Source organism: Diabrotica undecimpunctata, chromosome 4 (assembly GCF_040954645.1).
Source record: "Diabrotica undecimpunctata isolate CICGRU chromosome 4, icDiaUnde3, whole genome shotgun sequence".
Taxonomy (NCBI): Eukaryota; Metazoa; Arthropoda; class Insecta; order Coleoptera; family Chrysomelidae; genus Diabrotica; species Diabrotica undecimpunctata.
The window spans coordinates 15,128,603-15,705,318 of NC_092806.1; the positions used below are offsets into that span (position 1 = coordinate 15,128,603).

The following is a 576,716-nucleotide window of genomic DNA, read 5'->3' on the forward strand; positions in this document are numbered from 1 at the left end:
TATACTTCCAAAGCCGCGACAGCGGTATAAAACGGGAGACTACTATTATATTATATTGAAAATTAAAGGATTCACTGTTGAAATCTCATAGTTAACTATGTAGGTCGGTACTCAGGTAAAGCTCTTCTGGTGTATCCTACATGTAAACACAGAGTTGGGTATCAGTGCTTACATCTAACGATACGTGATATCATAGAGTTTCACGAAGCCTTTTAGTCAATACCGGAAAAAAGTAAGCACAGTAGATACTTCTGAAATATTCAACCCAACTATAAATACCCAACTCTGAAAGGAAAAAGAATGAGATTGTAAAGGGAAGAGTACGTTTCTAATAAACATATGATCATAGGCGTCTTCAAAATATTTGAAAAGATCACTGTCATGTCGCAGTGGAAATTCGAGGAGGAAATCATAAGCAATCTATAAATTTGATTTAAAAAGTAAAATGTAAAAGTAAAAAAGTGCATTATTTAAAAATTTTCAATATAGTTTATATTATTCACGACATCAGTCAACACATGTTTGTTTACCATCAGAATTTAACATCACCAAACCATGGACAATGTTCAATTGAGTAAGTTAGTCTTTTTTCAGAAATGAATTTTGCTAACCTTTTATCGATGGGTTTAGTAAGGATGAGTATATCATTTGCAGTAATTAGAAAACCGCATTGGAGTAGAAAAACGTGAATTTAAAAAACAGTAACTCCAACTAAACATGAAAGTACATCATTCTTTCAACACTTGTGATAAAAACCAGAAGGACATTTTCTCTGTTGTATTTTTTCTGTGGTCATCGGATTGTTTCACGAAGTTTGCCCAAGAAATCCTCTAACGAGTTTGTCTCCATTGTATTCAACGAGATGAATTCAGCTGATCGTTCGCCCACACAATCAACATAATACTAAATATACGTAAACATATGGACAGTGATCTCTATCCAGATCTGTGTAAAGGAGATTGTGAATAAAATAATGAAGCAGAGCAGCAAGTCATAACCCTATCAACGTTAAAGTAATCTAGCTTCTTGCACTGGAATAGAAGACTTAAAAGAATAAAATCGAGTTGGTTTTACCGTTGAAAAATGTTTTTCAAATTGCTAAGTGTTTTTGTTTTCACGAGTTGTCGGCTTGAAGACATATTGGGTGCTCTCTGGTCGACGAAAGACAAAATACAAAAGATGCGTGATGTAACAATGTTATAATTAATCTGATAAAGTTTATATTTAATTTAAAGTGTCTTTGTAATCAGAATGAAGTATAAATGAAGCTGTTAAAACGGTCTCGCCTAACTGTTAGTATGAATGCAGGACATAGTATCACATGTTAGGTTAGTGCATTATTTGTTGGACATAAAGTTAATTTTAGCACGCCTCTTTAGTTTTAGGAAAGCTTCAATGAAGTAGGTTATATGCAAAATACTTATTGGTAAGTTGATCACAATGCCATAGCTAAAGTGCCAATAAGGAGTTTACAAAAAAAAACAAAGGAATCTGGGGTTCCATCACATATGGCCATCAGTATTTATCCATTTGATAACCCAGGTTTTGTGTTTTCAAATACATAGTCTTTATTTTGCAATTGATCAAAAGTAAACAAGCTCCAGATGAAATGACATACGAAGAGACAGATGACGACATTTAATACTTTAAAACTATAATTTGCTGGCAGATTCGAAATATGATAAATAAACGCACCAACGCAAGGTGCGAGCTTACTTCCAGTACATTTTTGTGTTACGAAAAAACTATTATATGTAAAATGTGTTGCCTAAATTTAGACATTTTTACAATTTTAGACTACCCACAATACGTATTCTCTGATTATCTTTTATTCTACAACCGACTCTTACAATATTTCTACGAGGTCTAAAATCTTACGTCTATACCCTACAGTATTTTCTGCCATAGGTTCTGAGGCCTTAAGAGGATCGATTCGATATCTTACATTAACATAGTTTTTACTTATCTTAATCTAACGATTATGTTTCTTTATTATTAAATTTGAAATTTGTGTCAGTGGGGCACATCGTTTAATCACAGTATATTTCTAAAGTAAGCACGACATTTGGAATTGAGAAATAATTTTGTATTACTTATTATATATATACATACGAGCCCTTTCCCATACCAAATGGCCCACCTATGGAATTTGCAGTTTAAGTCGATTATCATAAACAAATTATACTCTACATGTTTTTATAAGATCCCATATTAATTAGTATGGTATTTTTATTAATGTTTATTAAAAACATTACCCTTATGGTTTTTTTTATTTATTTTGAATAATAAAAAAAATCCCTAAACCCTGGCTATGCATTCACTTATGTCAACATACTTTGACTTTTTGCATAATTACGTTAAACATAACTATGAAAAAATGACATCAAAACAATAATATTGTCAGTTAATATCAAATGTATTTTGTAGTATTGTAAAGCTTTTTGCAATTGGTGGATTGTACAATGGGTCGAGGTAAAGTTATCGATGAGAAAATTTGTTCAATCATTATTAGATTTTTTAATTCTGGAAAATCCAATTCGGAATTCGCGAATATGTTGCAATTGTCACGCTATAGTGTAAGAAATATAGTCAGAAGATACAAAACTACAGGTTCGGTCGTCACAAAACCTAGAAATGTACGAAAAAGTAAAATAACCGAAGCAAATTGAAGGGCATTAAGACGCATTATAGTGAAAAATCGACGAGCAAATAATAAAGCGTTTTATGAAGTGACGTTATTGGAAGACACGTTTTTAGATCAACATGTCACTGAGAGGCCCACAAATTTTTATAGTTGAAAATTGTTTATACTAATTGTTTTTAATAAATTGCATTTTATTTTAGGCTAAGGAAAAGCCACTTTTAACATTACAACAAAAGAAAAATAGACTACAATAGACTTGTAAGATGGTCAAAAGAACATAAAAATTGGATTTAGTCGCAATGGGATGCATTCGCAAATTCAAAAATGTTGTTCGATGTATGAAAACTTCTAAAATTTACGCTGCGCTTTTATTTTTGTTCTCTAAAATTTAATTTTCTTATCAATTTAACGTCGGGCCAACTGATAAGGGAAGGGGCTCGTATATATACAGACATATATATTAACATAGACTGAGCAGTGTGTACAGTTAAGTGACGACATCATCTTTTGTTTCGTTGTTGGTTATGTCGCTGTCTTATAGCGGCTTCCCATGGTCGGCGATATTGCGGACATTATCGGACCAGCCCGCACCACGCACCGTGGGAAAGGTCTCGTCCGTGGTAGCATAGTGCTGGTGCATCCTATCCATCTAGAGTCGGTAACATCAAAGGTGCGGTACATGCTCGTGCGACGCGATCCTAGCGCATCTATGTTTTAACAGACGACAAGTGAAAGCCAGAAGTTTTTCATTCGCTGTCACGAGTAGTCTGTAGTGTTGTCAAAGTTGTTTTGCAGTTTTTACTTAAAAAATGGAATGGACAAACGAAGTTATTTTTGATTTTTTAAATTTGTATCAAAATGAACCAAGTTTATGGAATTCCACGGCGCCCGAGCATAAGAACCGGAACGATGCATACGATGCATGGAACCGAATAACGACTTTTGTTGTATTCTGATATCCACCAGCGGCGTGGTTTCTTTTTCTTGGTACTAGATCGCATAATATGGTAATTACTAATTAATACCACAGCCGCAGCTGCAGCAACGATACGTTCTCTTTCATTTCGCATTTTGAAATAACGTTAAATCAAACATTACTGTCACGGACCTACACAGACTATCACGGACCGTAGGAATAGCTCTGTCTGCGGTGCGTTGCCGTCCGTGCTGATCGGCTGTCCGCGATGATCTGTAGAATCGCCGATCGTGGGAAGCCACTTTTACATGAAATAAGTATAGCAGCATCTTTTTTGGTGGCAGAGAGAGAGATAGAGAGAGAGAGAGAGAGAGAGAGAGAGAGAGAGAGAGAAAGTGAGTACTTCCAATGCGCTAGAGAAAAGCAAATTAAACATTAAATAACTGCAAAAGATCGTCAGTACGCGGCCAGCATGCTCAGTCTATGTTTATATATATATATATATGTATATGTATATATATATATATATATATATATATATATATATATATATATATATAATTATGTTTATAGGGTTATTCACGTTAGTAGTCACGTCATATGCCTTGAAAACCTCATGCGATTTTCAACTAATTTTAAATTTGGGATGTAGGTGTAGATGTACATCTTAACATTACCTTTGTCATATACAGGTTGTCCCCAATATATTAAAAATACCAATGTGTTTTTATATTTGTTTTCGATATAAATAAAGAGGACTTTAAAGTCGTCATTAAAGATTACCATACATAAATTGTACCGCATTTTAAATCCTCGGTATCTTGTGAAAATATAGTAAAATTTGCAATATTACAAATTTGCAAAAACATTAAACAAAATAAATGTTCAGGGCAATTTATTAAGGATATTTGTAATACATAGAGGGCCCAGGCAAGGCCTACGCTAGCACATTTTTAAACCTGACTACGACAAAATAGAATACACATCATATGAAATTGGATCTCATACATTGCATTGGTTAGGAAATATCTACCGAATAAACTGACAAGATAAGCATAGAAAATAATGGGAAGAAGATGGTGGCAAACACAAAAGAAGAAAGCCAAAACCGAAATGGTTAGATGTAAAAGCCCACATCAGATTATTACGAACCCTAATAACTTTTTTTATTTTTTGAGTACCGTCATCATTTAACGAAGGTTGGTACCAATAGTGTAGTACATCAGTCGATTTTGGATAGATCAGAGCAATGGTATTATGAGTATATTAGATCAATTTGTTCAATTAGTTCAGTTTGTATCCAGCAAATTTTTAGAATTCGTTCAAAGGTCCAAATTTTAAATGCTTCAAGTCTATTTATGCTACAAAATTTATAGTTTTTTAACATTCCCTAATAACTTCGCGTGCGGTGTTCTTGTTAGGACCATGAATTTTGGTTTTGCCACGTTAAATTTCATACTAAATTGAACTCCTATGTCTACAATTTTATTAAGTAGGCCTTGAAGAGTATTAAGTAGGCTTCTAGATCTGCTATTACAACTGTATCAGCCACTGAGCTTACGGTATTTAGAATCGCATTGATTTTTATTTCTTTCTTGATATCGACTAATGCTGTCTTATATATGTTTCGAGTATACATATGTTAAACAGTGTTGGCAGAGAACAACCAACACATTGTTGTTCTGTTATTCTATGGTGTTGGTGAGAAGATAGATCAGATAGATCCTTGTCCCATTCAATTTTCAATAAGCACTAGTTCTGATGTATTCTATTCCATTCTTATTGATGCTTCTTGATTCGATTAACTCAGTTAGTTTAGGGGACAACTAAATAATGCTCAAACGTCAAATTAATAAAATTTAATAAGGTATAACGTCCCAATTAGACTTAATGAGTGTTCTAATTCGTTTGGACGTTAATTTACTTAACGGTCGGCATAATTCTGGAGTAAATTCGTACCAAATTTCTCCTATTTTGGCTTTAGTTCGGGAAAACTTCACAATGGATTATGTCCCAACGTCCGCTTTTTGTGCAAACGTCAACATATTATGGTGTAAGTTTTTTTAAGCTAAGATCAGACTTATTGAAAGGCCATGACAAAACTGTTATGAAACCGTGATTATGGAACCAATTTTTTGTAGATTTAATTATCTAGCAAACCGCTTCATCTTTTAGAGAAAGAATATTGTTTTTGCTGGAATTTAAATTAGCAATTTTCAGGGTAGCTATTAATTATTGGCCCATAAAATAATATCAAGTTAAAAAATAATTAAAAGCAAACGACGAATCGACAAACATATAGTATTTTTCATATAAAAATGCGTGCCCGTCACAATTTATATAAAGTGACGTCACTTATATTTAAAATTTCCAGAACGTCAACGTTAGAGTTCAAATTTTCCTAACACATCTAATAATACGAAACCCATACGGAACTGCTCGATCTTTCATAGGCGTCAACATGGTATAATAATCAGAAAAATGTAATCATCATTATATTGGGAATTTTAGAATTATATTGATTTAATAACCAAAAACATTTGTTATTATTAATAATATAAATTTTATGAAATAACTCTTAAGTCTAATATTCCACAAAATAATAATTTTAATTAAATATATTAGACAATTGTACGCAACTGGTACGAAAATACTTCAAATTTTTTGACAATTCAGCGTGTGGTAAAATTGTATAAAGTGTTGCCGCTTTTTTAGAGAAAGAATTTTGTTTATGTTTTGATTTCTTACACAATTTGATCATAATATATTATATATTAATAAATTGTATTTATAAATACATATTAAATTTAGATTAATAGCGTTAAAAACTAATTATTGTTGTGTATTGTGATTGTGCTATGCCAAAACAACTAAATAGTCTGTAGAAAGCTGATAGGCTTTCATATAAGATAGATTATTTTGAACAAGAAATAATGGCGGGACGTTTTTATTATTAATGCTCTAAAAGTGGTAAGTTTAAAATTTAGAATATATAATTTTGTATTAAAATGTTTTCTTATGTATTTAAGTGTGTTGCAGTAATCTTAAAACTAAGTGTATTTACTGTTAATATAATAGTTTGACAAATAGTTGACATTTTAAAAATTCCTCACTTACTAACTATTCTGATGTTTTGGCAACGCTGCGGGGTTCTGACGTCGTAAATCTTGAATGATGTGCACGCATTTTTATATGAAAAATATCAAAAATGTATATATGCTCTTAGAAGAACCGGATTGAAAAGACCAACAGGAAATAGGATATTTTAAATATGAATAAAAAATCAATTTTAACAGTTTAAAATATATAGTGTCTTACAAGATTCTTAATATATATTTTTTTATTGCCAAGTTACATATTATGATCTCAAACAACAGAAATTATGTATTTTTATTCTATTAAACAAATTTTAAATATCATTCATATATATATAATCTCTAAAGAAAACCGGTAATTATTTGTTAACTGTATATGACAATTTTTCTATCAGTAAAAATGTTTTGTTTTGCTATACCTTGAATAAAACTCATAAAATATTTTTAAACGCTATGCAACGATGCATATATTACAATTTTATAGCTTATAGTTATAAGTATAAATAAGTTACCTTTTGACATTAGATCCACTATCAAGAAAAAGTAAGTACTCATATAGTATTAAATTACAATAGTTTTTTGACCTCGACATTTGATTTATCATTATTGGTGTTGGTTTTTAACCAGGAAGCGGTGCCTCTGCATAGAAATCAGGTTCTTCATCGTCTACGTCTGCTTGGTCGCCGTCAAGCTACAAGAAAACATATTTTGTAAAGAAATAATGTAATTCTTAAAATTAAAATTTGTTCGTTTTGCCAATAAAATAAGTAAATATTTTTAGTTATTTTGTTAATTCTGATAAATAAAAATAAATGGCTTTGACGAGAGAGGACACCACATAATCTCTTCCGTGGCATACAGTTATAGACAAGGTGCGATTCGGAAACTGGCTATGTTTACGATATAAATGTGTATGCAGGCAAAAATGATAATAAGATGGCAGGTACTTTGGGAGAACGTGTCGTAAATCAGTTATCTTCAACAATGTCTAATGAAAATGTTGTAATTTGCTTCGACAGATTTTTTACAACACTTCATCTTATGGATACCATTATGTTTCCTGCTGTCGGTACATGCATGAGTACCCGAAAAAATTTACCCAAATTTCAGGGCAAGCTAAATCGAGGAGAATCGCAAGTAAAAGGTAATGAAACTGGAACATTAGCTATACGATGGAAGGACACAAAAGATTTTATTGTACTAACTGCGATAAGCCAGAAGAAACAACTATGTGTAGAAAACTGAAAGATGGTACAAAAGACAACATTTGTTGTCCTGTATCGATTGAATTCTATAAACGTTACATGGGGGGTGTAGATAGATGTGATCAAATGACATCTGTGTACGATCTCAATATAAAATCCCAAAAATGGTGGAAGAAGGTTTACTACAAAGTTCTAATGATGGCAGTATACAATTCATATATTCTATATACTGAGTTACATACTATATACTGAGTTACACACATCAGTGAAAACCTATCCCGGGGCTGACGCTCAATCGGATCACAACCCAGTGGTGAGTAAACTGGGAATCAAACTAAAACGTATAGAAGGGAAGCCTAACAAAACCAAGATAAACATTAGGAAATTAAAGGATCCCAACATTAAACAACAAGTACAGGAATCCTTAAGAAGAAACATTGGAAACTTGAGTGAACCCGCACAAGACGCAGTTGCTAAATGGGAAGAAATAAAAAGAGCTGTTGAAATGACAAACAAGACACTTCTGTTACAGGAGCGCGTAAAGAAGAAAGAATGGATGACGGATGAAATCCTTGATATGATGGAAGAAAGAAGACAACACAAATGCAAAAATCAAGTGAAGTATCAAGAAACAAGTCACAATATAAAAACAAAGATAAAGGAAGCGAAGGAACGCTGGCTGAAGGAGAAATGCGATGAAATCGAAGAGTGCGACAGAAGATATGACTACCACAACATGCACAAAAAGATCAAAGAATTAACAACTAAAAAGAAAACCAATAATCCCCACCCGACACTAATAGACGCAGACGGTAACCTTATATCAGACGACTTGAAGCTCATTGACACATGGAAAGATTACGTAGAACGACTTTTTAACGATAAACGCAGAGCGACAGTGGACCAAGATGACGACATGACTGGACCCGAAATACTAAGGTCTGAAGTGGAAAAAGCCATTTCATCGCTAAAAAACGACAAAACACCAGGTCCCGACAACATACAGGGCGAGATCATAAAACTCCTATGAGAAACGGATGACCACTTCCTCGATTTTCTGACAGGCCTTTTTAACACCTTTTACGACAAAGGGGAGATTCCGGAGGAATGGCTTCGTGTAGCCATACCTAAAACACCAAGTGCAAAACACTGTGATCAACACCGCTTAATAAGCTTGATAAATCACATTACCAAAGTTTTCACCAAAATCATACACAATAGAATATATAACAAATGCGAAGCAAATATATCGGAGTCACAGTTCGGATTCCGAAGCGCATTGGGCACAAGAGAGGCGATCTTCAGTCTGCAAGTTTTAATTCAAAGATGCAGAGACATGCACAAGGACGTCCACTTGTGCTTCATCGACTTCTCCAAGGCGTTTGACAAGGTCAAACATGATAAACTCATGGAAATGCTCAGGAAGATGCATATTGATGGCAAGGATCTGCGTTTAATAACCAGTCTCTATTGGAACCAAAGTGCTGAGATAAAGATGGGCAACTTACACAGTGGGAAGATAGATATTAAAAAGGGTGTACGACAGGGATGCGTCCTCTCGCCGCTCCTGTTCAATATATACTCTGAACAAATCTTCAGAGAAGCACTGGGAGAAGTTTCGGAGGGTATCAAAGTAAACGGAGAGGTAATCAATAATATTAGATATGCTGACGACACAGTTATTATCGCAAATGACTGCAACGAGCTTCAAAGACTCATGCAGAGCATACACACAGCAAGTCAAGAATATGGTTTAGAACTCAATACAACCAAAACTAAATGCATGCTCATCAGCAGAACACAACAACCTCCGATGCAATTGACATTAAACAACCGAAAAATAGAACAAGTGGAGATATACACATACCTTGGAACCACAGTCAACACAAAATGGGACCAGTCAACAGAAATAAGATCACGAATTGAAAAAGCGCGAAACGCGTTCAACAATATGAAAAAGTGGTTCATAAGCAAAATCTCAATGGAACTAAAATTAAGACTGGTCAAGTGTTATGTCTTCCCGGTCTTGTTCTATGGAGCAGAGGCATGGACCACAACGGAAGCCACCCTAAAGAAACTAGAATCCTTTGAGCTGTGGATATATCGCCGTATTCTTCGGATATCCTGGACAGACCACATCACTAACGTGGAAGTAATGCAGAGAATAGGCAAAAGCAAAGAAATAATCTTCACCGTAAAGAAACGGAAGCTTGAGTACTTCGGACATGTCATGAGGCATACTAAGTACCGGCTGGTACAGTTATTAGTCCAAGGAAGAATCGACAGTGGGGTTCTAAGGAGTAGTGATGCGCAATACAAGGTGTTGCTTCCTGATAACACCTCTAGCCACTCCTACTCAATTCCTATCCTCACCTCCAAGAAGTGTGGCTCAATCACACGGGTGAACCCCGGCAAACCTGAGCAACCTTACCGGAGATTGGGTAACCAACCCCAATGGAAAGTAGGGTCAGGGCTGACGAGGAAGGGAGAAATGGTCCTCCGAAAAGGGGGTTGGGCGATAGGCCAGTAACCTATTCTTGTAAAAAAGTACTACTACGAAACCTTCAGATAGGCCTCGGAATGGACGGATATCAAGACGACGACTCTGGCAACGGAATATGGAATTTACGCTGGGAACATGGAATGTCAGAACGCTAAATAGACCAGGAGCACAGAGGATCCTTCTACACGAACTGAAAAGATATAAAATAGGAATCACTGCAGTACAAGAGACTAAATGGTTGGGAAAAGGTATCCGGGACACTAAAACACACACTATACTGTATAGCGGTAAAGATGAAGGAAATAAAGAATTTGGAGTAGCCTTTATCGTAGATAATAAAATGAAGCACCTGATAACAGACTTTCAAGCCAAAGAATCTGCAAGCTTAGGATAAAAACGCATTTCTTTAACATAACCCTTATAAATGTACACTGTCCCACAAATGAACAGGAAGAAGACACTAAGGTAGCCTTTTATCAAGATTTAGAACGAATCTATGACTCAATACCAAGAAACGACATGAAAATGGTGATAGGCGACACAAACGCCAAGATCGGAAAAGAAGAAGAATACACAGGGGTAATAGGGAAACATAGTTTGCATAGAGACACAAATGAGAATGGTCAGTTTCTAATAGATTTTGCAGCTGGAAAGAATATGATTATCAGTTCGACATGCTTCCCACATCGGGACATACATAAGGGCACCTGGATATCACCTGACGGAAATACGATCAATCAAATAGACCATATACTGGCTGAAAAAAGAATGGCGACGAGTATATTGGATGTAAAAAGCAGACGTGGTGCAAGCTGTGACTCAGACCATCTGCTAGTACAGGCACGGTTTAGATGCAAAATCAGTCGACAGGCAAAGGAAAAATATACAAAACAAGAAAAACTAAACTTAGACAACCTACAAGTCTCTGAGGTACAAGAAAGATTTGAGAGAACAGTGGATGAAAAATTACTAGAAGAAAACAGAGCAGACTCCACAATAGAAAACCAATGGAACACAATAAGCAGTATCATACTCAACACAGCGAAAGAAGTCTTAGGAACAAAGACACAACGGAGAGAAGAAACATGGTTCGATGAAGAATGCAAACAAGCTATACAGGAAAGAAATGAAGCGCATAAGAATTACATACTCAGACGTACTAGAGAGAGAAAAACAGAACATGAGAACAAAAGACGAAGAGCAGATAAACTGTGCAGGCAGAAAAAGAGAAAGTATGAAAACCAACGGATACTAAACATAGAGAGAGAGTTTAAGGAAAACGAAACACGTAGCGCATACCAATTTATCAAACATCTAAGACAAGGATACAAACCGAGGACTAGCCTCTGCAAAAATAAGAAAGGTGAAATCATTAGCGATATGGACGAAATTAAGAGAACCTGGATGACATATTTTAAGGAATTACTAAACAAAGGGACACAACTACCATTACAACAACAGTGGCAGCAGCAGGCACGACAGGAGGTACAACAACAAGAACTGGGGAAAGATGGAGAAGAAAATGAATTAACTAGACCCCCAACGCTAGAGGAGGTCCAAACGGCAATCCACATACAAAAAAGCCATAAAGCACCGGGAATAGATAAAATACCGGCAGAACTACTCAAGCAAGGAGGAAGGAATTTGACACAACAGATGTACCAGCTAATACGAGAGATATGGATAGAAGAAGAAATTCCCCAACAATGGAAGAAAAGTATAATCTGCCCTATTCATAAAAAAGGAGACAAACTGTTGTGTCAGAATTATAGAGGCATCTCTTTACTTTGTTCGGGATACAAAATACTCACAAACATCATTAATCGAAGACTACAACCTCTCACGGAAAAAATCATCGGGGAATATCAAGCAGGGTTTAGGCAAAATAGATCTACCATTGACCAACTATTTACAGTTAAACAAATACTAGCCAAAGCATGGGAATATGACATGGACGTTTACAATCTCTTTGTAGATTTTAAACAAGCCTATGATTCAATAGATAGAACAATTCTACCTAATATACTGAAAGAATTTGGCATACCATCAAAATTAATACGACTAGTGCAAATGACAATGACAGAAACAGAAGCACAGGTATGTATTCAGGGACAGATCACTGATGCGTTTACGATAACGCAAGGACTGAAACAAGGCGACGGACTAGCTCCAACGCTCTTTAATATTGTTCTGGAATATGTAATTAGACGATTGACGGTGAGCGGAAATAACATACTTACAAACAAGTCTACCCAATTAGCAGCATACGCAGATGACATAAACATAATGAGCAGAACAATGAATGCATCGGAAGAAACCTACGTTGAGTTGAAACAGAGTGCAGAAGCAGTAGGGCTAGCAATAAATACAAATAAAACAAAACTACTCATACAAACCAGATCAAATAGACCGGTGCAACAACACTTTATTGACGATATAAAACATGTAAATAGATTCACATACCTAGGAATGGATCTGGTCGCAAGCAATGAAGAAGAACCGGAAATAAATAGAAGGCTTGTGCTGGCAAATAAAGCCTATTTCGCGATGGGCCACATATTCAAATCGCGAGACGTACACCGGAAAACAAAACTCCGGGTCTATAAAACAATAATCAGGCCCATAGTAAGTTATGGTTGCGAAACATGGGTGGTGACACAGAAATCTGCCAATGCATTAGATGTGTTTGAAAGAAAAATATTACGTAGGATCCTGGGCCCAATAAGTGAAAACAACAACTGGCGAATTAGGTACAATAGAGAAATATACGAGCAATATAGCGAACCAACTCTAGCACAACATACTAAACTGCAGAGATTACGATGGGCAGGGCACGTGGTCCGCATGCATGAGAATAGAATCCCCAGAAAATTATTAAATGCAAGAATGCAGGGAAAAAGACCTGTTGGAAGACCTAAAAAGAGATGGGAAGATGAAGTCGATGAGGATGCCAGGAACTGCCTGGGAACGCGTTCATGGAAAAGAACAGCGGTAAATAGAGATGGTTGGAGAAGCCTGTTGAAGGAGGCCAAGGCCCGATTTGGGCTGTAGCGCCATTGGATGGATGGAAGAATCGACAGTAGGAGGGGACCGGGAAGAAGACGACACTCATGGATGCATAACCTGCGACAATGGTTCGGACTAACATCGACCGAACTGTTCAGAGGTGCCGTAAACAAAGTCAAAATAGCCTTGTTAATAGCCAACGTCCGAAACGGATAGGGCAAAGGAAGAAGAAGGAGTTACATACTAGAAATAAGAAAATACCCTTTCTAAATTATCTGGTTGACTTAGCTGAGATTCCTATCAGTACTGGCCGACAAGGACTCCAAAGAAGAAAAAAAACTAAACATGTTGGCCGTCGAAGCATGTCAACCACAGTGATGAGCAATGTTGGCGACCATTTACCTATATTAGGAAAATCCAGTCGCTTGAGGTGTATAAGGTGTACACAACATAAGAACGATAAACGCACCAAATTTATTTGTAAAATGTATGATGTTCCGTTATGTAGCGATTGTTTTGTGTATAAACATTTGTCGTTCACGTATACTGTTACAAAAATACTGTTGGGATATATAATCCCATGCATTTTTTACAAAAAAAAATAAAAAATAAATTTTTTTAAATACATTCTTAGTTCTTTTAAATGCTCTAGAACAAAAAACTACAGACAAATATTTCAAACTTTAAAATAAACAAATCGGAGTGAAAGGGTTAAAACTCATCATTTTAACCCTAATTTTTGAAAATTCACGATCAAGAAATATCAAACACAAAATGTATGACATATAAAAACACATTAAAAAATCGACCTACAATGAATGCACTTGAGATCGGTATTATTACTTTAAAAAATTATTTACCCTGTATATTAAACCCTTCCTATTCACAGAAGTAAACAGGAAGTGATCTGTATACAAGCGTGACTAATTTTAAATCCGTCTGCCATGTACTTTAGAAATTGTTGACAGAAAGAAGCACATCTAATTCCGTGGGCTATCTCCTCCGATGCGATAACATTGAAAAAGGAAATAATTTGTAATTTGAATGGGTTAACCAAACAAACATGCACGATAGCATAGTCAAAACAGTTGATAGAAAAGTAAAAATATTTTCATATTTCTGTGTTATACAGGGCGCCGATGAATATAAAACTCAAAACCATACGAATTTTAATTGATTTTAATTTTATATAATAATGAGATGCAAGTAATGTAAATTCCTGGTAAAATTCAGACACCAACAAAACTTTTCAATATTATTTTCAAATATCTGAAGTTTTAGAAATTAAAATAACAGTTTGGACTTAATTTGTTAATCTTCTTAATTGGTTCTTAAGTAATTTCTAATAAAACTTAAGTGCTTATCCGAAAAAAATGCATAAAAAATCAGAAATGAAGAATACACTATTCTTATCACTTTTAAAAGTGCAGAAGTAGCTGTTAGTATTCTATTGTTATTATTTTGTACTCTGTCTCTCTGTCTGTATTTTGTCCCTCAAAAATTCTGGTCGTAAATCCCGAAACAGCGGATGCAATTGTTGCCTTGCAATTCCGTTCAAGACGGAAGAAGTGAGCGATATGATATTCAAAAGTGTCAAATATCCAATGGTACTGTCCGTATTTTTACACGTTTCTTGACAACAGGAGCTTACACTAGATGACCTGGAAGCGGTACCCAACGAAGAACTAGTACCTGTGATGACCACTTCATCCTCCTTCATCACAAAGTCTATGAGATCGTCGTGCCATGGCTGTACAAATCCGAAATCAACTTCAGTACGTCCGAAATACTAACGTAAGTGAACGAACAATTAGACAAAGGCTTGTAGAAGCAAATTTAACACGTTCAGCCCCGGTGTTATAATTTTTTTTTTGTCCATTGGTCAGCATTTTATTTTTTTTTAATAAGACGAGAGTCGTGGATGCCTTTCCGCATTTCTGATTCATTTCAAAAAAGAATATTTGACAATCGAGTTATTGCACAACATTTTTGAGGCATCACATTGATGCCTTGCTGTCCGAGAACAATTAATTTGTTTGTCTGGACAGCGTGGCATTTAAGTGATGCCTCAAACTTGTTCATTCTTGTATGAAGCGACGGAAGTATTTGACGTTATATATTCTATTCTTTGTTCGGTGCTCTTTGCGTATGGTTATTGTATGAATGTACTATATAATATTAGATTACACGAATTTTTTCTATGGATTCCTACGAAAAAGAACAGAAAAGACTTTTCTGTCGTAAATTTATACGAAGAGCTTATGTCAGATGAAGACGTAGGAGTGGACGACCCTTATGCAAATTCTGGATCATCAGATGATTACATACCCAGTGACACAGAAACCTCGGATTCTTCCGAAGAAATTCCTAGGAAACTGAGAAAATTACATGGCATCAGTGAAGTACCGGACGAACGCAATCTTTTAGTGCCAGGGCCTTTTAGGGCCATATACCTAGCGGTATATGGCCGACCTGTTGTAGCCAAATCTAAATGTTAACGTTGGATAAAAACTACAAGAAAAGGAATGGAAATATTCTATATGGATGGGATTGCTAAAAGCACCACAATTACGCGACTATTGGAGCAGAAACTACTTATTTGTTACCAATATAAGACACAAAATGTCTAGTAATCGTTTTGAGCAATTACTTTCATTGAAATATTCATTTCAACAATAATGAAACAGCGCCACAACCAAACTCACCGGATTTTGATCGGCTTCACAAAATATCTCCGTTGGTTCAAAAACTGATTTCTAGATTTCAGCAAATTGTTACTCCAGGAGAAAATGTCTGTATTGACGAGACGATGGCACCTTATCATGGTCGCTTGAAATTCAAGCAATATATCAAAAATAAAAAACACAAATTTGGTATCAAATTATATAAGCTTTGCTTAGAAAACGGCTACATTTATGACCTCAAAATTTACCGTGGAAAAGATAGTCAGGGTGGTCAAAAAAAAAATCGGTTGCCTGTAAAGTCGGTTTTACGGGCGAAGATTTTACGTGACAAAGTCTTTTTCGAGAAAGACAGAGACATAAGCACGGAAGCACGCACCGATTCAACGCGCCTAATTCTCTAGTGCTGCGCGCGCAGCGGACCGATCATGTTTGAGTGGGAGAGAGACGCAAGGCATTCGCCGGTCCGGCGGGCCTCTCTCTCGTTCGGTGACTCATCGTAACAGACTTGAGCGATCGTTACACTTTTTCATGAGTGACTCCGAGCCACAACCTAATTTAAGACGTTGTCACGTCAAAAGCCTCTTTATCTGTTGTTCTATCACTTATGGAAGGGTTGTAATATAGTGGTCGTACTCTCTTCACAGATAATTATTATACGAGCGTCACCCTTGCTCATACACTGCTCAGCCGTACAACTCACCTTGTAGGCACTGTTCGGTCAAACAGAAAAATTAATTATCTCGAGGTTGTCAAGAAAAAACTAAAAAAAAATGAAAAAATTGCCATACAAAGTAATTCCGGAGTTGTAATGTTAAAATGGTGTGACAAAAGGGATGTCTTGATGATTAGTACAAAGCATGGAGATGAAATGTAGAAACGTCTACACAAAGGCAAAGAAATTGAAAAGCCCAAAATAATTGTTGATTACAATGATTCAAAATCCTTTATTGATCTCTCAGATCAGAAAAAAGCGTATTCACATTGCTTAAGACGAGGGAATAAATGTTACAGGAAATTAGCCACAGAATTATTGTTTGGTAGTGCCTTGGTGAATGCTCATATTGTATATACACAGGTTACACAAACTAAATTGACTATAACAGAGTTCAAAACAGAAGTCGCTATAGAACTACTGGGTGATATGTCTGCTATTGAAACTAATATCAACGATAACACCGATGTAAGTCATGAGCTTGTAGAAGGAAGAAAAAACAGATGTGTGGTTTGCTACGTCAGAATGAAGAATGAATTGGGGCGGAAGGAAGCTCAAAACAAGTGTTCTCGTTCTAAATTTTTGTGCAACCAATGCAAAAAACGTTATTGTATTTCTTGTTTTTCTCAACACATAAAGCTGTTTTAAAATAATAAGGTGTTATATTATTATAATTATTTTTGCACATTCTGAATAAAATCTTTTATTTTTTTCATAAAGGTTTATAATTTCCATATCTTTCGTAAAAACCGTCTCACATCCGATCAGGAAATATTATTTTGCTCCTTGGACCACCCTGTCCAACTTACAATGTAATTTATATAGCTGTGGGGGCACAGTTGATGCCACGGTGTCCCGAATACAAAACTGTAGTATGGCATTAGAGTGATGCCTCACTGTCCCAAGAGTACTATTTAGTGAGGCATCATATTGATGCCACCCGGTTCTGAACGTGTTAAGCAGTTGCAGACCTACAACAGCCCTACAACTTCTCAGGCGCGGCTTCAATTTGCCAGAAGCCCTGCTCATATTACTGTAAACAATTGGAGGCACGTTGTATTTACCAATGAGTCCAGGTTTACCTTGCGGTTTTCAGATGGCCGTGAGAGAGTATGGCGAAGACCATATGAGCGTTTTGCAGAATGTACCTAGTGTAGGCTATCAAGGGGGCTCAATTATGGTGTGGATTAGAATTTCCCTAGAAATTCCAACATTGTACACAACTGTACAGTGTTCCGAGAGGCTCCATAACAGCTGCCAGGTACATTGATGAAATTCTGTAAGATTTTGTTGTGCCTTATGCTGGTTTTGTTGGAAATGACTTTGTTCTTTGTTCTGATGCATGATAATCTCAAGCCTTACAGTGCGAGAATCACTCAACAGTTTTTAAATGAAGTAAACATTCTTGTAATGGATTGGCCAGCATTGAGTCCAGACAAAAACCCAATTGAACATGTTTGAGACGTGCTTGGGCGAAGGATGCAAAGTCGTGTTCCTGCCCCTTTAATCTTAAATCAGTTACAAGAAGCCCTTTTAGAGGAATGGGAACTTATTGCTCAACAGGACAATTCTCATTTGATTTTAGGCATACGAAGGAGAATTCAGGCAATAATTCGAGCACGTGGAGGAAACATTCATTATTAAAATCAGTTTGTCCGGACACATGATTTAAGTTTTCATTAATTGAACATCATTTTGTTACAACATTTACGTTTTTTTCCTCAATTTTTAAATTGTTATCTCCTGAAACAGTTCTTTGTTCAAAACTTAAATTTTTATTATAAATTACTTAAAACAGTTTGTTTCGTTTGTATTTACGATATTAAAATAATAAAAGAGAATTAAAATTTTAAGTTTTTATTTTAAAAATGCAAGTGCTCCGTTTTTTGTACAATAATTTAAAAAAAATCGAATATTACAAAGGAAACATCAATTCTTTGACTAAAACCTGTAATCAGCTCCTTCCTTATATAATATTAAATTTTCATTGTAAATTTTTATATTTATCACACATGCAATCCATTCGAATTCCTTTTTAACCAGAATTCAGTTATTTCCGCTCGTGGACACGTGCTGTTGAGTATTAATCGTTGAAAATTTTCAGGAAATGTTTGTGAAACTAACATTTGACGTTAAATTTGTACTATTTATATAAAGTATCTTTAATTGAATTTATGTATGGATACGGAGCTCTCTAGTAGGTCATTCACCAAGGAAAATTCCTGAAATAGTATTTTATTATGATTTCTGGAGATTGTTTGAGAATATGGTGTGGACGACATAAGTATTCATCTACGAGGGATGTACTGAGTTTCTTCACTCATATCTGCCGTTATTTTAATACTTCATTGGCTTTTCTTTGACACATAATCAACTGCTAATAACAACCATCGCTTTTCTGAATTTAAAACTCCTTCTGAAAACGATTCATTCAAAACTTTCCTATAAAGGAAAGCTGTTGTTATAGCGAAACATCTCAAAGTTGACGATATTCTATGGAAATTAAAAATCGGTATCGTACTTTGATGTTTAGATTTATTCATAAACATCAATTTTCATAAAGTATGAATTTAGCAACTGTATTAATACATTTTGCTGTTATTTTATTCCATCAAAACAGCGTAGCATAGGTAACTATGGGTCTGACAACCGTTATATAAAACCAATAGATCATGTTAGGTTTCAGAATCTATGTTTTTCCACAAAACCTACGTCACTATAGAGCCCTTGTTGGTTAGTGGTGGTATTTGCGAAGAGCGCATTCCACGTTTCGTTATTTAAGAAGAATAACTTAGTGAAAAAACGAAAATACAGAAATACAAATAAAGAAACACATAAGCAAATGAAGAAACTAGTAGAAACGCAAATCAAGGAAGCTAAAGAACGCTGGATGGATGAAAATTACAAAGAAATAGAAGAATTTAATATGAAACCCGACACAAATAACCTACATAAGAAACTAGAAAAAATTCTGGGTAATACACGGAAGAGAATACCACAAGTCATAAGAAACTCCAATGAAGATCTCCAATTTTCAGAAGAAGAAAAACAACAAACTTGGAAGGAATAAATCAAGAACTTATTTACAGATAATAGGGAAGACATAAAAGAAACATTACCAACTAATAAGAATATACAAATTCTAATATTTCCAAATCCGGGTCTTCGTCTTCACTGCCTATTCGCATATATTCTGTTTTAGACATATTCATACTCATCCCCCATTTTTCGTATTCATCTTTGAGCTTTCTAAGCATATAATCTGCATCTTCTTCACAGCTTGCAATTAGTACTTGATCATCTGCAAAGAACAGTATTGTCAGATAATGGTTGTTAAGCTTCAACCCCATTCCCGCACATTTTTGTCTCCACTGGTGCAGTGCTTCTTGGATATATATTTTGAATAGGGTGGGGGAAAGACAACATCCTTGTCTCAAGCCTTTAGTTACTGTAAATACCCTTGAGAAAGTATTTCCTGTTTTTACAGTGCTTTGAGGACATTTATAGATGTTCAGTATTGCTTTTAGATATGTTTTACTAAGGTCCGTTTTCGTCAAGACACTAAATAAGAGTTTTAAAGGAACTGTATCATAAGCCTTCTCCAGATCTATAAATACCAGATGCGTAGGGAGGTTTCGAGCTGTTCGTTTTTCAATTACTTGTTGAAGGGTAAATGTGTTGTCCACGCACGATCTTCCTGCTCTGAAGCCGCTTTGTTCTTCAATTTCTTTATACTCCTCTTCTATTCTTCTTTTCAATATACGACCATATAACCTTCCCAGCGAGCTAGTTACGCTAATGCCTCTATAATTTCCGCATTCTTTTCTGTCTCTGTAATGTGGGGCAAATTCCAATCTTCTGGAATCGTTTGACCTTCAATTAAGCATTTATTAAAAATATTCACTAAGCTTTCCAAAAGACCATCCGGTCCATGTTTCACCAACTCGAAGGGAATGTCTCCAGGCCCGGGTGTTTTTCCATTTTTCATTTGTACTAATAAGAATTTACAAATTCTAATATGAGATGTGAAACAGGCAATTAAAAACACAAAAAGTGGTAAAGCGCCAGGTCCAAAGTTATTCAACAGCGTACATATAAAAAATGTGAAGAACAATTAGACAACACACAGTTTGGATTTAGAGGTGGAATGGGAACTAAAAGGCATTGTACACAATGGTGGTACTATTACAAAAATTTAGGGAATATAATAAAAACGTATTCATATGTTATATAAATTTTCAAAAAGCGTTTGACGGAGTTTAACGTGGTAAACTCATACATGCATTGAAACGCATACACCTAGATTCTAAGCATATTAACATAATCAAAAATCTATACTACAATCAAACAGCAGTTGTAAGGGTGGAAGATAGTGAGACAAAACAAGTAGAAATTCAAAGAGGAGTCAGAGTTATCAATATTAACATAAAATTTGCAGACGATACCGCAATAATGGCAGAAAATATAGAAGATTTGAAGTCTGCACTTGAAAGAAGAAATCTTGGCTGAGGAATATCAAAGATTGGACTAACCTCAGTGTTGAACAGATATTTCTCGTTGCAAAAGATAGGGAAGCGTTTAAAGAAGTGATCGCCAACCTTCGTTAGAAGACGGCACAATAAAAAGAAGAAGAACTTAGTGACACACAACCCGCAATCACCTTGGAACCAGAAAAGCACTATTAAGTATTCAAGTTATGGTTCAGAGATATCGACCATCCGGTTTATAGGTATTTTAATGACTATGAGAAGGCCTTTGCGAGGTAAACGTACTGAAATGATAGCCATTCTTCAGCAGGTAGCTATTGATGATAAAGACCTACATGTGTTAGTCTTAAAAGAATTAAAATAAATTAAAATAAACATAACAATAGGTCCTGATACTGACTTTTTCTAAAAAAAGTTTCTCTTTTTCTACTGTATACCTATTTAAAATACTTAGAAAATAAAAATGAAAAAGACAGTCAAGATTTGATTTCACGTATAAAGCGTCTATGTATCTGTTTATACGTATTTCGCCTTAATAAGGCTCATCAGAACAGATATTCATAGGCGTTCTCAACGTAAAAAATAAATCCTTCCTGTCTTTAAGAAGCAAAACTAAAATAACTTCGAAACGGACGCAATAGCGACATCTAATAATAAATCCGTAAAATAGTTTCGAAACACAATTAAGATTTCTGCCTTAACCTGAGCCTTCTAAAAATTGCAAGGCAAAGCAGACGTTGATAAAGATGTTACTAGAGACATGGGGAATCTAAAATTTGCATTCCACGACATGTCTCCTTAACTAAGCAGAAATCATTAGCGAATTGGTTTCTTGTACTCATACAGAGTAGATCCGAATAAAAATGAAAAAGACAGTCAAGATTTGATTTCACGTACAAAGCGTCTATGTATCTGTTTATACGTATTTCGCCTTAATAGGGCTCATCAGAACAGGTATTCATAGGCGTTCTCAACGTGAAAAATAAATCTTTCCTATCTTTAAGAAGCAACACTAAAATGGCTTCGGAACGGACGCAATAGCGACATCTAATAATAAATCCGTAAAATAGTTTCGAAACACAATTCAGATCTCTGCCTTAATCTGAGCCTTCTAAAAATTGCAAGGCAAAGCAGACGTTGATAAAGATGTTAATAGAGACTTAGAAAATAATTCTGCAATGGACTTACCATCTGATGCTTTTTGACTTTCATATTCCACTATAAAAAATAGTGGTATACTCTTCTGTTAGTTTTACCATCATTGTATCGCCAAAATTGGAGAGGATCCTCGTTAAATTTTTCCTCAACATTCTCAATATATGCTCTGTAACAAATTTTTACTTCTTTCTTGGAAATGCTCCATAAATTTTGAAATTTTTGTAGTCTGGACCTTTGTCGCCATGTCCCATCACTTAAGGTGATATTGCATTTCTTTGGTAAATCGTATAAAATATTCCCTATTTATATTTCTTTTCTTAGAATTGTCATAGTTTCTTGTATCTTTGCATTATTGGTAGGTATCAGTTGTTTTATTACCGAAATATTGTAAGTTAGGTTAGGTTAGATTAGATTTCCTCTTCTCCTATACTAAATCTCTGATTTCGGTGTTGAAACCTGACTTTGATATTTTTGTTACGCTTAAGTTAATTTTACCTGATTCCTATACTTTCTTATATATTTTTAAGGCAGCTTATTACATTATCTAACATCGTTTGTATCTATTCAATAACTCTAATTATTTTTTTAATTTACACTTACCGCTCGTAGCTCCCTCTGTGAAAATAACCGAGGCAGTTGCGCTCTTAGTGGCACCAATAGCACCAAGAAGAATGGAAAACCTAACGAGGCTCTTGTAGACTTTACAATCCATAAAACTACTAAGCACGCTAATTGGATAAGCGTGAACAGATGCATCTTCATAGTTCTGACCTAGAACAAAAAAGAAAAAAAATATTACTTAAAAATTGGAGGATCTAAATATATACAATGGAGTAATGGAAAGTAATATGAACAGAAAACGTTAAATAATCGGACACATTTCAGCGATCATCTCAATTTAAATTATGTTGGAGAAGGCGACAACATAATATAAAACCAACTAAAGGTATATCAGCAACTACACATTGAAGCACCAACAAGAGAACAATTGTCAAATCCACGAAATCTTTTAATTGAAGCACCAACAAGAGAACAATAATTATTGTCAAATCGAAGAAAAAAATGTTATTAGAAAGGTGGTGACCAACTTTTGGCAGCAATTTATAAACAAATAGTACGTATAGGACAGAACGAATCAATACCAGAGGAGTGGCTAAAGGGAATAATATGCCAGCTTAATAAAAAAGGTGATCAACTTGATTGCAAGAACTATAGGGGCATTACTCTTTTAATATCTGCACATAAAATATTTGGCAATGTACTTTTTAAGAGACTTAAATTCTTAAAACAACAGATAAAATTAGCCGATTTCTTACAAATAGATACGCCATAGGCATCTTATTTGATATTCAGAAGGCCTTCGATCAGCTTTCGCACACAGACCTGACTGAAAAGCTCTGCCGTACTGGACTGCCTACCCTTTTCGTAAAAATAATCAACTCCTATCTCCCAAATCGGTCTCAAAGTCGCTAACACGCTATCAACACCATTCACTCTACAAGCTGGAGTCCCCCAGGGCTTAATTATATATAGTCTACAACAGTGACATCTCCTAACCGTTGACGAGATCAGAGTCAATATTATTATTTGCTGACGATACTGCACTCTTCTCTACAGGAACACATAGAGGGACGCGGAAGCAGCCGTCTGTGTTCGATAGAGCACAGGACCAGTTGAACAGAATTGTCAGTTATTGCAAGAAATGTAGAGTCACATTCAATCCCTCCAAAACGCAATTAATTTTATTCAAATCCCCTCACAGCCCTGATGCTGGGAGGAACCAGATAGTCCTCAAAGGAGAGGCTCTTAATTACAGTAACTCGGTATCCTACTTGGGAGTTTATTGTAGCAGGACTCTCAACTGGGACATTGTTATCAAAAACACCGTAGACAGGATAAGAAAAAGAGCTAGACTCCTGGAAGCGCTGTCTGGAAAACTCGGAAATATCTCTAATAAAACTCTCTTGTACACATACAAGAGTTTTATCAGGCATGTATCTACGAGTCATTAAATCCTCGTCAAACCAACGCCATTATGGCAACTGAGAGGAAAATTCTCAGAAAATGCACGAGGAAACGCGCAGATTATCCGTCAGCACTAATTCACCCTAAGTGCGAATATAACATCAATAAAGGACAGAGTTCGATCTCTCAGCAAAAGATAATTCCTCCGCACAATAGTTGACTCTAACAACAGAGCTAAGCAAACTTTAAGGACTCTCTGTCACCGTCGAGGGCACATACTTGCATTTTATCATAAATAACCTTCTTTACATAAAGGAAAAACCATGGTAATTCAATAATTATTCGTTTAATTTATTAAGTTTAATTAAATATGGTTTTGATTCACCATTTCGACACTGCGATGAAGTCCAAGCAGCACAGATTGTAATTTTGTACGAGGAAGGATATACTCAAAAAGATATCGCACGACGTCTCAGGAGAAGTCAATCTACAGTTTTGAATACTTTAAAAAGGTATCCCGAGACAGGAAATTTGGTACGAAGGCCTGGTCAGGTACGCCCAAGGTGCACAACCGCAATTGATGACCGTTTTCTGGTTCTTAATTCTACACGAAATTGGTCATTGACATCGATGCACCTCAGAAATGAGCTACTAAATGTTAGACAAGTTAATGTAAATTCAAAAACGGTTAGACGAAAATTAAAAGAAGCAAACTTAAAGCCTAGACGCCCTGTTAAAGTTCCATGTCTCCAAAATCATAAAGCTCGTCGTTTAGAATTGTAGGAACACATATTTAGTGGAATATCTACAAATAGAAAAATATTCTTTTCACTGATAAGACCAGAATCATATTATGAAAGCCATATGGTCGAAACCACGTCTACAGAAGAGTTAGAGAACGATTCGCCACCTACAATCTCGCCCAGACCGTTAGTTTTGGAGGTGGCGGCATCATGCTTTGGGGAGGTATTAGTTGTGAGGGACGCACCGCACTTGTGGAAATGATTGGACGGATGAATGGTGACTCTTACGTTCAAAACATCCTGCAAAATTATATTTTGCCATACGTTGGTTACATTTGGTATGACAGATTCATGTTAATGCACGATAATGCCGCTGCATTGTGAGTAATTATCTTGATGAGGTCCAAATTCGAAGATTCGATTGACTACCATTTAGCTCGAATTTAAATCCAATAGAACACATGTGGGATTAGCTAAAAATCTTTGTACCACATACGACAAAAAAATCTGCTGCACAGGATGAATGGAATGCAATTCCCCATCAATATGTCCAAAATTTACTTAAAAGCATGCCAAGAAGGAAACAAACGGTAATAAGATCTAGAGGGGGAATACTTATTACTGATCATGCATTTGTTCAGTTAAAAAGATCTAGAGGGGGAATACTTATTACTGATCATGCATTTGTTCAGTTAAAAAGACTTGTTTAAGCAATTTAAATTAGCATTTAAGTTTAGACTAATATAACCTTATTTACGTAACATTATTTTTATATAGCATTATTTTTTTTCACAATTTTCTCCGCACAAAAACTTCAGAAAATTCCAAAATATTCGATAATTTTGTTTATGAGTGGGTTACATGGGTCAATTTTAGTTTTCAAATTATATTTTGTTGCTTAACAATTTTATCATTAAAAGACAATAATTTTAATTATAACATATTTAAAATGGTCGCCTTGGACATCCTGGCTGTTGCCTAATCTTATAGAAAGTTAAATTGTTTTTAAAACAAACATTATTTGGTGTGTCTAACCTAATCGTAAGCTTTAGTATTTTTCTTAATTCAGCTAAATTTGATGGTTTAGTTTTGTATGTAAAATTGAAGAAAAGCACAAAGAAGTAAAATATGATAAAGCATCATAGATGAACTACAAAGGATAATAAATATCGTTAAGAGAGTGGAAGAGCAGTACAGTGAGCACATCAACATCGCAAAGACCAAGTTTATAATAATCATTATATCATGTAGAAGCTCAGTTAAAAGTAAATAATAGGGCCATAGAACGTTGAAGTAACGAGAGAGGAGACAGATTGGCTCAATTCTGCCAAGAGACCGATTTTATTGTCGCAAATACTTATTATGATCTGCCGCCCAGGAGACTCTATACATGGAAATCTCCAGCAGACAACAACATAACGTCATCAGAAACCAAATTGACTACCTTCTCATCTGCAAACGATACCGAAATTCCATAAAATTAGTAAAATCATACCCCGGAGCTGATGTGAGATCAGATCACAACCCAGTTGTAGGAAGGTTTAGAATTAATCTAAAAAAGCTTGTGGCTAAAACTAAAGTAGAGAGGATACAAGTATCCCGTTTGAAAGATCCATCAACAAAAGAGCAAGTTACACTAAAAATTAAAGAAGAGATCACCAAAATAGAAATTATTCCTACTGAAGATGCGAACAGGAAATGGCATATATTAAAAGATGCTCTTATACGCACATGTGAGAAAACACTAACACCTAAGCTGATCAAGAACAAAAATGAATGGATGACCGATGAGATCCTGGATCTCATGGAAGCAAGAAGATCCTATAAAACCAAAGACAAAAACATGTATAATATTATACACACAGAAATAAGGAGAAAGATCAGAGATGCAAAGGAAAAATGGTATACTGACAGATGCGAAGAGATTGAACAGTTGGTAGAGAAACATGATAAGTTAAACTTTCATAAAAAAATTAGGGAAATAACAGGCACTAATATTAAGAAAAAATCAAACATACTGCTGGATAAAAACGGCAAAATAATGATAGACGTCGGTGAAAGACTTAAAAGATGGCAGGAATATATTCAATAGCTATTTAAAGACGAACGGACTGAGATAGTACTAGAGCAGGAAAAGTTCGACAACGGCCCAGACATAACAGAAGATGAGGTATTACATTGTATTTATAGATTTTGAAAAAGCTTCGATGGAGTTGATAGACACAAGCTATTACAACAATAGAAAGATGTGAAAAGCTTATGTCTGGGTGAATTATCAAAGACATAACCCAAAAACAAAAGAAGAAGAAGACTTATGTCTTAAGCTGAAATGAAGTAGTCATTTTTGTGTTACCTATATTATTCCAAAAGTCTTATATTAATTAAATATAAAACGCTATATTATTTTGAATTGCTTTTTTATTTGGCTAATTGCTCATTAAATAGCAGACACATAAATCCTCCGAAGGTATTTAAATTTCTTCAAGTAATTACTGTGCCCTACGAAGCTTTCACATTTTAAATTAAAAAGAAAGTCATATTCTCTCATATTTTAATCCTAATGCCATGTCATTCGATAGCACTCGCAGACGCAAGAAAAATAAAAGCAACTGGTTCTTATCAAGTTTCCTTTTTAATCTTTTTTGTCCCTAAAACCAACTCTGGCTTATCGATTGGCCCAATAAGCACAACATGTACCCAATTCGCACCCCAAGTTTAAAAGAAAGCGCACAAATATCGACCTTAAAACAAAGTAAATTGTGCACATGCTTCCTATACTGCAACACCGTCCATGAAACCGACAAACTCGTACGGTGTTCTCTTGCGGTGTTGCCAAGCCGTTTCAAAATCGGAGAAGAGGCGATAAGTAGGTTAGTCGGAAAATCGGTTCTGACTCATTGTACTTTCTATGATTGGGATAGTTTCCAATAAACACGATATTTTTATTATTTTAGAAAATTAAACATTGATACACCATAGACTTATTATTACCTGGCGTAGATAATACTTATCGGTCATACACCTTAGAAATGACATAAAAACAGGTTTAACTGTATTTAAAATTTTTAGTATTTAAAGAATACTCAACTTAAAAGTTTGACATTTTCGTACACAAAATATTAATATCTCGTCGCATTTGCTGTCCCCTATTTCGGGTTTTTACCTCTATCAGACAGGCCTTGCAATAATATACAAAATTTGATATTTTTGACTATGTCGTATCGTATACGATACAAAAACAGATTTTTGATATTATTCACAGCGGCCTAGTGAATTATTAGTCTCATAATAATAGTATGCTATTAAATGTTCTTCCATTAACGGCTTTACATTCTCCATACTGCCATACGGATATCAATCTTGGACCCTACGACAAGCGGAAAGAAGGAAGATAGACGTCACTAAAATGTTCGGTCGAAGAAGAATCAGCAACCGGCTCTTTACCAAAGTCGATCTCCAACAATTAAAATACTGTGGACATGTAATGAGAGCAGACACAGAAAACATGGAAAGACTTATTATCCAAGGAAAGATTACTATTATCCAAAGAAAGGCTCACAAGGAAGATCCCCAACAAAATGGATCGCCCACAGTACAGGAATATACAAAAGACCTATGCCTGAGTTAAAAGAAATGACCAAAGACAGAGATCTTTAGAGACAGACAATATACGACATCACGTTGACCACTACACTCACTCCGGAGGTCAGGACTGACCCCCCGGAAGAAGTATTATACTCACAAGACTTAAAAATCATTCATTACCTATATGAACACCAGGTAGAAACAGCACAGTATAAAAACACACTAACAAAAGCTATTCCAATTAAACATGGGATGAGACAGGGCTGCGTACTGAGCCCCATGCTATTTAACTTTTATTCTGGGATTGTATTCCAAAACGCACTTCAAGGCTCAGAAGATGGCATAAAAGCGACTTAAAATAAGATGATGACACAGTAAAATTTGCAGAGAGACCGTTAAAGCCTACAGCGCCTGATTGACAAGATATCAATTGAAGGATATCTATTGGGCCTAAAAATCAACACCGCAAAACGAAGATATTAGTGGTAAACCGGAATCTGAACCAACCATTACTCATAAATGAATACGATAGAGAGATAACCAAAGTCTTAAGTTTAAATAACTGGGCAGCTGGATCAGTGAAGATCTGAATTCTGACTAGAAAATCCGAGCTCGAATCGATATGGCCAGGGCAAACTTTGTGAAAATGCGTAGCTTCTTATCCTATAGGTCACTCGTTCTGCAAAATTGAGACAATTTTGTAAAATTTTATTCCACACTGTTATATGAAATTGACCCGTGGGCGCTAAAAGTTGCCACTTTTAGATTTGAAGCATTTGAAACTTGAGTATAGAGACGAATGTTTCAAATACCTTGGATTTTCCACACCAGCAACTGAGAAGTTCTCCATCGCATGAGCAGCGAACGTGAGATCATTGAAATCATAAAAAGGGGAAAACTGCCTATCTCGGTCATGTAATGGGAAACAACAGATACGATTTTCTATAGCGTAAGAAGGCAAACATGCACGAAGACAGTGCTCCTGGCTTAAAAACATACGAGATTGGACATGCTTGGGCTCGAGATTTACTGAGAAAGACCCCAAACAACACAATTTGCTCAAATTGTTGCCGATCTTAAATATGAGGAGGCACTCGAAGAAGAATAAGTCTCATTTTAAAGGACCGCTTTAAATTGTTAACAAATTCTGATCAAAAACTATTTTGAGAATGGATAACATTTTTTAAGCTGACATTATGGCAATAAGACATGTCAAACAATAAATAAAATAAAACTATACTTTTGGGTATATAGACGGGCACTATTTCATTGGCGATTTTAAATTTTAATGTAAGTACTTTATTATCAATAGGCTCTTTCATCACAAATTTTTTATGTGCATGCGTTAGTATCAGCCATTTTTTTCTTACTGTTTGTTGTAAACAAGCATATTAGGATAAGGTTAGTAGTACAAATAACAATAAAGTACCTGTGAATACATAATTAATTTACTTGCATTTAATTACATACTTGCCTCAATTGGCAAGTAAATTTTTTGAATCCATTATTATTTTATCTGTACGAAAAGGAGCAACGAAGCAGTTATAAACAATTTCGTGCTAAAGCTACAATATTTTATTTGTATTAAATACTATTCAGTACATACATTTATTATTTTTGACCCAAAAAGATTAAATGATTTATGTTATTAATTATACACTATAATATTTTTGTTAATTACCTAATATATTTCGGTAAGTAATGAAAATTGATTGACATCGTTAATTAGAATAAAAAATTATAGACGTTTGTACACTAAATAAGTAATGAGGCCTAATATGTTGATCAAAACAGTACGAAACTATTGTATCAACATAGCTGCGCATGCTCTCATCGCATGACAAAAAAGCCTATTGAAATACTTATCTAATGGTTATCTACTTATCAACTCTTTTAGCTTCTATATTTATTTTCCTCGTTTGTTATCATCACTGGTTCTACAACCCATGGTGGGTCTTGGCACAGAATAATAAACAATCATAATGCCCACTCTGCTTGTCAAGATAAGTACGCGCACCTCGTTCGCGCAGATGGGATCAGCCATGTTTTAAACGGAACCAGTGCTGTTCAGTGAAATTTATCTGGTGTGCATAGAAAAATTAACCCGGTTTAATGTCTTTATGGCAACCATAGACATAATATGCACTATTTTGTTTATATACTTTTAGTTGAAGAATCTTCTTCTTCTTCTTAGCCTTCTGTAGTCCATGTTTGGACATAGGCCTCTCCCAACTCCTTCCAGCGGTCTCTATCCTGAGCAACATATTTCCAATTTGTTCCGGCTATTCTTTTAATAATGTTACGTCCCTCCACACATATTCTTAGTTTTTATTAATAATTTTTATTATTTTATTTTTATATTTAATTCTTTAATTAACGTGAATGTATGTCCTATAATCGTGAATTAATACGGACCTGTACAGTCCGCCCCCCTAAAAGTCTTAAGGGAGCAAAGCTACGAGACGACACGCACCTCAGGTCTTAGTCTTGTATAGATCAGCGCGATAAACACCCCAGTATTTTTGTGTAAACCTGATGACGCGGCTTTGAGAAGATTCTGTCCCCCAGTGCACTGTGGAAGAAGAAGTGTTAGATCAACATCACAGGTACCGTAATTTGATTGCATACACACACAGTATTTATATTAATTGATAAATTTACATATAACTTATTTTCATATTAAAATTATACCAGCACCTAAATAAACATTTATGAGTGAGTGTTTCTCTTATAGAACTTACAGTCATACAGTCATCAACCCATCTCATCTGTGGTCTTCCTCTTGGTCGTTTACTTTCGTAAGGTCTCCAATGTTGTATTGTAGTATTCCAACGTTGGTCTTTTTGTCTAGCAGTGTGGCCAGCGAAGCTCCATTTAAGTTTGGCAATTTTTGTTGCTATGTCCTCGACTTTTGTTTTGGATCTTACCCAGTCGTTCCTCTTTTTATCTGACAGTCGTATACCTACCATTGCTCTTTCCATTTTTCTTTCTGTTGTGGCTAGTTTATTCATGTTTGCCTTGGTTAGGGTCCAGGTTTGACATCCATATGTCATGATAGGAAGGATGCATTGGTTGAACACTTTGCTCCTCAAGTATTGGGGTATTTTGCGATTCTTAAGTATCCAACTAAGTTTTCCAAATCCTGCCCATGCTAGTCTTGCTCTTCTAGTAATTTCCGCACTTTGGTTCTCTTTGTCAATTTTCAAGATTTGGCCTAGGTAGATATATTCCTGGATTTGTTCTATCTCACTGCCATTTATAGTTATACGTCTGGGGTCATCTGTGTTTGTCATTATTTTTGTTTTTTTCATATTCATTTTTAGGCCGACGTATCGGGAGCTCTTTTAATGGGGATGGGATTTGTATTTTCGTCTAGCTGTACTATCATAGTTGCATTTTCATATTTATTATGTATTAGTTGCCTATATCTCGAATCTATTCTACAATTATTAATAGCTTGTTCTATGGCCCACATCTCGATACTATCAAACGCCTTTGCATAGTCGACGAAGGCAAGAAATACGGGTAGTTGGTATTCTAGTTGGTTGCTAGTTGAAGAATAGATTAAATTATTTAAAATTTTGCATGCTGACACACTTCAAAGGCGGCATCTGAGAGTGGGGCATTCTGATTGTTATTTATTCTGTGGTATTGGCCTGTTCTAGGATCAGCTTTCATTGGCTTCCATTCTTTTCAGTTGGTTTTAGCCATTTACATTTGGTCCTTAAATCGTGCTTTGTACCCGCCTCTTCTCTTTTTTTTCATCCGGTCTTTGGTTATAAATGTGTTGCGACGGGTCCATCTCGTTCATTCTTTTAAGTGGCCTAGCCACCACAGCCTGTTTATTTTGATGGACCTACCAACACTCGGTTTACTATAAAGGCGGTAAAGCTCAAAATTATAGCGACTATCCGTCCATTTTTCTGCACGCCTTTATATTTTGTTTCTTTTATACATACAAAAGTTGTAACTTAAAATAATGAAACCGTTTATGGAGCTAAATTAAAAATTAATGGATAAAAAGAGGACTAACCAGATCGAGGACAATAAGAAAAACTAAGAATAGGACGCAACAAATTACAAAGATTAGAATAGGTAGATTACATATTGAAATCATAATAGACTGAAGTGACATCGGAAATAACTAACTAGATCTACTGCATCAACGAATCAAACAAAAGCTCAGAAAAACGTAGTGAAATGTAATAGATGAGGACATAGTGATAAAAGAATAAAAACAAAAACAAAATGAACTGCAAAAAGTGAAAAATTTGACTCAATTTGCACATATAAAATAACCATAAATTTATAAAATACATCCGAAAAAGAAAACCCGGTAAATTAATTTTCTTTCTTAATTTTATCCATAATTTAAAACATTGCGTGTGTATAAATTTTATGTATAAATATTGTATCAACGTTAAAGGAAATAAATACAAAAACAATCGATATTAAATGCACTTTTATAAACACTGACCTCATAAATTGCACTTCCAATTACATTTATTAATGTCTACTATAAAATAAATTCTAAAACATGGCAACGTTGCTACAAAAGGGGTCCCCACGATTTCCAATACTCATCTGGTCCGATGTAATTGCGACCGCAGTATGGTCGATTAAGGAACAAAACTCATTCAAAGCACCAACATCGTTTTTACAAAAATAATTGTTAATTTCAGAAATCTTAACGTATAAGAGACGAAATGTCAATATTACATCATTTTTTATCTATTTTTATTAATATGTTTATTACAAACGTATTATTTTCTTTCATTCAATATTCTATTACAAATAGTGACCTTATATTCAAAATGTGTATGTCTCGAAACCACAAAGCAGTTAAGCTTTTCTGTATTCGAAGTCCCTCAAAAAGCTATGCTTGATATCTTTTCCTTGTCCAAGCTTGATATAATAAAAAAATATATAAAATATTATTTACATAATAAACTTGTGTTTCCCAGAAACAGCTTGTTACATACATAAATAAATTAAATATAACACTGGTATTAAGAGCTGCAAGAGAACAAATTCAAGAAGGATAATAGCCAAAGACTAACATAGAAGTGATTAAAATGGGAGAAGAAATAAAATAAAATCAGTAAAATGTAACATTATTAATACTAACATTAGTTACAGATTATAAATGACCGTTTAAACAATTTAAATTGTACATCTATATTATCTGTCAAAAATAATTTGTCATTGATTGTACATTTTTAATTTTATTAAAATTGTCTACTTTTCCTCCACACTAATAACGTATTGCAAGATCCAGATAAATTTTCGACGTTGGCGCTGCCATTGCCACTTCCACTTCTGTTTTTACTGTCTGCTCCGGCGCATGACAAAATAGACGTTTTACAACGAAAAGCGAAATGGTTTGAAGAGTTTGTAAATGAGCTGAACTGTTTGTTATCTGTTTGTGTTCCATCGAACAATGAAACAAAGTAAACAATGATTCAGTACGAATTTGTGCACTGGTAAGTAGTTGAAAATGTTTCCAATTGATTTAGATAAGTAATTCATTGATATTTTCAGCTGGGAATGACTAAAACTTCGGGCGTGGCTAACCAGATAAACATTACTCATCACCGGTAAAATTGACAGTTGGAGAGAAAGAAGAAACCAGCCATCGAGTCGACGAGACTGCTTCGATAGTGCGCGACCTGAAGTGGAAGTGTTTACTAATAATGCTAGCTTGAAGGACGTAGTTTAGTGTTTTCTCGCAACATGAGTGCCAATAACGTTAATGCTCAAGTCCCTACCACTCAAGCGACTGCCACAATCAAATCTAGACCAAACATAATGCCTAGCAGTTACATGTACACATCCAGTAGTGCTCTTTTGAATCGCAGTTCGGAAAACAAACCGACTCCTCCACCCACGCTTCCGAAATATACTTCAAGTTTTAATGCAGGGAGTAGTTTAAATAGAGACAGAGATAAGGATAGTGTTGGTGGTTCCTACAGACTTTCTAGTCTCGATCGGGTCGCCATGAGGCAAAAGTTTATGGATCAGCAGAACAACACAACAGTGACCACCACTGCAACCAATGGCTCACCCCAAACTAATGGAAATGGTGAAACTGTATCATCTGCTAATCTTCAAAGTAAACGTGAAATGTTCTTCACTTCAACTGAAAACAACTCTCATTCCATTACAAGCTCTCTAGCAAAAGATTCAAATAGACTGAACAAGACTCCATCATTGGAAAAGCCTATAGATACATCTTTGAAAACATTATCACCTGATTCCAATAGAGATGATACAAGCAAAGAATCCACCCCAGAAATCATCAAAGAACGTCCAAAGCCTAAGGAATTAGATGGGTATGTAGGATTTGCCAATCTTCCAAATCAAGTATACCGAAAAGCTGTCAAAAAAGGATTTGAATTTACTTTAATGGTCGTTGGTGAATCAGGCCTTGGAAAATCAACATTAATTAACTCAATGTTTTTAACTGACATCTATAATTCATCAGATTATCCAGGACCTACTCAAAGACTTAAAAAAACAGTGGCTGTTGAAACAACAAAAGTGCTATTAAAAGAAAATGGTGTTAATTTGTTGCTTACAGTAGTGGACACTCCAGGATTTGGTGATGCTGTGGATAACAGTAATTGTTGGACACCTATAATTGAATTTATAGAAAGTAAATATGAAGATTATTTAAACTCTGAAGCTAGGGTTACCAGAAAATCCATGCCAGATCAACGTGTTCATTGCTGCTTATACTTTATTCAACCCTCAGGCCATGGATTAAAATCTTTAGATATAGAATTCATGAAAAGACTGTGTGATAAAGTTAACATAATTCCAGTTATAGCCAAAGCAGATACGTTAACAGCAGATGAATGTGCTCTCTTTAAGAAACAAATTTTAAATGAGATTGCTCAGAATAAAATTAAAATATATGAATTTCCAGACACTTCTGAGGAAGATGAAGAACATAAACTAAACAAATCGCTCAAAGATAGAGTGCCATTTGCAGTAGTAGGAGCAAATGCTGTATTAGAAGTAGATGGCAAGAAACTTAGAGGACGTAAGTACCCCTGGGGTATCGCAGAAGTAGAAAACTTAGAACACTGTGATTTCATAGCTTTGAGAAACATGGTTATACGCACACATCTTCAAGACCTTAAAGATGTCACCAATAATGTCCACTATGAAAATTATAGATGTTGTAAATTAGCAGGCCTAGGTGTAGATGGTAAACCCTCAAGAATATCAAATAAAAATCCATTGGCTCAAATGGATGAAGAAAAACGAGAACATGATCTGAAAATGAAAAAGATGGAAGCTGAAATGGAACAAGTGTTTGAGATGAAAGTTCGTGAAAAGAAACAAAAATTAAAAGATAGCGAAACAGAGTTAACCAGAAGGCATGAAGCCACCAAAAAGACTCTAGAAATGCAAGCAAAAGAATTAGAAGAAAAACGTCGCCAGTTCGAAGCTGAAAAAGAAGCGTGGGAGAAAGAAAATCAGGTTACCATAGAAGACTTGCGAAGGCGCTCTCTAGAAGGAAGTAGAGAAACTGTAGATGGAAAGAAGGAGAAGAAAAAGAAAGGACTTTTTTAACAGTGGACAACTTCCAGTGAAGTGTAAATAGACAGTTTTAACATTCATATAATTCATTGCTTGATTCTGTCTGGCTTGAAATCTCTAGTGGTTAGTTTTTGACTGGCTGAGAAGACAAGACTTTACAAATAATATATTTCTAGATATATATCTTGCTGTTAAATATAGATTGTGATTGAATATAGCCTTCCAAAACCTCTTACATGTGTTTTATCAATCAGTAAGTACCTTTAAATTTTAACTCAAATTTTCTTTGAGAAATTTAAAGTTTCAGTAAACAGCTTAGTTGCTTTGTATTTGTGAAAAGTGTAAAATGTTTTGGTAATTTTAAAATGGTATGATTTTTTATTTAATCAATTCTTTCCTTTATTTTTAGAACCTAATCATTTCTTTCATATCACCCAGAATTTTTTTATTGTATCTTCATTATATTTTCCAATTTTTTGTACTCTTCTACATATTATCCAAGTTCAAAATTTTAAGGTAGAAAATAACTCTTGCATCAAACTGTTTTGGGATGTCAAATTATTTATTTATTCAACTTCTTCCTCTTGTTTTCTAGTACATAGCATAGTTCCATATCAAAGAATTTTCATTTCTTTAATTGTATCTCAAACCTGTTCCACTAATGTGTCTTAATTTCATCAATTTTTTGTCTTATTGTATTCATTACTCTGCATTCTCACCAGTTAATTCATCTTAGCTGTTTTTCATGTATGTGCTATTGTTTTAACTCTTTCTCCCATTCACAGTACATAAATTATGTCTATTTTTGATATTGGCAGTGACTTGATAGAAGAAATTTATGTTCAATAATGAAACAAAACATAAAAACAACAGTTTTATAATTTCCAAAAAACATTGCCAACTTGATATGTTTTGCTATAACATCCAGAAGAGAATATTTGAACAGTTTAAAAGTATCTAGCTGATATCTTTTAATGATTATAGTGAAATATGTCACATTGACCTTGTTCTATGAAAATAAAAAACTGTTTTTTTATTTGTTTTATTTATTATTAATTATTTCTGTTTATACTGTGTTTTTCTTGTTTATTATTAATAATTGTATCATTTTCAATACTTATTCAGCTTTATTAGTTATTCATTCATTATAGTTTTTTATTGGTTCTGCTCCTGTCCGAGTTTCAAGATAGGGACCTACACTTTTTATTTATTAGTATTTCCCATTTATAGTACTCCATTTGATTTTCTCTCCTTATTTGTTCTGTTTTATCCTTTGTCCAAGTTTCACTACCATAAAAAACAATATAACTTGTCTCTTATATGTTCTTTCTTTAGGTCCACAGATAAGTTTGCTAGAGCAAAGACAATGATAATTATTTTTTGGATTTTTTCCTGCTTCTTAAAATGTAGATATATGCTTTTTCTTTTACTGTGTATTGTCTTTTTATGCAACTCCTTATATTTGTTTATGCTTTTAATGAATGTTTGCTCCTCGATAGCAAAAGATGATCAGTCAATGCTAGGCACTGATGTTTCCAGTTGTATATGACTTGTTTAAAACTACTTAATATTGAATAACAGCAATGACATTAGGTCTCCTTGTCAGCCTTGTCTTGACTGTTCACTGTCTTTTTGGTATCTCAGTTGGTTTCAGAAAATGGTACCCATTTTCTCTAGTTTATATATCTAGCTTTACATATCTCTTCTTTTTCTCAGTCAGAAGCTTGTTTAATGTAAAAAAATAAGGTTACTGTGGTTTATATGTGTTTCCCCATATTGGTAACATTCTGCTTGTATGTCTCGCAATAGAACACTGCTACAACTTTATCTAAATTCCACTGATATTCATCAATTTCAGTATCTATTTTCTGAGATGGTTGATTGTTTGTGTCCTGTAATTTTTTGACACATGATTTTGTCACTTTTTTGTGAATTGGACACATTGTAGGTCCGTCCATTCCTTTGGTATATATTCTTGTTCCCATATTTCTTCCAGCACTTTCTGTAAGTATATGCATAATTAATATTTGACATCCATATGTAAACATTTTCTTATAAGTAACTGTTCATATTTAATTTGTTTTTCTTTTGATAGCAACCTCACATTGGGGTTAGGTTTTGCCTTCTGTTGATTCCTAAGTGTTGTTATAATCTGAATTCCCTCCATAAAGTGATCTACATCGCCTCCTTATGGTCTTATTTTTGTAAATGTTTTTTACTAGTACATGATTTATCCAGTTTTCCCATCTGGCGATTTTTGGTCTTTATTTCGTTAAGGTGAAGTGAGTACTTTTTATGATCTTGTTGTTTTTTTCTTCCAAAATTAATTAGGTAGTCATTTTTTTTTTGTTATATCGTGCATGCTATACTTTTTGTTAATTGTTTTATATACCTTTTCCTTACCTATTTTAGCATCATCATTTATTACCTTGGAGATATTTTTATTATATATTCTGTTATTATATGTTGTATCTAATTATAAAAAAGTCTTCTGTTTCTATACTTTCGAGATGGCGCTTGCATATTTAAAATACTCTTTTTTGATACTTTCTTCTTAATCTTAATGTACACATTATACCTGAAATCGCTTTGAAGTCCAAGATTAGACTTTCTTTATCGAAATATATGTGTGCAACATTCTGTTTTCTCCCCCATAATAAAATAATAAATAAATAGCTGTTTTGTTTCTTGTAAAGCTATGTTAAATTTGTATTTTTGACATTCTATGAAAAATTCTGTTAAATTCCATAATCCTATTAATTTATATACCATTTTCATATTACTTTTGTAACCTATGTTTTCTTTTCATATTATTTTCGCCCTTCATACTTACTATGTTCTTTTTGTTAACTTTTTCCTTGCCATGTCATCTCCACTGTTGTGTGTTTTGTTAGATATACTTAGTGTTCCTTTTTTCTTTATCTTTTTCTAATTCCCGTTAATTTTTGTTCAATTTTCAAATTTAATTGTTCACAAAGAACTTTTGATATTATATCTATCTTTCATAGCTTTGTTTTTAGTTTTGTTCTGTAGAGTTTTTTGTTATTTGTCATGTTGTCATTTGTGTAGATTCATTCACCTATTCTGTTCTTTATTTTTCATTATTTTATACTGTTGACTTCCACTATAGCAACTTGTTTTAATTATCTTGCTTCATTTATTATTTGCCATGATTTTTTTGTCAACTTCATCTTCAATATAATATAAGCTGTTGTTTACTGACTTGTTTCCTATTTATCTGATTCTGCTTATGATTTCCATTCCAATTCTTCTAATTCTGATTAATGGCTTGTAAATTGTGATAATTTTCCGTCTTGTTTGTTGTTTTAGCTTTGAATAGTTGCTGTTTTCATCTGAAATTTGATGTCCATCTGCTAGATACCTTTACTTCTCAAAGTACTGCAATTTTTAGTTAAAGGTGTAACAGTAGAATATTCATTCCTATTCTTTGTTTATGAAGATCATTTATCAGTAATTACATATTTCTTTTTCCCATTATTTCTGTTTGTTTCCTAGTATTTTCACTTAGTATGTTTTATTAGCAACTGTTCATGATGCATTAAGTTTTTTGCTTTATGTTTTTTCTATTCAAATCGCTCTAATATGAGTACCTATGTAAAGATATAGAGAATATTGATTTAAAGCTCTTTTACCTTTCAATATTAGGTATACAATTCTCTATATTGTTGTGAAGCTATTTTCTTGTGGCATTTTAAATTAATTACTATTTAAATGGGAATAAGCCACAATTAAAGGTTAAAATACGTTTATTGATTCAATTTCCACTTCAGAAATCGTTCTCAAAATACAAACATTGTTTGTATTTTTCCGAAGTGGAAATTGAAACGTCAATAAACGCATTAACCTTTAATTGTGGCTTATTCCCATTTAAATAGTATACAATTCTCTAATCATGTATAAGTATGGTTCACTCTTTCCTATTCCTTTTTAAATTTTGCTTCTTGTTATGCTCTGCCTGTTTTTTTAAATTGTTGAATATCATGATGTCCAATTTTGAAGATGTCCTCAACTGTTGTTTAGCTCCCGAAATTGTAGTGACTCTTCTGACAGTAATCCTGGATCATTCATTTACAAGTATGTAATCTATTTGATTTCTTGAAGATTCAAAATTATTGCCAGCATCACATGAGGCTTTTCAAGTATATAGGAATCGTTTGGGCAGTTTATACCAGGTGTTTGTAATGATCATCTCATTTTCTTCCCAGAATCCAAACAGTTTCTCTCCTTGATCGTTAGGGTTTTTAAGTCCAGAAGGTTCTACTGATTGATTTTTCTATAATATTTGTAATTTCATGTTTGTTTAATTTTTGTAAAATGTCAAAGATGCTGAAGAACTGGTTGGGTATTTATCATATATTTGAAATTGGTATGAAGGTGGGCATAAATTTATTTAATTCTCTAGTTACTAATATTCTCTCACTCCATTACTGTGGTGTGTGTGTGTGTCTTCTATGCTGTTACCAGAGTAATACGCTGTTGCTTTTTGTACAAATTCCTGACTGACATTCTCATTTCACTGATTTCTAGATCTATTTTCCTTCTGTTCATTTATTTTTTGGTCTGTGTATTGCTTTAAATTTGTTGATAAAGCTTCGGTTCAAAAAATAGTAAAATTTCATTATTTTTCCTATTATTTTGGTTATTTCTTTTTCATCTTTACCATTGCCCTGTATGCTCACCCCTAGGTATTTAAAGTGCTTAACTTGTTCGAAATCATCATCATCATTGTATTCAAAACTCTATATATTCAAAATTTCCTCTTCTGTTATTGCCATGACCTTAATTTTATTATAATTCTGTTTCAACTGTTGTTTGGCCTGTTCTTTATTCCATAAAGTTATATTATTGGTTTTATTAGATTCTTACCAACTTCCCCTCTCTATAAACTTTGGCTAACTTTAGCACTGTGAATTGAATCAAATGCCTTTGATAAAGGGAAAGTATACTTTACTGTACTATACTGTTGTTTTATCTTTTCTAATTTGCTTAACAGTAAAAGTATAATCTTTATAAAAACTCTTCTTGGATTCTGTTAACGTTAGTTCGAAGTATCGTTTAAATTTTTTGTTTTAATGTAAATTTTTTGATTCCAAATTCCATTATTTCCGAAGGTTCTCAAATAACTCAAATAAGAGTTGTGTCAAAATTTTCCATGATAAATAATATAATTTTTTTGAGATTTTAGTAAATCTGAAATAATAGCAACACTACTAATAGTAATACAACATAAGTTCAAAAAAGTATGTGAGGTACTTAGTTTCACTTTCATAAGGAGGCTAAAAGAATGGTCAATTAATTATATCGAAGGCAGGACTCATCATTACAACAACATAGAGCTATTTTAACCCGATTAAAAAAACATTGGAGAAATTACTAGATGTACAACCCAGAATAGAGAAAGAAATACACGTAAAAAGAGCAATAAGAATCAACAAAGTATGTCAACATTCATAATAACTACATACATTTAAAATGGAGAGTTAAGAGAATAAAAGAAGTGCCGTTTACTGTAAATACAACAGTATAGCTGAATTTTAATGATTAAATTAAATAAAACAACTAAAAGAACATTGTGCTCTTAATAAGCAATCTGAAAAATTAGCCTTGAGGCATAATTTCCTTTATTTCTGTGCGAGGTCGAATTCTCAGGCTTTTATTTTTCTGTAAGTCTTAATGTCTTGAGTCATAACAATATTAATTCTTTTCACAAACAAGTTTTGTAGAGCCTGCCACCAAATCTTTTTTCCTAGTTCTTCTAGGAACTTACGACTCTATTATCAATTCTTTATATTTAACATTGAACATGATAACCTATGCTCTTTCATTTTAGCATCAACTGATGCCATTCATAGACTTCAAATATATTCAGTATTAATTTTATCCTTTTTTTGTCAGTCCATTAATCCACCTAACTAAGCATTCTCATGCCAGTGGTTTTTAATTTTTAACACTAAAATATTCAGTGCCATAAATCATAGCTGGTATTATGACTGTTTTATATAATTGCTCTTTCAGTTTCATGGGAATATTTCTGTCACATTACTCGCCTCCTTTGATCAATTTCGCTTTAATTTTACTCCATGCATCTCTGTCTATTTTCTATACAATAAATAGTGAATGCATTCAAATGGGACTTGACATCAACACAGATAAGACCAAATTTATGATAGTATCAAGGAGTCCAATAAATAATGAACAACTAACTCTTGGTGGACAGCAAATAGAGAGAGTGACAAAATATAAATATCTGGGAGCTTACATCAACACATAATTAGATCCAGACCAAGAGATCAGGGTACGAATAGAAATGGCAAGGGCAGCGTTCTTAAAGTTCAAGCAATTGTTCTGTGACAAAAATCTGAATACTGCGCTGAGACTGAGGTTTGTCGAGTGTTACGTTTGGTCGCAACTAGTGTACGGGTTAGAAACATGGACATTAAAAGCGCAAATAGTTAGGAAGCTTGAAGCCTTTGAACTTTGGATATACCGGAGAATGTTGAGAATTCCATGGACTGACAGAGTCACCAATGAGGAAGTGCTGAGAAGGATGAACCAAGACAAAAAATTGTTGAGAACAATTAAAGTACGCAAAACTGCATACCTTGGACACATACTGAGGAATAATAAATATAGTCTTCTGCAGGTCATCATGCAGGGTAGAGTCGATGGCAAAAAGGGAATAGGTAGAAAGAGGAAGTCATGGCTGCGAAATATTCGAGACTGGACTAACATGACTGTAGACGAATTATTCCATGTTGCAAGGGACAGAGAAACTTTTAGAAATGTGGTCGCCAACCTCCGTTAATGGGGACGGCATAGGAAGAAGAACGCCGATATTAAACAGTTAAAAATATTATCTTTCACCGTTCAAAACAATCATTATTTTATTAATCCCATCTTTTAATCAACATTCTATATATGTATTTTTTTTGACCTACTAGGGCGAAAAATGTCACGTGTCAAAATGTTAAATGCTTTTTAAATGTATTAATTTTTTTCGAATCCTGAGAAAACGAATAAGTATTTTTGAAAAATTTAAACGCAGAATGAAAGATTGCATTATTACCGAGGGCCGAAAGTCCCTTAGAATAACCAAAAAGTTTCTTTTGAATGAGATATTTGAAATTAAAAGTCACACTAAATCTTTCCTTTTCTTTTCGTCCCTGTAACTTATTAAAATATACATTATAGAAGTTTTCAGGGACTTTCGGCCCTCGGTATTAACGTAATCTTTCATTCTGCGTTTAAATTCGTCAAATATACTTATTAGTTTTCTCAGGATTCGAAAAAAATGAATATATTTAAAACACATTGAACATTTTGACAAGCGACAATATTTTCTACTAACACCATATCATCAACAGACATTTAAAAACCAAAAAATGCCACTTCGTAATTTCCCTATTCTCTGATTCTCCTTATTCTTAAACTTCTTTCCTGATGTGTTTCCAAGTATTTCAATTGCAGTATCTCCAATAACTATCCATGCCTATTTCTCGAAATTGTTATTTGTTGTCCTTTGTCTCATTTGTTGTAATTAGTGGTTCTTAATATGTACAAATTCTCAAAAATGAATAATTATGTTTAATGGTTGCTACAGGATTAATTAGCTTATTTATTTTCAATCACATGACAAAATTCTCAGCTGTTTGGAATACAGTTAAGTTTATCTGTAAATCATCATAAATAAATTCAATATTCAATCCAGTTAAGATTACGAAAAACCTCAAAAAAATTATCTGTTATTCTCATTTTTTAAGTAAATTATTGTTCTTTAACATGCTTAATATAATAAGTGGTCATTGTTTGTCATTATACAGTTTATTCCTGAATATTATACAGGCATAAGATACGTCTTGAGTATTATTCGTTTATTTCTCAGGTTTATATTCTCTTCATCGCCTGCATGATTCGTTGGGTTGATAGATATTCCTTCCTATTGTGCCCTAGGTAATTTCTGAGGTCTCTTGCGCTCCATCATCATTCTGGCTTTATAACCCTGCGTGGGTCCTAGTCTCCTCAAGAATTTCTCTCCAGTTTCCCTATCTATCGCCTTTCTCCGCCAAGCACGTATTCCCATATTTCTCATGTCTTCATCGATGTTATCAAGGAACCTTGTTTTGGGTCTTCCTCTTCTTCTCTGACCAATGGGTCTATCAAGGAACGTTTTTCTAGCTGGGTCATTTTGTTACATCCGCATTACAAGCCCTATCCACCTCAGACGTCCTATTTTAATATGTTTTATGATATCTGGTAGCTGGTATATTCTATAAAGTTCGAAGTTGTCTTCTCCACACTCCATTGTCATTCACTGCTCCATAGATTCGCCTTAGTACTTTCTTTCGAAACATCCTAACATGTTTTCATTACTTTTTGTTAGAGTCCAGGTCTCTGAACCATATGTTAGTACTGGGCGTATTATTGTTTTGTAGAGTTTTATTTTTGTGTTTCTCGATATAATTGTGGATGTAAGGAGAAGATTAAGCCCAAAATAGCATCTCTTGGCCGTGCAAATTCTGCAGTTTATCTCTGCGGTAGTATTATTTTCAGTGTTAAGGAGCGCTCCCAGGTATACAAATTCGTTCACTGCTTCGATGAGGTAGTTTTCTATAACAAGTGGTCGTAGGATTTGTGGTTGCGTGCTTATTTTCATACTGCACTTCGTTTTGTTGGTGTTTATTATTCAATCCATTTTTGTAGCTGATTCTTTTAATGCTACGTACGCCTCTCGTACAACGTTTTCCGTTTTCCCAACAATATTGATATCATCAGCATAGGCCAGGATTTGTACTGATTTATTATATATTGAACCAGTGGTTGTGATTTGTGACATACGTATTACTTTTCCAGAGCAAGATTGAATATTATACAGGAGAGAGGGTCTCTCTGGCGTAGCCCATTATTTGTTTTAAAAGGTTCAGAAAGTTCCCCCCGAATTCGTACTCTACATTCAACTTTTTCAAGAGTTAGTTTTGATAAATTGATCAACTGATTTGGTATTCCTAGCTCTTTCATTGCTTTGAACATTTCTCTTCTATTCACAGAGTCGTAGGCTGCTTTGTAGTCCATAAATATGTGATGAGTATCAATGCCATATTCCGGTGTTTTTTCCAAAATTTGTTTCAGGGTTGCAATCTGATGAATTGTCGATTTACCACCTCTGAAACCAGCCTGGTATTTTCCTACTATCCGTTCTGCATATGGTGCCATACGGTGATATAGTACTGTGGAAAATATTTTATACGTTGCATTTAGAAGCGTAATTCGTCTGTGGTTAGAGCATTCAAAGATACCTCTTTTTTTGTGTATGGTGCAAAGTATTCCAATATTCCAATCATTGGCGAGGGATTTCTCTGTCCATATTTCTTTTATAAGCTGCTGTAATGCCATTATGTTATCATGGCCACCTTCTTTATATAGTTCAGCTGAGAGATTATCTATTCCGAGCGATTTGTTTCTGGCTAGCTATTTAACTGCATTTTTAACTTCAAGAATCGTTGGCGGTTCCTCTTCCCTCTCTTTTGAGTTTTTCTATATATTTAAGTTCCTCATTTAGGTGGTTTCGTTTTTTTCCTTTGTGTATCCTCTTTTCTTCTCTTCTCTTTGTCTGGTAATTCTCTACAGTTGTTCTAGTTCGTCGGGTAAGCATCTTAATGTAGGCTTCATTTTTCTTTTGTTGCATTCTTGCATTCGTCCTCAAACCAATGATTTTTAAGGACACAAATTTCTATTCCTATTTCCTCTTTCGCTGATGCTTCAATGTCTTCCTTTATTCTGGTCCAGTAGGAGTCTATATCTGTCTGGCCTTCTTCATTTACATTTTGATTCCTGAGCCTCTTAGTGATGTTTTCCGAGTACCGTTCTGCAATTGTCGCATCTCTCAGCTTTTGCACATTCCATTTTTTTGTATCCATTTTATTTTCTTTACTGGTGTTTGAAATTCTAGCCTTCAATGTGGAGGTTTATTACTTCTGCAGTTTATTACGTCTGTTCCATGCCTTGAATCTATTAATATGTGATCAATCTGACTCGTTGTTCTTCCATCAGGAGAGGTCCAGGTTACCTTGTGTATGTTCTTGTGTTCAAAATAGATGCTAGCGACTGTCATATTGCTTAGCTGCTGCTAAGTTTATCAGTCGTAATCCATTATCGCTACTGATGTTGTGTATGCTATACTTTCCTATCATGGGTCTCTTGCGCTTACCGCCTTGTAAATGCGGCCGTCCGTCTAGCTTTCGGTCTTTCTAGCTTCCTATGTTCGGGAGGCTCCTTATCATTAATTTACTGTTTTCATTAGATTAACTGTTTTCTTTCTATATCTTTCACGATTGCCCCTCCTAGTCATACGATTTTTAATGCATTCAATTCTTATTCTATATATTCTAGATATTCTTTAGAGAATAGAGAGAGAGAAAAGACGGGCTATTCATGTGACGCACCGGTCTGGAGGGGACCTACGGCATGAGTAGTCCGGTTGAGGGGGTGGACTTTAGTTGGTATGAAGAGAGCTATGGGTGCATCTGCGGGCATGACTCCTCTGGGAGAATTGCGTGTAGATGGACCCTTCCACTCTGAATCCAGCACACGCCAGGGCAACCTTAACGGGACACGGCCTGGTACGATCTTTAGAAGATTTGCCACCTCCTTCCCATAAAAAATGTCCATTACTATATAATTATGGATAAAACAATAGAAGAAGTTGTCTACCTGAACCTGCGATATAGCTATAGGACAAGTCTGTAAGCATGGTTTGTTATGTAGGGACGCAACAATAATGACAAAACAGAAGAGGGCCTGTAAAGGTAAGTTTATCGGTTCTAACAGATTGCACAGGACTTGATTATCTCGACGGACAAAATGAAGAGCACGAAGTTTGCTACAGATCCTTATAATATAGTTAATCGAAACAGAATTGAAAAATTGATGCAGTTGAAGATAGCATACGCTCAATTCTTCGAAAGCATTTTAAGTTTTATGTAAATTGACAATATTATATACCACTGTTTTATTTTAAAATCTACATCTAAAATTCCAACAATGGATAATTTATAAAATAATTTTAGTTTAGTACTATTCTTTATGAAACATTCAACTTGTATAAAGACTTTAATATATGCAGGAACTGTGCGTTTATTAAAAGATAAAGCCAGAACTTCTTCCATATTAATGATAATTATAATTCTTTGACCTTTACAAAGTAATCTATACTAAACTATAAGAATTTCTTGTTTGTTTATTGTATTTCGAGTAATTGAAAGTAATTACATGCTTGAAGAGTTTCTAAAAATCATTGCTATGTAAACAAATGAAATTAGTCGGTACTTTCTTGTGGGATGGTAAAGTCAACAGATTTAGACATACGAGAGAGATTTTACGTCCATATGGGTGCGTTCTAGCTACAAATATGAGTGTACTTGAAAACGAAATTAACGCATCCTTTATAAAAACATTGTTTGCAATAAAAATTAATAGACTAATTAAAATTCATTTATACGATTTTGTGATTAGTTTTATAAATATGCACATAAAAACATTAGGCATATACGTGCACGACAGTAATAATTATACAACAGGTGCATGCAATGCAGACACATTTTTCACAAATGGAAAAGTTAAAAACAAAAGAGTCAGGGGATACATATATATATATATATATATATATATATATATATATATATATATATACATATATATATATATATATGTATATACATATTAAAAGGCTAGGATGCTTGTCATCAAGTTTGTCCAATAAACTAACGACGCCATCTAGGAAAGAAATCTAAACTACCACCATTTGACATTTCTATCATATTTTGTTTTTGAAACGATGCATTTAATTAATAATACTGTATTAATTACGTATTAATATAACTAATACAGGAGACCTTAACGGCAGAACCAGAAGGAAAGAAAACGATAAAGTAGTGGGGAGATTTGGAGAGAATGATCAAAACAATAACAGAGAACGTCTGATTGAATTATGCGAACTAAACAACCTAAAAATCACCAACGGATTCTTCAGACATAAAAATATTCATAAATATACACGGATGCAAGAAACACGAAAGCTGAAATCGATAATAGACTACATAATAATCAAACAAGATACCACAATAAAGATCAAAGATGTGCGAGTCAGAAGAGGAGCAGAATGTGGAACGGACCATAAACTACTGACAGCAAAAATGGGCATTCATTGGAAACATAACAAGACCCCCTCTACAGAAGAACCGTTGAATACTATAAGAGAAAAACAATACAATATAGAACGACTCCAAGAACAATCAATAAGAGAACTATACCAACAACGTCTAGACCAAAAAATAATAGAATTTAGATACGGCAACATCGAAGAAATATACGAGCATATAAAGGCGAGTATAAAACAAGCAGCATTCGAAGCCTTTGGAGAAAAAGAACATATAACAAAAAAACAGCACTATTATGAAATAAATGAACCAACAAAAAGAATAATTGAAGAAAAAAAGCAACTGTAAAGAAAATGGCTGACTAAAAACAACGATGAAGTTTATAAAGAATATAGAGAAAAAGATAGAGAAGTGAAAAAACAAATAACACAACAAAAGAATGAAGAATGAGAAAGCTGCTTAAATATTGAAACATACATAGGAGGTACAAGAACTTCGGAGTCATGGAAAGTACTGAGAGGATTGAAACATGAAAAATTAGTCCAAATTCTAAAGACAAAAAAACATAGACCATAAGGACTTACGAATAATAACAAACCTCTACTGGAATCAAAGAGCACAAATCGTAATAGATAACGAACCCAGTCCAGAAATTGAAATCAGGAGAGGAGTTAGGCAGGGATGTATTATGTCCCCAATATTATTTAATGTATATAGTGAAGCCATTTTTGAAGCAGCATTACTATCTCAAAGTGAACGAACAATAATTAACGGAAGATCTATTGGCAACATAAGATATGCAGATGACATCGTGATTATGGCAAGCTCTGCTGAACAACTCCAATTACTGCTAAACAAAACAAACAGTTTCTGTGAAAAATATGGACTAAAAATGAATATAAAAAAGACCAAATACATGATAATAAAGAAAACCAATATACCAACAAACATACATTTGGGAAATTTACCGATAGAAAGGGTTGATAAATACAAGTACCTAGGAACCTGGATTTCAGACAATAATGATCAAACGACCGAAATAAGAGCCAGGATAGAAATAGCAAGAAATGCGTTTGTAAAAATGAAAACAATTTTCTGCAAGAAAGACCTTAGATTAGAACTGAGAGTAAGAGCACTGAGATGCTACGTGTTTTCGATATTGCAATATGGACTTGAAAGCTGGACATTAAAGCAAGAACACATAAATAAGTTACAGTCCTTTGAAATGTGGATAGATACAGGAGGATGCTTAGAATAGCATGGACACAGAAGAAAACTAACACGGAAGTATTGCGAGAAATGGGCAAAGAATGCGAAATAATAAACACAATAAAAATAAGAAAGTTACAGTATCTGGGACACGTAATGAGGGGACAGCGATATGAACTGCTAAGGCTGATAATACAGGGACAGATAAGAGGAGGAAGGTGTATAGGAAGAAGGAGAGTGTCATGGTTGAAGAATTTAAAGGACTGGTTTAAATGCAGTTCTATAGAACTCTTCAGAGCAGCAGTAGGTAAAGATAGTGATGATGATATCCAACCTCCGATCGGGAGACGGCACTTAAAGAATAAGAAATGTTTTTTGCCGTTAGTTTCCAGTGGTTTCGGTCATTTAGAAGGTACTTTTCTATTCCTCTCGTTTTTATATCCTTATCGACTCCTTCTCCCCAACTTAATTTCGGTCTGCCCTTCTTTTGTCTTCCCTCCGGTGTCCACTTTGATACTTTTTTGGAATTCTACTGTCATCCATTCTTTGTTATATGTTAATTTTTATCCGATGTTTTAAACGCTTTTGTTCATGGGATCAACTAGTACTCCAATGTTCTTAACCAGTAGAACTTGTTCACCGACTCTTTGTTTGGGCCCACTTTACACGTACGCAGGACTCAGAGAAGAAATTTCTCGTTCTCTAAGGGCGGCCCAGTCGTATCAGCAAAGTCTATGTAATCATTAACAAAGGATATCAGGCTAGATTACCAAAGTTACATGTCTTATTAAAGTAATGACATGAGACAAATATTGCGGAGAAGATAAATGAGCGTTGAGAGAATACTTTTAGGTATATATATATAAATTAAAATTACGTTCTAAAATATCAAGAATATTTCTTGTATTCAATTTAATTAGATATCTAAACATATTTTATGAATTGGTTTCAAGTAGAGGATACTAACCTTCCAGGAAATGTAGAAAAATGGTTGATTCATGAAGAAAAATGTATTTTACATTGTAATACATTCCTGGTTAGAAACGAGAGATTTTTAACTCATTATTATTAAGTAAACTATATATTATGATTCTTGGTTTCTGAGCATACGATTGCAATTTGGCCCATAATTTACACCCTGTATATGCTTGTATGTTGAACAATGTGATAAAACCTTAATGACATAGTATCATATTAATACAGATTTAAAAAATCAAGTCGCAAAAACAAGCCTGGAGTGGTAATTGTTGTCCGTGATTGGTTTTAACGAACATTAATACATTTTAATACCAATTAAGATGCAATAACGCAACGATATGAATAAAAATAAAACGTTGGGAATGATGTCTCAACGTCCTAAGATGTAAGTGAGATAAAATAACTGTACAATTTCAACACCATTGTGAGATAGTACAACAAACAAAAGATTTAAGACATGGTGTTGATTAATAACTGTTTTTAAAAGTTTATTGTTCATTAAAATGTGACTTTAAGTACTGCGGATAGAGAGTTTTATGATTTACATCCGTAATGTAGACATATTTCTATAATAAAAGTATATACGACCGTATAGAAGTTTAAATATTGACTCTTGATCAGATACTAGTAATTGTCAAAGGCAAAATAAACCTACATGACTAAAGCAACAAAACTATTACTATAAAAAAAAAGCTATAATTTAGTCTACATAAGAGCTGGCGAGGGAGTCGGGTCCTTATACCCTTTCCTGTCTTTCCCAATTCATCCTCACCTACATCCTTGTCAACTCGCCAACCCGCTCGGCAAGCGTGGCGTTTTAATTGCCATTTTCCCTTCAATATATCCATGTATACATCGAGATTCAAAAATAAAGTACCCCAGGTGGGTAGAGTTTATAACTCAGAATCCCACTCCAATACGGACTGCCTCACGGATTCTGGGGGAGGCAGAAGATCGAAAATACATGACAATAATAAACAAATTAATTCTCAAAAATTTAAATTTGCTACATACAACATTAGAACCATGAGAACGAACGACCATCTTGAGGAATTAGAGCAGGAACTAGGGGCTATTAAATGGGATATTGTAAGCTTATGTGAAACGAGACTTCAAGGAGAGAAAAAGACCACCCTAAAATCTGGGCACACTTTATACCAATATAATTCAGAAGAGAACCACGGTCAAGGAGGAGTGGCTTTCATGGTCAACCGAAGAATAGAACACCAGATTGTAAAATACTCAGCAGTGTCGGAAAGAGTGATATATCTTGTATTAGAACTGAATAAACGATATAGCTTACAAATAATACACTGCTATGCTCCAACTTCCACTGCGGATGACGAGTCAATAGAACAACTCTACGAAGATATAACGCGAGCTAAAGACCTAGAAAAACCACATTATGTTATCATCACCGGAGATTTTAATGCAAAAATAGGGCGGCGAATACCAGGCGACTCAGACTACATAGGAAACTTCGGTCTAGGCAACAGAAACACCAGAGGAGAGACATTAGCAAATTTCATAAGAACCGAAAAAATGTTTTGCCTGAACACGTTCTATAAAAAACAAATACAAAGAAAGTGGACATGGCGTAGCCCGAACGGCCAGGTTAAGAATGAAATAGATTTTATCCTTTCCAGTGATAGATCAATATGTAAAAACATCGAGGTGCTGAACAAATTTAATACTGGCAGTGACCATAGACTAGTTCGTGCCGATATACATATTAACGTAAAGAGAGAAAGACGAAAACTATTAACAACAAACCCTTTACCGACGGCAGACATCCTAGCCAGTAATAAAGAGAAATATCAAGAGGAATTAGCACGGAAACTAGTAGCAAATACCTTTGAGCACAAGAATATAGATGAACTAGCTGAGAAAATAACTAAAGACATACAAACAGTCACTAAGAAACTTTGTTGCAGAATAAGAAAACAAAAAGAAGCTAAACTAAAACCCGAGACTCTAGAACAGATAGAGAAAAGAAGAAGAACGAACAGAGATAACCCGGACTATAAAGCGCTCAACAGAAGTGTTAAGAAAAATATTCGAAAAGACCTCAGAGCTTATAGAACAAACCAGATTCTTGAAACCATAGAGAACAATAAGAACATGAAAGTACTAAAAACATGTAAATCCGCTGGCAGGAATAAAATCATAAAGATAAAAGACGACCGTGGAACATTGTGCTCGCATAAGGAAGAGATCGTTAGAGAAATCCGAAAATTTTATGAGAAGCTGTATACTTCTACTATTCCAAACCCCGGTATACCAACAAAACATATCTTAAATGTGGGCTCAGAGGATCTCCCTGAAATAATAACATCAGAAATTAGAGCCGCCCTAAAACAAATAAAAATGGGAAAACACCAGGAGAAGATAAAATTACTTCAGAGATGCTAAAAATGGGAGGCACTGCATTAGAAGAGGCAATGAGAGCATTACTGAATAAATGCCTATTGGAAGGACAAATACCAAAAGCATGGAAAAATGCGGAAGTCATTCTACTCCATAAAAAAGGAGACGCCGCAAATATAGAAAACTACCGACCAATAAGCTTGTTGTCACACCTTTACAAACTACTAACTCGAATAATAACAAATAGATTGACAGCTAAGCTAGATGCATACCAACCGGTGGAGCAAGCAGGCTTTCGTAAGGGTTTTAGCACTATCGATCACTTGCAAACAATCCGGACAGTTATTGAAAAAACAATAGAGTACAACATACCACTACATCTGGCATTTGTCGACTATCACAAAGCATTCGACAGTATCGAGAAATGGGCTTTCTTAACAGCACTGGACGACGCCAGAGTAGATTCAAGATATGCTGCCCTCCTTAAGAATATATACGATGATGCTACTTTTCACGTAAAAATAGATGATGATCTGGAAACTATGAAAATAGACCTTGGCAAAGGCGTGAGACAGGGTGACACCATCTCACCCAAGTTATTTACTCTGGCATTAGAAAATGTCTTCAAAAAACTAAATTGGGTCGAAAAGGGATTAAAAATAGATGGAGTATATCTTAACCATTTGCGTTTCGCAACCGACATAGTACTAATAAGCACAGATATCCATGAACTAAAATCAATGCTACAAGATTTAAATCACAAATCAAATCAAATAGGATTAAAAATGAATCTCGACAAAACAAAGATATTAAGCAACAGCCTAGAAAACATCACGATAGATAACATCAATGTAGAAAAGGTAGAACAATATATATATCTAGGACATGCAATTAAAAACGAAAAGGAAAATCAAACCCTAGAAATTAAAAGAAGGACACAATTATCATGGGCTGCTTTTGGGAAGTTGAGCTTCATTTTAAAAGACAGAAAAATCCCAATGCACTTAAAACGAAAAACCTATGACACTTGTATACTACCAGTTGCAACTTATGGATTGGAAACTATGGCAATAACAAGAAAAATGGCAGAACAATTAAGAGTAACTCAATGGGCCATGGAGAGGGCCATGTTAAATATAAGCCTCAGAGACAAAATTCCTAACACCGAAATACGTCGAAGAACTAAAGTAACCGACATCATGGAAAAAATAGCGACATTGAGATGGCAATGGGTAGCACATGTAGCAAGACAAGACACCAACAGATGGTCTCATAAAGTGACATTCTGGAGACCTCGAGAAACAAAAAGAAGCGTGGGAAGACCCAAAAAGAGATGGATAGACGATATAACAGCTGTAGCTGGAAAGCAGTGGATGAGAATTGCAAAAGATAGGGAAGCGTGGAAACAATTGGAGGAGGCCTATGTCCAACAATGGATGAATGAAGGCTGAAGAAGAAGAAGAAGAAGAAGAGCTGGCAAACGCATATCAGTTGTAACCTCAAACAGAGCGTTAGTTTTTGGTGAAGGCGGCATAACGCTATAGGGCGGTATTGTTTGGGAAGAACATGCACATACCGAACTTGGGGCTTGGAGAGGTGACAAATGACAGCTGACGCGTTAATTTAAAAGATTTTAGAAAATCTTGTTTTAATCATCATTGTCAGATTCGTGCTAATGCTCGATAACGCACGTCCTCTTGTCGCTAGAGTACTGAATGCCCCGATAAGATTAAATTTGGAAGATTACATTGGCTACCATTTAACTTGGATTTAAATCCTGTCGTCGTCTTTTCCTCCTTCCTATGGTGCTCCATTCGGTTATTATCTATATCCATCTGCTGTCGCTAGTTCTTCTTACATATTACCAATTTAGTCTTTTTTGTTCTATATGTTAGTATGTCTGTTTCTATTGATGTTCTTTGCTTTATTTCGTCATTACTTCTCCTGTCCATTCTTGTTACTCTGCAGCATATTCGCAGGCATTCCATCTCTGTTGCTACTATCTTACTGCTGTGTTTCTTTGTTTTTCTCTCTGTTTATAAAACTTTCTCAATGTTTTATAAATCTGTGTTTTTGTCTTCATATTTAGGTGTCTATCCCACCATACTGAGTTAAGTTGTCTATTCTTCTTGTAGTTTCTTCATCATGTAACTGAGGTCTTCTTGGTCTTTTGCAATCACTACTTGATCGTCTGCAAAGCTTAACGTATATTCGGTATATATATAAGGTATTCGTTTCGTACCGCTACTCCCATGCCTTCGCATTTTCTTTTCCATGTAGTCGAGGCTTTCTCTAAGTACATTTTGAATAGGGTTGGAGATGTAGAACAACCCTGCAGGAGCCTTTTTGTTGTGGTGATTCTTGTTCCCATTTTAATGGACACTTTATTTTCTTTATACAGAGCTTTTGCAGCTTCTATGAGTTCCGTCTGTATTTCTAATTTGTACATTGCCTCCCATAGTTCTGACCTTGGTACAGAGTCATACGCTTTTCTCACGTTCACAAATGCCAAATGTATATCTCTATTTTTTCCTTTTTTTCCAACAGTTATCCAGTGTATATATGTGGTCTATGCATGTTCTTCCTGCCGTGAAGCCTGCCTGATCATTCCCGATTTTGCCTTTTATCGCTTACCTTATCTTTTCTCGTAGTATCTTCCCATATAATCTTCCTATTGATGATATTACGCTTATTCCTCTGTAGTTTTCGCATCGTTTTCTATCTCCTTTATTAAATATAGATGTCATATATGCCTCCGTCCATTCCTTTGGGAGCTGTTCTCCATTTATGGCTTTCGGAAATATCCATTTTATCATCCGGTGTAATTTTTTTGAGCCGTACTTTATAAGCCCAGGTGAGATGCCCCAAGGTCCCGGTGCTTTCTTATTTTTGATTGCTTTTATGGCCGTTCTCATTTCCGTATTTGTTATTTCTATTTCTTGCTGTGGGGCTCTGCTTCGTCTTCTCCTGTTTTCTTTTCCAATTAATTGTGGTCTTTGTTCTGTTAACAGTTCCTTGTAATGGTCCTTCCATTCTTTGTCCTATATATTTCCCAATTTAATTTTTTCTTTTGAGTTTTGTTTCAATCCTCTCAGTACTTTCCATGACTCCGAAGTCCTTGTACCTCCAATGTATGTTTCAATATTTAAACAGGTTCTTTCCCATTCTTCATTCTTTTGTTGTGTTATTTGTTTTTTCACTTCTTTATCTTTTTCTCTATATTCTTTATAAACTTCATCGTTGTTTGTAGTCAGTTATTTTCTGTATAGGTGCTTTTTTTCTTCAATTATTCTTTTTGTTGGTTCATTTACTTCTTAATAGTGTTGTTTATTTGTTATATGTTCTTTCTCTCCAAGGGCTTCGAATGCTGCTTGTTTTATACTCGCCTTTATATGCTCGTATATTTCTTCGATGTTGCCGTATCTGAATTGTATTCATTTTTGGTCTTGACGTTGTTTGTATAGTTCTCTTATTGATTGTTCTTGGAGTAGTTCTATATTGTATTGTTTTTCTCTTATAGTGTTCAACGGTTCTTCTGTAGAGGGGTCTTGTTATGTTTCCAATTAATGCCCATTTTTGCTGTCAGTAGTTTATGGTTAGTTCCACATTCTGCTCCTCTTCTGCCCTCACATCTTTTGTCTTTATTGTGGTATCTTGTTTGACTATTACTTAGTCTATTATCGATTTCAGCTTTCGTGTTTCTTGTGTCCATGTATATTTATGAATATTTTTATGTCTGAAGAATCCGTTGGTGATTTTTGGGTTGTTTAGTTCACATAATTCAATCAGACGTTCTCCGTTATCGTTTTGTTCATCCTCTCCAAATCACCCCATTTCGTAAATATTAAAAATATTTACGATAATTTCCATATTTTTTTCTACGAGTGTCTATTTTATTTATAGTTTATACCCGTATACAATGTCTACAGTATCCTCTTGATACTGTAGATAGACACTGTAGGTTAATAAGTAATATAAGTTAAAATAATTCTGTAATGGTAAAGTTACTATTTGGCATCCATTATACAACTAATAGATTTACTGTTTTTATTTAGAACTTTAAGGGACTTTTAAATTCGGAGTTAATATTCTATTCAATACACAAAGTTTTTCTTATTTTATGATTTTTTAAAAACCTTTAAAAAAAGTAAAAGATCGCTGCCAATGGACCAAGTATTTAAGTATTTATAGGGTTATCATTGTATGTATGTTTTGTATGTATGTTTTTGTACTAAATTGTATAAATACTGATTTTTTGTCGCTATAATTTTATTTATAATCAGAAAATGAATATGTATGTAGAGAAATATGATGAGCAAAGTAGTTCATTAAGTAGAACGCTATGATATGTTTAAACAATTGCGTCATTTTCATACCTGCAAAAATCAAACACGGAACTCTTTTAGTCACGTTTTCCATAAAATAGCGCTTTAGATGCGGCATGTTACACCTATCTATTATTATATTATCTAATTAAAATCGACACGTCTTAACCAATTAAACGTCAAATTTACCGTTAAGATACCGCAAATTAATTTTGAGAACGTCTTCTATTTACACGGTGACCTGAGTAACAATTTATGTAGGAAACACGTCTTATTTTTATTTTATGTTAATATTAGTCAAAATGCCCGTACTTCTTTTCCGCTGACATAAAAATATCTTGTTTCATCCTCAATACTCTTTGTACAGTTCATTTCACGGATTTTGTCCAATGAAAGAAATCTGTTAAGTATAGGTTGGTACAATAGTGTAGGTTGGCTACAGTGTACTTATGACTTACGTCAAAGTCAACGACTATAAAAATAATTGTAAGCAAGCCAAGATGGTTGGAATATGTTGTTCTAAATGATAAAGAAATAATCCATTAATAATATACTTATTTTATCATTTATAAACTAAATATTGAAAAATACTCGAGGTACATTTAGAGTTACGTCTCTGTCAGATGCAGGCAAGTTAAAATTTTAAACGCGGAACGTATGTGTTTTAATTCAACATCTAGGCAACTTCATTTACTTTCAACGGTAAATAGAAAATATTCAACACGGAAGTCTTTACTTAATTCACGTTCCTAGTACCGTCATATAAGACTCGTTTTTAAAGTATTTCAGTTTAAATTAAATAGCGGTATTGTATGTCGTCTAATATTGTTGTTCGATCTGTTTATCATTACGCGTGAGATTGTAGCATAAAAATTTCCTTATAATTATCGAATATTTAATGTATAAAAATTTATTTGATACGCCCCTGGCTGGTACATAATAATAATCTGAAGTTTTGTTTTGTAATTAAATAAATTCCCCCAAAAAAAATTTGAAAGCCCAGTTACTGCGTTAATTATGTTATTTTTGAGTTTTTCCCAGCTTTCCTCGATGTTATCGTTTTCTAATATTTCATTCCCAGCGATCTTCTCCGATATTCTTTTGCCGTACAAGTATTCCATGGATTCTGTATTTAGTCCTTCGACTTTGATTTTTTGCAATAGAATCACTTGGAGAGAGGAAAGTAACGAACACTAACATATCAAAAAAGAAAACACCATGGTTTAGAGAGGAAGTGAAGACAAAATGTTAAGAAGAGAAGAAAGCCTTTTTATAAAACAAATCATAACAAACACAACAGGCATACAACCACTATAAACGAATCAGAAATGAAACGAATACTTTAGTTAAACAAATAAAAAAGGAACACTGGCAGAGTTTCTCAAAACAGATGGAACACGATTTTTACGGAACACAAAAAGAAATATGGAGAATGATCAGAGGACAAAGAAAAGAGATGAAGGAACTAATAAAAACGAAACACATTCAGAAGGAAACATGGGTAGACGACTTTCGATCCCTATTTGCTAAAGCTTACGATAATGAACCACCATGATGAACCAGAGGTGACGACAAACGAAGAAATAAATATTGAGGAAGAAGAGGTAAAGGAAGCATTAAGGAAATTAAAAAATAGAAAATCACCAGGAGAGGACAGAATACCGAACGACCTCCTAAAGTACGGAGGACCAGATCTGACCAAACAACTACTAAAACTAATCAAAAAAATAATAGAACAAAACAGAATTCCTCAAGAATGGAGATCAAGCATTTTAATACATCTCTTCAAAAGGATACAAATCGGACCCGGTAAATTACAGAGGAATTAATTTATTAAACACAACACTAAAATTAACAACCAAAGTGATAACCAATAAATTGAATAAAATTATAACACTAGCAGAAGAACAACAAGGTTTTAGGTCGGGAAGATCATGCACCGAAGCTATATTTGTAATGAGGCAAGTGCAAGAGAAATCATTAGAATACAACAAACCGGCATATCTATGTTTCGTGGACCTTATAAAGGCATTTGACCGGGTCAAATTAAAAGACGTGATCCACTTACTGTGTTTTTACTGTATGCAAAAGAGATACCTCTAGGAATAATCAAAACTATCGAAAATATCTACCAAAACAACACAATAGAAGTAGAAGAAGAACTAACCGACCCTATTGAAGCTGGCAATGGGATAAGACAGGGAGATTCCCTGAGTCCTGATTATGGACGAAATAATAAAACAGTAAGAACTAAAAATGGATACCAAATGGGAGAAAAACAACTTAAAAATATCTGTTATGCAGACGACGCAATACTACTCTCTCAAAGTGAAGATGATTTACAACGTATGCTGCACCAATTCAATATAAACGCCAGAAAATTTAACATATTAATTTTCCCAAAAAAGACAAAATGCATGGTTACAATAGCAAATTTACTAAGATGTAAATTGGAGCTGAAAGTTCAGATAATAGAACAAGTGATGGAGTTTAAATATCTAGGCATCACATTATCTAGCTACAGAAAGCTCGAAACCGAAGTGGAAGATCAAGTAAATAGAGCAAACAGAGCCGCAGGCTGCCTAAATGAAACAATATAGAGAAATAAAAATATCGGGAAAGAAACGAAACGCAGAATTTACAAAACAGTCATCAGATCAATAATGACATACACGGCAGAAACAAGACCTGACACAGAGAGGACAAAAAGGATGTTAGAAACAGCAGAGATGAAAACACTTAGAAAAATTGATGGTAAGACACTATCGGACAGAGCTAGAAGTACAGATATACGACGTAGATGCAAGGTGGAGAACATCAAGAACTGGGTAAGAAATAGAAGAGTAGAATGGAACGATCATATAAACCGAATGACAACAAATAGAGTAGTAAAGACGGCAAGAGACGGTTCCTTAATAAGAAGACGATCAGTAGGAAGACCACGAAAACGATGGAACAACTTACTGGAGGCATTGAAAAACAGACAGTCATGTCTATATAAAAAGAAGAAGAAGACTTTGATTTTTGTTTGTGTTGGCGCCTCTCTCTTGGGTGGGAAATATTTCAGGATGATTCTTATTTTACATAATACTAGTCTATGGTTACTAGCTACATCTGCTGCGTTGAGGCATCTTACGTCGATTATTTTCGATCGAAAAATAAATCCAGTTGGAATTATTTCAGAATATAAACATGTTTTAAGGATTTAGGGGTAGGAGTCATGCTAAAGTTGACTTCTGTCAAAAAACAATGAAGAGAGTGTATTATGGAAAGTGAAAGAATGAATTTTTAAATGATGACAAGTGTTTGTTTAACTATAATTAGCTGCAGAATGACAGTATTTTTTTGTTTTTACACTATTATGTTATTATTTTTATGTGATAAACATACATTTGTAAAAAATACGTAAAACAATTTAAACAAAGAAGTGAATTATGTTCAAAAACCGAACACATTTTTTTTAAAAGAACATCGCAACTCAAAAATTCTCAAAGAAGTATGGATTCACTATAGCTTTTTATAGGTTAGTACAAACCAAAGACAAAATATTAGCAATTAGCCTGTCCGCAGTTATGGGTAAAGTTTGATGATATTCTTTAAAATCCATCTATTTTTTAAATGACCATATCTGAAAATTGTCACATTTTGACATATGAGTGTCTTCTTCAAAGTTAAAGATATATAATCTTGAATGTATTTTCAGTAAAAATAAGGAGTGATTAAATGCACGGACCCGATACGTCAACTGCGCATGTGTATGAACAGGCATTCTTCTCAATAAGGAAGAAAATGAAAGCTAAGACAATACGTATGAAGAAACTGGATGCTGGTGAAAAACGTGTAGTAGATGATAGATGACACGTATCATTCTAAATTGTATGTATCAGGCGATCTTTCTAATGATCATATTTATACAAAAATTTGAATCTATGTATACATTGTTTGATATGCAAACTATTTTTTATTTTAGTTCGACTCACAATAACCTACGGTGCTTATTTTCACAAATAATTGCTTCACTTATATAATTGCTTTATTATAAATTGTTTTCACATAGTATAAAATATAAGTATGTATGTATTCAAATTTTTCTGCTCCAGAGCTATGTTAAAAGATGATAATTTTATTTTATTCCTTCTGCTAACATGAGGTTTATATTTTAAAGATTGCATATGCGCAGTTGACTGAGAGGTCCCTGTAATTAATCGCTCCTGTAAAAATATGTCAGTATTTAAACAGTAATAAAAATGTTGCATCCAGCTATGTTAACATAACGTCAATAGCATTCGGGCTGTGTGTATATTATCCACTTGAAGACTAAACTAACAGCAGATGGTGATATATTTTTAATAGTCTGCAATATGGCCGGCAAATATATTGAAAAGAGAAACGGTTCTTGAGTTCGCTTCAATCACGTCTTGATATTAATAAAAGTGTTTCCAAATATAATATATGTATGAAAAGAAAGTATAAAATTTATTATAAATATGTTTATAAAATGTACTAGAATAATCCGATACTTTTAAGTAAAATTTTATTTTATCGGCACTAATTAAAAGTTTTAACGTCTGTCAGTTGTACAGTACATTTGCATGAAACGCATTTTATCTCTCTTACCGCTGACCCAAGAATAACAATAAAATCATCGCTTTCCACTATAAAGAAGTGACCACTTATCTATCATTGTTCTCAAGTTCTTGTGTTGCAATGAAATAAAACATCGATTATACCATTACAAAACAAGCACACTTGGATAATTCTTTAATGCATCGCCAACTTCCTTGGTAAGAGAATACTTACAAGTTACTTATGTTTCATTGAAAAACTACACCTGAGAATAAATGGTCAACGAAACATACAAATCCAATTAGAAAAAGTAAGAGTAACTACTTAATACCAGATCAATCACAATAAGATTTTAAATGATTCACTTCGAAAAATATTGTGAAATTGATTTTTTAATATTTAAGCTTTCACATCTAAAACCAAAATTGGAGATTGTCGAAATTAGAAACGAAAAAGTTATATTACTTACAGTATACAAATTGGCAACTATCTAATAGAAATTATCTTTATTTTATTTAATCCTCTAATGAAAAATACAATATACAATAAAACAATAGTGAAGACTTCATATGCACTCTCGCTGTTATTAGCACGCAAGAAAAAGCCATATTCCGAAGGAGAAGAGGTAATTAAAAATAGTTTACTAATATTCGCTCAAAATGTCGGTGATTCAAACATAAAACATATGGTGAACCAAATCGCTTTGTCCAGAAACGCCGTCATGCATCACAGGTAATGCGCAGTTGAGAATATTTGTACGCTTCGTGACAGATAGTTTCGATGTTGTGGAGGAGCTATTAGATTTGCGCCAACTAGTCTCCACAACAGGACAGGATGTCTTGGATCAAGTGAAAAATGTTATTGAAGGTAGCAAATTGGAGTCGGTTTGTACAGATGGAGCGCCTTCCATGGTTGGTCGAATCAAAGGATTTGCAAAGCTACTTGAAAACTTTTTACGAAGAAATGTTTTCAAATTCCATTGTATAATCCACCAACAAGTGTTATGTACCAAGGACCTCGATCTATCCTCGGCGATTGAGCCTGTATCGTGGTGTATCAATAAAATACATGCTCGAGCTAGTAATCGAGGACGATTCCGAGAACTTTTTCAGGAAGAAACGGAGGAGGCAAGTGAATTACTCCTTTATTGCAGTGTTCGATGGTTGTCCAAAGGGAATGCACTGGCAAGATTTTGAAATTTGAAAGAGTGTGTTTTGAAATTTTTGAAGGAGAATGAGGAATTGCCAAACGAGTGCTCTCTGTTGAAAAATGAAGACTGGCTATAGGATTTAGCTTTCCTTGCGGACATAATGGGACATTTGAACATATTAAATTTAAGATTACAAGGAAAAGATTGTATTTTTCCAACCTTAGTTAGCCATGTAAGCTCGTTTAAAAACAAACTATCACTTTTTTATTCAGATTTTAATGAAAAAAAACTCACTCATTTTAAATAATGTTCCAAATTAAGATAAGTTTAAAAATTTAATGTCGTCTTCAAAGCTCATTTATTACGGGATTTCAGGATTTCCAGGAGGAAAATAAAACTATTCAACTTTTCACAAATCCTTTTTCCATTTCACTTAAAGACGTTGAAAATTATAGTACAAGTACAAGTAATTCAAATTATATTGAATTTTGGAAATACGTTTCCACAGCTGATTTTCCATATCTTCACAATTTTGCTTTGCGGTATTGTTATCGTTTTGGTTCGACGTACGTTTGTGAAGAAATGTTTTCAATTAAGAATGTTATTAAATCACAATCTCGTTCAAAATTAACCAATAATCATTTGAAAAACCTAATTTTATTAGCTGTAACAAAAATTGACCCCAACATTCAAGATTTAATAATTAGGAAAATTCAGATTCACAAGCCACATTAACCACATCAACCATAAACATGTACTTTACTACTAGTAATAAACAATCTCGAGTAGTTGATAATTATATTTTTTTACTATTTAAAATAAAAAAAGGTCGTAGAAAAAGTATAGTATTCTACTCGCATGCAATGGCTATTACTCACTCTGATGAATTACGACACTCTCTTTCGCTCGTGTCGCAAACTTCATCATCGTGAGTAATAGCCATCATTACATGCTCGTGGAATAATATACTATTGTAGCTACATATATTTTTTGTTATTTCATACAAATTCCACCTACCTATTGAATTTTTTGTTAGAAAATTTTTGGTGGCACGACTAACTTTTCATAAACTGATAGTGGCACACTGTTAAGAAAGTTTGGCCACTCCTGCTCTAGATATTCCAATTTTTCTTATTTCATCGCCTTTTTTCTCAATTTTTGCATAATTATTTACTCCGTAGATCCCCAGGATTATCATATCTGTATCCCCATATGTGTAGGTTCATTTTTTATTATTCTATAGCTGACTGCTTCCCACGTTTTAATAGCGTTTTAATAACGTTAGCTTTTATTTCGATTTCAATAACATTGAGTTCTTTAGTTATATTCTGAACATGACTCTAAAGCGATAAATTATGTTGTCTATCTATAGTCATTATGTTTCTATCTATTGCTTCAGTCACGTACATCTACATGTAGACTTTAAAAGAGAAGATTTCATAAACACGAGCAAAGCTCCCTCACCAAATTCGTCCAAGAAGGTATAAAATACCGACGACCCTTTAAAAAAGTTTTCACGAATATTATAAATTTTTAATATTGCCTGGCGTAGAAGACCGCTCCTTTCACTGCCTTCGAATTGAAAAAGACCTCGGATTACCACAAAATAGAGCGGAGGATGATACTATGATGAAAGCACGTTGTGTAAATTATTGTTTGTAATAGAGAGTAGGAGTTCTAAATAAAAAACAAAATAATGATGTGAGAGGGCCCATTCATTACAAAAGAGGAAGGATGCTTCTAAAGTTAAAAAGGCGTCACAGTAAGGTCAGAAATGGACAATTATTTTATACGAGGGCAAGATGAAGAGTTAAAAAACTTTATGTTATAAACTGATTTAAAATTAGGACAAGTTATCAAGAACTGGGTAATAAATAGAAGAGTAGAATGGAACGATCATATAAGCCGAATGACAACAAATAGAGTAGTAAAGACGGCAAGAGACGGTCCCCCAATAGGAAGACGATCAGTAGGAAGACCACGAAAACGATGGAACGACGACTTACTGGAGGCACATTGAAAAACAGACAGTCATATCTACATAAAAAGAAGAAGAAGAAGAATTCGAAGGTCAATACTAAGATCGTGGCTGCGGAGGACGTTTCTGAAACGTTACACAGGCCTGTTCTATTCAGCTTTACTTTGGATTTATAATGTTTTAGTAATATCTCTTTTTTTCGCACTTTAATACAATAGTTGAACTGATAATTGTAAAAATCCGACATTATATTTATATGAAATTATTTTAAAACGAGAAGTGTCAAGAATAAAAATTTAAACAGATGATTCAATATTTTTATTTAATACAAACCTTTCTACATTCTTGAAATGTGACATACCAGCCAAAATCTTCAAACAGAAAGTAATAGATACTAAATGGCTTTAATGATTACATCCTTATCTTCACCGACGCATCCAGATCTGCAAATGAAGTAGGAGCGGCTTTCACAACAGATAACTAACAGTTTCTACCAGCTGCCTCCCTAAACCTCTATATTCTGCGCTGAACTCTTTGTAAGTCTAAAGGAATTGTACGCCAAAGATCCCGTCCTGATTTTAATTAAGGAGGAACAAAATCAAAGATTAGTTCAGTTCCTCTGAGTATCTTCACATTACGAGATAAGTGGAAATGATTAATGACATATTAGCAAAAAATGCAAGTGAGAATCCGTAAAGAGACATCATAACTACCTGAGTTCATACTGATTTAAAGGAATATTAGAAGAACAAATCGTGACAAAATGGCAAATAAATTGAAATAATTCAAACTCTACATTACGAACTATCAAAAAAATTATGTTGCCGTGGAAATTTTCTACTAAGAGAAAAGACCAAGTGATCATATCGAAATTGCGACTTGGATATACAAAGATAACCCGTGATTTTGTAATAAAGAAGTATCTCTCTATGTACTAAAACGATAACAACAACAGTTACCTATTACCTAAAGAATGTCTATAATATGCTCCAGTATGGTGTTACTCCTGAGGTATTGAAGGATTGCAGGACCACTTTGATACCAACGGGTGGAGATCCGCTGGAGATAGGTTATTGGCGTCCGATAACCATTTCATCGGTGATAATAAGAGTGCTTCATTGCGTGCTAAGGAAGAGGCTTGCGGTGCTAGATTACCACGAAAACCAGAGAGGTTTTAGGCAGGTAGATGGCGTCCTATTGAATAATCTGACGCTTCAGACGGTTATTAAGGAGAGGAGAACAGGCCTTCATTCATACAACATCATTTCTATAGATCTACGAAAAGCTTTCGACACAGTCTCTCAGCGATCAATTGAACAAGCTATGAATCGCTTCGGGTTAGATGCTATAATTAAGCGGTACTTGATGGACGTGTACATGAACTGTCGTACTATCACCATATCTTTTCAATATGGTGGTCTATGAGTTGACCTCGGCCTATGCAAGCTCGAGAAAGATATACTTGACCTTCCGATTGCAGTTGGCAGGAAAATCTCAGTGTTGGGCTACGCTGATGATTTAATCCTGCTATCCGATTCAGCCAAAGATGGTACCAAACAGCTCCGAACAGCCATCGAATTCTTCGAGAAGAGAGGAATGTCGATCAACTCTGGTACGAGTGCAGCTATTACGGTTAATGTTAACCGTGGTAATAAGCACTTACTTCGTGACGCGTTCTCTCTTCTCTGTCGGTAACGACAGGATTCGGCAGTTGCAACCTAGTGAGGTGGTTGGATACCTAGGTCGAAGGTACAATGCATTCGGACAGACCATGTTAGCCTTCAACGAGTTGATCGAATTCAAAGAGCGGGGCTAAAACCAGTACAGAAACTGCTTGTCTTGAAGACTTACCTATTACCGAGATACGTTGACAAGCTCCAGAGCCTAACCGTCACTATCAAAAAGCTGAAGGGCGTTGACAGGTCCGTACGTATAGCCGTTCGGAAGATTCTGTCCCTCAATCGAATGTGCGCCGATGCCTACATATACGCACTCACAAAAGAGGGTGGTCTTTAAAATAATAATAGTTCATTTATAATCACATCAGTTCATCTAAAAGTAATTGATAGAAAGTAATTCATCTAAAATTCTCAATTTTTTACATGCCAAAGGACTGAGTAATCAAATTTGATATTGATTACATTTTTGTTCCTCATTTCATGTAAACACGGTAAATATGTAAAGTTCAATGGTAATAACCCTTTGAGGTTGCAGAAAATTGTAAATAAAAAAAATATTGTTATTAATTGGATGACATTTATGATGACTTTTAAATTTTTAATGTTCGAAAATCGTTACAAATCGAATTTAGTAACGATCTTTTATTATTCTGTTTGTTTTATTACATCTAGTCTAGGCGGGATCTGTTTTGGATTGGACATTTTCCATAGGAAGCTATTTTTTTTGCTGGAATCCCTTCAGGATGTGCCCAATATCGATAATCACGATATGCGCCAGTCGCAAACCCTGTGCTAAATTTTTTATTTAACAAAATCTGAAAACAATTGAAAATTTCTCACTTTTTTGCTCCTATTTTCGTTTATAATTCGGAAAATATTGATCCTAGAGAAAAAATTATAACAAGTTAAAAGTTTCGTTATTCAATTTTACACAATATTTCGTTAGCTAGAAATTGAAAATTTAATGTTTATTGTTGAAAAAATAGCAATAATTGGAAAAAAAAGTACAAAAAAATTAAGTTAATCCTTTAAATGTTTTCGACTTTCTAAACTTGACTTACAAGCTCTATATTCCGCCCAAAAAAACCTTTTAATATGTTTAAAACGTGTACTAAATTTTGTTAAGATCGGTCGGATAGGTTTTGCATAATAATTTTGGAACCCAGCCCACTGGAAAAAAATCGCAAATTTTCAAATTTATAGTAGGCCCTAAATAAGACTCTCAGATAGTTGCAAATTTTTTTAAATATAAAGGTAGGCTCAAACTTTCAAACGCTTTTAGTAAAATTCAAATCGGTTCACTAGGAGAGCCTAGAAATTTTTTTAAAGTTTTGAACATTTTTTATATATATTAGGCTTATAAACAAATTGAATAACTTTACGAGCTTTAAACATGTCAATTTCAAAATTTATACACTTAAAGAACATTAAAAGACGCTTCTTAAAAAAAAGATACATTCGGCTTACTGGTTGCCGAGATATTGAAGGTCAAAGTTGGCATACATTTGCCGTGTAACCATAAGTGATAGAGGGCTCGTTTTTAAACAAATACCCTCGTCTTGTCAAGTACTTTTTATTTGAAAAGTTTTACGTACCTAATGCGCTTCATGGCAACATCCATAAAAAAGATAAATAAAAAACTGTTTTCGCGTAAAATGTCGCTCGGAATGCATGAGAGGTGCTGGTGGGGAACATTAACTCGAAATGTAAATCGGCGAGTTCAAAATCATAGCGCGCGATATAAATTGCATTATCTCGGCTTCTTATTAACCAATTTTGCTCTTTTTTTTTGAATCGATGTCTCGGATGACAAGGATTTCAAATATCATATTTTACAATACCATTTTTAATTGCAAATTGGGAAATTAAACAAGTAATTGCATTTTTTCTTCGTGCATTTTGCATTTGCATTTTTTTGAGCTTGAAATTTATACATTGAAGTAAATTGTTACTTTTAGTACTTAAACAAATATGTATTTATAAATTGTTAATAAATAATTTAAATTGTTAAAACAAAGGCGAACGAAAAAAAAAGTTTTTTTTTTCATAAATAAACTTTATTTTGACTCAACCTTCAATAATTTTTTTTAAAGTCTTTTTCTATTTTTCGAAGGATATGTTTAAAGCTTGTAAAGTTATTCAATTTTTTTATAAGCCTAAAAAATGTTTAAAACTTTAAAAAATTTTCTAGGCTCTTCTAGTGAACCGATTTCAATTTTACAAAAAGCGTTTGAAAGTTTGAGCCTACCTTTATATTTAAAAAAATTTGCAACTATCTGAGAGCCTTATTTAGGGCCTACTATAAATTTGAAAATTTGAGATTTTTTTTCAGTAGGCTGGATTGCAAAATTATTATGCAAAACCTATCCGACCGATCTTAACAAAATTTAGCACACATTTTAAACATATTCAAAAGTTTTTCTAGGCGGAATATGGAGCTTATAAGTCAAGTTTAGAAAGTCGAAAACATTTAAAGGTTTAACTTCATTTTTTTGTACTTTTTTTTCCAATTATTGCCATTTTTTTAACAATAAACATTAAATTTTCAATTTCTAGCTACGAAATATTGTGTAAAATTGAATAGCAAAACTTTTAACTTCTTATAATTTTTTCTCTAGGATCAATATTTTCCGAATTATAAACGAAAATAGGAGCAAAAAAATGAGAAATTTTCAATTGTTTTCAGATTTTGTTAAATAAAAAATTTAGCACAAGGTTTGCGACTGGCGCATATCGTGATTATCGATATTGGGCACATTCTGAAGGGATTCCAGCAAAAAAATAGCTTCCTATGGAAAATGTCCATTATGGTCTGAATTTCTACAGATCCCGCCTAGTCTAATCTTTTATTGACAGATATTCTTTTAATTTTTTATTTTTCATTGAACGTCTTTATTTTGTTAGTTATTTTTCATCCAGTTTTTAATTTAAACCTACTTAGAATAAAATATAACGATTAGAAACGAATTGTGAAGACTTCTATTCCGTGACGCTTCCCGTGACGCCGCCTGGTAGCGATTCTTCCGTGACGCTCGCCACAGCATTTTACTATAGAGAAAAAGTAATACAGCGCCAGTATAGAAGTTTCGCTTCAACACTTTTATTGTTACATAAAAAATTTTTAATCCTGTAATCATCAATAAATCAGTAATTGATCGATTTCATGATATAATAATTATTGAACCAATACTAAAACCAGGTAAAAACCCGAATTTTGTACGATCATAAAGATCGATTTCTTTTATATACTGCATGTTGAAAACACTAAAACAATGTTAAAACACAGACTGGAATGGTGGGTAGAAAAATAATAAACTTCTTCCAGACTTTCAGTTGGATTCGAAAAAAGATGTGGTACTTTCGATTCACAACGTATATTCTTTTAATAAAAACCTTATGTTAATTTTGCCCATGAGATTATATACCAACTTTTTTTTAACATTAAAAATTTATTAAACATTTACTATCTGTAAAAAACAATATTTATGTAAAACAAAACCGTAGCTTGTATATTTCAGAAGTTTCAGCACACGCAAAAAATGATATCAATTTTATATTTAGTGGCAAAATACTATTCATATTATTGATAACACTTTACCTTCAAATGAAGATAAGCTACATAACAATGATAAAGTGACTTGTATTAACCGCGATACAGATTTCCATAAAGTTACAAAAATTGCTTCACGGTACGCTTCAACCATTATACATGTTGGCTCATCGTTTACCTTGTGATATAATGTAAAGCCTTTGTCTGTAAAAATTTAAAAATTTATTTTTCATGTGATAAAAAATGTTCTATAAAGAAAAATATTGGGCTCAACCATAAAGACATCTGACTCACAAAATAGTAAGTACTATAGTAAGCGAGTCGTTCTTTGAAATGTCGTAAAACGTTTATGATCCCGTCGACTTATTTTTTAATGGCAAGGGAATAATAAGATGTGTGTGAATTAATGCAAATGGGATTCTTTATATTATGTAGCCTCTGATGAATATAGTATTTATGTCTTTATTTAACAAGGGACAAGAGAAATAAAATAGGAGAATAGAAAATGATATTGCAGGGTTTTTTAAGATGACGAACCATGTCAAACAGGTTTCTTGTAAGAAGGGGCTACCATACCAGTGTCTTGAAGTAATGTTGTCTTTTCTATCTTTCTTCTGGATATAGTTGGGCGGAACCGCTAAATATAATAAGAATACACATATTATTTTGAAGCTATTTTGTTGTGGCATTGTATCAAAATACTGTAGCGAGATTAAATAAAACGAGCGGTTCGAATTTATATAAATATATTTATTTATAAGTTTACAACACGATTATCTCTTATCAACTCCTAGAAGGTAGGCTTATATATTATAAAAATCACTATGTACTCGAACTTTCTGGAGTAGCCCACCTCTAATTCGTCTCCTCGCTTGTCGAGTCGAACTTTCTAGCGGTCGACAGTTGCCGTCGCATCTAGAAGGACAGATCATTCTCGTCCCGGCCTGCAACCGTTATATGGGCTACGTAGAATGCATGTTCGTAACACTGCCCCCTCTTAGATCTGAGCGTCCCGATCAGCAACTCTATATGTAGGCCCATGATAGCGAAATCTACAGGACTCTCCAGCTCTGCATGAACCCCTCAGAAATAAATAACAGTCTACTGACTTTGAAGGACACTATGTCATCGGGTTAATGCAACACACAATAAAATCTTATGCCGGTTTCTCGGAAGATCGATCGAGAACCATCTTCTAATCTTAGTACTCTTCCAATTTCAGGCTGCTGGTTTTTTAACTCGTCCAAACGACCGAATTTCTTATAAAATACGGATGAGATTCCTTTAGTCATCTCAAGATCTTGGGCAACACAGTGGGCTAGAAAGACGTTATGCGGAACACTAAAAGGATCCTGCTCAACTTCTGTGGTCACGCCGAATCTAGCACTCTTTCTCTCTGCGTAATTAGACATAAATTCATTAAAGTTTGGTCGCCGGTCATCTTTGATCTCATATTGAAGGGTTCGGGCTTCTTCTGTTTCATTTGAGCCAGCATAAGGTGCAAGACGATTTATGTGAACTACTTTTGGTTTACCTTTCGGCAACTTCTTAATTCGGTATATTACGTCATTTATTCTCTTTTTAATTTCATACGGACCCTCCCATTGTCTTTGCAGTTTAGGAGACAAGCCACGACGACGTTGTGGATTATAAAGCCAAACTAGATCACCTACCTCATAGCTTTCATTCGTGCATCGAGAATCATATTGATCTTTCATTCTGTCACTGGCTAACTGGATGTGTTGTCGGGCAAGTTCATGAATGTTGTTCATTCTTAACTTCAGGCTGTCGACATAATCTTCACCTGCAACATGTTCTTCAGAAGGTCTGCAGCCAAACTCTAGGTCGCAGGGCAAACGAACTTCACGACCAAACATCAGACAGGTTGGAGTCTGGACTGTAGTTTCATTCACGGCAGAGCGGTATGCCATTAAGAATAAATGAATGTGCTGGTCCCAATCTATTTGATGTTTTGATACAACTTTGGACAGGTGTTTACCCATCGTTCGGTTCATCCTCTCGACCATTCCATCTGATTGAGGATGCAGGGGTGTCGTTCTGGTCTTATTGACACCAATAAATTTACAAACGTTTTGGAAAAGGTTTGACTCGAAGTTTCGCCCTTGTCGGAGTGGATCTCCAAGGGAACACCAAATCGGCTAAAGAATTCTTTAACCAGTACCTCTGCAACGGTAGCAGCTTCTTGATTTAGTATCGCATAGGCCTCAGTCCATTTCGTAAAATAATCCATGGCTACGAGGATATATTTATTTCCATCATTCGTCTCTGGAAGTGGACCTGCAATGTCGATTGCTACTCTTTCCATAGGACTACCAACATTGTACTGTTTCATGGGTGCCCTCTTTTTACCAACTGGACCATTACTGATTGCACACAGAGACATTACTGATAGAGTCAAGAGATGGTATTTTCCCATTCTGACTTGGATATTGGACCCATTTATTCTCACGTGCCTTTGAGTATAGTGTATCAGTGTTCTAAGTTTACTTCTTAGTAATCTAGGTAACCATGTATGGTACAAGGGAACCGACTAAATACCATGTATTTTGTTTTAGAACAATTAATTGTTAAAAAGGAAAAGACAGTTAAGATTTGATTTCACGCATAGTGCGTCTGTGTATCCGCTTATACGTATTTCGGCCTGATAGGCCTCTTCAGAACGGCTTCTACAGTCGCTCTAAACTTGAAAACAAATCTATTCTGTCTTAGGAAGCAACTCTAACATGGCTTCGAATGGACGCAAATAGCGACATCTGATATAAAATCCATAAACGAATTTTCGAAACCTAATTTAGATTTTTACTTTAATCTGTACCTTCTAGATTTTTACTTTAATCTGTACCTTCTAAGAATTGCAAGGCAAAACAGACGTTGATAAAGATGTAATTAGAGACATGGGGAATCTAAAATTTGCATTCCACAACATATCTCCTCAACTAAGCAAAAATCTTTAGCGAATTGGTTTCTAGTACTCGTACATAGTAAATCGGAATAAAAAGGAAAATACAGTTAAGATTTGATTTCACGCATAGCGCTTCTGTGTATCCGCTTGTACGTATTTCGGCCTAATAGGCCTCTTCAGAACGGCTTTCACAGTCGCTCTGAACGTGAAAATAAATCTATTCTGTCTTAGGAAGCAACTCTAACATGGCTTCGAATGGACGCAAATAGCGACATCTGATAAAAACTCCGTAAACTAATTTTCGAAACCAAATTAATTTTTAGTTTCATCTCTCGTCCCACCGCGTTAATGGACTTAAAAATGAACTGCAATCCTTTTAGGTCATCACTCAATATCACCTGTGTATCAGATGGTATTTATCAGTTTTCCATTAATTGCTACACCAGATTCTAGATTATGTAGAGCTTGTATAAAGATTCTATCAGAATATAGATTAAATAAGTGGGGCAGTATGCAACCTTGTCTGACTCCTTATAGGGTCATTGATTCCTCTGTAAACTTTCTGATTTATGGCTGTTTTATTCCAGTATAATTTTTCTATGATCCCTTCGTCACAATTATCAATTCTTTATCTCTTATTATTTTAACTAATACTCATGTTGTACTCGATTAAATGACTTTTCATAATCAATAAAAACGACAAAACATTTTTGCGTTAATCTCGACATTTCTGTAGCAATACATTCAGTGCAAATAGTGCATCTCGATTGCGAGTTCCCAACCCGTTTCTAAAACCAAACTGAGACCACACTAAAACTAGTTTTCTACTTGGATCCCTGATATTTGAACCGCACAAATTAAAGGATGTGGTAGTTGGGCTATGACGTTTTCGATTTTCCGTGATTTCCAATAATAATCAGATAAATAAATAATACATAGTGCGACTTTCTTTGGCGTTTTAATTTTTTATTCTCTGACCGTAAAGATCAAACGATCATCAGGCAAAAATATAGACCACGTTCAATAACCCAAATTGATCAAGCATACCACTTAATTAATCAGTCAGTAGTGTATCTACTAGATAGCAAATATGCTTTATTAAGGAATAGTTTAAGTGATATGTCGTTCCTAAGACAATTAACTAACGATAAAAATTCTTAAGAGGTTTAATGACTTCCTACTTAATAACGTATTCAGTGATCGTATGAAATTTCTTGGAATGGAAAATTGAGGTCCTCTAACGTTACTTAATAAAAAGTGTGCAACTACCAGTATTTAGACTGCAATATAAATTAATTACCTATCATCATTTTTATATCAGATGTTTAGAAATAAACGTATTATTGAGTTCAATTATAAAGAAATAATTAGGAAAAGCGTTTTAGGAGAAACAAATTATTTATTTAAATTTATTTTCCCAGATACAATACAAACATATGAACATATAGTTCATTCTACTTAAAACAAAATAGGCCAGCTGATAGACTGCAAAAACGCGAAAGATTTTCTTAAGAATAACAATAAAATCAGACACAAATGACGAGAAAACCTTAAAGCACTAGATACGCACTATTTGCACGGAATAGTGTACAGACACCGCTTTAACAGTGTCGGAATCACTGCTAAGGTCATTGAAATACAGAATGGGGTCTTTAGATATGTGTATAACAGAATTAAGTTAAACTGTTTGGGAACTTTCAATTGCAGGAGGTCAAGAACAAGATAGTGAAGTTACTCTCTGCAATGACTGAAGCATATCAAGTGGTTACCACTGCAATTGATATTATGCTCTTTCAAGATGAAACTAAAGTTAAATTGGACTTTGTTAAAAACAAGCTACTAATGGAAGAGGCCAGGCAAAACAAAAATGATCATGAAACAAATCCTGATGTGACATTTGTATTAAATAAACAGCCATCGAATAAATGAACGAAGAAGGTTGGAGCTAGTGATGGTAATGTAAGAAAGCAATCGTTTCAATTTAAATGCATTGACTGCAGAAACACATCCTAAACTTTGGTATGGTGAAAAGCTAAATATGGAAAAGATAAAATTATTTGGTGGTAATGCTTATAATTTAATTCCTAAAGGGAACAGAAGATATAAGCTTGATCCTCGTAGCGAAAATGAATCAGAGACAAATCTACTAGCAGCCTTATCAGTAGGATATTTTCTTGATGATGTTCCAGAAACCTTCGCCGAAGGAATGGAAACTAGCAATCAGCGATGAACTTCAGTCACTGGAAGGGAACAACTCATGGACGCTAATAAAACAACCAGAAAATGTGAGTATAATAGATACAAAGTGGGCGTTTCGTGAAAAAGAAATGAAAGGAAAGTTAATTAAGAAAGCTAGATCGACGCTTTCAACAGTGTATTTGAGAAAATACGTATGCACCAAGTAGCAAGTATGACTACAATTAGTGTATTAGCTTAATTACATTAAACATAAAAACATAAAAACATTAAGCCCGCTTTCCTTTAGCGAACGTTGAAACAACTAGTATATCAACTAGAAGGGCTTGGAGGATATGACAAAAATTTAATTTGTAAGTTAAGTAAATCATTGTATAGTAAAGAAGCTTTTTATAAAAGTCTAAACTGATCTTAGTTTTCAACGACCTAGGAAGAATCCTTGTTCGTACTATAAGGATTTCACATTTTTACTTGTGTATGTTGATGATTTGATATTTGCAAAGGTGCAGAACACAGTTTATTGGTCTGAATCTGCTTAAAATATTTCTTCTTTTATTTTTGGGTCTCCTGTATAAAGATTTTATTTTGTTCTCTTATTATTTTTATATCTTCACTGCTTTTTTCGCTCTATTTTTAAGATACGACCCCAACTGTATTAATATATCTAGTTTCTCTTCTTTATTATTAGTTTTAGAGGGTTTTTGTACCATTTTGATGTTTTTTGAGATGTGATGCGTATCATCCGGTTAATATTTACAAATTAGAACTTAAATTCCTATTATTAAGGAGATGATGAATATTTACTGGCTGCTATCCTCAACAGTGGTTACGCTCTACCTTTATTCCCCTGCCCAAGAAAGTCAATGCAAAAAGATGTGAGGATCACAGACTCATTAGCCTGATGAGTCACACTTTAAAGATATTCTTAAAAATACTACATCAAAGAGTATACAAAAAATGTGAATGGGACATCAGTGACTCCCAGTTCGGGTTTAGGCAAGGTTTAGGAACACGAGAAGCAATAGTAGCAACACAGGTGCTGGTCCAAAATTGTTACGATCAGAAGAAGGATGTGTTCCTATGCTTTTTAGATTACCAAAAAGCGTTTGATCGTGTCCAACACCACAAGTTAATGCAGATCCTCAAGAAAGTTGATATAGACCAAAAAGACATAAGATGCATTGAAAACTTGTACTGGCATCAAACGGCACAGTTAAAAATAGACAATTCTATATCCAAACCCATACATATAAGAAGGGGCGTTCGACAGGGATGTGTGCTTTCCCCTCTTTTATTTAACATTTATTCGGAAGCCATATTTCAAGAGTCTCTGGAGGATGCAAAGATGGGAATCAAAGTGAATGGAGTACTGATCAACAACATACGATATGCTGATGATGGTGTCTTAATTTGTGACAACATAGTCGATCTTCAACAACTTGTCACTATAATCGGAGAATACAGTAAGCGAATGGGATTAGAGATTAATACCAAAAAAACCAAATTTATGATCATCTCCAGAAACTTGGATGCACTTGAAAACTCCACCGTAACACTGAATACTAAGTCCATTGAAAGAGTGAGTAAATTTAAATACCTGGGATCGTGGCTTTTTGAAGACTGGGCATCGGACAGGGAAGTAAAATGTCGCATTGAGCAAGCTCGACAAGCTTTCGTAAAATTCAAGAAGGTACTGACTTGTTCAGAGTTCGATCTTCAACTGAGACTAAGGTTTACTAAGTGCTACGTGTGGTCAGTGCTGCTATATGGCGAGGAGGGCTGGACACTCAAAACGAGAGATATAAACAGATTAGAAGCTTTCGAAATGTGGCTCTATCGCCGTATCCTAAAAATACCATGGACAGCGAAAATCACAAATATAGATGTCCTTAAAAGAATAAACCAAGAACGCCAACTTTTCGAAACCATCAAGAAAAGGAAAACGGCGTATCTAGGTCACATCATGCGAAATGAAAAATACCAGTTCCTCCAACTTATAATCGAGGGTAAAATTGAAGGCAAGAGAGGAATGGGACGCAAGAAAATGTCCTGGCTCCGAAACATAAGGCAATGGACAGGGATTAACGACATACAATCTCTGATACATATTGCAAGAAATAGAGAATTAATGGAAAATGTGATCGCTAACATCCATTAGTGGATTTGCATCTAAAGAAGAAGAAGAATATTTACAATGTACTTTACTTTACTATAATAGTATAGGCCACACTGGGGTGTGTCATAGTGTGCAGTGTATCTTACCCTCTTTTTGCTTTCTCTAAGGGTTTTCAGGACACTTCAAGCATTCCTATTTTTCTCGGGACGTTTAGTATTATTTATCTTTTTCTTCCTCAGCTTTTTCCTTTTCAGGGGTCGCTTTTCCTTACTCTTTGTCGCCACTTATTTCTGTTTAGCGAGTCTTCTTCAGCTAAACCTTTCTCTCCCAAGTCTTCTGCCACACAGTTCTTCCATTTTCATTTCTGATTTCCTCTACCTCTTCTTCCATTAACTTCTAACAGCTTTATCCTTCGTCTCACATAGTTTTCATCTCTACGTCTGAGATAACTAAACCATTGCAGTTTTTGTTCTTGAATTTTTTTTTGACTATAGTCACCTCGGCTCTTTCCCTAACACAGTCGTTTCCAATCTTGTCCCTTCTAGTCTTACCCAACTTCTACCGTAACATTTTCATTTCAGCTACCTCCATCTTCTTTTGCTTATTCTTCTTTACAGGTCAGACTTCACCACCGTACACTATGCAGGCCTTATTACACTCCTGTATATCTTTCCTTTCAGCCCTTTTCCGATTTTTTTATTACAAATTCATTCGCTTCCAGTTAAATCAACCAGCTTGTATCCTGTGGGCAATTTCTCTCCTATTTTCCTCCCATTTCTCTCCCGTCCTCCAACAGTCTCTCTCCTCCCCCTCCCTCTTAAATAGCACTTCTCCAACACTCCAACTTATTCTCCAACGATTATTTGCTCCTCTCTAATAACACGATATCATCAGCAAAGAGCATTGGCCAAGGCCCTTCTTTACTTTCTCTGTCAGTACATCCATAACAAGATTAAACAGTGAAGAAAGAGCCTTGATGCAAATCAACCATCACTGGAAAACTTTCGGTCAATCCGACAGCAGTCCTTACTTTGGTATACGTTCCCTCATTACGTACTTCTGCGGAACCCATTTTTCTCTCATACATCTCCACAGCTCTTGTCTAGGAACTGTGCCCTACGCACTCTCGAGATCTATAAATATCAAACGTAGCTCTTTGCTCTTTTTGCCATATTTCTCTATCAACTGTCTCAACGCAAACAAGGCATCTGTTGTCCTCCTTTGCATAAACCCAAACTGTTCTTTTCCTATTGATGTCTCTCTCTTTAACCTTCCCTCTACAGTTCTCTCTCAAATTTTCATTGTATGCGACATTAACTTTATCCCTCTATAGTTTTTACAGTCCTGAATGTCCCCTTTATCTTTATACAATACCATCACACTCTCTCTCTCCATGCATGTGGCATCCTTTCTTTCTCATATATCCTACTCATCATTTGCTACAAAATATCAACCCCTTCCTCTCCTAGAGCCTTCCAAACCTTCACAGGCGTTCCATCAGGTGACCATTAATTATAATGCATATAAATGATTATTACTATGGACATGATGGCTACGTATACTGTGAATGCATTTAGTAGCGATAAAGAGACAAGAAGAACGAAAGGCAATGAAAAACGCGATAACGAAGACTTTTTTGCTTTCTATTGTCACAGAATGCAGTACAACAACAGAAATTGAAGATGTTTCCCTCCACGAAATGAATGTTTTAATCAGTACGAAACCAGCTCCTGTTATCATTGAGGTATTATGTATGAGGTTCATTTTTATCTGATACTGGAATATTTGGCGGAATTCATGTCTACGGCTAGTAAAACAATACGATGCTCAAGTCGGAGACTTAAAATGTATATTGGACAGATATGCGCTAATAGAGCTGAAGTATTGCGAAACACAAGTAATAATCAGCTCAGATGCCCCTCACCCCATGCATTGGACATCCTTTCTTTCTCATATATTCTACTCATCATTTGCCACAAAATATCAACCCCTTCCTCTCCTAGAGCCTTCCAAACCTTCACAGGCATTCCAACAGGTGACTAATATTTATAATGTATGTTAAATGATTATTATTATGGACATGATGGCTACGTATACTGTGAATACAAGAAGAATAAAGGCAATGAAAAACGCGATAACGAAGACTTTTTTGTTTTCTATTGTCACAGAATGCAGTACAGCAACAAAAATTAAAGACGTTTCCCTTAACGAAATGGATGTTTAATCTGTACGAAACCACCTCCTGCTATCATTGAGGTTTTATGTATGAGGTTCATTTTTATCTGATACTGGAATATTTGGCGGAATTCATAAGTCTACGGTTAGTAAAACAATATGATGCTCAAGTCGGGCACTTAAAATGTATATTGGACAGACATGCGCTAATAAAGCTGAAGTGTTGCGAAACACACTCAATAATCAGCTCAGAATCGGGCCTGTTTTATGGAGACGTAAGCTGCAGACTCTGTAGCAGAGAACTCATATTTTACATGACTGTGAGGCAGACCATCTCATGTGACAAAACTTTTTGGGGACAATAAACAATGTTAAAAATTGGAAGTATTCTCGAAAGGTAGCCTGGATCTTCACATGATGCACATATATTTCGAAATTATATAGTACTGAGTATTACATATTTGTTTTTAACAATTTGGAAACAGTTAAAATCTTATTTAAATCATAAAACACGACAAACCAAAAATAATATTCGTATAATGTTTTGTGAGTTATTATCATTACAATCGGAATTAAGATATGTATTTGTTATTTAATTTATTTGTATGGTTTTAGGATTAGTGTAAATTTAGCTGGAAGATTATGATGAGATGTTAATTTCAATGTCGACATATTTTTGCGATTAATCACGTGAAACGCAATTGGTATAAAAAAGAGAACACGAGTAAATACAATATACCTTAGTCATTATGTAGACCGATATAAGATTATTTAGAGAATAAAATTAACAATAAAAACGATTTGTCACTACTTATTAAATTGTTTTATATCATGTACTTACATTGTTTTCATTTTGAAAAAGAATTATTCAACATGATTCACTTGACATATTATGAAATAAAATATTTGTAGTTGGCGTATATGTATAAATATACATTTACTACTTATTACAGACCATTTTATGAATTTCTCTAACATTGGAAAGTTCGATGTGTAGTGGCTACAAATCCCAACTAACAGATGAGAAAAGAGTTCTGAAAGAAAACTAAATCTTCTTATTATGATGCATATTCGATCTGGATCTTGGCGATCATCAATCATCATCGTCAAAACCCGTAGAGTGCTACCATTTAATGGGGTGCATTTTTGAGAAAAGAGTCCCTATGCATTAGGGTGCCTTTGGGTTACTATACTCCCGTGGAATAAAGTTATGGGACGAAAAATAAAAATTTCGTTTTTTCTTGTTTTTTGGCTTTGTTTGCTTTGTAGAGATGTACCCTAATGCATAGGGAATAATTCACCCCTTTCTCAAAAACGCACCCCTTTAAATGGTAGCACTCCGCGGTTTTTTCATATTTAGGTGTCCATTGAGCATATGAAATAATAAAATCCCTTTAACGATGTAGTTCCTGTTTAAATTCAAGTATGGTTAACAGCGATTAACAAATTTTTGTTCCAACCACAGTTTAGTTATTGGTGGAAACATCTTTCCACATATAAATATCCACGAGAGATCGTGGATATTTTTATGTGGAAAAGGTACCATACCAAAAAGGTGAAAATCATATCTGCTTGATGTATATAATAAAAGAGGAGCAGACATTGCAAGTGACCATTATCTCCTAATCGGGATCACTAAAATCAAGATAGCAAAAAACTACGCGAAACACCAACAGGCCAAGATAAAATTTTGACAAACTAAAAACACCCAAAGAAGGCACATAGTTGTAGAGAAACTTCAACTTAAAACAAATGAACGCGAGATAGATAGCTGCGAAGCTTTGGCAGAGATAGCTTAGGAAAAATTGGGTAAAAAAGAAAAAAAAAGAGAGAAAAGAATGGATATCAGATGAAGGTTGGAATCTTATCAATGAAAGGAAAGAGTGAACAAAAGATATATCAGAGAAAATGTTCGTCAAAGTTGTTGCCGATCTTTGATAGGCAGAAAAATCCTAAAAATATACTAGAACTATGGAGAAGAACAAAACACGAGAAAATAGTCACGCTTAAAAGAAGGAAAGAAGGAAATGGACTGCACATACACTAAGGAAAGCCAAAATAATATAACCAGACAGGCACTCGAATAACAACCATACGGAAGACGAAGAAGAGGAAGGCCGGATAATAACTCGAGAAGAACTGTAACAAGAGATCATAAAAGAATTGGAGCGCGATGGGGAGAGGTCAGACATATAGCGAGAAATAAAGAAAAATGGAAATGACTTATAGAGGAAATTTCGAAGGAGTAAAACAGAAGAGGATGCGCTGATCCAGTCAATCAGCCATCTTTCACTTTTACCTAAGAAACGCAAGAGCGCTTAGTACTCTATAAAAAGGGAAGATAGTAGAGAGAGAGAGAGACTACCGAAAGAATAAAATAGCGAGGAGACTCAGTTATGCTTTGGACTAGTTAGTACAAATTCCAATGTCGTACTGGCTTAGTTCTTGTGGATGTAGGTTCTCTGACGGGAGAAATGGATAGAACAACCATTGTAGTTGCACATGTGGTACATTTTGGGTCATTTACAGGGTCCACTTTTATTTTTATAGATGATAACGCACATCTATACCGTGCTAGGGTCCTCAATAAATATTTAGAAGAGGTCGTCATTGTTCCTATGAATTGACCAGCGTCTAGTCTCAATTTACACAGAAATTATTTTGAAATTATTTTCTCGTCCTGAAATTATTTTCTCGTGAAATTTCTATATTATTTGGGATATACCGAAATTTTAATTGAAAACACGTTATATTTGATGTTTCAGTTTGACCTCGAACATTTTGAGAACGATTTCTGATGTAGATATCAAAACTTACATTAAAATTTTGATTTATTTCCATAAATATAATTGGCTGAATGTATCGCTGTTCAATATATTAGGAATTGGGCCAATTTAATATTCAACATTTATTAACCTCAATGTCAATATTTGTTCAGGCTGTTCTGAGGGCCCCAGAAGAAAATTCTAGATATATTAATATACGAATAGGATAAACATAATTTTCCTACGTCCATTTTTTTATTGGCGTTATTCTCTTCATTTTTCCATATTTTCCAATGATACCATATGACTTCATAAATAAGTACATAAGTTTTTTCTATCGATTGTTTGCACCTGAGTGAATTATTAGCTAACAGTACTTGATATTAAAATTAGACACTTTTATGCGCTCAATCTTGAAAACATGCCATCTGTTAACAAAAAATTAGCATTAACAATTTTAGTAAACACAGAACAGTCGGTGGGTTATCGACCAAATGCACTAATGAGAAACAGAAATGTAAATTTTTATTGATTTCACTTTCCTTTTCACGCAGACTTTTACTATAATTTTAAATATTTATAACATTTCCAGGTAGCTTTTAAGTTCACAGTTCACGAAAACATCACCGGTCATTAGATAATAGTTTATATCAAAGTGAAGTGAAATTTTAAAGGAAGTAGTTGCGAAATCGATTTTTTACTTCCGAGGTTAGTGGTCTTTACAAGAAATTAATTTAGATATATGTCGAAAAGACCGCAGTTTAAATAATGTTATGTCACATCATTATATCACAATATGAACAAATGAAACGGTACTAAATATTAAAAACAAAGCAAAAATCATACATAGATTGAAACTTAGTTAAATATTATAAAAATTTAGACTAGTTAAATAATTTATAGATTTTGGACTTCGCAAACACAAAATCTCGGGGATCGTCTTAGTATAGTCGTTAGGAATATTCTTCTATTATATGTTGTAGATAATACAGTCAACTCCCGTTTATCTGTGGGGTTGATTAGCACGGTTGTCGCGGATAACGATAATCGCAGATAAGCCGTAACTGGAATTCAAATACATAAATGCAAACAATTAGAATGTAATTTCACATAAAGCTTTAATTTACCATTTTCAATGTGCACTAACATTTTTACACTTTTTGAAAGTAGTCTGTCACTTGTTTCTACTTCTTTGAGTGAAAAACGTGTTTATTCTACAATGCACTTTATGTAGTTTTTCAGCGAGTAACTCGTCGTCCTGGTCCTCTAGATATCCTAGAAGTTTATTCACGTGCCAACAAGGTCGCTTCGTGAGTCACTCGTCCACCAGGTACAAGCTCCTCCTCTTCTTCATCACTTTCCTCGTTTTCTCCTCTGCATTTTCTTAGGATGTCTTTAGAATTTTAAGAACAGGAAGTTCATTTTCATCTTCTCCAACTGCTAGTTCGACACATTTTTCGATGTTTACACAATTTTCGATGTTTACACAATTTTCGGTGTTTTCTGAACAGTTTTCTCTAGGAGATCACAATTGTTGAAGACTTTACAGACTCCCACGCAGATGCGATTTCGAAAATAGAGTCGCGAATAGTGAATGACTTCAAAAACTCTTTCTAAGTCATATCTTTCTTCAATTTTTGTGCGAAGAAACTTTGTTCTGTAGTTTCTTTTCATAGACGCAATGACGCCTTGGTCCATAGGTTGAACTAACGCAGTCGTGTTTGGGGCCAAAAATTTGGCAACTATTTTTCCATCAGTAGACTTAGCATATGCGTTTCAAGATATGAGGGAGCGTTGTCAATCAACAACACAGCTTTTTGTGGCTAATTATTTGCTTTTAAATGTTTTTTTACTTTTGGTACTAATTTCATTTAGAATTTAAAAGATGTAGGTTTTTTTGCCTTGCCAATCACCGTCAACTTCCATTTGTGACTTCCTGTAGCGTTGCTGCAAGACATAATCGTGATCCGTTCTTTGCTGGACTCATGGCCCTCTGCTTTACCTTCACTTGCAAAGTAAATATAAGTAAATATAAAAGTTATGTATGACTTGTACAAAACTCAGTGTACTGAAAAAGGGCATCAAGCAGCGTCATTGTATATGTTTCGATATATATTCAATAGTAAATTTAACTTACATTTTCATCAACCGCACAAAGACACGTGTAAAATCTGTGACGAATTTAAGGCACAAACTATTGGCACAAATAATACTAATGCTAAAATTCAATATGAAAAAAAGACATGCAGATGAAGCTAGATCCAGCAATGGAACAAAACAAGTTATGGTTTTTGACCTTTAAAAAACTTAACCAACACCTATGTTACCCACTGGTGTAATATATTACAAGCGACAACTCTGGGTGTACAATTTCGGTATCCATGATGAGGTAAATAATGTTGGCCGAACACACAGATTCTAGAAGAGCCCAAGAAGTGGCGTCTTGTCTTATTTATCACATTCAGAACTGCATTTATAACTGCTCAAATAGATTTAAAATTTTTTATACCTGGCCATAGCTTTTCTAGCTGCGATCAAGATTTTGGTGTAATAGAAAGAGAGAAAAACTATCATCCTTAAATTTTTCATCCAAGTGATTGGTTGAATGTAATTAAAAAGGTTAAAAAGAAAACACCATAATTTTTTGTGCATCAGATGATCACTTTTTTACTACAAGAAGTTTGGAAGAGTCCATAACTTCCCGAAAAATATCTGAAGAGAAAGAAAAAGTAGAATGGCTCAAAATCAGATGGATACAACTACGCAAAATGGAGCGCAAGGCCATGTACTACAAATACAATTGTGCTGAAAATGATGATCTCTTTAGTAAACTTGATTTAGCAAAAAGAGTTGGTCGTGGTAGAACTGTAATTATTGATTTGCCTGTTGAACTACCATTGTTGTATCCCCATGGACGACCTATTACAAACGAAGAAAAGAAAGATTTAATCGATCTCCTTAAATATATACCTCCAGAACATCACAATTTTTATAGATCGCTTCAATCAGGGACCATTGAAGAACCAACTGGAGATTCAATTGAGTCTGACGTTGAAAATGAGTAATAAAATAATTTATCAACCTATTTTATCATTGTCTATCCAACAACTGTATTACTTATTTTAAAGTTAGTATTAGTGCCAAAGTTGCCTACAAGTTCTTATCAAAAGTATGATTCACGTGTTCATGTTTAATTTTTCTTTGTATAACTTTTAGTTAAAGTAGTATCTTGTTCATTTATAAAATATATTAAAATGTTTCTACTTCGAGTGCTTTTTTTATTATGGCCAATTTACTTTACATCTACTTTCCGACTTTAACGAAAATGCGTCTTATGCAAAATGCAAGTATGGAACTGAGCCACTCAGACTAGGACAGATAAATCCAATTCAAATGTTTGTTCGAATTTTATAATTGTCAAAACTATATAGACTATTTTACACTGGATCAATAATTTTCGGTGTTTATTTAATTAATTAATTAGTTTATTAATACTTTAATACTTTATTAATCCTTACTTTACTTGTATCACTGTTGCAATTGTGTCCATGAAATAGATACTAAAATAGACCCTGACTTTCTGATTTATCATTGTTAATGGACTTACTCTTATCTGTTATTACTGATAACTGTTATCAACATTCTTTTGTATGCACACTGTAATTGTACCACTCAGGATCTTTTGTAATTCAAAATAACATCGATAAAGAAGCTATTTATGGTAAATGTTTGCAGTTTTAATGGTACAGGCGCTGACAGATGCTTCTGTGAAAGATTTTATGTGTTGGTTGGCTATAATTTTTACATTGCATATTAAAAATTAAATGGATGCATTTATCTTGCAACGGATTATAAAAAGGAAAAAAATCAAAAACTAATTGAAAGATAATTAAGTCAATGTAAAATTTTACTTGTCCTATTTAATCTATAAATAAAATTCCCAATTAATAAAGGTTGTACCAAGTGATTATAAGGCGTATATTAAAAATATAATTTAATAGATCCCTAATATGTGCGCGGTTACTGTAAATACATACACTAACCCTCTTAAATATTTTCGAATCAAAGACCGAAACTAAAAAAATCGTAAATTAGCACACCTCATCACCAAACAAATCCCAACCCCACCGTAATTCACAATACATCCGACACTTCCATTTCTCTCATCATCGCTCAAGGTCTATCGGAAGTTTTTAATTAATAATGTAAAGACTTATAGACAACACTATAACATAAATGAGAATTCTGTACACGCCTTTTTGACAACAATCGTTGCACCGGCATGTAAGTTCCATTTATATAGTGTCTCAAACCATACATAAGTAATATTGCCAGGTTTTCAACAAACCGGATAGAACGTTTTTAGTTAAGATATGTAATTGTTTTAGATGTAATTGTTTTAGCATTTTAACCCTCTATTGCATAAAGGACCCAAATGGGAACTCAAAATATAAAATTTCCATGAGTATTTGCTATCGAGAATTTTAATCGCGCACACATCTTATTCCCTCTTGGGAATTTACTTTGTTGTTGTTAGTATTTGACCCAAATTGTTACTGTTCAGGTACAGGAACATTGTGCGCTAAAGGTAAATTTTGATACTGAAAAAAGGAAATATTTTATAGTCTGTTTTTTGCAAGTTAGTAGACTTCTTTATTGCATTATTGGTTTAAATAAATTAATTTTAATAAACCTGAAGTAAACTTTCTTCTCAGAAAAAAAAATTGATGAATTTGAGAGTATTCCAACAACATCGTTTTACAACAATAAAGCAAAAACTATTCAGCCCTATAGGTTACGACAGATTCCTTCAGAAAGTGAAGATTCGGAACTATCTGATGAAGATAACGTTGAGCCGTTAGCTGTACAAACCACCAAGGCTAGAGGGCTTCAAAAATTGTAAGAAATGTAGATGAATTGCATTTTGAAGACAGTGAATTACTTCCAACCCACACATTGTAGCTCAATTCTCCTTACAAATTGTTTAGTTTTTTTTGACACCAGATTTTATAATTGAGGTAGTTCGACAAACTTGTATATACAGCGCTCAAAGAAATCCACAAAAGCCACATGTCCTGTAGAAATTGAAAATTTTATGGGGATATTGCTGTGGATGTCTCTAATAAGACAACCTAATACAAGACGCTATTGGGCTCCGAAAACAAGAATTTCACAAGTTGCAGACGTAATGCCTATCAATCGCTTTGAAACGATTAAAAGGTTTCTTCATTTTAGTAATAATTTAGAAAATACAGGGAGTCTTGATAAAATCTTGCCCCTGATTGAACAAATAAAAAGATCGTGTTTGCAGATACCTTTAGAAGAACACTTATATTGTGACGAACAAGTTATATTGTTCAAAGGACGTTCGAGTATGAAGACATACAGTCTCAAAAAGCCTCATAAATGGGAATACAAGATGTGGATTCTCTCAGGAATCTCGGGATTTTCATATAATTTTGAAATTTTGGCTGGAAAAGATAGTTACACAGAATTACAGAATGAAGTAGATTTGGGAACTGCTAGTAATGTTGCAGTTCGATTGAGCAGAGAAATACCGTCCAATAAACACCACAAACTCTTTTACGATAATTATTTTTCAAGTATACCACTGGTGTCATATTTGTCAAAACCAGACATACATTCTATCACAACAATCTGTACAAATCGAATTCTGAATTATAAAGGTTGGCAAAAGAAAGAAATTAAAAAATTACAAAGGGAAAGCATTCAGGAACACTCTGGTACTGCATCATGGTTATGAGGATACTGCAATACTCAGTCCAGTGGTTTGACAACAAAATTGTGTCTTTACTGTCAGATTATTGTGGAACTCAATCAACAGCCAAAGTGGAAAGATTCTTTCGCACCGAAAGAACTAGGAAAGAAATTGATTCATCAGACATTGTACAACAATATTACGGGCAGATGGGCGGTGTGGATCTGCAAGATTCCTTATTGGGATTATATCCAATCAAAATTAAAAGCAAAAAATGGTACCACCGTATTTTCTATCATATGCTGGATGTAGCAGTAGTCGATGGTTGGCTATTAGACAGGCGAATCAAAAAACAAATTGGAAAAACTGAAAAGATTATACCACTGCTAAATTTCAATTCAAAATTCTAGCTGAACAACTAACTAACAGTGGTGTTTTACAAAAAAGAAAAGTAGGTCGGCCTAGAAGTTCCACATCCGAACATCCATCCAAAAGAAGATGCATTGAACCTAGAACCAATATATATGTACAAATAGATCAGTTTTCACACTGGCCAAACTGTACTGTAAACAGGGAAAGATGTAAGATGATAAACTGTAAGGGAAATTCAAGGGTCCAGTGCGAGAAATGTAAGGTGCATTTATACTGTCATTCTAAAAGTAGTAATTGTTTTAAGAAGTTTCACAATTTGGAATAGTTTGATATTGACAATATATCGATCTAATGTGTATGACAATTGGTTTATATAAATAAAAGTTTTTATACATAATGTTCCCAAATGGGCACAATTTTTTTTTCTCAAAAACCGGATCATTTAAAAAAAATGTGTAACTGTGAATTCTACATACATCTATTAAGAGTAATTTAATATAATTTTATTTTATTTTGTCAAAACTTGTCCGGAGAACTGAATACGACCAAAAAATGGCAGTAGTCGAAACCGGTCGTCCTAAGCTAAATAAAATAGATTGTGAGTAAGTCTAAACTTTATCTCTATAACCCTGTTTTTAATTAATCTTTTAACAAGACCCAGATTCCAATTAAAATGTCAAACAGAAGAAGAAAGAGATGAATTGACTGCACAATGGAATATACCAAATACATACTTTTCATATGTTTCGAATTGAATGATAGAGCTCTAATTGTAAAGAAATGCAATCGTCTACTTTAATTTTAACGACTTTTCTCTACGTAAAAAGTGCAAGATATAGTGCTTTGCAGGGTAAACTGTAGACGAATTGTCGGAATAAAAGATTATTCCTAAAATCGTCCAATAGCTTCCAGCAAGCTTGAATACACAGTTCTCCTAATTCGCTATAGAATAGAAGTCTACTCACTCCTTGTTGCTTCATATAGAGGTCGCTACTAGCGTACTCAGGCATGTATGTTACTATAACAACTATATAGATAGACAGCATTTCATTTCAATCCGAACTACCACAAGTCTTCCTTATGAAACGTCAAAGATCGAAACATGTGTTGACGAATGGTAGGAAGCTATCAATAGAATAAGAAAGAGCATAAACATTAAAAAAAAGGATGATAGTATGGGACTGTATATTTGAAGCCTGCGACAAATGCGGCATGAAATTGAAAAGGCCAAAATTATTGTACCAATCACAATGGAAGAAATTAAATACCAATTTAGAGCCAATAATGGAACTTTTATGTAATACAGACCTGATCATTGATATAGAATACGAGTTTTGAGATGTTTGAGATATCTGCTTCCCACCCGTTTATAGAAAGAGGAACTTGACAGAGGCAACGTCAAAATACAACAACGGCCATGCATTTATTCAGAGCAGCTACTATGTGGATCAATATGATTTGACATGATCCACAGAGGATAAGCGTCAACAGAAGTGAATGTCTTAATGGTGGGTTTATTTAAAGAAATATTCAGGTATATCAACACTAGACAGTTCAGGTAATGTAGATATATTAGAAATATGATATTGTTAAGAACTTTTTTATTGGTTTCAGGTTTCTATGCAATAATTTTGATGAAAATAAGTCTGCAGCTCCAATATATATTCGCTAGTTGTTGACTGGCGACCAATAGTGTGTCGAAAGAACATCGCGACTGTGGCTGCATTACCATTAACTATACCTTTTGCACCCATTAGAAGGAAATAATGTCAGAATGTTTTCTATAAGCCTGAATCTAACGTGTAACTATATTTTTACAATTAAAGTAATATTATCCAAAGACAATTACAAGTTTTAAATTATTTATTTTATCGTCATTATTGTACTCATTTGCGGCAGTAATGTAACACTTTATTTTACTGAAATAAGAAGAACTTTATCTGCCGTAAGTACTAATCAAGTTGACCGAAATTGAATGCCAATATGCGATGTCAGTAATCGATTAATGATTTGAATGAAATTTCATTTTATCCTAATTATTAAAAATATTTACAAAAATAGCGGTATTATTAATTATTTATTTTATTTGAAATTATATAGTAGTGCTCACTACTATATATAATATACTAGAAATGGAAGAAGTTACATGTATGCCACTTGAAAGACCTGAAATACCTAAGAAGTTATTAGAGACAACTTCAGAACTTCTTCCAGCAAAATCTGTTGAAAAATGCTATCGGCAGTAAGAAATATTTGAAAATTGGTGTGCAATAAATAGAATTAGGTAGCAATTATAGTGAAAATGTTTTAGTAGCATATTTCTCTGAACTGTCTAAATACTATTATTCCACCATATTATTTCCACCATAAAACTATTGGATTTATGACTATATATTTTTTTTATGTTCGTGCAATAGCAAGATTACACAAAATATGACTATTTGTAAATATTAATTACGGTTGGTAATAAAATTTTGTACGCAATACGTCAGTAAACACTCTTTATCGAACTCGTCTGTTACTCGCCTCGCTCGCTCTGCTCGTAACATCAGACTCATTCGATAAAGAGTTACTATACCCACTTGGTACATAAATAACTATTATTGCCAATTTGGTTTAGCGATACTGAAGCCATTATATAACTTGTTGACCCAAGTAAATCTTTAATAATATAAAAACAAAAAGGTACTTACCTTCCTAACGTAACTAGCTTGCGGATGATGCTTCACCGGCATGAAGAGCAGCTTCGTCCTGTCGATGAACTGTATACCATCGATGGAGGCCACGCCCATATACAAAAAAATACCCAAAACCACAGCCATTGGTACCAGTTGCAAAAGAGATGACATAAAAACAGACAAGCCTGAAATAAAAACAAATTATAAATAAAATTGACCTTTAAGCAATGCTCTAAACTTAAACCCAAGATTTGAAAAATCTCTACTATATTTATATATAGGTACATTATATATTTCACCATACTGTGTTCACCATTCTTCATATTATATTAAAGATACAATAGGACTAGCGATTTTTCTGGTTTGACACTTTTTACGTTATTTATGTTCTTTCGGTTTATTTTTATTTTCGAGGGCTAAAACACGTACTCTAATTATAAATTAAAGAGCAGTGGGGATAGAATGCATCCTTGTCGGACACCACGTTCTATATTAATTATATGTATGCTGTCATGATCCACTTAAACTGAAGCTTCTTGATTCTAATATAAATATTGTGTATTTTTACTACTATTTTGTTTGGTACTTCTTCTCTTTTATTTGACTTGTCTGCTACAAACATTGGTTATCAACACAGAATTTTAACTTTATTTGCCACATTTCTGAATAATTGGACTGATATCATTAGATACTTCTATCGTAAGAAGTAGAGGCATGCATGTGTTCTTCTTCTGGGTCAGCCTAAAAGCCTTCATCGACATTCTCACCGATCTTTTGTGATAATTCAAAATAATAAAATCCGTAAATGAGTATTCAATGTAATAAAATCGTGTTCTTGACAGAACTGAATCTGTATCTGAAGTCGATCTCATCATTTCTGTTCCCCAGACCACAATTCCCCACAGCGTCCTTTGTCGATTTTAGCATTAATATCTCCTAGGTATTTTCTGCTGATTTAACAAGATCTAGAGCACCATTAAGATCTTTCAAATAATTTTCATCACTGACATAATAATATGTTGGGGCATAAACTTGAATTACGTTGGTAATGAACGGCTTTGAACTGAATTTCACAAGAAGTACTATGTCAGAGAAAGAAATATAGTTTACTACCAATTGAGCTGTGTGTTTTGCGACTACCATTACAATAAAAATACAATAAAACTAAGAAAGTTAAAATATCTAGGACACGAAATGAGGGGACAACGATATGAAATGCTAAGATAATACAGAGAAAGATAAGGGTAGGAAGGAGAGTGTAATGGTTGAAAAATTTAAAGGACTGGTTTAGATGCAGTTCTATAGAATTCTTCAGAGCAGAGGTAGATAGAGTGAAGATAGTGATGATGATATCCAACCTCCGATTGGGAGATGGCACTTAAATAAGAATTACAACTCCGTTATGGTGATTGGCATTGTTATTTCCCGCATAGTACAGTTGATATACATCAACATCACAGACTCCCGATCGCAACCATCGCATTTCACTTATTCCGAGGATGCAGATTTACATTTTTTTCATTTTTTTGGTATTTTTATGCCTCGAATATGGTTCTTACGTTCCATGTTGCTATTTTGCAAGGATTTCGCATAGTAACGATATAAGAGAGGCCTACAGAAGAATTTTCTTGGATGTAGAAGGTTCGAAATTCCGAACTACTAGAAAGCTGGGGTACTTCGGACATGTTTTTTTGGGTGGTTTTCGTGGTAAGAACAGAGTGATACTTGTAAACAATGCTACCATAACCTCCTACAACTATTGTCAATGAGAAATAATTTTCAAGTTTCTAGTGTCATAACAGAGTATATAGGTCAGTTCAACTAGTTTTTTCATAACTGTTGGAGTAAAGCTTTATGTTTCCAAATTCTTATGACATAAAAAGCAAAAAGAATACGCTTTAAATGCAATTTTATTTGATTACATACATTCGTTTTTTATAGTTCAAGTATTTAAAATGTTTATTGTCAATAATTTCGTTCATATTTTCTGATAGACTACAAATAACTTACCTATGAATAGAGCAACAAATAATGCAGACATTCTCTGTTCCTTTACTTCTATCAAGTGTGGTTTTTCTCCAGGAGCATGAGTTCTAGACATGACTGTCAAAGCTGAAGTATGGACGATCGATCGGACAGCTGCTACGCACATCCAGGGAAAGCCTAGGAAGCCGCAGAGGATATTGATAAGACAGATGATAACGATGTCTAAGTGTAGGCCGGTACCTTTCTTCAATTTTCTCTCCGGCTTGCTGATGATCAATCTAAAAAAACAACAATGCAAAATAAGTTAAATGCAATAATAGCTTCTATGTTAAGAGATGAATGTATTTTTTGCACGATAAAATTGCTGCTTGAAGTGTAATCTTAAGAACATTTGCTGTAAAACAAAAAAGGATGGTAGCCGCTGACGGATATTTATTGCCCTACGTAGTTCATTCTATACATTTTAAATTACTGCCTTATTAGCCGTTTTGACAAGTATCTGGCTTGTAGCAATTATAATCTGTTTAAACCTAAAAAGTGGATTGTTGGTAAAACATTTTTGGTAAAATATAATACTAAAATTTCATCCTTTACTTAAATTTCATTTGTCACTCAATTTGTTAAATAATCTTTATTTTATGACCAATTTTCCTTGTAATCCAAACTCTTCGTGTTTAATTTTATTCCAGTTAATACCCAAAACAGCTACCTATAGATTTTCCATTTTCCAGGTCATTTGACACCTCCTTCAACCAATTTCTGGTTAGAAAATTCAATGAAACCGTAAATTTTGAAACACCACTAACTATATTATGTAAATCAACTATTAGGTTCAGTTGCATACTTTTGAAACGCGTAAAGAGAGCCTTCTATATAGTAGGAACTAAGTATCGTTCAGAGAATTGATTGTCCCACTTGTTTCGCTTATACTATTCTTAAATATTCAGTACACACACATAATGTATATATTAAAAGAATAAATGAAAACAGAAGTAGGTACACGAAATAAAAAGAGACCAACATATCTTGAAGACTATGATTGTGAGTATAACGGTATAATACAGATATGACTCTACTAGCAGCTTTATCAGTAGAGCAATTTCTTGATGATGTTCCTGAAACCCTCTCTGAAGCAATCAAGAACGTGGAATGGAAACAAGCAATGAGCGATGAACTTCAGTCTTTGGAAGAAAACAATACGTACCTAGACAGTGAAACAACCAGAAAATGTGAGTGTAATATACTGAGCATATTATACTCACATGAGTGATATTAGTGAAAATATGTATGCACCAGTAGCAAGAATGGCTACAAGTAGAGTAAAACTGTCATTGTATGTAGAATATGATCTTTTTGTAACACAGCTAGATATTTCGTATTCCATCTATAAGAAGACTTTTTCCATCACGCATCCCTAAACTTTTATGGTTAGTGTTTTTTAATAGCGTTTTCAGAGTTTTTGGTCGTAGTCTGGAATAATAGGTAAACATGAAGACATTGCAGAAATCTGAACAAATTCTCAAAAAACACAACAAACAGTAAAGAAACCCTGGACGATTAAAGAAATTATTGAGTAAAGTGAAAGAAAACGTTACAATAAAACGACAAAAAGAAATTTAGAGAGATACATGGACCGATAAAAACAAAAATAATTAAAGCAAAAGAAAACTGGAGGACAAAAATGTGTGAAGATCTAGAATTTTTAAAGAAATGACAGAATGATCTATAAGAAAATAAAAGAACTCGCCGAAAAAAAAAAAAAAAAACAATAGAGCAAAAAATATACCTACTAACAAGTACAGACAACAAAATATTAATAAACAAAAGTCGAAGAACAAAACGACTTACTTCGGACCATATTTCAAGGTAAGGTGCATGGCAAAAGAGATCCAGGAAGAAGAAGAATATCCTATCCTGGCTTTATAACCTAAGAAAATGGTTTAACTTAACTACTACCGAACATTTTACTTTTTAGGGTAGCAGTCAACAAAGTCAAAATAGTCATGTTAGTGCCATAAGAATGAATACAAAAGAATCATCAGATTTTATTGATGTGGTTCTGAAAATATTTTATTATGCAATTTCTATATATTATCTATCTATATTTCCAATAAATAGAGTAGCTTTTATTGCATTCCTTAGTTTTTTATTCTCTGACATTACAATCCTGATAAACAATAAATATAATTACTATATAACCAAAAAGCATACTAAAAACTGATTAAAAAAAAACTATTTAAAGAAGAACATGCAGTATTCTCAATCTCAACTAAAAACACATTCAGAGAAATGTTTAATACGATATTTAAAGGTATAGGAAATGTTGCCATTATACAATAGATGGCGGTATGCGTTATACTCCAAGAAAACTTCATTTAACAAAAAAACTATTATTTTTCATTGTTAATAGGCCTTATTGATTGTTAAATTGCAACAAATGCAATTTAGTGTGTACTGGGAGACTTTCTTGAAGTTGTTCTGAATTCAACAGTGCTTAACACAATAATTATGACATTCTTTTGGCCGGAAATATTTAGTTCCTGAGTAGGTATTCGATGGTATTTGAAAAAAACGCAAAATTATTAACTTTCAAATACATTCGAAATAAATTTTTGACAACTATATTTTTTTTTGAAAACAAACCACAATAATTGTATACATTCTGAAATATGTAAATATACTTTACTTGTAGAGAAAACGATCTTTTTTTAAGGTCTCAAATAAATTATATAATTACAAATAGATATCTGAATGTCTAAGGGCCGATTGTTCGAACGCTAATCAAAACTTGATTGGTTGATTACGTTGACTGATTCATTTTATTTAATTTTTATTATTTTAATTTAAAATAAACCATAATTAAACTCTTTCTGATGTTAATTTCATGTTTTTATTTACAAATCAATAATAATAATAAGCAATTTTTAATAATTTTGACAGCTGCTGTGACGTATTTGCTTGTAATTAAATATTTGATTACAATCAAGTTTTGATTAGCGTTAGAACAACCGGCCCTAAAACCGGTTTAGATTCTCCTAAGTACTTTATTTTAAACTTGTTTCTGGCATTGACATGCAAATAATACGAGGTTAAACAATTTTTTTTAACCAAATCTTTTTTTTTTATTTAAATTTTTTATTCACATAGGCATGATTTCTATGTATTTCAACTTTGTTTTGTTTAAATTCTTAATGTTCTCACTTTATAGTTTAAGGGAGAAGCAGAAGAGGGAGAGGTTGAAAAAGTTTTTTTGTTTTTAAAATAGAAACTGCAAGGTTCAGAAACATTTTTATCTTTTAAGCAATTATGTTAGTTAAACTGTTTAAGTTTTTGTGATGAATTATGATTTTTTAATTAAAATCCTCCAGTTTAATCGTTTGAGGTTTTATTTATATTAAGTTAAAATCCTAATCGTTAAGATTTGTGATACTTAACACAAACTTACTCAGAAATTTGTGTTTCCATAAAAAGCAAAATATAAACCAACATAGCAGGAACTATGGACGCGAACATTATCCAAACAGGAATACCGCTTGGAGGTATAAACCATCCTCTCAATTCAGCACTTGACGGCTTCAGCCCGCCTATAGGTACATTGAGTTTCTCCGTATATGTTGCAGGGATCACGTAGTCGACGCTGACCATTATAACTATTGCTATTGGTACACCGAAGTCTCCCAGAGCTCTTCTAGCCTAAAAAAAATACATGGATAAGTAAGTATGGATTACAATTGGGCCTGAAGATAATTTTAAAAAGAAATCAGTATTTGATTATCCATTCTTTGAATAAAGGAAACAACAGATTAATAATGTTTTCCTCGGCAGTATGTTTAATTTTTAAAAGATAAGTTTAGATACGGAATTAATCCATTCTTTCCCTTTGATGATTCGATACTGTGTTTTTGTTATCCTTCTAAATAATTGTTATTGCTTCAAGTAGTATAAAATGTTTTTGGAAGATTATTTTGCTTTTAAATGACTAAATGGAAAAATTTAAGGTAGATACATGTAAATATAAATGTTACAGTTTCGCAACTTTATATAAACAATGTTAAAATATTAACAGACTTTTTGTTAGTTTTGGTTGTCCTCGTATACTTATTCGCTTACAAAAAAATAGACACTATTGAACAATAAAGGGTTGTGTATACAATGTTGCAAGGGGAGACTGTTCATTTATACATTGTTGTTAACAAAGAACCATAGAGGAATAAGTGTTAAAATTGCAGATCGCCTGAGTAATTATCGCCCACATACCGGTCGCCCCAACTTTAAAATTAAAAAACAATTATTGAATTAAGCGCCGTTTTTCAGAAAGACTAGTCCCATCTGCTAAACCACACAGACGATTGTGTGAGTTATGGGGTAGCGTCTCTAGCATCTAGCTTGCGACTCTAGTGTTTCCTGAGATACCTATCATATTCTAATATATTCCTGTTATGATTTCATCCGTAGACAAGCGGTTTGTGTGATATATAGATAACCAAAGTTTGTATTATATTTAGTTTCGTATAGTTGTTTTTACATCAATTCATTTACCTTTGGTACAGCATGTCGGGTTATCATTAAGTACTGGTTTTTGTATCTTTTTCACGAGTACTTTAATTTGTAATTATTAAGGATTTATGAGAATTGAATGTATATTATATGTTATTTGTTTAATAATTTTATTTATTTTGAATAGAGTTTCACATTTCTCTTGCTTATTATTTGTTAACGGTAAAATATATACTTAATGCGAAAGTGAGAAATCAGCGCGTTCTAGATTGAACATAGGCATTCTCCTTCCTTTCTGATGGCATCATGTTATATAGAGGTCATTGTATGTGCAGAACGCAACAATAAAAACTTTTTACAGGTGTATTACAGAAAATATCCCATGTAAAGTATGTGCCTCCTAGAGGCGGGATAACGACGGCTTCAAGAGCAGTCCTTACAGTAGGGATCCTCTGTACATAAAAATGTAAGCGGGTGTGAGATAAAACTGCACTTTCATTGCACTGGTGGTGTCGCTAAATCGTGCAGGACGTGCCAGGCTACAATAATGAAAAGATCTTCTCCAATGTAATAAAGATTATACTAAAATGAGGAAATCTGCTCAGGTAAAATATTCCGGAAGCAAACAGATCCTCTGTTCGGATTTCCCGGTAAGGACTATTTCAGGCAGAACGCCATTACAGGCTAGAAAAATCATTATAGAGTCTTGGAATCTTAGAAGACTTAAAGGTAAGAGTAAGGAGTTGGTAGATGCGATTAAAAGGTTAGTAGAAATTGCTTACATTCAAGAGACAAGGTGGAGAGAACAAAAAGTGAAAGAACTAGGTGGAGGATGCAAATTGTAGTATCTGGGCAAAAGTAACATTAGGCCTAAACAGGACCAGAGGAAGATCACTCAAAACGCTGTGCTGATCAAATATCACAAATAGTAGGCAGATCTATGTATGATTGCATTCAAACGGTTGCAAATAGAGATGAATGGCGTCAAAAAATACTTCACATATAAATGTATACCTACTACTTATGCCACGATGCTCGTACTCGAACAATCGACTACTCTTCTATTATACATTCTAGTTTGTCGGCTGTGGAAGCGTATACTTGATTATGCTAGTTTTGATACGCCTAGATTCAAGTTGGACTAGTATGATATTGTTATGAGTACCAGAGCTCAAATGAATTGCTGGTAACGAGTTTGCTGGTGGTATTGCTGAAGAAGGAGCCAGAGATCCTTTTCTAGAACTAGAATCATTCTGCGATGTACCAAAAAATGGAAAAATTAAAATCTAAGAAGCAAATTTGTGCAGTGCAGTCCACTGCGATCATAGTTCAGGTCAAAGTCAAATGGAAAATTATGAAACGTTATGAGCTATGAAAAAATACAGTTAGAGCTTCATAAAACTATACACAGTATAATCACCAATTTTACAGCAATATTATATTTGTAAAACGAATAGAAGTATAGTATAGACTACTTTAAAGCTTGATCTTTTGGACTGAAACATAGATGTAGGGTATGCATAAAAGATCTTTCACGTCGCAGCGTGGAAGTGTCTGATCCTTTTGAAATAAAAATTTATAAAGACATGTAGTTAGGAAACCAAACTCTTTATAAAAATCAAGGCAAAGAGAGTTATCACGATAAATGAATATTGAATACCCAAGTATTGGTACCTAGTTTGTATATTTGGAGCTAAGAAGAACAGAGAACAGCAGGGAGATACTGGATTCCATCAAAATAAGAAAACTACAATATCTGGATCATATAACACGTGGTGACAGATATGAATTCCTACAACTAATAATGCAGGGAAAGATTCAAGGAAAGCGCAGCATAGGTAGAAGAAGAATGTCCTGGCTGAGAAACCTCAGCGAATGGTTTGGATGCAGCTCAACTGAATTCTTTCGGGCTGTAGTGTCAAAAGTTAGAATAGCAGTGATGATTGCCAACCTTCGTCGCGGAGATGACACGCAAAGAAGAAGATATTTGGAGCGTTCAATATACTTTTTTACTATTTATAATTAAATGCGTTTAATAAAGCTCTGATACATTTAAGTCACTACATTATTTGTATATTGTCGTGTTGATTACTTACACTTCGTCCTAAGAATTGACTGTTTCTAAACATCCTCAAGTAATAAGCTATTGCGAAAGTTCCTATCGTCAGAACAGTACAAAACAAGGCCGTATTTGGTTGATTTATGGGGTTCCCGTGAGCATCTTTCATTGGAATTTTAACCACGTCCACACTGACGTCAGTACTATTATCACCGATGAACGTATCGTTTTGCCCCAATGGAAAAGTCACCGCGTTCATACAATAATCAGGTAATAAAGGATGTTTACCGTATGCGGCGAACAGGTTCATCATACTTTCCATTATATATAGTAATACTATGAGCGTTGAGAAAATGTCTTCTGTAAATCTAGTAAATAATTTTACCAAAACGCTGCCTTCGAATGATGCTATTAGCACGCCGAGAACTCCCAGCCAAAGTCCGATAAATACCCTCGTCGGTAAAAATGGAATGTTCATGGATTTACAAAATTCGAACAAACTTTCGTCAAAGAGTAAGAGAGCTCCTGTCGTGCCGACTATAAGAATAGGCTGGGCTGAGGTGAGAGCGAAAATTATCCCTCCGATGCTGGTGCATAAAAGGGTTTCTGATATGCCGATAAGATTTTCCGTTTTGTCACCCGTGAGGCCGCCAAACGCTATAGCACCTGATACGGCGGCGAAGTACATGAAGATGGCCGCTGCCACGCATTGAGAGTTTAGACCGTCGACGATGTCGCTTTTGTAGAACGGGTAACGACGCTTTAAGTCTCTGATTAGGCCTCCCCACGGACGGCAGGTGCGCTCCAAGGGGTCGTCAAATGGGGGCTTTTTATCGCCATCTGAAAACAAAACACAATATCAGACAATGTAACTAATAGGTATATTCTATTTTCATACTAATTTATACCTTCACAAAATACATATTTTGAAAAATGGGGTCTTCCACCAAATCCTACAAAGACAGAAGTTACTGTTTTACATTTAAATAATCGCGAAGTAAACCACAGACTAAACTTAGAAAGCGAAGAAGTTATTCTAAAACATAACACAAACCCAAAATATCTTGGTGTAATACTAGATCGCATTTTAACTTTCAAGCAACACTTACGTAACTGCACCTAAAATAAAAACTCCTAACATCATTCATACGCTTCCAAACACTTCTTGGGGAGCCAATGCAGACACAATCAGGCCAAGAGCCCTTGCATTATTCTATTCAACAGTCGAATATTGTGCTCCAGTCGGACTAAATAGTCACAACACTAACATTCTAGATGTATAATTAAATCAAACCATGAGATATATTACGGGGACCGTAAAGAGTAAGCCAACTCAATGGCTTCCGGTTTTAAGCAACACTGCACCATCCAAAACACGACTAGAAACGAAGAAGTGAACAACGCATACCTCGATGTCTTCGAAAATATTCCTATGAGTACCGAATACTTCACTAATTAAAAGAACAGCAAGAGATTGGTCTTCTGTGGTTTAAAATCTCATTGCTCAATGATCCATTCTTTAGGTGAGGTAATACCACAGCCAACCTCCGGGCGTTTTTAAAGAAAGACCAATGGTATATTCTGAATTTAAATTATGGATTGACTTAATGGCCGAATCGCTCCAGATAAGAAACTCCAAGACTCACATTAAAAAAAAACCAGACGCCTATTTGGTATCAGAAACCTACATACAACTTACCTTGAGACAATAAAGGCTTCACTATAATCCCTTGAGCTTCTTGAGCCTTCCTTAACGCGTTTTCCTTCCGTCTCTTGATTGCTTCACTTTTGGCCTTGATCTCTTCGATAGGCAGCAAAGCCTGTCGCTCCCAGTCGCCGGGAGGCAACACAATACTGTCGTCTAGAAATTCGTTTATTGCTGATAATAATTCTTTTCTATTTTCCGCTTTGTAAGCTATATTGTGGAATTGCTGATTGGCCATTAAGGTTGATATGGATCGACCGACTTCGTGGTAATCGATGTTTGGCAGTTTGGGACCCAGTAGGAGAAATATGAATCTGAAAATATAAACATAAATATAAAACAAAGAAATAATAACGTATGATCCTAAAGTTTTGGGAAAAATTTCACCTAGTCTGATTGAGAAGCCAAATGCATTTAACAAAGAAGGCCATGGAATTGAAATGTCATCAGTTATTGACATTTAATAAACAAAGCAGAATATTTTGGTTTGTGCTCTGCAAAATGTCTTATAAAATTGATATTCGTCGAGGTGTTTATAATATGGTTGGGCGAATGTCGAAACGAGATATTGTTAATATTTATCGAGATCAAAACTTAAGCAAATCGACAATTTATCGCACAATCAGAGAATGTGAAGAAGGGATACCATGTGTTAACTTGCGTAAAAGTGGCCGACCGCGGATTTTGAACCATATAAGAGAGGCAAGACTGATTGAAGCAGCTAAGAACAAAATTGGGGTCTCACAGCGAAAACTGGCCAGAAGATTTCATGTTGGAAAGACTACAGTATACAGGACCCTATCGAGTAACAATATTATCTACCGGAAAAAAAGGAAAGCTCTAAAATACACAGAGGATCAATTAGAGAGAATTCCGAGATGTTGCCGCACGTTAAGGCGAGTGCATTTCGTCAACAAGCTGATCGTGATGGACGATGAAAAATATTTTACTTTGTCCAACTCTGAGATGAAGGGTAACGATGGGTTTTACACGAACGATTACGAAAATGTACCTGATGAAATAAAATTCAAAAGTAAGAAAAAATTTGAGGACAAAATTTGGTATGGTGTGCAATTTCTGAGTCTGGCTTTATCTCACAGCCCTATATTGGTGTTGTTTGAGGCGAAGCCTTAAACGCAAATAATTATATTCAAAGATGTCTCTCTAAATTGCTTCAGTTTGTGAACACACATCATGCAAATGATCAAATAGTCTTTTGGCCAGATCTTGCTTCATGTCATTACGCGAGGATCACAAGGGACTGGTACGAAACTAACAACATTACCTTTGTACCGAAAGCAGACAATCCCCCCACCTACCTCAGGCTCGTCCAATTGAAGAGTTCTGGGCAATATTAAGTCGGAAAGTCTATAATAACGGATGGGAAGCACAAAATCAGGAACAGTTAAGACGCCGCATATATACAAAAATTAGAGAAATTGACGCCGAGGTCGTCCAAAGGATGATGCAACGTGTCAGGGGAATTATTAGGCAAATCGAAAATAATGGTCCTTTGTCTGTCATTTGAATTTTGATTTATAATAAGGATAGTTAAGTTAAATTGTTGAATAATTTAATAAAAATATAAGATTATTGTGGTCAGAGTTATATGCTTTTGAAATTTTTCCCAAAACTTTAGGACCATACGTTATAGACAATCATTTCATTATATCCCTTAAAGAAAACTTGAATTAGCAGACTACTTGTAAATAAAATAATAATTGCATACATAACTAATATGAAGCCTCGGACTGATGGAATGACAAGGACCAGGGCAAAAAAGAAGGACAAGGAAATAATCATCGAAAAATTCGATTAGACAAGTCTTATAAAACATCAGATCACTAAATACAAGAGACTAAGAAATATGTCAGGTACTGAAGGAGAAACAATCGTTGGAAGACGAAATAAAAAGGAAGACAACAGCTAACCATCTCATAAATACATTATTATTTAAGTATATCCGGAGAGAAATTCGACTGGGATGTGTTTTGTCGGTATTACTACTAAATATTTACTTTAAACATCTTTTAGAGACAGAAACTATGGACGAAATTTTGGTCAATGGAGATTTATGAATAATTCCAATTACCACCTCGCAAGCTGTACACGTGGAAATCCCCTCAAGACAGACCCGGGAGAATTATTAGAAATCAAATAGACCACATTTTAGTAAATAAAAGATTTCGAAATAGCTTTACATCTGTCAAGACTTATCCTGGAGCAGACTTGGAGACAGACCACGTTGTGGAGTGACTGCGATTAGAGACGAATCGAACAAAGAACAAACGATCAAACATATGACCCAAACATAGAAAAATGACCCAAACAAATATAAAACCATAAATATATTAATAAGAACGAAAATCAGAGAGGCGAAAGAAAAAGAAGCAAGGGAAAGATGCGAAGAAATTGAGACTGCAGTCAAAGTACGATAGTCACAATGTACATAGGAAAGTTAAACAACTCACAGGGGGACTAAGACGAAGGCAGAAAGGAAATATAACTGATTCTGGCGGAAACATCATCTTAGACATCAGAGTAAAATAAGAACGTGGAAAGAATATCTAGAAAAATTATTTGAAGACCAAAGAGATAACACATTTGAGCTAGAAGAAGAGGTAAATGATAGACCAAGAATATTACAGCAGGAAGTTTATTCCGCAATAACACAGTTAAAGGATGACAAAGCGGCAGGCCCTGATAATATACAACCAGAACTACTCAAACTAATGGACAACGAATCAATAGCAATAATCAAAAAGATATTCAACAACATATACAACTCTGGAGAAATACCAACAGAATGGCTGAAATATGAGTTTATTGATCTTCCAAAAAAAACTAGGAGCCAAAAAATGCGAAAGTTACCGTACTATAAGCCTCATGAGTCATCTCCTAAAATTGTTCCTAAAGATAATTCATAGAAGAATCTAGAAGCTGTGTGGAAGTCAAATTTCCCCCAACCAGTTCGGGTTCACAAATGCTGTTGGTACTAGAGAGGCTTTGTTCTCAGTACAAGTCTTATTCCAGAGATGCAGAGACATCAACTGCGACGTATACGCATGTCTGGTTGATTACGAGAAAGCGTTTGATCAAGTACAGTACGCCAAGATGATGCAAATACTAAAAGAAGCAGGAATTAACAACCAAGATCTGAAGATAATTAGAAATCATGCGTGGAGTGAGGCAAGGCTGTATTTTGTCTCCTCTAATCTTCAATCTGTACTCTGAATGAATATTTATCGAAGCTTTGCACGAAACTGAAAAAGGTATTCTACTAAATGGTTACCGGCTAAACAACATCAGATATGCAGATGACACCATAGTATTTGCGGACAACTTAGAAGACCTACAAGTTCCTATGAACAAAATCACGTATTACAGTCAACAATATGGACTCAATATATACATTAAGAAGACAAAGCATATGATAATAAGCAAGAAAAGGATAACAGAAGGTCAACTCTACGTCTAATATTTATCGAGATCAAAACATAAGCAAATCGACAATTTATCGCACAATCAGAGAATGTGAAGAAGGGATACCATGTGTTAACTTGCGTAAAAGTGGCCGACCGCGGATTTTGAACCATATAAGAGAGGCAAGACTGATTGAAGCAGCTAAGAACAAAATTGGGGTCTCACAGCGAAAACTGGCCAAAAGATTTCATGTTGGAAAGACTACAGTATACAGGACCCTATCGAGTAACAATATTATCTACCGGAAAAAAACGAAAGCTCTAAAATACACAGAGGATCAATTAGAGAGAATTCCGAGATGTTGCCGCACATTAAGGCGAGTGCATTTCGTCAACAAGCTGATCGTGATGGACGATGAAAAATATTTTACTTTGTTCAACTCTGAGATGAAGGGTAACGATGGGTTTTACACGAACGATTACGAAAATGTACCTGATGAAATAAAATTCAAAAGTAAGAAAAAATTTGAGGACAAAATTTGGTATGGTGTGCAATTTCTGAGTCTGGCTTTATCTCACAGCCCTATATTGGTGTTGTTTGAGGCGAAGCCTTAAACGCAAATAATTATATTCAAAGATGTCTCTCTAAATTGCATCAGTTTGTGAACACACATCATGCAAATGATCAAATAGTCTTTTGGCCAGATCTTGCTCATGTCATTACGCGAGGATCACAAGGGACTGGTACGAAACTAACAACATTACCTTTGTACCGAAAGCAGACAATCCCCCCCCACCTACCTCAGGCTCGTCCAATTGAAGAGTTCTGGGCAATATTAAGTCGGAAAGTCTATAATAACGGATGGGAAGCACAAAATCAGGAACAGTTAAGACGCCGCATATATACAAAAATTAGAGAAATTGACGCCGAGGTCGTCCACAGGATGATGCAACGTGTCAGGGGAATTATTAGGCAAATCGAAAATAATGGTCCTTTGTCTGTGATTTGAATTTTGATTTATAATAAGGATAGTTAAGTTAAATTGTTGAATAATTTAATAAAAATATAAGATTATTGTGGTCAGAGTTATATGCTTTTGAAATTTTTCCCAAAACTTTAGGACCATACGTTATAGACAATCATTTCATTATATCCCTTAAAGAAAACTTGAATTAGCAGACTACCTGTAAATAAAATAATAATTGCATACATAACTAATATGAAGCCTCGGACTGATGGAATGACAAGGACCAGAGCAAAAAAGAAGGACAAGGAAAAAATCATCGAAAAATTCGATTAGACAAGTCTTATAAAACATCAGATCACTAAATACAAGATACTAAGAAATATGCCAGGTACTGAAGGAGAAACAATCGTTGGAAGACGAAATAAAAAGGAAGACACCAGCTAACTATCTCATAAATACATTATTGTTTAAGTATATCCGGAGAGAAATTCGACTGGGATGTGTTTTGTCGGTATTACTACTAAATATTTACTTTAAACATCTTTTAGAGACAGAAACTATGGACGAAATTTTGGTCAATGGAGATTTATGAATAATTAATCTCTGATACGCTGAGAATACCCTATATGTAGATAGCGCAGTGTCTATATTACCCAAAGAACTTACCTAACTGGAATGTCAACTTCAATCAACGAAGGAATAACGATTCCCTCTGCCAACCGGATAAAAGCAATCGCAGGCTGTTCCAGAAAATCCACCTCACCAACAAGAACAGTGGACCCTTGAGCGCCGATAGGAATCTTCTTGAGTATAGCGTCATTATGAGCCTTCCTGATATCATCATTGCTAGTGTTAAATGGATAGGCATCGTCTTTCATATCTATAATTGTCTGCTGCTTATCGTTAGACTTCAATAACGCATCGTGTGATGGATCTCCATTTTTTATCGAGCCGTCTATGGAGAAACTCACTTTTCGCTTTTCCGCTTCGGATAAATTCTAAAGAAAAAGAAAATGCAAAATTTAGGTAAAGTTTGTATTGGCTTTGTAAAATTTTCTCTGCATTTAATGAAATACTCTTGTATATAAGAAGCGGATAGGAAAGTCCTAAAACTTATCTTTGGGAAAACATTGGAGATCACAATATCTATTCAGAAATGCTTTAGTTATCAAAAATGGCTTTAGTTGGCATTCTTTATCTGTAGTGCGATAATCAACAATTCAAAATAAATATTGGAAAATGTTCCCGATAAATTCCAATAAAAGTTTCCATAAAATCCGGATATAAATTTCTTTTGTAGAAACATTTTACAGCTCGTCAGTCTGGATATTTCATGGGAAAAGAATTCCAATTTTGCGAAATTCTGTGTAAAGCTAACTAAAAATGCCGAGTATGTATCTGTATAGCCGTTAACTTAATATTATCTCAACTTTAATATCCAACTTCATAAAATGCAGAAAAATTTAAAGATTTTTAATTAAAATGCATTATTCTAAAAACACAGTACCGAAAGATTACAGTGCGTTCGTTAAATTTGATTTATCTCTGAAAATATTCGGTCTTGAAATCTGAAAATTTATATCTTCGTATAACTGTAGCTGATCAACACATCTATAATATTGACCGCTCGCAATCACATCAGATAATACAAAAAGTCATCATGCACTGTATTATTTTGAATATATACAAGCAAAACTCGATTTCTATCAATCAGAAGAACAGGCAGGATTTCGAGCGGGACACGGAACAAACGACCATTTGCAATGCCTTAAAACCCATTTTAAAAATCTATCGAATATAAACAGACCCCTTACTCTTATCTTTGTCGATTTCCACAAAGCATTTGACACAGTCGAAACAGTTGCTATCTTAAAAGCACTATCAGAATGCAGAATAGATCACAGGTATGCAAATATTATTCGAAATATATACGAAAATGCGACAACAACCGTTAACCTCCATTGCATGACTGAGAAGATAAAAATTGACAGAGGGGTGCGGCAGGGAGATACCTTGTCGCCAAAACTATTTATAACAGTTATGGAGTACGCATTTAAACGGCTAGAGTGGGAATCAAAGGGTATTAGCATCGATGGAAAGATATTCAATCATCTCAGATATGCCGATGATATTGTTCTCATAACAGACAACTTAGGAGAAGCCAGAGTTATGCTACAACAACTACAGCAAGTAACCCAGAAAGTCGGTTTAAAAATAAACTATGGAAAAACAAAAATGATGACCAATCTCGTCCCCAATGAGCTAATAGAAATCGAAAAGTCGCCCATAGAACTTGTGGAAAAATATGTGTATTTGGGTCAGGAAATAAGGTTAACGCGAGATTACCAAACATGCGAGCTACTCAGAAGAATAAGTCTGGGTTGGGCTGCATTCGGAAAAATGAGAGACGTATTTAAAACAAATATACCGATCCATTTAAAAAGAAAAGCTTTTAACCAGTGCGTTCTACCAGTCCTCACATACGGAGCAGAAACCTTAACTCTCACAAAAACATCAGCCTAAAAATTGAGAAGGACACAACGAAAGATGGAGAGATCAATGCTTGGAATAAGCTTAAGAAATAGAATAAGAAACGAGGAAGTTTGTAGACGAACCGGAGTGGAAGACATTATCGAACATATTACAAAACAAAAATGGAGATGGGCAGGACATGTTGCAAGAATGAAAGACGACAGTTGGACAAAAAAATTGCTTGAGTGGAGACCACGGGCTGACAAGCGAAGCCGAGGAAGACCCCCAACGCGATGGACCGACGACCTCAAAAGAATCGTGACCAATTGGATAGCAGAGGCGCAGAACAGAAGCAGATGGAAAAGTCTAGAGGAGGCCTATGTTCAACAATGGACAACTCAGGGCTGATTGATGATGATACAATGTTGTACATTATGGTGTAAAAGTGTAAATAATGGGGGTGCACAAATATGAAAATATAAAAATAGAAATGACCCAGGCCTCCGCATGAGACATTTTTTAGAAGCTTATTGAGAAGTCACATAAAATAATTTAACTACAGCGTTAAACAGCTTGGTACTCTTGGCAGACACTTAGGTACTGTTTTTATAGTAAACTATATGTTATTAAACAAAAAAAAACTTATACCAACTCTATTAATTACTAACATAAACCTCTATTTTAGTTTTCAAATGTTATACGTAAGTTTCATATTGAAATTATTTTGGAGTAAACATTCACCTGTGTTCTTATTAACGTACCGCCACTGTCTAAACATAATTAACCGAATAAATTGCAGTAAATATTAAACTTGTTATATTATATATATATATATATATATATATATATATATATATTGTTATAACACAAAAGTGACTGCGACATTAGAAAAAACTCTTGTGCCTTAGTGGACCACCACTTAAAGACAGGACATAAATTCACTTTGTTAACATCGCAATAATTCTAATAATTCTAAATTTGCAGTTTTCTCCCGAGGAAGTCACTAAATCGTGACGAAATGTTAAAAAAACAAAACGAGTTTTATTTCCTACTGTCCGAATTGCTGTCTGATGAATTAAAAGCCAAATATTATGGCGCTGGAGCACAGATTAGTCGAACTTTTCGCGTTTAAATCGGTATCAGTAGAACGATACAGCTGTTATTTCGGTGTCTCCACCTCTTTAGTCTCTCGAGCTGATACATATTCAAACTCGGAAGGACTTTTGGAGACAGGTATAACAGTTATATAGCTCTATTGATACCGATTCAAACGCAAAATGTTTGACTAAACGCCATACTATTTTGGTTTTAGTTCATGTGTCCAACTTTAAGTTATGCAGAAGAGCAATTTTCAGTTTTTGAAAATTTGATTATTTCCAGAGACAAGTCTAATTGTGCGGTCTACGTGAAATGCCCAGCATAATAGAGTATTTACTATACTATATTTCAAAAATAAGATAGAGTACTTTCTCAGAAAAGAAACTAATTGCGTTTTGTCGTCAACTTAGATAAACCATTGTGCATATCACCAGTATACCCTAAAAGGTCTTCTACCTGCTATTTTTAGAATAATGGACGATGACATAAGAAACCGGTCAGAGATGTGCATCAAGAAATTACAATTCAATTTATTAGAGTTCGTTTATTACAATCAGAATAGTTTTGCTCAGTAATTTGTAAGCGAATAAAGTGAGTCGACATTATTATAGTGCGGTTTTTATGATAGTCAATAGTGAGTTTATCGAATATGGAATCAAGAATCAATATACTACTACTACTAAGGATTTCCACAGTTTTCACTCAACCGTTTTCTCCAATTTTCCCTGTCATTCCAGTCTCCATCTCGCAGGGTTCTTTTCTCCATAGCCTCGACGATTTCATCTCTGAATGACCTTCGGGGTCTTCCTCTCTTTCTTCTTCCAATCGCGCTCCATTCTGTGATTTTGTTTATCCAGCGTCCTCTGTCCGCTCTTCTGACGTGGCCGTACCAGGATAGTCTCTTCTCCTCTATATAGTCGATTATGTCTGATTGCACTCCCATTCTCCGCTTAATCTCTGCGTTTTCAATTCTGTCTCTTTTTGTAAGTCTACAGCTTCTCCTCAGGAACTCCATTTCTACTGCTCTTATTCTACCTCTATTTCTCTTGTTTATTGTCCAGTTTTCGGACCCATATGTCAGGATACTTCTTGTCAGGGTATTATATATTCTCTTTTTTGTCTTTATCGTAATGTTCTTATCCCACAACACTGAGTTTAGTTGTCTTATACAGTTTCTTGTTTGTCTCAGTCTGTTGTTTATATCTTTTTCTGTTGTTCCCTGGTTCGATATTATGGTTCCTAAATACTTAAATTTATCTGTTCCATTTATTTGTCTTCCCTCGTCTATCTCTAGGTTTCTCATATCCTTGTTTTCTGTTGTTAGGTATTCGGTTTTCTCTAAGTTTATTTCCATTCCGTTGTTTTTATATTCCTCTTCTAGTTTTCTGAGCATAAAGCTGAGATCTTCTTCATCTTATGCGATGACTACTTGATCGTCGGCAAAACTTAAGGTGTATAGGTATTCGTCTATTACTGGTATGCCCATTCCTTCGCACTTTCTCCTCCATGGTTTGAGTGTCTTTTCCAAGAATATTTTAAACAGTAGGGGACGTAGCACAGCCTTGTAGAAGTCCTTTTGTCGTCTTAAATGGATTGTAGGCTTTATTTCCACATTTAATAGCTACTTTGTTTTCTTTGTATAGTGCTTTAACTGCTTTTATTAGTGTTTGTCGGATTCCGAGATCATTCATTGCTTCAATCCCTAGAGTCAAATTATGGGAAGCAATGAATGGGAAGGGAAGAATCAATGTACCAATCAAAAAATTAAAGATGGACCATGTATAACGTAACTAAGAGCGTTATATTAAATGTCTACAATAATTATTTTCGGTAACAGAATCTTTCCAATACCGTTGACAGTATAGTTGAAATGTCGTCTACAGCAATGTGATTTGGAAACTCAATTATATATAAAGTGTTCAAAGAAGAAAAATCGCTTTACCTACTGCTCCCACTGCAGACAAAGACGAGGAAGAAGCAATTGAGTTATATCAGAACATCAACAGTATCATACAGACCATTCCTCGACAGGAATGCCAAGATTAGAGCTGGCGATAAGACACAGTACATTGGAGCACATGAACTTGGAGTCAAAAACGAGAGAGGAGACCTCCAAGGAAAATTCGCAGAAAACTCAGAACTTGTTTTCACCAACACATTCTTCCAATTACCACTTCGCAAGCTGTACACGTGGAAATACCCTCAAGACAGACCCGGGAGAATTATTAGAAATCAAATAGACCACATTTTAGTAAATAAAAGATTCCGAAACAACTTTACATCTGTCAAGACTTATCCTGGAGCAGACTTGGAGACAGACCACGTTCCACTGGTGGGAGTATTTCGAGTCAAACTCAAAACAGTACAGAAAAGGAAAGCACAATCATACGACCTACGTATGCTGAAAGACCTTGATACGAGGATGAGAGTCCAAGCCACGTTAAACGAGCAAGTGACTGCGGTTAGAGACGAATCGAACAAAGAACAAACGATCAAACATATTACAGAAATAGTGCAAAATGTAAAGGATAAAAATGACCCAAACAAATATAAAACCATAAATATATTAATAAGAACGAAAATCAGAGAAGCGAAAGAAAAAGAAGCAAGAGAAAGATACGAAGAAATTGAGACTGCAGTCAAAGTACGGTAGTCACAATGTACATAGGAAAGTTAAAGAACTCACAGGGGGACTAAGACGAAGGCAGAAAAGAAATATAACTGATTCTGACGAAAACATCTTAGACATCACAGTAAAATAAGAACGTGGAAAGAATATCTAGAAAAATAATTTGAATACCAAAGAGACAACACCTTTGAGCTAGAAGAAGAGATAAATGATGGACCAAGAATATTACAGCAGGAAGTTTATTCCGCAATAACACAGTTAAAGGATGACAAAGCGGCAGGCCCTGATAATATACAACCAGAACTACTCAAACTAATGGACAACGAATCAATAGCAATAATCAAAAAGATATTCAACAACATATACAACTCTTTAGAAATACCAACAGAATGGCTGAAATATGAGTTTATTGCTCTTCCAAAAAAAAAAACTAGGAGCCAAAAAATGTGAAAATTACCGTACTATAAGCCTCATAATGGAAGTATTGGAAACCATGACACGAACTTCAATTGATTATACAAGGGAAAATCCAGTGCAAGAGAAGTGTAGGAAGAAGAAGAACCTCATGGTTGCGTAACTTGAGGGAATGGTACGGATGCACATCAGTTGAACTATTCAGAGCAGTAGCATCGAAGATCAGAATAGCCATGATGATTGCCAACCTCCGTCGCGGAGATGGCACGTGAAGAAGAAGAAGAAGCCTCATGAGTCATCTCCTAAAATTGTTCCTAAAGATAATTCATAGAAGAATCTACAAGCTGTGTGGAAGTCAAATTTCCCCCAACCAGTTCGGGTTCACAAATGCTGTTGGTACTAGAGAGGCTTTGTTCTCGATACAAGTCTTATTCCAGAGATGCAGAGACGTCAACTGCGACGTATACGCATGTCTGGTTGATTACGAGAAAGCGTTTGATCGAGTACAGCACGCCAACATGATGCAAATACTAAAAGAAGCAGGAATTAACAACCAAGATCTGAAGATAATTAGAAATCATGCGTGGAGTGAGGCAAGGCCTCACTCTCAACTCTGAAAGAATATTTATCGAAGCTTTGCACGAAACTGAAAAAGGTATTCTACTAAATGGTTACCGGCTAAACAACATCAGATATGCAGATGGCACCATAGTATTTGCGGACAACTTAGAAGACCTACAAGTTCCTATGAACAAAATCACGTATTACAGTCAACAATATGGACTCAATATATACGTTAAGAAGACAAAGCTTATGATAATAAGCAAGAAAAGGATAACAGAAGGTCAACTCTACGTCAACCAATCAGGAGATTAGAGCACGCATCGGAAAAGCTAGATCCACCTTCTTAAAGAGTCACAATTTCTCTCTTGATACAAAAGTGAGAATGTTGCGATGCTACGTCTTCTCTGTCCTGTTTTATGGTGTTAAATCGTGGACCTTGAACGAAGATATGTGCAGAAAACTGGAAGCATTTGAGATGTGGCTATATCGGAGAATACTTAAGATCCCGTGGACTGATCGAGTCACAAATGAGGAGGTCCTCAGAAGAATGAATAAGAACCGAGAGGTACTGACCACCATCAAATCTCGAAAGTTACAATTCTTCGGACATATTATGCGACATGAATCCAGATATGCTCTCCTTCAAGCCATCCTGCAAGGAAAAATATTTGGAAAACGAGGTCCAGGAAGAAAAAGAACATCTTCTGATCTAAAGATCATCAGATAAGATAAAGATTGCCATGATGATCGCCAACATTCGTAACGGATAGGCACATCAAGAAGAAGAAGAATAACTTTACCCAAACCGAGACTAGGAAAATTAAAAGCAATCGAGCTGAATGATTGTTTTAAAAATCCCATTCGTAGGATAGTCCATTCTTTCTTTTTAACAACCAAATATCAACTTTAGAAAAAAGTTTTACGAACTATTCTCGATGATCCTGATTTACCCACGATTAGTAGAACCGACTCTCATTTCACTTGCTGAAATGCTGTAGTGGATGTGCGTTCAAACCCTGGCTCGGTTGATCTTCTTCTTCACGTGCCATCTCCGCGACGGAGGTTGGCAATCATCATGGCTATTCTGATCTTAGATGCTGCTGCTCTGAATAGTTCAATTGATGTGCATCCGTACCATTCCCTCAAGGGTTGATAGAGTAGAGCTAATCTTTGGAATTGATGCTTATCGAATCCGAAGAAATTGTATGTTGGAGACGAATGTACCTTCGAAAAATAAAAAAACATAGGACAGAAAACAAGAATATTTATTATTTGGATGAACCATGAATTAGTGACGGACATTCTGTAGGAAGAGTTTGGGAAGATAAAAACATAAAAACAGCTCAAGAAGCATTTATAAAAGGACGTTCAACTGGTAAGGGTGAGGACTAATAGTTCCACATATTGGTTGTGTAAATGAATTTATCGCGGAGTATTTACTTTTATTTGAATCAAAGAAAAAATGTTATTATCACGCAGAGATGAACGGAGATGTGTTTGAAGAATATTTAGAACAAATGATTGCATTCATTCCCCTAAATGCAGTAAAAATTCAGTTATTATGATGGACAACGCAAGTTTATGCAATCTACTAGTTGTTTAAAATCATAAAATCATGTCAGTTTTATATTGCTAACTTGGTAGTAATAGTCGAAATCAATAATAAAGGCGGTACTAATAGTATCATCCCACCATGAGTACTGTACTATTATTTTAATTCGTTAGTTTAACGAAGGCGGAATTGGTTTAACTAATTGATTTTTAAGCACTTCCTTTTTATTTTTAGATTTGATTTGACACACTTTGTAAAAAAGGTACAGCCTTATGATTCACCAAGAATTTATTGAACGTGAGCTTTTTGAAGGTTTGGCCTGTACATTTTTTGTAGTAGTTGAATTTGTAAAGTAATAAATTCTTAGACAGAAGTAACGCATTATGTTTAATTTTTACTATTAATTGCCATCGTTAGTTTTAATCTGTGAAGTATGGATACGAATAAGTGAAAGAGTACAGATATATACAAATTCATTATTATATTACACAGTCATTATGACTCTTTAACAACAGAAGTCTGCTTCTGAAAATTTTTTATATGTCATTGCGACATATGTTCCACCTCTTCACAGAACCAGAAAGAATGACTCGACTATAGCAACATCTTCTTCTTTTTCTTCCTCTTTATAAGCAATTGTGCTTGTTCATTGGCGGATTAATACCTCTATGGAAGGTTGTTACTCCATCTTTTGGCAGTCGTCTGATACTTCTGCCGATTGGTGACTTATCTCTTGATATTTTGACAACACTGGTCTCCTCCATTCTGCTTATGTGGTTATTCCATTCTTTTTTTCTATTTTGTGTCTATTCATTTATACACTGTACGTTACATTTTCTTCTAATGTCTTCCCTTCTCTTTTGATCTCTCAGCGTATTTCCTGTAATTCTTCTCAGTACTTTTATCTCTGTCGTTTCCAGTAGCCTTTGCGTTGTGGCTGTGTCGGGTCTTCTTTCTGAGGCATATGTCATTATTGGTCTTAGACTGGCTTTATAAATTCTTCACTTCTTCTCGGTGTTAATGTGTCTGTTTTACCATATAGTGCTATTATGCAGCCTGTCAGTCTATTTGCTTTTTGAACTTGATCTCTCACTTCTTTGTCCAGGTCTCCATAGCTAGACAATGTAATTCCCAGTTATTTTATTTCCATTACTTGTTCAAAACTGATGCCATCAATTCCTATTTTACATCTGGTTGGTTCTTTGCTGACTACTATTGTTCTAGTTTTCTAAAATGAGATTGTCATATTAAATTCTTTTGCTCTTTTGCTAAATTTATGGACCAGTCTTTGCAGACTATCTTTATCTTGGACTATCAATATTACGTCGTCTGCGTAACAGAGTATTTATATTTCTTTGTTTCCCATTCTGCATCTTCTTCCTTTGTTAACCCTTTTGATGATTTCGTCCATGATCAAATTGAAGAGCATGGGGCTCACTGAATCTCCTTGTCTTGTCTTGTCCGCTACCCATTTCTATAGGGTTTGTAAGTTGTCCATCTATTCTGACTTCCATTTTGTTGTTTTGGTAGATGTTTTCGATAGTTTTCGAAACTTCAGGATTACATTATAAGTCATCTCTGCCAAACGCTTTTTTTAGGTCAATCAGACACAGAAATGCTGGTCTATTATACTTTAGTGATTTCTCAGTAATTTGCGGTCAGATTTATAATGAATATTGCATCTGTACATATTCCAATACTTAAACCCTGTTGTTCATCTGCTAAACTTATCCTCTGATTTATTAGAACTTGTAAAACTTTAAACTTTAAACGTATTTTAACCTTTAATTGTGGCTTATTCCCATTTAAATATAAATTGTAAAACTTTAGTTGTAAGTTTTAACGTAGTATTTAACAAGTTTATACCTCTGTAGTTTTATGTCTGTTTTTATCTCCTTTTTTGAATAGTAGAGTTAGTTCGCTCATTGTCCATTCTTCCGGTATTTTTTGTGTTTTAATAATTAATGTTAATTGTTCTCTCATTGCTGCTCCACAATATTTCAGTAATTCGTTTGGTATCCCGTCTTTACCTGCTGTTTTTCTGTTCTTCAGGTTTTCAAGTATTTTCCAAACTTACTGTACATTTACATTAAGTTCTACATTTGTGGTAATTTCTGGTGTTACCGGTTCGAGCGTCGTTTGTTCTTCCTCTGCATACTTTTTTAGGTAGTCAATCCACGTATCCTTTTCTATGTGTTTTGGTTCGATTAGTTCCTTTACCTCCGTTCTTTGACCTCTTATAAAGCGCCGTATTTCCTTTTGCAGACCGTAAAAACCATGTTCCATTTCTTTCGAAAAGCATTCCCAGTGATCATTTTTGATTTTTCTTACAAGTGCATGTGTTTCGTTTCTAATTGTCTTGTAATTATCGTATGCCTCTTGTGTTCTGGTTGACATGTATTTCAGGTAAGCTTTTTTTTTTCTTTACATTTTTCCTTCACTTCTGTAGAAAACCATGGAGTTCTTCGCCTTGGGAACGATTTATTTTTATTTATATTTCTTTCGCCAAGAACTTCCTTGGTATAAGCTAAGATATTAGACTTAATTTTTGCCCAGCTTCTGCTTTTTTCGGTTATTTCTTTTTGCAATAGGTATCTTGTGGAGTCATCCTCTAATTTCTGGTATTCTGGTGTTTTGTTATCACATATATGTGTTTTCATTCGGATTTTGCACAATACCAATTTATGATCGCTTCCAATTTCTGCTGATGTTAGTGCTCTTACATCCAAGATTTTGAGAGGGCTGTAACTCAGATAACTGTAGCAACATGTGCAGTATAATTGGCATGTCCACAGGACTTAAGATGTCTAAATTGTAATCACGTGGTTTTATTCCTATTGGTCAAATTATCTTCTGATAATTGACAATTGTACTGGAGCATAGGAACAAACTGCAACATGTGGGAACTTAATCGTATTATATTATTGATCATATTATTGACAGCAGAATAGAGTCTACAGTAATTTCTCTTGCAGCGGACGACAATTAATTTGAGACAGAACATGAAGAAAAATAACTATAACTATAAACAACATAAATACAAATATAACAAAAACATTCATCCACACTTATGAAATATATATAGCGTTTGTAAATTATACACACCAATATATTTTAAGTCTCAGGGATTAGCGTTCTGAGAATTTACTCTACATTATTTTTAAAATACACTATGGAGGTATATAGTGTTTCCAAATCACTTCTCGTCACTGACTTTCTTTCTTTTTTGATTACTTCTCTGCTGTGTAATGCAACTGTTTACCGTCAGTTAATACTTTTCGAAAATTGATAATTGGGCAACAGTGAAATAGATTTTTACATTATTACGAGACAAGAACGAACTTTATATTAGGCAAACTTTCGGTACTGTTTACTTTTGATAATGTGAATTATGCAAAGAAAACGAAAAACATGGGTAGCTTGATTAACAGAGGAATAACATTCTTGGTAGCGAATCTGATGAAAATGCACATGAGCTAAATTACTAAGAGTAAGATAGTAAAAGTCTTTACAGTTACTAAGTGTTAATATCGTAAGTTGGGATAGTAAATATTAGTTTATTTACTAAGGGTGTGCCCCTTTTCATAATCATTTTATTAAAGGTTTGAAGCTTATACTATATAAGGGTTCCTAAGTTAATATAAAAACAATTTATAATGTTCCGGCTTTCCGACCGAATTTCGGCAAAATATAAAATTATGAGGACGGAAGACCAAATTCAACGTGGCCTCAATTTAATGAAAATAATCTCGTCTATATTCAACAAAAAATTCAGTCGCTGAGACGAATTTAAAAATTAACAGACTTGAGTTGATAAAGTGCTGCGTTTACAAGATGGCAATTGATCGTTGATCACCAAGAGATCCTCTACCAAAAGGGCAAGCTACGAGATTATCATATATGGCGTATGAACTTGTGATTATGGCCTTTACAAATAAAACTTTAAAATAGCTCAGTACAACCCTGTAACCCTGAAAAATGGAGGCAGAGAATAACAAACAAGTGAGAAGTGGGTAAACCACAGAAGAGGTGGACGGATAATATCAAACATATCGTGGGCAAGCAATGAAATTGCTAAGAGTACACATCAATGGAAGCAAATGAAACAGGCATATATCAGTGTACAATCACGGTCTAAATAATAAGATGTATATAGCGACAGGACAAGGTTCTTGGTTGAAAAACAGCATGAAATACTGAGCATTTTAAGGAAAAACTTAAAAGAAACTGAAAGTAATGGATCAAGCAGATACCAAAGAAAAAACTCTTAATAGTAGCTGATATTAGAGGAGCTGATATTGATGAGAAAGATATAAGAGTTATCCAGAATCTCTATTGGAATCAAAAGGCACGTGTGAGGCTGAACAAATCAACAAACACAGAGGAATTCGAAATTTTACGAGGGGTGCGACAGGGGTGTATTTTGTCTCCTATGCTGTTCAACCTCTATGTGGAGAATGTTTTTGCAGAGGCACTTGAAGGCACTGATTGTGGTATAAAGGTCAACGGGTACTCGATAAATAACATTCGTTACGCTGACGACACCGCAATAATCACAGATAACGAACATGATATGCAGTTGATACTAAATAAAATAAACACCACAGGAAAAACATATGGCCTGAAGATAAATGCTGGAAAAACAAAATGCATGACAATAAGAAAGGGCGCATTTTTCAGAGTACAACTGCACGTAGATAATGCTCCAATCGAGCAAGTGAAGACATTCAAATACTTGGGAATGATGGTGAATGACCAATGGCATCCTCAACAAGAAATAAAATGCCGTACCGAACAAGCAAGACAAGCTTTTCTTAAATTTAAACCGCTACTTTGTAACCGCAATCTTTCCTTCAATCTCCGTTACAGAATGGTTAAGTGCTATGTATGGTCCATATTGTTATACGGCATGGAGACATGGACGTTGAAAATATCTTCCATTAACAAGTTGGAAGCCTTCGAAATGTGGACCTTGCGAAGAATGTTCCGCATACCATGGACAGATAGGGTGAGAAACGAGGAAGTCCTAAGAAAAGCAAATACTGAGAGAGAATTGCTCAGCTTGATCAAGGCACGAAAGATTGGATACCTGGGCCACATCCTGAGAGGGGAAAAATACGCAATCCCTCAACTAATTATCCAAGGAAAGATTGAGGGCAAGAGAGGAGTAGGTCGCAAACAAATGTCGTGGCTGCGAAATATAAAGAACTGGACAGGCGTAACTAACACTGGCGAACTTTTGCATGCCGCAAAAGACAGACGTCTGACCTTAAGATAATTCGCCAACGCACTATAGGTGCACGGCACCATAAGAAGAAGAAGATTAGAGGAGCAGTAAATAGCAACTGAGCTGGTTAAGGAAGGAGGATACTTATTACTAAATCCAATATAGAATTAACAACAAATATATGGGTTAACACGCAGTTACTTGATGAATGAAACCCTAGCATAATTGTACCATTACATTGTAATGGTATAAACGTAACATTTTTGTTATTTTTCTTCACATAATTACTTTATTCCAATTTTTGTCGATTTGATTCATTTGTTATTTAAACTTAACTCTTTGTATATTTCCCATATTCTATCTTAGTCTATTCTACGCCATAGGCATATATAAAATGTCTATGATGTGTGTGCCCTACTCCGCTACAAAATATATTTGTCAGTTGGCAACTCCATTCTGTCTTCACTTCTAAATGATGAAGGTGGTAATGTTTTTTCTTTCCGCATATTTTATCTATTTAAAGTGGAATTTCTGTACATAAATTCATTTACAGTATTTAAATCTTAGTTGGGATAAGTTGATAATTTCCTTATATTTAATATTTCACCAATATCCAGTCACTTTTTTGGTAATTTCTTATATATCCATTTATTTTTTTTGACATAGCCTCACTGTTCAAGTCACGTGTCTTTTCAACTTTTAAATACGTACATGCAGCTAAGATATTTATTTACTTTAACTAATTTACTTTATTAATAACTATGTTTACGTAATCCTTGCCATTCGCTATATTTTTTCTATATATTTGTTAATCTTCTATAAAAACATGGCAAGAAAATGTTTACAAATTATACTGTTGTGCTAACTCAAGGTTTCTTAGTTTAGTTTTTTTTGGCCTTTTAATTAATTTGTATCCACTTTTTTGAGTGAGTTTTTCCAAAGCACATGGTCGACCATAGGGAATAAAAACTGCTGGAATGAATGGAAACTACTATGAAGAACTTAACAGCTGCATGAAATTACATACTACTACGTTCAATAAGTGATCCAACTGCACAAAACCAACAGTGCATGCAACAACAAGGCCATAAGTATTATTTTGAAATTTTTGTACGGCGCTAGGCAGGATTTGATTTGTTTTTTATTATTAACATTAAAATTTCATGCCATTTCTGTATAATAAATATGATTAGTTAATATCCTGTTTTATCCCGGACAACTAAACTCATTTTTCAGATTTGCATTTAAGATAAAACGAACTTATATCTGAGAGACTGAGCTAGATGAAGCTTTAAACAATTGGCTCCCAATGTTAGTTGGAGTTTTATTATTACACATTTGCTCTCAACTTTCTGATGGTAGCTATATTATTATACAGGAAAAAGGAGACCCTTTGTAATGTGAAAACTACCAGTAATCACGCTGCTAAATTTATGAAAGATTAAGATATAATCCAACCAAAATCCTACATACACCATCGACACACACCATTTCTTCATGGAGTTTGAAAGTGCTTTCGATCATAGAAATCGAGAGAATTTCTAATCTAAGCCATGAAACAATTTAAAATACCTCACACAACTAATAATATTGGCGAAAGAATCACTAAAAGCGAAAATTACAATCCGAATACAAAACAAAATAACTAAAGGGATGACGACAAGGAGAGACACGACAGTCAATATTCGAGGGACTATAAAGCGTCCATGATTTCAAAAAGTGTTTTATGTAGAAACATAAATAGTCGAATAGATTACTTAATATTAAGGGCACCATATATGGATATGGACGTGAATAACAATACAATATTTTTCGTAGTTAGATATCCCCAGATATAGAGGATTTAATTCTCAAAAGACTTTTACTATCACGATGAAATCTAAATATCTATAAACTACAAAAGTTATGAGATATACGGGGTGTTTATTGGACAAGATAACACAAAATATAAAATCAACTCATTGTGCTAATTAAAAAAAATTAATATTGTTTTAAATAAATGCACAGCAATAAAAACGGCAGTTAGTAATTATTTATACAAACAACAATTACAAACACTTAAAATACAATAAGTAAAAAAAATCAAATATTTTGTTTTCGGGTTGCTAAATTGGCCAAGAGATTGGCGGTGTTTATTAAATTATATGCTGGCTCAATTAAAAACCCGTTTGATGGTACACCCAGTATATAAGAATGAATGATTAGTGTTAAATTAGAACATAAAGCAAAATAAAACAAGAAAAGTAAGGTAAAGTCACGTGACATTACGTGTGGAAACGAAGAGCCTCTATGAAGCGGTGGCGGATGTCGAATGTGCCCCTGTTGCGAGCAAATGGAGCAACGGGACATCATCGAAGCAGCGTCATAATTGACGCCATCTTCCAGCCATAGAGACTAAAATAATTCAAAGTTAGTACATTCAGTAACATAGGTATATACCTTGTGAGTCTTAAGTGTTAACCTGCCCCCTCCTACTATTTTTTTTAGGTAACGATAATATATTCGGAAACTGGAAAATTTAGGTTTTGCTTCTGCTTGAGTAAATTTTTATTATAAAGTATCTTATTCTCCACGATTTTTAACGATTTTCTGTACTAGGGGATAGCTCAAATGTTTAAAATATTCTCCATTGATACATACATGACAAAATTAACCCCTGACAGAAATATATGTGTAAACGACGCAGGAATCGAATATGTAATATCTTACAAATATTTAATCCATAAACTTAGAATAGATCGAGATAACTAAATCTGCGAAAATAAAAGACGAATGAAATTAGCATGGGAGACTTTCGGCAGATTAAGAAGTACGCACTCCCATTGTTGACTTATGGTGCAGAAACTTTAAGAGACATAAGTGATCGATGTTGGAATTAACGCTAAGAAATAGAGTTCTAAATATCATTGTAAGAGCCAGAACACGGATTAAAAATGCCGTGGAAAGGATAGCAGATATGAAGTGGAAGTGGGACGGGCACGTGGTTGTAATAAATGACACTAGGTGGACTAAACGCATAATGGAGTGAAGTCGTAGATTTTAGGCATATAGATTACACTTACATAGTTACGTCGCTTAGGCTCTTTAGATCTATGTTATGAGATAGACCAGTCCTCATTTTATTTATTTAATTTTCTCAGTTATTTTTTTCCACAATCTCTGGTTTTTTTATATCCATTGCTCTTCTGGACAATTAGACAGAAAGATTATTGGATAGAAATCAAGAACCGGAACGAATATATATAGAAATATGCTCCTGGAATATAAGCTTTATATTTGCTGCAGAAATTTTGAAGATTTAACGGAATTGCAAGATTTAGCCTACGAGTATGAAGCCATAGAAGACGAAAAGACCTAAGAAAATTAAAATCTCTTTAAAGACACCAGGAACATACAACTCCACGAGAATATGACGCCAAGGAACGTGCTTTAGTTGTAAGATGATTTAGTTGTAAGTCACAACCACGAACATTATGGAAATTCTGTTAGCGTTGCGGCAAACATGAAGTTTATAGTAGAAAGCCGCTGTAGAAGCTGCCAGGGAAATGAATAACAGACTGGAGAAATGAGGAGTCGTCCCAATTTGTTCTTCTCATTGCTACGCAATCAGCGAACAACGACTTTCGACTGTTTGCATCATTAAAAATCGGGCACAAAACTTACAAAGCGCTAATTCATCCAGGAACTATTAAAAATTATGTTGGAGACAGAATTGCACAGCCATACAAGCACTCTCTGGGAAGCTATAGCTATAGTCTATTAAATACTGGTTTTCAAACGAAAATTGCACATTCCTTTACTGCACGGACATCTGAAATGAACTATAATAGGGAATGGCATTGCCGTTGATATGGGCTATTAATCAACCTCAGTTGTAATTAAAAATATCCCATTTTAGCTACAATGTGTTTACAGGAATAAGAGAAGGAAACGTGTTTTTATAAAAAAAGTACCTTAATAGAAATAGAAACCGAAGCGTTTGATGGTTTCTACTTAATATATTATCGTTACAGTATAGAGACAGTAGCACTTACGATTCACGCTGTATTTGTATATAGATAGCTAGCAACACATCTTTGAATGCACAGTAACATCAGCAGTTCGCAATATTGCAGCTAAGTTATTCATAAACATGTAAACATATAAAAATTCACTTGATTTTATTTGCACACAGGACGATTATTACCTAAATATTTTTTTAAAAATAGATTTTAATTCAGAATTTAAGCTGTTTCTTAGTCAAAACTACCATGCTTTTACCTATTTTAAAGTTTTAATAATATAGTCTGTTGGTTTTATAACCGGGTTACAACTGCTCGATAATAGTTAAAACTTACCGTTTTTCAAGTACTCATATATTTTTTTTTAAATCACATTACGTACCATGCCTTTCAGGCATAGTGAATTTAAAATTACACTGAGCGTTTTTTGAAGGTAATATTTTAATTATCCCTGTATATATTTTGTTTACATTATTTGTTCTTGTTTCTTTTTTGTAGTGTGTTGACAAAATTTAAATTTTCTGCAGTTACGATATTTTTATAAAAATAATTTGTCACCGAAAATATTAGGATGCATGCGGTTGCATTTTGCCACATGGTACTTGCACTCCACAATCGTCATCAGTCTGGCTTTACAACCTTGCGTGGGTCCTAGCCTCCCCAAGAATTTTTCTCCAGTCGTCCCTATCCATCGCCTTTCTACGCCAAGCACGTATTCCCATATTTCTCATGTCTTCATCGATGTTATCAATGAACCTTGTTATGGGCCTTCCTCTACTTCTCTGACCAATGGGTCTATCAAGGAGCGTTTTTCTAGCTGGGTCAATTTGTTCCATCCGCATTACATGCCCTATCCACCTCAGACGTCCTATCTTAATATGTTTTACGATATCAGGTTCCTGGTATATTCTATAAAGTTCGACGTTGTATCGTCTTCTCCACACTCCAGTGTCATTCACTGCTCCATAGATTCACCTTCAGATGGTGAACCTATGGTTCAGAGTCCAGGTCTCTGAACCATATGTTAGGACTGGGCGTATTATTGTTTTATAGAGTTTTATTTTTGCATTTCTCGATACTGTCGATTGTGGATTACAGGAGAAGATTAAGCCCAAAATAGCATCTGTTGGCCGTGCAAATTCTGCCACCTTGTACCACCTTTTTTTATACAGTTCAGCTGGAAGATTATCTATTCCTGGTGATTTGTTTCTGGTTAGTTATTTAACTGCATCTTTAACATCAAGAATCGTTGGTGGTGGTGGTGGTTGGTGGTGGAAACCACCCGCTCGCACTCCACAATAAGTGGTCAAAATATTCCACGTTTTTGGGCGTGCGATTAATCGTGCTTGGGATAATTTCCAGGAATTTGGTATAGGTAGTATGCTACGGCACGGATGTGGTCAAAATCAGCTACTATTAGAAGATAGGACACATTGATTGATACGACAACTAAAAGAAATCGAACATTATGGGCTTCTAGTTTGGAACACATACTGGCATTCACAAGTAAGTTTGTCTATTATTCACTAAGATTTAACGAAAGTGGACTTGATTATGGTTAGTGATGATATTCTTACTTAACAAGTCTAATCGTGTTAGCTGTAGCGATTGGAACATTCAAAGTATTGAACTGCAACACAATGGCGTAACTGTTTGTTCACGCACGACTCTAAATTTGCATTCTATCATTCAAATGTCCTTATTCTGACTTGAAGGGAAAGTGAAGGGAGAAACATTTACAAAAATATGACTCTGTTGCTATGTCTGGGCTGCCACTTCTTTGGAGTCTTATGCTGACAATGAATAGTCACAGACGTGTCTCATTAGTCATTTACTCGATTGTCGAATCATTTGGTCGAACTTTTATTTTTGAAGCTTAACCTTATGCTGACAATGAATAGTCACAGACGTGTCTCATTAGTCATTTACTCGATTGTCGAATCATTTGGTCGAAATTTTATTTTTGAAGCTTAACCTTACGAGGAATTCTAAATTTAGATTTAGAAGAGCTCAGTGTTACTCGTATGGAATGACTTTCTCGTTTGCCAGACATTAGTCCGATCGAAAAAATCTGGGATCGTCGCCAACGACAGCATAATCTTCATGGTCCCCGGCCAGGGACATTCTCTGAGAAGAGAAGAGTAGCAAGCTTTATATTGTAACGAATTAGCCCATCTCCGATGCATGGTATGTGTCACAATTCGTATAAGGATAAATATAGAAAACTCGAAGAGTTGGAATTTCAATAGCGCACGTCTTCGATACGCTTTCCATGAGACGAATTAGAGATGGGCTACTCCAGAATGTTCTAGTAGGTACATAATAACTTTTATATATAAGCATACCTTCTATGAGTTAAGTTTAGTTCATACGGTCAACGTATGAACGGTTTATACCATTATTGGTTGTAACAGAGTACAGACAGTTTTAAGAAGTAGAAGGAAAGCTACAAGATATTGAATGGAATATTCATCAATGAAATCTACGATCATTTTGTCTTTTTATTCCATTTTTATCTTTATGATTATGTTATTTTTTTTGAATTTAATTTTATAAGATATATCAGCTTTTATTTATAAAATACATTTTTGAAATATTGTTGCTCATATCTTGTTTTATTCTTAGCAATTCCAATTATCCACTTCAAAACATGCTCAGTTTATTATATTATATATACAGTGTGTAAAAGCCAAATGGAATAAATTCATTATTTAGGTTACTGTACATATTTATAAAAAATCCCGAAACACGTCAAATTTAAATTATAACTTGACATTCTTTAACGTAAAAATACAACCCCTACCTTCAACCCCCTTAGAATGACAGGTACAACCCCCAATTTTTCAAATAGGAAGTATATTCTTGTGATATATCGTTTGAGAGGTCTTTTCATTTTCAATTCAAAAATGTTGTCGCTTTCAAGTTTATTAAGATTAATTAAGATAAAATAAATTAAAATCATGTGGTTACCGAAATTCGCTAAAATATACTCAAAACTTATTTCCCGTTTAGGTCTTGATAATGAGAAAGTGAACAAAAACCATAGCATTGTGGTTTTTAGATGGTAACCATTAAAAAACTTTAAAGAATTTCCGTGGCAACGTTATTTTAACACGCATTAGTAAATTGTTTTATTTAAGTTGTCAGTATTTTAATTTAAGTAAAAAGTTCGTTCAATTCAATTCTGAAAAATGGTTAGATTAACGGAAATGCATAAAATAACAGTTTTACAAATGATTGGTTACGGAGATCACCCGAACACAACAGGAAGTAACTCGCCTAATAAATTAGGAAATTTCATGAGAAATTTCCTAATTTACCGCCTACATCCCAAGGAACAATAAGTAAAATAGAGAAGCAGTTTCGCGAGTTTGGTCATGTAAGGCAGATAAAAAAAGCAGCTGCCAATGCACTGAGTGATGAACTCAAATTAGATGTGTTGCTTGAGTTTCAGGAAAATCCACATACATCGAGTAGACAGGCATCCACTACATTCAATGCTAGCCATACATCGATAGTAAACATATTAAAAGAAAATAAATTGCATCCCTATAAGATGATACCTACTCAGGAGCTCATGGAAGACGATTTTGATAGGAGAACGTTTTTTTTTGTGAGGAAATGATGGACATGTTGGATAACAATATTATCCAATTAGAAGACGTTATGTTTTCTGATGAGTGTACTTTTTCACTTAACGGTCATGCTAATCGGCAAAATTGCCGCTACTGGGCCACGGAAAATCCTCACTGGATGAGAGAAGAACACACTCAATACCCTCAAAAGGTTAATGTTTGGGCAGGGATTGTAGGAAAAAATATCATTGGCCTTTTTTCATTGAGGGCAACTTGAATGGCAACAATTATTTGGCACTACTTCAAAATGATGTCATTCCAACGTTGGCAAATTTATATCCTGATCCAGGAAACCCTCAGGTTCCAGCGAATACGATATGGTTTCAGCAGGATGGAGCACCACCACATTACCAACTTAATGTCCGGCAGTACCTCGATACAATATTTCCCAATCGGTGGATAGGGAGGCGAGGATCGATTGAATGGCCAGCGCGATCACCTGATCTTACATTATTAGATTTCTTTTTATGGGGATATGTGAAGAGCCATGTGTACAAAACTAAACCTTCTGATTTAAATGACTTAAACGAACGAATAACTTGCGATTAGGTCGATCACACCTGTTATGTTAAATAACGTTAGAAGACAGTTTTATTTGAGTTTAGGATGTTGCCAAGACGTCTTAATTAATCTTAATAAACTTGAAAGCGACAACATTTTTGAATGGAGAATGAAAAGACCTTTCAAACGATATATCACAAGCCTATACTTCCTATTTTAAAAATTAGGGGTTGTACCTGTCATTCTAAGGGGGTTGAAGGTAGGGGTTGCATTCTCACGTTAAAGAATGTCAAGTTATAATTTAAATTTGACGTGTTTCGGGATTTTTTATAAATATGTACAGTAACCTAAATAATGAATTTATTCCATTTGGCTTTTAAACACTGTATATTTATATTATAAGTATAACATATACAATATATTACTATCTTATATTACTTATTTTGTCTGGTCACAGATGATCATAACCTGTGGATGATGATCATCTGTGGTCTGGTCATTTTTACCGAAGAACTAATCTAATGCCGTTATGTACTAGATTTTATTTAGTTTGATTCAGCACTTTCGTGTTCATAAATGGATTTAATTTAGTTATGTCTACAACTTTTCAGAGTGTTGATAACTGAGTTTTGTTTTAATTCTCGGAATTGTGTTTCGTTGCTGTGAATGCTGTTTTATCTTTCTTTTGCCTGGTTTAGGTACCTTATGCTTTTCAGGGTACGTTTTTCGTTAGTTGTGGTGTAAGTACGTGTGTTCGGTGGTTACACAAGACATATTGCTAGTAAACAGTTCTTTTCATATTGGTTTTTATTTTTGACATTTTCGCGATGAATAATTTTTACGGTGTAGTTTCTGCTCATAGAGAAAAGTCTCTATGTATAATTGGAAGGTTCCTCAGATGATATACTGACATATTGTCTGTAGTTTGATTTACAATAATTAATTGTCTTTCCAATGTTAGCAGCTTGTGTGAGGTCTAAGTAAAGATCGAAACGTAGGTACGTTTTCTCGGTGTAGAGTAACGATCTTCTTTGCGTTTGTCCGAATTTGTCCTGTAGAGCACTCAATAGGTCGTACTCCTTCTAGGATTGCTTGCAAATCAGGTCCCCAGTATACGGTTCTTCTGAACACTATTTAAAGATACCTGATCTGACCACTAAAATGAAATTGGTCTATATATATCGTGACGTTGATTTTTACAGTTTTTTGTGTGGTAGTCGTAAAGCTTCGGATGCCTGAAGATTATGAGCTGACTTCTCTTTGAATTAGGTATTACTCTCCATCTATTGTACCAGTGCACTCAGTGTTGGCAAGAGTTTTGTCCTGTTTTGGGAGCATGATAGTATGGGCTACCTTCTTAGGATTTGAAAAGTACCAGAGTTTAAGTGTTGACTATTTTCGCCAGCTTAAGGGTAATGTTCGGTGGAAGCTATTTCACACAGGTCCTGTGGATTTTGTCAGAACATGGTGTGTTGGTTCTACCAGTTCCCCTTGACGTAATTCTCTTTCAATTCTACAAATATTAGAGCAAAAGCACTGCAGCAACATGGTGTGTTAGTTTTACCAGTTCTCCTTAATGTACTTCTCTTTCAATTGTAAAAAAGGATCTTTAGAATTTGTACGTAATGATCATTCTGTAATATATCCTGATCTATATGCTGCCTGCTCGCGTAGTTGGTATCGATCTAGCTTGGAATTTAATCGCTTGATAATAATCCTCTTGAAAAGTTTGTATAGATGTAATAACAAGCTTATAGGTCGGCAGTTTAAAAAGATTTGATATATCGCTTTTTATGCGTGAGTACAATGATTATCCATTTCACAATACATTCATTGAAGGTCACGTATATATATATATATATATATATATATATATATATATATATATATATATATATATATATATATATATATATAATGTAATTTGTTTCAAGTTTTTCACTCAGAAATAAATTTCGTGCTCGCTTATTATTTGAGAAATAAGAAACGGGAGTATTTCAAAGGGATTTTCGATGATTGGATTTCTTCTACACGAGGTACTTTAATTAAAGGACTTTTTTTGTCGTCGAGCTGCTGCTTGAACTTCGTGTCATATCCCACACCGATGTGTCATCCGAGTATATAATATAATGAGTTCTGAACCTTTCCCCCCACGTTTTCACTTTCCACGTTTCCGGTTCAATTTCTACGCCTATATCGGTTTATTTGAGTTATGGATAAATTGGTTCAGTCAATCCTTGACCTTTTTTTTTGTAAAAATATTTAGTTGACAGTTTTTTTGTATGGGATAAAAAGGACCTTCGGGGTTATCTGAACATATACGTATCTATCTTTTATATTTCAAAAGCTTTTTAGAGGGTGTGTTATGTAATTAGTTTAGCAGAGCTTAATATTATATTGTCTATGCTCGAAATATAGTAAATTTTTAGCTAATTCGTTAGAGAAATTCCGCTTCAAACAAAGAAAAATAGAGTGATTTGTTACGATGATCAATAATGTCTAGTAAATACCCAAAGGAAATTTTTACTGTCGTTATAATCTAACTATCCATGTTAGTGTAATTATCTACTTTTTTAATATTTCAATAATCATTAGACACTAGTAAATTCAAATTCTTTTCATCAACACTCCCTTGCTATATGTAATGACATTACAACCGTCATCCTGGGATTAAAGAAAATTGTTTTACTACAGTACATTTGCTCTACATTATTCTGCCATTTGTTTTGTACTAGAAGAATGGAGAACGAACGAACTAATAATAATACTATGGTAGATCATAAATATTTTTTTTTGGAATTCTACTAGTTTTAACAGTAATCCAGCAAACTCACTCCCCTTAAGGGTGGTTTGGTGGTGAAAAATTATTAGAGTGGTAATAAATGAGTGAAAAATGGGTAAAAAAATATGCCATCGGCAAAAAGTTTTTTTTGTGAATTCTGCTAGTTAATTACCAATTAACCAGTACTTTTCTAATGTCATAAGGCTGGTCCATTATTTTCATTTCTAGTATGCAGTATAACCTTGGTTTTATATTATTTTTTAGCTATGAGCCATACAGAATCTTTGGAAATTAATAAAAATACATACTGTTCCACAGCAATCGATATTATCATGTTTATTATTTTGCTTATGAAAGGCTTGTATGTTGCGAGTTGCAAACAAATAAGTTATTATCTGCTATTCTTCTTCTTTTAGAGCCTTTCGCCGAACTGCTTCTTTAATGTTTGTGTGATACTCGTAACAATAGTTTTTGATTGATAAGAAAAAGTTTTTTTCGGCATTAAATTAGTTCTCATAAGAAAACCAGACTAGTCAATATCATGTCTTTTGTTGTTCTAAATAATTTTATTAATGTAGTTATTTTAAGAAAAGAGTATACTTAGAGACTGAAGAAAAATTACTTACTTGTAATGAGGTGTAACTGTGTTTCCTGGCGAACCTGAATCCTGAACTTTGATGTTCGTTGACGTGCCTGTGACGAAGTAGAATGGTTCTCATAATTCTGGCTTTATCCTCTTCTTTTATCAAATCTTCCTTGTATAAATCTTCTGATATTCTATAAATTAGATTTAAACACATATTAATACAATTACATAACTACCAATACCTACATAAATAACAAGCAGAGACCTCTATTGTAATTATTTGTAAGAGACTAATGTGTAACGGATACTTTTTTGTAATTTGTAAAAAAGCAACTGGACCAATGACTCGTATTTCCACACTCAACGACTAAACTTCAGACGGGTTAGTTTTGCTGTGAGCAGATGTCCTAAATACATTTCATCCAACTATACTAAACTGCTTATCAAGAATACACCAGTGGACCGAGTAAAACAGTTTACCTATCTTGGAACAATAATAAACGAACAAAGGGATCACTCACAAGAAGGCTAGGAGTGCATTCAACAACATGGCCAAACTCTTTAAAAGCCACAACCTTAATCTGAAGATAAAAGTAAGGCTTCTACGATGTTATATCTTTTCGATATTATACTACGGAGTTGAATCCTGGACACCCACTGAAGCTATGGAGAAAAAACTTAAGGCCTTCGAGATGTAGCTATACCTACAGAAGAATCCTAAGAATATCATCGACGGACAAGATAACCAACGAGACTGTACTACGAAGAATGGGGAAGGAAAGAGAAGTGATGTATACGATTAAAAGGAGAAAGTTAGAATATCTCGGACACCTAATGAGAAACGGCACTATATCCGGCAAAATAATCCTTCAAGGCAAAGTATTCGGAAAGCGAGGAATTGGGAGATGAATATCATGGTTAAAAAATCCGAGAAAATGGTTCTCCACAACAACAACAAATCTATTTAAAGTATCAGCTGATAAAATAATTATAGCCAGAATGATCGCCAATATTCGAAAGGAATAGGCACCAAAAGAAGAAGAAGTTAACTGAATACTAGTTGAATACATTACCTGTACGCAATCCCCGGTAAATCTCTTTCTTCCATATCCAACCGAACTAAACCATCTTCTAAACACCTTCTTAAATTGAGCAACGAGTGAAAACTTAGGGAGGCTACATGGGGCTTTCCCCATCTGTCAACACCTTCCTCTACATCCTCTTCATACTTGATCCAACGAGCTGTTTGCTTCCATTCTCTTTCTTCGGCGCATTCTCCTTGGGAATATTCGGCTAACTCGACGAATATCTAGAAGAAATTATCTTAGTCAATAATAATTTGAAACGTGAATACCATATTAATTATAGTTTATTTAACTCCGATACTATTTCCATGCATAATGCAATTAGACATAAATTAATATTATAATAAATTATAAGCACAAGGAATTGCTACTTTACTGTGATTTATTACACTGAACACCAAATAAAGTTTTTATAGTTTAAGATCTAAATTAGAAAAAACATCTAAATATAAACGATATTGAAGGGGGTTACAACATAGACAATCAACAAAGTGAGACCCAACAAGAGAAGAAGTGTCAAATGCCATCCTAAAACTCAAAAACAATAAAGCCCCAGGAATCGATAAAATCTGTTCGGAAATGTATAAAAAAGGTGGTGATCAACTTTTTGCAGCAATCCATAAACTAATAATACTTATATGGCAAAATGAATTGGTACCAGAAGAGTGGCTAAATGGAATAATATGCCCGTTGCATAAAAAGGGTGATCAACTGGAATGTAAGAACTATAGAGGCATTACTCTGTTAGCATCTGCGTATAAAATCTTCGGCAATGTATTGTTTCAAAGACCTAAACATTTTACAAAGAATAATGTTGGTCAATATCAATGCGGATTTACTGCTGGAAAGTCAAATACACATCAAATTCAAGCACATAGGCAGATTCTAGAAAAGTCACTAGAATATTACATAGATACACACCATCTCTTCGTAGACTTTAAAGCAGCCTATGACAGACTCAAAAGAACTCCATTATATAATGCAATGATAGACTTTGGGATCCCACCAAGTTAGTTAGGTTGACCCAACTAACAATGCAAAACGTAAGTTTATGCGTTAGAATTGAAGGAGAAAACTTTACGTTCTTTGACATTATTAATGGTCTAGAAGAGGGGGACGCGCTATAAAACGTGCAGTAAAGCTCAATATATACAAGACCTTAATAAGACCGGTTTTGATATATGGGGCTGAAACGTGGACCTTATCTCAAAATGATGAAAGAATTCTTGGTATTTTTGAGAGAACAATTCTTAGAAAGATTTTTGGGGTCGTAAATAAAAATGGGCTATGGCGTCGAAGATACAACTTTGAACTATATCACTTATACACCGATCCAGATATTGTGAAATTCGTTAAAGTGCAAAGACTTAGATGGACGGGACACATTGCGAGGATGTCAGATCACGAATACACGAAGAGATTAGCATTTTCAAAACCAGAGGGCACAAGAAGTAAAGAACGACCACGAAGGAGATGGATTGTTGATGTGGAAGAAGACCTACAGATTCTAAGGGGGGAAGTTGCCAGGAATCGACAGGAGTGAGTTCCTTGTGAGCAGGCCAAGATCCACAACGGATTGTCGAGCCACTTATGATGATGATGAATTAAACCCACGTTTTTACATACATTTAAGAATAGGAGAATACATTGATTATAGGTTGCCCGTCAAAAAGTGACCGCAAATAGTTTTAATTCAAATTCTTCTTCTTCTTCTTCTTCAGCCTTCATTCATCCATTGTTGGACATAGGCCTCCTCCAATTATTTCCACGCTTCCCTATCTTTTGCAATTCTCATCCACTGCTTTCCAGCTACAGCTGTTATATCGTCTATCCATCTCTTTTTGGGTCTTTCCACGCTTTTTTTTGTTTCTCGAGGTCTCCAGAATGTCACTTTATGAGACCATCTGTTGGTGTCTTGTCTTGCTACATGTGCTACCCATTGCCATCTCAATGTCGCTATTTTTTCCATGATGTCGGTTACTTTAGTTCTTCGACGTATTTCGGTGTTAGGAATTTTGTCTCTGAGGCTTATATTTAACATGGCCCTCTCCATGGCCCGTTGAGTTACTCTTAATTGTTCTGCCATTTTTCTTGTTATTGCCATAGTTTCCAATCCATAAGTTGCAACTGGTAGTATACAAGTGTCATAGGTTTTTCGTTTTAAGTGTATTGGGATTTTTCTGTCTTTTAAAATGAAGCTCAACTTCCCAAAAGCAGCCCATGATAATTGTGTCCTTCTTTTAATTTCTAGGGTTTGATTTTCTTTTTCGTTTTTAACTGCATGTCCTAGATATATATATATATATATATATATATATATATATATATATATATATATATATATATATATATATATATATAAGAAAAAGTAGTCCAAAGTTTTTTGACTAGTTTGGAAAAAATATATGTAAATACTTTTTTCTTTTTGGGTGTGGTAGTCAATAAAAAATAGAGCTTTGCTAAGGCGTACTATTTATTCTGAATCCAAGCTTTCGGTGGTTTTTTGCCACCTTTATCAAGGTCTACAAAGAAAATTACTATGTTGTAACAAACTGAATGGTGCCAAAAAGGCTGTAAAAAACTATAAAAAACTTACCCGAATGTAAGATTCGTGGCATAAACAACAACGTTAAATAACATGATAAAACTGAGGTTGCAACTAAACTTAAAAATGTTACTGTTAAAAAACACTTTAAAAATTACTAAAAACGTTAAAAGTTAAAAACAAAATGAAGGAAAGAGGTTAGTCTTTGTATGTGGGTATATTTTATTTTATAAAAACCCTTAAAAGGGTAACATTACAAGCACGAACGTTTTCGGAACAACTGTTCCATCATCAGGTTAAAATGCAGGTTAACATGCCTGAGCCACCAAAATATTTGGGTAAAAACCCTTTAAATTGAAAAATGTTACCGAAGAATGTACATGATGTTTATAATACTATATGATGTTTAATATTTTAATTAGATTTTACTTCAGGTAACATACACCCATGCTTAAGTGAGTTCCAGTGTCCGGAGAGTAAACCTCTTCAAACGGACTACGGTTGGCAACTGAAAATGAAGGACGACATGTTGAAACAGTCGTCGTTGCAGGCTTGATTTCAGTCACATTTCACGAGCAGAAAGAGAAAGTGAGTGGATAATTATTGTTTAAATAGTTTGGAGAAAATACAAAAAACAACTTTGAAAATAACGTCTAACAGAATACTGTTAGTGAATTTTTAGTACTGCCAACTGTATTACCAACTTGAAATTAAGCGGGAAATTAAAAATGTAAATTATAACATAAGCAATCGAAAGAAAATAGTATTTAGTAAATAGGTTTAGAAAAAACAACTCAAAACAAAACAAAACTGAATTAGTAATTGCAGTTTGATCGTAAATATTCAATTAATAATGATATTTCAAAAAAAGGAAAGAACCAAAGAAAACTCTGAGATGCAAAATAGCTCAGTCAAAAGTCAATATAAAATTGTAAATTTGCATATAAATAAAATTTGCATATTTGCAATAAATTTACAATTTTATATTGACTTTTGACTGAGCTATTTTGCATCTCAGAGTTTTCTTTGGTTCTTTCCTTTTTTTGAAATATCATTATTAATTGAATATTTACGATCAAACTGCAATTACTAATTCAGTTTTGTTTTGTTTTGAGTTGTTTTTTCTAAACCTATTTACTAAATACTATTTTCTTTCGATTGCTTATGTTATAATTTACATTTTTAATTTCCCGCTTAATTTCAAGTTGGTAATACAGTTGGCAGTACTAAAAATTCACTAACAGTATTCTGTTAGACGTTATTTTCAAAGTTGTTTTTTGTATTTTCTCCAAACTATTTAAACAATAATTATCCACTCACTTTCTCTTTCTGCTCGTGAAATGTGACTGAAATCAAGCCTGCAACGACGACTGTTTCAACATGTCGTCCTTCATTTTGTTTTTAACTTTTAACGTTTTTAGTAATTTTTAAAGTGTTTTTTAACAGTAACATTTTTAAGTTTAGTTGCAACCTCAGTTTTATCATGTTATTTAACGTTGTTGTTTATGCCACGAATCTTACATTCGGGTAAGTTTTTTATAGTTTTTTACAGCCTTTTTGGCACCATTCAGTTTGTTACAATATAGTAATTTTCTTTGTAGACCTTGATAAAGGTGGCAAAAAACCACCGAAAGCTTGGATTCAGAATAAATAGTACGCCTTAGCAAAGCTCTATTTTTTATTGACTACCACACCCAAAAAGAAAAAAGTATTTACATATATATATATATATATATATATATATATATATTGTTCTACCTTTTCTACATTGATGTTATCTATCGTGATGTTTTCTAGGCTGGTGCTTAATATCTTTGTTTTATCGAGATTCATTTTTAATCCTATTTGATTCGATTTGTGATTTAAATCTTGTAGCATTGATTTTAGTTCATGGATATCTGTGCTTATTAGTACTATGTCGTCTGCGAAACGCAAATGGTTAAGATATACTCCATCTATTTTTAATCCCTTTTCGACCCAATTTAGTTTTTTGAAGACATTTTCTAATGCCAAAGTAAATAACTTGGGTGAGATGGTGTCACCCTGTCTCACGCCTTTGCCAAGGTCTATTTTCATAGTTTCCAGATCATCATCTATTTTTACGTGAAAAGTAGCATCATCGTATATATTCTTAAAGAGGGCAGCATATCTTGAATCTACTCTGGCGTCGTCCAGTGCTGTTAAGAAAGCCCATTTCTCGATACTGTCGAATGCTTTGTGATAGTCGACAAATGCCAGATGTAGTGGTATGTTGTACTCTATTGTTTTTTCAATAACTGTCCGGATTGTTTGCAAGTGATCGATAGTGCTAAAACCCTTACGAAAGCCTGCTTGCTCCACCGGTTGGTATGCATCTGGCTTAGCTGTCAATCTATTTGTTATTATTCGGGTTAGTAGTTTGTAAAGGTGTGACAACAAGCTTATTGGTCGGTAGTTTTCTATATTTGCGGCGTCTCCTTTTTTATGGAGTAGAATGACTTCCGCATTTTTCCATGCTTTTGGTATTTGTCCTTCCAATAGGCATTTATTCAGTAAGGCTCTCATTGCCTCTTCTAATGCAGTGCCTCCCATTTTTAGCATCTCTGAAGTAATTTTATCTTCTCCTGGTGTTTTCCCATTTTTCATTTGTTTTAGGGCGGCTCTAATTTCTGATGTTATTATTTCAGGGAGATCCTCTGAGCCCACATTTAAGATATGTTTTGTTGGTATCCGGGGGTTCGGAATAGTAGAAGTATACAGCTTCTCGTAAAATTTTCGGATTTATCTAACGATCTCTTCCTTATGCGAGCACAATGTTCCACGGTCGTCTTTTATCTTTATGATTTTATTCCTGCCAGCGGATTTACATGTTTTTAGTACTTTCATGTTCTTATTGTTCTCTATGGTTTCAAGAATCTGGTTTGTTCTATAAGCTCTGAGGTCTTTTCGAATATTTTTCTTAACACTTCTGTTGAGCGCTTTATAGTCCGGGTTATCTCTGTTCGTTCTTCTTCTTTTCTCTATCTGTTCTAGAGTCTCGGGTTTTAGTTTAGCTTCTTTTTGTTTTCTTATTCTGCAACAAAGTTTCTTAGTGACTGTTTGTATGTCTTTAGTTATTTTCTCAGCTAGTTCATCTATATTCTTGTGCTCAAAGGTATTTGCTACTAGTTTCCGTGCTAATTCCTCTTGATATTTCTCTTTATTACTGGCTAGGATGTCTGCCGTCGGTAAAGGGTTTGTTTGTTAATTCAAATAATGGTAATTAATTTTTGAACTAAAATGTCGTTCATTTATTTTTTAAATAAAATACCCTGCTCATGACGTATATGATATTTTTTTATATCATATTAAAGTTAATTTTTTTTAATATGATAATAAATATAAGGTTGCCTGAGAAAAATGTTCGCAATTTAGGGATGCCAGCTCTTAGAACGCGAGGTATCAAAGATAAAGTAAAATAGATGTGATAATATGTATATTATTAACATTATCTATCGACGCATGCTTTAAAAACTAACACACCTGAGACTAGTCTTATCAAACCAGTGGCGTTGTGCGCTGGCTCTTTTTTACTTTATCTTTGATACCTCAAGTTTTTAACAGCTGGTAACCCTAACTTGCGGCCATTTTTTTTATAAAAAGAAAACATACAAACAGTATGATAGGAAGAAGAAGTAAAGACCTCGAAGATCAATGAAAAGTGTGGCATATAAGGCAATGGAAAGAAGAAACCTACAAAATGGAGATTGGCAAGATATAAAGGACTAATATGGTTGATTATTAGGTAATTTCAAACAAAGTTAATGAAAAGTTAAAAAAAAATGTTTATGACTGGGCTTACCGCATGTGGACTATGATCGTATAGTTTCTTAAAACATGAGTGTAGTTCAGATCCCTTTCCAACATGCATAAGGGTCCCTCTGTCGGCTTTGGGTCTTCTGAGAGCTCGTGGATCATCAGATCTGAAAAAAGAAAAATATGATTTTGTAAAATGTATCCTACAGTAGACTATATTTAAAAAATATCAATTTTTCTAAAAAAAAAGGAGTTTTTTACTTCTAAGATAACAAATATTTCTGCCTATCACTTGTGCTGTTCGAAGTCGATATCTCGAGGTAGAATAGTTTCCGATGGTCGATTAGATACCACTGCCAGTACCACTCGCAGATAAAAAAGAAGAATTGATGAAGGCTAGCAACCTACTCACCTATAGATCAGGTAGTTCCTGCCGAAGACTTGTAATATATGACATACATGATAAACAAACTAATAGATGCAATTACAAAATAAGGTTTAGATATAAATATACGAAAAACACAATACATGACTGTAGGAGGCTCAGGAGAAGATCTTGAAAGTGGGTAATAAAAAATGTTGGGCAATATGAACACTTAGGAGTTATCATAAATGAAGACTAAAATATAATAAAATAAATTGAAAAATATGGGTCAGAAACCTGGTTTACCGATAAAAATACTTCAGCAAAGCTTCTCTTAACAGAAATAATGGACTGTAAAAGATGTTCCGGTTTAACTTACTTGATTATGTGAGAAATGAGGCCATTACAGAGAAAATGGAAATAAAAATAATTTAATTGATGATATAGCTGAAAAACAGTTAAAATGGTATAGAAAAATGCAATAAATGAAAAGGGAATACGATTAAAGGTTGAAAATGGATACCAGCACAAACAAATAAACGATGGAGGCCAAGAAAAACATAGATTTCAAACATCAAGACCGAACGAAATGAAACACAGAGGACTCTCCGAAGGGGACTGGGACCATAGTCAGTTGAAAAAACACTATATATCCTCGAAAAGTATGAGGATACTCTCCCAAAAATGCTTTGTACTTGTTCAAACTACTGATCTTCAGTAAAACGTCATAATTTGAATACAAAAAACAAAAGCTATGGATATTTCAAAAACGTTGTATTGGATGCAAATTTTTAATTGGAACCAAAACAACTGAACCAGTTATGGAGGGAGATGAACATCTAGAAATAAAATTATCTAGCAACTACAAATAGAAGAAAAGATAAAACAAGAAGTAGATACAGCGAATCGCACGGTTCCTAAACGAATCTTACTTAGAAAAAAAGTTTTTATCAACAGAAATAAAAAACTTAATATGTAAAACGATGATAGGTTTGAAGAGTAAAACACTAGTGAGACCAGACCAGACACGAACATAATAGCAAGGAGTACTGAAAGCAGCAGAAATGGAAGCATTCCGCAGGAATAACAAATAAAACAGGGACATTAAGGTACTGAGCAAGGATCTGACTAATAAATGGATTATAGATAGAAAAAATGAGTGATAACGAAGAAAAAAATGATGAATAATCTGAAGGATCAACAGGTAAATATGTTTATACACAAAAAGAAGGAAGACGGAGAACATTACATAAGAAATAGTGGATGTACAATTCTAAATCAACAAAGAATTCCTTCTTGACTAAAATATGATAAATGAATTGAAAAATATGGGTCAGAAACTTGGTTTACCGATAAAAATACGTCACAAAAGCTTCTCTCAACAGAAATGATGGACTGTAAAAGATGTTCCGGTTTAACTTACTTGATTATGTGAGAAATGAGGTCATTACAGAGGAAATGAAATAAAAATAAGTTAATTGATGATATAGCTGAGAAACAGTTAAAATGGTATAGAAAAATGCAATAAATGAAAAGAAGATACGATTAAAGGTTTGTAAATGGATACCAGCACAAAGAAATAAACGACGGAGGCCAAGAAAAACATGGATTTCAAACATCTAGACCGAAATGAAATACAGAGGATACTCCGAAGGGGACTGGGGACTATAGTTAGTTGAAAAACACTATATATCCTCGAAAAGTATGATCATACTCTCCCGAGAATGCTTTGTTCAAACTACTGATCTTCAGTAAAACGTCATAATTTGAATAGAAAAAACAAAAGCAATGGATATTCATATATTATTTGTATTGAATGCAAAGGCCATAGCGGGATAAGATGGTCAAAAGTGCCCCCGCACCGTTCAGCACCGCGACTTGTGCTTTTAATAAGCATATAAAAACATGACTACATACAAATTTTAGCTTCCCAGAGGCCATAGAACCTCTTAAATCTAAAAAAGAGCTTTTTTCGCCTTTATTTTTTCTGGGCGCAATTTTGCTTTAAAAAAATCTGAAAAAATGCATGAAGATGTATCTTTTAAATATAAACTAGTCTGATCTTTTTCAAATTTTTATATTAAAAATTGATTCTAGGCAAAATCATTGAAATTTTTAATATTTCTTAGGTGATGTTAATGGTTTTGGTCTTAGTTTTGGCTAATTTTTAAATAGTAATTTTTTATGTATTTTTTTTTCGTTCTTTTGAATAGCTAGTGCAAAATTTCAATTTCTGAGCGGAAAGCATCGAAAACAGAAAAAAACCGTTTTTTTACTCAATTATTTGCACATAACCTCAAAACTTAGTTGGTAATTCAACATTTTTTCTTCCACATTATCAAATTCTATTGTAAAAGTCCCCATTTAACCCTTTCATAAATATAAAATTCGAAAATACCACGTTTTTTATCCTTTCGCACTTTTTTTTACCTTACCCCAAAATCAGGTAGTTAGATGTAAGCCTTTTTATCTATGTTCTTATAGGCTATGAATCATCATTGCTAAATAATATTCTTAACTCACAAATTCTCAAATTGCGAAAAAATGGTGATTTTCTAAATATTTTTCTCACTTATTGGCTCGTAACCTTAAAATCTAGTAGCTAAATGATCGAATTTTCGCGTATTTTGATCGCACCCTTCAATTTTGTTATACCACTTGTCTTTTTTTTCTTAAATAGTCAAAACTGAAAAAAAAAACTGTTTCTAAGCAATATTTCTATTTTTGGCTCGTTAATCGTTAACCGATCAAATATAAAAATTTATGAGCCAATAAAGTGGGAAAATATTAGGAAAACACGATTTTTCGTAATTTGACAATTTGTAAGTTAAAAATGATTATTTTAGCAATGATGATTTATAGCCCATAAGAAATAGATGGAAAAGCATACATCTAACTATCTGATTTAGAAGTAAGGTAAAAAAAGTGCGAAAAGGATAAAAAACGTGGTATTTTCGAATTTTATCTTTATGAAAGAGTTAAATGGGGACTATTATAATAGAATTTAATAATGTGGAAGAAAAAATGTTGAAAAATGTTCAATAATCAACTGAGTTTGAGGTTATGTGCAAATAAATAAGTAAAAAAACGGTTTTTTTGATTTTTCGATACTTTCCGCTCAGAAATAAAAAATTCTACATTGGCAATTCAATGAACGAAAAAAAATACATGAAAAAAAAGTCATGTTTTTATATGCTTTATTGAAGCACAAGTCGCGTTTCTGATCGAAGCGGGGCCACTTTTATCCATCTTATCCCGCTATAGCCTTTCTAATTGGAACCAACACAACTGAACAAGTTATGAAGGGAGATGGACATCTAGAAATAAAATTATCTAGCAACTACAAAATAGAAGAAAATATAAACAAGAAGTAGATACAGCGAACAGTAGGTGCCTAAACGAATCTACTTAGAGAAAAAAGTTTTTATCAACAGAAATAAAAAACTATAATAAATATGTAAAACGGTGATAGGTTGGAAGAGTAATACACTAGTGAGACCAGACCAGACACGAACATAATAGCCGAGGAGTACTGAAAGAAGCAGAAATGGAAGCTTTCCGCAGAATAACAAATAAAACAGGGACATTAAGGTACTGAGCAAGGATCTGACCAATAAATGGATTATAGATAGAAAAAATTAGTGATAAGAAGAAAAAATGAGGAATAATCTGAAGGATCAACAGGTAAATATGTCTATACAGAAAAGAAGGAAGACGGAGAACGTTACATAAGAAATAGTGGATGTACAATTCTAAATCAACAAAGATCCTTCTTGATTTTAATAGTGGATGTACAATTCTAAATCAACAAAGAATCCTTCTTGATTTTAATAAAGTACAAAAAATATTACCTTATCAAACATTTGTTCTAAATCCATCCACTTGCCATGTCAATGTAAATTTTAGGATTGAGAAATGTGTAAACAAATCAAACTAATGTCATTCCCCCCGGTTAATGCAACGGAATGGGACAAAATATCAAACGTTTTACCGATATGGTTGCTTCAAAACAATGACATTTAGATTCTAGCTTCCGTAGCTAGTAAAATATGTGACATAAGTCAATTAGTTAAAGTTGATAACTCTTTTTTACGGAATCGAAAAATTCCGTTCTAAATTTCTGTGACATGTAATTGAATTGTCCGATCTGTAATCGTGTACTGTTGGTATATTTTTAAAGTTTATATCTATATACAGGGTGTTTCATGACGAACTTACACTATCTTTATATTCGGAACTACTTAGGAATAGGTTTTCAATTCTTCACAATTCAAGCTGAATTTTGCTGAGAATATTAATTTGAGACTCCAACAAAGATACAAAAAAGTTTACCACTTTTACCCCTGCTTCACCCTAAAATCATCCCTCGTAGGAGGGTAAAAACGCAAAAAAAATCGATTTACCAAGAATCTGTACGCCGTAGAAAAAAATGTTTTAAATAAAAAATGTAGCTGAGATAATTTTAAACAAAAATGTTTATTAGCACTTTTTCTGTAAAATTAACCGTTTTCCTCAGAAACAACGCTTGAAGCGACCGACGATTTTGAATGTCAGTTACGCGCTAAATCAATGATCAATAAAATTTGTATCAACTCGACGGAAAAAATTCGATATCTTTTGATTCAAGTGCCCTATCGACAAAAATCAGGATACGTTTTAACGCTAAAGAGTTCAGTTTATATATATATATATATATATATATAAATACACAATGTGAGTGAGATTAAAATCTCACTGAAATGGGGATATCGGTCAAGGAGAAATAAAGAATGAAAAAACTATTTTAATCTTTTAATAGAAAACGTTTCGTGCAGCGTTTCTGCACTTCTTCAGTTCTAATCGATCTGTGAAGTCATATATAGATGTAGAAAAAATAATAAATTATTAAAAAAGAATCTATAAATGATAACTAGACTTCGGCAAATATGCATATTGCATATTTTGCATATTGTGCATATTTTATGCAAATATTTCATATTTTTGGCATATTTGTATAAAAGTTTGCAAAAAGTGCATAAAAGTTCAGATTTTTATACTGTATTTGAAAATTTTTAAACATACCAATTTATTTCAATTCTTGTATAAAATTTTGTAGTCATTTTAATCAAGAAATGATCTAAGTACGTAATCTCTACAGGTACAAAACATTTACAATTTCAAAGAAGATCAATTTAAGTAGCCCTCAACATTCTTAGAAAGTCTCGGTCACTGAGGCATTCAGTTATTGGATAATCGCTAAGGGTTCGCTCATTTGCATTTTATGATCTAATCCCCAAATCTATCTACAATTTATTGTATCTTAACAGCAGGTAAACGCTAATAGTTTTTGTTCCTAATTTAGGGATTTTCCAAAATCTCCCCAGTTTATTGAATTAGGTACCTAAACATTTCTAATTTGATGCTCAGATTTGTAAATCATTTTTGTTTTGATATTCAAAGCGTAAACACTCGTTGTGCGTAACAAAAAGGGAAGATTGTGATTTTATAATGCCTAAAACAACCAGTGCTTCAACTTGGATTAAACCTTATAAAGAGCTGTCTATGGATATGGGAAAAATCTACTGTTCAGTCTGTGGCAAAATTGTAAGTATCTAATATTTTCTATTAAATATCTAATATTTCATACATACAGGGTGTTTCCAAATGACACTTACAAACGTTTGACTGTAGATACTTCTCGAAAAATTGAACAAAACGATATAGTTAATAAGGGGTCAAAATTATTTACTTTTCGAGATACAGGGTGTTAAATAAAAAAAAATTAAATTCTTTTAGTTAATAACAACAATAACTTTAAAACCAATAAACGTATTTACTTGAAATTTAGTACTCGTAGGTTGTTTTTAAATGAAAAATAGCTTCCTTTAGTGAGAAAAATTGTCCATGGTACAATACAATGGTGTGTATTTAGAAAAATTTTTCACCCTTTACTTTTTTTTATGAAGTCAGCTATTCTAAAACACAATTATTTTTATTGTAATTGAATTAACAAAAAAAAAAACTTTTGTTGAATTTTAAAATAAGTTATATGATGTACTAATGGTTAGTAACAAAAACTAATTTGTGGATTAATACTGCATTTAAAACACTTAGCGAGTGTTTTTTTTCCAAACCAGTTATTTGATTAACCAAAAACACCTTGTATATTTTTATATTTTAAAGGTTGGGTTAAAATAAAGGTCTTTATTTTTATTTATAGATAGCATGTGAGAAGAAATTTCAGATGGACCAACATGTGAGAACTGCTTCACACATTGCAAAAAAAGGAAAAATAGGAGGAAAACATCAAACTTCAATGGTTAAATGTTTCCAATCTACTTCAAAAAAATTAGATGAGCAAGAAACTTTTAATGAAGACTTGTGTCGCGCATTAGTGTCTGCAAACATACCGCTTTCAAAATTAGCAAATGTAAATTTTAGTTCGTTTCTAAAAAAATATTGCAAACTTAATGTTCCAAGTGATCGGTCTCTAAGAAGAAATAATGTGAACGGGCTATACTCGTCGGTGTTAATTAATATTAAGGAAGAAATTGCAGATAATTATTTTTACATATCTGTAGACGAAACCACTGATTCCTCAGGAAAGTATATTGCTCATTTATTGATTGGTGTTCTTAAAGAAGATACCTTACCAAAATCTCATCTTATTTCATGCCAGCAACTTGAGAAAACAAATGCTTTAACAATTTCGCGTTTTATACAAGAAACATTAGCAACTTTTTTTCTTCCGACAACTATTCCTTCTAATAAATTACTGCTTATTTTATCGGATGCTGCTCCTTATATGGTGAAAGCAGGACAAAATTTAAAAATATTTTTCCCAGATTTAATACATGTTACTTGTGTAGCGCATGGATTAAACAGAGTTGCAGAGGAAATACGAAAAAAGTTTCCTCTTGTAAATACCATGATATCCAGTGTCAAAAAAGTATTTCTTAAATCTCCTATAAGAATTCAACTTTATAAAGAAATGCTACCTAACATTCCTCTTCCACCACAACCTATTTTAACGAGATGGGGAACATGGTTAGAAGCAGCTAATTTTTATGCAGATCATTTTGTTAAAATAAAGAACATAATTGATACGTTAACAGATGAAAGTTCCCAATCTCTTTTGGATTCTAAACAAACTTTTCAGAGTAACTTGCTTCAACAAGAACTTTCATTTATAAAATCAAATTTTAGTTTTGTTCAAAAAACAATTACTCAGTTAGAATCACCAAAACTGTCATTGTTCGAAAGTACAGCATTAATAAAAGAATTTGCGTCATGTTGTCGGAACGTTAGAGGTAATATTGGAAAAGATATTTTAAAAAAATTTGAAGCTACTATGGAAAAAAATAAAGGTTACCATATTCTTTCTGAAGTAGTCAGTGTTCTAGCTGGAAATATTTCGGAAACAATTAATTTAGAACCAAATGTTTTGGTTAGTTTGAAAAATGCTCCCGTTACATCAGTTGATGTTGAACGAAGTTTTTCCATATATAAATATATGTACTCAGACAGAAGCCACAAGTTTTTGTTAGAAAATTTTGAACACCACTTGGTCATTTATTGTTACCATAATTCTAAATAAGTTTATTCATACTTAAAAATGATGTAGTTACTTAAAATAAATGTAAATCTTGAATGGATGTAGGAAATGAATAGTAGGAAATATTTAGTTATGTACACTTTTTTTTTAAATAAAATTGTTACTATTTTACGATTTTTTTATTTATTTGTATGCATATTTTGTAAAATATTTGCATATTTTCGGGTAAACACGTGCATATTTATGCGCATATTTTCTACATTTTTATTTGCATATTTGCCGAAGTCTAATGATAACTAACTCAATTATTTACCTGTGACTGTCTAATTGATCCTTATCATTCGGTGGTAAATCTTGATCCTCTGGTTGAGTAGATACTCTTAACGGCTTGTTTAACAAAGATTCGGAATGCCCTTTGTGGAGATGTTTCGTGTCTGTTGGCAAGGAGTATTTTCGGAACTTGGATCGATGGCCATGGTGGTGGATATGATGGTAAGGCCGGCTGAAATTGTGATAAAAAGAACGATAAAACAAAGTTTTATTTCAAATATTTGTATTGATTAGTGTAATTGTGAATAAAAGGATTTTTTAGCTCATTTTCCTAGTCTATAAAAATACCAAGAAATTTTATAGAATCAATTATACTGATCTGGCTGGTATTAAGAAGCAAGAGCTCCTTTATACGATAATGCTACTGTCTTATACGCGTTAAAAGAAAGTAAATTAGTGTCGGACCAGGTTTTTATTGAAGTTATACTTCTATACGCGCGCTCCACGTTGGAAATTTGTATGGGAGTGAATCTGTGAAATCATTACATATGTAAGATAATGAGTAAGAGAGAGATAGAAGATATATTTTCTCTCTCTTCCTTTCTCGAATATAAAAATGTTCCTTTTGTATATAATATATTTATTATTATATATATATATATATATATATATATATATATATATATTATATATATATATATATATATATATATATATAATATATATATATATATATATATATATATATATATATATATAATATATTTATTATTATATATATATATATATATATATATATATTATATATATATATATATATATATACATATAATATTATATATATAATAAAATATTTATTAATATTATTATTTATGTGATATGTTTTGTATTATTTATTAAATGTTCATAATTATATTAGTCTTCTGTATTTCAAAATAATAATCTCAATAAATCACTGTATGACCCAGAACTGTCAATTTTAAAATAAGTTTGTGTCATGTCCTCGGTAGTATAGTAATCAGTATCCCAGCTTGTCACACGGGAGACCGGGGTTCGATTCCCAGTCGGGGAGGACTTTTTTATTAATATTATTACATGGTAAATTAAACACATGCGTAAGTAGAGAAAAGTTATGTATATTATTGTCATTTTTAAATACTTATGAATATTGCATTTTAATTTGTATTCTTCTTCTTCAGTGCCTTATCCGGTCCGGATGTTGGCGATCATCAAGGCTATCATGGTTTTGTTGACTGCTCTGCGAAACAGCTCCGCTGAGGTCATCCCAAACCATTGTCGGAGATTTTTTTAATTTGTATTGTATTATTATATTGAATTATGTTGCAGTGTATTGTATTGTATTTTTATATTAATAACAAAATAAACAATGAATTCTACTGCAGAGTATGTGTAAGAAAATGTTTGCATTTAACTCCTTTCATACATATATGAAAATAAAAATATACATTTTCATCAAAATATTGATTCAATCCTTCATTTACTATACTCCTATTACAGGTCTAATGTTGTTTATTAATTGTTAGTAAGTTGTTATTAATTCTGTTTCTCTTTCTGCTATGTCTTACCTATAGCATTACATATGTAATGGTTGTGCAGATTGACTCCCAAATAAATTTGTAACGGCGAATGCGTGTATAGAAATGTAACTTCTACCGGCAGTCCCACTGGACTGCCACACCCGTTTTTTTTAGTACATCAGCAGTTATAAATACATGAAGAGTTGCAATATTGGAGTTCCTCCAGGTAATACTGGTATTACCAGCAAAAAGAAAAATTTTTTCGTTATCGAAATCGATTTCTACGTTAGTGATGTCATTTATAAACATAAGGAAAAGTAGAACACCCAATACTGAACCTTGTAGTGCTCCACATACAATGCTTTTGTGACTAGGGTCTGTATCATTTGCTCTAACTAGTTGTTTCCTATTCCTCAAGTAAGATTGGGACCAATTCAAAGAAATACCTTGAATTCCACAGAAATTTAGTTTTTTTTATCAAAATATCGTGATTTACACAATCAAAAGCTTTGGCATAGTCACAAAAAACAGTGGCAGTCTAAAGATAATTGTTTAGTGCTTGATAGACTTCATGTAGTACAGAAAACATAGCATCACTGGTGCATTTATTAGATAAAAAGCCGAACTGACTTTGTGATAAAATGTTGTTTTCAACGAGAAAGGACATAAATCGGGCTTTTATAAGTCTCTCAATAATTTTGGATAAAACCGGTAGTAAGACAATAGGTCTATAGGTGCAGACATTCGATTTTTCACCACCCTTATGAAGAGGAATAATAATGTCTGTCTTTAAGCACTTTAAGCACTAAAAAATGATTGAAATTATAGTCCACGTCCACAGAGGGAAAGTGCCACCTAGTGTAGTCAAGCACAAATTTTGGAATTTACGAAAATTTTGAGCGGAAAAAAATCCTACCTAAACGTTGGGTTTTGGGTTTTACCTACCTAAACGATCGTTTGTTAAGAGTGTTAAACTTGGTACATACTGCATTAATAATTGTAGAGCGTACATAAAGGAGTGAGAAATATAAAACAATAGAATCAATTATGGTAGATATTGTTTTAGTAATTCTTGTAAGAGAATTAACGTGCATTGTGAAACCAGACGATTCGAATATATTGACCAATTTGAACATTTGAACAATATTGAACATTTTGCAAATTTCTTTCAATGCAGTTTCTGACGTGATGGAAAAAATTTGTCATTAATACTAGCAAAATACAGATGTTATGTTTAGTTTTTAAGAGATGTAATACTTCTAATAAATTGATTCTTTTCACAAGAACAGAGATAATATAAAAATAAATATCATGGAAGCCTGAATTCTCCAGAGAAATACCTGTGTAACAATGTGCCACACATGGTATATTTCCTATTTAAAACTAAAAGTTTGTGGTACTGGAAGGGAAAGAGTTGACAAATGACAGGTATCTATATCGTTAAAAGATGAACCCTTTAAAAAAATGTTTCTGTTTCAAAAAACTTTTGAATTGCCAACCCTCTATATATAGTAATTGATAGAAACTTACCGTTTCTTTTTCTCTTTGAGCCCGTCCACGTCAAAGTCATCGTTTTCGGTGTGCAAAAACGATACTTTCTTCTCGGGTAATTCTTCCTCCTCATCGTTTTCTGGGCTAAGGTAGCTACACGGATCGGATAAAACGCATTCTGATTCTGAGTCCGACCCTTTTTGCAGTAAACTACCATTACCTGCAATATAAAAAAAAGTATATAAACAAGTGTGTATAAATTCTGACCACACTATGTTATGAAATTTGTACTCGGATATTATGTTTTATAATAAAAACTGTTTTAAAAAATAGCATTTAACTTTAGTTTTTTTTATTTACAAACTCGCATCAGCTTGTATGGCTATTAACGAAAAAAGAAAAAATATTAACAGCCATAGAATAGTACAACAATCAAAGTTTGTATAAATAGTTTATTGCTTTTAAATATTTAATAATCACTTTAACTTCGCACTTTAAGAATAGTTCGTTCGAATTCTCCTCGATTCCGAATTCACCTCTTTCTGCACTGTGTAACGGATACTCCACTAGAAGGCGTTTTATTCTGAGCGGGGTCTCACAAGCATAACACTCCGGTTGGGGATCTCTTGTCCTCAGATGTCCATGCGTAAGGCGACCATAACCAAGCCGCAGTCGCGTGATGATTACCTGATAAAAATGATTGATGAAACTATCAGACCACGGTTGAAATATTGGTTTTATTTCAAGCGTTTTTCAAGTAATTCTCTCTTATGTTTTAAGTTCTCTAAGGACTCATGTTTCTCGTGTATATTTATCTGCCAGATCGTTTCCCGATTGCAACATGAGATGGCACGCACAGGAAAGCAATGTTTCTGTGATTTAGATTGTGCAATTCTTGTCTAATGAGTTTGGTCACATGATCTGAAGAATGGATTTTGAGATGATTTCTAGAGAATTTAGTGAGTCTGTAATTATTAGTAAGTTCATTTCAGGACTTTTTGTAACGTGGCGTGGGTTTATATATTGTAAAGAGTTCTCCTGTTAAGATGGTATTAGTCTCCGCTAGATTATATTTCCATTTGTTAGTAGACTTATTTAACAAGATTTATAAGAACAGTATAACTCCTGAAGAATGGCTAAGATCAACCTTTGTCCCTCTTCCCAAGAAGGCACATGCTAAGCAGTGCAGTGATCATCGCACGATCAGTCTGATGAGCCATACCTTAAAAATATTCCTCAAAATAATTCACAATAGAATTTACAGAAAATTGGAAGAAGATATCGGAGAAACTCAGTGTGGATTCCGGGAGGGATATGGAACTCGCGAAGCATTATTTGCCTTTAACATCTTGACACAGAAGTGTTTAAATGTGAATCAAGATGTATTTGCTTGTTTCATTGATTACAACAAGGCGTTTGATAACGTCAAGCATGACCAACTTTTAGAGATCTTGGAAGCTAAACAGTTAGACACTCGCGATATAAGAATAATATCTACACTGTATTATAATTAGAAGGCAGTCGCACGCATCGAAAATAGCACAACAAATGAAATTCAAATTAAAAAAGGAGTTAGACAAGGATGTGTGCTGTCATCAATGCTATTTAATCTCTATTCGGAAGAAATTATGAAGAAAGCATTGGAGAAAGAAGAGATTGGGATAAAAGTTAATGCCCAACCAAATAATAATATTAGATACGCAGATGATACGATTTTACTGGCGGAGACAGTAGAAGACCTGCAAGACTTTTTAAACAAGGTAGTCACAGCTAGTGAAGATAAAGGGTTAAAAATGAACGTCAAGAAGACGAAATTCATGGTTATTTCAAAAAAACAAAGATTGAATGCAAACCTGTACTAAGGTTTGTATAAATATTTGGGAACAAGCGTTAATAACAACAATGATATAACAGAAAACATAAAAACTAGAATTGGAAAGGCTCGAGCTGCTTTTGTTAATATAAAGGACATTATGGGAAGTCATGACATTAACTTAAACCTGAAAATGAGATTGGTTAGATGCTACATCTTCTCGATACTGCTGTATGGAGTAGAGAGTTGGACTTTAAACAAGAGCAATACCGATAAACTAGAGGCCTTCGAAATGTGGATATACAGAAGAATTTTGAAAATACCTTGGACAGACAAAATAACAAATAGTGCAGTTCTTCGAAAAATGAACAAAGAACGGGAGCTGTTGATCACCATCAAGAGAAGAAAGTTGGAATATCTTGGTCATGTGATGAGAGGGAAAAAGTACCGATTGCTCCAGTTAATTACCCAAGGAAAGATTCAGGGCAAACGAAGCGTGGGGAAACGACGTATATCTTGGCTGCGCAATTTAAGAGACTAGTTCCAGTGCACATCTAACCAATTATTTAGAGCAACAGCTTCAAAGATACGAAGAGCAATGATGATTGCCAAAGTCCGTAGCGAAGAGGGCATTTGAAGAAGAAGAAGATTATTTTTCATCCTTTACTACAAATGCATATAGTACACATTACGACGTTATGACATTCTCAAAATTCAGCAAAAATAAGTCAAAGACACCTTTACCAGATCTGTATACAGTTAAAATATATTGGTTTTTATTGAAGGTACATAACTTGCACAAAACTCAGAACTTTGCTCTACATTATATTCATTTATATTAAGAGACGAGTACATAAGATTTTCTTTTACATAAATTGCAACTCCACCTTGTTGAGGCGCAGAAGTGCTATTGAGGTCTACCCTGGGCACTAGGTAGCTCGAGGACCATCATCGTTTTTCTATTCGTGTTCAGCGACCTGTCAAACCCCGAGACCAAAATTGAACTCATTCCTGTCGATATGTTCCGAGTTGCAAATTTTTTATTTTGCACTTCACTTTTACTTTGGAAATGCATTTTTCTTATGAAAAAATACAATTTTCATTTTACCACCATGAATTTTATTCACAAACTTTCCTGACACTTTCCCGAATCAAACGTAAAATGTTGCATAGCGATAAATCTTGCTACGGAAAATTGATAGGTTTAGTGCTTTTTAGTGCTTCATTGTCTCGCCTAAAGTGAAAATTTTGCGAGTAGTTATAAATGGTCTAGAAAGAATAATATTTCGTTTAAAGTCGTAAAACTTTTTATTTTAAAATTTAAAATATTTTCAAAGTTATTAGTCGGAATTTTTGAATATCAAACTCCGGCAAGAATAAACTCAAACTTAAATTAAACTTCCATTACCTACTGAAAATCGATTAGAACTGACTATTAAACTCGCGAAATTGTATTGTTCCCTGGAGGAAATAATATTTTTAGTATAGAACACAATTCGCTAGAGCGTTACCTATTTTCCACAAGCAGGCAGCTTCTTGTGATGAATATGAAACCCTTTTAGAAATTTAAATGAATAGACCAGTCTGGTGAAAATTAATTCCAACTTTATGTAATGGATTCGAGTGAAATTTCGGCGTTTTAGTATTCAGTGGCGAAGGTTCGGTTTTAAGTGAATCGGTGAGGTTTTGCCTTTTTGGAAATAGTCATTATAAGGTCTTAGAGCAACAAACATGCGATGAGTTTTTGAGAAAATTACATTATTTATACATTTTGTGTCCCTTTTGTTTATATTGTTTAAAATTAATTTAGTTTATCGCCTATGTCAATAACGTATTCATAACTTCTGTTATATCTTAAGTATGTAAAATGCATCAATTGCTCTATTGGTTTATTAGTTATTTTTTATTTTTGCTTTTAAATGCCATAACTTTCGTCTTTATGAAGATTTTATTGCGCATATATTTGGTTTAGATAAATATTGCCAATTGGAGTTTCTCTTCTGTTTCTTGTACTAAATTTTGTTGTCTGAAACTAGTGAAAAGAGTGAGGAGAGGCAGCAGTGTCGTCCAACTCTTTCGTTAATTTCGATTTCAAATCCTTTTTGCATCAGTGTTTTTGTCTGATAATTCATGTTTTTTAATGTGTTTGTAATATGTAGGTAATAGTAGGTATGTAAAGAATAGTGCTGATCATTACCAATTTAGTTTTTACGAGATTTTAAGTAAATTATAAACGTTGAGCCATTTGCATGCGTGAGTCCAATTTATACAAGCATAAAATGGTGATTTAAGGAGATTTTAAGGATCTTGGAGGCAGTATGAGTAGCCGATACTCATTCTGTAACAAAATTTCCGACGAAAGAGGCGGAGGTTCTAGAAATTCTTTTGCCAACAAATCCTACTCTCACGTCCCCGAAGGCTTTTGCCGCCTAGTCAGTGGGTGCATGGCGTACAATGAGTGTGAGTTATGTAGCAGACGGGAGGGGGTAAAAGGCGAGTTTCTAGTGTGATTTTGGAATGTGCAGATCACATATCCATGATTTTGACTGCCCATCCAAGCTGTCATATACCACATGTCACTTCAACATTTCCGTTGACCGGGAGCCATTCTGTCTCCGGTTTCCATACATAATGTAGCTTCGCCTATTAAAAAAATTTTTTAAAGTGTTTGTCCTTGTGTATTGTAGTGTAGTAGAAAGGGATGCACTTCACTTCACTTTGACCCTTGACCACAGCTATGTAACCAATTGACATAAGCAGGTAATAATGGATATAAAAAAAAAGAACGCTAGCGACGAAAGATCTGAACATCATAAACTGTACGCGCCACCGCTTTGCGCATGAGGCATTGAACGCTAGAGGATCGACCAGCTTGAACCGTGGGCGCAAGCAACCGTTTCGCGCATTAAATACGTAGGTGTTTTACGAGGGGTCGAACATGTGCATATAATAATAATGGTAGCGTTCAACATAGTGTAAAATGTTATAGACGTAAAGCCATGTAACATAATACTGATATAAAAGGTTTACATTGTATAAATCAAGCGTTTAATATTAAAAGCTTTCATAAGAGGATGATGAACATTTCCACATACGTCATCAGAAGAGGAGAGAGATGCAGAAACAAATTGATAAAAATGTAAAAAACATGTTGATTATTAATTCGATATTACTTGTTAAAGTTGGCTGTGATAGGTCTCCATATCCCGCACCAAAGTACACCTCTAAGCTACATAACCGTTTAACATAATCTGTTTATGTATAAACAGTTTATGCTGTTCAGATCTTTCGTCGCTAGCGTTCTTTTTTTTATATCCATTATTACCTGCTTATATCAATTGGTTACATAGCTGTGTGGTTAGCGCGTGTACCTTTGGTGCTGTGGGTTCTGGGTTCGAGTCCTACATACGATAGAAGTTTTTTATTTAATAATAAGTTAATGATTTGGAATTGTCTTAGATATTGGATAATAGTTGAAATACAAAAATGATATGTAAATTAATTCATATTAAAAATAACTAATTACTGGCGGTGACGGCTAGCGTTCAAACTATGACGTCATCACGGGGCGCGACCGGAGCGCGTACGGGACGTGTAACGTCAGGGGTCAAAGGTCTCGAAGTGGGCTATCGAGAGGCGCGGACGGGGCTTGTGACGTCAGGGGTCAAAGGTCAAAGTGGAGTGAAGTGCATCCCTTTCTACTTAGTGTGATGTTTATAACATTTTTTTTTCTTGTTGGATAGGCCGCAATTGACGAAGTAAGTCTAAAACGTTAATCACATAAAAACTTTTATCAACTTCGAGTTTTTATCGAAGTTAATTTATTTCTTCAGTTATTCTTGTTTCTTCTTGGCTTATTTCACATGCCCCTAAAGATGATCTAGGGAGTGAAAGTACTTGGGCAAGATTAAATTAATAAAACTGTGTCGATATCTGCCTTTTAATTGATCAAAGTTCTTTTAGATAAACATTTCCGACATCCCTTTTATTGGATTCTCTATACTTTTTTAGTTATTTGAATACCCTGTGTCAAAAAACCACACTTTTTTTGAGCGTTTTTATACTTTTGCAGCTGAAATCCAACAAAAAATACCCATTTTAATGCTAATCCTGATAATATATAATTAGTAAAATTTTTATTACTTACCAAACTTCTCAGGCTCTGCTATCGGGGCGGTTGGTGAATCTGTGATGGAACTTTTTGGTGTATCCAGATCACCCTTCTGATATGGTGCAACCCAACCAATTTGTTTAGACTCTGGAACGCAAAAACAAATAGATAAAATTTTTAAAAATATATGTCTTAAAAATTAATCAATTATGATCCTAAAAGGTTTCAAAATTATTAGATTTGAGCAAAATTTCTTGTTTTGATTGTACATGTACCGATACATGGTGTTCCATTAAGAATTGTCCATATAGTAACTGGAGAAACATTAGCACAAAATACGAAAATTTATCCTAAAACACTTAAATAAAATATTCCTCCTTACCGAGATACAGAGTGTTTTATTACAAATATTCTAAAATGATTTTGGAACATTGTTTTAACAATAATTTTTGTTTAAACTCGACAGACAGTTTACACATATTAGAATACTTTAACTAGCGTTAAAAGATAGTTTTCCGCTTTTACCAGAGGCGTGCTGTAGGGATAGCTACATTCTTTTTCCCACTTACAATCTACGCCACTGTCTGATTCTTCGTTACTTTTTACGTAAATATCATCCTTTTGTCTCAATGCGATAGAGTAAGTAGTTTTTAAGTTATTTGCGTCCATAATTTTATTTTTGCTCATTTCACAAGAGCAGTGTCTTTAAAGTAACGGAGAATAAAAATCATGCTAAAATGATTATTACGACAGTGGTGTAGATTGTGAGGAGGAAAAAGAAATTTTTTGCTAATAGTTTTCCTGTATATTTATAAATTGCTATTAAAATTGGCACAGAGGCATAATCTTAGACAAGAAATAGTATTTTATTTACAATTCCACTATCAAATACCAAACTAATAAACAAAGTTGCAACTAACGTAAGGTTTCCGTTTTGACGATAAATCAAAACTAAACACACTTTAACTTAAAAGAACTCACAAAAACTCAAACTAAATGTTCTACATGGTCTCCTCCGATTTCTATGCCTTTTCTAATTCTTTTTATAAAGGATTTTCGGACGTTAAAAAAATATTATTCTGTCCCCTTATAAGATTAGCTGCATTTTGAATGTATCTCCAAAGTTCGTCTCGTGTATTAATTTCATTGGCATAAACTAAGGACTTCATATGTCCCCAAAAATAAAAATCTAGCGGGTTGTACTCAGGACTTCTTGGTGGCCATTGAAAATCACTGCCTCTGTCAATCTATCGTTGAGGAAATACGTCATTAAGATGATTTCTAACAGCTAATGAAAAATGAGGTGGCGCTCCATACTGCATAAACCACATTTTTCTTCTTACATCCAGTGACAGATCATCTAAAATATCACTAAGAGTATTTTCCAAAAAGAATAGATAAGAATCTCCATTTAAATTCAGAGGAAGAATATAAGGCCCTAGTAGTTGGTCGCCTATAATGCCACACTAAATATTCAATTTAAACTCATGCTGAAAATGTCTAGCTTTAATAGCATGCAGGTTTTCTTCTTCCCAATAATGACTATTTCGCCAATTAAAAACCCCTCGTCTGGTAAAATTTGCTTCGTCGGTGAACATAATATTCTTAATAAAGTGTCTGTCATTGCAATGTTTATTCAGAATACGTTGGCAAAACTGTAACCGTCGTGGAAGATCTGTTGGAAGTAAATTTTGAACAGGAGTGAAGTGATAAGGATGGAGGTTCTCTTTTTTTTTTAGAATTCTAACAATAGACGAATGACTTACTCCTGTTGGTGCTGATAGATGTCGTGAACTTATTTCAGGATTTTCATCTACTCGAACCAAAAGTTCATCTTCTTGATTAGGTGTGATTTGTTTCGGTCGACCATCCCGATTTTTAGTGTGAAATGACCCAGTTTCACCTAAACTACGATATAATCTTGCAAAAGTTTTGTGATTTGGTTGCCTTCTGTTTGCGTATAACATTCCATACCTTCTGGCTGCCGAGCGACCGCAAAAATTTTCTTGTGCGTATACGCAAATCATATCTCGCATTTCTTCATTAGTAAAATGATTACGACGAGGCATTTCAATCAAAAAAAGTAATGATTACTTTTAAAAAATGCAACATTACACTACACTGTCACATCAAAAATAATTTACTCTGAACAAATGACATTTACCAACAACAATATTATCTGACAGTCCAAAGCATATTTTTCATAAATGAAATAATATTTGAAATCCTTTTTTAAGACTCTAAGCAGTTCGACTGCGTTTTTATCGAAAACAGTTGAAATTATCATGTTTAAACAAGAGTACCAATTTTACGTAAAAATGATGTTTACGTCATATTTTCCAATAAAAATTACTAAAAAGTTTCATCAGAAAAAGTTTAGACTCAATTTGATCATTAGGAATGATCCACGTGGCGCCCTCTATGACAAAACGTAAAATTGTAAATAAAATACTATTTCTTGTCTAAGATTATGTCTCTGTGCCAATTTTGATAGCAATTTATAAATATACAGGGAAACTATTAGCAAAAAACGAAAAACAAAAATTAAATTTAACACCCTGTATCTTTTTTCTCAGCAACATTTTATAAAGGCATATTTGGCCCAATAGCCATATTTTGGTCCAAATCTTAGTCTACGTCCCAATAGTTATGGCTCACCCTGTATATCATTTACTCAACGTTTTACTGCCATAAAATAAAATTCATACAGATTTATGAACTACAAAATTATATCGTGATACGTTTGGACATAAATTCATCTTTCTTACCTGTATTATTGGCTGTATTGGGTTGTTTAAATTCCAAAGTGGGTGATTCGGTAATAGAGCCCCTAGGGGTTCCTAGGTCGGATACGGCCGGAGACGTTGGCTGGGAAATGCGGCGTTTCATCGACTTTGAGCTGAGTTTAAGGGGCGAATACATATGTCGGTAGTCTTGTCGATGTTCTGAAATAGATATTCCTTATTAATATAAGTGACATAATATAGTTTGATGAACTTAGTTGGATAAGTCTGCCAGATATCGATATACTAGATCAGAGATTACACAAGTACTGTATTAGATTTAAACTAAGTAGCATAGTGTCATTATGTTGTCATTTTACAATGTAATTTAAGATTAATCAGCTTTTCAGCCTAGTTTTCTTCGTATTTTACAGTTTTTTAACAAAACTTTATTTAAATGATCAGCAATACATTGCACAATTTTACCTCTGGGACAGTACATCTTCTGCCTGTACGGCTAACATCGCTGAGTTTGTGACTATTTTCCATAATGACTGGTGTGACAATAAAATCTCCTAATAGGCCCCAAATTACCTCTTCCTTGAAGAATTTGGTAATCTTCATGCTTTCATTGGCAATGCTTCGGTGAGCGACATAGGCATTTATTAGTGATCTGCCAGTCAAGAGCTTCATCGATAATTTTCTGTACCATTTTATTCCTTTACGTAATGGCGAATTATAGTTTTTCATTTGATCTGATGTATCAATGAAGCTTTTATATTTATTATATTCGATGACATTGAATGTCATCGAATATAACTTGAATATAACTCGAATATACTCGAATATACTCGAATATAACTTGTCTTCTGAACAACGATACCCGAATTACTTTGTTCAGCTACATGTTGGCCTACTTTTAATTTTTTGAAAATGACCTTTTTGGGATTATATTTGCGGTTTGCACGTAGCGTACCAATCATATAAGATTTTCGGTGTAGGAGTTCATGTGCAAGTGTGACAGGACGGTAGTAGTTATCAAGTGTTCGTTCTTTCTCAAGCAGTTCATCTATAAGTTTCATCACTACATTCGTGGGTACGATGCTACCTTCAGCATGTTCTTTTCCACAATATTTTAGCGAAATTTTGTAACGCTCATTTTCTTTTACTCATTCATAAAATTCAGTCACTCCAGATACTTACGGTACCAAACGGATTAAGATCTGGTGGGATTTATTTAATGTTATCCAGACCTAGATGAAATGGTATGCTGGAATTTCTCCCAAAAATTTTTATAGTGTCTTCCAAAAAGGCTTTTTTTAGTCAATAAAGGTAGGAAAAAGGTTCCTTTTTTGGTGTATGCCTGGATAAAAATGACTGAGTCGATGACAAGTTATTTTTTGTAGTTCAAGGAACCCTTGGAAGCAAAAGCACAGTGGCTTGTAGAAACTTGCGAAGAGATAGAAGACCTACAGAATAAACATGATGATAGACTTCTCCATAAGAAAATTAAAGAAATGTGTGGGATCAGAAACGCTAGGCAGTGTGGCACAATAACAAGCACGGATGATAGAGTCCTGACCACAATAGAAGAAATAAGCGTTGAATGGCGAACATACATACAAAACCTATTCTCAGACGATAGAACAATAAATATTGATAGACAAATAAACATCGAAAATAACGACTTGCCCATCTTAACATCAGAAATAAAATACGCCTTAAAAAATATGAAACCCGGAAAAGCCTCTGGACCTGACTACGATCATAGTGAAATTATACAACTTTTGGAAGAAGACAATTTAGAACTATTATCAAGACTCTTCAACAGTATATACAAGACTGGTACAATTCCACAAGATTGGTTAACGTCTACGTTTGTGCCTATACCCAAATCAAACTACGCAAAAAAATGTAACGACTTTCGATTAATAAGTCTCATGCCCCATATTCTGAAGCTATTTATAAAAATTATCCATAACAGAATTTACAAAAAATGCGAAGAAGATATGGGTCCGGAACAATTTGGCTTTCGAATTGGTATGGGAACTCGAGAAGCTTTGTTCAGTTTCATTGTTCTCATGCAAAAGTGTCGGGATCAACAAAAATATGTCTACTTGTGCTTTATAGATTATGAAAAGGTTTTTGACAAAGTCAAACACGATCAGCTAATAGAATGCTTGCAAAAAAAGAACCTGGATCCAAACGACATTAATACAATACGTGAACTCTACTGGAACCAAAACGCCTTTGTCAGAACTGAAATGGGTGATACTGAAACCATAAACATCCAAAGAGGAGTTAGACAAGGTTGTATACTATCACCATTATTATTCAACTTGTACTCAGAGGACATCTTTGTACATGCTCTAGATGAAGCACAAGAAGGAATAAAAGTCAATGGAAATATCGTGAACAATATCAGGTATGCCGATGATACAGTACTGATTGCTAGCAGTGAAGAAGAACTACAAATTCTGTTAACCAAAGTAGTGCGAGAAGGAGAACTATACGGCCTTAAGGTGAATATAAAAAAACCAAAACAATGGCAATTTCAAAAAAACACACACCAGTTATAAACATACTAGTCAACAACAATCTAGTTGAACAGGTAAAAAATGTTTAAGTATCTAGGCTGTTGGATACATGAAACCTTAGACCAAGAACAAGAGGTTAAATGTAGAATAGAACAGGCAAGAAACACCTTCTTAAAGATGCGACAGTTACTCACTACCCCTAATCTTGATTTGTCCCTACGATACCGCATGATAAAGTGTTATGTATATAGTGTACTATTACACGGCGTGGAAGCTTGGACGTTAACAGTCAGCTCTTTACGACGTTTAGAGAGCTTTGAGATGTGGGTATTTCGTCGTATGCTGAAAATTTCATGGACCGACCGCGTTAGAAATGAAGAAGTTTTAAGGCGTATGAATAGAGAAGGTGAACTCACAGAAATTACCAAGAAGCGTAAAACGTCTTATCTTGGACACATATTTAGACACGACAGGTATAACTTCCTTCAGCTTATTAAAGAAAGGAAAATAGAAAGCAGACGCGGCCTGGGTAGACGACAAATGACCTGGCTGCGCAACATCAAATATTGGACAGGATTAGACTTTCAAAGTTTAATAAGGAAAGCCCAAAATAGGGAAGACTGCAGAGGTCATCGCCAACCTTCGCTAAGAGGACGGCACCTAAAGAAGAAAAAGGAACCCTTAGCGCATACTTTCTGTTGGTACTCTGTTGGAAGACTCAGACTTGTTCTTAGAGTTAGAAATAATGGTATTTCGTGTGGATTAGAAATAGTACGATTAATTATTGCTGATAAGTACTCATGAACACTCCAGAACTACTTAAGCCAAAAGTTTTGAACTCCGTGTGGTCTAGGGGATTTTCAGCTATTAAGCTCTTTGATAATATCTGAGACTTCTTCAGTAGTGTAGGGTTGGTAAGAAGTACTGGTGTGGATAGTTGATTTCCCCAAAACTAATAAATTTCTTCTTGGCTTGAGTAAGACTTATTGACACTTTCTACAGTGGAATTGAGTTTATGAGATATTATTGGTATTATTATTATTACTAATTACCGTAATCAACATGTCGCTGACGTCTCTTATCTCTTAAACTTTAAGTAACAAATAAAAAAATGTAATAAATATCTCCCACTCAATGGTAAAATTAACAATTACGTTATTTTTTGCAAATGGAATCATTTAAACAGAAATCAATGTATCTTTCAGAACCCAAACATATTATCTATTTCCCACGGACCAGACTAACTAAACATCATATTAAATACACTTTATCTGTGTCGCTGATGGACCCACATAATTCTAAACATGAATTTTGACTGTGCTCAATTAGGTTACTTGGTCTATATAGAACATTAGCCCAGTCTGGTTATACAAAAATCATCGATTTCACGGCAAAATGTTTCGCAGATATCTGAAGCTTTTAAGACATAGGTGGGGGTTACTAGATGACGAATAGATAAAAAGATATTCCTACTTTTACCTGGCGTTTTTTTTAAACAATAATTTATGGTCAGAATTTGGTTTTTTATCTATAAGTTTTTTCCCTTATAATTTAAATAAACAATATTTAAACCGTTTTTTTATATCAAGAATATCTTTATTTTCCCGTTTTTTCAATTAAAATTGATAAATAATTTACGGAGATATTTGCAAAAAAGCAGTTTTTTTGCACTAATTTATAATTTTAATTAATTTATTTATTAACAAAATAAAATGTTATTAATACATTTCAACATTGAGGAACTACCGTCCTTTAAATTTGTGCGAAATTTCCCCCCGATAGGTCAAATAGTTTAAAAGTTATTCAATTTGTTTATCCCTGGGACTAATTATTTAAACCATTGAACTTGCCTATGAATGATGCTAGACACATTTAACAAATTTCATAGGATTCTTTAAGACTAATACTATCTCAGAAGTTAAATGAATATTGAGTTTTCATTGAAATTATTTACAAAATAAACGTTTGAAAAAGGGGTATGTTTTTTACTTATAAACAATTGTAATAACTTCTATATTTTTCAAGCTACAGACTTGTACGTACAACCATTCGATAGCTGGTAAAAAAACTCACATTTAACAAAACAAATAAACCTTTTACGAATAATAGGAACGAAGTTAGCGACAATTTTTTTGTTAATTATATCTCCATTGTTTATAAACATTAAGAAGTAAAATTTGCACAAATTTTGAATGAAAATCTAAACTTTATATTGAATTTTATAGCTATAAAATTCATCCAATTTTTCGAAACTTAAAACCTTTCGAAACGAAGTTACTTTCGAAAGATCGACATAGGAAAGTGGAGGGGACACTGTTTTAGCTCCTCGCTGCAAAATTTAATATTATGGTTAAGGATTTATCATTCAAAAGCTTCAACAGTTCTGTAGGAATTTCATCAGGTCCATTTGTTGTTTCTATCGTCTTCAAATAATTCATTCAGGTATTCTGTTCATCTTTTTATTTTATTCTCTAGATCTACAATAAGATTTCCATCTTTGTCTTTAAGTTTACCTATTTGGCATTTCTTTATGCTTCCTGTTATCTCTTTTAATTTTTTGTGCATATTGAACGCATCGTACTTTTTCTCATAGGTTTCCATTTCTTCACATTGTTCTTTAATCCACTTCTCTTTGGCTTCTTTTATTCTCTTTTTTATGTGTTTATTTATTTCTTTGTATTTGTCTGGGTAATTCTTCATCTTTCTTCTTTGTTCCATCAAGTCTAGTATATCTTGTGTCATCCACCCCTTATTATTTGTTGTTGTTTTTGTAAGATGTTTCTTTCCTGCTGTTTGTATAGCTGTATTTATGTACTTTAATTTTTGGTTAACGTTGTTTGTATCATTAATTTGTTGCTGCACTGAACGGAGGTTTTCACTTATTTCTTCTCCTGTTTCTTGTCGTATATTTTTGTTTCTAAGTTTATTTAAATCTAGTGCCTTTCTGTGTGGTCTTCTAATCTTTTTTGGTCTCGCCTCTATCACAGTAACTACCGGGTTATGATCTGAGCCTATATCAGCTCCTGGGTACGTCTTAGTACATTTAACAGCATTATGATACCTCCGTGCTATCATAATGTAGTCTATTTAATTTCTCACTATTTTTTCTTTGGTATGTTGTGGAGATGTCCATGTATATAACCGTCGAGGAGGTAATTTGAAAAAGGTATTTGTTATTACGAAGTCTTCACTTTGACAAAATTGTTATTTAATTGTTAATGTATGGAAAGACTGACTTAATAAGTGAAGACAAACAACCTGCAACAAAAAGGTTCAGACCTGACAGTGAAGTCGAATAAATAAATCAAATTTTAACTTTTAAACCAATGTATGTAAAGAAAATAAAAAAAAGTAAAGTTCAATAAACATTGCAAAATTTAATAAGGCAAGTGATGAAAAATAGACTTATTTTATCAAAGCAGTAAGGCAGATTAGATTAATATTGTGTATCATATTTGTAAGAAAAATAGAATATAAATCAATATTGTTAATTATAAAAATACAAACAATTATAATTAATATAAGGAATATAATAATATCATGTGTAAAAAATTACCTGAAATTTAATTTATAAAATATATAAGTATTATTACATCATTGATATAAAATGAAAAAACATATGTTGATTTTCCGGGATTTTCCGAGGTTTATGGGGGGTGAAAATTATGTCATCATTATTAATACTGCGACAGACTATTCGAGCAAATTATAAAAAAAATAAGTATTTAGGGTGAATTTCAAATGGACTCAATTTTTCCGAGTTTTCCCATATTTTCCGGCCAGTGAAAACTATGTAGTTATTTATATTTTGACGAGCTACCCCAGAATAAAAAAAAAAGGCTTGCAGCTGCAAAGGAAGCCAAGATAATGTAAATTTTTCCTACGTGTTGCAATTTGAAGTTCCGATGCCGAAAAAAAAAACGGAGCTGAAACAGATATCCTCTCCACTTTCCTATGTCGATCTTTCGAAAGTACCGTCGTTTCGAAAAATTAGATAAATTTTATAGCTATAAGTTTCAATATAAAGTTTAGATTTTCATTCAAAATTTGTGCAAATTTTACTTCTTAATGTTTATAAACAATGGAGATATGATTTTTTTAAAAACAGTCACTAACTTCGTTTCTATTGGTCATAGAAGGTTTTTTATTTTTTAATGTGAGCTTTTTTACCGGTTATCCAATGGTTGTACGTACAAGTCTGTAGCTTGAAAAATATAGAAGTTATTACAATTGTTTATAAGCAAAAAACATACGCCTTTTTCAAACGTTTATTTTGTAAATAATTTCGATGAAAACTCAATATGCATTTAACTTCTCAGATAGTCTAAGTCTTAAATAATCCTATGAAATTTGCTGAATGTGTCTAGCATGATGCATAGGGCAAGCTCAATAGTTTAAATAATTAGCCTCAGGGATAAACAAATTAAATAACTTATAAAGTATTTGACTGATCGGGGGGAAATTTCGCATAAATCTAAAAGATGGTAATTCCTTGATGTTTAAATGTATTAATACCATTTTATTTTGTTAATAAATAAATTAATAAAATTTATAAATTAGTGCAAAAAAACTGCTTTTTTGCAAATATCTCTGTAAATTATTTATCAATTTTAATTAAAAAAACGGGAGAATAAAGATATTCTTGACATAAAAAAATGACATAAATATTGTTTATTTAAAATATAAGGGAAAAATTTTATAGACAAAAAATCAAATTGTGACCATAAATTATTGCTTAAAAAAAACGCAAGGTAAAACTAGGAGTATCTTTTCATCTATTCATCATCTAGTATCCCCTACCTATGTCTTAAAAGCTTCAGATATCTGCGAAACATTTTTACACCTTTTTTTTTAACCAGACTGGTCTACATTGAGTTTGTATCAATATAGTGCATACACATTGTCGTTAACATGTTAAATATTCAAAAAAATATGTTTTTATATTCCCTTTTTATTTTTATTGCATGTATAATTAAAGAGAGTGAAAATTGTTTAAAAATTCTTTTAATTTATTCATCTAATACTAATACATCGAAAACTGTGTTTTAAATTCTAAACCCTTTTATATCCCCAAACCGAATACCTACACATGCTCAGAATTTTTATTACCGTTATTCCATTTTATTTGCTTTTTAATTAGAGGATGATTAAAATATTTTCGTGAATTTGTTTATTGGCTTTCGTCTGATTTTATTACAGGTTAGACAGTTATATAAAATCTGCCCACGTTTCAGCTCCATTTAATTCAAGTTTCGTTTCAAAACGATATATTTTTATTTGACTTAAAGTAAATAAAGAGCGACTGAATTGTGATGAGCTTATTATATTCTGCTCAAGGCATTTTAGAAAAATAAAATTAGAGATAACATTCAGAACGATTTCCACATAAGTGGTTATCTTGAATTTGAAAGAATGTCGAATAATTGGCTGTTTTCTATAAGAACATGCTTTTCAAGATCGTTTGAGGTGTTTTGCAATTTTGGAAGACAAGGATTGTACAGTGAAATTTCCAATCGTCTTGCGCATAGATTTATCTTGTTTAATGCCTGTGACATGTTAAACCGTATTCATTTTACAAATTCCCAATCGTCAATAGAACCACGTGTAAGCCTAACAGGGTCGTACTTATGTACGACCTATGTATCATATGATTTTTAAAAATATTTACTTTTGAAACTGTTAGTGTAAGAATTTCTTGAAATTTAATCATTATATCACAATTAAACTAAACTCTAAAAAATAAGACGACCAGTAAATAACTTAACAATAACTATAACATAAATATAACAGAATATATTAACTTAAAATCGACACGATACAATTTGAATTTAAAATGCTGGCAAGTTGGGATCTGTAACATGAGAATCTGTCTGGCTTAAGGTAATAAATTATATTTAATAGCCTCTTGACGAATGAGACGGCGAATATCAACACGTGCTCATGTTTACTGATGGGAATTTGGTAAATGAATGTACTTTAGCTGTAAAACTTCCAATATGAAATAAGATGATTTTAAAGGTATGTTATTGCGTCGTTTTACTTGGGATTAAAGATGTATTACAAAGATCTGCATAAAAATGGTAGAAGTTGATAGAATTCACATATTATGAAACTATACAGGAGATCTACTTACACATAAAATCGTCTATACAAAGCAGCAAGTTTTGGCAAGGAAAAACAAAATCAAAGTTACCACTATAGACTCCAATAACCAGCCAAACAAGAAATATTAAAAAAAGATTATACCAAAAATACGGAAGTACTGGAAATATCACCAAAGCAAAATATTAAGACCAGAAAACTCAGGATTGCAGCAGATTATCGAAAAGAGGAAAGCAAGGAACCTCTCTCGCTCATCATTATCATTCTCACTACATTACTAGCCCATCCAAGTCTCTGAAGTTTAACTAATTCTGAGATCGGTGCCTCTGTGAACAGTTGGTAGAGTTTAAGGTTGTACCTGGATCTCCATACTCCGTTTTCATTATAAGGTTTAAATATCTTCCTAAGTAAGGAACCTATCTATTCATTTATTTAAGATTTATTTTCAATCAGAGTTAGAAAAGTGGAGAAGACAAATATCTGGAATGAGAATGGACGTAAATAGTAGTAGATGTCTAACAAATCTCTAAAAATCGCAAGGCAATAAATTAAAACTCTTAAGTGGATGCTCTAACAACCTCTTTTCTTTCGTCGTAGACTTTCTTTCGCTACTTTGACAACACGATGCCGAGCATTGTCGTGCAAACATTACTTGAGAGATCTTGAATATTTTGCCTGTGTAAGTCGATTTTAAATTAGGTAAAAGAAATAAGAATAGGACTTACAATTGATTGTGAGTAAGTCTTATTTTTAGTTTTTTTACCTAATTACTTGAGAGCTTTCCTGGAAATTTTCGTCTAATTGCTTGATGGCGCTCGTACAAAGTTTCATTATACAGGTTTGACACCATTCCTTGACAGTTGGATACGTAAAACATGTTGCATTTCCATACATTGCTTGCATTCAAGTATTAATTTGTAATAGTTGTTAACCTTCAGCACACAAACATTTAATTAATGCACGCTGATTACATTTGGACGTATTGTTAAAAACAAACGCCATATTTAAGTCACATTACTTAAAATTGTAGTCAAATACAAATGATAGGAACTGATCCATGTGACGTCTACAAAAAAAAATAATAAGATTATAGAACATTGGTTGAGTGATTACAATTGTTTCTGAGGCTAACCAGATCAAAGATGTGTTGCAATTAACAAGCATATAAGTATGAGACGAAATATAATTTATAAACTTACGAAGCAGACGAGGAGAAGCTAGCAGGGCAAGAAAATCATGGATGACAAAACTAGAGGAAAATTTGAGCTAAGAATTACCACTGTTCGCACTTAATTCGGCGTGGGGTCCTTCGATACCCATTATAATCTTTCTGTTCCCAATCGTGTGGGCTACTTCGCTACTTCGTTGTACTGGTATATTTTTCTTTTAATTAATTCATTTGGGTAATCCATTTTAATAAAATATTTGAGATTGAATAAACTTTTTATTAAGTAGCAGAACAGTTGTAAATACATAACAGGATAATGAAAAGCTAAAAATTTCTGTTTTTGTTTTCAAAATAAACGGAGCAGCAGGATTTGTTGAAAACCTTTTAACATATAGTCCAGTCAAATCTTGGCTTGTATAAATAAAAGTTTAGTGAAAATAAATGATTTTTTCATAAAAGTATCGGTTTAATTTAATGGGATCATTGTTTAAACATTGATTTAAAACTCAAAATTTAAGACTCAAAAAAAAAAGAATTTCTTAGATTCGCCAAAATTGTCTTCCCCATCCTCATCCTCCTAAGTGCCTTCTCTTTTGAGGTTGGCCATCATTATGGCAAATTTTTCTCTATTCTGGGCTTGATGAATTAATTCACTTCCTTTTGTGTGGGTCCATTCTCTGATGTTTCGTAGCCAAGATTTTTTCTTTCGTCCTATTAGCATTATGTGTCCTAAATATGACGTCTTTCTAATTTTGATAGTATTGACCAGATGAGGGCGTGCGTTCATTGCTCTCGGTACTTCTTCATTCGTAGTTCTGCTGGTCCAGCTTATTCTTAGCATTCGGCGATACATCCACATTTCAAATGAATTTAATTTGTTGACGTCATACTGTTTTATTGTCCAGGTCTCACAGCCATATAGTAATAGAGACCACACATAACACTTTAGTGTTCTCAATCTTATTGAGACTGATAGCTTGGGGTTACAGAGCATTTTACGCATATTCATGAAACCAGATCTTGCTATACCAATGCGTCTTCTAATTTCTTTTGAGTGGTCTAGTTGACTATTTAGTACTCTGCCCAGGTATATGAAGCTTTGGGAACTCTGAAGGGTGATAACATTTATTTGTATGTTGGGTGTAACTTGTTCATGGGGGTTTTTGTGGAATACCAGAATTTTGGTTTTGGAAAAGATAATGTGGTGGGATAAAGAAGTGGAAGAAAAGATAAAAAGAAAGAAGGAAGTATATCTACAGTTATTACAACAGGGAGACGAACGTACAAAACAACAATATAAAAACTTGAATAAAGAAGTCAAACGAGAAGTGGTTAAAAAGAAAAATAGTACATGGGAACAAAAATGCCATTACCTAGACAACCATATAGGAGGGACAAAGAGCTCTGAAGCCTGGAGAACTATAAAAACGATGAGAACAACGACAAAAAACCAAGTCATAATAAATAGAATACCAGAGAACACATGGGTAGAGCATTTTGAGAACTTATTAACAGAGAGAAGAGAAAGGTTTAAACAGACAAATGAACAAGTGGAAGTAGAAGGAAGAATCGAAATATCAATAGAACAAGTGAATGAAGCAGTTAAGGGAATGAAATTAAAAAAATCTCCAGGCCCAGGCGGAATACATCCAGAGTTGATTAGATATGGATCATCAAAACTGTTTGAGATGATCCGAAAATTATTCGAAAGATGCTTAAACGGAGAAGAAGTTCCAGAAGAATGGAGACAATCGTATATCTCTCCAATACACAAGAAAGGCACAAAGATGGATCCTAAAAACTATAGAGGGATCGCAGTGATTGCTACTATAGGCCGACTATACTCAAAAGTACTACGAAACCTGATAGAAAATGATATCAAAGACAAACAACCCGAAGAACAAGCGGGATTTAGGGCCGGACGCTCCACTATGGATAATATCTTCACATTAAAAATTGCAATGGAAAAACGAGTGCAGAGAAATAGAGAAACTCATATAGCTTTAATAGATTTGGAAAAAGCATATGACAGTGTACCGATCTCCCAACTATGGATAGAAATGGGTAACTTGAAAATAAACCCAATTCTTATTAACGCCACTCAAAAATATTACGAACAAAACTTTGCGAGAATAAAAATGGGACAAGAAATCACCTCTCCTTTTCAAACAACAAAAGGACTACGACAAGGCTGCTGTCTGTCACCCACCTTATTTAAAATCTATTTGGACAGATCCTTAGTGAAATGGGTAAAAAAATGTAGAAACATGGGAATAACGGTGGAAGAAAACAAGCTATATACACTTTTCTTTGCGGATGACCAGGTAGTAATTGCCGAAGACAGCTACGGTCTTAGCTATATGGTAAGAAAACTGCAAGAAGAATATGAGGTGGCAGGTCTAAACATGAATATGACAAAATGTGAATATCTCTCAGTGGGAACAGATGAAATATGTGACCTAGTCTTGGAAGACGACAAAATCAAAGGCGTGCAATCCTGCAAATATTTGGGGGTCATTTTCAACAAGAAGGGAAATAGCGCAGATGAAATCAGGGAAAGAATAAACAAGGGCAGAGCAGCGACCCGTGCCTTAAACTCTCTTCTCTGGCAAAAAACAATTCGACGAGAAACCAAAAAACACATTTACGGTAGTATAGTTCAAAGTATTACACTTTACGGTTCGGAAGTATGGGACGTCACCAAAGCTAATAAAAACAAACTTATGACGACAGAAATGGATTATCTGAGACGAAGCTGCGGTAGATCGAAACTGGAGAGAGTTAGAAACGAACAAATAAGAAACGAAATGAAAATGGAGAGAAATATCAATGATGACATAGAAAGAAAACAATTAATCTGGTTCGGACATGTTAAAAGAATGCCAGAGTACAGATGGCCTAGGAGAGTACTGGAATGGATCCCTCCTGAAAGAAGAAAGAGAGGACGACCACGGAGAAGTTGGCGCAACGATATTGATGAAGCAATGGCGGCAAGAGACTTAGAGGAGGCAACTGCATATGACAGAAAAAGATGGAAATTGGGGGCGGAGAAGCGGCGACAGCCGTAATAAATCCGTTATTATATTATATATAAAAGATAATGTCCAAGACCAGCCTGTGACTTTCTTCTGATAATATGTTCATCAATATTTTTAGTTGGTCTTCTGTTTCTGCTAATACTACGGTGTCATCGGTATATTTTATATTGTTAATGATGATTCCATTGGCTCCGGCACCTTCAGGGCGATCTTCAAAAGAAGCTCTAATTATCTGTTCGGCATATACATTAAATAATAGGGGGATAAAATGCACCCTTGACGCACTCCTCGTTCTATGTTGATGTACTTGGTGTTTCCGTTCTCTGTTCGAACGCATCCTATGTGGTTCCAGTATGTATTACTTATGATAGCTATGTCGTGTCCGTCCAACCCTACTTCTTTTAGCATCCCGATCAATTTTCCGTGTTTGATGCGGTCAAAGGCCTTTCTATAATCGACAAAGCACACATACAGCCGTTTTTGAACCTCAAGATACCTTTCTGCCATCAGTGTCAATCCCATAATTGCTTCTCTAGTGCCTGTACCTTTCTAAAGCCATATTGTCCGTCTTGCCCATAGGAGTATTAATTTTTTTTGTTGAAAATAAAAAAAGGACTTCTTTTTAGACTTTATATAAAAAAAAAATTATATTTAATTTGTTTAAGTAATTGAAAAAACGGTTGAAATTAAAATTGGTATTAGAATTAACAAAAATGGATAAATAATTTTAAAACTTATCTCACGAGGTGACTTACAATACATTTAAGGCCACAAAATTTGATGAAAAATATTAAATAGTTTACGAGATTTTCTATTTAGTTAAGTTAAAAAGTTGATATTTTGCAATTTAAAAAATGCGCTTGTTATCGCTATATTTCAGGTCTGTGAAGACATATTTTTTTCGTTTCAACTTATATTTGCAAGATGTGTAATAAAAAATGTAAATTTCAACAATACACCCTCTCAAAATGGCTACTGAAAAATTGTTTAACACGTTGGCACCTAACCTATTGATACTAGACGTTCCTCAGAAACGGATATGGGTTTTTAGGTAAAAAACAGGAATATTGGATTAAAACTCGGACACATGGATTAGTATATAGATATTTAAAATTTTTTTTGGTTTACTTAGCCTGTCAGTATACTGGTAGTCAGGATATACATGTACGTTGAAAAAAGTTGGTCTTATCAATTTAATCATTTTTTTTGATCACAAAAGAAACATAATTATTATTGTAAACTTGAAATTATACGAAATAAATTTATTGTTTAACTTGTGTATGGTACAATTTGTTGCAAGGAACTTTATATAGTCCTGGTGAGTCAGGGCAGCTGTGACAATAATAACGCGACCTTTTTAGGGCATTTTGCTTAGTGCAATATCGACACAGTCACATACCACTTTCATTTTTTCCCGTGACCGGAACTTGTTATGGGTAATGCATATTGTTTGCAGTTGTTTATACCTGAGTAGCCTTGTTATTATCAATAAGGTCCATTACTATGCTCTGACTAAATTGCAAAAAAGAAGTTTTCTTATTCGATGCTCTCTTGTAGATGTAAAAGCTGTTCCAAATGCATATTCTCGATTGAATACGATACGAGTACGACAATCGAGTAATTCGAACATTTCAATAATCCGGTGCCTGCATTTTTCAAGCTTTTTTTTTTTTAAATTTTCAAGAAAAAATAAGTCAAAACTACTATGTAAATGACTTTTTAAGGGAAATCTTTTTCTTCAAGTGCCATCTTTGTGGCGGAGGTCGGCAATCATCATAGCTATTCGGACTTTTGAGACGGTTGCTCTGAAAAGTTCATTTGATATACATCCGTACTCTCTCAGGTTGTGCAGCCATGACATTCTACGCCTCCCTAAACTTCTCTTTCCTTGGATCTTTCCCTGCATAATCAGTTGGAACAAGGTGTATTTCTCTCCACGTGTAATATGTCCGAGATATTCCAATTTTCTTGTTTTAATTATATTTAAAATTTCTATTTCTTTATTCATCCTTCTCAGAACCTCTTTGTTTGTGACGTGTTCTGTCCACGATATTTTCAGAATTCTTCTATACACCCATAGCTCAAATGATTCCAGTTTTTTCATTGATGTCGCATTCCAGGTCCAAGATTCCATTCCATAAAATAAAGTCGAAAAAACATAGCACCTCGCCAACCTAACTCTTCTAGCACTCTTCTCATTTTGTTGAAATTTGCTCTTTTCTATTCTGATTTTGATCTCCTGAATGTAATCATTTGTGAAGTTAATCATTGTTCCCAGATATGCATATTTGTCCACTTGTTCGACGTTGGTTCCGTTTATTAGAAGATTCTCGTTATTTCTTTAAGTTTTCGATATTCTCATAAATTTCGTCTTCTTGACATTCATTGTTAGACCATACTCTTTTCCATACTCCGCTATTCTGGTCTCCAGTCTCTGAAGATCTTCAATATTTTCGGCTAAGATCACAGTGTCGTCCGCATCTCTAATGTTGTTAATGAGAACTCCATTTACCTTTATTCCAGCTGTTTCACCCTCAAGAGCGTTTTTCAGAATCTCTTCGGAGTAGGCATTAAAAAGAATTGGCAACAATACGCATCCCTGTCTCACTCCACATCTTATTTCAATTTATTCTGACAGCTGTTAGTCATCACGTACTTTTGCTCGCTGTTTATAGTATAAATTTGATATGATCCCGAGGTCGTTGTAGTCAATCTTCTTTGATTTCAGGACCTTCATTAATTGTTTATGTCGTACTTCATCGAATGCTTTATTACAGTCAATAAAACATACGTATATATCTTGATTGACGTCCAGGCATCGTTGTATCAGTATATTAAGTGATAAAGGGACATGTTGACGTTTTAATCCATATTTAAAAACTGATCCTATTCACCTAAACTTTGATTTGGAAAAGGTTCTAATTTGAAACCTAATACAAAATGCTTTACAAAATGTATTAAAATTTTATTTGACTGGGCTAATATTCTGTTTTCGGTAGAAGCCTATGTCTGGGAAAAGGCCAGATTTTGCAAAATTTATTCAGTACGTTGAATATATTACAGCAAAAAAATTTAATAGGGCCCTTGTTCATATGTAGGTAGATATACAAGCACAGTGGCCTTTTTAACATTTCACTGAAATGCGGTTGCCGAAAAATTAGTATTTTTAGAATTATTTAAAGCCTACGCTCCATTCGCATCAAATCCTTGGAATAACGGATTTTATATGAAAATTATATTATAACCGAGATTTACAAAATTACAATGTTTAAGTAATCATCTTCCAATTAGGAAAGTTAATGTCCTTCCCTTTAAATAAAGCTTACTTTTATCCTTTTAATCTACAACGACATAAAAATATGGACAAATGGCATTAACATAATAAAATATACAGCGCATCATAATTATTATAATTATACAGGGTGTTTAAAAAAAAGGTAACCCCGTCTCTAGGGTAGGTAAAAAACTGAAAAATAATTGGGGTTTGCTTAGTAAAAAATTTTTGTAACGCTATCCGTTTTCAAGATACAGGGCGTTGAAGAAAAAAAAATTTTACGCATTTTTTACGATTTTGCCAAAACTACTGGCAATATTGTAATGAAATTTTATACGAATATGTTTTGGAAGCTGATATATCCCATGAATTTGTTTTTATATCTGATTCTCATAGAGGGCGCTAGTTACACGGATCGTACTAAGTATTAGTCAATATAACTTTTTTAAGAGTATAATTATTAATCAAAATTTCAAGTAAACTTAAACATTCTATTTTACACGAAAAAGGTACTCTTGGTAAAACTCGATACTGTGTACCGTTTTCGGAATATTTTTATTTGAAAATTATGAAGTAATAATTGATGCTGGTATAAAATAGTTAGTAATTAAACAAAACTCACAAGAAGAAAATTAAATTAAGGACTAAGAACATAAAATAAAATTCAATTACAGTAATTGTTCAAAATGCCCTCCGTTTTTGCGAATACACAAGTCTATTCTTTTTTCTAAAGATTCCATTAACCTTCTAAACGGTAGGGGATCAGCTATGATGTCATTAAATTGAAGTTGAATTCTTTCTTCCAATTCTTGGCGTGAATTTACCTCTGTAGCATAGAGTTTTTCCTTAATATACGACCAAACTGCGTAGTCCAAAGGGTTAAAATAGCATGACCGAGGAGGCCAATGAATCGGAGCTTTTGACCTCTACCAATTCATCGATTCGGAAAATGATTACTCAACCAATTACGACACCTTCTATCAAAGTGTGGTGGAGCTCCATCGTGCATAAAAAATAAAGATCTTCGCTCGTTTAGCGTTAAATCTTCTCGAATATCTCGAATAAGGAATTGTTTAAAAAATCAAGATACATATCACCATTTAAATTTCCAGGTAGAATATGATAACCTATTAATTTGTTACCTAAAGTTGCTGCCCAAACATTAACTTTAAATGAGTGTTGGTAATGTGATACTCTTTTGACTCGTGGATTCTCATCACACCAGTAGTGTGCATTATGGGAGTTAAACATACCTTGTCGCGTAAAGGTGGCCTCGTCCGTAAAAAGAATGCATTTTAAAAAATTTGGATTGTGGGCTGTCCTTTGTTGCAATGTTTCACAAAAATATACTATAACCGGTTGATCATCTGTCAAGAGCTCTTGGACTTGTCTGTAATGCTAAGGATGTAATCGCCGTTCTTTCAGTATCCGCCAAGTACTTGAAGAGGAAGTATTTGTTTGTCTTGTTATATTCCTTACGCTAACTGTTGGATCTTGATCAAGTAAATTTAAAATATTAATTTCTTTATTAATTGTTCTTGTTGCTCTTGGTCTACCAGAATTTATTTTATTTGGTCTCACATTCCCAGTTTCCCGACAACGTCGTTCAACGGCTCAAGGTTAATAACATGTCAGTGTATTCAACATTTGAGTACATTTTTAATTTGATTTTACAAATAACAAGGTTTCAAAACTCTAATTATTGTTGATTTATCGCCATACCAATCAATAAATGTCAGATTTCCATTGCACACTTGGAGAAAATAGAGGTATACCTATTAGAACTTTATCATTACTACCAGCATCAATTACTACTTCATAATTTTCAAATCGAAATATTCCGAAAACGGTACACAGTATCGAGTTTTACCAAGAGTACCTTTTTCGTGTAAAATTGAATGATGTTTAAGTTTACTTGAAATTTTGGTTAATAATTATACTCTTAAAAAAGTTATATTGACTAATACTTAATACGATCCGTGTAACTAGCGCCCTCTATGAGAATCAGATATAAAAACAAATTCATGGGATGTATCAGCTTCCAAAACATATTCGTATAAAATTTCATTATAATGTTGCCAGTAGTTTCGGCAAAATCGTAAAAATTGCGTAAAATTTTTTTTTCTCCAACGCCCTGTATCTTGAAAACGGATGGCGTTACAAAAATTTTTTACTAAGCGAACCCCAATTATTTTTCAGTTTTTTACCTACCCTAGAGACGGGGTTACCATTTATTAAAACACCCTGTATATTATCAACAAGTTTGCTTTTATCTGCTTGCATGGAAGAGATGATATTTCCATTATATATAATTCTTTCTACTTCTTTCAAGTTAAAGAAGGCTGCAATAGTAAGTTTATTCCAGCTATTAATAAGACGTGGTGGAAATTTTATGTTGTATGTTTTCGGCAATGAAAAAATATTACCAAGCTCAGTGAATTGACTCTAACATATTTCATTCAGTAGTTGCGAAATCATTACAAACTTTGAAACTCTAGAAATTATTAAAACTAACTAAGGTACCTGTTTGGGAAAGTATGTACTATTTTTTTTCATATTTTTACTATTGTATTCTATATTGTATTCAATATTTTATTCTAACGACTGTTAAAATATATTGCTTCCTGTTATTTCGTAAAATTGTTAAACTGGCTATCTCATTTATTATGTTTTAAGTACGGAGAACTTGACTTCTTTTGTTATTTTTGTGTCGCCAATACACACAAGTGTACGGTTTCGTATTACGGTCACAATTAACTTCAATTATCGCCACTCGAAATCGCAATACAATAGAGTGATTTATGGGTATACCCTCTTGCTAACGACCACCTCGAAGCGTGGTCAGAGGGTGGTTTCTGACGATTTCAAGACGACACTTACACTTCATACCAAGACAGCGAACCAAACGGACCTAGTGTGATAGGTTCTCGTCCTATCGAGCCTCGGCCGTCCCGACGTGGTGTACGAGCGAGATTTCCCTGGCTAAGAATACGAATTCAATATTTCAAGGGGTAAGTCTATATTCTTTGTATAAACAACAATAATGAGTATGGCTAGTTAATTTCGTAATTTACTGACAGTTGTATTTGCTATTTTTCGCTAATTTATTTACAAAAAAAATATTGCATTTTTTCTTCATTATTATTTATCTAATATCATTTAACCAGCGACCTCTTAAGTTTTATAAAAAACAGTACCTATTGTCAATTCTACTGTTGTTTGTTACTAATTTTAAAATAAAATACAAATGTACTTTGTTCTTTCTAAAACATTTTGTAGTTATTCTATCAAAACAAATTGCACAAAAGAAAACTTGCTTTTCCCGAAGCTCAAGAAAGTTTTCTTTATCAAACAAAATATCACCCTCCTACACTACAAAACATAATAAATAAACGCTGTTTTTTTTTAAATAAAGCCATCATCGAATTGAGGGTAAAAATAGCTGAACTTTCCGTTTGAGCGAGTCAGGGAAGTAGAAAATAAGAAGATTATTTCCGAGACGCAGATGGAGTTGCTTGTAATCGTATTTAGGCATCGTATTTAGAGTCTTTTGCGACGGTGTATTTAACTGATATATTGAGTTTTCAGAAGAATATGTGGAAATGAAACTATATAGCAAGAGATATTGGAAATAATAAACCTTCTAAAGAAATAATTTCAAAACGAACTTTTATTTAACTTTCAAATCTCCATAAAAAACACTAAATGTTTAAATAAATGAAAAAAAATCTTATAATAAAAAGTAAGATTCCAAAGTTTAGGTAACTGGGAGGACTATAAAAAGGTTCTTATAAAATATAACAATAAAATAAAGTCTGAAAGCACAAGAAGCAGTTCTGCGAAGAGATTATCAATATAATAACGGCGGTAAGCCTACATATAGTTGTTTCAAACGGCGAGTTTGCAGAAACCAATAAGGAAAGCCTTTTATATGCTTACCTTACTCGTGGAATATATACTGGAGCTGATGAGATTTGCTCAGGTACTTCGACGCATGAGTAAACAAAAAGAATTACTCATCATAATCAAAGAGAGAAAAATACATACTTGGGTCATGCGTTGAGAGGTGAAAGATATGAATTACTCCAAATCATATTGGAAGGTAAAGTGCAGGGCAAAAGATCATTTGGAAGACGACAGAACTCGTGGCTGAAAGACCTGAGGACAAGATTTGACCGCTCATCCATAGAAATCGTTCGTGCAGCAGTTTCCAAAGCTACAATTGCCATTTGGATTGCCAACTTTCGAAAGAAGACGGCGAAATAAGAAGAAGAAGCAATGGCTGAGTTTGATGATGAACATTAAAGAGTCCAGCTAGCAAGACTTTCACAAAAAATATTGGTTATCATTAACTTTAAGCCCCATAAAACTTATCTATACTTATATCTTACTACCTCACTTGGCAAAAATATTTAAATTGAGTTTCATTTTAGGCTTTAATCCAAACGTCTGGTGACATATTAGCACCTGCTTTATTCCTAAGGGTGTAAACGTCTCCCAGGAACCAAAATCGAATAAAACTGTTAGTCATTTAATACATAAAATGCAAGTATCACTTTATTTTATAAATATACTAGCTGACCCGAAAATTTATGTCCGTAAAATCTCGATGTTCTTTTCATTTGACAACCCTTTATAAAGTCCGACGGGTCCGTTTACATTGATCGAGTGGATAACCCTAAGGAATCGTTCATTATCAAATTCACCCTCTAATTCGTTTAGTTTTAGGTGCGTTTTCCTGTTACAAATATCATGAAAGGCATACTTATTCAGGCGGAAGAATTAAATACCTTTGTTCATTGAAAAATAGTTGGTGTCCACTCGTAGTGTAAAGGCACTAGGGTTTATAAAGGGTGGGTCACGCTCAAGATGACGGATGCTTAAGGATAAGAAGCAATAGTTATTTCAGAAAAAGATCACTGAATATGAGTAGCTGCCTTAACTCAATTCTTTTTAAATGTATATGTAAATAAGGTAGCCTAAATATAGATTATCATTTACTCGTATTAGTATATAGTGTAGTATAAACTTTATGAAATAACTAGCGGACCCGACAGACTTCGTTCTGTCAAATAGATTTGGAACATAACAGTTTATTTCTTTAATTCTCCTGAACAGAACCGTCACCATGATGATAGGGCGGTGTGTAAGGATCAGCTCGGGTAACCTAAGTATCTTCGCTTCCAGAACTTTGGCCACCCTTTTGGACCCACTAAAACCACGGACTGGGATATCTGCCAGAGGGCTTCAAACTAAGAGGGGAACTTAAGGTTTAAACCTGATTGAAAAATAATCTAAAGGGATGGTGGGAACCTAAAGGTAATAAATATTTATAAAGTGGGTGCTTCAATGACAAAACATAGAGATAATTAATTATTTATTATTATTATTATCAACATAGGGTTAATATCCGATGTAATAAAGAATAATGAAATAAGACGTTTATGGTTGGAAAACCATTTTAGACTATTTTTCAATCAGATTTGAACCTTAAGTTCCCCTCTTAGTTTGAAGCCCTCTGGCAGACATCCCAGTCGGGGTTTTTAGTGGGTCCAAAAGGGTGACCAAAATTCGTGGAAGCGAAGATACTTAGGTCACCCGAGCTGACACACACACATCGACCTACCGTCACCATCATGGTCACCATCATGGTGACGGTTCTGTTCAGGAGAATCTGAGGAATCAGGAGTTCTGTTCTTTATTGAATAGCTATAAAGTTCAAATTGATTTTACATTTAGTTAGAAAATATTTGTATGGGAAAAAAATTTATGGAAAAATTTTATTTTTATTTATTTATATATTTATAAAAGATTTTATTTATTTATGGAAAAAAGATCATTGCAGATCTATTTCTAAGTAATAACTGTATTAATGTTTTCTGGGAAATGTCAATGTTTTACCCATATACGGAGTGTAAAAATAAAGTTGTTTTTTCGTCTTATTTTGCAACCCCCTGTGGAATTTATTAAAAGGAATACACCTACATTGTTTGGACAGCAGTGAGTGCTTTTAATTTAATATAAACTTTATTGAATAGCAATAAAGTTCAAATTGACTCTGAATAGAAAATATTTGAATGGGAAAAAAGGGCTGTTTTAGGGTTTCCCGGAAATTATTCGAATTTTTCTTGCCGTAAAAGCCATCCTTAGACTTCAAGGAACATTTAAAAAAAAATTGTTAAGATTGGTCCATGCGTTGTTGAGTTATGCGCTTATCAACACATTTTGCGATTCATTTTTATATTATAGATGATACATAGGACAGATACTATTCACAGCTCAATTTTTAAAAATCTTATGTTTAAATGAACTATCTTTTTTAGGTTACTTCTGTTATCGGAGGTCGAAATCATCATCGCTGTTCTGTTTCAATGAATTTGCCGAGTATCCCTAACTGTTTTTTTAAGAAATATGTTAAATTTTTGTGTAACTGGTCTGCAGTGTAGCTAGCTGTTTCAGTTCGGAGGAAATTTACATTAGAAGCGAACGAATGTGAGCGTTGTCGATATTTTCTTCAACGGAAGACGATGAATAAGTCACCTAAATCTTATAGCTTATAGCTCGTCAACCTATTACCCCCTTTACATGCAGCTCACTTCCGCAGAAGTCAGCAGGGAATTGAGCAGGGAAGTTCTCAGCTTGAGTATGTAAATACGTCGCTCGCTCTTCCATTACTCATACGCTGTCGTACGCTCCCTTCGTTGGCGGTTTTTTTAACGAAAATCAGAGGACTTCTTTTGTTTGTTTGTTTTCTTTATCATGTGCTCAATTTTCTGAAGCAAAAATTTAAACTCTATGAGTGACATTCTGCATAAGTTAAAAAATTCTCTGGATTCTTCAAAAGTCAGTTTATTGAAAAAGTTTGTTATATTTCCTCTGTAAAAAAATGTCTGAAGCCATTTTCAGATTATTATCCAAATAAAAGACTTTTTCCACATCGACGTTTTTTTCTACCTCATTTGTTTTTAAAACGTTAAGATAATTTTGTATACTTAAAACACATAGAGCTGTCGCCGCAGTAATTTCTATGCCCTCCATTGCTAATGGTACACTGATGCAGCACTGTGGTAGCTGTATTTAAACAGTCATTTACCTTAAATGCTGCCGTGGAATTATTTCGGGCAGGACAGTGGGCAACGCGAGTAACAGCAGCAATGGCTGCATGTAAAGGGGATATAATATATAGAGTATATTTTTTTTTACCAATTGCCTCGATAATCGTACCTCAAAATACCATAAAAGTACCATAAAATGTTTATGGTCAGAAAAATCTTAAACTGTTTAGTGCTCTTTAAAGAAAATATATTTCTTTGGAAATAATTTCTATAAAGCAAAATGATTGACATATGCATGCAGACAAAAATTTTCGGGCGTAAAGTATATCGGACAACCGTAATATAAAAAAAAATTAACGACTATTGGTTAAATTATTACCAGCAGTCTATTTTTATTAGAAATACTAAATAAAAGACGTTAAATCGTGACAATACACAAGGCGGACACATTTTTGTCCGTCATTTGGGCAACTTTTATTGCTAATTTTTTACTGCACCATATTTTTTGTGTGACATGCATACCGCTAAGGTCTAATGCTTTGTGTGAACTATTTCTGAGAAAATTATATTGATAATTTCGCCAAATTGACAACCGTAATATGCTTGGTGAGAAAATTAAATGCTGTTTATAATTTTTTTTTCTAAACATCGTCAAGTTGACAATCAAAATTTAAGTTTTATTAAAAAATTTTTTGCCCGTCATTCGGACAATTTGTATTGCTCATTTTCTTGTTATTCTTCTTCTTCCTATTTATAAGCAATTCTGCTTATTCATTGACGGATTAATACCTCTATGGAAGGTTGTCACTTCAGGTTATCGTCAGGTTGATACCTCTTCTGCCGATTAGTGACTTATCTCTTGCTATTTGACGACACGGGTCTCATCCATTCTGCTTATGTGATTATTCCATTCTTTTTTTCTATTTTGTGTCCATCCATGTATATACTGTATGTCACATTTTTTTCTAATGTCTTCATTCTCTTTCGAGCTCTCAGCGTACTTTCTGTAATTCTTCTCAGTACCCTCATCTCTGCCGTTTCCAGTAACCTTTGCGTTGTGGTTGTGTTGGGTCTTGTTTCTGAGGCATATGTCATTATTGGTCTTACACTGGCTTTATAAATTCTTTACTTCATCTCAGTGGTAATGTGTCTGTTTGGTCATATAGTGTTATTAAGGTATCCTGCCAGTCTATTTGCTTTTTGTACTTGATCTCTCACTTCTTTGTCCAGGTCTCCATAACTAGACAGTGACTTTCCCAGGAATTTTATTTCCATTACTTGTTCAATACTGATGCCATTAATTTCTTTTTTACATCTGGTTGGTTCTTTGCTGACTACTATTGTTTTAGTTTTCTGAGATGAGATTGTCATAATCTATCTTCATCTTGGGCTATCAATATTGCGTTGTCCGCGAAACAGAGTATTTTAATTTCTTTGTTTTCCATTCTGTCTCCTCTTCCTTTAATAACGCTTTCACCCATGATCAAATTGAAGAGCATGGGGCTCAAAGTATCTTCTTGTCTTATTCCACTGCCTGTTTCTATAGGTTCTGTAAGTTGTCCATCTATTCTGATTTCCATTTTGTTGTTTTGGTAGATATTTTCGATAGCTTTTATAATATTTAGGGAAACTTCTTTTATACAGAAGAAGGATTACATCTTTGAGTCTTACTTTGTCAAACGCTTTCTTAAGTTCAATCAGACATAAAAATGCTGGTCTATTATACTCTAGTGATTTCTCAGTAATTCGCTTTATAACGAATGTTTCATCTGTACACGAACTTTCACTACGAAAACTCTGTTATTCATCTGCTAAACTACTTATCCTCTGATTTATTAGCCCTTGTAAAATTTTAGTTGTAAGTTTAAGCGCAGTATTTAACAAGTTTATACCTCTGTAGTTTTCTAACTGTTTTTTTATCTCCTCTTTTGAATAGTAAAATTAGTTCGCTCGTTCTTCATTCTTCTGGTATTTTATAATTTTATTAATTAATGTTGTTAATTGTTCTGTCATTGCTGCTTCACAATATTTCAATCATTCGTTTGGTATCCCATTGTATGCCTCTTGTGTTTTGATTGACATGTATTTCAGGTAAGTTTTTTTCTTTTTTTTACATTTTTTCCTTCACTTCTGTACAAAACCATGGAGTTCTTCCGCCTTGGGAACGATTTATCTTTATTTATATTTCTTTCACCAAGAACTTCCTTGGCCGAAGCTAAGATATTAGACTTAATTTTTGCTCAGCTTTCTTCGCTATTGCTTATTCTGTGCAATTCTACTGAACCAAATTCTTTATCCTACATGCATATGTCCACGTTTTCATGTTTTTTATGAAGTAGTCCTAAGAAAATTAGATTGCTGTTCATAATTTTTCTAAACATCGCCAAATTGGTAAGTTTAACAGCGTCTCAGCAAGTACCATCCTTTAGTAATCTACGCAGTTACAACTTGGTGTTCTTTCGTCGATTTCTTAATTTGATGGACAGTAAACTATTATCACTAAATTCTCGATATTGCAGCGCCTCCTCCATTTTTTAGAAAAATTACTGGGATGTTGGCTCGTTGTTAGCTGTTGAAATGTTAGTCGAATTTACTTCAAGAGATTTTCGGATATTCATTGATGATTATAATTTCACACATATAAAACGATGTACCTACTAATCTTAAGCATGGCGACAGTTAAGAAATGAAGCCCGGAAGATTTTTCTAGAAGAGCTTCGAAATTCTATTGGACATCTATGCTTATGGAATTTGAGGATAAAAGAATTATCCACCAATTTCTTCAAGATCGATGCCTTATCACAGATATATGCAAAAGAAAAGAAAAGAAAGATTGAAAATCGTTATTCTGTTTTTATTTCACATGAAAATAGTAATATCGATCTAAAACTATTTACTAAGACTATTTATGTAAGACTAGATATGGAAAAGAGTATGGAAAAGAGTATGGTCTAACAATGAATGTCAAGAAGACGAAATTTATGAGAATATCGAAAACTCAAAGAAATAACGAGAATCTTCTAATAAACGAAACCAACGTCGAACAAGTGGACAAATATGCATACCTGGGAATAATGATTAACTCCACAAATGATTACAATCAGGAGATAAAAATAAGAATAGAAAAGGCTAGAGCAAATTTCAACAAAATGAGAAGAGTTCTATGTACCAGGGATTTAAAACTGGAACTAAGAGTTAGGTTGGCGAGATGCTATGTTTTTTCGACTTTATTTTATGGAATGGAATCTTGGACCTTGAATGCGACATCAATGAAAAAACTGGAATCATTTGAGCTGTGGATGTACAGAAGAATTCTGAAAATATCATGGACAGAACACGTCACAAACAAAGAGGTTCTGGGAAGGATGAACAAAGAAATGGAAATTTTAAATTCAATAAAAACAAGAAAATTAGAATATCTTAGACATATTACACGTGGAGAGAAATACACCTTGCTCCAACTGATTATGCAGGGAAAGATCCAAGGAAAGAGAAGCATAGGGAGGCGTAGAATGTCATGGCTGCGCAACCTGAGAGAGTGGTACGGATGTACATCAAATGAACTTTTCAGAGCAGCCGTCTCAAAAGTCCGAATAGCTATGATGATTGCCGACCTCCGCCGCGGAGATGGCACTTGAAGAAGAAGAGATATAGGTTCACTCAATTTATAGTGAATAAATCGGACATATTTGAAATTTTAATTAGCTGTAGATGTAAAATCTAGATATCTTCTAAATGATTTTTCGTGTTCAGAAAAGATGACAGGCGGCTGTTAAATCTAATACTTTTGCACTTTGTGGCGAAATGACATGTTTGAAAAAAGGGTGCATTTTATCCACCAACATTTTCTTTACTTCTTAGAAAAAACGAGGTTCAAAAACACTGTATTGTAGGGACACTGTATAAAAACAATTGTAGGGACAGTCAACATGCAGCAGGGACCCAACAAAATCCTTGAAAAGCAATAATAGTGATAAAGTTTTTCTTCAAAAGATTGGTAACCATACAAGATTGGTGACAGATCTTGTTGATAAACTTACTGTCAACAAGATAACCGAACAAGAAAAAAAGAATAGAAAAAAAGTGTCAAACGCCAACCAGTTATAACAAAGTAACTGATATTTGCGACTCTCCAAGGAAATAATTTGTGGGAAATGTCCAAGAAAACAAACAATAATTTGCAATTAGTGTTTACAATGTATTTGGATATGATTTATATATTTTTAAATAATATATATATATATATATATATATATATATAACCTGTTTGCTATGTAAAATAAGGTTTCTATGTGTTTTTACATTTTACAAGAAAGGAGGTGGCAAATAAATTATTAGTTGACTGAAACACCCTAAAACAAACTGGTGAAACATATCACTACCGTACTTAAAGGTAGGTTAATACAGCCCTCTTTTTATTGTTAAATCCATCGTTTTATTGATTATTTAAACGTTTATACCATGCCACTGAGGGTTGTAATCGTTTTATCTCTTCCAAAAATTTTAATAAAACCTTTCTTGTGTGATCTGCTCGATTTGTTCAGAATTGATCCATTCTCTAATAAAACTTTTGTGGGAACATTGCCCTTTTATATTAAGTTATGAAAGTTATTTGACGTTTGAGATAAACTCTATAGGATTTATTTTTGTGGAAGACAATTTTTTCTCAACTCAGATTGATAATGGTTCATACCTTCTTTATTAATCATAATAATTAAAAAAAATATTGTTCGAAAATTATTTTTAACAGAAATTTTTACTAAAACAAGGAGAATCGTAAATATTGTGCCAAATGGTAAATGTGGAGTTGCTATAATCATTGAAAATTAATCAAGGAGTAGTAAGAAAAAACATAAATACAAAACGATACTATTAAGCAACATTGACATTCATACGATTGGCGAATGTAGTAATTAACTAAAATTTCATATAAAATTAAACAGCAGTTATAATAAAAAAGGTTATTCAAAAGATAAATTTAAAGGAAAAAATATTGTTACAAAAAAAATCACAGCTTTTTTAAAACAAATCCTGTGGGAAATCATATTACTCTAAATTAATGATATTAAAAAGTGACCATTAGTTTATTTACGAATGTGCCATTAGATAAGACTTTAAATATAGTCAAGACAAAATTAGAAAGTGATGATACATTGGCAACTAGAACAAGACTAAATATATCAGCTATAATGGAGTTAATAACATTATGTACTGATAATACATACTTTTAACTAAATAATGAATTCTATAAACAAAGTTTTGGACTAACAATGGGCTCTAGTTTATCTCCATTATTAGCCGATATATTTATGGAAGATTTTGAAACAAATATTATTTCTAAACAAAATTTAAAACCCTCAGTATGGTGGAGATATGTAGATGATGTATTCTCAATATGGCCTCATGGATCAGAGTTGTTGGACACATTCCTAAATGATATAAACGATAAAGAAGAGACAATAAAATTTACCATGGAAAAGGAATATAATAACACATTACCTTTTCTGGATGTTTTAATCTTTAAGAACGATACTGGATACGAAACTCAGGTGTATAGAAAACCAACACACACCAACAGATATTTAAATTTCAAATCAAATCACAATATTAATATTAAAAAGGGAATTATTAAATCCTTATACGATAGAGCCAAAATTACTTGTTCTAACGAAAATTCGTTCTTGGAGGAAAAACATTTGTTAACATCTGTTTTATTAAAAAATGATTATCCTTTATCGTTTATAAATAAGGAATTTTCAACAATCGATCGAATAGAACAAAACAACTTAGAACGAGATCCTACAGCATATACAAGGAATAATACGAGGAAAATAACAATACCATACATAAAAGGATTATCGGAAAAGCTTAAAAGGATAGGAAATAAATTCAACATTTCAACAACATTCAAAACAACAAACACGTTGAGATCTATTTTGTCCAAAACCAAACCTAACAATGAACAAGAAAGGACAAAGAATTGCATTTATAAAATACCTTGTGAATGCGATCAGTTTTATTTAGGTGAAACATCAAGACCATTAAATGTTAGAATAAGTGAACATCAATCCTATAATAAAAATAGAGAATTTGATAGATCTCAAATATGTAAACACGCATGGGATAATGAATATAGGGTTCAATGGAATGATTCAAATATAGTCCTAAAAGAAACGGATGGTAAAAAGAGAAAAATCAAAGAAGCGGCTCTAATTATGCTAAATGAGACCAATTGTGTCGCGAATTCCTCGGCAGAATGTAGTAGGATCTGGTTACCCATATTGAAAGAGGAAGTTATTAAAAGGAAAATACCAGTATTGGTAAGTCAGTAACATATAGAGAATACATCATTTATGTTTTTTAAATAACAAACGTATAAAATCGGAATTTGGTGTTTATTGAAGGTAAACTAAATGCACGATCAAATACTTACCATGTCGGGATAGTATTATGAGGTTTTTTCCTGGTTTTTCCCTCATAATTTACTATGGAATCACTAACAGGAGAATTTTACTGTCATCATGGCATGTATTTGTCTTTTTAAAGACGAATTACATGTTATGATCTTTTCTGACGGATATTCTCAAGTTAAAGTTGATTTCATGTAATCGAATGAACTATCTTATAAGTAAAGTCGTCCCAGGAACGCAACTCAACAATATTGGCAATATCATTTTAAAGTCGTCTACTTTAAAATGTATAATGTATGTCTGAATTGTCAATATAGATGAGTCAGATAAAATTAAATTATTAGAAGAATTTTTCACTAAGAAACAACAAACAAAATTTATTAAATTTATTAATGTTTTGTATTTTGAGAACGATTTCCGAAGTGGAAATTGAAACGTCAATAAACGTATTTTAACCTTTAATTGTGACTTATTCCCATTTAAATAGTAATTAATTAAAAAGTGATTTGGAATGCAGAGTTCTTTTTTAACGTTTATATTTATCGTATCCGAAATGTGGGCCTGTGAAATTAATAAAAAGAAGCATGTACTCTCAGCTTTTCAAATGATTAAATTTTATAATAAAAAATTACACAAAATAAATGATAGATGATTTCGGCTCAGCTTTAATTTCAACATCAAATCAAATTAACGACGATGGAATACGACAGTGAGACAAAATTTATATCGTGGAAAGAAAAGAAACATGGAAGGAAAAAAATAGCAAAATAAATTCATGGCTTGGAGCACGTAAGAATACAAAGAGTTAAAAACTGATTAAAGCTATACGATTTAACAATAAAAATAAAACAATAAAAGCTAACAGCTCGTAGAAATGAGACGAGTATTTCAATTGCCTCCTTAGTGAAAGTGTCATCGTGTGTCTTAGTCTGTTGACCAAAGAGCACGTCATTGCGCATCGCCCCGCCTTTCATCTTCTATACAATTTATGATTGGCCAATGGACTTAGAAATGCACATATCCTATACCCTGGGAGCCACTTTATCGGGGCTATGCCCCACTCGTCCCTAGTCTCTTTTGTTTGTGCCTTTTTACTAGTAAACTGTGTTTTTATTGTAAGATATTACCTAACCCAACAAATTGGAACAGAAACGCAGAGGAAACTTCGATTAAGCTGGTCGCAGCCCTCTGCAGAGCACCTAAGAAGCAGATATGGGTTAATTCTTGCCAAAACTTAAACCTCCTCCATGGCGCTCAACCAACAGTTAGCCTTGGAACCCAAGCTCACTCCGAAGAGTTATGCTGAGCATCTTCCAGAACGAGAATAATTCTACGAGCTCAATACCAACCTAAGCCGGCAGCTAACCTAGACCGTAGACCGTCAAGATATTCTGCAATTTCTGACGCTGTCCAGTGTCGAATTTTTCGGTGAACGAGAAGTTTCCGTAGCCACGAAGCCCAGAAGCAACTGACGCCCCAGAGCAGCCTCAGAGTCACGTCTTGCCCTACCGTATGTAGTTCAATGTCCCACAGCGATGATAAAATCCGGCTAGCAAACAACTATGGGTTAGATCTGGTGGAAAGGAGGACGAATTCACCAAGCAAAAATCACTTCAACCGAGGATTGTACCTGCATAAAAAGATGACAACTACTACCAGGAAGCTGGGAGGCGGTGTGGTGACTTTTACAAATATTATTTAGGACAATCGTGAACATATAATATGGTATGAACATTATTTTAACCTTTTATATACATTTTAATTATATTTCGAGTTTTTATGAACATTTTTCAATCTTGGTGGTGGTGGTGTGTGTTTGGTGAGTTGGCTGGGAAACTAGTCCTTTAGCCACAGAATTGTAATGTAAGATATTAGTTTTTAAATAATGTAACCAACTTTAAATAAAAAGTTACATATTAGTTCGTATATTTCTCTACTATCTAAGGAGAGTAAATGGGCGATGTTTATGGGAGTCTGAATTTTAAGTTCTGATAGTTTTGAATACAGCTGATCTGTTTCATACCTATGTTTATCGCACTTAAAAAGAATATGGTTCATGTCACATTGTGATATATTATCGCATGAGCATACCCCAGAAGGGATAATATTTAACTTAGCCAAGTGAGCTGGGAATGCACCGTGATTAGTTTTCAGTCGTGTAATTGTGGCTGTCAACTTCTTTGGCATTGCATATTTGAAAATATAGGCAACATCTTGTGGTAAGGTAGGATGGATAGTATAATATTGATTATTTGAATTCGTTGCTATGTTTTTCCATTTTTTTTTCCAATTTATAAAAATTTTGTTATAATAATGTTGTTGTAAGTCCTCCAATGTAAATATGGGAATATAGAGTCCAACATGGGTCGCATCTTTAGCAAGGTTGTCAACCAGTTCATTTCCCTCGATACCTATGTGACTTTTAACCCAAATAACTGTAATATCTTTACTATATGTTTTATTTTTAATAGCACAAAGAATATTATTTCTTTTATGTTGAGTCATATCTGAGTTTATTCCTTTAATGACCGATAATGAATCTGATAATATTACTGCTTTATTTAAATTGTGTAAATCTAGCCAATCTAATGCTTTTTCGATTGCTACCGCTTCAGCAGTGTATATTGAACGATGTGATGGAAGTTTAATTTTCAATGATTCGCTTTTATGTGGAATGTAAACTGCGCAACCTTTGGCACCATCCTCTTTTTACGTTATCATTATAGTCACTCAATATGGATCTAAGTAAGACAAAGTTTATTTGTGGGGATCCTGTGTACTTTGGTATAATGACTTTTCAATCTTCATAAATAATTTTGACTTTTAAGAACACTTTTATTTTTTTCTCTTTTCGTGTAAACATTTTTGAAACATTGTATGCAGATTTTTCGTTTTTTTTTCTGAACCATTTGTGAAATACTTTAGGAACTCTTTTGAATGAACAGTGTGAGATTTTTAAACATTTTTATATTTATTTTAAAACTTTTATGAACTGTTGTGAATATTCATGTACAATTTAAATCTTTTATATGCAAGTTTTACCACTTTTGCAACTCTTTATAATTTCTTTGTGTACTAAATAAATTTTTTCCAGCAAAAGAGTTTTCAAAGGGGAGGGGATGTCATTGCGTGCCTTAGTCTGTGGACCAATGAGTTCGTCGATGCGCATATTCTGTGTAATTTAAGTGGTTAAAAAGTGTTTAACTAAGAATTTTACTTACTCCATGTCAACTTAAAAAGGGTCTACAACAGCGTACATCAGTGAAAGCTTGTATCTATGTCATTGGATGCTAATTGTTCAACAATAAAATGACACTGAGATGCCAATTTTATTGATGGTGTTTCGACTAGCTCTGTTTCAGTTGTTCTAGATCACGGAATAAATAAAATGATACATTAACTAATAATATTTATTAAAGGTAAAACAGAATTAAAATTAATATCAACAACACAACGCAAAAATTGCCTAAGCTTTACAATAAAATGATATAATTATGGCAGTATTTAATATTTGTATCTTCTGACTGAATATAAAGGCTAAATATGTTCATCATATGTAAAATGTGCATCACCTTAATGTGAAAAGTATCTAGAGATAAGACAATGTCCAATACAAAATAGAAACCCAAGAGAATATTGGACTAATAGAAATGAGTTTCGGGATGAGAATTCTACTTTGAATAGATGAAAGCATACCTATCCTCTACTTTGTATAGGTTGCGTACCTATCCTCTACGTTGTCCTCCTATTTTGTGTGAAGTGAAACTTGACAGGCAGAAATCGGAAATGCCAACATACGCATAATTTTGTAGCCACTTGAAAGTAGATACGGGGTTTGAATAGGGGGGTATAAAATAGAATAAATAAGAATAGAACCGAAGTAAATGAAACTCTAAATTGAAGAATATTGATTAAACAGAATATTTAGTTAAACAAAAATGTTGAGCACCAACGATTTTTAGAAGAAAAATAGTAAAACAAAACACAAGGTAAATAAATGAATAAAATCAAAAGAAATTGGAATAAAATAATTAGTTGAATAAAAATAACAAACGTGACGTTCATAACAATACAAGCAGTGGAAAGTATTGGAAAAAATTAACAACAATATTAAGGCATTTAAAGCAATCAAAAACTTATATCTCCACAACAAAGTCAAAATAAAAGTTGAAGATAAAATGACGCAATGTTTTATAGATAAAGGATTAAAACGGAGATGCTGCCTCTTTTCCACACTTTTCAGTAGGTTATATCTAGAGACAGCGTTAAAAATATATAAGAGAAAATGCGATTTATACCCTGTATTGTATGTATTACCATATATTTGTTGAACAGCAGGACATTCAACTATAAAATGGGAAACAAGTTAAACAATGTGAAAAATACGATTACCTAGGAATGAAAATAATAAGGAATTAAACAATGATCGACAGTAATTAGGATAACTTTATATTTTGTAAAATAATACTACTGATAAAACTCATATCGGATTTGTTACTTAAATTCTTATTATTGCTTTAATTACTTTTACATCCGGTTGGAATATTAACTTGTGAATGTAAATGCAAATAAAAAGGTTTGGTCACATAATTGCACCTCTAATCGGAGTTAACTAGAATTATATACAAAGATTACCGTTTTCTAGCACTTTAAAAAAAATAGCAAGAACTTTAGCATTTTACTTTGGTAATTGCAATGTTGAGTGTAACTATAAGATTTTGATTTGCTGCTGATTTTACCTACTACACTGTACAGTGTACACCACAAATGTAACTTTGTAAATATTTTATGGATTGACTTTCGACTCGAGAATTGTTTTAAAAATATAATTTTTTAAATAAAAATACCAAATATGTTGCATCATTTTAATAAAGAAAATACTAAACATTATTAAACTTATTTCTCAGTAAAATATATTTTTATTGTTAAGCTATCTTTGGCTCACAAGGAGTTGCTTACATGCGTTGAGAACAACGTAATTTCTTATTATGTTTTCTGTAAATTTCCCTTGAGACTTCGTAAAACCTGTAAGATGACAGTTAATTTCAAATATCGACCTTCTAGACATAGACACACACACACACACACATATATATATATATATATATATATATATATATATATATATATATATATATATATATATATATCAAGAAACTCAAAACTATTATATATATAATATAAAAATTAGTATTTCTTGGGTTTGGGTTCAATAAGTAATATTAAATTTAATATATTTGAAATCAAAGTTTCGACAGGTAACCCTTGCCTTTGTCAAGATTCTAAAATGAACAAAATTTGCAAACAAAAAGTTGTAAAATATATAAAAAAATTAACAAAACGTAAAACAGGACACTGGAATTAATGAATTGACAGAAGTAAAAATTGATATCTGATATCTCATGGTTTATTGTCATTAATATATAATTATTTCTATATGGGCGTATTGTTGGTGTTTTCGAAAAAGATAAAGTGGAGGTATGTTATGACTTTAAGAGTCTTTTATGGTGTTTGTGTTTAAATCAGATTGAAATATATTTTATTTAGGTTCTGTGTATCTTTTTTGTTATTGATTGCGTTGGCATTTCTTTTTATTTCTATTTATTCGTATATCTCCCTCCTCTTTTTGTTTTGCTCGGTCTTTAAAATTTTGATTTTAAAAACCGGTTTTCGACAAATTTATGCTTCTTTTTTAATCTCTTGTTTTGTGAGCGCAGTGATGTGGTTCTTGTCATATTTGTGAGAATGAATTCTTGATGGAAGCAGTTTATTGGTTTGCCCAATATAGACACCTTCACAGTTAATACATAGTATCTCGTAAACAACATGTGATTTTTTGAGTTTTGGGGTTTCTCTTTTTAGTTTGGTGAAATATTTATTTAAATTTATTATACAGAGTGCTTTTAGAAGAATTTTTTCGAAAGATAGAGTGAGTATGATGATTTTCAACTGCTGTAATGGAGATGGTACTTGAAGACGGGCTTTTTAATTTAATTTGTAACTTTCATTTTCTTCTGATGTATATTATATAATGATGTCTGCTTTTGGTAATATCTTAGCTTCTTGCGACTATTTTATTCATTTTTACGCAAGTACATAATCGTTTTTTTAATAATTATATTAAATAATAAACTCACATTGCGATGTCGGAGAAACTTTTTTATTTTTAAAGACGTTAATACCTTTTCTCTTAGAATAAAATTAAGAACATTATTTTCAATTTCTTCTTCTTAATCTTAAGCCTTTTTACCGTGAATGGCAAAGCTTCCCAATTTCTTTTTACAGAGAATAAAAGCAAAATCTAAAGAATACATTTTTCCAGTCACGTTTTAATTTAAATGAAATTTTCTTTCAGGCGAGAATTCAAACAGAGGATGAAATATACGTGCGACATTACAAATATATTATTATATCGTAATGTTACGGATAAATTGTAGGAGAAAGGTATATATAAAATTATTCAGTGGGGAGAACAGGATTTTTCTTTTATTACAAAACAATAAATTGTAGATGATCGTCGAAAAGTCCAAATGGAAAAATAAAAAAAAAATATTAATTACTTTTTTATAGACAGAAACATATGTTTATACAATTATGCCATAATGACATTATGGCATTATTATATAATTTTTTCAAAGTATTTTATGGCTTGATTTATTATTTCGATAATTTTTCGACTGTTCTAACAACCATTCAAATTTCGTCATTTTGTGTCATGTGGAACAATTTCACCCAATCATGTCAACATTAGACTGATAATTGCATTTAGTGCAATTATAACTTTGTTTAAAAAACTTACGTTCTTTTTTTGGATGATGTCATTCGTATGCTGTTTTTAAATCAGTCTTTTTCTTTTGGACTTCTTGGATATAAAAATGGAAACAAAGCAAGTAGTAGGAATAATTTTTTTTTAAATTCCATCGCTAATCGCGAAATATTTGAATTTACTAAAATCTGTCAATATACGGACTACAAAGTTTCTACCTACTTTGATATCCCTTTGGGTAAAGACTTTCTTCAATTAAAATCCAGGGTAGAAATCCACCGCAGATGCCTAAGGGTGCGTGAACAAATCTCTTGAAACAAAGATGAGCTTAGCTTTATCCATTTTGCAAGGACCTAACATTAATATCAGCAACGCTTTTAATAAATCTTCGATATCATATTAAAATCACGAAAAAATGAATTTGACTATGCCAAATATTAACACTTTAAAAGAAACTTTAGCTCTGAAATCAGAAGCTAATATTGTTGGATAAATAATTCATATTAGATAACCAAACAATTTTGTTGTTAGTGTCTAGATCGTAGCATATAATAAAGTAGAAATCCATAATTTGCTTTTTAATTTTCTTTCACGATTTTTTTCAATTTCCAATTATATTAAATCGTTATTGAATCTAAGTTCATTATAATTTTAATTTTTAAAGGCCTTTAATTAAAATATTATAAACATCTTTTGGATTTCCATTATTTTCTATAGGAAATGTATGAAATATATGCATAAAGTTTTATTTCTTTTTATTTTATTTTATTTTATTTTATTTTATTTTATTCCATTTTTCATGTAAAAATAGTTAGCGCACAAGTTTTTTATGCTCTTCTTAATATTTCTGTTTTATCCGATATCTTTTTCTGTAAATCTTAAAATTCTCCATAATAAAGTGCGACAAGGATACGTTCTGTCACCTCTCTTGCTGAAAAGATTCATAGTAAAAAGAATTCAGGTTGTGTCAAAACATTCAATAGGATGATTCGGTTCCAATTAAATTTTTAGTTGATAAAGAAGTGATGAATGTGTGTTTATGTGTGTGTTGTGTGTTTGTATGAGCACGCGCGAGTGTATGTGTGCGCGCGTTTATATGCTCCGAAGAACTAAAAGGTCTAGATCTATACGATGTTCCTAGAATTTATAGTTGAAGACACGTATGAAGAGCGCTTTGTAACCAAGTAAGCGAACACATCTTTTACAACTACTTTTACTGGTGCTGCCAACATTTTACTGCTCTGTTGTGTCAATCAACGCTGCTCAACAATTTTTCGATTTATTACAAAATATAATATATCATATTCATACAGTGAATTTATTAACAAACATGTTTTAATGATTTTTGTTTAATTTTTTTGTGACGAATAATGTAGATTTACCAAATAATCAAAGTTATGCCTTTGCAAGATCAAATGATTATTAGAAAAATAAGGTTCCATCCATACATTTCATTGAAAAATGATTCATATTATCTAAACACTCTTATAAACAAAGAAAAGTACTGGCTAATTGGCTTAGCTCCAGTGCCAATAAACAAAAAACACACATACACACAAAGAAATATATACTGCAGCGACGATAACTATAAAGATCATATTACCATTAAATTCATACTTGTCATCATATATTTTTTTGTTGATGGTTAAAAATTATATAATCTGGTATTATTATATCTTAGTGGGAATTACATTTAGGTAAAAGGTAAATCGTTAAAAATGTTATTTAAAACATGTGAACAGTTTTTGCAATCTCAGTATTTAACTGATCATTGCTATATGATAACGTTAACGTGGTGGACTATTTCTCAAAGATAAGTACGTGTTTTTGCTTTGTCTACTATCTTTTTCCACTCTCTCCGGTCCTGAATCCTTCCTCTCCACTTTGCAATTTCTATCTTTGATATATCTTATAGTAGTTGGTCTTTCCATCTTATTTTTGGTCTTTCTCTTGTTTATTACTGGTGTCCAGTTTGTTATCTTCCTAATTAGAGCATCTTCTTCTCCTTTTTGTATGCGTCTAAACCATCTGTCTTTATGCTTTAATAAATTTTACTATGTTTTCCCCTTCGGTTACATTTCTTATTTCATGGTTCATTAGTCTTCTATATTCTACTTGTTTTGTCTTTATTGGGCCGTGTATTCTTCTCATAATTATTCTTCATCTTTTTTCGTAAGATACATTACTTCTGCTCCATATGCTATCACCGTTCTAATTACCCGGGGTTCGCGGGTGAACCCTGACAAACCCGAGCAATCTTACCGGAGATTGAGTAATCAACCCCAGTGGAAGATAGGGTTAGGGCCGGCAAGGAAGGGAGAAATAGTCTCTTAAAAAAGTGGAGCTTCAACAAACTGCCAAAGACATCCATAGGGAAGTAAAGTTCAGAATACATAAAACCATCATACGACCAGCAGCAACATATGGCACTGAAACATAGATCATGAGACAAAAAAACAATAAACCATATTAATACTATTGAAAGAAAGTTAGTGAGAAGAATATTGGGGCCCATCTACAACAATAGTATGTGAAAATTAAGGTTCAACCACGAGTGACGAGTAAACCTAGTGGAACACTTAGTGGAACTATGGTGGCACGTTGACCAGTAGAAAAACTAAGCAAGGAGTGGATAGACGCAGTAAGAACCGATGGTAAAGAAAAAATGAGGGTAGATTGTGAAACTGGAGGATAGTGGTCAAGGAAAAGGATGCTTGATTACGTTCATCGAGCAATATTCATCTCTCGGACCAGAGGTCCTCTGGCTGGATAATATTTCTCTCCGGGCGTAATAATAACACCCTTGATGCATAAATAACTATTAAACCATTGTTCTAAAAATTATTTATAACTTGAAAACGATCAAGTTTACAGAAAAACGACAATAGACCTATTTTGTTCAGAATGATCAAAAAAATTAAAAAAATATTATTTGTCCAGGCCAAAAAAATCTCATGGGAATATATTCCGAACGAACCGAGCTTTTCGCTTTGTCTAGTAGTTATTATTTATTGCTTTAATACATATTAATGCTGTACGAATAAGTTTTCCATACTCTTCGTAATATATTATTTAACGAAAATTGCTAACAACTTTGTTTTCATAAGTTAAAAGTTTTGACAACACCTGACAACCGCAGATATTATAATTTAGTTTATAAGTTACTTTGAGGTATATCAACGTTTTTGCTTAGCCTGTCAATAACATACTGTTTGTACAAGCCAAACAATTTTCTAAATAAGGAATTAGGATTTATAAAAAAATAATTATAATATTTCGAGAGAGCGAGAGTAATATTTTAAATTGAATTTATAGGATATATTTTGTTATGGTCCCAAAATATTTACAAATTAAAAAAATAACAAAGGAAAGGAGAAATGACAAACATTTTTATGTCTTCTTCTTCTTGATGTGCCTATCCGTTACGAATGTTGGCTATCATCATGGCAATTTTTATCTTATCTGCAGCAGCGCTGACAAGCTTCACAGATGTTGTATTGAACCAGATTCTGAGGTTCTTTAACTAAGATGTTCTTCTTCTTCCTGGACCTCGTTTTCCAAATAGTTTTCCTTGCAGGATGGCTTGAATGAGAGCATATCTGAATTCATTTCGCATAATATGTCCGAAGAACTGTAACTTTCGAGATTTGATGGTAGTCAGTATCTCCCGGTTCTTATTCATTCTTCTGAGGATCTCCTCATTTGTGACTCGGTCAGTCTACGGGATCTTAAGCATTCTCCGATATAGCCACATCTCAAATGCTTCCAGTTTTCTGCACATATCTTCGTTCAAGGTCCACGATTCAACACAATTAAAAAGAACAGAGAAGACGTAGCATCGCAACATTCTTACTTTTGTATCAAGAGAGAGGTTGTGACTCTTGAAGAAGGCCTCCATCCGATTGAAGGTGGATCTAGCTTTTCCGATGCGTGCTCTAATCTCCTGGTTGTTGGTCCATTCTTCATTTATTATGGTGCCGAGGTAGTTGTAGTGCCTCACTCTTTATAAAGCGGATTGGTTGACGTAGAGTTGACCTTCTGTTATTCTTTTCTTGCTAATTATCATAATCTTTGTCTTCTTAACGTTTATATTGAGTCCATATTGTTGACTGTAATACGTGATTTTGTTCATAAGAACTTGTAGGTCTTCTAAGTTGTCCGCAAATACTATGGTGTCATCTGCATATCTGATGTTGTTTAGCCGGTAACCATTTAGTAGAATACCTTTTTCAATTTCGTGCAAAGCTTCGATAAATATTCTTTCAGAGTACAGATTGAAGATTAGAGGAGATAAAATACAGCCTTGCCTCACTCCACGCATGATTTTCACATAGTCAGTGTGTTCACCTTCAACTCTGAGATTTGCTGTCTGATTCCAGTAGAGACTTCTAATTATTTTCACATCTTGGTTGTTAATTCCTGTTTCTTTTAGTATTTGCATCATCAAGCCATCCTGCAAGGAAACATATTTGGAAAACGAGGTCCAGGAAGAAGAAGAACATCTTGGTTAAAGAACCTCAGAATCTGGTTCAATACAACATCTGTGCAGCGTTTCCGCGCTGCTGCAGATAAGATAAAGATTGCCATGATGATCGCCAACATTTGTAACGTATAGGCACATCAAGAAGAAGAAGAATCATCTTGGCGTCTTTTATGTCTACATGTATCTAAAATTATAGAAATGAACTATAGGGTTTAATTTTGTGTGTAAAAAGTAATGTGCACTTATTTTAGACTTATGGTGAATTATTGAATGTAAAATACTAGATAAGAATATATTTACAAATAGGTATTGAAAGTTGTTTTGCTTCAAAATTTAATGAAAAACAGAAAAGATTTATGGCAAAGTCACAATAAATAGTTCAGTAGATGTTCTGCAATGAGTCATATATTCTTCTGAGCAGTAAAAGCAATGTTTCAGAAGATATTTTTTTATAACTTTATCGAAATTATATCAGCTTAGCTGTTTAATATTTTTTGGTAAAATATTGTAATTTTATCTGAAAGACGTAGTCTACAGCGATTTGTTTGTAAGCAGTGACAATTTCGCGGTTTGTGAACGTGAACATTAGACTGCTTTATTAAATGGGTCCATTTTCTGTGAATTTTAGTCAAAACTTGAAATATCAACAGAGTAAAAGCGGCATAATTTTGAATTTGATAAAGAAAGGTCGACAGTGTTCTTTCTAGATAACTAACCCCTGCTAAAATCCTCATAGCGTTCTTTTGCATTCTAAAACTTTGAAGTGCATTTGTTGAATTGTCCCATACGATTAATCCATAGTTTAGGTGAGAGTGGAATAAAGAAAACTATGTCATTTTTAATGTTTCAAAGTTGACAACCCTTGCTAGTTGGCGCATAACAAATAATGAACTTTATAGCTTTTTCTTTAGTTGTGAGATATAAGCCGACTAGTCATAGGTTTATCCATGGTTATTCCCAATAGTTTAACAGTCTCTTTTTTATCTGGATCATTACGTAAATTACATGCAGATATAATCAAATTTTGCGTTTTATTAGAGTTTTAGTTTGTTTGCAGCAAACCGTGCTAGATTTAATAGAAACTTCCTCATAAGAGATTTTTAAATCATCATTATTTTTTTCCAGATATAACGTATGTCGTATCATATGCTAATTGTACGGATTTGTACGTAGATATGAATTTAGGCAAATCGTTGACATAAATAATAAAGAAAAGAGGTCCTTAGACTGAACCTTTTGGGACTCCATGTTACACGGATAGAAAATGGCAGAGATTTTCTTTAGATACTACCGCCTGATGTCTGCCACATAGATAAGAAGCTTAAGGGGGATACCTCTGATTCCATAGTAATTTAATTTGTGGAGCAAAATGTCGTGTGAAACGCAGTCAAAAGCCTTTGACAAGTCGCAAAGAGAAATTGCTATACGATTGCCCCGTTCAAGCGCCTCAATCACCTCGCTCACAACATTAAATATCGTATTGTTACTAAAGTAATTATTTGACTCAAAATAGGAATAAAATTGTTATTTGATAACCTTTTCAATCACTTACCCAAAAGTAGAAACAATGCTTATGGGTCCGTAATTGCCAGTTTTTGAGGAATCACCTTTTTTGTAGATAGGTAGTACTTTTAAGTATTTTAGTACTTTCGGAAATACTCTAGTTAATAGAATTAAATTATTAAGATGAGTAAAAGGTGTTACAACTATTTTTTAAGTCTCTTTTAAAATTTTGCTACTTAGTTCGTGAGCGTCCCTGTAATTAGAATTACTAAGAGACTTTATTATTTGAGAGACCTCTTCTTCCACAACGGGTCGAAAAAAAAAACTTGCTCGGAGAAGGGTAATTTCTATAAATGAAGAGAGCATCGACATTAATAGTTGGAAGAGATGTAATTATATTCTCTGCAATTGTAGAAAAAAATTATTTAATTCGTCTGGAGGTAGATCAGGTTGTACCGAACTGGTGTATTGTTTCTTTCGAAATTTACTATTTTCCAGTAGTCTCTAGGTTTATTATTGGAATTACTAATAAAATCACAGTAAGCTGACTTTTTAGTATTTTGTAATTGCCGATTACATTCAAATTTTTGTTGTTTATATATATATATATATATATATATATATATATATATATATATACATATATATATATATATATATATATATATATATATATATATATATATATATATATATAATCGAAAACCTCTCTATACCCTAAGGTGTGAGGTAAATACAAATACAGGTTACAGATATACATTACATCTTAAATCCAATGAAAATACAGAAATTTTTTTTTATTCTATTCTGTGCACGAATTTTGTCCATTCTTTCTTGTTTTTTGCCTTATTTTGAGCTTCTGACCATTCCATTCCCCTACTTTTCAAAATCTGCCCTACTTCGTCATCCCAGGTTTTCCGTGGTCTGCCTCTGGTTTTATACTTTTTCACTTTAGCCTTCCAGACTTGCTTAACGGGTCGGTTGTCGCTCATTCGGCACAGATGACCAAACCATTTTATTTGTTGTGTTTCAATAGCGTGTAGTACAGATTCTATGCCCAGTTCTTCTCTAACATCTTCATTTCTTATTTTGTCTCGTCCTGTTATTCCTTTGACCCGTCTTAGATATTTCATATCAATGGCTTGTATCTTGCTTTTTAATTGCTTTGTTAAAACCCAGCTCTCGCTTCCATATATCAAGATTGGTCGGAATACTGTCTTATAAACTGTCATTTTGGTTCTTCTGCTGATTTCAGGTTTACCTATGAATTCTCTACTAAGATTATGGTACACTTTTGAAGCACTACTTATTCTTTCTGTTATTTCATTCTGCATGGTACCTTCTCTGTCTATTGTAACCCCTAGGTATTTGAATGCATCTACTTGTTCTATGAGTTGTTGGTTAATTTCTATGTTAACATTTCGGTTAGTTTTCGCTATTAGCATCACCTTGGTTTTCTTAACATTAATATTCATGTTTCTAATTGCCAGCTCATCATTCTATCTATATTTTTTTGGAGGTCCCTCTCGTTGGAAGCGCATAACATGAGATCATCTGCGAATGCACACTCAGCTATACCAACCGGTCGTAGTTTACTATATCCGATATGTACTTTGTGTATACTTGCTTTTGTTTCCTTAATTATGTCGTCAATAATCAATATGAACAGTGTGGGGCTCATAACACCTCCTTGTCTTAGACCCTCGTTTATTGCAAACATCTCTGATTCCAAGTTATCCTTACGTACATAACTCTTGTTATTTTGATACAGACTTTTGATAGCACCTGTTAGTTGATGGTCAATATTTCTATTTTGCAGACTTTTCCAAACTGCTTCCTGGGACACTCTGTCAAATGCTTTCTCAATATCTAGAAATGCCATATATATTTCTGTGTTCTTTATTCTAGCTTTCTCAATTATTTGTTTCAACGTAAATATATGGTCTTGCGTACTGTGTCCCTTCCTAAACCCACTTTGTACTTCATCCAGATGTGGTTCAACGATGTGTCTTAATTTCTTTTCTAGGATGCTTTCATATATTTTGGAGACGATACTGAGTAGATTAATTCCTCTATAATCTTCACAAGAACTTGGGTCTCCTTTCTTAAAGATTGGTAGTATTATGCCAATTCTCCAATCTTCGGGGACTGTACATCGGTTCCAAGCCATGTTCATAATTTTGGTTAAAAATTCAACTCCTTTCGGTCCCATTGTCTTTAACATTTCAGCAGTAATTTTGTCATGACCAGCTGATTTACCTCTCTTTGTATTATTAATCGCTTCTTTGACTTCTTCTATTTGAATATAATTTTCTTGTCCATGTTCTCCTACTACTTCTATCATTACAGTTTCCTCTTTCGGTTGTCTTGGTGTTAGGAGTTCGCTGAAGTATTGTCTCCATCTTTCCATAATCTCATTTGGTCTGATAATCAGTGTGCCGTCTTTACGTTTCACCTGTTTCATCGTTGTTTCTTTACCTTTTCTTAGCGTCTTTAGTGCCTTGTAAAACAATTTTTGGTTACCCCGACTATCTGCCTCCATCTTCATTCCAAACTCATCCCAGGCTTTCTTCTTCTTCTTCAGTACCATTTCTTTCACCACCTTTCTTTGTCGTTTATATTCTTCGTAACTATTTTCTGTTTTCTTGTTTAAGTATATTTTCCATTTCTGTTTTTTATATTTTATTTGGGCTTTTAATTCATCGTCCCACCATCGTGTTTGCTTCTTATTTCTGTTTACATGTTGTTTATATACTTTGAATAAATCGGGATCCTTACTAGTATCTGCAATGTGTTTAATAAGATAAAGATCAGATCTGTAAGACCTTATTTCATTAAACCATTGCACTTTTTTTTCAGCAGTTTGTCGTACTTTTTTTAGGAGAAAATACTTGAATATTAAGTTGTTATAAGTTTCGGTAAGAAAGACTGTCAAAAAATCTGGATCATAATTAATACGACAGATACAGTCCATCTTTGTACTAACTAGCGCACGTTTAAGTTTCTGTAAACCAGAAGAATTAATAAACCGTTAAAATGTTTGATTAATGTCAACATATTTATGCTCAGAGTCAATAAATAAAAATTGAGCTCCATGGTCAGAAAAACAAGGTTGAAATTCTCCCACTCTGTAGATATTTTCTCTGTAGTTGTCGATGCAACTACTGGACTGGGATGTGATTCTAGTACAATCGTTTAGAGTTACTATTAGACCACAAGATGTTAATAAATTTTGAATATCAAAAGAAGGGTCAGATTCAATTTTAAAATTTATATTAAAATCACCAAGTATGATCAATTTGTAGGCTTTACTAAGGGAGGGTGCGGAGGGAGTTTGACTAGGGGTGTGCAGCTTCAGGTGTCAGGATAGGATTTGATTGATATTTATGATTGTGTGGTATATAAGCGTAAATAAATTTTGAAGGAATTTTATCATTATAATTAATTGTATTGAATACTTATAAGACAGAAAGATAAAAATGGATAATTTTTAAGTATAAATTTTATAATAGCATAATTAAGAAAAATCGAAAACTCAACATTGGCAACATTAGCCCATTGAAAAAGAGTTTTTAGAGTGATCTTGAACCCCTAGACTCAGTGTGATCATGACCCAACTCTTGAATTGGCTTCCGTCCGCTTTACGGTTAACCTTCCTACTGGGTTTACTCTAAGTATAGTTCATTGATGATCTTTAACAGTTAAATCGAATTTATTGGTATTTTGTTTAGATTTAACATAAATAGTATAAAGTGAATTTAGGGTTTTTACACCCACATTTCAAGTCAAAGCACGCATGTTTGTATCAAATATCCCTGATTAAGATTCGATAAGACCGAAACAGTTTTGAATTTTAAATAATACATTTTGGATCATTTTAAATAAATGTAGATCATATACCTAAAAAGTTTATATGCTACTTTCTTATTTAGAATTATGGTCTACAGGTACAACCATTAAGTTATCAATATGACCCCTTTTTTACTTTGGCCTAGTTAAAGTAAAATATAACCATCACTGATATCTCAAAATTTCCAGCTATCGGTTTGGAAAATTCGTTATAAGAAAATCAAACAATACAAATTGTTACTCTTGGCTTCACGTAGCCAGCACGCGTTTCTTTCATCTCAAATACGGGAACATCCCAAAATATCGATCAAATTTTTTATTAGATTATAAGGAAAGCACTGAAAATATCGGTTTTTACGAGATAATGCTCAATGAGATTCCCGAAATATCATTATACTGTTTCTTTGTCATCTCAGTTTTGTAATGTCTTAAGGGAATAATTCCAGGTAATTGAGAAAAACAGGCTATGGGATATAAAGCCAATGTGTATGTTGGAAACAGATGCGGAATTCAGCCCGTGGCCGAGTTAATGGGAAATATTGTAAATTTTTTAGCTATATTAGTCCATTGACAAGTTAGATTTGCATTTTTTAGAGGACGCAATTTTATTTTTTTTATGTGTAGGGGATTAGTATGAAGCTTAAGTTCAAGTTTGTGGGATCGTCACTCTTGTTATCCGGTCGCCTATTACTTTTTTTGTTAAATGGAAAATAAAAAAGTTATAAAGAAAAATAACTGAAAATTTTTAAACAAATTTTGTTTTAGGGGTTATAACTTTTTTTTGGTCTACAAATTTATTTAAATTCATTCATTTATCTGGGTTTTGTACCTCTCCGAAGTTGATCGGGTTCTTGAATACTCGTAAAAATACGATAAAAATGTTTATACATAAAATTTATCATTTTCTTAACATTCCTATGTTATTATTAATTTATTATTGACCCTTCACTCACTGTAAAAGTTAGAAAATCATTAGTTTTTAGAATAATTTCTAAACAGTGTACATTTTCGAGAATCCTAAGTAGTAGAAAAGTTGTTTTAATTTTTGTCTTAGGAGGTTCAGCTGTTTCTTCCCCCTCTAGATATTCTTTCAGTTGTGCTACATATTTCGCCACGTACAGACGTATTGAATTTTTCATAAACTTCTTGATAATGAACAGAACTAAACAAGCTTAAGGTACAGTAAAACTGTTTTCTCAGAGGTGGGTGTTAATGTCGACCAGGCTGAATCAGATGCAGATACAATCATCATCCGTTCTCCAATTGCTGCGTCCTAATCCTATGATTCTGTACCTATCGTAGCAAGAACATTGACATTCTTATCTTACTCACGGTATTAGAAAGGAACAGTCCAATGTATTTTTTTTAAACCTTCAGAATGTTGTTATTCGGATCAATTTAACTGTTCTTCAAGTTTTGTATACGGCGACGTCATTGCAGAGAATTTGCTGTTTCTTCATACTTTTTCAGGATGCGACACAACACCAGCAGCTTACAAGATCGGCAAACTTAAATTTATGAAAATTTTACAGAAATATCCTTAGTTATTTAGCAGAACAGCATTATTTTTCAGAGAGAAAATCAAGCCGTCTTTGCTCATTATCGTTGTCGAACGTTTTTTCATATCTTTATATGGTGGAAATAAAGATGAATCTCTGGATAGCATGAGCTCCAATCGATTCATTAAGACAGTTAGCTTAGCATCGCTTCCTCCAACACCAGATGCAGCTCTTTTCCACAGTCTCCGAATTTATCACCAGGTGTAGATTCAGGAAAGGAGCAACTTAACTCACTAGGAATCTAACTTATAAGACAACAATTTTTATATAGAAAAACACTTACCACTGTAATCTTTTTCACCAAATTTAGGTTGTCCAGCAAAAGGAGGATCGTGGAAATCAAAGCCGATGGAATCATTATCCATGGCAAACACTTTCTCGCATTCTTCATCGAGTTGTGCGTCTTCGCTATTTCTACGACCTCCATCATTCTGAAAACAAAATAATATTATAAAAATATGACAATAAGCGCATTTAAAGTTTGAAAATGTACGTAAATTAGTATTAAAAGATGAACTAGCTTGGATAATACCAACAACTTTAAAATTAACTCTTTGATCACGATCAAAAATATATTTATTTTAAAATCTAAATATCAAAAGACAATATTAGGTAATTAAAAGGATATTATAAAAATCTAATCTAATAAAAGGCTAAGATGACATGCCAAGCGGAAACGAAGTTTGGCTGGGAGGATAACTCCTAGCTCCCCCTAGGAAAGAAATCTGAACTACCAACTGACATTTCAAACTACTGCCTAATAAAATTGCCTAAAATATTGGTTAGGTTAGGTTAGGTTAGGTTAGGTAAGATTTATTAAGCAAAATAATTTAAAGTTTTATGTTACTTGGTTTACATGCAAGAAGTTTATTATTATAAAAATTAAATTTTTAATTATTTTAATAGTTTGTTAATTCTAAAATTTTGGCTGCTAATATGGTAGGACCTAACAAATATAATACCGATGACGAACGAAAGGAAGCTAGGAATGCTTGAAGAGGGAAATTTAGAGCTCAGAAAAATGAAGAATAACGAGCTAAGGAAGCGGAATCTAAGAGGAGAATTCGCAAAGAAGAGAGTTCTGAAGCTAGATTAATTTCAAGAAAGCGATAGACAAAAATATGGTATATCGAGTTACGTTCAGCTTTCATCTTTCATCCTTGCTTTATGAAAACCCATTTTCATTTCAATTTCGCCGACCTTTCTATGACATTTCTGATCTTGTTTTTTAGTGTGACATCTATCACTGATCGTTTTATTCTTCGTTGTGTTACTCATAGTCTCGAAACATTTTTTTGTGGGTTAAGATGTCTTTGCAGCACACACCAATTGACTGATATTTTTTTTTAAATGCGCTTTTAGGAGTTCCATATTAGCCAAATACCAAGAGGTGTTTTAGAACAATAATGCAATTGAAATTACAATAATTTTCACATCACGTGTCGATGTATAAAAACCACACCCTGAGGGGAAGATTAAAATTATTTCAGATTTAGCCATACGGCTCACACTCCCTATAAGGGGAAAATTCACTTATCCCAGATATCTAAGGTATCAAAAGGATTGAGCTCTGGTGGGACTCTTTCCATGTTATCGAATCCTAGGTGACTTGGTACGTCGGTGTATCTCCCAAAAATTTTCGCACGCATCTGGACGTCGAAAGTAGCACAGCTTTCTGCATGATCTTATATAGATGTTCATTTAGACCCAGCTTTTTTATGTTTTCTAGGAGGTTCTTCGGGATAACTCCAGTGGTAGAAAGAATAATAGGTATCGTCTGGGTACTTTCCATTCTCCATTGTCTCCTCATTTGTATTTCCAGATCTCTGTACTTGGCGATCTTTTCATTATACTTAATACGCAGATTATTGTTGTTAGGTATTAGAATTATTATCCAGATTTAGCCATACAGCTCACACGCCCTCTAAGGGGAAAATTCACTCATCCCAGATACCTACGGTATCAAAAGGATTGAACTCTGGTGGGACTCTTTCCATGTTATGAGTCCTAGGTGACTTGGTATGTCGGTGTATCTCCCAAAAATTTTCGTATGCATCTGGACGTCGAAAGTAACACAGCTTTCTGCATAATCTTAAATAGATGTTCATTTAGACCCAGCTTTTTTATGTTTTCTAGGAGGCTCTTCGGGACGACTCCAGTGGTAGAAAGAATAATAGGTATCGTCTGGGTACTTTCCATTCTCCATTGTCTCCTGATTTGTATTTCTAGATCTCTGTACTTGGCGATCTTTTCGTTGTATTTAACACGTAAATTATTGGTGTTGGGTATCGCCACATCAATAAGTGTTGTTTGCTTAGTAATTTTATTAACTAGTATGAGATCGGGTCTATTATGGGCCACTGGTTGGTCTGTAAGCACAGTGCGGTCCCAGTATAGCTTGTAGTTGTCATTTTCAAGCATTCTATCAGGGACGTATTGATAATAAGGAAGATGGTCGGTTTGGAGAAGTCCCAGTTTGTCAGCTAGTTCTTGGTGGATAATCTTTCCTACTGAGTCATGACGGTCTTTATAATCAGTACCGACAAATGCCTGGCAGCCACCGGTAAGATGTTGGATAGTTTCTTGGGCTTGGCATCCATATCGGCATTTGTCATTTTGGACTTGAGGATCTTTAACAATATATTTCAGGTAATTTTTAGTTGGAATAACCTGATCCTGAATGGCAAGTAGGAAACCCTCAGTCTCGGGAAACATCTTTCCTGATGTCAACCAATAGTTCGACGCTGTATTGTCGACATATTCTTGGCTGATCTCATTAAGATGTCGCCCATGCAGAGGTTTACTCATCCAGGCGCGCATTTTGTCTTGCTTAGTCAGGTGGTTTATGCGCATTTCTTGTTCCCTCAGTTTAAGCGGCGTCGTATCATCTACTGCGCAAATTGCTCGATGTAAAGTAGTTATTATTATTATTATTATTATTATTGGAATAAAAGAAAAACTAGTTAGATATTATTTCTTATTTTGATTTCGTAAATATATTAGACAGTGGTCTGGAATGCATCTATAAGTACTTGCACTTGCAACAACAGCCATCACATACATCACTTTTATATACCTATTTATCGTTAATCTCCATAAAAAGAGAATTACTAATAAATAAGCAACTTATTCATTATTCAAAGGTATGAGAAGATTGTACTAATTTACATATTTGTAAAATATACGTACAACCATAAAATCATGGAAGTCAACATCATAATTCCAAATATCAGATTTTATTACTTTACCATTTAGCTGTTTGGTGTTATTCTGAAATAGTGTATTTAGGCCTTTAATAACACCGCCCTTATACATCCACAAAGATATTAACGAAGGAGAAAAGCAGTAAACAGCTTTCAACTTTTTATTGCGAACGAGCTTGATAAGATATATTTTACGATTGAGGAAAAATGTAAACTCCAAACGACCTGTCTGGATATTTTTCACTGATTTTGGAGAAAAGATTTCTCTATTCTAAGGGAAACGATATTCGTATGTTCGGAAATTTATTCCTAAAGAAACAAAGAAAAGTCATGAAAAAACAAATAGTGGAAGCGGAGTAAATACAATTTTGGTGCCTTTTTCTGAAAAATATACATGTTAGTTTTTATACATGGGTAAGTTCATAGATTCAAACATTTAAGAGGGTAGAAGAGAATTCAAATACACATGATTATATAGTAGAAATAGAACAAAACATAAAAGATAACAAAAAGGAAGGTGTTACTGGAAGGACCAAATATATATGACCCATTAGGATGGATTGTTCCAGTGATAATGCCATTCTAAATATTTGTACAAGAATTTTGGACCAAAAATAATCATTCATAGTTGAAATACCTCGAAGAGATACTAATACCCGAGCGGAATAATCTAAATAACTCTGGGAAGGTAGACTTGCGTGATTTCGCCTCGATGAATGTACCTGTACTTTTCATACTGCTGTTCTGAAAAGATTTTGTGGTTGTTGTGTTAAAACACGTACGTAGCTTTTCAGGCAGCAAATCTTTCGGCTTCCTGGTTCGCGTTTTCTTTTTATTTTTTTCTATAAAATTAGTTGAAACAATCCATATCTTTCGCTGTTCCTCATGATATGACCGGAGTGTTCCATTTTGGGTGTTTTTAGTGTGGTTTCCCCAGGTGTTTTGTTGCTCTGTGTTTCTAAGATAACTTGCTTAAATCATTCTATAAGTATACCTAGTCAATTTCTGATCTTTGTCTATGTGTGGCTATTCTTTTGTTCTGTGGTCATCAAATAGAATTTTTTTGGTTCTTTTTATTTGTTTTAAAATACAGTCTGTTACATACAAACAGGTAAGACTACGCATTTTTGTTCAATAAACATAATATGTAAGCAAGAGTTTTAGTCAAATGACTCTTAACTCCTAGTAAGTTTATTACTAATAACCAAAACTAAAGTCTGGACATATATTTTCTAAATGGTAAATCAAGAGGAGTTCTAATGTTTAATTTACTTAGTCGTGGGAAGTTGTCCAATAAATTTACTCATAACTTGTTAGGGTTTTTTCCAGTCGTTTAAAATATTTATCAATGCTTTTAAAAATCATTTGCTTCACTGTTTCGATCTTCAAGTCCCTGTAAATGTCTGCATTTGGAATAAACCACGGCGCATCAGTGATGGCACGAATAAACTTAGATTGAAATCGCTGTAGTATTGCTAAGTTGCTATCTTCTGCAGTTCCCCACAGTTCAATCCCGTATGTTCAGATGGGCCGGATGATTGCTTCATACACTAATATTTAGTTAATGATAAGGTGGATTTATGGTTGAGTAGCCAGTATTGTTTCTTGAATTTTATTCCTAATTGCTTCTTCTTGATCCACATGTGTGTCCTCCATGTTAGCTTCTTGTCAAGGTGTAAACCAAGATATTTTACAGTACAATTTTTGGGAATGTTCTTGTTATGCATTAGGATATTTGGTGTTTCTTTGTGACATTTAGTAAATACCACATTAACTGATTTTGCTTCGTTGATTCTTATCTTCCATTTTTTAACCCATATTTCAATTAATTGTATGGTTTGTTGTAATAGTTCAGCTACTTGTATGGGATCTGGATTTTTGACCAGAATTGCAGTATCATCTGCGAATGTTGCGATTGTGGATTCTTCTCCAGTTGATAAATCAGCTATGAAGATTGTGTAGAGAACTGGTCCCAAGACGCGGTACTTTATGTTGTGGATTTTAGACACACTTTCTTCGTATCGTGCATAAAATAGTCTTTCTTCGAGGTATGATTTTGTATCGTATATAGCGGCTGAGATATTGCTTCCTTTAGTTTGAATAGTAATTCTGGATGCCAGGCCTTGTCAAATGCTTGACTAACATCCAAGAAAATGGCATTGCAAAAGCTCTTTTCCTGGAAGGCTGACGTGCATTTATTAAGATTTTCCACAACTTGCGCTTGAATATCTTTTGCCATATCACTAATTCTTCTTTGGATAGTATTCTTTGACAGAGATATTGTATTTAATTTTGCAGCCTCTCTTTCCCCACACATTATATGTACCATTTCAACAGCTGCTGGAAAAATCAGATTTTCAGCAATTGTGTGCGGATTACTAGTTTTGGCAACACGATAAGCAACTTTATAACTTGCTAATAATGCTTTTTCATTAGTAGTGGTTGCCAAGGGAAAACTGTCTTGCTGTTTGTGAAGTACGTTCAGCTTTCTTTCAAAGAATTCTATGGGCTTGTCTTTTTTATCTGGATGTTTGCTATTTAAATGTCGAAGTAACTTTGATGGCTTCATGCTTTCTTTTGACAAGACTTGTCTACAAATAACACATTGTGGTTTATTGGAAATAACGGTAAAACCATGTTTAACATATTCATTAATGTAGAATCTGTTTTTCTTTTTATTGCTGCTACTGCCACTTTCAGACGTAGATGGTTCTGCACTTCTTTTTAAAAACTTATCCATAATTTATAATTTATCGTAGACGTAAATACGTAAACGGGAATACGTAAGTCGTAAAATATTTACTCATTACTCAACACCGCGTTCGCCACCATAGGCTGTTTGGATTCGAACTGAGGTTTCGTTGCGCATCGGCGCTTATATAAAGCCAAAACGAGGCTACGAGAACGTTCCAGAGTGCCATCTAGTAGCGAGCGCTTTCGCGATTATCATGGAAGAGTTTTGCGATGTAGACACAAGCTAATATGTCGCGGTGTACAATGTGCAGTCGACTTCTTATTATTTATTTTTATTTTAAATGCTATTCTGGCAGAAGTACCTACTACTAATTACTAGTGGGACAGATCGCAATCATTAAAATAATTGTATTAAAATAAAATAATTGTTTTTGATTTAAACTTAAACAGTAAAGTAAAATTAAATTTGAGAAACCATCAGATAATTGTAAATTAGGCACGCTATTTCTGTCAAATAATATTGAATAAATGAGTGGGGGGAAATTGGGGGATCGCGAACAAATTTTTTAGCAAAAAGGGGTCGCGGTTTAGATAAGTTTGGGAAACTCTGTTCTAGCTTATATGTCTAGATAAGCCTGGTACTTTTTATAATTAGATGGATGGGCACCTCCACATAAGGTACATTTAGCTGAGTTTCCATCATTTTTGTTTTTTTTTTTCGCAATTCCGGTAATCATGATTTCCAGTACACCTAACACATCTATAGATGAGCATTTATTTCTTGAGTGAGCTTAGTTTTGGTAACGTTTACACTATATTATATTGGTTAAGTACTGTATAGGTACTGTATTAAATAGATCTTTTCAATATTGTTTCCATATTTATTTTGTCTTTCAAAGTTTAATTCGGTTCCTTGTTTGTATTTGTCACGGCAGATAAATGTTTAGGTTTCCATAGTGATATCTTCTTTGACCTTCAGGTGTAGTTCTCTGTCTTAATATTTTATTTGCAAATCTTTTACTTCTTTACTTTTTTCTTATATCCATTCTTCCTTGGCAGATATTATTTGTTTTACAACTTTCCTATTAAGCTCTTTGTATCTTGACACTCTTTTATTTTTTACCAAGTATTTTTTTCGTCAGATGCACTATTTTTACCTACGGTTTTGTCTATCTGTTGACGTCTTGCCTATGTTTTGATTACAATTGCACTACCATATTTTTTTTTAAATAAGTTTATTGCCTTTCGAAATCGTTATCAAAATACAAACATTAATATTTCTATTATACCACACCTATTTCTATTTTAAAAAATATCATTGACGTCATCAAGCTCATATAGGTGACGCCAACAATAAAAAAGTAAACAGTGAGAACGTCTCTTGGGAGAAAACATGGAAACTCTCGCTTTTTATCGCCTCGCATTTCACGGTGTAAAAGAATTTCTTGAAATATTTTTTTCTGAAATTTAATAAAAAGCTGGATTCTGATCCTAAACTCATAAATAGGGATTATAACAGGTTTATGGATTTCTTGGAGTTGCTAAAGGCATGGCGTTGGACGGAATTAAATTAAACTTAATAGCTTCTTCTGCACAGCGTCTTAACGGAAACTTTTAATCCTGTTTGCAGACGTTCCTTTTGCTGTTCTTAATGCTTGCGTTACACTTTACTAATGATTTTGCGGGTAAATTATGTAATTAGGCCATGAATCTTATTTTTGCCCTTGGCGGAAAAGTTAATTTATTATAACTGATTTTTCGTCGGCAGAGAAAAAAATAAGCTTTTTCGTATTAAATCTGACGAAATTTTAACTTTCCATTACATCATTTGTTGTTGTTATTGTTTGTTTGTTGAATTCTTTGCAATATATGCAGACATTTTAAAATATGAATCGAACGTCGCGGAAAAAGTTTGAAAAATAAATAAATTGAAGATTCTGATATGGTAAGACGACAAAATGATGAATGGAATGGAATAAGCAGATAATAAGTTGACGATCACGAAAATATAAAAGAAAAAAAGTTAGTAGAAAAGACAATGACATAAAATGATTAAAATTTTTAATTTATTCGATCCCTTTTCTGGTTTTAATGTAACAAATGTTTAGCTTGTTTGAGCTAAAATATCAAAACGATGAAATTCTGAACAAACATTCCTAAATATCTGTCCATTAAGTATGTTTGTTAAGGATCTTAAGCGTATAACATTTTAGTATTTAAGCGTATAACACATAGCGTCGAAACAAAATACTTTAAGAATTGCGTCCTATATATCATAAATTCCCTAAGATTTTGTTTAACATGGCCAGAAAACTGGCTAGAACTAGTATGTGGAAATTAAAATCTTCTGTCAGATACCACTTAGTTGATCGAGCCATTGTTTTACAAGTAATGACTTATAAAACTTAATATATCAGACCTTCCCTCCAGACTGTGTCATACGCTGCTGTCAGTTCTGTAAACGCCATGAATGTTTTGAGTCAATTCTGAAAGCCGACTTTGATATGCTGTTAGTGCCAATACCTGATCGCAGCAGCTGTGATTGATCCGAAGATCCTCTTGTTCCGCAAGAATCGTTTCCAGAATTTTGCCAGGTTAAAAATAAGTTTCTCCAAAAGACACAGCTCAGTATAATACAGGTCTATGAAGGCTCAAGTTTACGGGACGAGTTCACAAGCTAACAAGCTAGCTTGTAAAAAGCCGGCGATGCGGCCTATGCGCTAGCAGTCGAGTACACACAAAATTGACCACTTGCTCAGTAGCCAACTAGTTGACATGTGAAAGAGTCTTCAAGACCAAAGCTACTAGCTACTTGTGCACCAGCTACTGGTCATGACTAGGTAATAAGCAGTTTTACATGCAGCTAACGGGGCGAGTGCATCGAGTAGTTTACGAGCTGCTTGTGAAAAAAACCGGCTTGTAGCTTTTAAACTCCTCCCGTGTACTCAAGCCTTAAAGATTTCTAGTATAAATTTGTAGTTTCGATGTAGTGCTATAAAAAATGTGTCAAAGTTTAAAAAAAACCGTTATTAAAAAGTAATTTAGTACATATCCAAACTAATTTTGTAAATATTGCTAAATAAATTGCTAGATTGGAAAAGCGAAACATTTCATTAGACCAAAGTATTGAAATTATCAATTCATTAAATGAAAAAATTAAACACCTTTGGGAAACCAACAAAGTGTATCAAAAATTCGTGCAGTGTTAAAGAAAGATGAGATATATCAAAAAATAATTCAAACAAATAATATTATTAAGATGGGGAATTGTGAAGATAATTTAATTTTACAGGTATAACCCCTTAATTATACAATAATTTAAGTTTACTCCCTTAACTTCATGTGAAGTAGAAATAAGTTTTTCAGCATATAAACAGTTATTATCAGATAGACGGGACAGTTTACAGTTTTTCTCTAGAAAATTTAGAGAAACATTTAATAATATATATTTGTTTTGTAAGTGTATATTTTCCGAGCCCTTCTGATAAATCTATACATACTGGATGTTTTTTGTTTGTGTCCCACGATACGTTTTTAATTATTTTCCCTTTTTATCTAATTAAGGATACAAAAGTAAACTTTTTGAATGTAGGTGTTTCAATAAGTAAAATTTTCTTAAATTATCTTTGGGTAGAGTTTATAAAAATATTACACAATTTCGTTAAAAACAATAGGTTTATAGGGGAACCTGTTCGATAAAATTTTAATGAAGTGGAAGAGGCTGGGAGGCGTTATATTGGAGACAATAATTAATGCCTGTTCTCTTTCGATAGCATTCCATTAGCAATTCCGAATTTGTTTCGGTATCGGCAAGGGTTTGTGTAGCTTATTTTAAGGGTTTTCTATCGTAACCGGAATATTATTCGAAGCGGGTTTCGAAATTTCATCGTCGAGGGATAATTAACCCTACGCAGGCACTTCGTAAAATTAAATGTTGTTGTTCATTTAGGTTTAGGAGGTGTCAGTTAAAATGTTGTTAAAAATTAAATTTACTCAAGACACCAATACATACTAATTTTTTTTGATACGTCGATTTAACGAATATGTAAAGTATCGATCTTAAATGTAATATTTTTTCTGGTGGTTTGCCAACTGAACAAAAATTCAACTTTGTGCAGTAATTTCTTGTCTTTAAATAAAGAGACAATAAAAAAACGTAATTAAAGGAAGCCTAGAACAGCTGCACAAGAAGAAGACATCAACAGGTTCTATGGTCGTCTAGAAGAAAATGTTAGTGCTATTTCGAATCGTGAACTAATCATAATTTTAGGAGACTTTAACGCCAGTAGGCATCATCTAATGAAAATATTGAAGGAGTGCTGGACAAAAATGGACTGGGACAAAGAAATGAGAATGGCGACCGTTTACAACATCTTACAATTACAAACACGTTCTATCAACATCATCCACGGACATTACACACATGGCACAGCCCAGATGGATGAACAAGAAATCAAATACTAGACTACATCCTAATAAGATCAAGATGGAAGTCGTCGGCCATCAACTGTAAAATATATCCTGGCGCAGATTGTGGAAGCGATCATCAACTCCTGGTATTGAAGGTTAAAGTCCCTAAAAGAAGACCCCTAAGAAAAGTCATGTAAAAAATTAATTAAAATCCTTTGTAAAAGGTATATATTTAAAAACCCAAACGGGCTGTAAACGTTTTCGGAATCCATCAGTCCATCATCAGTGTCCTAGAAAATATGTAACCACTTAATTAAAAAGAACATGAAGTTTAAATTTTGACCAAGGTTAAAGTAAAGTGTGGTTAATATTTACTAGGAGTACATGAATGTAGCCACTAAATATATGGGTAAAAACCCGTTAACAAATAATTAGTTACATTAGTTTGACAGTATTTCCTGTAAATTAATAGGATGTTAAAGTTACCGTTGGATTAGGTAACATGGCGACATATGACTCCACGTTGAAGTTGCTAGTCCTAAGACGGTGTGTCTACGAGGACTTTATGGAACCAACTGATTAAAATGACAATGTTGACAAGTTAGGACGGAAGTCGTAACAGAGCAGTCAATATAACTGTATGCGTCTACTTAAGACAAAAGCCAACGTTATTTAAAATTGTTAAAGTAAAATAAATTAATATAACAGGATCGTTGTTTTAAATTATGTATATGAGATGAAACGTGGAGAGAAGATTATGTGGTTATAGTTAGGCAACCAACTATACATGTGTGTAGTAATGTTGTGAAATAGAGATTTTAATACAAAATATATTAAAATATATTTTAGTAGAGGAGAGAGAGAGGGAGAGAGAGGGAGAAAGAGAGAGAGAGAGAGAGAGATAGAGAGAGAGAGAGAGAGAGAGAGAGAGAGAGAGAGAGAGAGAGAGAGAGAGAGAGAGAGAGATGTAAAAAAATTTAAAAAGGTCTAACATAAAATAGTCTAAAACTTCACACTATAAATGTTTTTATTAAAATATTAAGTGAAATGAAAGAAAATATAATTATTCAGTACCGTCAGAAAATTACTAATTGTCTGATGACCGCTGAAAAAAAGAAGCAAATGAAAGTAAGGTACGTACTTATAGAGGATTATGGCTGTTAACTGCTGTGGAATACAAAATGAGGATTTATTTATGATAGATATCATAGATATGATAGATAGATATCATATGATGATAGAATTCATAGAATGGTCGAAATACGGCAAACCCGCTTGCAATATACAGCCACACTGATTCTAACGTTTGAAACGCAATGTAAAAGGAATATTCTTTTTGATAGAAAAACTAAAAGTAACACTCGGTTAAAATAATGAGGGACACGTGTATCTTAAAATTACATTTTTAAAACCTTTTAGTTTGATAGGTATATTCATCATAAAATCGTTTAATGGATCGTTATTATCTAATTAATCCTAGTGCCATTCGTGACTAGAAACGGCTTGGTAAATTGTTGTCAAGTCCTGGTACCGAATATATTAACCGCAGTAAAATGCTTTCCTGTTGTAAATTTATTGAAAACTGAATATTAAAATACGCTTTTCCTATTTTAGGAATACCGATTAGCTATTAAGTTTAAAATTTATATACGCTATCTAAAAACAGGTAACACACTATTCATACAGATAAATTTTATTATGAAATATACCAAAAAAAAAATATTGTTTTTTGCCATCTATCCAAAACGAAATGGCCAATAATATTAACTTTTACAAAAGTTTATGATTGAAAAAAGAGATTTCATTAGCAAAATTAAAATATTACATATCATTTAGACGAGTTTGTCCTCAAAGATGATTAATTGTTATCAACAGTTCTCCAAGATTTTTTCTCCAACGCAAAAGAATTACTTTTAAATATATTTAACCAGATAATTATTGAGGGTAACGGCATAATCGATTTTTAAGCGAATTATAGTTGTCCCTATTCCCAAACCGGGAAAAAACCCTAAATTAGCTGAAGCTTACCGACTTATATCATTATTATCATGTATATTGAAGACTCTTGAACGGATGATTAAAATTAGGTTAGATTGGTGGCTAAGGGATCAAAGTCCCTTACCCGCTAACCAACATGGCTTTAAGAAAGGTTATGGAACTTTAGATTCCTTAACAACTCTTGTTGTAGACATTCAGAATAGTTTTTCCAGGAACAGTTATGTACCTGCTTTATTTTTAGACATCGAAGGCAGGGCCGCCGCTACCATGTGTGCCAAGTGTGCATCGCACACGGGCGGCCAACAATAGGGGCGGCCAAAAGCAGTCCGCTGGTGATAATACTTTTTTAAAACGGAAATAAATTCAAATAATTAAATAGTAATGATTCAGATAATCCTGTGAACTCTAATATTCCAAACAATAATAATTATTCAGTACGTGATAATACTCAAATGCGTTTCATTTATCATGTATACCATTTTTTTCATCCTGTTCTAAAAAAAAATGTCAGAAAATATTATTTCTTGTATGAACTGCCGCCCTTTTGCAGGTACAGTCATAAAGCAGTTTCGGGAATACTTTTTAATTCAAAGCGGCTAGCGGCTTTCGGACTTCAGTTATTTGGGATTTCACACGTAGATACTTTACAAGAATTAAGGCAAGTGGTTGTAAAGTTTCTGGTATAATATTGTTTCTATGGTTATGTTTATAGATGGGTTATTATGTCTTATGTTCAGTCTTAGTTGAAAATTCGATGAATTTAGACACGATTTTGATAAACGATTTTGTTTGTAAAATATAGTAGTGTACCCGTTTCTGTGGCACAGTAGGTACTGTATTTCGAAGTAACATCAAGATCAGAGCAATTTTATTCGTATACTCGTTACGGCTACATATTATTTGGAGAAAAATTATTTGGACAACTTATTTGAGGTGTTTTTGGATTTATTTTGTTAAATTCGCCCGGCTTCGTTCTTAAGTGATAATTTCAAAATATCCGAAAGAAAAAGAATACGACTTTCAGGCTTTCAATATAGAAAAATAAAAGAGGCAAAAACTGAGGAGAAAAAAAACTTAGAGGTGCACTGGAATCATTTTTGATAAAAAACATATATGAAAATATAGAAGACTCGGATATAAATCTAGGACCTTCAACTTCAAGCGAAGTCCAAATCATAGAAAAAAGTACCAAACAATTGAATATTCCTGCGGATAGACACCGAGGATTTGATGACAATAATAGCGATAGTGCAAGTGCTGATGCTGAAACGCCTGAACCTGAAACCAACAACCAAGACAGAACATGTAATGTTCCAGTTAATCTGGATTGCAGTGTAGGAAGCTCCAGCATATACTTGGTTTCAGATGATTCCGGAAAATGGCCTGCAAATATGAATCCAAGTGAAGTTCAATTTGTTTTTGAAAATGTTCTTCAGCAAATTACAAAAATTAATTTCCCCAGATATACAAATATTAGGAAATTTTCAGAAACTTATTATTATCGCACATTACCTAATCAAGACCAAATTGATCTCCCGTGGTTACTTTACTCATTATCACTAAATAGTGTTTTATGTGCACCTTGTAAACTGTTTTTTTGTGATGAAAGCAGCCGACAATTACTTAGTGGAATTAATGGGGTAAGTGACTGGCAACATTTAGCTATTATTTTAAAAAGACATGAATCCGGTGCAGCTCATATAAAATATTCTCAAAAACTATTTGAACTATCTACAACATTAAAAAAAGGATTAACAGTTGACTCTGCTCATCAAAAATTATATGAAATGGAGAAAAAACATTAGGGCGCTGTTGTTGAAAGATTATTATCAATTGTAAAATTCTTATCTAAACAATGTTTAGCTTTTAGAGGATCATCCAATAAGTTTTTTGAACCAAATAATGGAAATTATTTGCAGTTAGTTGAAATTATTTCTAAGTTTGACCAAAGAATATAGACGCTTATCTATATTATTTGGTTTGACGCTGTATTATCAGAGCATCTTCGTCGTGTGGAATCCAAGAGTACAAATATACCACATTATTTAGCCCTTACAGACATAAACAGCTCAGATACTGACATTTGTGCAACCGATTTATATAAAGAAATTAAAGCTATTCAACCATTTTTTCCCCAGAAAAAAGTCCTAGTGATATTCTTGAATATATTTACGGAAATAATCTTGTATCAACATTTCCCAACAACTATAATAGTACGTATATTCCTGTTACTGTTACTGTAGCTACGGGTGAGAGGTCGTTTTCAAAACTCAAGATTATTAAAAACTATTTGCGATTCTCAATGAAGCAAGATAGACTTTCTGCTTTAGCAATGTTATCTATAGAACATGAAGTGTGTGCGACATTGGACATTAAAGATATAGTCAAAAAGTTTTCCGAGACGAAAGCCCGAAAAGTGCGTTTTTAGTTTTTTATGTGTTTATGTTTCTATTCAAGGTTTATTTTACTTAGATGGACGTTTAAATTAGGATATTAGGATATACATATTCTGGACGTTGGATCATGGTTATTAAATTAGGATAAAGGACTTTTAAATTAGGATATTAGGACGGGATATTAGGATATTAGGATATACATTAGGATAATTTATGGACGTTGGATCATGGAGATTAGTCTAAATGTTCAAGTAAGTATTTATCTATTTACAAATTATTATTGTTATAGCATCTTTTGCACATTTCTTTAAATAATAGTATGTATGTCTAAAGTGTTGGAAGGGGGCGGCAAATATTAAGTTGCACACGGGCGGCCAATACCTTAGCGGCGGCCCTGATCGAAGGTGCTTACGACTCGGTATCGCTTACAATTCTCCAAGAAAAAGTGATTAAATTTTTTCATATTCCAGCACAGTTTGCTTCTAACGTTGTGAACCAGTATACAAATAGGATAATTTATTTAAAAGACAATCATACTCTTATAGGACCTAGACTTAATAACAAAGGATTACCTCAGGGTTCGGTTTTGAGTCCTATTTTGTTTAACATTTACACAGCAGATCTACACAGCATCACTATTACTAATATTGCATTTAATATTGTACAATATGCTGACGATTTCTGTTTGTATACAGAACACAAAAAATATCAGCAATTAATTGAAAACCTGAATGAAGTGTACGGATTCCATCAAAAATGGTTTATAGAAAATGCGTGGAAAAATGCGGCTCTTAGTCCAAGACAAAATAGAGGCCAAAGAAGTGTGGGAAAAAGACAAATATCTTGGCTGAGGAACCTAAGAGAATCATATCTTTGCTGTGATGACTCTTAACCTCCGTACAGGAGATGGACTTGACGAAAAAAAGGCTTTACACGTACGTTGTAAAAATTATTTATGTGCACTTTATAGGATTTACTTTTGTATTCTTATTCTTATAGTAAACGTTCACGTGGACCTAATGGGTTTTACTTTCAACTTTAAAAGTTCCAGTTCCTTTTGCAGTATTTCGGGATTTTGCTCTGCTTTCTGAAAGGCTTCAATTGAGTTGTCTATTGACAACATTATCGCGATGTTAACTTATAATGTTGCCAACATCGTATAATTTGTTAGTGGGATGTTAGCAATGTTGATCATATACAAAAATTGCTCCAACACACTACCATCGTGGATTCTAATAGCCTATTTAGCTTTTATAATCAATTCCTGTACCTCACCATTGTTATTTCTCATATTATATTTTTCCAGAAACCATACAACGAACTTAATTTACCCTTACATTATTTTTCTTCGCCTGGAACGTTATTTCTGTTCAAGGATAAGGCTCGAAGAATAAGTAATCATGCATTGTATGGAGTTAACCATAAATTTTTTAACGAAAAATTACTTAATCATCGACAAATGTCGAATGAAAAATGTAGTTACGCCTTTACAAGAAAAGTCGATAAAATTATACGAAATAAAAGTACAAACCGATACTGAATTGTCTTTCATATGTTTAAAGTTATTGATTTAGGGAATAAGTGCATTAGAATACAGTCACTTTGTTTAGAAAGTTGATTGCTTCGATGGGTATGACTACAATATTATTTTATAAAAGGGCTTTCCATGTATGTAAATTACTTAATAGCATGTAGCTGTTGTGCTTAATATTGAGCATTAAAAAAAAAAGAAACCAACCATTACTTGTTATAAAATTGAGAATAGGTAGAGGACTGAAGTAAAAAACGATAAAATTATGAAACAATGTACGAATTTAGATAAATGTGAGACGCCAATCGATGCTAAAAAGGGAGTATGGGTTCAGATGTTCAACGCTGAAATGAGTACTGTCCAATATGAACAATCTCCGAATGTACAGGGGTGTAAGACCAATGAAGACATTGTACACAAAAAGATAAGATCCTTATCTAACTATTTAATAGCTTTGAAGTATATACAGGGGTGAGCGTAAGTCAACTGGCAAATTTACAAAAACAAATTATGTTTTTATTATGTATTTACAAAAAGTGTTCAAACTGTTCACTATTCATCTGAATACACTTCAAACAGAGCTGAAAGTATCTTTAGTAAAAAGATAAAAAAAGTATTTAAGATACTAAAAGTATCTTAGATACTTTTATTTAAGATACTTTTTGGTTCATTTAAAAGTTACTTTTACTTTAGATACTTCTTAAAAGTATCTAGTATCTTTTATCTTTAAAAGTATCTTTAGATACTAAAAGTATCTTAGATACAAAAAAGTATCTTAGATACTTACTCAGGACATGAGAAATAGATACTTTTCATGGTCCGACAAGCTTCGACCTGTCGCGCCGGCCGTAGCGGTAGAGACGATGTGTATTGTTCTTTGCATCCCGCAAGCCGGCCCGCCGCATTATTAGAGATACTGCTCAGAGATACTGATCTAAATTATTTAGCAGAATTATGCCAAATACTAAAATCGTTTGCTTTGGCACTTGACATTCTTCAAGGCAAACAAAATATGTACTACGGTTTCCTTCTACCATCAATCGTAAGCTTGTTTGTTAAAATTGAAAAGCCTAAAACCAATAAGTTTAAATATGTGGAACCTATTTTGAACGCTCTGACAGTATCTTTAAACTCCAGATTTGAAAAACTTCTTAAGTTGACTAACCAATCTGCAATAATTGCTGCAGTTACTAATCCTTTATTTAAAACACGTTGGCTTACTGCATTTCGAGGAATCAGGAAGATCGAAAATGATCTTAGTGAAATTAAGGATTTGGTAATTACAGAAGCTATAAAAATTATGAAGGAAAATGAGGAACAATTAAAACAATTTGATGTAAGTACAAATAACATTACTACTGTAATGAAAAGTAACAAAATGCAAAACGACTTCTTTGAATTTGATATTAACTCCGAATACTCCGATCTTCAAACGTAAAACGAAAACACTGGCTATACTGATTTAGATTATAAACGACAAGCTGAGCTGCAACTATTACAATATTTAACCGATTCTGAAACCAACATACAAATGTTAAAAAAATATAATTTTTAAAACTAAATTTTGAAAATTTAGTTTTACTAAAAGCTAGTGGTTATACTAACTAGTTATTGGCTACTAAAATGTTACTATTTTTTATATCCTATCCTATTGTGTTTAAAAATTTAATTATGTTGAATGTTCTGTTTTTAATGCATAATGCATCTTATGCTGTTTTTAACACCCGAATTTATGTTTATTTTATATTGTTTTGAAAATTTAATGTTGGATTTTTGTTTTCAATACATAGTTATTAGTTTGTAATAACTTAACGTCTTTTATTTCTTATCTACCCCAAAGCCCAAAGTATACCAATATAAATAAAGTATACCAAAATAAAGTACCTGCTGGCTTAAACTAAAATTGTATGATAATTTAAAGGGTTAAAATGATGTTTTTAAAACAAAATTATCGACAATCTACTGTAGAGTAGTAGAGTACCGAGGACCTTTATATTATACCTAAAAGTATCTTAGTTACTACAAAAGTATCTAAGTATCTTAGATACTAGAAAAGCATCTAAGTATCTTTGATACATAAAAGTATCTTACATACTTAAAAGTATCTTAGATACTCAAAAGTATCTTAGATACTTGAAAGTATCTAAGATATTTTTACTCTAAATACTTTTCCGGTATTTTGTATCTTTAGATACTTTCACAAAAAAGTATCTTAGATACTTAGTATCTTAAGATACTTTTTACCTCAAGTATCTTAAAAGTATCTAGATACTTCTAAAAAGTATCTTTTACAGCTCTGACTTCAAATAACGTTTTTCAATCAAATTAATAATGCGAACACGTATCGCTAGATCTTTATTAATGATCAGTAGTTATCCAATGTTTGAGATCTTCGACATTTTCGATCTTCGAGCAAAAACTTTGTTCTTAAGCATGCCCCATATTGAGAAATCCATAGGAGTAATGTCTGACCAGTTGGAGGCCACAGTTCCTTTCGACGTCTACCGATTTATCCAGGAAATCACTGGTTTAGTATAATCTAGCTTCGTAATCGCGATCCTGACAGTACAACTGTTTTAATAAAAGCACAAGCTGTTATATCGTAAACTTAACGCAAACGTTTTCTGCCATTTCACTCACAACACAACCACCAAACGTACGAAAAAGCTGGTATTCGTTCGTTTCGAGGTCGGGTAGTATACTGACTTATGCTCACCTAATTGCTCAGTCAGCCATATTGCTAGGTAATTCACGGTGAATGCAGAAGAGAGCGGTAGAATTCGCGCATGCGTCATTTTCGAGGACGCGAGCTGACTTATGCCCACCCTTGTATGCCTGTTTTCACTAATTTCTCCATTTCCATTTGAGGAGCATACATGTAATAAAATTCTAGAATTTTAATATGGTATCTTTTTTATTTATTTTTTTTAATTTATCGGGCTTGAAAACAGAAATTTATCGGTTTTTGCCTGAGTGGTCTTTGCAATAGCACTATATTTTTGTTGTTAATAAAAGAAAAAAAAACGAACTGGAATGTACAAAATTATTTTTATTAAAGTCTTTAACAATTTGAAAAAAGTAGAAAAGTGAAATTAAATCTGAAGCGCTAGTTCTTCTTCCCGGCAGTCACATATCTACCCGACCTCTTCCTCCTCATTCTTTTCATTTGAACTTTTGCCATTAAGAAATTCCCGGTACCAGTCAATTTGAAATAAAGCGATTTTTTTTTCGTGGATACCCCCAGTCAACTCTTTTTCTGAAATGGTCAACTCAATATCGGAAAATTTTGGTTTCAAAAGTTTTTTAAAATTGTCCAATCTACTGGTAAAATAATAGTTTTGGAATGATTGTATTTTTATGAATTAGTCATTGTTAAATTTTGTTATTACAATCTTCTTTGTATCAGTTACCGCTTTTACTTTTTTCAAGCCATCTTAAAGCTATTTCATGTCAAATAATCTATTTAACATTTCCAATTTGTTTGTAAATTTCTTCATAATTCTCTCTGGAAAGAATTTTGACTTCTCTTCTTAGAAGCGTTTTCCTAAATACCCTGTCGCTAGCAAATAAGAATGTCCCCTGACTGGAAATATAAGTAATATTTCTGTTACTTAAACTGGAGCTTTAAATCTAAGCCAAAAGTACAGCTAATGAATAATAGGGGAGTTTTTGTTTTGTCCACCGCATCCGTCGCAATGATAGAACAATTAACAACATTAATTATTAAAATTATAAAACACAATAAAATACCAGAAGAATGGAGAACGAGCGAACTAATTCTACTATTCAAAAAAGGAGATAAAAAATCAGCCAGAAAACTACAGAGGTATAAACTTGCTAAATACTATCCTAAAACTTACAACTAAAATTTTACAAGTACTAATACACCAGAGGATAAGTTTAGCAGATAAACAACAGGGTTTTCGTAGAGGAAGATTGTGTACAGATGCAATATTCGTTATAAAGCAAATTACTGAGAAATCACTACAGTATAATAGACGTATACGTTTGCCAGAGTAAGACTCAAAGATGTAATCTATCTTCTGTATAATGGAGAAGTTCCCTAAATATTATAAAAACTATCGAAAACATCTACCAAAACAACAAAATGGAAGTCAGAATAGATGGACAACTTACAGCAGCTATATAAATGGGCAGCGAAATAAGACAAAGGGACTCAGTAAGCCCCACGCTCTTCAATTTAATCATGGATGAAATCATCAAAAGCGTTAACAAAGGAAGAGGATACAGAATGGAAAACAAAGAAATAAAAATACTCTGTTACGCAGACGAAGCAATATTGATAGCCCAAGATGAAGATAGTCTGCAAAGAGTTCACGTAGGAGCAAAAGAATTTAATATGACAATCTCATCTTAGAAAACTAAAACAATAGTAGTCAGCAAAGAACCAACCAGATGTAAAATAGAAATTGATGGCATCAGTAATAAACAATTAATGGAAATAAAATACCTGGGAATTACACTGTCCAGCTATGGAGACCTGAACAAAAAAGTAAGAAATCAAATACAAAAAGCAAATAGACTGGCAGGATACCTTAATAACACTATATAGCGAAACAGACACATTAACACTGAGATGAAGTCAAGAATTTATAAAACCAGTGTAAGACCAATCATGACATATGCCTCAGAAACAAGACCCGATACAGCCACAACGCAAAGGCTACTGGAAACGGCAGAAATGAGAGTACTAAGAAGAATTAGAGGAAATACGCTAAGAGATAGAAAGAGAAGTAAAGACATTAGAAGAAAATGTAGCGTACATTGTATAAATGAATGGACTCAAAATAGAAAAAAAGAATGGAATAACCACATAAGCAGAATAGAAGAGATCCGTGTCGTCAAAAGAGCAAGAGATAAGTCACCAATCAGCAAAAGAAGTATCGGAAGACCGTGCAAAAGATGGAGTGACAATCTTTCATAGAGGTATTAATCCGCCAATGAACATGAAGAATTGCTTATAAAGAGCAAGAAGAAGAAGATAAAGCATCCGTCGCAAAAGAGGTGAAGTGTCGTAATATTATTATATTCTGAAGAATCCAAATAATTTACAAGTGCAGCACCTATTTAAATTGATCCCCTACCTGCCCGATTTTCAGTCCATAAAAAATTTGGATGTTTGGACTGGCTATCCACACAGCAAAAAACATACAGTCTGTCCCAAATCCTTCTTTCAGTGCGTCACTAATTTTGACGTCATATAGGATTTTAAGAATGTCGAGAATTATTGCATGACATTTTAGTTAAATTTGACAGTTGCAGGATCGTAATCTCTCTTTTTCTAATTGAAAATAATTTAATAATTTTAATATTAGTCTTTGTTCCTTCTCGGCATATTTAAAATATTTTTATGACAATACATACAAAATTAAATTTTCACTGTAAAATGTCAGACATTTTACAGTGAAAATTTAACCTGGAATGACAATTATTATTTTATCAGTTGACATTGTGAAAGTACTGTCACGATCGAGACAATCGGCGTCAAATTATATTTATGCGCATCGTTGATTGGATATCTATTTAGCGTATTCTAAACTCCAACCAATTATACATCCGTAAGTAGAATTAGCTTTACGATAAATAGTTTTCTAAGCTCTATGTATAATAATCAGAGACTCACGTTTTTTTCTGTCACTTCCAGCTTAATGAGAGAATTCGATCAACTATGACCCACTGAAAGAAGGGTTTGGGACGAACTACACATGCTAATCTGCTATGCATAAAACGTATCATGAATAGGCGCTTTGGGCAAAAGCTGCACATGCTGCATGTCAAATGCAGAATGTAATGGAATTTTCAGGAGTTTCTTTTAACAGACAAAACATTAGCCCTCTTTTAGTTTAGCCCTCTTTAGTTTTACAGGTTTTGGTTTGGTCTTTTGGTGTACGAAACTCTCTTTTCTTTATAATATGTGATAAATGTCCATAAATGGCCAAATTCCTGTAAAGTTTTCCATATGAGAATCGCTATCACGATATCTAAGACACAAAATGCGTTAGGTAATGAACATCTTTATTTTTTACTATTACCATTGCTTTGCAATTTCTGCCTTTTGGTCTAACTTTTCTTTTTTTCCTACTTCCTATACTAATTTCATACACACTTGCCTCTTCTATTGTTAAAACTTAATAAAATTACGTTAAACAACTGCTTAAAACGTAATTAATAAATAATATAACATAACCTGTAATTCCGACAACCACGTGATTAAGGTCCAGAGTCCTTTCGTTTTTGATTTACAAACTACTACCATTGGCAAAGAAGTATACTTCTTTGCTTATGCTACTACTATAAAACGAAGCCGGAAACAGCATAAATAAACCTACAATATGGATATACATAATAGATGGCGAATTAATTATTTAAAGATGCATCGGGTTTTGCTTGAAATTTGGATTTATCGGCATTTGTTCGAACTATGTAGTTAACTCTGTAGAACATTTTAAATCGAAAATATCGGTTTTTGTTGGAATTTTATATTCTAGAAATAGAGGGCTACAAAATTTACATGAATCCATATTTATGTTAAAAAATGCAAAAAAAAGGGATTTGTCGGTTTTTGCATGTATGCTGTTCATTTATTATATCAATTATAATTTAAATGATTTAACAATTATGGGGCAAAAGGATATAATTAGTATGAAATTAGAACAGAAAATAATTTTTTTTTAAATATAATTACAGTATTATGGCATTTGTGTCATTATTGATTATACTTCGGCTATTAAGGTTTCAAGACACCAAATTTTACACTATGTTCTCTTGTTAATTAGTTTTTTAATAACACGCCTCAAAAGAAATTCTCAAATCTTCAAAGAAATTACGGAGAAAATGAATTACAAAAAACTGGAGGCTTAGGTTGGAAACCAATTAACTCACAGAATCAAATTTAAGAGAGTAGTAACAAAGATATTTTCGGATATATACACAGTAAAGTATTATTTAATTTATAAGAAATCCATTAGGTATTATAGAGTTGGATTTAGGAGCTATATATTAAAATTAAAACGTTTAATTATTGCAGCGTCCGAACGAACGAGTCTCTAATTTTATGCCACGTGCTACCTTTGGCACGTGTAGTCTGCGAGAGATGACAAGTAAAACATTTAATTATTCAAGAGCAGCAGGTAATTTTTCAAGACGGTATTAATGGTATTGACATAACTGTGTAGTGGAGAAGAAGTCATGGTTTCGAAATTTTTCTTGAAGCAAATGAAATGACAGCACAATGAGCTGATTAGTTTATACGAATTAGTATTAATTGGCGGTTTATTTGGTTTATTGACCGGTTTATTTGGTTTATTATTATAATTATAGAATAATGTTTTATATGGTGATAAATACGACAGTTGCTTTCCGGAGTAGGTTCTCTTATTATGAATCCGATGATTATATCGAAGTGTGATCTCTAATTGTTACACATAATTAGGAAAGACTTAATTGATAGCATCGTTGAACAGGCACAATGTACTGTTCAACTGTACTGTATTGTGCCTGTTCAACGATATAACTGTTCATATATTAAGCAATAAATACAAACAACATAGAAACCACGTGCGTTAATAAAGTAATTAACATATTTTAATGTTAACAGCGGAACCTAGAAACATTCTGTAGAAAAAACTTTAATAATTATTAAAGTTTTTGACAATTAAGTCAAAACATCGCAAACCCTGGACTACCAAAGGTATCCGCATATCAGCCAAGAATATGCGTTCACTACTGTACATAAAGAAATTGACTACAGTTGATTGAAGTACAGAGGAACCTATCTAAAACTTATCAAAACAGCTAAAAAAATGTACTATCAAAATAATCTGGAAAGCTCTAAAAATGTTGCAAGATAAACTTGGTCCATAATAAACTTCGAAATAAAACTAACACAGCTCAAATATTTTCTGAAAAATTTTGCCACAACAAGATCCTATTTCCTATTTCCCCAATTCAAAAAAGGTCTCGAATTCATTCCTTACAAGACCAATTGATAAATCTGAACTGATCAAAACAATCAGTAATATCAAAAGCAAATCTTCCTGTAGTACTGACGGACTATCCATAAAAATTTTCATAAATTTCCCAAAAAATGTATTGGATATGTCTCACTAATTAATGATTCATTTGAAAAAGGTATATTTCCAGAGTGCCTAAAGACAGCCATTATTATTCCTCTTCATAAGAGTGGTAAAAAATAGTATGTCTGCAACTATAGACCTATTGCCTTACTACCGCTCCTATCCAAAATTATTGAGAGACTCATAAAGGTCCGTCTTTATGAGTCTCTCCTTTTTAGTCGAAAACAACATTTTATCACAAAGTCAGTTCGGCTTTTTATTTAATAAATGTACCAGTGATGCTATGTTTTCTGTTCTACATGAGGTCTATCAAGCACTAAACAATAATCTTTTCACTGCCACTGTTTTTTTTGTGACGGTGCCAAAGCTTTTGATTGTGTAAATCACGACATTTTGATAAAAAAACTAAATTTCTACAAAATTCGAGATATTTCTTTGAATTGGTTCCAATCTTACTTGAGGAATAGAAAACAACTAAGTAGAGTAAATGATACTGTCTCTAATCACAAAAGCATTGTGTGTGGGGTACCACAAGGTTCAGTATTGGGTCCTCTACTTTTTCTTATCTTTATAAGTGACATTACACTATTGCCTTACTACCGCTCCTATCCAAAATTATTGAGAGACTCATAAAGGTCCGTCTTTATGAGTCTCTCCTTTTTAGTCGAAAACAACATTTTATCACAAAGTCAGTTCGGCTTTTTATCTAATAAATGTACCAGTGATGCTATGTTTTCTGTACTACATGAGGTCTATCAAGCACTAAACAATAATCTTTTCACTGCCACTGTTTTTTTGTGACGGTGCCAAAGCTTTTGATTGTGTAAATCACGACATTTTGATAAAAAAACTAAATTTCTACAAAATTCGAGATATGAATTGGTTCCAATCTTACTTGAGGAATAGAAAACAACTAAGTAGAGTAAATGATACTGTCTCTAATCACAAAAGCATTGTGTGTGGGGTACCACAAGGTTCAGTATTGGGTCCTCTACTTTTTCTTATCTTTATAAGTGACATTACAACTTAAAAATCGATGAAAAAATTTATCTTTTTGCTGATGATCAGTATATCACCTGGAGAAACTCTAATATTGAAACTCTTCATGCTACTATAACTTCTGATCTACTTAAAATAAACACCTGATCCGACTCTAATCTACTCTCTTTTAACGTGGATAAGACAGTAGCATTATCCTATAAAGGAGCTCTTCAGCCCTTGCTTCTTAATAACAGCCAGATCAGTATCGTTGATTCTGTAAAATTTCTTGGTATTTTTGTAGACAGCAACCTTAAATGGTCCCTTCATATCGATTTGTTAAGTAAGAAACTAGCCTCAGCCTGCTAGGCAGGAAGATCTGGCCGAATACTGGTAGGATACTCGCAGGATACGAATACTCGTATAAAATTTCGTTACAATGTTGCCAGTAGTTTCGGCAAAATCGTAAAAAATGTGTAATTTTTTTTTCATCATCGCCCTGTATCTTTAAAACGGATGGCGTTACAAGAAATTTGTACTGAACAAACAACAATTATTTTTCAGTTTTTTATCTATCCCAGAGACTCTGCTACCTTTTTTTGAAACACCCTTTATATAATAATACACTTTATTATATTTTCTATTTGATGATAATAAACGACGCATTGAAGCATTATTTTATATTAATACCAATCAACAAACAAATTTGTAAACTACAATTTTACAATAAAAATTTTCTCCTGTCCTAAAACCTATTACTAAAACAAGAGCATCACGAAGATTAGTGATTTAATTACCCAACACCTTCCAAGCGTCTACTTGTTTTAAGATTTTTAATTTCTCCTTCTTTACTGGGGCACGACCTGATTTCCATCCTTTGTGCGAAAGAAAATCTGAGCTCGCCGTGAAGTGGGATATAAGCGGCAATTAAAGTTCAGCAGGCTCCCACCCTTACAAACAACTCCAACGCCTTGTCGACACCACAAACCTATTTTGCTTAGGAAATAATACGAAAATAAAGGCATGGATGTTGGAATTAATTAATACGATGATAACTAACTTGGTCTTTAATTATATGATAGTCTTAATAGTTGTTTACAATGTGTTTTATATTTTGAGACTTTCTGCGTTCCCCTATGCTTTGTTCTGTATATATTGTTAGTCTGCCTCTAATTATTATACCAGTCATTACTTTATATGTTAATTTAGTAAATTATTTGCTCGGTAGTTTTTGCATATTCTATTGTCTCCTTGTTTTGGGATTCTCACTATAGTTCCATTCTTCCATTCTTCGGGCATTAGTTCTTTGCTCCATGTATTCTGTATTAGTTCATAAATCTGGCCGTATAGTGAGTCTCCACCGTATTTTATAAGTTCTGCACATATTCCGTCCCCTCCCGCTGTTTTCCCGTTTTTAAGTTTGTATATTTTCTCGTTCACTTCTGTAAACGGTCAATTCTTCTTCTTTTACATCTTGGTCTGTGTTCTTTATTGTTTCTCTTTTTTCTTCTCTATCCGTATATTTCTTCGAAATACTTCTGCCATTTTTCTGCTTCAATAGCTATATTAGCTGTCCGTTTCCGGTTACCTAGCTTTAAGTATTGGTATATTGGTTTTGAGTTGTGTCTTTTATTTTCTATTTCTATCTAATTCATAATTTCTTGTACTTTTTAATGTTTTTTTTTCGATTTATTTATCTCTCTCTTTATTTCTTTTACAAAAGTTCTTCTTACTTCTTTTTCCTTCAATTTATCTACTTCCCATTTTCTCTGTGCTTTTCGCCTTTCATTCTTCGTTGTTTTCATTTTACATTTTGTAATTACTAGCATATGGTCCGAATCGATGCGATGTTGGCCCCTCTGTGAGATTTAACGTCATTTGTCGATTGTTTGTGTCTTTTTAATCAGTACATGTTTTATTTGATTTTCCTCCAGATCTCCTGGTCTCATCTATGTTATTTTGTGTATGTCTTTGTGTTTATACCTCGTGCTACTTATGTCCATGTTTAATATCGCCGCTAAATTACATAGTCTTTTTCCATTATTGTTTGTTATGTCATGTATTGAGTTTGCACTTGCAACCTCTCTGAAGCAATTTTCTTTGCCTATTTGGGCGTTGAAATCTATAAGGATTAATACATCTTTTCCCGGAATTTTTTCGGGGTTTTCTTCTAGTGTTTCATAGAACTGCTGTTTTGTCAAGTGATCACTGTTTTCTGCGGATACATAGACATTTATTATGGACAACTTGTTCAGTTTGCTGTGGGAATCACGGGATATGATTGAAAGGTAATCCTTGAAAATAACAGTAAAACGATTTGTTCACCCAAATTTAACCAGTTTTATCAGATTAATTAATAACAGGAATGCTCAGGAAGATGCATATTGATGGCAAGGATCTGCGCATAATAACCAGTCTCTATTGGAACCAAAGTGCTGAGATAAAGATGGGCAACTTACACAGTGGGAAGATAGATATTAAAAAGGGTGTACGACAGGGATGCGTGCTCTCGCTGCTCCTGTTCAATATATACTCTGAACAAATCTTCAAAGAAGCACTGGGAGAAGTTTCGGAGGGTATCAAAGTAAACGGAGAGGTAATCAATAATATTAGATATGCTGACGACACAGTTATTATCGCAAATGACTGCAACGAGCTTCAAAGACTCATGCAAAGCATACACACAGCAAGTCAAGAATATGGTTTAGAACTCAATACAACCAAAACTAAATGCATGCTCATCAACAGAACACAACAACCTCCGATGCAATTGACATTAAACAACCGAAAAATAGAACAAGTGGAGACATACACATACCTTGGAACCACAGTCAACACAAAATGGGACCAGTCAACAGAAATAAGATCACGAATTGAAAAAGCGCGAAACGCGTTCAACAATATGAAAAAGTGGTTCACAAGCAAAATCTCAATGGAACTAAAATTAAGACTGGTCAAGTGTTATGTCTTTCCGGTCTTGTTCTATGGAGCAGAGGCATGGACCACAACGGAAGCCACCCTGAAGAAACTAGAATTCTTTGAGCTGTGGATATATCGCCGTATTCTTCGGATATCCTGGACAGACCACATCACTAACGTGGAAGTAATGCAGAGAATAGGCAAAAGCAAAGAAATAATCTTCACCGTAAAGAAACGGAAGCTTGAGTACTTCGGACATGTCATGAGGCATACTAAGTACCGGCTGCTACAGTTAATAGTCCAAGGAAGAATCGACAGTAGGAGGGGACCGGGAAGAAGACGACACTCATGGATGTATAACCTGCGACAATGGTTCGGACTAACATCGACCGAACTGTTCAGAGGTGCCATAAACAAAGTCAAAAAAATAGCCTTGTTAATAGCCAACGTCCGAAACGGATAGGGCAAAGGAAGAAGAAGAAGAATTAATAACAAAAACCTACAAGAAGTTGGAAGGGGAGGATGAGTAAAAGACGATCAGAATGCGGCAAATATCATGGAGAAAATACTTGTGGTTTTCACGTTCATTCAACGCTCAAATTTGGAATATTCTACTCGTATCGAATTTTCAATTTTCGTTCTAACTTTGTTACAGAATACACTATTATTTTGAGTTGCAAAAAACATAAACCATAATTATTTAATTTTAAAACGCTTCCGAGTAGGAAGGCGAAACAAATTAATATCAATTATATTTTACATGTGTAGTGTATTCATAGAAATTTGTAACAATTAACACTCTATTCAAAAAAATTCTTTAAAGGCGCAATATAGCACCAACACCATCCTCCCTAAATTGTTCACAACAGTCGTTTTGAAGAAACGTGACTGGCATAATAAAAGCTTACTTGTGGAGGCATAGAAACAAAATCAACTTCATTTACGAATGTCTGTCCTCACGTATAGGAAGGTCTTTTAGAATAGCAGTAAAACACTGAAACGTATAAAATATCTCGTAGAATCTGGTAAGAAATTAGAATTATTATTATAATCATAACAGTAGTGACGATAAAACGACAATTAACCAAAGTGTCAGGTAGGGGATACAATAGAAAAATGTATCTAATGAAAGACGACAGCCGCAAGGTATTCGTTAAAAGACGTGTGCCTCATAACGACTGAAATAGTATATACAGGGTGCGCCAAACCTCTGGCTTTCTTTGATTACGGCTTAACTATGGAGTATATAAAAAATTTTTTAATCAAAACTGATGTATATCAAAGACGTATATAATTTAAAATTATTTTCGATAGATAGGGTCAGTCAGAACAGCGGATGGTAGATGATTATGTCTCCGACTTCCTTTACTCCGCAATTGTTTGTATGTTTTTGTTGTTCTACCCTGTGTCGATATGTGCTTATTATTGCGACGAGAGGTGAAAACTACTCAAAACAAAGCAAAAACACAATAAAATTATAATTTAAAGCATTTAATAAATTGAAAAATATTTTATCATCATCACCCAGCCCTTTGCGTCCACTGATGGACATAGGTCTCCCTCATTTTTGTCCATCGCGCTCTATCTTGAGCACTTTTCATCAAACTTCTTGACATTTTCTTGAGATCGTCAGTCCAACAAGTAGGGGGTCTTCCTCTACTTCTTTTGTCTAACCTTAGTTTCCATTCAGGCAATCTCTTCGTCCATCTTTCATCACTGATTCGGGCGACGTGTCCGGTCCAGTTCCATTTTAGTGTGGAAATTCGGGAAATTACATCAGTAACTGCTGTTCTTCCTCTTAAGTCTTCATGTCTAACTCGGTCACGAAGCGATATACTCAGCATTGACCTTTCCATTTTCCTCTGAGCTATTTGAAGCGTTTTAGAAGTTGTAGCTGTCAATGTCAAAGTTTCGGCACCATAGATCATCACAGGCAACACACATTGGTCAAATGTTTTACGTTTTAAAGAAATTGGTATATCGCTTTTAAAGATATCTTTGAGTTTACCGTAGGCTGCCAATGCTAGGTTTATTCTTCTTCGTAGTTCGCATATTTGGCTGTGTCTTGTGATCTTTATTTCGTGTCCAAGGTATATGTATTTTTCCACCAGCTCTAATTCGTTGTCTCCAATATTGATATTTCCACTAGGTACTAGGTTTGTCATGCATTTTGTGTTGGAGATGTTTATTTTAAGACCCATACTGGTACACAATTAACTGAAATTCATGTAGCATTTCGACTTGGAGTCAGAAACGAGAGAGGAGACCTTCTAGAAAAATTCGCAGAAGACTCAGAACTAGTTGTCACCAACACATTTTTCCAATTAGCACCTCGAAAGCTGTACACGTGGAAATCCCCTCAAGACAGACCCGGGAGAATTATTAGGAATCAAATAGACTACATTTTAGTAAATAAAAGATTCCGAAACAGCTTTACATCTGTCAAGACTTATCCTGAAGCAGACTTGAAGACAGACCACGTTCCACTGGTAGGAGTATTTTGAGTCAAACTCAAAACAGTGCAGAAAAGGAAAGCACAATCATACGACCTACGCATGCTGAAAGACCTTGAGACGAGGATGAGAGTCCAAGCCACGTTAAACGAGCAAGTGACTGAAATTAGAGACGAATCGAACGAAGAACAAACGATCAAACATATTACAGAAATATTGCAAAATGTAAAGGATAAACACCTAAAGACAGATAGATTAATGAAGAAAAAATAATGGATGACAGATGAGATCCTGAAACTAATGGACGAGAGGAGAAGCAGGAGCAGGAGAAGATGACCAGAGGGGACAAATGACCCAGATAAATATAAATCCATAAGTATATTAATAAGAACGAAAATCAGGGAAGCGAAAGAAAAAGAAGCAAGCGAAAGATACAAAGAAATTGAGACTCTGCAGTCAAAGTACGATAGTCACAATGTACATAGGAAAGTTAAAGAACTCACTGGGGGACTAAGACAAAGGCAGAAAGAAAATATAATTGATTCTGACGGAAACATCATCTTGGAAAAACAGATTAAAGTAAGAACGTGGAAAGAATATGTAGAAAAACTATTTGAAGACCAAAGAGATAACATCTTTGGGCTAGAAGAAGAGGTAAATGATAGACCAAGAATATTACAGTAGGACGTTTATTCCGCAATAACACAGTTAAAGATATTCAACAACATATACAACTCTGGAGAAATACCAACAGAATGGCTGAAATCTGAGTTTATTGCACTTTCAAAAAAGACGCGAAGATTACCGTACTATAAGCCTCATGAGTCATCTCCTAAAATTGTTCCTAAAGATAATTCATAAGAGAATCTACAAGCTGTGTGAAAGTCAAATTTCTTCCAACCAGTTCGCGTTCACAAATGCTGTTGGTACTAGAGAGGCTTTGTTCTCAGTACAAGTCTTATTCCAGAGATGCAGAAAAGTCAACTGCGACGTATACGCGTGTCTGGTTGATTACGAGAAAGCGTTTGATCGAGTACAGCACGCCAAGATGATGCAAATATTAAAAGAAGCAGGAATTAACAACCAAGATTTAAAAATAATTAGAAATATTTACTGGAATCAGACAGCAAATCTCAGAGCTGAAAGTGAACACAGTGACTATGTGAAAATCATGAGTGGAGTGAGGCAAGGCTGTATTTTGTCTCCTCTAATCTTTAATCAGTACGCTAAAAGAATATTTATCGAAGCTTTGCACGAAACTGAAAAAGGTATTCTACTAAATGGTTACCGTCTAAACAACATCAAATATGCAGATGACACCATAGTATTTGCGGACAACTTAGAAGACCTACAAGTTCTTATGAACAAAAGCACGTATTAAAGTCAACAATATGGACTCAATATAAACGTTAAGAAGGCAAAACTTATGATAGTTAGCAAGAAAAGGATAACAGAAGGTCAACTCTTCGTCAAACAATCCCCTGTAGAAAGACTGACGCACTACAACTACCTCGGCACCATAATAAATGAAGAATGGAGCAACAACCAGGAGATTAGAGCACGCATCGGAAAAGCTAGATCCACCTTCATTCGGATGGGGGCCTTCTTCAAGAGTCACAACCTCTTTCTTGATACACAAGTAAGAATACTGCGATGCTACGTCTTCTCTGTCCTTTTTTATGGTGTTGAATCGTGGACCTTGAACGAAGATGTGTGCAGAAAACTAGAAGCATTTGAGATGTGGCTATATCGGAGAATGCTTAAGATCCCGTGGACTGACCAAATCACAAATGAGGAGGTCCTCAGAAGAATGAATAAGAACCAAAAGGTACTGATCACCATCAAATATAAATAAGTTTTTTGGATATTCTATACCATATGAGACACGGTGGAAAACGCCAAAAAAATATTCACACAAAGATAAATTTTTCTTGTACTAAGATCGTATATCCTCCTGTTAATCCACCCCACTGAAAACAAATCCTAGATTAATCATATAATACTCTAATTTTCCCCTAAAATACATAAAGACTCATACGAAATACGACGCCGAAATTTTCAAATAATTATACGAGGCAATTTCAACCCCAGTCTTAAATATAAATGCGATCATATAGATAAAGCAATTTCAGAAGCTCTACTAAATCGATTCGCTCTAATCCCTGTCAATTTATTAAAATCTACTCACAACCGCAAAAAAGAGTAAACAATATTGACATTACCATGACATAGTTCTTTAATAGCACGACGAAACAAAAACACCTATACACAACTGACTTGTTTTATCCAATTAAGGGGAATTCAAGCATGCTATTAATTTGATTAGGAGTAAAATGTTTTATTTTCAATACAAATGATGCGTGAGGCGAGTGTTTGCATTTCAGTCGATACACTGCTTATAATGGGTTTTTAATTAAGCGTTTCCTAAAGTATATTTCACGAATTTTTGACTATTTTGGATTCACAGGCCGACATGATTTTTGGTGCTTTGAGTTTGACATGTGTCCTTAGCTAATACGGGTACGCTGATTCTGAATATGAATTCGGTTTAAGTCCATCACGTCAAAATTTTTTTACAAAATTAAAAAAAAAAACCTTGTGAGATATTATGTACTAGTGCAAACAAGTACCTTATTAGTGCTTGTAAAGTTTGGTGATCAGGACAAACCTTGGACTCTACACAAAGTGTGCTTTCAATGTGTCGAACTACTAAGAAAATAGACAAAAGATACAAGTAACTCTTTATCCTTCGGCATTCCTATGGTATGGAGAAAATTACAGTAATACAGAAAATTCAAAATCCTGATTTACCTTCTGCTAAACGACCTGTATCTCATGAACCAGGAATCCCTATTCCTCCAACTTTTCTTCACGCCATCCAACAGCAATCATCAGATGAAAGTTTAGACGAAAAAACCTATGAAGATGAATTCAATCCTGAGATAGACCAACCTCAAAAGTTTATCCAAGCTAAACTAAATGACTTAGTGAGAGACTTGGGCCTATCGAAGAATGCTGCATAAATCTTAGGATCACGACTTTAAAATAAAAATCTATTGGTTCCAGGTACCACATTTTCGTGGTATAGGCATCATGAAAAACAGTTCGCGAAATATTTTTTTCAAGAGGACTCACGGATGTATTATTAATATTTCTGAAGCAGGCATGAAACTGGGAGCTGACAATTACGATTCCACGTCATGGCGGTTATTTAATGATTCTTCTAAGAGAACTCTGAAAAGTGTCTTGTTGCACAATGGTAATACTTGTGCCTCAGTGCCTGTTGCTAACTTCGTGCATCTGAAAGAAATATATGAGAATTTTGAGCTATTGCTAAATAAAATAAAGCATAGTGAATATTGTTGGCAACTCTGTAGAGATCTCAAAATAATATCCATGCTTTTGGGTCAGCAGTCTGTACGTTAAGAAAGAGTGGCCACTCAGAAAAAGACTAGCACCGGGACAAAAAAATGTGCAGCAACGTGATACAATAGTTGACGCAAAATTAGTTCTTTTGCCTCCTCTTCACATAAAGTTAGGATTGATGAAGTAATTTGTCAAAGCTTTAGATAAACAATTTGATTGCTTTAAATATCTGTGCGACAAATTTCCTTCACTTTCTGAAGCTAAACTTAAAGAAGGAATTTTTGTAGACCCTCAAATTCGACCCTTACAATCGGACCGATTTTTCAAGAATACAATGACCCAGGATAAATCTGAAGCATAAAGTTCTTTCGTAGAACTCATAGACGGTTTCCTTGGAAACAACAAGTCTCCAAACTATAAAGAAATTGTAGCTAACATGGTCGAAAATTATAAAAAACTGGGATGCAATATGAGCGTCAAACTTTATTTTTTGAACTCCCACGTTGACTATTTTTCCGAAAATCTTGGAGCTGTCAGCGAGGAGCTGGAAGACAGGTTCCATTAAGATATAAAGGAGATGGAGACACGTTACCAAGGAAGATGGGATATAAGAATGATGGCTGATTACTGCTGGACCTTGAAGAGCGATCACAAAAATCCATAAAATGAAAACCACAAAATGCAGTTTTCATGGAAAACGAGAACGGTTAAAAAAAAAAAACCAAATTGTCTAACGTAGGTTATACTGAATTCTTTTTTTTTTTTAAGAAGAGCTCAATTTTGCAGAGTAATTTTATATTAAATAAGGTTTCAATAAATTTTTTTTCAGTATTTTTGGCAGTTTTTATGACAAATTTCAAACACACTTTTCTTGAAAACATGACGTGCTGGAAAAAAACTAAGTACAGATTCGTGATCAGCACATCTCATTTACTATAAGACACCTATTCAACTTAAAACACTTTTTCATGAAAATAAAAATGTAGACCTGTGTTACGGATGAAAACTTTGACTTAAACAGTCCGCTGTGCTGAGAAAGTCAATTGCAGAAGAAGCAGTATTGAATGTTTCTTGCCATACTTCCAAAACTGTTGGGATTCATAGGGATTAAATTAACAATGGTAAGGGAGCAGTCTTAACACATTATGTCCAAAACTATGTATAATGTCGTCTACTATAAACATTTTTGATTTTTTATTTCTTTTGCCTACCTCTAGTAATTCTTGAGGCTTGAAAGAATCCTGAGGAAATAAAATATTTTCATTTGTTAACCATTCTTTTATTTTATCCACTGTCCAGAAATTTGTACTTAAAATTTTTGAATGGTATGGAGCATTCCTAAAGATGAACCACTATACTTCCTCCGGAGATCAGGTAAATATAAATTACCAATATATTGCAAAATCTAAATCTTTTCATAACCTTAATACTTAATTAACATGGAAATTTCCAATTGCACCACACCCCATTCAGCGAACACACGTCCTTGTCTATGGTGATTTACCGGAGAAAAACCGGAGTAAGTTTTTACACCTGTCCAATCCGAACGGTATCAACACCGACTTTGTTAAAAATATTACTAATCAATCACACCTCAGTGACATTTATTGCTAGCTTTTCTGAAGAACTGAGTCATTTACAATTAGGCATTTTGTAGTACTTTTTGCTACATTTCTTTTTATTTTCGTTTATATAAATCTAATTTTTTCGTACTTATGTGGAGCAGTATAACACAGCACAACGTTACATCACCGACCTAGAGCAATGGTGTTGGATTGTTTATGGTTTCAAAATTGGTTTCAGTTTTTTCTACATTTGCGTTTACCGTTTCAGTGTCAATGTCAGTGACGTGAAATTAGTAAATCGTTTAAAATATTTCCATTAGATTTGAGTGCAAGGATGCAATCATTTTTTAGTATTTACTCAATATTGGAAAGGTCAGGTAATATAAAGATCAAATAAGGTTGTGGCACGGTTTTTTAAATAAATGATCTAGTTATTGATGTTGATATAAATGATTTATACTAAAGATAGATATATAATACCAACTGTGATGGAAAATATTACATAATATAAATTATTATTGTTTTAATTATGATTGCTTTTTTAATGTCACATAATTTAAACACCTACTCATTTAAGTTTAAAGACAACTGATTCCTATATAAGATATTATTTATATAATACCTAGTATTAGGATGTAGTGATTTAATTGGCAGAGACAGTAATTGTTTCTCAAGTGCATAAGTTAAGCTATTTCTACTTTTTCAGATTGCATCTCCTTTATGATCATGCTGTAAAGACAAAAATAAATGATTTTGAGCATTAATTAGTGAATTTTTGAAGCCAGTACAGCGTTATGAAAGGCAATGCCTGGAGTAACCTTCAAGTGTTACAAAAAAAAAACACAAAAAACCGGCCTCGGCCACCAAAAAAATTAAAAAATACTAACAAAAACTGGCGCAAGTCAACAAAAGAAATTAACAAAAACCCCAAAATCCGGGCACGTAGGGCCCAACCCCTTGAGCACCAAGTCGCCGAACTGAGCCTGGCTCAGAGCGGAGACTTGAGGCCCAAGTAAGTAATTTTAGTTCGCAGATAAGCCACATTAGGATAACAGGAATATAGCGACAATGACTCAGCGTCCTGAGTTTTTGCATTCGGTTAGGAAACCATGTTGGGGTTCTATTACCCAGGACCTCCACAAGAGCATTTGGCTGATAGTTGTGCCTCTATCGCGCATCAGAGTGCTATAGGGGGGAAAGGGGTGGTCTGGAGCATTGGAGCGCGGTGGGGTGACTTCTGTTTTTACTCGAGTTAACACACACAATGAATTGTTACACCCGAACGTAATTCTTAGGGGTGAACATTTCTCACAGGCTGGGTTTAATTAAATTGCTTGCTTGCTTACCTTTAAGTGGTTGCAACTGCAAACTGTAGCGGCACTTTTAAGGTGCACAAAAACGGTGTTTTTTGATTATTTTTATTGTTATTGTATCAATTCAATATTCTAGGGTAAAATTAGAACAATATTGAATAAAAGTACATAATAGTTATTTATGTACCAAGGGTATTAAATAATAGATGTTTATGCCCAGAGGGCGACGATGTTACAAACCCGAGGCCCTTTGGCCCGAGGGTTTGTAAGTCGCCCGATGGCATATACATCTATTAATACCCGCAGTGCATATAAACTTTTATGTCATACTAGTTCGTTATTGCCTCTAAAAATAAATATGTTCTAAAAAATCCGAAAATTCGATTTCATTTTGACAATATATTTACTAGTAGACATTCTATCGTCCGTGTTATGTTGCTACGCTACGGAAATGTTGTCAAACGTGAAAATGCAAGATATTTTTGAGAGATCTAATCAAATTTTAAAAAAGAGGAAAAATCAACGCAAAAGTTACTACCACATAAGTCAAGAGATGCCTACGACAAGGAATATGAAAAAGTACAGCACTGGATGACAGAAAACCATGTAGAACACATTAGTGAAACTGTGCTATTTGTATACTTTGCCGATCTCGCCGAAACATTTTCTCCGAGTTCCCTGTGGTCAAAATATTCAATGGTATAGAAGAATACTGAATAAATGCCTATTGGAAGGACAAATACCAAAAGCATAGAAAAATGCGGAAGTCATTCTATTCCATAAAAACGGGTGTGGCAGTCCAGTGGGACTGCCGGTGGAAGTTACACTTCTATACACGCATTCGCCGTTACAAATTTATTTGGGAGTCAATCTGCACAATCATTACATATGTAATTCTATATATATATTTTTATTTTCATATATGTATGAAAGGAGTTGAATGCAAAATTTTTTTATACATACTCTGCAGTAAAATTCATTGTTTATTTTGTTATTAATATAATAATACAATACAAATTAAACTGCAATATTCATAAGTATTTAAAAATGACAATAATATACATAAAAAAAATACACTACAATACAGTGCAACATAATTCCATATAATAATACAATACAAATTAAAATGCAATATCCATAAATATTTAAAAATGACAATAATGTAATACTATTAATAAAAAAGTCCTCCCCGACTGGGAATCTTATCCCGGTCTTCCGCGTGACAGGCGGGAATACTGACTACTATACTACCGAGGACATGACACAAATATATTTCAAAATTGACAGTTTTGGATCATACAGTGATTTATTGAGATTATTATTTTGAAATACAAAAGACTAATATAATTATGAACATTTAATAAATAATACAAAACATATCATATAAATAATAATATTAATAAATATTCTATTATATGTATAATATTATGTATAATATCATATATATATATATATATATATATATATATATATATATATATATATATATAATACGAACATTCTCTATCAGTCAAACATTCCGATACCACTTCAGCCCTAGCCCAACGTCATATTCAGACAGGCCACAAAATAGATTTCGAAAAAGCAAAAACCATCGCTCCCATCCGCTCATTAAAAGCGAGAATCATTCGTGAAGCTATCGAAATCGAAAAACGGCCCAGCTTGAACACGCGCGATGACGCGAAACGATTGCCGGCAACATGGCGACCCCTGCTTCAGCGCCCTCCCGCCCACACCGCTCAGGCCACGTCAGTTCAGACCACGTCAGCGCATACCGTTCCCGCGCATACAGCGAGTATAAAAGCAGCCACACAGGGTAAGACCGGTTGTCACTCGACACTGAGGAGTAGGGAGATTGAGACCTCAGTGCCGAGAGACAGTTCTTGCAATATAGAACACGATACTGGTACTTCTCGAGTGAGGGGAGTAGGCAGATTGAGACCCCGAACTTGAACCGAACCGTATCACTCTTGATAATGGCTCCAAAATGGGTGCCGAAACGTCGAGTTTTAAATTCTCAACGCGGTTCTTCCCGAGAACTCAGTAATTTTCATATATATATATATATATATATATATATATATATATATATATATATATATATATATATATAAATAATATTAAATTATATATACAAAAGGAACATTTTTATATTCGAGAGAGGAAGAGAGAGAAAATATATCTTCTGTCTCTCTCTTACTCATTATCTTACATATGTAATGATTTCGCAGATTCACTCCCATACAAATTTCCAACGTGGAGCGCGCGTATAGAAGTATAACTTTAAAAAAGGGGACGCCGCAAATATAGAAAACTACCGACCAATAAGCTTATTGTCACACCTTTACAAACTACTAACCCGAATAATAACAAATAGATTTACAGCTAAGCTAGATGCATACCAACCAGTGGAGCAAGCAGGCCTCAAGTTGCCTAGGACCTTCTGTTATTGGTTAAGCTAGGGTTATTTTCTCTTAGTATAATATGCTCACTGATTGCAGTGGCGGATTTTGGGGGTAGGCAGGATAGGCCGGGCCTACCCAATAATTTTAAGAGCTTTAAAATTGAAAAACATATATTCAAAAATTATGTTACTGCATGTAAATAACATTTAAATGTACTAAATCACTCAATACATTAGCGTCCGTTAAAGCAACTATGTTATTATATTCCCACAGAAAACACCGAATCGTATTCACGCATTTTAAATATCATTAATAGGCCCGATCGGAACTGGCCGACCCAGCTCACGTAAGATCTTCGTACAAAAAGCGTTTGAAGTTATGCAGCTTGCCGGACAGCGATTATTATTGTCGTGTTTATGCTTGCTGTTTATTCACCAGACGATCGGGCCTACGATGACCATCGTTGTCACTTGTAACGTAATTATCGAATTGTAATATAAATTTTTGTTTTAAATTATGATAAAAAAATATGTAACATAATCTGTAATTGTAATATATTTTTAAACAAACAACACAATTGCAAAGAAGTATAAATTTTAAATAAATAATAATTTTAAAAAATTCTTAAAATTCGAAAGAAAAATCACATTTGCATGATTTCTATGTCGCCTGATTGTATCCAACTTATATATAGCAACATTGTCGCCGAGCATTAGTTCAATTTTCACTGTTATCTGTTATTATTACTAGTTGCACTAGTTGTTTGGCCGATCGAGGTTGATTTTTTTAAATTTTTCTTGGAATAGTGAGATCGTTTTATAAGTGATACATAAAAATGAGTTTTTCTGGCGCTTTACCAGGTTGCAGTAATAGTAATGTTGATAGTGAGTATTTGGACATTGTTGTTTCACTATTGGAATCGTCATTATCTAGAAGAACTGAAGTTTAGTTGGTAGGCATTGTACACGGATGTATCCGAAGGCAAGGCCCCCAGGGGGAACTGCGTTCAGATGTACTCCGTTTACTTTGAATCCAACACACGCCAAGTACGATTCATCTGGTACGGTCTTTAGAAGATTCCCACTTTCACACACACAAAAATATGTATTACACACACTGGCGGCTACAGAATTTTTTTTGGGGAGCTCATGGATCTTGAAGGTGAATACTTTTCTCTGATGCAAGGTCACTTTTAGTCATACCACCAATAGGATAAGTGGGTTTTCAAATATTTTTAAGGGGGGGGGGTCATGACCCCCATGACCCCGTTAACCTTCCCTCTGGATCCGCCACTGATTACACATAGCTATATGTAATTTGCTGGCTTGGCCTACCCAAAATTTTACCACACCAGCCGCCACTGACTGATTGTTAGTACTATTAGACTGGGACCATCAGCTTCTTCTATTTTCATAAAATTTGTTGCATATTTTCATTTCCTGTTCCATTTCCAGTTTTCCTTTTTTATTTCTATTGCTGCAAGTAACTCTCTACCCTTTGTATTTGTTAACCTTGAACCCCGTACGGTGTTTTTAGGATTAGAGTCTGCACTAATGATAAATTTTTCTCCAAAGATGTTGAGCAACTGGACGCAATCTTCTTTTTTATATTGTGTTTTGGTGGAATATATGCCGCTGCTATTGTTATGTCCTATTTTTTATTTTGACACTTATACTAGCTTCCATGGAGTCACTTAAACTTATTTTTGATCAACATAATATGATGGATATTGTCCTATCGTGGACTAATAGAAAATTTAAAAAATTATATCTAAATATGCCGCCGACTTACATTTTAGAGAATTTACTATTATTCTTCTAAAGCCACTATTATCTCTTCTTATTTACAATTCTGTATTTAGTCCAATAAGTCCAACCACGAAAACATTTTTTATTCGCTATAAAGCATAACGGCCACGATATTTTCAAATTAAAATATTAGCTAGATCTCTTGTTTTAATTGTAGCCCTAATATTTAATAATATAAAAGATGCAGCATTAATTTCTTAGGGCAGTGTATTTCTATAAATCCCAAACACTAATAAAAACTTTCACTTTGTTTATATTTTCATTTGTGAGCTATGGGTACCTGAAAATCAGATACACAGTATCTACAAAAATGTCAAATTAGTCTTTGGAAGATGTCTTCACGAAACTACACTAAAATGAATAAGACTAAAATTAATGAAACTAAATAAATCTGTAATATGCTGACAATATAAGTCTGCTATCATCTCTTCGTTTGTATCACGAAGATAAGACGAAGATAATGGCAATAATCGGAAAAAACGTTTCGAATCACTATCAGGAAAAACACGAGGACAAGTCAATGAATATATATATATATATATATATATATATATATATATATATATATATATATATATATATATATATATATATATATACACACAACGCAAAAGTCTAGGGATATTTTTATAAATAGACGTATTTTGTTTATCTGTAATCAACTGAAAAAAAAAGAAATACAAAATTTGTAGTTTAAATTGTTGTTTAATGTCAAAAACCATAAATTGCAAAAAACATAAAATTGGAGCAAAAAAAAAAATATATTGCAAATCACCCATCTTTCACATACCATCATAAAGTGTTAAAAATACGAAATATAAACTTAAAATAAAGTATGGACACCACGTTGGTTCATCACAGCTCTACATCTACTGTTCATGCTTTGAATCACATTGTTAATGTCTGCTTGAGGTAGTTGTGTCCATTGTTCTATCAGAAGCTCTTTTAATTGAAATTCATTGTAGATATTGCCCATATGTGGAGTAATTCTTCGTTGAAGCATGTCCCATACGTGCTCAATGGGATTCAAGTCCGGTGATTGTGCTGGCCACAGCAATACATCAATACATAAAGTAAAAATTTTCTCCAACAGCAGCAGCAAACGGGCGCACAACAGGTTCAAGAATAGTGTCCAAATATTGCTGACTTGTGAGAAAGACACGTGAGAAAATGAGGTCAGTTCTATCGTCAACCATGATTCCGCCCCATACTATTAATGTACCTCCTCTGTATGTATACACTTCTTGAAGATGTCGTGATCGTTCTCCATTTCCGAGTCGTCTCCAAACTCTTGTCCGACGATAATCTGGATGAAATCCATATCTAGACTCGTCACTAAACAAAACTGTGGCCCAGTCATTGTCAGTCCAATTCTGAAACTCTTGAAATCAGGTTAATTTTGCAGCGCGATTTCCTCTAGATAAAGGTAGACATCTCAGTGGTCACCGACTACGAAGATTGGCTTCATGGAGACGATTCCTCACTGTACTGCTGCTAATTGTTACATTATGTGCAAGCTGTAATTCATTAACCATTTCGGGTGCTGTAATTTTTGGTTGCCTTCTGGCATTTAAAATTAAATATCGGTCTTGAGCGACGGTTGTAGAGCGACCACTTCCTGGATGTTGCTCGGCTGGACTCCCAGTGTCTCTAAACCGACGCTACAAACGACTTACGACGCTTTGGGAGACACCCAGCTGGTCAGCAACTTGAGTTTGTCGCATACCAGCTTGAAGGAGTCTCACGGTTCTATTCATCTCATCCAACGTTAAATGTTGTCGTTGCATGGTAAAAAGACAATATCTTTAACTCACCTATTAAGCAAGAATGGTATAAAGTGACTAAAATTAAAAACAAACAAAACATAAAAATGTCGATTTTTTTGTCCCTTATAAAAAACATTCTAAAACACTTATTGCTATTAATTTCACAAGTTTTTTTTTAAAGAAGTGAGTGTCTGTATCAACAATTATAGTACAAGCAAATTTATATGGTCATGAAATTTCTGTCATTGGTATTGTCAAATTATTAAAATATCCTTAGACTTTTGCGTTGTGTATATATATATATATATATATATATATATATATATATATATATATATATATATATATATATATATATATATATAAATATGCTAAATATCAGGGAGGACCCGTTTTAGTAACCAACTTTGCATAAATATTTTTTGTCTGAAAAATAAACAAAGGAAACTAAAACAAAATTTAACTTAAATACGTTAGTTTTATTTAAATTAGGACAAAAACATTCTAATAGTGCACAAAAGGATCTCAAAAAGATTCGTTTTTGAGTCGTAACAGGATACTGACCCATTTATTATAATTATTTTGTGAGAAACGATTGTTTTGATTAGAAACTCGCATTACCTTTGACTGAACCGGGAGCTTTTCCAAAGAAGATTTAAAATTTGCCTGCATTTGTTTCACTACAATTTTATAACTAACTTGCTCACCACTTACTTGGATTAATGACAACAATACTTACTAAAATTAGTTCGGCATTTTCCGAACGTTGTATGCAATTTTTTATTTCAACGCCAAGATATGACGATTTTTACATATTAGTATCAGGAGCCCTATGACGGCATACTAGTTACTACCAAATTATAATACGTGATAGAATCCTGAAGCCAGTAAAAATCTTTAAATTAATAAATTAAATTAATAAACTTCAAAAAATTTAATAAACTGAATTCTAGTTTGGATTTAGGAATGTTATCACACGAGAAACACGTGTTGGATTTAATGCACGAATTCAAAAATGTGTGGATGCCGATCAAGTATTCTATGTTTGTTTCATTTATGACAAAAAGTTGCTCATATTCAGCTTATAAAAGTACTTATTTATAAACAAAAATATTAGAATAATAATTCATCTTCATTTGAATAAAACTGTTAATGTCAGACACGAAATTACTAAAAGAAAACGATATAAAAAAAAGAAGGTACAACAAGAAATGAATGAAAATTGTAAAATCATGAAAAAAAAATTGGTAGGTATATAGGTAAAACAAAAAAAAAACAGAAAAACGGCCAAAAAACCTGGGACGAACAAAAAGAGATACTGAGTATCTCTTTTTGGGGAGGGGTGTAAAATCAAAGGCGGCAATCTCCACTTTTTCTTGTTTTGAGTTAGGGACGCCATCTGTTGCGTTTTTTTATTATCTGTTAGATAAAACTATTTGTAAGAACCAAAAGTGGTCTTAACTTTATACAAATCGCAGTGAAAAGTTCATGTTGGGATCAAAAGCGTCAATCTCTATAGCTGAGTGCGTACCAAACACGGCAATCTCCGCTGCGGCCAATAAGAACCACGTAGCGCACGCACGTGATCAACATATGGTTAGATTTGCCGTTATATCGTGCTATTATAATTTGTTTTAATTTTGGGAGTCGTTACACTGTTTTTGTGCTTTTCCTAAACTATATTTGTGTCTAAGAAATTAGTTTTATATGAAAAAAAAAGTATTAATTTTTTATCATGGAGTTAATGCGTCTCCTGTCACACCAACAAAGGCAAGGAAGCGAATAAGACAACCTGAAAAATGGAAGAAAAACGTTGCAAAATGTCTAAGGTGAGTACTTTTATGAGCGTTATTATTCCATTTCCAAGCCGTTGTTGAATTTTGATATTGTCCATGGGGTTAGACCTGGACTTCTGGGTGGCCAAGAAATAGGTGCGTCACGACTCCTTCCAATCCACCGACCAGGATACTGCCTGCAAAGGTATTCCCGGACTTCATTACTGTAATGCGGTGGAACGCCATCTTGTAGAAACCACATATTTGCCTTATTGCAATATTCACTTCTTCCAAATACTCTTGTAAATCGTTTGCCAAGAACTGAAAATAATTATCACCATTTAAATTGTTGGGAAAAAATACTGGGCCTATTAGATTGTTATCCACAATTCCTGCCCAAACATTAACTTTGAAAGTCCTTTGGTGATGAGTCGTTTTTTTGGCGTGAGGATTTTCGTCGGCCCAAATGTGCTCGTTATGATGGTTTGTTATTCCATTTCTACTGAAGTTAGCCTCGTCGGTAAACAAAATATTTCTAATAAAATTAACATTTCGAGGGTTTTCCATTAACAACCAATTGCAAAATCCAATCCTTTTAGGATAATCTTCAGCCAATAACTCTTGAACCGTTGTTAAGTGATAGCGTTTAAGCAGCTGATCCTTCAAACGCCTCCAAACCCTTACGTGAGGAACATTTAGTTGAACAGCTATTACCATTGTACTTGTTCCAGGGACTTCTTCAATGATTTCTAAAATGTCTTCATCAGTTGCATCCATTATGGGACGACCACTATTGCCAGCAACTTGCGGTTGGAATGTACCCGTTTCCCGTAAACGACGATCAATGGTCAGAAATAATCGTCTATCGGGTGTATTTGGATTGGGGTATTTTACTGCATAACTCCTTGCGGCTGCTGCACTATTTTCTTGACATTCACCTACGATATTCCCGATAGTTTATTAAAATCATAATTTAATCTGATTCAACTTACCCAAAGTTAAATGCATATCTGCCATTTCTTGAAATGTGTAGGCCATTGTAATATCAAAATTTTTAATATTAATCTTATTCACACAATAAATGACAGCTTCAAATTATTGACTATTATTGATGGAACTGTTTGTAATTATTATATCCGTAGGAACTAATTGTAATTTTATGGCCAACTAGGAAAATACTAGTTTTTCGAAAAAGTGATAGGAGGCAAAAAAGTTTTAAAAATAATGTGTTAAACTAATGATGCCACAAAATTCATTTGATTTGAACGTACTCAAAAGTTTGGGGGGATTTAGGGCTGCACACCCCCTTTAAAATTTTTCTGTGCGCTTAGATTTTGTTGTTTCTTTTTTATGAAAAATGCTTTCAGAACAAGAAAGTAACGTGTCCATTTTTATTACAAAATGTCAAGTAGTTTAGGAGATAATGCAAAAAAAATTTTTATTTTGTAACTTCAAAGGGTTGTAACTTTTTTTGTGTACACTTTTGTACTAAGGTAAGTTGGATTCAATCAATTTATTTTTGTCCCCGGAATGCGTGATTTAATTTATGACCTACCTTTTTAAAACACCCTGTATTTAACAGAAAATATAATTTGGCTAACATATTATGACTAAAAAACGGCTTCACAAAACTTTGAGCTAAAGCATTTTTCCAATTTCTTCATGAAAACAGAGAGGACCTAGTCACTTTGTCGTTTGACTGCCAAAACAATTTGGTCCTCCCCAAAGTTCCTGATCAAAGTGCTTATTATTCAAGGCAGTTTTGTTTTTATAACTTTACTGTTGTTGAAGGTTCCTTAAAGTCTCCACTTTCAAAGTAAAATGTATTTTCATAAGGTCCTGAGGACTGAGGACATGTTTGGCAAAGGATCAAATGAAATTTTTTCTGCAGTCTTTCATCCACTCAATGACACTGATTTTGGCAACATGTCAAAGAAGGTACGACTGGTCGTCGATGGATGCAGTGGCCAAAATAAAAACTCGATAATGATTGGTATGTGCTGCACCAAATGTTAAATTACTTGAGTTAGTTTTTCCTGTAGTTGGTCACTCATTCTTACCATCCGATAGAAGTTTTCGGACAAATTGAGAAGAATTTACCAAAACAAGAAGCAGTAACGATACTTGGCGAATACAAGAAAATTATTTCCGAATTGTCTACGGTCGTTGATATGAAACAAAGCTGTGTTTACGATTGGAAGTTGGGGTCGCTTGTGTTTTATGTCGGTGAAAACGAGAAATCTAGAATTATCGTTGGTAAGCAATTAATTTGGTTCTCAACATTTGCGTATTATTATGTATAAAATTGTTCGTCACAAATTTCACTGAATATTTCTAATAAGAAGTAACACATGTCTATCATACGGATCTCGGAATGACAGGGTGACACATGGGGCTTGTCGGCTAAGCCATGCCAAGGTCTGTTGACTTAATCGACAAACCCCATTATGCACTCAAATTTCAGAATTTGTTAACTAAGTTTACATTTTACAATGGATTAATAAGTTGATAGTGATATCGAAGCACTTGCAAACTATTAGTAACTGTTATATTGCATACAACTGATCGTTCAAGGGAAAATAGACAGCAGAAGGGGTCCAGGGAGGAGAAGACACTCGTGGCTCCAAAACTTGCGGCAATGGTTCGGATTATCATCTGCTGAACTATTCAGATCTGCCGTAAACAAAGTCAGAATAGCCATGTTGATTGCCAACGTTCGGAACGGACAAGGCACATGAAGAAGAAGATATTGCATATGTTACAAGCGGAAAAGTGGTAAGAACAAGACAGCAGCCGATATCATTCAACGAGCAATTTTAACAGTTTTAAATGATGCAGACGTGTTAATAGTATTGCAAAAGACTTCCTCAATACCACAAAAAGCACTTCAGCGCTATTTAGTTAAAACCAGATCAGATGGTGGAAATGTAAAGCTAGAACGTGAAGGTTATTTCAATGGGCGTAATATTTTTTCTGAGGAACAAGAGACACTTTTAGCTAATAACTGTATATATATTTATTACGGTTTAACCCCCAAGGAACTTAGAAAATTCGGCTTCCAGTATGCCAGTGCAAACCCCAGAGTTCCAGTTAGCTGGACAAACAATAAAATGGGAGGTCCAGATTGGTATACATTTTATATCAAGAGGAATAGAACATTATCCTTGAGGACACCACAAGCCACCAGTTTGTCGAGAGCACTTCATTCAACAAATCAAATGTAGACATGTTTTTCAACAATTTGAAAATGGTATACGTCTGAATTTACAAGCATCGTATATTTGGAACGTTGGCAAGATGGGTATGACAACTGTTAGAGAGATAGAGAGATAGATGACAACAAGAAGCCGGATAGAATAGTGGAACAACATGGCTTCAAGCAAATAAGAAAACTCACGTCCGCAGAAAGAGGGACCGTTGTAACTCTCACTGTTGCAGTTTCAGCAAGTGGTAATACTGTTCCTCTGTTCTTCATTTTTCCGAGGATAAACTGCAGGGACCACTTTATTAGAGATGCACCTATCGGAAGCCTAGAAGTTGCAAATTCATCAGTATGGATAAAAGAACAATATTTTGTGAAATTTGTCAAGCATTTTGTGTTTCACACAAGATGTTCAAAGGAGCGTCCTATGCTTTTGCTGCTCGACAACCATTAATACTACCTTTCTACCCAGGCGTTGTATATTTGTAAGGAAAACGGAGTAACAGTTTTATCGTTCTCTCCACACTGCTCGCATAAATTGCAGCCTGTAGATAGGAGTGTTTATGGACTACTAAAAAAATACTGCAATTCAGCTAAGGATAACTGGATGGTGAAGAATCCAGATAAGAGATTTTCGATATATGATATTCCTGGCATTGTAAAATTGATTCTGCCTCTAGCTGCTACGCCAACCAATATAGTGGCTGGGTTCAGTAAAACAGGGATATGTCCTCTGAATGAGGGTATCTTCCCAGAGAGTGAGTTCTTGTCATCATATGTGACAGACAGGGCTACACCAGCAATGAAGAAGGAAACGCATCCGAAAACAACAAAAATATTTCAACAAAAGTGGAGCAAGCTAAAATCATGAAGAATGCACCTAAAATTTTAGAACATTTCCCAGATATCATTGACAATTTGTCTGAAAAAAAAAGTTCAAATAAAAGAAAAACATGCAGCCAAAAGAAAAACATCAAGAACACGAAAATTAGAGACGGTCAAAAATTTCTTTTCCGGGATGAAAGCCTGATTCCATCTACGTCTGCAGCTTATCTGCTTAACTGACTACTTAGTATGTGAAGAACACTATCGAAATAGTCCTATGATATCGTTAAGAAAATATTGAGTCAACTAACCCCAGACCGTTAGTCAACTAAACCCGCATCTGGGACTTATTTTGCAAGGCAGTCAAATTTTGCTTGAAACTTTTGTCTATGGAAAATTCGAATAAATTGAAAATGTACGTACAATACCTGAAGGAGTACAGAACCAGCTGACGTACTTGAATTTAACAGTATGCAAAAATAAGTAAGTCTAATCTACTTTAGTGATCATTGCGTACTTAATTTTATATTATTTTCTGTAATATTCTGAAGAAATGGGTCATCTTATTCATCAGGTATACCAAGGAAAAGTGATAAATGGAGTGATACACACGACGCAAGCCCCATATTTCACGTTGAAATTTTCTTTAGAAGGATGAGGACTAAAACGTTACCCCCTGCAGCAAATTCCGCTTTTCTCTTTTATCGATCTTCTGTAATTCGGATGGAGAAAACGTGTTATGTAAATAGTTTTCAAATAAATTTTACTTTCTATTCCGGTCTCTTACGTAAACATTCAAGATAAAAATCCGACTAGTAGCAAGAAAATATGCTCACATTTAAAGATAATTGAAAATGAGATAAAGAAAATAAAAATAATATACTATATTCACTGAACTTAAAACTGAATAGTCAATCTAGTAATTATTTTGTGCTATATTGGTCAAATTTTGACATTAGACTAGGGCCTAAGCCTTTGAAAATAGTAAAAACTGAAAAAAAAAATTACAGTTGGAATAACAGTAAAATTCACATTCACACACTACTTTTCGCAGATGATCAAGTCATTTTTGCACAAGACAGGGAGGATATGGAATATATGATAAGGAAATTAAAGGAAGAATATGAACTTTGGAGACTCAAGCTAAATATGTGCAAGACCGCTTACTTATGTATTGGACCCGAGGTTGCAGATTTGAACTTAAGTTTAGAAGAAGAGACTATTAAGAGTTGTAAGGCTTTTCAGTATTTAGTGTCAATGATTAGCCGAGATGGTACTTGTATGAAAGATATAGAAATGAAAATAGCACGGGGAAAACAAGCCACAAGAGCACTTCATGGAGTGATACGGAACAACACTCTAACCAAAGAAAACAAAAAGAGAATCTTTCAAAGCATAGTGATGAATATTACCCTATATGGAGCGGAAGTATGGCCAATGACAACAACAATACGAAATAAAATAAGAACAGTTGAACTGGACTTTATGAGAAGATGTCTACAAATCACAAGAGCGGATAGAATAAGAACGGAGGAAATATGGAACAGAATGGAAGTAAAATGCTCAATTACAAAAAAGTTGGAAAACAGAGCCCTGCAGTGGTACGGGCATGTACAAAGAATGCCAGAGCATAGGTGGCCGAAAAGAATATTAAACTGGGACCCGCTGGGAAAAAGACGAAGAGGAAGACCTGCTACATGATGGAAAACATATGTCGGAAATGCTATGATAGATAGAGACCTCAGAGAAGGTGACTGGGAGAACAGAGTGCTGTGGAGGACGAAAACGGCGAACTCATAATGGGAAAAGCCAAAGAAGAGGAAGAAGAAGATAACAGTAAAATTTTCTAATTCTTTTACGAAGATCAAAAGTCAGCTTACCACTCTCAATGTTAATTTTAGTAAAAGAAGTTCCCTGCAGCAGAAAATAATACAAGGAAACGTTGCATGTAAAAATTTATTAATTATGTAATATATATATATATATATATATATATATATATATATATATATATATATATATATATATAAATATATATAAAGAAAGTCAAAGACAGTAACGGGTTACTGATAAACACAGACGGTTGAAGGTAACCGGGAACAACCCAATACTAAGGAAGCAATAAAAAACGGGTGCTTCTAAGTGAGTGTCTTTTATTAAAAGTCAAACTTTCGCCACATAATTTTGGGCTTCATCAGAACTTGCTGTAATGGAAAAACATTCTTTACAATATCATAATTAAATATGTTATTTTAATCTTACCTTAATGTCGACACTATCTCTTAGTGTAAAATGAAATTGACATTGACATACACATGTTTTTAAAAACAAACCAAACGCATCTCCCAACCAGAGGAAAAGTGGCAAACAAGGCCTTTATTCAATATTTAAAGTTATTTTATTATAACCATGGTTTAAAGTTATTTTATTATAATCCAGTTCATGGTGGAGGTGGAAACTAATTCATCCCTACCGTTTCTAGACGTTATCATAAAGAAAAACCAATCCCAAGGTTTTTATCACTCTGTTTATCGAAAACCCACCCATACCAATCTTTACTTGCATGCCAACTCTCATCATCCCCATTCACCCATTAGTTCAGTCATTAATACGCTTGTCTCCAGATCAATATGCCTTCGCGATGATGCAAATAGACCCGATGAGCTCTCTAGTTTGAAACAAACCCTCATCCGCGAAAATCACATCAATAGGCACATCTACAGACGTCAATCTCCCACTAAATCTGTCCAAAGACTCAGGCCCTCATCATACGAAAGCTTTTCTTCCTTACATCAAAGGAGTGACTGACAAAAATCGACAAAATTCTAAAATCAAGAGGAATAAAGACAATATTTACCTCCCAACAAAAACTTTCATCTCTTGTCTGATCAATCAAAGACCACATTCCAAATGAACAGCACGGAGTTTATGAAATTCCTTGTGCAGACTGCCACGATCCTATATAGGTCAAACAAATCGTAGAATCCAAAATAGAATTCATGAACATTCTATTTTCTTAGCTCTAGATCAACACCATCTTAATACAGGTCACAAAATCTATTTTGAAATCTACAGAACCATAGCCCCCATCCAAGAATTATCCGAGGAGCTATAGAAATTGAAAAAATGCCAAATTGTCTCAATAAAAGATATCGCTAACCCCCACGCCAACGCCCACCCAAACCACGTCACTATCGACAGTATAAATGACCCGTCCTCTATTCTCAGCACCAGTAATGCATTGATTAGTGATCAGTGTAGTAGTGTCGGGGGGCTCGGGAGACTGAAACCTCGGAAGCTATGAAGAAGACATCGAAGAGGATGTCGAAAGATTGGCGCAGTGATAATTGACGCGGTCCACCCTATAAATATCCGAAAATAAAAATTCATTGGAAGTTTTATGCACTGTTTCATATTGCGTCTCAATTTAAATATTTATTGCATTTTGACAATTTTGACGTTTATGTTGTTGTTTTCTGTAGTCGCTGTGTATCTTTTAAGGTGAACACATTTAATTAAACAGTATTTAGCTTTTCAAACCTGGATTTCGACTAAGTGAATAATTAAGATATGGTGTTATCTTGTAACGAAGTATTTTGCCTACCACATAGGGTATTACTATGGGGGGTTGAAAATTGGGGACAGAAACTATTGGGGCAGAGATAGGGCAAGCAAAATAAATTGAAACTTATGCGAACGGCACTCAGGGTTTATTTGGAGTAGCTGGGTCGTGGATAAGTTGAATGGCAAGGTGGTTGGATTGGGGCAACTACAAAAATGAAACAAAGGGGTACTTACATGAATCTACTGAAACAAATGCCAAAAAAAAAACAACAGGAAGGACCTCTACCTATTTAAGCAATATAAAGCAATTACATATTTATAAAAATGTTTATTTTTACTTTTCCTGTAAAATTTAAACACAAAAGTTACCTGGATTGCACTGGGGTTTTACACAAAATGCTGGGGGTGGAAACTAGACCTTACTGGAATTTCTGGGGGTAGAACTGGGCTTAAACTCTCTGCCACACAAAGAAAAACTGCATATAACACTGCGAATTATTGAGGTTTGGAAGTTGGGGCACTGGAACACAAACTTTGGAAACTTTTCCCCTTAAAAAACTGGAACAGGTAGAACTGAACACAATGGCAAAATGTGGTTATCTTTCAAAATCTCATTTAGACTGCAACTACACATTGAACTGCTACTATTAACTGCCACTACACACTAGACTTCCATGAAAAGGGACAAAGAATGAGAAAACATTACAAATTCGACGTGAAATTTGGACAAACGCTAAAGTCAACCGCTCATGACAACGGCCTTAGCGAGAGTCAGTAAATTCTTATAACTGTAACTATTAACTTCACATTGCTACAAATTTGAAGAAAAATTATGACTAACGCTGTAAACAACTGCAACCGACAGCCGCCTTAGCGAGAGTGACGCAATTATATTTCCGGCGAAACCTTCTCAGTGATCCAAATGGATGTTTGTCTAAAACTCAGTATCGAGCGGCTTAAATCAAAGAAAAATGTTAAAGAATTACGCGTCCGTGATATAAACAAACCTTCATATCAACTCGCGACGCAAAGAGGATTGAAAATAGTTTTTCTTATTTTAACACCTACGAGGGGATTTCAATATATACCAAGGAATTTACAAATGCTACAGTCTACAGTCGATGTTGCTCGAATTTTGCATTGCTACAAGACGAAGATGGAAAAAGTCAAGTTTATGTATCCGAAACTTTAGGTATTCCGAGAACTACAGTAAGGAAATCTTTCCATCGCTTTACGAGACTGGTACATACTCACGGCGACAGGATTTCGGTCATAGAAGAGTTAACTCGCAAAGATATGATCGTTTTATTGTAAAGTACATTCATTTAGCAAATTCCCATCTGTAAATATGAGCACGTGTTGATATTCGCCGTCTCATTCGTCAACAGGCTATTAAATATAATTTATTACCTTAAACCAGATAGATTCTCATGATACAGTTCCAAACTTGCCAGCATTTTAAATTCAAATTGTATCATGTTGATTTTTAAGTTAATATATTGTGTTATATTTATGTTATAGTTATTGTTAAGTTATTTACTGGTCGTGTTATTTTTTAGAGTTTAGTTTAATTGTGATATAATGATTAAATTTCAAGAAATTCTTACACTAACAGTTTAAAAAGTAAATATTTTTAAAAATCATATGATACACATCAGTACGACCCTGTTTGGCTTTCACGTGCTTCTATTGACAATTGGGAATTTGTAAAATGAATACGGTTTAATGCAATTTTTTTAAGAAATCGCCATTCCACTGCAATTGCTGCAAGAAACCGTCTGCATGAGGTTCGAAATGAGAATGTAGGTAAGAAAACGGTTGGAAGACGCCTCAATGAAAGAGGACAAATAGCAAGAAGGCCGGCTTTTGTTACCGAATTACAAACCAACCAGACACTGTAGACATCAACACAGGGATATACAGGATTGGAGCTGACTTGTCTTTACTGATGAATCGCGGTTCTGTTTGAAGTCTGGCGATGACCGAGAGAGGGTTTGGAGATAGAAAAATGAAAGATATGCCCAAGCTTGTATGTCCCAGAAAAGAAATTTTGGCGGTGGTCATGTCATAGTGATGTTGTTGCTGCAGAAGTTTCTGGCGGTGCAAAAGTAAAAAACGATTTTCAAGCATCTCAACCATAATCCCAATAAAATAAATACATAAACACTAAATTCTTTGCGTTTGACAGTGAGACTTTTGAGTTAATTTTGTTTCCATGATAGTATTTTCGTATTAGAGTGGAATAGGGAATAAGGACCATTATTCATTAAGTGTATAATATTCACATTATAAATTAGTAGGAGATAAATAACTTTAGATCATGATTTAAAAAACAAATTAGATTATTCAAATACAGTAAAACCTCGATATAACGGACTAGTTGGGGGGACGGGGAGTCCGTTAAAGCCGAAAGTCCGTTATATAAAAATATGTTTAAAATAAATCAAAAATATTTATTTTGCTTTTGTTTCTTTGTCCGAAACAGTTTGCTTTTTTATGCCATATTGATCACATATATAAGACACAGACGTTCCAGACTCCAACTTTTGTATAATCTCTAGTTTTTGATTGATCGTTTAGATTGATTATTTTCCGTTTGTCTATATTTTAAAGGATAGGATTGCGAAAATTTGAACTTATTTACTGGCGTACACTAAATGTGTTCATTCACAACGAATAAACAAGTCAAACAAATGTGTAAATTTTTATATCATGTGGGTAGATACATTATATTATGTTTATGATAAAATATTAGGTTTCTCTTACAAATGCTTTATTTGTTTATTTTTCAGCAAAAAAATATATACATATTACTATTAGAAATGTGTCATCTTATGCTAAATTTTATTGAAATTCTTTGTAAAATATAGTGGTATGGGACGGATTAAGCATGTATAATATTAACAATACGTTTTTATTTTTTTTACATTTGACCAAATTTTTGTCCGTTAAGTCCGTTAAATAGAGGTCCGTTATATCGAGGTTTTACTGTACTCTACAATAACTAGTAATAAAAGTAAATAAAAATTACAGTACCGTTTTAGTTGGTATGGTTTCATATATTTTTAATTTATTTATATAATGCGACGCATAATATGACTCATAAACATTGTCACCGGTTATAAATATTTAGATTAAAACAATCACTGTCGTTACTCTAGACAAAGGAATAATAAGTATTTAATTATTACAAACGTAGTTTTGTTTTTATTAATTTGTAATTATTTGTTTATATAATGTCAATGTTTGATTTAGAATACATGGAAAAGATTCAGCATTAATTCTTTAGAAATAATTTCGTTTTTATCAAATATCTTGATTTTAATTAATCACAATAAATCAAGTTAAATATTATGTTTATATGGGATTAAGCCAGAATTAATTTAATGAATCAATTTGACGTTTCGATTTCCACTGAGTGAAAAATCATTTTCCAAAAAATATTATTTTAAAAAATTCTGTGAAAATCAAAGTCGGCAGCAGGTTATGTTTTTTTTTAATTGACAAATTGACTTACTTGGTCTTGACCTTGTAGACAATAGCTTGCTTTTAATTAAAAAAAAACATCAGGGTTGTGCTTATACTTTCGGGATATCAAATTCTGACTGCTTTGTGTGTTGTTTGTATTATTGTTTATCTATTCGTTTGTGTAATGTATGTTTATGTAGTTATATGTTTGTGTATTGTGTGTTGCATATATATTGTGTATAAATTGTAGATAATATGTCTCCGACTTTCTATTAATACGCCATTGTTGATATACAGTAGTACCCCGACTTACGCTACCTCGACTTACGCAAATTCGGAGTTACGCGATTTAATTTTCTCGTCTATTCGTTTTTTGTTTGAACGGCGCGCAGTCAATGCCAAGCGCGTTTGTTTCTGACTCCCTCCTCCCGCATTATTATTCGTTCAGTTTACAACAGGCACAGACGTGTAGTGCGGAATCGGCGCGTATGTACATAAGTTACGATTTTGTGTTTTTTTGTGCGTTGTGCGACGACCTGAGATATTTACTATAAGTAACTATGGCATCCAAACGAAGTAGAACCGACTCTTTTGCTTTAAACAAGAAAAGAAAAACATTATCTTTGGAGTGTAAACTGAAAATTATTAAAGACTACGACGCAAAACTAAAAATTTGTGATTTAGCGAAGAAGTATGATCTACCGGAATCGAAAGTCAGATCAATTACGAAAAGTAAAGAAAAAAATCTCGAAGCTGTGAAAAACGCTCAGTCTTTGAATTCAAGCATCATTCGTAAACGGCATGGTATTATCGCTGAGATGGAAACATTGTTAAAATTATGGTGTGATAATCAAGTAAGTGTGAAAAATTGTCCTGTTGATCAGAACACGGTGTGCTTTCAAGCTAAACAAATTTTTGAGAAATTAAAAGAAGGAGCTGGGGAGATGGCTAAAGATGAAACGTTTAAAGCTAGTAACGGTTGGTTCAGCCGGTTCAAAAGTCGCTGTAATTGGCATAGCATTGCAGAAAGTGGAGAGGCGGCAAGTGCAGATAAAGAGGCTGCATCTCTCTATCCAGAGAAACTCAAAGCTATGATAGATGAAGGTGGCTATACCAGCCAAACCATATTCAACGTAGATGAAACTGGCCTGTTTTGGAAGAAGATGCCTAAAAGAACTTTTATTGCGCGTGAAGAGAAAACTTTTCCAGGTTTTAAGGCCGCCAAAGATCGATTGACAGTGATGCTTGGTGCGAATGCAGCAGGTGACATTAAATTAAAACCGCTCTTAGTTTATCGCTCAGAAAATCCAAGAGCATTGAAAAATAAATCTAAAGCTGGTTTACCCGTGATTTGGAAGTCGAATCGTAAAGCTTGCGTGACGGCCTCCCTTTTTGAAGACTGGTTTGGTCATCACTTCATACCTAAAGTCGAACGTTATTGCCAGTCTAAACAAATCCCGTTTAAAGTGATGCTATTAATCGACAACGCGCCAGGTCATCCTCCTGCTACTTTAACTAGTTTCGACCCACGTGTGAAAGTCGAGTTTTTGCCACCAAATACAACCAGCTTGCTTCAACCGATGGACCAGGGAGTTATCAAAACATTCAAAGCTTATTACACGAGACGATCGTTTGCACATCTGCATAAAGCTATGAGACAAAACAACGAATTTAAAGAATTCGGAGAATTCTCTCTGTTAAAGAATTTTGGAAACAATTCAACGTTTTAGAAGCAGTGAGAATCATTGGAGAATCTTGGGATGAAATTTCACAAAAAACTTTAACTGGCGTCTGAAAAAAACTCTGTCCATTTTTTTTCTCCACTGAGACTCAGGCGGAATCAGTGCCAGGGCCTGATGAAATTTGCATCAAAGACGTTGTCGAACTTGGTAGACAAATAAATTTAGAAGTGGATAGTGAAGATGTTCGAGAGCTGTTGGATTCACACAATGAGGAGCTTACAATTGATGAGCTCATAACAATGCGCGTACAAGAGGAAGAAATTAATAATCATGATTCTTTGGACCCAGTTCAATTAGAAGATCAAATGACAGTTGGAAACTTGACAGAAGCCCTCAGTTCGATTGAAAAAGGGTTAACAATTTTGGAAAGCATAGATTCCAATGAAGAGCGCATTTTTGTTACAAAACATGGAATAAAAAAATTACTAGGATGCACGAGGAGATATTACGGGAGAAGAAAATATCATTGACTCGTCAGACGACTTTGTTACAATTTATGAAACCTTCTACACCAAAATAACTTCGGATTGTGTTTATACACTTTATTAATTTAGTTTGTCATATTATCTAGAATTAGATTGTACTAATTATTTCCTAAATTATTGTTTTATTTAGTCTCCAGTCCCACTTAAACATACTTTGTATGTCTTTATATGCAAAATTGTACCCCGACTTACGCGGATAGCGCTCAGTCCCACCTATCGCGTAAGTCCGGGGTATTACTGTATTCTTGTTGTTGAGTTCTTTTTTTAGTATTGTCAACTGAAGCTGCTTTTCTCTTTATATCTGTTTCTTTCGTGATTATTGATGCATCTTTCCGTTGTACTCTTCGTTATCTCAGGCATGTTTCCATATCTGTGATTTGTCGAAGTCTCTGTTGTTGATGCATGTTTTATTATGCAGTTATTTGATCATTCTTGGGTGTTGTTGGATTTGGTTACGATAGAATTCATCTCAGTGTGTTGGTTGTTTTGAATGTTTTTGTGATGTTATTTCCTATTCTTTTTACTTTTTCTGATAAACCCTTTACATATGGTATTGTTGTCATCTTTGACTCCCATTTTAAAGATTTTCTGAATTGTTTGTGGTGTTTTGTTACCTTTTTTCTTCAATCTTGTGAAATTTCTTGTTTTTAAATGACAATGGTTTTTGTCAAAACCTTTGTTTACAGATTTTTTTGTCTTGAAATGTATTTTATCTTAATTATCAAAAAGCACACAGTGGATTTTTGATACTATCAAAAGCTCAGCACTAAAATTAAATTATTTATATAAAAGTAACAATAAACAGCGAAAAATGACGAAAGAAGGTAGAACAGGAAAATAAAAATATCAGTTTCCTTCCTTACAATTCACAAATAAAAATAAATCAAATCACAGTCTCATACTTCACAAATAATCCTAAATAACGTCATTAATTTAGATACAAGCTTCCTGGTTTTATTCGCTTCAGTGATAATTAAGTTATTTATAGTCTCACAATTAGCTATTTATAACTATTTGATTGGGTTTGTGTTTCATTTTCCAATTATTGAGGATCTAACAATAAATCTTCAGGTAATTGAAGTAAACCACCCACTCGTTCTATAAGATCAATAACTCTCGAAATAACAACGAATAAATTAATACATTTCGAATATTATGTCTAACCTCAAAATCTTGGCGATTACTATATAGAGAAATTGTAGGTGATGGCTGTCTAGCTATTTTTCATGAAGATTTTTAGGTTTTTAACACCTCTTTTTTCGGTAGTGGTAATGGTTCACTATGAATCGCTTAAGTCTTCTGGTCATAGTCTGCAACACTAAATTTATTTTAGGTATTACTAGGCCTAGGAACGCGTGAAGCTCTTTTTTCACTTAATATTAATTATTTTTAATGCCTACTCCGAAAAGATCCTGAAAAACGCTCTTGAGGGTGAAACAGCTGGAATAAAGGTAAATGGAGTTCCAATTAACAACATTAGATATGCGGACGACATTGTGATCTTAGCCGACAATATTGAAGATCTTCAGAGACTGGTGACCACAATAGCGTAGTATGGAAAAGAGTATGGTCTAACAATGAATGTCAAGAAGACGAAATTTATGAGAATATCGAAAACTCAAAGAAATAACGAGAATCTTCTAATAAACGGAACCAACGTCGAACAAGTGGACAAATATGCATATCTGGGAACAATGAATAACTCCACAAATGATTATACTCAGGAGATCAAAATCAGAATAGAAAAGGCTAGAGCAAATTTCAACAAAATGAGAAGAGTGCTATGTACAAGCGATTTAAAATTGGAACTAAGAGTTAGGTTGGCGAGGTGCTATGTTTTTTCGACTTTATTTTATGGAATGGAATCTTGGACCTTGAATGCGACATCAATGAAAAAACTGGAATCATTCGAGCTGTGGGTGTATAGAAGAATTCTGAAAATATCGTGGACAGAACACATCACAAACAAAGAGGTTCTGAGAAGGATGAATAAAGAAATAGAAGTTTTAAATATAATTAAAACAAGAAAATTGGAATATCTCCGACATATTACACGTGGAGAGAAATACACCTTGCTCCAACTGATTATGCAGGGAAAGATCCAAGGAAAAAGAAGCATAGGGAGGCGTAGAATGTCATGGCGGCGCAACCTGAGACAGTGGTACGGATGTACATCAAATGAACTTTTCAGAGCAGCCGTCTCAAAAGTCCGAATAGCTATGATGATTGCCGACCTCCGCCGCGGAGGTGGCACTTGAAGAAGATTCTGAAAGTGCTTCCCGATTATCACCTTCAGTTACATGTTTAGATCATTAGGTAGACTTTGGTTTGAGACATCAGAGGCTACCACATATCATTCTGAACATTTTTACTGAAAGCTTCATGTTCATAAGCCATTTGTTCAGATTTATTTATGTTGTGCCTTGTATATATTTTTATAGCAGCGGTATTTTATATAAAAATGTTTACATGCTTTTAACTTTTTTTAATTAAATTTAACGTCTGTTTTTATAGGAATGGGAGTATTATCTATGCTCACTGTAGGACAATTAATCAATTATACTGAAATGGTGGCATCCCCGTGTAAAAGTTGTCGGTGGTAGATTCTTTTCAATGTTAAGTAGCTAAGGGAAAATAAAGACACATCTTTACTAAGCGGCGTTTTAGTTTATTCTAGTTTTTTCAAAATATAAAAGTGTATTCCTACAATTACACACGAGTTGCTAACCCAGTACTCGTGCCTCATTTTATTTCACATTTACATAATAATTATACAATTATTCGATATTCCACAATATTGACCCAGCTAAATATTAAATAATATTTTATCTTTCCAGCACATATAAAAGAAATCTCAATAATTACTCTCAGCACACCACACCTGAGGTAAAATGTGCCGATAGCAAACTGAGCCTCCGATCGGATTACAAGCCATTACTGCCATTCGAATTTAAAAAAATCAGAATAGGATCGTGAAATCTGGAAAGTCTTACAGATAAAAGTATGTAGTTGATAGAAGCGCGGAGAGAACAAATTGCCTGTATTCAAGGAGATGAGGTGGAACGGACAAAGGGCGAAAGAACTAAGTGAAGTATATCAATTGTGGTATATCGGAAAACGTAATACTAGGAATGAAGTTAATATAATTGATGATATAGTAATGAAATATAACGTAGTAGAAGTTTTAAGAACGAGTGATATAATAAGTCAGTGAAATTTGTACTAGATAAATATGCGTAAATGTTGTCTATGTGTGCATCTATGTGTGTGTGTCTATGCTCCTCAAGATATTCCATCAGAGGAGAGAGTAATAATAGAAAGTGATTTTAATGAACATGTGGATCAATTAAAAAGAAGATATGAAGCAATACGTGGAGGACTAGGATTGACTAGAAAACTAGATATAATACTGGAGATGATATGCTGGAATTACCAACAATATTAGATTGGGTTATATATAATGATTAACACATTCTTTTAAAGAAAAAAATTCAACTTATCACTTACAAAACTAGACAAAATCATTTTTAAATATGACAATATTATTTCATGATACCAAAACCAGATATACGTGAATTTTAAAAGCAAAACGAAGCCAAAGTATCGGAGACAAAAAATCAAATGGACGATATTAAAAGATGAGAAAGAAAGTCTATTCAACGCAAAAATATAAAAACAATTAGCTGAAACATGAAAGGAAGGCCTAATATAATACAGATAAATTCATCATCGTATTGTTATCATCGTATTGTTGTATATTGTATATTATTTAAAATGCTGTTTTAATTTGTATAATAATACTGTGAGTCAGACTTTGTCAAAAGATTATTGTACGTCAAGAAATACTGACGTACACATTTTTTTCCAGGCTTCGTTTGATTTTATTGAGGATTCTATCGCATTTTTAACATCGTTAGACTTATAACCCCTGTAAGAGCTAACTTAGAAATAAGAACGAATATTAATAAGAAAGATAGAAAAGAACGCACCGTTCAATTGCCATCTTCACAGATAGCCAGGTTGCGCTTAAGGCACTTAATTCTGTAGAGGTCAATTATAAGCTAGTATGGGATTGTGTGGGTGCCCTAAATAAACTAGGAGACCGTAAATATGTATGTGTATACCACCTTGTCAAACGCCTTAAAAAATATGGGCCTGCAAGTAAATGAAGATAAAACTAAGATAATGGCATCAACACCCAACAATAGAGCCAGAAACATCGGCCACCAATTCACGGTTGATAATTCTACCTTTGAAGTGGTGGACAAATTCACATACTTAAACAAATGCTATTTTGGACTGAGTAGACATATGAGAAGCAGAAACTTAAGCCAAAAAACAAAAATAACCATATACAAAACCCTTATACAACCAGTGTTGACATATGGGTCGGAGACATGGACCATTTCCAAGGCAGATGAAAATCTCCTGCTTATATTTGAACGAAGGATCCTGAGAAGAATATTCGGTGGCATCTGTGAAAATGGTGTTTGGAGAAGGAGGTACAACTACGAGATATATCACAGATATAAACATATATTTGGTGGTAAAGACGTAGTATCCTTTATAGAAATAGGAAGACTAAGATGGACAGGACATCTGGTAAGATCACAGCAGAACAACCCTGATGGTGTAAATGAGGATGGTAGACAAATAGGCGCAGAAAACTGGCAACAGTTGGCAATGGATAGAACTGACTGGCGTAATAGACTTGGGAAGGTCGAGGCTCTTTTATAGGGCTGTAGCACCAATGATAATGATGACCGTCAATATGATAATGTATGCAGATTATATCACCTCCTAAAGAAAGAAACAGCAGAGCACATTTTGTGTCAGTGCGACAGCCTGACAAATGTGCGGTTCTTTACAATAGTCGAGGAAAAGCCACCAGCAAAAAGCTACATGGAAGGCTCCGTCTCAAAGCTATTAGATCTTTTAAAAAGGCTAGAGTATGAAATCTAAGATTAGAGGATTACAATAGATCTGAACAGGTCGCAGTGGAATAGGCCAAAAGCCATCTCAGCGAATCTATCTATCTAAGAACTTATGTTGTTGGTTTCCTTTGGTTTGGTGATTGTAATGATCTGCGTGTATTTCCATATCGTAATAGTTATAATTACAGACAGTTAGGAAGGCTGGCAACGTTTACTTAACAAAATATCAGCTGAAGGAGAATTACTGAGCTTAAAAATTAACACCGAAAAAACAAAGTTGAAGTACCTGGGCAGCTGTATCGATGAGAATATTAATATCGACTTAGAAATCACAGCTCGGATTGAAATAGTCAGTCAGATCAAATAAAACTAATTTTGTAAATTGCTACATGTATGTATGGGAAAGAATGAGAAGAATTGTTCTAAAGCTATTTTCTGAAGCTAAGTTATTGTGTCATTTTAAAGTAATTACTATTTTAATAGGAATAAACCACAATTGAAGGTTAAAATAAGTTTATTAACGTTTCAATTTCCACTTCGAAAATCATTCTCAAAATACAAACATTAATAAATTACACAAATTTTGTTTTTTGTTACTTGGGGAAAAATTTTTCTAATAATTTAATTTTATCTGACTCATTTATATGGACAATTCAGACATATATTATACATTTTAAAGAAGACGACTTTAAAATGATAATGCCAATCTTGCTGAGTTGCGTTCCTGGGACGACTTTATTGTATTTAAAATTGAAACGTCAATAAACTTATTTTATCCTTCAATTATGGCTTACCCTCATTAAAATAGTAATGTTGTAAAAGAAATGTTTGTAAAATTCTATTCTCACCTTCCTACATTTGGTTGATAAAAAATAAATATAAATCTCGAAGCACCAACGAACTACCGATCGCAAAATTATAGATAAGTATTGGTATAGAGAGTTGCTAATAGGATACCTAAAAGGTCATTTCTGGTAGAAATCTTTTTATTTTATGAATTAGAAACAGTATGGAAATTGAAGGAATAGAAAGGAAAAGTATTTTTGAAGGGTGTAAAATTTTTTTAATTCCTAGCTGAATGCTTTCGGCTTACAAAGCCATCCTCGAGAGCTACGGTCAAGTTTATAAAGTACCACTTTTGTACCAATGTCCGGCGCAAGTGATATGAATCAGCAGGAAGACGGCATGTCATGCTGATCGCATAGGTTTTGAATTTAGTGAGATGGGAAATTTAAATATAATTATTATTGTTTATTTTTTATTGCATAAACTATTATAGAAAAGAAAATCTTCTAGACTACATGTATTCCACACTTTTTTATGGGGTTGAAGGGCTGGACGTTTAAAGTTAGCAGCCTGAATAGACTTAGGCACTTGAAATGTGGATATATCAAAGAATTTTGCACACCTTGGACTGCCCATATCCGCAATTTGGAAATTTTACGTCTAATAAGCAGAGAACACAAAACTCGAAGATAAACGCAATCCAGGACATAGACAGTGCTCCTGGCTTCAAAACATACGAGATTGGGCAGTCTTGTGGTTAAACGATTTGCTGAGGAAGACCCAAGATAGAGGAAAATTTGGCAACATTGTTGGTGATCTTCGATATAAGGGGGCACTCGAAGAAGACACTTACGTTATAGAAAAATGATCCAAAATTCACAATTCGTTTAAAAGATGTTTGTTGTGCAACACCAGTTTAGGAGTCAACAATTTTTCACCCCATCCTTAGGTCCATATAAAAAACCAGAGAACGTTTCGTTTGTTTTTAGTATTTAATATTTTTTGTATATTTTTTTTTGTAAATTGTTGACTTCGAAACTAGTCACAGAATAAACATCTTTTAAACAAATTGTTAATTTTCGACCATCATTCTATAAACTGGGAAAATATGGACTCACACAATATGGTTTTTTAATTATGGTTCTGATCTTTCAATACTTTAGAATGTAATTTTTTATATGTTATAACAACTTACTACGGATTCACCATCGTGATAATACAATAAATTTAAGTTGATCTTGAGAAGATCTCCTTTAATTTGAAACAATAACTCTGATTAACCAGTAATTAAAAGCATAGAGTGGTTTGAAACATGAGAAGCAGAAAATTTAATTTTCACAAAAGTTTTACCGCGAAAGTTACGATATCATGAACAAAAGTTGTACAAAGAAGGTTTTATGTTTCGTATATAAAACAGAAATTCGGATTTGTAAAATAAATTTATCCAGAATATATTTAATGTTGAAAAGTTTAACTTCCAAATGGATAATTACAGAATTCGTAGATTTAAAGGAAATGTTGCGAAGAGTAAGGAATATAGTTGGTACGAGAGATATTTTTTAAATTATGAAATAGGTATAGTTTATTTTTATGAACGAGAGAGTAATTAGCATAATTTTAACTGGTACCTCCGACCACTCCATGGGCGTGCTCAAGATTAATTGAAAAATTACTTTGAATAATTGTAAAAAATAAATGAATTATTTCAGTGTTATAAAGTGTTATGTGTATGTAAACAAAAGTGAGCTCTTTTATCACACACTATATTAGAACTGACTGGCCTACATTAAAAAGGGTTTTAAAAAATTCACATTTTTTTTAATTTTTAAAAATTACAAAAGAGAAAAAGAGTTTTTAAAACCGTCTAAGTTATGTTAAATAGACGAATAAAAATATTAATATAAAACTTACAGCTACTTGTTACAAATCCAAATCAGATTCAGAAGATGAACTTTCAGAACCAAGATTTATAATAACTGGCTCGATCATTTTATCAGTAATATTGTCCAGCTTCCACATTTTTTCCTCTTCTTTACTAGTGTGATTTACTGCCTTTTCCCAGTTTTCAGGTTTTACATTATTTACGGCCTCCAAAAACAACTGTTTAACATCATGAATTTTAAAAGTGGTATTTTTTCTTGAAACTTCACTCTTTATCTGTGCCCATACCAGTTCAATCGGGTTTAATTCACAATGATATGGTGGGGATCTAAGTACTGTCATTCCACGATTTTTGGCAATTTCATCAATTTCGTATTTTTTAAATTTTTCTTTATGAAGGGCACACAACGAATAAAGTTCCTTTCTTATAGATCCGGGATGGTACGTAATATTTTTTGAACTCAGCCAATTCTGCAAGTCTTTTTTTAACCACTTGGTTGTGGGCAGTCCTTCTATAAGTCTGGAGTGATAACTTGCATTATCCATTACTATTACACAGTTCTTAGGAAGAAGATCTATCATTTGTTCGAACCATTCTTGAAAGACATCAGCGTTCATGTCTTCATGGTAGTCACCGGTACGAGTTGATTCAAAAGTTAATAAACCACCTTCAACAAAACCGTCTGAACTGCCAATGTGTACTATTATCAGCCTGCGTCCCTTTCCTGATGGTGGGTTTAAACCAGTAGATAAGTTATTTACAAAAGCGTGCCTTTGACTTGTAACAGTTTCATCCTGCCAACATTTATTTGGTGTATGACCCTCGTTGATCCATGTTTCATCAAGATAAAATATTTTTCTTTTTTGGTTTCTCATTTCCTTTATGGTTCTTAGAAAATGTCTTCTCCATATGACAATATCGCTTCTTTCTAATAAAATAGACTTTCTGGGATTCTTTTTCCAGCGGAAGCCTATTTCTTTTAAAAGTTTCTATAACGTACTTCGACTCATTTTTGGGTAATCCTTATCATCTCGAACTGAGACAAGAACTTTATCCAATGTTGGAAATTCTTTAAAATGATATTCTATTTGAAATTTTGGTTTCCCTGGAGCATTACGTGGCATTTGAAAACTACCACATTTCTCTTCTTTAATAACTCTGTAAATCGTAGATTTCCCAACACCAAGTGTACTGCTAACTAACTCAACGGTCTCATCAACACTTTCACATAAACGTTTGTCTGTAAATGATTTAAAACAATTAAATATTAATGTTTTTTCATTAACTGTTAAAGGACCAATTTTTCGGCGTTTACACGGCACTTCCAAATTTTCCATAACACTAGTATACACAATAAACTGCATCTTGCAACTGAAGTACCTACTTTTAGTGAACTGTTAAGAATTTTGAATACGCCACTTGGACCTTCCTACAAAATGGAAAATCCCACTATCACATTTTCTGTGGAATAAGTTTAGAAGGTAATTATCTAGTCATTTACTGTCGTAGATTCCTGGAATTAAAGAATTAAATGTTTGATTGTTGAAACCCTTACTTCGTGGAATGCACTCATTTCAGATAAAATAAAACGTTTTATTTTATCTAAAGAATTAAACTTTATTTTGCAAATAGGCAAAGAATTAAACTTTATTTTGCAAATAGATAAAATAAAACGTTTTATTTTATCTAAAGAATTAAACTTTATTTTGCAAATAGGTAGGTACTTATTAAACTTTTATTGGTTATATATAACCAATAAAATAAACATCTTACATTTCTTGCAAATTCATTAGTACCTGTTAACCTCCATCACTCCGACACTGGCAACCTTATTTAGGGATTAGTAACCCTCACAACTATTGTATTCTATTCTGCTCCAACCTTTATACCTGGTGGTCATACTCAATTTAAAATTGTTTTCCTATATACTTCTGTAAACTTGTTGACAAATATCTGTTTTTCAGTGAGTCACCCGTATCAACAGTTTAGGGATTTGCATACATAATTTATTGTTTTATTACTCTCTCATACATAAAAATACACTATAGTTAATTGTCCTCAAACGCAAATTTAGCATCGGATTTCAAAATTTCAAATTGAAGCAAATAGGGTAAGGTCGCCTATATTGGACCGGCTCCTAAATTGGGCCTTTGCAGATTTGAGCGAACCGACAACAAGTGGTGTTATCCGTTAATACCAACTAGAACTACATCCCGAAACGTGTTATAGTTTCAACACGTGTGTAGCTGTAAACAACGGTTGAGAAAATATTGGTGTTTTCGTGACTAATTAACTTCCGATACAAAGATACTACTATTTACCGTTCAAGTAAGTAATCATAACATTTATAATATATTTATTTCTCAAGATTCATTAAAGGGGTTATAGTTTAGGGATTATTTTGGAATTCAATTGGCAAAACCCGATGGGGGTGAACTTTGATATTGTTTAGCTTTAAAACAAGGTTTCCTAAATTGGACCAGCAATTGACTTCGACCAGACAGATTGTAAATTCGACCGGTACAATTTAGGCAACCGTATTGTAAATTAAACCAGTCCCATTTAGTTCTTGAAAGATTCATTTTTTATTTCAGAACGTCATCACGTGGTAAATACGGCAAGTGGAGCACAGAAGATTTAAGCAGTGCTATTTCCACTTTTCGTAATGGTTCTTATGGACTTAATGACTGTGCAAGGTTTTTTAAAGTACCTAAAGCTATACTAAAAGGACATCTCAAACGGGCAAATAATGTAAATAAAAAAATAGGTAGGTTTACTTTATTTAATGAATAAGTTGAACCAAAATTGGCTAAGCATATTTTGATTTTCGAAGAGCGAATGTTCGCATTTGAATTGGCAACAAGAAACAATTTAAAACACAATTTCAACACAGATAAACATGATTACGAGTTACACAGATTATGGGTTCATGTCAAGACATAAAGAAATCTCGTTACGGCAGCCGGAGAAAATATCATTTGCATGGGCTGCAGGATTTAGCAAAGCACGAGTGAATAAATTCTATAAACTTTTACAAAGAATTTGTGAAGAGGAAAAATTGACCGCCATACGCATATTCAATGTTGAAGAGACAGGATTCTCGACCGTATAACGGCAATGTCAGAAAATATTAGCCAAGAAGAGGAAACATCAAATTGGGAGCATTTCTAGTGGAGAGAGGGGGGTAAATACTACTGTGGTTTGTTGTGGTTGTGCAGCAGGACAGTTTGTACTACCCATGATAATTTTTAAGAGGATACATTTTGAAGAGGAACTTTCATTAGGTGCTCCGCCTGGCAGCATTATCATTACTAGTGATACTGGATATATCAGTAGCGATCTTTTTGTGAAATTCATTGAAACAGTTAAGCCAAACCCTGTGGCCCGTGTTTTGTTATCGTTGGACGGCCACAGCACCAACAGTAAAAACGTAAAAGCTCTACAAGGATATTAGGTTATTACAGTTACCAAGTCACACCACACACAGACTTCAACCGTTGGATGTTGGATTCTTCTTCTTCTTCTTCAAGTGTCATCTCCGCGGCAGAGGTCGGCAATCATCATAGCTATTCGGACTTTTGAGACGGCTGCTCTGAAAGTTAATTTGATGTACATCCGTACCACTCTCTCAGGTTGCGCAGCCATGACATTCTACGCCTTCCTATGCTTCTCTTTCCTTGGATCTTTCCCTGCATAATCAGTTGGAGCAAGGTGTATTTATCTCCACGTGTAATATGTCCGAGATATTCCAATTTTCTTGTTTAATTGTATTTAAAATTTCTATTTCTTTATTCATAGTTCTCAGAACCTCTTTGTTTTTGACGTGTTTTGTCCACGATATTTTCAGAATTCTTCTATACACCCACAGCTCGAATGATTCCAGTTTTGTCATAGATGTCGCATTCAAGGTCCAAGATTCCATTCCATAAAATCAAGTCGAAAAAACATAGCACCTCACCAAACTAACTTTTAGTTCCAATTTTAAATCCCTTGTACATAGCACCTTTGTCATTTTGTTGAAATTTGCTTTAGCCTTTTCTATTCTGATTTTGATCTCCTGAATGTAATCATTTGTGGAGTTAATCATTGTTCCCAGATATGCATAATTGTCCACTTGTTCGACGTTGGTTCCGTTTATTAGAAGATTCTCGTTATTTCTTTGAGTTTTCGATATTTTCATAAATTTCCTCTTCTTGACATTCATTGTTAGACCTTACTCTTTTCCATACTCTGCTATTCTGGTCACCAGTCTCTAAAGATCTTCAATATTTTCGGCTAAGATCACAGTGTCGTCCGCATATCTAATGTTGATAATGGGAACTCCATTTGCCTTTATTCCAGCTGTTTCACCCTCAAGAGCATTTTTCAGGATGTCTTCGGAGTAGGCATTAAAAGTAATGGGCGACAATACGCATCCCTGTCTCACTCCACAACTAATTTCAATTTCTTCTGATAGCTGTTCGTTAACAGGTACTTTGAATTTTTCAGAGCCTTTCAAAATGTTTGTGGATAATGCATTCAAAAATGGTTGCGGAATAACGTGGGTCGCACTGTATCAATGTTTCAGGTTTTCAGGATAATTGGAGATGTTTATGGGCTTGCTGCAACAGTGAGAAATGCACAGAACGTTTTTCTTAAAAAGTGCAAATTTCTCTAATTCTTCCCCTAATTCTTTTTAACACAAAATAAAATTGAGGAGGTGGCTAGAATAAGGGCCTATAGGTCTATTTGCCCTTCGTCCGGAAAACTCAGAATTGAACCCTTTATGTTGTTCTCTGTCATTCTACCAATTTTTTCTAGGACATTACGGTTTTTTACGTTGGTACAACACTTTTTTTAGTGTTGGCACAACTGAGAAAGATTTGTGCCTCTAAATCAATTCTGTCTTGGTGAATTTCTGACAATGTGTTTGAGGTTATGTTCTATTTCAAATTGTAAGTTTAAGTGTATTTTAAAGCAATGGCTAGTCGTAGAGCTATTTAAGATAACGCGGTGTCAAAAGGTGCCAAAAAGAACATTGTTCAGAAAGACCATTGGAAAGAAAAAGTGGCAAAATCTAACAGACAGAGTGGACAGGAGTATGTGTCAAAATTTACGGGAAAAGTGTACAAAGTAAGTTATTTTCTATTGTCCGTAAGTTTTGTGGAGAAAAATGTTTTGCAAAAATAACTTCGCAACATCAGAAGCGTTTATTTGACTCTTTTTATGATAATGGTTCAAAAAAAGAACAAGACACTCTTCTAGCTGGTTTTATGACAGAAAGATAGAAAATCCCAAAATTAGCAGACATTATCACTGGAAATACAAGCTTAAAACTTCTGGTTGTAATGTGCCCGATTGCTGTTCCTTTTTTGTTGACTTATATCAAGTAGGAGTGGAGTGTGTAAAAATATTACAGAAAAAAATTGTTGGAGAAAACTTGATCCACTTGATGAAAAACGTGGAAAACACGGAAAGTAAAGAAAAATTTCATATGATGTTTATTCTATGGCTTTAAAACATTTAAAAACGATTCTTCATAAACCAAGTCATTACACATCTGGAAAAACAAACAGATTGTACTTCGACAACCCAGGCCTAACGATTTAGGACATTTTTGAGCAGATTTAAAAGTTGTTTAAAGACACTACTGGGAATAATTTTACCATGAAATACAAGACCTATTTCAAGTTTTTCAGAGAAACTAATTTTACGTTCAAAAAACCGAAGACTGGCATAATTATGTGATTATTGTTGTGAGTGTGAAATCAAACTAGAAAAGAACCGGAATGATGAATGCCGTATTGATTACAAGTCTCAATAAAAAGACTCTCAATAAAAAAGAGGCATATTCAAAGCTAAAAAATGATTACTTGAGAAGCCCAGCATAACAAACCAGTTCTATAAAAGACTTTTATGGATGTACGTATTCAATATACCTATGCATAATGATGGATCATCATACGTATATTCCTTCATAGATTCTCAATGTAAAAAGGTAACAAGTAGTGTTGCTTCATCCATCTTTGACTGTATTCACAATAAATTAGCAGATTATCCTAATACCAAGCATATTGTTCTTCTATCAGATACAGCTGGAGGCCAAAATAAAAATCAGACTTTGTTACGGTTTTGTTCTTGGATATCAAAACTATACAGAGTCGAAGTGACATATATTTATCCTGTTTGTGGACACTCCTTTATTCAGCGCTACAGAAATTTTGGGGTTATAAGACAGGTTTTTTTTAAGAAGCCTGTGAATAAAGATTGTGAGTTTAAAATACAACAGTATCGCGTGCTGAAGTATAAACCTTGTGGGACACTGGCTGCTTTTAAAACCTACTTTGAAATGTATACCCCTTTTAAATATGTCACTTGACCTTACTCTTACAAATTTGCCCCGAGTTTCTAATAATCAGTCTAAAATAAAAGACGCGAGAGACTTGTTTCAGTACTTAAGAGAAGAAAGTAGAAACTTCTACAAACTTTTATTTCCAGAAAGCACACCGGCTGAAAAGAACAATCAAGACCCGTTTGCACGGGTAGAGTAATGATGCAAGTACTTGGTAGAGTAGAGTAACTCTACCCGTTCAGCGCAGTAGAGTAGCAAGTAGAGTGCATAGTACGTGGTAGAGTAGAGTGACTAGCAACATGTGGCAAAGTAACTCTACTCTACTACCACCACCACCGCCAAAATATCCACTCGCCTGCGCACTCTACCCATGGAACGCGGTCAATTCTGGTAGAGTAGAGTAGGTAGGAGAGTGCATAGGGACGCTGTCGTTCCGTCTGGAGTTGTGTTTTGTGTAAATAGTGAAAATGAAGTTCACCGAAGATGAACTTCATTTCACTTTCCCTTTAAAACTTGTAGAGATGTATGGCGAATATCAGTGTTTATGGAATTTAGGTAGTGTACACTACAGAAATAAAAGTATGAGGCAAGCTGCGGAGGATGAAATCGTCGAAAGAATGACAAAAGGGGGCTTTGGAGGAAACGAGCTCAAGCAAAAAATTAAGAATATAAGGTGCACTTATAATCAATGAGTGTTTAAAAATACAAAAATCAAAAAAATGAAAAGAAAAAGAAATGGTTCACTCCTATGGAAGCAATCATGAAAGGTGCAAAAAGAAACAAGAAAACTGAAGGCTCACGGGCAAGTTACAGGTTTTTATTACTTGTTAATAAAAAAAACATTAAGAAATAAAAAATGTATTCTTATCAAGATAAAAGAGCTGAGGCCCCGTGTGTATTCCTTCTTTTAAGCCACTATCACATCCACTCTTTTCTTTGTTACAAAGCGACCTCAGTTACAAATGCATTTGCAACAGTAACTAAACAATTTTAAATCAATTTTCTTTTTCTTGAATTCATTTTGTACTAAACAAACACCTACAAACACCAAACTACACTAGCATAAGTACTATACTTGTAACTCTCCTCGTGTGAACGGTATCAAGCCATTTTTGGTAGAGTAGCGAGTAGAGTCTACTCTACTCGCTACTCTACTCTTCTCACAACTCTACTCGTGTAAACAAGTCTTAAGAGTAGTGGTGATGACTCAGATGGTGAGGAAATTTAGCATAAAATTATATTAAATATAATGTAGTGTAAACAAAATAAAAGTTTTCTTGTTGTACAAAGACCTTGATTATTATTTTAAACCTTTGTATACTATCATATATAACTGTAGTATACTATACAACAGTAAAAAGTTATAGGCCTTTCTTCTGCAGAAGACGTTTTAATCTGCCAACTGTGTTCTTCAGAAGAAGGGCTTATGTAAACTTGTTTTAATACTCTTCATTTAAAAAGAAAAAAAAGGACATATTTTATAAAGGTGTTCCCTATTATTTTATCAATAAATCGTAAATTCTTAAAACTAAAACACTTAAATGCAAGTGTTGGTTCGCCTTAAGCATGGATGTTAAATCTTTGAATGCTTGTTTCTCAAAATACACTTTCAGCAGATAGGCCCTTCTTCTAGCTACCGCCTCAGTTATATAATTACATTTAAAGATATGTTTCAAAATTAATTACTCAAATTTTATATTGTTAATTCATGTTTTCTCAATATTTTATTTTTATGTATAAATACTACTTCAAAAAGACAGCGAAAACGCACATTGCTAAAGAAAATAAATGGTTATTTTAAAAACTTATTAAATTACACTATAATATAAAATAAAACTATAATTTGGCAAAAGATTTTATTTTTTCTTAATTTTTTAAACCTAGAGATTTTATTTATATTTGATTTAAATTAGTAACCATAAATATACCAATGATTTAATATTCTAGTTACCTAAATAGAACCCGCGTTCATCACATGCTCTCCAAAATTCATTTCCCCATTGTACGCCAATCAACCACCACCCAGAGATCCCACAGTGTCGGGAGAGTAAGCACAGCGGACCAGGTGATCAGCTGCGACGCGAGAGAGAGCGCTTCGAGTTGAGATTCTGAGCGTTTTTAGAGCGCGTCTCAGCAACTCCCGCTTGCTTCCGGGGATTCCGCACTGAATACTGACCTAGTGCCGATGTATTCTATTCCATCCTCATCTCGACGGTCGATATCAGGCCGGCGCGGGCCGTCTGCATTGGCCCAACGCTCTTGCTGGAAAGGCCATGCGGCATGTCCCAACGTCAAGGTCATTATCACTTTTCCTCTTTAACTCGCTTCCGACGCGTGCTGATGCTGAATTTGGACCACGAGGAACAGGAAGTGATTTTTCATAGGCCAGAGACTTTCACCGACCTAATCGGGGCCGGCAGGAATTTCCCTATATTTAGAACATACTAATAAAATACCGATCGAGATCCGCAGCATATTAACTAAAAATGACGCTATTTCAAACTCTCTTGCGAACTTTCGGGTAGAGAAGATAAGGTAGAGGCAAATAATTTTTACAACAATTTTCATTGCACATATTTATTATACGGTCCAAATTGCACTATCGAAATGATATTTCAGTGTTATTTTTGTTAGACTTACGTAATAGAAATACAAGTATACGTAGCTCAGCTAATTGGTTAAAAGAGAAAATAGAAAAGGCACCATACATCAAAAAACATAAAATACCTAAACTTAAAAATAAACTTAAAAAATTAACTACATAACAAACAATCGGAGTATAATAAACATCAAAATTAAAATGGGGGTACGGCAAGGTTGCATTCTCTCTCCATTACTATTTAATTTGTACAGTAAAAGTCGCATAAAAAAAGACATTACTTGCTTTGAAAAAGTAGGGATGGAAAAGTAGGGGTGTGAATGACCTGCTGCATTGTCAATAATTAACCCTTTATAGGTTACTGGTCGATATTTCAACCAGTCTAAAATAACAAGTTTCACAAAGAGACACTGGTTTAAAATTGCGCCAGTTGCTTAATGTGCATGGTTCTAGTCCGTTACTGGTGTAATATGAAACTAGTTCCTGAATTGGCGCGAGATGCCGACTAACCGGTTGAAATTTCAACCAGTGTGCATAACAAACAACATAGTATCCACACGTGTTTAATGTTTGTTCCTTCAAAAGTCTTTTTGTGTATGAACCTATTAATTGTTTTCAATAATAAATATATGGGTAAGTTAGAGAAAATATCATAGATTTTTCTGGTCTAATTATGTTGTTCATATGTTTTTGCGTTCATAAGATAATATTTACAATTTTTATTGTGTAACCTCCAAATTCAGTTCATTGAAAATAAATTGATGTTATTTTACCCAGTTTATGGATGTTAGCGAGAGTGTGTGTTGACTGTATTGTTTGAGTGGGTGCGCTTGTATTTGAATTGTCTACACCAGTTCGGAACCGTAAAACAGACAACCTTTTTTTAATTTCAGTATGGCATCTAAAAGAAAACTGAATTTAGAAGAATTGTTTAGATTTGAACCAGACGATATGTTCAAGTTTTTGGATGGTATCTGCGTAGATAAGGCGATTGACACTGATATGGGAGTAGATTCAGATGCTGAAGATTCCCACTTTTCGACTATCTTTAGCATCTACATCGGGGAGAGGAAAACGAAGTTATAAATAAATGCATGATAATGACTTCGATTTCGACAGCGATGATTCAGTGCATGACCCCGACTTTATGCCACCAGATCTATCTGTATCTTCTGATGAGGAAACTTCAGATCCTGTTGTCACACCACTTCAGTCTACTCAATTGGATGAATATCACTGGACGAAGGAGCCGATCTTATCTTATATCTTCGAAGCGGTAACATTTGCCGAACTTACGGGTTCGAATATAGCAAGCCAGTCTCCACTTGATGTTTTTTTGGAAATATTTGGAGAGGAACTTTTGCTCCTAATGGATGAGTATAATCGATATGGTCAGCAAAATTGCTAAACGTTGGATTTGTCTAGATTGGAGCTAGAAGCATTTATTGGTATGCTAATTATTATGGGCTTTAACCACTTGCCAAGTTTACGTTTGTATTGATCGACGGATCCAAATGGTGCGAATATCGATCAAATGGACAGACTATGTGGCTAGGATGGCCACCGATAGATAGAAAAAAACAACTTAGTGGAAAAATGAAGACTTGGACCTTCCCTAATTCGATGTTATGATTATATCTGAAAAGTAGCTGGGAAAAATTATAGAGGTCCGGAATAGAGATGGTGAGAGTTGTAGAAACCGTATATCCACATATGGACGAAAAATGCTTCTTCTTCTTGTAGTTCCTTCTCCCATTAGATATTGGCTATCATCACAGCTATCCGTGCCTTATTGGCGGCTGCTCTGAAAAGATCTACTGAGCTGCAACTATACCTCTCTCTTAGATTTGTTAGCCAGGAAATTCTTCGTCTTCCTATGGATCTTTTACCCTTGATTTTATCTTGCATTATGAAAAATGCTGAATAGAGGTAAATTCTATTCAAAATTTAGCAAAGTTTAATGCAGGTGTATATGAGAAATATTATTAAAATTGTATGGAAACTTAGTTTCATGGTAAATTTATAAAATAAACTATCGATCAACATACATAATCGATCAACTTCATCAACTAATTTACTGAATTGTCGTAATACATAACCTATAACGACATATGTATTCTGAGTAATTGCAATTGACATAAAATGTATGGCAATGTGTTTGTTTGTGCTTGGTAAACATTTTAAAAGGCAACTAAACGAAATATTACGTCGATATAAAGGTTTTCCCTGTAATTTATAACAAATTAATGTAACTTCCTCCCTTCGCTCCCCACAATTTGTTATGTAGGACTTGTCTTAATGGCTTGAGCTAATTTCAGTCAGACAGGAGCAATCAATTTAACATGATTAAAAGAAAAATAATTGTCGCTGCTCTCCTCGTCTTTCCTCGTTATTATGAAAATAATTAATCTAGACTAAGGAAAGCGTGACAGTTTTCTAATAGTTTAGCGAGCAAAATTTGTGTCGCAAAAAATTATGTTAAAATAGAAAGGAAAATAGTGCACATGATGATTAATTTTCACAAAATATGTACACTATTTCAAGAGATTAATGCAATGATAGCAATTATAGTGAAATTATTTGTAATAATTTAAGTCGAAATTATTCTACTTCTTTTAAATCGTCTTAGGACATCCCAAGTTCTTGCTTTGCGTACCCATTCTTTCTGCAGGTAATTAAGTGTTTTTCTGCGTACCCAATTTTTTTTGGGCCTCCCTATCTCTTTTCATTTGTCTTAGTATCTTGAATAGAGTTGTCAGCAGCTTCTTTTTTTTATTATTGCTGACTTGATTTAGGTTATTTTTAACTTAAAAATGTGTATTATCATCGTCATAAGTGGCTCGACAATCCGTTGTGGATTTTGGCCTGCTCACAAAGAAGTAGCCACTCCTGTTGATTCGTGGAAACTTCCCTCCATCTTATGACCCTTAGAATCTGTAGGTCTTCTTTCACATCATCAATCCATCTCCTTCGTGGTCGTCCTCTACTTCTCGTGACCTTTGGTTTTGAAAATGTTAATCTCTTCGTGTATTCGTGATCTGACTTCCTATCAATATTTCCAGCCCATCTAAGTCTCTGCACTTGAAGCGAATTTTTCGTTAAAGTGCAGAGTTAACGAAGAAGTCTTTCATCATTTTGAGATAAGGTCCACGTTTCAGGCCCATATATCAAAACCAGTCTTATTAAGGTCTTGTATATATTGAGCTTTACTGCACGTTTTATATTTTTATTTTTTAAATCTTTCCGGAGACCGTGGACAGTTCTGTTTGCTATTGCTATGCGTATTTTTATTTCGTCGCTTGTCGTGTTTGTTACGTTTACTAGCGATCCAAGATATGTAAATTCTTTGACTTGCTCAAAGGTATGGTTGTTAATTGGAATTCTCTGTTGGATACTTTGAGGGTTTTTAGAAACCTACATATATTTGGTTTTTTCCTCGTTTACCACAAGTCCTAATTGTAATGCTGCGTCCACAAGCCTTGTAAAACACTGCAGCATGTCTCTCATACTTCTGCCTACTATAACTATATCGTCAGCGAATGCGAGAATTTGCATCGATCTATTAAAAATAGTTCCATTCATTCTACTATTTAATTGTCTGATTGGTCCAAGAAAATATTAAAGAGAATACCCACCAGCACGTCCCCTTGTCTTAGACCAGTATTAATGTCAAGAACGTAGAGTTTTTTCTTCAATTCTAACGCATGAGCTTACGTTTTGCATTGTTAGTTGGGTCAACTTAACTAACTTAGGTGGGATCCCAAAGTCTACCATTGTATTATTTAATGCAGTTCTTTTCACACTGTCATAGGCTGCTATATATATGTTATATTCTAGTGAGTTTTCTAGAATCTACACATGTGCTTGAGTTTGAGGTGTAGTTGACTTTCCAGCAGTAAATCCGCATTGATATTGACCATTATTCTTTGTAAAATGTTTAGGTCTTTTAAATAATACATTGCTGAAGATTTTATACGCAGATGCTAACAGAGTAATGCCTTTATAGTTCTTACAGTCCAGTTGATCACCCTTTTTATGCAACCGACATATTATTCCATTTAGCCACTCTTGTGGTACCAATTCATTTTGCCATATAAATATTATTAGTTTATGGATTGCTGCAAACAGTTGATCACCTTGAAGATAACTCAATATGGAACACTCGATGCTGCTATAAAAGACAGAAACATACAGGGTAGAAAAGCCATATCCATGATGAACGGCATTCTGTGGGACCAAACAATATCTAAAGCGAACAAACAACTCATATACAACACCATACTTAAAAGTGTAATCACATATAGCAGTAAAGTTTGGCCAATGAAACAAAGAACAGAGAAACTGTTACTAGCAACAGAAATTGACTTCTGGAGAAGAGCAGCAGGCAAATCAAGAAGAGATCGGATACCAAATGGGAGAATACGAGAAATGATGGGAGTCAAGCATACAAAAGTTAATGACATAAAAACAAAACAGTTAATATGGTACGGTCATGTACAGAGATTGCCAGATGACAGGATTCCGAAACAGATTTTGACGTGGACACCACAAGGAAGAAGAAAAAGAGGAAGGTCGAGAAGAAGCTGGAGAGAGGGAATTGAAAAAGAACTAGAGGAAAGAGAAATCCCTCCAGGCCTATGGTTAAATAGAGAAGAATGGTGGTTAGGAGTAGGAAGGCGTCGGAGAACGCTGTGAACCGATAGTAGTAGTAGTTGATCACCACCTTTTTTATACATTTCCGAACAGATTTCATCGATTCCTGGGGCTTTATTGTCTTTAAATTTTTTACTTTTTCTCTTGTTGGGTCTTCACTGTGTAGTTGACGTTGTAGAGTTTGTTGATTGTCTATGTTGTAACCTGCTTTAATATCGTTTATATTTAGATGTGCGCTAAAATGTTGTGCCCATCTGTTAAGAACTGAGTTTTTATCATGTATTTCACCGTTAGTGTCTTTACAAATTTTTAATCGTGGTTTAAATTGTCGACGGCTATTATTGAAGGATTTGTAGTATTTCCTCGTTTCATTTTTATCGAATAAACTTTGTATCTCATTGAGAGTATTCTGTTCGTATTCCCTCTTCTTACGTCGATGAATACGTTTTCCCTCTCTTCCAAGACGTCTATACTCTTCTTTTTTTCTCCGTGTACTACCTGCGTCGATGATTTTTTTGGCAGTTGGAATTGGCAACCCTGCTAATTATGGCGGGAAGTATTGACCTCCTGATGAAGATACAGAAAGCGCGTTAGTTTAAATTCTACTGAGTGTATGAATAGCCCTAATGTGTTTTATTATATTTGTGGGTGTTTTTTGATTGCAAAACAGAGACAACATATTACCAAATTCGGAGAAAATATGCTATTTTTATATTTTTTTGTAAAACTTGGTCATCAAGACAAGGCATGGGCCCCTCGTACCATTTTAAACTTGTGTCGAGGCATTGTGACTATGGTTACTCGATAAAAAGAAAGTTATGTCCTTTGGAATACCGATGGTCTGGAGGGAGCCATCAAATCATGTGGATGATTTTTACTTTTGTCTGACATATATGTGACTACTCAGTTAAGAACAAGAAATCTATTGTTTATCCTAACTTACTTTCTGCAATTAGACCAGTAGATCATAGCGACAATATATCTGTTCTTGCCTCTCCTACTGTTCTAAAAGATTTTAATGATGACTGTGACTGAAACTGTGAAAGTAGTGACAATAACAACAGTGTATGTGATGAGGCATATGAACTTGATGAAAATCGCTCACCTAAACTTTTTACTCAAGAAGAATTTATTGATTTAGTTAGAGATTTAAATCTTCCAAAGGATGCTGCAAAAGTTTTTTTTATCCAGATTGAAATAAAAAATCTCCTTGCGACGAGAGAAGCATCACTTTGTATCGTTATCGTAAACGAGAACTTGATCCTTACTTTCAAGAAAGAGACGCAATGGTTTTCTGTAATATAATAACATTCAATCATGTGTCATTCAATAAATTTTTGAAAAATATTGAACACGTGTTTTTCAGTTTTTCGATCCGATGTTAATTTGGCGAAATACTCAACCGTCTCGCTTCTTTTGGTACACCGGGTATATTTAAAATCTAAAGAGTTTTTGCTACTGGTACAATAGGCGAAAACAGAACAAATCATTGTCCACTTGAAAATAGTAAAGGTGGAGGTGTATAGAATGCAGTTTTTGATAGAGAATAAAAAAATTTCATTAGTACGATCGAATGATAATTCTTTATTAAAGGTTTGCAGTAATGTCTTCAAAGTCTGGCCTCTAGGTTCTGTGAAGAGTTATAACAAAAAGGAAAAGTAAATATACAAATTGTACAGCTTAATATTATCGGACAATATAATCGTAATGTGATTGGCGTTGACTTATACGATAACGGCATTGCAAATTATAGGTCAAGAGTTTTGGAAAAAAAAAATGGTGGTGTCCAATATTTGTGAATTCTTTGAACATTGCTTAATGCCTGATGGAATATTTCCAACATAAAATTACTTTGTTCCCTTTTATTTTACAAAACTGTGACAAAATAACTATACGTTACGTCACGCCCCCCTTTGGATTTCAAACCTTTGTACATTAACGAACGAAATGACATAAGACATTTTCAAGACACTCTCGCGCTACTGTACAAAAAATACACACTCACTCGATAACTCTATAGCTAAAAACCTATCTGTCAAGATTTTTCTTAAGCGTTTTAGTTTAAGATTAATAATTATAGTGGTGAATTAACTCATTAAACAGATATTACAACTTACTAGCAGCGCAATCGAAGGAAAATTATTGTAAATTGGTAGATTTATAAGTGTTGTGATGTTTGAAAGAATAAAATCTCAAGAAAACCAAGTTGTATTTTAATAATACGACACCTCGAGCCTGGAAGACGTTTTGCTAGGACTACGTTCCCAATCAACGTCCAAAGTTAATTGCTGGAAAATTTATCACGAAGTCAACAAATCTTGAATGTCGCAATTTGATTTTATATCATATATTGCCTACCATCTGAAAAAAAAACGGTTGCGCGAAATATTCCGTGAGTGCTGGAAGAGGTTCAATTTGATAATTTCGTCCATGCACCTGCAAATCTATTGTTACGTAAAAATATGAGTCATATTAAAAACCTGTAAACATCTTGTTTATTCACTTATATGTTTTAGATTTTACGAGACCCTTCGATTAGCTGGCAGAAATTTACCTGAGACGGAACTTTCCAGAAACCGGTCGGACGATGACCCCGATTTACCTTCTAGTATAAATCAGAGGGATTCTCCTGAATTCTAGGCCAGTTGTATTTTTATATATAATAACGGAGCTTTTATTAAAGGAGTTAGTTAATATCTGAAGACCCGCGCCAGCGATTTTAATTGTAGCGTTCGTATAAAATAAATTATGTATTATTAGTGGTTAAATAAACTTATATAAATTATCGTGCTTTTTAATAAATTAAAATAAGAACAATATAATAAATTAATAAAGACATTATAAATTAAATAAAGACATAGCAGTTAAATAAATCCACAACACTATTAAAAGCTAGAAGGCGATGCAGAGTTTGTCACAAACATACAATTCACATGTGCGTTAAATCTAATGTTCATCTACGTGTATCTTGCTTCAAAGAATTTCATGAACTGTAGTTATTTAAAATTATGTATTTTGCCAGTGGTAGCATTTTTGCACGTAAAAAATCAATATCTATCAAAATCGATAGACTTCCACAATGTTTATGTGATATTAGTTAACAATAATAATCTACTTAAACCTTCATAAAATGAATTAAGAAAAAAATTAATGGTATTTTAATAATTTTGTTTTAATTACATTAATTTATTGCCAAAAACACGTTTATGAAAATATTTTTTTCATTATTAGAGTTACCGATTAAATATGGGCTAAAATGACGACTGGAACAATTATACTATAGAGATCTATGATCTATGATGTTTATAAAATATACACTAAAATTATTATTAATAGGGTAAAGGGAGGAGAGATGGACCAGGAGGATAGTCGGTCCGCTAGGTATACCTGACAAGATTGGCAAAAGGACAAGTTTATCCTACTCTGTTGTATCGTTTCGTTTAACGTTAGTTCCATGGACGTATAAAATACGTCCATGGTTAGTTCCTTAAGAGACGCCAGTTGTAACGCATCGATCGGTGCGTACTTGTAGGAGTGTTATTTACGATAATTGAAACTGCCACGTGTGATAATTTTATTTGAGTTTTTTAAATTCCATTTTTTGTAAAAACAGGGGAGTTTATTATTGAACTATGTTTAAAATGTGTATTTTAAAGTGCAGTGTAGTAAGTAAGAACTACTCCTGTAGTCTGCTTATTTTAAACAATACGGGCTGGTCCATCTGTCCTTCTATTTGAGGATAGATAGACCACTTACGAGGAGGAGAGTTGGACCAGTATGTTTTGTTTTAGGATTATGCCCAATGAATATATTCGCAAACAAAATACACCTAAGAGAGGTAACTTGATCTCTAGGGAGCTAAGTGATGCCGTAGATGATGTAAAGAATGGTGATATTGGTATTAATGAAGCCGCCAAAGCATTTGGGATACTCAAAACAATTTTTAAACATCGAATAAAAACAAACAATATGGATAAGATGAACCGATTGGGTCCAGATTGTTCTTTAGGAACTGCTGTTGAAGCTAAAATCGTTAGCCATATAAAAAAACTACAAAAAGCAGGCTTTGCCCAACCAGAACTGAAGTAAGAATCATGTCCTTTAATTTAGCTCAGCGATTAGGAATCCCAAATAAATTTAATGTAGAAGTAGGTAAATTTTTAAATTCATAAATCTGATACAAGAGTTACTTATTGTCTACTTTTAGGTAAAGCTGGTAAAAAATGGTTAGAACTCTTTTTGAAAAGAAGACCTGAAATTTCAATTAGAAAAGCTGAGAACACCTCAATTGCACGAGCTTTAGGAATGTCCAAAGAAACAGTCGATAACTACTTTTCTGATCTCGAGAGAATTATGACCGAATATATTTTTTATGATAAACCCGGACACATATTTAATACTGACGAAACAGGACTACAACTGAATACTAGAGCCGGTCAAGTTCTAGCAGAAAAAGGTTCAAAATGTGTTCCTAGCGTAAGCCCTGGGCAAAAAGGTGAAACGATCAGTGTAATAGCTTGCTGTAGTGCAGAAGGGATTTTCCTGCCCCCATATTGCATTTTTAAGGGGAAAAATAAAAAAGACGAGTGGCATTATGGTATGGTACCGGGTTCCAAGATTAGGATGTCGAAAAAATCAGCATACGTTAACAGTGACATTTCCTTAGAATGGTTACAAACACACTTTTTGCTGAGAAAGCCTCCAGATAAAACCTTATTAATATTAGATGGCCACAAATCCCATACGACCAACCTGGATCTACTAGAATTTGCAGACCAAAACGAAATAATTTTATTATTTTGTTTGCCATCCCACGCAACACATTACCTACAGCCTCTGGATCATGCTTTTTTTGTCACTTTTTTTGGACCATAAAACAGTCACACTGTTTTATGGTACAGAATAACACAAACAGGGTTCTAAAACGCCTTCAGTTTGGTAAACTCTTAAGTTGAGCATGGGGAAACTCTCCAAAGAAAAACATGGGTCCAAAATGCGGCTTCTGCATTTAAATCTACGGGAATTTATCCGTTTAATCCATTAATAATCCCAGAATATGCATTTTTGACACACACCCCATCAGAAACAAAAACAATAAATTTTTCAGTTAGATCAGAATCTCCTCAACCAGGTCCCTCTGGAATCAGTGGTAGAATATCCTTGCACGGTAGCCCAAACAAGTCATCAATTACTGATGAAGATATAACTACCGGAAAGGCTTTTAATGAGGTAACGCCCGTGCCTGTATTGGCAGCAGCAGTAAAGAGAGTTCGTAAAAAAATCACTGGAGAGATTACTGCTAAAGACTTTATTAAAATGACGAAGGATGTCTTGATTTAAAAAAGCTTAAAACCTATAAAAAACAAAAATGTAAGAGAAAGCCAAGCGAATCGTCACTATCTGAAGATGTTACTCTAAACGACACAAGTGGAGATGAAAACATGAGTGATATTGAAAATGAGTGTGTTGGGTGCAACGAGGACTATCGCCAAACATGTAAAAAAGATGACTGGTTACAACGTATTTTTTGTAAGCGCTTATTACATGAAACTTGTACTGCCTTCGCTAATCTCTGTAACAAGTGCGGAAAGTCTCTTGCTATTAAAAAGAAAAATGTTTAGCTTGGTTCATCTCTTCTACTCCTAGTAGCCCATCTCACCTCCACAGTTCAGGAGAGATGGACCGATGACGTGCCAGTGCATTATACATTTTTTTTAGGTTTAAGAATTATAATTTCTAGTTTTTATTTATATCAAAACAAATACCAATGTTATGTTAAATTATACAATTTTTTTCTATTCTGATGTTTATTTAATAAAGAAACAGGCTTCAGTTTTCTAAAAGGTGGTCCATCTCTCCTCCCTTTGCCCTATATAAGAAAATATCAGAGAAGCCATTATGGATACGCCGCACAAACTACTTTTACAATTTGTTGTCTATTGCAAGGAGACTTATATACTTAATAATGCACCAAGGAACAGTTTCATAACAAGATGAAGAAGTAAAGCAGAAAAAGAGGAATACAATATTTATTAAAGTATAAATAAAAATAATGAACATTATGTAAAAGCACTAACCTTTAGAGAGTTTGGAAGTCCAATGAAGGAGAACTTCTTTAAATTGTTCTTTCTCGCACTATTCATTATCACAGACTTTTTATACACTGCTTCAAACAAAACTGTCTACAGTATACAACACACAAAAATCTAAAGTATTTTTAATCACTTAATCACAAATATTTACATTTACATTTACGGTGAACCGAAGAACACTTTTTTTCTCGGGGACCTGCCCAGGCGCGTAATTGCGAACAGTAGTTGAAAGAGCATAGGGTATCCCAAGTCCGACGTTTCGACCTTCTGGAAGCTGCACCGCAGCAGTAACCGTTGTGTAACGTACGAACCCGTCTTGCAGAATAAGTGTCAACTTATAGCAGATCTGAAACAAAACGATCAAATAAATACACAATCGATTGAAATCTGCGATTCGGATATCGAGTATGAGTAATAGGTGAATTAAAGCGTTGATAGGTAAATTATGTTGCGTAAAGTTCGATTTATTTATTATATTGACGAAGGTAATTTATTTTGGATTAGGACAAAAATATTTCATTTTGTGGCCTTGACTTTGATCAGGGAACATTATTTTAAAGTCTACGTATTTTGCATAATATTCTGCACTAAAAAATGTATCAAGACGAATATACAGTGTGAGCTAATAGTCAACTTGAGTTATTCATACGTATCTTTCGAATTGTGACAATACAATTCTAGAATTAGATTAACGTAAATAATAAAAGTAAAAAAGGATTTCTAGTACCTAATATTATCCAGAATTTCCAAATACACAACTAAAATTTAGAAATATTGTATACATATACAGCACAATATGTTTATTTGAAATAAAAATATTGTATTAATAATCTCCAATTATTTTAATATAGAATAGAATATAATAAAATAGAACAGCATAGAATAAAATTATGCTCTATTGTTACTAAAAATTGTACAATTTTATGAACAAAGTTTACAAAAAGTTCGAAAATAGAATAGAATAGAATAGAATTTATTTAGTCAATATACAAAAATATGATTTATATTAAAAATTATTTGTTTTTGATAAGTCAAAGGAATAGTGACAATTTACATACATACATATATAAATTTTTGCGAATTTAAACATTACAAACAGATATTTAATATTAACAATTTAAGAAACAACAAATACGCTAAATAATAATATAAAAACATAAAATGTCATCATAATAGGCAAATACCCTCACCAAACTAGTACTATTGTGTAAAAGCTGTATGTACTTAGGTACTCCGTTTTTAACTAGAAACAATGTTTCAAAAAGTGTGATTTGATTTTAAGCTCACCCGATAACAAGTGAAAACTTGGCAAAGTTATTTCATCTGGCAAAAAGTTATACAAACTAACATCAGTCGAATTTTGTATGCTCTTTCTCAACCTAAAACATTGTGCTCTAATAGCATCTCTAGATCTTGTATCATGATCATGGAAGTTGGAGTTTATGTTAAACTTACCTTTGTTGGCATGAATTTTAATAAGCGTCTCATATATATCGAGGGTGGATTGATATAAAACTAGCCTTTGATAGAAAAAACAAGTTTTTTTGGAATTAAATCGATTTATTTCTCAACATAGTCCCCTTTTAGCTCGATACACTTAGTAAGACGATGTTCCAATTTTTTTATCCCATCCGAATAGTACTTTTGCTCGAGCTCTTCAAAATAGGGCGAAGTTTCAGCGACGACTTATATCATTTGTTGCGAAACGGCGTCCTCCGAGCCATTTTTTTAGGTTTCGAAACAAGAAAAAACCAATTCATAGCCCAATTCGTGTAATTTTGCCATGGCGACGGCCGATCGGTGAGCCGGTGCATTGTCTTGGTGAAAGAGCACTTTTTTGCGTTCCAAACCGAGGCGTTTTCGAAGCAATTCGGCATCGAATCGATCCAATAATGCTGCGTAGTACTCACCATTGATTGTTTTTCCTTTTTCCAAGTAGTCGATGTGGATGATGCCCTTCACATCCCAGAAAACAGTCGCCATCACTTTGCCGGCCGAATGTGCACTCTTTGCCTTCTTCGGCGGCCCTTCGCCGCGTTTGCGCCACTGTTTCGACTGTTCTTTGGATTCCGGTGTGTAATAATACACCCAGGTTTCATCAACGGTGATAAATCGGCGAAAAAAATTCTTCAGATAGCGCCGTATCATCCGCCGATAGTATATAAGTACTACAGGAAGATTTGCTTTTGGTACCATTGATTGGATCAGTTCAGATTTATCAACTGGTCTTATAAAGAATGAACTCAAGATTTTTTTTTAAATTGGGGAGATAAGAAATAGGATCTTGTTGTGGCAAAATAGTTGATGTTATATTTTTATTCATATTAACGAAGTATTCATTTAGATTTTCAGAGTTTGAAAGGCAAAATATTTGAGCTGTGTTAGGTTTATTTAGTTATCCAGATCGTTGAGGCGTTTAGACCAAATTTCTTTTGCTCTTCTTTGCAAACACTTTTAGAGATTCCCAGACGGTTTGATCGTGAGAAAGGACCTAAAAGCAGTAAGATCAACCTCCACCTCCGTTGGACCAATTCCATAGGCATCATAAAATTTTAGAAGAATGTTTCGTAAATTTTCAGTCTTAGTGGGAAGCCCTTCGAAAGCCAAAAAGAAATTAACCCTTGTGTTGGTTCCCATGGTTGATATCCTGTTCCCTTAATCTTGCCAGAAGATATCGACTGTTCGAGTTATTGGTTAATCTCTTGGCGGGGTCAACAAACCCAGATTTACAGATGGTTCCAAAGTATTTTTCTTAATGAAATTAATAAGTAAATGGAAAGAATTCTTCTATTTGCAAATTTCGATAGTCTTCTTGTCTGTGAGTATTTTTGTGTTTTCCACTCCATTTTTGTTGTTGCTTGAAATGGTAATTGGATTTCCCAAGCTAACGGACCTTCTGATGTTCTTTGGACTCATATTTGACTCAGATGAAGGCGTTGGATCGGAATATGAAGATTCTATAGACCATTTAATGTTTATACCAGGCCAAATTTCCTTATTAAATAATAAGTCAATGGAGGTTTTAGATTTTTTGTCTATTTTGATAAGGAACCACTCTCTGTGTCGGCATTTTGAAGGAGAGCATAACATCTACATCTAATATATTCCTTGATGCCTAGCTTCTCTTTAATTAAGTGAACCACTTGTATATGGGTGTAAATGGGGATTAAGTTGCTAATTTTTGGCTTTTTCTCTGGACTTGATTCGAAATGTTGAGAGTCTTCAGTGTGGGTACTGATGTTTGAAGAGAGTTATTCTAACCCCATCCTAATCTCAGTTGAATTTGAGTCTTGGACTTGAACTTTGATAGTGTCATCGCAACAGCCGAAGAAATCTAACGATATAGTGAAAATATCTTGTTCCATCTGCCTACAGGTATTTCATGCATACATTAGGCATACCACTAATAAATTATCTGAATCCAAGGTAAACCTATGCTTGCCAATAACAATAAATGTAAAAACATATGTCTTCTATATTCATACCTTTTAGCTAGCGGGGAAATCAATACATGATTTGAAATGTAAATGGTTATGGACAACTTAAAATATTAGCGTTTTGTATACAAAATTGTAGTTTATTACTTTTAATCACTTCCTTTAAATTCATGACAATTTCCTAACCCTTCGTTCATTCACTCAATTTCTTAACCTTCCCATTGAAAACACTATTGGGTGACTATACAAAAAAAATTGAACGGACTGATTCATACAACACTGAAAAAGGCAGTTTAGATTTTCCGTTTGGTACGTTTGAAAAATTCCCATAAAATCGCTCTAATAGTTGGATTTTTACTACCTAAATAGAAAATAGAAGCAACGTTTTGCGGCAGTATGATTTTTTGTTGGGAGATGGCTTGAAATACAAATTTTATGGCTTCTTGATTATACCGACATTGAAACATCTAGTGGTTGAGGTCATCATAACTGCCATTACATTCACATATATCAATTTCGGGAAGTTTTATTTTATATAAGAGTTTACTGTAGCATGTCCAAAAAGGCATCTAACGTACATAGTATAAATTTTCCGAGAGATGGAGTTTTTGTCATTTGGGGCAGCAAATGGAAGAGTTGGATATATACTGCATTGTCACTCAATTTTCCAATTAAGTCTAACATGTTTCTTCCTAGCTGAAACTAAATCCCATTTGGGCAACTCATTATATTCTATACCATGGACGTTCTATACCCACTAAAGTAGCGTCTTTAGCCAAATGGTCTACTTGTTCATTGCCTTTTTTTTTGTTTTTACGTATTCAACCAATTATCTGGCTAAATAGGTCTTGAACCTAAGGCCAAAAAAATACTTTTAATCACAAATCACAACTAAATAAAGTGTAGTAAAGTAAATATGAAAATAATACATTAGTGTGCACAAATTAATATGCATTATATAAATAGTGCTTATTTCAATAAATAGTCGAAATATTTGCAAATAATTTAACTATTCCAACTATGTTGATTGGTGAGAGAGAGAGCGGTCCCCAATTGCAAGTTATGGTAACTTTCCGCACAATTTATAAATTATACATGAAATCCAGTAACTATCACGGTTAAGTGTATGTCATGTTGTGAATTGATAATCCCTCCAATTAGTAGTTATACAACAAACCCTCAATCAGGTGAAATGCATAATTTGGGAGGATGTCTAAAATTCAATGCTGAACGACCATTGTTAAATTTGGACCAGCATTATAGGTATTATTATTAAATTATAAGTAGTGCTTTACATTATAATAAATAGGTTTAAATTTAGATAATACACCTACCGGAAATTCAAAATTGTTATATGACAAAATATACCTGCAATTATATGATAATTCTGCAAAATAACTACTAGAGAAGAGCATTTATGCAAGCAGCATAATTTGCATATTTTAATCCACAAGGAAAATGAATTCTTGTAGTTCGCTGTATACCATGAATCACAAAAATTGTATTTAAAAAAATCCTTTATAAAAGGTATATTTATATAAAAACCCTATCGGGCTACAACACAGAACGTTTTCAGAATGACTATTCCATTATCAGTGCTATCGTAAAATAAGTATTACCACTTTAATTAAAGCAAAGTGAAAGATTAAATTTTGACTAAGGTTATAACAAAAATGTGGTTTAATACTTACTAGGTTTAATGTTTGAAGCCACTAAATACATGAGTAAAAATGCTTTATATATAGTTAAATTATTTTACATTACATTTTTGATGATAAAATACTAGATTGTTTAAGTAATAAATGGAATTAACTTCATGATAACATAGGACTCCATTGGGGTTGCTAGCCCTTAGTCGAGATGTCTATAAGGACTTATTGATGGCAACTGATCAAAATGAGGCATTCGGACGGAAGTCTGAAGACTTTAGACTTTCATGTTTGCTTTAACTTTCATCGGACGGGCCTCAAAATATTAAATGGGTAAACTATGCTTATACGAAAAAAAAAACTGTACCAGTAACTCATTATTTTTATAGTATTAAACATTTATTAGACTAAAGCATACATATTCTTCTGCTGACGCTAACATATTAAATAATAACAACTACATATTTATACAATGTACACAAACTATCTCTGATTTTGCGTGTTCTAGATATACAAAATTGTTACATTTTACACATATTTTACTAGAGCATGTCTACGAATATTGGCTTTGCGCGTTTTACTTTTGTGTTTTTTGGCAATCTTGACCACTCAGTTCCATCTTTAGATACATATACCGGTAAGCCTTTGGAGTCAGTAACTGTTGGTTCATTTTGCTCTATGCTTTGATCAATAATAAGGTAATTTTCTTCTTCTACCTCTGTTACATTGTCTTCATCTTCTAAATCACTTGCTGTATCCTCATTGATATCAAGCTCCGGATCATCAATTTCAAGTAAACGTAAAAGTTAATTTTCACTCAGAAACGTAACTCATGTTCAGAATTTTATGCACTATTCACAAATACGACAACACAAAAACAACTGACACTGAAATTCAATATTCTTCTTCAGCCTTACGTAATTTAACTTTGGATATAGGCCTCCCCCAAATCAATCCTGTGTTTTCTATTTTGCACCACTTGCGTCCAGTTGTTCTTGTTGGAGTTCAATATATTTATATTATTTCGTTAAATTTTATCGCAGCTCGGGGAATTCCCCATTTAAACATGTAAAACCCTTCCATAAAACGATAGGACACTCATAGTCGGTACTAATCCGTAAAATCTATGGTATTTCCACATTATTACAACTTTATTAAGCTGGAGTTTCACATAGCAGTTCACTGTTATCGCAGCGACTTGGCGGTGGGGATATATCTACTGCGATGGGTTTTACTGTTATCTACTGATTCACTACTCGTATGTTTATATGGAACAGTCAGTTTTTGAAGATGGCGCCGAATAAAAAAATAGTTGTAGCTCGTGTAACTACTTATTTATTATTATTGAAGAAAAAATTATTATTGAAAAAAAAAGTACCCTCGGTGGCTAAACGAATATACAGTAAAAAAAGATATTGGATGATATTCCACCGTTATTAAACAGACCTCGTTTTGACATGGAAAATAATTTATTAACAGAATTATTAACTGTAGATGGAGATTTTCAGAATTTTACCCGTCTGCCATTCGGAAAATTCGTAGAATTGCACGAAAAGGTAAGTATAACGAAGAATACAGTTAATATTATCTTTTATAATATACATTTACTTACTAGAGTAAAAGAAATAATATGTAACTTATAATTTTTGTAGATTGCTCCTTTGATCTCTAAACAAGAAACGCATATGAGAAGTTCGATAAGTTAATAAGTTCAAAACTTCGTCTTGCGGTTACTTTACGATACCTGGCAAGTGGAAATTCATACAAGTCACTTGAATTCCTAAGCAGAATATCACGAATTACAATAGGAAATTTCGTACCAGAAGTATGTCATGCAATTGTTATTGTCTTAAAAGATAAGTTTTTAAAGGTAAGTTCAGACTGTTTATACTAAAGTAAATGCGGTTTGAAACAAAAATTTATTTATAGAATGTATGGTTTGCAACAAAAATATAAACAACTCATTAAATTATTTCTTGAAGTGCTCGTGCTACAAGGTCTCCGGTCGCATAATTATTGTTCCCCTCGGTGTCTTCTTGAGATTCATTTACCTCTTGATGTAACGGTGTTGGAGGCTCTGTATTTTCTGACGATTAATCGGTGGCACTATCATAATTTGTAGCAAATATATAGGGGCGGGAAGATTGCGTGGGCGCTGAGTTGTTAGATTTTGCGAGATGTATTTGCAATAACCTCGTGTTAACTATTCCATTAATTTCTGTTTGTAACCGTAAAGCTTCCTCTAGAGGAATACTCCTTAGTTGCGAAGCTATCAGATTGCCAAAATGATCAAATATGTCTTGCTCTGGTATTAAAAATATTTTATGTAAAGCACCATCTACAGCTCCTATGGACTCGTCGACTGAGGAATCTACATCTTCATGTTTTCTTTTCTTTTTTCCTTGCTTTACCTTAAATGGAACGTGAACAGATGTGCATGGTTCAGCTTCAGGGTCACCATTATTTGACAAGCGTGAAACATTGGTTGCCTTTACATTCTCGTCTATATATTGTTTGTCCTGTTCAACTTCTTTGTCCTGTTCAACTTCTTGATCCTGTTCAACTTCTTTGTCCTAAAATAAAACAGCGATATTACCAAAATGTTGAGTAATAGGTACCTCTACAGTAATTTTCTTTACAGTACCTACAGTAATTTTTGTCGACAACCCATCACCTTTTATGCTACAATTTATCTGAAATATTTTTTTTAACTCTTTTAGGTGCCAGCTAGTAAGGAAGAGTGGCTAAAGATTTCATCTGAATTCAAAGAAAAATGGCACTTTCCACATGCTATAGGAGCTTTAGATGGAAAGCATGTAGCTATACGCGCACCTGCGAATGAGGGATCCTACTTCTACAACTACAAAGGATTCCACAGTCTGGTTCTTTTGGCACTGGTGGATGCAAATTACAACTTCATTTATGTTGACTGTGGTGGAAATGGAAGAATTTCTGATGGAGGAGTATATAGAAACAGCTCATTATATGCCGTTGTTAATGGTAGTAACGCCTTACAAATTCCTCCACCTGAACCTTTACCAGGAAAGACGACACCTATACCTTATGTCATTATTGGTGATGATGCTTTTGCGCTCAGCCATAATTTAATGAAGCCGTATCCGCGATCAACAAATTTGTCCATAAAGCAAAAAATTTTTAATTATAGATTAGGTAGAGCACGTAGAGTTGTAGAGAACGCATTCGGTATCCTTTGTAGCAGATTTCGTATATTTACAAGGGCGATAGACGTTAATTTATGCACCGTAGAATCTATAATAATGTGTTGCTGCGTATTACATAACTTCCTACGCCCAGAGACTCTTGTAAATTTTGAAAATAGAACAACAATGAACGTGTTACCAAATATTGGCCATGAGGGAGGAAATTTTTCAAAAAATTTTGCTAGGCAGATCCGAGACGAGTTTGCAGACTATTTTGTTAATGAAGGCGATATAAACTTTTAATGGACGAATATATAATTTTTATATGTGTCCGTGTATCAAAAACATGTAATTGAAAAATATCAAATAAAAAAGAACATACCTGTGTTAGTTTCGTTTCCAAATTAGAAATGGTTTTTTGAGTAATTATGACATCGTTTAAAAATTGCATATGTTCAAACCATGGCACTGTTGGACAGTAAATATCATCTGTGCTCGTTCCTAGTAAATACGTTGCTCTTATGGAAGCTATCTTCTTTTTTGTGGTTTCTTCATCTATACCCATCTTTTCCGCAATGTTTGCAATTGCATCCTTTCTTTTTACATTATTCTTGTAAAATGGTGATTTTATATCCCACAAGCACTCATTTTCGCGGTATAATTCAATTAATAAAAACGTTTTTTCGTCCGAAAACGCAATGCGTTTTACAGATTTCGCCATTTTTATCTTATAAAAAAGTTACTGCGATAGCAAAACTAGAATTATTTCTACTTATCGCAGTAATTATTATAACAATCCACTGCGATCGAAGTGGTGTGATCCACACCAAAGAACGGGTGACAGTCAAGCCATGCCTACCTAACAGTCGCTGCGATAACAGTGAACTGCTATGTGAAACTACCGCTTTTTAGAATTCATTTTATATGACATAAAAGGCGGGCCGGGGTTTTTAGGAGACCCCAGCCTATAAAATTGAAGTTTAAATTTAATCTAACCGTTAAATGTTCTTGTAGGAATAATTTTTTATCAAAACAATATAAAAACTACAGATAGATGGAAGACTGCCGATGAAAAATTAAGATCTATAAAGTAACAGCCAAAAATTGTGATCTGGGGTCAAAGTAGACCTCGGTCAGTCCGATGAACGCTAATAAAAGTGGTAATACTTATCTTAGCAAAGCACTGATGATAGAATAATCCATAGTCCTCTGAGTCACGCGAATCTTATTGACTACCTTTTTTGTGAGTGTTAATCTTTCCGCTCCATAAGTGAGTACAGGTAACACACATTGGTCAAAGATTTTACTTTTGAGGCATATGGGTATACACTGATAATAATTCCTGATAATTATCCATTATCCAAGCATGAACATTGACTTCCCCTTTTAATTTTTCTACATAATTTTTACTTAAGTGGAAAAAGTGTTTGTTATCTTTAATGTATTTCCTAAGAAAATAAGTATGCATATAGTTATATTGAAATCGCCTTTTTATTTTTTTTTAAGTATGTGGGAATTACCATAATGTGGGTTTTATAATATTTGCATATGTACATTCAATTTTTAGTGCTTTTCGTTGTTATTGTTACTATTAATATGGTTATCGTCAAACTATATAGATGTTAAATTATTCATATAATCGTCAAAGGGACCATAAAAAACTAAATGAGGAATTCTGAACTGTCGAATTCCTGCTTCTCTAAATATTTTAGATCAAAAGTCACGGGAAACTATTTGTAGAGGACTAAAAATCTGTGTTAACAACAAATGGTAAAATTGTTCTATGAATAAAACACATTCAGAACAAACAACAACTTGTACCGATAAGACTACCAAAGAGAATTGAAGTACTATTATAAAAATAATACCTCAATCAACCATGGGAGTTTATAGTCTATGCCTTGCCTAGCTCAGTATCTCAAGTGTGAGTTCGTCTTGTCTTAAACTAGGGATTGAACCTGAACTCTTAGCTGATAGCAAATAAGACAAATTTTAACTAAACATATTTATTAAAAAGAATAAAAAAAATAAACAATAATCCACCCTGATAAAGCTTAACAATAATTATTGATACTTATGACTTCAATGGGCTGCTTGTGTGTTGTAGATGTTAGGTCCTCCAATGGTCAATAAATTTCCATATTTTGTTAAGAATTTAGGTTAGGTCGTCCAATGGTTAATAAATATTCATAATTTGATTAATCCAGCCAATAAACTCGGACGTGATCAATAAATTTTCAAAATGGTCAATAAAATTGGAATATTGTTAATAAACCCAATTTCCCCAATAAACTAAAAATTCAACAACAATTTGCATTAGACACATCAAAAGGAGTTTAACTTCCTTGCCATTTTACAAAAATTACAATGAAACAAATAGCATCTAGCAAGGATAAAATGACATCGAATTATTATTACACTTAAATTCTGTTAAGATTTCTACTGCACAAAATTAAGAAAAAATCATAATCAATTCAAGAAGCGTGGTTTCGAAAGAAGTAAGGTTATGAATATTAGAAACGTTGTCAGAATTATAGAATAAAGATTACAATGAAAGTACTTACCCCAAGAGAATTTTGTAGACCATAAAATGAGGCTTATAATAATGTTTGCCCTCTTTTATAAATTTCAAAAAGAGGCAAAAAATTATATACCCACTACGTTAGAAAAGTTGACTGACAAAAACTAAGTCAGAGATTAAAATGAAGTTAGCACAGATGACATAGGACGTAAGCCTATAATAGAAATAGCTTTTATCAACATGTAACAAAAAATCTAGTCTATTGGACAGTACTAGAGAGGGCGAATATTTATTCTACTGGACAGAAAGAGAAAGAAAAGAAAGACAGAGGGAGAAAGAGAGAAACAGAGGGCGCCAACTACTTTTTAAATAAAAAATAGTAAAAAGAGAAATGAAGTTAAAGTAATAAATTAATAAAGAAATTAAAATGAAATAATTATTTAAATATAAATTAATACAGATGTGGCGTTTATAACGATACAAACTTAAGAAAATATATTACGGACAGAGTCAAAAAAACAATCACTCAAGAAGTGGTGTATACAAACTTACATGTGATGACTGTCCAAAAACTTATATCGGTCAAACTGGTAGAACTTTTAACAAACGTATAGCACAACACAAAAGAGCTTTTAATAAAAGAAAAATAGATTCTACGTACGCACTTTACCTTTTAGATCATAATCATTCTTTTAGTAACTAATTTTAAATTCTCCATATTTAAAATAAAGGCCTTAAGCTATTTTTATTAGAATCAAAGATATAAATATAATTCTAAATGGCCAAACAACATCTCAGTGATTAACAATCCACAACTCTTCTGTTAAAAAGAATCTTAATATCTCTTCTTTCTCCTATTAAGAAATAGAAGAAAGAGTCCTAGAATTAGAAAACACAGTACAGAAACAGCACTACTAAAAAAGAGATAGGGACATATGTCAAGGTTCAGAGATATAAATTAGGAAATAAAAGACATGATAAGGAAAAAGAATAGAGCCATAAAGAGACAGAAGAATAAGAAACCAGGAAGACCATAACAGGACAGACCGGTTAAACAGAGAAGTGAAAACGAAAGTAGCAGAACATAGAAGCCGAAGGTGTGATAACTACGTACAAGAAATGTAGGAACAAGGTCCAAACATGCAAAATATAAAAAAATATAATATATACCAAGTGAAAATGGAATTGTCTACAATATAGATGAAAAGCCGAGATGATGAGGACTCTCGAAAGAAAGAGTGTAAATTACATAATCACTAAGACGAAGATGTAGACTTCATCAAAGAAGTCGAAGAACAACAAGAACTAATTAAAAATAGCTCACCGAGAAAAGCACCTGGTTTAGATGAAATTTCAAAGAGAGCTCTGAAATATCTACCAACAAAAGCGACGTACGTAGACATAATCATCCAGAAAGCAGCAATAGACTGATAAACAGTACCAGACTTTAAATAATTACATATTCATCTCTCGCATGGGGACACATAAGTAATTCAAATAAAAAAGAATACAAGCAGCCCACAAAAGCTCCAGAGAAGCGGTAAATGTTACCAGATATGTCGCTGAACGCTTTCTGTTTCGAGAACTGCAAAATTAAGGGTGATAAATACAATCTCAGAAAAGGCCAGAATCAAGTTTGTAGAATCAGATAATCATCCAAGTCCGATCCTGAGAGGGATAATCAGATATGACGCGTTCACATAAAAACACGAAGCACAAAAGACCAAAACAGCAAATCTTGGACAACACATAAAGTCTAGATAATTCGTAGCTCTATCAGCAGAAGAAGCGCCAGCATACAACACTGGCAATTTTAATAAGGATTTTTATTTTTCAGAGCAACTTTTAAAAAAGATTAATAAAAAATACAAAAAAACGGATTGGGTAACCAAAAAAATTTTTAAAAATTACCAACAAAAAGGTGAACCAAATAAATTAACAAAACACGTGCACGAAGGGCCCACATTCTCGAGCTCCGGACTACGCCCATTTCAGCGACTCGGGGCCCGAACAAGTAATTCAAATTCGATGATAAGTCACTAGAGAAAGCAGAAAAATGCTAACCTGCTTTGATCTGGATAGGATATCGTGCTGGAGTTCTTGTACCTAGGACTTCCACACGACAAGCACTTATAGCGCACTTATAGAGCACCTATAGCTCATTAAAGTGCTATAGGGGGGAAAGGGATGGTCTAGAGTATTGGAGCTCTGTTTTCACGAGTTAAACCACCACGCCCCAATGAATTGTAACACCCGAATGTCATATGGGATGTGCAAGTCTCTCAGGTAGATTCAATTAAATTGCTTACTTGAAATACATCACTTGAGAAAGGTATTCTGTCGAAACAGCTGTAGTGATAATAAATTATAATAAACTTTGTGGAGGTCTTGTAAACAAAAGTTTCAGTGTTTTAACGTTAGAATGACCTTTTTTTTATATTCAAAAAATCATTCTTCTTTTTGTAATATTTGAATTATCGTGTGAATTGCATACATTGTTGACTTTTTCTTCTGAAACCATTTTCATTATGTTTTTATGGTAGTTCTGTATTATATAGAATTAATTGTTTCTATTTTATTGTCCAAAGATTATTATAATTTCTATATGCATGTGACTTTGATCAATTACATATTTTCCTACATAACCGATAATAAAATTTTAAACAGTAGACAATAAATAAAAGATTACACATACCATTTCGTCAGAGGATTAGAATGGATTAAAATCCCACTATAAAGTTATCGACTTATCTCAAATATTTATGACGTTTGTCAATCATATACTAGATATCGATAACCATGATGGGTTCTTATCATAAAGGTGAGCGCAGTTTATTTTGCCATAATTGTAAATTAACTGGTATTTAAGTGTAATAAAAATTGCACAAAATAAAAATAAATAGACCATTAATAGCGACCATGGTAGACCTTTTAGAGTGCAACTGATTATCAGATTATCAAAGTCATCGTTTTATTTATATGTCAGATATATAAGATCTTAACTAGGTATGTTAATTTATGAATGAAAACTTTATTTGGTATTGAAAACTAAATAGTATAAATTATTAGTTCAGAGACAAGATATTCTCAGATATTTTGACGTGGTAACGTGGATAAGTTTATTATTAACTTTCAATTATGAACAAATGAGATATTATTTTAATTTTAAAATATAGATAGATAACATATACAGTCGGACAAATAAAAGATTACCCATGAAGGATCACATCAATCACTTATTTTGTATTTGCTGTCTTTTTCCATAAATAACAAATGTTTGTTATAGAAAAAGACAGCAAATACAAAATAAGTGATTGATATGATCGTTTATGGGTAATCTTTCATTTTTCCCACTTTAGATAACTTAATCCACTTAACTTAAAGCCAAATTGACTTATTTTCATCGCTAGAAATCGTAGTATAATTTACTACCAATCTTTTTGTGACACCCTATATATTGTCCTCCTGTTTCTTAAGTTATAGTCAAAACAGTTAATTAAATGATAAGGCTATAATAATTTAAAACGTGGTTCTTCATGTGCCTTGTCCGTTCCGAACGTTGGCAATCAACATGGCTATTCTGACTTTGTTTACGGCAGATCTGAATAGTTCAGCAGATGACAATCCGAACCATTGCCGCAAGTTTTGGAGCCACGAGTGTCTTCTCCTCCCTGGACTATTTTCCCTTGAACGATCAGTTGTAGTACTCTATATTTATTATGTCTCATAACGTGACCCAAGTATTCCAACTTTCTTTTCTTTATACTTATTCCTACCTCTCTCTCTCTTTTCCTATCCGGCGTAGTACCTCTTCGTTGGTCACGTGCTCAGTCCAGGATATACGTAATATACGTCGGTAAGCCCACATTTCGAAGGCCTCTACTTTTTTCATCAATGTTGTGGTCATTGTCCACGCCTCCATTCCATATAACAAAACCGGGAATACATAACATTTCAGAAGTCGAATTTTGAGAGGTAGGGTGAGGGTTTTAGAGGTGAAAATTTGCTTCATGCTAGTGAACGATGCTCTTGCCTTTTCTACTCTTATACGTATTTCCTTCGCTTGATCCCAATTTGAGTTAACTGTTGTTCCCAAGTAGATGTACGAATCCACGTGTTCAATTCTTTCATTGTCTAATATCAGTTGCTGTGGTGGTTGTTGGGTTTTGCTTACTAACATCCATTTGGTTTTTGTGATATTTAGTCTGAATCCGTATTGTGCACTTGTTTTTTGTATCTTAATCATTAGGTAACTCAGTTCCTCCATGCTACTTGCTAGAATCACAGTGTCATCAGCATACCTTATGTTATTAATTATTTCTCCATTTATCTTTATGCCTTCTGTGCTTTCCTCCAGCGCTGTCTTAAATACTTCTTCTGAGTATATATTAAAGAGAATAGGAGACAAGATACAGCCCTGTCGTACCCTTTCTTGATCTCAATTTTATTGGTCAATGTAGATCCTACTTTCACTTTAGCTGTTTGGCCCCAATAGAGACTCGCTATTGTTCGAATGTCTCTGTAGTCGACTCCGATCTTATGGAGAACTGCAATTATCTTTTCGTGCTTTACGTTATCGAATGCTTTTGCGTAGTCTATAAAGCATATGTACACGTCTTTATTCATATCTCTGCAGCGCTGGATGAGTACCTGTAGACTAAAAAGTGCTTCTCTTGTCCCAAGAGAATTCCGAAACCCAAACTGCGAATCTCCAATGTTATCCTCGCATTTTTTGCTTATTCTGTTGTAAATAACCTTGGTGTATGCCTTCGAAATGTGGTTAATTAGACTTATCATCCGATGTTGATCACAAGACTTTGCTTTTGGTTTTTTCGGTATGGCAACAAAAGTTGACCCTAGCCAGTCTTCAGGAAACTCCCCGCTGTTATAAATATTGTTAAAGAGTCTGACGAGTGAGTCTAGAAATTGACTGTTTGTTTCGCACAGCATTTTCAATACTTCCCCGTATACGTTATCGTTGCCTGGTCTTTTGTTATTTTTAAGGCCCTTTATAGCATTGTGGTTAAATGGTTAAAAACGTGGTTAAATGGTTAAAAAGTAAATCATACCACTAATGTAAAATATATTTGTATCTAAACAATTGATATATTTGTGTTACTTTTTTTTAAATCACTTCCTTTAACCCATTAAGTACCTCTGGTATTGCCCGTGTACCACACATTTTCGCCAGAGTAAATGAGTAGTACAAATCAGATTTCTACCTATTTACATCTATGCCTGTATAAGTAATGCATAGATGGCTCTGATATCGGAACGTTTACCCAAGTTGTAAACATTGTAGTGGTAGGTACAAGTTTTGTACCAGTGGATTCTAGTGTGCTTCTTTTTTGCAATTAGCACTTGATTGAATGTTTTTTGTTATTTTTTCTTCAACATTTGACTATTAAGGAGTGCTATAAAAGGTAAGTGTTTTCATTACCAATATAAGGAGACTATACAATAGTTTCAGAATAAAAATATATATCAAAAGAGAAGAAAATTGAAAATTATTTTGAATGTGATATTTTTTTAGAAAAATGTGACCTTAAACTTTTATATTTATAATCATTACAAATATGCTAAATTGGTCTCATATGTTGTGTTGGTCATTTTTGTACATTTTCGTCATTCATTATGAACCAATCTATTTGCGCTCAGCAAATATTTTCCACAATAACCCATCATCCATGTTTTTTTTTTTCAGATGTCTGAAAACTATTCTGATATACAGTATTGGAAGAGGGGGCTTACAACTGAACACTCAAAATATTACACAAAATAATGGATGATCAGGCTGAACAATCCGAGATTGAACGGGACTCAGATGCTGAGGATGTAGTAGAACCTTGACACACCATCAGAAAGATCTAGCAGAAGTTCGTCTACAATACTGCCGTCTACTCCGTCTGGAAGTGGTACAGCCAAAATAGACATAGTAACTAACTACAAACCTCTACGTAGAAAACGTAAAAATTCTACAATTTACGACTGTTTAGAACACGAGGATTCAGACGATTCTGTAGCACCCAGAGATTACCAGCCCGAAAATAGCTCTCAAAACAAAAATATGAATGCTTCATCATCAAGTGAAGATAAAGCAACTTTTAATGTTACCAACGATTTTAAGAGGTGTTTTAAAGGACCAAGAATACCTATTGAATTTAAAAATTGTAATTATGCAGAATTCAAGTTTGAAAGTGATACCGTCTTCTGAAGACCCAGTAAGTTTTTTTAATATTTTTTTCAATGACACATTAGTACAATACATTGTAGAACAGTCAAATTTATATGCTGTACAAGCTAACAAAAATTTAGAATTGTCCTTCTAAGAATTAAAAGCTTTCCTATTAGTTATAATTCTAATGGGATTTAATAGTTTACCTTCAATCAAAAAATACTGGTCTGCAGATCCAAATTTTCATAATGAAAGGATTACTAATATTTTCCCTCTAAAGAGATTTCTTAAAATATTAAGACTTCAATTGATGAAAGTATGGTATAATTAAAGGAAGCACTACTTTTGAAACAGTACGTGCCAATGAAACCCATAAAGAGGGGTATAAAAGTTTGGGCAATGGCATGTTCTGGAACAGGTTACCATATCAATTTTGAGATATATCAAGGTAAAGAACCTGAACGGACTAATGAACATACTCTAGGGGACAGAGTTATACTGAATTTAATTAGGTTGGAAAAAAAGGGACATTGCTTGTACTTTGACAATTTTTTGACCACACTTCCTCTTATATATAAGTTATCAGAACTAGGTCATTTGGGTTGTGGAACAGAAAGACAAATACGAAAATATTTTCCAAAATAAGTGGAAGGATAGTGGCTCAAAATCTGTCACCGTATGCAGCAATATGCCTAATCATGCAGAAACTGGTTTGTTTTGAGAACATCAAAAACTGAAAAACGAGAAAACATCCGCTGTCCTCAAGCCATTGTAGACTACAATATGTTGATATGGGCGGTATTGATCGGTTTGACCAACGAATACTCAGTAACTTGGAAAAGTCGTCGATGGTGTATGAAGTTATTTTATTACCTTTTTGATGCATCCATAGAAAATTCTTACATACCTTATAAAGAATCCCCTAGGCAAAGTAACAGTAGAAAAGAAGCAATATCTCACCTTGAATATAGATCCAAGTTGGCTACCATCTTATAAAAGATTTTTCTGCGAAAAAAAAAACTGGGAGGCCATTGAACAAGAGAGTATTTTTAAAATGGTGGTGATTTGCCGCAGAAAACCACGCGAAGACGATGCCAGCAGTGCTCAAAAATGGGATTACAGAAACACAGTGATATAGAGTACGTAGACTGTTAAGTGGCTTTGTGCTTGGATTGTTTTAAAGCAGATCATTCAAGTGCCTGAACTATTATTTTTATGATTATATTTCTGTTTGTTTAGTACAATATTGTGCAGTATTTTTGTATTATTTAAAACCTACACCTATTATTAATACACTTTTTATCATTTGGTACACCCTATGTATCAGAGAAACTAGCATGAAAATAGTTCCTTGATTGAACTCTAGTAAAACCAGAGCATTTTTTTCACAGAAAAAACTAAAATATATTCAAAATCTAGTAACTGATATACTAACTATAGTATTTCAAACTATTATCAAAATAATCCTTGAAAAAAGTTCATTATAATAAACTTGCAGCTTAAAAGGTTATTGTCATTTAGCCCAGTCTGGTTAAAAAAAGGTCGAAAATTTTTTCGCAGATATCTGAAGCTTTTAAGACATAGGTGGGGGTTACTACATGACGAATAGATGGAAAAGTACTCGTATTTTTACTTTACCTTGGTATGGTCACAATTTAATAATTTTATAGTATTTGTAATTTGTCTAGCATTAAACCCCCCCCCCCCGGAAATCTCGGAAAATTCCCTGAAATTTAATTACTGAAAATTACCTGAAATTTAATTTATAAAATATATAAGTATTATTACATCATTGATATAAAATGAAAAAAAATATATGTTAATTTTCCGGGATCTTCCGAGATTTCCGGGGGAGGGGGTGAAAATTATGTCATTATTATTAATACACTGCGGCAGACTATCCCAGCTAAATTAAAAAAAAGTAAGTTTTTACGGTGAATTTCAAATGGACTCAATTTTTCCGAGGTTTCCCATATTTCCCGGCCAAAGAAAACTATGTCGTTATTCATATTTCGACGAGCTATCCCAGATTAAAAAAAAGGCGTCTAGCTACAATGGAAACCGAGATAATGTAAATTTTTCCTACGTGTTTCAATTTGAAGTTCCGATCTCGAAAAAAAAACGGAGCTGAAACAGTTATCCCCTCCACTTTCCTATGTCGATCTTTCAAAAGTACCTTGGTTTCGAAGGGCTGTAAGTTTCGAAAAATTGGATTTTTCGAATTTTATAGCTATAAATTTTAATATAAAGTGCAAAAAATTTGCACAAATTTTCATTCAAAATTTGTGCAAATTTTACTTCTTGTTTGTTTATGATTTAATGTTTATAAACAAGAGAAGGTTTTTTTTCATGTGAGTTTTTTTACCAGCTATCCAAGGGTTGTACGTACAAGTCTGTAGCTTGAAATATATAGAAGTTATTACAATTATTGTTTATAAGTAAAAAACATACCCCTTTTTCAAACGTTTATTTTGTAAATAATTTCGATGAAAACGCAATATGCATTTAACTTCTGAGATAGAATTCTATGAAATTTGCTAAGTGTCTAGCATCATTAATAGAGCATAGTTTAAATATTTAGCCTCGGGAATAAATAAATTAAATAACTTTTAAACTTTTTACCGATAAGGGGGAAATTTCGCACAAATTTAAAAGACGGTAATTTCTCGATGTTCAAATGTATTAATAATATTTTATTTTGTTAATAAAAAAAAAGTAATAAAGTTTATAAACTAGTGCAAAAAAACCGTTTTTTGCAAATATCTCCGTAAATTATTTATCAATTTTAATTTAAAAAACGGGAAAATAAAGATATTCTTGATATAAAAAAATGATATAAATATTGTTTATTTAAAATACAAGGGAAAAAACTTATTGACAGAAAATCAAATTGTGACCATAAATTATTGTTTAAGAAAACCCAAGGTAAAAATACGAGTACTTTTTCATCTATTCGTCATCTAGTAACCCCCACCTATGTCTTAAAATTTTGCCGTGAAATCGATGATTTTTGCGTAACCAGGGTGGGCTAATTCTATTATTTTAAATAATGCGATTAAAATATTCTATTAATAAAATAAAATGGTGCGTTCTAACGGAATTTGAACCTGAAACTCTCGTACACAAAGCGAGAACCATCCCTCTTGACCATTGAACCCTTATATTTTGTTTGCATATTAATGAACAATTAAACTTCTATGCTTGTTATAAAAATCTTATTTTTCGGTCAATCTCAAGAACCACTTACTAAAAATTGGAGGATGTACCTAGATATATCCACCAACTGAGGGCTTTCATCTGACACAATATCACAATATCTTATTAAACTTGTCTGAAGATTATACAAAATTAATTTATTTCACCGAAATTATTCTGACAAATTAAGAATATAAATAGAAAGTACGTGATTTTTTTAGTATTTATAGAAATCGGTAGGATTAATAGATAAACTTCAGTCTGTTACTTGAAGTTTAATCCTCAGCTCAACAAATTTGCCAGATATAGACAATACTGAAGTGTTCATGATGCAATCGAAAGAAGATTACAAAAGGTAGACGTATATTTTTAGCAACCAACGAATAACTTTTATTTGGCATTAATTTGAATAGTGTATACCGTATACATTTAACTGTTAATGGTCATATCGAAAATAAAAAATAAAATATAAGATAAGATAAATACGATTCTCATTGTTTTTTATTTTGGTTTAAAAAATATATCGTATAATAGGAAAGCACAGTATTACGTTTTTGGTAATAGTTTTCATATGTTTGAATATGCTTTTACCAGTGGCGTGTTATGATATTACAGTTTAAGGGGATCAAAAATTAAAAAAAAAATTCGGGTAAATTTAAAAATTTGTTGCAATTCGAATAACTATATTAATATATTAATATTATTTAACTAAATTATATTATTCCTATGTGATATGGCGTCATTTTACAATATAATAGAAGTGGCAACATTGTAATCAGATTTTTTTAAATTAACATCGGCTTTAAGTTGTTTTAGAGACAAACGGCTAGGAACACGTACAATAAATGGAAACAAATTATTTATAACCGAAAACTAAGCTTAGATATCCGAATTCGAGTTATTAAATGCTACGTTTGGCCAGTTCTTCTGTATGGAGTTAAAGCCTGGACATTAAAATTAAACACCATGAGAGGGCTAGAAGCCTTTGAAATGAGGCTTTATAGCAGAATGCTCAGAATATCATGTACACATTACGAATCGAACAGTATGAAATACCATAAATAGAGAGTTAGAACTTAACAAAAACGATTAAGAAAAGAAAGACCTCGTTCCTAGGCCACTTAATGAGCAATGACAAATATAACCTGCTACGATTAATAATTGAAGGAAAAATAGAGGACCGAAGAGGAGTAGGCAGAAAGGCTTCGCAATATGTCGTTGAGTCCACTGTGGTTCTGTCCAGCGATGAACCCACTATCTTAAGGTGGGTACACATATGCGAGCCGAACTGTTCGCGAACTGCTCGTGAGCTGTTCGCGAACAGTTCGTTGAAAATATGTTTATGTTCAGACTATCCAATACCCTAAATATCTAATAACAAACCGAGAATTAATTTACTTAGTTATTCTAAATATTTCGGTATTTTGTTTACATTATCTGTTATTAATTTCTCTCGTTACTTTTGAATATGCCGCGCTCGTTCAGCAATTTTGTTTAACCGAATGATCTCATCGCACACTTAGCAGAAACAATTTATAGTCTCGAACACCGTCCAAATTTAACTGCGAACATTCTTTGTGTTCGTCCCAAAAACCGACAGGCCGTGGTTCCTGACGAGCAACGAACGAACAGCTCGCAAGCGGTTCGTCCCGTCGTAGAAATTAACGAATAATAACGAATAATAGCGTTCACAAACGGTTCGCGAACAGTTCTGCTCGCATATGTGTACCCGCCTTAAGGTACTGAACTCCACTGACACAGTTTTTAGCATAAAAAATAACAATACTCTTGTGGCGAAGCTTAATAATCTGTTGTGTATGGATGATTTGAAGTTTGAACTAGACAAGTGCCGTATGTTACATATACTCAGAGGAAAGGTTCACTCCGGAGGTTTCAAAATGCAAGATGGCCAAAACATCGAGGCAATGGGTGAAAATGATATGTATTATACATTATTGTACAAATATCTCGGAGTACAGTAAGCGCGAAAAATTAACCATAAACAAATGAAAACTGAACTAACTTTTGAGTTTGTCCGATGACTAAGACAGCTAAATTGGTCATACCTTAATACTAAAAATTTGTTTAAGGCATTAAATGCGTACGCCTGTTCCGCGCTTAGGAAAGTGTTATCAGAAAAGAAGTGAATTATTTCTATCTCGAGCAGGAGTAACGTTTGTAATAATATCAATATTATTTTAATGTATAATTCCAAACAATCGATGCAGTAGTGATCCACCAACTCATTCTACTACAACTCAACTAATACTGACATTTAAAGCATTATGCATCATAACTTTTTCTATTATTATTAATATATACTTTTTTATTTCGTTCTTATAGTTGTTATTAAACACATTTTCTCAGTCAAGTAATTTGTAGTATTTTTTATTGAACCTTTATTTCATTTCAAAAAAATGCCAATTTTGTCTTTGCCTTAATTAGCCTTGAAAGACAAAATGTTGATGTGCAATAGTGGCACAACTCAAAATAAGGGTTGAATTTAAAAGTCTGTGTTACAATTTATTAAAGGCTACCTAACGCTCTCCCAAATAAACCAAAATTTATTTTTTTTAAATCCCTATATTGGCACACAAACTTTAAACCCCTGTTTTGAAAAATTACCAGTTTTTGTGTTGTGCCACTATTGCATACAGCCGACGATATGCTTTGTTAATATGTTAACAGATGGATTTAGAAGCAAACAAAAAATGTTTTAATTTGTTTAAAATATAAAAAATAAATAATAAAATGACTTTATTTAATTTTAAATATATTATTTAGATTTTAATAATACTTTTTCCACTTTTTTTCCTTTGATAATCTTTCAAAACGCATTAAAATCATATTAAATGTTATGCTTAATACCTTCAAAAGACCTTATAAAAGTATACCTAAATTGAATTGAATATTTTATTACAGGCATTATCTTAAAAGACAGAGTTAAGTCATTAAAACGCCCTTTGTGAGTCTTCAGCTGGAAGCTTCTGATTAACGGTAACTAAAAATCGATTAATTTTTTATTGGCATGTCACCGGATAGGCAGAAATCTCAAAGGAATAAATTTCTTTTTTATTTTTAGAATATTAATGAACAAATACTTCGCTTCGCAAATGAAATTATCCGAGATTCTTTTTTGTTTATTAACCCAAGGATACTTTTTTTTATCAGACATCGTATCAATTTTGTACGATTATATTAAATCTTTTAAAAGTACCTAAAATATTAAGAAAAAAACAATTAGGGTAATATATCATCATTAAATATTGTTGAAAGTCGTTCCTCCAGGCATACCAACCTTCTATTATAGTTATAATCTTCTCAGTATTTAGAGACGGTCTCTTGCATATATCCATGTTTCGTCTACTTATCGTAATACTACTAATATATACTATTTCCATCACTAGTTTGTTTAATTTTTCGTAAATCATATCGATGGCCAAAGTCTTGAGTAACAATAATTATACAGGGTAAGGCATTAGCAGGGGGAAGTCCAATTACTCAATTTTGGTAAGAGATACGAAAAAAATTATTTAGGTTAAAGTTGGAGCACAGATAGGACCATATTCTAAAAATATTTTCAAATATACAGGGCCACCCATATTGACGGGTTGGATCAAACTTAACAATCTATAAGTGTACTAATTCCGGAAGTATATAGAGCTATATTCCGAGGATTGAAAAAAGCATTCAAATAGTTATACGTCTCATTTAATCTTATTCGAATTTTATATTTATAATTATGTTCAGCACTGATTTCATTCAAGTCCAAACTGGGCATATCTATAGAGAATATGGTTGGGGAAATTGTATTGGAATCATTGGCTTGAGACTATTGTCTTCCGTCCATTCCATTTTGATGCACTTGATTTTAAAAAACCCTTAAAAATAATAGACTGAAATGACTGGAAATTCGATAGAAGATTCGCAAGCGAGTCCAGACATGAATTCACGGTGTATATCGTCGCGCTCACGTTTCTTTTGATGCGAAGAGCGAAGGCATTTTACCTACAGCCAGTGGATCGCATCGATGTACGTCGTTGACGCACGGTCGAGGCACGGTACGCGGTTGCATGACTCCATGCACACTTAAGAACGCGACCTGGTTCGAGACGGAACATATGTGTACCCACCTCAAGATTTTTTACAATCTGTTTCACAATAAAAACAATAAGTAACATTGTTTGTCTTAGCAATGTCAGAGAGATGTAAGGTCCAGTGACCAAAGCATCAGAACACAAATATTCGTGGGACGCGCACATACACAGATACGCGAACACGAATACTAAAAGCGGTACAGATCACAATGGCTGGACGCTGTTGAAGTTGTAACTTCCACTACAGTAGGCACTGTCCGGAACGGTTTGGTAGGTCCAAGGGATCATATCGCTTCAATCTCTTCGCTTGTTGGTCGTTGAGAACATTGTTTGCCAGGATGTTAGGATGCACGTGCAACCTGTTTTTTTGCACTCTTCAGAGACTGTTAGAACCTGGAGATCTCTATGTAAGGCCTCATTCTGGATATACTAAGGGGCATTATTCATAGAGTTTTAGATTGAAATCTTTGTATTTTTATAATATTAGATTTGCTAGATGATTTTAAATAAAATAAAATACTCATTCTGATTTTCGACTCACCCCGTATATTAAAATTAAATATTTCGCTGTGTTAATAATTTTAATAATTGGATACAATAGGATTACATTAAAAATTCTACAGAGTGTTAATTTTGCTACAAAATTAATAAAAAATCTTTTAAATTACTCTGTATAACATTGCCAAACCTTATATTGAAAAAAAACGAGAATATCGAGAAGTATACAAAAATGTAAAAGTATACCATGTGTTCCATTATTGATGCTCCACAATATTTCAGTAATTCGTTTGTGGATCTTGTGGAGTCATCCTGTAAGTTTTCGATTTTTATCTTTGTGGTGTATTTTAGTGTTTCGTTATCACAAGGTAAAACAAGATTGAGATTGACGGATGGAGTGGATAAGGATGCAAAGAATGCAGAAATAAGCTGAGAAAAGTAGAAATTCAAATAAGTGTCAATGATGATAATGAAGATATTCCTTTTACTTTTCCAAGAAGTTACCAAAATTGGACGATAACATTTAAAAACGATAACGTTTTTTTATAGGCCTGACTGTATAACACAAGATCAATCCCAATCAAGATTACTTTTGTAAAAATGAGTAACGTACTTTTCAGCCACGATCTTAGTATTGACGTTCGCGTTCGAATGACATATTGCTATATTTTTCCAGTGCTACCGTATGAAGGTATATATTAGGAGACTTCAACGCAAAAGTTGGGGAAGGAGCTGTAGATCACGTAGTTGGAAAATATGGTCTTGGTCAGAGAAACGACAGAGGGGACAGATTGATACAGTACTGTCAAGACAAAGATCTAGTCATAACGAATACTTGGTATAAGTTACCACCCAGGAGGCTTTACACATGGAAGTCGCCTTTAGACGGACATCAGGGCGTTATAAGGAACCAAATAGATTATGTGACAATCAATAGAAGGTACAGGAATGCTATTACTAAGGTATCTGCATTACCTGGAGCAGACATAGGATCCGACCACAATCCCTTAGTAGCAAATATCAAACTGAGGCTCGCTACAGCTAAAAGAAAACACCAGAAGGCATCAGTAAACATTAGAAAACTCAAAAACAATGAAACAAATGAAGCGTACACAGAGGAAATAAACAATAGGTTCTCTAATATGGCAACTGAGAATGATGTTGAAAAGTCATGGACCACCATAAAAGAATCATTTGATGAGTTGAACAACACTTTTCTACTCGAGAGTAAAACAACTACCAAGAATGAGCGGATGACAGAAGAAATATTAGAGATGATGGAACAACGCAGGCAGTGTAAGATCAGGCAGGACGAAGTAGGGTACCGAAATATACACAGTCAAATTCGTAAAGAAATTATAGCGGCGAAGGAGATCTGGATGACTACACTTTGCGCCGAGGCTGAAAGCCTATATAAACTCGGCGACAGCTTCAATCTTCACAAGAAAATTAAGGAAATTGCTGGTGTCTTCAAGAAAAAACAAGTCACTGGTATACATAATGACCAAAATGAATTAATAACGGACCCTAGCGATATACTTAATACTTGGAAAATGTACACAGCCAATTTGTTCAATGATGACAGAACACAAAAACCACCACAACTGGGAGACCATTTGTATGGCCCAAGTATTTTGAAAGCTGAAATTGTACACGCTATCAAACTATTAAAAAGTAACAAAACCCCAGGACCAGATGATATGTACGCAGAAACAATCAAGTTACTTAATGAAGAAAACCTAGACATTATTGTCAAGCTCTTTAACGACATCTACGATACGGGCCAGATTCCAAAAGATTGGCTTCGATCTAAATTTATCGCCCTACCAAAAACACCACGTGCGAACTTCTGCAAGGACCACCGACTAATAAGCCTAATGAGTCACTTTTTGAAACTTTTCCTGAGAATACTTCACACTAGATTGTTTAAGAAATGTGAAGAGGTCAGTGGATGGAGTCAGTTTGGTTTCAAAAATGGACTTGGCACGAGAGAAGCGATCTTTAGTATGCAAACATTGATACAGAATTGTTTAGATCAAAGAAAGGATGTTTTTATCTGTTTCATCGATTACGAGAAAGCATTCGATAATGTAAAACATGAATTGATGATAAAATACCTACAAGAGTTGGGATTGGATGCAAAGGATATAAGAATCATTGCCAATCTGTATTGGAATCAGACAGCAACAGTACGTCTTCAAAATTCCAACGAAACAGAAGATTTCTCCATTAAAAAAGGAGTAAGGCAAGGTTGTATACTGTCTCCAATGCTGTTCAATTTATACGTAGAAAAAGCCTTCGCAGAAGCAGTGGAAGACTCTAATAAGGGTATTAAAGTTAACGGCATATTTATTAATAACATCAGGTATGCCGATGATACAGCCATAGTGGCAGATAACATCGAAGATCTTCAATGCCTTTTGAATGATCTAACTCTTGCAAGTGAAGCTCGGGGTTTGAAAATAAATATCAAGAAGACAAAATCAATGATTATAAGTAGAAATGATTACCCCAACGCAGAGATATAGGTCTCTGGAGAAGAAATCGAACAAGTCAGGCAATTCAAATACTTGGGATGTTTGCTGAATGAGGATTGGGACCCCGAGAATGAAATAAAGAGCAGAGTTGAACAAGCCAGAAATGCTTTTTTGAGGCTTCGTAAGTTTCTGACTGATCGCAAATTGGACTTCAACCTCCGATACAAGATGCTTAAGTGTTACGTGTGGCCTGTTCTCCTGTACGGAATGGAAGCATGGACGTTAAAGGCCAGTTCCATTAACAAACTTGAAGTGTTCGAAATGTGGTGCCTGCGTCGAATGCTCAGAATATCATGGACGGACAGGGTCAGAAATGAGGAAGTACTCAGAAGAGCGGGCTTACAGGATAGGGAACTTTTTAATTATGTAAAAAGTAAGAAGACTGCATACTTGGGGCACATTATACGAGGAGAACGATACACTTTTCAGCAACTGATACTCGAAGGGAAAATAGAGTGTAGGAGAGGTCTCGGACGTAAAAAAATGTCATGGCTGCGCAATATTCGACAATGGACAGGAATCCACAGCTATGAAATGCTTCGCAATGCTGCTAAAAACAGAATTATTTAATCCAGAATATTTAACATCTCACCTGACAAGACGATGTACGGTGGACGCCTACGCAGAAATGCATGGCACCTTAAGAAGAAGAAGACCGTATGAAGTGGAAGCGTGGACTCTATGTGAGACGATGCTTAAACGCTTGGAAGGCTTTGAGATATGGTTATACAGACGACTACTATAAATGACCTAGGTCGACAAAGTTAAAAATGAGGAGATCCTTACACGTCTGAACCTAACAATACAACTGGTCAATATAATAAAGAGACGCAAGCTGGAATACTTCGGTCACATTATGAGATACCCTGAAAAATATGAACTTTTACATCTGATCATTCCGGGAAAGATCCAAGATAAACGTGGTCCTGGTAGAAAAAGAACATGATAGCTGAAAAATATAAGACAATGGTACGGAAGATCGACTACATCATTATTTAGAGCAGCTATCAATCTAACGATCGATAACGGTCATGGAACTAGAAGAAGAAGAAGTTTTTTAGAGTATATAAAAAAGTACTAAAATTCTAATCAAGAGTAATCTTGAACAAATTCGCCTGAAAGCATTGCATTACAATAATACGCTTTACCTGTTTTAACAAAGCTCCCATGTCGATACATTTACTTCAAAAACGTATTGAATACATTACCGGATTTAATGTGCCTTTAATGTGGCTCACTAGAGGGATAAAAGATTGAACAAAAAGTATACATAAAACGAAAAGGATCGTTCTAAAATGAGGCGAAGATTTAAATATGTATGGGAGTTATCCACTGAAAAATGTATTACAGAATAAGGTAGATAATATTATTTTTGCTTCGTGGATTTATTTTACGGAAAAAAAATTTTATTCAAAAGAGCCTTGATATAAATTAAACACGAAAAAAATATTTTTTAGAAATCGTAATTTTCGTCTAAACTTTATATAGAGTTGAGAATTATTATTACTGGACTACAGTATAGGCTGTTGAGATTTCTTAAGATTCATTAAAGAGACCATTCTTTAGGAATTATTTTCGTGATCTAACCTCCAAATTGGTAAAACCCGTTGTGGCTGAAATTTGATATTGTTTAGCTTTAGAACAACTTTTTTCCTAAATTGGACCAGGAATTTAGAAACCTAAATTGGAATTTCAGAATGTCATCACGTAATAAATACGGCAAGTGGAGCACAGAAGATTTAAGCAGTGGTATTTCCGCTAAGGTTGTTTAAAGTACCTAAAGCTACACTAAAAAGACATCTCGAACAGAAAAACTATCGGAAAAATAATGCAATTTAAAAAATGGGCAGGTTTACTGTATTTAATGAAGAAGTTAAAGCAGAATTGGCTAAGATTATTTTGATTTTCGAAGAGCAAATGTTCCGGTTGGGCATACGAAACGTCCGGAAACTGGCATTTGAATTGGCAACAAGAAACAATTTGAAACACAATTTCAACACAAGTAAACGTATGGCAGGCAAGAAGTGGTGCTTCATGTTAAGACATAAAAAATATCGTTATGGCACCAGGAGAAAACATCAATGGCATGGCAGGATTTAGCAAAGCACGAGTTGATAAAAACCATGAACTTTTACAAAGAATTTGTGAAGAGGAAAAATTAACCGCCACACGTATATTCAACGTCGATGAGGCAGGCTGCCTAACCGTACAACAGCAATGTCAGAAAATATTAGCCAAGAAGGGAAAGCATCAAAATGGGAGCATTTCTAATGGAGAGAGTTGGGTAAATACTACTGTAGTTTGTTGTGGTAGTGCAGCAAGGCAGTTTGTACTACCCATGATAATTTTTAGGAGTAAACGTTTACAAGAGAAACTTTCATTGGGTGCTCCACCTAGCAGCATTGTCACTATTAGCGATACTGGATTTAACAGTAGCGATTTTTTTGTGGCATGGCAAAATTATTCATTAAAACAGTTAAGCCAAACCCTGAGGCCTCTGATTTGTTATTGTTGGACGGCCACAGCACCCACAGCAAAAACCTAAAAGCTCTACACATTGCCAGGTATAATGGAAGTTTCCTATTTGGCCTATAAATAAAAATGTTTTTAAAGAAACTAATTTTGCAGCTTCAATGATGTTTGACAGTGCATCAAACTCTAACCATGAATCCCAACAGGAAGCATCCTCTTCTGAAGAAGGTAATATTCGATTGGCAGAACGAACGAATAGAGCAGCATTAACTTTCCTTAATACTATTTCAGTTAAATTGTCTAGTTCCCCGTACAAAAACGAACTTGAAGCATGAGCTGAGGCATCTAAAGTAAAATTCGGTTTAAACTACTTTAAAATTGTCAAAAATTGGTTGACAATGACAATCTGACAGTTGATATTGTGAAATATGTGAGTCTGAATCAGTCGAAGAAATGACCCAAAATTTGGTTTCATGCCAAATGTGACAATGTATCGCTAAGAACTAAGATACATATTTTATTGTTCAAATTATACAACTTAAGATTGAGATTCATAATATTACATGACACTACAGATTATTAACATTTAGGTTAAGTTTATCAGTTACAAAACGTTGAATATTAGTTTATGTTGTGTTAATATATATTTTTTAACACGTTCCTTATGTTTAAATATAGGTTTTAACATCGGTCCAATGGAGGGTACTAATCGCCCAATTAAAGATGCCGGTATCCCAAATTGGACTTTTGTTTATATTTTTTTCATTTGAAAAATAAAATATAGACTGCCATGTATCTATTATTTGTGATTTTTTGGAATATAATCAGTATTTAGTAAATAATTTTTATGATAAAATTTTGAAAAATTTATTAACATGTGTAATACAATAGATATTTGAAAAGTGGTCCAAATTAGGAAATCTTACCCTACATATTTTCATTTATTTAATTTCATTTAAAAACATCATTTTCGTCAGGTATAGATCGAGAAAAAGGTACAAATTATTATTTTCTATTCCTTTTTATTCTGTATGAATTGTTCCATTTTATTTATTGAATCGCCCTTTTAGAACATTAAACCGAGTGTTTGAAAATCTAAACTAAAATAGATTGTATACGCATGGGATATTCACAATAGCGAATTTTATCAAAAGCGGAGCAAAACAATTTTTTCTCGTGAAAATAGTTTTTTCCTCGCCAACGCGTAGAGCTACGATAATAATAGTAAAAAACATGGTACAGTTATTTTTATGGCTGAAGGTTAAAATCATTCAAATCGGTAGACAGTCTTGTCTGAAACATCCAATTTCTGGTGTTATATTTAGTTATTTTAAGTTGAGTCATTTATTACTGTAAGGTAACTCAGAATTCTTAATTATTATTTAATAGCGAAATAATTATTTGTCAAAAATATGTATCATAAAGTTAATAAAAGTAAATAAACATAGGTAAAGATAATGAAAGAAATGAAAATAAAAACTCCAAGAAACGATGGTGTGGCAATGGAAATACTGAGGAAAAACTGAGGAAAACCTGGTCGATCATTAGTTAATGATCTGGTAAAATGGTGAGATATAGATATATAGGGTACCTGAAACTTACAGATGCTCTAGCTTGAATAAAGAAACAACATAAAGCAGAAAAACACTTTATCGCTGGTTTATCGGATATACTTATAAATGAGAAGTACGGCAAGAGATAGGGGTTTGCGGCTCGGTGGTACTTACTCCACAGATCCCTCTTTGTCGAGTGTTTACGTTTACAAACTAGAATATAAATAGTTATAAATAAAATAGTTTGTACTAACAATGGTTATATTCGTCATTTGGCAATTAATTATCTAAACAAATTAGTCAAAAAAACATTGTTTTCTTAAATAAATTTCCCATATAAATTCAAATTTCCATGTAGACAATACTTTTAAGATGCCTTTATGAAACGCCACTGATAGGGAGTAAATAATTAAGAATTCGGATAAATTGCGATGACCAAATTTTAATTTGTTAAAACATATCATGAATACGTCTGTTGTTACAGCTGGCTCACTGTAAACGACCACGTATTATCCATTAAAATGTATGGAGAGCTATCAAAATTTTGTGTTTCGATATTATTTTGATTTTCTTTGATTCTAAACGGAGTATTTGATTTGCACCTCGTGCAATTAGTATTTTTCAATATTTAGTTTATAAACGACAAAATAAGTATATCATTAATGGATTATTTCTTTATTATTTAGAACAACAAATTACAACCATCTTGTCTAGTGTACAATTTTTTATTGTCGTTAACTTTGACGTAAGTCATAAGTACATTCTAGCCAACCTACACTATTGTACCAACCTATACTTAACACTCCTCCTCGATTTGAACTTCAATACATTACATAGGAGCAAAAATCTCTTAAATCTAAACAATCAAAAATATTCTTATAATAATTTTATATCAGTTAAGAAACGCTTAGATGGCATTTTGGACCGCCCTAATGTGAGATTACCACTTTCTCTTAATATTGCCATTCCTAAAAAGTTCTTCAAAAATATTATATCGTCCACAAAAACAATCATAAATACGTCTTCTCCTATATATAGACAAAAATCATGTTTAGATCTAATAAACCTATTATCTGTTACAACTCTATTAAAAATATGATTCCAGCATTTTGGTGATTATTTTAAACCATATAGCGCTCTATTTAATTTTAAAACCTTTCCTCTGTCTATTATTAATCCTTGTGGAGGATAAATATATATTTCTGAATCAAGTTTGCAGTTTCAGAAAGCTGTGGGCACATCAAGTTCATAAATTTTCCAATCTCTTTGCAGTGCATGAGCCAGCATAATTCTCACTGTGCTCATTCTTGCCACAGGTGCGTAGGTTGATTTTAGTGGATTCTCCTCCTGTAGTTGAAAACCCTTTGCAACCAAGCTTGCTTTATGTGTTCCATCATCTTTAATATTAAAAACCCATCTTGTACCTATAATCTTTTTGTTATCAGGTAAATTAACTGGTGTTAATTCTCCATGTGTTTAGGTTTTCCAATGACACCAGTTCTTGATTAATTGCATTATTCCACTCTTCATTTTTCTGCGCTTTTTCAAACGTGTCTGGTTCACCATTCAATGATAGTAAGCAATAAGCTGAAAATAACTCGTATTCGCTAAAATTTTCTGGTAATTTTACTTCTCTTTCTCTTCTAGTACATATGGGATCCTCTTCATTACTTTCTATTTTATTTCTAATTCATTCTTCGTTTTCAGCTTCTAAACTTTCATTTTTGTTGCTTCCATCTTCAGTACCTTCAGAATTTCCTTCATTTTTGATCCAAACTGTTTGATGTTTACTGTTATCATTAACATCATCAGTTACACTATCTTTATATTTAACTTGTTTTTCATCAAAAGTCACATCTGTGGATGTAATTATTTTGTTATTTTTACAATCCCACAATCTATATCCTGAATTAGAATATCCTACCAATATTATTGTTGTTGTTCTAATATCAAATTTATTCGACTTTGGAAGAATTACACTCCATGCTTTAGAACCAAAAACTCTAAGATAATTAATATTATTCTCATCATACCATATCTGAGATGGTGTTTTACCACCATTAGCTGTTGTAGGACTCCTGTTCAATTCATAAGCTGAACATCTCATTGCTTGACCCCATAAATATTTAAGCAAGTTAGTTTCTGTAGTTTGAACTTTTTTTATCAATGTACGATTCATTGTTTCAGATGTACCATTTTGCTGTGGTGTGTATGGTTGAGTATACTGCAACTCAATACCTATTTGATCTGATTCATCTATCTTACTACATACATCTTCCAGTTCTCTTATAATTTTGGAAAAATTCATAAAATGGTCTACCAATTCTTGATCTCTTTTACACTTCAAAGTCAATAGCTGTTTTTTAATGTAAGCTTGGTAAATATATTTTTTCTTTCGAATACGTCTTCAAGTGCTTTCATCATTTCTTTGGCGAATTTGCATCTTTTATAATATCTAAATGTTTATCTGCCACAAATTGAACTATAATGGATTTTGCCTTTGAATGATCATCTATAAAATGTTCTATCTCTGTGTTGGGTCTAAACTTTTAATCACCGGTAATACCTTCTTTTCATTTAATAGGATCTTGACACGAAACTTCCAACTATTAAAATTCTCTTCTGCGAGAATACGAAATTGTTGACCCATAAACATCTTCCAAGGTAATCACGTTTTCTTGATTTATACTTTACTTATTTGTGAAGGAGTCAGCTGGCCCCATACCCTTTTCAATATTTAGTTTATAAATGACAAAATAAGTATATTGTTAATGTATTATTTCTTTAATATTTAGAAGAACATATTACAACCATCTTGCCATTTACAATTTTTTATTGGCGTTGACTTTGACATAACTCATAAGTCCACTGTAGCCAACCTACAGTATTGTACCAAACTATACCTAACAAGTATATCATATTACAAAGCACGTGATGTTCGTGTGTATCAAGGTATAAAAAAATGCTTATTAAAAGCTTAAAACTTTTATTTTAAAGAAGATCTTTTCGGAATTGAATCATTCCATCATCAGTTTACTTCATATTACAATTGATGTTATCTAACTTGGAATAATGTTTGCCTACTTCTTTCCTGAGGAGTATACCTTGATACACACGAACACCACGTGCTTTGTATTCAACAGGTATACTAGCCACTCCTGGATATCTCCACTTCATGGTTTTGTTCCAGTTTCACTTTTATATCATGTTACATTTATGAGTCACCCTCCCAATTTCTTGTCAGAGTATAACAAAGCTCGTTTTATAGCCCTCCCTCTTATTTTTAATCGGATAGCTGATAACTCGAATAAGAGTTATTATTATTGGTATATTTCTGTTTCTGTTTCTCAGTAAGCCGTTGAGTCATCGTACTGCTATCTAAGTCATACAGATTATGTTTCTTGGACAACTGGTCATCAGTATCTCAATAAGGATATAAACTTTTCTTAGTAGAACACTGGCCTGACACGACAAGAATAATTTTTCCATAAAAGCATAATTATAATATATAAGCATAAAAAACTTAATTATATATCTTGTTAGTCTGGACAAACTTTGAAACCTATTATTCGACAATACTTTCCACACGTCAGTGAAACGACTAAACTCCATTATCTATTCACCTACAACAATACGAGTATTCTTATACATTCAAAACAAATAAATTAACCTAGTTGTTTCACATCTTGTAGCAAGGTCTTCCCCGACAAAAATTCGAACATTTGCATTTTAATACTTGTACAACAGAATTACCAGACAGAACGCAGCCTGCATATTCTATGAACGAACGAATTGAATGAAATTGTAAAATATTTTTCCACTAAGTAAATTCTCCGGAGCCCGCAGGAATTTCTAAGCAACCAACGGTTTATATTCCGAGTAGAAAAGTAGTAAAAAGTTTTCCACTAAAGTGACAAATTTAGCATGGCAAAAATTATTAAATTATTTTTTAAACGCTACTTAGAACAGAAGTTTAAGACGGATATGAGATGCGCTTTACATGTATAAACACGAGGTCATGCTATGTTACCTGTAATATCTTCAGATCTAAGGACGAAACTTAAAAAACAGAAAAACATTTGTTTCATAGATGTACAATCTGCGTGTAGTTCCACATTTATTGCTTTTTACGGTTCATTATTCATGTTGTAAACACTTGTTGTTATAAATACTTGTTTGTTATAAACACGTACACATAGTTCCTTTTAAATTAGTCAAATCATCTGAAAATACCAAAGTTTGGTAAAATATGTCATGTATATCATCATGTATAATATACTCATTGAAAAGTCTAGATAATTTCAAGTACCTATGATTATATGCTTCGTTGACTACCAAAAGGCATTTGATTGTGTAAGCTGGATGAATATGTGGTCCATTTTAATAGAAATGGACCACCAATGCACCTGGAGACACTTATTAAAAATCTGTACTAGTCCAATATAGCAACAGTACGACTAGACCAGAAGTTCTCAAACCAATTTAAGACTGACAGAGGTATTCGACAAGGATGCGTGTTGTCACCTGACTTATTCAACATTTATGGTGAACATGTCATGAGGACGGCTTTAGATGGATGGGCCGGTGGAGTAACAGTGGCTGGTAGGAAAATCTCCAATTTAATATTTGCTGATAACACTACACTTATGGCAGCAAATGAGCAAGAAATGTTTAATCTCCTGCGAAGAGTTGAGTACGAAAGCATTAAATTGGTCTAAAAATCAATAAAGCTGAGACAAAAATAATGGTGGTCGATTTCACACTACTACTGACTAACATGTTACAGGAATACCAGATAGTGAACAGTTGTGCCTATCCCGGGTCTAGTATATCTAACGATGGTAACTGTGAAGCAGAGGTTCGGAGACGTATTAGTATGGCAACAAATGCGATGGGTCGCCTAACTAAAGTTTGGAAAGACAGATCTATCTCTCAAAATATCAAGATGAGACTGATGAAAACCCTTGTATTTTCAATATTTCTATACGGGGCAGAGACTTGGACTCTTCGAGGACGTGAGCGCCCAAAAATTGATGCCTTTGAGTTGTGGTGCTGGAGAAGAATGCTGCGCATACCTTAGACAGCTCATAGGAGAAACGTTTTCATTCTAAACCAACTTGAGATTTAAAAAAGGCTGTCTACAATATGGCTGCAACGTAAATTCTACAATTTTCGGTTACGTCTCGTGGTTCAAGTGACGATAGTTTGAAGAGATTAATTGTTTCTGGAAACGTTCCAGGGAGAAGATCAAGAGTACGATCACCAACTAGATGGTCCGACCAAATTAAGAATTAAGCTGGTAACTCATTCTGCAAAGCTCTCAGAGCAGCTGAAGATAGAGACACAAATTGTTAGGAATATTGGAAGAAATCACGATCCTCAGTAATGGGAAAATGACAAGAGAAAGAGAAATAGGTACTTTTGGAAATGAAAAAGCAGACAGAGAGCAAAATTATCTTGATTGTCTCATGGCAAAAAGAAATTAAAAATACCATACCCTGAGCTGAAATTTTCTATTAAAGATGGTTAGATATATGGAAATCACAAAACAACACATTAGAACTACTAAACGCCGAGATATCTACAGCAGTACCAAGTAGACTTATATCTTAACAGAAGACAATACTTCATACTACAGAAGTTAAGAATAGGACGATCTGACCCACGAACATCTTCAAATATTTTAAATAAAGAACCTGCGAGTGAATACTCCGCTTGTGAAACTCCATACACAGCTGCCCTCTATTCGAAGTCGGAAGAAGAGATGTGAACTAGACTACCACGTCATTTAAGCTGTGCACTAGGCTTTAGGTGAGGTGATATGCTAATCCAGTTCTGTCAAGAAGAAAAATTAGTCATTGCGAATACCTGGTACAAACTACCACCTCGGAGACTCTACACCTGGCAGTCTCCACAACATACGCATGACAACATCGTAAGAAATCAAATTGATTTTTTATTGATTAATCAGAGATACAGAAATGGATTGAAAGGAGTAAAAACGTACCCTGGAACAGATATCGGATCTGATCACAATCCCGTAGTAGGAAAATTGAAAATTAAGCTTAAGAAAATTAAAAGAAAATCCATAAAGAAAATTGATATAAACAGCTTAAAACAACCTAACGTTAAACTAAAAGTCACAAAAAAATGAGACAATAGCTGATATCACGGCAAGATCTAAACAACTGGCCAGTATAGAAGACAAATAGAATTGTATTAAAAAAGCTATCGTAATCACCACCAAGTCTCTGATCGCTTCCCAAAAGTACAAAAAGAAGAATTGGATGACTGATGAAATATTATCAATGATGGACGACCGCAGATCATTTAAAAACAAAGACCGAACCAACCATCAAAAGATTAACCGACACATACGAAAAGAGTGTCGCAAAACTAAAGAACTGTGGCTGCTAGACAGGTGTGCAGAAATGGAGGAATTGGAAGAAAAACATGACCACTTTAACATACATAAACTCGTTAAAGAAGTGACAGGTCATACAAAACCTTGCAGTTTTAACAGTATTGTGAAGGGCAATAAATTAATTACTGATCCCAAGGATCTACTTCAACATTGGAGAAACTACACAGCAACTATACTCAGACAACACTAGAAGAAACTCTGAAAGTGAATATAAAAGTGAACCCTCCTCCCAAAATATTGAAGTCAGAAGTTGTAAGGGCAATCAAACAGAGCAAATGGGGAAAAGCACCAGGCCCAGACGACATATACATAGAAGTTCTAACAATGTTGAGTGAAGACAATATAGACGCCTTGGTAGATTGGCTTCAATCAACCTTTATACCAATACCAAAAAAGCCAAACGCTAATAGTTGCGACCAATTCTGCGACGTCCTAAAACTCTTCTTAAAGATAATTCACACAAGAATATACAACAGATGTGAAAGAGACATTAGCCCCACACAGTTCGGTTTCAGACAAGGATTTGGCACAAGAAAAGTACTTTATAACTTAACTGTCCTACTTTACAGGACGTCTCAGGAACGTCCAGGAACGTTCGATAGATGAGAATGACCTTAAAATCATAAAGAACCTTGATATATATGAACCTATATAAATCAAGTGGCATCTGTGAGAGTAGGACTCGAATCTATATCATATTTCTCAATCGAAAAAGGTGTACGACAGGGTTGTGCTCTGTCACCCCTCCTTTTTAATCTTTGCTCTGAAACGATTTTCGATAGAGCCTTAAGTGAAACTGAATAGGGAATCAAAATCAACGGACAGACTATTAGTAACCTTCGCTATCGAAGATCTAGATCCAGACATAGAGATACGCAGCAGGATTGAGCAAGCCAGAACAGCATTTACTAATATGAGAACATTGCTAAGCAACAGCAGCCTTAACTTAACGCTTCGATATCGCTTTGTAAAATGTTACATTTACTCCATACTGCTATATTGTGTAGAAACTTGGACCATAAAGGCCAATGTGATGAACCGATTGGAGGCCTTTGAAATGTGGGTATTTAGAAGACTACTTAAAATTCCCTGGACAGATCACACATCAAATGTCGAAGTATTAAATCAAATGGGCAGAGAACGAGAATTGCTGCCAATAATAAAAGAAGAAAAACTGCTTATCTGGGTCATATATTTCGAAATTCCAAGTACCAGTTCTTAAAGCTTATTATGGAAGGGAAGATAGAGGGAAAACGGGTCATCGGAATAAAGAAATACTCATGGATTAAAAACATAAGGGATTAAGGGATTGGAAAGGGCACCATAAGCAGAAGACTAGGTTTTAAAAACAGTGAAAAAACTTTTTGAAATATGCTAGATTATATAAAAATATTTAATTGTTGTTAATAATTTATTTGTCACTTTCTGTTCCTCCATGAATAAACTTTCAAGGTTGATACAAAAATATATATGTGTCTACGCTACTTACAAAAGTCATCACTGATAATTATTATACGATCACATTTTGGCATAAATCGCGTTATATTTGCGCGGTATCCATATTAATAGACAGTTAAAATACGTCACAATTTGTTAATTTTATAAATGTTACATGCGGACCATCACTGATTTATTAAATAATCATATTTTTACATAAATTCTGCTATTTATGCGTTATCCATATTACAAGGCTGTTATAAATAGATAACAATTGGCTAATTTTAAAAATGCTACAATACTTGGGCATTGGTCCAGTTTAATTAACGACGAACTCTGTATTTTTAAACTTTCCCGTACTTTGAGCTTCTCCTACTTGAAAAAAAAAATGTGTAAGGGAGTGGATAGTACAGTATTCTTAAAAATATCCAGTAATAAAGCATAAAAATTTTATAATATATGTTTAAGTATGCACCATTTCTTTGCAACAAACTTCATAACGATTTTGCTAATTATTAAACGTACAAATTTGCGAACAGTCGTTGCTGAAAATAGATTATTATCCTTTGTTGTAATTCTAGAATATCACAATAATCAGCTAATTTCTTCTATAGACAAGACAAGGAAAAATATGTGTTGCAGCGACGGTGGAAAATATTCCCATCGAATTATTACTTTCTCTTCATATTGCATTTTTGTTGATGGCTAAAAATTAAATGATCTGATATTATTTAATATCTTTTCGTGAATTAAATATCCGATAAGTGGCCAATCAAAAACATTGTTATTTGAAACATGCAGTTAGTTTTTGCAATCAGTGTTTAACCTACTGTTATTATTAAAATATCGGCTTATTTTCTCTGTATAATTTTGGTATTCTTTTTGTTAATTTGTTTTAATTCTGGGTTAAGCCAAATCATTAAGTTAAAGTTAAAGTAAGACGATTTGCAATATATATCCCATCTGTTTTTCGCAGATTAAAAATTGATATGACAATAAGTGGTTCCGACTAAAATCAACAAATTCCGATAAAGAAAACATTTCGATCAATTATTAAAAACTTTGAAAATTTCGGTTGCATAAATACCTGTATGAAATGTCTTCCAACGGATCAACCACGATCGAAACAAATCTCTGTTCAACGAGCTCGCGAAATGCAAGTTTGTCTAACTTCTGAAGAAACGCCTTGTTCGAGTAGACAAATTGCGGATGAAATTGACCTAAAGGCGAGAACTGTAAGGAATATTTTAAAACAAATTGGATGCAATTGCTATAAAGTACAAACAAGAACTTTTCCAGACAATAATTTATTTTAAACGTATGGAATTTTGTGAAACTATGCTGGCGAAATCGGATGAGAACAATAACTTTTTAAAAAATGTATTGTTTTCCGATGAATCTTCATTCACAATCCATAAACGCCATAATCCATCTGTCGTCCGCTATTATTCTAGGGAAAATAAACATTTGAGTATTGCTGTGAAAACACAAAGAAGTTAAATGTGTGGACTGGACTTTATAACCATAATATAATTGGTCCATTTTTTTACGGGAAATTTGAATTCGACGATGTCTGCTTTTAACAAGATGGTTGCCCAGCACATAATGCAATCGAAGTTACAAATTATTTGCAACAAACATTTCCTGGCGATTAGTTTCTACACGAATAAAATGGCCCCCTTGGTCACCAGATTTAGCACCTTTAGATTTTTATTTCTGGGGAATGCTAAAATCAAAATTATGTCGGCATGAATTCGAACGAGCCACCAATTTAGCTGCATTGCAAGAAAAAATTGTTCAACTTTGTAGTCAGGTACAGTCAAATCAGCTGAATGCAATGAGACTTGCTTTAGTTAATAGATTCGGATTTTGTTTGGCGCAAAATGATGGTTTATTCGAACATTTAATTGGTTAGAGATTTTTAAAAATGCCTATAATTTTAATTTAATTATTTAGAAAAAAATTTTTAATTAAGTAGTTTTTTCTTATAAAAATAATATTTATGTTTTGTTAATGTTAAGGTAATTAATGTTTTATTTCCAAGCTTCCACAGTAAAAATCTAAAAGAATTGCATTTAAAACTCGAATACAAAGAACTACCCACTTCTAGTCAGTGTCTGATAATTACTGAAAGCCGGATAGCCGGATGTATCTTGGCGCTTCGCACTGGGAAAGAAGGCGTTGCTTAAAATTTTACAACTACTTAGGGGAATATGCGTTATTGCTACACATCAATTCCTTAAATCAATGTTCTTAGTAAACTAATTCAGTAATTGATAGAATCGATCAGAAAATAGCAATTACATGGCTACTTTATTTAGTTTTTTGGGACAATATTAATTTTCATTCTACAATGAACTGCAGTAGATTTAAATATTATTTTACACTCATGTATCGAACTAAAATTTTAGAAGGAAAGATGTAACAGAAATATAGCAACACTGTTTAAAAGGCATACCTACTCCTTTGACATGGTGACTGCCTCTTACTTCTATTCAAGCAATTAACTGTTATCTTTGTCTCACATACTCGATATGTACACGACAGCAACGTCATAGACCCGTCTTACAAGAGGAAAAGCAAATTATCTAGAAGGTATATGATAGACTAAAAACACTACCTTCAACTGAAGCTGTTGGGCGTTGGTTTTTGAACAGGATTGTCAATAGCTACAGTTGAACATATTGAGCGCGAAAAAAACTGACAAATATTTTAAAACCTCTAAATAAAAATAAATGCCGGCGAAAATCTGTATGAAAACCAAATAAATATCCTTCGTAGAACTGTATCTTGTTAACCTTGTAGATTCAGCAGTTTCATAAACATATTTGGCCTAGTAACAAGTCAATTTGTAATAGAATCCTGATGTTATATAAAGGTTAACAGAGAGCACTCGAGATCACTTAATAATCGCAGTTCATTCACAGCCAGTATTCGTAATTTAAGATGTAAACATTTAAATAACTAAATAAGTAATGTCATCCAGTATGTTGTAAATAGTAGTGAATAAATACGATACATCACAAGTTAATATATATTTACCAATCCTCTCCCAAGTAGTCAAGATGTAGTTGGGTGAGAAATACCATCAATCCATTTAGTCATCAGTATTCTTCTAAGCTTATAAGTAAAAAAACACAATGGACACGATCATAAAACACACAAGCTCAAAATTTAGTCTACATGCATAATAGAAATACTATTTACTCGGGAGTAAAGGGATAGGGCATATTCTAAACCTAGACTAAAAGAGTTTGTCATGTTGGCGTTCGAAGATAATTTTCTGGAGATGAATTCCAACAGGAAAGTGCTATGGTGAAGAAATAACGTTAAACAAAAATCTATAATCTCTTGATTTCTTATTTTGTAGCGTAACCGATTTCATACTGAAATTAAGTTCAGACCTCGTCTAAAAGAATATATTTTCTCAAGCCTGTCTGTACATTTTAACACTTTCAAAAATTGAGACCTGGGAGCATTCGAGAACAATCAAGACCTCGATAAAAAAATAATCACTAAACATAAAGCACAAGCCGTGTACCTCTTACAAAAAATGATAACTTAAAGCATTTTATTTTTATCTTTATTCACTTTTTATTGAACCATATTATATCGTACTCGGAAAATTCTGTTCTGAAAAATAACAGATCAATTTATTTCATCTTATTGAGAGATACGTTCCATTGCCAATTTGATTCCATTAATTACAACCGAGCACAATCTCGGTCGAATCAACATTTTTATTTATTATTAATAAAAACTAAATGATGTACTTTATCACAATGAAGGCCGAATTTCAACTAATGTTAGTTAGTTAATAACTCGATTTTAATAGGTCTTATGGACGTCAAAAATGGAATTACTTCGTTAAAAGTTACTTGTTTGTCTTGTATAAAATAGAAACCTACAAAAACAATCATTAAATTTTTAGTGCGACGCAATATATATCTATATATTGCGTCGCATATACATATGTATATATATATATATATATATATATATAAGAAAAAAGAAGTACTTGTGACTCGTTTGGAACAAATATATAACTGTTTTGGATGGGTTGGAGTCAATAATAGGGCTATTGGTTAACTATTTTTTTAATCTCGAGCTTTCAATTGTGTTTACAATTATTATCAAGAGCTAAAAAAGACAAAATACATACAAGGTTGAACTAAAAAGAAAAAACAATTTTTTGTTAACTTACCAAATAAAAATTAGTTTGGTAAGTAAAAAATCACTGCTTACATGTTCAAAATATTTTATATAAAAAAGTTTCGATCTAACAAATGTTTCTCCGAAAATTTCTATAATTTTGAAAACATTTTTTTTAATATAAAAATAATTGAATTTATAAATAAGTTCAAATAGCAACCAATTACAAATAGCCTCAATGTCATAAATGCCAACATAAAATTTTTATTTTTGACAATTATATTGCCAAAAGTAAAACTTCGTTTAAACATTCTTTTTTGTTTAGTAACAAAAAGAAGAAGATTTATTCACCCTTTCAAATCGCATTATTTCTCACAAAAGTGATTGCAGAATTAAAAAACCATCTTGTGCTTTGGCAGAACATGTAATCGATAAAGACCATATTATGGATTTTGATAACATTAAAATTTTATGTAGTGAAAGTAATAAATTTAAAAGGACTTTTTTGGAAATGGTTTGTATTAGCAAAAATGATAAGAGTTTAAACAAAAGATCTGAGATTCAAAATTTAAGTAAAATATATAATTATATTCTTTCTTTATGATTTATATATAAAAATTGTAAAATGTCATATTCAATTCTCCATATATCTGTCACATTCTTTCAGACATCTGTCAAGGGTGAATAAATCTTCTTCTTTTTGTTACTAAACAAAAAAGAATGTTTAAACGAAGTTTTACTTTTGGCAATATAATTGTCAAAAATAAAAATTTTATGTTGGCATTTATGACATTGAGGCTATTTGTAATTGGTTGCTATTTGAACTTATTTAAAAATTCAATTATTTTTATATTAAAAAAAATGTTTTCAAAATTATAGAAATTTTCGGAGAAACATTTGTTAGATCGAAACTTTTTTATATAAAATATTTTGAACATGTAAGCAGTGATTTTTTACTTACCAAACTAATTTTTATTTGGTAAGTTAACAAAAAATTGTTTTTTCTTTTTAGTTCAACCTTGTATGTATTTTGTCTTTTTTAGCTCTTGATAATAATTGTAAACACAATTGAAAGCTCGAGATTAAAAAAATAGTTAACCAATAGCCCTATTATTGACTCCAACCCATCCAAAACAGTTATATATTATATATATATATATATATATATATATATATATATATATATGTATATATATATATATATATATTGATGGGAGGTAATAAACAGACGTACAGACGTAGGCTTCTTAACTAGTCGTAACAAGTGACGTAATTGTGACAGATGACGTTACAGAACCACTTTGACAGATAATTTTAAATAGGACCACATGGCAAGTGATACCTCGTTTGAAAGGTATTGAAAATACCTATTCAATCATACGTGACACATACAATGACGTTACAGAACCACTTTGACAGATAATTTTAAATAGGACCACATGGCAAGTGATACCTCGTTTGAAAGGTATTGAAAATACCTATTCAATCATACTTATTTTATTTGAGTTTAAGCTCATTTTGATGAATAAATTAAATAAATATTAATAAATATGACCACCTCCGCCTCTGGTAACTTGTCAAACAGTTGACGTTTTTCAATTCTCTAATTGTTTTTACGTCAACGTCCACTTTTTGGCAATTCACCAGAGGCGAACGTTAGAATATTTATTAATTAAATGCGAAACTACAATTATTTTAATATACTTATTCAATTATACTAATTTTGTTTGGATTTAAGATGATTTTGACGAATAAATTAAATAAATACTAAAATTCTAGTTTGGCATTTAATTAATAAAAATTCTAACATCCGTATTTAGTTATTTGTTAAAAAAATTGACGTTTGTCAATTCTCTAGTTGTTTTTAGTTTGCTCAATATTTAGTTTCTGTTTAGTTTAGTCAATTCAAGTTTAGTCAAGTTGTTTTAAGTTAGTTGTTCTTAGTTAATATTTAGTTTATTGTTTAACGAGACGTTTAAATTTTTACAAAGGCAGAATGGTACATACTGTAGCCGACAAAGTAAGAGCTGTGTTAATTAATTTTGAATGTGGAAATAATTTCCATGCAGCAGAACGTTTTTTAATAAGAGGTACCCCGATCTCCCTACATCGAGAGCTTATTTGAGGAAACTTCTTCAGAAGTTTAAACAGGTACTACCCTACTTCTTCTACAGCCCAAGTTGCATCTATCTATGGAATCAGTCAAAAAACAGTACACCAAGTATTGACTAAAAATAAATTTCATCTATACAAATTAAAAATTGTGCACCAACTTTCAGATGATGACCCCGACCGAAGACTAGAATTCTGTGAAAATATGTCCAATAAAATTAACCAACTGCCCGATTACATAAAAACAATTTGTTTTAGCGACGAAAGTACTTTTTCTCTCAACGGAAATGTTAACACACACAATGTGAGGTATTGGAGTGACACAAATCCTCACGTCTTTCGTGAAACACACACTTAAATCTCCAAGAAAATAAATTTTTGGGCAGGTATTTTGGAAAACCACATAATTAGACCTGTTTTTCTCAATACTTACTTAACCTGTGAAGTGTATCTGGAGATGTTACAAAATGCAATTGAACCGTTAATACTTGAAATTCTGGAGGATAATCCAGATGAATTCGGCAACTTGGAAATAACGTTTCAACAAGACGGTGCTCCTGCATAACATTATAGTGCATTGAGACGTTACCTAGATTAGGAATATCGTGGTAGATGGATTGGACGACGAGGTACGATAGAATGGCCAGCTCGGTCACCGGACCTCACACCAATAGATTTTTTTCTGTGGGGTTACTTGAAATCTAAAGTTTACGCTACAGCACCCGACAATATTGACATTTTTAAACAACGAATTGTTAAAGAAATTGTTTAAAAATAGGATGCATTACTGTCAGGAAGTAGATGGAACATAGTTTGAACACTTACTATAAGAACTGGTTGTTAAATATTAATTAATTAAATGAAAAGCTAAAATTTTAGTATTTATTTAATTTATTCATTAAAATCAGCTTTAATCCAAACAAAATTAGTATAATTGAATAATATGTATTTTCGTCACTCGTGATGACTATTTGAGAAGTTTACGTCTCTTTATTTGCTTCCTCCAAATTTCACTATTATAGCAATAACCGTTCAAAAGATATTGTAGAATAGAAACTGTTAAAAATATTTAAAAATAAAAAAACTTCACCATTTGTTACGTTCACCACTGTAATGTTCCAAAAATGTCCACACTCTTTGAAATTAAATACTAAAGTGAGAAATTACTACTTGATACTATTTCTTACTTAAATAAAATATTTCATTTGCCCACCATTTTGCCATCAACAAAATTAAAAATCGACCAGGTGGTTATTGTGTTCGTATTAACAGCATGTTTATAATAAAGGTAACATAAACACATATAAACAATACCCAGTGTTATGGATTGTTTATACATAAAATTTATTACACATTTCAGGTGCCAGTTCATAGTAGGATAGTGGTAAAAATTGTATGTTTTTTATAAAGCAGTTTTATATTGTGGAATGTTGTTCATTGAATAGTCTATGTCTATACATATTTTACATAAACCACAACGAATTGCAATAAAAAAATTTTTTTATTTAAAACAAACAACCGTATCCTCTCGAACTATATTAGCGACATAACGATTATAGTATTATTTAAATGCGATTAACAGTTCTTACACGATTAAATTTTATACAAGATACCCTATTAGTTTTCTGTAGTCAAAACTATTTCCAAGTACCGTTTGCAAGCCTTTTGGTCTTACAAAGCTATATTTAAATGGTCTTCCAATTAGGATATGATCTCTACTGTCTACTACATCACCAATTAAATACTTTGGAGCTTAGCTGTTTGATAATAGGTGTGCGTGTAGCGGATGTAAGTTAAATCTTATTAGAATTTCACGTAATACACAAACAAATCACTAAAACTAAACTGTATTGAAAATATAAAAAAAGCACATGTAAAATATTTCGTAAGTATAAATTAAAAACTAGCGTCCTTATTGTAAAGATGTTGTGATGAGACTGTTTTCTGTCCGCAACTACCTGTAGCCCCTGTCCTGGCGGGTGTAAGATGAAGGTCGGGTAAAATTTGACTAAAAGTATATTATACGGGGTGGCTAGAAAGTTTTAACAGTGCGTGTGTATACCTATATATACTATGGCCCAATCCGAGACATGTTAGAATTACTTGGGATCTTCTGCGTTTTGCTGTTGGTTGCCACGGATAAATGCTACTCTTAATCTGTTATAATTTTAAAATCAGAATTTGCCACTCCCGGTTCTACACACTTAACATTCTATTTTCGAAAATCGCTTTTAAATCAGTTGCCACGCCGTATCATATTAATTTCTTGAATTTGAAACTTTTGACGAGACTGTATTTTCAGTTAACTTTGTCTGGAAAATATTATTTTTATCGCTTTGCATACGTCAAGTGTGCACTTGAAAAGTCCCTTTTCGTAATAAATTATGTTTAGGGTTAGAGTATTCAATTTCTAATGCACACTTGCACGGTTTTCTCTTAATTTAGTTCACTTAAATCCATGTGGACCATTACTCAATGTGTTCCGTTACTTACATGTTTTGGCGGTGGAAAGAAAAGAGCTCTATGAGAGAAGAGGCCCGAACCTTACTATGGCCGATAGAAGATAGGAAAGGGAAAGGTCAATTGAAAGATGGCAAGAAGAGTGGAACAGCACGGATGATGTGGCACAGTCGACGAAAATGCTGATCCCGAACATAAGAGATTGGGTGGACTGTGGCCACAGGCGACTGGATTATTTCCTGAGGCAGGTGCTCACAGGACACGGGTGTTTTAGGGCCTACCTCTCTAGGTTCGGAAAGGCTGACACAGATAAATGTCTATACTGTGGACACTCGGACACTGTGACACATACCATGTTAGATTGCAACAGATGGATAGTAGAAAGGAACAGAATGGAAAGAAAGAAAGGTGTGAATTTTGTTACAGTGAGAGAAATGATTGAGAGAATGATTGAAAATAAATCAGGTTGGACTAGCATACACAACTATATCCGTGCAGTGATTAAGAAAAAAGAAGAGGAGGAAAGATAGCTGGACCAACGGCAGAGGTAATGAAAGATGCTGGAAGTTGAAGCTAGAAGAGTGGGTCAGACTGTGTGGGTTAGAATGCGTGAGTCAGACTGTGGGGAAGGAGGAAATGCCCGTCTAGGAGTGATGCCGTACTAGGAGCGATGAGGGTCTTCTACGCGCTACCTGAAACGAGACACGAAGCCTTCTTGCTGATGAATGGAGTGTGGATGTGGATGAATGGAGAATGAATGAAGGTAGTCCTTCGGAAGTGATGCCGGCCTTACAGCGGCCATTCCGCTTCCGGATCGCTGGATGACAGAGGAGGGTCTGGTTTAGCAGGTAGGCGTTCGGCGTAGACTTGGCTACGAGAGGGCATTTTAAAGTACCTCGGGAACTATCGCCGGGAGTACGAAGAACGAATCCTACACTAAGGTCAGTCCCCCCCCTCTATAAAGATGAAAAAAAAAAATCAAGTCACTTAGGAGCAATTTTTACATAATCACTCTTAAAGTGTTATTAGTTTTGGCCATAATTAAAGCTAAAAGTGGTAAAATATTCCCATGTGAACGAAAACCACCCCCTTTTTTTAATTAGCTTTGGCGAGGTTACCAATTTTTTTTTATAGCCCTTTTTCTATCCGAATTATCGAATAAAGGCCTCTCCGATTTCTCGCCATTCATCCCTGTTGTGTGCTAGGCGTTTCCACATTGGTCCTGCGACTCTTTTGATATCGTCGCTCCAGCGCATTTGAGGTCTTCCTCTTGGTCTCTTCGCATCGTACGGTCGCCAGTTTCCGACTTCTTTGTTCCATCTACCATCTTCGAGACGTTCGTTGTGTCCAGCCCATTTCCATTTTAATTTAGCTGCTTGTTTCGCGGCGTCCTTTATTTTTGTTTTGTTCCGGATTGCTTGGTTCGTTTGCCGATCTATTAGTGAGATAACAAGCATCTGTCGTTCCATGGCTCGCTGAGTTTTTCGAATCTTGTCCATGTTATTTTTTGTGAATTTCCAGGTTTGAGCTCCGTAAGTGAGAACGGGAAGGATACAAGAATCGAACACTTTGGTTCGAAGGTTTTGGGGTATCTTTTTGTCTTTCAGTATGTATGAGAGTTTTCCAAATGCGGCCCATCCCATTCTTACTTGTCTGCTTATTTCGGTAGTTTGGTTTTATTTGATTACCTTGATATTCTGACCCAGATATATGTATTCTTCTACATGTTCCACTTTTGTTCCTTGGATGGTTATCGTCGGTTGATCATCTTTATTCGACATTAGCTTAGTTTTACTCAGATTCATTTTCAGTCCTTTTTTTATGGATTCCGTATGAAGCTCATCGATCATCGTCTTCAGTTCTTTCCAGCTGTCGGCTATTAGTACTACGTCATCTGCATATCTTAGATGGTTTAAATACTTTCCGTTTATCGATAGTCCCTTCGTTTCCCAATTTAGTGATTTAAAGATGTCTTCAAGTGCGGCAGTAAATAGTTTTGGAGATATGGTGTCTCCCTGTCTTACTCCTCGGTTGATTTTTATTGGCCTCGTTTTCATTCCGTTATCCATCGTGACTACCATTTCAGCGTGTTGATATATATTACGTATTAATATCCTATATCTAGGTTACCAATAGGTTACCAATACCATGCTCAATTTCATTCTTACTTAGCTGTCTGTCGAAAATGGCCTATGATGTTTATAATCATAGCCAATATTTCGTGCTGTTTAGATATGATTAAACCTGCAATTTATACGGTAAGTTATTCTTTGTCAATCTATATGAATTCGGTAATTTTTATCGTAATTTTTTTATCTTTCGTCTAGGGTTTTACAGGTATCCCGTTTTCTCAATCTCAAGACCCCGTTTATCACCAACGCTACACCGTTAGGTCCCGCCCTTTGCAACCATCTGGTTGTTTTTTGCTTTATTATTATTTTGTCGGAAGACGAAGGCTGGTTTGGCGATTAGAAAAGGTCATCTCAAATGCACCTGTTTTGGACGTATCAAATGTTCCCTACAAGGCATTGAACTTTTAATGTGAGTTTTATGAGTAAATATAGGGTTGTTTGATCTGATCCCAATTTCTATTAGCCAGTGTTTTTAATAAGTTTAGCCTTTTATGACATTCAGATACAGTCTGTTTTATATGCTCCTGCCACGACAGTTTTTGATCAAACCACATACCCAAAAATTTTACTTATGGTCTAGATGCCACTATGGGTATTGTGCCAAGTTATATAACTTTAATGTTGGATAGATTTGTGGAGGTTTTTTGGTGTAAAATGTTGCCGAAAGTTTTGGTACCGAAAATTCGAATCCTGTACAGGCTGATCATTTTTCTAACTGGTTTAGCATTTATTGTAATATATCTGTCATTAATTTATTGTTTTTACCTTTGATGTACACAACAAGATCGTCCGCAAATTACATTATTTAACAAAATTTACTATTTAACAAATTTAATAAAATACCATTCTAAAAAATGGTATTTTATTTTAACGCACAACAGGCCTTGAAAGCCTAGAGCAAAATTACATTTTTCTACACTATACATAATTATATATACATAATACAATTACATAATCTACATATCGAATGGTTTTGTATAACGTAATTTCTTTATATCTTCTTGTGATGACCATTGTAAGCTATATTATTTCTCTATGCTCTTCTGTTTTGCCAATTTTATTTCCAATCTTTTATTTTTAGGCATGTCTTCCTCCACTTTTTCCCAGCACCTCTTTCTTGGCCCGCCTCGTTTTCCTGAACCAATTAACCTTCTGTGCAGCACAAGTTTAGACATTCGATCGCTTTGCATTCTTTCCAAATATCCTAATCATCGGATTTTTGTGCTTTAACAAAATTGGAGATACTTTGTTCTTTACATATCCCCATTAATTCTTTGTTGTTTCTTCTCTTCCACGCATCTTCAGTCTTCTTCCCGCCAAAGATATATGTCAGTATTTTTCTTTCCGATGTCTTTAATATTTCCTCCTCCCTTTTATTTAGTACATGTATGTCACAAGCCTATGTTACCATGGATCTGATCACTGTTTGGTATATTATTAGTTTGTACTTTCTGAATATAATATATTTTTACTTGATTCATTGCAGGTTGCCTATATATAGTTCTTAACCATTATATTTCTTTCTCGCCAACCGATTTTATTATTTCTGGTGGTAACGTCTTCTCCGCAAGCTTTGCCTACTTTAATGGTTCGTACTGCGTCTTCTACTTCTTATTATCCTATTTCTACATTGTCATCTGTATGTTACTTTTGAACGTGTCTCGCTGTATTTTGGTAAATTTTTTCTTGGTAGAATTATTTTTATATTTTTAGTACTTCTTTTTATTAGACCTTTACTTAATTTTGACTGTCTCTCATTGTTCTTATTTTTTTATTTTTATCTTCTCTAGTCCTAGTCTTCTAATTCTTGTCAAGAATTGTCTGTTATCAATCCTATACCCCCCTTTATTTCCTTTCCAAATTCTTTCCAACTCTCCGTTTTTGTTCTGCCTTTGTTCTAAGTTGTATTCTTCTGTGTCTCTTGGAGCTGTAATCTGGATATGTGTTTTCCATGCTTATTTATTTTTCTTAACTAAATCTTTAATTTCCTCGCTCCATCGTTTTGTTTTCTTTTATTTTCTATTGTACTTTCTTCCTACACATATCGTTTCTGCCTTTTCTAGTAGCATTTCAGTAATTTTTTCCGTCTTTCTTCCAGTGTCCATCCATCTTTGTGATTGTCTAGTCTAGAATTCTTCATCTTACTCTTTTTGGTATTTATTCCTATTTTCTATGTCTTTCAGCGTGTAAATGGCAGTTTTACTGTATTCTCCTTCTTCTGTCTTTATCATATCATTATGTAGTTTTGCCGTTACTACTCTGGGTTTTAACCCGATTTCTGCTAATTTATCTGGCATCACATGTTTTAATTTTTTTCAGCTCTTGTGTATGTACGATGTAGTCAATCAGCCTTTTCGCTTAGAACATTACGGAATACAAAAACTCTGCTCATACGCACTGAAAATTTCAATACCGATTTGGACCAATCAGCAGATGCTGTGAGACATACGATAACTAAAAATAGCGTATATACTCGGGTAAGACCATCAGTGAATTACTTGAACTATATATCGAATTTTCAGTAACAATCAATTCTAGACCACGACATATAAACCCATAATGTATGCGTACCTTTACAAAACATCGGGCGGGAAAGCTTATACTCATTGACATTGAGTCGTAATTTGCCTTGAGCCTCTACATTCAGTCGTGCGAAATCGATGTTAGGATAGGTTAGCGCAGACTTAATGCAAAAGAGGAACTACGTGCAAATTAGGTATGCCCATAACATTAAGAAGGCATACTCGTAATATTGGACTTTCATCTTCTAGTCGAATAAGAAAACTTTTAATTTTTTATTTCGTTACATTAAATAGTCCAGTCGTCAAAGATTTGACTTCCAGGTTGTGTGGAATTTTTAAATTATTACAATTTGAGGCAAAAATGCACCATTTTCAGTAAATTTAGTCCACTCAACAAAGATTTTTCGTCTAAAAATCATACGAACAAGCTGAATTTTGCTGAGAATGTCAATTTTGAGACCCCAAAAAAGATAAAAAAAAGTTTACTACTCCTAACTTCGGCTTTTCTCCAAAATCCCCTCTTGTAGGGTGACGGCGGAAAAAATCGATTTACATGTACAACATTTAAACAAAAATGTTTATTAGCACTAGCACTGTAGAATGAACCGTTCTCTTTCAAACAACGATTGATTCGACCGGCAATGATGAATGTCAGTTACACGGGCGAAATCAATTTTAAATAAAATTTGTATCACCTGGACGGTAAAAATTCGATATCTTTTGATCAGAGTGTCCTATCGACAAAGATCAAAATTTGTTTTAAAGGTGAAGATTGCTGCTTTCGTATGCGATTTTTGTAATTTGCCGCAATTAAAGTCGATTTTTATAAATGTGTTAAAGAAATAACCGTTGGGCAAAATACAAAAATTGAAAACGAAAGCTGTGTTTTTTACCTTTAAAACGCATTTTGGTTTTTTTCGATAGGACTCTATGTTCAAAAAATACAAAAAAAAAATTACCACCGGGTTTTTATAAATTTTATTTAAAATTGATTTCACGCGTGTAATTGACATTCAGTCGCCAGTGGCTTCAAGCGTTTTTCTAAGAGAACGGTTTATTCTACATAAAATGCGCTACTAAACATATTTGTTTAAAATTATCTATTTTTTATTAGAAACATTTTTTTGCACGGCATATAGATTCTTGATAAATCGAGTTTTTCGGTTTTTCTCCCAGTGGATTCTTCTTCTTAGAGTGCCATATCCCTACGGAACGTCGGCGACTACCATGCTTATAATATTGTTATACTGATCTCGGTCTTGCGCTACGTGTAGCAATTGGTCCGCTGTCAAACCTGTCCACTGCCGCAAATTCCTCAACCAAGAGAGTTTCTTCCGTCCTATCCATTTCTTTCCTTCGATTTTACCGTTGAGAATTAGCCGAAGGAACTCATATTTGGTCCTCTGATTATATGTCCAAGATATTCTAGTTTACTCCTCTTAATAATATTTAATAGAGCTCGTTGATGTCCCATTCTTCGAAGAACTTCTTCGTTTCTGGTTCTGCTAATCCATGGAATTTTTAGTATCCTTCGATACAACCACATCTCAAACGCCTCGATTTTATTCATGATATCGGTGTTTAAAGTCCAAGTTTCACATCCATACAAAAGTACAGACCACACGTAACATCTTGTAAACTTTTCCAAATTTAATGAGTTATTGGATAATAGAGGCTTGAATTTTTGAAATGAGTTTCTTGCCTGTTCAATTCTACATCGAATTTCGAAGGATGGATGGATCCAGATTTTTTGTAATCCAATATCCAAGGTATTTGAATCTCTGAACTCTCTGCAGCGGTTGTTGGTTTAATATCAGTTGGGTTGCGCCGATATCCACTTTACTGGTCACCATGTATTTAGTTTTATCGATATTTATCGACAGTCCCCAATTTGTGCATTCCATGTCAACTCTATTGATTAGCTCCTGCAGATCGTCGATGTTTTCAGCTAGAATCACAGTAAGTATCGTCGGCGTACCGTATATTGTTAATTATTTCTCCTCCTATGATAATTCCTTTTTGATCTTTTAAAGCTTCCCTAAATAGATTCTCAGAATACACGTTAAAGAGGGTGGGAGACAGTACACAGCCCTGTCTTACGCCTCGTTCAATACTGATTGGCTTTGATTCTCTGTTGTTGGTATTAATAATGGCTGTTTGGTTCCAGTAAAGTTTGGCAATAAGTTTGATGTCTTTCTCATCTAGTTGGGTGCTCTGCAAGGCGGTAATTAGTCTGGTATGCTGAACGCGATCAAATGCCTTTTCAAAATCAATGAAGCACATATATACGGATTTTCTTACCTCCCAAAATCGTTGAAGGAGTGTTTGCATAGAAAATAGTGCTTCTCTAGTTCCAAGGCATCTCCGGAACCCGAACTGCTCTTGACTAATTATTTCTTCGCACTTGTTGTTAATTCGGTTTAGAAGAATATGCAACAGTATTTTAACGGCATGGCTCATTAAACTAATTAGTCTACAATCGCTACATTTCTTAACGTTTGCTTTCTTAGGTAGAGGAATAAAGATCGATTTTAACCAGTCCGATGAAATTTCACTGGTATCATAATATATTTGATTGAAAAGTACAGTGAGTTCTTTTATATTGTCATTTGAGAGTAATTTTAGCCATTCGCTGTATTCCCAGTGGATGAAAGTGGTTAATTTTTTTGTATCTTTTTTGGGGTCTCAAAATTGACATAATTTTTAAACAAATACAAAGAAGAAAGTGAATCAATTCATGAAATGATGAATGAATGAAGATGATTAGATAGAAGTAGAAATACCTACAAAGAAAAAAATAGAAAACGAAATAAAGGGACCAAATAACAATAAAGGCTTAGGGGTAACAGAAATATTGGCGGAAATGATGAAAGTAGGAGGGAAAAGGCTACATAAAGATATACATGATATGATAAAAAGCATAAGAAAAGCAGAAAAAATACCAAGAAAGTGCCATAGCAAGGATATGCCCAATACACAAAAAAAGGTGACAAAATGAGATATTAAAACTAAAGAGGCATCGCGTTACTAGAAGTAGTTTACAAAATCTTAACACAAATCACAAAAAAAAAGCTAAATCAATATTTAAAAGATATTGGGCGAATATCAGGCAGGTTTTAGAACCAATACGTCGACGACAGACCGAATATTTGTACTAAATGAAATACAGACTACGTGTTACGAACATAAAGCAGCAGGTATGTCCTCTTTGTTGACTTTTAGCAAGCCTGTGATAGGGTAAAAAGACAGATATATGAACTAATGAAAGAGTTGGGCCTACCAAGTAAAATCGCCAGGATGCTCAAAATGACTATGGATAGAACAATAAACGAAATAGCATGGAAGGGTCATAAATCAAACACTTTTAAAACAAAAGAAGAATAACAACAACGGGACCCACTACCAACAACTCACTTTAATCTGATACTCGAAGGAATAATCAGAAAAATTAAAATAAATATGCAGGAAACAATCCTTAAAATTGGTCATCAATGTATAGTATTCGCAGGTGATCTAACACTAATAATAACAAATAAAAAAGAACTAAAAAGATTAATGAACAATATAATAAGATAGGCAAAAACATTTGGGCTTCTAATAAACAATGAAAACACAAAATATATAATAATGGGAGAAACCGATAAAGAAAAAGAAGACAATTTCACATTTGAGATAGAAGGAGAAAATATATGCATAATCAAAAGAGCTTCAGAATTTACTTATCTGAGTGTAAAGCTAGCTGAAAAGGGACATGCGGAAGGGAAGATTAGATGCTGAAAAAAGGAAACAAAAAGTATGGAGCATTATGATCATTAATGAAATCCAAATATGTCTCAAGAAAACCAAAAATTAGAATCTACAAAAGAGTTAGCAGACCTACAGCTACATACGCATGCGAAACATGTGTGCTTAAAAAATCAGAAATAGACCTTTTAGAAAAATTGGAGAAGAAAATGCAAAGAGAAATATATGGAGGGGTGAAAATAGATATATAGATCAATGGAGAAGAAGGAATAATAAAGAACTTGTAGAACTATACCTATAATGAACCAAAAGTAACGACGGTAATCAAAGCACAGAAAATAAGATATTTAGGACACATTGAAAGAATGGGAAAGGAAAGAATGCAGAAAATAGTACTATCACGAAAGCCAATGCAAATAAGAAGAAAAGGTAGACCAAGAAGAAGGTGGAAGGACAGCGTCATATGAAGACATACAAAAAAGTAATATTGAGAATTGGAAAGAAAAAGCATTCGATAGAAATCAGTGAAAGGAAGAGGTAAATAAATGTATGGAAAGACTACAGCAAATTGACACTTTCAGCAAAATTCAGCTTGTTCGTAGCATAATTTTTAGAGGTTCATTGGTACTTACATCTCTGACGACTGGAGTATAAAATACTGAAAATTTTACAAGTGTAATGAATTCTTAGATATACGTATACTGACACTGACTTAAATTAATTTTATATGTAAATAAAATGATCATTTAGAATTCTGGGAAAAATACAGCCGATGTGACGTAAAATAAAAAAAATTATAACATTTAAAATATTCTCAAAAATAAAATTATCAGAAACGATAAATAATATAAATACATGATACACTATATATCCTGTGAAAGTCAATTTTAAAAATGAGTGTCCGTCATTCACTTTCATTAACTTTTCCTTCAAAACACATAAATTGCTTTATAGCATAGCCTTTTATGTAATAACTTCATTGATTAATAATTTTCAGAGATGGAGGTCTATATTTTACGTAATAACTAAATCGATAATGTATACGACGAGATTTTCAGAATCTCACAGGATATAAAAGGATCTTGTACCATTAATCATTACAGTTATTTACTTCTTGACAAGTAACAAACATGTACTCGCATATTATGAGTGATTGCTGTCGAACTAATCACTGTAACCAATATGAAATTAGTCGCAAATGGTATGCACTGATAATAGCTGTCAAGTAATATCAATATACGTGTATACAGGTTAGGAAGTCGAATAACTGAACATTTACAGATAACGACATTGTTTTGTTGACTTATATAACTGGGCAAGTATTATTGATGAAATCCATTGTGACTAATTTCATATTAATTGCAGTCTTTAGATCAACAGTAATCAACTGCTAATTTGCGAGTACATGTTTTAACTTGTCAAGAAGTAAATAATTGTAATGATTGATGATACTAGATCCAGGATGATAGGTGATTACGTGCTTCATAAAAATATAAAACTTGATTTCTGATAATTAATCCATTGGGTTATTAGATGAAGGTTTTGGTAGCTATTTATGTGTTTTTTATCATGTAATTGTAGTGGTTTTGACGTATACACTTTTTAAAATTGCTGTTAATAAAAATACATTAGACAAAGTAATAGCTAACCTTTGTCAAAGACGGCACTGCATGAAAATGTATCTATTTGATAAAGTTAATGAAAGCGAAAAAGATATACAGTGAAATAGAATAATCGCTTTTTAATTTTAGTTTAGAAACATGTGAGATTAGAAATTTATTTTATATTATGTATTTATTTTCTGAGGTCAAATTTCTATGTTTATATTTTACTCCTTCAAAGTTTGAGGTAAATAAAGCAAGAAAATATGAACGAGATATGGTACAAGTACAATGTACCATAATACAAGCTACAAAAGAACTTAGGGGTCAACAAAATTAACCTTAACGCAACAAAACTATCAAAGCCATGGTGCAATACCTAAATCAAACATTGGGTATTCGAGAAGGTGATTTGCGATTATTTTTGTTAACAACAATATTAATAAAATGACTCCAAATTTGAGAATCATCTATAATTTATATTACAACCAAACAGCCAATATTAAAGTGGATTACCAATTGACAGAGGCAGTCTCCATAGATAGAGGAGTGAGGCAAGGATGCATTCTGTCCCCGGTGTTATTTAATACATACTCTGAATATATCTTCGAGCAAGCGCTAGGCGAACTACAAGAAGGCGTATTAGTCAACGGAATACGTCTAAACAACATTAGATATGCCGACGACGCAGTAGTTTTTGCAGATAGTCTGGACGGTTTGCAAAGAATAATGTCGCGTATATCAGATATAAGTAGAGAACACGGACTTGATCTTAATACGAAGAAAACAAAGTACATGGTAGTCAGTAAGCGCGAAATATTAAATACACAGCTTTTGGTTAACCAACATCCAATTGACAGAGTGGACAGCTACACATACCTTGGTACCAACATTAACAGCCAATGGGATCACTCCAGTGAAATAAAACAACGCATAGGAAAAGCGAGATCGGCGTTCATAATGATGAAGTCTCTTTTCAGAAGCCACGATTTACCACTTGCTACCAAAATCTCTCTCATTAGATGCTATGTATTTTCTACGTTATTATACGGAGTAGAGGCCTGGACACTTTCCGAAGCTTCTTTAAGAAAACTCGAGGCATTCGAGATGTGGTGTTACAGACGTATTTTAAGAATTTCATGGGTGGATCGTGTGACTAATGTTGAGGTCCTACGTAGAATAGGCAAGGAATGCGAGATTATTAACACCATCAAAGAGCGCAAACTAGAATATCTTGGTCATGTTATGAGGAATGAACAGAGATACGGCTTGTTGTAACTCATTCTTCAGGGCAAGGTATTTGGAAAGAGAGGACCAGGGAGAAGAAGAATATCTTGGCTTCAAAACCTGAGAAAGTGGCTTAATACATCGACAACCGGACTATTCAGAATAGCAGCAAGCAAAGGTAGGATAGCCATGTTGATCGCCAACATCCAGAACGGATAGGCATCGTAAGAAGAAGAAATTTGAGAAAAAATAGCCTTTATTAAAAAAAAAAATGTGGCTTGTTACAGTATTCCATTAGTAATAAATACCCAAAATCTTATTTAATCAACCATCTCGGCAACCTCATTAGCAACATCAGGGCTAACATCATCACGTAAACTATTGTAGAAGGGATGATACACTGAAGGTATTAGGGTAATAATGATCTCACATAATCGACTTCCTTTTTTGTAATCCGAATGTGCTCAATATACTTCTGTTGTAAAGCAGATACAGAAAGCACATTTGGACGTCCCTGCTAGACAACAGTAAGGATTTTAGGTACCATTCATAGAATGCTTAACGTAAAATGCGTTTTTTGTTATCAGTCTTGAATAAAAATGAAAAAACATTGAAAAAATCCAAAGATTGCTGGTCATCAGTACGAGTACTTTTTTAATGTTCGCTAAAAGTGGTAGTACATTAAAGAAATATTCGTGCTTCGTAACAGTTAAGTTGAAGGGCTTCGTTTTTATAAGATTCTTCCATAATTTTGTGCCACTCATCAGGAGAGTACACTAGCGAAGCATACTTTCTATATCATTTTTGTATAAGAGCAAAATTCCTGTCAGAGGGAAGGTGAGTGTGTAATAGACTTACACTGTTGTTCTTTCACTAGCTGGAACCATAAAGATATTATAAGCCAGTTTTTGTTTTGCCCGGGGCAATTATCCGTGAAGAAAACAAAATGTAGACTTTACCCATCTTTGAACTAGAAATTTTATGAGTATTGATGCAATTTCATCACTTCCTCGTTTTGCAACGTTTTCCATACAGACAAACATACGACCAGCATCTTCTATACAATCATGGATTCCTAGAGTAATACATCCAGTGGTCAATTTGGTAATCGGTAACGCTTGCTGCAAGTCAAACGATATAGCACACGTCTTCTTATCAATTTGGGACCAGGCTGTTTCGCTATTAAATAATTGTTGCATCGCCTGAGCCTTACACTTGTGCAAGTCTTGTTGTTAATTCGCTCTAACTTTTTTTTCTGATTTTGCTGACTCTATTTAGAGATTGGCTATACTCATGTTATGGTCCAGGTAAACTTTATTCATGTTCTTTTGAACTATCTTTTCCTAACAATTACTTATTTTGTCAGTGGCGGAATATGCTTAAATATTTTATGAAAAATTTTAATGAATAAATTATAACAGTTTTTTGCTACATTATACGCCAATATTTCATAAAATGATTGTTCAAACATAATTCTTGGTAAAAAATGTATTTTTAAACCTTTTTAATTTTGCGCGAAGGAAATATTTGTTATTTTACTTATTTTCTAAATAGTGGTACATGCTTAAATAATTCATGCAAAATGTTAATGGATAAATTGTAACAGGTTTTTGCTACATTACATGCCAATATTAATTATACAGGGTGGTTCTTAAGTAATTGTACAAACAGAAACCATAAATTCTGCACTTTAAAATATTACGATTTAAGCTAACTTGCTTTAATAAAATATTGATATTAAGAAAGATACAGGGTGTTAAAGTGGAAATTTAAAATTTTATTTTTCGCTATAACTTTCACGTTTGTAAATATTTTTGGACAAAAATTTACAGTTGGATGCTTTTGAGTAGGATAAATTATAATTTTATACTTACTTTAATGTAACTAATAGAGGGCGCCACATATGCCACATGTGTGGCATAAATTTGCGCTTAACTTTTTTGCTCTTTAAGTTAGCTGTAGTTGTGTTAAAAAATATTAAAGATACATTATTTTTAGAAAGAAAAGGTATACTTGTTAGTAACCTGAAAATTTAACCGTTTTCGAGATAAATGCATTTTATAAGATTTTATAAGTCAGCTGCACAGTAATTCTTAGTTTGATATTTGTGCGGTAAAGCACTGAATACCTGTAGATAAGCATATTTCATAGTTTATTCTTATTAAAACAACTCAAAAATGATAATGTAACATCACAAAATGCTTTGTTATGGTTGCTAAATGTCTTATTGGATAAAAGATATTTCATCTTCTTCTTTAGGTGCCGTGTCCGTGTTCAGACGTTGGCCGTCATCATGTTTACAATTTCCCTTTGCTATCGCTTCTTAAGTTTCTATAATGGCGTCTTATTACTTTTTCTCTATTGTAAAATGCTAAAAACCCAAAATATGTGATTTATGCAAGATGGTACACCACCACATTCTAGAGAGAAGGCAGTTAGAACATACTTAAATACAACTTTTCTGAACGTTGGATTGGTCGTGGTAGTCATATTCCTTGGCAATGTGGTGAGATATTGATATAATTATTTAATTCATAAAAAATCCGAAAAGAATACTTATTGTTCATTACGTAAATTTTTTACCCATTTTTATTATTTTTTATTAGGACATTTATTAGGACAAATAGAAACTAGAGCACAGGTATTGAATAACACATATGTGTCCTGTTTCATAATACTTTTGCTACAAATCTAACCTGAAAGACTCAGCATTTTTACAAAAACATCATCGTTGTTCTAATAACCGATATTGTTATAAATATAGTAAACACACAGGCAATTTAGTTCAGCATAATATTAGTTCATTAGTAAATCATAATAGTCCATTTATTCGAGATGAAATTATAGTTACTCGTAAGCTGTAACCTAATGATATAAATAAGTAATGTCATCGATAGGTTATTCCGTGTGTATATAAGTAACCAATGAACGAGATACATCACAGTTTAATACATTATTTAACTTCTGCGACAAATAAGATGTCGTTCCATAATATAGCATAAGATTTGGATATGTATCCAAAATAATATATTCATCCATTATACATTATAGCCACCACGTAGCCCCGAATTTAATCCGCTTGATTTTGGACTATGGGACGCATTAAAACAACGTGTCCATAAGAATTCCATAAAGATTCGCAACCAACTATAGGAAAAAATAAATACTGCAGCAGTTTCTTTAGAACCAATGATGCTATTTAATATGAGACGATCTTTTATGGAATATATTGACAAATGAATTAAAGAAAATGGTGGACATATCGGACACTTACTTTGACAAAAAGTTATGTTATTTAGTTTAACTATTTCTTAATTTGGTTTGTAAACAAACTGTTTTGATTATGACTTTAATTTAACATAAAACGTAAAAATGTTTGATGTAAAATCCTATTATTCTGTTATTTTGTCAAATCTTAATTATCCTGCTGATATATTTATTTTATTTAATATTTTGTTAACTGTCAACTTTAGTTAAAGGTATTTTATACCAAAATTCAGAAGTATTAATGTTTGTGTCTATTTTTTCTTCGTTGCCTGGAGTAATTGCCTTAGATCAGAATTATGCAGCTGATTTTTAAAATGCGATTACCTCGAAAACTGTTGAGTTTTGAAGTTATTCACAAGTATACCTTTTTTTTGTTAAAATAATGTATCTTTAATATTTTTTATCCCAAATACAGGTAACTTAAAGAGCAAAAAAGTTAAGTGCAAATTTATACCACATATGTGGCATAAGTGGCGCCCTCTATCAGTTACATCAAAGTGTGCATCAAATTATAATTTCTCATATTTAAAAGTACCCAATTGTAAATTTTAATATATAAATGTTTACAAACATGAAACTTATAGCGAAAAATAAAATTTTAATTTTGCACTTTAACACCCTGTATCTTTCTTAATATCAACATTTTATTAAAGCAATTTGGCTTAAATCGTAATATTTTAAAGTGTAAAATCTACTGTTTTTTTTTGTACAATTACTTAAGGACCACCCTGTATACAAAAATTTATTTATAGATGAACTACCGAGAATATTGCTACAGAAACAGCCTCTCTCGGAAGAAGAACTATTACGCGAGTTATTAAAGGTAACAGAAGACAAGGCGGAAAATTCCAATGTTGGTGGAGACTCCGATGCAGATGATTTTGAGCAAGTTGACTTTTCATCAACAGGAACGCAAACGCGCTCTTCTATTTCGTCACCTGCTGTAAGTGTCGATTCTTCTTTCAATACGCCAACGGCTCAATTGTGTCCTCCAAAACGTCTAAGAATAGTATCACTGATCAACCAACCTCAGCCATAGACATCTCAGGAATCTGCCAGACCGTCAGTTTTGGAAGAGGAATTGACGGATGATCCTTATGACTCCGATGCCTCTGTGACTGATGTTGCCTATCAGCCAGAAACACTAGACCACTACAACGTTCTATTTTGGAATCGGACACTGATGAGAGCGCTTACCGCCACAGGAAGATCAAGAAGACTTTGTAAATTGGTCAAAAGTACCTTCATTCCCTCAAGCGTATACAGACTTACAGTATGAAGATAAACAGCGATAAATCTGGAGCATACATTAGGAGAAAGAGTTGTAATTGAATTATCAGAGGATTCAGAGGCACTACAGAATAGAGCCTTCTGTTTATACTTTGATAATTTTTTTACGACAATTCCCCTAATGAAAAAACTTCTGGACAGAGGTCTGTTTGGATGCGGGACAATGAGGCAGAACAGAAAGCACTTCCCGAAGGGTGAACTTCTTGAAGACAAAAAATGAGCGATGAGTGAGTCTGATTTCGCAATATGTGGTGACTTATCTGTTGTGAAATGGAAATACAGAAGTAGTAAACTTGTTACAGCATATAGCAACTTTTACAATGGTGGCGATAAACGACACGTTCTTCCGACCAATACAAAAGGTATCAAAGAGAATGTTGTTTTCCCGATGTCTATATTTGACTATAACAAAAATATGGGGGTGTGGATAGGTTTGATTAAAGAATGGCCTTCTAGAACATAGGTTGGAAGAGCCGTAGGTGGTGGATGACGCTCTTTTATTATATGATTGAGACAAGTGTGGTTAATTCCTACATCCTTTATGCATTAAAAATAAAGAAAGAGAGAAAAAAGCCCCTCAGCCACTTTCAATTTCGAAGCAAGTTGGCCGACGAATTGATAGAAGAGTTTTCTGCCAGGAAAAAAATGGGACCTCCACTGTAGTGGCAGCAACGGACAACATAGGACATTTGGCGACGAGAACTACGTCACGGCGTTGTGCTCAGTGTAGCAAAGTGGTACGGCAAAAAAGAACTTCAGTCATATGTTCAAAATGTAAAGTGGCATTGTGTATTGAATGCTTTATACCATATCATCATTAACTGTAAATGTCTAAAAATAAATAATTTCTTTCGCATATACATTGTATTTTATTTGTAATGGCAATACCAGTGAAATTTAAGAATTTTTTTGTTGCAAACAAACACTGGTAATACGGTTTACCACTGTTTTTTGACAGATTACATTATGGAAGTAATTCAAAATGACCTTCAGTACATCTACCTTTTTGTTTCGCCAAAAAAGTTGCCTGTTAAAGGGTTAAAATCATTTTTTTTAGAGAGTTTATGGTTATAGTACTTGGATACATACTACACGTGTTTTATTTTAGATATATAAATATCCTTACGTAATTTAAATAAACACGGTAAATAAATAGTAAAACAGTCTTACCTATTTTTACTAAAGTATTTCTCTATCTAGTAATAACAAAAACTAAAACCGCAATTTATTCTACAACTTCAGTCTCACTCGACGATGTGTTACTACTAGGTTAAAAAACCCCATTATCAAAAGCGTGTTAATATATTAATTATTCAGTATCTAGAAATCATTATTCATTTGGCACGATACGGATGAATTATGATAATTAATACAACTGGGAATTTTTGTACGAGAAGATATCAAAATACTGCAACCAAAATTGCGGGAATTGAATTATAATATAATGAATACAATATTCACAGAAAAATCTTCTAAATATCGACGTGTACACCGGAAAAGCCTAGGAATATTTTTATACATAGATTTATTTTTTTCTGGAACTAATTTAGATAATAACTAATAAATTTCTGGATGTGTAGTGGTCCTTTGGAGGAAGTGTAGTGGTCGTCGTGATATCTGTCTCCATGTCTGTCTGGTAATTTCTGTTACATCGTGCATCGGTCTTTTGCAACTTCCTGCGATCTGATCAATCCATCTTATTGTAGATCTTCCTCGTAGTCTTCGGTTTTATTTTTGAATATATAGTCCAAAATATTTTAATTATTGCATTTTAACTTTGCCTGACAATCACTTACTGATCATTAGTTCTCTTATAATAGAACTATTTGTTCTTTGGTGAGTTCGCCACATTTCTATCCAGCAGAAAATGTCAGCGTCTATCTTTCTCAGTTCTGATTGCCTTTCCATATTTTGGCGATCTTCTCCATAGCGATCTTTGCTAGATTATATCAACGTTTTATCTTCTCCTGGAATGTCACTATGGTTATGATCTATGATACATAATATATAGACCAGGTAACTAACTATTTCCCATGACACTCATTGATACAGGTATCTAACAACTGCATTTGATAAATTTGGTATTTTAATAACAATATGCAATACAAAACATACGCAAAATATTAAACGTCATTTTTTACGTATAAAGAATATAAGATTGCTACTTGATTTTAAATACTAAAGGTGAAAACCTATAAATTATATGGAAAGTGACACAATTTTACAGAAAAGACATAGAAAATCCTTTAAAATGAGGTTTGTTAAGCTATTTTTGTTGATTTGTTGTTTAATTAATGCAAAAATAGCTTCAATAGTCAATTTTTTGAAAATAATTAATAAATTTTCTAAAAATGCACAAAAAGTTTGATTTCGCGTGAGAATAAAAAAACTATGACATGTATTCAGCTATAAAAACTTCAAGAAGTTCAATAACTCATTAATTTTCATCATTTCAAGTAGTTATATTACATGTCATTATGCAAAAAACAAAGTTAAACAAATTAACGTTATGTTTAGAATTTCGTCTGCAAAAAACAGAAGGAAAGCTTTTTTGATACTCGATATATCATCACTGTAATTTGTAAGTCCTAGAGCATGTCTACGAATATTGGCCTTAGCGCGTTTCACTTTTGTGGTTTTTGGCAACCTTGACCAGTCAGTTCCATCTTTAGATAATATACCGATAAGCCTTCGGAGTCAGTAACTGTTGGTTCATTTTGCTCTATGCTTTAATCAATAATAAGGTCATTTTCTTCTTCTACCTCTGTTACATTGTCTTCATCTTCTAAATCACTTGCTGTATCCTCATCGATATCAAGGTCTGGATCATCACTTTTAACAAAACGTAAAAGTTCATCTTCACTCAGTTGCTTTCGGAGAGATATAAATAAAACAGTAACTCATGTTCAGAATTTTATGCGCTATACAACAAGAAACCAACTGACATTGGAACTCAATATATTTATATTATTTCGTTAAATTTTATCGCAGCTAGGGGAATTCCCCATTTAAAGATGTAAAACCCTTACATAACCTCCTGAGACCTGAGCTGATTCTTTTTGTTTTTTTTTTGATTAAATAGTAAAATTCGTATGATGTTGATTATAAAAACACATGTAAATTTTTCTAAATTTTTATTTTGTTGTTAAATATGAAAAAAATTATGTCCATTCAAAAGGACATCAGGATCGCATCAATACAAAATTATTATAAATGAAACTGTTTAAAGCAATTGTTATTTCCCGTTAAACATAAAAATATGTCACATGATTCACAATAAACTTTTGTTTTACCCTTGCAACCTGGAAGCTTGCATCTAACTGAATTTTTTAACTCGGATGCCATTGCAGGAATGTGTTGTATCTTTCTTTTAGTAGAAGTTTGAAGTGATGGTCTAGGATTGGAACTGTTTCTAGTTACTAATGTTGAAGTGTTCCCAATATCAGAATTTTCAGAAATGTTGTCTTTAAGGAGCAACTCGGAAACAGCTATTTTAAATTCCAGGAACTTCATAACGGTTTTATTAGCATCACCAAGTTGCTTATGGTCATCTCTGTATTGAATCCAAGAATTGGCAATCGCAAGATCAAATAAGTGAAAAATGGTTTTGACTGTCCATTTTTTACTTCTAGCTCCCATTCTATAATAACTTATCATCCTGTCAATTAAATCTATTCCCCCCATGCATTCATTATACTTTTTAACAATGTTTGGTCTAGGTACCTCAATATATCGGGAGTCCTTTTTTGACCACAGCTTACATTCATCTGAAGGTTCTATTTGCAATGCAGTTGACGCTAGCATAACTGATTTCATATCATACCATTGGACTATGTTAATTTTTCCATCAGCTCTTACATCCTGCTAAGATGAACTACGACCCAATCGAGTCATCACCTTATCCGATGTTACATGAACTGCTTTGGGTATTCTGGATCTCATTATTGTACCAGTTAAAAAAATATTTTTGTTTAACATGTACTCAAGTAAAGGTAAGGTGGTGAAATATCTATCGATGAACACATGTGTTCCTTCTAATAACGTTGTAGATAACTTAATAACTGCGGATGGACCAACACCTAACTTCTTAACATCATCATCATTCTGCAGAAATGTATTTTTCCCTTGATAAATATCGAAGTCTAATATTAATCCTTTGGGAGTGGCACAGACAAAATTTTTTAATCCTTCTGGGTTAGGTTTACCTCGAACAAATTGTTTCATGTTACACACGCCCGTAAAAGGTATCATTTGTTCGTCCACAGCAACCTCATTGTATCTTGGAAGTGTCAAGCAACCTCTTCGTATTCTGTCCCCTAAAGGCCGGATCTTAAATAATTTGTCAGCATTTCTTTGATCTTGAGGCACATCAGCGTCAATAACTACTTTTAAGTTGCTCCTGATTTGAAAATATCTATCACGAGTCATGGCTTGTGCAATGCTGTTGACTTTTGTTGTCTTAGCCCAAAACATTCTAATTTGTGATAATTCAGACAGGACATTAGAATAGATATTCCAAAAAATTTTTTCACCTCCGTTAGAGTAACGTTCAAAGGTTTTCCTTTTTCTTGCAAAAATTTAATATTTGTACAATTACAAATATTCTCAAAATCTGAATCATCAAAATACATACCGCCATAGTTTTCAACTTTCCAATTTTGCCTCTCGTAGACTGTATCGACAATTCCAGTAAAGTCTATATGCTGAGGGACAAAAACACCCATTTTTTTCCATGTATTTCGGTTCTCCTTTTTTTTTCGTTCACTGAGTGGCACGTTATCTAATTCATCTTCGGGTGGCATTTCTGTATCTTGTTCATCATCTGTATGTTGGGCCGAATCTGATTGCTGAGGCTGATACGATTCTTCATTTGGATCAAAGCCGTCATCAGAGTTTTCAGAATCTGAAACGTCTATATCTGAATTTTCCAGGCATTCAAGAAGTCTTTCAATGTCAACTTCGGGTCTTAAATATTTTTTATTACCAAACACAGCTGAAACAAAAAAGTCTAATATAATATTTTATGTATGCCTAAGGACCTGACGTCCATAAAAAAGGACAACCCCGTTTTAGATAAAAAACAATTTAAAAATGGTTTGATAAGACAACTACATCGCATGAATGCATTTATAATATCCTAAGTTATTAGACTAAGCAACATTTAGGTTAATAATCTAATAAAATTAGCTACTTACCATCAATTGTTTTTCTATAACTGCCCGCCATTTTTGTCACTTGAGATTAACAGGTTAACTAAGTTATAATGTGGTCACAGTAATACGGCGCGCTGTTGTCAGGGTCACGTGTATATACACTACGATGGACCGTGGGACTCGGCGCTGTAAATTTAGTTCTTTCCAAAAAAATATATAAAACGTAAATGTCCATTTAATTGGACATCAGGTCTCAGGAGGATAAAACGATAGTACACTCATGGTCGGTACTAATCCGTAAAATCTATGGGACTCCCACATTATTACAACTTTATTAGAATTCATTTTATATGACGACAAAAAAGGCGGGGAAGTATTAGGAGACCTCAGACTAAAAAATTGAAGTTTAAATTTAATCTAACCTTTAAATGTTCTGGTAGGCATAATTTTTTATTAACACAATATATAAACTACAGACAGATGGAAGACTCCCGATTAAAAATTAAGATCTATAAAGTAACAGCCAAAAATTGTGATCTGGGGTCAAAATAGACCCCGGCAGTCCGATGAAGGTTAAAAAACAACAAAATCGGCTGTACCACTTCAAAGATTTGTCATCAGCTATCTCTCATAGATCATAAACCTTTTAGGTTTACCTTCAAAACCTTTAAAAATCTCTATAAGATTTATAGTAAAATGATTTTGTCACAGATAGACTGGGGTATTTGGGAGATTCACATGTGCGTAGCTACGTCAGTTTGAAGAAAGCCTATTCATTAAGTCTATGTATAGAAAAAGAGAGTCCAAAAAAGTTTTGTTTTTCCCTCTCCTGTAAATAAATTAATAAAAATTCAGTGCTTCGTCATTTGTTAACGTATAAATATACAGAATGACCAATTGCAACAATAAAATATAATTTAGATATCCGCGATAATTCATTTTTATTAATTTTTTGATTATATAAAAATATTTATATAGATTTCGACGAAATCACTCTACGAAACAATGCTAAATATCTTACCTTTATAGATGCTCAAAAACACTTTAGAACTGAAACCGTTGTAAGTCCACTCTGTCCAAAAACGAAAATATGTGGCGTTATTTTTCTAAAACAAAAAAATCTATTACTTAAAATTACATACAGATGTCATTTATTTAAATTTAAACTTAATTAAAATAGGCGTACTATAGAAAATAATATCAGTTTGGGAGGTCACACTGTAAATCCGTTCAGATGTGATAACCAGACCAACAAGAATAGAGATACCGACCGGAAATATGTACGAATTATGGGAAGATTAAATCTGTAATTAAATACCACGACTAATAACTATATTTTCTGTATAATGAGTATTATAAAAATTAAATTGCAGTTTCATTGTTTTATTATCATTTTTTTTTTCAATTATTACAGTTTCTCATTTTTATATCCCGGCCAATTTTTTATCTGAGGGCAATATTTTAAACTTTCAAACCCCAAATAAAAGAAAAGTACTGTAGCCACAGCTAGTAAGATCCAGCGCATATCCTCACTTCCGTACCGATTTGACACAAAACCATGTTTACGTCAAGTCGGGTTAGCCGAAAAAACCCTAACCTTGCATGGCTAGCTACCCCAAATTTTATTACTCTAACCTTTAGGGAGGTCAATAGTAGTGTAGATTTAAAATCGCGACTGAATCCAACCGATGCGTTAGCCGCTATCTTGAATTTGTAAATGAAAAAGGACAACGATTTTTGCTCAATATCTCCGCCATTTTCAACTTTTCGACGGAATATCAAGAACTTGAGTTACTCAACCTTCCTATTTAATTAGATAATGGGTGTTAGGTCGAGAGCAACCCAAAAAGCCGAAGCCCTTGACGATCATCTCGTAGAAATATCATAGCCTCCAACAATCTTGATATAGTTAATGTAGTGTAAGTGTATCTATGGTTGTCTACCGTATAGGGATAGGAAGACATAAAACGTGTCAGTATTAGGTTAGGTTAGGATTCTGCGGGAGCATAGACATATAATACAAATAGACTGATTGCTGCAATACAGTCGCGTTCCCCCAATGCGACAGAGAAAACTGTCGCAAACCAGTCCTTGCGTTTTTTTTTTCTAATTTGCCAGGTTGATTAACCCTAAGTGACCAATGAGAAGGTTACGTGGGCGATAAACCAGACCCATTAGAAAGAGATGTAGGAATTGCTTTGTGTCAGAGAGAATATACAGATCAAGTCAAAATCTTAAGGGGAGTGCGAGAGGGGAGCATAATTTCACCACTGATATTCAATCTGTACTCGGAGCACATTTTTGACGAGGCTCTAAAAGAGTCGCAGGACAATACCCTAGAAAATTAATGTCGCACCGGAAAGGCAAAAAGTGTATTCTTGACTATGAGCTCTGTGTTCAAGAGCCATGACTTCACCTTAGAAATAAAAATAAGGTTAAATAAGGAGTAGAAACGTGGACATTGGAGGCAGAAACTCTATCAAAACTTTAGACTTTTGAGCTATGATTATACAGAAGGATCCTGAAGATACCATGGAGAGACAAAGTCACTAATGAAGAAGTACTACGGAGGATGAAAACAACCGCGGATTTGGTCAACATCGTGAAGGGCGGTAAGCTGCAGTACTTGGGGCAAAGAATGAGAAATTAAGGCAGATCTGAGCTACTTAAATGAATTTTGCAAGGTAAAATTGAAGGCCTCAGGACCAAGAAGAATATCCTGGCTTATTAACCTAGGAGCATGGTATGGCTATTCCGTATAGCACAGCTATTCAGTATAGCAACCAACAAAATCATAGCCAGAATGATCGCCAACGTTCGGAATGGACAGGCTCTCTAAGAAGAAGAATCGTAATTTAGTAACCAGGCGGGCCTATGGAACACAATAAATCGGATAGATTTATTAGTCTACGTCCAATGAAGTGTTTTGAAAAGCTGCTGTTTGGTAGATTATAATAACTTTTCTCAAAATAATATTCAACCCACAATTTGTATATTAACTTGGACAGCAGCATGCCATCATAGAGTAAATTCACACCTTCTGTAATTTTAGTATTGAAGCTCCCGAAGACTAGAGTATACCAGACCAGCATTTCTGTGTCTGATTGACCTAAAGGAAGCGTTTGACAGAGTAAGACTCAAAGATGTAATCCATCTTCTGTATAATACAGAAGTTCCCCTAAATATTATAAAAATTATCGAAAACATCTACCAAAGCAACAAAATGAAAATCAGAATAGATGGACAACTTACAGAACCTATAGAATTAGGCAGCGGAATAAGTCAAGGGGATTCATTGAGCCCCATGCTCTTCAATTTGATTATGGATCAAATCATCAAAAGCGTTAACAAAGGAATAGGATACAGAATGGGAAACAAAGAAATAAAATTACTCTGTTACGCAGACGACCCAATATTGATAGCCCAAGATATGAAGATAGTCTGCAAACACTGGTCCATAGATTTAACATAAGAGCAAAATAATTTAATATGACAATCTCATCTCAGAAAACTAAAACAATAGTAGTCAGCAAAGAACCAACCAGATGTAAAATAGAAATTGATGGCATCAGTATTGAAAAAGTAATGGAAATAAAATACCGGAGAACGGAGAATTACACTGTCTAGCTATGGAGACCTGGACAAAGAAGTGAGAGATCAAGTACAAAAAACAAATAGACTTTCAGGATGCCTTAATAACACTATATGGCGAAACAGACACATTAACACTGAGGTAAAGTCAAGAATTTATAAAGCCAGTGTAATACCAATAATGACATATGCCTCAACAAGACCCGACACAGCCACAACGCAAAGGCTACTGGAAACGGCAGAGATGAGAGTATTGAGAAGAATTACAGGAAATACGCTGATTGAGCGAAAGAGAAGTGAAGATATTAGAAGAAAATGTAACGTACTGTGTATAAATGAATGGACACAAAAGAGAAAAAAAGAATGGATAACCACATAAGCAGAATGGAGGAGACCCGTGTCGTCAAAATAGCAAGGAATAAGTCACCAATCGGTAGAAGTAGTAGTAAGAAGACGACCGCGCAACTGATGGATTGACTATCTTCCACAGAGGTATTAATCCGCCAATGAACAAGCGGAATTGCTTATAAAGAGAAAGAAGAAGGAGAAGAAGAAGAAGCTCCTGAAGAAAAGATTTCGCTAGATTTTGATAGGGTCTGGTACAAGTTCTCCTAAATTATGACCTTGTCCTTGGGTCCTACCTTAGTGACCGGCATTTCCTTATAAGACATAACGATCAGTATACAAGTCTGAAACTAATCAAAGCCTGAGTGCCGCCTTAGGGTAACGTACTTGGACATGCTTTAAACAAGCTTTAAACCAAATTTGTACAGGTGACATATAAATTTTAAGGCAATTCTAGCTTCAATACTGAGTTTTCAATAGCAGCATATGATTCACATAGCGAGAAATATCACGTTTTTCATCGGATATCACGTGGATCCATCAAACACGTCAAACAAAATTATCGATTTAAGAAAACGGCATAAATTCGTTTTTTTTTGTCTGAATAAAACGGCTACTGTAAACCTCCTACTTATTCACTGTTGAAAGTTGAATACTGCAAAAAGAAAAATTGTGCAGTTTGAGCAATGTAAACATCTAAAATACGTCATTAACCATTCGTTTATTTAGAGTAAAAGTAAATTTCACAAAAACAACAAAATACCGAAATGCAATCCACGCATTACTTTCTTGGAATTTTTCCTCTCGCCATATTTTATGAAGTCGTTTCAAAAATAAATTACTCAAATCAAAATAAATAGATTTTAACGAGTCAGTATTTACAAAGCAAACATTTTATAATTATTTAAATTGGTGAGTAATGTTGAAGTAATTGAAAAGATCAACAGTGGCTGACGCCTGAGCCTGGTTAGTATTATTTTTGTATTTCCCGAAACAATACATTCAGACATATATCAACAAAACTACTTTTACAACTAGAGAACTCGCGTGTATAGAAATTTTCTAACACCAACTAGCGTGTATAGTTTTTTCTAATAAGGTTATTCAATAAAAACAAATTTTTAATTTATTTTATTTAAGGTTGATACACATTTAAAACTGAAAAAATATACAAAATCAATCATATTGTGACGGGTGGCTCTTTTAGACAGCAGACTCAGTTCAAATTAAATAAAAATATATGGTAATACACTCATGGACAAAAATATCGAATATTTTGGAATTTTCCAATTTTTTTTGTAGTCACTATTATTTCAAAATAATTTTAGATTACTGATAATACTCATATAGTAGGCTGATGTACTAAACTGGTTTGAAATATTTGTTTGTTTATTTTGACGTTCATTCAGTGGTTAGTTTCATTCAGAATTTTATCATAAAAATTCTTCTTCACGTAAAGGAAAAATCATACTAATTCGGTTATTTTTAGTTTAATTTATTAAGTTTAATTATATATTGTTTTGATTTAACTAAGTTTAAAACAAGTATCCCACCAATTTGGCACTGCGATGAAGTCCAAGTAGCACATATTGTAATTTTGTATGAGGAAGGATATGCACAAAAAAGTATCGCACGACGTCTCAGCAGAACTGAATCTATAGTTTCAAATACTCTAAAAAGGTACCGCGAAACAGGAAATTTTGTACGACTCTAATTTACCCTCTGTTATCGTGGATAAGAAAGTAGCATTATCCTATAAAGGAGCTCTTCAAACCTTGCTTCTTAATAACAGCCAGATCAATATTGTTGCTTCTGTAAAATTTCTTGGTATTTTTATAGACAGCAACCTTATATGGTGCATTCATATCGATTTGTTAAGTAAGAAACTAGCCTCAGCCTGCTATACAATAAGATCTGTTTCGAAGGAAATCAATTTAGGATCTTCCAAAATAACATATTTTTGTTTGTTTGAGTCTCATCCAGGGCCGCCGCTAAGGTATTGGCCGCCCGTGTGCAACATTTAGACTAATCTCCATGATCCAACGTACATATATTATCCTAATGTATATCCTAATATCCTAATTTAATAACCATGATCCAACGTCCAGAATATGTATATCCTAATATCCTAATTTAAACGTCCATTTAATTAAAATAAACAGTGAATAGAAACATAAACACATAAAAAACTAAAAACGCACTTTTCGGGCGTTCGTCTCGGAAAACTTTTTGACAATATCTTTAATGTCCAATATTCCACACACATGTTCTATAGATAACATTACAGAAAGCAAAAACACATCTTACTACAATTGTTATTTGTTCTACGTGCGCCCCAATGTTTTTTCTCCATTTCATATAGTTTTTGATGAGCAAAGTCAACTGTTAATCCTTTTTTTAATGTTGTAGATAGTTCAAACAGTTTTTGAGAATATTTTATATGAGTTGCACCGGATTCATGTCTTTTTAAAATAATAGCTAAATGTTGCCAGTCACTTACCCCATTAATTCCACTAAGTAATTGTCGGCTGCTTTCATCACAACAAAATAGTTTACAAGGTGCACAGAAAACACTATTTAGTGATAATGAGTAAAGTAACCACGGGCGATGAATTTGGTCTTGATTAGGTAATGCTGTCATCGAATGCCATAGTCTGTGGACTAGTACGCATTTCGATGCGCATCGCCCCTCCTCGAATTTTCCCATTGGTTCTTGACCTGGAAATCCCTATGTATCGCTCGAACAGCGCATATAAATATTGGCGATTTTCAGGTCAGTCAAGTCAGTCCCTCACGGGCTCTCCGAGAGCTTAGTGCTCTCGGGGCTCTGCTTCCTGCATTTATTTTCCATACTCTGTGGCTGAGAATTGTTTCAACTTAACTTGGTGTTTTATTTCGACGAAGAAATTGTCATGTAAGAAATATCTTGCCTTTTTAAGGCAAGACACCGAAGATAAAAGTCCATAACCCGAAAATGGACTTAAGTAGAGGAGCTCTCGACAGTATATTCGAAGCCCTCTACAGAGCACCCGGGGATATCAGAAGGTGGTTAGACCCTTATTTGTTCCCCCGAGGTGACAATGCGATAATAATAAGTTTCTGAAAATTTCCTATTATTTGTATCTCTGGGGAAGTTAATTTTTGTAATTTGCAGAGAAAAATTTTCAACAACAAATTGAACTTAACTTGGATTCATATTTGCAGGCCATTTTCCAGGATCATCTGAAACCAAGTATATGCTGGAGCTTCTTACACTGCACTCCAGATTAACTGGAACATTAATTGTTCTGTCTTGGTTGGTGGTTTCAGGTTCAGGCGTTTCAACATCAGCACTCGCACTATCACTATTATTGTCATCAAATCATCCGTCTCTATCCGTAGGAATATTCAATTGTTTGGTACTTTTTTCTATGGTTTGGACTTTGCTTGAAGATGAAGGTCTTAAATTTATATCCAAGTCTTCTACATTTTCATGTTTGTTTTTTTTTCTCCTCAGTTTTTGCCTCTTTTATTTTTCTATATTAAAAACCTGAAAGTCGTTTTCTTTTTCTTTCGGACATTTTGAAATTATCACTTAAGAACGAAGCCGGGCGAATTTAACAAAATAAATCCAAAAACGCTGCAAATAAGTTGTCCAAATAATGTTTCTCCAAATAATATGAAGCCGTAACGCGTATACGAATAAAATTGCTCTGATCTCGACGTTACTTCGAAATACAGTACCTACTGTGCAAAAGAAACGGGTACATTACTATATTTTACAAACAAAATCATTTATCAAAAGCGTGTCTAAATTCATCGAATTCTCAACTAAGACTGAACATAAGACATAATAACCCATCTATAAACATAACCATAGGAACAATATTAGTTTACAATAATTCTTGTAAAGTATCTACGTGTGAAATCTCAAATAACTGAAGTCCAAAAGCCGCCAGCCGCTTTGAATTAAAAAGTATTCCGCAAACTGCTTTATGACTGTACCTACAAAAGTGCGGCAGTTCATACAATAAATAATATTTTCTGACATTTTTTTTAGATTAGGATGAAAAAAAGAAGTATACATGATAAATGAAACACATTTAAGTATTATCACGTACTGAATAATTATTATTGTTTGGAATATTAGAGTTCACAGAATTATCTGAATCATTACTATTTAAGGTATTTACTACACACATGGTAGCGGCGGCCCTGGTCTCATCTTCGACATGGTCTTTATTTTTGGGGTTCTAGTACAGTTGCCCAATCTAATAATATTTTTAAATTACAAAAAAGAGCAACACGTTCTGTTTGGCCTTTGAGGAACAACCCATTGCAGAAGCTACTTTAAAAATCACGGGATTTTAACGCTCCCCTATTTATATATTTTAGAAACTGTTTGTTTAATTAGTAAACACCTACATAGTTAGTAAAGAAATCTATATTATATTCGGCAAAAAAACTATACAACCATCTCTTTTTACAACTTAAATCTGTCCCCAAGTTCCCTAAAATGACAAAAAGTCTATCTATCTAAAAGACCATATTATTCAGTAAAACAGTTTCTTAACGAATTTGCATTGCATTTAAAGTTTGCAATGTATTGTTTATTTTATTATGGTTTATTTTGTGATATTGACGATTTATGTAATTTCAGTAAATTATAATTGTTATTGTTATTTTCCGATTTTTAGTAAGCTTTGTCCATAAAATTGTGCAATTTTCAGTGACTATAAAGCATATTTCTATTCTATTCTATTGGGCGATGTTAGGAATAACCTTTTATTCCGAGTGCAACTATAGTTTACTATAGAAAAACACCATCTTTTACACTCTTTATGTAAAGAAGAGACGTTGAAACTCCCGCTTAACAACGAATAAAGTTAAGATGGATATATAGATGCGTCATCTATGATTACTTTTAGATGGATAATGTTTCTACTTTTCCGAAGTTTCATTTAAAAGCTCTCGTATATGACAAAACTTTCCGTAGTAACGAAATAATGGCTTTAGTATTTGAGAATATTTTGTTTCGATTATAGGCACGACGTAAAAAACATTTATTTTGTTTCGTTTTCATTTATATTTGCCCAATCACTTAACCCAGAAAATATTCCTTCTTTTGTATATTTTCAAAACACCCAAATGTTATTTTTAAATTACTGATGCTTGACATAATAATTTAAAAAAGAAACAAGGCGAACAAAACATGACAATAATAAAATTCGTGATGATTTCAGAATTTTTTTCATGTACTGAATACTAACCTTAATTTCTAAAAGAGGGTGGAAGTAGAATACAATATGAAGCAAGCATCAACTTGGAAATGTGAAAAAATTTTTATGAGAATTTTTGACGGGTTTTGATACACAAAATTGGTAATACGGTTATTCTGTATCAAGTAATAATAACCTTTTATGATTTCTATGATACAAGGCGTTTTGTACCTGAAGTAACGCAAAATTGTCCTATTTTTCGGTAGAATAAATTGTAAAATGGATTATTAAATACTTTTTCATTAAAAAGTTATAAGTATGCTATCTTGTAGAATTACTGTTCTTAACCCATTTTCTACCAGAATTTCTATAAATATATTTTTGCATAAATATAACTACAGATGACAATGGAATGAATCTAAATAAACGTAAAAATATGTTTTTTTTTAATATTTTTTTATAAACGTAAGAAAAAAACGCTGGGACCATATTGTCACATAGGGAGTTTACCTATATATACATTACATATTTACTACTGTGTATTAAAAATGTCAAAACACTCAATACAAAGTCCTAAATCACATTTTTTACACTGTGTACGTATCATGGATAAACACCCTTCTCCAGCGCACCTGCGTCTTTTACCATTAGCAACTGGAACAACAATATGATCAATTTTTTCATATCGTAGATTGTCAAACACTCTACTCATGGACAGACTATTCCTGCTTACTGCAGGCTTACCAGGACTACTAGGTGAAACTCCATATTTTCGCATATACATCTGTGCTATTTCTCGGCGGAAAACTATATTAGCTGTTTTCTTTGTTGAATACGTCTACAAGCCAAGTAAAAAGAGGCCAATACTACTTTTTACTTTTGATGTCAGTTTTATATCGTGCCACATCTTCATCCATTATATCCGTACCACCGATGAATGTATATGAATATATTATATTTTGCAATAATCAAAGGCCTTTATACTTGAATAATTTTCTTCTCTTGCTTAGATTATCTCTTGACTAAACTTTGAGGACTGATGCCGTAGCAAGTTGATGCAGCAGTAAATAGAGCATTATCCATCCACTTGACCAAGATAAGTCCATCATTTTTAGATATAATATAATAATATAAGTAAGGGGCACCACTTAGGAACTATATTTTGTCTTATTGTTCCAGTACATTCATAGTCCCTTAGTTTTAATTCTGTAAGTAAATTAAAACTCATAAATAAATTGTCGCTATAAATATGGCAATTTGGGACCCTGTGTGATCATCAATCATTTGAATTAAAGGAGCTGTTGCACTTTTTAATTTTTTTTCATAACTGATATGAGCTGAAATCTGTTTACCTTGATATAACTGAAAATAAATCGAATAACTGTTTTCAGAATTCAAACACCAAGCTTTTTAGCCAAAGCGTATTGGCTTACCTTTGACAAATTGTTTACAACTGTGTTTTTCAAATTATTTGATCATTGATTCATCATAATTCATGTGCTGAGTTGATTGAAAGTAGTCAAAACATTTAATTTGCACCTTTTCCATAATAGAGCGTAGTTTCCACATTGTATCAGTTATGTTAATTATGCTGTTAACGACAAAACGTACACATTTCATTGAAAAATTCTTGAAAGTAGCATATTTTTTTGTTTCTTGTAAAATATGTTCAAACATTTCTTTGCCAAAAAATAGTTCAAAGAGTTGTAATGGACATATCATAAAATTTATAACTTTCAGATTAATTCACGTTTTTAAATTTTTTATTATGTATCAAATCTTCCTGTATCCATTGCTTGATCTCAGTTATTTTAGAAATTCTATTTTTTTAATTTTTTCTTTATTTATTTGACTCTTCTGTTCATCAAGTTCTTTTGTCTTTATTTCATTCATAGAGGTTTCCTCTCCTTGTTCCATATTTTCGTTACGATTTGTTCGAATTTAAACTGACGCTAATAATTTTTTTTGAGACAAATTGTCTACTAAACCACCACCGTCTTTGTCGCAGGAATCTTCATCCGCATCCTCATGAACATCGGACAAATAAACACCGATGTTCCATCATTTTCTATATCTTTGTCGTCATATAACATAGTCAGTGCTTCTTCTAACGTAAAACTATGTCTAAAAGGAAAAACAAAAAACCCATCAATTATCACATATTATCCCTATGTGGTCACAAACTACCACTGTGACCCTACGGTCACAAACAAATATTAACAGCTCTGCCACATTTGATACAATACTTTTGTGATAAATTGTACAATATGTCTTAAACAAATTCCTCTAGATCCTATTTTTTCAAAAATATTTTTGATGTCTTCAAAAATAAGACTAAAAAATATTCCTTATTAAAGATAACGTCCATTTTGATGCTTTATCGTTGTAACACCACCAAAAAATAACTATAACACGACCTTGCCAGCGAATAGATCAGGTACTGAGTATGTCATTCGTTTAATAGATATCTCTAGTCTGGGTAGTCGTAATACTAGTTGCATATATAACTGTATGTGTTAAATATTAAATATTTAAGACGGGCCCTTATAGTGTGACCATACGGTTACGCTAATAGAAAACGGGTTAACAGTTTACTCTACATTAAATAGAACTAAAGATGTAGATGTGTGTTATGGACGTAGTACTTTCTATCGAAACGGCCATTTTGACGTATCATACGTACGGGTCTACATTGGTTCGCAGGCTAAAGTACTGTACGAAAAATTTCGCTTTGTCTTTCAAGTTCAATGCGCGTTTCTGACACCGGCTTCACGAGGAGCTACCATTCGTAAACATAAGCAGAGTAAAACTAATTTATTTTAATACTGGTATATAATCCGTGGCAGCATTTTAATTACGGAATTTAACTCCCTAGTAAAACATAAGGTCTACAACGTCGTGAACTCGTCTGCAATGTACTGAAATTTAGAAAAATTCAAAGAGTTACAAAAACAATTGGTATTAGCAAATTCACAGTGCGCAGCAATGACAGAACAATTAACATTAACAACATTAATTAATAAAATTATAAAACACAATAAATTACCGGAAGAATGGAGAACGAGCGAACTAATTCTACTATTCAAAAAAGGAGATAAAAATCAGCCAGAAAACTACTAAAATTTTACAAGTGCTAATAAATCAGATGATAATTTTACCAGATGAACAACAGGGTTTTCGTAGTGGAAGATCGGGTATAGATGCAATATTCGTTATAAAGCAAATTACTGAGAAATCACTAGAGTATAATAGACCAACATTTCTGTATCTGATTGACCTAAAGAAAGCGTTTGACAGAGTAAGACTCAAATATGTAATTGCTTATAAAGAGAAAGAAGAAGAAGAAGAAGAAGAAATTCACAGTGGAAGATTCTGTCAAGTAAAGAAATACTATTGAAAAAGAGGAAATATTGTCCCTCCCTAAAAGACATAATACATGCAAAACACAGAAAAAATTTGAGATGATATAGATAAGAAAATATTTCGAAGAGCATAAATTTTTTTGAGAATATTTTTGTTTTAATTATAATTCAATTTTTAATATTTTGATTTTTATTTATTGTTCCTTAATATCTCTTATGATATGGCCTTTCTCTCTCTTCTTTGTCTTCTTATCGATCATTCTCTTCATTTAAAACTTCTAGTTTTGGTTAATATTTTTTGTTGGTTTCTATACTTTATTGATTTATATTTGGATACTTCCTCAATAAGTAAAAGTTAACCTTTTATCAAATTTAAGAACTACTTTTTTTTGATACAGACATAATTAATACAATTACCAATTTTACACACAAATGTACATACAAAGAAAAATAAGGTTATTTCGACAAAAATAGAGAGCAAAATAAAAAGAGCCTGTAATAAGAGTTAAGAGCCTGAGTTAAGGTTTAGTTTAGGTTGTTATTATGAAATCGGGCTTTAATTTTTATTCTATGCACTTCTCATTTTAAAATTATTTCATATAAATATAATATTGTATTTTTACAATTATCAGTTAAAAAATTGTATTAAAGTCTGACAAAAAGGTTTATTAGTAAAACATTTTAAGTTGACTTTCATATTTGTACTTTGGAAGAGGTTTCTAAATCAAAACATATTAAATATGACTTTTTACGAAATAGTAGTCACAGTAAACAACTGGAAGAACAACTTAAAACCCTAATTAGCTTTTTTTATTTATCGATTTTACTGTTCAAAAACTTCATAAATTTAAATTTATAAAAGTCGCAATATCTCAAAAATTAATTTTTGTTGATTTATCTTATTATTTTTACAATTACTTTTCTTGGCTGAAAAACATTACAAATATATTTTAAACAAATTAATTGTTATAAAATTTGTATACATATAAAAAAAATAGTAAAATAAAGTAAGTAATTTGAAACATGTTAATTATATATAAAGATTAATTCCATACTTTTTATTTATAATTATTAAAAATTTATAACAATTAATTTGTGTAAAATATCTTTGTAGTATTTTTGAGGAAAAGTATTTGTTAAAATAATAAGCACTAGCGGACCAACTCGACATCGAGTTTTTTAAATGAAATTTTTATTTTGCGAGAAAAATTAAGAGATTAAAACAAACAATATAGCAAGAATATACATAACATTCATCAATAATAAATGCAATTAAAAAAAAGGTGATTATCATAGCAGTTAATTTTGCATGCTGATCACGAATCCGGTGTCAGATTTGCTCTATCTTGAGGTTTTATGCGCGTTTCGGGTCACTTCGGGTGTCAGATCGCAACCGGAAGTACATATTTAGATTCGTCTCGACGAGACCTTTCGATCCATATATACATTGTGGGGTCTAAAACTTAAAGCAAATTTTAACTTCCGGTCATCTCAAAACCGGAAGTGAATTTTTGTACCAAAAGTATATCTTGACAATCTCAAACGTAATACTAATAATATTCCGAAAAAATATTTTAATTATCTAATATTGTTTTTAAGTAAAGTGGTGGACAAGAAAAGGGCTTAACGTTTTAGTATATAAGATAATTTAAGAAACTTTAACACGTATAGATTTAATTTTCAAATAAAAAATTAATTTTTTTAAAATTTATTATTTTTAATTATAATATATAAATATTTAAATTGCTTGTTATTTCATAATCTTCTCTATTAATAATAACAAGAAAAAAGTAAAATTTTGCGAAAAAAATATGTATTTTACATTGTTTGTTAAACAAAAAGTAGATGTTTCAACGAAGACAATGAGCCCTAGCAGAATTTTTCTTGAAAAAACGGGGTGTTTTTTTGGAAAAAAACACGAATATCTCAGAAACTTTTGGATTTTTTAGTCTAAAGAAATTGTGATAATTAACAACATACATATTGAAGTATATTTTCAGAAAGATTCGGCAAAATTGAATAACTTTTACATAAATGAAAAATAAAAAAAGTTTAAAATCTATGTTTCGTATTTGAAACTTTTTGATTCGATGTCAAATTTTACCGAAATTAAAAAAAAACGTTTCACCCCCTTTTAAACCTTAACCCGCCCCAGCCTCCAGATTACCAACGAAGGTATTCAACTGTTTAATTTATTTTTACGTTGTGTATTATACTCCCACCTACCACTTTCCATAACAAAACTTTGGATGACATTTTAATAAAATTGGGCTAATTTGCCTGCTCTATACAGGGTGGTCCTTAAGTAATTGTACAAAAAGAAACAGTAGATTCTACACTTTAAAATATTACGATTTAAGCCAAATTGCTTAAATAAAATGTTGATATTAAGAAAGATACAGGGTGTTAAAGTGTAAATTCAAAATTTTATTTTTCGCCATAACTTTCGTGTTTGTAAACATTTATGCATAAAAATTTACTACTGTATACTTTTAAATATGAGAAATTATAATTTGATGCAAACTTTTATGTAGCTGATAGAGGGCGCCACATATACCACATATGCTGCATAAATTTGCACTTAATTTTTTTGCTCGTTGAGTTATCTGTATTTGTGACAAAAACTATTAAAGATACATTATTTTAACAAAAGAAAGGTATACTTGTTAATAACTTCAAAACTCAACAGTTTTCGAGATAATCGCATTTTACAAATCAACTGCATAATTCTTATTTAAGGCAATTACTCCAGGAAAAGAAGGAAAAATAGACAAAAACATTAATAAATCTAAATTTTGGTATAAAATACCTTTAACTAAAGTTAATAGTTAACGAAATAATAAATAAAATAAATATATCAGCAGGATAACTGATAATAGGATTTGACAAAAAACAGAATAATAGGATTTTACATCAAACATTTTACGTTTTATGTTATATTAAAGTCATAATCAAAACATTTTGTTTACAAACCATATTAAGAAATATTTAAACTAAATAACATAACTTTTTGTCAAAGTAAGTTTTCGATATGTCCGCCATTTTCTTTAAATCATTTGTCAATATATTCCATAAAAGATCGTCTCATATTAAATAGCATCATTGGTTCTAAAAAAACTGCTGCAGTATTTATTTCTTCCCATAGTGGATTGCGAATGTTTATGGGATTGTTTTAGACACGTTGTTTTAATACATCTAATACACCAGAATCAAGCGGAATAAATTCTGGGGTACGAGGTGGCTACAATGTATAATGGATGAATATATTCTTTTGGATACATATCCAAATCTTGTCGAAGAGATTAAATAATGTATTAAACTAATGTATCTCATTCATTGGTTACTTATATACACACGGAATAACCTATCGATGACATTACTTATTTATATGATTACGTTACAGCTTACGAGTAACTATAATTATATCTCGAACAAATGGACTAGTATGATTAACTAATGAACTAATATTATGCTGAACTAAATTACCTGTGTGTTTACTATATTTATAACAATATCGGTTATTAGGCCAACGATGATGTTTCTGTAAAAATGCTGAGTCTTTAAGGTTAGATTTGTAGCAAAAGTATTATGAAACAAGACACATATGTGTTATTCAATACCTGTGCTTTAGTTTCTAATTGTCCTAATAAAAATGGGTAAACAATTTACGTAATGAATAATAAGTATTATTTTCATAAATTAAATAATTATATCAATATCTCACCACTTTGCCAAGGAATATGACTGCCACGACCAATCCAACGTTCAGAAAAGTTATATTTAAGTGTTCTCTCTGCCTTCTCTCTAGAATGTGGTGGTGTACCATCTTCCATAAACCACATATTTTGGGTTTTCAGCATTTTACAATAGGGAAAAAGTAATACAATGCCAGTAAGTATAGAAACTTAAGAAGCGATATAAAAGGGAAATTGTAAAAATGATGACGGCCAACGTCTGAAAACGGAGACGGCACCTAAAGAAGAAGATGAAGAATATTTTCTCCAATAAGACATTTAGCAGCATAGCAAAAATTTTGTGATGTTACATTATCATCTATGAGTTGTTTTAATAAGAATAAACTATGAATTATGCCTATCTATATGTATTCAGCGCTTTACCGCACAAATATCACAACTAAGAATCATTATGCAGCTGACTTATAAAATGCGATTATCTCGAAAACGGTTAAATTTTGAGATTACTAACAAGTATACCTTTTCTTTGTAAAAATAATGTATCTTTAATAATTTTTAACAAAAATAGAGCTAACTTAAAGAGCAAAAAAGTTAAACGCAAATCTATGCCACACATGTGGCATATGTGGTGCCCTCTATCAGTTACGTTAAACAATATATAAAATTATAATTTATCCTACTTAAAAACATCCAATTATAAATTTTTGTTCAAAAATATTTACAAACGTAAAAGTTATAGCGAAAAATAAAATTTTAAATTTCCACTTTAACACCCTGTATCTTTCTTAATATCTTATTAATAAATTATATTATTAACATTTTATTAAAGCAAGTTGGATTAAATCGTAATATTTTAAAGTGCAAAATCTACGGTTTCTGTTTGTACAATTACTTAAGGACCACCCTGTATAATGATTTTATATAATACCAAATATCAATCGATAACCGAAATATTTCTATATTATAACATCGCCCTGTTGTTTTAACAAAATTAAGTTAAAATTATACTTCCGAATATTATTCTGTTAAATAACTTTATGGTTATAGTATAGTATACGGTTACTATTATTATATCAAAATGAGGGTTATGCTTTGGAGAAGTTATGTCAACTAAAGTTGAAAATATGCTGACTAAAGATACTACCTCTAACACAAAAACGTGTAGTAAAAATATGTAGCATAAAAACAAGACGTAGGGTACATAAACATAAAAAATATGTACGAAACGTGATATAGTGAAATCAGTTATAATTGCAAATAAATAATTAAAGTAATTGCATAATACAAACAACTTTTACGTGATAATTGTTTTACTAACAATTGAGATAATTCTTGTATTGACTAATTGTTTTACAAATATTATTTTGTTTGCTTTATTGAGATATTTTAATTGTTAATCATACATTTAAAATTCTTGTCACATTTTATAATTATGTGTCATAGATTAGTCTGTTGTTTGAACCCGTGTTATGGTAGGGCTTTGATAGAGAAGCAGTATTTGCATCAACCTGGTGTTTTGGCTATTAAAAACTTAACTGTACTTCTTCATTGCGACATACAGTATACTTTTAGATAATTTAATTGTTAAATAACCTACACCCGACCATATTGGTTGTCAATCTGTATTCGCCACACACGTAAAAACATAGTTACAAAAACAGCATTAATAGATCAGTTACTGAGGGTTTTTACCTCCGAATTCTTTATAACTGAATCGATTCATTTGAAAGTTTGTGTGTTGGTAAATAATTACTCAAAGAACAAAAGTTATATAGTGCCGATGTGCGCTTCCACCCCGGGGGTGTTTGCCACCCCTTTTCGAGGGTGGAAATTTTTTTACTCAAAATAACCACGCTATTCCACAGAAAGACAAATTTCAAACAAAAAATATGATGAACATTTTTTTCGCTAGATCAATAGTTTTTGAATTATTCACTGTTGAAAAGTGTCATTTTTCGTTAAAAAAAACCATGTTTTTCAAAGGTTTTTTAAGAATAGCTCTGAAACTAAGAGTTTATCAAAAAAAGTGTAACGACTAAAATTAAAGCCCATAAAAAAAACAAAAAGATTGGCTTTTTAATGAATATTTTCAGTTCAATATTAACTCAGTTATGGTTGTTCAAAGAAGGCTTGTTTTTGTTTTTGTCTTTCAATACGAGTATTTAACGTTAAATAACGGAAAACGGGTACATTTTTCGACAAAAACTCATATAATATTTTTAAAAGAACTTGAAAAGACCCTTAAAATAAGTGATGGTAAAAGTCCTTTGCACCAACTGTACGTGAGATACGATCAAAAAAACGATGGGTTTCTCAAATTTTTGTAAAAAAAAAACGTAATAAAACTAACGTCATGTTCACTAGGATTGAAATAAATTGTTTTCCTTATAGAATTCACTTTATTTTAGTGTTTTTTGTATGATTCAAAAGTTTAGACACTTTAGAAAACCCAGTTTTTGAAAAAAGTATGATTACATTTTTTATTTTTTTGTAAATATTTAAAAAAAAATCTTTTTTTTATAATAACTTCAAAACTATAAAAGATATGTAAAATATGACACAATACAAAAAAATAGGTTTTTTTTCAACAAAAATTTTCATTTTTTAATTTTTTTTGTAACTTAAAAAATAACGGAGATATAGTTGATTGAAGTTTGCTTTATAGCGCATGAACCACTGGTCTCCGACCCTTCACCCTTTAAACATGAAGAACTTTAGAATGTTTTAACATTCCTATACTTGTAGCCCGTTAAATTACCTGTAAAATTGTTTTTTTATGCATGTTGTAGCATCAAAATTAACCGAGTTATTGCAAAAAAAAACCAATAGTACTTTTTAGAATAAATTTTGGAGCATGGAAAAATTTTATAATTTGTAGCATTGGATTTATTTTTAGTTTTTTGGAAAATAAAAAAATTGTAATATATTATAAACTAAATTTTTTCTATTTATGTCCATGTCTAAGTTAAGGATTTAAGGATTTTATTTTCATCAAAAGGGGTGCTTGTAAGGGTTGAAAAAAGTAGGCTCATTTTATAAGTAAAAAATTAATTTTTGTCTACAAACAATGCACTCTAATAGGCGAGCGGTTTACCCCTCAAAAGCCGCTTAGAAACAGAATATACCGACTAAAATTCTTTTTGCATTTCTAATGCACCAAACGTTTTTTATTCGATTCTATATATTTCTTCAAGATGAAATGTATTTTTTTTAAATTGTTACAAGTGGGCCGGCAATTGTTATTAACAAATAACTAATACAAAAAAGCAATTTCACCGAATTGCTTCGGAATCAATTTTTTTAGGGGTATCTCATCAAAATAAACACTTTTTCTTTCTTGATAATTTTTCGAAAAATGCTTCCTTTTCGAGTTATTTGCATTGGATTTTTGGGATTTTTTTTCTAAAAAACTACTAAATGAATTGCAATTCTACAAATAGCTTTATAATCTTTAAACCGTCGAGTATCAGTTAGAATATTTTGACAAGGATAATTTTTTTCTCTCTTGCTAAAAACGTGGACCCAAATATTTCGAATATGCCTTTCGAGCAGTCTACCGCTAAGTGTGTACAGCGGTTGCGGCGATACAGGCGTGCGGCACGTAGAAATATTTGTTTAAATTTAAAAAATTAATTCAATACAAATATTACGTACAATTTAGTAAAAAAAAAAAAGATATTTCTAATTATTTTTATATAGACATATTATAATTAAAACAATTAAAATTAATTTTTTACAATGCTATAATAATGTAATTTTTCTTTTAATATACGTGGAGACTATATAATTGAATGTTTTATTACAGTGAAATACATTAAGCACTATATAATTAATTTTCATTGAAAAATATAATAAAATTAAAATTTAATATTAATTATATATCGTTTTCATTGTCAATAATTTGAAAATGTTCGTCAACAGCAACAGGATTTCCATCTAATAAGCTGATTTCGAAACTTTTCACATTGTCTTCAATAAAGTCGTCTTTAACATTTTTACAATTTTCTGGTGTACATGCACATACTGCGCAGCATTCTAAATTATAGGAAATACAATTACAATTTTTCGTAGAACATTTTCCGGTACATGAGCAGAAATACTTTTGTAACATATCTAAACTAGTTTCGCCTTCAAAATAATTAAAATCGAAACAATTATTTTCCATTGTCCAATCATGGGTTAATGGATCAAGAGATGAAATAATATTGTTTTTTGCTTAAATCCATTCATTTATTTGCCACTTTGCTCTTAAGTAATGTTGTAATAATGCTGGTTTCGAATGTGGTAATTTTTCATTAGATGCATTTTTTTAAGCGCCTACAGCACCTCAACCGCTGTACACGCTTAGCGGGATACTCTCGAAAGGCATATTCGAAATATTTGGGTCCACGTTTTTAGCGAGATAGAAACTATTTATCCTTGTCAAAATATTCTAACTTGTATTCGACTGTTTAAAGATTATAAAGCTATCTGTAAAATTGCAATTCATTTAGTAGTTTTTTAGAAAAAAAATCCCAAAAATCACTAATTACGGCATTTTTTCAACAAAAAAAATGCAAATAACTCGAAAAGGAAGCATTTTTCGAAAAATTATCACAAAGAAAAAGTGTTTATTTTGATGAGGTACACCTAAAAAAATTGATTCCGAAACAATTCGGTGAAATTGCTTTTTTGTATAAGTTATTTGATAATAACAATTGCCGGCCCACTTGTAACAATTTAAAAAAAATACATTTCATGTTGGAAAAATATATAGAATCGAATAAAAAAGGTTTGGTGCATTAGAAATGCAAAAAGAATTTTAGTCGGTTGATGCTCTGCTTATAGGGGTAAACCGCTCGCCTATAAAAATGTTTCAAATCGATAAAAATATTTTTTAATTCATTTTTGACAAAGGGAGTGGTTGTGAGGGTTGAAATGTTGGAATTATAATAAAATGTTATTTTATATGCAAAAAAATAATTTTCGTTAAATAAAATGCACTCAAGAAATGTTTCAAACCGATAAAAATATTTTTTAATTCATTTTTGTCATAAGGGTGGTTGTAAGGGTTGAAAATTTCCAATAAATAAAATATTATTGTATAGCTAGGGTATTAATTTTTATTTGTATTTAAATACATAATTGAAATGTCTCAAGCTGCTACGACTTTTTTTTTTTCATATTATTTTTATAAAAAGTATTAGCTTTTAAGGGTTTTTAAAGGGTTTTAAGGGTTGAATAATTAATTTTTATATTAGAGAACACATTACAATATTTACCTTATGCGAATAAACAAGATTTAAGTGCATACAATAATTAAATACGTGTTTTTCCCAGTTTCTTCGATAAGGGGTAGTTTTCACCCCTTAAAAACCAAAAGCGGACCTAGAGCGTATATAACTTTTGAAGTGGAGGGTAAGATAAGCTTAATTTGAAATTTTCAAAGAAATCGATGAAGGTATAAAAAATTTGGAGGTATTACCATATTTTAAGCCTCAGTAACTGGACTATAACGCCAACATAACTTTTTCAAAGCCCCGATATTTCTATACTCCGATATTCCTATACGAACAGTTTCAGATAAAGTTGATACCATCTATCTATCGTCCGTTCGCAAATTTAAACAAAAATATAACTTCCAGACCATCTTTTACCACCTTTAGTCCAGACAAATTAATATATGTATTTAATATACTTTTTATCAGGCCGTTCCTGGCGGGTTATCAATGAATGCCCCGCACTATTACAAAAATATTCCCACTTCTAAAACAAAAAAAGTCAGTGTTCAGTACTTCCCCGGTAAGCGCTAAAGCAATCACTTCATCCGATTGCTATTCCCTATTATAATACCAAAATTACTAATTAAATTACCACCCTACAATTTTATTAGTGTCAGCACACGAAGCACCGTCTAATGCCGTTCGCTGCGTTTGAGTCAAGAATGTACTAATGATAAAGAGCAACAAAAATATTATGAAATTGAAAAACAGCGATGGCGTGGAATCATTAAAAGAATGATTTGTATTGTGCAGTATTTACCTGGCCAAAATTTAGCTTTTAGGGGTGACAGTACGAATCTTTATGAGACTAATAATGGCAATTTTTTGAAATTAGTTGAAATGATTGCTAAATTCGATCCAATTATGATGGAACACCTGAGCAATATTCGAAGGTCTAAAGGGTTGTGCCGAAATATGCCTCATTACCTGAGCAATCACTTCCAAAATGAATTAATTCATTTATTGTCAAGAAATATTCAGAAAGAAATTCTGAGTTGCCTCAGAACAGCAAAATATTACTCAATTATTTTGGATGAATCTCCAGATGCTAGCCATGTTGAGCAGCTGACGGTCATAATTCGCTTCGTTTATTGTTCTCCATATGAAGTCGAAATTAGAGAACACTTTCTGGGTTTTTTCAAAGTTTTAAATACTAGAGGAGAAGGGCTCTTCAATTTTTTAAAAGAAGAAATATTATCAAAATTTGAAATAAACCTTGATGACATGAGAGGTCAGGGTTACGACAATGGGCAATTATGTCTGGCAAGCATGTGGGCCTTCAAGCTCAAATTCAAAAAATTAATCCCAGAGCAATGTTTTTACCTTGTTCAGCTCACACTTTTAATTTAAGTGTCAACGACGCAGCTAAAATTTCATATGAGACTAGTTTTTTTTTCAATTATTCAGGAGTTGTTCAATTTTTTTTCTGCTTCGCCCTACAGATGGGACATTTTAAAAAGGAATGTACCAAACTCAACTTTAAAATCAGTAAGTGAAACACGATGGGAAAGCAGAGTCAAAGCCATTCGCCCTCTTAGGTTTCAATTCATCGAAATTTGTAAAAGTTTACATGATTTGGTGGAAGATAATTCAAGAGACATGAAGTCAAAACGTTTTCGGAATCCATATTCCATCATTAGTGTCTAGGTGTACATGTTTTGAGCCACTAAATATCTGGGTAAAAACCCGTTAAAAGTTATAGGTTACAATTTAGTGTACGTACAAAAAAATTGTAACCTATAACTTTTAACGGGTTTTTACCCAGATATTTAGTGGCTCAAAACATGTACACCTAGACACTGATGATGGAACATGGTTTCCGAAAACTTTTTGTCTTCATGACATAGCCCGATTGGGTTTTTTAATTTATATACCTTTTGTAAAGGATTTTAACAAATTTTTTAAAGAAATATAACGTTTTGTTTGTTTTTCCAAAATTAGATTTTCTTCTCTTTGACTATAATTTACACATTACACATTGTTATTTTATGATTTAATACTTGTATCAAATTTGTGTCGGTGAAACAACCAATATCGCGATACGTCCCTGGACATCGGTTACTCGAATTTCATAACATACAAATATTATCTGTTTGAATTTGCCGACGGACGAAATATCGATGGACCCGACTTTACTTCATGCATTTATATACGACATAAATAGCATATAAATGTTTACATTAATTTAATCATTTATCTATATATGTTTTATTGGGGATCTAATGGGATATTGATGCGTCTCAAATAGCCTTCCCCACTTATCTGTCATCATGTCACTCATATGGAATTTAGGAAATGTAATTCCATTAAAAACCGGCCAACACACCTTGACAAACGCGGCAGGTTTAAACATCACGTCAAACACCCCCTAAAATAAAATGAAAATGTCATTATCTCAAAATGTATTACCTTGCGGGTAGGAAAAGATTTCCAGAATCTCTCACTAAAGTGCTAGACTGTCACACGGATTCTAGGGAGGGCAAGATACCAAACTTACCAAATACAAGTAAACACACCAAACTTAAAAAACTCTCAAAACTCAACGTCGCCACGTATAATGAGATCCCTAATAATATAAGAAAGAATCATAGGGATGGAAACAGAAATGTCGAAAATTTATTGGGATGTGGATGTTTCGCTAATATTCAGTTTGGACGCAGTACGTCGAAGACGTACTCAACGTATGGTTGTCGAAGATGACCTCAACGATTGCTAACATTACACTTCAACTGGGAGGCCTCCTTGTTAAACACTTGTCCCCTAAACCCCAATCAAATAAATGCGTATTACCTGCGCAATCTCACAGCCGTCTAAATTGCTGTACTGTTTATTCTAGCGAATACTGTATGTCAGAAATCTTAAGTAGTTTATCAACATTATCATTGTTTCGTTTCCCTCCACATATATTTTTATTTTTATATTAAATAATATTTTTTATTATTTTCTTATTATATTTAATTCTTTAATTAACATGTGCGTATGTCTTACATACATAAACGAATACGGTCCTGTAGACGCCGGCCCTAGCATATTCAAGGGACGCGAAGCTATTTCGGCGTACTCACATTCAGTATTAGTATAACCACTGTGTGATGCCGTTTATGGAATGATCCACTCCCAAGTGTAAATAGACGCTATCCAACCAGTCCATTCCAAAGACCAGTGCACTGGAAAGAAGAAAATTCATTCATCGTCATAGGTACCGTACTTTAATTTGCATATACACACAATACTGAAATTATATACACACAATAATACAATTATACAATCATCTTGTCTAAATGATTAAAATATTGTGATGACTAAACAGTTTATTTATTGACAAATTTACTCTTTTTATAGCGTCTCAAGATAGAAAGGATGAAGTTTGGAAGTCAAAACTTGAAATAATATGGTTTTAATTACATTTGAGGGTAATTCACACCAAATATAATGTTTAAAAGGTAAAGGAGTATATCCACCAAAATAGTTGTTAACTTGGTAACTGTTTACCACTCTTTTAAAAGTCACAAACGTTTCAAAGTTTCTATTTTGTCTTCTTCTTATTATTGCGCCGTCTCCGTTCGAAGGTTGGCGATAAAAATGGCAATTGTAGCTTTGGAAACTGCTGCACGAAAGATTTCTAAGGCGGTCAAACCATCTCCTCAGGTCTTTCAGCCATGAGTTCTGGCGTCTTCCAACTGATCTTTGGCCCGGCACTTTACCTTCCGATATCATCATCATCATCAGCCCATAGTCGTCCATTGCTGAACATAGGCCTCCTCGAAAAACCTCCATTCAGATCTATCTTGCGCTGCTGCAATCCAGTTGGTACAAATTCTCTTTATGTCGTCAGTCCATCTTGTGGGTGGTCTTCCCGGGTTTCGTCTATTCGCTCTCGGTCTCCACTCCAAGATTTTTTTGGTCCACCTATTATCCTTTATTCTAGCGACGTGTCCTGCCCACTTGGCTATATGTTTTATAATGTCTTCTACGCCACTTTTTCTACGGATTTTCTCGTTTGTTACCCTATCTCGCAACGGTATGCCTAACAATGATCTTTCCATTCTACGTTGCGTCACTTGTAGTTTTCGTGTAGATGTCCTTGTTAGGGTAAGTGTCTCTGCGCCATATGTAAGGACAGGCAGGACACACTGATTAAAGGCTCTTCTTTTTAAGCTGATAGGTATATCACGTTTAGCCTTGGGCCTTTGAGGCCTGTTGAGCTGAACTATAGGTATATCACGTTTAAAAATATCACGCAGTCTTCCATATACTTCCCATCCCAGTGTTATTCTTCTTAGCAGCTCAGCAGTTTGATTATCTCTGCTAATTTTTACCGTATGTCCAAGGTATATGTAGCTGTCAACAATTTCAATTTCGACGTCTTCTACCGTTAAAGGATGGCTCGGAACTAAATTAGTCATCATTTTTGTCTTTTGGTACCTATACTAAAATTCACATTCAGATGGCAGCGTTACAGAGATAGGCCTGTGCTTTCTATATGTCAGAACTAACTACAGGGTTGTCAAAGTTTTTAATCGTACGGTATGGGCCGGCCCCTATAAAAGAATTATATTATGGGAAATATTTATGAATGTAAAATGGAAAAATATTGCTTTTTAAAGTTTTTCTTTTCAATGATATAATTTTTCTGTTGTTATTTTAAAAATAGAAAGTTATATTGCAGGAATCTAGTTTTTTCGATTTATACCTTCTTTTCAAAATTGTTTACAATTCGTGGAAATGAAATAATTATTTGTACAATCCCTTTTTAATCTAATATTCTTTTAATGACACCAAACTTTCTCTACTTGAATTTACAGTTACAGGCATTAGAAAATAATTAGGAATTAAGAAAATATAATTATAAATTCAAAATTATTCTTTAATGCCTGCAATTATAAATTCAGCCAGATAAAATGTTGGGAATCATTAAAAGGATATTTAGTTAATGGCAGACGTTTGGGTCGTGTCAATCTCAAAAAGTGTAATAAAATTCAAAAACCGGTAATTTTTTAAATAGCGAATGCACAAAAATAGTGTAAAATGTTTTTAACTATTTGTCAAACACTAACAATGATAAAAGTTGATCAACAATAGTGCGGGAAGTTTCTGCTTCTGGAGTCTCTGAACGAACGATTATCTGATATATAGAGGTAAAAGTAAAAATGGGCTACTCCCAACTCCCATAAGAAAAAAAGAACCGGTTGTTTCATTAGCCGTGAGAATAAATACGATTAAGTAACTCGCTCTGAAATAAGACAAGTAGTCACTGTTTTTTTATGGACAACATCTTCCATCCCTTGACGTGGTACTAGAAAAAATTAACGAAATGGATCATCTTTTGAATTTTGCTAACATAACATTGATAAGATTATTGCACGACATGGGTTTTATATATAGCAAGTAAGATAGAAATTCAATATTGGAGGCGCCAGTTTCTCGGAGAAATAAAGAAACTGAGGAATCAAGGAGCCAATATCATTTATACGGATAAGTCTTGGGTTTAATACTGGAACTACCAATGGACAAGTATAACAAGATACAACAATAAAAAATAGACGACAGGCTTTTGTTAATAAACTTACTACAAATTTAAAACTCCGAGCGGAAAAGGACCAAAAAATAAAAATAATTTGACTGTAATGGACAATGCATCTTATCATTCTAGGAAACTTAATTTTCCCAAACAATATTGGGTGAAACATCTAATTAAGGAGTGACTTTACCAAAACAATTGTGGAAATTGAAACGTCAATAAACTTATTTTATCCTTCAATGGTGGTTTACTCCCAATAAAATCCTAATTATTTTGTAGATAATTACTTAAAAAAAAAACAACTTCTGAAAACTGCTCATGCATTTAAAAATATTTATAACAAATACAAAATTGGTGAAATTGTTGAAAAATACACAAATCACAGTGACGAAAAATGCCGCGTAAATGATCACATCTAAAGACTTCCGCCGTATCACTATATAGGAACTGAACCCAATATAAAGGATGTGGAGAGAAGTGAAATGGTACGTGTCCTATAGAAATTAAAGTTTTAAACAAAACGCCTTTAAAGCATTGATTAATGAAGGTTATGAAAAGTACAGAACAATAGACATTCGAAAAGTTACCTCAACCATGTTATAACGGTAGAAAATAATTTTCGGAATAAACTAGATTATGACATTGAAAATAATTTAAAATTGTATTTCTGGGGTATTCTCTTAAAACACTATCATTAAATACTTATTAATAAATGTTCACTAAAGGTCACTATTTACTTAAAATTATTAATGTAGTTCGTATAATATAATATAATAGTTGTGTTTAACCAACAAATTATCTTTATAACGTGTAAACGCATTTTAGAAATTAAGACCATTTATTTCATTCAGGAATATTCTACTAAAAATTTTAACTTACCTAAACCTATTTTAGTCTACCCTGAGTTCGGCCCTGCTTGTTTTACAAAAGTAGCATAATTTACAATGACAGTAGAATTGGCAATGCTGTTATCCTATATCCGTACACTGCCATCTGAATGTGATTTTCACTTTAGTTAATATTTAGACCTACTTTACGTGCTGCATTGTTGAATTCATTCAACATATCACTGGCAGCCTTTAGGTCATCTGAAATCAGAACAATATCATCTGCGAATCGTAGATGACTAAGCATCTCACCATCAATATTTATTCCTTTACTTTCCCATTCCAGTGACTTCAAAGCATGTTCAAGTACAGTAATGAACAACTTAGGCGACATAGTATCTCCCTGTCGAATACCTCTCCTGATATGTATCTTATTGGCAGGACCGTGCAGATTTAAAGTTGTAGCATTTCTGTATATATTTTCTATAATATTGGTGTACCTATGATCAATTCGACACTCTTCCAATGCCTTTAGAAGTGCAGGTAGTTCGATAGTATCAAACGCTTTATGGAAGTATATAAATGTTGATAGTAGATGTAGAACTAGGGGTCTATTGTATTCAATTGATTTTTTAATCAAGACTTTTATGCACTGTAAGTGGTCATTTGTACCGTAGTTGGGACGAAAACCAGCCTGTTCTCTTGGCTGATATGATTTGGAGTAATTCATATCTTTCACCTCTCAACACATGACCCAAGTATTGTATTTTTCTCTCTTTGATTATGCTAAGTAATTCTTTTTGTTTACTCATGCGCTGAAATACCTCACCATTGGTAACTTTTTGTACCCATGGAATTCTCAGCATCCGTCTGTATATCTTCTTCTTCTTCACGTGCCATCTCCGCGACGGAGGTTGGCAATCATCATGGCTATTCTAATCTTAGATGCTGCTGCTCTGAATAGTTCAATTGATGTACATCCGTACCATTCCCTCAAGCTACGCAATCATGAGATTCTTCTTCTTCCTACACTTCTCTTGCCCTGGATTTTCCCTTGTATATCAATTGAAGTAGGTTGTATCTCTCATTACGCATAACATGCCCCAGGTATTGCAGCTTTCGTGTCTTGATGGTTTCCAATATCCAATGTCTGTATATATACATCTCAAAGGCATCTATTCTAATTTCAGAGTCCACTGTCCAACTTTCGCAGTCTGATCTTAAAATCTGTTTTCATGTTCATTAGTGTTTTCCTCGCTTATTCGATTCTTGACAGGATTTCCTTTTTTGAGTTATACTGGCTGTTAATATTTGCACCCAAATATCTACACCAGATTAAAATAAGTTGCCAACAGTTTGGGTAACATTTTAATTTGAAACTCCATGAAAGATCACTTAAGTTGACAAAATGTCTTGAACCAACGAAGATATTATGCTGGTTAATACAAAATTATGCAATGTTTTATCTTTATCTGTGTTTTTAGTTCGTGTAGCCTCATTACATTACTAATACTTTTCCAAGAATGTGTTTTTCTTTCATAAAACACTTTGGAAGTGATATAAATCGTGTCAGTTAATTCGTCCGTCACCAATAATAATGTTTCTAACACGGCTATTTCTTTTAATGTTTGCCAAACGAAAACACTGTTCTCAACATTTCTTTACACCTTTTGTTGGCAACTTAAGGTAGGTTTAGAAACTTTTGTCACCAAAATGCGGTAACAACATAAACGTTGACAATTTTTCTTCGATGAATACTTAGCTTAAGAAACTAACTTTTGAACAATATGATGGTTAAGTAATTGCAAGTATTATTTTTTTTAATCGTAAACACTTTTTTACGATTAAAAAATTTACTACTTAATAAAAAATACGCCCACTCCTGGAGGGGTAACTATTCGTAGAAAAAGAAAATGTTGCAGTAATGATGAACAATGAGTTCGCCGAAATGTTTGGATTTTATAGTTACAACATAATTGCAAACACCTACAGGTGTGACTAAATATTTATTTACTGCAGTTTTACACCTCAACAAACAAAACCTAAGTTGATGTTATATTATTCGTTTAGTTTACATATTTTCCATTTACATTTAAATTTCTACACAAGAATTTAAATATTTTGTTACAAAATTAAGATTTTCTTACAAAATCTGCTGGATATTTTAGGGTCCTATGGGGGATATTACGCGCAAATCGACCTGACGAAGTTTTTTTACCCAATGGCTAAATCGAGCGTTTAACGAATTTATTCTAACCCTTAAGTGCTCACTGTATATCTAATGTTATTGTTCCTACATCAATGGCCATAGTTGTAACTTTATGATACTTTATGTAAAAAGATAAATTAATAAAAACGTAACAAAACTACTTAATTTCATAATTAATGCATTTAGTTAGTATGAAAACAATGTTGATAACATCTCACATTCGTTTTAATTACTAGAAAACATACCATACGCCCATATTTTTTTTACTAATTTAAAAAACAAGCTATACGCGACAAATAATAATTCAACAGTGTGATAGCAATTAAAACGGTAAATAAACGCTAAATGATCAAACCATAGATAAACAATATAAAAAACGCGCTAATTGTTTGCGTATCATAATAGCCAAGTTCAACTGAAATTTTATAACAGAAAGACAGGAGTTACGTGAGAAAATTGACCGAAATGTACCAATCAAATATAATAAGGAACGTGATAAAGAAGCAGAGAAACTCATGGTGTACCATGAGAGAAACTAACCATAAATATATGTACAACACGCAGCATAGGACAATACCAAATAAATTATAAGAAAAACCAAAGGTCAAAATTATCCCAAAGAAATTCGAGAACTGGTGCAAAAAAAAGAAAAGTCAAGAAAACATGACAAAAAAAGAGCTGCAGAAAATAAAATTTAGTATTAAATAAACTCATCCAACAGTTAAAAAGAGAAATAAATGGAATCGAACATGAATCAATAAACCAATACTTAAACGATCTGACAGATAACCGAACCACTGACTACTCGTTATGGAAATGTACAAAAAAAATAAATAAAGCAAAGTAAAGATTCTGCTAATTACAAAAGAAGATGGAACATGGGCACGTGACGGAAAAGAAAAAGCAAGTCTGTTCAAACTTCATGCTTAGAGAATGTATTCCAAAAACACGAAATGGAAAATAATCATCAAGCCGAACACGATGCTCTGTAGTTTGACTTAATAACATGAGAAATGCTACAACAATTAACTAGGAAGGCCATGGTAAAACTCACAAACCTTATAAATCCAGTATTTAGTTTACAATATGTATCAATAAAGTGAAAAAACTAATTATGATTCCTAAACCAGAAAAACAATAAAAAAGTTGAAGCGTACATGCATATATTGTTACACCAATTATCTCCAAATTATTTAAGAAGATATTGCTAAGAAGAATACACAAAGGCTTATTACCAAAACTCAAAAGATGTTCAGCAAATATAGTCATATTTGGACGACCGAACTTTTAAAGTTAAACATGAAGGCGAATATTCAGAACTACGACCAAACAAAGCAGGAATCCCACAGGACAGCGTTCTGGGACCTTTACTATTTTTATTAAAAACCTGTGGCATCCCTGTTACAGAAAATATTAAACTGAGCACATCTGCAGAAGAAACAACTAGACACCAACAAAATAAGCATTTGGAATAATAATTGGCGCATAAAAATTATTGAAAGGAAATCTGCTCTTATCGATGTCACAACAAATAAATAAGCACCCTGTTAACAACAGAGTCCTTAGACTAAACAATAAAATCGTCCCATATAAGGAAACAGTTAAATACCTAGGGCTACATTTGGATAGCAAATTAAAGTGGCAGAAATTATTGTTTGGCATTATCTGTTTTAAACAGAATACTATGGGGTGTAAAGCTAGTTCGCGTCCGTAGTAGAATATTACACGTGCACCCTGGGTAACGCTAAATGAACTAGCAATAATAGAACCGCCAGACCTGTCTCTCGTAGATCTCCTGGCGAACACATTGCAATGAGAAACAGCACGCAACAAACAACTGCACTACCTGAGAGCTACAGACCAATCGCTATTTTAAGCGTCTGCTATAATATATTTGAGAGCATAATCCAAACGAGATTATTTTACTATGCAAAGCCAAATATTCCTCAAGAACAAGCTGGATTCATACCGGGAAGAAGCTGTGGCGATCAAGTCCACTCCTTAACAACATTTATTGAGAACGGATTCCAGAAGAAACTTAAAACAGTAGCAGCTTTCATAGACTTGACGTGCACCTACGACACAGTGTGGAAGGAGGGTCTTTTTTTTAAAATATACCAGATGGTACCATGCCGTTCGTTCAACAGTTTGATAAACCAAATGCTAAGTGACTGACTTTTCCAAGTACACCTAAATGGGAAAAATAGTAAGTTCAGAAACCTGCAAAACGGCTTACCACAAGGGTCAGTTATGTCTCCTCTTTTTTTTAATATTTATACCTCAGATGTACCAACTACTACCTCGCGCCAATTTATTTAGGCCGATGACATGGCTCTGAGTGCTCAAGAAGAAGACATAAAAATCGCCGAATCCACCATAGAAGCAGATCTAAACACTGTTAACAGATACTTTAAGAAATGGAGCCTACAACCAAACCCATCGAAGACTGAAATAACACCTTTTCATCTTAACAACCACAAGGCAAATCACAGACTAAACATAGAATGCGATGGAACCATTCTAAAGCACAGTTCGAACCCAAAATACCTCAGTGTAACTCTAGATCGTACCCTGACTTTTAAACAGCATTTGGAAAACACTTCAGCAAAAATAAAGACTTGCAATAACATTATTCAGAAATTAGCAAATACATCATGGGGGTTTAATGCAGAGATCATCAGAACGAGCGCGCTGTCCTTAGTATATCTTACTGCAAAATATTGCGCTCCTGTCTGGCTAAACAGTCATCACACAAACGTCATAAATACCCTGTTAAACCAAACAATGAGGCACATAACGAGAACTATAAAGCCCACACCAATCCAATGGCTTCCAGTTTTAAGCAATATCGCTCCACCAGCAACAAGACGACTAGTCGCACTCAACACCTTAGTTCAAAAATGCTAACAAAACCCAGCACTACCAATAAATACAGACATCGCTGAGCTAGACCAAAAAGAGTTAAGACTGAAATCCAGATATCCACCTACTAGAACTGCTACAAGATTAGCTGATTTCACTACTGAGGAGCACTGGATGTGCGAATGAAATCCAGATATCAGAAATACTAATCTCATAGAAAACCCTACAATTAAACCAGACGGCTTTTCTCTTCCTCGTCGTGAATGGTGCAACCTTAATAGAATACGAGTTGGTCATGGAGTTTGTAATAAGTCTCTGAACCAATGGGGTATAAATGCTAGTCCGGGATGTGACAAATGCAGCGCTGTTGAACAAACAATTAACCACATCGTCTTCGAGTGCCCAGCCACCAAGTCCGCTGGCAGTCTTCAAGAAATCCACCAACTCACTTCCAAGGCAAGAGATTGGCTTCGAGGCTGTAACCTTCGACTTTAATAATTTTTATTTTATATGTTCTGTTTGTGTTTGGTAAAGTTCATACGAATATATATATATATATATATATATATATATATATATATATATATATATATATATATATATATATATAAACAGAATACTATCATTTCTCAGTGCTAAAACGTGCCACAATTAGATTTTCGCTAATATATTCATTACCAATAAATGCTTGCGTTCTCTGTTTTTTATTGTCCAACATTTTTTAAAATTCATTACACTCTTATAACATAACTGTAATAGACTACCTAAGCTCTGACGTCACAATGGGCCAGGGATTTAAAATTCTTTCCAAACATTTCTTGTTTATGTGTATTTGTCCCATAAGAAGTTGGAAATATTGGTTTTTTTATTTGTTTGAAGAATGTATAAGGACTTATGAGCATTCGTTCTTTTCGATTGGTATTATTTGTTGTTCGTGAATTTGTGAGGTAAGAATATCAAAGTATTAAGATATTTACTATGAATGTTCATATTTTAAGGTTATATTATTGTTTGATTAAAACTTTAATTATTTTTTACCGTATTTCAAGGTATTTTGTTGTTGGTTTTACCGGGATTGTTCCAAAATTTATCAATAAATCATTGAATTTATTTAAGAAGTTAAAAAATATTTAAATTAATATTTTATTCTTTTTTAAGTGCTGATGATATTATCCTCTAAAAGACTAAATATATTCTTTATATCGTAGTTTAAACAAACATTCAATACTGGATTCAAAAAACATTGTTTTAAACACTCATTATGGCAATTTAATAAAAATGTTTCCACAGAATGTTATATTACAACTTTAACTACGAGAAAACGAATATCTTTAGTCTTTTACAGGATAAAATCACTGGCAACGAAAAAAGAATAAAACGTTAATTCAAACATTTTTCAACTTCATAAATAAATTCAACGATTTGAATTCAATTCAAAAACAGTAAAAAATAATTTAAGTTTAAATCAACCAATAACATAACCTTTAAATATGAACATTCATAGTAAATATCTAAATACTTTGATATTCTTACCTCACAAACTCAGGAATAACAAATAATACCAATCGCAGAGAATGAATGTCCATAACCAAAAGTCCTTATTTATTCTACAAACAATTAAAAAACCATTATTAGCTTAAAAAAAACAAGGAAGTGTAAAACCTACAAAACGTTTTCGTTCTTATCAGACCATTATCAGTGCTACTTGAACATTCGCAAAAATTAAATGAAATAATAACGATGATTATGTATTTTAACTAAACGTAAACATATTGAGACCTTCCTCGAAAATAGCGACCACGTCTGGATTACGTCAATATTACCAGCCAACTGACAGGTAACTAACAGCCAACGGTTAAAAAATTTGTAATGCTTTTGGGTTATTTTAATTATTAATTTAGTATCGCAGATTCTCAAGAAATCTTTCATTGGAACATAATGTAAAGATGGAATATTTGGGGCGGATTTATTTCATATAACTGAGGGTGAAAAACATGAGCTTCTTAAGAAGACTATGTAAGGTAGAATTAGGTGGAGAAGATTTTTAAACGAAGCATTACCAAAAATCGTAGACAATATTGTAGTATATAAAAATTGTAGCAGCACACAGCAGCTGAGGCGTTTTAAAATCTAACAAAGCCAGAAGAAATGAAGAATGTAGATCTATTAAACACCAAAAAATGAATCATGAAGATCTATATCAGTAGTAGTTTCCAAATAGTTCTTGAAAACATTCTTTCTATGTGTTTTTTATATGTTATATTTTTAAATTCATATCCATTTTGATAAATAATATATTTTATTATTATTTAGAAAGTTTAATGCATCAAGCTGAGAAGTCAAATCATTCCATTTACAATACAAACTAAAGTTAATAACTACTTATGCCACGAAAGGGAATGGAAGTCTGTAAGCCCCAAGGGTGAAAAGCTGACAAACGTGACCTTCGGTTTCGGCGTTCTGGAATTTGCCCCAAAATAGGGACCAAAGAGGAATAATATCGGGAATTGCTCGCTTATTTGCAAAAACTTACAAGTAAAATCAATTTGTCCCGAAAAAGGGTTTTTATAAATTATGGATTTTTTTTGTCGATAATACAAGAAGCATAAAAATAGCTCCATACTAAAAAATTATTTTTAATATATATACACATACCTAGTAGAAACCACAGTTAGAATGAAGTGTTGGCCTTACGGAGCTCAGGAACTAGCTTTACTCATTAATTTAACTGAATTAAATAAGAGAATAAACAAAAAAAAAACAAATTAATTCTACAAAAAATGTCTGTATACATAAAATATTTAATACTTCGTAATTACTTATACACATATATATAAAAAAAGCAAGTAGTTTACCCTATACGGTAAATATATACAGTGTGTCCGTAAAGTATGGAATAAAATCGATATTTCCTCAATGAAAAGCCTTTTTTAAAAATTTTAAAACACGCCGTAAGTTTAATGTTCTACATTATACAATAAAATTTCATTATACAAGGTGATACACATTAACGTGATGACGTCATCGGCTCTTTTTTAAGTGCAACACCCTTATTTTATGACATTTTTAGATCGATAAAAATGAGCTGATTCCAAAAAAGTATAATACCGGGGGTCTAAAGGATATAATTTGAAAGATATGCGCTTAGAAAATTAATTTTGATTGATTTCTAATATTAATAAATTATAAATAAATTATAATAAATAACTTGAAAGTAATCAAGTAATTAATACATGACTTTATCTTAAATGTTCGAATTTTAGCCATTGTTGTATTTGACATCCCAACGTTGTAAAAATTCTTGTAGCCTTGTTTAAGGTTTCTTCAGAAATACTGTTTATTTCTTTACGAATTCTTATTTTTAAGTCTTCAATATTTGCAGGTTTCGTTTTATAAACAACATTCTTCAAATGTCCCCAGATAAAATAATCCAAAAGATTGAGGTCTGGAAACTTCGCTGGCCATTCAATATGTCCACGCCTTCCAATCCACCTGTTCGGAAAAAATTCGTTTAGGTAGGTACTTTCGAACACCTTCAGCATAATGCATAGGCGCACCATCCTGTAGAAACCATAAAATTTCATCAAATCTCCAGGATTACTTCTACTGAGGAATAAATTAACTAAAGTAGGTACGAGATAACCCCTTAAAAACTGAAGGTATGCTGACCTTTAAATTACCTTCGAAAAAGTAGGGTCCGATGAATCTATTTCTTATAATGCCAGCCCATACGTTTATCTTTTGCGGGTATTATGTATAATGTTTCCGTATCCAGTTGGGATTTGCTTTTGCCCAGTTTCTACAATTCTGACGGTTGACCTCGCCATTTAATGTGAATTAGGAAGGGTTTTGGTGGCAGTTATCCATCATTGTTTCTCAAAATTTTATCTGTTATCTGGATCATCCTCGTTTAATTCCTGTACAAGTATGCATCTAAATGGTTGCCATTTTTCACGTTTTATGACTTTGTGCATCGTTATTTTGCAAACATCAAGATCACGAATAACCTTACGAACAGAAGTGTGCTACTTCCATAGCAAGTAGAACATCGAATGTTGTATCATAATTTACAGGACGACTTGATTTGCGTGCATTTTCAACCGTACCAGTTTCTCGAAATTTCTTTTCAATCTTACTTACTGTTGACTGCGTTATGGGTCTTCCTGGATATTTATCATTAAATAAATTACACACTTCCATCTCAGTTCGGGATTTGCCTCCATACTCAATCATCATGAGTATTTCAATTTTGCTTTACACTCAAATTCATTTCTACTTCAAATTAATTCTAAGCAATAATACAGAACATTCACGAATTAATACAATGATTGTACTTAATTGTTATTGTACCTTACTAAAAATAATTACATTTCGCTAAAACTAGTAGTAGGCTACTTTTTTTGCTATTGATAATAAATAATTTATTTTCTAAGCGCCTATCTTTCAAATTATATCCATTAGACCCCGAGTATTATACTTTTTTGGAATCAGCTCATTTTTATCAATCTAAAAATATCCCAAGACGACAACGTTTTCTTTGTCTTTCAGCAAGTTTGCAATTAACGCCTTCTCACACCATTCTTCATATACATCCCCATCCATTTCGTCGTGGTAATCAGCGGTTTCTTTTTTGGCCAAGAAAGTTAATTCGGCCAATTCCCCAAAACCAGTTTCGCTTCCAGCATAAAGAAGAACAAACCGAGGACCTCTTTGGTTTGGAGCTTTCAGTCCAGCAGAGAGCCCTTTTATAAAGGCATCTCGTGGATTCCTGATCGTTATGTCCCTTTATTCCTTTTTGACCGAAGCACCGACGTTAGTCCAAGACCTATCTCTATAAACAAGGTATACATTATCCTTCTTCCTCAATGTTTTTATTTGTCTGAGCTACTTATGTCTCCGGGATATGATATCTTTCCTTTCCATCATTATCGAATCTCGACCTCTTTTACCATATTCAAAACTCATGAAATTTAGTAGCCTATGAAATGTGGTTTTTGAAAAAGCTGGTAGGTCCTCATCATTCTTCACTCTGTTCATTATGCTGTCAACGGTTGGTGGTGTTTTCCAAAAAAAAAAAATCATTTCCAAAAAAAAATTATTTTCCTTGGACTGGAAAGTGTTTTTCTTCCTTTTTTTGTACCGGTTTCAATCAATTGGAAGAGTCCATTTACGTGACGAGGGTGACCATTATCCAACATGTAATCTTTTTCAATTTTATTAAAATCTATAAAAATAATAAATAAATAATAGAATTACTTTATTCAGTTTTAAACATATTGTCTACAGTACCGCCTACTATACCACTTTTTTTTTCAAGCAGCTTAGAACAGTAAGGTTTAAATATTAACGGACGATATATATATTCACTGACAAATTCAAATATTTAGGATTCATACTCTCAAAAAATGGAACCACCGAGCAAAAGATAACCAGCAGATTAGCATAGACAAGAACATGTATTAAACAAATGAACGGGGTACTGTGGGATAGACAGATTATCAGAAATACAAAGAAGAGAATTTATAACACCTTGGTACGCACTATAATGACCTATGGAGCAGAGAATTGGGTAATAAATAAACGAAACAGGTCCAAAATCACAGCAACTGAAATGGAGTTCATGAGAAGAAGCTGTAGAGTGACAAAAATAGATCGCATCAGAAATGAGGAGATAAAACGAAGAATGGTAGTAGAACAAGACATACTCAGCTACATCGAAGAAAAACGTTTAATTTGGTATGGACATGTGAGAAGAACAGATCATACAAGATGGATAGCAAAGATTTCGGATTAGAGCCCAATAGGAAGGAGGAAAAGAGGTAGACCCCGAAGATCATGAAGGGATGAAGTGGACAAGGCCATGGAAAGACGAGACCTTAGAGATGGAGAATGGCAGAACAGAAAGGAAATCCTTATATGGATAGATAGATATATATTCACGCTTCAGAAGGAATAGACTTGAAAATGAATCTAACAAAGACCAAGAGTCTTACTTTGGAGGGAAGTATCAGCTATTGTGGGAAAGGAAGGGCTTGAAAGGGTGGGAGAATTAATTTACTTGAGTCATCTATTGGAAATATTGGAAAACATGAGGACACGAAAGCTGCAATACCTAGGGCATGTTATGCGTAATGAAAGATACAACATACTTCAATTAATTATACAAGGGAAAATCCAGGGCAAGAGAAGTGTAGGAAGGAGAAGAATCTCATGGTTGCGTAACTTGAGGGAATGGTACGGACGGTACGAAAGAAGAAGAGAAAACTACCACGCGGAAGTAGACCGAAGAATCCACGTGACATGTGCTGCCGGTGGCAAATTTATAATTTTGTCCTCAAGAACAATAATATTCCTATCTGAAGCCATCGTCCGCTAAACAATTCGACAGTGTAGCGACAGTGTAGCGACAGTCGACCGCTTGACTCTCTGACCGACTATATACATATCTACAATCTACAATCTATAGCCGATTGTATACATATCTTAATTAATCGATAAGTATGCAAGTATGAAATTAAACTATAATGTGTATTTGTTGTCGTATTACCTCATAAATAATGAGTGATGCAAGTAAAAAATCAATAAGCCATTACCAAGTCGAAATTATAGCATCTTTAATTATAATAAAATATCTTCAGGTGAGTAAAAAAACAGAAAAAAGTCACGTTTACTATGAATATCGACAAGAGGGATTACCTCAAAAAACAGAGCAGGAGTTTCATATAAAAAATATGCCATTCTTTCTTCAAAATTGCCTAAATCGTTTTCTAGTGTCAATTCAAAGATTTTTTAAACTAGTTAAATAAGATAGGTGACAAGATACATAGCGAACATAGATACATAGATAGCGAACTACTTTGATGATCTCAAATGGTTCAGTTATTCATTTTCACCTCTGTCAACTGATTCCAGTAAAGATTTGAGATGAGTTGTATGCTCTTTCCCCTATACCGATCTTCACCATTCTCCGAATCAGCACATCACAGACCACTAATAACTGTAGTGGTAGTGATCTGTGCAGCACATTATGTTTGACACTATCGAAGACATGCTTAGTATGTAAAGTGTAATACTTCCCTTAATCCTTTTTGTGATGTTCTGTGTCATAGAATGAATCAGAATGACAGATGATTAGAAATAGACGTTAAGAGGAATAGGTTATGGTGCTGAAGCACGTGGTAGACATGTGCAATGTCTAAGTAGTATGTATAGATATTGAGTATAAAATAAAGATAAGGAACAGAGAGAGTTTTAATCTAGAATTCGACATATTAGTCGTTAAAACATATAAAAAAACACCTTTTCCTTGATTGTATTATTTTTTATCTAAGAATTTAACGATAACAGAGTGTCTTGTGTCCCTAAACTTTTAATAAAACCGAATTGCGTGTTACTGCTGATCCCTTCACACCTTCTCGTTATCCTGGCGTGAATTATACGAAGAAGTGCCTTCAGAACTTGGCTCATTAAACTAATGAGTTGAATCTTCGCATTGTTTGGGATTTGATGTCTTTAGAATTGTGATGAACGTTGATTTTAGCCAGTCAGTTGGTAATAGACCATTATCATACATTTTATTTCTTTATCAGATATGGATCAGTTTGGTACAGAAATTAAAACTTGCATTACAAATATAATTTCCCTTTATTTATTTATCTAATCAAAATATGTTCGTGTTTTTGTTGGGAGTTTTATCACCATTGTTAAATAGAAACGTAAACAGAACTCCACATAATAAAGCTATTAAACCAAAATGAATGACAGTAATTGTAATAAAGGCATTTGGGTTTTGGTATGTGATTAGATATAATAAAAACGATTTCAATGTCACCATAACAAGGCACGCCTATATTCTGATATTGTGTTATGTGACTATCAGCGAAATAATTATTTAAATTTATTTTGAGGCTATTTTTAGAAATTGTAATCAAACGTGTGGACTAATTTCAATTTTTAGAGATGTATTGAAATGCATTTCAATGATGAATACAAAAATGAGTCCGGGCAACACGAATTAATTATTTACATCACGGGAATGAATGAAAACTATATAATATGTATTTCTACGGTAATCAGAAACTATGAACGGCCGTTCATAACAATGTTATGAGAATATAGACCAGGAAATGGTAAAAAAAATGGTAAAAAGTAAAAAAGGTAGTAACATGATGGAACCTATTGGAAAAGGAAGAAAATATAACAAAAATTAAAGGTGGGGAAGTGAAATGGGGTGAGTTAATGAGGCGTTGAAAAAGGATTATCATGATTGAATACGGCCGGTTTGCGCTCGACCGTTTTGCGCCCTTTTGGCGTCAACAACAGAGTGTTCTTTAATCTTTAATACCTCTGTTTATAATCCTTCTACCTGGACGTTCATTGTTTAGATATAATTAGTAACTAGAATTCCCAAAATGAGAGATCGCTGGAACTAACTTTTCTTTCTACCAGGTAATGCGAACTGGTAACTACTTAAGTCATTAACAAAGGGTATGGTAGCAGAAAAATTACCTGAAAATTCTACGTGATAGTGACCATATTGATGGTCAATCATTTCTATTGCGTTCTTTGAGATAGTAGGATCAAGAATTATTGTGAATCAGTGTGAGTTAGTGTTAGTGTTTTAAAAATGGATGTGTAAATCATTGAAACTTCGAAGGGAAAACCATGTGCATTGTATACAGGGTACAGTTTTCGTACGAAAAAAACAAATAAAGATGGTTCGGTTTTTTGGAGTTGTTTGAAAGAGAAAACTGAAAAATGTCGAGGCCACATAATTATGGATAATAACACAATAATTAAGTAAACCGAACATCTGTGTAAGCCGAGTGTTGCAGCGACAGAAATGAAGCAGTGTGTCTTCAATGCTCGAAAAAGAGCTAGGGAAGACAATAGTTATTTGCCGATGTCAAAAATATATCAATATGAATTTCAAAGACAAATACAATTCCATTGATATTTGCGTTACTTCCTAACAAAACCAAAGAGACATACGATATGTTATTTTCATCAATGAAAGAGAAACTACCAAATTGGAAACCATCTCTTATAAAACTGGATTTTGAACAGGCAGTGATTGGTGCCTTAGAAAATTATTTTCCCGAAGCCAAAATTTCTGATTGTAATTTTCATTTCAATCAATGTAAGTATATGGAAAAATGTTCAAAATATTTTACTTGTTTCTGAATACACTGACAACGAAGAGATACGTTTGCACATAAGAATGTGTGCTGCGTTAGCGTATCTACCCATAGAAGATATCGATGATGGCTGGTTATGCATTTAAGAAACCTCTATTTCTGAAAAAAAGGAACAGTTTTATGACTACTTTGTCAAACAATGGTTAGAAAATACTCACATTACCAAGGAAATGTGGAATTGCCATGATCAAAGACATCGCAGTAATAACGTTTTAGAAGGTTGGAATCATCGTCTGAATACATTCATAAGACCACATCCCAATGTATTCCAATTAGTGAAGTGCCTGGTTAAAGAAGCAGAATATTGTGATCACATTTATGATCGATTTACTTTCAATCTAGAAGGAAAGCGGCGCAAGAAAATATATATTAATCTTGATGAAAGAATATCCAAAACTTTACAGAAATATAAAGATACAAGGGACTTAAGGTTGTGTTTAAGGACATTGGCATATATCCAGAAGCTGCAATAAATAGACAATTTTTTATTCCCAAGAATTTTTTGTATTTTACTGTATAAAAAGTTTGAAAAAAAAAAACAAAAAAGAATTAACAAATTAAAAAAAACAAAAAAAAATGAAAAAATAAAAAAAACATCTTCTAAACACGCCAATGTTTATATTATGTATAAACTGTGACAGTCCTAAGCCTTAATGAAAGTGTGAAGGGAAGATGGTTTATTTTTATTTTTTTATAGTTTTATGATTTTTTAAAATTAATTTTACTAGTCTAACCGTTACCTGATCGTTATGGCAGAATAAAATTAAACGTCGATTACAAGAGAGCGCAAAACGGTCGATATTAGAAAATAATTAGCTATACATCTCCATTAAGAAAGTGTTAGAGCGCAAATCGGCCGATTTCAGGTAAGGGCGCAAAACGGTCGAGCGCATATCGGCCGACACCAACACGATTTCCGGTAAAAAGTTCTGTGGAAAAAAGTTAAATAGCAAAGTTGTAGGTTTTTTTCAACAAACAGTTTTTTTTTTCACGAAATTTAGTGAAAACTTACCTTTTTATGCCCCAAACACATTAGAATTTTGTGTATTTAAAAATATTCAAGGAACGCCCGCATGCTCCTCTTTTAAAATGTTTCATTAAGCACTACACAGCGATAACAGAGAGATTAAAAAATTATGTTTTAATTAATACTATTCCTAAGCAATGATAACGCATTAAAAATAAATTTATTGGAAGATAAAAATTAAAGACACCGACTGAAAACCAGAAAAAAATATTTATGACCCATTGACGATTGTATTGACTTATATAACAACAAATTACATTAATAAATAACAGAAACGAACAAATTGATCAAAGTAAATTATCTGACATCGTATCATTAGTACCGAACCAAAAATAGGCATAAATATTCTACATATCGAAGAGAAAAAGGTCAGACGACTCTTTATAACCGGTATGTTGCGATAAAAGTTTACCTCTTGGAGATATTACACAATTTGCAATCAATTTGCCACTGTAATAATGCTTTGATATATCTTTCGTAATTATTCGTGCGTATAATGAACCTGCTAAAACAAACATTTCTAACGTTTTAGGTAATAAATATAACACTGTTCGGCATATACATTAAGTGACAAGGGAAACAAAATGCAACTCTGGCGAATGGCGCTTTTTATTTATATACCTCCTTGGTGTTACCGTTTTCTGATCAAACACATCCTGCGTGGTTCTATATATGTTACTAATGATGGCTACATCTGGAGATATTTTCATACTTCGATTAATCTTTCGTGCTTAATGCGGTCGAAAGCTTTTTTGTAATTTTGTAATGTAAGTACAACGTAAGATATTAAAGTTAGGACTGCCTCTCGAGAGCATATTCTGTTTCTGAAGCTAGACTGGGAACGACTTAGATATTCTTCTGCTTTAAATCCGATTGAATATTATTCTCATATATATCTTTGCAGCATGACTCATTTAGCACATTGTGAGGTGATTTTGGCAACTTTTTGCTTTGTGCTTCTTTGGAAGAGCTAATATGTGTAGATGTTAGCCAATCTTGTAGTAAAGTTACACTTTCATAAATGCTGATGCTGTCGCAGTTTTATGATTACATTGTCTTTGACAAGTTCGATGAATAAAAGTTGATGTTAAAGTCTCAAATTCTTTATGTAGGGTAAGTCCGGGAGAGTTGGACCACATTTCTTTTTACGCTCACTAAAATTATATTTGTCAACTTATTAACATTATTATTTAAGCGTTTGGTAAAGAATTTAGTTTTATACCCTTAAGAGTTGACTTTCTAATTGAATATTATTAATAAAGGCTACATTGCATTTTTTCCAAAACTTTGCATGGTCCATCTCACCCGGACGTGTCTGGGTGAGATAGACCAGTAGCTTGGGAGAGATAGACCAGGGGTAAAAAGTAGGATCAATGACTTCAAACCCAGTATAAAGTAAAAAATATGTATATTTTACATAATAATAAATGTTACAATAACCAAATAAAAAAACAAAGAAGTCTATTCTTTTGCATTCTTGACCACAATCTTCCTATTAATGGGAAACTTCCCTTTTTGTGACATTATTTCCCTGGTACCGCAAAGTCACATTTTACTTCAAATCTAGAGCAACCTTCATGAAACCACCGAGAACACTGTACACACTTCACTCAGTCTTTTTTTTTCGTAATTTCATTGTAAGCCTCTCCACATCCCACACATTCATCTCCATCCCATTCTTTTACTGACATACCGTCATCTTGGACTAGATCTGCAGAATCATAGCTTTCTGAGTTTGAACTTTCAAACTGTGTCACTTTACCAGATGGTTCCTTTTTTGACTTTAGAAACTTCTTTTTTGATTCAATTTTTTTTCTCAGTTAATCTTGTTTTTTGTTTATCTTTCATTAACTGCCTTCCTTTTTACAACAGCAATGTTCTGAGCTGAATTTAATACTTTTGAAAAAGTCGTCAGACATCTCTTAACGGTTACTTTCTGCGTAAGAGAAGGGACGGGTGATATATGTATATTCTAGAAGTTTAGAAGGAGTCATTTTTGATGGTGTAAGGCTACTAGAAGTACTGGGGATACTAGCAAGATCAAATTGAGTTCTTGGTACTTCACAGGAGACAGAATAATCAACAGTGTCACTTGTTGGCACACTAGTTACAGCATTGACGTGTTGGCCGATAAGTTCTGCATTGGAGGCAACAGGATCAACCTCGCCGGTTGGTGCACTAGCGAGAGTGTGCGCCAATACTTGGACAATGACATATCTAGAGGGACTATGCCACAAGCTTGAAATCCACTCACACCGTTTTGTACACCTGCAGCTTTGGTCCATGCAGAGTTGAGAAGTTTTCCAAACTGCAGACGATTGATCTTTCTGGATGGATTGTTTGTAATGAAATAATTAAAAGCACTATAAAAGTAGGACTTAAGTGATTTGAAAAAGGATCGGTCCAAAAGTTGTAGCCAGTGCGAAGTATGGGGTGGAATGCTCATCAAGAATACGAAACAGAATAAAGAAGTTGAAAGAAGATCATCCCACGCACGATCCTTGTGGTGATAAATGTCGCTACACATGTCGTATAAAATTTTCGGAAGAGTGGCGACAGCAATGTAACGCCGAATTTTGGAAAAAAATTTCACCGAAAAACGATACTTTATCGTCTTATGCGCCCCTGCGCACCCGGTAAAAAGATATCGAGGTATATCGCAAACCAAACATAATTTATTTCGATATTTTTTCAATGACCAAAAAGGCGAAAGAGTCAGGGTATGTAAAACATTTTTTCTAACGACTCTTGGATTTTCTAAAGAAAATAACTCAGTTGTTTATGATACCCTAACATCTGGCGATAAAAATACAATGACAGGTACGGCGTCAGGTGTAACCGACAAAAGGGGAAAGCATTCTAATCATAAGAAAATTGTCAGAAGCGTCATTAGAAATCATATAGAGAGTTACAACCCAAGTATTGCTCATTACAGAAGAGAACATGCACCAAATCGCCGATACTTCCCAAATGATATGACCATTCAAAGGATGTATGATGACTTTAGACGAAGTGAAAACTTTTGTGACTGTTCTTACGATTTATACAGAAAAGTTGTTAATGAACTCAATATATCATTCACGAAACTCGGTCATGAAGAATGTGGCATGTGCTTTAAGTTTAAAGAACATAATAAAGACCACAGTCAGGAAAACTTATCATCAGATTGTTTGGTTTGCGTCTGTTGGAAGAGCCATATTGCAAAAGCTACAGAATCGAGACAATTATATAAAGAGCATACAAAACTACAGTCTTCCAATGACATTATGTTCTTTTGTGCTGATCTTCAAAAAGTCATCATGTTGCCACGCATGGATTCCTTTAAAGAAGTAGTGTTTACTAGAATAATGGTAGTATTTAATGAAAGTTTTGTACCTATTGGTACTAAACGTAAGACCAAACCTCTCGCGGTATTGTGGCATGAGGCAATAAGTGGAAGAAAAAAGGAAGATATCCTAAATGCCTTTTACTTGTTTTTTTACCATTTCAGAGACGTAAAATATATTTGTATTTGGCTGGACAATTGCTCAGCAGAAAATAAGAAGTGGACTTTCTTTACCTTTTTGGTGTATATTGTTAATTATTGCTGACTCCTTTCACCATCAGGTAGAATTAGCTATGAAGCATAGTGGAAAAGTGTACGATTTCCAAGATTTTGTTAAGTGTGTTCAGGAAGCAAACTTAGGGAAAGTGGAAACAAAGGAGCTTAGTGGTGAGGATCTTTTCGCTTGGAAAGACTACACTTGCAAGCCAAAACTTAAGCATCGTGGCAACGATAGCGTTCCGTATCTTACAGACATTGCAAAAATAATAGCTAAGCGAGGTAATACAAATCTAGTATATTCCACTGATTACCAAGAATCTAATACCAAAGTGCTAAATTTCTTACAAGCTAAATATATCAAGAACTTTCCAATGCCTGAGAAAACTAAAGGAGTAAGAGGATTTAATAAAGCTAAGAAAAAAGAAATAGTTGAACAATTGTGCCCTCTTATGCCATCTAATCGCCGTGAATTTTGATTAACCATTTAAGAGTCCATGTAACCATGTAAATGGCAAGAGAGGACCGGGAAGAAGACGCATTTCCTGGCTTCAAAATTTACGAAAGTGGTATAACACGACTACCACTGAACTGTTCCGCGCTGCAATAAATAAAGTAAAGATAGCCGTGATGATCGCCAACATCCGGAACGGATAGGCACTTTAAGAAGATTTAAGAGTCAGAGGAGCCAGATTTATTAAACACTGACTGACGCTGAATGAGTCATAAAACAATTTTTCCCTTATGTTACTTAATTTTAAATTATTTCATAACTTCAAATTTTTATATGTCTATTCAATTTTAGATATTACACAGTTCTTAAAAACATAAGTTGTATTTTCAATAAACCTTTTATGTTCAGTATGTATAAATTAGTTAATTTTTAAAGTAAAAAGCTTTAACTGCCTATACGAGGGAGTTAGGGCTTCTTAGAATCTGATATGTCAGCATCCAACTTTAAAATAAAAAGCCCTAAATCCATTTTTCTCCTAAAAATTTAAATATTCTTATGTTAACGTTAAAACCATAATTTTAACATTGAAACAAAACCATTTACACATTAAATTTGTTTAAAAATATCAAAACTGTGATGCTGGAGAAACAATTGGTTTTCCTTGTCTTCTGTAAAATTTTGTTCTTTGGAGATAGGGCCTTTTAGCTTATGAGGGCAGAGTTATACGAGCGCTGATAACGTCGCGTTAGCAGCACCGCGTTAGCGTCGGCTCAACGGGGCAATGGCACTACCATGGGTGCTACCATGGAGTAAACACGATACACTCAACTAATGGAGTAAATTATACGAACGACGTTGCGGTTCGTATAATTTACTTCATCGTAGTGCCATTGTCCGGTTAGGCCGACGATAATGCGACGTTATTAGCGCTCGTATAACTGGGCCCTTATGAGTAGCCCCAATATTTTTTCAAATTTCTGTAATGGTTTATCCATTTGTCATTTAAAAAACTGAAGTTACTGCGTAACAATAACATACACGATACTGCTTTTCACTAATTACTATCCGACCTTAAAATTAATGAGAATGAAAGACATGCATCAAACAAACAGACATTTTTATGCATTTTTTTATTATTACGTCAATTATGTTACTGGAAATTTATTGCGCTCTTCATTTTTTAACTGTCACATTAAAGTTAATTATTATGTACAAAAAATAATTGAAATTTTCTTTTAAAAACATTAATAGTTATAGGTAATGAACATAATAGTTTATAAAACGATAATGTACTGCCTACATGATCATATAATAATTATAATCACTTGTTTGTATACTTTTAAATTATAAAGTTTTGGAAATATTTAGAAAAAGTGTTGCTGGCAGATAGTGCGCCGGGGCTCCAAAGGATGAAGGATATTCTTCTAAATGTGCCTATCTTCTAGAGATGTTGCATTGATTGATTGTTGTATTGCATCTATTGTTGATCTCCATTTTCTACATCCCTGTTGATATTGTCCTATATTTTTTTCTATATAACAATTGAGTCGGTTTCTTATGATTGTAGTCAGGATCTTATACGTTGTATTCAGTAACATAATAGCTCTATAGTTGTTACACTTATTAGGATCCCCTGTCTTAAAAATTGGCGAGATGTGTCCGTTTTTCCATTCTACAGGCATGTTTTTGTCCTTCCAAATTTTGACCATTAGTTTGTACATCACACACACAATATTTTTTTTTATTTTTACAGTTATTTGTTATTTTTTTGGTACTTTATTGTGGTTTTATATATTCGAACAGTATTTTAGTATCTTTATTATTTATTTCTAACTGTTGAATTTGTTTAGAGATCCATGTCTTCTTCTTTCGTCTATAAGCTTCTTGCTTTTCTGTTCGGTATTGTTCTAGTTGTTTCTGCCCTCCACTCTCTAGCCATTCATCATTTCTAATTGTATCAAATATTTTAATATTACAACTTTCACTACTTCAGCTATTGTAGACTCGCTATAAAAGCTCGATATATATACAGATTTCAGCCAGAGCTTTGCTACAGCTTTGATGAATTGAAACGCCGAATATAAATAAATGGCGAAAGGACGTCAAACTTTCTGTGTATGAATTGGTATCGATATACTTTTATAACGTCATTTCTGTATTCCTTACGTCTTCAGACATTAACAAATTCATGTACCTCCGATAAATAAATATCAGCAGGACCAAGGTCTACCTGGCCTTTCGGCATGCGACCTTTAGCTAGCCACTTACTCCTACGAGTCCGACACCAGGGAGGGTGGAGGGGCTCCACCCTACCTCTGTATTATCTGTGTTGCGTTACAAACACCCGTGTGTTATTCCCCCCCCCCCCTAAATATTATAAAAACTATCAAAAACATTTACAAAAACAACAAAATGGAAGTCAGAGTAGATGGATAACTTACAGAACCTATAGAAATAGGCAGCGGAATAAGACAAGTGGATTCATTGCGCCCCATGCTCTTCAATTTGATCAGGGATGAAATCATCAAAACCTTTAACAAAGGAAGAGGATACAGAATAGGAAACAAAGAAATCATATTACTCTGTTACGCAGACGACGCAATATTGATAGCCCAAAATGAAGATAGTCTGCAAACACTGGTCCACGGATTTAACATAAGAGCAAAATAATTTAATATGACAATCTCATCTCAGAAAACTAAAACAATAGTAGTCAGCAAAGAAACAACCAAATGTAAAATAGAAATTGATCTCATCAGTATTGAACAAGTAAGGGAAATAAAATACCTGGGAATTACACTGTCTAGCTATGGAGACCTGGACAAAGAAGTGAGAGATCAAGTACAAAAAGCAAATAGACTGGCAGGATGCCTTAATAACACCATATGGCAAAACAGACACATTAACACTGAGATGAAGTCAAAAATTTATAAAGCCAGTGTAACACCAATAATGAGATATCCCTCAGAAACAAGACCTGACACAGACACAATGCAAAGGCTAATGGAAATGGCAGAGATGAGAGTCCTGAGAGGAATTACAGGAAATACGCTGAGAGATCGAAAGAGAAGTGAAGACATTAGAAGAAAATGTAACGTACAGTGTATAAATGAATGGACACAAAATAGAAAAAAAGGATGGAATAACCACATAAGCAGAATGGAGGAGACCAGTGTCGTCAAAATAGCAAGAGTTAAGTCACCAAGCGGCAGAAGAAGTCTCGAACGACCGCGCAAAAGACACAACCTTCCATAGAGGTATTAATCCGCCAATGAACAAGCATAATTGCTAATAAAGAGGAAAAAGAAAAAGAAGAACTTATACTACGGACCTTTTCATGGAATGCAGCAAAATTTTTAAATGCTGCATTGCAGGATTAGAATGGTTAAAAGAAGACAAGAGTTATAAAAGAGCCGTGGAAAGATTAACAGACAAGGTGTTCAAAATTTAGGAGAAAAGACTAAGAAACGTAAAGAATTGACGAGAACAATTATGCTACGAATCTAAAGTGTGCTTGAGCGGTATATGTGTTAAAGTTGCTTAAAATATAAATTGTGGTGAAATATATCATATATAAATAATTGTTACAACCTCGCAAAAGATGCAGTGACAACCTTCCATAGAGGTATTAATCCGCCAATGAACAAGCAGAATTGCTTATAAAGAGGAAGAAGAAGAAGAAGAAGATAACTTATTGTCTGTTGTCAATTTTCATCGTACTTTGTACTACATTGTAATTTGTTTAAAAAATAGGGAACTAGATTGATCTTTTTAGTCCAGATGCAAATTTTCGCAAAAAAATATATACGGTTATTTACAGTTACTGCAGTACCAGATAAATTAGCTAGCCATTAATGTCAGCATAAACTACTTTCCAGGTTCGATATATTCAGCTTTATTGTATTTTTAAGTAAATCTGTTAGATTTATATCGTTAAAGCTGGTCAGTGTCAGAGTTATTATGCATTCGAACTTATAAATATTTATATTCTACGTAATTCTTAATATAGTTTGACAAATCACTACGATAGAATTGATTTGAGTCTATTTAAAAATAATTAACTATACATATGTACAGTGCGTAGAAAAGTGAAACGTTGCTGAATATTTTGCATACACTAGTTGTCGAAATTTGTCGAAAATGCCTTTTATTATTCTTAAGACATTACACAATAATAAAAAACAATTAGACAGTATCATTCCAGAAGTACTAAAATACTCCAAAGTACCACCAATCTACAAAAAAGGTGATTCCTCAAAAACTGACAATTCATCATCATATAACGGGGGTCCTACGGCGATTGCCGCTTCCCGCATTTCAGCCTCCATCTTTTCCTATCTCTCCAATCTCCCTCTTCTAAGCCTCTAGATTGCATTGTTTTTGTAATTTCTCTTCTCCAGGAATTTGGTGGTCTTCCCCTTTTCCTTCTTTCTGGCGGAACATACATTAAGGCTTTCTTTGGCCACCGCTCCTCCTCCATTCTCATCACGTGACCATACCATTGTAATTGCCTTCCTTGTATTCTATCTGAAAGAGTATCTCTAATTCCTGTACGGTTTCGTATTTCCTCATTCCTGATTCTTTCCATTCTCGATACTCGACATGACCTTCTAAGATAATCCATTTCCACAACGTCTACTTTATCTCGTTCATTCTTTGTCATCGTCCAACATTCGGCACCATATGTGGTAATTGGTTCTACAATTGCTCTGTATACGCGAAGTTTGGTATGCATCTTTATTTTATTAGACCACAGTAATGAATTCAGTATTCGGATGCATTTTTTCCCTTGGGTTATTTGGTTTTGTACATCTATCTTAACTCTGCCATCTGCTGATATGATGCTTCCTAGATATTTATACTGGTTGCAGCCTTTTATGACTGCGTTTTCAAGCCTCAGATCTGTGGTATTTCCTCCAATTTTTAAATATTCTGTTTTGCTTATGTTTACAGTAAGCCCCCATTTGGCATATTGCTCAAATAATTTTCGATTCATATAATTTATATCTTCCTCATCGGTTGCAACCACCACCTGATCATCTGCAAACAACAATGTATACAGAGTTTCTTGTCCCACTTCGATGCCCATAAATCTACATTTATTTCTCCAATTCCTCAATGCTTCTTGGACGTATATTTTAAAGAGTGTCGGTGACAAACAACATCCTTGCTTTAGGCCTTTAGTGACTTTAAATTCATTTGAGGTTCTGGTTCCAATTTTTACACAACTAACTGCATTTTCGTACAATTTATATATCGCTCGGATATACGTCGAATCCAATCCGGACCTTTTGAGGACCTCAAACATTTTCTTTAACGGGACACACAAAAACTGACAATTACAGATCCATAAGTATTGTTTCTACTTTTGGGAAAGTGATTGAAAAGGTTATCAAACAACAATTTTATTCCTATTTTAGATCAAATAATTACTTTAGCAACTCATAATATGGATTCAGAAGTGCTCGTTCCACAACAAACGCGGTATTTAATGTGCGGTGATTGAGGGGCTTGAATGCGACAATCGCTTAGCAATTTCTCTTTGCGACTTGTCGAAGACTTTTGACTACGTTTCACACGACATTTTGCTCCACAAATTAAATTACTATGAAATCAGAGGTCCCTCTTAACAGACCCCAGTCTTAGGACCTCTGTTATTTTTTATTTATGTCAATTATTTGCCTAAATTCATATCTCCGTACAAAACCACACAATTCGCAGATGATACGACATACGTTATATCAGGAAAAAATAATGATGATTTAAAAGTGTCTCATAAGGAAGTTCTTACTAAATTTAGCTCATGGTTTGCTGCAAACAAACTAAAACTTAACTCTGATAAATCGTAAAATTTGGTTATATCTGCAAGTAATTTACACAATGATCCAGATAACAAAGAGACTGTTACACTATTGGAAATAACCATAGATAATCGACTCAACTGGTCGGCTCATATCTCACAACTAAAGAAAAAGCTATCAAGTTCATTATTTGTTATTTGCCAACTAGCAAGGGTTGTCAACTTTGAAACATTAAAAATGACATGACTTATTATTTACGTACTGTCACTGTCACTGCCAAATCTCAAAATTTGTCAGATAAATTCAAAAGCAAGAATTGTAACGAAATTAGAAGATGGTTGGTTAGTATCTGCCGTAGCGATCCATTTTAACATAAGCAGAGCAACAGTTTTTAATATTAATAAAAGATGGAGAGAACAAGAAACTCTCGAAAGAAAGCAAGGTTCTGGAAGACCAAAAATATCTACCGCTCATGAAGATCGTACGCTTTTGGAGAGATTAGAAGAAAATCCTTTTGAAGGATGCGAAAACTGCAAGAATTATCTTACAGTTTTCGGGAAGAAAGACAACAACAAATAATCAAGACTTATATTTGCTTTTAACCATTAGCTACAAAATCAAGATTTTTGGGACAGGGTAATATTTACAGATGAGAAAATTTTTCAATCTTCTAAAAAAGGCAAAATTTTGGTGTATAGACCAGATAATAATATATTTAATCCTCTATATGTTAATAGATATCACGCAGCTGATCATTTTAGCGTCATTGTCTGGAGATGAATTTCATCTAGAGGAATGGTATGGCGTATTGATGGCAGGTTTATTGGGCAGACTTATCTGAATATTCTAGAAAACATCATGTTTCCCAGTGTAGAACAGTTTTATAATATTATTTATTTATAAGTAATTTTATCCTCCAACAAGATAATTGTCCTGTTCACACTACAAATTTAATAAACCAGTGACTTCAGAATAACAGCATCGAAACGTTACCATGGCCCAGCTACAGTCAAGATTTAAACCCAATCGAGAATGTGTGGGGGGTTATAATAAAACGGTTGTATCGGCGTAATTTTATACCTCAAAATGCTGAAGAGCTGTGGCACGGTATACAACAAGTTTGGGAAGAGCTCTCTGTTGAAAACAATTTCATAGTTCCTTTCACGCAGATGGACCGAAGACTACAAACTGTTATCAGTGCTGATGGAGATATTACAAAATATTAATTTTATTTTCACATACCTAAATTTAGTATAGTTTTGGTCTTCTAAACCCTCACATTCTTTCGAGAGTTTCTTGTTCAATCCATTTTTTATTAATAGAAAAACTGTGTTTCTGCTTATGTTAAAATGTTTTGCTGCCTCTGATAGTGCCCAGTTATCTTTTAATTTGGTTACAATTCTTGCTTTAATATATTGTTGAGTTAAGTCGTTTGTTTTATTCCTTAATAATAATAAAAATCATATCAACAACCCTATTTTATGTAAAAACTATCATTTATATACTCTTTATAAAATGCAGGAGTTCAAAATAATATCAAAATTTGGACCTTAATAATTATTACAATTTATGAATTAACATAATATACTTCATCTAATTTACTTACCGTTGCACGTCATCCGCGTCATAGCCCGTGAGGTCACATGATACCAACACGAAATATTTAGGCGGTAGGTGTGTTCTTTTTCAGAATCACTTTGCTAAGTACACTGGCATTACAGCCACTAGACATATTTTATTATATACGGGTAGAAATAATATTTAAAGATTTCTATTAATATTAACTTAAATAAATACAATAATATGTTTAATTTAATTTGTATAAATGCATTATAAAGCGTTTTTATGAAGAACATTTGCTTGGAATACACCGTAACTTTAATTGAACGAAGGTGATATTTTGGCATAAATTGGTAACACTTATTTGACAGTTGCGGTGTTGACACTTTTTGTACTTTATTATTTTGTTCTTTAAATAAATCTGTTCTTTTTAGAACAAAATTAGTGTGTTTTATTTCAAAAATGTCACGTAAGAATTTAAATAGTCGTTGTAAAGAGATGGTAGCTTATTTGATTCATTATTTTGAACATGAACGTGATAATAACGGCCCGATTCTACCCTTGACTGCTGTTAGAGAAGTATGTAAATGTATGTTTTGTATATTATTGTAGATGCTTAAAATATACATCCTTGTTTTAGCGTGTAGCTGCAGCTTTAAATTTACATATTTCAACTGTAAGTTCTATTTCTCAGGCCGTAAAAACTAATACACTTCTATCACCGCCCAAAAAACGTACCAGGCCTAAGAAAGTTACCAATACTAATTTATAAATACAGTCGAAATTCGTAATACAATTTACAGTAGGTATGTATGAACGGAGTAAGTATACTTTTCGTTAGATATCATAAAGTGTATTAAGTTAAGAGCGTAGGCGCAAAATTTCGGATGAACATTTTTTAAATGCATTCATTTTTTTAGAATCCTGAGAAAACTAATAACTATTTTTGAAAAATTTAAAACCAGAATGAAAAACTACATTATTACCGTAGGCCGAAAGTAAATTACAATAAACAAAAAATTTCTTTTGAATGAAATATTTGAAATTAAAATTTCTCTTTTCTTTGCGCAAATGAAACGTATTAAAATAAACGTAGAAGATTTCAGGGACTTTCGGTACTCAGCAATAATTTAATCGTTCATTTTGTGTTCAAATTTTTCAAAAATACTTATTAGTTTTCTAAATATTCGAAAACAATGAATGGTTTAAGGGCAGTCAAAGTCCGAAAATTGAATTTTCGATTTCTATCTAATCACTATCGACCAGAAAACCGAAATTTAAATAAATCTGAAGAAAAAAGAAAAAAGTATTTGAAAATTTAGTTGTAGCAAAACATTTCAAAGTAAATAAGTAATGAAAAAAATGTTGTTTTTGTTTAACCCTTAAATGCCCAATCGCGGTTACTATGGGACCCCAGACATACATTTTTGGCTATAATATCTTTATTTGAAACATTTGGCAACCGCGCAATCAGGTATTTGTGTGGACGTGTCTCCTACGTTTTCGGTTAGTATACCACGAACATTCGTGAGGTGCAGTGGTCTGTAGGAGAGATTTAGATAAGTGGGGTCTCGCTGTGACCCCGATTGGGCATTTAGAGGCACCAGAATATTTTTATTATTTTTAACATTTTTCGTCAGTTTACATTGAAAAATGGACCGTAAGAGAATGAAAATGACAATAAGCGACCAAGAACATGAAAAAATTATCCGAAATATAGAAGAAGGGATATCAGACTCCGATTTCGACTATGAGATTACCGACGAATCAGATAGCGAAGAGCAAGATGTTTTTGAGGAAAATGTTTCGGAAACTGAGGACAATTTAGAAGTCAACAGTGACGAGGAATCAGATGCAGAACCTACCGAAGTGGACGATAATATTAGTGAGGTTAGTGGTCCAACATATACATCCAAATCTGGAATGCAGTGGAATAGCCTACCTTTCGTGAGATCCAAGAGGCAACAAAAAAATATTATAAATGTACATCCAGGCTTAACAAACTATAGTAAAAATTCCAACACGTTTTTAGACTATTTCAATTTATTTTTGACCGAAGAGATGAAGAATGTCATATGCCTTCATACTAATGAAGAAGCTGTTAGGCGTTATCAAGAGTGGAACGAAAAACATCCGAATAACAAAAAAGAGTGGACGGTACTTACCAACAATGAACTGGATAGCTTTTTAGGAGCACTTATCAAAGCTGGTGCTTTAAGGTGTGGGAAAGAATCGACACGAGAGATATGGTCTACAGACACCTCAATACGCCGGTCATTTTTTACAGCCGCATTCGCTAGGAACCGATTTGAAGAATTATCGAGTTTCTTGAGGTTTGATGACAAAGTGACCAGGGTGGAGCGGAAGGAACAGGATAAGTTAGCGGCGATACGAGTAATTTGGGACATGTTCGTCTCTAACTGTGACAAAGCCTTTGAACCATACGAACATATAACCGTTGACGAACAGTTAGTGAGTTTTAGAGGAAAGTGTCCTTTTAGACAATATATAAAATCAAAACCTTGCCGCTATGGGATAAAAATTTGGGCTGCCGCGGATGTTAAAACATCTTATTTATCAAAACTTCAGGTGTACCTTGGAAAACTACCAGGTGGTAGAATAGAGAAAAATCAGGGATTTCGTGTTGTGAAAGATCTGGTGGAACCATATCATGGCAGTTGGAGAGGAATTACAACTGACAACTTTTTTACCAGTGTTCCTCTTGCTCAATATCTTTTATCTAAAAACCTTACTTTACTTGGGACCATCCGCAAAAATAAACCTGATACACCACCACAACTAAGTTTGACAAAAAGACCTGCGGAGTCGTCAATATTTGCTTTTACTAAAGAATTAGCTATGGTTTCGTACATACCTAAAATACACAGGATGGTACATCTTCTTCCAAGTCAACACGATAGTGATATAATTTGTCAAGACTCTCAAAACAAACCCTTGATGATTTTAGACTATAATAATACCAAGGGTGGTGTTGATAATGCCGACAAACTGATTAGGGAATATTCCTGTAAAAGAAGAACTGCTCGTTGGCCATTCAGGCTCTTTATGAATATTATAGACATATGTGCACTAAATGCCTATATTTTATACATTGAAAAAAATCCTGATTGGAAGAAAAATAATTTTTCACGAAGACATATTTTCCTGTTACAATTAGGGGCTGAGCTTGCTCGAAACAACATGGAAAAAAGAGAGAAATATATAAAACATAAAGCCTATGTAAAATCTGCTCTAAAAGATTGTGGCATACCAATGGTAAACCCAACTACCGAAGTTGCAACTCAATCCGTCCATTCAGCTAAGAAACGTGCTCGTTGTTACCAGTGTCCACGAAACTGTGACAGAAAAGTGAATACCGTTTGCTCTTTTTGCAAAAAATTTATATGCCAGGTGCACAGAAAAGAAGAAAAAACTATTGTATGTAAAAATTGCAACTAAAAGTTATATGCTTATATTATTATTTAATTTTAATTTTGTTCGAATTGAAAATAATTTGTTTCTAGAAAAGCCATTAATTTTGTATGAAAAATAAATAAAAATTATTCCAATATGCTTAAAATTATTTTTAACCGTGTTTTCCTTTTAGTCAGTGCTAAATGACGTTACTAAATTGAAAATTTTAGTGGGATCCCTAGGAGACCCCACATGGGCATTTATGGTTATTTTCATATCACGGGCATTTAAGGGTTAAGTATTCCATTTTACATCTTTATACGACGCATACAAGCGGCTCAAATTGGTTTTAACAACAATATTTTTGAACTCTTGTTTTGTTTCTATTTATTTACATTAAATATTAATTTGTTTTGTTGTATAATCAACTTTTGCAATACTTATGTGACCTATTTGACTTAAAATGGATTCAGTATTTTTTTTATAATTTGGCAACTGTGTCAACTTCGATCTCCGTCAATGATAATGACGTGCAACGTTAAGTAAATTAGATGGACTGTATGTTATCAATTGTTTGTTATTTGTTTGTTTATTTTACTATTTGTCTGTCATAGTAAATATAATATATTGTCAGACCAATCAAATACACTGCTCAAAATGATAAAATCTTACTAAGAGTCGTATCAGTTTTTTAGGAACCAGCTGTACCTAGTTTTCACATTAGTGATAAATAATTATCATAATAATTGTAGACATAATTTTGTTTTAAAATAGACTAAAAAAATTCATAGGAACATTAGTATATTGTTGAGGCGTTAAAAATAAGGACAATTCTAGACGCAAACAGAGAAAGAAATTAAATATTACAGGCCCAAAGAGCAAGTAAAGCATGTGCCCAATATTCCAATAAGAATGATGTATTACCAGCACCACAAATCAGAACAACTGAAAATCTAAAGAAATAAGATAAAAATTACAGAACATTTCAATAAAATTTAACCAAATATCCGGAACTGAGTTTGATAAGATTGTTACCAAAAATATATCATTGTATGAATCAAACAGATTATCTCGTAAGGATATTTTTTTTGCCGGGTTAGTGGTTTTCCGCGAAAAAAACGGTAAACAAAAATAGCCTCTTCTCTTTGGGTTTTGGAAACGTAAAAACAATATTTTGGGGTTATTCATTTTAAATAAATTTATCTGCATATTTTATAATTTTTTTTCAGACTTTTGTGGTATGCGAAATGTGCAGAATAAAATAAATGTTCCAGAAAAGCTTTGTGTAGTTGTGATGAATGTAAGCCAATCTATGCTGCAGGAGCAGAAATACTTTCTCGGTCCAAGTATTTGAATTTGTAACACGAGCATATTATCACACAATTTCAAGTATATAAGTTACCATTAGCCATGCGTAAATGTGTTACCACATCCGTACAAACTGCTTACCAAAATAATTACCAAATTATCGTTGGTCTCCAGCGTTAAGCCTTTAATGATTATGTTCTCTTGTCTTTTGTCTTTCTCAGTTCGTTCTATTTTATCATTTGCTTCTTTGATCCTCATATTCTTTTCCTTCAACTGTCTGATACAATCCAAAGTCTCTTTTTGCTCTCTGTGCAGGTTTTTTTATTTCACTCATCATATCATCGTGCCTTGACAGAATTTCAGGCATCATTTAGCATCATATCGTAGCTTTGCTCTTTTCAAATACTTCTGCTTCCTACCCATCTCTGCTTCTCTTTTTCCAATTTTCTCTTCACCGCTACTTTCATACTCTGTTCTTGCTGCTAACGAATTACTATTTGCTCTACCACTGACCATTTAATTTCTTCTTCTTCTTTAACCTTAATCCAACTTTGGACATAGGCCTCCCTCAAATCAATCCAGGGTTTTCTATTTTGCGCCATTTGCTTCCAGTTGTGTCCTCCGATCTTCTTAATGTCATCAGCCCATGTTTGTCACCTAATGTTTGTGGTCTTCCTCTGCTTCTCTTTTCTAACAATGGTTTCCATTGTTGTATTTCGTGGTTCCATCTTTTATCCTTCAGTCGGGCATTGTGTCACACGAAGCTCCATTTTAATTTGGCAGCATGTTCTCCTGCGTCTTTTACTTTGGTTTTGCTTCTAATCCATTTGTTTTTTTTTGTTTATAAGTCTCACCCATATCGAAGAAGCAGATAACACCCTAGCAAATCGAAATGATTGGAATCCTTTCAACCCAAACGAAAGACCACCTACCATCGAAAACGTTGCCCAAACCATTAAAAAGCTTAAAAATCATAAATCACCAGGAATTGATCAAATTTGCAGTGAGCTCTACAAGAATGGTGGCGATGCCCTATTATAGACACTGCATAAGCTTTTACTTCTTGTTTGACATAATGAGACCATGCCTTGTGAATGGTCTCAAGGCGTGATATGCCCGTGACATAAAAAAGGTGACCAGCTCCAGTATGACAACTATAGAGGTATGGTACCCTGTTAACAAGTACTTACAAAATACTAGCAAATATTCTCTATGAAAGGCTGCAAGTTTACACAGTGGGCATAGTTAGTAAATATCAAGCTGGATTCACTCCAGAAAAATCAACAACTGACCAGATTCATTCAATAAGACAGATTCTCGAGAAAACATTAGAATTCAATATTGAAACCCATCACCTATTCGTCGACTTCAAGGCCGCATACGACAGTGTCAAGAGAACAGTGCTATACCAATCAATGCATGAGTTTGGTATACCAGAGAAACTTATCAGACTAACGAGAATGACAATGTCTACCCTAACTGTTAGAATACAGTGAGAGAATTCTAGATCCTTTGAGATAAAGGATGGACTCAGACAAGGGAATGCTCTGGCTTGCCTCCTATTTAATATTGCCTTAGAAAAGGCAGTCCGAGATACACGAATTAGGGATGGCGGTACTATTTACAATAGATCGATACAAGTCTTAGCATATGCTGATGACATTGACATAATAGGGTGTAGCAAGCGAGATGTTGAGCAATATCTAGTAGAATTAGAAACAGCAGCAAAACAGGTCGGTCTAGTCATCAACGAAGACAAAATCAATTACATGTTGGTTACAAAGGATTCGATAGCAAATGAGGAACGAGAAACAGTCTTTGGAAGTCATACCTTTGGACGTGTTGACAACTTCACATACCTTGGGTCGCTATTGGCTGCTACCAATAAAACAAGCGAAGAAATCAAAAGACGAATAAATCTTACAAATAGGGCATACTATGGACTCCAAAAGCATTTCCACTCAAGAAACATTCAAAGAAGAACTAAAATTATTATATACAAAACATTGCTGAGGCCGGTCCTCACATATGGAGCAGAAACATGGACTCTAACGCAGAAAGATGAAAGACTTTTGGAAATATTTGAGCGTAAAATACTCCACAAAATATTTGGCGCTATAAACGACCAAGGGCAGTGGCGCAGAAGATATAATTTTGAATTGTATCAGCTCTTTGATGAGCCATATGTCATAACGTTCATTAAAACACAGCGACTTAGATGGACTGGACATATAATACGAATGCCAGAAAATACGATTGCTAAAAAGCTAACCACAGCTTGGTTGAAACCGACTTACGGATATTAAAAATCAGAAGATGGCGACATGTTGCCAGAAACCGAACAGAATGGCAACGAATCTTAGAGCAGGCCAAGATCCACAGAGGATTGTCGAGCCAAAGATGATGATGATAAGTCTCACCCCGAGCATTGATCTTTCCATCGCTCTTTGTGCCTGTACTATTTTATCCATATTAGACTTGGTGAATGTCCACGTCTGTAAACCATACGTGAGTATAGGGAGGATACACTGATCGTAAATTCTGGTTTTCAAATATTGTTCTATTTTAGTGCTTCTCAAGATCCAACTCAGTTTTCCAAATCTTACCCAAGCTTATTCTTCTGGTAATTTCGGCAGTTTGATTTTCTTTGTTAACTTTCATTATCTGTCTCGGGTAGATGTATTCGCTTACTGTTTCTAAACAGTAAACGAATACATCTACCTTTAGAAACAGAGACCATTTAATTTACTGTAATAAAATGTAATATTCTTTAAAATAATCCATTCTATTTCACTTATTAGTTACTCAAATTGTCATTGCTGATTCAAATATGCCAAACATCTTACTGTAACTATATAAGATACAAAAATCAAAGTGAGTTAGTTGTGGAAAAAATGTTGTAGCAATTTTTTCTATCCTGTAAAAAGTTTTAATTTGCGTTTTAAAAATCTTTGAAAGAGAATTTTGTTACGAATATTCTTAATAAATATTCTTATAGATAATAAGCTTAATAATTATTTGTTTACATTAACATATGCCTCTAAAAAGTGAGTTCTTCGCAATCGGCAGACACGCCTTCGTCATTCAAATTAATAATCCAAAACAGTCACAAATTAATCAAACACACTATACGTTGTGTATGTGTGCAAAAGAAAAAAGAGTGGTTAACCAATTCCATATAGTCTTGAGGTATTTAATGATTTTTCTTCTGTGTACAAATAGTAGTGTACAAATTTCGAGAACGCAGATAACTTATCGGTAAATTGGTCACGTTTTGCTTCAGTACAATTGTATTTTTATCAATATGAATAGTATGCGAAACGGAAATAATGATAAGAAAACTCAGAGTGTATGTATTTGTTATACAGTTATACATATTATTTATTTATTTTTAACCTCAGCCAGAATTTTTTTAACACATTGATGCCACTCGAATTTAAATAGACTTCAAACCGGCTCATACAAACTATCAAAGACATAAACGACGGCGACGACAACAGCACCTACGTAAGTCATCATCCGATGCTTATAAGCCACAGCAGCACCGAAACGGTTAACAAGTGTTCGTTGATTTTAAACAATTAAAACCTGGTCTTTATCCAAAGGTGTGTCTTCAGTTTCTACTGATTCATTGCCCTATTTGCATATATCTTCTCACGTTTGCACTATTTTCCAACAACTCATATGGCTTGGTCCTTCTTAGTTTTTGTATTAACTGTGAATTATCGAGGAACTTCTATGGCCTCAGGATTTAAATGTTGTTTGTTCTTTATTAACGGATTATGTTATCCAACGCAAAAAATTTACAAAAACTTCTCCTTCTCTTTGTATAGAGATGATTCTGTCTGTTTTTTAATGTATCTCCAGTTAGTTGTCATTCAGTCGTTTTCGCGGTCTTTCGACTGAACGTCTTCCTATTGGGGAACCGTGTTTCGCCGTCTTTACTACTCTATTTATTTGTTGTCATTCGGTTTATATGATAGTTCGATTCTACTCTTCTCTTTCTTACCAAGTGCTTGATGTCCTTCACCTTGCATCGCAGTCGTATATCTATACTTCTAGCTCTGTCCCATAGTCCCTTGCCGTCTATTTTTCTAAGGGTTTTCATCTGTGCTATTTCTAACATTCTTTTTGTTCTGTATTGTGTTGTTTTTTAGATATTTTCGATCGTTTTGATTATTCCTAGAGGTATCTCTCTTGCCTATAATAACTGGATAACGTCCTTTAATTTGACCCTGTCAAATACCTTCTTATGGTCAACGAAACCTAAAGATGCCGGTTTGTTGTATTATAGTGATTTTTCTTGCACTTCCCTCATTATAAATATAGCAACGGTGCATGATCTTCCCGACCTAAAACCTTGTTGTTCTTTTGCTAGTGTTATAATTTCATTCAGTTTATTTGTTATTACTTTCGTTGTTAATTTTAATGTTGTGTTTAATAAGTTAATTCCTCTGTAGTTCGCAGGGTATGCTTTGTGTCCCGTTCAGAAGAGAGGTATTATAATGCTTGATCTCCATTGTTGTGGTATTCTTTTTCTTCTATTATTTTTTGGATTAGTCTTAGGAACTGTTTGGTCAGATCTGATCCTCCATTCTGTAAGAGTTCGTTCGGTATTTCGTTTGTGTTGGTGTCGCTCTCTTGGATGTGATGTATTTCATGATAATTCTTATTTTTCACAATACTAAGCTATAGTCGCTACCTAATACCGTAAGCTATGGTAGCGCCATGGCGTTATTACCATACGATAGTAGTTAATACCTATTACACCAACATAATGAGTAACCTAAATGACTAATTAATAGGTACTTGGTGTTTAAATTATACAAAGTAATATCCATACGTCCTACATACAGAAGGAAAAGGATATGCGGAATGCCTTATCAGCTGTTAAAGATGGATGGTATGTAAATAAGGCAAGTAATCACTTTTCAGTTCCACATGGAACTCTTAGGGATTACGTAAAAATTAAAAAAAATATATAACAAAATGCGAAATGGGGCGCAAATTTGTTCAGATAAAAAAAAAAGATCTGTACAGAAAGATAGTTCATTTAGCAGAGATCAGATATCCGTTGAAGAGTAGAAAATTCTTTTTCTGTGGAAAAAATGTGGCAAAGTTGCCAAACGTTATTGGCTCAAAGGGTTTCTTAAAAGGAACCCAGAAATCAGAAACCGAAAAGCACAGAATATGAATCCTGCTAGAGGTCAAAAATTAAATAAATTCATCGTCAAGGACCATTTTCCAAAACATCAAACAATACTCAGCGATGAGAATCTTCTGGATAAACCCCAAAGCATATATAATGTTTTGTAATTTAAAGTTACATTTTAAAGTTACTGGAAAGCTATTTAATAGGTAGGAACCAATTTGTATCCTATAATGGTTTCATATCAGAATTAATCTGTACTACATCCGGTGTTCCACAGGGATCAAATTTAGGTCCATTGTTGTTCCTATTATATATCAATGATTTATTTTTAGATATTAATAACAGAAAATTGTGTTTTGCGGATGATCTTAAAATATACTGTGAAATTAAAACAATTGCTAACTGTATAGATTTACAGAACGATCTAAATGATATAGATACTTGGTGTGTAAAAAACAAACTTTTTCTAAATGTCAATAAGTGTAAAGTAGTAAGTTACTCTAGAAGAGAAAATAAGGTTGATTTTAATTATGTAATTCAGGGGTCAGATCTTGAAAAATGTAATAGCATTAAAGATTTAGGAGTTATATTTGATTCAAAATTAACCTTTAACAACCATATTGAGCAGAAAGTATCCGATGCTATGAAAATGTACGGTTTTATCATCAGAAACTGTAGAAATTTTAGCGATATAAGACCGATTAAACTGCTGTATCTATCGCTGGTGCGAACAAAACTAGAATATTGTAGCTTAATTTGTATCCCATTTATAAATATTATATGCAACAGATTGAAAAGGTACAACGGAAACTTTTAAAATATTTAGCTTTTAAGGTTGATGGAGTATATCCTGTCCATGGTTATGATTACGATTTGTTATGTAACAGGTTTAATATTGTAAGTTTAGAGTTAAGAAGAATTATATTTTAGGTTTCATTTTTATATAAGTTGTTACACAACTGTATTGACTGCAGTGATATATTAGGTCAAATTAGATTTAATGTGCCAAGAATTACTTCCAGGTCGACTATAGTGTTTACTTGTCCACGTGCGAGAACAAATATGTTACTGAAGTCACCCATTTATATTATGTGCAATAATTATAACAAAATATGCAACCATTGTGATATTTTCTCATGCTCAATTAATCATCTGGTTGATACCGCACTGGTTTATGGAGTACATTAGATTGTTAATTTTTTTTTGTGTATTTTTTTTTATTTCTTATATACGTAGTTTTAATTGTTAATACGTAGTTTATTTGTTTAATTTATATTGTTCTCACTCTTTATTTTGTTTTTCACCTACTTATTTTTTGCACTTATTTTTTTACCTGATATTTTTGTATCACCTACTAATGATTGTATACTAATTAAAAATGTATCTTAAATTTTTACCCTAGAAATGGGAAACTGTTGGGTAATAAAGCTATTATTTATTTATTTATTTATTTATTTATTTATTTATTTATTTATTTATTTATTTATTTATTTATTTATTTATTTATTTATTTATTTATTTATTTATTTATTTATTTATTTATTTATTTATTTATTTATTTATTTATTTATTTATTTATTTATTTATTTATTTATTTATTTATTTATTTATTTATTTATTTATTTATTTATTTATTTATAATGTGAACGAAAAGTGATGTCGGATGAAGTTGAATCACCAACAAACAGTTTTAGCAAAGAAAGGAGCAAAACGAGTACACCAAATGAACAAGCACTGAATGTTACAATAGTATCCTGTGGTAATGCTATAGGTGCTGCCATTCGTCCAGTAATTTTGATGAAAGGCATACGAAAGGTGATTCTTCCTACCTAGAATACTCTATTGTTGAAGTTGCAGATGATCATTCTACATTGCTTGCCGAGTAACTTTACGAATGAATTTCAGCCGATGACGAAGTTTTGATATAGTATGGGATCTATCCATGACATCAAATAACATTAAATCGGGATTTTCAGCAACTGGTATCTATCCTTTCAACCTAGATGTAATACCTATCGAGGCATATGCTCCTAGTAGTGTAAATGAACAGTAAAATGAACCTAATGAGCCGCTTTCCGAAAACTCCCCTGATACCTCAACTATCTAGAGAGAGCTTATCTGATCGATGCTATCCTTCTCAGGAATCACCTCGTCCATGTACATCGAAAGCTGGTCAAGCTAAGAACGGTACAATTAAACAGTGCCGTGATTTGCAGTTGACAAGCAACAGTGATTCTGAAACACATTTAAGTGACATGGGAACATCTGATGAAGCAAAAAGTAACATCGAGGGCATAAAAATCACAGAAGAAAAGAATGATACTTCATTTTCTGATATGCTGACTACTTCAGATATGGCAAACAAATCTGTACGACCAAAAAGGAAAGCAGTCCTTAATAGTGGAGCGCAAGTTGTCACCGATAAAACCAATACATCCCATAAGAAACCTAGCTTACTCAAAGTATCTCAGAAAGGATCTTCAAATAAGAAGTAAAACTGGTTCTGCAATTCCTGTAAAGAGGACAGATTAGCTGACATGTGATTATGCACCATTTGTCTTTGTTATATACATGAAGAGTGTGTTGAACTAACAAACAAAAACAAAATCCAACTTTATATATGTCCATATTGTACATGAATATTGTTGTTGGCAAAATAAATCTATTTTTTAAAAATTTATGTTCATTTGAAAGTTCATATTACGTCGGAACTACTTTGGCGATATTAGGAGATTGTAAATATAGTTAACTGACAGTTTTTCGTAAACTGTTTTGTAACTAAATGAGTAGTTTATTAAATTATTAAATCATTTTCATGATTTTCAACTACTTTTACTTAGTTGATTGAATATTCCATGTGGTGACATATTGTCTCATTGCGTCATTCAATATGTCTCATTATAAATCTAGAAAATTCTAGATATTACCTTTACCTACCTTATAATAATGTATAATTATTAGTTCAGTTTAAACAGTTTACAATAACCATTATTATAATAAAGAGTAATGTGAAGGTACACTTTTGTCAATTAATCGTAATTATTACATAATAAATATAAATAAACAAAAAAACAACAACGTATTCATTAAAATGAGTGTAAACCATTATTACTAAATTTTGTCACCTAATACAAACGATTTAATATCAACAAACTCGAATATTGTCACAAACAAAATCATATTTAAGAATCAGAATATTTGATGGACTCCATCAAATTCAAATCTAAAAAATACGTGAAGACAAAAATAACAGTTTCTTACTGGCGCAAGCCATGATTTTAGTTATTTCAATGTAAGGTCACCACCTTCAATTTTTAACTGCAAAAGAAGTTGCCTCAGATAAACATGAAAGATGTCAATGTCAAGGGAAGTTTTTTCTCACCGTTCGATCCAATGATCTGTTTTCATCATAGTTTGTTCTATGTGTACTAATTTTAAACGTCTGTGAATGTTGGGATGTTTGGGTTAGCTGTCTAGATCAAACATGAAAGTTTAAAGCCGTCAATATCTCAAGGCACTAAGTAAAATTATTATGTAATTTAAAAGTTATGATTAGACTTCGGCAAATATGCATATTGTGCATATTTTATGCAAATATTTCATATTTTGGCATATTTGTATAAAAGTTTGCATAAAGTGCATAAAAGTTCAGATTTTTATACTGTATTTGAAAATTGTTAAACATACCAATTTATTTCAATTCTTGTATAAAATTTTGTAGTCATTTTAATCAAGAAATGATCTAAGTACGTAATCTCTACAGGTACAAAACATTTACAATTTCAAAGAAGATCAATTTAAGTAGCCCTCAACATTCTTAGAAAGTCTCGGTTACTGAGGCATTCAGTTATTGGATAATCGCTAAGGGTTCGCTCATTTGCATTTTATGATCTAATCCCCAAATCTATCTACAATTTATTGTATCTTAACAGCAGGTAAACGGCTAATAGTTTTGTTCCTAATTTAGGAATTTTCCAAAATCTCCCAGTTTATTGAATTAGGTACCTAAACATTTCTAATTTGATGCTCAGATTTGTAAATCATTTTTGTTTTGATATTCAAAGCGTAAACACTCGTTGTGCGTAACAAAAAGGAAGATTGTGATTTTATAATGCCTAAAACAACCAGTGCTTCAACTTGGATTAAACCTTATAAAGAGCTGTCTATGGATATGGGAAAAATCTACTGTTCAGTCTGTAGCAAAATTGTAAGTATCTAATATTTTCTATTAAATATCTAATATTTCATACATACAGGGTGTTTCCAAATGACACTTACAACGTTTGACTGTAGATACTTCTCGAAAAATTGAACAAAACGATATAGTTAATGAGGGGTCAAACTTATTTACTTTTCGAGATACAGGGTGTTAAAATTAAAAAAAATTAAATTCTTTTAGTTAATAACAACAATAACTTTAAAACCAATAAACGTATTTACTTGAAATTTAGTACTCGTAGGTTGTTTTTAAATGAAAAATAGCTTCCTTTAGTGAGAAAAAATTGTCCATGGTACAATACAATGGTGTGTATTTAGAAAAAATTTTCACCTTTACTTTTTTTTATGAAGTCAGCTATTCTAAAACACAATTATTTTTATTGTAATTGAATTAACAAAAAAAAAACTTTTGTTGAATTTTAAAATAAGTTATATGATGTACTAATGGTTAGTAACAAAAACTAATTTGTGGATTAATACTGCATTTAAAACACTTAGCGAGTGTTTTTTTTTTCAAACCAGTTATTTGATTAACCAAAAACACCTTGTATATTTTTATATTTTAAAGGTTGGGTTAAAATAAAGGTTTTTATTTTTATTTATAGATAGCATGTGAGAAGAAATTTCAGATAGACCAACATGTGAGAACTGCTTCACACATTGCAAAAAAAGGAAAAATAGGAGGAAAACATCAAACTTCAATGGCTAAATGTTTCCAATCTACTTCAAAAAAATTAGATGAGCAAGAAACTTTTAATGAAGACTTGTGTCGCGCATTAGTGTCTGCAAACATACCGCTTTCAAAATTAGCAAATGTAAATTTTAGTTCGTTTCTAAAGAAATATTGCAAACTTAATGTTCCAAGTGATCGGTCTCTAAGAAGAAATAATGTGAACGGGCTATACTCGTCGGTGTTAATTAATATTAAGGAAGAAATTGCAGATAATTATTTTTACATATCTGTAGACGAAACCACTGATTCCTCAGGAAAGTATATTGCTCATTTATTGATTGGTGTTCTTAAAGAAGATACCTTACCAAAATCTCATCTTATTTCATGCCAGCAACTTGAGAAAACAAATGCTTTAACAATTTCGCGTTTTATACAAGAAACATTAGCAACTTTTTTTCTTCCGACAACTATTCCTTCTAATAAATTACTGCTTATTTTATCGGATGCTGCTCCTTATATGGTGAAAGCAGGACAAAATTTAAAAATATTTTTCCCAGATTTAATACATGTTACTTGTGTAGCGCATGGATTAAACAGAGTTGCAGAGGAAATACGAAAAAAGTTTCCTCTTGTAAATACCATGATATCCAGTGTCAAAAAAGTATTTCTTAAATCTCCTATAAGAATTCAACTTTATAAAGAAATGCTACCTAACATTCCTCTTCCACCACAACCTATTTTAACGCGATGGGGAACATGGTTAGAAGCAGCTAATTTTTATGCAGATCATTTTGTTAAAATAAAGAACATAATTGATACATTAACAGATGAAAGTTCCCAATCTCTTTTGGATTCTAAACAAACTTTTCAGAGTAACTTGCTTCAAAAAGAACTTTCATTTATAAAATCAAATTTTAGTTTTGTTCAAAAAACAATTACTCAGTTAGAATCACCAAAACTGTCATTGTTCGAAAGTACAGCATTAATAAAAGAATTTGCGTCATGTTGTCGGAACGTTAGAGGTAATATTGGAAAAGATATTTTAAAAAAATTTGAAGCTACTATGGAAAAAAATAAAGGTTACCATATTCTTTCTGAAGTAGTCAGTGTTCTAGCTGGAAATATTTCGGAAACAATTAATTTAGAACCAAATGTTTTGGTTAGTTTGAAAAATGCTCCCGTTACATCAGTTGATGTTGAACGAAGTTTTTCCATATATAAATATATGTACTCAGACAGAAGCCACAAGCTTTTGTTAGAAAATTTTGAACACCACTTGGTCATTTATTGTTACCATAATTCTAAATAAGTTTATTCATACTTAAAAATGATGTAGTTACTTAAAATAAATGTAAATCTTAATGAATAGTAGGAAATATTTAGTTATGTACACTTTTTTTTTTAAATAAAATTGTTACTATTTTACGATTTTTTTATTTATTTGTATGCATATTTTGTAAAATATTTGCATATTTTCGGGTAAACACGTGCATATTTATGCGCATATTTTCTACATTTTTATTTGCATATTTGCCGAAGCCTAGTTATGATTCTATCATACCTCGCTCTTCGATCTTGAAGTTTTTCTAACTTTAGTATATTTTCTAATATTAGATATTATCATTTATTTTGTACAAATAACTAATTTGTGAGCAATTTACTTAGGAAACTTTTCCTACAACTTTTCTGTTGCCTAGAATAATAAAGAGAATAAGTTGATCAGATTATCTTACAGTTTTCCAGATGTTTACTAAACTTATAAGTGTTTTAAAGTATTATAATGTAAGTAAAATTGGAAACCACTGTCTTGACGCTGCTGAACTTTCTAAATTGATGTGCAATAAAATTATATACTTCTTTAGTTGATCGTTGCCGTTTATAAAAGGCAAATAAATTTTTTGAGAACCTTCCCCCGTTTTAATAATACTCAAAACTTCTTCCTAAGAACAATTATTCCTTATCCCCTTAGATGTTTCTTGGGATGTGTACGAACTCATAACTTTATAGCGCTGATATAACAAACGTCACCGGCTCCTTTGGAAACCCGTAAACTGATCTCCTCAGATAGGTAAACTTATCACCAGCATTTTTGCCACAAGACGCTGGTTTCTAATACGGAAGATGGTGTTACTTGTTCCACTTCTTGTTCATGTGGTAATCTATTACATCCAGACATTCTTTTAAGCAAATTGCTTTAAAATATAACATATATTTTTATGTCGGGTGTTTCACAGTAAGTGACCTATTAGACATATCTGTCAATCTAAATAAATTTGAGTTCACCTGCATATGTTTTCGATGGCGAACTTTTTAATGAAAATGTTTTTAAGAGCGTGCTATAATATTCCTTAACTTCGTTATTTGATCTACATTGCATTTTTCAATTTTTTGTTGAATTTTAAGGGTACTTTGTTGATCATACATTCGGTCTAACTGTTACCGTTTTGGCGTTATTTGACTTTTTTGGAAATATAGGCCATTTTGGACACTAGATAAATTCAGGTAAATGCAGACAGATCTGTGGTAAAGTAATAGGAGAATCAGAGATTGAAGCAATACTTAATGGAATCTGAAATACTGGAAATTGACCACATGAATGGTTTATGCTCACTTTTACTCTTCTTCTCCTTCTTCCTTCTTATATGTAGGCTTTAAAGCCTGTTTCTTCTTTAGAAATATTAGCCTCCTAAATTGTTTAAATTATCGCACAATCTTTTTCTTCTGCCAATACTTCTTCGTCCATTTGGTGACTTATTTCGTGCTATTCGTACTATCCTGCAATTCTACTAATGTGTTCGGTCCACTCCGGTTTCCGTTTTGTCAACCATCCATTTATGTCTTCTATATTGCATGCTTTTCATATGTTTTCGCTGCTCTCCCTATCCAACAGACTTTTCCTTATATTCGTCGGACTATTTTCATCTCTGTTGTTTCTAGTAGTTGTCTCGTTTTAGATGTGCCAGGTCTCGTCTCCGCCGTGTATGTTATTATAGGTCTAATTGCTGCTTTATAGATTCTTGTCCTGAACTACTCAATTTGATCAAGGTACGAACAATTGGATTTTTTTTTTTTTTTTTTTTTTTTTTTTATAGCCCTTTTTCTATCCGAATTGTCGAATAAAGGCCTCTCCCATTTCTCGCCATTCATCCCTGTTGTGTGCTAGGCGTTTCCACATTGGTCCTGCGACTCTTTTGATATCGTCGCTCCAGCGCATTTGAGGTCTTCCTCTTGGTCTCTTCGCATCGTACGGTCGCCAGTTTCCGACTTCTTTGTTCCATCTACCATCTTCGAGACGTTCGTTGTGTCCAGCCCATTTCCATTTTAATTTAGCTGCTTGTTTCGCGGCGTCCTTTATTTTTGTTCTGTTCCGGATTGCTTCGTTCGTTTGCCGATCTATTAGTGAGATACCAAGCATCTGTCGTTCCATGGCTCGCTGAGTTTTTCGAATCTTGTCCATGTTCTTTTTTGTGAATGTCCAGGTTTGAGCTCCGTAAGTGAGAACGGGAAGGATACAAGAATCGAACACTTTTGTTCGAAGGTTTTGGGGTATCTTTTTGTCTTTCAGTATGTATGAGAGTTTTCCAAATGCGGCCCATCCCATTCTTACTCGTCTGCTTATTTCGGTAGTTTGGTTTTCTTTGTTTAGAGTTTTTTCTTCGGTCAGAATATCAAGGTAAACAAAACAATTGGATACCTCGGCCATATTCTGAGAGGAAAAAAATACGCAATCCCTCAACTAATCATTCAGGGAAAGATTGAAGGCAAGAGGGGAGTAGGTCGCAAACAAATGTCGTGGCTATGGAACATAAAGAACTGGACAGGCATAAATAACACTGGCGATCTTTTGCATGCCGCAAAAGACAGACGTCTGGCCTTAAGATAATTCGCCAACGCACTATTATAGGTGCCCGGCACTATAAGAAGAAGAAGATTCTTGTTTTTGTGTCTTGTCTTACGTAGTTGGTATTTAGATGTTGTCATATACATTTGTTGTTTTTTTGCTGATATTATCATATTGTATTTTTGGCTGTTGAAAAGCCTTAGTCAGGTCTATAAAACATAGATATGCTGGTTTATTGTACTCGATGGCATTTTCTGTGATTTGTCTTAGTACAAATACGGCATTCATGCAGAATAATATTGTTGGGGTCCTCTTTATCTCCTTTCTTGAATATTGGTAGACATTTTAGATTTTATCATTATGCTGTTTCTCCATGCGTCTGGTAACTTGCAGTGCAATATTTGTTTTTGTATAAGCTTTGTCATCTCTAGAGTTATACTTTCTCCTCCGTGTTTTAGAATTTCGTTGGTTATTCCATCTGGTCCTGGTGACTTTCTCTTTTTGAGTGAATTTATGGCTACCTCTACTTCCTGAAAACTGATTTCTATTTCGTGTCTTTCTGGTTTCTATTTCTTCTTGTATAAAACGTGATATTGTTGCAAAGTTGGTTTTTTCTGATTGTTTGCTTGAAAATAAATACGAGTTTGGTAAGATTTGATCCACCATGATGATCCACCAAGAGATTAGTGCACGGCACAAGTCTTCATTAAAAGTATCTTATTCGTTTCCTTCTTTTGAACTTGACCGAAAAGACCTAGAACCCGAAGCTTGATATTTTTCACCAGATTAAGTTTTTTGGCTAAATGTGACGCAGTTCTGACAATGAAATGTTGATCTATCTGAAATTGCTTTTCGAATGCAACCTCTAATAGATTTTTTAATAAAAATAATGCAGTTAGAAACATATTTTTTTATAATCTTAAACTAAAGGCATCAATAGAAGAAATTCCATTCAAGTAACTACACGATTATTGAATGGCAGTCACTGATATTTCAGCAATAGTTAAAATATTTATTTTATAATAAAATATACAAAAATAGGTATTAGTATTATATTAAAATTTAATTATAATATTACCGTTTTAATAATGTTAATTTATGCAATCATTAAAATATTTTTAATCACATATCAAATATAGAAAAGTATTAAATATTTAATATTTACAATTTTGCCACAAACTGAACAATAAACTTTGTCCATATCCATGGTAGTCACATCCAAGTAGCGACCCTATTCTCCGTTCATAAATTGTTGAGAGCATGAAATGTGCCTCAAACTCATAAAACGGTCGTAAACCATAGGCGTTCCTGAGGTGTTTATTCATTAAATAATAATATAATATTTTTTAATACTGTTATATATATAATATTAATAATATTTTAATACTAATATATTTAGCAAAAAAACAATAACTTTCACGGCTAATGTTATGTAATTATATTATATTAATAAAAATAAGAATTTAAACATTAACAATTTTGTAAATAAGAATACCTTATCTCTTTGGATATTTCAATACTAATCTTCGCGTTTAGTCACTTTACTAAAAAACCTGGAATTCATATCCGAAGGTACTATTCGTTGCAAGATAATTAGGATGGAATTCCCCAGATTTTTAATAATATAATGGGTGTGCTTTGGCCACGTGCCTCGTTTGTTCAGTTTATATTCGAAACTTAACTTAAAAGGGTGAAGTTATTACGAACGAAAACAATTTTTTTGTTTAGTACGTTTTTGATCGCATGTAATTTACGGCTCGTCGGTGTGTCCGCGTCTACGGCAGTAATTAGCGTCTCGAATATTTCTTTTGCGAATTATATGCAGTGCGTGAGTGATTTTTTATTCCATATACCTACGAACATATACGTACCTTTCGCTCGTGCTCGTTTTGTTGGATTGTTTGTGATGGCTTCATCATCAACATCATCAAGTTTTACACCGGTACTGTTGCGTACAGTCAGTAAGTCTGTCTATTCACCAAGAGAGAAGACTATTGTCCTGAATGTTCACGATGCTCTGGTTTCTCAGAATCCCACAAACGCTGTTCGCAACATAGTCGAAATATTGTTCTGAAGCTATTTTCTTGTGGCATTTTAAATTAATTTATATTTAAATGGGAATAAGCTTTAATAATAAGAATAACTAATGTTTGTATTTTGAGAACGATTTCCGAAGTGGAAATTGAAACGTCAATAAACGTATTTTAACCTTTAATTGTGGCTTTAATTAATAGTCGAAAGTTGTGCCAACATGACTGGCGTAGGAGAGTCAACTATATATAGGTTCCTATCAGAAAGAAAAAAACACGGTATAGCTAACACAAACACAAACGAACACTTAAAGAGGGGGAAAAAGACTATTGAAATTGATGAATTTGCCAAAAATGGTATTCGAAGAAAAATTCATGGATTTTTTTTCAAAAAAGAAATACCAAACCTAAACAAAATTTTACAAGAAGTTAGGGACGACCCGGATTTGCCTCATATCGGACGAACTAAATTGTGGCAAGTTTTAAAAGAATTAAATTTCCGGTGTAAGAAATCAGACCCAAAATCACTTTTGATTGACCGCGAGGAGAAGATGATGTTGGAGAAGAAATTATCTAAGATCCATACGAAAATTCCGGGCTGAAGGAAGGCCCATCTTCTACCAGGATGAAACGTGGGTAAACTCAGGTCATACTCTAAAAAAAATTTGGTCAGATAAAAATATATTAAGCTCCATGCAAGCCTTTATGGAAGGTTGGTCTACTGATATCTCCCCACCTTCTGGTAAAGGCAGTAGATTAATAATTTCTCACATTGGCAGTGAAAAAGGATTTGTTAAGCATGGTTTGTTGGAATTTCAGCCCAAAAGCACAAAAGACTATCACGAGGAGATGACAGCTGATGTTTTCGAAGAATATTTTGAGCAGATGATTGAACACATACCACCAAATTCAATTATAGTACTACATAATGCACCTTATCATTCACGACTAGTAGAAAGACTTCCAACGACTGCGTGGAAGAAACAGGATATTCTTGACTGGCTGCGGAATAAGTATCTGCCTTACGAAGATGGCATGGTAAAAGCAGACCTTCTAAAAATTGCCCGGCAACAGAAATCTAAGTTCAAGGAATACGTAGTTGACAAAATGGCGGAAAGGCGAAACATTACAGTCCTTAGACTTCCACCCTACCACTGCGAAATAAATCCAATTGAACTCATTTGGGCACAAATGAAAAGTTATGTGGCTAGAAAAAATACGTTATATAAAATACAAGCTGTACGTGAATTGTTATACGAGTCTTTACAACATATTACAGAACAAAACTGGAAAGATGCAGTAAGGCATGTAATAGAAGAAGAACAAAAAATGTGGGATCTTGATAACATAATTGATGCGACCGTAGAGACACAACCACTAATTATTAACCCTCAAGATGACTCGGATTCCGAAGTTGATCCTATTTATTTTGAATTTGAATAGTTTTCTAATCGTAATTATATAAGGTAATTAATAATAGTTGTAATCGTAAGGTATTAAAGGGGAAAGGCGCAAAATGTCGCCTGTCAAAATGTTCAATGTGTTTTAAATGTATCCATTTTTTTTCAAATCCTGAGAAAACTAAACAGCATTTTTGAAAAATTTAAAGGCAGAATGAAATATTTTTTAGAATAAATAAAAAGTTTCTTTTGCATGCAATATTTTCAATTAAAAATTATATTAAAATTTTAACATTAAAATAAACATTGTAGAAGTTTTCAGGGACTTTCTGACCTGAGTAATAATGTAATCTTTCATTCAATATATTCAATCTTTTAATACATTTAAAACACATTGGAAATTTTGCCAGGCGACATTTGGCGCCTTTTTCCTTAATTAAATAAATGTATCTTTTACAAATGGCAAGAAACTTTTTATTTTTGAATAAAATAAATAAGTTTTATTAAAAAATACAATTTACATAAGTACAATTTAAAAAAATATATTTATTTAGTTCAAATAAATGTTTCAATCATATACTCTACGACACTGGTAGTTCATCTCTAACCATTCAAAATACCCCCGTAATAGGATTATAAGGTATTGTATTCCTTCAGATATAAGGTGGGTTAGTCGAAAACATCTTAAACCGTCAGTTTTAGGTTGGTTTTTACTATTATATCGTATTAAATATCCTCTCTGTATTTCAGTTTTCTAATTAGGGTTAAACTTGTAGTGAGCTATCAACAAATTGTGAACCGACTGTAGTTATTTTCAGCTTTTTAAAATCTAAATAGTTAACAAATTAAATAAGCTCGAGTGACGATGCTTAAGTTTTCACTCTCACTTTTGAGAACAAAAGGACAATTCTATTCATAGAACCCCACGCAATAAACTTTTGAAATTCTCTTTTGTTAAGGGATTATAATCGGTTACCTGCTACAACAATACCAGGATTAAGTACTATCAATAATATTGAAGATTGAAATATTTAAATCAAATGAATATTTCCAGTTATTTAGTCATACCATTATCTACCGTTAGATAAATATTATTCACAATTCGCAAGGATATTTAAAACATTCCATTTGGCTTAAGCTAAAATTAAATTGTGGAAAGAAAAAAGTTTCCTTACGTAGAAAAAAGTTAGACAAACCTAAACTTCAGATGAGAGTTTTATTTAATCATTGAAGCTTCATTATATTTCATTATATTTAATTTAAACAGAGAAGTTTCAGGGACATCAATGTTCGCAGAATACATTTTAGCCATGAATATCAATAAATCATTCGATCTCGATATTATACAGTACCTATCAGCTAATGAATTCACAGGACTGGTTTGTAATTACCATAAATTTCACGTGCCGAATGCAGGCTAGCCATCAGCTGAGGCACACCTCTACTATTCTTTCAAATGAAAGTTTAAATCACAAAAATGTCATTGACATTTATGGAAAAATAAATAAAGCAGTCGCCTTCGAGAGTTTATTAGGTCTTAAAAGAAATTAAACATGGTCTATTGGTATATAATTAACATCAGTACTTTGTAGAAATTCTACGTCGCAGTAGGTTATTTTCTACATTTTTTTTATCTATATGTAGAACATATAAATCATTCCATTTAATTGGGATTTAGAGACACCTAATTTGAATTATTAAATTAAATAAGAAATAAATGTCACTTGTATTGAAAACAGTCTAAAAATTATATTTATCATCAACCAAAAAAATATTTATAAGTTACGATTATGAATTTAGCCTTCGAAAATATTAGGCACTAAAAATTTAATGCGAATCAAGACAAGACTTCTTAAAATAATGTTTTTATCTGTCTATATGAGTACGGCAACTCTAGAAGGAGAAGTCCTATAGTATTGAAACTTGCTACAGACGTATCTGTTTGTCCAAGAAATTCCTCTTGAATAAGGGGGAAACAATCAAAGGTCAGCAAACTCCGCATATTATATGCATATTATATTATATTATCCCAAAGTGGTCTCATCGAAATGCTTCAGTGCAAGTGAGTCAGGCGTTTGCTTCTTGTCTACGGTTTGCGTACAGGACAGTCATACATTAATATATTAATATAATAATTTAAAATATATATTAACAGAGAACTCAACATTTCCGAGAAGAAGAAAAAACGTAGCCTTGATTATCTGAAGCTGAACCAACATCTGGCTATGTGCCTTTCATGCAACAGAGCTTTAAGTAATAATGCTATGAAACCGTCCAACCTAGAGGATCATGCAAGAAAGTGCTTCACCAATCCTAACGGACCGAGTTTCATTCCAGCACACACCAGACACCAGAAATTTTTAAATTACTAATTTAACTGAACCCCCACCGTACTTTGGAGGACACGTGAAGTCGTCGGCCCAGCTAAGTAAGTAGTCGTTAAAAGTAAAACCTGATGATGTGTGTTATGGTATTAGTAGAGAAAACTAAAATAGAACTAGAGCAAAGACTGGAACAGTGGAGAGATAGCTCTTACAGAATAAATTTTAAACTATGTATGATTTTAAATTTTTTAAATTTACAATTTAGTTAAATCGCCATCGATGAGAGTCTGAAGATGACTTTATGTTTCTTGATATAAAGGTCGCTACTAGCGTGTACCCGCAAGTATTCTACGTTAAAGGAACATATTTCGAAACTTAGTAAAAAGTGGACGCAATAGCAAGAAAAATGGCAGAAACACTTAGGCAGAATCAAACCTTGTTAGATGAACAAACCATAGGCATGGTAAAGAACTACTACTGGAGAATAATAGGAAGAAACTAATTTTTAGTAGAGGAAGAAGACTACCAAAGTTCGCAGAACTGGCAAAAATAAGAAAAAATTAAAAGAAAACAGAGTATCAGAAATAGAAAATATCCATATTATGGCACTGAAGGAACACCCAAAGAAAATATTAGTGCAATTATTTTAGATCTACGTATTCTGACTAGAACATTCACATTTTCTGAACAAATGGAAACATGTATAAAGTATCTCTCTCCTAAAACCAAGAAAGGACGGAAGAAGGCCAGAAAGTTACAGTCCAATATCTCTACTGGAATCACTAAGAAAAGTATTGCAAAAAATCATCTATCGAAGGTTCAACAAACATGCAGAAAGAAGAACAATCATACAAAAAGACCATTTTGGATTCATAAGAGCAAAAAACAGGAATGGCCTTTCAAGACATAAAAAACGCGTACGACACAGTTTGGGAAAAAGCTCTAATCTAAAAAATGGATAGAGCTAGATTATCTCATTACTTGGTCAATATATGCGACGCATATATGACTACGAAAACATTTCACGTTTCAGCTGACCAAAAGATGTTCAGGATGGAAGAAGTTCAGGAAGGGGTATGTTGTTTCGAGCTCACTTTTCTATATAAGATTTTTGTTTCAGATTTATAAACCAAAAATCAACACGTAGAAGATTCAATTTGTCATCTTTACGCAGCAACAAAACCCACCAGTAGTAAAACTGACGATGAGAAGAAACCAAATTCAATCAGAAGAAGCCGTCTAGTACCTCAGACTTCACCTCAACAGAAGATTAAATTTTACTATAAAAAGACTAATTTAATGTTTCATTTTCAGGACCAGCCCTTTATCGCGGGCCAACAAGATTCAATTATACCAGGCCTACGTTAGAGCTGTGATGTTTTATGAAGTTCCATTTTCAAGTTCAACGGTATAATCCAACTGGAAGAAGAAACGGCATGCTACACACTAATAGAGCGATCGACACGACAAGATCGAATTTCAAACGCAACCATCCAAAAAAAAAAGAACAGGACCAAATACTACTCCACCAGGCCAGAAGAAGACTTCTTAAGACCAGAGACGTCCTTAATGAAAAACGAATACAGAGGACGCACCGAGAAAAACACAAACTGAGTGAATATCTAATCAGAGTCTAGCCAGTTGGTTGCTGAAGGAATCCAAAAGAAAATTTGCTTGATTTACGGGAAGAAGTAAAGCAGTATATCCAAAGTTAGATAAGATAGCACAAAATACCTGTCTTGAAATCATTTCCTAGTTCCTAGAAAACAATTGTTTTCGAAGGCAGGAACAACCACCACCAAAACAAGAAATCCTTTTTGAAAACACGATTGCTCAAATTATTCTTCTTTTAACTCACTAAGGGTTTATCTCTGTTACTTCTAGCATTCTTTTTGCTTTCTCTGTGTAAGGTCGTGTTTGTGCTGCCTGTGCTATTATTGGACTTATAACTGTTTTGTAAGTTCTGTCGTTTATTTCTTTTCCGATATAATTTATACAGCTGATATATAAACAACCAACTTAACTGATCTGGCGACCCTGCTGAAGACACTACAATAACAACATTGGACGAACATCCAATAGAATCGCCAGCAAAACTCCAGGGCTACCTTAATTTGCAACAAGATTGGCTTCACAAGTGAAAGATTACCGTAGACACTAAATAAGAAATCAGACGTACCTAGTGTCCTCAAACCACAATGAACAATCAATCTATACCAATGAAGAATTAAGTCAAATATTTGGGCGTTTATCTTGAACAAAAATTAACCTGAAAGGCACATATCCGATTAAAAAAGCTACACTTAAACATAAAAACACAATAAATGAACTGGCTCATTGCCAAAAAACAAAATAAATACCAGAGAACAAGCTGATAACATACAACCTACAGCATAGAATTGTAGGGATGTGCACAACTTTCAAAAATTTTAGAAACATATTAGTCCAAAATGCTGAGAATCATGGCAGATGCTCCTTTGTATTTATTCAATCAAACTCTCCATGAAGACCTGACAATACCGTTCATAAAAGACACTATGTACTTATACAATAACATGTAGCTAAATAGAGAAATAGAAACTTAAATGACGAAATGAACTAATCAACCCCTATGTCAATGCTCCAGCAAGAATTAGAAGACTGAAGAGACAGTGGCCAGAAGATCTGGTTAGATAAATCACGGTGAATCGACACATACCAGCGATAACCACAAACTATCATCATCAACCAACTTATTTAATACTTAGAATGTAACGAGTAGATTGTACATAAACAGTTTAATAAGAGAAAAACGTTTGAGGTTTCAGGTTATGTACTTAGTCAAGTTATGGGCTGGGTTTATCGACCACGTGACCTTGTCATTGGTCATTTAGATCATGTGGTCTATAACCCGGTAAATAAGAAAAAGATGCAGGGACTGCTTTGCATCAGTTTTCTCTGTCGCACTGGGGGAACTGGCTGGTATTGCAACGATCAGTCTATCTTGTACTCTTAACGTAACTTAACAAACATTATGGTTTCGTGTTTAGCCCTCCGTTGCACGAGTAAGACTTGTCAGTCCAGGCAAAACTCTTTTTTTGGATAAACTTTACAATTATTTGCTAAAATTGTGTAATATTCTAGGTACCTTTCAATGTTAAGAATGTGCATATATACATTTTATTGAAAAAAATATACATATATTCGAGATATACCGCTAAATGGACTAACAGGCCTCACTCGTCCGTTTATGTAACTTTTGCCAATATACACAATGAAGTTCTATCTAGCGTTTAAGCACTGAAATACGATGCGGGTAATCCTCCAAGTAACTAAAACTGAATCCTGTGATTCCTAGTTCTTTAAAAATGCATTTATAATGGTAAGAGAAGTTATTACACTCTTGTTTTCGTAATGGGTGACATAGTGTATATTTTCATAAAGTAAAATTGTTGTTACATGTTTAGCTTTCTATAATCTAACAAAAAGTGGATTGGATGTGGTAGATATAATGTAGCCAGGGTGACTAGAAGATGGACAATGGTAACATTTTATGGACTGCTAAATGTGGCTGAAATTAATGCTTGTTATAACTAGGCAAAATAATCCAGATGCACCCGGTAGCAAAGACAGAAGAATCTTTAAAAAAAATTGGGACTTGACTTGGTTAAACCAATCATCGCAGCTCGGGCTTTAACTGAGACGTTGCCTAGAGGTTTGCGCCAGATTGCCGCAAAATATACGGGTATTATAATACCAGATCCAGACCATCCAGATCCCTCACCAAACAAAAGAGGATACTACAAATATTATAAAAGGCGTAAAACTAGATTTTTTGCCAAGTTGCAAGTTGTGTAATAGCCGACTTTGTCTGGTGTATATTACAGCCGGTTGTGGGAAATGTCTAAACCAAAATTAGAAAAAAAAAAAAGTTTAAGTTTAGGTCACAGTCGTTTTTGCTGGTAAAGAGTTTTGGAGTTCAAATTTGTGTTTTATTAGGTTTTAGTTATTTCTTTATTAGACTAAATACGTTTAAAATTTTTGTTTTTGTAGAAAACGGCGTAATTGATTTTTAAATATATTTACATATGACAAAAAGTAACAGTTTTTTGAATGTATTGCAAAAAAAAAGTACACTAAAAAAATGCCTCTAACAGGCCTAATCCATGTGCTCGTCTAATTTTTAAGCCACTCGTCCTCTGACATTGATTCTCTAAATATAACATTGACCCTCTAAATTGAAAAACTTTTCTAATTTCTTATGTAAAATAAAATAATTCCAAGTTAAGTAACTGTCAATGTGATTCGTCTAAATCAAAACAACCAAAACTTAAGTGTTTTGCTATTAGTCAAATTAATTTGAGACAGGTTCTTCACCCGCCTTATCAGTAAAACTAGTTAAGTTCTTACATTTTTATTGGTGAATCAATAATGTTGGGTACGACTGTGTGTTACTAGTCATACCACTAACGAATAACTGCTGAATGTATTGCTTTTTGTAGGTGTGTGAGTAAAGCTGAAATATTATTTGATAAAACGGGAAACCAATAAAAGACGAACCTGCTTGTCAGTAAAAGTAGTTTTAAGTTTTTACATTTTTATTGGTGAATCAATATCTTTGGGTACAACTTGTCATACCACTAACGAATAGTGTCTGAATGTATTGTTTTTTATAGGTGTGTGAGTAAAGCTGAAATATTATTTGATAAAATGGTAAACCAATAAAAAACGAACGTGCCTTCAAGACCTTTAACTTATTTATGATTAGAAAATTATGGATACTGATAAGAAATATTTTTCTTACTTAAGATGAAGTACTATAAAAGGTAAACATAAATCCACCTTTAAATATTTTGGCTTTTAAATGTTTATATTTACTTTTGAATAAACAAGCGTTAAGAATAATTAGGATTTTTTTTTTAATTTCAAGAATATTTTGCACATATATGAAGCTTTTCTTACATGTATTAAGGACCACGAAGATTTTTTCATCTTTTCCATGCCTGAGTTTTACTGCTGTGCCATTTTTAGATTTTCATTTTAATCGAATGCTTCTCTTTGATTTCTTTTGACCACTTGCTAGCGGAGCGAAAAGTTGGGATAGTAAGAATGATAAGGTTGTTATTATCTTCTTAGTAGATTTCACCATATCTCCGAGACCTTGACGATCTTGGAGTTTGCCACGTGGAATTTAGGCTTGTTGCACGAGAACAAAAATTCCGTCACTTGTCACTATTCGTCTGATCATCCAGTTCCAATTTTATCTTAGTAGATTTGTGGTTTTAACCATGCCTTTTGACTTTTTTGGTTATATTACATTGGTGATGCATACGTTATAAATCATCTTCACTTCGAGAGATTAGTGTTGCGCCGTCCGCATAGCAGATTATTTTAAGTTGTTTGTCTCCCATTTGGTACCCTTTTTTCTCTATGGATGTTTGGTTTCATATTGTTCTTTTTAGATGAACTGATGATGCTTTCTGAGCAGAAAGCGAAACGTCTTCAATAAATAGATGAAGTAGCCACCTTCTTTGTCTTTTATTTCTCCACTTTGACCGAAAAAAACCCACCACTCTTCGAGTGTACCTTAGTTTATTTTGGATTGACGGTCGTACTCCTTTTCTCGATATATATATATATATATATATATATATATATATATATATATATATATATATATATATATATCTACGGCATAAAGTGGACTCCGCCCATGTTAAAATTCAGGTTCAATTGAGCTCCGTGGTCAAGTGGATACCGATATACGGAGCTCACTTGACCATTCCATAATATTGGTTCTGTCGATTCATCAACATGTAGAGTTTAATAATTTATAAAAATTTTTTGGAGCCCGTAAATACCCCTGTATCATAAATGTATATCGTTTAGTTCACGTGTATATATTATAGGGTTCGTACAGATCTTCTTCAATGTATATTTGAACCATACGTTTATCGGTTTAAGTAAGCTCAAAGAGTTTGGCAACTGTGCGATTATACCGTATATTTTCAACATATACCCTGAACGGTTCATATGGGCTCCTTATTTTTATCTACTGTTCGTAGACAGTGTAATCTAATACGCATTACACTGAGTAACAGAGGATATCTTATTACCTGGTATAACTACGTACTAAAAGGTAACTGGTTCTTTAAAAACAGGTATATAGATACAAAAGGATTTGGGCTTATTATTTAATGGAATATTCGCTTGCATAGGAAATTTTATTTTTTCTGCATTTTTAAAAATGTTGTTCTTTTATTTAATACAATTTTATTAGTTAAATGCCGAACTTGATGTTTTTTTTTAATTACAGAAATTTCGTAATATATTTTGTTTACGTGAGTATGTCTTTGTACGTTTTATGTAAGCATCCGATTAATAAAAACTAATTTTATTTCATCCAATCTTCTGCGATATCTTGTATAAAGCTTTTTTATTATTTTAGTTCTGGTCTTATTTGTGTACTACATATGATATCTCGATGAACGGTTATCTCAAAATAAATATGGTTAAGAGCTACAATAGATATTTTTGTGTTAAAATTTTTAGTAGTGTGCACAAAAACAAAGAATGGTTAATTTGTCTAACAAGGTATATTCGGCGGCAGATGCATATAGTGCAAGCGTCTATGTTTTAAGGGCGGAAGGATGTGCACCTCATTTTTAGCTGACAAGCTTGCGAACAATATTATTTCTGGTCCTCAATTTACCTTTTAGTTTTAAACAATAATCTGTGACTGACCCCGTGCGATACAAACTATTTTCAAGGAATTTATAGGGAGTCTACGTTCAACAATCATGACATTATTGGATGTTCAGTTTTGTGAAAGCGTCTATGTTAGGGAAATTCAAGGAGCACAAACGAGCTTTTCAGGGGTTTTGGCTGAAAATTGATTCATAGTTTATTTTTATTGTGCAATAATAGGTGTATCGTCTATATAATAGAAGTCCTAGTATCTACCGGTATGGATCGTTTGTTTGTGTAAATGTTATACAGTGTAGGTGCCTTTATCTGCTATTCTTACCATTGAGTGATATAAAAAATATTCTGTTGTGTAGGCATAAGCAGACAATATAAGTGAGTTTGTTATCCAAGGGGATATCATATAGTTTTTGAAAAAATATTCTGTAAGTTAAGGTGTCGTAAGCGGCATTTAGATTGAAAAATACCACCACTGATACCCGATATTTTTCGTACCCATCTTTGATTTAGTATTTGTGATGTACATTACTTTGAAAAGCTGACAAAATAAAAATATCGGCTGATAGTTTTTGTGGTCGTTGGAGTTTTTGCCAGGTTTAAGCAAGGTAACAACTTTGGCTTGTCTCTAGACTTTGGGTGTGTCCATAATTTGAATACAGTTGTTCATCATCCGGATAGGCCATTGTAGTGTTTTTGGTCCAGATTTCGTAATAAGCTTTGTGCTCAGATCCTCAATGTCGGTATTTGTATTATTTTTCATTAAATATGTAGATGGTGGATCCAAGCTCAAAATCGTTAAAAGGTTCTCTTAGCTAACTGGTTTTGTTCTTTCTTACTTTGAGTTATTCTTTGCTTTTTTTCCGATAGAAATAGTATGTCTATATCTATAATGTGGTTTTCAGCGATCAGCTATATACCAAATACCCTAGGTTAGGCCCTATATGTGTTTCCTGTACTAGAAATTAGTCAGATTCGTGTTTAGCTCATATGTCTGATAAGTTTAAATAAAGTAAAGTTTCTTGATTTTTAGATATACCCTTAACAGTTATAGACATATGTTATTAGAATAGTTGGTCCTAAAAAGGACCAATTTGACAAAATCATATTAAAGGGGTGACTGAAGAATTAGCCGATTAATTAATTAATCATTGCCCGGGGTATGACTTATTGCGGTGGTCTTATTAGTACTTCAATCTTCCTAAAGGCTCGTATTTTAAACCCCATAAGTAATGCGTAATCTTTTACTTTTTATTAAAAATTTAAATTTTACATGCCCTGTATTACTTTTTGAAGATATGTCGAATCAGATTTGTATAGTAATAATTTTAGGTTCTAAAGAACCTCTTTGTGGAAAATAAATAAGTTTGTGATATCTGTCACAACTCATATATAGATAATAAAAAAATAAACAGGTAAAATAAGTGTAAACAATCTTAACTACATACATCGGCGCCACTGTTCAGGTGATGGGTTTATCACAGATATCAAAGGTTACATTTTAATTCAATGTTCTATTTACGTATCTTCAATAAAAAGTAGAAAAAGACATGTTTATGATTTTATTTTTTTAAATCTATTCTATTTTCTTTCTAGAGTTCCGTCTTTTTTGAACGACCTGTGTTCTTTTTTCAATTGGGCACTTGACCAAAGCTATGACAAATACTCTGTCCTCTGCTATTCTACATTAACATGACTGATTTATTTTATCTTTCTTGCAACTATTTTAATGGTTATCCTGTGTATCTTCTTCTACTTTTTCTTTTTATATAGACATAACTGTCTGTTTTTCAATATGCCTCCAGTAAGTTGCCTTTCCATCGTTTTCGTGGTCGTCCTACTAATCGTCTTCCTATGGGTTAACCGTCTCTTGCCGTCTTTATTGTTTTATTTGTTGTCATTCGGCTTATATGATCGTTTCATTCTACTCTTCTATTTCTTAATCAGTTTTTGATGTTCTTCACCTTGCATCTACGTCATATATCTGTACTTCTAGCTCTGTCCCATAGTGTCTTACCATCAATTTTTCTAAGTGTTTTCATCTCTGCTGTTTCATATCCTTTTTGTCCTCTCTGTGTCAGATCTTGTTTCTGCCGTGTATGTCATTATTAGTGTGATGACTGTTTTATAAATTCTGCCTTTTGTTTCTTTTCCGATATTTTTATTTCTTCATAATGTTTCATTTATGCAGCCTGTAGCTCTGTTTGCTCTATTCACTGGGTCTTCCACTTTAGTTTCGAGCTTTCCGTAGCTAGATAATGTGATGCCTAGATATTCAAGCTCTAACACTTGTTCTATTATATGACCTTCCAGCTCCAATTAACATCTTAGTAAATTTGCTGTTGTAACCATGCATTTTGTCTCTTTTGGGCAAATTAACATGTTAAATTTTCTGGCGGTTATATGAAATTGGTGCAGCATACGTTGTAAATCATTTTCACTTTAAAAGAGTAGTATTGCGTCGTCTGCACAGCAGATTATTTTAATTTGTTTTTCTTCCATTTGGTATCCTTTTTTAGTTCTTATTTTTTATTATTTCATCCATAATCAGGTTGAATAATAGAGGACTCAGGTAATATTCCTGTCTTATTCCATTGTCACCTTCAATAGGGTCGGTTAGTTCTTCTTCTACTTTTACTTTTATTGTGTTGTTTTGGTATATATTTTCGATCGTTTTGATTTTTCCTAGAGGTATCTCTCTTGCGTACAATAAGGGGATAACGTTTTTTTAATTTGTGTATCTTCTGTATATCATTATTTCTTTTGTGTATTAAAAATTAAATTTTGGTTATTATTTCTTGAGATTCTCTTAACGTGTTTATTAATTGTCTTGTTTTATGTGTATCAAGATATGTGTGTTATGATAGATTGTAATGCATATTTCATTTAATGTAATTAAAGTGCTCTTTGCGTTTGCCAATTACTTTCTCACTTCCTTAGCGATAGGTCTTTTTTTCCTCATCAATAACCTTATTCTCACTCGATACAGCTATTTTAACCCTCTATAGCCCCGTGTGTACTCAAGGTAACAAAGGAGTTTTTGATGCAGAAAACTTTTTTAAAACAATTTCCGACTCTAGTATGCCCTCTGTTAATTTCAGGCAATATTTGGTTATACATTTTAATACACTCTATGAACTTATGAAGAAACCTATATGGAAATGTTTAACAGTATGTCAAATGGACATGACTGCCTTATTAGTTTGTATTTTCGATCGTGATTTATTGTTATAAATTGTGTACAATTTATATAAAAATACATACAGAGGCATTATATCAGCATTTAGATATTGATTACCGTTGACATTTGTTTATATTTTATTGTGTTGTTTCAGTACTGAGATAAAAAACAGGTATGTTGCTTTGAATCCACACTTTACCATATTATTTTAAATTATTTCTTTAAGATGGATACAAAAACGTTCTACGGGAAAAGCAGTAAATATCCGAGGAATCCAAAGACTCTGACTTTGATAGTGATAATAAGAAAGTAATAATAAATTTTCCAGGTACCCAGATATTAATCGATCCAGAATCAAATAAAATGGAAAATGAAGACGATTTGTACGAAGCAAATTTAGACCAGGATACCAATTTAGATTTAGACTAAGATGAAGATGAGGGCGATACCGATAAAACTGAAAAACACACTGAACAAAATGTGCTCAAAAGGTCAAAAATGATCGTAAAAAACATTCAGTGGAAGAGTGGTTCTCGAACAGTATTTCCAATTCCAGAATGGAAAGGTAATTTACCAACATGCAAATTATTAGAACCGGAATCCCCTCTACATTATTTTAAAAAGATGATATCTACCAATATGCTGGAAAACATAGTAGAACAAAGTAATTTGTATGCACTGCAAAAGAATATAAATAAACCATTGAATATGACACTAGCAGAATTAAACCAATTTATTGGATCTGTTCTACTGATGTCAATATATAGCTTGCCAAGGACAAGATCATTTTGGCAGAAGGAAACACGTATTGCTCAAATAGTCGATACTATATCTAGGAATCGCTGGGAAGAAATAAAAACTAAAATGCATTTCAATAATAACGAAAATATGGTCAACAATAATGATAAGTTATACAAAATTAGACCATTCATCAACGGTCTATTTTAAAATTTTCAAAGTATTAAAATGAGTGAAAAATTGTGTATTGATGAACAAATGATACCATTCAAAGAGGCACATTCTTTAAAACAATATACGAAGAACAAACCCAAAAAATGGGGATACAAGGCATTTGTTTTGTGTGATAGCAATGGTATTGTTTATAACTGGGAATTATATACAGGAACTGTTAAACATTCCCTTCATTTACCTAATGTAGACACCAGCGGTAATGTAGTAATAAGATTGTGTGAGATAGTCAAACCAAACAAATACTATATAGTATATTTTGACAAGTGGTTCAATGGCATTCAGTTGCAGATTGAAATGGAAAAACGTGGACTGCAATGTTTGGGAACTGTTCTTCCAAACAGATTGCCTTATTGCCATTTTTCTGATGACAAGAATATGAAGAAACAGGGCAGAGGTACTGTAGAAGAAAAGCACGCTACAGTAGATGGCATAAGACAAACAGCGTTAAAGTGGTACGATAATAAACCGGTTCATTTGCTTAGTACATTTGTTGGTTCTAAGCCTACTTCGTTAGTCAAGAGGTGGGATAAGAAACAAAAATCAAGAATTATTGTATGCTGTCCAAATTCAGTACAATTTTATAATAAATTTATTGGAGGTGTCGATCTTATGGATTCACTAATTGCTCTTTACCGAACAGACATAAGATCTAAAAAGTGGTATCTAAAAATATTTTTTTACCTTCTGGATTTAGCTGTTGTTAACAGCTAGTTGTTGCATCGTCGTGATTGCGATTACTTTGAAATTAAAAAAAAAACCAGTTACCTTTGTTACAGTTTAAGTCCCACTTATGTAGTGTACTGTTAGCAAGCAATGATCATATCAAAAACAAAGGACATCCCAGGCTCAGTGAAATTGAGAACGAAATTATAAAAAAACAGAGGAGATGATCTACTGCTATTGTACTACCAAAGGAAGTTAGGCTTGACCAAACCTTCCACTGGCCAGTAATTTCTGAAAAAAAGGAAAGATGCAAAAAACCAGGATGCTGTAATACTTCTAAAGTAATGTGCGATAAATGTAAAGTTGCTTTATGTTTTACAACTACAAATATTTGTTTTTTTGAATGACATAATAAATAAGTATATAACTTAATTCGTTAGTTTTTGCTAAACACTCCCAAAACTCTCCCCAAACAAAATTTAAAAAATCTAAAAAAATTACTAGTTGTTGTAAATGGATATTTGAGCACATATACAAATTAAAACATTTTATAAACAAACAAGTTTACAAAAAAGTCGGGCAAAAGAGGGCTAAGATATTTATATTTCACTATATGCTCTATCATTTGGTTTTCATTTATAATTTGCACCTATGACGAAATTTATAATATCTAAGATCTGGTGCTTTCATATGAAACTGGAATAAAACACTTGTTAGATAATATTTATTCGTTTTGAGTACACTTTTTTTAGAACCTAGTATATAAAAAAATAAATATTTGTCTGTCAACAAATTTCTTTATAAAAGTACGAGGCACTATTCTCATGCTGTGAGCTTTGCTGCTCTGTTACTTTTATAACGCTTAAGCTATTTTTAATTTATTGTCAATATTTTTGAGGTGTGTTATCTTAAATGATCATTTTTAAGGTTAGTACGTTTGATTAAATGAAATTGACATTAATTTGATGGTTTCCATTTTATTAGTGCTGATGGTATATGACTAGCATCTGTTGGTACTATATATCAATTTCAACATGTGGAAGTGAGAGCACTCTCTTGTTAGTAATTTCAGCGTAAATTTTGACGAAACCAGAAATAACCCATATTATTCTCCCCGTGTGATCTTAGTATTTCCGTTGATTAAATAGTATAGGGTATCCAATATCAATATCCAATGTTGATTTTTAAATGCACACTTTAGATACTCTGTTTTTGTTTGCCTTATTTTTAGACCTTTTTGCTCAAGCGCCCATCTCCATTGTCTCAATCATTAATTCAATTATCTCTCCTTATCTCTTACTAACACCACATCGTTAGTATACATAAGGCACCAAGGGATATCTCCTTGACATGTTTTCGTTAATTTTTCCAACACTAATTAGAAGAGATAAGGAATTAGCACTGACCGCTGATGCAATACTATTCTCAAATGAAATTTATCAGTCTTACCCTCACTTGTTCTAACATTAGTTTTCCATTACTTGCCTTATGATAAAAATTGCATCCGTTGTTGATATGCCTTGCATGAATTTAAACTGATTTCCTAATATTTCTGTTTCTTCCTCTATCCTACTATCAATTATTCTCTCCCACAGTTTCATGGTGTGACAGAGTAGTTTTAGGGCTCTATAGTTTGTACAGAGTTTACCATCTACTTTGTTTTTGTATACAGGTACTAAAATGCTACTTCTTCATTCATCCGGTATTCGCCTTACTTTCAAAATTCTATTAAATAGTCCTGTTAGCCAACTTGTTCCTGATTTTCCTAATGCTGATCATATATATCCAGGGATGCCATCAGGACCTATGCCTTTTCTTTTTTTATCTTATGTAGCTCTTGAATTACTTCCGCGGTCGTCATTTTCGGCACCATTGCTATTACTGTCTCTTTTGCCTCTATAGATGCTTTCTCAAACTCTTAGTTTAATTGGTCGTTAAAGAACTCCTTGTAGCTATTTTTTAGATCCTTTCCTTGCATAAATAGTTTAATGTATTTATCTCGTATACATTTAATCTGATTAAAATCTTTGGTTTTCTTTGCTCCACTTTTAGCAATTTTGTATATGTTTTTTTCTTAGTACTCAGTTCATTGTACAGCTTTTCATGCGCTGCTACCTTAGATTGTGCTACCGCTACTTTTGCTTCCTCTTTATCTATTTGATACTTTTGATAATCTTATTCTGATATTTTTTCTTGTCCCTCCTTATATAATCTTCCCTTGTCTTTTATATTGTCTTAAACATCATCTGACTATCTATATTTACCAATTTTTAAGTCAATTTCCTGAGATTTTTTCAAGTATTTTAGTTACACCCTCTTTAATAATTTTTGACACATTTCTCCAAATTTCATTATGACCTTTTTCCATATTCCAACACATTCTTTTTTTATTTCTGTTCTAAATTGAACTACTTTGTCGCTTGTTAACGTCAATTAATTGTTTTTGTGACTCTCCTCGATATTTTGGTTTTATTTCATATTTTACTTGTATATCTAGTACCAGCACTTTATGCTGTTGGCTTACAGTTTCACTAATTATTACTTTAGAGTCTTTACATAAGGGATTGGCTTACGATCCATATTTGGAATTGATTTTATCTGCTTTTAAATTGGATAAGTTGGCTTTCTCTTTTCTAAAAGCATGTACTAACAGTGGACTAGGTATGGCCACTGTTAGTACATGCTACTGCTAATTCCAGCATATTATCTGCCATATTATTTGCTGCTAATAGCATTCTTCTATAGCATTCTAATATTTCATCTATAGATTAAATCCGTATAACAAATAGATATTTTTCACTTTCTTGGAGTAATAATATTCTAACAAACAAAATCCTATTAAATTGCCAAAACCTTCCTTGCATATTTTATTCACTTATAAGGGACAGCAGCAATATTAGTACCATAATAAGGGTATAGTCCTGGACTGGCTAATCGTTGGATAATAGGAAGCATGAGTGTAGCAGTTTTAATGTTTTCGGGACTGCTACCTGGTATGGGGGAGCAGAGATATCAGTACCAAGTTATTGCATATATGACTTGTTGCTTGAACTTTATTATTATTAAACAGCACTATATAAACAGCACTATATTCTATAACACAAGAAACACTGTTATAAAACAGTCGAATAATACAGATTCTCAATTCAAATATTCAAAAAATTAAAGAACAGCTTACTAAAATAGAAATCGCCTATTAAAAATGCAATCCATTAATGGCCCAATGTACCAAGCACTTCTAGCATATGGTAATGATATTGATCTCATAAGAAACTCTCTCCCATCTGCGACATCTTCAACAAAGTGAAGAGAACAAGAAAAATGTTTTACTTAAAACCAACAAAATGAAAAACAAATACAAGCGAATCAACAGAAGAGAGCAATTCAATCTAGATCGTGAATAAAACAAGTGATTTTTTTATCTAAGGGGACGTCATAGAATTTTTGGAGAAATGTTCTCTAATTTAATATGTCGTAAGCGGCATTTCGATTGACAAATACTACCCCTAATACCTGATATCTTTCGTACCCGTTGTTGATTTTTGCAACAACGGGTACGTTATTACATACTTTATAAGTATTACGAATAAAAATAAATAAGCAAGAAGAATGTAAGTGTACTATATTTAAACCAAGTGACAGAAAAAAGAATATTATACATACATGTACTTCTAAATTAAAAATTATATGCCTGACAACGCAAGATACAAAAAACAATGATTTAACATTGAAAACAATGATAGCTTGCACAAGCGACAAAGTATTTAAAACGATAAGGCCGAACATATTATATGTAATTGTAATAGATATGTTGGCTAAAATTAAGTTAACATAAGACAACGAAATATTATATCTATGTGTTTATGTGTATCTAAAGTATAGTAGTATATTGAATTCCCTACATTAAAAAATCGAAATATTTAAATTAGACAGTAAAAAATTATAATTTTAAGATTGATTTATAAATTATTATAATTTAAATTTTACTGCTTGATGAAACAAATATTGTAAGTCATACACTATAGCAATCGAAACATCGGAACGTACATTTATAATATAATAAATATTTCAGTGCCAATGTAACTAAAAAAAATACTACTACATAAAAATGGATACTTGCCTATTCAAAGTTTATAATAGACACTAATTTCAGTTTATCTATAATTAAAGCAAGTAATATAAATTATAATTATTAAAATATTTAACTACATTAACCAAGTACGTATTTGTTAAATTTCTCGATGTCTAAATTGATTGATATTTAAATAAATTTGAAGTTCCAAAACGTACCTGCTGTAAAATTTAAAAATCTACGACTAATCAAATTATTGGCAACATCGGAGGAGTTTAGTTGGGTACGCAAAGAAATGTATACGGATCCCAAAAGTGTTTTAACCTATTACAGAGTCCACTTAATCCGACGTGTTGGTCGGAGTCCACATAAAGCGCTACCCAGATAATAATATACACGGTGTATATTCGCCTGGAGTTAGTATAATACCGTTTTAGTACGGAGCTCTCATTAACCGCTAGATCTATATATATATATATATATATATTTATATATATATATTTATATATATATATATATATATATATATATATATATATATATATATATATATATATATATATATATATATATATATATATATATATATATATCTATATTAGCTAATATTGAAGAAGAAACAGGCTTTAAAGCCTACATAAAAGAAGAAAAAAAAGAAGGAAAAAGAAGTGGAATATATTTTCGATAGTTTTGATTATTCCTATTTCTGTTTCGTACAATAGGTGGATAACGTCCTTTAATTTGACTCTGCCAAATGCCTTCTTCAGGTCCACGAAGCATAAACATGCTGGTTTGTTATATTTTCGTGATTTCTCTTGCACTTGTCTCATTATAAATTTAGCGTTGGTGAATGATCTTTTTTGTTAACTATACTGTTACTTTTTTGTATTAAATATATTAAATGGCTTTTATACTAAGTGCTTCTTTTTAAAGAAAACTCCACAGTTTTCTTTATTTATTATTCTTTATGTTATTTAATTACACAATAATATATCGTTATAAGTACTTATTACATATATCGATATACTTTTGTCGATATAAATCGTATGTCGATATCCTCATTCGATGTATGATACGATATATCGATGTATTTTCTTTGTCATCCCTGGCAACACAAACAAAAACGATAAACATATTGCATTAATGACATAAGAAAGGATTATATTCTAATTCTAATTAGAGTAGTTTATGCACTAAAGATGATGCTGTTTCGGATTTTTGCCCACATACCCACGTTTATGATATGTTTATGATGACATATTCACAAACTAGTCCAGTTGTCAGAGAGTTGAATCCTAAAAATCATACGGACAAGCTGAGTTTTGCCGAGAATATTAATTTTGGGACCCCAAAAAAGATGCTAAAAAGTTTACCACTTTTACCTCCAGGCTTACCCCTAAAACACCCCTCGTACAAGGGTAAAAACGCAAAAAAATCATTTACCAAGAATCTGTATGCCCGTAAAAATATTTATTAGCACTTTTTGTGTGGAATAAACCGTTCTCTCAGAAACAACGCTTGAAGCAACCGTCGATTTTAAATGTCAGTTACGTGCGCGAAATCAATCAACTTCTACAAAATGTGTATAAGCTCGACGGTACAAATTCGATATCTTTTGATCCAAGCGTCCTACCGACAAAAATCAAGATGCGTTTTAAAGGCAAAGAGCGCAGCTCTCGTATGCAGTTTCCGTATTTTGCCGAGAATAAACTCAGTTTTTATAAAGGTGTTAAATAAATGAACGTGGCGCGAATTTTGACATTTTTTATGATTCTCGTGAGATCAATAAAATTGATTACTTTCATTGACCATTTGTAGTAAAATTTCCATTTTTAGAGATCAGTTTTTAAAACCTATAACATGAAATTTCAATTGTAAGTTTTGGCAACAAATAGTAGACATTTATAATATGAATAAAAAACGCAGACTTTAATGTTTTACATTATAACCGATCGCGCGTCACGGGAAACGCCTGTAAGAGAACGGTTTTGAGTGTACTTTATAGCAGAAGTTTGGTTCTTTCGAAAAACGTACTACTTAGTGTAATTGAAAAAAGTTTTAAACGATAGTTTGTTATGTCAAAGTTTAAATCCAGCGTAATTTTAAGCATATTTTAAATGCCTCACATTTGTTGCCGAAACTCAAAACTAAAATTTCATGCTATAAGTTTTGAAGGTTAGGCTCTAGTTATCAAAACTTAATAGTGGACAGTCAATGAAAGGGATAGATTGTTTTAATCTGATGAGAATCATAAAAAATTGCAAAAATCGCTCCACGTTTATTTTAACACCTTTATTAAATCCGAGTTTATTTGCGGCAAAATACAAAAATTGCATACAATAGCTGAACTCTTTACCTTTAAAACGCATCTTGATTTTCGTCGAGAGGACACTTGAATCAAATGATATCGAATTTTTACCGTCGAGCTGATATAAACTTTATTGAACATTGATTTCGCGTTCTAATTAACATTTTTGTTTAAAATTATCTTAGCTACATTTTTTATTTACAACTTTTTTGTTTACGGCCTACAGATTATTGGTAATTCTCGGCAAAATTCAGATTGTTCGTATAATTTTTAGAGGTTCAATGACTTTTTCGTGTCTGACAACTGGAGTAAACGTAATTTATTGTTCAGCAATATTTTAATATAATCTGTTTACAATGGCATGCACTGACATTTATGATTTGTGAAATGACTAAATTACCACCAACGTCATTTAAATGTAAAATCCACAACCTACTCTAATTACGGTTTTTCTGGATGATTCGATATTATACCAACAAAAGAAAAAATCTCCTACTTACTAGAAAGAAATATACCTACATATGGAAAATTTAAACTCGTTCGGTATCGTATAATATACTTAATAAAATGTTATTAGTTTCATTGTATACCAATATATAAAATAGTTATTTATTGATCATTGAATCAATAAAACTATCTCTGCAATATTTTTGCACTTTTTACCCAATATTTTATTACTTTCTAAATTAAAAATTATATATTATAAAAAATTATTATCTGCAGTAACGGTACCTACACACTATTGTGATATTTCCGTCACTGTTTCTACAGCCGTATTGTCGAGACACGTTTACATTATATAAAAAGAATTACTCATGTGCATAAATCAGCTAAAAAAGAAAAGACCCAGTGCACAGTTGCCATGGCAGCGCACTATGACACAATCAAATTCCGTCAACAAACAAAAGATACACACAACGACCTAACCTAACCGGCTAGTCGGTAAGACACCCCGCCACTGGGATAAAAATGGTACACACACTTTCAGTAGGTACCTTGAATTCAGAGAGAAAAGCAATCTACTCACCAAAAGGCGATAGCGATTCTACTCCAACAAACAACCACATTATTATCAGAGATTATAAAACCCACAAACAAAAGGCATTTCACTGGATGTCGATGGCACTGCACGAATGAAGCCGAACACCAGCCGACTGTAATACACGTGCTTAACTTAGCGACGTCCGTCTCGCACTAACATTTTAAATAAAAGCGGAGCAAAAGCTCTCATGGCAATGTGTTTAGCCGGCATATGGCGAGTCAATATGATAATAATGATACTGCTCGGTGTACTGTACATCAGCAATGAGCTGTCTTTACAATGTGTACACTCCTCTTTGTTAACAGGACCGGCTTTTAGTGTAGATCGCAGTAAAACAATAAGCCACTCTTTTTTCTGGTGTACACACTGCGAGAGTTTCAACCCTAATATATCACAGAAACGGAACATAAGAGAGTCCCGAAGGGACAAGAAACCAACAACAATAAAAAATTTTAAAAATCATATATTGATATATATATATATATATATATATATATATATATATATATATATATATATATATATATATATATATATATATATATATATATATATATATATATATATTTATTTATTTTGACTCGCGTTAAATTGTTTTGGTAAAAAAAACCATTGTTTTGACGACGTTTCTGCAAGGTCACACTTGTCATTGTCAAATCAGATTAGTTCTGCTTCTTCCTGATGTTCGAGGATTAACTACAGACACATCAGTTCCTCGTTTTTAATTACCTGCATTTCCAGTTTCTTTAAACCTCAACCAAATATTTGATTCAAGATTTGGTTATCAAATGCTAATAACCGAGATCATTAGTACCATCATTTTCAGACCACTCTCTTGCATCAAGTTCATGGTATTGTTCAAATCCAGGCAATGTTTGGAATGGAACAACGGCTTCATATTCGGTAACAGTGTTATCGTTCTTGGTACTATCAGTGCTGGTATTTTCTTGTCCTTCGTTTGAAGCTGAATGAGTCGGCCACAATTTTTTCCTCGCGTTAACAAGTTTTTTTCAGTAAGGGTCTCCCATGCACCAAGCTAGCATGTAAATTGAGTGCTTTTGAGTTTTTTTACAAATTAGACTACACTTTTCTTCTCCCTCTTAGTAAAATGTACGCAAAAAATTCAAATAGACGATGCGGATCAAACATCGTTGTTAACTGTCTATCAGATTATATTTATAATAGTTGACATTTAGCAACCAACAAATATGTCGATCGATTTCTTTTATGACAAAGAATGCATTCCTGACTGTTATCGATACGTGCTCGAGAACTTTCTTTACTTCGGCGATCCTTTGTGATTCGAGTTACGTGCTCTTTTTTTTTGTTGATCTTTTGTGATAGTGACACTTTACCGCTAAGTGCGCGAGAACTTTTGAGAACTTTTCTCACTTTGATTAATTTCGATTTACGATGTCGAGGAAAAAACGACCTAACTCAGCTGGTCGTAAACAATCAAATGTTCGAAGAGCTACCTCACATGCTAACCGGAGTGATGACAAGAGAGAGACAGATAAAGAAACTATTCGTACTGCTATGTCACAATTGCGTTCTTTAGTAAGTGACAGTGAAGTAGATAGACTTAGAATGCAACGAGTTCGTGCATATCAAACACAACAACAGCGAGCACGAATGAAATTGAGAGATCCCGCAGATGCAGTGCTCCTGTGGTCCTGGAATGAGCTGCATTCCACTATGATCCGGCAATAGATTGTTACGCTTTACGTTTCCAATACATTACTAACCAATGCATTACTTTGGTTAGCTTGGAAGACTGAGACCTCGGAAGCTCTGACGAAGACAACAAAAAGGATGTCGAAAGTTCGGCGCAATGATAACCCGGAAGACTGTTGACTTGAATATTAATTCTTGTAATAGTATTAATCTTAGCTCTATGTTTAATTGTACTAACCGCGGAAATTTTTCGCGAGAAAAAATTGTAATCAAGTCCTCATCAACATCGCCGCTTAAACAATCCAACACCAGAAAAATAAGTATGGCATAGATACTACTTAAAGGTAGCTGTTGGCGGTTCAAGAAAGGCCTCAGAGTCAACGCCAACGCGGTAGATCTCCACAGCGATGGACAAACATCACGAAAAAGCTTCTCAACAAACATTATATGAGGCAATACGTGTAACAGGTGACCGCTTCCAGTAGATAAATATTACACCACAACACATCTGCTAAGATGTAAATGACTATGACGCTGACATCAATCAGAAAAGTCATCCTAGGAGAGTGCAAATTCCTGTCCCAAAAAAAAAGGTGGAATACAGTCATAAAAGGTTTGGTAGAGGGAAAAAACAGCGTACAAGAGATGGTTAGTTACAAATGACCCACAAGATCGGGAAGCATAGATAAGTATGGAAAACCATGAGGAACAAAACTCAAAAGAACAAAAAAAAAGCTCAAAACTTTCTGACAAATGACAATCACACTACGAATAACTATCAACTAAATAGAGGGCGGAATATATAGAAGTGCAGTCTCAGCTTTATACAGAAGATAGCAATATAGAATCGGTCGCTATTGAACCTTAGAGCTATAAAAAATAACATCCTGTTACCGAAAGTATAACTGTAGGAATATTTAAAGCGACTCAATGCATCATTCACACATTCAGTCATTACGAAATATAATAGAGAAAATGCAAGAATACCTAGATATATGCCTGGCATTTGTGAACTATAACAAAGTGACGAATTCTCTGGAAACCGTGATTGTACGGAGAAGTTACAAGTATTATAAACCTACCTAAATTTAAAAGCGGTAAAATCAACAGGAGCATACGACAAGGAGATAGTAGATCCCCAAACTATTTACATTAGTGATAAAAGATACATTTAAAAAATTACAATGGGAAGGACGAGGTATTCACATAAAAACAAAAGCAAACAAAAAAATTTTCAAGCGATAGACCCATCTTGAGGTAATTAAGCTCAAAACCAATAGACATCATCATACTATTAACAGTACGTCACCGTTACTCTGTGGCACTAAAGAAACATTTTCTCTTGGAAAGGAACGTCCTTTCCTTCTTTCGCTCCCGCTGCCTTGATTAATATTGATAATATAAACATTTTTAGTTTGTTTATAATAACACAAATTGAGAATTTATAAAGCCAGTGTAAGACTAATAATGACATATGCCTCAGAAACCAGACCCGACACAGCCACAACTCAAAGGCTACTGCAGAAATTAGAGTATTGAGAAGAATTACAAGAAATACGCTGAGAGATCAAAAGAGAAGTGAAGACGATAGAAGAGAATGTAACATGCAGTGTATAAATGAATGGACACAAAATAGAAAAAAGACTGGAATAACCACATAAGCAGAATGGAGGAGACCTGTGTCGTCAAAATAGCAGGAGATTAAGTCACACAGGAAATCTCTGTAAATATTTTTTTTATTTCTTTTTTGGTGTAGTTAGTTTCCCAGTTCCTCAAATAAAGAAACCTTATTCATGATCCAGCTCACCAACCAAAACAAGAGTAATCGTTCGAAAACGTTTCAGTTTATTTGCTTACCCTATCTCCAGCCCAGTAATTCCCAGTAATTGTTCATTTCCCTCTATAAGTGACACCGAATGTGGTAGGCAAATTAAATTGTTGCACAAAGTAAATGTCTCGCTTGCTTATTCACTACAGTATGGATCACGGTTGGGTATATGATATTGAAGAACTACGGTAGACTGCACTGAGGTATTTAAAACTTGTCACTTTCTTGTACCTATATCCATTTATGGTGAGCTAGCACTATTCTTCGGTTAATTTCTTCGCTGCCGTTATTGTCTTTAGTCAGTAATATTCCTAGATATATGGAGGTGTCCATACCTTCCAGTTCCATATCATACATAATGGTAATAGGTATCCGATAATTTGACTTGGAGGAGCACATATATTTTGTCTTTTAAGCATTTATTTTTAAAAAAAATTTTTGAATAAAATCCTTTATAAAAAGGTATATAAAAACCCAGTTGGGCTATGTTAAGTTGACAAAACGTTTTCGGAATAGGTATTCCATCATCAGTGTCTAGTTAATACATGGATGTAGCCACTAAATATGTGGGTAAAAACCCTTTAAAAATTATTAAATGAAATTTAGTTTACATTATGTCTAATTTACAATTAAGATGGTAAGGTAACCGTTGGATTGGTAACATGGCGACATATGACTCTACATTAAGTTGCAAGTCCTGAGACGGTATGTCTACGAGGACTTTATTAAAGCAACTCTTTATTAAACTCTATTAAAGTCCTCGTAGACATACCGTCTCAGGACTTGCAACTTAATGTAGAGTCATATGTCGCCATGTTACCAATCCAACGGTAACTTTACCATCTTAATTGTAAATTAGACATAATGTAAACTAAATTTCATTTAATAATTTTTAAAGGGTTTTTACCCACATATTTAGTGGCTACATCCATGTATTAACTAGACACTGATGATGGAATACTTATTCCGAAAACGTTTTGTCAACTTAACATAGCCCAACTGGGTTTTTTATATACCTTTTTATAAAGGATTTTATTCAAAAATTTTTTTAATATATGATATACAGCCAAATACAGAAACTTAGTTTCCTTGTGGACATTTATTTTTAGTCCAATTTTCAATAAGATACCCTTAATGACCGACATTATTAAATCAGAGTCTCCGCGGACCTAGTAATGATGTCGATGGCATCTGCATGTCCAATCACTTATACATATTTATTAAAAATTGTACTCATTTTGGTCTCTGCTATCTGTGCTTTGTTTTGTTTTGATATAGTCAACAAAAGTAGTTTTTCTTGTAGTGAATGCTATGCTGATCAATCGGTTAGATTAGTACAGTAATTTGGTGCAAGAAACATCGCCGTGATACATTTATCCTTTGTAATCACTTCTTCTTCGGGTTTTCTAGGTATTACACATCAAAAAAAGGCCGGGCTTATCTGCACTACACACCAGTAAAGGGCAAAGATAAAGATGGAATTCTTTTATTGTGTGTAAAAATCTCAATTTAAATAATGGTTCTATGCAAAATGTTTCATTAGATACTTTTCTCATGTTAGAATAATCAAAGCTATTCAATAGCAACTTTTAAAACTAATTATCCTAAATTTAAGTTCGAATTATCTTTTTCTAGCTACAAAGTTTTCTTTCTTGATATACCTATTCTTGTACTTTTTTCAACCGTAAATTATTTCCAAAATTTTATAAGAAATGAATCCAGAAACAAGTATATGCGTTACTTTAAATATAGAAAATAATGTTATAAACATTCCACAAGACATTATTTTCAGAAACGTATGTTTCAATAGTTTTTATTTCCGAAGAGACCACATGTACAAAGCTTCCTCCACGTCTGGATGTTCGGCGCTCTTGAGTGTTCACTTTTTTAGTTAATTGATGTAGCAAGTGACTGTTATGAAATTATGAAGCCATTGCGAACTAAATGTTATATAAAGGTAGGCCATCACATTCACAATCAAACAATAGCATTCGAGCAAAACTCACGGCGCCGCAAACAAGTTACAACCTGTAAAATCATGAATTGACCAAGATGTGCCATAGTTAAAGTGCATTTTATTATGTATACGTATTGTTATTCGGTTGTCGGATTACAAGGGGCACCGAACAAGACGTGGCCGGATTACCTAGGATTTACTGTAAATTCCGTTAAACGTTAAGCGTATAACGGCATTTAAATTTATTAGTAATATTATTATTTTCAGGTAATTTTTGACACCTACGTTAGGATGAAAATAAAGTATTTGAACCGCGTTTTACAGAAAGGACATAAGTAAGAAAACTTTATTTTGCATCAGTACATTTCATCCACCTATTTGGAACGGTTACAAAATATTACTTTTGAGATTTTAAAATTTTTATATCTTGTCAAAAAATTAAGAAAAAGACTTTGACGTAATCCCTTTTTGCATAAAAATAAAGAACAAGTTGGAAAGTAATTTATTTCTATACATTAACAATATAAGTACCTACCAAAGATTACATAAATATATTAAAAATTAAAAAAAAAATAGAAAAGCTTGATTAATCATTGTTGTGTGTATTTATAATGTACAGTATGTTCCACCATACCTTTGATAAACACCGAAACCTTTCGGTTCAGAGTCATACACAAAGTAATGGAACTTGCTTATATTGAAGTGTATTTTTTGGGTTCTGGTGTGATTTTTAGTTGCTAGTGAAACTGCATTTTTTTGAGTATCTCGGCCACCATGATTTGAAATCAGTTATTTCGAGTGTTATTAACTTCTTTCACTTCAAATGTATGCACTCTAGTTATAACAATGCTTTTGTTAGACCATGAAGAGAGTAAATTCGGTCATATTTTTTAAGTGCTCTTTTGATCATAAAAAAAGTCTCTGAAAAGTCTCACAAGGCAGAAATGTATGCCCTGTTATCGCAAAATATTGCACTATCTTGATCTATCTAGAAGTTTCTAGGTGAATACTAATGTGGTTTCACAAAAAATAGAGGAACCACAGATAAAATTTTTAACATCCGGTAAATCTTGAAGAAACGATAGGAATATAACCTAGATGTGCTTAACCTATGCGTAGATTTTCAGCAAATCTACGACAGTATTGAAAGAAGAAATACAGAATTAAAAAAAAAGAGGAACAATAGATCAAATCTTTAACATTTGGCAAATCTTAGAGAAACGATGGGAATATAATCTAGACGTCCTCAACATATTCGTAGATTTTCAGCAAGCCTGTGACAGTATTGAAAGAAAAAGTTTATGGAGGATAATAAAAGAGTATGGTTTTACTCAAAAACTGATAAGAGAACGTATCTAAATCCAGTTTCAAAATCGGTAATTAGATCAGTTCATCAGAAGGTTTTAACTGCGACAGCGGATTAAAGCAAGGACATCTTATATCTTCACTTCTATTTAACATTATTCTGGAATGGGTCGTTAGTAAGATTAAGGTACAACAGACATCATCCGCATCATCTTTGGCTCGACAATCCTTGTTGACCCTAGGCTGATATAAGATTCGTTCGGTTTCTGGTTTCTGGTGACCTGTTGCCACCTTCTGATTTTTAATACCCATAATTGTGTCTCAACTCCATTTAACCACCTAATTCGTGGTGTAGTATTAAAGTATAAAAGGACGTATCCTACAAATACTGACATAAATACAGTAATTCAAAAATCTTAGAAGTATCAAACATATTATATCGCAATAAATATTTGTTTTCAATAGCAAACTGGAGCACACGTATCGGATACAATGCGTGTCTTGTTTCATAACATTTCGTTATACTTTAGGTCAACCTTGTAGAGTCAGCAATTTTTTATGAACATACTAGGACCAGTAACAGGGCAATCTGTAGTACAACCTTGATGTTATAAAAGGTAAACAGAGAGGAATCGAGTCACTCAATAATAGTAATGTTTCTTAGTTGGTGGGTACTCGTAATAAAACAGACGTAATGTCAGTTACGCTTAGTCATTTGATATACGATTCTTAGTAACTGACATGTATTTGGTTTTGTCTTCGTTGATAAATAGACCGACTGGTTTCGCCACCGGGGGAAACAAAGAAACAACAGACACAAGGAGAAATTCGATTGTCAAGAAGTATATATACTGACGACAAAAACATTATGGATAGCAAAATAGACCGTATTCATGTATTTGCACTATTGGTAAGAGTTGTAATGGACCGCAAAGCGTGGTGAGCTATATGCAGGGAGGCTAAAACTCTTAAAGGGTGGTGTGGTCATCAGAAGTAAGTAATTAAAAGTTTACCCAAAGTATCTTATTTTGAAAATAAAATGAATTTTTTGAGATATTTCTTAGAATTATTTATTTGCTAATCGTTTATTTACTAAGGGTTTCTTCCTGGTTACGTTATCTGTATCTAATGAAATAATTGAAAATGAGAAATTTTATGTCGATTGGAAATTTTACTCTTTCCTGAGAAACTACAGCCTTTTTAATGATAATTTTATTCCTGAACAGATTATGTATGTACCAACACTATTGGTTTATTAAAATGACTGCAATTAAAAATTAAAATATCAGTTGTGACAAGAAAATTTAAAATAATTTTAAAATTCTTCGTCACTTGATCATGACATTACATTGTCAGCTGTTCTGGTAGGACAGGTCGGTAAAGAGGATTGATATTGTTATGAACCAGGATAGAAACTTATGGAGAAATGTAATTGGGGAAGCCGACCCCGCATACTCGTAGAGATAAAGGCAGAAAGAATGATGATAATATTGGACATTATCGGTTGTGTCATAAAAATTGTGATATGAATCATTATTAATTCGACTCCAAAATTTACTTCATGCTATTTTTTTCGAAGCTGTTAACATTTTATAGCATACATAATCGTACGACAACTGAAATAGATTATTTTAATTAAATTACTATAAAGATAAATTTAATAACAAATATTCCAGTAAAATTATTAACCTACAAACGTAGAAGTGTTTTTTAGTTTTTTTGCTAACTGATGACTAATAATAAAGAGAGAATTTTTTTGCAGGAGTAGAAGCTAGAAGCTGTAGAAGTAAACATATGAGAGATACATGTTGCAACACTGTATAATATAGGCATATCTACTAGTTTTGGTAGGTAAGCAAAAAAAACTTTCTTACTAGGTTTGGTATTTTTGTAGAGGGCTTTGGCCAACGAAGGTGTCTTCTTGAAAAAGGCTATCAGTTCTTACTTTAAAATAAAACCAAAATTTGTTGTGCAGTAAAATCAGAATCTAGAGGTAACTGGAGAAGGAGCAGAACCCCAGCTGGAGGGCTCCCAGAGTGTAAACGATTCTATGTGGGAGCCTGTGAAGGACTGACTTCTCTCACCTGAAAATTGCTCATATTTATACACAAGTTTTAGGCTCGTGAGTAGCGATATTATGTAAGGGTGCATTTTTGTTTAGATAGAATTTTTTGAACAGAGTAAGTAAGTTCTTGTTCTTTGGAAATGCTCCGTACACGACAGAGTCGTAGTCGGCTTAAAAATTCACGATTATGTGGTGAGTGTCAACGCCGAACTCTAGGGTTTTTTAAGAATCTGCTTCACTGTAAAGATTTGGTCCGTTGTTGATTTGTTGGGTTGGAATCAGTACTGATATTCTCTCATCATTCGTTTGGCGACGTAGGAGAGCATCTTTTGTACAATACGTTGGACAGTACTTTATATGCTTCATTGAGTAGAGTGATGCCTCTATAATTATCACACACCATCATATCTTCCTTGTGAAGATGACACAGTATGCCTAATTTCCAGTCTCTGGGTATATCTTTCTGTTGCCGGATTTCAGCTATTTATTTATGCATACGTTTCAAAAGGCTGTAATCGCCATGTTTGAAAAGTTCGACAGGAAGATTATCCAAACCGGGAGCTTAGTTATTTTTTCAGTTTTAAAATCACTTCTCTAATTTCTTCGTAGTGAGTGGCTGCCGATAATTTTCATTCATTTGAATCATAGAGATGGTTCGCCTATCTGTTTAGTATCTGTTCCTTGCCCCTATCTTTACAAGCTATTATTCTAGGTTTGAATTCTTTTTTACAGCTGTTTATTTGTTGGTAGAGTCTTTTCTGTTATGGTGGTTAAGAATCTTGTTTATAACGTTTTCTTACTGCTTCTTTTTTCCTTCTAAAGGTTCTTTTTTCGTCTCGTCGAAGGTTTTTATATTCATCCAGAGTTAACCTTATTCTGCGCTGCTGAAGTCTCTTATATGCGTCTTATATGCTTATAAGAATCAATCTTCGGTTCTTCTGGCCTTATTAGATTGTCGGGGCGTTCAATTAAAATATCTGGCTTACCGTTATAACCCTGTAAGATTGTCACTGATTTGAAAATGTGGAGTTTAAAGCTGCCTGTAATTTTTATACATAACTTTTTTTTGCATCTTTTACAACTCCGGTTTTTAGCTGAACTGCGATTACAGCCGGCCAGGTGAAAAACCGTATCGTTACCCACAGGCCTTAGACGGTCATTGAATATAAAGAAATCGATACTGATTTTTTTAAAGCAGCATTACAATAAAATTAAAAAGTGTGTATTTATAAATTAAATTGAGTTAAATAACAAAGTTTTTCTATAGAACAAATGTAATAAAAATAGTAAACATAATATACCTATGATCCATTTTATCATCATATTTAAAATTATGTTATTTTCTTTAAAATAACCAAATAAACAGTTTGTTTATGATTACTCTAATATAATAAAATCTTTTTGCAACCAATCCTGTGTAATTGGCTTCAAAAATGGTTATTTTGCTATTTGATAGCCATTTAAATCCAGCGTAGTTAACCTGTTTATCGATTATGAAATACACACCCTGCTTGATTGCATTTGCACAAACATACTTTGTTTGTAAACAATACAGGCTTTGTGATATTTCTATTATAGTGAGTCACAGGTAAGGTATGACAGGACAGACAAAAAGGCAATCGAGTCTGGGAACTTTAACATAATAAAATAAAACAAAAAAAAATATTTTTTATTTTCTTATTGTTTAATGTGTCAATACATGATTAAAGATGAAATAAATGTGGCAAAAGAACCTAAAAATATATGAAGCCACCTTCAATATTTCAGAAATGCGACATATAAGAAAGAAATGCCGAGACTTTTAACTTGAGGAGGATAATTTTTGAGCGCTAATGTTGTAAACTCAGATTCACCCTCTCTCTAGTGGAGGTACCCCTTAAATTTTTGAGCAATGCTTCTATACTGGCCTTTTATTACATTTTCTCTACAGTAAAATGCAGAGGCGAGCGTCATGGAAGTAGCGCCTTGAAACAAAATAGAGGTTCGTAATTCGCAGTCACAGTAAACAGTTGGAAGAGTCCATTTATGCGACGAGGCGGATCCGTTATACAACATGTAAACTTTTTGAATTTTATTAAAATTTATAAAAAATTAAATAAATAATAAAATTACTTTATTCCTTTTTTGAAGATAGATAAGCCTTTTAAGAAGCAGTCTCTTCGGTACCTTAAGTACACAGCTAATTATCTTTTATCATTGAACTTACCAGTCAAGCTCCCAACATATGCTTTTCCTTTCCTTAATTATTATTAATACCAGTTTTATCTTCTGTAAAAATAATTTAGTTAAACACAAATTCTTTTTATGTAAATTAGCAAATGTACTACAATAAATAGTCTGTCATGGTACAAGTAGTTGTGTATTATTAGTTTATTAACTAATCAACTAACTGAGTAAAGATCAACTATAAAAACATTAGAGGTACAAATGATCTTACATAATGATGTACTTTAATTTGTTATGATGATATAATATAACAAAAAATTATGTGTGAAAAAATCTTAGAGAATTACAATCACTACAATTTCTTGATAATTAGACATAAAAAAATTGATGAAGGGAATTACACTGCTAGCTGGATAAAAAAGTAAATAAAGCGTATTGCCTACTTAAAATTACTGATAAAAAAACTCTCTGAGACTCAGGATTTTAATTAAGATTATAATTATTATAATTATTAAATTAAGATTATAGGTAATTAATTTGTAATTAAGTTATAGGTAATAGGTTTTCTAATTAAGCGCTTTCGTTCTTTAAACTTAAATAAAACAAATTGTGTTTGAGATATCATCGAAATTTTTTATTCGTTTAAAGGACTCTCGATGTCATTATGTATGTGAATATAGCGTCTTTCAATTGTTCGCCCCAGCTTCGCTGGTTGGTGCACATCCGAAATGTCCAATTTTCCACGATTGTGGCTGATAAATAAGACTGAATTAGACCTCTAGCATGAGTTACGTTGAATTTGAGGGCCGCTGTGATTTGTGGCTTGTTTGCATAGACCTTCACATTTTGTCTTCACTTCCTCTATAAACCAAGGGGTTTTATTTTTTGATATGTCACTGTTCGTTACTTTCCTTTCTGCAAGTGATTCTGTTGCTGTATTAATTAATGTTATTTTTGAGATTTTCCCAGCTGTCCTTGATGTTATCGTTTTCTAATATTTCATTCCCAGCAATCTTCTCTTATATTAGAAAGAGTCTAAAGGGGTCAAATCGCATGATCTCGGTGGCCAGTTCACATCACATCTCTGTGAGATGACAATGCCCTCAAATCGCTCGTGTATCTATGGAGAGGGCATCACGTGACTAAAAACGACCTCACTTCGGCCATATTGTTTTGACACTTTTGACAGATCGTATATGTTTATTTACTTTTGTTGTTTTTCGAATATTTTTAGTTTTATAATACTTTTATATAAACTGTAATAACATTATAATATATTGTGATAGTGCATAATAATGGTTTCTTATTTTCAACGTAGTTGCAGTGGCAGAAGCAATGTTAATAAAAAATCTTCAGGAATAACGTTCTACAGGTTAGTATACAAATATGTAAACAAAGTAATGGCCCGTACAGCAGAGAATAAATTAATAGTATTTGACTGTATTAATTTATCTTTATGTATAATATATCGTGTTTTTAGTGTTTACCACGGGATAAATAAATCATAGTTTATTAAAAATGTATTGCACTTTGTAGATTATGATTAAATCTTCTGAATAACTAGTCATATTGTTATAGTAGTTTTAATATTATTGAGTCCGGCCATGATCCCACCGCCATATTGGTATCACCGTTAGCCACGCCTACCTACGCCGTTTTTAATATACACGTTAATATGCTCATAGCTTCTCCATAGATTCTAACTCGATGAACAATAACAATGTAATCAGCGTATCTTATGTTGTTGATTCGTTCTCCATTTACAAGTGTTATCTCGTCTATATCAGTTAGCGTTAGGTTCATAACGAGCTCTGAATATATATTGAATAATAATGCAAACAGTATACATCCCTGTCGCACACCTCTTTTATCTTTATGTCTTTATATTTTTTTTATCCCTGGTAAAAATCTAGCTTCAAACCTCTTTTAAAATATTTATTATTCATCCAACCTTTCATTTGGTTAAATTAATCAGCAGGTATTTTTTCTGCGGAATATAATCGTGATCCGTTCTTTGCCGGATTTATCTGGTGCCCTGTTTTACCTTCACTTGCAAAAGCTAGCATCCGAGTCGGAAGACATTTTTAGACGAGTCCCTTTTCATCTACGTTATAAATTTCTTCGTAGCTCAGATCATTTGAAGAAAGGAAATCTTCTAACCTATTGTTAAATTCCTCAGCCGCTTATTGGTCTTCGCTAAGCTTTTCGCCATGAAGTCCTATCTCCTTCATCCGATGGTGTTGCTTAAAACAAGTCAACCACCCAGATAATGCATCAAAATGTATAACAATAAAACACTGAAAACTTTGTTTTCAAAACTTCCACACAATTTATTATAAAATCTTATCACTACAGCTGTTTCGGCAGAGTGCCTTTCTCAAGTCAAAATCGCTTCAAAATGTATTTATTTCGAGTTTCAAAATGCGTTTCCATTCATATTAAAATGGTTTCTACAGACACGCGTATCGTCCGCTCGTGGATGTACGGAAATTGAATATACATTTGTTACTCATCCTTTCTAGACAAAAATTTCTACAGTCGTAAAAAAATTTCCTTTTCTACGGTTTTCTAGAACGTGGGTGTCCAAAACAATTTTATGGCAATTCCTCGAACTTCATTGATAACAAATTCCCATGGTTTTAATATCCTAATGGTATCTTTTTTCCTTATTTTTCACTTTCGCCACTTAAGTTTTCTACAAATAGATGTGACTATGGGGAAGATAATTTTGTACTACTTTAACAAACGAACACGAAGCATTCAATTGAACTTCGTTCATTATTGCTGTGAATTTTCGATCTTTAATTTGCTATCTTAGTTGTGGACCATCGAATATTCCGGCTTGCAGTTTTTCTGTGCTTGTTCCAGAAAAATTAATTATTCATTTTGTTGAGCTGTGTAATGTATCTATTTATTTTTAAGACGAATATGCTTTGTTCCTTGTGTAAAATATATACGTTTTTCATATACCTTTTTACAGCTCTAGACATCGATCGATGGGAAAACATTAATCAGTATTTATTATATTGGTTTTGTGACACGAACACGTGTCTTTGCTTACAAGCCTCCTCACGTAATTTACTTTAGAGGCAATCAATTCATTAAAATGTTCCCTGAATTGTGTTGGTAGAACTAAGAAAAGAGATGCTATTCAAATATAATAATAAAAGATAGATGCTGGTTTATGTCTCTAATTTAAACTAATTTTTTAAAATATTTTAAACTGTATGCATATTTATAAATTTTCATTATATAGTCCTGAGTATACTACCTACTTACTGTGATTTTCGACAGAACACTATCATTTGAGGAGCTTATTCCCAATAAAAATAGTAAATTAATTGCTTACGATGCCACAAGAAAATAGCTTCAGAACTATATTTTTAGAAAGTTCCTTTTTATATGTGACCAAGGATTATTGACAAAAAACGATTGACCATGTTTTAAAAGAAGAAGAAAATATGGACAAAGGTAATATGGGCAAAGTCTCAGATGTTGATAATACAGCATCACCAGTAATAACAGTTTCACCGAGTACACTGAATACACTGAATTGTGAAAGTACAGCTAAAATAATGTGTAAAATTTGTTGTAGGTTTATATTTTATATATTTTATTTAAAATATATTGTAAAGAGTCTGAAATATATTGTATATATCTAGAAAATATTTATAAATTAGTCCATTTTTATTTTTTACTAGTTTAATATAATAGTACCTATATTACTTTATGAGGCGGAGAAGCATGACTTTTCTTGAAGCGCCCGATATTAAGCTCCGAACGAAGTGAGGCGCGTAATAGAGGGCAAGTCAAGAAAAGTCGCTTCTTTGCCGAATAAAGTATACTATTTTTTCTTCAAACGTAGCAATTTTCAACCATAAATAGTACAATTCATACGCTATTTTTACTCGAAATTAACTGTGACAACTATCAAAGTCGTCTAGATGTTAGAAATTAAAATAATTAAGTCGTCGGTAGGATTTGCGTCTCCCTGGTTACAGTTGTTTGACAGTTGTTTGCAATTATTAAAGACAGCTTATTCTTGTTGCAACCGCAAGCGCAAATTTAGTGCGAAAATGGAAAACCTAAACGAAATTGAGTCCGCGGCTTATGATGCAGTAGCACGTTTGGGGCCCTCCAAGTCCGATAAGAACGATAATGCTCAAAAAATTTTAAACCCTCATGATTCGCCAACATCGGGAATGATTGCTGAAAGTTGTTCTCGACCATCAGTATCATCAACAATTACCAATGCGTATCAAGAGTCGGGAACATTTTTGCACGGTTTCAATTTTGAAAATGCCTCATTAACTAATTGTACTTTTAATATTACTATAAATATAAATGATGTTTAATTGTTGTTAATGACATTTGTATTGTTGCTTTGTGACATGTTTCATATTGTTGCCATGACAACATTTTTCCGTCCGCCGTAAAGAAATGGGAAAAAAAACTGCTGCCGGCGGCGACATCAAACTTTGACAGGATCAAGTTAGATAAGTAATGTCATCATTATTTGACGTTTGAAGAAAAAAACATTTTTTATTAATATTTAAGGTTAAACCTCAAAGAAATTCGAATTTAATTGCGAGTAATGGATCGTTTGTTTCGGAAACATCTTTCTTAATGTCATCCAATAGTTCGACGCTATATTGTCGACATAGTCTTAGCCGACTTCATTAGGATATTGCCCGTGCAGAGGTTTACCCAACCAGATGCGCATTTTTCGTTTTTAGTAAGGTGGTTTATGCGTTCCACGGTTCCAACGTATTTCTGGTTCCATCAGTTTAATCGGTGTTGTGTCATCTACTGAGCAAATCCCGCAATGTAAAGTAGATCCGAAAATAAGTTCTTAAATTAGCAATCTGTTTTTTTAATTGCTCAGTTATATCCATAAGTCCTCTTCCTTCTAAATTCCGCAGTAATGTCGATCTTTCTACTGCACTTCGAGGATGGTGTTTTTGTAGCTTTGTGACGTATGTTCGTAGTTTTCGCTGAAGATTTTCTATATCCTTTTTTGTCCACTTAACCACTCTAAATGAATAACTAAGGTGTTTAGTGTCTTAAAACAAATTTTTACTGTTAAGGTGTGAACAAAGTAACTGTTTTACCCTTCGTTTAAACTCCGTAGTTATATCAATTTTCATTTGCTTATGGTCAATTCTCCGCTCTTGCTTTACTGCGAGTAGGTACCATGAATTAATGACAGCATTATCTCTCGTCACTTCTCGAGTGGCAGTGCTGTCAAATATTAATTGTATTACATATTTATATACCGATAGACAATTCGGCTTCCAATATTTTTTGTTGGTTTATGATGTCGAAGCTCTCTTCATAATCCACAAATATTAAAGCTAGTGCTTTATTATATTCAGCTTTTTGTTTTTGTAGACGACTTTAGTTTTTGTAGACCAAAAAACTGTGGTTATAATACTTTATAAATAATGCTAACTTCTGTTTTATGTAAACTACTATTTATAATCCACTTTTGAAATAAAAATAATTGGTTTTTAACATTAAAATTCAATTTACTCAGTTGTGAAAAGAAATTACATATCTGGTTTTTTCCCTGTACCCTTCATACTGTTTTTCATCTTGCACTGACCTTCGAACTTCATTTGGTTTTATGTCAATGTTAATAAAATTTCGAATCCCTAATTAATTTATTCTTGGTAATGGTCGACTTTAGATATATTGCTATTCTTTGTATAGTGGGTTATAAAAACTCTCAATAGATGGCTTTGGTAAAGACCAATTAGCCAGACCAAATATCTTCTCTTAACTCTAATTTTTAGAATCTATAAGTAAAATAATATTGGACAATAGACATTTTTGGAAGCAATTTATCGAGAGCATCCTTGTTTATGGAATGTTACATCTAATGAGTGTTCCAATAAATATAAATGTAATGCAAGTTTACTCAATGGACAGCCGGAGTGTGACGTCACGGCGGCCATATTGTTATTATTACTTTGCAAACAAAAGTTGAAATGCCCAATCTCAAGACTTTTTAATTTCTATAAAGTTAACATTTTGCTTCCTCCGCTGCTTTTTCTTTTAAGTAGTCTACCTAATAAGTATAATAATCTATAAATATTTTAAGTATTCTTCTAATTAAGAAATTCTACCCTTACTTTATTGATGCATGCATTTTATTGCTATTTTTAGAAAACAACATGCTTTATTATTTACACAACCTTGTAAGATTATTGTAGTAACTATTAGAATACTTAGATATTGCAAAAAGCGGAAAGATTCTGTAAAAAATAATGAAAAAATAACGAAAAATACGAATTATCCACACTAAACAAGGTTTGTTTGGAAAGTGAAACTGACAGATGTCAATAATATCTACGTCATCACTCCGGCAGTCAATTCTTTTAAATAAATTGAAAGAAAATATCTCTCACTCTCACAAATTTGTAGTTTGTCTCCATTCTCTCGCAACAACAACGCCATTGTTTGGGTCTTCCAAATCTACAAGATGCTTGAGTTATATAACTTACCTTTGATACACTTCTTAAAAAGTTTTGAAGTGCACAGCACGAAAGAACAATGTCATCTACTGTCTCAACACTCCTAGCAGTAGGTTGTCCATTCCTTAATCATTCTTAAAAGATATGGGTTTTCTAAAGCTTAGTTCATTAAGTAGATTCATATGTGAATAGTACAATGTAATTTCTTACACCACAGTTTTTTTCTTTTTCACCTTGTTCTTGAATCATCTAAAAATAACCAGCCATGACTTTTTTAGAAAGGGTTGGTGCCATGATGAACAATTTAAACTGAACTAGTTGTACAACCAATCGCGTTGTACAAGTTGTCAACGTCGTTGTTTTCACGTCTGTGGGTCGTTTATGTGTTTTTCTTTCCTGTAGAAGGTGTTTTGTGCCGTGGTTCAATTTTTTGTTTTTGTTATCAGCGCGGGAACAGCATCTCTTTCAATTTTTCAATTTTTGAATCATATTATTGTTTATTTCATTGATGCTAATATTTTCTAAATAATGTGTAGCCAAACTAGTGTTAATGATTTCTTCATAGATAGTTCAGTCGTCAGAGACTTGACCTCTAAAAATCATACGCACAAACTGAATTTTGCTGAGAATGTCAATTTTGGGACTCCAAAAAGTTTACCACATCTACCCCCCTGCACCGAGGGGGTTTAAGGAGGAAGCCTCATATAGGAGCGGTACTACTGGAGGATATTTTCTGGGGTCCCAAATTTGACATTATCAGCAAAATTAAGCTTGTTCGTATGATTTTTAGAGGTTCAGTGGCATTTTCGTCTCTGACTACTGGAGTAACAGTGTTAAATCTTCTGGGAGAATCTATCTTCCGATCTTCTTTTTAAGGATCTTGATAAATGCTTTCTCGAAGACTCATTCTCTAAATTGATTGGAATAAAAGGAGAAAAAAACAAACTCAACTATTATAATATATTATTATTATTAAAAATTCTGTAACCATTCAAGTAGATTATAACATACAGTAAATTTTTTTGAATTAACATTAAAAGCAAAAAAACATCGAATACAATAGTCATTTTAGTCTCTTTTACAAAAAGCTTAAAAATAAGTAAGAAAATATATACAGTTATTGCATTAAATGTATGTACGTATATATTATAGTAAAATTATGGTCAACACTAACAAAATAAATCCACATTATTTAAATATTCTCTTTAAATACCTACATATACATATTTTGTCGATTTAACGTTTGCCTTTCAAATTCTAACAATACTACGCTCCTGTTGGGCCTCACGTCCTACAGCAATGTTCAATAAATAACAAAATAAACTAAGCCAGACAAAGGGGTAACAACTGTTACACATTTAAATAATTTTTTTCATCTACATAAAGTCAAAAATACTAAATGTCCCAATATATATAAGAAACATCTCTTACAGATATTTCTAATATCAGCGTGTGTCATTTACGTACTTGCAAAATCAAATATTACAAAAACAGCACCTATGCTAGTTCCTCAAACACAAGTAGTGTTCAAAAACGTTGGATTTTCTTGTTCTTTATTTCCCCTATCGCTTTCTTTTCTTTATCGATATTCTCGGTATGCTTGGTTTAAAAATAATTGTTTAAGTTCGTGTTAATTTTGTTTAAAATAGACATTAAGCAAATTACTATAATTAAAGCTTAGCAAATTGCAAGAATTCTTTCATATATTTTTCTATAAAAGATTTTTTTTAAGAACGGGATATTTAAAATGAATTATCCAGTGATTAAACTATACAATCTATGTACACATTGATCTGTAATTATATCTGGCTTCTTTAAAAGCAGGATAGACTACTGGTCACAGTAATTTGTTAAAATCACACTACAACGTTCCTTATGTAGCTGATTGATCAGATCGTCGGTCATTTCATTGCACAAGAAGCCAGAATTTCCTCAAAGAAGACATAACGATCACTTTCCTACCATCCAAAAAAAGTTCAGATTTTTTTCATGCTCTAAAATATTCATTGCCGACCATTTCTTCCTGTGGTATATATTCTACGTTCCTGTGGACACCTATATATTGGCCAAACTGATCATTCTGTCAAAAGCCGAATCAAATATCATAAAAGATATTTTTCACACATAATAGAGTGGGAAAAGTCTATCAATGACTGGATATTCAATATTGTTTGAGAAGACTCATATTCTTTCTAGAACAGATCTTTGCACTGCCATCAAAACACGCCAAAAAGACTGGTAGCAAGGCAACATCAATTCTCACAAGACCAAAAACAGCAGCAATGATCAATGATGCGTACGATTAGGTACATGAGAACCGTCGCAGTGTAATTTCAGCAGATTTACGTTTCAATAGTGGGTACGTTGAGTAATTCGAGTGACTATGAGTGAATTTTCCCTGGCAGTGGGTTTTCGAATCTTTAAACGTTCACAACTAGAGTTACCACAACTGACATCTTGTCCTTTTCATGAAGTAATTATATATAACTGTAGCGAAATATACACTATGCAACAATTCAGAAAATTTCTAAATCTCTGTATTCTCTCAAAGGTCCACCACTGCTTCTCTCTCTCTCTCCCCTCTCTCCCCCTCTCTTTCTCTCTCTCTCTCTCTCTCTTTCAGTCATGTAATGTATACATCAGTCATACTTGTTACACTGAAAAACACGAATCAAATAGCATAAACGATGCATTAAATTTGGTATTCGAGTTGCCCCAAAAACAGAAAAAAAAAGAAATCATGAAACAAAGATGTAGAAACCGTATACCTTTATAGGTACATACAACAAAATATAAGTAAAGTTAAAATGATTGCCGAACAATAATGAAATACATCAATGGATACTAAAAATGTATAAATAGTATAATATAAAATGTATAAGTACTGAAGCGAAAAACAGTTATTTACGAAAACCAACCAGACTAGAACTATCAATAAGAATCAGAAAATAACACAGCTTGGTTTATATTTCCAACTAAAAGTATAAAATGTCTTTGATCGAGGGCCAGTAGGTTGAAATACCCGTTCTTTTACTTCACAAAATTTTGAACTCGTTTTTTTTAATTATTAACAACAAACTCCAAAACAATATCGTTTCAACTCATAAAAATAAATATTAATGTGCTAGAGTGCCATTAATTTAATGAGTATTTGTTAATTCAGACTTTTAATATTAACAAAGGATTTAAATAATACAAAAATTAAACTGGAGGTAAAGCCCATAAGGTCGCCGTCTTATCGGCGGATGTGGACAAGAACGAGAACTCTGCAGGATGCCAACGGCCTGAGATGACTTTGTCTTGATGTTGAGCCACTACGACACTGGGTAAAGGTAAAGTGAGGTCTCCTAGAACAAAAATTATGTTAAATATTGTCAGTATTTGTAATAAGTAGGTCCACTACATTATTATACTTAATTTAAATATGTATATGATTTATTGATTTAATTTTTAATGGTTATATAATTATATCTGTAACTGTCTTTATTTTACATCTTTATAAAAAGGGGGGAACACCGTCAATAAGTAAATAAATAAATGATTATACTCTTAGACATCATAAATATTTAAAATAAAAGCTTTTCGCGAACTTAAGCAGCACTCATATATTATATAGGAAAGTATGGACAGAGTAAATACAAATAAAAATGATGATACAGTAGGCGGTACAATACAAAATTCCTTCCAGATCATTTGATTCAAAACAAACAAAGAAATCAAATCTAAATACCCCAGCTAATTATATTTCTTCGTCGCTTCCAAACATTTGTTTTTAATTATACTTAAGAGAAGGGACAACGTTTGTGATTTTAATATTAATCATGACTAAATAGTACCTTGTAAATCTGTCAGCACCAATTTGTTGTCGTATCCAGCAGACAGTAGGTAATATGCCGATGGGGAAAATCTAATTGATCTGACGTCAGAGGAATGAGGCTTGAAACACTGGACATTTCTTCCGCCTCTGATATCGTATAATACGCAGGCGCTGTCTTCATGTCCTGAAACGAGGAGTCGACCGGAAGGATCCACACAAAGAGTAGAAACCTAAAAAGATATGGATGATTAATTTTAAATATATATATATATATATGTATATATATATATATATATATATATATATATATATATATATATATATATATATATATTAACTTTTTAAGTGATCAATTAAAAAAAAATCATAAAAGACTGCTATTTAGTGCAAAATGTGGTCGTTCTGTATATGTTGTAATTATAAACAAATCTCTTTTCGCCATTTCAGAAATTTTGAACAACGAGAATTTGAATCAAATTTCCGACAGTCTTCATAATTTTCAGTAGACGCTTTCGAAACGATTGAATTGCTCATGATAGCTCCCTCTCTTTTCGTTACACCATTAATGGGATCGTGATTTTTCCTATTAATCAACTAGATGCTTCTATTGGTTTATATCTTCAGTTACTCTACGTGTTTCGTTGAATGCAGAATTTACCCAGTAAACGTTTCGTACAGTTATAGCTCTGGATAATTAATGTTATGGTTGAGTTTTTAATAATGAGTCCAAAAAACTTAAATGTTTTAACTTAATGTTTTCGCATTCAAATATGGAAGCACTAAATACATCCAAAAATATTCTGTAAACTTTGTCACAAGCAACGCCCATTAAGTTAAAGTGTCAACTGTCAAATCGTAGTTCCATCTATCAAACGTCACCTGTCAAGTCGTTTTCTCCTCTGTCTGTCAAATCATATTCTGTTCGGTATTTAATGTTTTCGTTCAGCAGCCAATCCGTTAGATCTTCATGGCGTTTTTTCGCATTGCAAGATATATTTTAAAACGCAGTCTATGTCATTCCAGATGTAAACGTCGTTACAAGTTCTGATGTCAGTGAATAATGACACACACCAAGCAACATTAGTGTTGTATTTTTGTTATTTTTTAAAATGAAATACGGTTTATATTTGCTTCTTGTGTGTGGTGTAAATTTAGGAGCCGCACAAGATTTTGAAGGAAAATAAATTATTGGGACAATTGAAGTAAACAGAAAAGGAAAATGGAGAAATCAGCTCATCAATCACATTATCTTTAAAATACTCATCCGATTATTTTATATACTTACCGGTGAACCTTGTCTACTACCCGGTACCGTGATTGGGGTCACAACGTTGACACAACCTCTTGTTCTGAGATCCCAAAAACGGACTGTCTTGTCATGAGAACCACTCACAAACATAGCACCTCCCCATGTATATAGGGACAAAATGTGACCTGGAAAAGATAAAATTGTTATTTGTATATTGCTAGACAAAATAACTGTCAAAGGATAGTAATAATCAGTATATTTTTACGGTTTTTCGCACAAAAATCAAGAAGGTACATACAATCATAATATATATGGACTTCCAGTACATAAAGCTGTAAAGGCCCCCGTTGAAAAAGGCAAAATGCCATCACTCCAAGAATAAATTTTTTTTTCATTTTTTTACGTTCTATGTGATTAAAAAATAAGATATCTATTTAGAATGTGACTCTAGAAATAAAATTTGTGATAATATGAAAATAATAAGTCAAACAATAATAGACGGTAAAAGAGACGTTTACAAAAACATAATATGAGAGTTCGTTAACTTAAAAATTATTCGCAAATACTATAAAAATAACTGATTTTCATAACTTACCAGTGTGTCCGCTAAGAGCCTGGAATGGGGTTCCAGTAGCACAATCAGTAACATAAATCTTACAATCTCCAGCACCACCGCTGATTAACAGACTCGATTTATTCGATTGATCCTCTAAGAAACACAGATCTCTTATGGTGCCATCGTGCATGGTTAGCTCGATTTCGTCACCTTCCAAATTGTTGGTATCGGCGTTGAATCGCATTAATTTGACTGTCTTGTCGTTGGATCCGGTAGCCATAAGGTCGCCGACTGGAGACCATGCCAGACAGTAGATGGAACCTTTGTGGTGTTTGGTTCGTTTGAAGAGCACCGTTGGCTGGTAGGTTTCGTGATCTTCCCTAAAACATAATTTTCATAAAATAAGAGATCTATTCACAAAATAATCTATACTGAAATTAAGTTAAGGATGAAAAATGCATTGTTTGAATACTATATTTTTAAGTTTTTTTTAATATTTTTTCTGGAACCTTAACATATGAAAATCAGCAAAATACAGCGTTTTTGATAGTCGCTGTAGGAACACGAAAGAATGCATTTAATAATTTAACATTTCAAGTTTTAAAACCTTACACCTACAACAGGATTTATTTTAAAATAAACCCTTGGCAAGGATTATCCCAACAGCAATGTCTCATTGAAATGGTTTCCAGGTCAGGTTCACCGAAAATAACAGTCACACAGCAAAACATTGATGCGGTTTGTCAACGAATTAAGGATGACTGCCGTGTAACATACCGGGAGAGAGAGGCATCTTTGGGCATTTCAAAGATCTCGATCCAAAAGATCCTACATGAAAAACTTGGTTTCACGTTGGATCCTTTATTTGCTCACAGAAGAGCAAAAAACGGTTCAACAAAGAAAGCTCAAAAAGCGTTTATAGTATTGGTAGTTGCGATGAATCTTGGATTTACTCCTACGAAACAGCGATTTTGCAGGTGTCAATTAAAGACTGGAATAAATGCATTACCAATTGGTTTGAACGTATGCAAAAGTTTATCGATCTTGGTGGGACATATTTTGAAAAGCAATAAAGTACTTGAGGTCTATATATTTTTTGTCTTTATGGCTACAAGCAAAACTAAACAGACAACCCTCGTATACTGTTGGGCATGCACCACACGACTAATTTCTATTTTTATTTTTTTTTTGTATTTACCCAAGACTTATTGGTTTTTAAATCCAATTTGTTATAGAACCAACAAATAGTGTTGATACTTGTTTAAGGAAATTATTTGGGAATAAATATATAAAAAAATAAAGATAGAAACGATATAATCCAAAGCTCGGGAGTATATACCAAAATTTCTGGTATATTCCCAAAAGTACACATAGGTCAGACAGGAAGAAATTTTAAAAAGAGTATAACGGAACATAAAACTAGTTTTGTCAACGGTAAAATCAATTCAGCTTATGCCAACCATTTGACTACTGAGTTTCATCAATAAATAAGTTATGGTGAGTTGAAATTTGTAGAACGATTCATGGATGCGGCGGTCAAAATGAATGCGTCGATTAGATATACATATTGTAAGTATATATTAGGATCAAGCAGATGGTACATTACCACAAAAATACAAAAACAAACGCATTAACTGGGGGGAGAAAACAAATGAAGAAGTCTTAAAATCTTAAAACTGAAAGACTACAAATTAACTTGAAAGATAAGATGAATAATAAAGAGAAGTTAAAAAGATGATTTATAAAGAACATCTATTGGAATTTGTAAACAAAATACATTTTTCTATTAAATAACATAAATAGGTACACTAACCTGACGTCTAAAAGTTTCGGATGTGCACATATTCTCAGGGTTTTCGAATTTGAACCAACGGCGTACAGTTGTCCTCCCGGATGGAATTCGGCACATCTTACAGCTTGAACATCTTCCAATGTGGTCACAGCAACGAATTTAGGCCTCTGGCTTTCAATGCCGTTGTCTTGGTCTTGTCTTGGGGAACCGTGAGGAGGAGTATGAGGTACAGGCTAAAAATAATATAAACATATTAGAAAAAAATGTATACTGCTACATTCGTCGTGTTGTTCCTTTAATATTTTAATGTAGTATGATATAATTTCAACAAGCTACTATTATGTATATATTTATGTAGATATATTAAATTTTTATATTTTTCATTTCTAGTATATTAATATAAATTCACTTTATGATCAATTAAGGTTTTTATATAATATGTACTCTAAGGTAAGCGTTAATACTTTGAGGAAAAAGTATATTTTGGAATGTTTATGCTACTTTTTGCAACCCTCGTCAAATTATGACTGGATAAACGCTTCTTCTCAGTTTTTTCATACTTTTATGTCGTCTGTAACTTTAGTCCAGTTTGTTTCAACTATTTTTCGACTATCATCCACGCATCTTAGAAGTGGTCTTCTGGTAATTATATTTGTTATAATTAGTTTTTATTTTATCACCTAATTTTCCACCTATCGATGTTCTGCCTGACTACATGGCCTTCCCATTTGAAGTTACGACAATCAATTCGTTCTATTACATAATGACTTTTGTTCTGTTTTTAATGTTCGAGTTTTTTGTTCTGTCTCTTTAAGATATTCCTAACATTGGCCGTTCTATTGATCACTGATTTATCCTCAATTTTTATGCTAAGAGTGTGGTAACGAATTAGCGTACCTCCAACGGATCACGGGTCACAATTCTTAGAAGGATGACTCCGGAATAGTCACAATTCTCAGAAGGATGACTCTAGCTTATACGATTACCGGCGTTAGCAATCCTTTGCCTTCGAGAACAAAGAGATCAAGAAGATTCTCGAGTAAATACTATCGGTTTATAAACAGAGCACTCTTATGAGACAGTTAGTTATGGGAGGAAGAAAGCACAATTAAAAGAGTCAAAAAGAAAACAACGTGGACAAACTTCAAAAGACTTGTGAGCACTGGAATAAATATAGTCCCAGTGATAGACAACCCACAAGACATAGAGGATAGAGTCCTAGAGTTAGAAAAACATCATCAAGCAAGCACTCAGAAACAGCACTACAGAAGAGCAAGTGGAGATACACACGGGAAGATTCAAAGACATACCACAAGAAGTAAATGATTTGATAAGGAAAAAGAAAAAAGCAAAGCGGACAGCAAGAAGGACAAGAAACTAGGTGGACAAAAATAGAGCAAACAGACTAAACAGAGAGGTCAAAACAGCACTACAGAGAGTTTTGAGATGTGGGTATTTCGTCGTATGCTGAAAATTCCATGGACCGACCGCGTTAGAAATGAAGAAGTTTTAAGGCGTATGAATAGAGAACGTGAACTCACAGAAATTGTCAAGAAGCGTAAAATGTCTTATCTTGGACACATATTTAGACACGACAGGTATAACTTCCTTCAGCTTATTATAGAAGGGAAAATAAAAGGCAGACGCGGCCCGGGTACACGACAAATGACCTGGCTGCGCAACGTCAAAGATTGGACAGATTAGACTTTCAAAGTTTAATAAGGAAAGCCCAAAATAGGGAAGACTTTGCAGAGGTCATCGGCAACCTTCGCTAAGGACACGGCACCTAAAGAAGAAGAAACTTATAAATAAATAGTTTTATATAAATTGGAACCGCTCCTTTTATTTAAACACGCTACAGTATGGTACCCTATGAGTATGGTATCATACCTGCTCATTACGATTAACGGGATGTATAGTCAAAATATCTGTTGCCTAGGTGGATAATTCCACTAATGGCGAATCCACTTGCGGTGATCGATTGGAGTCCAGATTCGGCGGAGAATAGAGTTGCAGCCCTGTTTTTTTAGGCGTGAGAACAGGACAGAGAAGGATAGAAGAAAATTGTAAAAATACATAAAAATTTGATGGTGTCACCACAACCCTATAAGGGATTAGTGCTGAGGATGAGAATATCTAGTTATCATAATTGTATATTTGTAATTATAAACCATAACGTAAATAATATGATGATGATTTTTTGAAAATTCTACAGTGGTTTTACACTTTATTCAGAATATTCATTAGTCATACATTTGATCATACTTTTGTTCAATTCAAAGCATTATTTATAACACTCATTAAAATCTTTTTTCTTTTCTATTTCATTAAAAAACATTAAAGTTGTTCATTATTAGCATCATACTTAAAAACAGATGACTGTCCATACTACCGACTTCGATTTCTTAATATAAACTTTCTTGTGGCGTATGTCACATACACACAATATCCGACAACTATAAATTTATACTTATAATATTTAAATGGGTGTTATGTCGTCGCATTATAATAATTTCATTTCTAGAATTATTATATATTTCCTTAATGCGCGATGACTATAATTGGTCTTATTAATGCTCAATAAAATTTATTTTACTTTCACTTCCATTTCCTAGATATTATTATAAAATTAATTATTAGTTCCAGAGACAGATGAATCGAAATGAAATTAATTTAATTTTAGCTTTCGTCTTTTATTGTTATATCAATTATATCGAATCTCAGTTTTTTTGGAGACAACTTTATTGAACTTTTTATTTAATTAACTTTATACAAAAGTTGCAATACTACTTCTTTGAAGACATATTATTCTCAACTCTAAACGGAATAGGATAGGTTAGATTACTTACGGGTTTGGTTAGATGAAGTACCTGCAAACGAATGTTGATAGATGTGGAGCATCGATGGATATTAAGTGAAAAATGGTGGAGGATGTTGTGAATGCGAGTCAAGCGAATGAGATGTGTGCATCAGAGCAGATAGTGAATAGATGAGGGGAATAATGTAGCAATGAGACTGCTCTCTAGTCTAAAATCACTTCTTAGGAACAAACGACGATTAGGTTTTGTATGTATAGATCATAGATGTGACAATGACCTCTCTGCATTTGACAATAAGAGTGCGAGGATGGAGAGAAGAGGAGAATAATCTCAGCGACAGTTAAGGATGAGGGGATAATGCAGAACATTTGCCACTGGGATGGAAGATAAGGGAATAATGTATGGAAACATGGAGGCATATACAAAGAAGATGTAAAAAGTTATAACCCGTAAAGTGATTGTACTCGTAAAATACCATCACCTTAAAGTAAAAGGGAGAACTTTCCAAGCTCCGTTTTTTTTAGAATGAAACTCAATTAATTATTGTATATTATTTATATAAATATATAATATTACTTATAAATGAATACTTCAAATATGTTTATTTAAATTAAAATATGAAACAACTTATTTTTTAAGTTTTTACACTCACTGAAAAAATGGTTTCAAAACAAATTTTGAACACCTGGATCTTAAGCAAAACCATAGAACTGAAGCTAGATAGATGGGAGCGGAAGACGGAGGTAATGAAATATGGCAAATATACGGACAACAAAAAATTTCAAATATTGCGAACGTTCGAAGACTAAGATGGCTCGGACACGTAGCTAGAATGCAGAAAGGAAGGATATCATGGACTTATTAAATACTGAAGCTGGCACAAAGAGAAAAAGAAACGTCCACAAAGAAAATGAATAGAATCGGTAAAGGAAGATCAGGTATTGTTAGGAGTACAGAACTGGAAAACCCAAGCACAAGATAAGAAATTCTGTTGGAATAATTTATTTTTAGGAAAACCATTGAATCAAATTGTGAATATTTTTTATGATATAGTTTACTTAGCTATATAATTATTTATCCCCCTAAAAAGGAATTCTAAACGTAGATTCCCTTCTTGGTTCTCTCCAGAGTTATAGAACCTGATAATTAAGAAAAAGAAAGCTCACAAAAAATATCTTTTATCTAAATCACTTCTGGATTATCGAACTTTTTCTCAGCTGAGGGCCAACTGTAAATTGGCTGAAAAAAGCTGAAGGCTACAGAAATCATAGTTATTTAACAGAATTATCACTAGGAAATAATTTGAAGGGATTTTGGTCGTTTGTGAATTCACAGAGGGGGAAAGCCTTCCTTGCCCGTTGTGTTGAGTTATGGTGGTGTTGAATCCAGTCACGGACCAGATATTGTAAATCTTTTCGCAGAATATTTTTCTACAGTCTATTCCACTCAAATATGTGACATACCCAATGATTCACCTTCACCTACTCTTACTAACTAGACTGTTTTCAACATCACTATACATAATATTTATTTAAAATTATAAGAACTGGATGTCAATAAGGGTCCTGATCCCGATGGATTGCCTCCCAGTTTTCTCAAGAATTGTTGTTTTATATTATCCAGATCCTCTTTTTCATATGTTTAATCTACCCTTAAATAAGGGTGAATTTACAGAATGCTGGAAAAATAGTTTTTTAACACCTATTTTTAATGCGGGAGATAATTCATTGGTGAATAATTACAAGCCCATTAGTATAAGTAGTGTAATACCAAAGATATTTGAATGTTTTGCATGTGACTATCTTAAAGCTTCAATGTTAATCAAAGGATTACAACATTGAAATGGAACTGGGCGGGGCATGTTGCCAGATTAAAAGATGGAAGGTGGACGAAGCAAATTCTGAAATGTAGACCTAGACAGGATGCTTATCGTAATCGAGGACGTCCTCCAACAAGGTGGTGAGATGACTTCAAGCGTATTCAGCACAACTGGATTCAGGGTGCTCAAGATAGAATGCATTGGAATTATTTACGGGAGGCCTATGTCCAGCAGTGGACTCAAAACGGATGACGATGATCTTAAAGCTTCACTTGAAAAACAGCTAATAGACCAACAATTTGGATTTCGGAATAGCAGATCAACAGAATGTAACATACTAGTATTTGTGGACTTTCTGAGGAACGCTGAGAGGGGCTGTAGGGTACATGCACTATACACTGATTTCTCCAAGGCCTTTGATCGGGTTAACCATAATATTTTATTAGTTAAACTTAAAAAAATGGGTGTTGAAGGGCCAATTCTTAGATGGCTGAGAACATACTTAATTGACCCAGTTCAGATGGTACGTATCAGGGATTTTGTTTCCAGTGAGATTAAGGTTCATTCAGGAGTACCCCAGGGTTCTCATTTGGGACCCTCGTTATTTAACATATTCATCAATGATATACACCAGCACATTTCACCTCTTCTTTTTGCGGACGATCTAAAGTTTTACACAATTATCAATAACAGAATTTACACAATCAATTACAAAATCAATACAGAAGATTGTGTTAATCTTCAACACGACCTTGATTGGTTGAGTGAGTGGTGTGTGTTGAATGCCATGGCCCTGAACACATATGTGTCATGCTGTTTCTCTTGGACGATCGAGAGACCCAATGGAATATAATTATAATATACAGAACATTCTTGTTGACTGGGTTACTGAAATTCGTGATTTGGGAATTTATTTAGACTCTAAACTTTTATTTGAATCGCATTATATGTTAATAATTTCCAAGTATTTACAAATGCTTGGCTTTATAAAAAGATTCACTACAGACTTTCAGAATAAAGCGATTAAATTACTATATTGTTCTTTGAGACAAGTTCAACACAAGTTCTTGAAATATGTAGCATATAAAGAGGGTATACCTTTTGAATTAAATCAAGTAAATTATGATCAAATTGAAACCCAACTTGGTATTCCCTCATTGTATGACCGACGATTAATTAAAGATACAAAGATGCTTTATGGCATAATTAAAATTCTACAGTCTTGTGTCCTCAGCTACTGGAGCAGGTTGATCTGCATGTACCTCTCCGTAGAACACGATTAAAACAAACTTTTTATGTTCCTCTTCACAGAACCAACTATGCGTATACTAATTTTTTATCTCGAGCACTAAGATGGGCAAATATTTACCCGGATCTAGATTTTTTTGCACCGAATGCCGAATTCATTTCTGGTCTCAGGCATGTGTTTATTTGAGTGTTTGTGGAATAAGTAATCATCATTTTGATGTGTAAAACTAAATTACGCGATTAAGTTTGTGATATTTATATTATATTTTTTTGTTTTATTGTATACATTGTAAACATCATCTTATTGGCATCAGCCCGTTAAAAATAAATAAATGAATTAAAAAGTTAATAATGATACTTACGATGCACTCTGTATAAGTTTATAAATAATTCAACGATATTTACGCGTTTTTCACACAGAAATTGAAGCGCTCCTTTGCCAACTGTTAGCGTTTTCACAGATCAGAGCAAAACGTAATTATAACATAATGGTTAACTAGAGCAAACCAAGAAAGCCTCGTCTTATTCTATTAACTCCGATCAAAAAACTGTATCTTTGTATAATGCAGTCATTCCAATTTGATTTATTAGCTATAATTAAATCAGTATAATTGTGGGTTTAGTTTACATTGTTGTGATATTTATTTACCGATGCTGTTATTTTAAATAATATATTTTGTTAACAACTGCATATGAAAAAAGGAAAGATATCGACTTTATAATGTACACGGTGATACAATAATTTTAAACAATAGTTTAATAATATTACAATAGTTTTAATCAAAAATGATTATATGAATTTGATTCCTCTGTACGTTGCTCCTATGTTGATTAATCGTGGTATTGTAACGTAACCTGCGGTGAGAGGGATTTTTTTTTATAGCACTTTTTCTATCCGAATTGTCGAATAAAGGCCTCTCCCATTTCTCGCCATTCATCCCTGTTGTGTGCTAGGCGTTTCCACATTGGTCCTGCGACTCTTTTGATATCGTCGCTCCAGCGCATTTGAGGTCTTCCTCTTGGTCTCTTCACATCGTACGTACGCAGTTTCCGACTTCTTTGTTCCATCTACCATCTTCGAGACGTTCGTTGTGTCCAGCCCATTTCCATTTTAATTTAGCTGCTTGTTTCGCGGCGTCCTTTATTTTTGTTTTGTTCCGGATTGCTTCGTTCGTTTGCCGATCTATTAGTGAGATACCAAGCATCTGTCGTTCCATGGCTCGCTGAGTTTTTCGAATCTTGTCCATGTTCTTTTTTGTGAATATCCAGGTTTGAGCTCCGTAAGTGAGAACGGAAAGGATACAAGAATCGAACACTTTGGTTCGAAGGTTTTGGGGTATCTTTTTGTCTTTCAGTATGTATGAGAGTTTTCCAAATGCGGCCCATCCCATTCTTACTCGTCTGCTTATTTCGGTAGTTTAGTTTTCTTTGTTTACCTTGATATTCTGACCCAGATATATGTATTCTTCTACATGTTCCACTTTTGTTCCTTGGATGGCTATCTTCGGTTGATCATCTTTATTCGACATTAGCTTAGTTTTACTCAGATTCATTTTCAGTCCTTTTTTTATGGATTCCGTATGAAGCTCATCGATCATCGATCAGAGGTATATTGGAGATTAAAAAAGAACTGAAGAATTCCAGGTTCAAGCATGTTTACTTTGCAAGCCGGTGCTCAGGTGTTTTGAATGATAACGGCGAGCTTTGGGACATAACCAACAAACTTACCAACTGAAAAGGAAGCAAGACAGACTTTGGTACTAAAAGAAAAGGAAAAATAAAGGGCGTCACCTTGTCTTGTTTTAGAGGGAAAAAGAAAACTCGTTATTAGATATATGAGAAGGTTGGTTCAACAATGATACTAAAATAAAGACAAATATGCTCAACCTCTCTTTAAAACCAAAATGCACACATAGTGATAAAGAACGACATACAAACACACTTGTGTAATATATATTTGTAATGTTTTTAAGAAAAAGTAATTGCAAAAATAATAAGCATAAGTATTACCTCTATTTTGTCAAAAACGTACAAACATTTTTCCCTCTAATGTAAAAGTAACGAAGGAATTAATTGAATAATATTGCTTCGCATGATAATAATACTTAAATTACAGGTAGTGCTGATTTATTGGAAACGATCAAGGATCTTTTGCGGTTTTCTGTTCCATTTTTAACGAATCGCCGAGTGCATTAAACAAAAAGTAGTTTGACAACGTCTTAACTATTATCACACCAGTTTACTGTTTTAAAGCTATTTGCATCGATCATAATAATTATAGCCGGGAAAGGAAAAGAATAATGCCGACCATTAAAGTAAAATGTAAAAAGTGAAAAAGCAGGACATCTTATCTTTTATATAGATATATTTAAAAAGGAAACATTCTCTAGAGAAAGCGAGGTAAAATTAAAGAATTTCTTTTTAAATGAACCGTTAACGGATATCGAATTATCAATGGAATAAACAATCGATTCTGAAGAAATAACGATGCAATTTAATTTTGCCTAATAACAAGGTTCATTAAGTGAGTTTTATATAATTTTAATTATTCCATTGTACGCAAAAACGATTCCGTTTCTGACAAAAGTAGAAATAAACGCTTATTATACAGAGTGTTTCACATAGACTGTACATTAAAATAATGAAAATAATCGAATTCAAAATATGAAAATTTGCAAATGTAGCTTATAATTGATAGAGAGTAGTAAATCGATGTGAAGACCGTTATTTCGTAAAGCTACTTGTGACGCCGTCTCTTAGCTCTTTTTCCGTGACGCTCGCCTCAGCATTTTCTAATAGAGAAAAAGTAATAGAACGCCAGTATAGAAACTTATAAAAGCGATAGAGAAAAGAAATTGTAAAGATGATGACGGCCAACGTCTGAATACGGACACTGCACCTAAAGAAAAAGATGGAAGCTTCTCTCCAATAAGACATTTAGTATCCATAACAAAGCATTTTGTGATGTTACATTATCATCCTTGACTTGTTTCAATAAGAACAAGCTATTAATTATGCTTATCCACAGGTATTCAGCATGGTACAATGAATACACAAGGTATGATATTGCGCATGACATTTGACAGCTGGCCCAGGAGTGTGACGTAGTTAAGATCGCCTGAACCACCTCGAACCCAATATTACAGCTTAACGTCCACATTAATTTTGAAATTATGGTTAAAAAGTGATCTAATTTTTTTTTTAAATGTTTTGTTTTGGTTATAATTGAATAAAAATATATTTTCAGTAGCGTAAAACCTTTACTTCTCCTAGAGATTCAGGCGAAATATTTATTTTTGTTTTCATACATATACTAATAATATAAGTACTCTTTTTGTATGCAAATCCCTTGAAATTTAAAAATTTTCTGTAGAGGAAATACTGTGAATAGGTAAATAGTAGTAGATTTGCTTATTCTCATTTACTGTCACTCACTTCCAAGCAGTTTTACTGAAATAAAAACAAAATAGAGTACAATAGAGAAAAATCTGTTTTACAATTCAATATGGTATTTTAGATGAGTTATAATGAAATTTAGTAAAATAAAAAATATACACATTACTATAACCTACCGATTATTATATGCAAAATTTACATATCAAACAATATAATAATATGAAAATAAGACACAAATTAGTTCAAACGCAAAACACAATAAATATCGACTTCAGACGACTTTACACCGACAAGACAGAAAGCTTGTATAAAAACAAAAGTTCAACAATAATATCGGTTATCAATGGTGACTATTGCAAATTGCAAGTTATGAGATAATAAATATATTTTAAAGTAACTCAATACTGACTGAGTCATCTATTTTATAATAGAAAAATAATTTAGATATATGCTTACATATGTGTCTTTATACAAATGGTGTTTAGTTACTATTTATTTATACTGTATAGTATTTTTTTTGTAAAACTGAAAGTTTTTATTTGCCATTGTATATCTGGTTTTGTACCTTTTTCAAAGTATGCTGTGCAATTGCTTGTTGCAATAGTGACAATGAAGGTCAAATCTTTAGGTTTCATACATTTCCTAAAGATAGTGTGACTAGAAAACTGTGGATTATATCTTGTTGTAGATAGTATAATTTTAATTGTAATACTGCAAGAATTTGTTCTACACATTTTAAAACTGAAGATTACCAAAGAAATCTACAACAGGAACTTTTAAATTACGTTCCTAAAAAGGGTCTAAAACTGAAACCTGAGGCAGTACCTAGTCTTTATTTGCCTAAATCAACATCGGCTACCCTTTTAAACAACCAAAAGAAACGCGTACAAGGAGGCGAACACAGAGAGACAAAAAGTATGTTGAGCAGCTTCTTACTACTTCTAGGTCAACGACGTAAGTCTAAATCTTTATTTTTATTAATTATTAGTCATGAAACCTTAAATGGTTTTTTCATATCGATTTGTTAAGTAAGAAACTAGCTCAGCCTGCTATGCAATTTGCAATAAGAACTGTTTCGGAGGAAATCAATTTAGCATCTTCCAAAATAATATATTTTTCTTTGTTAAATCATTATTAAAATATACAATGTTATCATTATTATAAACAATACCAAGATAATTTTATGTGTGAATATTACAAAAGATGTCATTTTAAATGTGCAATATTGTGTGCCCTCACTACACTCATATTCGATGGCCAGCTAGCTCATTCGATATAAATAAAGTTGACTTTGTCATTATTTATTTTGATTTTGTGTTTAGTTCAGTAGGTATATATACGTTTACCACTTTTATGTATCTTTTTAAACATCTGAAATATCTAACTCTGGAGTATAAGTTAATTAACCTGTACCTACGTGTAATAAAAGATAATTAAAACGTGTCTTATAAAGGATATCTATGTTTTATAAAGGATAAATATTATAATAACATAATTTTATCATCTCTTTATAATTACTATAATTAAATTAGCCAAATTATATAAAAAACGTAAAATTAGTCTTTCCTATACAACTACATTCAAATGTTGCGGGAATAAGCGTTCTTGACTACGTCATGCGCGAAAGCGAACCGATTTTGGAACATTATATATCATACCTTGTGTATTCATTGTATTATACCATGGGTATTCAGTGCTTTACCGCACAAATATCACAACTAAGAATTATTAGGCAGCTGACTAATAAAATACGATTATTTCGAAAACGGTTGAATTTTAAAGTAATTAACAAGTATACCTTTTCTTTGTAAAAATAATGTATCTTTAATATTTTTTAACACAAATAGTGCTAACTTAAAGAACAAAAAAGTTAAGCGCAAATTTATGCCACATATGTGGCATATGTGGCGCCCTCTATTAGCTACATCAAAGTATGTATAAAATTATAATTTCTCCTACTTAAAAGCATCCAATTATAAATTTTTATCCATAAATATTTACAAACGTGAAAGTTATAGCGAAAAATAAAATTTGAAATTTCCACTTATAAACACTCTATATCTTTCATATTGAAGCAAGTTGGCTTAAATCGTAATATTTTTAAGTGCAGAATCTACGGTTTCTTTTTGTACAATTACTTAAGGACCACCCTGTCTATATATTCATTGGATAAACCATGTACTGAACAATGACGGCCCTTCGATGCAGTTACACCGAAAAATGGAAAGAAAGTACATGAAATGGTTTTAGATGATCATAAAGTGAAGGTGTCTGAATTGGCAGAGGCTACAAGAATTGGTGAAGAGTGTAGTGTAGACCAGGCCTTACCTGATTTGGGTTGGATATATCGTATATGATCCTGTTTTTTGCTTTAATTGCTTCGAAATATTATTAGAAATGATAATTTCACTACGCAGACACTTCAAAAAACACTTTTATTAAACCATTTGTGAAAAAAATTATAGAAATTCATTTTTTTTTCTACTTTTCGTTGCTATATCTCGGCAGCTGTGCATTGTAGAAAAATTTTATGAAGACAAAAACGTTTTTCAATTAAATTTCCTACATTAGACTAAATTGCAAATTGAAAAAATAATTATTATTGTTGTAGAATTAGCAAAAACCATTAAAAAAGGGGTCAAAAGTCAATGTTTTTTCAATAATATTTTTCAGGTATTTAAAAGTCACATAGAACCTTTAAAATTTAGCCAGGCAATCTTTTTAATGTAAAACACACACTACACAAAAATTCAGTACAATCGATCAAGTAGATTTCGCAAAATAATTTTTAATTTTGCAATCTAAGTTGTTAAAACAATTATGCAGAGCCAAAAAAAAAGCTTTAAATACTTAAAAAAAAAGGCATTCAATACAATTCGAATCATTGAAAGCCGTTAAATGGGAGAGCCTAGGGATTTTTTTTAACAACTATACAATTTTTTATAGATAGAACAACTTTTTCAAGTAACCTTTTTTTCCAAAATTATATTGAAAGTTCAGCCATAGACGCGTATTAAAAAATCATTAAGATTCGTTTCTATTTAATAGAAAATTAGTCCAAATAAGGTAACTGTCAATGTGATTCGTCCAAATCACACCCAATAATTATAAATCGATAACACCCAAAACTTGCTATTAGTCAAATACATTTGGTACTGGTTTTTCACTCACGTTATTAGTAAAACTAGTTCTAAATTCTTACACTTTTATTGGTGAATGAATAATCTTGGGTACAACTGTACTAGTCATCCCACTAATGAATAGCTGCTGAATGTATTGTTTTTTGAAGGAGTACGAGTAAGGCTGAAATATTATTTGATAAAACGGTAAACCAATAAAAAACGAACGTGCCTTCAAGTCGTGCAACTTATTTATACAGTGGAGTAGTGGAGTCCCAGTAATCTGAAATAATTAGGACCGAACCCATTTCGGATTACCAAATTTTTCGGATTAAACAGATTTTCTTAAAACAGTCTTTTAATAAAAAATATCATAAATAATATGCATATCATAAAGTACAGTACTTTCGTTTTGAACACAATATGAGCCTGTGATAATAAAAAAGGAAGTAATGAACCCTTTAATAGAAGAATACATTCATCTGAGACGTACAATCCAACACCGTTTTTCAAGACAAAAAGTTGGAGCCAATATAGAAAACTTATCCCGGGTCCAGCGCATCTCAAATTTCATTTATATTATAGGTAATTTTGCTGATATGATTGATGCAGAAAACTACTCACCCCAGCAAATATATAATGCCGATGAAACTTAAAGAGATTGCCAAGCAAAAGTCTGGCTGCTAAGGAAGACCTAACCGCTCCAGGTTTTAAAATCAGCAAAGAATGGGTAACCGTTTTAGCATGTTGCACTTACAAAATACCTCGTATGGTTATTGGGAAGTTGGCCAAACCAAATGCATCTAAAAACATTAATGTCAATTCTCTACCTGTGTACTACAGCTTGGATTAACGCACATCTTTTTAAGGAATGGTTTAAAAACCAATTCGTTCCAGAAGTTAAGCGTTTTTGTGAAACATCAGGCTTGCCAAGTAGCTCTGCCTGTGCTCTGCTTCTCATCGGCAATGCAACGTCCCATCCGTCCGATGTTAAGTTAGTTTGTGGAGATATAAAAGCTGTTTTCCTACCCCCAAACGTTACCCCGCTGATACAGCTAATAGGCCAGCACGTTTTATAATATTTGAAATTATTATACAGAAAAGCAGCTCTTGAGGCGACTAATCAGTGATGAAGATTAATTACTGCCACTATTAGAAAAACTCAAGAAAATAAATATAAAAGACATCATTTACTGGGTAGTAGAGGCTTGGGAATCTGTGAATGAGAAAGTTATAAGATACTCCTGGAAAAAAATTTGGCTAAGCCTTCCTTACGAGGAAATGCCAGATCTAGAGGCTGAAAAAACCAATTTCATAAGCATTTTAGCATAAGATTTTGCACCTTGTGCAAAATATTCCTAGCCGTGAAGAGGCGAATAACAACGATGTAGAAGAATGAGTGCGAGCTACGATACATATGATGGTCATAGTGTTAATATTATTAAATATTAAAAGTTTAATTTAAGTTAAGGAAAAAAAGGGGCCATCTCTCCCGGAATTACTCTACGTGCTTCTGCTTCTTTTTAAAGAAAATTTTCTTACGTTTTATTTATTTAATATTTTTTTATGTTATTTAATTACAGAATAATAAATCGATATCTTCATTCAATGTATCATATATGATACGATATGTGGATGTATAATTTTCTTTTGCCATCTTTATCCAGAATCGAGTGACTTTCCAGTTTTGATTTGTTTCAGTGAATTGTTCAATTGTTCAGTAGTTAATATTTTTATGTTGGTACTTAAAACTGTGGAATTTATCTTTATTTATTGTTAACACGTTTTTATAATGTACTTTCCACTCTTTTAAAAAGTGTTATTAAAATAAAAAATTACTGGGAGTTTATATCTACTAGCACTTTTACAAAGCATTCTCTTCAACGTTTACAACTATACTAATTGCAGCCGGTTATTTATTTATATCGACAACAAACGCATTACTTTTAAACCGCAGTTGTTCTACTTCTTTATCGACAGTCAGCTATTGTAAGCGAAAATTTATTTTCATGCTAATTAAAATAATTAAACGAAGCAAAATGTCTAATAAATTGTTTTGCTTAAGAAGATCAAATAGTCGCCAGAAAACACCTATAAAGGTAAAGGACTGAAACGAAATAACCAAAGAATGCCATTTGTGTATGAATAAAATTTGAAACTTCCAATATTACTCATTATCCAGAAAGACAACATCAGTCGTTTGAGAGAAAGTATATAAAAACAAAAATGATACCAGATAAGTTTAAAAAGACTTTTTCATAATCAAAAGTTTCAGTTATCTCACAATAGTACTAATAACGTTATTATGCGTAAACTATATTGGATCTAAATAATGGCACAAAGGAGCAAACTGTATAAGATATACAGAATGGACCAAAAGTCTGACGCAAATGCCTAATTATCTCTTAAATGGCTGTTCCGAATTGTACAAAAATAGGGATACACTTATAGGGATACACCTTTATATACGTCGAAGATCAGGGCGCGATTTCTCAATTTTAAGAAACCGTTATGAGCGGAGTGATTAAAGGGGACGAGTGGATATCAGTTCGAATGCAGCATTGGGCTCTAGGCCCAGTGCCTAGGCTCTAGGCGGGAATAATACAAAGTGACTAATGGTATCAGAAAAATCAAAGATCAAATTTGAAATATCTATATTACAGAATAGACGTTTCCCGGTTTTTGTACATTTCGGACCGTTCATTTAAGAGATTATTAGGCGTTTCCAGAATTATGGTGCACTCTGTATAAAGCACTACAACTATAAAAACCATTTCAAAAAATTTTCTAATTTCTGTTTGAAGATCTATTACTTAAATCTATTTTTAAAGCTGAAATAAAATAAAAGTAAAATGTTTCCAACCTGCAATCTTCCAACTCGTCGTCCTCTTGATGATAAATTATCCATTAACAAGTTATCCGTCGATCTTCTGTTGTTGATGTACACGCTATTTTTCAACATATGCTTTCCCTTTCCATTCAAATTTCCATTTCCCGTCCAAGTACCTTCCCTAATTTCCACCACTTCTGTTCGGACGTCCTCCATAGATTTTGATCTGCAGTGACAAGGACCACAATCGTTCCGTATTCTCGGATCAATCATCATCATCGGTGGAGGAGGCATCACATTTCTGTAATATGGTGCCAGTAGGTACTGATCTTTACTCTTAGGAGTGTTATATACAGGAGGTGGCCAGTAGGTGGGTTCCCGCCATCTAGCTAAAGGCGGTGGATCTTTTACTGGTAAAAGTTGAGGCCTCTGATGGTGTACGAAGAGATCCTTTCCCAGTTTGTTGTAGTCTTTGAAATAGGAGTTGTTCGGTTTTCTGACGAGCATCTCAGTGCTTTGCCACTGAGGAGGGCGGTGTATTTGGGGCGGCCTTTGCTTCAGAAGGAGATCGCCCATATTAGATATAATTAATGAAGTAATTTTAATGGGTGTTACACCAAATCGTTACATCTTGTGATTGCATCTGGATTAGGAACAAAATTATAGGTACCCTGACTTGGATATAATAATAATAATAATAAATATCGTAAATATATAATACAACACGTGATATCCTAAGAAATAATATAAAATTAAAAATGCTTCAGAAAAAAAGAGATCAGGACAGGTCCAAACAAGGATAACAATAGTTAATAGGACGGAAAGCTAAAAGTAAATGTGAGGTAAAATATAAAATATAAAGACAAACAACAATTACCAGGAAAATCATAAAACAATCGAAAACGAACGAATAATATAAAAACTTGTTTAAAATATTATTGAGGTTAAAAAACAATAAAAAAAAACATTACTTATTATAATCAATTTACTCTCATAGAGAATCTTTATTTGCGCATCTCATTACAACGTATAAAAAAATAAGTATTGACGACGCAACGAAGATGTTTGGCCAGAAAACTATTAAGGATTATGTAAAAAATCTTGCCTCCTGGATGCCGACAAATGCAGATAAGAATATCAAACAGAAGAAGCCATTCAACATCTTACCAGGAGCTAGACACCATTTGCTTCGACATGCCAATACAAGATTCGACATGAATTAATAGGGGAGACATAAAAGATAGTTATGTTGAAGGTATTAGAAAAATTCTTGATAGACATATTAAGGAGGGAGTCATTGAGAAATCATGCTCTCAATAGCACCCAGCATGTCCATCAAGAAGGAAAATCAACAGAAACAGCACTGGACGAAGTAATTCAGAAGATCAGTCACTCCAATATTAATGGAGAGATTGCGTTAACCGCCTTTCTGAATATTGAGGAAGCATTTAATAATATACTACCAAATGCTCACTATGACGCAGCAACATCAAAAGATATAGCCACTACCGTAAGCAACTGGATCAAAGCGATGCTGGAAAATAGGCTGACTCTAACAGACCTGCAAGGAAATGAGATTGGGGCCAAAACAGCTAAAGGGTGCTCACAGAGATAGTGCTTTCTCCCTTCCTGTGGTCACTCCTGAAACTACCAAAATGTTCTATCCAGCACATTCCAACGAACATTAAATATCCTTACTAGGTAGGGCCACAAGAAAAATATCTTTGTTAATCCTAGAAAAACAGTAGTATGTAGTCAATTTCACAAGGAGTCGGAACTTAGGTATCATCGGAATGCTCGCTATGTATGGACAAACCGTCAAAGAAGAGAGGAATGAGGCCTAATATCTAGAAGTAATACTAGATAAGCGTTTTACATGGAGCTCACCTGAAAAGAATATTTAACAAAGCAAATCTGTCATTTTGGTCATGTCAAAGGATATGGTGCATGGAACTCAAACAGATGTACTGGCTATATATGACTGTAGTCAGACCTCTGATTAGGTATGGCGCACTAATAGGGTGGTCTAAATTCCAACAAAAGATCACCAGAGAGAAACTGAATAAGCTTCAACGACAAGCATACTTAATCATAACAGGAGCGAAGTCAACTACACCAAACGTCTCCATTGAGGTCAGACATGACCTTCTTTCATCACATATATGGATGAAGAAGGAAGCGAAGGTAGAAAAGGATACCGGGATAAAATATGGAGATAATAAAAGATCATCCAGAGAGTGACCTATTTAATGAAAATATTTTCATCTATTTTTTACTTCCAGTGATACCGGAAGTTGCTTATAACTGTTTTTTTTTTAATGGAAACCCTGTATATTTTTAAATTTTAGAAATATTCACGTTATTCTGAAAATTTTTTGTTAATACTTCCCTATACCTATTGTGAACCGTTTTTGAGTTATAATGGTTTTTATATGAAAATTACACTTTTCTACCATGTATATAAAGTTCAATATCCTCTGTAATTTGAATATAAGCTTGGGAACTTATTAACCAGATACAGCATTATCGTTTAAAGTGTAAAGTTGTCTTTTTCATTATACAGGCTGCTGTCAAAATTGGCATAAAACCTAAATTTTCGTCTAATTTCTTTTTTTCAAATGGGACAATAACTGATAATTAAAGTTTAACTACGAGTATAACTAACGAGTAATAAAACTGGATTAACAATAACTGATATTTTTGTCAGAACATTCCATAGTCTACTTGATAAATAAATTTTTTGTCACAAAAATGTGTAAAGTTAATTTATTTGAAAACTGCAAGAGATAGGTATAGGGAATACTAATACAGATCGATAGTAAAAAACAAATTTTTCTAAAATAATGAATCACATACAGGGTGTCCCATTTGAAAAAAAGGAATTAGGCGAAAATTTAGGATGCCGGCTTAATGCCAATTTTGACAGCACCCTATATAATAGAAAAGGCAACTTGACATTGTAAACGATAATGCTGTATCTGGTTAATAAGTACCTAAGGAATTTAAACTTTATTCAAATTGCATTAGGGGATATTGAACTTTATATACATGGTAGAAAAGTGTAATTTTCATAAAAAAACCATTATAACTCAAAAACGGTTCACAATAGGTATAGAGAAGTATTGACAAAAAAATGTTTAGAATAACTTAAATATTTCTAAAATTAAAAAATATACAGGATGTCCTATTAACAAAAACAATGTTATAAGCAACAAGTAGCAAATAGATGAAAATATTTTCATTAAATAGGTCAATCTTCAAAACCCCCTCATTCTAATTTTTATGATTCAGTTATCTTTAGTTTTCGAGATATTTCTAATTGGCCGTTTATCTGCTGCACCCTGTATAGCCAGTACACCTGTTTATGTTCCATGCCCCATAATTTCCCATTCGATTTGATTCCATAGAGATGTGAATGTATAGAAAAAAAATCTCGTGGATGGATCATGTTACAAATGTTAAACAAGAGTAAATAAAGAAAAAATAAAATATGTCAAACATATACCTAATGCGTGGAGAAAAATACAGTATTTTGCGATTCATAATCCAATGCAAAATAGAGATCTTGTCTGAAAACCCAAGAGAGTATGTTTGCAGCACACAACAACTCTTTAGAGCAGTTTCTTCGAAAGTTAGAGTGACCACGATGAATTCCATACTACATAACCATAACAGAGATAGCACTGAATTAAAATAGAAATGTCTATGGATTCATAATACATGTAAATCAATAACAATTGCTAGCAGGCTTTGCATTACAAAGCTCTAAGCTTTAAAAGCAAAAAGTACACTAACTGAAGAAATTGGAAAAAGAAAAAAAGCGATCGACATATTTTTGCAATTAAAATACTGTAAGGTGCCCTTTGCTCCAATGGGAGCTATATATGACATTTGACTTATCTATTTTTAATACTGGACAGAAGACTTATATACTATTAAAACCAATCTCAAACCTATTCTTCATTTGTAAAAATATACTAGTTTCCTACTAAGAATATTTTTAATGGCCTATTTTTCATTAATCGTAAGGATCCAGGGTACCTATTCCTTCGTTCTTAAATCCTTGCATAACACAAAAACTTCAACAATCACGTCACCGATCTCGAAGAAGCGCGAGAGTCAAACAAAACACTGAAGGTTCCACACTCACGCGAAGAAAACCAAAAGCGCGAACTAGAGTATCGAAAGTTCACCAGTCCGCGACGAAGTCCGTTCAACGTTTGCAAACACCACAACTATCACCGACGGTTGGTAGGCTTTAACCTAGTTTTTTGAACGAGAATATCACCCCACCTTCGGTTGGGAAAAAGAAATTTTCTATGATTTTACGACGGTTTGCATGAAAGATGGAAGATGAAATCTTTTAAGTAAAATTGCGAAGTAATCAAAAGTTTATTAAAATTTCACTAGTTTTATGCGAGTGCAGTTAATCGAAACAGATCGTTATATAATGGTTATTTGATTGTTATAGTTGAACGAGTGCAAGATGCCTACGAAATCTCATTACTAAGACACTTATGGCAGATATAAAACTTGGTTAGTGGAAATCAATGTTTACAGAATCAAAGACCAGCAAAATATCCAGGTTCATCTTAAAACAATCAAAAGATCGCGTTGTAATATCCTACAACTTGGCTCAGCAAGATCACCATATAATATCCTCGTGCTATTGACGTTTCAGGATACTATTAAAGGTGGTAAAGATAATGGAAGACACTAAGTTAAAAAAAATTATTTTTGTGCTTGGGCTATTGGTGCCACAAATAAAACCTGTATACAGTGTGATTCATTAAGAATGTCCCACCTCTGAGTTGTAGATTCTATAGTCCTTTTCCATCATATTGATAGCACATTATGTATGCAAATCCTCAACAGGTCAAAAAACCTTAGGCGTCACCCTATACTTGTTTTGAAATAAATAAAAAAAATTAATATTTTAAGATGCCATCAACAATTCATTATCTTTTAAAAAATCTTCTGTAAAATAAGTGTCCACTAATCTCACTATACCTTTTTTGTGCGTAAAAACGTCGGTATATATGCCACACGATTATTGTTAATTATACACGGGTGATTAACGAGAGAATTCAATGTTTCACGAAATAAATTAATGTAAACAGTAATTTAAAGGTGATTATTGTTTTCTATACAAGTTATCGCCTGACACAAAAAGAATACCTTCTTTGAACGATTACCTGGAATTACTGATAAGGCTTCACTAATGATAGTTTAAGTAGTTTTTATGCCACATTACAGCTTATGCCAATAATATAAATTAGAAATTGTTTGCATCTTCCATTTAGTTTGTAGATGTACATTGTTCATGTCTTAACTACCTACGTTTTTGGTGTCGATATTTTGTTATTTGCATTTAAAAATGACGTCGACAACAGGTTTTATCCCGGTTAAGTGTTGTTTTAAAGGTGCCTTCAGTCTAAGAGAGAAAAATATAATATTAAATGTACACGATGCACTTGTACATCAACGCCCTTTAAGTAATGTTCGTGAAATCGTTAACATGTGTTCAAATATGACAGGGGTTGGAGAAGCAACAATTTATAGATTCCTAAAAGAAAGAAAAGGAGGAACTGTTTCATCTCCCAAGAAGAGTGGAGGGAGTAAACCCTTAGAAATTGAAGAAATACATAAAAACATGATAAGACGCAGCGTCCACTCATTTTTTTAACAAAGAATTTCCAACATTGGATAAAATCCAAACATTAATTAGAGAAAACGAAGAGTTACCAATCATAAGCAACAAGAAATTATGGGGACTATTGAGAGAGATGGGATTTCGTTGGCAAAAGAATAGAAGAAAATCCGTTTTAATTGAAAAAGATTACATTGTATGTTGGAGACGAGATTATCTAAGAACTATTAAAAAGTACCGAGAAGAAGGGAAAACAATTTTTTATTTGGACGAGACTTGGCTAAATGAAGGTCATACTGTACCATATCTATGGGTTGATACAAATGTGAAAAGTTCCCGTCAGGCATTCATCGAAGGTGTATCTACTGGAATAAACAATATTCCCGTTGGAAAAGGACGCAGACTCATAATAACCCATATTGGAAACGAATACGGTTTTGTCAATGGTGGATTATTAAGTTTTGGCTCAAAATCAACCAAAGATTACCACGAGGAAATGACTGCTGACGTTTTTGAAGAATATTTTTAGCAAATGTTGGATTTAATTCCAAAAAATTCTGTCATAGTCATGGATATTGCTAGTTACCATTCAAGACTAGCAGAAAAATTGCCAACAACGGCATGGAAAAAAGGAGAGATAATCGAATGGTTGGATAAACACGCAATTGAGTACAAGGAGAATTCGACAAAAAAGGAATTATTACCTATTGTAAGGCAACATAAAGCAGCTTATAAAAAATATATAATTGATGAAATGGCATTAAACCGTGATGTAATTATTTTACGTTTACCCCCATACCACTGTGATCTGAATCCGATAGAAAATATATGGTCTCAAGTAAAGGGTGAAGTCGGACGCAACAACAAAACTTTTAAATTAGAAGACTTACAACAATTATTAGAACATTCCTTATCAAAAGTAACTCCAGAAAATTGGAAAAATGCTGTTAGTCATGCTCACAAGGAAGAAAATAAAATGTGGAATTTGGATAATATGACTGATGCAATGCTGGAACCGGTAATAATTAACATTGGAGTTGAAGATTCCTTAGATTCTGAAGAAAGCAGTGAATCTGAAATGGAATTTGATTAAAATAATATTCATTTTTTTACAAATCAGCCCCTGTTACGACAACAAATTATTTTATATATAACCAATAAAATAAACATCTTACATTTCTTGCAAATTCATTAGTACCTGTTAATCTCGATCACTCCGACACTGGCAACTTTATTTAGGGATTAGTAACCCTCAAAACTATTGTATTCTATTCTGCTTCAACCTTTATACCTGGTGGTCATACTCAATTTAAAATTGTTTTCCTATATACTTCTGTAAACTTGTTGACAAATATCTATTTTTCATTGAGTCACCCGTATCAACAGTTTAGGGATTTGCATACATAATGTGCTAGCAATATGATGGAAATGGACTATAGACGTCAAAATATGATGATTCTGCCCAACACGCCTTATATGAATACTGCTAGTTTCACATTATTGTATATTTTCACAATTTCTATTTAAAAATTGGCAATTTTACGTTTTTTTACTTTAGCATTACTAATTTAGACTTTAATTTAGCATTGCCAATAGAGGGCGCTAGTTACACTTGTTTGTATTTAACATAACTATGGGTAAAATAATTCAAACATATGAAGAACCGTTTAATTTTTCTGGCTTGTGTCATAGTCAAAGCATTTATGAATTGAGCTGTGATTCAACAGGTTAAGTGCCACCATATTGAAAATTTTAATGTCTTCATTGGCCATCAGCAAGATTTATATCACAAAAATCTATGAGAGTCCAACGTGGCATCACGCCTTGACTTATCTATTCCTATTGATAACGTGTCGGCATATCTAACAAGCGAAGGCGCTTCCGTTTTTCTTGTCAGTACTTAGATTAGAGCGGCACAATGCAGTCGTACGAGAAAGAGAAACAAAAACTTGAAAAATCAACCAACCAACTTATTCTAGTGACAGTGAAAATGAATAGAGTACTCTGAAAATAAATAAAATAGAACAGAATAAAAAGAGAAAACGTGTGGACAGAAATACCAAACCGTTGGGACAAGATGTATCGACGTTTACCAGTAAAGACTGCTGCTATAGAATCTGTCATTGCCCAACATTCTGAAGTCTCCGAACAGAAAATTTTTTAGAAGAACCAATAGTATCCAATGCAATGAATGAAGCTATTGCCTGGGGGCCGATCAATAACGAAAATTTATAGAAATTTACATTTGAGGGCTATAATTCTGTAAGTTTTCATACACAATTATACGAAAACTTATACAGCAAGTCGCCCTTTCAATTCTACGAATATTCTGTAGACGATGGTCTTTTATCCATAATGGTAAATATCTAATTTATTTTGTTCAACTGATTTTGATTTATTTTTTATTTTTAAGTCAAAGAAACAAATCGTTATGCCCTGAAGTATCAGGAAAGAAATCAGAAAAAAGCGCACGTATTACCGCGTGGCACAACACTGATGCCACTGAAATAAAACAATTCTTAGGTATAGTTGTAAAGTATACTACAGTTATATATTATAGTATACAAAGGTTTAAAATAATAATCAAGGTCTTTGTACAACAAAAAAATATAATTTTATGCTAAATTTCCTCACTATCTGAGTCATCAGCACTACTCTCATTGTACTTTTCAGCCGGTGTGCTTTCTTGAAATAAAGTAGAAGTTTCTACTTTCTTCTCTTAAGTCCTGAAACAAGTGTCTCACATCTTTTATTTTAGTCTGATTAATAAAAACCCGTGCAGGAAGATCGTGCACCGATAACGTATTCTGTCTTAAACAAATAATAGAAAAAAGATCGGCTAAGAATCTAGAAACTCATATTACTTTTGTAGACCTGCAAAAAGCATATGACAACATCCCCTTAACAAAATTGTGGACAACGTTGAAAAGATCTAACATCAATCACACATTGATAAATGCTGTACAAGAACTATATAGAGGCTCAAAGGCACAGATAAAAACAGGAAAATATCTAACGGAAGAATTCCTGGTTACAAAAGTCTTGCGACAGGGATGCTGTATCTCACCAACCTTATTCAAGATATATGTTGCAGCGGCATTGGAAAGATGGAAAAGAAAGGTGCATAGGATGGGTATAGAGCTTAGCAATAAATGTATATATACACTCCAGTTTGCTGATGACCAGGTAGTGCTAGCGACCGACAGGGATGACATGCAGTACATGCTTAGAAAACTGATAGAAGAATATAACGACTGGGGAATGAATGTCAATACAACAAAAACCAAATATCTTTGTATTGGAAATGAGTCAGATAACATAGACCTCGAAAACGGACAACATATTTCCTGCTGTCAGTGCTATAACTACTTGGGTGTTGCCTTTGACAATACAGGAACTGATACACGGGAAATAGAAAAACGAATCACTCAAGCAAAGAAAGTCTTAGGATGTCTCAATGATATACTGTGGAGTAAAGAGATAACGAAAGGAAGAAAATTTAATATATATGAGACCATGATTAAAACTACTCTTCTTTATGGCGCTGAAACATGGAGAATTAGTGAAAAGAATAAAAAGCGAATAGAAGCAGTAGAGATGGATGCAATGAGAAGAGCTTTAGGTATTTCCAAACGAGACCGAATCAGAAATGATGTAATAAAACAACGTATGGGAATAGAAGGAAATATAACTCAAGATATAGAGAAGAAACAATTAAGGTGGTATGGGCATGTTCAACGGATGCCAGCAACAAGACTCCCCAAAAAAGTAGTAGAATGGCAACCGATAGGTCGACGGAAAAGAGGAAGACCCAGATTAGAATGGCAACACGGCGTAAACAAGTCCATGAGCGAAAGAAATTTAACAACAAACGACTGCGAAGATAGGAAGAGATGGTGTTTAGGTATCGGACAACGTCGAAAGATGTTCTAAACCGATGTATATATAATAGAAACCCGAGGCAAAGGTGTAAGAGTAAGGTCAAGTGGCAACGTTTATGCATATTTAAAAGTAGGTTTTAGAAGCAGCCAGTGTCCCACAAGGTTAATACTTCAGCACGCGATACTGTTGTATTTTAAACTTACAATCTTTATTCACAGGCTTCTTCAAAAAAATAAGAAAGAAGTGCTACATCCCAGTGATATATTATAGAGGAGTCATGTTTGAGGCAGAAAGGAGAAGGAGTTTGTCTGCACTGTACGATTTTTTCTAGGTAGACTTTGGTGACTAAAGGAGTGTCCACGAACAGGATAAATCGACTCTATGGTTTTAATATCCAAGAATAAAACCGTAACAAAGTCTGATTTTTATTTTGGGTCCAGCTGCATCTGATAGAAGAACAATATGCTTGGTATTAGGACAATCTGCTAATTTATTGTGAATACAGTCAAAGATGAATGAAGCAATACTACTTGTTACCTTTTTACATTGAGATTCTATAAAGGAATATACATGACGATCCATCATTATGCATGTGTATATTGAATACGTACATCCATAAAAGTCTTTTATAGAACTGTTTTGTTATGCTGAGCTTTGGCAACGGTAGATTTTGTGCGTAATCAAATTCCAGGACAAGAATGCCACTATCATCTGTTGCATTTCTCAAGTAATCATTTTTTAGCTTGGAATATGCCTCGAGAATCTTTTTATGGAGATTGTAATCAACACGGCATTCATCATTCCGGTTCTTTTCTAGTTTGATTTCACACTCACTCAAATTAGTTTTTCTGAAAAACAACTTTTGAAACTGTTCAAAAATATTTTTAATCGATAGGTCTGGGTTGTCGAAGTACAATCTGTTTGTTTTCCCAAGTATGTAATGACGTATGTGGAATATGTTTTAAATGTTCTAAAGCCATAGAATAAACATCATCTGAAATTTTTTTTTTGGTTTCCCTGTTTTCCACGTTTTATATCAAGTGGAGTTTTCTCAACAATTTTTTTCTATAATATTCTTACACGCTTGACTCCTACTTAATATAAGTCAACAAAAAAGGAACGTCACACGGGCACATCACAACCAGAAGTTTTAAGCTTGTATTTCCAGTGATACTGTCTACTAATTTTGGGATTTTCTATCCTTTTATACTTTTCTGGAGGCTCCCTTATTGCCATACAATCTGCTAGAAGAGTGTCTCAGCTGTGCCAACACTCCACTAAAAAAGTCAACGTAAAGAACCACGTAAAAACGTAAAAAAGTGTTGTAACAACGTGAAACATTTTTTCTACGGCATACAGATGTAATTTAGAACACAAAGTTTGAAAAAAAAACAAATCATGTACAAACCATGCCCAAACCTTGCTTCTAAGAATTAGGCTTATTAATCAATTTTGTAGATTAGTTATACTACACAAATTAAAACCTCAAGCTATCCATAGCCACTTTTACTCTTAAAATAACGAAGATGTTGATTGTTTAAAAAGGGAATTTACAAAGAAATTTCTCTACGGCATTATCAACTGTGTTAACAAATAATGTAAACCAGCGCTAACGATGTAAATCATTATAAATTTCTCTCACACATTATTCGTTATTTATTAAGTCTTTTCGACGCCGCATCTCAAGAAGCTGATGGTGGATTCTCGCAATGTTCTCAACAAAACGCTAATTACTACGTTTTTAATTTGGATAAAAGAAAGTTATTTATTGCTGTAAATAATCTAACCGTATTAGTGCAATATGTGGTTTTTAAGAGAAATGTATCTTACTATGAAAACCATTTATTAAATTCTTACAAACTATTAGCTTAGGGGCTCCTTTCAAATAAACATTAAGTACTAATTATTTCTATAACGCGCCTATAACTCTGAATCACCCAAGGTAAACATATAGAAAATATTAAGTCTAAATAAGATAACAAAAAATCAGGAGTTTTTATGGCTTTGGAAATTGGTCATCAAGCCAGTACTTTATAGTTTGTTATTGTTAAAATCAGTCAGTTTTTTTACATTCATCTATTCAAACCGAACTACCCATAAAACACCTCGTCTTTGTCTTCTCAAATAGAAGCAAGCTCTCAAAACTCCCTCTTTGGCTCCTCAACTAGAAACAAGTAAATTCTTTTCACGCTTTCCAAATAGAAGCAGATTTCAATTAACTTTATTTTTATTAAATAGTTACCTCAGTTAAATTCAGTGCTGCAAATGAAAATCGTACTTTTACGGCAACAGTATCAAAAGGGTTAATCTAAATAATAAAATAAAAAGTTCTACCGCAAATCTCATTTTAATTATTCTATTTTCAATTTTACTATTTACTACACGATTAGTAAGCCGCAATTTTGCGACCTGTTGGTAGCTGGTCCTTCGAGAGTTATATCTACTTTTCGTCTACCAAATGTAGGAGGGTGATAATATAGTTTTCCAAATATGTGCTTTTAAATCATTGAAGCAGCTACCTCATCCTTTCCCCCATGCAGGGGAGTTTATAATTTTTTTACAAAATGAGAAGTAAATGGCTAGTATGGGTCTTAGAGGTCATATACTTGCAGCTCAAGGATGAGGTGTATAAATGTACAAATTTCAACGTATATTTAAAATAAAAAGTTTTCCAAAAAATAACTTATTAAGTGAAAAGTGAAAAGTATCATATATACAGTCCATCTGCTGGATCTTTGGACAAATATGACATTATTCACGAATTATTTTTTATATGCCTCATATATGCATATAAAAAACAGCATATATGACATCTATATTTAAGAAAGGAGATAGAAAACGATGCGAAAGCTACAGAGGAATAAGTGTAATATCATCAATGGGAAGATTATATGGGAAGATACTGCGAGAAATGATAGAGCAAGCGATAAAAGGAAAATCGGGGAGGATCAGGCAGGCTTCACGGCAGGAAGATCATGCATAGACCACATATACACAATGGAACAACTGTTGAAAAAGAAAAAAGCAAAAAAATAGAGATATATATTTGGCATTTGTGGACCTGAGAAAGGCGTATGACGCTGTACCAAGGTCAGAACTATGGGAGGAAATTTACAAATTAGAAATACAGACGGAGCTCATAGAAGCTACAAAAGCTCTGTATAAAGAAAATAAAGTGTCCATTAAAATGGGAACAAGAATCATAGGAGACTTCACCCAACAAAAGAGCTTCTGCAGGGTTGTTCCACATTTCCAACCCTATTTAAAATATACTTAGAGAAAGCCTTGACTACATGGAAGAGAAAATGCGAAGGCATTAAGCTTTGCAGACGATCAAGTAGTGATTGCACGAGACCAAGAAGACCTCAGTTACACGATGAAGAAACTACAAGAAGAATATACCAAGGCTGGCCTAGATATTAACCTCGCGAAAACAGAGTACCTATCTACAAGTAAAGAAGACATAGAAGATCTACAGATTGACGACAACGTAACAATCAAAGGAAAGGATAAATTCAAATACTTGGAGATTATAATCACGAAAAAGGCAACAACAGAGGAAAAAATTAAGCAAAGATTAGGACAAACAAGAACAGCAATCCGACAACTTAACTCAGCATGGTGAGATAGACACCTAAATATAAAGACAAAAACACAGATTTGGGTAGGTAATTTGATAAAGTTAGAAGATACCCTTCTTCTTTTTAAATAGACATGACTGTATGTTTTTCAATATGCCTCCAGTAAGTTGTCGTTTCATCGTTTTCGTGGTCTTCCTACTGATCGTCTTCCTATTGGGGAACCGCCTCTTCCTTCTTCTTACCCAGTTCTTGATGTTCTCCACCTTGCATCTACGTCGTATATCTGTACTTCTAGCTCTGTCCCATAGTATCTTACCATCAAGTTTTTTAAGTGTTTTCATCTCTGCTATTTCTAACATCCTTTTTCTAGCCTGCCTGGGGTGATTGCGGGGTGGATTGAGTAGTTCTGCGGTTACCACAGCCGGTCCCAAGCCCAGATAAAATGTGGAGGGGGATTGGCAAGGTTAGCAATCTACCAATCGTAAAAACAAATACTGCTCAAAGAAACAATGTACAGCCTCGGAACCGGATTGATACTATGAAGATGACTACGACAAGAAATAAGGACAAGCGAAAAACATCCAAAGCCTAGATGAGAATTACTACTTGGAATATCAGATCGCTCAACTCAATGCACCAAGAAATAACCCAAGTGCTGAAACAGAAAGAAATAGACAGAAGATACCCAATATATATAATTAATATTCCTAAAAACTGACCTCAACATAGTGTACGTTATTCGCTTCTCGACATTTTTGTAATATTTGCTTATTATAAATATACTGGTTCCAGTTAGTCACATTCGAGTAACTTTCAGAAATGGGTTAGTAGACGATCAACATTTCAAACAAATGAGAATCCATTAACTGGAACTCACTCACTCACACGGCCACTTCGAACCAAGTAACGTTTTGTGTTTTAGCGAGTCCGTTATCAAGCGCTGTCAAGATTATTTACGATAGCGATTCGCTTTCGTTGGTTCGTTTAACAACAAAATGGGTGCCTTTCACAAGAATGTCAAACATTTCTTTTAATCTATAATGACTTTTGGATATTACTTAATATATGAAATGCAATCGTTATAAACACAATATTGTAATGTTTTTTCCTTGAAACTAAAATAGTTAAAGTTGTGTGGTTAATAAGCCGTAAGTAAATACTTACAAAAATGATCAAATTAGTGTTTACAATTTACTATATTATCTGTTATTGTAATAGCAAGACATTGACAGATCTAAATTATATATTCCTGTAACGTCTTTTATATCCTCATTAATTCAACTAAAGTTCTCCTCAACCAGCCAATGATTTGTGTACTAGCCTAGACTGTACTTTCAGGACACTTCCCGAATTTTTGGTTGTTTCATAATGTTCATAAACCTATCGATAATCTGTAAAGAAAGTGACTAAGGTTAAAAAAGCCGCATTAAAGACAGCGAAAAAAAAGCCAAAGCGAACAAAGTTGAAAAGAAATCAGCACCTAAAACTGGCCAAAGTAAAAACATCAACCAAAGAGAAGAAATCAAAGTTCTACGAAAAAACTAGCCGAATACCGCCAAGGGTGCCCTAAGTTCACCAAAAGATAGAAAAGCTGCTGCTCCTAAGAAGAAGTAAGACTGGGCTATCTTCCAAATAATAAAAACCAAAAGTTCTCTTTATTAGGAACATAATTGATGATATTCTGCTCCAATAATATCTTAGTCTCCCTGGCACATGCACATTAATAAATGAAGCTATAGCTCATCCGAATACGACCAACATAACGGTAATCCACCTTCTGAAATTGGGGAAAAAACTAAAATTTAGTCAACAAATTCAACTTTGTTATAGTTAGATTTCAGTATCTTCCCAGTCGCCATGTGTCCTCATCTAAGCTCATCATCATCCAGCCTTCATATATCACGTCCACTGCTGGAAATAGGCCTCCCTTAAACTCCTCCATTCTTTACGATTTTGTGTTCTTTGTTGCTAATTTTTGGTGATACGCCTGATGTCGTCAGTCCAACGTGTAGGTGGTCTTGTTTGTATTCCTGTTTGATCTTCTCGTCTACTTCCATATAATTCCTCGTTAAACTCTTCGACGACCTCTATTAACTCGTCTCTACGTGATATTATTTCATTTTGCTTGTTTCTTAATTTATGAATTTCGCATTTCCCATTCGTTAGCTTTCTACGTAGAACTTTTAGGCTGATATTTTCCTAAGCTGCTGCCTCTAATTTCCCTGTCTATCCCTTATCTCTGGTTCCTTCTTGGTCGTCCACGTTTTCTATGTCCTGGCGGTACCCAATTTAACAGTTGCTTTGGTAGGCTATCTTCTGTAATCCAATTTGTTTTGTCCTAATGTCATCTATAATTGTGTGATCTAATTTCATTATTTCTCTCATACGGTCATTTGTTATTCGTTCTCTCCTGAACTTTCTTGTGGATCTTCGCGAAACGTTTATTTCTGTAGATTTTTGACGTTTGTTCTGTTCTAGTTTTTATTTACCAGACTTAACTGCCATAAGTTATAATGTCCCGGATTATGGTGTTATATATTTTTTGTTTATTAGTTTTTGACATCGTCTGGTCCCAGAGGACTCCACTTAACATCGATATTACTCTCCTAAAATACAGAGATGACAATGTAACTATGCAAATAAACGTAGCAGAAGGTCTAATAACAAGCAAAATAAGGACGAAAAGAGGAGTTAGACAGGGAAACTCTCTTTTAGGTCATCTAAGATTTGCCCATGACATAGTACCCATAAGTAACAATACAGAGGAATTACTGTACATACTAAAGAAGCTTAAACAATAATCTGCGAAAATCGGTTTAAAAATGAATTCAAATAAAATAAAAGTGATGAAAATTTAAAATACCACAATAGAATTAGATGGAAGTGAGATCGAAAGTGTTAAAAGTATACAGGGTGGTCCTTAAGTAATTGTACAAACGAAAACCGTAAATTCTACACTTTAAAATATTACGATTTAACCCAATTTGCTTTAATAAAATGTTGATATTAAGAAAGATACAGGGTGTTAAAGTGGAAATTTAAAATTTTATTTTTCGCTATAACTTTTACGTTTGTAAATATTTTTTAACAAAAATTTATAATTGGATGCTTTAAAGCAGGATAAATTATAATTTTATACAAACTTTAATGTAACTGATAGAGGGCGCCACATATGCCACATGTGTGGCATAGATTTGCGCCTAACTTTTTTGCTCTTTAAGTTAGCTCTATTTGTGTTAAAAAATATTAAAGATACATTATTTTTACAAGGAAAAGGTATACTAGTAAGTAACCTCAAAATTTAACCGTTTTCGAGATATTCGCATTTTATAAGTCAGCTGCATAATAATTCTTAGTTGTAATATTTGTGCGGTAAAGCACTGAATACCTGTAGATAAGCATAATTCATAGTTTATTCTTATTAAACAACTCAAAGATGATAATGTAACATTACAAAATTTTTGTTATGACTGCTAAATGTCTTATTGAAGAAAATATTCTTCATCTTCTTCTTTAGGTGCCGTGTCCGTATTCAGACGTTGGCTGTCATCATGTTTACAATTTCCCTTTTTTATCGCTTCTTAAGTTTCTATACCTACTGGCGTTGTATTACTTTTTCCCTATTGTAAAATGCTGAAAACCCAAAATATGTGGTTTATGTAAGATGGTACACCACCACATTCTAGAGAGAAGACAGTGAGAACATACTTAAATATAACTGTTCTGAACGTGGGATTGATCGTGGAAGTCATATTCCTTGGCAATGTGGTGAGATATTGATATAATTATTTAATTTATAAAAAATCCCAAAAGGATACTTATTATTCATTACGTAAATTGTTTACCCATTTTTATTAGGACAATTAGAAACTAAAGCCCAGGTATTGAATAACACATATGTGTATTGTTTCATAATACTTTTGCTACCAATCTAACCTTAAAGACTCAGCATACAAAAACATCGTCGTTGGCCTAATAACCGATATTGTTATAAATATAGTAAACACACAGGTAATTTAGTTCAGCATATTAGTTCGTTAGTTAATCATAATAGACCGTTTGTTCGAGATGTAATTATAGTTACTCGTAAGCTGTAACGTAATCATATAAATAAGTAATGTCATCGATAGGTTATTTCGTGTTTATATAAGTAACCAATAAATCACACGCATCACAGTTTAATACATTATTTAACCTTTGCGACAAATAAGATGTAGTTCCATAATATACCATAAGGTTTGGATATGTATCCAAAAGAATATATTCATCCATTATACATTATAGCCACCACGTAGCCCAGAATTTAATCCGCTTGATTTTCTTATATGGGGCGTATTAAAACAACGTGTCTATAAGAATCCCATAAACATTCGCAATCAACTATGGGAAGAAATAAATACCGCAGCAGTTTCTTTAGAACCAATGATGCTATTTAATAAGACGATCTTTTATGTAATATATTGACAAAGGAATTAAAGAAAATGGTGTACATATCGAACACTTACTTTGACAAAAAGTTATGTTATTTAGTTTAACTATTTCTTAATTTGGTTTGTAAACAAAATGTTTTGATTATGACTTTAATTTAACATAAAACGTAATATGTTTGATGTAAAATCCTATTATTCTGTTTTTGTCAAATCCTATTATTAATTATCCTGCTGATATATTTATTTTATTTAATATTTCGTTAACTATTAACTTTAGTTTAAGGTATTTTATACCAAAATTTAGATTTATTAACGATTTTGTCTATTTTTCCTTCGTTGCCTGGAGTAATTGCCTTAAATCAGAATTATGCAGCGGATTTGTAAAATGCGATTATCACGAAAACTGTTAAGTTTTGAAGTTATTAAGAAGTATACCTTTTTTTTGTTAAAATAATGTATCTTTAATATTTTTTGTCACAAATACAGGTAACTTAATGATCAAAAAAGTTAAGTGCAAATTTATGCCACATATGTGGCATATGTGGCGCCCTCTATGAGCTACATCAAAGTGTGCGTCAAATTATAATTTCTCATATTTAAAAGTACCCAGTTGTAAATTTTTATGCATAAATATTTACAAACATGAAAGTTATAGCCAAAAATTAAAATTTAAATTTGCACTTTAACACCCTGTATCTTTCTTAATATCAACATTTTATTAAAGCAATTTGGCTTAAATCGTAATATTTTAAAGTGTAGAATTTACGGTTTTCGTTTGTACAATTACTTAAGGACCACCCTGTATAAAAATAGCCCACACGATCAAACTATGTAAACAGAATCAAATGGCAGAGATCACTAGAAGAATCCGATTGACTTGGGCAGCAGTAGGAAGACTCAGTGTTGTATTGAAAAACCATGTACTTACCAAGAAATCTAAATAAAAGTGCATTCAACAGTTGTGTCCTGCTAGGAACGACCTATGGAACGGAGACTGAGACACTTACAGATTAATTATTTGTGATTAATTTATTTATTTAACTAATCTGTTCATTTTATAGTTGACCCTTAGTGGTGCACGAAGACAACCTTCCTTAGTTCATTTGTTTTTTGTAATATTGGCGCTCTATTGTAATTTGTTACATTGACCCAAAATACTTTTTGTTACAACTTCCCATACTTTATTATATGAAAAATATAGAACAAATGTTAATGTAGCAAAATTTCACCATCTAAAAATAAAAATTCAGAAACATTTGAAGCAGGAATTCATCATCAATTTCCTGGTGCGTTCAATGATTTATCGCACTCGGTGCTTAGTAATATGGACCTTTATCTATCTACCTATTAACCTGGATATAAAATTACATTACTGGTAAGAGCCTGATCGTAAGCCAAGCAGTGATTTTCACTTACTTTTTATTACAGCGTCCGGCTACTTACTGTACACGCTTTTTACTACCTTTTACCCGACGCATTCCTATAATGATAATATCTAAATCCTTAATAAGACATAACCACTTAGAACATCTTAAGAGATATCTATTGACTAAAATGAAAGTAACGGTAGCATATGGTTCGTGAAAAATAAAGCAATCTAATATAATAAGCGAAAGTTACCGTGACAGGTCAAATATTTTATTTATAAATTTAAATATATTTACACGATATAGTGCTTTCGAGAAATTATTGCAATAAATAGACGATAAATCCAAATAATTACTCAAGTCATCTGTTACGTTCTATTTCGTAATCAATATAAAAAACTTTGGAATAAACTTTTTATGTAGAAAAATTTAGAAATTATTTTATTAGTTCATTTGTACAACGTACAGTTATTAATTAAAATCAATAGAAGCTTATAGTGCAGTGTATCAAGTCTTTTAAATGCGAATTCAATTAGTATGTATTAATTTTCTTGAAACTTTAAGAGTAAGTAAAAAATACCTTAACAAGCTAAATCTACCCTATGCCTAATGAATGGTGGAACACCTATGTTAAAAATAACCTCATGCATCGACAAGAACATATATTCTAAGGAAAAAATGTTGTATAGTTTTTGTTGTATTGTCGGAACAACTAAATGTTCCGATAATTCAAGAAATTGCTATTTTAATATTTGGGTTATTAATATAAAAGTCGAAACTATTCCATAATTCACCTAATTTATTCTTCAAATCAAAAATACTGCTCTAAAAGACGCCAAGACGAAAAAATAACCATTGAAACAAAGCGACTAATGGAAACTGGAAGAGAAATCAAAGGAAACGAAAGCATTGACGAAGAAAAACTACGAAAAATAAATAAAGAAGTATAAAAAGATATAAAGAAAGATTTAAGAAAATTTAAGAATGAAAAGTCCACCGAACTATAGAAGAGAATAAAAGTCTGAAAGTCCTGAGAATACGGCTAAACAATGGAAAATGTGAAATACACAAACTAAAGAACAAAGAAGGAGTCCCCATATCAAATAGAGAAGAACTACTACACATAGTTGAAGACTTCTACCAAGAACTATACACAAATCAAAGAGAAAGCCAAACGAACTTGGAAGCCTCAGCATCACGCAAAATCATCAGCCAGAGATCACACTAGGCGAAATCCAAGACGCAATGAAAAAGATGAAAAACAACAAAGCACCAGAAGAAGATGGAGTCGTAATAGAAGATATAAATATGGGCGGACGTGCTTTTCTTAACCAAATAAAAATTTTGTTTAACCTAGAGTAGTACACAAGATTCCTAGAGTAGTATTCTAGTACACAAGAAAGGGGACAAGGCGCACCTAGAACACTATAGACCAATCAGCTTATTAAGCCACATCTATAAAATGTTTACCCGAATAATTACGACAAGACTAGAAAAAAAGTTTGATTTCTACCAGCCCAGAGAACAAGCTGGCTTCCGCTCAAAATTCGGAACAAACGATCACCTACAAACAGTAAAAACCTTAATAGAAAAATCGATAGAATATAACAGATCACTGGTACTTATCTTCGTAGACTTTCACAAAGCCTTCGATACCGTGGAATTAGAGAGCATTATAACTGCTCTGAACAATAGTAGAATAGACTACTGGCTTAGAAAGTTAGTACAAACATTGTACCAAAACGTCACAGTGCGTGTAAAACTACATGATACCACCAGAGAAATTCATATAAAGCGAGGTGTGAGACAGGGCGACACTCTCTCACCTAAATTATTTATAACAGTACTCGAATACGCCTTTAAAATGCTAAAGAAGGAAAATAGAGGGATAAAAATAGACGGGGAAATGCTCAATCATCTGCGTTTTGCCGACGATATAGTACTTATCACCGAAGATCTGCGTGAAGCACAACAAATGCTACAAGAATTAGAAAACATATCTTCAACAATAGATATAAAAATGAACATCAGTAAGACCAAATTTATGGCAAATTTGGTTCCCAGCGAACACCTAACCATCCAATATCAAGTGGTAGAATTGACAGAGAAGTACATATATCTCGGTCATGAAATCAGAATAAGCAAGGATAATCAGACCTGCAAATTTCAACGACGAATAACACTTGCTTGGGAGGCGTATGGTTCACTAAGAGACATCTTTAAGAGCAACATCCCGATAGCTATGAAACGGAAGACGTTTGACCAATGCGTTCTTCCTATTATGACATACAGAAAGGAGCAGAAACTCTCACAAAAACAACAGCACTAAAAATGAAAGTGGCACAAAGGCGCATGGAAAGATCGATTCTCAGCGCCAGCGTGACAAAAAAGACAAAATAAGGAACCAAGACCTAAGGAAAAGAACAGGTATCACTGATGTCATCGAAGTGCTGAAGCACTTATATAGCCAAGCTGAAATGGAATTGGGAAAGTCACATAGCGAGACTAAAAGACTCGAGATGGGCCAGAAAACTAATTGACTGGCGCCCAAGAGAAGACAAACGCAGCAGAGGACGACCACCAACACGCTTTATGGACGACATTAGACAAATATCTAAGAAATGGCAACAAGACGCACAGAACCGTGAAGAGTGGCGAAAAATGGAGGAGACCTATGTCCAGCAGTGGACAGAAGAGGTTGCATGATGATAACTCTTCAAATCGGCAACGGTTCTCTGGGGATCATTACGCAATTTCTGTTTCATCTTATGCCACAAACTCTCAATAACATTAAGGTCTAGACTGTTCGAAAGCCATGGGAGGACGTTAACGTTATTGTCTTCTAACCATTTTTTTAGTTGTTTTAGCTGTATGACATGCAGCTCCATCTTGCTGGAATATAAATCGTGACCACTTGGTACAAGACTATTTTTCAAAGTTTCTTCATACTTTAATTGCTGCTTTCATTGTGCCGTTCACCACCTCATATCTTCCTAGACCAGCTGATTGATAACACGCACTCCCAAATCATAATTCCTTTGGGACACTTCACAGTTCTTTTGAGGCAATGTGTATGGAATTATTCATTTTTAGTTCTGATAACCCGTTTTCGAAAGTCCCCATGCAAACATCAAATTTCCATTCGTCACTTAATATGACTCTGAACCGGTCATCAACGGTCCACGAAAACTTTAAGCAACTGCTTCAATTGGACAACATCGAAGATTTCATGGACCGTAGATATTCAGTGACTAATCGAAATTTCATGTTTGCGTGGGAGATTGCTATTCGTGATTGAATATTTCAATTTTTCTTACGTTTTCAAAATTAGGATTATTGGGATTATCAAAATATATCAAAAAATTAGGATTTTTTACAGAAAATACTGTATAGTGTATAATATAGAAAATTTTACGTATCTTCGATAATTTTGTATTTATTTTCAATAAAAGATACTATTTTTAAAAATGTCTTTTAAAAACTTTTGAATCTTATTCATGGCTGATGATTAAATAAAGTGAATTTGAAATGAATAACGTTTATTTGCAATTAATGTAGAAATAGCAATTGTCGTTTTTTTTTTCTCACGAAAAAACCCTATTTTATCATGACTCCCATAGATCATATGCTAGAATGCTTCTACAAAGTCTCATTTTAATGCTTTTTTGTATGTACTTTGTACAAATAAAACGAAATGTTAGTAACAAATACTTTTTTCAAACTACCACCTAGAAGAATATACACGAGGAAGTCAACCCAAAACGGGGAAGAAAAATTTATAACAAACCAAATATTATTAGTTATTAGTTAGTTCTGAAAAATGCCAAGAAGAACCAAAAAGGACGAAATATAAACATTTCAAAATAAAGAAACTAAGAAACTAAATTAAACAAGGAAAAAAGTATAAACGAACAACTAGAGGTTATAACACAAAAAATCAGAACATAAACTATCAGTGAAATAACTTTAAAAGCAGCATACTAAAAATAAAAAAACAAGAATTAAATCAAATTATTCAGAAGGAGAAATGGGACTACGGGAAATACAGTAAATAGAATCTCTATTAGATTGAGATTGAAGAATATTGATGATCTTCAAAGAGTAATCCATATGGTAGGTCAAGTATGGCTTGGAAAAATCAAAGAATCGATACTGAACATCATACTCAACACAGTCTACAAAACGATCAAGAATGATATGCTGCGTTTTGTAAAAATGCATTACGTCATTAGATATGACGATTATTTTAACATTTCTTAGAATGAGAGGGAGTAAAGTAGACAAAATCATTATCAAACTTAGTATTTCATTATAAGAAAAGAAGATCCATGTGAATGTAAGAACCGCAAGATAATAATGAGTTATACCGTCATAATCATCAACATAAGTTGCTTGTGCTGGACATTCAAGTAAAAAAGCAAAAATAAACCAAAATATATTAAAGGACCACAAAAAATTAAATGTTGGATGTTAAAAAAAAGTTGGATGAGCTAGTTGGGTGAGTGTGGAGTGTAGAAATGAGTTGGAACACGAAAGGGAGTCCTAAAGTCCTAATACAATTTGTAGAAATATGCTAGGATTACACAGGCCCACAAAATTTAATCAATATTCGGAGCGAAAGATCAAAATATACTTTTTAGAAGATTTTTTGTGCACTAAATCCGAATCTGAACTCAAATGGCCAAATTATCTCTGGTTTCTGAGATATCCTAACTTAAAAGTGCAAAAAAGCTGCTTTTCTGCTGTGCTGAATTCCGCATTGCCAAATTGGTTTTAGTTTCTTAGATATCTTAACCTAAAAGTGCAAAAATAGTGGTTTTTGGTTTGTATTATATGTCTATGGTTTTTGGCCGATTTTGAGGTTATGTAGCATCATAATTTAATTTTTCTCCCTGAAACTGTTATAATCATCTTAAAGTATAGGTCTCAATCTTCTAGCTTCTGTTTTCGCTCAGATATCGCATTTTAAAGTTTCTTAGTTTTAAAAAATCTGCAAACCATGTGATTATATACACCCACCGGCACGAAAAACGGAGCACTTGCAGTTTTAAAATAAAAACTTAAAATCTTAAACAAAGAACTGTTTCAGTAGATAACAATTTAAAAATTAAGGAAAAAAACGTAAGTAATTTGCAGTAATACAATATTATTGACATGTTAAAATTGTGGCGAACGCGCCGGTGTACAACCAACATTTATTTCACATTCCACATTTATTTCTCATTGCAGTTGTTACATAATAAGCTAATTGAGAAGGCACGATTACCTGATCTAAATATTTATTTTCGTGATTGAGCGGCGTGACTCTTCAACATAAGATATAATCTTATGATGAATGAGGTATTATTTTAATATTGTTCTATTACATAAACGTCTAAATACATTCATTGTTACATGTTAACATTACAGTGACCTCTGTATTAAGTAATGTCGGCTGGGAAGCGAAAATTCGTTAATCTGGTACGGTTAAACAACAAAGAATTGGGTTGAAAACTTCGTAATTATAACGAGTATAATAATTGTTACATGTAATAAGAATAAATGGTTTCTCAAGTAATCATAACCGAATGTGGGTCAAATTTGAATCACAAAAAAATCATTTAAAAGATTCAGTCTTCTTAAAGTTAACGGATGATAAAGAGCATGATAAATTATTTAGGTTGCGCTATTGTAAATGTTTAGAATCGAGTCACTTTAGACCAGTGATTGGGGGTCTTGGGGGGAAAAATTGGAGGTCTATGAAATGAAAATGGGGGTCAATGGTAAGAAATTTCAAAAATTGCAAAAAACAGTATAATTGATATAATTTTGCCATTCAAAAAAATTAGAAAAATATAATATTTATTATTAATACAGGGTGTTTCAAAAAAAGGTAACCCCGTCTCTAGGGTAGGTGAAAAACTGAAAAAAACGTGGGGTTTGATTAGTAAAAAATTTTTGTAACGCCATCCGTTTTCAAGATACAGGGCGTTGAAGAAAAAAAAATTTACGCGTTTTTTACGATTTTGCCGAAACTACTGGCAACATTGTAATGAAATTTTATACAAATATGTTTTGGAAGCTGATACATCCCATGAATTTGTTTTTATATCTGATTCTCATAGAGGGCGCTAGTTACACGGATCGTACTAAGTATTAGTCAATATAACTTTTTTAAGGGTATAATTATTAATCAAAATTTCAAGTAAACTTAAACATCATTCAATTTTACACGAAAAAGGTACTCTTGGTAAAACTCGATACTGTGTACCGTTTTCGGAATATTTTGATTTGAAAATTATGAAGTAATAATTGATGCTGGTATAAAATAGTTAGTAATTAAACAAAACTCACAAGAAGAAAATTAAATTAATGACTAAGAACATAAAATAAAATTCAATTACAGTAAGTGTTCAAAATGCCCTCCGTTTTCGGGAATACACAAGTCTATTCTTTTTTCTAAAGATTCCATTAACCTTCTAAACGGTAGGGGATCAGCTATGATGTCATTAAATTGACGTTGAATTCTTTCTTCCAATTCTTGGCGTGAATTTACCTCTGTAGCATAGACTTTTTCCTTAATATACGACCAAACTGCGTAGTCCAAAGGGTTAAAATCGCATGACCGAGGAGGCCAATCAATCGGAGCTTCTGCACCTCTACCAATCCATCGATTCTGAAAATGATTACTCAACCAATTACGACACCTTCTATCAAACTGTGGTGGAGCTCCATCGTGCATAAAAAATAAAGATCATCGCTCGTTTATCGTTAAATCTTCTAATTTCTCGAATAAAGAATTTTTTAAAAAATCAAGATACATATCACCATTAAAATTTCCAGGTAGAATATGATAACGTATTAATTTGTTACCTAAAGTGCTGCCCAAACATTAACTTTAAATGAGTGCTGGTAATGTGATACCCTTTTAACTCGTGGATCCTCATCATACCAGTAGTGTGCATTATGGGAGTTAAACATACCTTGTCGCGTAAAGGTAGCCTCGTCCGTAAAAAGAATGCATTTTAAAAAATTTGGATTGTGGGCTGTCCTTTGTTGCAATGTATCATAAAAATCCACTCTAACCGGTAGATCATCTGGCAAGAGCTCTTGGACTTGTCTGTAATGATAAGGATGTAATTGCTGTTCTTTCAGTATCCGCCAAGTACTTGAAGAAGAAGTATTTGTTTGTCTTGCTATATTCCTTACGCTAACTGTTAAATCTTGATCAAGTAAATTTAAAATATTATTTTCTTTATTAATTGTTCTTGTTGTTCTTGGTCGACCAGAATTTATTTTATTTGGTCTCACATTCCCAGTTTCTGGACAACGTCGTTCAACGGCTCTAAATGTTTTTTTACTTGGTAAGTTTCTTCTAGGAAACGTTTCTGCATAACGTGTCACAGCTGCACTAGAACATCCTAAACATTCGCCTAAGGTTAATAACATGTCAGTGTATTCAACATTTGAGTACATTTTGATTTGATTTTACAAATAACAAGGTTTCAAAACTCTAATTATTGTTGATTTATCGTCATAACAATCAATAAATGTCAGATTTCCATGGCACACTTGGAGAAACTAGAGGTATACCTATTAGAACTTTATCATTACTACCAGCATCAATTATTACTTCATAATTTTCAAATCAAAATATTCCGAAAACGGTACACAGTATCGAGTTTTACCAAGAGTACCTTTTTCGTGTAAAATTCAATGATGTTTAAGTTTACTTGAAATTTTAATTAATAATTATACTCTTAAAAAAGTTATATTGACTAATACTTAGTGCGATCCGTGTAACTAGCGCCCTCTATGAGAATCAGATATAAAAACAAATTCATGGGATGTATCGGCTTCCAAAACATATTTTTTACTAAGCAAACCCCAATTATTTTTCAGTTTTTTACCTACCCTAGAGACGGGGTTACCTTTTTTTGAAACACCCTGTATAATTAATATCGTCAGTCTAAAACTGCTTTCACTTGATCTCAGAGCAGTTTATACACGTATCACTTGCTCCATGATTGCGCCTAACTTAGCGTCGCACTCTAAGTTCTTTCCCGGCAATAACCTTATTTTATAATAAGATAAAGAGGTAGTTAAATAAAATTAAAGTGAATCAATATAATTTTGTTTGAGAGTTCTGGACAAAAATAAGTACTACATTATTTTTATAAGACATTATCCGAAGTTTTGTACTCGTTTTTAGGAGAGATGTGAAATACTTGAGTTATTAGTAGTTCAGTATCCAAATCATGCTCAATTACACATATTTTCCTCAATGTCTTTGTGCCTTTTATGCAATAAAGTTTTTAATGACGCTATGAAATCATCTAAGCTGGAAAAACATCTGAAAATAGAAAGAAAGAAGAGAAACTTCAGAAGAAACCCACGCTGGACAAAATGTTCGCTTGGGCGTCGTCACAAAGAAACGATGATGGTTTGTGAGCGTCTTACAATATCGGAAAACCGCATACTATTGGAGAACAGTCAATTTTGCCAGATGTTGAAGAGGTTTTAAAAAAATTATTTAAGCAAAAACACAGTTTAAAGACGTATTGATGAATAATTGAGTTATGAAGTTGAAAGCTTCTTTTGCAATTATTTGCAAACTACCCATTTCTTCATACAGATGGATGAGTCAAGCATTATGTTTGGCATATGTTCATTTTATTATGGATCAAAATATCCACGAAGAATAATTGCTATTTACGAGAACTTCGACAACCGATACTAAAATATAGAATCGATATTTTACGTTGTGAAGGCTTACTGAAAAAGCAATTCGTATATCAAATCTTTCCAACTTGTCATTGATGCAATAAACCGAATCCGAAACAATGCGTTGAATACGCGGTGGAATGGGCGAGAACTTCCACCAATTACTTCTTCACCCTAACCGACGATTTCGGAAGGCTTATTCCTAACAAGATTTTTTATACTACTTGAAACTGTTTTAGAGTTTCTCGATACTAAAGATGAAAATTTGAAAGAAAATTTATTGAAGAGAAAAACAGACATTGCAAGGTTACATTTTCAATTTGATAAAAACCTAACAAGAACCGCTGAAACGATCAGCGGTTCTTGCTAGAATTAAACTGATAGCAAAACATTGTACGGTCGAATTTTCCCAGGTCTCCAATTTGTCCCAGGCAATCTGACAGGAAGACAATGTTTCAATATATGTCCAACATTTTAATGCCGTCTATTCAGATTTTGAAACTAGATTTGAGGATATTTTGAAACTGGTAATACCGCAATATCTTTTCTTTTTTATAGCTCGTTTTCTATCCGAATTGTCGAATAAAGGCCTCTCCCATTTCTCGGCATTCATCCCTGTTATGTGCTAGGCGTTTGCACATTGGTCCTGCGACTCTTTTGATATCGTCGCTCCAGCGCATTTGAGGTCTTCCTCTTGGTCTCTTCGCATCGTACGGTCGCCAGTTTCCGACTTCTTTGTTCCATCTACCATCTTCGAGACGTTCGTTGTGTCCAATATCAACCTATATGGTGACATTGAAGAAACGGATGTTATATTATGAAAAGAGGAATTGATTATGGGTTCAAAAAGACATACCTGTTACTTATCCCGTATTATGAAATACCGCGAGAAAGTTTTTAATTGCATTTCCATCTTCATACCCAGTAGAAAGGGGTTTCAGCGCAGGTACAAATCTCATAAAAAAAAATACAAACTGGACATCATTAACCAAGGAGATTTGATGAACTGAATTAATGCCAAATGTAAATAATTTATTATTAAACCATTAAGTTCATCACTTCCATTAAATGAATTTATTTTTTGCTTAATTTTTTGAGAAGAGATACAATCTTTTGATTTAAATTATATTAATAAATGTGTAAAAATGTCTTCACTACTGTTAGAAATTTAAATCTTTTAAAGTGAATAGGCGGGGTCTATCTAAAATTTAAAAACATGACAAGGGGTCTACGAGAGAAAAAAAGTTTGCGAACCTCTGGTTTAGAACAACTATATATGGAACGAGAATGAAGAAAAGCTGAAGATGCGACAGAGAACAGAACTCAAAGACACTGTACGAAATATAGACTAGTCAAATTATCAAATAAAAGGCATTTTCCGTGACACTCTTTGATACAGGTATCTCATAACTGCTTTTGATAAATTTAGTGAAAACAATATGTAATAAACAAAAGATGCAAAAGATTAAACATCATTTTTTAATTTTAAACAGTATATAAACAACGAAAGATCCCTATTTGATTTTAAATATTAAAGGTAAACACCGGTAAAATATATAGAAAAGTGACACAATTTTACTGAAAAAGCATAGAAAATCCTTTAAAATGAGAGTTTGTAAAGTTATTTTTGTTAATTTGTTGCTGTATTATTGGTAAAGTCGATTTTTTGAAAACGATTAATAACTTTTCTAAAAATGCACAAAAAACTTTAATTTCGCGTGGCAATAGGGATACTATCACATGTATTCAGCTATAAAAATTTCAAGAAGTTTTACTTAATAGTTATTAAATACTTAACAGTTTATTATATATTAACCTTATTATAAATAAAATATTAGGTCTACATGAACGACGAGAAAGGTTTATATTATCAAATTAAATCATTTAAGAGTGTAGGCGCAAAATTTCGGGCCAATGCTTTTTAAATGCATTTATTTTTTTTTGAATCCCTAGAAATATAAATATTTTTGAAAAATTTAAACGCAGAGAGACTACATTATTACCGAGGGCCGAAAGTCCCTTAGAATAAACAAAAAGTTCCTTTTGAATGAGATATTTGAAATTAAAAATCACACTTAATTTATTCTTTTTTTTTTCACCTCTGTAACTTACTAAAATAAACATTAAAGAAGTTTTCAGGGACTTTCGGCCCTCGGTAATAATGTAATCTTTCATTCTGCATTTAAATTTTTCAAAAATACCCATTAGTTTTCTTAGGATTAAAAAAAAAATTAATGTATTTAAAAAGCATTGGCCCGAAATTTCGCGCCTAAACTCTTATGATTAAAAAGTTATGTTATTATAAAATAGGTTTATAAATGTACTGTGATTTTAAGCTTATAAAAATTTAAAATAACTCAGAGATATCAACATATATGAAGTTTCCGGTTTTAATCAACGAAAATAAGATAGACGCTGAGCAAAAAATAGTTAATTTTGAAGAAATGATAAGGCTAATAATTAAGTTATCAAAAACTTATCTAACCTTTCTATGTTCCTCCCAAATTGGTTCCTCGTATCCGCAAGAACTTCCAGAACTTCCTCTCCTGCCGGGGTCCCAAGAGTTCCTTCTACCGTCAAGGGAGTCCGTCGAGTAATTCCTAGAGTTTCTTCTTATCGAATTAGGCACTTGTAGGAGATTTTTGTTGTTGATGGCGGACATGGAACGGTGCGAGAGAGAATCTTTGCGCAATGATCCCGATGAGCCTATCGGATCCTTCCTTAGAGTAGACGCGAAATGACTGGGATGTTCCATGTCTTTTTTGGGTGGATTGTGAGGAATCACCAGGGATCCGCGTCTTCGAAGAAAAATTAAACGGTTCAGATCTTTTGCTAAGGTGTTAAGGAGAAAGACCAGACCACAGAAAATATAAATAAAGTAGAAGCTGTTTAATAAATATCTGAACAAAAGTAACACATTCATTTAAATAATCCATTGTTAAAATTATTATTTTTAAGTGATGAACCTGATCAAAAAGAGTAGATAAATATCTAGGAATGTACTTTGCACGATTTTTTATGATCCCTATTATAAGACTGCTAGGAATTGAATATCTATAAATAGCTTATAAGTTCAAATTGAGAACAATATGTTAAAACTAATGCAGGGTGTTTCTTTGGGAAAGTAACATACGTTAAGTGTTAATAGGGGACACTTAGACGATGCTAATCCGATACGTAATGGGTCTTAATTCATCAATAACAAAGACACTGAGTGTTTTATCAATTTTGCAAACTTCTTATTTGGTTTATAACTTTATAACCACACTGTATGTTTTCTTTACATTTAGCACGCGAATAATCTTCAAGGTTTCCAATCGATTGACTTATTTATAATTAAAAGAAATAAAAAAAAATATTGGAAAAATGTTCCAACTCAAAAACAACACCGTGTTCCAAATTGATATGTTTTGCAGGGTATACAGAAAACTAGAGGAGGTAGAAAAAACTAGTTAAGATGTCATGACTTCTTGTTTCGTTAAAGTAACGATTTCCCGATCAATTCATCAATAACTTGTTTAACTGTTTGTTCGGGCTATTAGGCCGTTGTCTTCTGAGATTAGTTCTCGACATTTCGCCAACACTAGGGGTTGGCATCTTCTGGAGATGTTACTGCTTCGCTTGTAAGCTGAAACTGATGCCGCGTTGTACTGCGGAGGTGTCATCAAGTGCCCTAGTCTGTCGACCAATAGCACGCACTTGATCCATTTCCAACGATGATCCTACTGATAGCTCATATAAGAAAATTCACACCAACTCTTCATCAAGACTTGGTAAACTACCATACATCCAGAAGTTAATATGAATAAATGCTTAGGGGTATTTCATACATTATACCTGAAGCCTCTAAGTAGAGTTACGTTGGGCGCCATATCACCATATGGGCGGTAAGCGCTTGAAGAATCACTGCCACTTAACACTCCCACGATGCCTTACAAAGGGACTTCGACCAGTCAATTTGAAGTCCACACTGCGTTAATTCCATTATCGATGGATTTGTGGTTTTTCATACACCAGGATTTAAAATAAAACAACATTTTGAAAGGTGGAAACTATCCAGCCACAGAGTCTAAAAGAGTAGAGCGGAGCAGAGCCCCGACATCGGACTCCCAGGGTGCAGAGACCCTATTTGAGAGCCGAGGCCAGACTGAGCCCGAGAGCAGAAAATGTCCCATATTTATAAGTATATTAGTATTTATATGGCATTTTCAGATCTCTCGGATAATGATAAAATTGGAACAGTTTTAAAGCGGGGCGATGCGCATCAGGGTGCGTATTAGTCCACGACTTATGCACCAGGATGACACCATATTTATATTTTCTACTCGCCTCCCCTCCACTGGTTTCGGCGTGAGGGGGCGTGTCGTCCTCTGTAGTAGCTTTCCTTTCTTCGTGTTTTGCGGGAAGGGTTTTTGTGGATTTTAATATCGGTATCCATGTTTTGTTGATTTTTCGTCCTTCTTCTATCCGATTAAAATTATTTGGGTACTTATATATCTCCACTGCTTCCCGATACAACCGTGGGTAGTACTGTGATGTTTTTGTTGTACTACCCACGGTTGTATCGGGAAGCGGTGAAGATATATAAGCACCCAAATAATTTTAATCGGATAGAAGAAGTACTAAAAATCAACTAAACATGGAAACCAATATTAAAATCCACAAAAACCAAAAAATAGATAAAAAATAGAAATAAGACCCATCAAATATAGGGTTTTTGAGATCGCCTGTCCCCTTTTACCAGTTAACGTATGTTCTTTGCCAAAGAAACGCCCTGTATAAGAGCGAATAAGTCAATGGCCAAATCTATGCCCACTAATCGATGGAATTACGGGACGAATAACAAAAGAAAACACAAGTGTTTTGCTCATCAATCATCATTAAACTATAAATGAGAAACATAAAAGGAAATCATAAATGAGAGAAAAAATATGCAGTGATTACACAAAGATAATATGTATATCAAAATTATGTATACTCTGCTAAAAAGACCGAAAAAATAAAAAAGAAACTGAAATTATTATTCGAACAATTATCTGAATAGAAGACGTAGTGGTAATTTTTTTAAGGAGACCAATAGACCGTCAGACCAGGACATAAGTTGGTAGCTTTGAAGCTTTGTTGTTAGTACAAAAATAGGATTTACATATTATGATGAAAAAGTAGTATGGAAAATCTTAAAGAAAATAATTTTTTTAGACTCCATAGATGCAAACACAAAGTATTAATTTTATCCAGAGTCTTATTATAACAACAAAAGTGGTCTGGTTAGTATTTACACCAGGTCTTACCTGGAATATCCGTTGTTGTTCAAAGCAGGCATCGATTCTCTTCTCGGCCCAAGTCCAAAAAAGTCCGGCTCCGTCGTTCTGCTGATAACGTTTCCCAAGGAATCTCTCCGGTTGGTGATGTGCAACACACTTCCGAAGGAGTCTCTACGACCGTTTTTGCCGTGTACTTCACATTTCGCGTTGTGCTTCGAATCGACTTCGACGTGTATTTCCGGAACCGGTTTGGGAACCGGTTTCTGAACCGGTTCGAGTTTGGTTTCGGTGAAAAGCGCGTCGAGACGCTTGATAGCCGACGCGTGGTCGAGAACGGTGCTCATTTCTGATCTATAGGTAGTAGTAGTCAGCAATTAATAAAGGTTGTGCGAACCTTTTATAACTGCTGTTATAACGTTTTCATTTTAGAGTTCTAATTAAAAGTTATTTCTGCGAGTATTAAAATTTATCAATACACTCCTCCCTATCTACCCACGAGATTCCCAGATGTTGTTTTGATTAATATACCTTAAATTCAATTTACTGCATGAATCGACCTAAACACCCAGAGCTGATGAATCTAGCTAATGTACAACGGTTACATGAAACAATATCAACAGTTATCCACAAGCATCGGTAAAATTAGACGGTGATAGTGGACATTATGGTCCAATGACAATACCATCTCAAATACTAGTTGCTACGCACAGACCAACTATTTGGAGAAAAACTAACAACTTTATATAGGTATCAAACAACACCGACATAACTGTGCCGAATCATTTTTAACTTCAAATATTTTAAAAAATAATAATTTTGTCGTTACGAATAAAGAGTATGTTATTTACATAGAATGCATTGGATAATCGAAAAATTGCGCTAAAATAGCAATTTCGCCAGTGGCGTAGAATTGGGAAAGGGTCAACCATTCACTTTTTCCTGTCGTACGCCTCTGGTAGTAGCCAGAAACGTTTATTTAACACAGTTTAGTAGGGTGTACATTACTTACACTTTCTGCTAAGTATGAGAAGGATGTGTCAAATAGTTTTAAAGTACTGGATACATATAATTTTAAAATTTTTAAATAAATCGCCCTCAAACTCAGTATGGCATCAAAGCCAGCATTCAGAAAATATATTGGTACCTGGTGCGGAAATATAGTTTTTACAAATAAGAACATTGAAGCGCATTGAATCATTCAATGTCAATGCCAAAAATTTTGGCGACGCCAAAAAATTACCAACGAATAGAAGAGATAAGACGGAGACACAAAGAGACAGCTTTCAGGGACTGGTATAAAATTTCCAACGCAGCAAGCATATTTTGGCAGTTTGACAATTGAGTCGCTCAGAAGCAGAGTGGCCTAAGTGTAAAATTGATGTTTTGAGATATCGGCAAATAAAGAATTGAGCTAAAAATGAAACCAGTTTTTTTTATTAACCAGTATTATTTTATTCACTTACACAAACATTTCTGGAACCTAATACATTATATGAGTCGAATGCGCAAAAAATTAACAAAAAAAAATCTTTTTTTTTACAAAAAAAAGTCAGTTGGGCCACTATGTCAAATATTAAGCTTTTACGAAACAACATATAACTTTCACTTGGGTCACCTATTCATATGTTTCCGATCCAATATCATTATCTACTGCCTCCACGTTTGTCTTCAGGTTTATGTAAAATTCATGATAGACCGGCGGAATGTAAGGAAGAAGACTCTGAAGGTCTTTATACTTTAGTTGCTCTATGGGTCTTCCAGCAGGATAGAGGATGTCCAAGTAGAAGTCTTCTCTTTTTATCTGAAAGACGTCTGTTCTTTTTTTTGTGACGTCAACACAATTAAATAATACACTCCCCTTATTAGAATACTTAAAATAAATTTTGAATGGCTCTTCTGATTTGAACATTAGCCACTGTATTTTAAGCCATTCTACTTTTATATCTTGCTCTCCTTTTTTTCGGTTTGTAAGTAACTTCTCTAGTTTTTCGGTACACTTAAAATTTTCAGAGGTCATTTTAAATACCTGAAATTTGTTCTTCTTTTTGGAACTGGAAATAACTTTCACCCAATCGTCTGGCAAAAAAATGTCTTTAAAATATAGTTTTTGTTTTTCGATCACTCCAAAGTCTCTGTCACATGGCAAATAGGAGTGACCGGAAACTAGAAACTTGTGATGTATGACTGTGGGACTGAAAGTATTGGAGACACTCATGTATGTACAAATAGATGCCAGTTTAATATTTCGATTCTGACCTCCGCATTGGTCGCTGTACAAGATCAAAACTGGTGTGTTAACATATGTTTTTACGTAGTGTAAAATGCAAGAACCAATTTCTTGTGGGCCACGTGAGGCTATGCCTTCATGCCATACATACATGTGTATCTGTCCTGTCGTTAAATTGTGGATGCCAAAACAATACGTCCACAACTGTCTCTTGTAATAAGCCACTCCCGTAGAAATACTAGGAGTAGCTAAAGTTTTCATCAAATCAAATGTAATTACTGTTGTGGTATCTTTATTCTTGGCTGCATCTTCCTTCATTCCACTTCGAGCTGCTTCTGCCTTCCGCAGGTGTAACTCTTTCTCTGTTTCCATTCTGATTTTTTCTACACCTACACAGCTTTTTATTTTCATGTTATAAGAGTCACATCGTTTGCAAGTGTCAGTGAGAGGATAACGGAAATGAAGATTAAATTCTTCATTAAATATTTTCGAAAAGATGAATTTGGATACCTTCACTTCTGGTTCTTCACCTTGCACATACAAATCATACAGTTTTGAGATATTTAAATCAGGTGACAGATACTCTCGATTAGGATTTTTGTTGCGGCTATAGTGTGATGTATATTTGGCAAATTTGTTAATGAAATCTTTTATATTTTGAATATCGGTTTCCCTTGTCTTATTCTTAGGGGGGTGCTTGCCTCTTTTATCTAGTGGCGGAGTGATTAATTCGCCACCTATTGATTTGTTTATTAAATCTCTGGTGAGCCTTCCATCTGAAACTTGTAGAGCTTTTTTGAAAAATGATTTACAAACAGTTACCATATCACCTGATTCTTTCGGTAATATATAAATTCGTATCTTAGAACGTTTATTATGGTTTTGAGCTGCTGTATGTCGACCTTTATTGACAACATTTACTTGTATATTAATGTAAGCAGTCTGTAAATTAAAATCAGATAAGTTGTAGAAACTTTGGAAAATATTTTTTCTTTCTTCAAGAGATAACAACAAATGACACTTTCGTGGACAACTGCAAACTCCATGAAAAAATTGTTTCTTAGACACAATTCTACCACGAGAATTCAAATATGATTTTTCTGAATTTCTTTCCAACTTAGACTTGGATCTTTTCCAAACTGAATTATTTATTTTTCTTACGTTTTTTACCCCTACTTGATCCAGGTTCCACAAGTCCATCTTCTGTGAAGCTTTCCCTAGTTGTAGAAGACTCAGCATCAGAAGGTGGATGGAAGTCAGAGCCAGAATCTGTTTCAAATTCACTGGGTTCACGAGTACTGGATGTATCCGACAACGGCATTTCCAAACTATAATAAAAATATTCTCTATTAATTATTAATTCAAGTGATCAAATGTCTTTAAAAAAAACTTTTGAATAAAATCCTTTACAAATGTCTTTAAGTTAAAGACTAACCTATACTTTTGGCAACATCGCTTAGAAAACCATAAACATACCATAGATATTATAAAAATATGTCTAAGTAGAAAACTAGCCTGCTTTCTTCATTTTAAGGTTATAATTTTAAGGTTATAATCTTAAAAAATTTAGAATCCTAATTTAAATTTTGAGCCGAGATATTTACAATCACTATTAATTTACACTAAAATACAATAATTTACTCACCTTGCTCAAGATTGCACAAACATAAACCGTATAAAAGGCTGATAGTACTTTAAAGAACGAATTAACGCTAGACAAGACTGATACAAACACACAAGGCAAGAGTGACAATGTCTAAAATATCATACTGCACACTGGCCCAACTGTCACTTAGGCCACGTTTCCATAACTAGATCATGTGAAATGTTTACGTAGCCTAACTGTACAAGTCGCGCCATCTCTTGGTATACAACAAAATGTTAGTTGAGCCACTCTGAAATGAAAGATATGATAAAATGCCACCTATTGTACTACCTACCTGAATTATACAAAAAAAATCAGTTGGGCCACTCTGCTTCTGAGCGACTCAATTATACCCCCCATATTGTTTATATTTTACTATACTTTTGACCAATTTGACGTTTCTAAATGTATTTTCAGTTCCGATGCATTCCGATGAAATATAATATTTGATAGCCCTGAAATTAATATTTCTACCACCAGATAAAAAACCCAGTACCTTCTACTCGATTATATATACAGGCAAAATAACAATAAAAATAGCTAAACACATAAAAAAGAAAGGAATAACACCAGCTTTTAGAACAAACAACAACTTAGGCGAATATATTAAAAACAACAAGAGCCAAAACAAAAAGCCCTTACACAGTGGTGTAAGCATACAAACTTGAATGCGGCGACTGCCCAAAAACTTACATCGGTCAAACTGGTAGATCCTTTAACAAACGTATAGTACAACATAAAAGGGCTTTCAATAATAGGAAAACAGATTCTACATACGCACTTCACCTTCTAGACCATAATCATTCTTTTAATGACGAATTTCAAATTCTTCACATCCAAAATAAAGGCCTTAAGCTATCTTTGTTAGAATCTATGGAAATTAACAAATTAAAACACACAGACAGATTTCTGAATGACCAACTTGAGACAAACAGTTCTCCCCTCCATCACCAAACACATCCAAAAATAGATCACTTGTGAAAGGTACTCTGCCGAAACAGCTGTAGTGATAAAATATTGTAATAAATTTTGTGGAAGTTTTGAAAACAAAGTTTTCAGTGTTTTACTGTTATATAAAATGAATTTCCATAAAGCAACGGTCGAATCCATCACTTATTTAGAAGAATAATACCTTTCGGCCACAAATTTTCTTTTTTATGACACAAAAACCAATACATTAAGTTGGACATGCAGTATATTTCAATATCCCTTTTAAAAATCCTGCATTGGAATTCTCGTTTCTCAGAATTAAATGACTTTCTCAAATCGGTATTAAGATTCTGTGTCTGTAAGTATGACCTTATAGGTAAAATACAAAGAACTCACTGACATTGAGATTCGTGGCTACCAGCAAGAGTATGATTCATGTCTTTACTAGTAGGAGTAGGCGGTTTTATGTACAGTGTAATTTCTGTCATTGTTTATTTATTTGTTTAATTTATTAATTCCCAGGTAGTAGAGAGCGAAAGTCAGAAAATTTTATTAATTATTCATAATCATTTTTATGTTTTTTGTGTGTCGACATGATGCATTTGTCATTGTTCTTATTGACTTAAACGGTCTGGAATGATGTAATATTTCTTAGAAAATTGAAATATTATTTTAAAATATTACGGGGTTATTCCACATTAGAAAAGGTCTTGAGAGTGGGAACTGTATATTTCACATATTATTAAACCACAACCGGAATAAATATTTCTATTGATAAGGAACAAAATGGAATTTGTTGTTTATATTCGAAAAACTAAAACGATGAAGCTGTTCCTTCTACACCCGTTGATGTAAATTCCAGAACTGAAAGAACATCTGAGAATGACCCACAAGAAAATCAAAGTGTCTTGGTAGTACAGATTTCAGTGGTTACGCTAACTAATTTTACTGGACAGTGGACCCTTGAAACAGATGTTCCAGAAATACCAAAATTTGAGTCTGTTTTACAGTCAAATATTCAATTCAATTCACCCATAAAAGCCAACCAATATTTTATTTTAAGAATTTCTTCCCTTGTGATCTAATACAACAAATTGTTGCTCAAACGAATTTATATGCTATACAAAAAGACAGTAAAAATTACAAAAAAACTAGCTAAGAAGAAATAAGGGCATTGCTAGGCGTTTTGTATTTTAATAGGACTGTACCCTTTACCACAAAGATTTATATTGGGTGATTCTTTTTATAATAATCCTGTTATGTCCAAAGCTTTTACAATAACCAAGTTCAAAAAATGAATAGAAAATATCAATCTAAATGACAATTCAGCAGATGCATTGAGAGGTTCACCTAACTTCGACATACTGTATAAGATAAGACCATTTATAGATAGACTAAATGAAATTTTCAAAGAACAGAAGTCAATCCTGGAAGTCGATTTTCTATTGATGAATGTATGGTGAAATGTAAAGGACGTAGTTCTATCAAACAGTATATGCCCAAGAAGCCAATTAAGCGTGGTTATAAAATTTGGGCAAAGTGTGATGCTATTCCTGGGTATCTGTACCAGTTTATTATCTACACTGGAAAAACTGAAGGCGTTGAAAATTATAGCTTGGTTGCTTGGCTTTGGTTGTTTTTAATAACTTTTTTACAAAAGTTGCAAACTGTTGGAGGATTTATATGCTAAACAGCTGTATGCCATAGGTACAGTCAGACCTAATCGCAAAGGTTTACCCGATTTCATGAGGAAAAAGCAAATCAAAAATGAAAAACAAAAGAATGAATTCTATTGTTTGAGCAGTGGCTCTGTAACAGCAATAAAGTGGTTGGATACCAAAGAAGACACGGTTATTACAACCACCAATCAACCGCATGAAGTAACCATGATAAAACGTTACATAAAGAGATGGCACAAAGAAAGATATAATGTGCCCAAAAGTTATTGCAGATTATACACTAAACATGGGAGGTGTTGACCACATCATATCCCATAAGTAGGAAGTCTAGAAAATCGTGTATGACATTGTTATTCTGTCTTTTACATGCAATTGTGATTAATGCATATATTATGTACAGAAGAATTAATGATCAAAAAATACTTCCCACAAGGATTTTAGGCTTCGCCTTGGAAGAGCTCTCATAGGTGACTTTACAGTAAAGGCATCTCGACTTGTGATATTTGAAAATAAAAAAACGGGAGTCTTTGGTGTTCCAGACGAAATTCGGCTGAGAAATGTAGGACCACATTTATCAGATGTTCAAAAAAATTATACAAGATGCAGATTTTGCTCAGCAAAAAAAGAAGAAAAACGAACTAACATTATATGTAGTTATTGTCAAGTAGCTTTATGCCCAAAAAAAAAAGTTTTAAATCATTTCATACTGCTGTAGTTGAGACCTTAATTAGTTTTGTCGCCCAAATATGCATTTTTGTAGTTTTTTTATTAAAGAAATTGTTGCACAAACTGTACTAGGGTAATTAATTTCCCACCTTCAAACATTTTTTTAAGGAAAAACTGGAAAATAGTTCTCACCACTTTTTTTTATTACCTTTTCAAATTATCTTTCATTTTAACAAAAATATGTTTTATTTACCTTCTTTAGATACCAAAAGTATATAAACAAACAAATTAATTCTCCTTATATGCCATGTCTTATTACGGGTTAAAAATAAAGCAAAATCAGCTATACCAAAGAATACACCACCTACGGAATGGGTAGTGTATGCTTTGGCTATACCTATTTAAGGATTTGTTATCAGTTACCCATCATATACCTTTTAGAACCTTCAAAAACCTGTATAAGATTTTTTCAACTTTTTTTCTTTACTGGAATAATAGGGTAAGATGCGATCGGAAACGCTCGGTCGGAATTATCTACATCTATGCAGCGGTTTGCCGCTATAAGCTAAGCATAAACCATTTTTTTTTATTTTTCCAAGTGGGCTGAAAATTGTTATTAAGAAATAACAACAAAAAAAACAATTTTCCGAATCGCTTTGAGTAAGTTTTTTTCTTTTCTAATTCGTGAAAAAATATACGCTTTCTGAATATGTAAAAATAATTATTCAGCAAATAATAACAAAAAAAGTTTCTATTTGTTTATAAGGCCTCAGTTATACGAGCGCCAACGTCGTCGCGTTAGTAGCGCCGCGTTAGCGTTGGCCCAACCGGACAATGGCAATACCATGAAGTAAATTATAAGAACGAACGAACGGCAATGTCGTTCTAACGATTGTCGCTATAAGTAATCGGCAAGTGGCAGAGCAAACTTTTTTTTTTAGTTTCGCGGATAAGTCATTAGAGGATTACAGGAATAAAGCGCGTCCTGAATTTAAAATCGATCAGGAAACTATGTTGCAAGAGCATTTGACTGATAGTTGTGCCCCTACCGCGCATCAGGGTGCTATAACATGGAAAGGGGTGGTCTGGAGCATTGGAGCGGGATGGGGTGTCTCCTGTTTTACTTGAGTTAATACACCTTGCTCCAATGAATTGTTACACCCGAACGTAATTCTTAGGGGTGAACATGTCTCACAGGCTGGGTTTAATTAAATTGCTTGTTTGCTTGAGCAAACTTTTATATTGAGGTCGTGAGATCTAAAAAGGAGAAATTAGAAAATGGTTAACGACATAAAAATGTAGAAGGCAACGAGGACTCCACGTAAGACAAACTGGGTGGGGAAGGTCTATTGTCCGATAAGAAGCGTCCTAATCGCTAATAGCGACCGACTTAGTGATACACAGGACAATATGACAGGTGTGAATAAGGTACAACCAAATAATAAACATAAAATGTATTATCAAACAGTACTGAATATTAACAAATCTATTCTTTCTGATATTATTTGCTAGTTAAACCACTTAAGTATTTTATTTTATTTGTTTATACTTAAATATATGTTTCATTGGGAATTCTTAAGTAATTCTCAAGAGATAAATAGAACTTGGAGTTACGTTTGCTATTATTAGCAAACATTAAAAGAACATATTTAATTAGCGAAAAGATAATTAGTGTAGTGTGTAGTTAATTGCATATCCATTAAATGATTAAAAGTGTCAATCGCAATAAACTAAAATGACGCAATCAATAACATGTTTTTTTAGATTCCACAAAAAATCGCGTAGGTATCTTTATTAATACGAATATTTCTTAAACAAATAACATATTTTAGATCATTAGATAAAAATAAATTAAAATGCAAATTGTAAGACGGATATTATTTAAAAATAATTATTGATGGTAGGTTTTAAATATCCTTATGATTCATAATTCTCTCTTTGCCTTGAAGGATCGGCTTTTTTAATGACATTTGTCAATAAGTTTATACTTGGGGTAAAATAATATCAATCGCCTTTCCGACATGTCCTGCCTAAGCGTCTCCCCCGAGATCCTCTTTCGTCGTCCTCTACTACTGCTTTTAAGATCTTGCACATCAGCAATTCTTCGTATTTAGTGATTAGTTCAATAGTTATTAGATGACTAGCCTATTATCTCTCATTTTGGCAATAATTGGTTGCCAACCTATTGCTGATTTCCCTAATAGACTAATTCTTAATTTTATCCTTTTTTGTCACTTCAACTAAGCGTGACAACGCTAATGCCACATGAATTCATTGTTCCTCTTTCTTTTTAACTGCGCAAAGTTCAGTTTATTACATTATGGCTGATCTTATGGCAGTTTAATAGAATAGACTTTTTTTTAAGTTTCATTGGAGTATTTCTGCCAAAAAAACTCACTTCCTTCCACTTCAACCATCTCGCTGCAACTCTACTGCACGTCCATCTAGTTCCGCCATTACTCTGTAATACCGATCCTAGGTACTTAAAACTATTACTTTTTACAGTCATTTCACCATCTCTTTGTCAACCATTTTACATCCACTCCTGAATGTAGGTCTCTCCCAATTGCTTCCATCTTTCTCTATCTTGCGCCAATCTAATCCACTGTTTGCCTGCCACTGTTCTTATGTCATCTACCCATCTTTTTTGAGGTCTTCCCATGCTTCTTGTTGTCGTCCTTGGTCTCCATTCTAGAATTCTCCGTGTCCACCTGTTGTCATTATATCGGGCTACGTGACCTGCGCCATTTCATTTTTGCAATTTCACCATCTAAAGTTATCATTTTATTTGTAATCGTAACTCCATCTTCAAATGAACATTCTAAATATTCTATTTTTGTCCTACTCAGTTTTAAACCTTTTTCCTCAAGAGACCACATTGTTCCAGTTTGTGTTCAACACTAACGAGAATGCTTAAGGACTAAGCACTGAGCCCTGATGCAATCCCACTTTCAGATGAAATTTATCAATGTCTCCCACACCTGCACTAACAAGAGTTGTTACTCCCTCATACATGTCCCTCACAATCTTCACATACTCAGCAAGAACCCTTTTTTTATAAATCATTGGCTCTAAAATTTCGCGACGTTACTCCAATTCGTTAAATAGTTTTTCTCAAAGCTTAATTATGTAGCTAATGAGATCAGAGGAAATCGTTTGCCAAAATTTGCGCCATTTCAGTGGACCATCGTTTTCCGCGGTGTGGAAACGGAACAGATTTGACGTTACCAATAAAAATTGGTTGAAAGGATTAATTATATTTGAGGTAAATAGAGACTGAGTTCGTATTATTATTAATTTGGACACTATATATTTTATATTACTGTGATAATAAGTGATCTACTTTATTGAAAGCGATCACATTGAGTTCTCCAGAGCTAGCAGCCAAATACTAGAAGGTTATTATGGAGGCTCAGAAACCAGCACAAACAGGGATCGGGCACTACGAATGACGGTAATACTGCTAGGTGCTTTTCAGAAGTGATATAAGCAATATCAGAGAAGAAAGACGTACCAGCTGAGGAAAAGATCAGCTCTTTAAGCCATCTTTAAATGTACAAGATTGCTGCACGTATGAAAGTGACACAGAGATAAGCGACGAATGTGATTATGAATTTTATTAACCTGTCCATACCATATATCCAACTTTTACACAAATTCGCTAAAGATTTTGCTTTTCCTGATCCGCCATTTTGAATTTTGAAATTCTTACCTCTATTTTTAATATGTGACGACAAAAGACATCCAAAATTTCACACGAATCCTTTCAACTTTTATTTTTATATCTGCCATTTTGAATTTTGCAATTCTGACATCTAATTGGTAATCAGTGACGCCAAAATCCATTACATCCAAAATTTCACATAAATCCGTCAATTTTATATATTTTTTCTGATATATTGGATTTGCCCTTTTGAATAAACCTATCAAGACATACTTTTGTAGGTTTTTGTATTAATTTTAATGCCTATGTCCTGGTTTCAAAATTAGCTAGCCCACCGTGCGTCTGAGAGTTTTTTGACTTGCATTATGACGATTGACATTTTGACGTCTTAGTCCTAAACATATGTCTCGGCAACATTGATAATGAGTTTCAAAAAGTTTTTATCATAATTTCAAGAAGTGACAACTTAGTGTTGTTCCTGCCCCTTGTTGAGCAACCTCAAATCTGAATATGTATCTAAGTCACTTGTTCGGTGTTGTCTTATTTCACTTGTCCTTCAGCAGTTGAAATTAGCGTCGTTTAAATTCGCTTAGCAAAATATCGAAAAATTGCCAAACACACAAAACTCGTTAAACAAAAACAGATGTAACATTAAAAATTGGGTTGAATCACGCTCAAAATGCTACTAAATCCAACCAAAATTCAAATCTACACCTTTTATCTAAAAAACAAGCAGAAAACAAGAAAACTCCAGATTTTCGTGGGACGAGACACTCTTTGTCCCTATACCAAACATTGCCCTATACCAAAATAATTAGGCGCAACCCTGAACCGCACCCTTATATACTTACAAGAGACACTGACTAATGAAAAACAGAAAGTTGCTGCCAGAAACAATATAATGCGGAAAGTAACAGGTACTTCTTGGGACGAAACCGCAAACACTGAAAATTAGTGCCATGGCCCTATGTTACTCCGCAGCGGAATATGCTTGGCCAGCACTCCGTACAGCTCATACCATGCCGATCACGTAGATACAGCTCTAAATGAAACTTGCATACGCACACCTTCTCCATGGCTATCAACCCGCCCACCAACGCCAAAAATTCGGGAAAAGTTTTATGCATACCACCGAAGATCTGACTGAGCCAATTCTAGAGAATAAACTGAATGAATTGATGATGCCCTCCGAGAAGCTCCCACCTGGACACAAAGAAGGGTGGAAAGCGCTCAATAGACTTGGTGCTGGAGTGACAAGATCCAGAGCCAACCGGATAAAATGGGGCCTCTCTTGTGAGTCAGCCCTATACGCCTGTGAAGAAGAGCAAACTACAGAACATCTTCTGGTTTTTCCTTTATGCCCAGTACTGTACCAAATACCAATTTTTATTTTTGTCTTGCCTAATTTTATATATACCTTTTATCTGTTATTTATGTACCGTTATTGTTTATATATAATGTATATATATCTACTTTAAATGTGTGATATTTTTGACACGTATATACAGATTTACCTATATTATTCTATGAAATGCTTTAATAAGATCCACGAAACACACGTACTTAAATTCGTTGAATTTATATAAATAAATGAAAATTCAGCATTTACATTTAAATACTACATCGTCTTATTTTCACATTCCACCCGTAAAACCATTTTCTATTTTCTCGAAGCGATTAATCAATGCGTTCGCGTACCAGAATCAGTTAAGGAAAACAAAAGTTTCATCGAGAGCAAGACAAGTATTTATGTTAATGACAACGTACGCCTCGGGCGGTTACAAGTATTTCAAGGTGATACAATATAGATCGAATGTTCTTGGTAGGAAGTAAACAAAGAGCCTGTAGGTATGAGTACCAGCGTATTTTATTGATAATGAAAAACAAAGATATTTCTTAATTACATATCGAATCTATTAAGATTAATGTTCCCGGCCTTTATAACTTTCTGTTCAGAGTTTTGTTTCTGCAAAATGTGTGATTCCTAACTAAGATCAATCGAAATAAAAATAAATGTATTGCATTAGGTTTCAAATCAAATCAAAGTTTAAATGAAAAGGTGTTCTTTTTTAAATCAAAGTTTTAGGTAAAAAGAAATGATTTCATGACAGTATCGGTGTAAGTTTACGGGATCATTGTTTAACACATTGGCTGCCACAAGGATCACCGGCGATCCTAACTAACATATTACAATTGTGCCATTAGGATCACTGGTGTTACTTATGCGTAACATAACCGTAAAGAGACAGGTAAACATAAGAAAGATGGTGTAGCTATAATTAAACTTGAAGCAATTATAGACTACAACAAAGGAAAAGCTGGTGTTGACGACTCCAGATCAACTTTCAAGCTATTTCTCACCTCTGAGAAAAACTGTTCACTGGTACCATAAAGCTGCAATTGAAGTTTTACTGAATACGGCTGTCACCAATAGTTTAATAATATATAATTTCTTCAACACACCAAAACAGCAAGTTAACTCATTTCGGGAAATGATAATCTTTAGTTTAGTCAATTACAGTCCGATGCCTGAACCTATTATTACTGTAAGCATATGCTTGTTACAGTTGACGCCAAAACTACAAACAATAAGAAGAAGAGAAAACGTTGTAACCAGTGTTACACTGAAACAGTTGCAACAAAAGGCAGTAAACCAGTAAAGAAACTCAAAATAAACCCAAACGTGTTTCTACATTTTGTAATGTTACTGCAATGCCATTAGAATCATCCGTGATCTTGCTACTTTTTTTAAATTGTAAGAATGTAAACTTACTTTGTATTATTATAAACCATTTGTATGAATAAATATTGTTCTGTAAGAATTTTTTACTTTGGTACCTGGGGAAACACACCTAACACTCTTATGGTGACAGCCAATGTGTTAAACATTGACTAGAATGTCAAAATTGTCAAAAATGAGTTTTTTAGATACCACAAAAATGTTGTCCCAATAGAAGTTTTTACTTTTTTTTTTAAATTTTATATATAATTTATTTAAAAGTACACAAAAATTGGTGAAAAAATATTAATTAGTTTATGAGTTATTCTCTTTGTTTGTTAAAACATTGATTTTTGCAATTTAAAAAATGTGGTTGTTATCGTTTAATTTGAGGTCTCTATAAGGGCTAATTATTTTTTGTTTAAACTTTGCAAGATTTGTCAAAAGAATTGTAATACACCCCCCAAAACCGGCTACTGAAAAATTGTTTAATTTATTTCTAAGGTTTTTCATTAATAATAATAAGTTTGATAGGAATAAATATTTCAAAATTCTGTTTTGAAATTCGTTTCGCTCGTGATTTTTCACGAATTAAAAAAGTTGTTCTAGGACATTTTTAATCGATACAGCCATTTTTTAAAAATTTATTATCTGTTTATTTATTAACGTTAAGAGCATAGGCGCAAAATGTCGAATGTCAAAATGTTTAATGCGTTTTAAATGTATTCATTTTTTTTTGAATCCTGAGAAAACTAATAAGTATTTTTGAAAAATTTATAATCAGAATGAAAGACTGCATTATTACCGACGGTAGTCACACTAAATTTACTCTTTTCTTTTCACCCCTGTAACTTATTTAAATAAACATTATAGAAATTTTCAGGGACTTTCGGCCCTCGGTAACAACGTAATCTTTCATTCTGCGTTTAAATTTTTCAAATATACTTATTAGTTTTTTCAGGATTCGAAAAAAAATGAATACATTTAAAACACATTGAATATTGTGACAGGCGACATTTTGAGCCTATGCCCTTAAGGCATCTGACATCCTAGCAATGTGTCCCTGGCACACATTGCTAGGATGTCAGATCACAAAGACACAGAGATTCTTCTTCTTCTTCTAATGGCGCTACAACCCTTTGTGAATCTTGGCCTGCTTAACAATGTTCTTCCATTCTGCCCTGTCGGATACTTTCCTTCGCCACTGCCTGATGTTCATGGTTTTAAGATCCCTCTCTACGTCGTCCATCCATCTTTTACGTGGCCTTCCTCTCGTTCTGTTTCCTTGGGGCTTCCATCTCTGGACTACTTTTCGATTACACTACTCTGGACTACAGCTCGATTATCTGACATTCTTTCTAGGTGACCAAGCCAGTTTAGTCTTGATTTTACAAATCTGACAATATCTGCGCTCTGCATTAGTTCATCCAGCTCGTGGTTCATTTTAATTCTCCACGAACTATCGCTGCATTGGGTTGGTCCAAATATCTTCCTTAGTATTTTGCGCTCAAATATTCTCAGTTGATTTTCATCAGTGGTTGAGAGGGTCCACGTTTCACATCCATATGTGACCACTGGTCTAATTACTGTTTTGTAGATTCTCAGCTTAGACTCACGATTCAGTAACTTACTTTTCATTAAGTCTTTGTATGCATAAAAGCACTTATTACCGCTAAGAATCCGTGCTTGTATTTCTTGACTGATGTTGTTGTCATTTATTATTGAGCCTAGGTAGGGAAAAGTGGAGGCATATTTGTAGGTATGGTTGTCTACCTTCAGATTCTCATGTTCATTCGATTTTGTGCACTCCATATATTTTGTTTTGCTTTCATTTATATATAGACCAAACGTAGCAGCTTCTCGTTTCAGTTCTATGACTTTTTCGCTCAATACCCTTTTGTTGCGGCTTATTATGGCAACATCATCCGCATATGCGCATATTTGCATAGATCTTGTATTAATACAGCCGTTTACATCCAGTTTTCTAACAACAGCTTCTAAAGTTAGATTAAAAAGTGTTGATAAGGCATCCCCTTGTCTAACTCCATTTTCAATATCAAAGGCCTGCGTCATATCTCCATCTATTCTCACCATAGCTTTGGAACCCTCCAGAGTCATTCGTATAAGTTTAACCAACTTATTGGGTATCCCTAACATAGATAGTTGCTTTAACATCTTTTGTCGATCTACTCCATCAAACGCCTGTTTGAAATCGATATACAAGTTGTAAATAGGTATGTTATATTCAACACATTTTTCATGTATACCTCTTAACATATGTATTTGGTCTATAGTTGACGTCTTTGGTCTGAAGCCACATTGGTATTCACCAATAATCTCCTCCGAAAACAACGATTCCAGGCGGCTATATATAATTCCTGATAATATCTTGTAGATGACATTTAAAACTGTTATGCCTCTATAATTTTTGCAGAGTCGTTTGTCTCCCCCTTTATACATAGGAAGTATGATTCCCACTTTCCAATCTTCTGGGATGACTTCTAGTGTCCATATGCGGTCGATTAGTTTATGGATACGCCTCCATAGCGCATGTCCACCATTCTTTATCAGTTCTGCAGTTATTCCATCTGTGCCAGGTGCTTTGTTATTTTTTAGATGTTTTATGACGTTTATCGTTTCTTCCAATGTTGGTTGCTCAACTAGTTGTTCTGCTGTGTGGTGAATTATCTCTTCATCTTCGTTTTGTTCTTTTTCTGGGTTTAACAGCTCTTGAAAATGCTCCTTCCACCTTTTCATTATTTCCTCTTTCTCGCTGATAATTGCCCCATTTTTGTCCTTGCCAAAGACACAGAGATTACCATTTTCAAAACCAGAGGGCACAAGAAGTAGAGGACGACAACGAAGGAGATGGATTGATGATGTGGAAGAAGACCTACAGATTCTAAGAGTTAGAAGATGGAGGGAAGTTGCCAGGAATCGACAGGAGTGGCAACTTCTTTGTGAACAGGCCAAGATCCACAACAGATTGTCGAGCCACTTATGATGATGATGATGATTTTATGTCACTCAAAATATTGAAAAACCCACCATATAAACCAACCACGATATAACACGCTGAAAGAAGAATATTTCGCTAGTGCAATATTATATGATTTGAAGGATTAATAGGATAGCATAATTTTATAGTACCAAAGCGTTGCATCCAGCAGAGTTAAGGCCATAGACTTGCTTGATTCTAGCTCGCCTCCTTTTTTTTGTAAAAAGCAATACAGTGTAGGTTAAAATAGATAAAAATATATAAATTAGGAAGACTGTATTTCGCAATAATCAATATTTTTTACGAAATCGTGGCGCTAAAAACCACCTATTACAATATTTATTAGTAGGTAAGATTTCATAATCGTCATCCATTTAAATAAATAATTAAAACATCAATTCAATTTGTTTACATCTATCGGCACCTGCACCATCATTAAAACGTTCTTAGGCGCCCACTACTGTCTCCGAAAAAAAACTTGAGAGACGTTCGACAACATACCAAAAAAGTCTCGATGTCAAAATCAATCTACTGGAAAAATTAGAACGTAGATCATAAAAAAGACGTAAAGTAATACGAGTTTGTGGAAGGTTTTTTGTTGAAATTAGAATTAAAGTAACATACAATTTTAAACCTATACATACTTTAAAAAAGTGTTCGTGGTAGCTAAGAAAAAGTAAATATTTTAAAAATGCAATAACAAGTTAAATAAATAGTAAACGGCGTAAGGAAGTAGAAGGTACCGGGTAATCACTGCATTTAAGATTCATAGATTACATCTAGGGCAAACTATCATGGTAAACATGTAAAGAAGTAGCATTACTGATCATAGAAATCGGTCGCCGTGTCGCCGTGTCGCCATGGATTCAGCAAGCGAAGACGAATAGAAGGTTACAAAGCTTCCTTGTTCGTAAAACTGTGAAACACTCGTAATAAAAAAGATGCGCATAAACATAACTGCATTGAATGTCAGGAACTTACTGTCTATAGAAAAATTGAATAATGCATTATTGGAAACGGAAAGAATCGATGTAGATATGATAGTCGCCGACGTTCTTTAGAAACATGGCACCCTAAGAAAAGGAAGACTTTTTACATAGTTTTAGCTACGTTTATGTTCAACCTAAATATTTCTCCTATTTAATTAATACTGTTTAAAAGCTTTTAAAATTCTTCTAGAGTGTCAGGAAAATGACCGTATCGTCTGCATATCTATCTGAGGTTGATTACTCTCCATTTCTCTTAACGCCAAAATCTGCTAGATCTACTACTTTCTTAAATTTGTCATCACAATATAAATTGAATAACAGAAGTGTTAATACACCACCCTGTCGAACTCCTCGCTGTATATGAATATCGTCTGTTGTAGAGTATGCTATACTCGGTTCGCTAACTCCAGTCCGAACTGTCTAGTGAATTTAGTAATTATTTTTTTGAGAAGTTAGTTACTTTTTGACAGACTCGAAGTGGCTGGAAATTACTATACAACCAAGCACACGTACTTATAGCCAATATTAATAGTAAACAAACTAAATAGTATATAAAATAGAACTTTACAAATTAGCGACAATCAATATTTATTTATTTGCACCATATATAATAAATAGTTATGTTAAATTATAACAACTAAAATATATCTTTTAAATAACTACCCAAAATGTTATGGGTTTAGTATACACTTCCACTATTTAGAATAATTCTTCTTTTTTTCAAAGAAAAAAGTCTGCAATAGTAGTATACTTAAGCTATTAATACTGAGAAGTAGGAATTGTTGTGTTGTAGGTTTCCGACAATGAATCTGTCAAAATATGCCCGAGCTAAGCGAATGGAGTATACCGTGCCTTTTGTCTCCAATATAAATTCTTTATAATGAGGGTATCCTTTTTCTCAACTTTGGTTTTGTAAAGTTTTTCTATGCGTTAATGATGCTGGACTCAAACAAACGCATTTTCATAATCGATAAAACAAGCAAATATAATTTCTTTGATCTATACATTTTTTTCACTACCACTTTAACTAATTTAAATCACTTTGTCCTCTGCAGTCTTTTAGTCACCTAAGTAATATCGAGGAGCTGGATGGCCTTGGTGTTTATATGACTATGGAGCCGTTGTTCGTGACATCCTACCATCTTCTTGATTATTTTAGCCACAGTTTCCACTTCTAGATGCTGGTGGAGGCCACTGTTTTTTACATATCAATGAAAATCCTAGAATGTTTCTTAGTATTTTGTTCGGGAGTTTCTAGATTATTGATATATTGCTTGTTTTAGCACACCCCAAAGTAGGCTTCAATATTTCTTTGTAAAGTAGCAGCTTATTATGATTCGACCGGGTGGAGTTTCGTCCAACTAAGCAACTAATATCTTTAGTTCTGCCGTTAAACCTCTCCACTGTCGCAAATTTGTCAACTAGAAAAGTTTCTTCCGCTCTATCAATTTCTTTCCTTCAATTTTACCGTTGAGAATCTCCAAGGATCGGTGCTGGCCTCCCTAGCCTTTAATCTTTTTATAACAGACATGCCCGAAATCACATCAAAGAAGTTCGGATATGCATTCGAGTGGACGCTTGCTACGAGCTACGAGTCATAAAGAATTGAAGATTATTGAGCAAATTTTAACAAACGATCTGGTTACTTATTTACTTTAAAGAACATCTTACGAAGATGACTGCAAAGCTCAGAACACGAAATATGATTCTGCAAAAGCTATGCAGTACCACGTGCGGGTTCCTAAGCGACTAGACTAGATCGACAGCACTGGGATTCGTGTACCCCGTTGCGGAATACTCTGCATCACTGTGGCTCAATGCATCGCACACCACACGTGTTGACGTTCAACTAAACCAGTTTGGTATTACCGGTAGAGACATAAGTGTGCTTCCTTTTTGCTCTTTTAAAGCCTTACTATGTGTTTCTTTAGTGCAAGAGAAATCATTCTTCTTCTTCTTCTTCTTCTTTAGGTACCGTCTCCTGTAAGGAGGTTGGTAATCATCACAGCTATTTTCACTTTTGAGATTGCAGCTCTGAACGAGTCGACGGAACTGCAATTATACCACTTTCTCAGATTGATGAGCCAGGAGATGCGTCTTCTTCCAATACTTCGTTTTCCTGTATTTTTCCCTGCATTATGGTTTGTACCAACACATATTTATCCCCTCTCATAACGTGGCCGAGATATTGTAACTTTCTTATCTTAATCATATTCATGATTTCCATTTCCTTTCTCATCTTTCTGAGGACCTCAACATTTGTTATTTGGTCTATCCAACTTATTTTTAATATTCTTCGGTAGGTCCAAATCTCGAATGCTTCAAGTCGATCGCTCACCTCTTTCTTTAAGGTCCAGGCCTCCACCCCATACACCAGCACCGAAAACACATATGAACGTAATATTCTTATTTTGAGTTGCAAACTAAGGTCTCTACTGCATAATACTTTTCTCTTCTTATTAAATGTTGCTCTAACTTGTGGAATTCTCATTTTTATTTCTTCTGTATACTCGTTATTTTCATTAATAATTGTACCAAGATATCTGTATTTTTTTACTTTTTCTATTGGAACCACTCTTAGGTTTAAAATGTCTTGTTGTTGTGTTTTGGAAATTGTCATAAATTTTGTTTTATTCGCATTAAGCGTTAGTCCGCTTTCCTCACTAGCATCTACTACATTATCTAAAAGTGTCTGTAGATCTTGTATATTCTCTGCAATTAGTATAGTATCATCGGCATATCTGATATTGTTGATGGGTCTGCCGTTGACTTTTATTCCAATTGTTACATTTTCGAGTGATTTTTTAATTATTTCTTCCGAATATAGATATAACAATAAGGGGGAGAGTATGCAACCTTGCCTTACACCTCTTTTTGTCTCTACTTCCTCCGAAAGTTCTTTGCCTACTCTGACTTTTGCTGTTTGGTTAAAGTAGAGATGAGTTATTATTCTTAAGTCTTTTTTGTCAATGGGTTTATCTTTAAGTAACTGTATAAGACGGTTGCGTCGGACCTTATCGAACGCCTTATTGTAATCAATAAAACAAACATAGAGTGGTTGGTTTACATCAGAGAAATCATTAGATTACAGTAAATATGTTTTGTGGACCTTAAGAAGGCATTTGGTCGGGTCAAATGAAAGGACGTTTATTAAAGAGAGATATCTCCAGGAATAATTAAATCAAAACGATCGAAAATATTTACCAAATCAACACAATAAAAGTAACAGTAGAAGAACTAACTCACTCTATTAAAGCTGGCAATGGGATAAGACAGAGATATTACCTGAGTCCTCTATTGTTCAACCCGATTATGGATGAAATAATAAAAAAAAATAAGAACTAAAAAAGGATACCATCAGGGAGAACATCAAGGACTGGGTAAGAAATAGAAGAGTATAATAGACCGATCATATAAGCCAAATGGCATCAAATAGAGTAGTAAAAACGGCAAGAAAGGTTCTCCAATAGGAAGACGGTATGAAAAACACAAAACAGTATGAAACACAAATAAAAAACGTTGAAAGATTTAAATACCTGGGAAGCATTATTACGCAAGACCTAGAACCAGACTATATGATTAAAAATAGAATTGAAATAGCGGAAGCAACATTCAACAAAACGAGACCATTCTCTCATGTGATGGTAATCTTAACTTAAAAGTAAGACAACATTTTCGTTTAAGGCTACCAAAATAGGTGGCGCTTTTTGCAGCTTACACTATAGAAGTGGAAATGGCAGAAAACATTCGCTGACTTTCCGTGTATGAGTTTGTATCTATCCGACTGTCTAATGACGTATGGCATACACAAATAACGTTACTACAGTCTATTGATACCAATTTAAGCAAGGAAAGTTGACGAATTGTGCTCCTTTCGCCGTTTATTTTTTATATATTCGGTGTCTCAATTCATCAAAGCCGTAGCAAAGCTCTTGCTTTTAAATTTGTAAATATTTTACAAATTTCGTACAGCTCAAAAAGACAAAAACGATAGTCGTTTTCGTTTAAGGCTACCAAAATAGGTGGCGCTTTTTGCAGTTTACACTGTAGAAGTGGAAATCGCAGAAAATATTCGCTGGATATCCTTGTATGAGTTTGTATCTACCCGAATGTCTGAAGACGTAAGGCATACAGAAATATCGTTATAACAGTATTTTGAGACCAATTCATATACGGAAAGTTGACGAATTGTGATCCTTTCGCCGTTTATTTTTATATATTCAGCGTCTCGAATCATCAAAGCTCTTGCTAAAATTTGTAAATATTTTATTATTTTGTTTCTAACGATTTTGGTATTTATTGTGTTAGTATATTTATTTTTAGACGACGGTAATACTTCTTACAATTTACAATGGCTTGTTTTTCATCTGACCTCTAGCTGAAAAATAAGTTACTCTACTGTAAACAACCAATTATGTAAAAACGCAAAAATGATAAAAGTACCGACAAGTCTTGCCATATACGACACCTACTTCAATCACATTACGTAACTATTCATATTCGTTAATAAATAAATCCTAAATAACACAAGTACAACAATAATGGTGAAGTGTATGACCGTGACCTTTATGATCATCGAAGATACCACGAAAGAAGAACTGCATGTCAGATGTCTAATACGAAGAACACTCGTTTACTGTTATTGTTGTTAACTACTCAGACAATCACCTGACATGAATGTGAGTTTGTAAAAATATGGCTGTCTTCGATTTTTAATATTTTTGATAGACAAGATTTGTTGAAATTGCGTATAGTGGGTCATTACCGTTGGTTTTGCGAAAGTGGTCGTATTGCTTAATAATGCGTCTAATAGTAGCTCAAGATTACAGGGTGTTTTTTTATGTTTGTTTAAACTAAGTATTATCTTTAACAATATACGATATATATATATATATATATATATATATATATATATATATATATATAAATATATATATATATGAAAATTACTTAGTTCTCGGGAAGAACCGCGTTGAGAATTTATTACTCGACGTTTCAGCACCCATTTTGGAGCCATTATCAAGAGTGAGATACGGTTCCGTTCGAGTTCGGGGTCTCAATCTGCCTACTCCCCTCACTCGAGACGTACCAGTATCGTGTTCTGTATAAATACAAGAACTGTCTCTCGGCACTGAGGTCACAATCTGCCTACTGATACCAACAAGAGACAGTTCTTGTATTTATACAGAACACGATACTGGTACGTCTCGAGGGGAGTAGGCAGATTGAGACCCCGAACTTGAACGGAACCGTACCGTATCACTCTTGATAATGGCTTCAAAATGGGTGCCGAAACGTCGAGTAATAAATCCTCAACGCGGTTCTTCCCGAGAACTAAGTAATTTTCATTCATCTGACCGCGGAAATTTATCCGAGCATATATATATATATATATATATATATATATATATATATATATATATATATATATATATATATATATATACAGGGTGGTCCTTAAGTAATTGTACAAACGAAAACCGTAAATTCTACACTTTAAAATACTACGATTTAAGCCAAATTGCTTTAATAAAATGTTGATATTAAGAAAGATACAGGGTGTTAAAGTGCAAATTTAAAATTCTATTTTTTGCTATAACTTTCATGTTTGTAAAGATTTATGCATAAAAATTTACAACTGGGTACTTTTAAATATGAGAAATTATAATTTGCTACACACTTTGATGTAGCTGATAGAGGGCGCCACATATGCCACATATGTGGCATAAATTTGCACTTAACTTTTTTGCTGTTTGAGTTACCTGCATTTTTGATAAAAAATCTTAAAGATACATTATTTAAACAAAAAAAAGGTATACTTCTTAATAACTTCAAAACTTAACAGTTTTCGTGATAATCGCATTTTACAAATCAGCTGCATAATTCTGATTTAAGGCAATTACTCCAGGCAACGAAGGAAAAATAGCAAAAAAACATTAATAAATCTAAATTTTGGTATAAAATTCCTTTAAGTAAAGTTAATAGTTAACGAAATATTAAATAAAATAAATATATCAGCAGGATAATTAATAATAGGATTTGACAAAAACAGAATAATAGGATTTTACATCAAACATTTTACGTTTTATGTTAAATTAAAGTCATAATCAAAACATTTTGTTTACAAACCAAATTAAGAAATAGTTAAACTAAATAACATAACTTTTTGTCAAAGTAAGTGTTCCATATGTCCACCATTTTCTTTAATTCATTTGTCAATATATTACATAAAAGATCGTCTCATGTTAAATAGCATCATTGGTTCTAAAGAAACTGCTGCAGTATTTATTTCTTCCCATAGTTGGTTGAGAATGTTTATGGGATTCTTATTGACACGTTGTTTTAATACGCCCCATACACCAAAATCAAGCGGATTAAATTCTGGGCTACGTGGTGGCTATAATCTATAATGGATGAATATATTCTTTTGGATACATATCCAAACCTTATGGTATATTATGGAACTACATCTTATTTGTGGCAGAGGTTAAATAATGTGTTAAACTGTGATGTATTTGATTCATGGGTTACTTATATAAACACGGAATAACCTATCGATGTCATTACTTATTTATATGATTACGTTACAGCTTACGAGTAACTATAATTACATCTCGAACAAATGGTCTGTTATGATTAACTAACGAACTAATATAATGCTGAACTAAATTACCTGTGTGTTTACTATATTTATAACAATATCGGTTATGAGGCCAACGATGATGTTTTTGTAAAAATGCTGAGTCTTTAAGGTTAGATTGGTAGAAAAAGTATTATGAAACAAGACACATATGTGTTATTAAATCCCTGGCTTTAGTTTCTAATTGTCCTAATAAAAATGGTTAAATAATTTACGTAATGAATGATAAGTATTCTTTTGGAATTTTTTATAAATTAAATAATTATATCAATATCTCACCACATTGCAAAGGAATATGAGTGCTACGATCATTCCAACGTTCAGAACAGTTATATTTAAGTATGTTCTCACTGCCTTCTCTCTAGAATGTGGTGGTGTACCATCTTACATAAACCACATATTTTGTGTTTTCAGCATTTTACAATGGGGAAAAAGTAATACAACTCCAGTAGCGATAGAAAAGGGAAATTGTAAACATGATGACGGCCAACGTCTGAATACGGACACGGCACCTAAAGAGGAAGATGAAGAATATTTTCTTCAATAAGACATTTAGCAGCCATAACAAAATTTTTGTAATGTTACATTATCATCTTTGAGTTGTTGTAATAAGAATAAACTGTGAATTATGCTTATCTACAGGTATTCAGTGCTTCACCGCACAAATATTACAACTAAGAATTATTATGCAGCTGACTTATAAAATGCAAATATCTCGAAAACGGTTAAATTTTGAGGTTATCAACAAGTATACCTTTTCCTTGTAAAAATAATGTATCTTTATTATTTTTTAACACAAATAGAGCTAACTTTAAGAGCAAAAAAGTTAAGCGCAAATATATGTCACACATGTGGCATATGTGGCGCCCTCTATCAGTTACATTAAAGTTTGTATAAAATTATAATTTATCCTACTTTGAAGCATCCAATTATAAATTTTTGTCCAAAAATATTTACAAACGTAAAAGTTATACCGAAAAATAAAATTTTAAATTTCCACTTTAACACCCTGTATCTTTCTTAATATCAACATTTTATTAAAGCAAGTTGGCTTAAATCGTAATATTTTAAAGTGTAGAATTTACGGTTTTCGTTTGTACAATTACTTAAGGACCACCCTGTATATATATATATATATATATATATATATATATATATATATATATATATATATATATATATATATATATATATATATATATATATATATATATATGTTTTCTGTTTTCTTTTCTTTTTTAAGGTTTGTTAAGCTTTCAAGTTTGTTTAACTCTTTCTCAAAACATACTAAAAATGAAAACAAAAAACTACATTAGTCAATGAAGTTGTTGTATCTTCAACAGGCTTACCCTTAGCAGATTTACATATTATATTAAAAAAAATGTATGTATTAAAATGTGTGTATTAAAAACCATTATACGCCTAGGCCTAGGAGAACAATTCTTCAGCAACAATCGAAGAAATAGTAAAAACAGCATACTGTATTTGCTATAAAATGTGAATTTTGGCACATATCATATAGCGTAAAAGACAGAAAACGATATTATTAGGTCGTTTTCGTTTATGTATAACATATATAAGTGAGAAACATTAGGAGACACTGCCTGGCGTGTTTTGATTTTGTATTCAGCCGAGTGTCTGACGAAAATACTAGAGGTTGACGAATTGTTCTTCTACGTCATACGTTGGCTTTTAATACATTGAAGCAATAGCAAGCTTTCGCTAGATGTGAATTATTGCACATAGACAAAGACAACGATGATAAAGGGAGTTTCATCTCATTCTATTTAAAACTACTAATACCAAAAATCACTTTAAAAGAATTTAAGCTCCGACACTAGATCGCGGAGATGCATATTCTCTTCTTCTTATAGTGCCGTGCACTTATAGTGCGTTTTTGCGGCATTCAAAAGATCGCCAGTGTTATTTATGCTTGTCCATGTTAGCGTTGTGTAGCATTGTTGTGTAACGGTGTCAAACGCTTTTTCATAATCGAGGAATGTTATGACTGTATCCTTTCGTTGATCTATGCAGTTTTGTACAAGCGTATGTAAGCAGAAAGCTGCTTCACGTGTACCCAGTCCGCTCTTGAAACCAAATTGTGTCTCACCGCTTAGATCTTCCAGCTTTCTGAACATACGTATATTACACCCCTAATATTAATATGTCTAATGTTAATATTAAATATCTAATATTAGTATTTTCGAGTACACAAAATAGCTCCATGTAATTTTTTTTGAACGCATCATAAATTATTCCTATACTGTAGTACTTTATACGTGTCATCTTATATCGCATGAATCTTCATATTATTTTCCATAAATTATTATAATATTTATAATATCTTCATTACATCATCGCACAACAATATTCAACGATTTACCAAATATAGTCAGCTTAATGTTAATCTAACATATTAGTAATTTTTATAAATATTTGTTCATCCAACGCAAACCAGATGAAGTTCCAGGTAGCTAAATATTTATTTTCGTGTTACTGTTTGGTTTTAGTCAAACTGTACATTTAACGACCAAATGTGTCCGTTACGCCTTAAAAAGAAGAGTGATAATGATTTATATAAATATATTGTGTTAGAGACAGTTACAGTCACATACAATATATGACTAATAGTTTCCTACAAACAGTTAAATTTTATTGTGTGAAACGAGACGGAATTTGTCACAAATTTGATTTAAATCTGATTTTTTATATATCTTATAAGGAAGATTGGTTATTCTGAAAGAGTAAACATTTACAGCACTAATTTCTTGGGCGTCCTATTTTTCTTTTTCTGCATTAAGTGCATTCTGAACATCCCCTATTTTCTAGGCGGTATTTTGTCATTTCTATCCGATGAGGGAGCATTTCTATCCAATGGCTCATCATAATGCTCCCCAAGATTTTAAATACAAAAGATTACCCTACGTAGGACACCTGACAAACAAAATTACTGCTCTCCTCAAACAATGTACTAACATCAAAATTGGTAGGTACAGCTGTATTAACAACAAAAGTTTGTTTTCTAAAATTAAATACAACACAGCATGAATGTACACTACCAATACAATCTACAAACTACCATATTTAGGCTGAGAAGGTTCCTATATTGGACAGACAAGTCAATGGCTAAAACAACGTATTACCCAGCACAAAAGTGACTGCCACAAAGCTAAAATCACATGCGGTGTTGTCGAATATTTCATCAACACAGGTCACCAATTTGACTGTAATAATGTTAAAAATGTACAAACTGTAAATAATTATAAAAATTGGCTATTTATCGAAATCTGTTACATTACAAAAATAAAAAATGTAATATAACTATAAAACAAACACTAACCAGCTTTGTAACATCAGTAAAAGGAAAGCACGTCTACCAGCGCAAAACAGTTCATTTTTCCATGTAAATCTCCACAAGAAATTCTAAGGTCCATTCTGGCCATTTTTGGCTTATTTTTGTGGTGGAGGCGCGACGGCCATCGGATCGTGACGTAAAAGGGCTCGTATAAAAAAATGTTTTTATAATTCTTTTATTAAACAGTTTAAGACCTGTTCGAGACCTGATCAAGACCTGTTCGAGGCCTGATCAAGACCTGTTCGAGACCTGATCTTAATCTTTGTTTAGCTTTAGATCAGGTCTCGAACAGGTCTTGATCAGGTCTCAAACTGTTTAATAACAAAAGAATTATAAAAACATTTTTTTATATGAGCCCTCTTACGTAACGATCCGATGGGTCGTCGCACCTCCACCACAAAATGACCCAAAAATGACCAGAATGGACCTTACAATTTCTTATGGAGATTTACATGGGAAAATGACCTGTTTTGCGCTCGTAGCCGTACTGCTCTTCAATAAAATATACGAAACAGGACATATACCAATAGACTGGCTACTGTCAACATTTGTAATGATACCGAAAAAATAAAAGGCCAAACAGTGTAGCGATCATCGCACTATCAGTCAGACGAGACATGTACTCAAAATTTTCCTAAGAATACTGCACTCGAGAATTTACAACAAAATAGAAGTCCAACTAAGTGAAACACAATTTGGTTTCAGAAACCACCTTGGAACCAGAGAAGCACTCTTCAGTTTACAGGTCATGGTTTAAAGATGTAGGGATATCGAACAATCGGTATATATGTGTTTTATCGACTTCGAAAAGGTCTTTGACCGAGTAAACCATGACAAACTTATAGGTGTCTTGCAATAGGTGAAAATTGATGACTGATACCTCCGTATTATCAAACATTTGTATTGGCATCAATGTGCAAACATACGAATTGGACACAACACGACAGAAGCAGTGGAAATACGACGTGGAGTGAGGCAAGGATGTATTCTATTTTCAATATTTTCAAAGAAGCCTTAGTTGAAGATACTGGCATTAAAATCAACGGTATTAATGTCAACAATCTCCGATATGCAGACGACACGGTACTTATTGCCTCCAATGAAGAAGACCTGCAACGACTTATAAACAGGGTAACCGAAGCATGTGATGAATATGGGCTAAAACTTAATACTTCTAAGACAAAACTTATGGTTGTTAGCAAAACGGAGTTACAACCAACTAACATCAGAGCGTATGAAATAGAGTTAAAAAGAGTCCACAATATTACCTATTTGGGCGTAAACGTTAACGATAAGTGGGATATAAATAAAGAAATAAGAATACGCGTTGAAAAAGCCAGAGCCGCCTTCTATAAATTAAAGAAAATTTTAATTAATAGGAATATTACGTTAAACCTTAAAAATCAGATTAATACGCGGCTAGATATTCTCCACATTGCTGTATGGTATGGAGGGATGGACCCTTACAGAGACATTAATGAAAAAATTTGAGATGTGGATTTATCGATATCTCAATTATTATTTACATCGAATGAAATATAGCACAAAGTTACAATATTTCGGTCATGTAATGAGACATCCAGAGAGGTATAACCTTCAAGACCTCATAATACAGGATAAGATCGCCGGAAGAAAAGACCCAGGCCGAAGAATAACATTCTGGCTCCGAAATCTCCGAGAATAGTATCAAGAGACCACCGCTAATTTATTTAGAGCTGCCGTAAACAAAAATATTATTGCCAATATGATCGCCAACGTTCGATAATCCGACAGGGTACTGAAAGATGAAGAGCTGTGCTGCTCTTTTACTATTCGAGGCCTGATCAAGACCTGTTCGAGACCTGACCTTAATCTTTGAACAGCTTTAGATCAAGTTTCGAACAGGTTGTTGCGTCCCGCCATATATTCAAACTTTCTTTTTGAACCTTGAACGACGCTGTGTTGATCCTATGCGCGTGTGCTGCTGGTGCCATGACCGAGGAGGCGTGCGCCGACCCATTTTTTATGACAAGTGACATCAACACACTCGACAAAAAATAACCTTACTTTATAATTGTATTTTTAATAGTCGTAAAATAAAGATTTTAAAAACAAGAATTTTCCTTCTGATTATCGCAGAAGAACGTATATTTGTTATAATCAAAATTACGAAAACCCTCTTTTCACAGGTCTTGAACATGTCTCTAACAGGTCTCGAACAGGTCTTGATTAGGTCTCGAACAGGTCTGGATCAGGTCTCGAACAGGTGTTAAACTGTTTAATAACAAAAGAATTATAAAAACATTTTTTAAACGAGCCCTCTTACGTCACGAACCGATGGGTTGTCGCGCCTCCATCACAAAATGAGCCAAAAATGACCAGAATGGATCTTACAATTTCTTATGGAGATTTACATGAGAAAATGACCTGTTTTGCGCTTTTTAGCCGTGCTGCCCTTTTACTAACATCTACTTTAATATTCTGCAATCTATTTAATTTAAAATTAATCTACCATATATCCGCTAAACCTGACCTGACGTTGACTAATTTCAAAATATATTAATCTAATTGTAAAAAGTGCAATATTAATGTTTGTCATATATTTTTGTGAACTATGAGTTCTCTGTAAATTCATATTCTGAAGTATGAGTACGTATTATATTAATGAAATGTAATCTACACGCAAGCTACTGTTTTCATTTTCAATTCAAGAGTGTGTAAGTGTATGTAAGCAAGAAGTACAACTACTTATATTCTTAACATTTAACGACTCTCTTGACGCCATTTATACCAAAGTCGGTTAAAGAAATAATGTCTATTGTCGGTGCCACAACCAATACTGCCACTCTGAAACTTACACGGAAAACCACTTACAAAAATGGATAATATCAACAAGACAATGTGCACATAACGGCTTTAGGCGAGACATTTCATTTAAAAACATTTATGATGTGGATTATTTGACACACAAAACTCAGGTGACTATTCATTGTATGTTTAAAAACAATGATAACGCCATTTAACTTTCTGGTGTCTTAATATAACTTTTACCTCTTCAAATCACGCTTAACAAAACTGAAGTGGATTATAAGATATTTCTACAGTAGTAGTTTTGAAGACGAATATAAATAATGTACGAAATGAACTGTGAAATCATAATAATAAAAAACACATAAAAATTGTGGTCACAATTCAAACAAAAGAAATTAAAATAATTAACGCCGAATTTAATGCTAAGGTAGGCAAGAAACCGGTAGTAGCGATGTTTATGGTTCCATCGTCATTTGTTGTCCCTCTGTCAATATTTTTAGATACTCAATCCATCTCACTTCACCACAGATAAAAGATTCAGAACAGAACAAAGAATGATGAGCTAAGATCTACGAAAAAGTACACAACAAATTTTAAAAAAATGCAAGGTAGAAATGAAGACGTAAAAAAGTGTTAAGAATTAACAGAGAACATAAGAAAACAGTTAAATGATCAATCTTACAGTATTGTGGTGATCTTTTATAGTAATAAAAATGCAATTTGACAAGAGACTATAACATTTATTGAATAAATCCACGGCATTTATTTCGACAAATCTAGTGCAATATTTATTAAGAAGGATGTTGAACTATAACAAGAACTGATAAAAAAAATACATCTATTATTCAACAGTCGTAAAACCAAAAATGTTTATAACTCGTTAAATCATTAACCACTTTCTTTTTTGATAGATTCAAACTGTACAATTCGTATTAGCATAATCCGAAATATATTGGTAGTTCCCAACAACTTAAAACAATTAATTAAAAACGTAAAATAATTTATAGGAATAAATGACATACTCCAGATACTTCAGACTGTTTACAGTTAATACTTTCTTCGACGAATAAATTATCAATTAAAGAAAAGTAATAACGAATGTCCATTTGAGAAAATATCATTAACTGTACGATGCAAGTAATGGGATTTCCATGAATTTGTATAATTTCAATTATTATGTATGCTAATAAATATACATACAATTATCTTGGGTAGCTTTCGGCAAGCTTATAATATTTTGAAGAACAAAGAGTAACAATGTGTATAAAGCGTAGGCTGTATGACACGTGTATCTTACCAGTAACTACGTACGGACTTGATATCACGGCATTTGAAAAAAAAAAATTAGAGCAGCTCAATACAACTCAAAAGGCGATGGAGAGAACGATGCTCGGAATTAGTTTGAGAGACATTCGTGACAGAATAAAAGTTACTGATGTCGTGGATAGTATAGGCAGACTCGAGTGGGAATGGATCGGGCATGTTATAACTGAAATCTGATAACCCTCGAGATAACTCTGAAAAATGGAAGCAGAGAATAACAAACTGGAGATCAAGACCGAACAGGAGAGATAATAATAAGAAATAATGGATAAGAATTGCTAAGAGTAAACATCAATGGAAACAAATCGAAGAGGCCTATGTCCAGCAATGGATGAAGATTTGCTGAAGAAGCAGAATATGTACGGTAATTAAAAAGGAAGATAATAATATAAGTATAATCAGATATATATATTTATAGGGGATGTATAATAAATAACTTATCTTAAAACGAATGTACAGCTAAACAAAGTTCCAGTCCCTTGAAATGAAAATCGAAATGTAGCATTCTTATAACAAAATCATCTTTGTATGCACACCTACTCATCTATGCAATCTATGCTCCTGAACAAATTATTGTATGTGATCTGTGAACTCCTAAACAGTCCTAATTTTTATTTCCATAATAATTACATTATTATAGTGGCACCATTACACCATTATAACACAAGGTTTTTGAAACTTCTTGACTATGAGTACTTAAAAGCCAGTTTTTATCCAGATACGACCTCTTTTTCATTATACCTAAAACAATTTGTAAGTCAGCTGTTACAGCAACAACACTTGTTGCTCTGGTATTAAACAAAAGCATAGCATCCATTAAAAATTATTAGCTTTCTATTACAACTTCAGGAAAGACACGACACCTTCAATGTCCATAGAAAAGTGAAAGAAATGACAGGTAGACACAGAAAGAAAAAATTTAAAAAAATAATAACAAAATATTTATAGGGACGACAAACACACGCTTCTTGACGACGATAGACCTTGTGGAGCAATAAGAAAAAGATTTGTTGCCTATTCCTGTATCAAACTTAAGACGAATAAAGAAAATCGTCACGGAGATCCAAGAGGGGACGATTTTGTACGAAAGAATGGAAGGGACAAGGAAAAGAGCAGACTAAGGAATCAATGGATAAAAGATGTGGAGGAGGATTTGGCCTTAAGAGAGATCCAAGAGGGGACGATTTTTGTACGTAAGAATGGAAGGGACAAAGAGAGAAGAACAGGCTAAGGAAGCGATAGCTGCAAGACGTGGAGGAGACCTTTTGGCGGCGATGCAGATCAGTCGGTGACGAGATGTGATGAAGAGGCGAATTGTGGAAGAAGTCAAGCTAATCACGTGTTGTAACAAGGTAGGTGGCGATGATAGTTTCTTCCTTTTTATCTCCCTTTAGAGCCTAAACGCCAATTACGGACTAATAAGGACTACAATGAAGTGCAAAAAATAACGTATCTGGGGCACGCAATGAGAGAAGAAAAATACAACTTGCTACAACTGATACTTATGTGCAAAATCGAAGAACGTCGGACAACTGGAAGAAAACAACAATCATGGCTCGCAAATATTCGAGAATGAACAAGCATAAGAAGTGCTGAACAGCTTATTCATAGGGCACAAAATAAAAAAGTCTTGCTATGCTGATCGCCAACGTCCCTGAGACCGGACAAGACACTTAAACTTTTAATAAGTGTGGTAGTAAATTTGTATCGGATGTTTCCAACACTGACTATCAAAATATTCTTTAAGCTAAGTAAACCGAGTACCCATCCACTAGACCTATACCAGCTGGTACAGGATTCCAGATTTCAGGAATAAGTATCATGAATAAATGGTAGATGTAAAATAAGCCAATTGGCTGCGGAACAATCCGCTTAAAACAGGCAGCATCCAGAAAATAAAATTCCATTTTAGTGAGTCAATAAAGAATGGAATTACTTTAAAATACCAAAAATATATCTGAATCATTATTGTGTATATAATTATTTATCTTTATACGAGCGCATATGTAAACGAAGTAGTTATTCCTAAAACAGATTTTTAAATATTAACATAACTGTTTGTACTTCCGGTTGCCTAAATATAGTCACAAAAATTAAGTATCACTGACCGCTGATTAAATACGTATGTAGGCAGACTTCATTATATTTGAATACAATATAATAAATTTATCCATCTAAGCAAGAAACTTTAAGTAATTAAGAATTTGTGTATTAAATCCAAAAAATGAAAAGAGATTAAAAGTTAGGAATGCATTGAAATTTAATCGATAACTCCTCTTCATCCTCTACCGATAACTTAATCCATAAAACTCTTTAGCAATTTGAGCTAGATAATCAGTACCTAGCACAGTCAATAATCTTGTATTCAATTGTCAGTTTACACACACATACAAACAGGCATAAGGAAGAAGATACAACAGAACAGCTAGACATAAAAAACTACGGCAACAAAATGCTAAGCAGAACTAGGAGAAACAAATAACTCAAAAACTGATAAAAATAGACAATCTGGACAGTCAATAACATTGGACAGAATCAATGACAAAAGACCTAAATGCAGCAAAGAAGGCCATAAGCAAAAAATAAAAGGGCGGGATGGTACAATGAAGAATTTAAATGAGCCATCAAAGACCTAAATAAAACATACACGACATATGGAAAGAAAAACGAGAAAGCAATTTTTTTTGACACACGACGTTGAGGGTTTTTAAAGCAGAAGACAAAAAATCGACAACGATAAGCTACAGGAAACCTACAAAGTAACAGTGGCGGCTTTTGGGGGTAGGCAGGATAGGCCGGGCCTACCCAATAATTTTAAGAGCTTTAAAATTGAAAAACATATATTCAAAAATTATGTTAATGCATGTAAATAACTTTTAAATATACTAAATCACTTAATACATTAGCGTCCATTAAAACAACTATTACCACAGAAAGCATCGAATCGTATTCAGGCATTTTAAATATCATTAATAGGCCCGATCGGAACTGGCCGACCTAGCTCACATAAGATCCCCGTACAAAAAGCGTTTGAAGTTAAGCAGCTTGTCGGACACCGATTTATATTGTCGTGTTTATGCTTGCTGTTTAGGCACCAGACGATCATCGTTGTCACTTGTAACGTAATTATCGAATTGTAATATAAATTTTCTTTTAAATTATGATAAAAAAAATATGTAACATAATCTATAACTGTAACATATTTTTAAACAAACAACATAATTGCAAACGGTTGCCCAAATAAATAAAAAAAAAATCGTAAAGTTCGAAAAAAAAGATTTCCACTCTCACAAAAAAAATATGTATTACACACACTGGCGGCTACAGAATTTTTTTTGGGGAGGTCATGGATCTTGAGGGTGATTACTTTTCTGATGCAAGGTCACTTTTAGTCTTACCACCAATAGGATAAGTGGGTTTTCAAATATTTTAGGGGGGGGGTCATGACCCCGTGACCCTCCCTCTGGATCCGCCACTGATTACACATAGCTATATGTAATTTGCTGGCTTGGCCTACCCAAAATTTTACCACACCAGCCGCCACTGCAAAGTAACGATCAAGATAAGCACCAAAAAATTGTTACGATAGCCGCGCTACGCCCATGATAGAGAGGACCCGAATACTCGAAGACTGTAAATAAATAAAATAAACGTTACAATATCGAAATTTTAGAAGAATACAAACCCCAGACAAATTTGTGCAGACGCCAAGAAGAACAGATAACTAGAGAAAAAACTGAAATAAAATCAGTTTGGAAAACCGACTTCTGTGTTTGACTATGAAGTCAAGAAAATGACTAGCCGCTCGACTTGTGGTATACAGAAGGAGAGGATGAAGAGAGGATGAATTCTGGTTGATACCAAATACAGAAAAATAAAAAAACCGTCGCAGTGTAATACTTACAATGTGGCATTTCTGTTTAAATCGAGGTGATTGTCGCATCTTTGGAGGTTGCTCTAAATAGGATTTTTGTCGATTGTGGCACATTAGGAATGTGCCACAATCCACAAGCCTCTTAGTATAAAATCTTGATTTAGACAGAAAATTCTTTTGACTAAAATATTCAAGTACAGAGAATAGGAAAAATAAGTCAAAGATAAATAGAAAGATCTCAATAAACAAAACGTTGAGATACGCGGAAATAAAAAATAATTTAAACATTGACGAAACAAGCTTGCAAAGAAAGCCATTTATAATAAATACATTCGGTATTTTATACTAGATAAATAGTTAATAGAATCAGCAAATATATAAATGTAGAAATAATAATAAGTAAAATAGAATAGTTGCCTATACAACTGGTGAAATAAGTAAACTTCATCAAATCGCCTGTTTGGTTAGCGTTCTAAGTTCTGATTTCCTTAAAAAATAATCAGTGCGAGAAATGAATGCAATTTTCAAGTCGTTACAATCCTCTAAGAAACCACATGAACCATTGAATGCAAAAACGAGAAGGTTTGAAATAAATATAGTAGTTCTAATGCAATTTTCTACTATTTCCACTCTAAATTTTACAGAGATACTACAAATGCCTGTCCGACGTGAATTGGCGGTCGAATAAACTAAGAAAACAGGTAATAAAATTCAACCAGATCACAAATAGTTAGTAGTAGAACTCAGCAAAAAACGGAAAAAAATCATAGTATACAAGTGGAATATGTGAATGGAGGGGTGAAATCTGAAAGATAACAGCAGTCCTTTCATGTCAGTTTCCTCGTCAGGAATAAGTGCCTATAGTAATTACAGACTAGCACAGTACAGATCTGGAAATAGTTTAAAATGAGATAAATTGAATACATTTTCTAAACAACTATACACACTACATGCAGGTTTAGAAACTATCTCGCCATCCGCCGCTTACCATAGCCAATTTCTTGTTAATAATCTACTTCCTTTCTTTTCATGTACATGCACCGAGAATTTTTATTAATAACTAAATCAACAACCTCTTTGAATTAACATATCGCATGCTCTACTTCCACCGATAATCATAGCAGAATGACGTTATTAATCTGCAATCATTATTTAAATGACAAATTTCCAATTAGGTATTCATTCAAGTTACTTCTATTTATGGCCGATTGGCAAAGTGAATGAACCTATATGTGAAGAATACAATAGTATGTGTGAGTACATATAATGTGAGTACATTAAGGTTCTATTCACACTAGCTTAAAAAAGCATATTCAAAAGTTTTAAAATAAAATCTCAATTGTAAATTTGTATAGGTATAGCATTAAAAATATCATTTTCTAATCTAATTTATTTTTAATGAATGTTAAAACAATTTTTGAATGTTTCACACTTTCTGAAATATAATATTTTGTATCTAACGGGCCTTAGAGCCTTTTTGCTAATAGAAAACAAACCGCGATATTGAGAAAGGCAGATGGCACGATTATAACTGAAAAAAAAAACAAAAGTTCGATGGAAATAATATAATGAAACAACTATTGACGACAACAGAGTAGTAGAGGTAGAAGATGCTAAGCAAAACATGGAACCTAAAATAAAGAAAGAGATGATTATTGTCATAAAACACACAAATGCCGAAAAACTAAAAAATCTAAAAAAAACTAAAAAAGACAAATGCAAAAGATTGGAATGAATACACTGAAAACTTTTCTTAAAATTATAGATAATAGAATATATAGCAAAATGATAGAATATGTGAGTAGATATGGCTACACATATTTTTCAAAAGAGAGAAAGTAAACTTATATACAAAGATGGACAAAATCACTCCCAAATACATTATTTCATGACAAGCAAAGAAGATATATGTGAATATAAGGACTGCAAGGTAATAATTAGTGAGACTATGAGCCATCAGTCGTGAGACAATATCAGCTGCTTGTGTTGAAAATCGAAGTAAAAAGAGAAACTAAAGAAAATATCGGAAAGGGCCACAAAAATGCAAATGTTTTATGTTAAAACATGGGAAGAAAGGACTAACCAGGGTAAAAATAGTAAAAAATGATTTAAAACATGACAGTAAATCCTATACAGTTTCAAGAAATATGGCTAGTACTATTTGAAGATATTGCTATTAAAATACTCCGAAAAGAAGTTTGAAAATAAAGAGAACTGGTAGTATTCGAACGAAGTTAAAAATAATAAAGGAGAAGAAAAATAGGTCGCACACAGATCTCCAAAATTATAAGGTCGCCAAAAATAAAGAAAGACAAAGCAGTTGGACCAGCGGATATCCTTGGGGAAGTGTGTACAGCTTTAGGGAATACAGGAACAAGTTGGCTAATAGGTTTATTGAATATAATTATGGAAGTAAAATCTTTCATCACTGTTATTCAATGTCTACAGCGAAGTCATATTTCAGGAAGTTCTGAAGCTATGTGGAAGGTAATGTGGTCAATGAAAGTACCACCAGTAACGTCAAGTATATTGATAATAAGACCTTGGGTATAAATTACATAGAAGATTTACAACGGATTACAAGATAACGTAGAGATCTAACAATTATTGTATTATATTTTTATCAAGGAGATATTATAGAGGAAAAAACATGCTTAGTTTTGTTCTGAGTTAGACCAGAATGCATATTTCAACGCTCTTATTCAACGTTTACAGTGAGGTCATGTCTTCAAAGGTAAAATCAATAACGTTTGATATTCCATAATATGAAAGATTGACAAAGCATACTACAACATTTATACAACATTTTGCACTAGAAATGATTCAGAAAAAAATAAAAATGATGATATTCTTAAAACAACCAAGAAATGTAGATAACGCGGTCATCAACAATACAACGATAGAGAAAGAAATAGTAACAATATATAAGTGCTTAGGAACTAATTTAGAAGTGACATAAGAGCTAATAAAATTAGGAAGCTTCAATATTTGAGTCATATAATGAGAGGGAAGTAATATACATTATTTACATTGATTATGCAAGAGAAGACATACAGAAGTAAGTCGACGTTGAATGTCCTGGCCGGACTGGGAGTAGTTTAGTGACATCTCATCAGAACTCTTTAGATTATGCCCAGTACAGTTCGAGCATAAATTGTTAGTGGAACTGAATCTAATGATAGTGAATTAATCTTAAATAGAGAGATATTTATAAATGAGTATCAACAAGTATTAGGAGAGATCTGGAAGAGATTGATAAATTCCAGGTGAGAAAAGGATTGCATGATGACTCAGTGCTAAGTAACATGTGTGACGTACAGTTCTGAATGTTCGCAGATTAAAAAAAAAAAGAAAAACAACGAATTCACGGTTCAAAAATATTAATAATTAGATGGATGAGCGGAGTGACAAAAAAAGCATAAACTTAAGTATGAATATATTAGGATAAATCAAGTTGTGCTCAACTAAAGAGCCATCAAGGTGGTTAAGATGCGATCAATGTAGATATGATAAGAAGATCCTCTAAGCAACAAGTTCAAGGGAGGTAGTCGTAGAGTAAGACCAAAGAACAGTATATTGCAAAATATATAATTATGGAGAAACATAATTAAAAAGTCGATTCTGCATAGGGTTTAAGTCAAGGAAAATAAAGACGATAATTTATCACTGTATTTTACTCTAATTATTTGACTTGTTTCAGCACATTGTGTCTTCTTTAGGAGTTAAGGTATGATTTAAAATTCAACAATGCCATGATTTATTTAACCAAATGAGACCAGGTAAGTACAGAAATATCCAACGAAGAAGTTTAGAGGAAGTTTAATTAAAAAAAAATTGCTTTCGTTATGTAAAACTTAGAAATCAATGTCAAAACTATGATTTCTCTGTTTTAAATGAAACCATACACTATAATTGTTTAACATTTAAAGATACTATATCTCATAAAGTGTGAAATAATTTAACAACAACCTTTAAATTCTCACAGCATTTGTTATCGTGGGAATAATTTAATTTAATAACAGCTTCGACAACATTAGAATGAATAATTATTAATTCATGTTCATAATTCACGTAATCCATAATGTTTTATGTAAAGACGCCCACTATAATAACCACCTTTACTTCAAATCAAATTATATGTCAATTTTAACCACGACGTTAGATAGAGGCGAAAAATTTGTCAATAGTACACTTACGGAAAACTACAAACTAGTAGATTATGTTCTGATATTTCGGTGAGAGAATAATATCTATGAGATATCATAACGATCTCATGAGAATCGTAAACAATAGCAAAAATCGCGAATTGTTTATTTATATAACATCTTTATAGAAACTCACTTTTAAGTTCCGGCAAAATGCAAAAATTGCATACCAAACCTTCACTCTTCACCTTTAAAACGCATTTTGATCTTTATGGGTAGGACACTCTGATCAAAAGATACCGAATTTTTACCGTCGTGTTGATACAAATTTATGAGAACGGTTCATTTTATATAAAAATTACTAATAAACATTTTTCTTCAAAATTATCCCAGCTACATTTTTGATTTGATGAAACATGTTTTACGGCGTACCGATTCTTGCGTACGAGGTGGGGTTTTAGGGGGAAGTCGGTGGGTAGGAGTGGTAAACTTTGTTGCATATTTTTGGGATCCCAAAATTGACATTCTCAGCCTGTTCGTATAATTCGAAGCTGTATCTGTTCGAAGCAAGGCTGTTGCATAGCAGGTACACCCCTTAAAATATATCTGAATGCGGCGCTCTCAGTGTAGAGAAGGAAGTGCTGCAATATGGGCATCCCAATCGAAGACGAGAGATTGTACACGATACACTTCACCAAGCCATACTAGCAGAAGACGAGAGTGACCTAGACTATATGCTTAGAAAACTGGGAGAAGAGTAAACGAAGTGGGGCCTTACAATTAATATACAAAAACCGGAATACTTAGTTGCAGAGGAAAAACCAGTAAACCTACAAATTGAAATGAGAACTATAACATCAACTGAAACCTTCGAATACTTGGGAGTCCAAATAACATCAAAAGCAGGAAGTAACGAAGAAATGCATTCTAGGATTTGCCAAGGATCAGTCACTAGACCGTTAGACGGACAATCGTGGAGTAATAAAATAACAAAAGAAAATAAAAGAGGAATTTATAACATAATAATAGAAAGTATTGGGTTGTGCGGCGCCGAACTCTGGGAAATAAATCAAAGAAACAAATCAGGAATAAAGGCAATGGAACTGAGCTATTAGAGAAGATGTTGTAAGCTCATTAGACTTAATAGCGTGAGAAAAGAAGATATTCGGAGGAAAACGAATAATAGATACTATCGAAGCCAAAAGACTAAACTGGTAGGTACACCTGCAGAGAATGCTTAAAAAAAGATTGCCAAAAAGATATAAAATGGACTTCGCACACTAGAAGAAAACGAAGTAGACCAAGACGGTCTGAAGACGAGATGTTGAAGATAAAGTAAAGAAGGAGTAAAGAATTCTTATTAGAGATCCAACCAGGAGCAAGGCAAACTGAATATGTTTATTGACTATCCGCCGTTATTTGTACGATACCATATCTTGTGATGTTGAATGTAGGAATATGGCTATAAATATCCACGAGGATAGGGGAACATCCATAAACTATGTAATTTTTAAGATCCTCTCTCCCCTTCGTCTTAAAGGCTAATATTTGAGCTTTATTTAAAACTAATAGTTTCAGATTGAATTTAACGATTTTAATAATTGTCTGGAAGATCCCTAGGGAAATGGATATCGAAATATGAAAATAACGATGGGTGACGACAATATTTTACACTGTTTTTGCGAATGACCAAAAAGTGACGACGGAGGTAGAAGATCTTAGCTATAAGATCAGAAAGTTCCAAAAGGAATATAATACAGTGGGTCTAACTGTGACCGTATCAAAATGTAAATGTCCAATGGGCAAACACAAAACATGTAACTTAAACTTACAAAAATCAAATAACAAAATCAAAGTTTAGAAACCAGATGTCGCCACTTGTGACAACAAGAAGCATGTTAAATAACTTTAATAATTACTAGGTTTATCGAAAAAGCATTTATGGTTTTAAAAACAGATGTCAAAACTATTTTCTAGATATAACATCACTTTTACGATATCCGAACATCCATAACATCCGAAGAATTTTGTTTAAAATTTGAATCATACGTTAATTCACATAATAAATCAGGTTTTGTATACAAAATAGATACAATCATCCAAAGATTCTTAGGAATATTTTTTATTTTAAAAAGGAGTTGTTTGTTTCTCCTCCATATATACATATTACCCACGCCCACGATAGATTTTAAATAAACACCCAAAATACAATAAAATGTACTTTATAAAGATGATATTAAAAATTATTTAAATATTTAAAAAAAAAATATATACAGTGGGGTTAAAAGAAATTAAAGACCTCTCTTACATCTGTTAAAACTTAATAGGTTAGTCTCTATTAGACAGTTATGCCTCAACATTGTTTATATCTCATCAATAATTATTTTATTGAATCGCCAGATTGTAACACCAATCACATCACATCTATAATACTAACTTATATCCTTAAAGTTTTCGGAAAATTTTAGATTTAGAAATATTATTGGTAGGAAACATTGGATCAAGTTCCCATTGAAAACCAAAGTTAGTAAACAACTTAAAGGATATAAACAATGACAGTTTTGACAAATACGGTTTGTTAAGATGTCGTATAACTTCTTAGAACTACAAAATTATATAACTTCTTAGAACAACAAAATTTATATGCCATGAACACACACTTCAAGAAACCAGCAAACCGAAAATGGACGTGGATATCTCCCGATAAAAAGACGAAAAACGAGATCGATTACTTCTTGTATGGGAACAAAGACAGTTTTGAAGATACAACTGCTCTCAATCGATTCACAACTGGCAGCGATCATCCCCTTTTAAGAGCAAAGATTCATATTAAAGAGACGAAAACTAGTAGAAACAGGCCACATAATTATTGTAATCAGATAGATCAAACTAAAATACGACAGAAGGGAGATGAGTACAGAAAAGTCTTAAGAAAAGAATTTGTAGTACATTATCAACAAGAATACTCCGACATGAACACAATTAATAAAGAAATGCAACGAAAGCTCTTGAAAGCAGGACTGACTGTTGCAAAGAAAACAAAAAATAAACAAGACAGAATATGTGACAGAACAAAACGGTTGATGGAAAAGAGACGCACATTTCTAAGCGAAGGAAAGCGAAACACCAATGGTTTCAAAGAATTGAATAAACAAATAAAGAAGGGAGTAAAGGAAGATTTAAGAATCTATAATGAAAACAAGGTAGAAAAAATAATAGAAAAGAACCGAGGCCTGAAATGCCTAAGATCAAACTTAGGAAAACCTATAATAATCTCATTGAAGGATAAAGATGGGAAAGAAATAAGAGAAAAGAATGAAATCATAACATTTTACCAAGATTTATATTCCTCAAACAAGCACCCAGATAACACTGCAAAGGAAGATCTTAAGAGAAAGATAACGAATGTCAACTCAGAAATACTCCCTAACATAGAATCCTTCGAAATAAAACAAGCTATGGCACAACTAAAGAACAATAAGGCTCCGGTCCCAGATGGAATACTTGTAGAAATGTTGAAGGAAGTGAGTGAAATTATTCTCGAAGAATTGAAAAATTTTTTCAACGAATGTCTTCACAGAGGAGAAGTCCCAGATGATTGGAATGAAAGTTTGACAATACTTCTCTTCAAAAAGGGAGACAGGGGAGATCTGAAGAACTATAGGCCAATCTCCATGTTGTCCCAAATGTAGAAACTGTTTATGAGAGTAATAACTAATAGGTTAACGTCGAAGCTCGATAGCTATCAACCGGTAGAGCAGGCAGGATTCCGAAAAGGTTACAGTACAGTGGATCATCTTCTTACAGTCAGAACGCTAATAGAGAAAACCAATGAATATCACTTGAACTTATACATTGGCTTCGTTGTTTATGAAAAGGCATTCGACTCCATAGAACTTTGGGCAATAGAGGGAGCTATGAACAACTGCAGGATAGACCCCCGATACAGAATGCTCATACATAATATTTACAAGAAAGCTACAATGAAAATACAAATAGATGCGAAAACCAAAGCTATACCAATCAACAGAGGAGTTCGCCAGGAAGATGTTATCTCACCAAAGCTACTCACACTTGGACTGGAAGACGTGTTCAAAGACATTAACTGGGTAGATAAAGGAATAAATGTTAATGGAAGAAAACTGAGTCATTTAAGATACGCTGATGACATTGATGACAACTGCCAAAATTACCAGAAGAATAGGGTTAGCATGGGCAGGATTTGGAAAACTGAGTTGGATCTTGAAAAGCACTAAAATAGAACAATATTTGAAAACCAGAATTTACGATCAGTGTATCCTCCCTATACTCACGTATGGTTCACAGACGTGGACACTCCCCAAGTCTAATATGGATAAAATAGTAAAAGCACAAAGAACGATGGAAAGATCAATGCTCGGGGTGAGACTTAAAAACAAACAAATGGATGAGAAGCAAAATCAAAGTAAAAGACGCAGGAGAACGCTGCAAATTAAAATGGAGCTTCGCAGGACACAATGCCCGACTAAAGGATAAAAGATAGAACCACAAAATACAACAATGGAGACCATGGTTAGAAAAGAGAAGCAGAGGAAGACCACAAATGAGATGGGCTGATATTAAGAAGATCGGAGAACACAACTGGAAGCAAGTGGCGCAAAATAGAAAACACTAGATTGATTTGGGGGAAGCCTATGACAAATTTGGATAACTTAAGGCTGAAGAAGAAGATGTCGTACAAACTTAATACTGGTCAAAGTATTTATCGTTTAGTTGGACATGTACCAAAACGCGATATTGTAAGAATTTTTAGGACTTAAAATATTTCTGTGTAAACTATTTACCAAACAATTAAAGAATGCGAAAATGGTATACCATGCCTTAATTTGTCCAAACGTGGAAGACCAAGAGTTTTAACTCCTGCTCGGGAACAGAGATTAATTCAGAGTATGGAGAACCAATTAGGAAAGCGTTCCGAAATGTTGGCCAAAGATATAGGTAATGTTTCATGAATGACTGCAAGTAGAACAATTTCTAGAAATAATTTAAAACCATATAAAAGAAAAAAAGCTCCTAAGTACACACCAGCCCAGTTAGAAAAAATTCCTAGATGTTGCCGTGCATTGAGACGTATTTATTTTCCTGCTAAAATTCTCATTACTTATTGATGATGAAAAAAGTATTTTACTTTATCTAATTCCGAAACGAAGAGCAACGACAGATTTTATAACGACAAAGTTAGGTTTAAGGGAAAAATGAAATTTGCTGATAAAATTTTGGTATGGTGTGCCGTCTCAGAAGCATTGGTGACAATTGCGTTGACAGGTGTCTTACAAAGCTTGTTCAATTTATAAATACTCATCACCCCAATGATGAAATCATATTTTGGCCCGACCTAGCGTCATGCCATTACGCCAGGAGAACATTGATTAACTGCTCAAAATATAAATTTTGTTCCCAAGCGTGACAACCCTCCAAATGTGCCTCAGGTGAAGCCTATAGAAGAGTTTTGGGCTGTTTTGAGTCGAATGGTGTATAATAATGACTGGGAAGCCCAAAATGAAGATCAGATAAGGCGTAGAATTTTGCAAAAACTTGAGAAACGTGAGATCGACTTAGAAACAGTCCAAAGGCTTGTTGCACATGGAAGACCAAATTTACGTGCCATCAAAGATCACGGACCTCTTTCTGTTCTATAAAAATACATTATAAACCACAAATATGGAGACTTAATTTACAATTAGAAAATACATATTTATTTTTTTCCGAAATCTTTATTGACATGCGTTATTTGAGGTTTTAACGGATACATGTACATAAAATGTTTTCTTTTATGTTATTATAGTTGTATCGCATTGTAACATATACGATAAATAAAATGAAATTAAAAAAAAAAGAATTAATTGAAAATGTCATTCGTTGCAACAACGAAGCAAATATTGAAATTTTATTAATCACAGACGATACATCCAGGAATTTTATATAAAGATTGCATTGAAAATTCACGGTCAGCAAATACCAAACACAAAATTAAATCATTTCATATATTTTGTAG

The 576,716-nt window shown here is 33.4% G+C and overlaps 4 protein-coding genes and 1 long non-coding RNA gene across 19 annotated transcripts in view; 2 read left to right on the forward strand and 3 right to left on the reverse strand.

Annotated features, from left to right (window-relative positions):
- Window positions 1–4,853: 4,853 nt before the first annotated feature.
- Window positions 4,854–458,224, reverse strand: LOC140439223 (band 3 anion transport protein-like). Of its 7 annotated transcripts, XM_072528998.1 has the most exons (20): window positions 458,031–458,224; window positions 361,337–361,421; window positions 291,485–291,845; window positions 206,544–206,691; window positions 158,562–158,738; window positions 155,830–155,940; window positions 149,909–150,089; window positions 146,884–147,072; window positions 138,719–138,839; window positions 132,342–132,577; window positions 131,309–131,459; window positions 122,032–122,157; window positions 106,474–106,805; window positions 101,412–101,731; window positions 99,750–100,552; window positions 96,602–96,849; window positions 93,181–93,434; window positions 91,186–91,355; window positions 23,011–23,181; window positions 4,854–7,346 (listed from the first exon to the last, which is right to left on the reverse strand). In XM_072528998.1, exons 3-20 carry the CDS (start codon window positions 291,548–291,550, stop codon window positions 7,275–7,277), a joined length of 3,876 nt encoding a protein of 1,291 aa, XP_072385099.1. In that variant the 5' UTR covers window positions 291,551–291,845; window positions 361,337–361,421; window positions 458,031–458,224; the 3' UTR covers window positions 4,854–7,274. The 7 variants fall into 7 exon arrangements, with proteins under 7 accessions (XP_072385099.1, XP_072385101.1, XP_072385104.1 ...); XM_072529000.1 differs by lacking the exon at window positions 361,337–361,421; XM_072529003.1 differs by lacking the exon at window positions 122,032–122,157 and having other exon boundaries at window positions 458,031–458,222.
- On the forward strand, window positions 34,030–36,620 carry pnut (septin 7-like protein pnut). The gene is made up of 2 exons (XM_072528996.1): window positions 34,030–34,186; window positions 34,245–36,620. Exon 2 carries the CDS (start codon window positions 34,437–34,439, stop codon window positions 36,282–36,284), a length of 1,848 nt encoding a protein of 615 aa, XP_072385097.1. The 5' UTR covers window positions 34,030–34,186; window positions 34,245–34,436; the 3' UTR covers window positions 36,285–36,620.
- On the forward strand, window positions 297,846–300,023 carry LOC140438138 (uncharacterized). Its single transcript, XR_011950442.1, has 3 exons — window positions 297,846–298,141; window positions 298,238–298,455; window positions 299,306–300,023. It is a non-coding gene; the product is annotated as an uncharacterized lncRNA (long non-coding RNA).
- Window positions 359,587–360,471, reverse strand: LOC140438571 (uncharacterized). Its single transcript, XM_072528234.1, has 2 exons — window positions 360,358–360,471; window positions 359,587–360,155 (listed from the first exon to the last, which is right to left on the reverse strand). Exons 1-2 carry the CDS (start codon window positions 360,386–360,388, stop codon window positions 359,587–359,589), a joined length of 600 nt encoding a protein of 199 aa, XP_072384335.1. The 5' UTR covers window positions 360,389–360,471.
- An 18,240-nt stretch (window positions 458,225–476,464) lies between the features above and the next one.
- LOC140439224 (WD repeat-containing protein 47) overlaps window positions 476,465–576,716 on the reverse strand; it is a 234,780-nt gene continuing 134,528 nt past the window's right edge. For 7 of the 9 annotated variants that reach the window (XM_072529007.1, XM_072529006.1, XM_072529005.1 and 4 more), the window contains 5 exons: window positions 482,952–483,163; window positions 481,178–481,518; window positions 480,619–480,767; window positions 479,353–479,563; window positions 476,465–478,863 (listed from right to left, as the gene is read on the reverse strand). In XM_072529007.1, coding sequence (XP_072385108.1) covers window positions 478,718–478,863; window positions 479,353–479,563; window positions 480,619–480,767; window positions 481,178–481,518; window positions 482,952–483,163 — 1,059 coding nt within the window. In that variant the 3' untranslated portion in view covers window positions 476,465–478,717. Of the gene's footprint in view, window positions 478,864–479,352; window positions 479,564–480,618; window positions 480,768–481,177; window positions 481,519–482,951; window positions 483,164–498,194; window positions 498,805–502,202; window positions 502,389–528,259; window positions 528,573–531,065; window positions 531,390–576,716 lie in introns of those variants that run through there. The other 2 variants (XM_072529009.1, XM_072529010.1) reach the window with 2 other exon arrangements.

What these genes read in the sequence shown, in the direction of transcription:
- pnut (XM_072528996.1), top strand. Translation starts at nt 34,437, where the DNA reads ATGAGTGCCAATAACGTTAATGCTCAAGTCCCTACCACTCAAGCGACT.
- LOC140439223 (XM_072529000.1), bottom strand. Translation starts at nt 291,550, where the DNA reads ATGAATAGTGCGAGAAAGAACAATTTAAAGAAGTTCTCCTTCATTGGA. An exon ending in CTCAAAGAGAAAAAGAAACG is followed by an intron (nt 147,073 to 149,908) that starts GTAAGTTTCTAT and finishes TCACAATTTCAG; the next exon opens with CCGGCCTTACCATCATATCC. An exon ending in GTCAATTCTTAGGACGAAGT is followed by an intron (nt 96,850 to 99,749) that starts GTAAGTAATCAA and finishes TATTTTTTTTAG; the next exon opens with GCTAGAAGAGCTCTGGGAGA.
- LOC140438571 (XM_072528234.1), bottom strand. Translation starts at nt 360,388, where the DNA reads ATGGCGGGCAGTTATAGAAAAACAATTGATG. An exon ending in TTATAGAAAAACAATTGATG is followed by an intron (nt 360,156 to 360,357) that starts GTAAGTAGCTAA and finishes TTTTTGTTTCAG; the next exon opens with CTGTGTTTGGTAATAAAAAA.